The sequence below is a fragment of the Saccoglossus kowalevskii genome, chromosome 2 (genome assembly GCF_978046115.1).
Source record: "Saccoglossus kowalevskii chromosome 2, keSacKowa6.1, whole genome shotgun sequence".
Classification (NCBI taxonomy): domain Eukaryota; kingdom Metazoa; phylum Hemichordata; class Enteropneusta; family Harrimaniidae; genus Saccoglossus; species Saccoglossus kowalevskii.
In genome coordinates this window covers 46,569,789-47,146,504 of record NC_140642.1, presented here as the reverse complement: position 1 = coordinate 47,146,504, position 576,716 = coordinate 46,569,789, and the positions used below count along the sequence as shown (strand labels likewise).

The following is a 576,716-nucleotide window of genomic DNA, read 5'->3' as shown; positions in this document are numbered from 1 at the left end:
TGGACTTTAATTCACTGTGTTGGTCAGGGTTCTGACCCTGTGTATTTTTCGGTGGGTACCGTTTAATTTCATTATCCTGCTACGTGTTAAAATGGGTCTGAATTCACTCTGGATTAGTACATACATAACCGACCAATCTTGGACTTTCATTCAATGTGTTGGTCAGGGTTCTGACCCTGTGTATTTTTCGGTGGGTACCGTTTAATTTCATTATTCTGGCTACGTGTTAAAATGGGTCTGAATTCATTTTGGATAAGTACGTACATATGTAACCGACCAATCTTGGACTTTCATTCAATGTGTTGGTCAGGGTTCTGACCCTGTGTATTTTACGGTGGGTACCGTTTAATTTCACTACCCTGGCTACGTGTTAAAATGGGTCTGAATTCACTCTGGATAAGTACGTACATAACCGACCAATCTTGGACTTTATTTCAATATGTTGGTCAGGGTTCTGACCCTGTGTATTTTTCGGTGGGTACCGTTTAATTTCATTATCCTGGCTACGTGTTAAAATGGATCTGAATTTACTCTGGATAAGTATGTACATAACCGACCAATCTTGGACTTTATTTCAATATTTTGGTCAGGGTTCTGACCCTGTGTATTTTTCGGTGGGTACCGTTTAATTTCATTATTCTGGCTACGTGTTAAAATGGGTCTGAATTCATTTTGGATAAGTACGTACATATGTAACCGACCAATCTTGGACTTTCATTCAATGTGTTGGTCAGGGTTCTGACCCTGTGTATTTTACGGTGGGTACCGTTTAATTTCACTACCCTGGCTACGTGTTAAAATGGGTCTGAATTCACTCTGGATAAGTACGTACATAACCGACCAATCTTGGACTTTATTTCAATATGTTGGTCAGGGTTCTGACCCTGTGTATTTTTCGGTGGGTACCGTTTAATTTCATTATCCTGGCTACGTGTTAAAATGGATCTGAATTCACTCTGGATAAGTATGTACATAACCGACCAATCTTGGACTTTATTTCAATATGTTGGTCAGGGTTCTGACCCTGTGTATTTTTCGGTGGGTACCGTTTAATTTCACTACCCTGGCTACGTGTTAAAATGGGTCTGAATTCACTCTGGATAAGTACGTACATAACCGACCACTGTTGAACTTTAATTCAATATGTTGGTCAGAATCTGACCCTGTGTATTTTTCGGTGGGTACCGTTTAATTTCATTATCCTGGCTACGTGTTAAAATGGATCTGAATTCACTCTGGATAAGTACGTACATAACCGACAAATCTTGGACTTTAATTCACTGTGTTGGTCAGGGTTCTGACCCTGTGTATTTTTCGGTTGGTACCGTTTAATTCACTACCCTGGCTACGTGTTAAAATGGGTCTGAATTCACTCTGGATAAGTACGTACATAACCGACAAATCGTGGACTTTCATTCAATGTGTTGGTCAGGGTTCTGACCCTGTGTATTTTTCGGTGGGTACCGTTTAATTTCACTACCCTGGCTACGTGTTAAAATGGGTCTGAATTCACTCTGGATAAGTACGTACATAACCAACCAATCTTGGACTTTAATTCACTGTGTTGGTCAGGGTTCTGACCCTGTGTATTTTTTGGTGGGTACCGTTTAATTTCATTATCCTGGCTACGTGTTAAAATGGGTCTGAATTCACTCTGGATTAGTACGTGCATAACCGACCAATCTTGGACTTTCATTCAATGTGTTGGTCAGGGTTCTCACCCCGTGTATTTTTCGGTCGGTACCGTTTAATTTCACTACCCTGGCTACGTGTTAAAATGGGTCTGAATTCACTCTGGATATGTACGTACAAAACCGACCAATCGCGGACTTTAATTCAATGTGTTGGTCAGGGTTCTGACCCTGTGTATTTTTCGGTGGGTACCATTTAATTTCATTATCCTGGCTACGTGTTAAAATGGGTCTGAATTCACTCTGGATTAGTACGTACATAACCGACCAATCTTGGACTTTCATTCAATGTGTTGGTCAGGGTTCTGACCCTGTGTATTTTTCGGAGGGTGCCGTTTAATTTCACTACCCTGGCTACGTGTTAAAATGGGTCTGAATTCACTCTGGATAAGTACGTACATAACCGACCAATCTTGGACTTTCATTTTGCATGCAGGTAAGGTACACCTACAGACATAACTGTGGACATTTATGCTTATACTTATGTTCTAAGACGTTAGTTAACATTTAATATCAGGCAATGCATTGGTTCATTACCCTGGCTACGTGTTAAAATGGGTCTGAATTCACTCTGGAAAAGTACGTACATAACCAACCAATCTTGGACTTTAATTCACTGTGTTGGTCAGGGTTCTGACCCTGTGTATTTTTCGGTGGGTACCGTTTAATTTCACTACCCTGGCTACGTGTTAAAATGGGTCTGAATTCACTCTGGATAAGTACGTACATAACCGACAAATCGTGGACTTTCATTCAATGTGTTGGTCAGGGTTCTGACCCTGTGTATTTTTCGGTGGGTACCATTTAATTTCACTACCCTGGCTACGTGTTAAAATGGGTCTGAATTCACTCTGGATAAGTATGTACATAACCGACCAATCTTGGACTTTAATTCAATGTGTTGGTCAGGGTTCTGACCCTGTGTATTTTTCGGTGGGTACCGTTTAAATTCATTATCCTGGCTACGTGTTAAAATGGGTCTTAATTCACTCTGGATTAGTACGTACATAACCGACCAATCTTGGACTTTCATTCAATGTGTTGGTCAGGGTTCTGACCCTGTGTATTTTTCGGTGGGTACCGTTTAATTTCACTACCCTGGCTACGTGTTAAAATGGGTCTGAATTCACACTGGATAAGTACGTACATAACCGACCAATCGTGGACTTTCATTCAATGTGTTAGTCAGGGTTCTGACCCTGTGTATTTTTCGGTGGGTACCGTTTAATTTGATTATCCTTGCTACGTGTTAAAATGGGTCTGAATTCACTCTGGATTAGTACGTACATAACCGACCAATCTTGGACTTTCATTCAATGTGTTGGTCATGGTTCTGACCCTGTGTATTTTTTGGTGGGTACCGTTTAATTTCACTACCCTGGCTGCGTGTTAAAATGGGTCTGAATTCACTCTGTATCAGGACGTACATAACCGACCAATCGTGGATTTTCATTTTGCATGCAGGTACATGTAAGGTACACCTACAGACATAACTGTGGACATTTATGCTTATACTTATGTTCTAAGACGTTAGTTAACATTTAATATCAGGCAAAGCATTGGTTCATTACCCTGGCTATGTGTTAAAATGGGTCTGAATTCACACTGGATAAGTACGTACATAACCGACCAATCGTGGACTTTCATTCAATGTGTTAGTCAGGGTTCTGACCCTGTGTATTTTTCGGTGGGTACCGTTTAATTTCACTACCCTGGCTACGTGTTAAAATGGGTCTGAATTCACTCTGGATTAGTACGTACATAACCGACCAATCTTGGACTTTAATTCACTGTGTTGGTCAGGGTTTTGACCCTGTGTATTTTTCGGTGGGTACCGTTTAATTTCATTATCCTGGCTACGTATTAAAATGTGTCTGAATTCACTCTGGATTAGTACGTACATAACCGACCATTCTTGGACTTTCATTCAATGTGTTGGTCAGGGTTCTGACCCTGTGTATTTTTCGGAGGGTACCGTTTAATTTCACTACCCTGGCTACGTGTTAAAATAGGTCTGAATTCACTCTGGATCAGTACGTACATAACCGACCAATCTTGGACTTTCATTTTGCATGCAGGTAAGGTACACCTACAGACATAACTGTGGACATTTATGCTTATACTTATGTTCTAAGACGTTAGTTAACATTTAATATCAGGCAATGCATTGGTTCATTACCCTGGCTACGTGTTAAAATGGGTCTGAATTCACTCTGGATAAGTACGTACTTAACCGACCAATCTTGGACTTTCATTCAATGTGTTGGTCAGGGTTCTGACCCTGTGTATTTTTCGGTGGGTACCGTTTAATTTCATTATCCTGGCTACGTGTTAAAATGGGTCTGAATTCACTATGGATTAGTACGTACATAACCGACCAATCTTGGACTTTCATTCAATGTGTTGGTCAGGGTTCTGACTCTGTGTATTTTTCGGTGGGTACCATTTAATTTCACTACCCTGGCTACGTGTTAAAATGGGTCTGAATTCACTCTGGATAAGTACGTACATAACCGACCAATCTTGGACTTTAATTCACTGTGTTGGTCAGGGTTCTGACCATGTGTATTTTTCGGTGGGTACCGTTTAATTTCATTATCCTGGCTACGTGTTAAAATGGGTCTGAATTCACTCTGGATAAGTACGTACATAACCGAACAATCTTGGACTTTATTTCACTGTGTTGGTCAGGGTTCTGACCCTGTGTATTTTTCGGTGGGTACCGTTTAATTTCATTATCCTGCTACGTGTTAAAATGGGTCTGAATTCACTCTGGATTAGTACATACATAACCGACCAATCTTGGACTTTCATTCAATGTGTTGGTCAGGGTTCTGACCCTGTGTATTTTTGGGTGGGTACCGTTTAATTTCATTATCCTGGCTACGTGTTAAAATGGGTCTGAATTCACTATGGATTAGTACGTACATAACCGACCAATCTTGGACTTTCATTCAATGTGTTGGTCAGGGTTCTGACTCTGTGTATTTTTCGGTGGGTACCATTTAATTTCACTACCCTGGCTACATGTTAAAATGGGTCTGAATTCATTTTGGATAAATACGTACATATGTAACCGACCAATCTTGGACTTTCATTCAATGTGTTGGTCAGGGTTCTGACCCTATGTATTTTACGGTGGGTACCGTTTAATTTCACTACCCTGGCTACGTGTTAAAATGGGTCTGAATTCACTCTGGATAAGTACGTACATAACCGACCAATCTTGGACTTTATTTCAATATGTTGGTCAGGGTTCTGACCCTGTGTATTTTTCGGTGGGTACCGTTTAATTTCATTATCCTGGCTACGTGTTAAAATGGATCTGAATTCACTCTGGATAAGTATGTACATAACCGACCAATCTTGGACTTTATTTCAATATGTTGGTCAGGGTTCTGACCCTGTGTATTTTTCGGTGGGTACCGTTTAATTTCACTACCCTGGCTACGTGTTAAAATGGGTCTGAATTCACTCTGGATAAGTACGTACATAACCGACCACTGTTGAACTTTAATTCAATATGTTGGTCAGAATCTGACCCTGTGTATTTTTCGGTGGGTACCGTTTAATTTCATTATCCTGGCTACGTGTTAAAATGGATCTGAATTCACTCTGGATAAGTACGTACATAACCGACCAATCTTGGACTTTAATTCACTGTGTTGGTCAGGGTTCTGACCCTGTGTATTTTTCGGTGGGTACCGTTTAATTTCACTACCCTGGCTACGTGTTAAAATGGGTCTGAATTCACTCTGGATAAGTACGAACATAACCGACAAATCGTGGACTTTCATTCAATGTGTTGGTCAGGGTTCTGACCCTGTGTATTTTTCGGTGGGTACCGTTTAATTTCACTACCCTGGCTACGTGTTAAAATGGGTCTGAATTCACTATGGATTAGTACGTACATAACCGACCAATCTTGGACTTTCATTCAATGTGTTGGTCAGGGTTCTGACTCTGTGTATTTTTCGGTGGGTACCATTTAATTTCACTACCCTGGCTACATGTTAAAATGGGTCTGAATTCACTCTGGATAAGTACGTACTTAACCGACCAATCTTGGACTTTCATTCAATGTGTTGGTCAGGGTTCTGACCCTGTGTATTTTTCGGTGGGTACCGTTTAATTTCATTATCCTGGCTACGTATTAAAATGTGTCTGAATTCACTCTGGATTAGTACGTACATAACCGACCATTCTTGGACTTTCATTCAATGTGTTGGTCAGGGTTCTGACCCTGTGTATTTTTCGGAGGGTACCGTTTAATTTCACTACCCTGGCTACGTGTTAAAATAGGTCTGAATTCACTCTGGATAAGTACGTACATAACCGACCAATCTTGGACTTTCATTTTGCATGCAGGTAAGGTACACCTACAGACATAACTGTGGACATTTATGCTTATACTTATGTTCTAAGACGTTAGTTAACATTTAATATCAGGCAATGCATTGGTTCATTACCCTGGCTACGTGTTAAAATGTGTCTGAATTCACTCTGGATAAGTACGTACTTAACCGACCAATCTTGGACTTTCATTCATTGTGTTGGTCAGGATTCTGACCCTGTGTTTTTTTCGGTGGGTACCGTTTAATTTCATTATCGTGGCTACGTGTTAAAATGGGTCTGAATTCACTATGGATTAGTACGTACATAACCGACCAATCTTGGACTTTCATTCAATGTGTTGGTCAGGGTTCTGACTCTGTGTATTTTTCGGTGGGTACCATTTAATTTCACTACCCTGGCTACGTGTTAAAATGGGTCTGAATTCACTCTGGATAAGTACGTACATAACCGACAAATCGTGGACTTTCATTCAATGTGTTGGTCAGGGTTCTGACCCTGTGTATTTTTCGGTGGGTACCGTTTAATTTCACTACCCTGGCTACGTGTTAAAATGGGTCTGAATTCACTCTGGATAAGTACGTACATAACCGACCAATCTTGGACTTTAATTCACTGTGTTGGTCAGGGTTCTGACCCTGTGTATTTTTTGGTGGGTACCGTTTAATTTCATTATCCTGGCTACGTGTTAAAATGGGTCTGACTTCACTCTGGATTAGTACGTGCATAACCGACCAATCTTGGACTTTCATTCAATGTGTTGGTCATGGTTCTGACCCCGTGTATTTTTCGGTCGGTACCGTTTAATTTCACTACCCTGGCTACGTGTTAAAATGGGTCTGAATTCACTCTGGATAAGTACGTACAAAACCGACCAATCTTGGACTTTATTTCAATATGTTGGTCAGGGTTCTAACCCTGTGTATTTTTCGGTGGGTACCGTTTAATTTCATTATCCTGGCTACGTGTTAAAATGGGTCTGAATTCACTATGGATTAGTACGTACATAACCGACCAATCTTGGACTTTCATTCAATGTGTTGGTCAGGGTTCTGACTCGGTGTATTTTTCGGTGGGTACCATTTAATTTCACTACCCTGGCTACATGTTAAAATGGGTCTGAATTCACTCTGGATAAGTACGTACTTAACCGACCAATCTTGGACTTTCATTCAATGTGTTGGTCAGGGTTCTGACCCTGTGTATTTTTCGGTGGGTACCGTTTAATTTCAATATCCTGGCTACGTATTAAAATGTGTCTGAATTCACTCTGGATTAGTACGTACATAACCGACCATTCTTGGACTTTCATTCAATGTGTTGGTCAGGGTTCTGACCCTGTGTATTTTTCGGAGGGTACCGTTTAATTTCACTACCCTGGCTACGTGTTAAAATAGGTCTGAATTCACTCTGGATAAGTACGTACATAACCGACCAATCTTGGACTTTCATTTTGCATGCAGGTAAGGTACACCTACAGACATAACTGTGGACATTTATGCTTATACTTATGTTCTAAGACGTTAGTTAACATTTAATATCAGGCAATGCATTGGTTCATTACCCTGGCTACGTGTTAAAATGGGTCTGAATTCACTCTGGATAAGTACGTACTTAACCGACCAATCTTGGACTTTCATTCAATGTGTTGGTCAGGGTTCTGACCCTGTGTATTTTTCGGTGGGTACCGTTTAATTTCATTATCCTGGCTACGTGTTAAAATGGGTCTGACTTCACTCTGGATTAGTACGTGCATAACCGACCAATCTTGGACTTTCATTCAATGTGTTGGTCATGGTTCTGACCCCGTGTATTTTTCGGTCGGTACCGTTTAATTTCACTACCCTGGCTACGTGTTAAAATGGGTCTGAATTCACTCTGGATAAGTACGTACAAAACCGACCAATCTTGGACTTTATTTCAATATGTTGGTCAGGGTTCTAACCCTGTGTATTTTTCGGTGGGTACCGTTTAATTTCATTATCCTGGCTACGTGTTAAAATGGGTCTGAATTCACTATGGATTAGTACGTACATAACCGACCAATCTTGGACTTTCATTCAATGTGTTGGTCAGGGTTCTGACTCGGTGTATTTTTCGGTGGGTACCATTTAATTTCACTACCCTGGCTACATGTTAAAATGGGTCTGAATTCACTCTGGATAAGTACGTACTTAACCGACCAATCTTGGACTTTCATTCAATGTGTTGGTCAGGGTTCTGACCCTGTGTATTTTTCGGTGGGTACCGTTTAATTTCAATATCCTGGCTACGTATTAAAATGTGTCTGAATTCACTCTGGATTAGTACGTACATAACCGACCATTCTTGGACTTTCATTCAATGTGTTGGTCAGGGTTCTGACCCTGTGTATTTTTCGGAGGGTACCGTTTAATTTCACTACCCTGGCTACGTGTTAAAATAGGTCTGAATTCACTCTGGATAAGTACGTACATAACCGACCAATCTTGGACTTTCATTTTGCATGCAGGTAAGGTACACCTACAGACATAACTGTGGACATTTATGCTTATACTTATGTTCTAAGACGTTAGTTAACATTTAATATCAGGCAATGCATTGGTTCATTACCCTGGCTACGTGTTAAAATGGGTCTGAATTCACTCTGGATAAGTACGTACTTAACCGACCAATCTTGGACTTTCATTCAATGTGTTGGTCAGGGTTCTGACCCTGTGTATTTTTCGGTGGGTACCATTTAATTTCACTACCCTGGCTACATGTTAAAATGGGTCTGAATTCACTCTGGATAAGTACGTACATAACCGACCAATCTTGGACTTTATTTCAATATGTTGGTCAGGGTTCTAACCCTGTGTATTTTTCGGTGGGTACCGTTTAATTTCATTACCCTGGCTACGTGTTAAAATGGGTCTGAATTCACTCTGGATAAGTACGTACATAACCGACCAATCTTGGACTTTAATTCACTGTGTTGGTCAGGGTTCTGACCATGTGTATTTTTCGGTGGGTACCGTTTAATTTCATTATCCTGGCTACGTGTTAAAATGGGTCTGAATTCACTCTGGATAAGTACGTACATAACCGACCAATCTTGGACTTTCATTTTGCATGCAGGTAAGGTACACCTACAGACATAACTGTGGACATTTATGCTTATACTTATGTTCTAAGACGTTAGTTAACATTTAATATCAGGCAATGCATTGGTTCATTACCCTGGCTACGTGTTAAAATGGGTCTGAATTCACTCTGGATAAGTACGTACTTAACCGACCAATCTTGGACTTTCATTCAATGTGTTGGTCAGGGTTCTGACCCTGTGTATTTTTCGGTGGGTACCGTTTAATTTCATTATCCTGGCTACGTGTTAAAATGGGTCTGAATTCACTATGGATTAGTACGTACATAACCGACCAATCTTGGACTTTCATTCAATGTGTTGGTCAGGGTTCTGACTCTGTGTATTTTTCGGTGGGTACCATTTAATTTCACTACCCTGGCTACATGTTAAAATGGGTCTGAATTCACTCTGGATAAGTACGTACATAACCGACCAATCTTGGACTTTATTTCAATATGTTGGTCAGGGTTCTAACCCTGTGTATTTTTCGGTGGGTACCGTTTAATTTCATTACCCTGGCTACGTGTTAAAATGGGTCTGAATTCACTCTGGATAAGTACGTACATAACCGACCAATCTTGGACTTTAATTCACTGTGTTGGTCAGGGTTCTGACCATGTGTATTTTTCGGTGGGTACCGTTTAATTTCATTATCCTGGCTACGTGTTAAAATGGGTCTGAATTCACTCTGGATAAGTACGTACATAACCGAACAATCTTGGACTTTATTTCAATATGTTGGTCAGGGTTCTAACCCTGTGTATTTTTCGGTGGGTACCGTTTAATTTCATTACCCTGGCTACGTGTTAAAATGGGACTGAATTCACTCTGGATAAGTACGTACATAACCGACCATCTTGGACTTTAATTCACTGTGTTGGTCAGGGTTCTGACCCTGTGTATTTTTCGGTGGGTACCGTTTAATTTCATTATCCTGCTACGTGTTAAAATGGGTCTGAATTCACTCTGGATTAGTACATACATAACCGACCAATCTTGGACTTTCATTCAATGTGTTGGTCAGGGTTCTGACCCTGTGTATTTTTCGGTCGGTACCGTTTAATTTCACTACCTTGGCTATGTGTTAAAGTGGGTCTGAATTCACTCTGGATAACTGCGTACAAAACCGACCAATCGTGGACTTTAATTCAATGTGTAGGTCAGGGTTCTGACCCTGTGTATTTTTCGGTGGGTACCGTTTAATTTCATTATTCTGGCTACGTGTTAAAATGGGTCTGAATTCATTTTGGATAAGTACGTACATATGTAACCGACCAATCTTGGACTTTCATTCAATGTGTTGGTCAGGGTTCTGACCCTGTGTATTTTTCGGTGGGTACCGTTTAATTTCACTACCCTGGCTACGTGTTAAAATGGGTCTGAATTCACTCTGGATAAGTACGTACATAACCGACCAATCTTGGACTTTATTTCAATATGTTGGTCAGGGTTCTGACCCTGTGTATTTTTCGGTGGGTACCGTTTAATTTCATAATCCTGGCTACGTGTTAAAATGGATCTGAATTCACTCTGGATAAGTATGTACATAACCGACCAATCTTGGACTTTATTTCAATATGTTGGTCAGGGTTCTGACCCTGTGTATTTTTCGGTGGGTACCGTTTAATTTCACTACCCTGGCTACGTGTTAAAATGGGTCTGAATTCACTCTGGATAAGTACGTACATAACCGACCACTGTTGAACTTTAATTCAATATGTTGGTCAGAATCTGACCCTGTGTATTTTTCGGTGGGTACCGTTTAATTTCATTATCCTGGCTACGTGTTAAAATGGGTCTGAATTCACTATGGATTAGTACGTACATAACCGACCAATCTTGGACTTTCATTCAATGTGTTGGTCAGGGTTCTGACTCTGTGTATTTTTCGGTGGGTACCATTTAATTTCACTACCCTGGCTACATGTTAAAATGGGTCTGAATTCACTCGGGATAAGTACGTACTTAACCGACCAATCTTGGACTTTCATTCAATGTGTTGGTCAGGGTTCTGACCCTGTGTATTTTTCGGTGGGTACCGTTTAATTTCAATATCCTGGCTACGTATTAAAATGTGTCTGAATTCACTCTGGATTAGTACGTACATAACCGACCATTCTTGGACTTTCATTCAATGTGTTGGTCAGGGTTCTGACCCTGTGTATTTTTCGGAGGGTACCGTTTAATTTCACTACCCTGGCTACGTGTTAAAATAGGTCTGAATTCACTCTGGATAAGTACGTACATAACCGACCAATCTTGGACTTTCATTTTGCATGCAGGTAAGGTACACCTACAGACATAACTGTGGACATTTATGCTTATACTTATGTTCTAAGACGTTAGTTAACATTTAATATCAGGCAATGCATTGGTTCATTACCCTGGCTACGTGATAAAATGGGTCTGAATTCACTCTGGATAAGTACGTACTTAACCGACCAATCTTGGAGTTTCATTCAATGTGTTGGTCAGGGTTCTGACCCTGTGTATTTTTCGGTGGGTACCGTTTAATTTCATTATCCTGGCTACGTGTTAAAATGGGTCTGAATTCACTATGGATTAGTACGTACATAACCGACCAATCTTGGACTTTCATTCAATGTGTTGGTCAGGGTTCTGACTCTGTGTATTTTTCGGTGGGTACCATTTAATTTCACTACCCTGGCTACATGTTAAAATGGGTCTGAATTCACTCTGGATAAGTACGTACATAACCGACCAATCTTGGACTTTATTTCAATATGTTGGTCAGGGTTCTAACCCTGTGTATTTTTCGGTGGGTACCGTTTAATTTCATTACCCTGGCTACGTGTTAAAATGGGTCTGAATTCACTCTGGATAAGTACGTACATAACCGACCAATCTTGGACTTTAATTCACTGTGTTGGTCAGGGTTCTGACCATGTGTATTTTTCGGTGGGTACCGTTTAATTTCATTATCCTGGCTACGTGTTAAAATGGGTCTGAATTCACTCTGGATAAGTACGTACATAACCGAACAATCTTGGACTTTATTTCAATATGTTGGTCAGGGTTCTAACCCTGTGTATTTTTCGGTGGGTACCGTTTAATTTCATTACCCTGGCTACGTGTTAAAATGGGACTGAATTCACTCTGGATAAGTACGTACATAACCGACCATCTTGGACTTTAATTCACTGTGTTGGTCAGGGTTCTGACCCTGTGTATTTTTCGGTGGGTACCGTTTAATTTCATTATCCTGCTACGTGTTAAAATGGGTCTGAATTCACTCTGGATTAGTACATACATAACCGACCAATCTTGGACTTTCATTCAATGTGTTGGTCTGGGTTCTGACCCTGTGTATTTTTCGGTCGGTACCGTTTAATTTCACTACCTTGGCTATGTGTTAAAGTGGGTCTGAATTCACTCTGGATAACTGCGTACAAAACCGACCAATCGTGGACTTTAATTCAATGTGTAGGTCAGGGTTCTGACCCTGTGTATTTTTCGGTGGGTACCGTTTAATTTCATTACCCTGGCTACGTGTTAAAATGGGTCTGAATTCACTCTGGATAAGTACGTACATAACCGACCAATCTTGGACTTTAATTCACTGTGTTGGTCAGGGTTCTGACCATGTGTATTTTTCGGTGGGTACCGTTTAATTTCATTATCCTGGCTACGTGTTAAAATGGGTCTGAATTCACTCTGGATAAGTACGTACATAACCGAACAATCTTGGACTTTATTTCAATATGTTGGTCAGGGTTCTAACCCTGTGTATTTTTCGGTGGGTACCGTTTAATTTCATTACCCTGGCTACGTGTTAAAATGGGACTGAATTCACTCTGGATAAGTACGTACATAACCGACCATCTTGGACTTTAATTCACTGTGTTGGTCAGGGTTCTGACCCTGTGTATTTTTCGGTGGGTACCGTTTAATTTCATTATCCTGCTACGTGTTAAAATGGGTCTGAATTCACTCTGGATTAGTACATACATAACCGACCAATCTTGGACTTTCATTCAATGTGTTGGTCTGGGTTCTGACCCTGTGTATTTTTCGGTCGGTACCGTTTAATTTCACTACCTTGGCTATGTGTTAAAGTGGGTCTGAATTCACTCTGGATAACTGCGTACAAAACCGACCAATCGTGGACTTTAATTCAATGTGTAGGTCAGGGTTCTGACCCTGTGTATTTTTCGGTGGGTACCGTTTAATTTCATTATTCTGGCTACGTGTTAAAATGGGTCTGAATTCATTTTGGATAAGTACGTACATATGTAACCGACCAATCTTGGACTTTCATTCAATGTGTTGGTCAGGGTTCTGACCCTGTGTATTTTTCGGTGGGTACCGTTTAATTTCACTACCCTGGCTACGTGTTAAAATGGGTCTGAATTCACTCTGGATAAGTACGTACATAACCGACCAATCTTGGACTTTATTTCAATATGTTGGTCAGGGTTCTGACCCTGTGTATTTTTCGGTGGGTACCGTTTAATTTCATTATCCTGGCTACGTGTTAAAATGGATCTGAATTCACTCTGGATAAGTATGTACATAACCGACCAATCTTGGACTTTATTTCAATATGTTGGTCAGGGTTCTGACCCTGTGTATTTTTCGGTGGGTACCGTTTAATTTCACTACCCTGGCTACGTGTTAAAATGGGTCTGAATTCACTCTGGATAAGTACGTACATAACCGACCACTGTTGAACTTTAATTCAATATGTTGGTCAGAATCTGACCCTGTGTATTTTTCGGTGGGTACCGTTTAATTTCATTATCCTGGCTACGTGTTAAAATGGATCTGAATTCACTCTGGATAAGTACGTACATAACCGACCAATCTTGGACTTTAATTCACTGTGATGGTCAGGGTTCTGACCCTGTGTATTTTTCGGTGGGTACCGTTTAATTTCACTACCCTGGCTACGTGTTAAAATGGGTCTGAATTCACTCTGGATAAGTACGTACATAACCGACAAATCGTGGACTTTCATTCAATGTGTTGGTCAGGGTTCTGACCCTGTGTATTTTTCGGTGGGTACCGTTTAATTTCACTACCCTGGCTACGTGTTAAAATGGGTCTGAATTCACTCTGGATAAGTACGTACATAACCGACCAATCTTGGACTTTAATTCACTGTGTTGGTCAGGGTTCTGACCCTGTGTATTTTTTGGTGGGTACCGTTTAATTTCATTATCCTGGCTACGTGTTAAAATGGGTCTGACTTCACTCTGGATTAGTACGTGCATAACCGACCAATCTTGGACTTTCATTCAATGTGTTGGTCATGGTTCTGACCCCGTGTATTTTTCGGTCGGTACCGTTTAATTTCACTACCCTGGCTACGTGTTAAAATGGGTCTGAATTCACTCTGAATGAGTACGTACAAAACCGACCAATCGTGGACTTTAATTCAATGTGTTGGTCAGGGTTCTGACCCTGTGTATTTTTCGGTGGGTACCGTTTAATTTCATTATCCTGGCTACGTGTTAAAATGGGTCTGAATTCACTCTGGATTAGTACGTACATAACCGACCAATCTTGGACTTTCATTCAATGTGTTGGTCAGGGTTCTGACCCTGTGTATATTTCGGAGGGTGCCGTTTAATTTCACTACCCTGGCTACGTGTTAAAATGGGTCTGAATTCACTCTGGATAAGTACGTACATAACCGACCAATCTTGGACTTTCATTTTGCATGCAGGTAAGGTACACCTACAGACATAACTGTGGACATTTATGCTTATACTTATGTTCTAAGACGTTAGTTAACATTTAATATCAGGCAATGCATTGGTTCATTACCCTGGCTACGTGTTAAAATGGGTCTGAATTCACTCTGGATAAGTACGTACATAACCAACCAATCTTGGACTTTAATTCACTGTGTTGGTCAGGATTCTGACCCTGTGTATTTTTCGGTGGGTACCGTTTAATTTCACTACCCTGGCTACGTGTTAAAATGGGTCTGAATTCACTCTGGATAAGTACGTACATAACCGACAAATCGTGGACTTTCATTCAATGTGTTGGTCAGGGTTCTGACCCTGTGTATTTTTCGGTGGGTACCATTTAATTTTACTACCCTGGCTACGTGTTAAAATGGGTCTGAATTCACTCTGGATAAGTACGTACATAACCGACCAATCTTGGACTTTAATTCAATGTGTTGGTCAGGGTTCTGACCCTGTGTATTTTTTGGTGGGTACCGTTTAATTTCATTATCCTGGCTACGTGTTAAAATGGGTCTTAATTCACTCTGGAGTAGTACGTACATAACCGAGCAATCTTGGACTTTCATTCAATGTGTTGGTCAGGGTTCTGACCCTGTGTATTTTTCGGTGGGTACCGTTTAATTTCACTACCCTGGCTACGTGTTAAAATGGGTCTGAATTCACACTGGATAAGTACGTACATAACCGACCAATCGTGGACTTTCATTCAATGTGTTAGTCAGGGTTCTGACCCTGTGTATTTTTCGGTGGGTACCGTTTAATTTCACTACCCTGGCTACGTGTTAAAATGGGTCTGAATTCACTCTGTATCAGTACGTACATAACCGACCAATCGTGGACTTAATTCAATGTGTTGGTCAGGGTTCTGACCCTGTGTATTTTTCGGTGGGTACCGTTTAATTTCACTACCCTGGCTACGTGTTAAAATGGGTCTGAATTCACTCTGGATAAGTACGTACATAACCGACCAATCTTGGACTTTCATTTTGCATGCAGGTAAGGTACACCTACAGACATAACTGTGGACATTTATGCTTATACTTATGTTCTAAGACGTTAGTTAACATTTAATATCAGGCAATGCATTGGTTCATTACCCTGGCTACGTGTTAAAATGGGTCTGAATTCACTCTGGATAAGTACGTACATAACCAACCAATCTTGGACTTTAATTCACTGTGTTGGTCAGGATTCTGACCCTGTGTATTTTTCGGTGGGTACCGTTTAATTTCACTACCCTGGCTACGTGTTAAAATGGGTCTGAATTCACTCTGGATAAGTACGTACATAACCGACAAATCGTGGACTTTCATTCAATGTGTTGGTCAGGGTTCTGACCCTGTGTATTTTTCGGTGGGTACCATTTAATTTTACTACCCTGGCTACGTGTTAAAATGGGTCTGAATTCACTCTGGATAAGTACGTACATAACCGACCAATCTTGGACTTTAATTCAATGTGTTGGTCAGGGTTCTGACCCTGTGTATTTATTGGTGGGTACCGTTTAATTTCATTATCCTGGCTACGTGTTAAAATGGGTCTTAATTCACTCTGGATTAGTACGTACATAACCGACCAATCTTGGACTTTCATTCAATGTGTTGGTCAGGGTTCTGACCCTGTGTATTTTTCGGTGGGTACCGTTTAATTTCACTACCCTGGCTACGTGTTAAAATGGGTCTGAATTCACACTGGATAAGTACGTACATAACCGACCAATCGTGGACTTTCATTCAATGTGTTAGTCAGGGTTCTGACCCTGTGTATTTTTCGGTGGGTACCGTTTAATTTCACTACCCTGGCTACGTGTTAAAATGGGTCTGAATTCACTCTGTATCAGTACGTACATAACCGACCAATCGTGGACTTTAATTCAATGTGTTGGTCAGGGTTCTGACCCTGTGTATTTTTCGGTGGGTACCGTTTAATTTCACTACCCTGGCTACGTGTTAAAATGGGTCTGAATTCACTCTGGATAAGTACGTACATAACCGACCAATCTTGGACTTTCATTTTGCATGCAGGTAAGGTACACCTACAGACATAACTGTGGACATTTATGCTTATACTTATGTTCTAAGACGTTAGTTAACATTTAATATCAGGCAAAGCATTGGTTCATTACCCTGGCTACGTGTTAAAATGGGTCTGAATTCACTCTGGATAAGTACGTACGTAACCAACCAATCTTGGACTTTAATTCACTGTGTTGGTCAGGATTCTGACCCTGTGTATTTTTCGGTGGGTACCGTTTAATTTCATTACCCTGGCTACATGGGACTGAATTCACTCTGGATAAGTACGTACATAACCAACCATCTTGGACTTTAATTCACTGTGTTGGTCAGGGTTCTGACCCTGTGTATTTTTCGGTGGGTACCGTTTAATTTCACTACCCTGGCTACGTGTTAAAATGGGTCTGAATTCACTCTGGATAAGTACGTACATAACCAACCAATCTTGGACTTTAATTCACTGTGTTGGTCAGGGTTCTGACCCTGTGTATTTTTCGGTGGGTACCGTTTAATTTCACTACCCTGGCTACGTGTTAAAATGGGTCTGAATTCACTCTGGATAAGTACGTACATAACCGACAAATCATGGACTTTCATTCAATGTGTTGGTTAGGGTTCTGACCCCGTGTATTTTTCGGTGGGTACCGTTTAATTTCACTACCCTGGCTACGTGTTAAAATGGGTCTGAATTCACTCTGGATAAGTATGTACATAACCGACCATCTTGGACTTTAATTCACTGTGTTGGTCAGGGTTCTGACCCTGTGTATTTTTCGGTGGGTACCATTTAATTTCATTATCCTTCTACGTGTTAAAATGGGTCTGAATTCACTCTGGATTAGTACATACATAACCGACCAATCTTGGACTTTCATTCAATGTGTTGGTCAGGGTTCTGACCCTGTGTATTTTTCGGTCGGTACCGTTTAATTTCACTACCTTGGCTACGTGTTAAAGTGGGTCTGAATTCACTCTGGATAACTGCGTACAAAACCGACCAATCATGGACTTTAATTCAATGTGTTGGTCAGGGTTCTGACCCTGTGTATTTTTCGGTGGGTACCGTTTAATTTCATTATTCTGGCTACGTGTTAAAATGGGTCTGAATTCATTTTGGATAAGTACGTACATATGTAACCGACCAATCTTGGACTTTCATTCAATGCGTTGGTCAGGGTGCTGACCCTGTGTATTTTACGGTGGGTACCGTTTAATTTCACTACCCTGGCTACGTGTTAAAATTGTCTGAATTCACTCTGGATAAGTACGTACATAACCGACCAATCTTGGACTTTATTTCAATATGTTGGTCAGGGTTCTGACCCTGTGTATTTTTCGGTGGGTACCGTTTAATTTCATTATCCTGGCTACGTGTTAAAATGGATCTGAATTCACTCTGGATAAGTATGTACATAACCGACCAATCTTGGACTTTATTTCAATATGTTGGTCAGGGTTCTGACCCTGTGTATTTTTCGGTGGGTACCGTATAATTTCACTACCCTGGCTACGTGTTAAAATGGGTCTGAATTCACTCTGGATAAGTACGTACATAACCGACCACTGTTGAACTTTAATTCAATATGTTGGTCAGAATCTGACCCTGTGTATTTTTCGGTGGGTACCGTTTAATTTCATTATCCTGGCTACGTGTTAAAATGGATCTGAATTCACTCTGGATAAGTACGTACATAACCGACCAATCTTGGACTTTAATTCACTGTGTTGGTCAGGGTTCTGACCCTGTGTATTTTTCGGTGGGTACCGTTTAATTTCACTACCCTGGCTACGTGTTAAAATGGGTCTGAATTCACTCTGGATAAGTACGTACATAACCGACAAATCGTGGACTTTCATTCAATGTGTTGGTCAGGGTTCTGACCCTGTGTATTTTTCGGTGGGTACCGTTTAATTTCACTACCCTGGCTACGTGATAAAATGGGTCTGAATTCACTCTGGATAAGTACGTACATAACCGACCAATCTTGGACTTTAATTCACTGTGTTGGTCAGGGTTCTGACCCTGTGTATTTTTTGGTGGGTACCGTTTAATTTCATTATCCTGGCTACGTGTTAAAATGGGTCTGAATTCACTCTGGATTAGTACGTGCATAACCGACCAATCTTGGACTTTCATTCAATGTGTTGGTCAGGGTTCTGACCCCGTGTATATTTCGGTCGGTACCGTTTAATTTCACTACCCTGGCTACGTGTTAAAATGGGTCTGAATTCACTCTGAATGAGTACGTACAAAACCGACCAATTGTGGACTTTAATTCAATGTGTTGGTCAGGGTTCTGACCCTGTGTATTTTTCGGTGGGTACCGTTTAATTTCACTACCCTGGCTACGTGTTAAAATGGGTCTGAATTCACTCTGGATAAGTACGTACATAACCGACAAATCGTGGACTTTCATTCAATGTGTTGGTTAGGGTTCTGACCCCGTGTATTTTTCGGTGGGTACCGTTTAATTTCACTACCCTGGCTACGTGTTAAAATGGGTCTGAATTCACTCTGGATAAGTACGTACATAACCGACCATCTTGGACTTTAATTCACTGTGTTGGTCAGGGTTCTGACCCTGTGTATTTTTCGGTGGGTACCATTTAATTTCATTATCCTGCTACGTGTTAAAATGGGTCTGAATTCACTCTGGATTAGTACATACATAACCGACCAATCTTGGACTTTCATTCAATGTGTTGGTCAGGGTTCTGACCCTGTGTATTTTTCGGTCGGTACCGTTTAATTTCACTACCTTGGCTACGTGTTAAAGTGGGTCTGAATTCACTCTGGATAACTGCGTACAAAACCGACCAATCGTGGACTTTAATTCAATGTGTTGGTCAGGGTTCTGACCCTGTGTATTTTTCGGTGGGTACCGTTTAATTTCATTATTCTGGCTACGTGTTAAAATGGGTCTGAATTCATTTTGGATAAGTACGTACATATGTAACCGACCAATCTTGGACTTTCATTCAATGCGTTGGTCAGGGTGCTGACCCTGTGTATTTTACGGTGGGTACCGTTTAATTTCACTACCCTGGCTACGTGTTAAAATTGTCTGAATTCACTCTGGATAAGTACGTACATAACCGACCAATCTTGGACTTTATTTCAATATGTTGGTCAGGGTTCTGACCCTGTGTATTTTTCGGTGGGTACCGTTTAATTTCATTATCCTGGCTACGTGTTAAAATGGATCTGAATTCACTCTGGATAAGTATGTACATAACCGACCAATCTTGGACTTTATTTCAATATGTTGGTCAGGGTGCTGACCCTGTGTATTTTTCGGTGGGTACCGTATAATTTCACTACCCTGGCTACGTGTTAAAATGGGTCTGAATTCACTCGGGATAAGTACGTACATAACCGACCACTGTTGAACTTTAATTCAATATGTTGGTCAGAATCTGACCCTGTGTATTTTTCGGTGGGTACCGTTTAATTTCATTATCCTGGCTACGTGTTAAAATGGATCTGAATTCACTCTGGATAAGTACGTACATAACCGACCAATCTTGGACTTTAATTCACTGTGTTGGTCAGGGTTCTGACCCTGTGTATTTTTCGGTGGGTACCGTTTAATTTCACTACCCTGGCTACGTGTTAAAATGGGTCTGAATTCACTCTGGATAAGTACGTACATAACCGACAAATCGTGGACTTTCATTCAATGTGTTGGTCAGGGTTCTGACCCTGTGTATTTTTCGGTGGGTACCGTTTAATTTCACTACCCTGGCTACGTGATAAAATGGGTCTGAATTCACTCTGGATAAGTACGTACATAACCGACCAATCTTGGACTTTAATTCACTGTGTTGGTCAGGGTTCTGACCCTGTGTATTTTTTGGTGGGTACCGTTTAATTTCATTATCCTGGCTACGTGTTAAAATGGGTCTGAATTCACTCTGGATTAGTACGTGCATAACCGACCAATCTTGGACTTTCATTCAATGTGTTGGTCAGGGTTCTGACCCCGTGTATATTTCGGTCGGTACCGTTTAATTTCACTACCCTGGCTACGTGTTAAAATGGGTCTGAATTCACTCTGAATGAGTACGTACAAAACCGACCAATTGTGGACTTTAATTCAATGTGTTGGTCAGGGTTCTGACCCTGTGTATTTTTCGGTGGGTACCGTTTAATTTCATTATCCAGGCTACGTGTTAAAATGGGTCTGAATTCACTCTGGATTAGTACGTACATAACCGACCAATCTTGGACTTTCATTCAATGTGTTGGTCAGGGTTCTGACCCTGTGTATTTTTCGGAGGGTGCCGTTTAATTTCACTACCCTGGCTACGTGTTAAAATGGGTCTGAATTCACTCTGGATAAGTACGTACATAACCGACCAATCTTGGACTTTCATTTTGCATGCAGGTAAGGTACACCTACAGACATAACTGTGGACATTTATGCTTATACTTATGTTCTAAGACGTTAGTTAACATTTAATATCAGGCAATGCATTGGTTCATTACCCTGGCTACGTGTTAAAATGGGTCTGAATTCACTCTGGATAAGTACGTACATAACCAACCAATCTTGGACTTTAATTCACTGTGTTGGTCAGGGTTCTGACCCTGTGTATTTTTCGGTGGGTACCGTTTAATTTCACTACCCTGGCTACGTGTTAAAATGGGTCTGAATTCACTCTTTATAAGTACGTACATAACCGACCAATCGTGGACTTTCATTCAATGTGTTGGTCAGGGTTCTGACCCTGTGTATTTTTCGGTGGGTACCATTTAATTTCACTACCCTGGCTACGTGTTAAAATGGGTCTGAATTCACTCTGGATAAGTACGTACATAACCGACCAATCTTGGACTTTCATTCAATGTGTTGGTCAGGGTTCTGACCCTGTGTATTTTTCGGTGGGTACCATTTAATTTCACTACCCTGGCTACGTGTTAAAATGGGTCTGAATTCACTCTGGATAAGTACGTACATAACCGACCAATATTGGACTTTAATTCACTGTGTTGGTCAGGGTTCTGACCCTGTGTATTTTTCGGTGGGTACCGTTTAATTTCATTATCCTGGCTACGTGTTAAAATGGGTCTTAATTCACTCTGGATTAGTACGTACATAACCGAACAATCTTGGACTTTCATTCAATGTGTTGGTCAGGGTTCTGACCCTGTGTATTTTTCGCTGGGTACCGTTTAATTTCACAACCCTGGCTACGTGTTAAAATGGGTCTGAATTCACACTGGATAAGTACGTACATAACCGACCAATCGTGGACTTTCATTCAATGTGTTAGTCAGGGTTCTGACCACGTGTATTTTTCGGTGGGTACCGTTTAATTTCACTACCCTGGCTACGTGTTAAAATGGGTCTGAATTCACACTGGATAAGTACGTACATAACCGACCAATCGTGGACTTTCATTCAATGTGTTAGTCAGGGTTCTGACCCTGTGTATTTTTCGGTGGGTACCGTTTAATTTCACTACCCTGGCTACGTGTTAAAATGGGTCTGAATTCACTCTGTATCAGTACGTACATAACCGACCAATCGTGGACTTTAATTCAATGTGTTGGTCAGGGTTCTGACCCTGTGTATTTTTCGGTGGGTACCGTTTAATTTCACTAACCTGGCTACGTGTTAAAATGGGTCTGAATTCACTCTTTATAAGTACGTACATAACCGACCAATCGTGGACTTTCATTCAATGTGTTGGTCAGGGTTCTGACCCTGTGTATTTTTTGGTGGGTACCGTTTAATTTCAATACCCTGGCTACATGTTAAAATGGGTCTGAATTCACTCTGGATAAGTACGTACATAACCGACCAATCTTGGACTTTATTTCAATATGTTGGTCAGGGTTCTAACCCTGTGTATTTTTCGGTGGGTACAGTTTAATTTCATTACCCTGGCTACGTGTTAAAATGGGTCTGAATTCACTCTGGATAAGTACGTACATAACCGACTAATCTTGGACTTTAATTCACTGTGTTGGTCAGGGTTCTGACCATGTGTATTTTTCGGTGGGTACCGTTTAATTTCATTATCCTGGCTACGTGTTAAAATGGGTCTGAATTCACGCTGGATAAGTACGTACATAACCGAACAATCTTGGACTTTATTTCAATATGTTGGTCAGGGTTCTAACCCTGTGTATTTTTCGGTGGGTACCGTTTAATTTCATTACCCTGGCTACATGGGACTGAATTCACTCTGGATAAGTACGTACATAACCAACCATCTTGGACTTTAATTCAATGTGTTAGTCAGGGTTCTGACCCTGTGTATTTTTCGGTGGGTACCGTTTAATTTCACTACCCTGGCTACGTGTTAAAATGGGTCTGAATTCACTCTGGATAAGTACGTACATAACCGACCAATCGTGGACTTTAATTCAATGTGTTGGTCAGGGTTCTGACCCTGTGTATTTTTCGGTGGGTACCGTTTAATTTCACTAACCTGGCTACGTGTTAAAATGGGTCTGAATTCACTCTTTATAAGTACGTACATAACCGACCAATCGTGGACTTTCATTCAATGTGTTAGTCAGGGTTCTGACCCTGTGTATTTTTCGGTGGGTACCGTTTAATTTCACTACCCTGGCTACGTGTTAAAATGGGTCTGAATTCACTCTGTATCAGTACGTACATAACCGACCAATCGTGGACTTTAATTCAATGTGTTGGTCAGGGTTCTGACCCTGTGTATTTTTCGGTGGGTACCATTTAATTTCACTAACCTGGCTACGTGTTAAAATGGGTCTGAATTCACTCTTTATAAGTACGTACATAACCGACCAATCGTGGACTTTCATTCAATGTGTTGGTCAGGGTTCTGACCCTGTGTATTTTTTGGTGGGTACCGTTTAATTTCAATACCCTGCCTACATGTTAAAATGGGTCTGAATTCACTCTGGATAAGTACGTACATAACCGACCAATCTTGGACTTTAATTCACTGTGTTGGTCAGGGTTCTGACCATGTGTATTTTTCGGTGGGTACCGTTTAATTTCATTATCCTGGCTACGTGTTAAAATGGGTCTGAATTCACTCTGGATAAGTACGTACATAACCGAACAATCTTGGACTTTATTTCAATATGTTGGTCAGGGTTCTAACCCTGTGTATTTTTCGGTGGGTACCGTTTAATTTCATTACCCTGGCTACATGGGACTGAATTCACTCTGGATAAGTACGTACATAACCAACCATCTTGGACTTTAATTCACTGTGTTGGTCAGGGTTCTGACCCTGTGTATTTTTCGGTGGGTACCGTTTAATTTCACTACCCTGGCTACGTGTTAAAATGGGTCTGAATTCACTCTGGATAAGTACGTACATAACCGACCAATCTTGGACTTTAATTCACTGTGTTGGTCAGGGTTCTGACCCTGTGTATTTTTCGGTGGGTACCGTTTAATTTCACTACCCTGGCTACGTGTTAAAATGGGTCTGAATTCACTCTGGATAAGTACGTACATAACCGACAAATCGTGGACTTTCATTCAATGTGTTGGTCAGGGTTCTGACCCTGTGTATTTTTCGGTGGGTACCGTTTAATTTCACTACCCTGGCTACGTGTTAAAATGGGTCTGAATTCACTCTGGATAAGTACGTACATAACCGACAAATCTTGGACTTTAATTCACTGTGTTGGTCAGGGTTCTGACCCTGTGTATTTTTTGGTGGGTACCGTTTAATTTCATTATCCTGGCTACGTGTTAAAATGGGTCTGAATTCACTCTGGATTAGTACGTGCATAACCGACCAATCTTGGACTTTCATTCAATGTGTTGGTCAGGGTTCTGACCCCGTGTATTTTTCGGTCGGTACCGTTTAATTTCACTACCCTGGCTACGTGTTAAAATGGGTCTGAATTCACTCTGGATAAGTACGTACAAAACCGACCAATCTTGGACTTTAATTCAATGTGTTGGTCAGGGTTCTGACCCTGTGTATTTTTCGGTGGGTACCGTTTAATTTCATTATCCTGGCTCCGTGTTAAAATGGGTCTGAATTCACTCTGGATTAGTACGTACATAACCGACCAATCTTGGACTTTCATTCAATGTGTTGGTCAGGGTTCTGACCCTGTGTATTTTTCGGAGGGTGCCGTTTAATTTCACTACCCTGGCTACGTGTTAAAATGGGTCTGAATTCACTCTGGATAAGTACGTACATAACCGACCAATCTTGGACTTTCATTTTGCATGCAGGTAAGGTACACCTACAGACATAACTGTGGACATTTATGCTTATACTTATGTTCTAAGACGTTAGTTAACATTTAATATCAGGCAATGCATTGGTTCATTACCCTGGCTACGTGTTAAAATGGGTCTGAATTCACTCTGGATAAGTACGTACATAACCAACCAATCTTGGACTTTAATTCACTGTGTTGGTCAGGGTTCTGACCCTGTGTATTTTTCGGTGGGTACCGTTTAATTTCACTACCCTGGCTACGTGTTAAAATGGGTCTGAATTCACTCTGGATAAGTACGTACATAACCGACAAATCGTGGACTTTCATTCAATGTGTTGGTCAGGGTTCTGACCCTGTGTATTTTTCGGTGGGTACCATTTAATTTCACTTGCCTGGCTACGTGTTAAAATGGGTCTGAATTCACTCTGGATAAGTACGTACATAACCGACCAATCTTGGACTTTAATTCAATGTGTTGGTCAGGGTTCTGACCCTGTGTATTTTTCGGTGGGTACCGTTTAATTTCATTATCCTGGCTACGTGTTAAAATGGGTCTTAATTCACACTGGATAAGTACGTACATAACCGACCAATCGTGGACTTTCATTCAATGTGTTAGTCAGGGTTCTGACCACGTGTATTTTTCGGTGGGTACCGTTTAATTTCACTACCCTGGCTACGTGTTAAAATGGGTCTGAATTCACACTGGATAAGTACGTACATAACCGACCAATCGTGGACTTTCATTCAATGTGTTAGTCAGGGTTCTGACCCTGTGTATTTTTCGGTGGGTACCATTTAATTTCACTACCCTGGCTACGTGTTAAAATGGGTCTGAATTCACTCTGTATCAGTACGTACATAACCGACCAATCGTGGACTTTAATTCAATGTGTTGGTCAGGGTTCTGACCCTGTGTATTTTTCGGTGGGTACCGTTTAATTTCACTAACCTGGCTACGTGTTAAAATGGGTCTGAATTCACTCTTTATAAGTACGTACATAACCGACCAATCGTGGACTTTCATTCAATGTGTTGGTCAGGTTTCTGACCCTGTGTATTTTTTGGTGGGTACCGTTTAATTTCACTTGCCTGGCTACGTGTTAAAATGGGTCTGAATTCACTCTGGATAAGTACGTACATAACCGACCAATCTTGGACTTTAATTCAATGTGTTGGTCAGGGTTCTGACCCTGTGTATTTTTCGGTGGGTACCGTTTAATTTCATTATCCTGGCTACGTGTTAAAATGGGTCTTAATTCACTCTGGATTAGTACGTACATAACCGAACAATCTTGGACTTTCATTCAATGTGTTGGTCAGGGTTCTGACCCTGTGTATTTTTCGCTGGGTACCGTTTAATTTCACAACCCTGGCTACGTGTTAAAATGGGTCTGAATTCACACTGGATAAGTACGTACATAACCGACCAATCGTGGACTTTCATTCAATGTGTTAGTCAGGGTTCTGACCACGTGTATTTTTCGGTGGGTACCGTTTAATTTCACTACCCTGGCTACGTGTTAAAATGGGTCTGAATTCACACTGGATAAGTACGTACATAACCGACCAATCGTGGACTTTCATTCAATGTGTTAGTCAGGGTTCTGACCCTGTGTATTTTTCGGTGGGTACCATTTAATTTCACTACCCTGGCTACGTGTTAAAATGGGTCTGAATTCACTCTGTATCAGTACGTACATAACCGACCAATCGTGGACTTTAATTCAATGTGTTGGTCAGGGTTCTGACCCTGTGTATTTTTCGGTGGGTACCGTTTAATTTCACTAACCTGGCTACGTGTTAAAATGGGTCTGAATTCACTCTTTATAAGTACGTACATAACCGACCAATCGTGGACTTTCATTCAATGTGTTGGTCAGGTTTCTGACCCTGTGTATTTTTTGGTGGGTACCGTTTAATTTCAATACCCTGGCTACATGTTAAAATGGGTCTGAATTCACTCTGGATAAGTACGTACATAACCGACCAATCTTGGACTTTATTTCAATATGTTGGTCAGGGTTCTAACCCTGTGTATTTTTCGGTGGGTACCGTTTAATTTCATTACCCTGGCTACGTGTTAAAATGGGTCTGAATTCACTCTGGATAAGTACGTACATAACCGACTAATCTTGGACTTTAATTCACTGTGTTGGTCAGGGTTCTGACCATGTGTATTTTTCGGTGGGTACCGTTTAATTTCATTATCCTGGCTACGTGTTAAAATGGGTCTGAATTCACGCTGGATAAGTACGTACATAACCGAACAATCTTGGACTTTATTTCAATATGTTGGTCAGGGTTCTAACCCTGTGTATTTTTCGGTGGGTACCGTTTAATTTCATTACCCTGGCTACATGCGACTGAATTCACTCTGGATAAGTACGTACATAACCAACCATCTTGGACTTTAATTCAATGGGTTAGTCAGGGTTCTGACCCTGTGTATTTTTCGGTGGGTACCGTTTAATTTCACTACCCTGGCTACGTGTTAAAATGGGTCTGAATTCACTCTGGATAAGTACGTACATAACCGACCAATCGTGGACTTTAATTCAATGTGTTGGTCAGGGTTCTGACCCTGTGTATTTTTCGGTGGGTACCGTTTAATTTCACTAACCTGGCTACGTGTTAAAATGGGTCTGAATTCACTCTTTATAAGTACGTACATAACCGACCAATCGTGGACTTTCATTCAATGTGTTAGTCAGGGTTCTGACCCTGTGTATTTTTCGGTGGGTACCGTTTAATTTCACTACCCTGGCTACGTGTTAAAATGGGTCTGAATTCACTCTGTATCAGTACGTACATAACCGACCAATCGTGGACTTTAATTCAATGTGTTGGTCAGGGTTCTGACCCTGTGTATTTTTCGGTGGGTACCGTTTAATTTCACTAACCTGGCTACGTGTTAAAATGGGTCTGAATTCACTCTTTATAAGTACGTACATAACCGACCAATCGTGGACTTTCATTCAATGTGTTGGTCAGGGTTCTGACCCTGTGTATTTTTTGGTGGGTACCGTTTAATTTCAATACCCTGGCTACATGTTAAAATGGGTCTGAATTCACTCTGGATAAGTACGTACATAACCGACCAATCTTGGACTTTAATTCACTGTGTTGGTCAGGGTTCTGACCATGTGTATTTTTCGGTGGGTACCGTTTAATTTCATTATCCTGGCTACGTGTTAAAATGGGTCTGAATTCACTCAGGATAAGTACGTACATAACCGAACAATCTTGGACTTTATTTCAATATGTTGGTCAGGGTTCTAACCCTGTGTATTTTTCGGTGGGTACCGTTTAATTTCATTACCCTGGCTACATGGGACTGAATTCACTCTGGATAAGTACGTACATAACCAACCATCTTGGACTTTAATTCACTGTGTTGGTCAGGGTTCTGACCCTGTGTATTTTTCGGTGGGTACCGTTTAATTTCACTACCCTGGCTACGTGTTAAAATGGGTCTGAATTCACTCTGGATAAGTACGTACATAACCGACCAATCTTGGACTTTAATTCACTGTGTTGGTCAGGGTTCTGACCCTGTGTATTTTTCGGTGGGTACCGTTTAATTTCACTACCCTGGCTACGTGTTAAAATGGGTCTGAATTCACTCTGGATAAGTACGTACATAACCGACAAATCGTGGACTTTCATTCAATGTGTTGGTCAGGGTTCTGACCCTGTGTATTTTTCGGTGGGTACCGTTTAATTTCACTACCCTGGCTACGTGTTAAAATGGGTCTGAATTCACTCTGGATAAGTACGTACATAACCGACAAATCTTGGACTTTAATTCACTGTGTTGGTCAGGGTTCTGACCCTGTGTATTTTTGGTGGGTACCGTTTAATTTCATTATCCTGGCTACGTGTTAAAATGGGTCTGAATTCACTCTGGATTAGTACGTGCATAACCGACCAATCTTGGACTTTCATTCAATGTGTTGGTCAGGGTTCTGACCCTGTGTATTTTTCGGTGGGTACCGTTTAATTTCATTATCCTGGCTCCGTGTTAAAATGGGTCTGAATTCACTCTGGATTAGTACGTACATAACCGACCAATCTTGGACTTTCATTCAATGTGTTGGTCAGGGTTCTGACCCTGTGTATTTTTCGGAGGGTGCCGTTTAATTTCACTACCCTGGCTACGTGTTAAAATGGGTCTGAATTCACTCTGGATAAGTACGTACATAACCGACCAATCTTGGACTTTCATTTTGCATGCAGGTAAGGTACACCTACAGACATAACTGTGGACATTTATGCTTATACTTATGTTCTAAGACGTTAGTTAACATTTAATATCAGGCAATGCATTGGTTCATTACCCTGGCTACGTGTTAAAATGGGTCTGAATTCACTCTGGATAAGTACGTACATAACCAACCAATCTTGGACTTTAATTCACTGTGTTGGTCAGGGTTCTGACCCTGTGTATTTTTCGGTGGGTACCGTTTAATTTCACTACCCTGGCTACGTGTTAAAATGGGTCTGAATTCACTCTGGATAAGTACGTACATAACCGACAAATCGTGGACTTTCATTCAATGTGTTGGTCAGGGTTCTGACCCTGTGTATTTTTCGGTGGGTACCATTTAATTTCACTTGCCTGGCTACGTGTTAAAATGGGTCTGAATTCACTCTGGATAAGTACGTACATAACCGACCAATCTTGGACTTTAATTCAATGTGTTGGTCAGGGTTCTGACCCTGTGTATTTTTCGGTGGGTACCGTTTAATTTCATTATCCTGGCTACGTGTTAAAATGGGTCTTAATTCACTCTGGATTAGTACGTACATAACCGACCAATCTTGGACTTTCATTCAATGTGTTGGTCAGGGTTCTGACCCTGTGTATTTTTCGGTGGGTACCGTTTAATTTCACTACCCTGGCTACGTGTTAAAATGGGTCTGAATTCACTCTGTATCAGTACGTACATAACTGACCAATTGTGGACTTTAATTCAATGTGTTGGTCAGGGTTCTGACCCTGTGTATTTTTCGGTGGGTACCGTTTAATTTCACTACCCTGGCTACGTGTTAAAATGGGTCTGAATTCACTCTGGATAAGTACGTACATAACCGACCAATCGTGGACTTTCATTCAATGTGTTGGTCAGGGTTCTGACCCTGTGTATTTTTTGGTGGGTACCGTTTAATTTCACTACCCTGGCTACATGTTAAAATGGGTCTGAATTCACTCTGGATAAGTACGTACATAACCGACCAATCTTGGACTTTATTTCAATATGTTGGTCAGGGTTCTAACCCTGTGTATTTTTCGGTGGGTACCGTTTATTTTCACTACCCTGGCTACGTGTTAAAATGGGTCTGAATTCACTCTGGATAAGTACGTACATAACCGACCAATCGTGGACTTTCATTCAATGTGTTGGTCAGGGTTCTGACCCTGTGTATTTTTTGGTGGGTACCGTTTAATTTCACTACCCTGGCTACATGTTAAAATGGGTCTGAATTCACTCTGGATAAGTACGTACATAACCGACCAATCTTGGACTTTATTTCAATATGTTGGTCAGGGTTCTAACCCTGTGTATTTTTCGGTGGGTACCATTTAATTTCATTACCCTGGCTACGTGTTAATATGGGTCTGAATTCACTCTGGATGAGTACGTACATAACCGACCAATCTTGGACTTTAATTCACTGTGTTGGTCAGGGTTCTGACCATGTGTATTTTTCGGTGGGTACCGTTTAATTTCATTATCCTGGCTACGTGTTAAAATGGGTCTGAATTCACTCTGGATAAGTACGTACATAACCGAACAATCTTGGACTTTATTTCAATATGTTGGTCAGGGTTCTAACCCTGTGTATTTTTTCGGTGGGTACTGTTTAATTTCATTACCCTGGCTATATGGGACTGAATTCACTCTGGATAAGTACGTACATAACCGACCAATCTTGGACTTTCATTCAATGTGTTGGTCAGGGTTCTGACCCTGTGTATTTTTCGGTGGGTACCGTTTAATTTCACTACCCTGGCTACGTGTTAAAATGGGTCTGAATTCACTCTGGATAAGTACGTACATAACCGACAAATCGTGGACTTTCATTCAATGTGTTGGTCAGGGTTCTGACCCTGTGTATTTTTCGGTGGGTACCGTTTAATTTCACTACCCTGGCTACGTGTTAAAATGGGTCTGAATTCACTCTGGATAAGTACGTACATAACCGACAAATCTTGGACTTTAATTCACTGTGTTGGTCAGGGTTCTGACCCTGTGTATTTTTGGTGGGTACCGTTTAATTTCATTATCCTGGCTACGTGTTAAAATGGGTCTGAATTCACTCTGGATTAGTACGTGCATAACCGACCAATCTTGGACTTTCATTCAATGTGTTGGTCAGGGTTCTGACCCCGTGTATTATTCGGTCGGTACCATTTAATTTCACTACCCTGGCTACGTGTTAAAATGGGTCTGAATTCACTCTGGATAAGTACGTACAAAACCGACCAATCTTGGACTTTAATTCAATGTGTTGGTCAGGGTTCTGACCCTGTGTATTTTTCGGTGGGTACCGTTTAATTTCATTATCCTGGCTCCGTGTTAAAATGGGTCTGAATTCACTCTGGATTAGTACGTACATAACCGACCAATCTTGGACTTTCATTCAATGTGTTGGTCAGGGTTCTGACCCTGTGTATTTTTCGGAGGGTGCCGTTTAATTTCACTACCCTGGCTACGTGTTAAAATGGGTCTGAATTCACTCTGGATAAGTACGTACATAACCGACCAATCTTGGACTTTCATTTTGCATGCAGGTAAGGTACACCTACAGACATAACTGTGGACATTTATGCTTATACTTATGTTCTAAGACGTTAGTTAACATTTAATATCAGGCAATGCATTGGTTCATTACCCTGGCTACGTGTTAAAATGGGTCTGAATTCACTCTGGATAAGTACGTACATAACCAACCAATCTTGGACTTTAATTCACTGTGTTGGTCAGGGTTCTGACCCTGTGTATTTTTCGGTGGGTACCGTTTAATTTCACTACCCTGGCTACGTGTTAAAATGGGTCTGAATTCACTCTGGATAAGTACGTACATAACCGACAAATCGTGGACTTTCATTCAATGTGTTGGTCAGGGTTCTGACCCTGTGTATTTTTCGGTGGGTACCATTTAATTTCACTTGCCTGGCTACGTGTTAAAATGGGTCTGAATTCACTCTGGATAAGTACGTACATAACCGACCAATCTTGGACTTTAATTCAATGTGTTGGTCAGGGTTCTGACCCTGTGTATTTTTCGGTGGGTACCGTTTAATTTCATTATCCTGGCTACGTGTTAAAATGGGTCTTAATTCACTCTGGATTAGTACGTACATAACCGACCAATCTTGGACTTTCATTCAATGTGTTGGTCAGGGTTCTGACCCTGTGTATTTTTCGGTGGGTACCGTTTAATTTCACTACCCTGGCTACGTGTTAAAATGGGTCTGAATTCACTCTGTATCAGTACGTACATAACTGACCAATTGTGGACTTTAATTCAATGTGTTGGTCAGGGTTCTGACCCTGTGTATTTTTCGGTGGGTACCGTTTAATTTCACTACCCTGGCTACGTGTTAAAATGGGTCTGAATTCACTCTGGATAAGTACGTACATAACCGACCAATCGTGGACTTTCATTCAATGTGTTGGTCAGGGTTCTGACCCTGTGTATTTTTTGGTGGGTACCGTTTAATTTCACTACCCTGGCTACATGTTAAAATGGGTCTGAATTCACTCTGGATAAGTACGTACATAACCGACCAATCTTGGACTTTATTTCAATATGTTGGTCAGGGTTCTAACCCTGTGTATTTTTCGGTGGGTACCGTTTATTTTCACTACCCTGGCTACGTGTTAAAATGGGTCTGAATTCACTCTGGATAAGTACGTACATAACCGACCAATCGTGGACTTTCATTCAATGTGTTGGTCAGGGTTCTGACCCTGTGTATTTTTTGGTGGGTACCGTTTAATTTCACTACCCTGGCTACATGTTAAAATGGGTCTGAATTCACTCTGGATAAGTACGTACATAACCGACCAATCTTGGACTTTATTTCAATATGTTGGTCAGGGTTCTAACCCTGTGTATTTTTCGGTGGGTACCATTTAATTTCATTACCCTGGCTACGTGTTAATATGGGTCTGAATTCACTCTGGATGAGTACGTACATAACCGACCAATCTTGGACTTTAATTCACTGTGTTGGTCAGGGTTCTGACCATGTGTATTTTTCGGTGGGTACCGTTTAATTTCATTATCCTGGCTACGTGTTAAAATGGGTCTGAATTCACTCTGGATAAGTACGTACATAACCGAACAATCTTGGACTTTATTTCAATATGTTGGTCAGGGTTCTAACCCTGTGTATTTTTTCGGTGGGTACTGTTTAATTTCATTACCCTGGCTATATGGGACTGAATTCACTCTGGATAAGTACGTACATAACCGACCAATCTTGGACTTTCATTCAATGTGTTGGTCAGGGTTCTGACCCTGTGTATTTTTCGGTGGGTACCGTTTAATTTCACTACCCTGGCTACGTGTTAAAATGGGTCTGAATTCACTCTGTATCAGTACGTACATAACCGACCAATTGTGGACTTTAATTCAATGTGTTGGTCAGAGTTCTGACCCTGTGTATTTTTCGGTGGGTACCGTTTAATTTCACTACCCTGGCTACGTGTTAAAATGGGTCTGAATTCACTCTGGATAAGTACGTACATAACCGACCAATCGTGGACTTTCATTCAATGTGTTGGTCAGGGTTCTGACCCTGTGTATTTTTTGGTGGGTACCGTTTAATTTCACTACCCTGGCTACATGTTAAAATGGGTCGGAATTCACTCTGGATAAGTACGTACATAACCGACCAATCTTGGACTTTATTTCATTATGTTGGTCAGGGTTCTAACCCTGTGTATTTTTCGGTGGGTACCGTTTAATTTCATTACCCTGGCTACGTGTTAAAATGGGTCTGAATTCACTCTGGATGAGTACGTACATAACCGAACAATCTTGGACTTTATTTCAATATGTTGGTCAGGGTTCTAACCCTGTGTATTTTTTCGGTGGGTACTGTTTAATTTCATTATCCTGGCTACGTGTTAAAATGGGTCTGAATTCATTCTGGATAAGTACGTACATAACCGAACAATCTTGGACTTTATTTCAATATGTTGGTCAGGGTTCTAACCCTGTGTATTTTTTCGGTGGGTACTGTTTAATTTCATTACCCTGGCTATATGGGACTGAATTCACTCTGGATAAGTACGTACATAACGGACCAATCTTGGACTTTCATTCAATGTGTTGGTCAGGGTTCTGACCCTGTGTATTTTTCGGTGGGTACCGTTTAATTTCACTACCCTGGCTACGTGTTAAAATGGGTCTGAATTCACTCTGTATCAGTACGTACATAACCGACCAATTGTGGACTTTAATTCAATGTGTTGGTCAGGGTTCTGACCCTGTGTATTTTTCGGTGGGTACCATTTAATTTCACTACCCTGGCTACGTGTTAAAATGGGTCTGAATTCACTCTGGATAAGTACGTACATAACCGACCAATTGTGGACTTTCATTCAATGTGTTGGTCAGGGTTCTGACCCTGTGTATTTTTTGGTGGGTACCGTTTAATTTCACTACCCTGGCTACATGTTAAAATGGGTCTGAATTCACTCTGGATAAGTACGTACATAACCGACCAATCTTGGACTTTATTTCAATATGTTGGTCAGGGTTCTAACCCTGTGTATTTTTCGGTGGGTACCGTTTAATTTCATTACCCTGGCTACGTGTTAAAATGGGTCTGAATTCACTCTGGATGAGTACGTACATAACCGACCAATCTTGGACTTTAATTCACTGTGTTGGTCAGGGTTCTGACCATGTGTATTTTTCGGTGGGTACCGTTTAATTTCATTATCCTGGCTACGTGTTAAAATGGGTCTGAATTCACTCTGGATAAGTATGTACATAACCGAACAATCTTGGACTTTATTTCAATATGTTGGTCAGGGTTCTAACCCTGTGTATTTTTTCGGTGGGTACTGTTTAATTTCATTACCCTGGCTATATGGGACTGAATTCACTCTGGATAAGTATGTACATAACCGACCAATCTTGGACTTTAATTCACTGTGTTGGTCAGGGTTCTGACCCTGTGTATTGTTCGGTAGGTACCGTTTAATTTCATTATCCTGGCTACGTGTTAAAATGTGTCTGAATTCACTCTGGATTAGTACGTGCATAACCGACCAATCTTGGACTTTCATTCAATGTGTTGGTCAGGGTTCTGACCCTGTGTATTTTTCGGTGGGTACCGTTTAATTTCATTATTCTGCCTACGTGTTAAAATGGGTCTGAATTCACTCTGGATTAGTACGTACATAACCGACCAATCTTGGACTTTCATTCAATGTGTTGGTCAGGGTTCTGACCCTGTGTATTTTTCGGTGGGTACCGTTTAATTTCACTACCCTGGCTACGTGTTAAAATGGGTCTGAATTCACTCTGGATAAGTATGTACATAACCGACCAATCTTGGACTTTATTTCAATATGTTGGTCAGGGTTCTGACCCTGTGTATTTTTCGGTGGGTACCGTTTAATTTCATTATCCTGGCTACATGTTAAAATGGATCTGAATTCACTCTGGATAAGTATGTACATAACCGACCAATCTTGGACTTTCTTTCAATGTGTTGGTCAGGGTTTTGACCCTGTGTATTTTTCGGTGGGTACCGTTTAATTTCATTATCCTGGCTACGTGTTAAAATGGGTCTGAATTCACTCTGGATTAGTACGTGCATAAACGACCAATCTTGGACTTTCATTCAATGTGTTGGTCAGGGTTCTGACCCCGTGTATTTTTCGGTCGGTACCGTTTAATTTCACTACCCTGGCTACGTGTTAAAATGGGTCTGAATTCACTCTGGATAAGTACGTACAAAACCGACCAATCGTGGACTTTAATTCAATGTGTTGGTCAGGGTTCTGACCCTGTGTGTTTTTCGGTGGGTACCGTTTAATTTCATTATCCTGGCTACGTTTTAAAATGGGTCTGAATTCACTCTGGATTAGTACGTACATAACCGACCAATCTTGGACTTTCATTCAATGTGTTGGTCAGGGTTCTGACCCTGTGTATTTTTCGGAGGGTACCGTTTAATTTCACTACCCTGGCTACGTGTTAAAATGGGTCTGAATTCACTCTGGATAAGTATGTACATAACCGACCAATCTTGGACTTTCATTTTGCATGCAGGTAAGGTACACCTACAGACATAACTGTGGACATTTATGCTGATACTTATGTTCTAAGACGTTAGTTAACATTTAATATCAGGCAAAGCATTGGTTCATTACCTTGGCTACGTGTTAAAATGGGTCTGAATTCACTCTGGATAAGTACGTACATAACCAACCAATCTTGGACTTTAATTCACTGTGTTGGTCAGGGTTCTGACCCTGTGTATTTTTCGGTCGGTACCGTTTAATTTCACTACACTGGCTACGTGTTAAAATGAGTCTGAATTCACTCTGTATAAGTACGTACAAAACCGACCAATCGTGGACTTTAATTCAATGTGTTGGTCAGGGTTCTGACCCTGTGTATTTTTCGGTGGGTACCGTTTAATTTCATTATTCTGGCTACGTGTTAAAATGGGTCTGAATTCACTCTGGATTAGTACGTACTTAACCGACCAATCTTGGACTTTCATTCAATGTGTTGGTCAAGGTTATGACCCTGTGTATTTTTCGGTGGGTACCGTTTAATTTCACTACCCTGGCTACGTGTTAAAATGGGTCTGAATTCACTCTGGATAAGTACGTACATAACCGACCAATCTTGGACTTTATTTCAGTATGTTGGTCAGGGTTCTGACCCTGTGTATTTTTCGGTGGGTACCGTTTAATTTCATTATCCTGGCTACATGTTAAAATGGATCTGAATTCACTCTGGATAAGTATGTACATAACCGACCAATCTTGGACTTTATTTCAATGTGTTGGTCAGGGTTTTGACCCTGTGTATTTTTCGGTGGGTACCGTTTAATTTCACTACCCTGGCTACGTGTTAAAATGGGTCTGAATTCACTCTGGATAAGTACGTACATAACCGACCAATCTTGGACTTTATTTCAATATGTTGGTCAGGGTTCTGACCCTGTGTATTTTTCGGTGGGTACCGTTTAATTTCATTATCCTGGCTACATGTTAAAATGGATCTGAATTCACTCTGGATAAGTATGTACATAACCGACCAATCTTGGACTTTATTTCAATGTGTTGGTTAGGGTTTTAACCCGGTGTATTTTTCGGTGGGTACCGTTTAATTTCACTACCTGGCTACGTGTTAAAATGGGTCTGAATTCACTCTGGATAAGTACGTACATAACCGACCAATCTTGGACGTTAATTCACTGTGTTGGTCAGGGTTCTGACCCCGTGTATTTTTTGGTGGGTACCGTTTAATTCCATTATCCTGGCTATGTGTTAAAATGGGTCTGATTTCACTCTGGATTAGTACGTGCATAAACGACCAATCTTGGACTTTCATTCAATGTGTTGGTCAGGGTTCTGACCCCGTGTATTTTTCGGTCGGTACCGTTTAATTTCACTACCCTGGCTACGTGTTAAAATGGGTCTGAATTCACTCTGGATAAGTACGTACAAAACCGACCAATCGTGGACTTTAATTCAATGTGTTGGTCAGGGTTCTGACCCTGTGTGTTTTTCGGTGGGTACCGTTTAATTTCATTATCCTGGCTACGTGTTAAAATGGGTCTGAATTCACTCTGGATTAGTACGTACATAACCGACCAATCTTGGACTTTCATTCAATGTGTTGGTCGGGGTTCTGACCCTGTGTATTTTTCGGAGGGTACCGTTTAATTTCACTACCCTGGCTACGTGTTAAAATGGGTCTGAATTCACTCTGGATAAGTACGTACATAACCGACCAATCTTGGACTTTCATTTTGCATGCAGGTAAGGTACACCTACAGACATAACTGTGGACATTTATGCTTATACTTATGTTCTAAGACGTTAGTTAACATTTAATATCAGGCAAAGCATTGGTTCATTACCTTGGCTACGTGTTAAAATGGGTCTGAATTCACTCTGGATAAGTACGTACATAACCAACCAATCTTGGACTTTAATTCACTGTGTTGGTCAGGGTTCTGACCCTGTGTATTTTTCGGTGGGTACCGTTTAATTTCACTACCCTGGCTACGTGTTAAAATGGGTCTGAATTCACTCTGGATAAGTACGTACATAACTGACAAATCGTGGACTTTCATTCAATGTGTTGGTCAGGGTTCTGACCCTGTGTATTTTTCGGTGGGTACCATTTAATTTCACTACCCTGGCTACGTGTTAAAATGGGTCTGAATTCACTCTGGATAAGTACGTACATAACCGACCAATCTTGGACTTTAATTCACTGTGTTGGTCAGGGTTCTGACCCTGTGTATTTTTCGGTGGGTACCGTTTAATTTCATTATCCTGGCTACGTGTTAAAATGGGTCTTAATTCACTCTGGATTAGTACGTACATAACCGACCAATCTTGGACTTTCATTCAATGTGTTGGTCAGGGTTCTGACCCTGTGTATTTTTCGGTGGGTACCGTTTAATTTCACAACCCTGGCTACGTGTTAAAATGGGTCTGAATTCACACTGGATAAGTACGTACATAACCGACCAATCGTGGACTTTCATTCAATGTGTTAGTCAGGGTTCTGACCACGTGTATTTTTCGGTGGGTACCGTTTAATTTCACTACCCTGGCTACGTGTTAAAATGGGTCTGAATTCACTCTGTATCAGTACGTACATAACCGACCAATCGTGGACTTTAATTCAATGTGTTGGTCAGGGTTCTGACCCTGTGTATTTTTTGGTGGGTACCGTTTAATTTCACTACCCTGGCTACATGTTAAAATGGGTCTGAATTCACTCTGGATAAGTACGTACATAACCGACCAATCGTGGACTTTCATTCAATGTGTTGGTCAGGGTTCTGACCCTGTGTATTTTTCGGTGGGTACCGTTTAATTTCACTACCCTGGCTACATGTTAAAATGGGTCTGAATTCACTCTGGATAAGTACGTACATAACCGACCAATCTTGGACTTTATTTCAATACGTTGGTCAGGGTTCTAACCCTGTGTATTTTTCGGTGGGTACCGTTTAATTTCATTACCCTGGCTACGTGTTAAAATGGGTCTGAATTCACTCTGGATAAGTACGTACATAACCGACCAATCTTGGACTTTAATTCACTGTGTTGGTCAGGGTTCTGACCATGTGTATTTTTCGGTGGGTACCGTTTAATTTCATTATCCTGGCTACGTGTTAAAATGGGTCTGAATTCACTCTGGATAAGTACGTACATAACCGAACAATCTTGGACTTTATTTCAATATGTTGGTCAGGGTTCTAACCCTGTGTATTTTTCGGTGGGTACCGTTTAATTTCATTACCCTGGCTACATGGGACTGAATTCACTCTGGATAAGTACGTACATAACCGACCATCTTGGACTTTAATTCACTGTGTTGGTCAGGGTTCTGACCCTGTGTATTTTTCGGTGGGTACTGTTTAATTTTACTGCCCTGGCTACATGTTAAAATGGGGCTGAATTCACTCTGGATAAGTACGTACAAAACCGACCAATTGTGGACTTTAATTCAATGTATTGGTCAGTGATCTTACCCTGTGTATTTTTCGGTGGGTACCGTTTAATTTCATTATCCTGGCTATGTGTTAAACTGGATCTGAATTCACTCTGGATAAGTACGCACATAACCGACCAATCTTGGACTTTAATTCAATGTGTTGGTCAGGGTTCTGACCCTGTGTATTTTTTGGTGGGTACCGTTTAATTTCACTACCCTGGCTACGTGTTAAAATGGGTCTGAATTCACTCTGGATAAGTACGTACATAACCGACCAATCTTGGACTTTCATTTTGCATGCAGGTAAGGTACACCTACAGACATAACTGTGGACATTTATGCTTATACTTATGTTCTAAGACGTTAGTTAACATTTAATATCAGGCAATGCATTGGTTCATTACCCTGGCTACGTTTTAAAATGGGTCTGAATTCACGCTGGATTAATACGTACATAACCGACCAATCTTGGACTTTCATTCAATGTGTTGGTCAGGGTTCTGACCCTGTGTATTTTTCGGTGGGTACCATTTAATTTCATTATTCTGGCTACGTGTTAAAATGGGTCTGAATTCATTTTGGATATGTACGTACATAACCGATCAATTGTGGACTTTAATTCAATGTGTTGGTCAGGGATCTGACCCTGTGTATTTTTTGGTGGGTACTGTTTAATTTCATTATCCTAGCTACGTGTTAAAATGGATCTGAATTCACTCTGGATAAGTACGTACATAACCGACCAATCTTGGACTTTAATTCAATGTGTTGGTCAGCGTTCTGACCCTGTGTATTTTTCAGTGGGTACCGTTTAATTTCACTACCCTGGCTACGTGTTAAAATGGGTCTGAATTCACTCTGGATAAGTACGTACATAACCGACCAATCGTGGACTTTAATTCAATGTGTTGGTCAGGGTTCTGACCCTGTGTATTTTTCGGTGGGTACCGTTTAATTTCATTATCCTCGCTACGTGTTAAAATGGATCTGAATTCACTCTGGATAAGTACGTACATAACCGACCAATCTTGGACTTTCATTTTGCATGCAGGTAAGGTACACCTACAGACATAACTGTGGACATAATGCTTATACTTATGTTCTAAGACGTTAGTTAACATTTAATATCAGGCAATGCATTGGTTCATTACCCTGGCTACGTGTTAAAATGGGTCTGAATTCACTCTGGATAAGTACTTACATAACCGACCAATCTTGGACTTTAATTCACTGTGTTGGTCAGGGTTCTGACCCTGTGTATTTTTCGGTGGGTACCGTTTAATTTCATTATCCTGGCTATGTGTTAAAATGGGTCTGAATTCACTCTGGATTAGTACGTACATAACCGACCAATCTTGGACTTTCATTCAATGTGTTGGTCAGGGTTCTGACCCTGTGTATTTTTCGCTGGGTACCGTTTAATTTCACTACTCTGGCTACGTGTTAAAATGTGTCTGAATTCACTCTGGATAAGTACGTACATAACCGACCAATCTTGGACTTTAATTCAATGTGTTGGTCAGCGTTCTGACCCTGTGTATTTTTCAGTGGGTACCGTTTAATTTCACTACCCTGGCTACGTGTTAAAATGGGTCTGAATTCACTCTGGATAAGTACGTACATAACCGACCAATCGTGGACTTTAATTCAATGTGTTGGTCAGGGTTCTGACCCTGTGTATTTTTCGGTGGGTACCGTTTAATTTCATTATCCTCGCTACGTGTTAAAATGGATCTGAATTCACTCTGGATAAGTACGTACATAACCGACCAATCTTGGACTTTCATTTTGCATGCAGGTAAGGTACACCTACAGACATAACTGTGGACATAATGCTTATACTTATGTTCTAAGACGTTAGTTAACATTTAATATCAGGCAATGCATTGGTTCATTACCCTGGCTACGTGTTAAAATGGGTCTGAATTCACTCTGGATAAGTACTTACATAACCGACCAATCTTGGACTTTAATTCACTGTGTTGGTCAGGGTTCTGACCCTGTGTATTTTTCGGTGGGTACCGTTTAATTTCATTATCCTGGCTATGTGTTAAAATGGGTCTGAATTCACTCTGGATTAGTACGTACATAACCGACCAATCTTGGACTTTCATTCAATGTGTTGGTCAGGGTTCTGACCCTGTGTATTTTTCGCTGGGTACCGTTTAATTTCACTACTCTGGCTACGTGTTAAAATGTGTCTGAATTCACTCTGGATAAGTACGTACATAACCGACAAATCTTGAACTTTATTTCAATATGTTTGTCAGGGTCTGACCCTGTGTATTTTTCGGTGGGTACCGTTTAATTTCATTACCCTGGCTACGTGTTAAATTGGGTCTGAATTCACTCTGGATAAGTACGTACATAACCGACCAATCTTGGACTTTAATTCACTGTGTTGGTCAGGGTTCTGACCCTGTGTATTTTTTGGTGGGTACTGTTTAATTTCATTATCCTAGCTACGTGTTAAAATGGATCTGAATTCACTCTGGATAAGTACGTACATAACCGACCAATCTTGGACTTTAATTCAATGTGTTGGTCAGGGTTCTGACCCTGTGTATTTTTCAGTGGGTACCGTTTAATTTCACTACCCTGGCTACGTGTTAAAATGGGTCTGAATTCACTCTGGATAAGTACATACATAACCGACCAATCGTGGACTTTAATTCAATGTGTTGGTCTGGGTTCTGACCCTGTGTATTTTTCGGTGGGTACCGTTTAATTTCATTATCCTCGCTACGTGTTAAAATGGATCTGAATTCACTCTGGATAAGTACGTACATAACCGACCAATCTTGGACTTTCATTTTGCATGCAGGTAAGGTACACCTACAGACATAACTGTGGACATAATGCTTATACTTATGTTCTAAGACGTTAGTTAACATTTAATATCAGGCAATGCATTGGTTCATTACCCTGGCTACGTGTTAAAATGGGTCTGAATTCACTCTGGATAAGTACTTACATAACCGACCAATCTTGGACTTTAATTCACTGTGTTGGTCAGGGTTCTGACCCTGTGTATTTTTCGGTGGGTACCGTTTAATTTCATTATCCTGGCTATGTGTTAAAATGGGTCTGAATTCACTCTGGATTAGTACGTACATAACCGACCAATCTTGGACTTTCATTCAATGTGTTGGTCAGGGTTCTGACCCTGTGTATTTTTCGCTGGGTACCGTTTAATTTCACTACTCTGGCTACGTGTTAAAATGTGTCTGAATTCACTCTGGATAAGTACGTACATAACCGACAAATCTTGAACTTTATTTCAATATGTTTGTCAGGGTCTGACCCTGTGTATTTTTCGGTGGGTACCGTTTAATTTCATTACCCTGGCTACGTGTTAAATTGGGTCTGAATTCACTCTGGATAAGTACGTACATAACCGACCAATCTTGGACTTTAATTCACTGTGTTGGTCAGGGTTCTGACCATGTGTATTTTTCGGTGGGTACCGTTTAATTTCATTATCCTGGCTACGTGTTAAAATGGATCTGAATTCACTCTGGATATGTATGTACATAACCGACCAATCTTGGACTTTAATTCAATGTGTTGGTCAGGGTTCTGACCCTGTGTATTTTTCGGTGGGTACCGTTTAATTTCACTACCCTGGCTACGTGTTAAAATGGGTCTGAATTCACTCTGGATAAGTACGTATATAACCGACCACTCTTGAACTTTAATTCAATATGTTGGTCACAGTCTGACCCTGTGTATTTTTCGGTGGGTACCGTTTAATTTCATTATCCTGGCTACCTGTTAAAATGGATCTCAATTCACTCTGGATAAGTACATACATAATCGACCAATCTTGGACTTTAATTCAATGTGTTGGTCAGGGTTCTGACCCTGTGTATTTTTCGGTGGGTACCGTTTAATTTCATTATCCTGGCTACATGTTAAAATGGATCTGAATTCACTCTGGATAAGTACGTACATAACCGACCAATCTTGGACTTTATTTCAATGTATTTGTCAGGGATCTGACCCTGTGTATTTTTCGGTGGGTACCGTTTAATTTCATTATCTTGGCTACGTGTTAAAATGGGTCTGAATTCACTCTGGATAAGTATGTACATAACCGACCAATCTTGGACTTTTTTTCAATATGTTGGTCAGGGTTCTGACCCTGTGTATTTTACGGTGGGTACCGTTTAATTTCACTACCCTGGCTACATGTTAAAATGGGTCTCAATTCACTCTGGATAAGTAAGTACATAACCGACCAATCTTGAACTTTAATTCAATATGTTGGTCAGGGTCTGACCCTGTGTATTTTTCGGTGGGTACCGTTTAATTTCATTATCCTGGCTACGTGTTAAAATGGATCTGAATTCACTCTGGATAAGTACGTACATAACCGAGCAATCTTGGACTTTAATTCAATGTGTTGGTCATGGTTCTGACCCTGTGTATTTTTCGGTGGGTACCGTTTAATTTCACTACCCTGGCTACGTGTTAAAATGGGTCTGAATTCACTCTGGATAAGTATGTACATAACCGACCAATCTTGGACTTTATTTCAATATGTTGGTCAGGGTTCTGACCCTGTGTATTTTTCGGTGGGTACCGTTTAATTTCATTATCCTGGCTACATGTTAAAATGGATCTGAATTCACTCTGGATAAGTATGTACATAACCGACCAATCTTGGACTTTATTTCAATATGTTGGTCAGGGTTCTGACCCTGTGTATTTTTCGGTGGGTACCGTTTAATTTCACTACCCTGGCTACGTGTTAAAATGGGTCTGAATTCACTCTGGATAAGTACGTACATAACCGACCACTCTTGAACTTTAATTCAATATGTTGGTCAGGGTCTGACCCTGTGTATTTTTCGGTGGGTACCGTTTAATTTCATTATCCTGGCTACGTGTTAAAATGGATCTGAATTCACTCTGGATAAGTACGTACATAACCGACCAATCTTGGACTTTAATTCAATGTGTTGGCCAGGGTTCTGACCCTGTGTATTTTTCGGTGGGTACCGTTTAATTTCATTATCCTGGCTACGTGTTAAAATTTGTCTGAATTCACTCTGGATAAGTACGTACATAACCGACCAATCTTGGACTTTATTTCAATGTGTTGGTTAGGGTTCTGACCCTGTGTATTTTTCGGTGGGTACCGTTTAATTTCATTATCCTGGCTACGTGTTAAAATGGATCTGAATTCACTCTGGATAAGTACGAACATAACCGACCAATCTTGGACTTTAATTCAATGTGTTGGCCAGGGTTCTGACCCTGTGTATTTTTCGGTGGGTACCGTTTAATTTCATTATCCTGGCTACGTGTTAAAATTTGTCTGAATTCACTCTGGATAAGTACGTACAAAACCGACCAATTGTGGACTTTAATTCAATGTATTGGTCAGGGATCTGACCCTGTGTATTTTTCGGTAGGTACCGTTTAATTTCATTATCCTGGCTACGTGTTAAAATGGGTCTGAATTCACTCTGGATAAGTATGTACATAACCAACCACTCTTGAACTTTAATTCAATATGTTGGTCAGAGTCTGACCCTGTGTATTTTTCGGTGGGTACCGTTTAATTTCATTATCCTGGCTACGTGTTAAAATGGATCTGAATTCACTCTGGATAAGTACATACATAATCGACCAATCTTGGACTTTAATTCAATGTGTTGGTCAGGGTTCTGACCCTGTGTATTTTTCGGTGGGTACCGTTTAATTTCATTATCCTGGCTACATGTTAAAATGGATCTGAATTCACTCTGGATAAGTACGTACATAACCGACCAATCTTGGACTTTATTTCAATGTATTGGTCAGGGATCTGGCCCTGTGTATTTTTCGGTGGGTACCGTTTAATTTCATTATCCTGGCTACGTGTTAAAATGGGTCTGAATTCACTCTGGATAAGTATGTACATAACCGACCAATCTTGGACTTTTTTCAATATGTTGGTCAGGGTTCTGACCCTTTGTATTTTTCGGTGGGTACCGTTTAATTTCACTACCCTGGCTACATGTTAAAATGGGTCTCAATTCACTCTGGATAAGTACGTACATAACCGACCAATCTTGAACTTTAATTCAATATGTTGGTCAGGGTCTGACCCTGTGTATTTTTCGGTGGGTACCGTTTAATTTCATTATCCTGGCTACATGTTAAAATGGATCTGAATTCACTCTGGATAAGTACGTACATAACCGACCAATCTTGGACTTTATTTCAATGTATTGGTCAGGGATCTGGCCCTGTGTATTTTTCGGTGGGTACCGTTTAATTTCATTATCCTGGCTACGTGTTAAAATGGGTCTGAATTCACTCTGGATAAGTATGTACATAACCGACCAATCTTGGACTTTTTTCAATATGTTGGTCAGGGTTCTGACCCTTTGTATTTTTCGGTGGGTACCGTTTAATTTCACTACCCTGGCTACATGTTAAAATGGGTCTCAATTCACTCTGGATAAGTACGTACATAACCGACCAATCTTGAACTTTAATTCAATATGTTGGTCAGGGTCTGACCCTGTGTATTTTTCGGTGGGTACCATTTAATTTCATTATCCTGGCTACGTGTTAAAATGGATCTGAATTCACTCTGGATAAGTACGTACATAACCGAGCAATCTTGGACTTTAATTCAATGTGTTGGTCATGGTTCTGACCCTGTGTATTTTTCGGTGGGTACCGTTTAATTTCACTACCCTGGCTACGTGTTAAAATGGGTCTGAATTCACTCTGGATAAGTACGTACATAACCGACCAATCTTGGTCTTTATTTCAATATGTTGGTCAGGGTTCTGACCCTGTGTATTTTTCGGTGGGTACCGTTTAATTTCATTATCCTGGCTACATGTTAAAATGGATCTGAATTCACTCTGGATAAGTATGTACATAACCGACCAATCTTGGACTTTATTTCAATATGTTGGTCAGGGTTCTGACCCTGTGTATTTTTCGGTGGGTACCGTTTAATTTCACTACCCTGGCTACGTGTTAAAATGGGTCTGAATTCACTCTGGATAAGTACGTACATAACCAACCACTCTTGAACTTTAATTCAACATGTTGGTCAGGGTCTGACCCTGTGTATTTTTCGGTGGGTACCGTTTAATTTCATTATCCTGGCTACGTGTTAAAATGGATCTGAATTCACTCTGGATAAGTACGTACATAACCGACCAATCTTGGACTTTAATTCAATGTGTTGGCCAGGGTTCTGACCCTGTGTATTTTTCGGTGGGTACCGTTTAATTTCATTATCCTGGCTACGTGTTAAAATTTGTCTGAATTCACTCTGGATAAGTACGTACATAACCGACCAATCTTGGACTTTTTTTCAATATGTTGGTCAGGGTTCTGACCCTGTGTATTTTTCGGTGGGTACCATTTAATTTCACTACCCTGGCTACGTGATAAAATGGATCTGAATTCACTCTGGATAAGTACGTACATAACCGACCAATCTTGGACTTTAATTCAATGTGTTGGTCAGGGTTCTGACCCTGTGTATTTTTCGGTGGGTACCGTTTAATTTCACTACCCTGGCTACGTGTTAAAATGGGTCTGAATTCACTCTGGATAAGTACGTACATAACCGACCAATCGTGGACTTTAATTCAATGTATTGGTCAGGGATCTGACCCTGTGTATTTTTCGGTGGGTTCCGTTTAATTTCACTACCCTGGCTACGTGTTAAAATGGGTCTGAATTCACTCTGGATAAGTACGTACATAACCGACCACTCTTGAACTTTAATTCAATATGTTGGTCAGAGTCTGACCCTGTGTATTTTTTGGTGGGTACCGTTTAATTTCATTATCCTGGCTACCTGTTAAAATGGATCTGAATTCATTCTGGATAAGTACATACATAATCGACCAATCTTGGACTTTAATTCAATGTGTTGGTCAGGGTTCTGACCCTGTGTATTTTTCGGTGGGTACCGTTTAATTTCATTATCCTGGCTACATGTTAAAATGGATCTGAATTCACTCTGGATAAGTACGTACATAACCGACCAATCTTGGACTTTATTTCAATGTATTTGTCAGGGATCTGACCCAGTGTATTTTTCGGTGGGTATCGTTTAATTTCATTATCATGGCTACGTGTTAAAATGGGTCTGAATTCACTCTGGATAAGTATGTACATAACCGACCAATCTTGGACTTTTTTTCAATATGTTGGTCAGGGTTCTGACCCTGTGTATTTTACGGTGGGTATCGTTTAATTTCACTACCCTGGCTACATGTTAAAATGGGTCTCAATTCACTCTGGATAAGTAAGTACATAACCGAGCAATCTTGGACTTTAATTCAATGTGTTGGTCAGGGTTCTGACCCTGTGTATTTTTCGGTGGGTACCGTTTAATTTCACTACCCTGGCTACGTGTTAAAATGGGTCTGAATTCACTCTGGATAAGTACGTACATAACCGACCAATCTTGGACTTTATTTCAATATGTTGGTCAGGGTTCTGACCCTGTGTATTTTTCGGTGGGTACCGTTTAATTTCATTATCCTGGCTACATGTTAAAATGGATCTGAATTCACTCTGGATAAGTATGTACATAACGGACCAATCTTGGACTTTATTTCAATATGTTGGTCAGGGTTCTGACCCTGTGTATTTTTCGGTGGGTACCGTTTAATTTCACTACCCTGGCTACGTGTTAAAATGGGTCTGAATTCACTCTGGATAAGTACGTACATAACCGACCACTCTTGAACTTTAATTCAATATGTTGGTCAGGGTCTGACCCTGTGTATTTTTCGGTGGGTACCGTTTAATTTCATTATCCTGGCTACGTGTTAAAATGGATCTGAATTCACTCTGGATAAGTACGTACATAACCGACCAATCTTAAACTTTAATTCAATGTGTTGGCCAGGGTTCTGACCCTGTGTATTTTTCGGTGGGTACCGTTTAATTTCATTATCCTGGCTACGTGTTAAAATTTGTCTGAATTCACTCTGGATAAGTACGTACATAACCGACCAATCTTGGACTTTATTTCAATGTGTTGGTTAGGGTTCTGACCCTGTGTATTTTTCGGTGGGTACTGTTTAATTTTACTGCCCTGGCTACGTGTTAAAATGGGTTTGAATTCACTCTGGATAAGTACGTACAAAACTGACCAATTGTGGACTTTAATTCAATGTATTGGTCAGGGATCTGACCCTGTGTATTTTTCGGTGGGTACCGTTTAATTTCATTATTCTGGCTACGTGTTAAAATTTGTCTGAATTCACTCTGGATAAGTACGTACATAACCGACCAATCTTGGACTTTTTTTCAATATGTTGGTCAGGGTTCTGACCCTGTGTATTTTTCGGTGGGTACCATTTAATTTCACTACCCTGGCTACGTGTTAAAATGGATCTGAATTCACTCTGGATAAGTACGTACATAACCGACCAATCTTGGACTTTAATTCAATGTGTTGGTCAGGGTTCTGACCCTGTGTATTTTTCGGTGGGTACCGTTTAATTTCACTACCCTGGCTACGTGTTAAAATGGGTCTGAATTCACTCTGGATAAGTACGTACATAACCGACCAATCGTGGACTTTAATTCAATGTATTGGTCAGGGATCTGACCCTGTGTATTTTTCGGTGGGTACCGTTTAATTTCACTACCCTGGCTACGTGTTAAAATGGGTCTGAATTCACTCTGGATAAGTACGTACATAACCGACCACTCTTGAACTTTAATTCAATATGTTGGTCAGAGTCTGACCCTGTGTATTTTTCGGTGGGTACCGTTTAATTTCATTATCCTGGCTACCTGTTAAAATGGATCTGAATTCACTCTGGATAAGTACATACATAATCGACCAATCTTGGACTTTAATTCAATGTGTTGGTCAGGGTTCTGACCCTGTGTATTTTGCGGTGGGTACCGTTTAATTTCATTATCCTGGCTACATGTTAAAATGGATCTGAATTCACTCTGGATAAGTACGTACATAACCGACCAATCTTGGACTTTATTTCAATGTATTTGTCAGGGATCTGACCCTGTGTATTTTTCGGTGGGTATCGTTTAATTTCATTATCCTGGCTCCGTGTTAAAATGGGTCTGAATTCACTCTGGATAAGTATGTACATAACCGACCAATCTTGGACTTTTTTTCAATATGTTGGTCAGGGTTCTGACCCTGTGTATTTTACGGTGGGTACCGTTTAATTTCACTACCCTGGCTACATGTTAAAATGGGTCTCAATTCACTCTGGATGAGTAAGTACATAACCGACCAATCTTGAACTTTAATTCAATATGTTGGTCAGGGTCTGACCCTGTGTATTTTTCGGTGGGTACCGTTTAATTTCATTATCCTGGCTACGTGTTAAAATGGATCTGAATTCACTCTAGATAAGTACGTACATAACCGAGCAATCTTGGACTTTAATTCAATGTGTTGGTCATGGTTCTGACCCTGTGTATTTTTCGGTGGGTACCGTTTAATTTCACTACCCTGGCTACGTGTTAAAATGGGTCTGAATTCACTCTGGATAAGTATGTACATAACCGACCAATCTTGGACTTTATTTCAATATGTTGGTCAGGGTTCTGACCCTGTGTATTTTTCGGTGGGTACCGTTTAATTTCATTATCCTGGCTATATGTTAAAATGGATCTGAATTCACTCTGGATAAGTATGTACATAACCGACCAATCTTGGACTTTATTTCAATATGTTGGTCAGGGTTCTGACCCTGTGTATTTTTCGGTGGGTACCGTTTAATTTCACTACCCTGGCTACGTGTTAAAATGGGTCTGAATTCACTCTGGATAAGTACGTACATAACCGACCACTCTTGAACTTTAATTCAATATGTTGGTCAGGGTCTGACCCTGTGTATTTTTCGGTGGGTACCGTTTAATTTCATTATCCTGGCTACGTGTTAAAATGGATCTGAATTCACTCTGGATAAGTATGTACATAACCGACCAATCTTGGACTTTAATTCAATGTGTTGGCCAGGGTTCTGACCCTGTGTATTTTTCGGTGGGTACCGTTTAATTTCATTATCCTGGCTACGTGTTAAAATTTGTCTGAATTCACTCTGGATAAGTACGTACATAACCGACCAATCTTGGACTTTATTTCAATGTGTTGGTTCGGGTTCTGACCCTGTGTATTTTTCGGTGGGTACTGTTTAATTTTACTGCCCTGGCTACGTGTTAAAATGGGTTTGAATTCACTCTGGATAAGTACGTACAAAACCGACCAATTGTGGACTTTAATTCAATGTATTGGTCAGGGATCTGACCCTGTGTATTTTTCGGTAGGTACCGTTTAATTTCATTATCCTGGCTACGTGTTAAAATGGGTCTGAATTCACTCTGGATAAGTATGTACATAACCAACCAATCTTGGACTTTTATTCAATGTGTTGGTCAGGGTTCTGACCCTGTGTATTTTTCGGTGGGTACCGTTTAATTTCACTACCCTGGCTACGTGTTAAAATGGGTCTGAATTCACTCTGGATAAGTACGTACATAACCGACCACTCTTGGACTTTAATTCAATATGTTGGTCAGGGTCTGACCCTGTGTATTTTTCGGTGGGTACCGTTTAATTTCATTATCCTGGCTACGTGTTAAAATGGATCTGAATTCACTCTGGATAAGTATGTACATAACCGACCAATCTTGGACTTTAATTCAATGTGTTGGCCAGGGTTCTGACCCTGTGTATTTTTCGGTGGGTACCGTTTAATTTCATTATCCTGGCTACGTGTTAAAATTTGTCTGAATTCACTCTGGATAAGTACGTACATAACCGACCAATCTTGGACTTTATTTCAATGTGTTGGTTAGGGTTCTGACCCTGTGTATTTTTCGGTGGGTACTGTTTAATTTTACTGCCCTGGCTACGTGTTAAAATGGGTTTGAATTCACTCTGGATAAGTACGTACAAAACCGACCAATTGTGGACTTTAATTCAATGTATTGGTCAGGGATCTGACCCTGTGTATTTTTCGGTAGGTACCGTTTAATTTCATTATCCTGGCTACGTGTTAAAATGGGTCTGAATTCACTCTGGATAAGTATGTACATAACCAACCAATCTTGGACTTTAATTCAATGTGTTGGTCAGGGTTCTGACCCTGTGTATTTTTCGGTGGGTACCGTTTAAATTCACTACCCTGGCTATGTGTTAAAATGGGTCTGAATTCACTCTGGATAAGTACGTACATAACCGACCACTCTTGGACTTTAATTCAATATGTTGGTCAGGGTCTGACCCTGTGTATTTTTCGGTGGGTACCGTTTAATTTCATTATCCTGGCTACGTGTTAAAATGGATCTGAATTCACTCTGGATAAGTATGTACATAACCGACCAATCTTGGACTTTAATTCAATGTGTTGGCCAGGGTTCTGACCCTGTGTATTTTTCGGTGGGTACCGTTTAATTTCATTATCCTGGCTACGTGTTAAAATTTGTCTGAATTCACTCTGGATAAGTACGTACATAACCGACCAATCTTGGACTTTATTTCAATGTGTTGGTTAGGGTTCTGACCCTGTGTATTTTTCGGTGGGTACTGTTTAATTTTACTGCCCTGGCTACGTGTTAAAATGGGTTTGAATTCACTCTGGATAAGTACGTACAAAACCGACCAATTGTGGACTTTAATTCAATGTATTGGTCAGGGATCTGACCCTGTGTATTTTTCGGTAGGTACCGTTTAATTTCATTATCCTGGCTACGTGTTAAAATGGGTCTGAATTCACTCTGGATAAGTATGTACATAACCAACCAATCTTGGACTTTAATTCAATGTGTTGGTCAGGGTTCTGACCCTGTGTATTTTTCGGTGGGTACCGTTTAATTTCACTACCCTGGCTACGTGTTAAAATGGGTCTGAATTCACTCTGGATAAGTACGTACATAGCCGACCACTCTTGAACTTTAATTCAATATGTTGGTCAGAGTCTGAACCTGTGCATTTTTCGGTGGGTACTGTTTAATTTCATTATCCTGGCTACGTGTTAAAATGGATCTGAATTCACTCTGGATAAGTACATACATAATCGACCAATCTTGGACTTTAATTCAATGTGTTGGTCAGGGTTCTGACCCTGTGTATTTTTCGGTGGGTACCGTTTAATTTCATTATCCTGGCTACATGTTAAAATGGATCTGAATTCACTCTGGATAAGTACGTACATAACCGACCAATCTTGGACTTTATTTCAATGTATTGGTCAGGGATCTGGCCCTGTGTATTTTTCGGTGGGTACCGTTTAATTTCATTATCCTGGCTACGTGTTAAAATGGGTCTGAATTCACTCTGGATAAGTATGTACATAACCGACCAATCTTGGACTTTTTTCAATATGTTGGTCAGGGTTCTGACCCTGTGTATTTTTCGGTGGGTACCGTTTAATTTCACTACCCTGGCTACATGTTAAAATGGGTCTCAATTCACTCTGGATAAGTACGTACATAACCGACCAATCTTGAACTTTAATTCAATATGTTGGTCAGGGTCTGACCCTGTGTATTTTTCGGTGGGTACCGTTTAATTTCATTATCCTGGCTACGTGTTAAAATGGATCTGAATTCACTCTGGATAAGTACGTACATAACCGACCACTCTTGAACTTTAATTCAATATGTTGGTCAGAGTCTGACCCTGTGCATTTTTCGGTGGGTACCGTTTAATTTCATTATCCTGGCTACGTGTTAAAATGGATCTGAATTCACTCTGGATAAGTACATACATAATCGACCAATCTTGGACTTTAATTCAATGTGTTGGTCAGGGTTCTGACCCTGTGTATTTTTCGGTGGGTACCGTTTAATTTCATTATCCTGGCTACATGTTAAAATGGATCTGAATTCACTCTGGATAAGTACGTACATAACCGACCAATCTTGGACTTTATTTCAATGTATTGGTCAGGGATCTGGCCCTGTGTATTTTTCGGTGGGTACCGTTTAATTTCATTATCCTGGCTACGTGTTAAAATGGGTCTGAATTCACTCTGGATAAGTATGTACATAACCGACCAATCTTGGACTTTTTTCAATATGTTGGTCAGGGTTCTGACCCTGTGTATTTTTCGGTGGGTACCGTTTAATTTCACTACCTTGGCTACATGTTAAAATGGGTCTCAATTCACTCTGGATAAGTACGTACATAACCGACCAATCTTGAACTTTAATTCAATATGTTGGTCAGGGTCTGACCCTGTGTATTTTTCGGTGGGTACCGTTTAATTTCATTATCCTGGCTACGTGTTAAAATGGATCTGAATTCACTCTGGATAAGTACGTACATAACCGACCAATCTTGGACTTTAATTCAATGTGTTGGTCATGGTTCTGACCCTGTGTATTTTTCGGTGGGTACCGTTTAATTTCACTACCCTGGCTACGTGTTAAAATGGGTCTGAATTCACTCTGGATAAGTACGTACATAACCGACCAATCTTGGACTTTATTTCAATATGTTGGTCAGGGTTCTGACCCTGTGTATTTTTCGGTGGGTACCGTTTAATTTCATTATCCTGGCTACATGTTAAAATGGATCTGAATTCACTCTGGATAAGTATGTACATAACCGACCAATCTTGGACTTTATTTCAATATGTTGGTCAGGGTTCTGACCCTGTGTATTTTTCGGTGGGTACCGTTTAATTTCACTACCCTGGCTACGTGTTAAAATGGGTCTGAATTCACTCTGGATAAGTACGTACATAACCGACCACTCTTGAACTTTAATTCAATATGTTGGTCAGGGTCTGACCCTGTGTATTTTTCGGTGGGTACCGTTTAATTTCATTATCCTGGCTACATGTTAAAATGGATCTGAATTCACTCTGGATAAGTACGTACATAACCGACCAATCTTGGACTTTAATTCAATGTGTTGGCCAGGGTTCTGACCCTGTGTATTTTTCGGTGGGTACCGTTTAATTTCATTATCCTGGCTATGTGTTAAAATGGGTCTGAATTCACTCTGGATAAGTACGTACATAACCGACCAATCTTGGACTTTATTTCAATGTGTTGGTTAGGGTTCTGACCCTGTGTATTTTTCGGTGGGTACTGTTTAATTTTACTGCCCTGGCTACGTGTTAAAATGGGTTTGAATTCACTCTGGATAAGTACGTACAAAACCGACCAATTGTGGACTTTAATTCAATGTATTGGTCAGGGATCTGACCCTGTGTATTTTTCGGTGGGTACCGTTTAATTTCATTATCCTGGCTACGTGTTAAAATGGGTCTGAATTCACTCTGGATAAGTATGTACATAACTGACCAATCTTGGACTTTTTTTCAATATGTTGGTCAGGGTTCTGACCCTGTGTATTTTTCGGTGGGTACCATTTAATTTCACTACCCTGGCTACGTGTTAAAATGGATCTGAATTCACTCTGGATAAGTACGTACATAACCGACCAATCTTGGACTTTAATTCAATGTGTTGGTCAGGGTTCTGACCCTGTGTATTTTTCGGTGGGTACCGTTTAATTTCACTACCCTGGCTACGTGTTAAAATGGGTCTGAATTCACTCTGGATAAGTACGTACATAACCGACCAATTGTGGACTTTAATTCAATGTATTGGTCAGGGATCTGACCCTGTGTATTTTTTGGTGGGTACCGTTTAATTTCACTACCCTGGCTACGTGTTAAAATGGGTCTGAATTCACTCTGGATAAGTACGTACATAACCGACCACTCTTGAACTTTAATTCAATATGTTGGTCAGAGTCTGACCCTGTGTATTTTTCGGTGGGTACCGTTTAATTTCATTATCCTGGCTACGTGTTAAAATGGATCTGAATTCACTCTGGATAAGTACATACATAATCGACCAATCTTGGACTTTAATTCAATGTGTTGGTCAGGGTTCTGACCCTGTGTATTTTTCGGTGGGTACCGTTTAATTTCATTATCCTGGCTACATGTTAAAATGGATCTGAATTCACTCTGGATAAGTACGTACATAACCGACCAATCTTGGACTTTATTTCAATGTATTGGTCAGGGATCTGACCCTGTGTATTTTTCGGTGGGTACCGTTTAATTTCATTATCCTGGCTATGTGTTAAAATGGGTCTGAATTCACTCTGGATAAGTATGTACATAACCGACCAATCTTGGACTTTTTTTCAATATGTTGGTCAGGGTTCTGACCCTGTGTATTTTTCGGTGGGTACCGTTTAATTTCACTACGCTGGCTACATGTTAAAATGGGTCTCAATTCACTCTGGATAGGTACGTACATAACCGACCAATCTTGAACTTTAATTCAATATGTTGGTCAGGGTCTGACCCTGTGTATTTTTCGGTGGGTACCGTTTAATTTCATTATCCTGGCTACGTGTTAAAATGGATCTGAATTCACTCTGGATCAGTACGTACATAACCGAGCAATCTTGGACTTTAATTCAATGTGTTGGTCATGGTTCTGACCCTGTGTATTTTTCGGTGGGTACCGTTTAATTTCACTACCCTGGCTACGTGTTAAAATGGGTCTGAATTCACTCTGGATAAGTACGTACATAACCGACCAATCTTGGACTTTATTTCAATATGTTGGTCAGGGTTCTGACCCTGTGTATTTTTCGGTGGGTACCGTTTAATTTCATTATCCTGGCTACATGTTAAAATGGATCTGAATTCACTCTGGATAAGTATGTACATAACCGACCAATCTTGGACTTTATTTCAATATGTTGGTCAGGGTTCTGACCCTGTGTATTTTTCGGTGGGTACCGTTTAATTTCACTACCCTGGCTACGTGTTAAAATGGGTCTGAATTCACTCTGGATAAGTACGTACATAACCGACCACTCTTGAACTTTAATTCAATATGTTGGTCAGGGTCTGACCCTGTGTATTTTTCGGTGGGTACCGTTTAATTTCATTATCCTGGCTACGTGTTAAAATGGATCTGAATTCACTCTGGATAAGTACGTACATAACCGACCAATCTTGGACTTTAATTCAATGTGTTGGCCAGGGTTCTGACCCTGTGTATTTTTCGGTGGGTACCGTTTAATTTCATTATCCTGGCTACATGTTAAAATGGGTCTGAATTCACTCTGGATTAATACGTACATAACCGACCAATCTTGGACTTTCATTCAATGTGTTCGTCAGGGTTCTGACCCTGTGTATTTTTCGGTGGGTACCGTTTAATTTCGTTATTCTGGCTACGTGTTAAAATGGGTCTGAATTCATTTTGGATAAGTACGTACATAACCGATCAATTGTGGACTTTAATTCAATGTATTGGTCAGGGATCTGACCCTGTGTATTTTTCGGTGGGTACTGTTTAATTTCATTGTCCTAGCTACGTGTTAAAATGGATCTGAATTCACTCTGGATAAGTACGTACATAACCGACCAATCTTGGACTTTAATTCAATGTGTTGGTCAGTGTTCTGACCCTGTGTATTTTTCAGTGGGTACCGTTTAATTTCACTACCCTGGCTACGTGTTAAAATGGGTCTGAATTCACTCTGGATAAGTACGTACATAACCGACCAATCGTGGACTTTAATTCAATGTGTTGGTCAGGGTTCTGACCCTGTGTATTTTTCAGTGGGTACCGTTTAATTTCACTACCCTGGCTACGTGTTAAAATGGATCTGAATTCACTCTGGATAAGTACGTACATAACCGACCAATCTTGGACTTTCATTTTGCATGCAGGTAAGGTACACCTACAGACATAACTGTGGACATAATGCTTATACTTATGTTCTAAGACGTTAGTTAACATTTAATATCAGGCAATGCATTGGTTCATTACCCTGGCTACGTGTTAAAATGGGTCTGAATTCACTCTGGATAAGTACTAACATAACCGACCAATCTTGGACTTTTTTTCAATATGTTGGTCAGGGTTCTGACCCTGTGTATTTTTCGGTGGGTACCGTTTAATTTCACTACCCTGGCTACATGTTAAAATGGGTCTCAATTCACTCTGGATAAGTACGTACATAACCGACCAATCTTGAACTTTAATTCAATATGTTGGTCAGGGTCTGACCCTGTGTATTTTTCGGTGGGTACCATTTAATTTCATTATCCTGGCTACGTGTTAAAATGGATCTGAATTCACTCTGGATAAGTACGTACATAACCGACCAATCTTGGACTTTAATTCAATGTGTTGGTCAGGGTTCTGACCCTGTGTATTTTTCAGTGGGTACCGTTTCATTTCACTACCCTGGCTACGTGTTAAAATGGGTCTGAATTCACTCTGGATAAGTACGTACATAACCGACCAATCGTGGACTTTAATTCAATGTGTTGGTCAGGGTTCTGACCCTGTGTATTTTTCGGTGGGTACCGTTTAATTTCATTATCCTCGCTACGTGTTAAAATGGATCTGAATTCACTCTGGATAAGTACGTACATAACCGAACAATCTTGGACTTTCATTTTGCATGCAGGTAAGGTACACCTACAGACATAACTGTGGACATAATGCTTATACTTATGTTCTAAGACGTTAGTTAACATTTAATATCAGGCAATGCATTGGTTCATTACCCTGGCTACGTGTTAAAATGGGTCTGAATTCACTCTGGATAAGTACTTACATAACCGACCAATCTTGGACTTTAATTCACTGTGTTGGTCAGGGTTCTGACCCTGTGTATTTTTCGGTGGGTACCGTTTAATTTCATTATCCTGGCTACATGTTAAAATGGATCTGAATTCACTCTGGATAAGTATGTACATAACCGACCAATCTTGGACTTTATTTCAATATGTTGGTCAGGGTTCTGACCCTGTGTATTTTTCGGTGGGTACCGTTTAATTTCACTACCCTGGCTACGTGTTAAAATGGGTCTGAATTCACTCTGGATAAGTACGTACATAACCGACCACTCTTGAACTTTAATTCAATATGTTGGTCAGGGTCTGACCCTGTGTATTTTTCGGTGGGTACCGTTTAATTTCATTATCCTGGCTACATGTTAAAATGGATCTGAATTCACTCTGGATAAGTACGTACATAACCGACCAATCTTGGACTTTAATTCAATGTGTTGGCCAGGGTTCTGACCCTGTGTATTTTTCGGTGGGTACCGTTTAATTTCATTATCCTGGCTATGTGTTAAAATGGGTCTGAATTCACTCTGGATAAGTACGTACATAACCGACCAATCTTGGACTTTATTTCAATGTGTTGGTTAGGGTTCTGACCCTGTGTATTTTTCGGTGGGTACTGTTTAATTTTACTGCCCTGGCTACGTGTTAAAATGGGTTTGAATTCACTCTGGATAAGTACGTACAAAACCGACCAATTGTGGACTTTAATTCAATGTATTGGTCAGGGATCTGACCCTGTGTATTTTTCGGTGGGTACCGTTTAATTTCATTATCCTGGCTACGTGTTAAAATGGGTCTGAATTCACTCTGGATAAGTATGTACATAACTGACCAATCTTGGACTTTTTTTCAATATGTTGGTCAGGGTTCTGACCCTGTGTATTTTTCGGTGGGTACCATTTAATTTCACTACCCTGGCTACGTGTTAAAATGGATCTGAATTCACTCTGGATAAGTACGTACATAACCGACCAATCTTGGACTTTAATTCAATGTGTTGGTCAGGGTTCTGACCCTGTGTATTTTTCGGTGGGTACCGTTTAATTTCACTACCCTGGCTACGTGTTAAAATGGGTCTGAATTCACTCTGGATAAGTACGTACATAACCGACCAATTGTGGACTTTAATTCAATGTATTGGTCAGGGATCTGACCCTGTGTATTTTTTGGTGGGTACCGTTTAATTTCACTACCCTGGCTACGTGTTAAAATGGGTCTGAATTCACTCTGGATAAGTACGTACATAACCGACCACTCTTGAACTTTAATTCAATATGTTGGTCAGAGTCTGACCCTGTGTATTTTTCGGTGGGTACCGTTTAATTTCATTATCCTGGCTACGTGTTAAAATGGATCTGAATTCACTCTGGATAAGTACATACATAATCGACCAATCTTGGACTTTAATTCAATGTGTTGGTCAGGGTTCTGACCCTGTGTATTTTTCGGTGGGTACCGTTTAATTTCATTATCCTGGCTACATGTTAAAATGGATCTGAATTCACTCTGGATAAGTACGTACATAACCGACCAATCTTGGACTTTATTTCAATGTATTGGTCAGGGATCTGACCCTGTGTATTTTTCGGTGGGTACCGTTTAATTTCATTATCCTGGCTATGTGTTAAAATGGGTCTGAATTCACTCTGGATAAGTATGTACATAACCGACCAATCTTGGACTTTTTTTCAATATGTTGGTCAGGGTTCTGACCCTGTGTATTTTTCGGTGGGTACCGTTTAATTTCACTACGCTGGCTACATGTTAAAATGGGTCTCAATTCACTCTGGATAGGTACGTACATAACCGACCAATCTTGAACTTTAATTCAATATGTTGGTCAGGGTCTGACCCTGTGTATTTTTCGGTGGGTACCGTTTAATTTCATTATCCTGGCTACGTGTTAAAATGGATCTGAATTCACTCTGGATCAGTACGTACATAACCGAGCAATCTTGGACTTTAATTCAATGTGTTGGTCATGGTTCTGACCCTGTGTATTTTTCGGTGGGTACCGTTTAATTTCACTACCCTGGCTACGTGTTAAAATGGGTCTGAATTCACTCTGGATAAGTACGTACATAACCGACCAATCTTGGACTTTATTTCAATATGTTGGTCAGGGTTCTGACCCTGTGTATTTTTCGGTGGGTACCGTTTAATTTCATTATCCTGGCTACATGTTAAAATGGATCTGAATTCACTCTGGATAAGTATGTACATAACCGACCAATCTTGGACTTTATTTCAATATGTTGGTCAGGGTTCTGACCCTGTGTATTTTTCGGTGGGTACCGTTTAATTTCACTACCCTGGCTACGTGTTAAAATGGGTCTGAATTCACTCTGGATAAGTACGTACATAACCGACCACTCTTGAACTTTAATTCAATATGTTGGTCAGGGTCTGACCCTGTGTATTTTTCGGTGGGTACCGTTTAATTTCATTATCCTGGCTACGTGTTAAAATGGATCTGAATTCACTCTGGATAAGTACGTACATAACCGACCAATCTTGGACTTTAATTCAATGTGTTGGCCAGGGTTCTGACCCTGTGTATTTTTCGGTGGGTACCGTTTAATTTCATTATCCTGGCTACATGTTAAAATGGGTCTGAATTCACTCTGGATTAATACGTACATAACCGACCAATCTTGGACTTTCATTCAATGTGTTGGTCAGGGTTCTGACCCTGTGTATTTTTCGGTGGGTACCGTTTAATTTCGTTATTCTGGCTACGTGTTAAAATGGGTCTGAATTCATTTTGGATAAGTACGTACATAACCGATCAATTGTGGACTTTAATTCAATGTATTGGTCAGGGATCTGACCCTGTGTATTTTTCGGTGGGTACTGTTTAATTTCATTGTCCTAGCTACGTGTTAAAATGGATCTGAATTCACTCTGGATAAGTACGTACATAACCGACCAATCTTGGACTTTAATTCAATGTGTTGGTCAGTGTTCTGACCCTGTGTATTTTTCAGTGGGTACCGTTTAATTTCACTACCCTGGCTACGTGTTAAAATGGGTCTGAATTCACTCTGGATAAGTACGTACATAACCGACCAATCGTGGACTTTAATTCAATGTGTTGGTCAGGGTTCTGACCCTGTGTATTTTTCAGTGGGTACCGTTTAATTTCACTACCCTGGCTACGTGTTAAAATGGATCTGAATTCACTCTGGATAAGTACGTACATAACCGACCAATCTTGGACTTTCATTTTGCATGCAGGTAAGGTACACCTACAGACATAACTGTGGACATAATGCTTATACTTATGTTCTAAGACGTTAGTTAACATTTAATATCAGGCAATGCATTGGTTCATTACCCTGGCTACGTGTTAAAATGGGTCTGAATTCACTCTGGATAAGTACTAACATAACCGACCAATCTTGGACTTTTTTTCAATATGTTGGTCAGGGTTCTGACCCTGTGTATTTTTCGGTGGGTACCGTTTAATTTCACTACCCTGGCTACATGTTAAAATGGGTCTCAATTCACTCTGGATAAGTACGTACATAACCGACCAATCTTGAACTTTAATTCAATATGTTGGTCAGGGTCTGACCCTGTGTATTTTTCGGTGGGTACCATTTAATTTCATTATCCTGGCTACGTGTTAAAATGGATCTGAATTCACTCTGGATAAGTACGTACATAACCGACCAATCTTGGACTTTAATTCAATGTGTTGGTCAGGGTTCTGACCCTGTGTATTTTTCAGTGGGTACCGTTTAATTTCACTACCCTGGCTATGTGTTAAAATGGGTCTGAATTCACTCTGGATAAGTACGTACATAACCGACCAATCGTGGACTTTAATTCAATGTGTTGGTCAGGGTTCTGACCCTGTGTATTTTTCGGTGGGTACCGTTTAATTTCATTATCCTCGCTACGTGTTAAAATGGATCTGAATTCACTCTGGATAAGTACGTACATAACCGAACAATCTTGGACTTTCATTTTGCATGCAGGTAAGGTACACCTACAGACATAACTGTGGACATAATGCTTATACTTATGTTCTAAGACGTTAGTTAACATTTAATATCAGGCAATGCATTGGTTCATTACCCTGGCTACGTGTTAAAATGGGTCTGAATTCACTCTGGATAAGTACTTACATAACCGACCAATCTTGGACTTTAATTCACTGTGTTGGTCAGGGTTCTGACCCTGTTTATTTTTCGGTGGGTACCGTTTAATTTCATTATCCTGGCTATGTGTTAAAATGGGTCTGAATTCACTCTGGATTAGTACGTACATAACCGACCAATCTTGGACTTTCATTCAATGTGTTGGTCAGGATTCTGACCCTGTGTATTTTTCGCTGGGTACCGTTTAATTTCACTACTCTGGCAACGTGTTAAAATGGGTCTGAATTCACTCTGGATAAGTACGTACATAACCGACAAATCTTGAACTTTATTTCAATATGTTTGTCAGGGTCTGACCCTGTGTATTTTTTGGTGGGTACCGTTTAATTTCATTATCCTGGCTACGTGTTAAAATGGATCTGAATTCACTCTGGATAAGAACGTACATAACCGACCAATCTTGGACTTTAATTCAATGTGTTGGTCATGGTTCTGACCCTGTGTATTTTTCGGTGGGTACCGTTTAATTTCACTACCCTGGCTACGTGTTAAAATGGGTCTGAATTCACTCTGGATAAGTACGTACATAACCGACCAATCGTGGACTTTAATTCAATGTGTTGGTCAGGGTTCTGACCCTGTGTATTTTTCAGTGGGTACCGTTTAATTTCACTACCCTGGCTACGTGTTAAAATGGATCTGAATTCACTCTGGATAAGTACGTACATAACCGACCAATCTTGGACTTTCATTTTGCATGCAGGTAAGGTACACCTACAGACATAACTGTGGACATAATGCTTATACTTATGTTCTAAGACGTTAGTTAACATTTAATATCAGGCAATGCATTGGTTCATTACCCTGGCTACGTGTTAAAATGGGTCTGAATTCACTCTGGATAAGTACTAACATAACCGACCAATCTTGGACTTTTTTTCAATATGTTGGTCAGGGTTCTGACCCTGTGTATTTTTCGGTGGGTACCGTTTAATTTCACTACCCTGGCTACATGTTAAAATGGGTCTCAATTCACTCTGGATAAGTACGTACATAACCGACCAATCTTGAACTTTAATTCAATATGTTGGTCAGGGTCTGACCCTGTGTATTTTTCGGTGGGTACCATTTAATTTCATTATCCTGGCTACGTGTTAAAATGGATCTGAATTCACTCTGGATAAGTACGTACATAACCGACCAATCTTGGACTTTAATTCAATGTGTTGGTCAGGGTTCTGACCCTGTGTATTTTTCAGTGGGTACCGTTTAATTTCACTACCCTGGCTATGTGTTAAAATGGGTCTGAATTCACTCTGGATAAGTACGTACATAACCGACCAATCGTGGACTTTAATTCAATGTGTTGGTCAGGGTTCTGACCCTGTGTATTTTTCGGTGGGTACCGTTTAATTTCATTATCCTCGCTACGTGTTAAAATGGATCTGAATTCACTCTGGATAAGTACGTACATAACCGAACAATCTTGGACTTTCATTTTGCATGCAGGTAAGGTACACCTACAGACATAACTGTGGACATAATGCTTATACTTATGTTCTAAGACGTTAGTTAACATTTAATATCAGGCAATGCATTGGTTCATTACCCTGGCTACGTGTTAAAATGGGTCTGAATTCACTCTGGATAAGTACTTACATAACCGACCAATCTTGGACTTTAATTCACTGTGTTGGTCAGGGTTCTGACCCTGTTTATTTTTCGGTGGGTACCGTTTAATTTCATTATCCTGGCTATGTGTTAAAATGGGTCTGAATTCACTCTGGATTAGTACGTACATAACCGACCAATCTTGGACTTTCATTCAATGTGTTGGTCAGGATTCTGACCCTGTGTATTTTTCGCTGGGTACCGTTTAATTTCACTACTCTGGCAACGTGTTAAAATGGGTCTGAATTCACTCTGGATAAGTACGTACATAACCGACAAATCTTGAACTTTATTTCAATATGTTTGTCAGGGTCTGACCCTGTGTATTTTTTGGTGGGTACCGTTTAATTTCATTATCCTGGCTACGTGTTAAAATGGATCTGAATTCACTCTGGATAAGAACGTACATAACCGACCAATCTTGGACTTTAATTCAATGTGTTGGTCATGGTTCTGACCCTGTGTATTTTTCGGTGGGTACCGTTTAATTTCACTACCCTGGCTACGTGTTAAAATGGGTCTGAATTCACTCTGGATAAGTATGTACATAACCGACCAATCTTGGACTTTATTTCACTATGTTGGTCAGGGTTCTGACCCTGTGTATTTTTGGTGGGTACCATTTAATTTCATTATCCTGGCTACATGTTAAAATGGATCTGAATTCACTCTGGATAAGTATGTACATAACCGACCAATCTTGGACTTTATTTCAATATGTTGGTCAGGGTTCTGACCCTGTGTATTTTTCGGTGGGTACCGTTTAATTTCACTACCCTGGCTACGTGTTAAAATGGGTCTGAATTCATTCTGGATAAGTACGTACATAACCGACCACTCTTGAACTTTAATTCAATATGTTGGTCAGGGTCTGACCCTGTGTATTTTTCGGTGGGTACCGTTTAATTTCATTATCCTGGCTACGTGTTAAAATGGATCTGAATTCACTCTGGATAAGTACGTACATAACCGACCAATCTTGGACTTTAATTCAATGTGTTGGCCAGGGTTCTGACCCTGTGTATTTTTCGGTGGGTACCGTTTAATTTCATTATCCTGGCTACGTGTTAAAATTTGTCTGAATTCACTCTGGATAAGTACGTACATAACCGACCAATCTTGGACTTTATTTCAATGTGTTGGTTAGGGTTCTGACCCTGTGTATTTTTCGGTGGGTACCGTTTAATTTCATTATCCTGGCTACATGTTAAAATGGATCTGAATTCACTCTGGATAAGTACGTACATAACCGACCAATCTTGGACTTTATTTCAATGTATTGGTCAGGGATCTGACCCTGTGTATTTTTCGGTGGGTACCGTTTAATTTCATTATCCTGGCTATGTGTTAAAATGGGTCTGAATTCACTCTGGATAAGTATGTACATAACCGACCAATCTTGGACTTTTTTTCAATATGTTGGTCAGGGTTCTGACCCTGTGTATTTTTCGGTGGGTACCGTTTAATTTCACTACGCTGGCTACATGTTAAAATGGGTCTCAATTCACTCTGGATAGGTACGTACATAACCGACCAATCTTGAACTTTAATTCAATATGTTGGTCAGGGTCTGACCCTGTGTATTTTTCGGTGGGTACCGTTTAATTTCATTATCCTGGCTACGTGTTAAAATGGATCTGAATTCACTCTGGATCAGTACGTACATAACCGAGCAATCTTGGACTTTAATTCAATGTGTTGGTCATGGTTCTGACCCTGTGTATTTTTCGGTGGGTACCGTTTAATTTCACTACCCTGGCTACGTGTTAAAATGGGTCTGAATTCACTCTGGATAAGTACGTACATAACCGACCAATCTTGGACTTTATTTCAATATGTTGGTCAGGGTTCTGACCCTGTGTATTTTTCGGTGGGTACCGTTTAATTTCATTATCCTGGCTACATGTTAAAATGGATCTGAATTCACTCTGGATAAGTATGTACATAACCGACCAATCTTGGACTTTATTTCAATATGTTGGTCAGGGTTCTGACCCTGTGTATTTTTCGGTGGGTACCGTTTAATTTCACTACCCTGGCTACGTGTTAAAATGGGTCTGAATTCACTCTGGATAAGTACGTACATAACCGACCACTCTTGAACTTTAATTCAATATGTTGGTCAGGGTCTGACCCTGTGTATTTTTCGGTGGGTACCGTTTAATTTCATTATCCTGGCTACGTGTTAAAATGGATCTGAATTCACTCTGGATAAGTACGTACATAACCGACCAATCTTGGACTTTAATTCAATGTGTTGGCCAGGGTTCTGACCCTGTGTATTTTTCGGTGGGTACCGTTTAATTTCATTATCCTGGCTACATGTTAAAATGGGTCTGAATTCACTCTGGATTAATACGTACATAACCGACCAATCTTGGACTTTCATTCAATGTGTTGGTCAGGGTTCTGACCCTGTGTATTTTTCGGTGGGTACCGTTTAATTTCGTTATTCTGGCTACGTGTTAAAATGGGTCTGAATTCATTTTGGATAAGTACGTACATAACCGATCAATTGTGGACTTTAATTCAATGTATTGGTCAGGGATCTGACCCTGTGTATTTTTCGGTGGGTACTGTTTAATTTCATTGTCCTAGCTACGTGTTAAAATGGATCTGAATTCACTCTGGATAAGTACGTACATAACCGACCAATCTTGGACTTTAATTCAATGTGTTGGTCAGTGTTCTGACCCTGTGTATTTTTCAGTGGGTACCGTTTAATTTCACTACCCTGGCTACGTGTTAAAATGGGTCTGAATTCACTCTGGATAAGTACGTACATAACCGACCAATCGTGGACTTTAATTCAATGTGTTGGTCAGGGTTCTGACCCTGTGTATTTTTCAGTGGGTACCGTTTAATTTCACTACCCTGGCTACGTGTTAAAATGGATCTGAATTCACTCTGGATAAGTACGTACATAACCGACCAATCTTGGACTTTCATTTTGCATGCAGGTAAGGTACACCTACAGACATAACTGTGGACATAATGCTTATACTTATGTTCTAAGACGTTAGTTAACATTTAATATCAGGCAATGCATTGGTTCATTACCCTGGCTACGTGTTAAAATGGGTCTGAATTCACTCTGGATAAGTACTAACATAACCGACCAATCTTGGACTTTTTTTCAATATGTTGGTCAGGGTTCTGACCCTGTGTATTTTTCGGTGGGTACCGTTTAATTTCACTACCCTGGCTACATGTTAAAATGGGTCTCAATTCACTCTGGATAAGTACGTACATAACCGACCAATCTTGAACTTTAATTCAATATGTTGGTCAGGGTCTGACCCTGTGTATTTTTCGGTGGGTACCGTTTAATTTCATTATCCTGGCTACGTGTTAAAATGGATCTGAATTCACTCTGGATAAGTACGTACATAACCGACCAATCTTGGACTTTAATTCAATGTGTTGGTCAGGGTTCTGACCCTGTGTATTTTTCAGTGGGTACCGTTTAATTTCACTACCCTGGCTACGTGTTAAAATGGGTCTGAATTCACTCTGGATAAGTACGTACATAACCGACCAATCGTGGACTTTAATTCAATGTGTTGGTCAGGGTTCTGACCCTGTGTATTTTTCGGTGGGTACCGTTTAATTTCATTATCCTCGCTACGTGTTAAAATGGATCTGAATTCACTCTGGATAAGTACGTACATAACCGAACAATCTTGGACTTTCATTTTGCATGCAGGTAAGGTACACCTACAGACATAACTGTGGACATAATGCTTATACTTATGTTCTAAGACGTTAGTTAACATTTAATATCAGGCAATGCATTGGTTCATTACCCTGGCTACGTGTTAAAATGGGTCTGAATTCACTCTGGATAAGTACTTACATAACCGACCAATCTTGGACTTTAATTCACTGTGTTGGTCAGGGTTCTGACCCTGTTTATTTTTCGGTGGGTACCGTTTAATTTCATTATCCTGGCTATGTGTTAAAATGGGTCTGAATTCACTCTGGATTAGTACGTACATAACCGACCAATCTTGGTCTTTCATTCAATGTGTTGGTCAGGATTCTGACCCTGTGTATTTTTCGCTGGGTACCGTTTAATTTCACTACTCTGGCAACGTGTTAAAATGGGTCTGAATTCACTCTGGATAAGTACGTACATAACCGACAAATCTTGAACTTTATTTCAATATGTTTGTCAGGGTCTGACCCTGTGTATTTTTTGGTGGGTACCGTTTAATTTCATTATCCTGGCTACGTGTTAAAATGGATCTGAATTCACTCTGGATAAGAACGTACATAACCGACCAATCTTGGACTTTAATTCAATGTGTTGGTCATGGTTCTGACCCTGTGTATTTTTCGGTGGGTACCGTTTAATTTCACTACCCTGGCTACGTGTTAAAATGGGTCTGAATTCACTCTGGATAAGTATGTACATAACCGACCAATCTTGGACTTTATTTCACTATGTTGGTCAGGGTTCTGACCCTGTGTATTTTTTGGTGGGTACCGTTTAATTTCATTATCCTGGCTACATGTTAAAATGGATCTGAATTCACTCTGGATAAGTATGTACATAACCGACCAATCTTGGACTTTATTTCAATATGTTGGTCAGGGTTCTGACCCTGTGTATTTTTCGGTGGGTACCGTTTAATTTCACTACCCTGGCTACGTGTTAAAATGGGTCTGAATTCATTCTGGATAAGTACGTACATAACCGACCACTCTTGAACTTTAATTCAATATGTTGGTCAGGGTCTGACCCTGTGTATTTTTCGGTGGGTACCGTTTAATTTCATTATCCTGGCTACGTGTTAAAATGGATCTGAATTCACTCTGGATAAGTACGTACATAACCGACCAATCTTGGACTTTAATTCAATGTGTTGGCCAGGGTTCTGACCCTGTGTATTTTTCGGTGGGTACCGTTTAATTTCATTATCCTGGCTACGTGTTAAAATTTGTCTGAATTCACTCTGGATAAGTACGTACATAACCGACCAATCTTGGACTTTATTTCAATGTGTTGGTTAGGGTTCTGACCCTGTGTATTTTTCGGTGGGTACCGTTTAATTTCACTACCCTGGCTACGTGTTAAAATGGGTCTGAATTCACTCTGGATAAGTACGTACATAACCGACCACTCTTGAACTTTAATTCAATATGTTGGTCAGAGTCTGACCCTGTGTATTTTTCGGTGGGTACCGTTTAATTTCACTACCCTGGCTACGTGTTAAAATGGATCTGAATTCACTCTGGATAAGTACATACATAATCGACCAATCTTGGACTTTAATTCAATGTGTTGGTCAGGGTTCTGACCCTGTGTATTTTTCGGTGGGTACCGTTTAATTTCATTATCCTGGCTACATGTTAAAATGGATCTGAATTCACTCTGGATAAGTACGTACATAACCGACCAATCTTGGACTTTATTTCAATGTATTGGTCAGGGATCTGGCCCTGTGTATTTTTCGGTGGGTACCGTTTAATTTCATTATCCTGGCTACGTGTTAAAATGGGTCTGAATTCACTCTGGATAAGTATGTACATAACTGACCAATCTTGGACTTTTTTCAATATGTTGGTCAGGGTTCTGACCCTGTGTATTTTTCGGTGGGTACCGTTTAATTTCCCTACCCTGGCTACATGTTAAAATGGGTCTCAATTCACTCTGGATAAGTACGTACATAACCGACCAATCTTGAACTTTAATTCAATATGTTGGTCAGGGTCTGACCCTGTGTATTTTTCGGTGGGTATCGTTTAATTTCATTATCCTGGCTACGTGTTAAAATGGATCTGAATTCACTCTGGATAAGTACGTACATAACCGAGCAATCTTGGACTTTAATTCAATGTGTTGGTCATGGTTCTGACCCTGTGTATTTTTCGGTGGGTACCGTTTAATTTCACTACCCTGGCTACGTGTTAAAATGGGTCTGAATTCACTCTGGATAAGTATGTACATAACCGACCAATCTTGGACTTTATTTCACTATGTTGGTCAGGGTTCTGACCCTGTGTATTTTTCGGTGGGTACCGTTTAATTTCATTATCCTGGCTACATGTTAAAATGGATCTCAATTCACTCTGGATAAGTATGTACATAACCGACCAATCTTGGACTTTATTTCAATATGTTGGTCAGGGTTCTGACCCTGTGTATTTTTCAGTGGGTACCGTTTAATTTCACTACCCTGGCTACGTGTTAAAATGGGTCTGAATTCACTCTGGATAAGTACGTACATAACCGACCACTCTTGAACTTCAATTCAATATGTTGGTCAGGGTCTGACCCTGTGTATTTTTCGGTGGGTACCATTTAATTTCATTATCCTGGCTACGTGTTAAAATGGATCTGAATTCACTCTGGATAAGTACGTACATAACCGACCAATCTTGGACTTTAATTCAATGTGTTGGCCAGGGTTCTGACCCTGTGTATTTTTCGGTGGGTACCGTTTAATTTCATTATCCTGGCTACGTGTTAAAATTTGTCTGAATTCACTCTGGATAAGTACGTACATAACCGACCAATCTTGGACTTTATTTCAATGTGTTGGTTAGGGTTCTGACCCTGTGTATTTTTCGGTGGGTACTGTTTAATTTTACTGCCCTGGCTACGTGTTAAAATGGGTTTGAATTCACTCTGGATAAGTACGTACAAAACCGACCAATTGTGGACTTTAATTCAATGTATTGGTCAGGGATCTGACCCTGTGTATTTTTCGGTGGGTACCGTTTAATTTCATTATCCTGGCTACGTGTTAAAATGGGTCTGAATTCACTCTGGATAAGTATGTACATAACCAACCAATCTTGGACTTTAATTCAATGTGTTGGTCAGGGTTCTGACCCTGTGTATTTTTCGGTGGGTACCGTTTAATTTCACTACCCTGGCTACGTGTTAAAATGGGTCTGAATTCACTCTGGATAAGTACGTACATAACCGACCACTCTTGAACTTTAATTCAATATGTTGGTCAGAGTCTGACCCTGTGTATTTTTCGGTGGGTACCGTTTAATTTCATTATCCTGGCTACGTGTTAAAATGGATCTGAATTCACTCTGGATAAGTACATACATAATCGACCAATCTTGGACTTTAATTCAATGTGTTGGTCAGGGTTCTGACCCTGTGTATTTTTCGGTGGGTACCATTTAATTTCATTATCCTGGCTACATGTTAAAATGGATCTGAATTCACTCTGGATAAGTACGTACATAACCGACCAATCTTGGACTTTATTTCAATGTATTGGTCAGGGATCTGGCCCTGTGTATTTTTAGGTGGGTACCGTTTAATTTCATTATCCTGGCTACGTGTTAAAATGGGTCTGAATTCACTCTGGATAAGTATGTACATAACCGACCAATCTTGGACTTTTTTCAATATGTTGGTCAGGGTTCTGACCCTGTGTATTTTTCGGTGGGTACCATTTAATTTCACTACCCTGGCTACATGTTAAAATGGGTCTCAATTCACTCTGGATAAGTACGTACATAACCGACCAATCTTGAACTTTAATTCAATATGTTGGTCAGGGTCTGACCCTGTGTATTTTTCGGTGGGTACCGTTTAATTTCATTATCCTGGCTACGTGTTAAAATGGATCTGAATTCACTCTGGATAAGTACGTACATAACCGAGCAATCTTGGACTTTAATTCAATGTGTTGGTCATGGTTCTGACTCTGTGTATTTTTCGGTGGGTACCGTTTAATTTCACTACCCTGGCTACGTGTTAAAATGGGTCTGAATTCACTCTGGATAAGTACGTACATAACCGACCAATCTTGGACTTTATTTCAATATGTTGGTCAGGGTTCTGACCCTGTGTATTTTTCGGTGGGTACCGTTTAATTTCATTATCCTGGCTACATGTTAAAATGGATCTGAATTCACTCTGGATAAGTATGTACATAACCGACCAATCTTGGACTTTATTTCAATATGTTGGTCAGGGTTCTGACCCTGTGTATTTTTCGGTGGGTACCGTTTAATTTCACTACCCTGGCTACGTGTTAAAATGGGTCTGAATTCACTCTGGATAAGTACGTACATAACCGACCACTCTTGAACTTTAATTCAATATGTTGGTCAGGGTCTGACCCTGTGTATTTTTCGGTGGGTACCGTTTAATTTCATTATCCTGGCTACGTGTTAAAATTTGTCTGAATTCACTCTGGATAAGTACGTACATAACCGATCAATCTTGGACTTTATTTCAATGTGTTGGTTAGGGTTCTGACCCTGTGTATTTTTCGGTGGGTACTGTTTAATTTTACTGCCCTGGCTACGTGTTAAAATGGGTTTGAATTCACTCTGGATAAGTACGTACAAAACCGACCAATTGTGGACTTTAATTCAATGTATTGGTCAGGGATCTGACCCTGTGTATTTTTCGGTGGGTACCGTTTAATTTCATTATCCTGGCTACGTGTTAAAATGGGTCTGAATTCACTCTGGATAAGTATGTACATAACCGACCAATCTTGGACTTGTTTTCAATATGTTGGTCAGGGTTCTGACCCTGTGTATTTTTCGGTGGGTACCATTTAATTTCACTACCCTGGCTACGTGTTAAAATGGATCTGAATTCACTCTGGATAAGTACGTACATAACCGACCAATCTTGGACTTTAATTCAATGTGTTGGTCAGGGTTCTGACCCTGTGTATTTTTCGGTGGGTACCGTTTAATTTCACTACCCAGGCTACATGTTAAAATGGGTCTGAATTCACTCTGGATAAGTACGTACATAACCGACCAATCGTGGACTTTAATTCTATGTATTGGTCAGGGATCTGACCCTGTGTATTTTTCGGTGGGTACCGTTTAATTTCATTATCCTGGCTACGTGTTAAAATGGGTCTGAATTCACTCTGGATAAGTACGCACATAACCAACCAATCTTGGACTTTAATTCAATGTGTTGGTCAGGGTTCTGACCCTGTGTATTTTTCGGTGGGTACCGTTTAATTTCACTACCCTGGCTACGTGTTAAAATGGGTCTGAATTCACTCTGGATAAGTACGTACATAACCGACCACTCTTGAACTTTAATTCAATATGTTGGTCAGAGTCTGACCCTGTGTATTTTTCGGTGGGTACCGTTTAATTTCATTATCCTGGCTACGTGTTAAAATGGATCTGAATTCACTCTGGATAAGTACATACATAATCGACCAATCTTGGACTTTAATTCAATGTGTTGGTCAGGGTTCTGACCCTGTGTATTTTTTGGTGGGTACCGTTTAATTTCATTATCCTGTCTACATGTTAAAATGGATCTGAATTCACTCTGGATAAGTACGTACATAACCGACCAATCTTGGACTTTATTTCAATGTATTGGTCAGGGATCTGACCCTGTGTATTTTTCGGTGGGTACCGTTTAATTTCATTATCCTGGCTACGTGTTAAAATGGGTCTGAATTCACTCTGGATAAGTATGTACATAACCGACCAATCTTGGACTTTTTTTCAATATGTTGGTCAGGGTTCTGACCCTGTGTATTTTTCGGTGGGTACCGTTTAATTTCACTACCCTGGCTACATGTTAAAATGGGTCTCAATTCACTCTGGATAAGTACGTACATAACCGACCAATCTTGAACTTTAATTCAATATGTTGGTCAGGGTCTGACCCTGTGTATTTTTCGGTGGGTACCGTTTAATTTCATTATCCTGGCTACATGTTAAAATGGATCTGAATTCACTCTGGATAAGTATGTACATAACCGACCAATCTTGGACTTTATTTCAATATGTTGGTCAGGGTTCTGACCCTGTGTATTTTTCGGTGGGTACCGTTTAATTTCACTACCCTGGCTACGTGTTAAAATGGGTCTGAATTCACTCTGGATAAGTACGTACATAACCGACCACTCTTGAACTTTAATTCAATATGTTGGTCAGGGTCTGACCCTGTGTATTTTTCGGTGGGTACCGTTTAATTTCATTATCCTGGCTACGTGTTAAAATGGATCTGAATTCACTCTGGATAAGTACGTACATAACCGACCAATCTTGGACTTTAATTCAATGTGTTGGCCAGGGTTCTGACCCTGTGTATTTTTCGGTGGGTACCGTTTAATTTCATTATCCTGGCTACGTGTTAAAATTTGTCTGAATTTACTCTGGATAAGTACGTACATAACCGACCAATCTTGGACTTTATTTCAATGTGTTGGTTAGGGTTCTGACCCTGTGTATTTTTCGGTGGGTACTGTTTAATTTTACTGCCCTGGCTACGTGTTAAAATGGGTTTGAATTCACTCTGGATAAGTACGTACAAAACCGACCAATTGTGGACTTTAATTCAATGTATTGGTCAGGGATCTGACCCTGTGTATTTTTCGGTGGGTACCGTTTAATTTCATTATCCTGGCTACGTGTTAAAATGGGTCTGAATTCACTCTGGATAAGTACGTACATAACCAACCAATCTTGGACTTTAATTCAATGTGTTGGTCAGGGTTCTGACCCTGTGTATTTTTCGGTGGGTACCGTTTAATTTCACTACCCTGGCTACGTGTTAAAATGGGTCTGAATTCACTCTGGATAAGTACGTACATAACCGACCACTCTTGAACTTTAATTCAATGTGTTGGTCAGAGTCTGACCCTGTGTATTTTTCTGTGGGTACCGTTTAATTTCATTATCCTGGCTACATGATAAAATGGATCTGAATTCACTCTGGATAAGTACGTACATAACCGAGCAATCTTGGACTTTAATTCAATGTGTTGGTCATGGTTCTGACCCTGTGTATTTTTCGGTGGGTACCGTTTAATTTCACTACCCTGGCTACGTGTTAAAATGGGTCTGAATTCACTCTGGATAAGTATGTACATAACCGACCAATCTTGGACTTTATTTCACTATGTTGGTCAGGGTTCTGACCCTGTGTATTTTTCGGTGGGTACCGTTTAATTTCATTATCCTGGCTACATGTTAAAATTGATCTGAATTCACTCTGGATAAGTATGTACATAACCGACCAATCTTGGACTTTATTTCAATATGTTGGTCAGGGTTCTGACCCTGTGTATTTTTCGGTGGGTACCGTTTAATTTCACTACCCTGGCTACGTGTTAAAATGGGTCTGAATTCACTCTGGATAAGTACGTACATAACCGACCACTCTTGAACTTTAATTCAATATGTTGGTCAGGGTCTGACCCTGTGTATTTTTCGGTGGGTACCGTTTAATTTCATTATCCTGGCTACGTGTTAAAATGGATCTGAATTCACTCTGGATAAGTACGTACATAACCGACCAATCTTGGACTTTAATTCAATGTGTTGGCCTGGGTTCTGACCCTGTGTATTTTTCGGTGGGTACCGTTTAATTTCATTATCCTGGCTACATGTTAAAATTTGTCTGAATTCACTCTGGATAAGTACGTACATAACCGACCAATCTTGGACTTTATTTCAATGTGTTGGTTAGGGTTCTGACCCTGTGTATTTTTCGGTGGGTACTGTTTAATTTTACTGCCCTGGCTACGTGTTAAAATGGGTTTGAATTCACTCTGGATAAGTACGTACAAAACCGACCAATTGTGGACTTTAATTCAATGTATTGGTCAGGGATCTGACCCTGTGTATTTTTCGGTGGGTACCGTTTAATTTCATTATCCTGGCTACGTGTTAAAATGGGTCTGAATTCACTCTGGATAAGTATGTACATAACCAACCAATCTTGGACTTTAATTCAATGTGTTGGTCAGGGTTCTGACCCTGTGTATTTTTCGGTGGGTACCGTTTAATTTCACTACCCTGACTACGTGTTAAAATGGGTCTGAATTCACTCTGGATAAGTACGTACATAACCGACCACTCTTGAACTTTAATTCAATATGTTGGTCAGAGTCTGACCCTGTGTATTTTTCGGTGGGTACCGTTTAATTTCATTATCCTGGCTACGTGTTAAAATGGATCTGAATTCACTCTGGATAAGTACATTCATAATCGACCAATCTTGGACTTTAATTCAATGTGTTGGTCAGGGTTCTGACCCTGTGTATTTTTCGGTGGGTACCGTTTAATTTCATTATCCTGGCTACATGTTGAAATGGATCTGAATTCACTCTGGATAAGTACGTACATAACCGACCAATCTTGGACTTTATTTCAATGTATTGGTCAGGGATCTGGCCCTGTGTATTTTTAGGTGGGTACCGTTTAATTTCATTATCCTGGCTACGTGTTAAAATGGGTCTGAATTCACTCTGGATAAGTATGTACATAACCGACCAATCTTGGACTTTTTTCAATATGTTGGTCAGGGTTCTGACCCTGTGTATTTTTCGGTGGGTACCATTTAATTTCACTACCCTGGCTACATGTTAAAATGGGTCTCAATTCACTCTGGATAAGTACGTACATAACCGACCAATCTTGAACTTTAATTCAATATGTTGGTCAGGGTCTGACCCTGTGTATTTTTCGGTGGGTACCGTTTAATTTCATTATCCTGGCTACGTGTTAAAATGGATCTGAATTCACTCTGGATAAGTACGTACATAACCGAGCAATCTTGGACTTTAATTCAATGTGTTGGTCATGGTTCTGACCCTGTGTATTTTTCGGTGGGTACCGTTTAATTTCACTACCCTGGCTACGTGTTAAAATGGGTCTGAATTCACTCTGGATAAGTACGTACATAACCGACCAATCTTGGACTTTATTTCAATATGTTGGTCAGGGTTCTGACCCTGTGTATTTTTCGGTGGGTACCGTTTAATTTCATTATCCTGGCTACATGTTAAAATGGATCTGAATTCACTCTGGATAAGTATGTACATAACCGACCAATCTTGGACTTTATTTCAATATGTTGGTCAGGGTTCTGACCCTGTGTATTTTTCGATGGGTACCGTTTAATTTCACTACCCTGGCTACGTGTTAAAATGGGTCTGAATTCACTCTGGATAAGTACATACATAACCAACCACTCTTGAACTTTAATTCAATATGTTGGTCAGGGTCTGACCCTGTGTATTTTTCGGTGGGTACCGTTTAATTTCATTATCCTGGCTACGTGTTAAAATTTGTCTGAATTCACTCTGGATAAGTACGTACATAACCGATCAATCTTGGACTTTATTTCAATGTGTTGGTTAGGGTTCTGACCCTGTGTATTTTTCGGTGGGTACTGTTTAATTTTACTGCCCTGGCTACGTGTTAAAATGGGTTTGAATTCACTCTGGATAAGTACGTACAAAACCGACCAATTGTGGACTTTAATTCAATGTATTGGTCAGGGATCTAACCCTGTGTATTTTTCGGTGGGTACCGTTTAATTTCATTATCCTGGCTACGTGTGAAAATGGGTCTGAATTCACTCTGGATAAGTATGTACATAACCGACCAATCTTGGACTTTTTTTCAATATGTTGGTCAGGGTTCTGACCCTGTGTATTTTTCGGTGGGTACCGTTTAATTTCACTACCCTGGCTACGTGTTAAAATGGGTCTGAATTCACTCTGGATAAGTACGTACATAACCGACCACTCTTGAACTTTAATTCAATATGTTGGTCAGAGTCTGACCCTGTGTATTTTTCGGTGGGTACCGTTTAATTTCATTATCCTGGCTACGTGTTAAAATGGATCTGAATTCACTCTGGATAAGTACATACATAATCGACCAATCTTGGACTTTAATTCAATGTGTTGGTCAGGGTTCTGACCCTGTGTATTTTTCGGTGGGTACCGTTTAATTTCATTATCCTGTCTACATGTTAAAATGGATCTGAATTCACTCTGGATAAGTACGTACATAACCGACCAATCTTGGACTTTATTTCAATGTATTGGTCAGGGATCTGACCCTGTGTATTTTTCGGTGGGTACCGTTTAATTTCATTATCCTGGCTACGTGTTAAAATGGGTCTGAATTCACTCTGGATAAGTATGTACATAACCGACCAATCTTGGACTTTTTTTCAATATGTTGGTCAGGGTTCTGACCCTGTGTATTTTTCGGTGGGTACCGTTTAATTTCACTACCCTGGCTACATGTTAAAATGGGTCTCAATTCACTCTGGATAAGTACGTACATAACCGACCAATCTTGAACTTTAATTCAATATGTTGGTCAGGGTCTGACCCTGTGTATTTTTCGGTGGGTACCATTTAATTTCACTACCCTGGCTACATGTTAAAATGGGTCTCAATTCACTCTGGATAAGTACGTACATAACCGACCAATCTTGAACTTTAATTCAATATGTTGGTCAGGGTCTGACCCTGTGTATTTTTCGGTGGGTACCGTTTAATTTCATTATCCTGGCTACGTGTTAAAATGGATCTGAATTCACTCTGGATAAGTACGTACATAACCGAGCAATCTTGGACTTTAATTCAATGTGTTGGTCATGGTTCTGACCCTGTGTATTTTTCGGTGGGTACCGTTTAATTTCACTACCCTGGCTACGTGTTAAAATGGGTCTGAATTCACTCTGGATAAGTACATACATAACCGACCAATCTTGGACTTTATTTCAATATGTTGGTCAGGGTTCTGACCCTGTGTATTTTTCGGTGGGTACCGTTTAATTTCATTATCCTGGCTACATGTTAAAATGGATCTGAATTCACTCTGGATAAGTATGTACATAACCGACCAATCTTGGACTTTATTTCAATATGTTGGTCAGGGTTCTGACCCTGTGTATTTTTCGGTGGGTACCGTTTAATTTAATTATCCTGGCTACGTGTTAAAATTTGTCTGAATTCACTCTGGATAAGTACGTACATAACCGATCAATCTTGGACTTTATTTCAATGTGTTGGTTAGGGTTCTGACCCTGTGTATTTTTCGGTGGGTACTGTTTAATTTTACTGCCCTGGCTACGTGTTAAAATGGGTTTGAATTCACTCTGGATAAGTACGTACAAAACCGACCAATTGTGGACTTTAATTCAATGTATTGGTCAGGGATCTAACCCTGTGTATTTTTCGGTGGGTACCGTTTAATTTCATTATCCTGGCTACGTGTGAAAATGGGTCTGAATTCACTCTGGATAAGTATGTACATAACCGACCAATCTTGGACTTTTTTTCAATATGTTGGTCAGGGTTCTGACCCTGTGTATTTTTCGGTGGGTACCGTTTAATTTCACTACCCTGGCTACGTGTTAAAATGGGTCTGAATTCACTCTGGATAAGTACGTACATAACCGACCACTCTTGAACTTTAATTCAATATGTTGGTCAGAGTCTGACCCTGTGTATTTTTCGGTGGGTACCATTTAATTTCATTATCCTGGCTACGTGTTAAAATGGATCTGAATTCACTCTGGATAAGTACATACATAATCGACCAATCTTGGACTTTAATTCAATGTGTTGGTCAGGGTTCTGACCCTGTGTATTTTTCGGTGGGTACCGTTTAATTTCATTATCCTGTCTACATGTTAAAATGGATCTGAATTCACTCTGGATAAGTACGTACATAACCGACCAATCTTGGACTTTATTTCAATGTATTGGTCAGGGATCTGACCCTGTGTATTTTTCGGTGGGTACCGTTTAATTTCATTATCCTGGCTACGTGTTAAAATGGGTCTGAATTCACTCTGGATAAGTATGTACATAACCGACCAATCTTGGACTTTTTTTCAATATCTTGGTCAGGGTTCTGACCCTGTGTATTTTTCGGTGGGTACCGTTTAATTTCACTACCCTGGCTACATGTTAAAATGGGTCTCAATTCACTCTGGATAAGTACGTACATAACCGACCAATCTTGAACTTTAATTCAATATGTTGGTCAGGGTCTGACCCTGTGTATTTTTCGGTGGGTACCGTTTAATTTCATTATCCTGGCTACATGTTAAAATGGATCTGAATTCACTCTGGATAAGTATGTACATAACCGACCAATCTTGGACTTTATTTCAATATGTTGGTCAGGGTTCTGACCCTGTGTATTTTTCGGTGGGTACCGTTTAATTTCACTACCCTGGCTACGTGTTAAAATGGGTCTGAATTCACTCTGGATAAGTACGTACATAACCGACCACTCTTGAACTTTAATTCAATATGTTGGTCAGGGTCTGACCCTGTGTATTTTTCGGTGGGTACCGTTTAATTTCATTATCCTGGCTACGTGTTAAAATGGATCTGAATTCACTCTGGATAAGTACGTACATAACCGACCAATCTTGGACTTTAATTCAATGTGTTGGCCAGGGTTCTGACCCTGTGTATTTTTCGGTGGGTACCGTTTAATTTCATTATCCTGGCTACGTGTTAAAATTTGTCTGAATTCACTCTGGATAAGTACGTACATAACCGACCAATCTTGGACTTTATTTCAATGTGTTGGTTAGGGTTCTGACCCTGTGTATTTTTCGGTGGGTACTGTTTAATTTTACTGCCCTGGCTACGTGTTAAAATGGGTTTGAATTCACTCTGGATAAGTACGTACAAAACCGACCAATTGTGGACTTTAATTCAATATATTGGTCAGGGATCTGACCCTGTGTATTTTTCGGTGGGTACCGTTTAATTTCATTTTCCTGGCTACGTGTTAAAATGGGTCTGAATTCACTCTGGATAAGTACGTACATAACCAACCAATCTTGGACTTTAATTCAATGTGTTGGTCAGGGTTCTGACCCTGTGTATTTTTCTGTGGGTACCGTTTAATTTCACTACCCTGGCTACGTGTTAAAATGGGTCTGAATTCACTCTGGATAAGTACGTACATAACCGACCACTCTTGAACTTTAATTCAATATGTTGGTCAGAGTCTGACCCTGTGTATTTTTCGGTGGGTACCGTTTAATTTCATTATCCTGGCTACATGTTAAAATGGATCTGAATTCACTCTGGATAAGTACGTACATAACCGACCAATCTTGGACTTTATTTCAATGTATTGGTCAGGGATCTGGCCCTGTGTATTTTTCGGTGGGTACCGTTTAATTTCATTATCCTGGCTACGTGTTAAAATGGGTCTGAATTCACTCTGGATAAGTATGTACATAACCGACCAATCTTGGACTTTTTTCAATATGTTGGTCAGGGTTCTGACCCTGTGTATTTTTCGGTGGGTACTGTTTAATTTTACTGCCCTGGCTACGTGTTAAAATGGGTTTGAATTCACTATGGATAAGTACGTACAAAACCGACCAATTGTGGACTTTAATTCAATGTATTGGTCAGGGATCTGACCCTGTGTATTTTTCGGTGGGTACCGTTTAATTTCATTATCCTGGCTACGTGTTAAAATGGGTCTGAATTCACTCTGGATAAGTATGTACATAACCGACCAATCTTGGACTTTTTTTCAATATGTTGGTCAGGGTTCTGACCCTGTGTATTTTTCGGTGGGTACCATTTAAATTCACTACCCTGGCTACGTGTTAAAATGGATCTGAATTCACTCTGGATAAGAACGTACATAACCGACCAATCTTGGACTTTAATTCAATGTGTTGGTCAGGGTTCTGACCCTGTGTATTTTTCGGTGGGTACTGTTTAATTTTACTGCCCTGGCTACGTGTTAAAATGGGTTTGAATTCACTCTGGATAGGTACGTACAAAACCGACCAATTGTGGACTTTAATTCAATGTATTGGTCAGGGATCTGACCCTGTGTATTTTTCGGTGGGTACCGTTTAATTTCATTTTCCTGGCTACATGTTAAAATGGGTCTGAATTCACTCTGGATAAGTACGTACATAACCAACCAATCTTGGACTTTAATTCAATGTGTTGGTCAGGGTTCTGACCCTGTGTATTTTTCGGTGGGTACCGTTTAATTTCACTACCCTGGCTACGTGTTAAAATGGGTCTGAATTCACTCTGGATAAGTACGTACATAACCGACCACTCTTGAACTTTAATTCAATATGTTGGTCAGAGTCTGACCCTGTGTATTTTTCGGTGGGTACCGTTTAATTTCATTATCCTGGCTACATGTTAAAATGGATCTGAATTCACTCTGGATAAGTACGTACATAACCGACCAATCTTGGACTTTATTTCAATGTATTGGTCAGGGATCTGGCCCTGTGTATTTTTCGGTGGGTACCGTTTAATTTCATTATCCTGGCTACGTGTTAAAATGGGTCTGAATTCACTCTGGATAAGTATGTACATAACCGACCAATCTTGGACTTTTTTCAATATGTTGGTCAGGGTTCTGACCCTGTGTATTTTTCGGTGGGTACTGTTTAATTTTACTGCCCTGGCTACGTGTTAAAATGGGTTTGAATTCACTATGGATAAGTACGTACAAAACCGACCAATTGTGGACTTTAATTCAATGTATTGGTCAGGGATCTGACCCTGTGTATTTTTCGGTGGGTACCGTTTAATTTCATTATCCTGGCTACGTGTTAAAATGGGTCTGAATTCACTCTGGATAAGTATGTACATAACCGACCAATCTTGGACTTTTTTTCAATATGTTGGTCAGGGTTCTGACCCTGTGTATTTTTCGGTGGGTACCATTTAAATTCACTACCCTGGCTACGTGTTAAAATGGATCTGAATTCACTCTGGATAAGTACGTACATAACCGACCAATCTTGGACTTTAATTCAATGTGTTGGTCAGGGTTCTGACCCTGTGTATTTTTCGGTGGGTACTGTTTAATTTTACTGCCCTGGCTACGTGTTAAAATGGGTTTGAATTCACTCTGGATAGGTACGTACAAAACCGACCAATTGTGGACTTTAATTCAATGTATTGGTCAGGGATCTGACCCTGTGTATTTTTCGGTGGGTACCGTTTAATTTCATTTTCCTGGCTACATGTTAAAATGGGTCTGAATTCACTCTGGATAAGTACGTACATAACCAACCAATCTTGGACTTTAATTCAATGTGTTGGTCAGGGTTCTGACCCTGTGTATTTTTCGGTGGGTACCGTTTAATTTCACTACCCTGGCTACGTGTTAAAATGGGTCTGAATTCACTCTGGATAAGTACGTACATAACCGACCACTCTTGAACTTTAATTCAATATGTTGGTCAGAGTCTGACCCTGTGTATTTTTCGGTGGGTACCGTTTAATTTCATTATCCTGGCTACATGTTAAAATGGATCTGAATTCACTCTGGATAAGTACGTACATAACCGACCAATCTTGGACTTTATTTCAATGTATTGGTCAGGGATCTGGCCCTGTGTATTTTTCGGTGGGTACCGTTTAATTTCATTATCCTGGCTACGTGTTAAAATGGGTCTGAATTCACTCTGGATAAGTATGTACATAACCGACCAATCTTGGACTTTTTTCAATATGTTGGTCAGGGTTCTGACCCTGTGTATTTTTCGGTGGGTACTGTTTAATTTTACTGCCCTGGCTACGTGTTAAAATGGGTTTGAATTCACTATGGATAAGTACGTACAAAACCGACCAATTGTGGACTTTAATTCAATGTATTGGTCAGGGATCTGACCCTGTGTATTTTTCGGTGGGTACCGTTTAATTTCATTATCCTGGCTACGTGTTAAAATGGGTCTGAATTCACTCTGGATAAGTATGTACATAACCGACCAATCTTGGACTTTTTTTCAATATGTTGGTCAGGGTTCTGACCCTGTGTATTTTTCGGTGGGTACCATTTAAATTCACTACCCTGGCTACGTGTTAAAATGGATCTGAATTCACTCTGGATAAGTACGTACATAACCGACCAATCTTGGACTTTAATTCAATGTGTTGGTCAGGGTTCTGACCCTGTGTATTTTTCGGTGGGTACCGTTTAATTTCACTACCCTGGCTACGTGTTAAAATGGGTCTGAATTCACTCTGGATAAGTACGTACATAACCGACCAATCGTGGACTTTAATTCAATGTGTTGGTCAGGGTTCTGACCCTGTGTATTTTTCGGTGGGTACCGTTTAATTTCACTACCCTGGCTACGTGTTAAAATGGGTCTGAATTCACTCTGGATAAGTACGTACATAACCGACCACTCTTGAACTTTAATTCAATATGTTGGTCAGAGTCTGACCCTGTGTATTTTTCGGTGGGTACCGTTTAATTTCATTATCCTGGCTACGTGTTAAAATGGATCTGAATTCACTCTGGATAAGTACATACATAATCGACCAATCTTGGACTTTAATTCAATGTGTTGGTCAGGGTTCTGACCCTGTGTATTTTTCGGTGGGTACCGTTTAATTTCATTATCCTGGCTACATGTTAAAATGGATCTGAATTCACTCTGGATAAGTACGTACATAACCGACCAATCTTGGACTTTATTTCAATGTATTGGTCAGGGATCTGACCCTGTGTATTTTTCGGTGGGTACCGTTTAATTTTATTATCCTGGCTACGTGTTAAAATGGGTCTGAATTCACTCTGGATAAGTATGTACATAACCGACCAATCTTGGACTTTTTTTCAATATGTTGGTCAGGGTTCTGACCCTGTGTAATTTTCGGTGGGTACCGTTTAATTTCACTACCCTGGCTACATGTTAAAATGGGTCTCAATTCACTCTGGATAAGTACGTACATAACCGACCAATCTTGAACTTTAATTCAATATGTTGGTCAGGGTCTGACCCTGTGTATTTTTCGGTGGGTACCGTTTAATTTCATTATCCTGGCTATGTGTTAAAATGGATCTGAATTCACTCTGGATAAGTACGTACATAACCAAGCAATCTTGGACTTTAATTCAATGTGTTGGTCAGGGTTCTGACCCTGTGTATTTTTCGGTGGGTACCGTTTAATTTCATTATCCTGGCTACGTGTTAAAATGGGTCTGAATTCACTATGGATTAGTACGTACATAACCGACCAATCTTGGACTTTATTTCAATATGTTGGTCAGGGTTCTGACCCTGTGTATTTTTCGGTGGGTACCGTTTAATTTCATTATCCTGGCTACATGTTAAAATGGATCTGAATTCACTCTGGATAAGTATGTACATAACCGACCAATCTTGAACTTTATTTCAATATGTTGGTCAGGGTTCTGACACTGTGTATTTTTCGGTGGGTACCGTTTAATTTCACTACCCTGGCTACATATTAAAATGGGTCTGAATTCACTCTGGATAAGTACGTACATAACCGACCACTCTTGAACTTTAATTCAATATGTTGGTCAGGGTCTGACCCTGTGTATTTTTCGGTGGGTACCGTTTAATTTCATTATCCTGGCTACGTGTTAAAATTTGTCTGAATTCACTCTGGATAAGTACGTACATAACCGACCAATCTTGGACTTTATTTCAATGTGTTGGTTAGGGTTCTGACCCTGTGTATTTTTCGGTGGGTGCTGTTTAATTTTACTGCCCTGGCTACGTGTTAAAATGGGTTTGAATTCACTCTGGATAAGTACGTACAAAACCGACCAATTGTGGACTTTAATTCAATGTATTGGTCAGGGATCTGACCCTGTGTATTTTTCGGTGGGTACCGTTTAATTTCATTATCCTGGCTACGTGTTAAAATGGGTCTGAATTCACTCTGGATAAGTACATACATAACCGACCAATCTTGGACTTTATTTCAATGTATTGGTCAGGGATCTGACCCTGTGTATTTTTCGGTGGGTACCGTTTAATTTCATTATCCTGGCTACGTGTTAAAATGGGTCTGAATTCACTCTGGATAAGTATGTACATAACCGACCAATCTTGGACTTTTTTTCAATATGTTGGTCAGGGTTCTGACCCTGTGTAATTTTCGGTGGGTACCGTTTAATTTCACTACCCTGGCTACATGTTAAAATGGGTCTCAATTCACTCTGGATAAGTACGTACATAACCGACCAATCTTGAACTTTAATTCAATATGTTGGTCAGGGTCTGACCCTGTGTATTTTTCGGTTGGTACCGTTTAATTTCATTATCCTGGCTACGTGTTAAAATGGATCTGAATTCACTCTGGATAAGTACGTACATAACCAAGCAATCTTGGACTTTAATTCAATGTGTTGGTCATGGTTCTGACCCTGTGTATTTTTCGGTGGGTACCGTTTAATTTCACTACCCTGGCTACGTGTTAAAATGGGTCTGAATTCACTCTGGATAAGTACGTACATAACCGACCAATCTTGGACTTTATTTCAATATGTTGGTCAGGGTTCTGACCCTGTGTATTTTTCGGTGGGTACCGTTTAATTTCATTATCCTGGCTACATGTTAAAATGGATCTGAATTCACTCTGGATAAGTATGTACATAACCGACCAATCTTGGACTTTATTTCAATATGTTGGTCAGGGTTCTGACACTGTGTATTTTTCGGTGGGTACCGTTTAATTTCACTACCCTGGCTACATATTAAAATGGGTCTGAATTCACTCTGGATAAGTACGTACATAACCGACCACTCTTGAACTTTAATTCAATATGTTGGTCAGGGTCTGACCCTGTGTATTTTTCGGTGGGTACCGTTTAATTTCATTATCCTGGCTACGTGTTAAAATGGATCTGAATTCACTCTGGATAAGTACGTACATAACCGACCAATCTAAAACTTTAATTCAATGTGTTGGCCAGGGTTCTGACCCTGTGCATTTTTCGGTGGGTAGCGTTTAATTTCATTATCATGGCTACGTGTTAAAATTTGTCTGAATTCACTCTGGATAAGTACGTACATAACCGACCAATCTTGGACTTTATTTCAATGTGTTGGTTAGGGTTCTGACCCTGTGTATTTTTCGGTGGGTGCTGTTTAATTTTACTGCCCTGGCTACGTGTTAAAATGGGTTTGAATTCACTCTGGATAAGTACGTACAAAACCGACCAATTGTGGACTTTAATTCAATGTATTGGTCAGGGATCTGACCCTGTGTATTTTTCGGTGGGTACCGTTTAATTTCATTATCCTGGCTACGTGTTAAAATGGGTCTGAATTCACTCTGGATAAGTACGTACATAACCAACCAATCTTGGACTTTAATTCAATGTGTTGGTCAGGGTTCTGACCCTGTGTATTTTTCGGTGGGTACCGTTTAATTTCACTACCCTGGCTACGTGTTAAAATGGGTCTGAATTCACTCTGGATAAGTACGTACATAACCGACCACTCTTGAACTTTAATTCAATATGTTGGTCAGGGTCTGACCCTGTGTATTTTTCGGTGTGTACCGTTTAATTTCATTATCCTGGCTACGTGTTAAAATGGATCTGAATTCACTCTGGATAAGTACGTACATAACCGAGCAATCTTGGACTTTAATTCAATGTGTTGGTCATGGTTCTGACCCTGTGTATTTTTCGGTGGGTACCGTTTAATTTCACTACCCTGGCTACATGTTAAAATGGGTCTGAATTCACTCTGGATAAGTACGTACATAACCGACCAATCTTGGACTTTATTACAATATGTTGGTCAGGGTTCTGACCCTGTGTATTTTTCGGTGGGTACCGTTTAATTTCATTATCCTGGCTACATGTTAAAATGGATCTGAATTCACTCTGGATAAGTATGTACATAACCGACCAATCTTGGACTTTATTTCAATATGTTGGTCAGGGTTCTGACCCTGTGTATTTTTCGGTGGGTACCGTTTAATTTCACTACCCTGGCTACGTGTTAAAATGGGTCTGAATTCACTCTGGATAAGTACGTACATAACCGACCACTCTTGGACTTTAATTCAATATGTTGGTCAGGGTCTGACCCTGTGTATTTTTCGGTGGGTACCGTTTAATTTCATTATCCTGGCTACGTGTTAAAATGGATCTGAATTCACTCTGGATAAGTACGTACATAACCGACCAATCTTGGACTTTAATTCAATGTGTTGGCCAGGGTTCTGACCCTGTGTATTTTTCGGTGGGTACCGTTTAATTTCATTATCCTGGCTACGTGTTAAAATTTGTCTGAATTCACTCTGGATAAGTACGTACATAACCGACCAATCTTGGACTTTATTTCACTGTGTTGGTTAGGGTTCTGACCCTGTGTTTTTTTCGGTGGGTACCGTTTAATTTCATTACCCTGGCTACGTGTTAAAATGGGTCTGAATTCACTCTGGATAAGTACGTACATAACCAACCAATCTTGGACTTTAATTCAATGTGTTGGTCAGGGTTCTGACCCTGTGTATTTTTCGGTGGGTACCGTTTAATTTCACTACCCTGGCTACGTGTTAAAATGGGTCTGAATTCACTCTGGATAAGTACGTACATAACCGACCACTCTTGAACTTTAATTCACTATGTTGGTCAGAGTCTGACCCTGTGTATTTTTCGGTGGGTACCGTTTAATTTCATTATCCTGGCTACGTGTTAAAATGGATCTGAATTCACTCTGGATAAGTACATACATAATCGACCAATCTTGGACTTTAATTCAATGTGTTGGTCAGGGTTCTGACCCTGTGTATTTTTCGGTGGGTACCGTTTAATTTCATTATCCTGGCTACATGTTAAAATGGATCTGAATTCACTCTGGATAAGTTCGTACATAACCGACCAATCATGGACTTTATTTCAATGTATTGGTCAGGGATCTGGCCCTGTGTATTTTTCGGTGGGTACCGTTTAATTTCATTATCCTGGCTACGTGTTAAAATGGGTCTGAATTCACTCTGGATAAGTATTTACATAACCGACCCATCTTGGACTTTTTTCAATATGTTGGTCAGGGTTCTGACCCTGTGTATTTTTCAGTGGGTACCGTTTAATTTCACTACCCTGACTACGTGTTAAAATGGGTCTCAATTCACTCTGGATAAGTACGTACATAACCGACCAATCTTGAACTTTAATTCAATATGTTGGTCAGGGTCTGACCCTGTGTATTTTTCGGTGTGTACCGTTTAATTTCATTATCCTGGCTACGTGTTAAAATGGATCTGAATTCACTCTGGATAAGTACGTACATAACCGAGCAATCTTGGACTTTAATTCAATGTGTTGGTCATGGTTCTGACCCTGTGTATTTTTCGGTGGGTACCGTTTAATTTCACTACCCTGGCTACATGTTAAAATGGGTCTGAATTCACTCTGGATAAGTACGTACATAACCGACCAATCTTGGACTTTATTTCAATATGTTGGTCAGGGTTCTGACCCTGTGTATTTTTCGGTGGGTACCGTTTAATTTTATTATCCTGGCTACATGTTAAAATGGATCTGAATTCACTCTGGATAAGTATGTACATAACCGACCAATCTTGGACTTTATTTCAATATGTTGGTCAGGGTTCTGACCCTGTGTATTTTTCGAAAGGTACCGTTTAATTTCACTACCCTGGCTACGTGTTAAAATGGGTCTGAATTCACTCTGGATAAGTACGTACATAACCGACCACTCTTGAACTTTAATTCAATATGTTGGTCAGGGTCTGACCCTGTGTATTTTTCGGTGGGTACCGTTTAATTTCATTATCCTGGCTACGTGTTAAAATGGATCTGAATTCACTCTGGATAAGTACGTACATAACCGACCAATCTTGGACTTTAATTCAATGTGTTGGCCAGGGTTCTGACCCTGTGTATTTTTCGGTGGGTACCGTTTAATTTCATTATCCTGGCTACGTGTTAAAATTTGTCTGAATTCACTCTGGATAAGTACGTACATAACCGACCAATCTTGGACTTTATTTCACTGTGTTGGTTAGGGTTCTGACCCTGTGTATTTTTCGGTGGGTACTGTTTAATTTTACTGCCCTGGCTACGTGTTAAAATGGGTTTGAATTCACTCTGGATAAGTACGTACATAACCGACCAATCTTGGACTTTCATTTTGCATGCAGGTAAGGTACACATACAGACATAACTGTGGACATAATGCTTATACTTATGTTCTAAGACGTTAGTTAACATTTAATATCAGGCAATGCATTGGTTCATTACCCTGGCTACGTGTTAAAATGGGTCTGAGTTCACTCTGGATAAGTACTTACATAACCGACCAATCTTGGACTTTAATTCACTGTGTTGGTCAGGGTTCTGACCCTGTGTATTTTTCAGTGGGTACCGTTTAATTTCATTATCCTGGCTACGTGTTAAAATGGGTCTGAATTCACTATGGATTAGTACGTACATAACCGATCAATCTTGGACTTTCATTCAATGTGTTGGTCAGGGTTCTGACCCTGTGTATTTTTCGCTGGGTACCGTTTAATTTCACTACTCTGGCTACGTGTTAAAATGGGTCTGAATTCACTCTGGATAAGTACGTACATAACCGACAAATCTTGATCTTTATTTCAATATGTTTGTCAGGGTCTGACCCTGTGTATTTTTCGGTGGGTACCGTTTAATTTCATTATCCTGGCTACGTGTTAAAATGGATCTGAATTCACTCTGGATAAGTACGTACATAACCGACCAATCTTGGACTTTAATTCAATGTGTCGGTTAGGGTTCTGACCCTGTGTTTTTTTCGGTGGGTACTGTTTAATTTTACTGCCCTGGCTACGTGTTAAAAAGGGTTTGAATTCACTCTGGATAAGTACGTACAAAACCGACCAATTGTGGACTTTAATTCAATGTATTGGTCAGGGATCTGACCCTGTGTATTTTTTGGTGGGTACCGTTTAATTTCATTATCCTGGCTACGTGTTAAAATGGGTCTGAATTCACTCTGGATAAGTATGTACATAACCGACCAATCTTGGACTTTTTTTCAATATGTTGGTCAGGGTTCTGACCCTGTGTATTTTTCGGTGGGTACCGTTTAATTTCATTATCCTAGCTACGTGTTAAAATGGATCTGAATTCACTCTGGATAAGTACGTACATAACCGACCAATCTTGGACTTTAATTCAATGTGTTGGTCAGGGTTCTGACCCTGTGTATTTTTCGGTGGGTACCGTTTAATTTCATTATCCTGGCTACGTGTTAAAATGGATCTGAATTCACTCTGGATGAGTACAGACATAATCGACCAATCTTGGACTTTAATTCATTGTGTTGGTCAGGGTTCTGACCCTGTGTATTTTTCGGTGGGTACCGTTTAATTTCATTATCCTGGCTACATGTTAAAATGGATCTGAATTCACTCTGGATAAGTACGTACATAACCGACCAATCTTGGATTTTATTTCTATGTATTGGTCAGGGATCTGGCCCTGTGTATTTTTCGGTGGGTACCGTTTAATTTCATTATCCTGGCTACGTGTTAAAATGGGTCTGAATTCACTCTGGATAAGTATGTACATAACCGACCATTCTTGGACTTTTTTCAATATGTTGGTCAGGGTTCTGACCCTGTGTATTTTTCGGTGGGTACCGTTTAATTTCACTACCCTGGCTACATGTTAAAATGGGTCTCAATTCACTCTGGATAAGTACGTACATAACCGACCAATCTTGAACTTTAATTCAATATGTTGGTCAGGGTCTGACCCTGTGTATTTTTCGGTGGGTACCGTTTAATTTCATTATCCTGGCTACGTGTTAAAATGGATCTGAATTCACTCTGGATAAGTACGTACATAACCGAGCAATCTTGGACTTTAATTCAATGTGTTGGTCATGGTTCTGACCCTGTGTATTTTTCGGTGGGTACCGTTTAATTTCACTACCCTGGCTACGTGTTAAAATGGGTCTGAATTCACTCTGGATAAGTACGTACATAACCGACCAATCTTGGACTTTATTTCAATATGTTGGTCAGGGTTCTGACCCTGTGTATTTTTCGGTGGGTACCGTTTAATTTCACTACCCTGGCTACATGTTAAAATGGGTCTGAATTCACTCTGGATAAGTACGTACATAACCGACCAATCTTGGACTTTATTTCAATATGTTGGTCAGGGTTCTGACCCTGTGTATTTTTCGGTGGGTACCGTTTAATTTCACTACCCTGGCTACGTGTTAAAATGGGTCTGAATTCACTCTGGATAAGTACGTACATAACCGACCACTCTTGAACTTTAATTCAATATGTTGGTCAGGGTCTGACCCTGTGTATTTTTCGGTGGGTACCGTTTAATTTCATTATCCTGGCTACGTGTTAAAATGGATCTGAATTCACTCTGGATAAGTACGTACATAACCGACCAATCTTGGACTTTAATTCAATGTGTTGGCCAGGGTTCTGACCCTGTGTATTTTTCGGTGGGTACCGTTTAATTTCATTATCCTGGCTACGTGTTAAAATTTGTCTGAATTCACTCTGGATAAGTACGTTCATAACCGACCAATCTTGGACTTTATTTCAATGTGTTGGTTAGGGTTCTGACCCTGTGTATTTTTCGGTGGGTACTGTTTAATTTTACTGCCCTGGCTACGTGTTAAAATGGGTTTGAATTCACTCTGGATAAGTACGTACAAAACCGACCAATTGTGGACTTTAATTCAATGTATTGGTTAGGGATCTGACCCTGTGTATTTTTCGGTGGGTACCGTTTAATTTCATTATCCTGGCTACGTGTTAAAATGGGTCTGAATTCACTCTGGATAAGTATGTACATAACCGACCAATCGTGGACTTTTTTTCAATATGTTGGTCAAGGTTCTGACCCTGTGTATTTTTCGGTGGGTACCATTTAATTTCACTACCCTGGCTACGTGTTAAAATGGATCTGAATTCACTCTGGATAAGTACGTACATAACCGACCTATCTTGGACTTTAATTCAATGTGTTGGTCAGGGTTCTGACCCTGTGTATTTTTCGGTGGGTACCGTTTAATTTCACTACCCTGGCTACGTGTTAAAATGGGTCTGAATTCACTCTGGATAAGTACGTACATAACCGACCAATCGTGGACTTTATTTCAATGTGTTGGTCAGGGTTCTGACCCTGTGTATTTTTCGGTGGGTACCGTTTAATTTCATTATCCTGGCTACGTGTTAAAATGGATCTGAATTCACTCTGGATAAGTACGTACATAACCGACCAATCTTGGACTTTCATTTTGCATGCAGGTAAGGTGCACCTACAGACATAACTGTGGACATAATGCTTATACTTATGTTCTAAGACGTTAGTTAACATTTAATATCAGGCAATGCATTGGTTCATTACCCTGGCTACGTGTTAAAATGGGTCTGAATTCACTCTGGATAAGTACTTACATAAATGACCAATCTTGGACTTTAATTCACTGTGTTGGTCAGGGTTCTGACCCTGTGTATTTTTCGGTGGGTACCGTTTAATTTCATTATCCTGGCTACGTGTTAAAATGGGTCTGAATTCACTCTGGATTAGTACGTACATAACCGATCAATCTTGGACTTTCATTCAATATGTTGGTCAGGGTTCTGACCCTGTGTATTTTTCGCTGGGTACCGTTTAATTTCACTTCTCTGGCTACGTGTTAAAATGGGTCTGAATTCACTCTGGATAAGTACGTACATAACCGACAAATCTTGAACTTTATTTCAATATGTTTGTCAGGGTCTGACCCTGTGTATTTTTCGGTGGGTACCGTTTAATTTCATTATCCTCGCTACGTGTTAAAATGGATCTGAATTCACTCTGGATAAGTACGTACATAACCGACCAATCTTGGACTTTAATTCAATGTGTTGGTTAGGGTTCTGACCCTGTGTATTTTTCGGTGGGTACTGTTTAATTTTACTGCCCTGGCTACGTGTTAAAATGGGTTTGAATTCACTCTGGATAAGTACGTACAAAACCGACCAATTGTGGACTTTAATTCAATGTATTGGTCAGGGATCTGACCCTGTGTATTTTTCGGTGGGAACCGTTTAATTTCATTATCCTGGCTACGTGTTAAAATGGGTCTGAATTCACTCTGGATAAGTATGTACATAACCGACCAATCTTGGACTTTTTTTCAATATGTTGGTCAGGGTTCTGACCCTGTGTATTTTTCGGTGGGTACCGTTTAATTTCATTATCCTAGCAACGTGTTAAAATGGATCTGAATTCACTCTGGATAAGTACGTACATAACCGACCAATCTTGGACTTTAATTCAATGTGTTGGTCAGGGTTCTGACCCTGTGTATTTTTCAGTGGGTACCGTTTAATTTCATTATCCTGGCTACGTGTTAAAATGGATCTGAATTCACTCTGGATAAGTACGTACATAACCGACCAATCTTGGTCTTTCATTTTGCATGCAGGTAAGGTACACCTACAGACATAACTGTGGACATAATGCTTATACTTATGTTCTAAGACGTTAGTTAACATTTAATATCAGGCAATGCATTGGTTCATTACCCTGGCTACGTGTTAAAATGGGTCTGAATTCACTCTGGATAAGTACGTACATAACCGACCAATCTTGGACTTTATTTCAATGTATTGGTCAGGGATCTGGCCCTGTGTATTTTTCGGTGGGTACCGTTTAATTTCATTATCCTGGCTACGTGTTAAAATGGGTCTGAATTCACTCTGGATAAGTATGTACATAACCGACCAATCTTGGACTTTTTTTCAATATGTTGGTCAGGGTTCTGACCCTGTGTATTTTTTGGTGGGTACTGTTTAATTTCATTATCCTAGCTACGTGTTAAAATGGATCTGAATTCACTCTGGATAAGTACGTACATAACCGACCAATCTTGGACTTTAATTCAATGTGTTGGTCAGGGTTCTGACCCTGTGTATTTTTCGGTGGGTACCGTTTAATTTCATTATCCTGGCTACGTGTTAAAATGGATCTGAATTCACTCTGGATAAGTACATACATAAGCGACCAATCTTGGACTTTAATTCATTGTGTTGGTCAGGGTTCTGATTCTGTGTATTTTTCGGTGGGTACCGTTTAATTTCATTATCCTGGCTACATGTTAAAATGGATCTGAATTCACTCTGGATAAGTACGTACATAACCGACCAATCTTGGACTTTATTTCTATGTATTGGTCAGGGATCTGGCCCTGTGTATTTTTCGGTGGGTACCGTTTAATTTCATTATCCTGGCTACGTGTTAAAATGGGTCTGAATTCACTCTGGATAAGTATGTACATAACCGACCAATCTTGGACTTTTTTCAATATGTTGGTCAGGGTTCTGACCCTGTGTATTTTTCGGTGGGTACCGTTTAATTTCACTACCCTGGCTACATGTTAAAATGGGTCTCAATTCACTCTGGATAAGTACGTACATAACCGACCAATCTTGAACTTTAATTCAATATGTTGGTCAGGGTCTGACCCTGTGTATTTTTCGGTGGGTACCGTTTAATTTCATTATCCTGGCTACGTGTTAAAATGGATCTGAATTCACTCTGGATAAGTACGTACATAACCGAGCAATCTTGGACTTTAATTCAATGTGTTGGTCATGGTTCTGACCCTGTGTATTTTTCGGTGGGTACCGTTTAATTTCACTACCCTGGCTACGTGTTAAAATGGGTCTGAATTCACTCTGGATAAGTACGTACATAACCGACCAATCTTGGACTTTATTTCAATATGTTGGTCAGGGTTCTGACCCTGTGTATTTTTCGGTGGGTACCGTTTAATTTCACTACCCTGGCTACATGTTAAAATGGGTCTGAATTCACTCTGGATAAGTACGTACATAACCGACCAATCTTGGACTTTATTTCAATATGTTGGTCAGGGTTCTGACCCTGTGTATTTTTCGGTGGGTACCGTTTAATTTCACTACCCTGGCTACGTGTTAAAATGGGTCTGAATTCACTCTGGATAAGTACGTACATAACCGACCACTCTTGAACTTTAATTCAATATGTTGGTCAGGGTCTGACCCTGTGTATTTTTCGGTGTGTACCGTTTAATTTCATTATCCTGGCTACGTGTTAAAATGGATCTGAATTCACTCTGGATAAGTACGTACATAACCGACCAATCTTGGACTTTAATTCAATGTGTTGGCCAGGGTTCTGACCCTGTGTATTTTTCGGTGGGTACCGTTTAATTTCATTATCCTGGCTACGTGTTAAAATTTGTCTGAATTCACTCTGGATAAGTACGTACATAACCGACCAATCTTGGACTTTATTTCAATGTGTTGGTTAGGGTTCTGACCCTGTGTATTTTTCGGTGGGTACTGTTTAATTTTACTGCCCTGGCTACGTGTTAAAATGGGTTTGAATTCACTCTGGATAAGTACGTACAAAACCGACCAATTGTGGACTTTAATTCAATGTATTGGTCAGGGATCTGACCCTGTGTATTTTTCGGTGGGTACCGTTTAATTTCATTATCCTGGCTACGTGTTAAAATGGGTCTGAATTCACTCTGGATAAGTATGTACATAACCGACCAATCTTGGACTTTTTTTCAATATGTTGGTCAAGGTTCTGACCCTGTGTATTTTTCGGTGGGTACCATTTAATTTCACTACCCTGGCTACGTGTTAAAATGGATCTGAATTCACTCTGGATAAGTACGTACATAACCGACCTATCTTGGACTTTAATTCAATGTGTTGGTCAGGGTTCTGACCCTGTGTATTTTTCGGTGGGTACCGTTTAATGTCACTACCCTGGCTACGTGTTAAAATGGGTCTGAATTCACTCTGGATAAGTACATACATAACCGACCAATCGTGGACTTTATTTCAATGTGTTGGTCAGGGTTCTGACCCTGTGTATTTTTCGGTGGGTACCGTTTAATTTCATTATCCTGGCTACGTGTTAAAATGGATCTGAATTCACTCTGGATAAGTACGTACATAACCGACCAATCTTGGACTTTCATTTTGCATGCAGGTAAGGTGCACCTACAGACATAACTGTGGACATAATGCTTATACTTATGTTCTAAGATGTTAGTTAACATTTAATATCAGGCAATGCATTGGTTCATTACCCTGGCTACGTGTTAAAATGGGTCTGAATTCACTCTGGATAAGTACTTACATAACCGACCAATCTTGGACTTTAATTCACTGTGTTGGTCAGGGTTCTGACCCTGTGTATTTTTCGGTGGGTACCGTTTAATTTCATTATCCTGGCTACGTGTTAAAATGGGTCTGAATTCACTCTGGATTAGTACGTACATAACCGATCAATCTTGGACTTTCATTCAATGTGTTGGTCAGGGTTCTGACCCTGTGTATTTTTCGCTGGGTACCGTTTAATTTCACTTCTCTGGCTACGTGTTAAAATGGGTCTGAATTCACTCTGGATAAGTACGTACATAACCGACAAATCTTGAACTTTATTTCAATATGTTGGTCAGGGTTCTGATTCTGTGTATTTTTCGGTGGGTACCGTTTAATTTCATTATCCTGGCTACATGTTAAAATGGATCTGAATTCACTCTGGATAAGTACGTACATAACCGACCAATCTTGGACTTTATTTCTATGTATTGGTCAGGGATCTGGCCCTGTGTATTTTTCGGTGGGTACCGTTTAATTTCATTATCCTGGCTACGTGTTAAAATGGGTCTGAATTCACTCTGGATAAGTATGTACATAACCGACCAATCTTGGACTTTTTTCAATATGTTGGTCAGGGTTCTGACCCTGTGTATTTTTCGGTGGGTACCGTTTAATTTCACTACCCTGGCTACATGTTAAAATGGGTCTCAATTCACTCTGGATAAGTACGTACATAACCGACCAATCTTGAACTTTAATTCAATATGTTGGTCAGGGTCTGACCCTGTGTATTTTTCGGTGGGTACCGTTTAATTTCATTATCCTGGCTACGTGTTAAAATGGATCTGAATTCACTCTGGATAAGTACGTACATAACCGAGCAATCTTGGACTTTAATTCAATGTGTTGGTCATGGTTCTGACCCTGTGTATTTTTCGGTGGGTACCGTTTAATTTCACTACCCTGGCTACGTGTTAAAATGGGTCTGAATTCACTCTGGATAAGTACGTACATAACCGACCAATCTTGGACTTTATTTCAATATGTTGGTCAGGGTTCTGACCCTGTGTATTTTTCGGTGGGTACCGTTTAATTTCACTACCCTGGCTACATGTTAAAATGGGTCTGAATTCACTCTGGATAAGTACGTACATAACCGACCAATCTTGGACTTTATTTCAATATGTTGGTCAGGGTTCTGACCCTGTGTATTTTTCGGTGGGTACCGTTTAATTTCACTACCCTGGCTACGTGTTAAAATGGGTCTGAATTCACTCTGGATAAGTACGTACATAACCGACCACTCTTGAACTTTAATTCAATATGTTGGTCAGGGTCTGACCCTGTGTATTTTTCGGTGTGTACCGTTTAATTTCATTATCCTGGCTACGTGTTAAAATGGATCTGAATTCACTCTGGATAAGTACGTACATAACCGACCAATCTTGGACTTTAATTCAATGTGTTGGCCAGGGTTCTGACCCTGTGTATTTTTCGGTGGGTACCGTTTAATTTCATTATCCTGGCTACGTGTTAAAATTTGTCTGAATTCACTCTGGATAAGTACGTACATAACCGACCAATCTTGGACTTTATTTCAATGTGTTGGTTAGGGTTCTGACCCTGTGTATTTTTCGGTGGGTACTGTTTAATTTTACTGCCCTGGCTACGTGTTAAAATGGGTTTGAATTCACTCTGGATAAGTACGTACAAAACCGACCAATTGTGGACTTTAATTCAATGTATTGGTCAGGGATCTGACCCTGTGTATTTTTCGGTGGGTACCGTTTAATTTCATTATCCTGGCTACGTGTTAAAATGGGTCTGAATTCACTCTGGATAAGTATGTACATAACCGACCAATCTTGGACTTTTTTTCAATATGTTGGTCAAGGTTCTGACCCTGTGTATTTTTCGGTGGGTACCATTTAATTTCACTACCCTGGCTACGTGTTAAAATGGATCTGAATTCACTCTGGATAAGTACGTACATAACCGACCTATCTTGGACTTTAATTCAATGTGTTGGTCAGGGTTCTGACCCTGTGTATTTTTCGGTGGGTACCGTTTAATGTCACTACCCTGGCTACGTGTTAAAATGGGTCTGAATTCACTCTGGATAAGTACATACATAACCGACCAATCGTGGACTTTATTTCAATGTGTTGGTCAGGGTTCTGACCCTGTGTATTTTTCGGTGGGTACCGTTTAATTTCATTATCCTGGCTACGTGTTAAAATGGATCTGAATTCACTCTGGATAAGTACGTACATAACCGACCAATCTTGGACTTTCATTTTGCATGCAGGTAAGGTGCACCTACAGACATAACTGTGGACATAATGCTTATACTTATGTTCTAAGATGTTAGTTAACATTTAATATCAGGCAATGCATTGGTTCATTACCCTGGCTACGTGTTAAAATGGGTCTGAATTCACTCTGGATAAGTACTTACATAACCGACCAATCTTGGACTTTAATTCACTGTGTTGGTCAGGGTTCTGACCCTGTGTATTTTTCGGTGGGTACCGTTTAATTTCATTATCCTGGCTACGTGTTAAAATGGGTCTGAATTCACTCTGGATTAGTACGTACATAACCGATCAATCTTGGACTTTCATTCAATGTGTTGGTCAGGGTTCTGACCCTGTGTATTTTTCGCTGGGTACCGTTTAATTTCACTTCTCTGGCTACGTGTTAAAATGGGTCTGAATTCACTCTGGATAAGTACGTACATAACCGACAAATCTTGAACTTTATTTCAATATGTTTGTCAGGGTCTGACCCTGTGTATTTTTCGGTGGGTACCGTTTAATTTCATTATCCTGGCTACGTGTTAAAATGGATCTGAATTCACTCTGGATAAGTACGTACATAACCGACCCATCTTGGACTTTAATTCAATGTGTTGGCCAGGGTTCTGACCCTGTGTATTTTTCGGTGTGTACCGTTTAATTTCATTATCCTGGCTACGTGTTAAAATAGATCTGAATTCACTCTGGATAAGTACGTACATAACCGACCAATCTTGGACTTTAATTCAATGTGTTGGCCAGGGTTCTGACCCTGTGTATTTTTCGGTGGGTACCGTTTAATTTCATTATCCTGGCTACGTGTTAAAATTTGTCTGAATTCACTCTGGATAAGTACGTACATAACCGACCAATCTTGGACTTTATTTCAATGTGTTGGTTAGGGTTCTGACCCTGTGTATTTTTCGGTGGGTACTGTTTAATTTTACTGCCCTGGCTACGTGTTAAAATGGGTTTGAATTCACTCTGGATAAGTATGTACAAAACCGACCAATTGTGGACTTTAATTCAATGTATTGGTCAGGGATCTGACCCTGTGTATTTTTCGGTGGGTACCGTTTAATTTCATTATCCTGGCTACGTGTTAAAATGGGTCTGAATTCACTCTGGATAAGTATGTACATAACCGACCAATCTTGGACTTTTTTTCAATATGTTGGTCAAGGTTCTGACCCTGTGTATTTTTCGGTGGGTACCATTTAATTTCACTACCCTGGCTACGTGTTAAAATGGATCTGAATTCACTCTGGATAAGTACGTACATAACCGACCTATCTTGGACTTTAATTCAATGTGTTGGTCAGGGTTCTGACCCTGTGTATTTTTCGGTGGGTACCGTTTAATGTCACTACCCTGGCTACGTGTTAAAATGGGTCTGAATTCACTCTGGATAAGTACGTACATAACCGACCAATCGTGGACTTTATTTCAATGTGTTGGTCAGGGTTCTGACCCTGTGTATTTTTCGGTGGGTACCGTTTAATTTCATTATCCTGGCTACGTGTTAAAATGGATCTGAATTCACTCTGGATAAGTACGTACATAACCGACCAATCTTGGACTTTCATTTTGCATGCAGGTAAGGTGCACCTACAGACATAACTGTGGACATAATGCTTATACTTATGTTCTAAGATGTTAGTTAACATTTAATATCAGGCAATGCATTGGTTCATTACCCTGGCTACGTGTTAAAATGGGTCTGAATTCACTCTGGATAAGTACTTACATAACCGACCAATCTTGGACTTTAATTCACTGTGTTGGTCAGGGTTCTGACCCTGTGTATTTTTCGGTGGGTACCGTTTAATTTCATTATCCTGGCTACGTGTTAAAATGGGTCTGAATTCACTCTGGATTAGTACGTACATAACCGATCAATCTTGGACTTTCATTCAATGTGTTGGTCAGGGTTCTGACCCTGTGTATTTTTCGCTGGGTACCGTTTAATTTCACTTCTCTGGCTACGTGTTAAAATGGGTCTGAATTCACTCTGGATAAGTACGTACATAACCGACAAATCTTGAACTTTATTTCAATATGTTTGTCAGGGTCTGACCCTGTGTATTTTTCGGTGGGTACCGTTTAATTTCATTATCCTGGCTACGTGTTAAAATGGATCTGAATTCACTCTGGATAAGTACGTACATAACCGACCAATCTTGGACTTTAATTCAATGTGTTGGTTAGGGTTCTGACCCTGTGTATTTTTCGGTGGGTACTGTTTAATTTTACTGCCCTGGCTACGTGTTAAAATGGGTTTGAATTCACTCTGGATAAGTACGTACAAAACCGACCAATTGTGGACTTTAATTCAATGTATTGGTCAGGGATCTGACCCTGTGTATTTTTCGGTGGGTACCGTTTAATTTCATTATCCTGGCTACGTGTTAAAATGGGTCTGAATTCACTCTGGATAAGTATGTACATAACCGACCAATCTTGGACTTTTTTTCAATATGTTGGTCAGGGTTCTGACCCTGTGTATTTTTCGGTGGGTACCGTTTAATTTCATTATCCTAGCAACGTGTTAAAATGGATCTGAATTCACTCTGGATAAGTACGTACATAACCGACCAATCTTGGACTTTAATTCAATGTGTTGGTCAGGGTTCTGACCCTGTGTATTTTTCAGTGGGTACCGTTTAATTTCATTATCCTGGCTACGTGTTAAAATGGATCTGAATTCACTCTGGATAAGTACGTACATAACCGACCAATCTTGGTCTTTCATTTTGCATGCAGGTAAGGTACACCTACAGACATAACTGTGGACATAATGCTTATACTTATGTTCTAAGACGTTAGTTAACATTTAATATCAGGCAATGCATTGGTTCATTACCCTGGCTACGTGTTAAAATGGGTCTGAATTCACTCTGGATAAGTACGTACATAACCGACCAATCTTGGACTTTATTTCAATGTATTGGTCAGGGATCTGGCCCTGTGTATTTTTCGGTGGGTACCGTTTAATTTCATTATCCTGGCTACGTGTTAAAATGAGTCTGAATTCACTCTGGATAAGTATGTACATAACCGACCAATCTTGGACTTTTTTCAATATGTTGGTCAGGGTTCTGACCCTGTGTATTTTTCGGTGGGTACCGTTTAATTTCACTACCCTGGCTACATGTTAAAATGGGTCTCAATTCACTCTGGATAAGTACGTACATAACCGACCAATCTTGAACTTTAATTCAATATGTTGGTCAGGGTCTGACCCTGTGTATTTTTCGGTGGGAACCGTTTAATTTCATTATCCTGGCTACGTGTTAAAATGGGTCTGAATTCACTCTGGATAAGTACGTACATAACCGACCAATCTTGGACTTTATTTCAATATGTTGGTCAGGGTTCTGACCCTGTGTATTTTTCGATGGGTACCGTTTAATTTCACTACCCTGGCTACGTGTTAAAATGGGTCTGAATTCACTCTGGATAAGTACGTACATAACCGACCACTCTTGAACTTTAATTCAATATGTTGGTCAGGGTCTGACCCTGTGTATTTTTCGGTGGGTACCGTTTAATTTCATTATCCTGGCTACATGTTAAAATGGATCTGAATTCACTCTGGATAAGTATGTACATAACCGACCAATCTTGGTTTTTATTTCAATATGTTGGTCAGGGTTCTGACCCTGTGTATTTTTCGGTGGGTACCGTTTAATTTCATTATCCTGGCTACGTGTTAAAATGGGTCTGAATTCACTCTGGATAAGTACGTACATAACCGACCACTCTTGAACTTTAATTCAATATGTTGGTCAGGGTTCTGACCCTGTGTATTTTTCGGTGGGTACTGTTTAATTTTACTGCCCTGGCTACGTGTTAAAATGGGTTTGAATTCACTCTGGATAAGTAAGTACAAAACCGACCAATTGTGGACTTTAATTCAATGTATTGGTCAGGGATCTGACCCTGTGTATTTTTCGGTGGGTACCGTTTAATTTCATTATCCTGGCTACGTGTTAAAATGGGTCTGAATTCACTCTGGATAAGTATGTACATAACCGACCAATCTTGGACTTTTTTTCAATATGTTGGTCAAGGTTCTGACCCTGTGTATTTTTCGGTGGGTACCATTTAATTTCACTACCCTGCCTACGTGTTAAAATGGATCTGAATTCACTCTGGATAAGTACGTACATAACCGACCAATCTTGGACTTTAATTCAATGTGTTGGTCAGGGTTCTGACCCTGTGTATTTTTCGGTGGGTACCGTTTAATTTCACTACCCTGGCTACGTGTTAAAATGGGTCTGAATTCACTCTGGATAAGTACGTACATAACCGACCAATCGTGGACTTTAATTCAATGTGTTGGTCAGGGTTCTGACCCTGTGTATTTTTCGGTGGGTACCGTTTAATTTCATTATCCTGGCTACGTGTTAAAATGGATCTGAATTCACTCTGGATAAGTACGTACATAACCGACCAATTTTGGACTTTCATTTTGCATGCAGGTAAGGTACACCTACAGACATAACTGTGGACATAATGCTTATACTTATGTTCTAAGACGTTAGTTAACATTTAATATCAGGCAATGCATTGGTTCATTACCCTGGCTACGTGTTAAAATGGGTCTGAATTCACTCTGGATAAGTACTTACATAACCGACGAATCTTGGACTTTAATTCACTGTGTTGGTCAGGGTTCTGACCCTGTGTGTTTTTCGGTGGGTAGCGTTTAATTTCATTATCCTGGCTACATGTTAAAATGGGTCTGAATTCACTCTGGATTAGTACGTACATAACCGATCAATCTTGGACTTTCATTCAATGTGTTGGTCAGGGTTCTGACCCTGTGTATTTTTCGCTGGGTACCGTTTAATTTCACTACTCTGGCTACGTGTTAAAATGGGTCTGAATTCACTCTGGATAAGTACGTACATAACCGACAAATCTTGAACTTTATTTCAATATGTTTGTCAGGGTCTGACCCTGTGTATTTTTCGGTGGGTACCGTTTAATTTCATTATCCTGGCTACGTGTTAAAATGGATCTGAATTCACTCTGGATAAGTACGTACATAACCGACCAATCTTGGACTTTAATTCAATGTGTTGGTTAGGGTTCTGACCCTGTGTATTTTTCGGTGGGTACTGTTTAATTTTACTGCCCTGGCTACGTGTTAAAATGGGTTTGAATTCACACTGGATAAGTACGTACAAAACCGACCAATTGTGGACTTTAATTTAATGTATTGGTCAGGGATCTGACCCTGTGTATTTTTCGGTGGGTACCGTTTAATTTCATTATCCTGGCTACGTGTTAAAATGGGTCTGAATTCACTCTGGATAAGTGTGTACATAACCGACCAATCTTGGACTTTTTTTCAATATGTTGGTCAGGGTTCTGACCCTGTGTATTTTTCGGTGGGTACCATTTAATTTCATTATCCTAGCTACGTGTTAAAATGGATCTGAATTCACTCTGGATAAGTACGTACATAACCGACCAATCTTGGACTTTAATTCAATGTGTTGGTTAGAGTTCTGACCCTGTGTATGTTTCGGTGGGTACTGTTTAATTTTACTGCCCTGGCTACGTGTTAAAATGGGTTTGAATTCACTCTGGATAAGTACGTACATAACCGACCAATCTTGGACTTTCATTTTGCATGCAGGTAAGGTACACCTACAGACATAACTGTGGACATAATGCTTATACTTATGTTCTAAGACGTTAGTTAACATTTAATATCAGGCAATGCATTGGTTCATTACCCTGGCTACGTGTTAAAATGGGTCTGAATTCACTCTGGATAAGTACGTACATAACCGACCAATCTTGGACTTTAATTCACTGTGTTGGTCAGGGTTCTGACCCTGTGTATTTTTCGGTGGGTACCGTTTAATTTCATTATCCTGGCTACGTGTTAAAATGGGTCTGAATTCACTCTGGATTAGTACGTACATAACCAACCAATCTTGGACTTTCATTCAATGTGTTGGTCAGGGTTCTGACCCTGTGTATTTTTCTGTGGGTACCGTTTAATTTCACTACCCTGGCTACGTGTTAAAATGGGTCTGAATTCACTCTGGATAAGTACGTACATAACCGACCACTCTTGAACTTTAATTCAATATGTTGGTCAGAGTCTGACCCTGTGTATTTTTCGGTGGGTACCGTTTAATTTCATTATCCTGGCTACGTGTGAAAATGGATCTGAATTCACTCTGGATAAGTACGTACATAACCGACCAATCTTGGACTTTAATTCAATGTGTTGGCCAGGGTTCTGACCCTGTGTATTTTTCGGTGGGTACCGTTTAATTTCACTACCCTGCCTACGTGTTAAAATGGATCTGAATTCACTCTGGATAAGTACGTACATAACCGACCAATCTTGGACTTTAATTCAATGTGTTGGTCAGGGTTCTGACCCTGTGTATTTTTCGGTGGGTACCGTTTAATTTCACTACCCTGGCTACGTGTTAAAATGGGTCTGAATTCACTCTGGATAAGTACGTACATAACCGACCAATCGTGGACTTTAATTCAATGTGTTGGTCAGGGTTCTGACCCTGTGTATTTTTCGGTGGGTACCGTTTAATTTCATTATCCTGGCTACGTGTTAAAATGGATCTGAATTCACTCTGGATAAGTACGTACATAACCGACCAATTTTGGACTTTCATTTTGCATGCAGGTAAGGTACACCTACAGACATAACTGTGGACATAATGCTTATACTTATGTTCTAAGACGTTAGTTAACATTTAATATCAGGCAATGCATTGGTTCATTACCCTGGCTACGTGTTAAAATGGGTCTGAATTCACTCTGGATAAGTACTTACATAACCGACGAATCTTGGACTTTAATTCACTGTGTTGGTCAGGGTTCTGACCCTGTGTGTTTTTCGGTGGGTAGCGTTTAATTTCATTATCCTGGCTACATGTTAAAATGGGTCTGAATTCACTCTGGATTAGTACGTACATAACCGATCAATCTTGGACTTTCATTCAATGTGTTGGTCAGGGTTCTGACCCTGTGTATTTTTCGCTGGGTACCGTTTAATTTCACTACTCTGGCTACGTGTTAAAATGGGTCTGAATTCACTCTGGATAAGTACGTACATAACCGACAAATCTTGAACTTTATTTCAATATGTTTGTCAGGGTCTGACCCTGTGTATTTTTCGGTGGGTACCGTTTAATTTCATTATCCTGGCTACGTGTTAAAATGGATCTGAATTCACTCTGGATAAGTACGTACATAACCGACCAATCTTGGACTTTAATTCAATGTGTTGGTTAGGGTTCTGACCCTGTGTATTTTTCGGTGGGTACTGTTTAATTTTACTGCCCTGGCTACGTGTTAAAATGGGTTTGAATTCACACTGGATAAGTACGTACAAAACCGACCAATTGTGGACTTTAATTTAATGTATTGGTCAGGGATCTGACCCTGTGTATTTTTCGGTGGGTACCGTTTAATTTCATTATCCTGGCTACGTGTTAAAATGGGTCTGAATTCACTCTGGATAAGTATGTACATAACCGACCAATCTTGGACTTTTTTTCAATATGTTGGTCAGGGTTCTGACCCTGTGTATTTTTCGGTGGGTACCATTTAATTTCATTATCCTAGCTACGTGTTAAAATGGATCTGAATTCACTCTGGATAAGTACGTACATAACCGACCAATCTTGGACTTTAATTCAATGTGTTGGTTAGAGTTCTGACCCTGTGTATGTTTCGGTGGGTACTGTTTAATTTTACTGCCCTGGCTACGTGTTAAAATGGGTTTGAATTCACTCTGGATAAGTACGTACATAACCGACCAATCTTGGACTTTCATTTTGCATGCAGGTAAGGTACACCTACAGACATAACTGTGGACATAATGCTTATACTTATGTTCTAAGACGTTAGTTAACATTTAATATCAGGCAATGCATTGGTTCATTACCCTGGCTACGTGTTAAAATGGGTCTGAATTCACTCTGGATAAGTACGTACATAACCGACCAATCTTGGACTTTAATTCACTGTGTTGGTCAGGGTTCTGACCCTGTGTATTTTTCGGTGGGTACCGTTTAATTTCATTATCCTGGCTACGTGTTAAAATGGGTCTGAATTCACTCTGGATTAGTACGTACATAACCAACCAATCTTGGACTTTCATTCAATGTGTTGGTCAGGGTTCTGACCCTGTGTATTTTTCTGTGGGTACCGTTTAATTTCACTACCCTGGCTACGTGTTAAAATGGGTCTGAATTCACTCTGGATAAGTACGTACATAACCGACCACTCTTGAACTTTAATTCAATATGTTGGTCAGAGTCTGACCCTGTGTATTTTTCGGTGGGTACCGTTTAATTTCATTATCCTGGCTACGTGTGAAAATGGATCTGAATTCACTCTGGATAAGTACGTACATAACCGACCAATCTTGGACTTTAATTCAATGTGTTGGCCAGGGTTCTGACCCTGTGTATTTTTCGGTGGGTACCGTTTAATTTCATTATCCTGGCTACGTGTTAAAATTTGTCTGAATTCACTCTGGATAAGTACGTACATAACCGACCAATCTTGGACTTTATTTCAATGTGTTGGTTAGGGTTCTGACCCTGTGTATGTTTCGGTGGGTACTGTTTAATTTTACTGCCCTGGCTACGTGTTAAAATGGGTTTGAATTCACTCTGGATAAGTACGTACAAAACCGACCAATTGTGGACTTTAATTCAATGTATTGGTCAGGGATCTGACCCTGTGTATTTTTCGGTGGGTACCGTTTAATTTCATTATCCTGGCTACGTGTTAAAATGGGTCTGAATTCACTCTGGATAAGTATGTACATAACCGACCAATCTTGGACTTTAATTCAATGTGTTGGTCAGGGTTCTGACCCTGTGTATTTTTCGGTGGGTACCTGGCTACGTGTTAAAATGGGTCTGAATTCACTCTGGATAAGTACGTACATAACCGACCAATCGTGGACTTTAATTCAATGTGTTGGTCAGGGTTCTGACCCTGTGTATTTTTCGGTGGGTACCGTTTAATTTCATTATCCTGGCTACGTGTTAAAATGGATCTGAATTCACTCTGGATAAGTACGTACATAACCGACCAATCTTGGACTTTCATTTTGCATGCAGGTAAGGTACACCTACAGACATAACTGTGGACATAATGCTTATACTTATGTTCTAAGACGTTAGTTAACATTTAATATCAGGCAATGCATTGGTTCATTACCCTGGCTACGTGTTAAAATGGGTCTGAATTCACTCTGGATAAGTACGTACATAACCGACCAATCTTGGACTTTAATTCACTGTGTTGGTCAGGGTTCTGACCCTGTGTATTTTTCGGTGGGTACCGTTTAATTTCATTATCCTGGCTACGTGTTAAAATGGGTCTGAATTCACTCTGGATTAGTACGTACATAACCAACCAATCTTGGACTTTCATTCAATGTGTTGGTCAGGGTTCTGACCCTGTGTATTTTTCGCTGGGTACCGTTTAATTTCACTATTCTGGCTACGTGTTAAAATGGGTCTGAATTCACTCCGGATAAGTACGTACATAACCGACAAATCTTGAACTTTAATTCAATATGTTGGTCAGGGTCTGACCCTGTGTATTTTTCGGTGGGTACCGTTTAATTTCATTATCCTGGCTACGTGTTAAAATGGATCTGAATTCACTCTGGATAAGTATGTACATAACCGACCAATCTTGGACTTTAATTCAATGTGTTGGTCAGGGTTCTGACCCTGTGTATTTTTCGGTGGCTACCGTTTAATTTCACTACCCTGGCTATGTGTTAAAATGGGTCTGGATTCACTCTGGATAAGTACGTACATAACCGACCAATCTTGGACTTTCATTTTGCATGCAGGCAAGGTACACCTACAGACATAACTGTGGACATAATGCTTATACTTATGTTCTTAGACGTTAGTTAACATTTAATATCAGGCAATGCATTGGTTCATTACCCTGGCTACGTGTTAAAATGGGTCTGAATTCACTCTGGATAAGTACTTACATAACCGACCAATCTTGGACTTTAATTCAATGTGTTGGTCAGGGTTCTGACCCTGTGTATTTTTCGGTGGGTACCGTTTAATTTCACTACCCTGGCTACGTGTTAAAATGGGTCTGAATTCACTCTGGATAAGTACGTACATAACCGACCACTCTTGAACTTTAATTCAATATGTTGGTCAGAGTCTGACCCTGTGTATTTTTCGGTGGGTACCGTTTAATTTCATTATCCTGGCTACGTGTGAAAATGGATCTGAATTCACTCTGGATAAGTACGTACATAACCGACCAATCTTGGACTTTAATTCAATGTGTTGGCCAGGGTTCTGACCCTGTGTATTTTTCGGTGGGTACCGTTTAATTTCATTATCCTGGCTACGTGTTAAAATTTGTCTGAATTCACTCTGGATAAGTACGTACATAACCGACCAATCTTGGACTTTATTTCAATGTGTTGGTTAGGGTTCTGACCCTGTGTATGTTTCGGTGGGTACTGTTTAATTTTACTGCCCTGGCTACGTGTTAAAATGGGTTTGAATTCACTCTGGATAAGTACGTACAAAACCGACCAATTGTGGACTTTAATTCAATGTATTGGTCAGGGATCTGACCCTGTGTATTTTTCGGTGGGTACCGTTTAATTTCATTATCCTGGCTACGTGTTAAAATGGGTCTGAATTCACTCTGGATAAGTATGTACATAACCGACCAATCTTGGACTTTAATTCAATGTGTTGGTCAGGGTTCTGACCCTGTGTATTTTTCGGTGGGTACCTGGCTACGTGTTAAAATGGGTCTGAATTCACTCTGGATAAGTACGTACATAACCGACCAATCGTGGACTTTAATTCAATGTGTTGGTCAGGGTTCTGACCCTGTGTATTTTTCGGTGGGTACCGTTTAATTTCATTATCCTGGCTACGTGTTAAAATGGATCTGAATTCACTCTGGATAAGTACGTACATAACCGACCAATCTTGGACTTTCATTTTGCATGCAGGTAAGGTACACCTACAGACATAACTGTGGACATAATGCTTATACTTATGTTCTAAGACGTTAGTTAACATTTAATATCAGGCAATGCATTGGTTCATTACCCTGGCTACGTGTTAAAATGGGTCTGAATTCACTCTGGATAAGTACGTACATAACCGACCAATCTTGGACTTTAATTCACTGTGTTGGTCAGGGTTCTGACCCTGTGTATTTTTCGGTGGGTACCGTTTAATTTCATTATCCTGGCTACGTGTTAAAATGGGTCTGAATTCACTCTGGATTAGTACGTACATAACCAACCAATCTTGGACTTTCATTCAATGTGTTGGTCAGGGTTCTGACCCTGTGTATTTTTCTGTGGGTACCGTTTAATTTCACTACCCTGGCTACGTGTTAAAATGGGTCTGAATTCACTCTGGATAAGTACGTACATAACCGACCACTCTTGAACTTTAATTCAATATGTTGGTCAGAGTCTGACCCTGTGTATTTTTCGGTGGGTACCGTTTAATTTCATTATCCTGGCTACGTGTGAAAATGGATCTGAATTCACTCTGGATAAGTACGTACATAACCGACCAATCTTGGACTTTAATTCAATGTGTTGGCCAGGGTTCTGACCCTGTGTATTTTTCGGTGGGTACCGTTTAATTTCATTATCCTGGCTACGTGTTAAAATTTGTCTGAATTCACTCTGGATAAGTACGTACATAACCGACCAATCTTGGACTTTATTTCAATGTGTTGGTTAGGGTTCTGACCCTGTGTATGTTTCGGTGGGTACTGTTTAATTTTACTGCCCTGGCTACGTGTTAAAATGGGTTTGAATTCACTCTGGATAAGTACGTACAAAACCGACCAATTGTGGACTTTAATTCAATGTATTGGTCAGGGATCTGACCCTGTGTATTTTTCGGTGGGTACCGTTTAATTTCATTATCCTGGCTACGTGTTAAAATGGGTCTGAATTCACTCTGGATAAGTATGTACATAACCGACCAATCTTGGACTTTAATTCAATGTGTTGGTCAGGGTTCTGACCCTGTGTATTTTTCGGTGGGTACCTGGCTACGTGTTAAAATGGGTCTGAATTCACTCTGGATAAGTACGTACATAACCGACCAATCGTGGACTTTAATTCAATGTGTTGGTCAGGGTTCTGACCCTGTGTATTTTTCGGTGGGTACCGTTTAATTTCATTATCCTGGCTACGTGTTAAAATGGATCTGAATTCACTCTGGATAAGTACGTACATAACCGACCAATCTTGGACTTTCATTTTGCATGCAGGTAAGGTACACCTACAGACATAACTGTGGACATAATGCTTATACTTATGTTCTAAGACGTTAGTTAACATTTAATATCAGGCAATGCATTGGTTCATTACCCTGGCTACGTGTTAAAATGGGTCTGAATTCACTCTGGATAAGTACGTACATAACCGACCAATCTTGGACTTTAATTCACTGTGTTGGTCAGGGTTCTGACCCTGTGTATTTTTCGGTGGGTACCGTTTAATTTCATTATCCTGGCTACGTGTTAAAATGGGTCTGAATTCACTCTGGATTAGTACGTACATAACCAACCAATCTTGGACTTTCATTCAATGTGTTGGTCAGGGTTCTGACCCTGTGTATTTTTCGCTGGGTACCGTTTAATTTCACTATTCTGGCTACGTGTTAAAATGGGTCTGAATTCACTCCGGATAAGTACGTACATAACCGACAAATCTTGAACTTTAATTCAATATGTTGGTCAGGGTCTGACCCTGTGTATTTTTCGGTGGGTACCGTTTAATTTCATTATCCTGGCTACGTGTTAAAATGGATCTGAATTCACTCTGGATAAGTATGTACATAACCGACCAATCTTGGACTTTAATTCAATGTGTTGGTCAGGGTTCTGACCCTGTGTATTTTTCGGTGGCTACCGTTTAATTTCACTACCCTGGCTATGTGTTAAAATGGGTCTGGATTCACTCTGGATAAGTACGTACATAACCGACCAATCTTGGACTTTCATTTTGCATGCAGGCAAGGTACACCTACAGACATAACTGTGGACATAATGCTTATACTTATGTTCTTAGACGTTAGTTAACATTTAATATCAGGCAATGCATTGGTTCATTACCCTGGCTACGTGTTAAAATGGGTCTGAATTCACTCTGGATAAGTACTTACATAACCGACCAATCTTGGACTTTAATTCAATGTGTTGGTCAGGGTTCTGACCCTGTGTATTTTTCGGTGGGTACCGTTTAATTTCACTACCCTGGCTACGTGTTAAAATGGGTCTGAATTCACTCTGGATAAGTACGTACATAACCGACCACTCTTGAACTTTAATTCAATATGTTGGTCAGAGTCTGACCCTGTGTATTTTTCGGTGGGTACCGTTTAATTTCATTATCCTGGCTACGTGTGAAAATGGATCTGAATTCACTCTGGATAAGTACGTACATAACCGACCAATCTTGGACTTTAATTCAATGTGTTGGCCAGGGTTCTGACCCTGTGTATTTTTCGGTGGGTACCGTTTAATTTCATTATCCTGGCTACGTGTTAAAATTTGTCTGAATTCACTCTGGATAAGTACGTACATAACCGACCAATCTTGGACTTTATTTCAATGTGTTGGTTAGGGATCTGACCCTGTGTATGTTTCGGTGGGTACTGTTTAATTTTACTGCCCTGGCTATGTGTTAAAATGGGTTTGAATTCACTCTGGATAAGTACGTACAAAACCGACCAATTGTGGACTTTAATTCAATGTATTGGTCAGGGATCTGACCCTGTGTATTTTTCGGTGGGTACCGTTTAATTTCATTATCCTGGCTACGTGTTAAAATGGGTCTGAATTCACTCTGGATAAGTATGTACATAACCGACCACTCTTGGACTTTAATTCAATGTGTTGGTCAGGGTTCTGACCCTGTGTATTTTTCGGTGGGTACCTGGCTACGTGTTAAAATGGATCTGAATTCACTCTGGATAAGTATGTACATAACCGACCAATCTTGGACTTTAATTCAATGTGTTGGTCAGGGTTCTGACCCTGTGTATTTTTCGGTGGCTACCGTTTAATTTCACTACCCTGGCTATGTGTTAAAATGGGTCTGGATTCACTCTGGATAAGTACGTACATAACCGACCAATCTTGGATTTTCATTTTGCATGCAGGTAAGGTACACCTACAGACATAACTGTGGACATAATGCTTATACTTATGTTCTAAGACGTTAGTTAACATTTAATATCAGGCAATGCATTGGTTCATTACCCTGGCTACGTTTTAAAATGGGTCTGAATTCACTCTGGATTAGTACGTACATAACCGACCAATCTTGGACTTTCATTCAATGTGTTGGTCAGGGTTCTGACCCTGTGTATTTTTCGGTGGGAACCATTTAATTTCACTACCCTGGCTACGTGTTAAAATGGGTCTGAATTCACTCTGGATAAGTACGTACATAACCGACCAGTCGTGGACTTTAATTCATTGTGTTGGTCAGGGTTCTGACCCTGTGTATTTTTCGGTGGGTACCGTTTAATTTCATTATTCTGGCTACGTTTTAAAATGGGTCTGAATTCATTTTGGATAAGTATGAACATAACCGACCAATCTTGGACTTTCATTCAATGTGTTGGTCAGGGTTCTGACCCTGTGTATTTTTGGGTGGGTACCGTTTGATTTCCCTACCCTTGCTACGTGTTAAAATGGGTCTGAATTCACTCTGGATGAGTACGTACATAACCGACCAATCGTGGACTTTAAGTCAATGTGTTGGTCAGGGTTCTGACCCTGTGTATTTTTCGGTGGGTACCGTTTAATTTCATTATCCTGGCTACGTGTTAAAATGGGTCTGAATTCACTCTGGATAAGTACGTACATAACCGACCAATCTTGGACTTTATTTCAATATGTTGGTCAGGGTTCTGTCCCTGTGTATTTTTCGGTGGGTACCGTTTAATTTCATTATCCTGGCTACGTGTTAAAATGGATCTGAATTCACTCTGGATGAGTACGTACATAACCGACCAATCTTGGACTTTCATTTTGCATGCAGGTAAGGTACACCTACAGACATAACTGTGGACATAATGCTTATACTTATGTTCTAAGACGTTAGTTAACATTTAATATCAGGCAATGCATTGGTTCATTACCCTGGCTACGTGTTAAAATGGGTCTGAATTCACTCTGGATTAGTACGTACATAACCGACCAATCTTGGACTATCATTCAATGTGTTTGTCAGGGTTCTGACCCTGTGTATTTTTCGGTGGGTACCGTTTAATTTCACTACCGTGGCTACGTGTTAAAATGGGTCTGAATTCACTCTGGATAAGTACGTACATAACCGACCAATCTTAGACTTTAATTCACTGTGTTGGTCAGGGTTCTGACCCTGTGTATTTTTCGGTGGGTACCGTTTAATTTCATTATCCTGGCTACGTGTTAAAATGGGTCTGAATTCATTTTGGATAAGTATGAACATAACCGACCAATCTTGGACTTTCATTCACTGTGTTGGTCAGGGTTCTGACCCTGTGTATTTTTTGGTGGGTACCGTTTAATTTCGTTATCCTGGCTACGTGTTAAAATGGGTCTGAATTCACTCTGGATTAGTACGTACATAACCGACCAATCTTGGACTTTCATTCAATGTGTTGGTCAGGGTTCTGACCCTGTGTATTTTTCGGTGGGTATTGTTTAATTTCACTATCCTGGCTACGTGTTAAAATGGGTTTGAATTCACTCTGGATAAGTACGTACAAAACCGACCAATTGTGGACTTTAATTCAATGTATTGGTCAGGGATCTGACCCTGTGTATTTTTCGGTGGGTACCGTTTAATTTCATTATCCTGGCTACGTGTTAAAATGGGTCTGAATTCACTCTGGATAAGTATGTACATAACCGACCAATCTTGGACTTTTTTTCAATATGTTGGTCAGGGTTCTGACCCTGTGTATTTTTCGGTGGGTACCGTTTAATTTCATTATCCTAGCTACGTGTTAAAATGGATCTGAATTCACTCTGGATAAGTACGTACATAACCGACCAATCTTGGACTTTAATTCAATGTGTTGGTCAGGGTTCTGACCCTGTGTATTTTTCGGTGGGTACCGTTTAATTTCACTACCCTAGCTACGTGTTAAAATGGGTCTGAATTCACTCTGGATAAGTACGTACATAACCGACCACTCTTGAACTTTAATTCAATATGTTGGTCAGAGTCTGACCCTGTGTATTTTTCGGTGGGTACCGTTTAATTTCATTATCCTGGCTACGTGTTAAAATGGATCTGAATTCACTCTGGATAAGTACATACATAATCGACCAATCTTGGACTTTAATTCAATGTGTTGGTCAGGGTTCTGACCCTGTGTATTTTTCGGTGGGTACCGTTTAATTTCATTATCCTGGCTACATGTTAAAATGGATCTGAATTCATTCTGGATAAGTACGTACATAACCGACCAATCTTGGACTTTATTTCAATGTATTGGTCAGGGATCTGACCCTGTGTATTTTTCGGTGGGTACCATTTAATTTCATTATCCTGGCTACGTGTTAAAATGGGTCTGAATTCACTCTGGATAAGTATGTACATAACCGACCAATCTTGGACTTTTTTTCAATATGTTGGTCAGGGTTCTGACCCTGTGTATTTTTTGGTGGGTACCGTTTAATTTCACTACCCTGGCTACATGTTAAAATGGGTCTCAATTCACTCTGGATAAGTACGTACATAACCGACCAATCTTGAACTTTAATTCAATATGTTGGTCAGGGTCTGACCCTGTGTATTTTTCGGTGGGTACCGTTTAATTTCATTATCCTGGCTACGTGTTAAAATGGATCTGAATTCACTCTGGATAAGTACGTACATAACCGAGCAATCTTGGACTTTAATTCAATGTGTTGGTCATGGTTCTGACCCTGTGTATTTTTCGGTGGGTACCGTTTAATTTCACTACCCTGGCTACGTGTTAAAATGGGTCTGAATTCACTCTGGATAAGTACGTACATAACCGACCAATCTTGGACTTTATTTCAATATGTTGGTCAGGGTTCTGACCCTGTGTATTTTTCGGTGGGTACCGTTTAATTTCATTATCCTGGCTACATGTTAAAATGGATCTGAATTCACTCTGGATAAGTATGTACATAACCGACCAATCTTGGACTTTATTTCAATATGTTGGTCAGGGTTCTGACCCTGTGTATTTTTCGGTGGGTACCGTTTAATTTCACTACCCTGGCTACGTGTTAAAATGGGTCTGAATTCACTCTGGATAAGTACGTACATAACCGACCACTCTTGAACTTTAATTCAATATGTTGGTCAGGGTCTGACCCTGTGTATTTTTCGGTGGGTACCGTTTAATTTCATTATCCTGGCTACGTGTTAAAATTTGTCTGAATTCACTCTGGATAAGTACGTACATAACCGACCAATCTTGGACTTTAATTCAATGTGTTGGTCAGGGTTCTGACCCTGTGTATTTTTCGGTGGGTACCGTTTAATTTCACTACCCTGGCTATGTGTTAAAATGGGTCTGAATTCACTCTGGATAAGTATGTACATAACCGACCAATCTTGGACTTTTTTTCAATATGTTGGTCAGGGTTCTGACCCTGTGTATTTTTTGGTGGGTACCGTTTAATTTCACTACCCTGGCTACATGTTAAAATGGGTCTCAATTCACTCTGGATAAGTACGTACATAACCGACCAATCTTGAACTTTAATTCAATATGTTGGTCAGGGTCTGACCCTGTGTATTTTTCGGTGGGTACCGTTTAATTTCATTATCCTGGCTACGTGTTAAAATGGATCTGAATTCACTCTGGATAAGTACGTACATAACCGAGCAATCTTGGACTTTAATTCAATGTGTTGGTCATGGTTCTGACCCTGTGTATTTTTCGGTGGGTACCGTTTAATTTCACTACCCTGGCTACGTGTTAAAATGGGTCTGAATTCACTCTGGATAAGTACGTACATAACCGACCAATCTTGGACTTTATTTCAATATGTTGGTCAGTGTTCTGACCCTGTGTATTTTTCGGTGGGTACCGTTTAATTTCATTATCCTGGCTACGTGTTAAAATGGATCTGAATTCACTCTGGATAAGTACGTACATAACCGACCAATCTTGGACTTTCATTTTGCATGCAGGTAAGGTACACCTACAGACATAACTGTGGACATAATGCTTATACTTATGTTCTAAGACGTTAGTTAACATTTAATATCAGGCAATGCATTGGTTCATTACCCTGGCTACGTGTTAAAATGGGTCTGAATTCACTCTGGATAAGTACGTACATAACCGACCAATCTTGGACTTTAATTCACTGTGTTGGTCAGGGTTCTGACCCTGTGTATTTTTCGGTGGGTACCGTTTAATTTCATTATCCTGGCTACGTGTTAAAATGGGTCTGAATTCACTCTGGATTAGTACGTACATAACCAACCAATCTTGGACTTTCATTCAATGTGTTGGTCAGGGTTCTGACCCTGTGTATTTTTCGCTGGGTACCGTTTAATTTCACTACTCTGGCTACGTGTTAAAATGGGTCTGAATTCACTCCGGATAAGTACGTACATAACCGACAAATCTTGAACTTTAATTCAATATGTTGGTCAGGGTCTGACCCTGTGTATTTTTCGGTGGGTACCGTTTAATTTCATTATCCTGGCTACGTGTTAAAATGGGTCTAAATTCACTCTGGATAAGTACATACATAACCGACCAATCTTGGACTTTATTTCAATATGTTGGTCAGGGTTCTGTCCCTGTGTATTTTTCGGTGGGTACCGTTTAATTTCATTATCCTGGCTACCTGTTAAAATGGATCTGCATTCACTCTGGATGAGTACGTACATAACCGACCAATCTTGGACTTTCATTTTGCATGCAGGTAAGGTACACCTACAGACATAACTGTGGACATAATGCTTATACTTATGTTCTAAGACGTTAGTTAACATTTAATATCAGGCAATGCATTGGTTCATTACCCTGGCTACGTGTTAAAATGGGTCTGAATTCACTCTGGATTAGTACGTACATAACCGACCAATCTTGGACTTTCATTCAATGTGTTTGTCAGGGTTCTGACCCTGTGTATTTTTCGGTGGGTACTGTTTAATTTCACTACCGTGGCTACGTGTTAAAATGGGTCTGAATTCACTCTGGATAAGTACGTACATAACCGACCAATCTTAGACTTTAATTCACTATGTTGGTCAGGGTTCTGACCCTGTGTATTTTTCGGTGGGTACCGTTTAATTTCATTATCCTGGCTACGTGTTAAAATGGGTCTGAATTCATTTTGGATAAGTATGAACATAACCGACCAATTTTGGACTTTCATTCACTGTGTTGGTCAGGGTTCTGACCCTGTGTATTTTTTGGTGGGTACCGTTTAATTTCATTATCCTGGCTACGTGTTAAAATGGGTCTGAATTCACTCTGGATTAGTACGTACATAACCGACCAATCTTGGACTTTCATTCAATGTGTTGGTCAGGGTTCTGACCCTGTGTATTTTTCGGTGGGTATTGTTTATTTTCACTATCCTGGCTACGTGTTAAAATGGGTTTGAATTCACTCTGGATAAGTACGTACAAAACCGACCAATTGTGGACTTTAATTCAATGTATTGGTCAGGGATCTGACCCTGTGTATTTTTCGGTGGGTACCGTTTAATTTCATTATCCTGGCTACGTGTTAAAATGGGTCTGAATTCACTCTGGATAAGTATGTACATAACCGACCAATCTTGGACTTTTTTTCAATATGTTGGTCAGGGTTCTGACCCTGTGTATTTTTCGGTGGGTACCGTTTAATTTCATTATCCTAGCTACGTGTTAAAATGAATCTGAATTCACTCTGGATAAGTACGTACATAACCGACCAATCTTGGACTTTAATTCAATGTGTTGGTCAGGGTTCTGACCCTGTGTATTTTTCGGTGGGTACCATTTAATTTCACTACCCTGGCTACGTGTTAAAATGGGTCTGAATTCACTCTGGATAAGTACGTACATAACCGACCAATCGTGGACTTTAATTCAATGTGTTGGTCAGGGTTCTGACCCTGTGTATTTTTCAGTAGGTACCGTTTAATTTCATTATCCTGGCTACGTGTTAAAATGGATCTGAATTCACTCTGGATAAGTACGTACATAACCGACCAATCTTGGACTTTCATTTTGCATTCAGGTAAGGTACACCTACAGACATAACTGTGGACATAATGCTTATACTTATGTTCTAAGACGTTAGTTAACATGTAATATCAGGCAATGCATTGGTTCATTACCCTGGCTACGTGTTAAAATGGGTCTGAATTCACTCTGGATAAGTACGTACATAACCGACCAATCTTGGACTTTAATTCACTGTGTTGGTCAGGGTTCTGACCCTGTGTATTTTTCGGTGGGTACCGTTTAATTTCATTATCCTGGCTACGTGTTAAAATGGGTCTGAATTCACTCTGGATTAGTACGTACATAACCGACCAATCTTGGACTTTCATTCAATGTGTTGGTCAGGGTTCTGACCCTGTGTATTTTTCCCTGGGTACCGTTTAATTTCACTACTCTGGCTACGTGTTAAAATGGGTCTGAATTTACTCCGGACAAGTACGTACATAACCGACAAATCTTGAACTTTAATTCAATATGTTGGTCAGGGTCTGACCCTGTGTATTTTTCAGTGGGTACCGTTTAATTTCATTATCCTGGCTACGTGTTAAAATGGATCTGAATTCACTCTCGATAAGTACGTACATAACCGACCAATCTTGGACTTTAATTCAATGTGTTGGTCAGGGTTCTGACCCTGTGTATTTTTCGGTGGGTACCGTTTAATTTCACTACCCTGGCTATGTGTTAAAATGGGTCTGGATTCACTCTGGATAAGTACGTACATAACCGACCAATCTTGGATTTTCATTTTGCATGCAGGTAAGGTACACCTACAGACATAACTGTGGACATAATGCTTATACTTATGTTCTAAGACGTTAGTTAACATTTAATATCAGGCAATGCATTGGTTCATTACCCTGGCTACGTTTTAAAATGGGTCTGAATTCACTCTGGATTAGTACGTACATAACCGACCAATCTTGGACTTTCATTCAATGTGTTGGTCAGGGTTCTGACCCTGTGTATTTTTCGGTGGGTACCGTTTAATTTCACTACCCTGGCTACGTGTTAAAATGGGTCTGAATTCACTCTGGATAAGTACGTACATAACCGACCAATCGTGGACTTTAATTCATTGTGTTGGTCAGGGTTCTGACCCTGTGTATTTTTCGGTGGGTACCGTTTAATTTCATTATTCTGGCTACGTTTTAAAATGGGTCTGAATTCATTTTGGATAAGTATGAACATAACCGACCAATCTTGGACTTTCATTCAATGTGTTGGTCAGGGTTCTGACCCTGTGTATTTTTGGGTGGGTACCGTTTGATTTCCCTACCCTTGCTACGTGTTAAAATGGGTCTGAATTCACTCTGGATAAGTACGTACATAACCGACCAATCGTGGACTTTAATTCAATGTGTTGGTCAGGGTTCTGACCCTGTGTATTTTTCGGTGGATACCGTTTAATTTCATTATCCTGGCTACGTGTTAAAATGGGTCTGAATTCACTCTGGATAAGTACGTACATAACCGACCAATCTTGGACTTTATTTCAATATGTTGGTCAGGGTTCTGACCCTGTGTATTTTTCGGTGGGTACCGTTTAATTTCATTATCCTGGCTACGTGTTAAAATGGATCTGAATTCACTCTGGATGAGTACGTACATAACCGACCAATCTTGGACTTTCATTTTGCATGCAGGTAAGGTACACCTACAGACATAACTGTGGACATAATGCTTATACTTATGTTCTAAGACGTTAGTTAACATTTAATATCAGGCAATGCATTGGTTCATTACCCTGGCTACGTGTTAAAATGGGTCTGAATTCACTCTGGATTAGTACGTACATAACCGACCAATCTTGGACTTTCATTCAATGTGTTTGTCAGGGTTCTGACCCTGTGTATTTTTCGGTGGGTACCGTTTAATTTCACTACCGTGGCTACGTGTTAAAATGGGTCTGAATTCACTCTGGATAAGTACGTACATAACCGACCAATCTTAGACTTTAATTCACTGTGTTGGTCAGGGTTCTGACCCTGTGTATTTTTCGGTGGGTACCGTTTAATTTCATTATCCTGGCTACGTGTTAAAATGGGTCTGAATTCATTTTGGATAAGTATGAACATAACCGACCAATCTTGGACTTTCATTCACTGTGTTGGTCAGGGTTCTGACCCTGTGTATTTTTCGGTGGGTATTGTTTAATTTCACTATCCTGGCTACGTGTTAAAACGGGTCTGAATTCACTCTGGATAAGTACGTACATAACCGACCAATCGTGGACTTTAATTCAATGTGTTGGTCAGGGTTCTGACCCTGTGTATTTTTTGGTGGGTACCGTTTATTTTCATTATCCTGGCTACGTGTTAAAATGGGTCTGAATTCACTCTGGATAAGTATGAACATAACCGACCAATCTTGGACTTTCATTCAATGTGTTGGTCAGGGTTCTGACCCTGTGTATTTTTCGGTGGGTACCGTTTAATTTCATTATCCTGGCTACGTGTTAAAATGTGTCTGAATTCACTCTGGATTAGTACGTACATAACCAACCAATCTTGGACTTTCATTCAATGTGTTGGTCAGGGTTCTGACCCTGTGTATTTTTCGCTGGGTACCGTTTAATTTCACTACTCTGGCTACATGTTAAAATGGGTCTGAATTCACTCCGGATAAGTACGTACATAACCGACAAATCTTGAACTTTAATTCAATATGTTGGTCAGGGTCTGACCCTGTGTATTTTTCGGTGGGTACCGTTTAATTTCATTATCCTGGCTACGTGTTAAAATGGGTCTGAATTCACTCTGGATAAGTACGTACATAACCGACCAATCTTGGACTTTATTTCAATATGTTGGTCAGGGTTCTGTCCCTGTGTATTTTTCGGTGGGTACCGTTTAATTTCATTATCCTGGCTACCTGTTAAAATGGATCTGCATTCACTCTGGATGAGTACGTACATAACCGACCAATCTTGGACTTTCATTTTGCATGCAGGTAAGGTACACCTACAGACATAACTGTGGACATAATGCTTATACTTATGTTCTAAGACGTTAGTTAACATTTAATATCAGGCAATGCATTGGTTCATTACCCTGGCTACGTGTTAAAATGGGTCTGAATTCACTCTGGATTAGTACGTACATAACCGACCAATCTTGGACTTTCATTCAATGTGTTTGTCAGGGTTCTGACCCTGTGTATTTTTCGGTGGGTACTGTTTAATTTCACTACCGTGGCTACGTGTTAAAATGGGTCTGAATTCACTCTGGATAAGTACGTACATAACCGACCAATCTTAGACTTTAATTCACTGTGTTGGTCAGGGTTCTGACCCTGTGTATTTTTCGGTGGGTACCGTTTAATTTCATTATCCTGGCTACGTGTTAAAATGGGTCTGAATTCATTTTGGATAAGTATGAACATAACCGACCAATCTTGGACTTTCATTCACTGTGTTGGTCAGGGTTCTGACCCTGTGTATTTTTTGGTGGGTACCGTTTAATTTCATTATCCTGGCTACGTGTTAAAATGGGTCTGAATTCACTCTGGATTAGTACGTACATAACCGACCAATCTTGGACTTTCATTCAATGTGTTGGTCAGGGTTCTGACCCTGTGTATTTTTCGGTGGGTATTGTTTTTTTTCACTATCCTGGCTACGTGTTAAAATGGGTTTGAATTCACTCTGGATAAGTACGTACAAAACCGACCAATTGTGGACTTTAATTCAATGTATTGGTCAGGGATCTGACCCTGTGTATTTTTCGGTGGGTACCGTTTAATTTCATTATCCTGGCTACGTGTTAAAATGGGTCTGAATTCACTCTGGATAAGTATGTACATAACCGACCAATCTTGGACTTTTTTTCAATATGTTGGTCAGGGTTCTGACCCTGTGTATTTTTCGGTGGGTACCGTTTAATTTCATTATCCTAGCTACGTGTTTAAATGGATCTGAATTCACTCTGGATAAGTACGTACATAACCGACCAATCTTGGACTTTAATTCAATGTGTTGGTCAGGGTTCTGACCCTGTGTATTTTTCGGTGGGTACCATTTAATTTCACTACCCTGGCTACGTGTTAAAATGGGTCTGAATTCACTCTGGATAAGTACGTACATAACCGACCAATCGTGGACTTTAATTCAATGTGTTGGTCAGGGTTCTGACCCTGTGTATTTTTCAGTGGGTACCGTTTAATTTCATTATCCTGGCTACGTGTTAAAATGGATCTGAATTCACTCTGGATAAGTACGTACATAACCGACCAATCTTGGACTTTCATTTTGCATTCAGGTAAGGTACACCTACAGACATAACTGTGGACATAATGCTTATACTTATGTTCTAAGACGTTAGTTAACATGTAATATCAGGCAATGCATTGGTTCATTACCCTGGCTACGTGTTAAAATGGGTCTGAATTCACTCTGGATAAGTACGTACATAACCGACCAATCTTGGACTTTAATTCACTGTGTTGGTCAGGGTTCTGACCCTGTGTATTTTTCGGTGGGTACCGTTTAATTTCATTATCCTGGCTACGTGTTAAAATGGGTCTGAATTCACTCTGGATTAGTACGTACATAACCGACCAATCTTGGACTTTCATTCAATGTGTTGGTCAGGGTTCTGACCCTGTGTATTTTTCCCTGGGTACCGTTTAATTTCACTACTCTGGCTACGTGTTAAAATGGGTCTGAATTTACTCAGGACAAGTACGTACATAACCGACAAATCTTGAACTTTAATTCAATATGTTGGTCAGGGTCTGACCCTGTGTATTTTTCAGTGGGTACCGTTTAATTTCATTATCCTGGCTACGTGTTAAAATGGATCTGAATTCACTCTGGATAAGTACGTACATAACCGACCAATCTTGGACTTTAATTCAATGTGTTGGTCAGGGTTCTGACCCTGTGTATTTTTCGGTGGGTACCGTTTAATTTCACTACCCTGGCTATGTGTTAAAATGGGTCTGGATTCACTCTGGATAAGTACGTACATAACCGACCAATCTTGGATTTTCATTTTGCATGCAGGTAAGGTACACCTACAGACATAACTGTGGACATAATGCTTATACTTATGTTCTAAGACGTTAGTTAACATTTAATATCAGGCAATGCATTGGTTCATTACCCTGGCTACGTTTTAAAATGGGTCTGAATTCACTCTGGATTAGTACGTACATAACCGACCAATCTTGGACTTTCATTCAATGTGTTGGTCAGGGTTCTGACCCTGTGTATTTTTCGGTGGGTACCGTTTAATTTCACTACCCTGGCTACGTGTTAAAATGGGTCTGAATTCACTCTGGATAAGTACGTACATAACCGACCAATCGTGGACTTTAATTCATTGTGTTGGTCAGGGTTCTGACCCTGTGTATTTTTCGGTGGGTACCGTTTAATTTCATTATTCTGGCTACGTTTTAAAATGGGTCTGAATTCATTTTGGATAAGTATGAACATAACCGACCAATCTTGGACTTTCATTCAATGTGTTGGTCAGGGTTCTGACCCTGTGTATTTTTGGGTGGGTACCGTTTGATTTCCCTACCCTTGCTACGTGTTAAAATGGGTCTGAATTCACTCTGGATAAGTACGTACATAACCGACCAATCGTGGACTTTAATTCAATGTGTTGGTCAGGGTTCTGACCCTGTGTATTTTTCGGTGGATACCGTTTAATTTCATTATCCTGGCTACGTGTTAAAATGGGTCTGAATTCACTCTGGATGAGTACGTACATAACCGACCAATCTTGGACTTTCATTTTGCATGCAGGTAAGGTACACCTACAGACATAACTGTGGACATAATGCTTATACTTATGTTCTAAGACGTTAGTTAACATTTAATATCAGGCAATGCATTGGTTCATTACCCTGGCTACGTGTTAAAATGGGTCTGAATTCACTCTGGATTAGTACGTACATAACCGACCAATCTTGGACTTTCATTCAATGTGTTTGTCAGGGTTCTGACCCTGTGTATTTTTCGGTGGGTACCGTTTAATTTCACTACCGTGGCTACGTGTTAAAATGGGTCTGAATTCACTCTGGATAAGTACGTACATAACCGACCAATCTTAGACTTTAATTCACTGTGTTGGTCAGGGTTCTGACCCTGTGTATTTTTTGGTGGGTACCGTTTAATTTCATTATCCTGGCTACGTGTTAAAATGGGTCTGAATTCATTTTGGATAAGTATGAACATAACCGACCAATCTTGGACTTTCATTCACTGTGTTGGTCAGGGTTCTGACCCTGTGTATTTTTCGGTGGGTATTGTTTAATTTCACTATCCTGGCTACGTGTTAAAACGGGTCTGAATTCACTCTGGATAAGTACGTACATAACCGACCAATCGTGGACTTTAATTCAATGTGTTGGTCAGGGTTCTGACCCTGTGTATTTTTTGGTGGGTACCGTTTATTTTCATTATCCTGGCTACGTGTTAAAATGGGTCTGAATTCACTCTGGATAAGTATGAACATAACCGACCAATCTTGGACTTTCATTCAATGTGTTGGTCAGGGTTCTGACCCTGTGTATTTTTTGGTGGGTACCGTTTAATTTCACTACCCTGGCTACGTGTTAAAATGGGTCTGAATTCACTCTGGATAAGTACGTACATAACCGACCAATCGTGGACTTTAATTCAATGTGTTGGTCAGGGTTCTGACCCTTTGTATTTTTCGGTGGGTACCATTTAATTTCATTATCCTGGCTACGTGTTAAAATGGGTCTGAATTCATTTTGGATAAGTATGAACATAACCGACCAATCTTGGTCTTTCATTCAATGTGTTGGTCAGGGTTCTGACCCTGTGTATTTTTCGGTGGGTACCGTTTAATTTCATTATCCTGGCTACGTGTTAAAATGGGTCTGAATTCACTCTGGATAAGTACGGACATAACCGACCAATCTTGGACTTTATTTCAATATGTTGGTCAGGGTTCTGACCCTGTGTATTTTTCGGTGGGTACCGTTTAATTTCACTATCCTGGCTACGTGTTAAAATTGGTCTGAATTCACTCTGGATAAGTACGTACATAACCGACCAATCTTGGACTTTATTTAAATATGTTGGTCAGGGTTCTAACCCTGTGTATTTTTCGGTGGGTACCGTTTAATTTCATTACCCTGGCTACGTGTTAAAATAGGTCTGAATTCACTCTGGATAAGTACGTACATAACCGACCAATCTTGGACTTTATTTCAATATGTTTGTCAGGGTTCTGACCCTGTGTATTTTTCGGTGGGTACCGTTTAATTTCACTATCCTGGCTACGTGTTAAAATTGGTCTGAATTCACTCTGGATAAGTACGTACATAACCGACCAATCTTGGACTTTATTTAAATATGTTGGTCAGGGTTCTAACCCTGTGTATTTTTCGGTGGGTACCGTTTAATTTCATTACCCTGGCTACGTGTTAAAATGGGTCTGAATTCACTCTGGATAAGTACGTACATAACCGACCAATCTTGGACTTTATTTCAATATGTTGGTCAGGGTTCTGACCCTGTGTATTTTTCGGTGGGTACCGTTTAATTTCATTATTCTGGCTACGTTTTAAAATGGGTCTGAATTCATTTTGGATAAGTATGAACATAACCGACCAATCTTGGACTTTCATTCAATGTGTTGGTCAGGGTTCTGACCCTGTGTATTTTTGGGTGGGTACCGTTTGATTTCCCTACCCTTGCTACGTGTTAAAATGGGTCTGAATTCACTCTGGATAAGTACGTACATAACCGACCAATCTTGGACTTTATTTCAATATGTTGGTCAGGGTTCTGACCCTGTGTATTTTTCGGTGGGTACCGTTTAATTTCATTATCCTGGCTACGTGTTAAAATGGATCTGAATTCACTCTGGATGAGTACGTACATAACCGACCAATCTTGGACTTTCATTTTGCATGCAGGTAAGGTACACCTACAGACATAACTGTGGACATAATGCTTATACTTATGTTCTAAGACGTTAGTTAACATTTAAAATCAGGCAATGCATTGGTTCATTACCCTGGCTACGTGTTAAAATGGGTCTGAATTCACTCTGGATTAGTACGTACATAACCGACCAATCTTGGACTTTCATTCAATGTGTTTGTCAGGGTTCTGACCCTGTGTATTTTTCGGTGGGTACCGTTTAATTTCACTACCGTGGCTACGTGTTAAAATGGGTCTGAATTCACTCTGGATAAGTACGTACATAACCGACCAATCTTAGACTTTAATTCACTGTGTTGGTCAGGGTTCTGACCCTGTGTATTTTTTGGTGGGTACCGTTTAATTTCATTATCCTGGCTACGTGTTAAAATGGGTCTGAATTCATTTTGGATAAGTATGAACATAACCGACCAATCTTGGACTTTCATTCACTGTGTTGGTCAGGGTTCTGACCCTGTGTATTTTTCGGTGGGTATTGTTTAATTTCACTATCCTGGCTACGTGTTAAAACGGGTCTGAATTCACTCTGGATAAGTACGTACATAACCGACCAATCGTGGACTTTAATTCAATGTGTTGGTCAGGGTTCTGACCCTGTGTATTTTTTGGTGGGTACCGTTTATTTTCATTATCCTGGCTACGTGTTAAAATGGGTCTGAATTCACTCTGGATAAGTATGAACATAACCGACCAATCTTGGACTTTCATTCAATGTGTTGGTCAGGGTTCTGACCCTGTGTATTTTTTGGTGGGTACCGTTTAATTTCACTACCCTGGCTACGTGTTAAAATGGGTCTGAAGTCACTCTGGATAAGTACGTACATAACCGACCAATCGTGGACTTTAATTCAATGTGTTGGTCAGGGTTCTGACCCTTTGTATTTTTCGGTGGGTACCATTTAATTTCATTATCCTGGCTACGTGTTAAAATGGGTCTGAATTCATTTTGGATAAGTATGAACATAACCGACCAATCTTGGTCTTTCATTCAATGTGTTGGTCAGGGTTCTGACCCTGTGTATTTTTCGGTGGGTACCGTTTAATTTCATTATCCTGGCTACGTGTTAAAATGGGTCTGAATTCACTCTGGATAAGTACGTACATAACCGACCAATCTTGGACTTTATTTCAATATGTTGGTCAGGGTTCTGACCCTGTGTATTTTTCGGTGGGTACCGTTTAATTTCACTATCCTGGCTACGTGTTAAAATTGGTCTGAATTCACTCTGGATAAGTACGTACATAACCGACCAATCTTGGACTTTATTTAAATATGTTGGTCAGGGTTCTAACCCTGTGTATTTTTCGGTGGGTACCGTTTAATTTCATTACCCTGGCTACGTGTTAAAATAGGTCTGAATTCACTCTGGATAAGTACGTACATAACCGACCAATCTTGGACTTTATTTCAATATGTTGGTCAGGGTTCTGACCCTGTGTATTTTTCGGTGGGTACCGTTTAATTTCACTATCCTGGCTACGTGTTAAAATTGGTCTGAATTCACTCTGGATAAGTACGTACATAACCGACCAATCTTGGACTTTATTTAAATATGTTGGTCAGGGTTCTAACCCTGTGTATTTTTCGGTGGGTACCGTTTAATTTCATTACCCTGGCTCCGTGTTAAAATGGGTCTGAATTCACTCTGGATAAGTACGTACATAACCGACCAATCTTGGACTTTATTTCAATATGTTGGTCAGGGTTCTGACCCTGTGTATTTTTCGGTGGGTACCGTTTAATTTCACTATCCTGGCTACGTGTTAAAATTGGTCTGAATTCACTCTGGATAAGTACGTACATAACCGACCAATCTTGGACTTTATTTAAATATGTTGGTCAGGGTTCTAACCCTGTGTATTTTTCGGTGGGTACTGTTTAATTTCATTACCCTGGCTACGTGTTAAAATGGGTCTGAATTTATGGGGGCCTTGTATTTTGGAAATCCCCAACTGCACATTAAAATATGTCTCAATCTTATTTGATCATTGCATGACTTACCTTCCAAATTCCTACTTTATTTGTGTCTGCAACAATGTTATATTTTCATTGACTTTTGTTTTATATTTAAAATTCACATCTGGATATTAAGCTAAATGAATCTAATTGTACTTGATATATTGTTTTTCTTTTGCAAAATGCAGGAACGCAAGAACCCTGGAATGTACTTTAGGGTGTCCATTTTTATAGTGCCAGTATCCAATATGATGTATTATTACTCTATAATGAATCAGGACACAAACCAGGACGTCATTGGCTGATGAATAAAATACAAGAAAATGTCCACAGTGGATCATATACACTTACAAAGACATGTGCTTAGAAATTGTATGCTCTGTGCATGACTATGTTTATTATAAGTTGAAATATAAAGCTGTGTTTAAATTCTATCTTGGGAAGTGTTTTTTCAATAATTTGAAAATGTTTATTGAAACTAAAATGAATCAACATTGTTAATTAAAAAAATAGTTTTGTTTGAAACTTGTCAATTGATTGTTAATAGATTAGTAAATATACCTGACAATGGATACCAACATACCACTGGTGATATGTACATTGTTTTTGCCCAATTGGCTCCTTTTTGTGTTAAATTATTCAATTAACAGCTTGAATAATATGTTCTACAGTAGTACTATGCACCATTCATTTTTAGTTTGTTAAAATAATGAAACAAATAATTTGTGTTTATTAATTAACTAATATTTCCCACATTTGAATGTAATTATTTCTCTGGAACCCCTGTCATATGAATTACTGTAGTAATGACCTGCAAGTTAAAAAAAGAGATGAAGGTGTTTTAAATACATTGATCTGTGTCAAAATAATAAGGTATTTACTAGTAGTTCATTACTGGGATGGGGAATAGTTGTACATTTAAAAGAAAATTTGTTTCATTATGTTTACATAAACCTTATTTTGCATATACCATAAATTTCATTTATTTAGCGATTTTGAAAATGTTCAGCAATTAGTCTGTCATGTGGCACTTGCGTGTGAAACTTCATATACTCAATTGTGTATTTCCTGACTTTTGAATGCTGTAAAACTATTTAATTTAACTGACATTTAATTTTAATGTTTTGATGTTTTTAGCATGTTCACTGTGTTTTAATTTCTTGTCAAGGAAATATTGAATTTTATTGTTATTTTACATGTTCACAACACAACACAACACAACTCGAACATAGATCATAAATTACTTTAATTTGGAAAAGATTGTGAATTTGCAAAAAATGGTGCTTTCTCATCACCATAATTATATAACAATTCTGCCCCTTCTGGTATGTAATATTTGGAAATCATAACCACACACGGCTTGTCATTAATCTTCAGTTGTTTTGTGACAATGTTGGAATGCCTTTTGGAATGGTTCAGGAAAAAGGTAATTCCACTTGTTTCCCACATCTTCTTTTCACTGTGTGGATTTATTCTGAAAATATATGGCCATGATGATATTAACATGAATGAGTGAATGAAGGTGAGGGTGGGTGAGTGAGTGAAGATGAGGGCAAGTGAGTGAAGATGAGGGCGAGTGAGGGTAAGTGAATGAAGGTGAGGGTGGGTGAGGGTGAGTGAAGGTGTGGGTGAGTGTGTGAGTGTGAGTGAATGAAGGTGAGGGTGGGTGAGTGAGTGAGGGAGTGAAGATGAGGGCGAGTGAGAAAAGGTGAGGGTGAGTGAGTGAAGGTGTGTGGATGAGGGTGAGTGATTGAGGGTGAGTGATTGAAGGTGAGAGTGAGTTAGAGAAGACGAGTGAGTGAAAATGAGGGTGGGTGATTGAAGGAGAGAGTGAGTGAAGGTAAGGGTGAGTGAGTTAGAGTGAGTGAAGGTGAGCGAGTGAGTGAAGATGTGTGAGTGAAGGAGAGGGTGAGTGAAGGTGTGTGAGTGAAGGTGGGAGTGGGTGAGTGAGTGAAGGTGAGGCTGATAGAAGTGAAGCTGAGGGTGAGTGTGTGAGTGAAGGTAAGGGTGAGTGAGTGAGTGAGGATGAGTGAGTGAGTGAGTGAGTGAGTGAAAGTGTGTGACTGAAGGTGAGTGAGTGAATGAGTGTGAGTGAGTGAATGAGGGTGAGTGAAGGCGAGTGAGTGAAGGTGAGACTGAGGGTGAGTGAGTAAGTAAAGCTGAGGGTGAGTGAGTGGGAGTAAAGATGAGTGAGTGGGTGAAGATGGGAGTGAGTTAGAGAAGGTGAGTGAGTGAAGACAAGGGTGAGTGAATGGAGGTGTGGATGAGAGTGAGTGAAGATAAGGGGAGTGAAGGTAAGGGTGAGTGAATGAAGTTGAGAGTAAGTGAGTGAGTGAGCAAAGGTAAGCGAGTGAAGGTGAGAGTGAGTTAGAGAAGGCGAGTGAGTGAAGATGAGGGCGAGTGAGTGAGTGTGAGTGAATGAAGGTGAGGGTGAGTGAGTGAGGGAGTGAAGATGAGGACAAGTGAGAAAAGGTGAGGGTGAGTGAGTGAAGGTGTGTGGATGAGGGTGAGTGATTGAAGGTGAGGGTGAGTGATTGAAGGTGAGAGTGAGTTAGAGAAGACGAGTGAGTGAAGATGAGGGTGGGTGATTGAAGGAGAGAGTGAGTTAGAGAAGGCGAGTGAGTGAAGGTAAGGGTGAGTGAGTGAGTGAGTGAGTGAGAGTGAGTGAAGGTGAGCGAGTGAGTGAAGGCGTGTGAGTGAAGGAGAGGGTGAGTGAAGGTGAGCGAGTGAGTGAAGGTGTGTGAGTGAAGGTGGGAGTGGGTGAGTGAGTGAAGGTGAGGCTGATGGAAGTGAAGCTGAGGGTGAGTGTGTGAGTGAAGGTAAGGGTGAGTGAGTGAGTGAGTGAAAGTGTGTGACTGAAGGTGAGTGAGTGAATGAGGGTGAGTGTGTGAGTGAGTGAATGAGGGTGAGTGAAGGTGAGTGAGTGAAGGTGAGACTGAGGGTGAGTGAGTAAGTAAAGCTGAGGGTGAGTGAGTGGGAGTAAAGATGAGTGAGTGAAGGTGAGTGAGTGGGTGAAGATGGGAGTGAGTTAGAGAAGGTGAGTGAGTGAAGACGAGGGTGAGTGAATGGAGGTGTGGATGAGTGTGAGTGATTGAAGGTGAGGGTGAGTGATTGAAGGTGAGAGTGAGTTAGAGAAGACGAGTGAGTGAAGATGAGGGTGGGTGATTGAAGGAGAGAGTGAGTTAGAGAAGGCGAGTGAAGGTAAGGGTAAGTGAGTGAGAGTGAGTGAAGGTGTGCGAGTGAGTGAAGGTGTGTTAGTGAAGGAGAGGGTGAGTGAAGGTGAGCGAGTGAGTGAAGGTGTGTGAGTGAAGGTGGGAGTGGGTGAGTGAGTGAAGGTGAGGCTGATGGAAGTAAAGCTGAGGGTGAGTGTGTGAGTGAAGGTAAGGATGAGTGAGTGAGTGAGTGAGTGAAAGTGTGTGACTGAAGGTGAGTGAATGAGGGTGAGTGTGTGAGTGAGTGAATGAGGGTGAGTGAAGGTGAGTGAGTGAAGGTGAGACTGAGGGTGAGTATAACTACTAACACTAAGAAAATATTATGGCAAATATTGTGGCTGATTATATACTCACACCATGCCCGAATATTCCAGGTGATACATGCCACAACGTTCACCTGTTACCGCATACTGTCGTTCTAGTTGTTCAGCCTCTGCTCTGTCAATTATTTCTCCGTCGTACACCCCAATTATCTCATTTGCTTTTATATCTTGTTTTGCAAAGACGCACTTTCCCGCTTCTCTAAAATCTCTGTTAACGACTTCAACCTTAATTTCAATGTAAACAAATATTGTTTTTTGTTTTGATTTCACTAGACTATTCTGGGGGTCTTTTAGTAAAAATCAAATTCAAAAATCTGCCCTCGAAATATATTTTCGATATAAAAACACTCTTTTATTACATGTACACTATACTAGTTACAAATAATTGTTAAATTAAACTATCATTGCCGCATATTACACAATATATAAAGCTAGCAAAGATATCATTCCTTTTGATTTCTGAGAATGTCGAAAAGGGATCCTGTTATGAAGCATAATTTCTAGAACACTTGGGTGCCTCGCTTTTCCGTAACTTTTACCAGTGATCCCCTGGGAAGATCATGTACCAAATCTTATCGTCATAATACATTAAACAACAACATATCTATTCTATATACTGAATTGTTAGAGTTACGAGCATCGAGTTACGAAAACATTGAGTTACAAATATTACCACGCCCAAATTTTGTAAGCCATGTAAGCAATGTATAGTTTTCTGAATTTGTATAACGTTTACAATATTTATGTAACAAATCCAAACACAATGAAAAAAAGAAAGAAACTTGTCATTGTGAAATATTTCTCGTCTGTATTTCCTTAAATTGTGGTGATATGACAAATTCAATCATCGATCACCCGGCCACACAAAAGCACGTACCTTATGAAAACGAGTCTCACTAATCATTGACTGTGTCTGGCGATCATTTTTTGTCATTAATGATATAAAATTTTCGTAATGAAAAAACAGCTCCTTTGATGTAATGATGTCACTAGGTTCTCGTGTGGAGCACAAATACTCCTCTTCAAATAAGCTCAGAAATGGGCACTTGATTCCTATTTTTACTCCGTTGATGAGTTTGCGTACGTTGCCTTTGCTAGCCATCTTGAAATAGTAAGACTCACTTGTCATGAATTTGACTGGGTGGAACGATTTGCGTAAAAATCAGAATGTGGGTGATAAATATACACGAGTATTCAATAAATAAAATAAAATGTAATGTTACTACTATTCATGTGTATATATGTTCATTTTATTTTCTTCGCATAATAAATATATAAATGCAAATTCAATTTAAAACATAATTTTGCCTTCAATTTGTCACCCACTCTAGAAAGGATAATGGTTGTATACCTTTCACACGTGATTACATTCAGAATGGCACACATAATTGAATGTCTCTTCCAAACTTGCTGCGTTTCTGAGAATATTGAAGGTATATAGACTGACAAATTGGTGTGTTTTGTTTATATACATTTTTGTAGGAGCTTAAGATGTCCAACATGTGTTTTGCTTTCCAGAATTCTATTACATACATGTGGTTTCAAAAAATTAAAACAATAATTAATCTTTGAAACGTTTTTTTCTCACTAGTTTTTCAAGTTCTAATTAGTAAAATGAGACCTTTATGTTAAAACTTTATATACACATCATATTACATATATACATACATCTATGTATCAATTTAATGAGTCTATTCTATATGGTATATGGTCTTCCATTTGAATGGTAAACATTTATCAAAATTAAGCATTTTTGCCTCGATCTCAGATGCGTGTGTGAACGAATTTAATTCAAACTTGGTAGAAATATCGAACAACTGTGGCCCTGTGCCTGTTTAAAATAGCCGATTTTGTTTGAATGAACCCTGCTCTGGGGGTAGATCTCTGACATGCTCTGATATCTGAATAAAATAGTGTAGTGTGAAATTCGTAGTGATAAATTTTATAGAAATCGTCAGCCCTGAGATGCATGTAATTAGAACATTTCTCATCAGCCATGGGATGCATGTAATTAGTACATATTTCGTCAGCCCTGGGATGCATGTAATTAGTACATTTCTCGTCAGCCCTGGGATGCATGTAATTAGTACATTTCTCATCAGCCCTGGGATGCATGTAATTAGTACATTTCTCGTCAGCCCTGGGATGCATGTAATTCGTACATTTCTCATCAGCCCTGGGATGCATGTAATTAGAACATTTCTCGTCAGCACTGGGATGCATGTTAGCCCTGGGATGCATGTAATTAGTTCATTTCTCGTCAGCCCTGGGATGCATGTAATTAGTACATTTCTCATCAGCCCTGGCATGCATGTAATTAGTACATATTTCGTCAGCCCTGGGATGCATGTAATTAGTACATTTCTCGTCAGCCCTGGGATGCATGCAATTAGTACATTTCTCGTCAGCCCTGGGATGCATGTAATTAGTACATTTCTCGTCAGCCCTGGGATGCATGTAATTAGTACATTTCTCATCAGCCCTGGGATGCATGTAATTAATACATTTCTCGTCATTTCTGCCTCGATCTCAGATGTGTGTGTGAACGAATTTAATTCAAACTTGGTAGAAATATCGAACAACTGGGGCCCTGTGCCTGTTTAAAATAGCCGATTTTGTTTGAATGAACCCTGCTCTGGGGGTAGATCTCTGACATGCTCTGATATCTGAATAAAATAGTGTAGTGTGAAATTCGTAGTGATAAATTTTATAGAAATCGTCAGCCCTGAGAGGCATGTAATTAGAACATTTCTCATCAGCCCTGGGATGCATGTAATTAGTACATATTTCGTCAGCCCTGGGATGCATGTAATTAGTACATTTCTCTTCAGCCCTGGGATGCATGTAATTAGTACATTTCTCATCAGCCCTGGCATGCATGTAATTAGTATATTTCTCGTCAGCCATGGGATGCATGTAATTAGTACATTTCTTGTCAGCCCTGGGATGCATGTAATTAGTACATTTCTCGTCAGGCCTGGGATGCATGTAATTAGTACATTCCTCGTCAGCCCTGGGATGCATGTAATTAGTACAATTCTCGTCAGCCCTGGGATGCATGTAATTAGTACATTTCTCGTCAGCCCTGCGATGCATGTAATTAATACATTTCTCGTCAGCCCTGGGATGCATGTAATTAGTACTTTTCTCGTCATCCCTGGGATGCATGTTAATTAGTAGATTTCTCGTCAGCCCTGGGATGCATGTTAATTAGTACATTTTTCGTCAGCCCTGGGATGCATGTAATTGGAAGATTTCTCGTCAGCCCTTGGATGCATGTAATTAGTACATTTCTCGTCACCCCAGGGATGCATGTAATTAGTACATTTCTCGTCAGCCCTGGGATGCATGTACATGTAATTAGTAAATTTCTTCTCAGCCCTGGGATGCATGTAATTAGTACATTTCTCGTCAGCCCTGGGATGCATGTAATTAGTACATTTCTCGTCAGCCATGGGATGCATGTAATTAGTTAATTTCTCGTCAGCCCTGGGATGCATGTACATGTAATTTGTACATTTCTCGTCAGCCCTGGGATGCATGTAATTAGTACATTACTCGTCAGCCCTGGGATGCATGTAATTAGTACGTTTCTTGTCAGCCCTGGGATGCATGTAATTAGTACATTTCTCGTCAGCCCAGGAATAGATAATTAGTACATTTCTCGTCAGCCCTGGGATGCATGTAATTACATGTAGTACATTTCTCGTCAGCCCTGGGATGCATTAATTAGTACATTTCTCGTCAGCCCTGGGATGCATGTAATTAGTACATTTCTTGTCAGCCATGGGATGCATGAAATTAGTACATTTCTCGTCAGCCCTGGGATGCATGTGATTACTACATTTCTCGTCAGCCCTGGGATGCATGTTATTAGTAGATTTCTCGTTAGCCCTGGGATGCATGTAATTAGTACATTTCTCGTCAGCCCTCGGATGCATGTAATTAGTACATTTCTCGCCAGCCCTGGGATGCATGTAATTAGTACATTTCTCGTCAGCCCTGGGATGCTTGTAATTAGTACATTTTTCATCAGCCCTGGGATGCATGTAATTAGTACATTTGTCGTCAGCCCTTGGATGCATGTAATTAGTAGATTTCTCGTCAGCTCTGGGATGCATTAATTAGTACATTTCTCGACAGCCATGGGATGCATGTAATTAGTACATTTCTCGTCAGCCCTGGGATGCATGTAATTAGTAGATTTCCCGTCAGCCCTGAGATGCAAGTAATTAGAACATTTCTCGTCAACCCTGGGATGCATGTAATTAGTACATTTCTCGTCAGCCCTGGGATGCATGTAATTAGTACATTTCTCGACAGCCTTGGGATGCATGTAATTAGTACATTTCTCGTCAGCCCTGGGATGCATGTAATTAGTAGATTTCTCGCCAGCCCTGGGATGCATGTAATTAGTACATTTCTCGTCAGCCCTGGGATGCATGTAATTAGTACATTTTTCATCTGCCCTGGGATGCATGTAATTAGTACATTTCTCGTCAGCCCTGGGATGCATGTAATTAGTACATTTCTCGTCAGCCCTGGGATGCATGTAATTAGTACATTTCTCGTCAGCCCTGGGATGCATGTAATTAGTACATTTCTCGTCAGCCCTGGGATGCATGTAATTAGTACATTTTTCATCAGCCCTGGGATGCATGTAATTAGTACATTTCTCGTCAGCCCTGGGATGCATGTAATTAGTACATTTCTCGTCAGCCCTGGGATGCATATAATTATTACATTTTTCATCAGCCCTGGGATGCATGTAATTAGTACATTTCTCGTCAGCCCTGGGATGCATGTAATTAGTACATTTCTCGTCAGCCGTGGTATGCATGAAATTAGTACATTTCTCGTCAGCCCGGGGATGCAGACTGGCCACACTAACGTCCAACAGACTGGCCATACTAATATCCAACAGAGTGGCCATACTAATATCCAACAGACTGGCCATACTAACGACCAACAGACTGGCCATACTGACATCCAACAGACTGGCCATACTGACGTCCATCAGACTGGCCATACTGACGTCCAACATTCTGGCCATACTAACATCCAACAGACTGGCCATACTGACGTCCAACAGACTGGCCATACTGACGTCCAACAGACTGGCCATACTGACGTCCAACAGTCTGGCCATACTTACGACCAACAGACTGGCAATACTGACATGCAACAGACTGGCCATACTGACATCCAACAGACTGGCCATATTGACGTCCAACAGACTGGCCATACTGACGTCCAGCAGACTGGCCTTACTGACGTCCAACAGACTTGCCATACTGACGTCCAACAGACTGGCCTTACTGACGTCCAACAGACTGGCCATACTGACGTCCAACAGACTGGCCATACTGACGTCCAACAGACTGGCCATACTGACGTCCAACAGACTGGTCTTACTGACGTCCAACAGACTGGCCTTACTGACGTCCAACAGACTGGCCATACCAACGACAAATAGACTGGCCATACTAACGACCAACAGACTGGCCATACTGACGTCCAACAGACTGGCCATACTAACGTCCAACAGACTGGCCATACTAACGTCCAACAGACTGGCCATACTGACGTCCAACAGACTGGCCATACTGACGTCCAACAGACTGGCCATACTAACGTCCAACAGACTGGCCATACTGAAGTCCAACAGACTGGCCATACTGACACCCAACAGACTGGCCATACTAACGTCCAACAGACTGGCCATACTGACGTCCAACAGACTGGCCATACTGACGTCCAACAGACTGGCCATACTAATGTCCAACAGACTGGCCATACTGACGTCCACCAGACTGGCCATACTAACGTCCAACAGACTGGCCATACTGACGTGCAACAGACTGGCCATACTGACGTCCAACAGACTGGCCATACTGACATCCAACAGACTGGCCATACTGACGTCCAACAGACTGGTCATACTGACGTCCAACAGACTGGCCATACTGACGTCCAACAGACAGGCCATACTGACGTCCAACAGACTGGCCATACTGACGTCCAACAGATTGGCCATACTGACGTCCAACAGACTGGCCAAACTGACGTCCAACAGACTGGCCAAACTGACGTCCAACAGACTGGCCATACTGAAGTCCAACAGACTGGCCATACTGACATCCAACAGACTGGCCATACTAACGTCCAACAGACTGGCCATACTGACGTCCAACAGACTGGCCATACTGACGTCCAACAGACTGGCCATACTGACGTCCAACAGACTGGCCATACTGACATCCAACAGACTGGCCATACTGAAGTCCAACAGACTGGCCATACTGACATCCAACAGACTGGCCATACTAACGTCCAACAGACTGGCCAGACTGACATCCAACAGACTGGCCATACTGACGTCCAACAGACTGGCCATACTGACGTCCAACAGACTGGCCATACTGACATCCAACAGACTGGCCATACTGACGTCCAACAGACTGGCCATACTACAGTCCAACAGACTGGCCATACTAACGTCCAACAGACTGGCCATACTGACATCCAACAGACTGGCCATACTGACATCCAACAGACTGGCCATACTAACGTCCAACAGACTGGCCATACTAACATCCAACAGACTGGCCATACTGACGTCCAACAGACTGGCCATACTGACATCCAACAGACTGGCCATACTGACGTCCAACAGACTGGCCATACTGGCGTCCAACAGACTGGTCATACTGACGTCCAACAGACTGGCCATACTGACATCCAACAGACTGGCCATACTGACGTCCAACAGACTGGCCATACTGACGTCCAACAGACTGGCCATACTGACGTCCAACAGACTGGCCATACTGACATCCAACAGACTGGCCATACTGACGTCCAACAGACTGGCCATACTGACGTCCAACAAATACAGCTCGTTCTTCCCTTAAGCGGGACTGTAGAGACAGTAATAGCTACCTGATTTCTAATGTCTGGAGAATCATATATAATTCAACCAGTCATTGTGTACAAAGTGTGAATAATACACCATGCTTATTTGTATATTAAATAATGCATTATATCTAAACGCATCCTATTATAAAGTTTTCATGTTTCAGTAATCACTTCATAGTTTTATACAATATAGAATATTGGGGAATGTAGAACTCCATGTTACTCTATTTATATTTTAAAAACATATTTAATTTTAATAAAATTTTATTAATACTTGTTCATAGAATGGAAGAATTGAGTGCACAAAGAAACGCTGCCCGAAGTTAAACTGTGAAACTACAGTTAGTACAGTTGGAGAGTGCTGTCCAATATGCTTAGAAGATATATGCAGTATAGCCATTTCTGATGACATCATTTAGAAGTGGTGATGACATCAGCATTAACTGTGTACAAAATGGTATTTAGTATTATGAAGGTGAAAGGTGGGAGATGAATGATGATTCCTGTTCAGAGTGTAATTGTAGGGTAAGTATCTCATTTCTGATGACATCATTGAATGTGGTGAAGACATCAGCATAAAATGTGTACAAAATGGTTTGATATTGACCATTGCAGTGCACACTTAAAAAGTTTGATTGCATGAAAAAAAAATGGGCAAGGTTATTAGCATATTCAAAAAGGCAATTAAACACATATTACAATCTGAGATGAGAAAGACACTAGAAACAGCATGCGACAAACATTGAACATTTCTTTTTAGAAATGCACCTTTGGAATGTTGCATCTCAAATTAGGATCTAAAATAAAATTGCCAATTTCTTTATTTTTGGCTTAGTTCAATATTGTACAGCACACCTGATCTTGTTAACATGTAAACACTTTAGGCCAGGAGAAAAAAATTCTCTGTTTCTCGTTTCATGGAAATTTTAAAATGAGGCGGCGATGCGATTTTTTTTTTTGAATACTGAGCTAAAATGGGGGGAATTTGAGACAAGTGCATTTTGGAATACGCGCGGAAACGAGAAACAGAGATATTTTTTTCTCAGACTTACCGTTAATAGATTTGTTTCTGAAAACCAAAGCAGACTGCTACTTTGTATGTTACATGTAAACTATATGTCTTGTAATTTCAGAGAGGCAGAGTGTGCTGCTCATTCAAGTCATTATGCTGAATCTCGGGAGGGTTTCCATGATAACAGTGAAAGAAGAATTTTTTTTATTTACTAAATATGATTAATTTATGTACAAGGCTGATTTTCGTATTGTATAAATATTGTATCAGTGTTATTCTTATTTTGTAAAAAACAAAAAATTCTTTATATATGTATATATATATAGAAGATAATAGTCATTTACATTTTTCTGCGAAATAGGAACTGTTTTTCTAGATTGCAGTGTCAGATTATAGACAGTAGAACCTCTTTTCTTGTCAAGAGTCAACTCCAAATTATTAGAACACCCTTAAATTGAAATTTCTCATACCGAAAATTCATCAGTTTCTAGTGGTCTTCTGAATAACTGTAGAAATGTGAACATTTTGTGTTTCAAAACTGATTCACAAGATGTAGGAGATTTATAACTCACCAGCTCTCTGAACTTGAAGTGTGGTAGATTTACGGCGACCTTAACTGTTGCGCAGATCAACGAGTACAAACTGGGACGTTACCAAGTTTTAATTAAGTAATTTTCATGTTATTGAAAGATATCGAAGGAGTCACCGGCGGTAATCAGTGAAAGTCGCGCCCAGGTCAAACCTCATATCACCTTGTGATTTCCATTTGAAGAGCGCATTGGATTGTGGGAAAATCAATGTTTATCAACACAAATGTCGCACATGCGCAGCGCGACGACTATCGCGCTTTAAGGTAGAAGCCTACTCAAAAATGCAATTACCCAGAATTTATTCATTTTCCAATAAATTATACTCCCGGGCAACACAAGATATTTCACTTTAAAAAAAGAGTTTTTGCCATTTTGTCAGTATTATAAGCTTCTACTACAGGTTTCTATGGCATATTATGTCATATCTCAAGGCATGTGACTGAAAAAATCATTTATTTTGAATGATCAGACACTTTTTATACTGCATTATTTGAAAAATCTGGGTTTTAAAAAGTGTCAAAAAATGCAATTTTCTCAAAATACATCATTGTAACATGCACCATGAGTTAATAGCCCAATGATTTCACATAATAAACTAATGAACATTGACCAACTTTCCCAAAATTTATGAGCAGGTTTCTACTTTAAGGTGTCGCAGTTTTAAAGCAATTTCCAATTTATATACCAAAGATCACTGTCAAAGTATATTAATGTAGTATATACAATGTATTACAGTCATTTCTAAAATGTAAATTCAGGAATTATGTATGCAGTTATTTGTTACAAAAACTTCCCATGGTAGTAGGGTATGTTTTATAGACCTCTTCTGTCTATAAACAAAATTGAGAGCTAATATTCCATAGTTGTATTGGTTGACAGTATTTGACTGCAAAGATGGAGGTAGTGATAGTGTTTTATTGAAGCACAAAATGTGAGTCTTTGCAGTTAGTGTGTGTGTATGTGTGGGTGGGTGTGTGTGTATGTGTGTATGTGTGTCCGACTGTTCCACTGCTATCTCAAGAACCATAAAACCATCGGTTTTTGATGAAACTTGGTGGATAGATGCTGTGGGCCAATGCGCAGATTTGATTAGGTTTTGGTAAAAATCCATGCTCGTTAATTACCTAATTTGCATGATAATTAGCTAATTTTTAGTGGTTCCATGACTGTTCCACTGATATCTAAACAATCACTCATTGGATTTTGATGAAACTTGGTACATAGATGCTCTGAACTAATGCTAGGTTTTGATTAGTTTTTGGTAATAATCCGTGGATACTAATTACCTAATTTGCATAATGATTAGTCAATTTTCGGTTTTTCCACTGATATCTCAAGTACTAATCATCACATTTCAATGAAACTTGGTACATAGATGTCATATGACACTGCACAGACCTGATAGTTTTTATGGTAATATCAGTACATATAATTACCTAATTTGCATAATTAATTAATTTTCAGCTTTTGATATAAGTAGTAAGCATTACATTTCAATGAAACTTGGTACTTACATACTCAAGGACTATGCAGAGATTGATTGTTTCGGATAAATATTTGTGCATATTAATCACCTAATTTGCATAATTAGTTAATTTTCAGCTTTTCCATGGGTATCTCAAGTACTAATCATCGCATTTCAATGAAACTTGGTACATAGATCCTTTAGGACTATGCAGAGACCTGATTAGTTTCATGGTAAATAATTCGCATAATTAATTTTCAGCTTTTCTACTGATATCTAAAGTATAGTCTCGCTTGCCAGACCTCTGGTCTGACTGAGTTTTACGAAAGGGCGCCTCTCGCGGCAAAGCCGCGAAAGCGAGGTCGGTCTGACGACCTCGCTTTCGCGGCTTCGCCGTGAGAGGCGCCCTTTCGTAAAACTCAGTCAGACCCGAGGTCTGGCAAGTGAGACTAACGAAGAGTGTACTCTAACTGAGCGTGTCTTATACTGATGTGTTATAATCGCCACGAGCAAGTATAGGTTTTGGTCAAATCTTGTAAATGGACTGTATTATTAGAAACACAAACAGTCAGTATCAGTTGGTTTAAATATGTGGTTTTCAAGAAAACCAAGTACATTTAATATTATTGTTAAGCGTTTAGTTTTATGTACTAGTGAACAACATGATTAATGTAATAATTGTTGTAATAATTTCACTTTTTTAGCTCAGCTGTCGACTTTGTCGAGCGGAGCTCATATGAGTGATTGTCCGTCGTCGTCCACCGTCTGTGTCAACATTTTACATTTTACATTTTCAACTTCTTTTTGAAACAGAAAATTTTCATTGCTTTGGTACTTGGTGTACCTTGGGAAGACTTCTCTTAGATTTGTTCATTTCGTGTTGATAATTTTAATGCTCTAATTTTGAAGAACATTTTTCTCATTTTTATGTAAACGTGATATTTTTTAATCCTTGTTAAAAACAGCAAGTTCCATTGCTTTGGTACTATACATGTTGTTCATTTTCTAGTGATATCTTCTGTTCTTTAATTGAAATGTGCATTGCTAACAGCAGAGCTATATCAGCCTACGGGCTGCTTGTGTTTATACGTGATATTGAATGGTATACATTAAAGTGATTATTGTTATTGAGGTGTATCGAGTGAATCTATGTTCTTTTATTCAACAACACATATGACAGAGAGTCGACGATAGCATTAGCACTGGAGCAATACAAGGACACGTAAAAATGTTGTTATTTGTGTCTCCTCATATTGATATCAGGGCGTGGTAGTACTAAACATGGAGGTATATGTACTTCGCTCATATTTGTAACGTAATTATGGTCCTTCGCTCATATTTATAATATAATCGAAGTCTCTCGCTCATATTTGCCATGTAATCATGGTCCTTCGCTCTTATTTATAATATAATCGTGGTCCTTCGCTCCTATTAATCACGTAATCGCGGTCCTTCGCTCATATTCGCCAAGTAATCACGGTCCTTCGCTCATATTTGCCACGTAATCATGGTCCTTCACTCATATTTATAATATAATCGAGGTCCTTCGCTCATATTTGTCACGTAATTATGGTCCTTCGCTCTTATTTATAATATAATCGTAGTCCTTCGCTCATATTTGCCACGTAATCATGGCCCTTCGCTCTTATTTATAATATAATCGTGGTCCTTCGCTCATATTTGTAATATAATCGAGGTCCTTCGCTCATATTTATAATATAATCGTAGTCCTTCGCTCATATTTGCCACGTAATCATGGTCCTTCGCTCATATTTGCCACGTAATCATGGTCCTTCGCTCATATTTGCCACGTAATCATGGTCCTTCGCTCTTATTCATAATATAATCGTGGTCCTTCGCTCTTATTCATAATATAATCGTGGTCCTTCGCTCATATTTGTAATATAATCGAGGTCCTTCGCTCATGTTTGCCACGTAATCACGGTCCTTCGCTCATATTTGCCACGTAATCATGGTCCTTCGCTCTTATTCATAATATAATCGTGGTCCTTCGCTCATATTTATAATATAATCGAGGTCCTTCGCTCATATTTGTCACGTAATTATGGTCCTTCGCTCTTATTTATAATATAATCGTGGTCCTTCGCCCATATTTGCCACGTAATCATGGTCCTTCGATCTTATTTATAATATAATCGTGGTCCTTCGCTCATATTTGTCACGTATTTATGGTCCTTCGCTCATATTTATAATATAATCGAGGTCCTTCGCTTATATTTGTCACGTAATTATGGTCCTTCGCTCATATTTGCCACGTAATCATGGTCCTTCGCTCTTATTTATAATATAATCGTGGTCCTTCGCTCATATTTATAATATAATCGAGGTCTTTCGCTCATATTTGCCACGTAGTCATGGTCTTTCGCTCTTATTTATAATATAATCGCGGGCCTTCGCTCATATTCGCCATGTAATCACGGTCTTTCGCTCATATTTGCCACGTAATCACGATTATATTTATCGCTCATATTAATCTCCGACAAAATGCAACGTATATCAACGTTATTTTTATCAGCGGTTTATAGTCATTACGCCCGTTTCGGTCCTTCGGCTCGGTCCTTCGTTTTAGTGAGTACCGATCTCCGATCTGATCTCAGTGCTGAACAACTCCCCCATATATACCCACACTGTTTATAAATAGACCATTACATCAGCATACATAATGAGTCTGGAATTTACTACAAATTTCTAGAATGTTCCATTACCTTCTATTGCCTTCTACAGTGTCTTATTACCTATTCAACCAGCTTCTAAAAATTCCACCCAGACACAGTACGGTTCTAGAACATTCTCAGTCACACGGAAGTGGTAAACAAGTCGTATGCAACAATCACACACAAATTACAATATTGTCCCAGTCCGGTCACTAAATTTCGCACAAATTGGAAAATTGGCATAGCCCTGTCACTAAACAATGCACAATTTGAAATATTGGCCTAGCCCCGACAGGAAATCCTGTACAAATTGCAATATTGGTCAAGCCCGGGCACTAAATCACACACAAATTACAATATTGTCCAAACCCGGTCACTAAATTTCGCACAAATTGGTAAATTGGCATAGCCCTGTCACTAAACAATGCACAATTTGAAATATTGGCCTAGCCCCGACAGTAAATCCTATACAAATTGCAATATTGGTCAAGCCCGGGCACTAAATTCCACACAAATTGCAATATTGGATCAGCCTGGCACTAAATGCTGCACAAATTACAATATTGGCCCAGCCCTGTCTCTAAACAATGCGAAATTAGAATAATGGCCTAGCCCCGGCAGTAAAGCCTGTACAAATTGCAATATTGGCCCAGTCCCCAGAACTAAATCCTGTACAAATTGCAATATTGGCCTAGCCCGGCCACTAAATCCTGCACAAATAGCAATATTGTCCAAGCCCCGGTACTAAATTCCACACAAATTGCAATATTTGACCAGTCTGGCACTAAATGCTGCACAAATTACAATATTGGCCCAGCCCGTAAACAATGCACAATTTGAAATATAGGCCTAGCCCCAGCAGTAAATTCTTGCACAAATTACAATATTGGCCCACCCCTGTCACTAAACAATGCACAATTTGCATTATTGTCCGAGCCTCGGCACTAAATCCAGCACAAATTGCAATATTGGCCCAGCCCTGGCACTAACCACACACAAATTACAATATTGTCCCAGCCCGGTCACTAAATTTCGCACAACATGGAAAATTGGCATAGCCCTGTCACTAAATAATGCACAATTTGAAATATTGGCCTAGCCCCGGCAGGAAATCCTGTACAAATTGCAATATTGATCAAGCCCGTGCACTAAATCCTGCACAAATGGAAATATTGTCCAAGTCTCAGCACTAAATTCCTCACAAATTGCAATATTGGATCAGCCTGGCACTAAATGCTGCACAAATTACAATATTGGCTCAGCCCTGTCTCTAAACAATGCAAAATTAGAATAATGGCCTAGCCCCGGCAGTAAATCCTGCACAAATTGCAATATTGGCCGAGCCCGGCACTAAATTTTGCCCAAATTACAACATTGGCCCAGCCTTGTCAATAAACAATGCACACTTTGAAATATTGGTCTAGCTCCAGCAGTAAAGCCTGTACAAATTGCAATATTGGCCCAGCCCTAGCAATAAATTTCGCACAAATTGCAATATTGGCCTAACTACAGGCACACAATCCCGCACGAATTTCAATAATGACCCATCCCTGAATTGAACCCTGTACAAATTGCAATATTGGCTCAGCCCAGGCTCAAAATCTCACACAAATTGCAATATATATTGCCCTTGTTCAAACACTAAACCCAGTATAAATTGCTATATTGGCCCCACCTCATCATTAAACAACACCTGATATGCAATATTGGTCCGCCCTAGGCAGTAAATCCTGTACAAATTGCAATATTGGGCCAGCCTGGGAATATATACTGCACAAATTACAATATTGGCCCAGCCCAAGTCCCTAAACAAATTAAATTTCACACAAATTGCAATATTGGCCTACCTACAGGCACAAAATCTCACACGAATTTCAATATTGGCCCAGTTCAAGGAACTAAATCCTGCACAAATGGAAATATTGTCCAAGTCTCAGCACTAAATTCCACACAAATTGAAATATTGTATCAGACTCGCACTATATGCTGCACAAATTACAATATTGGCCCAGCCCTGTCTCTAAACAATGCACAATTTGAAATATTGGGTTAGCCCTGGCAGTAAAGCCTGTACAAATTGCAATATTGGCCTAGCCCCGGCAATAAATTTCGCACAAATTGGATTATTGGCCCAGCCCTCTCCCTAAACAATGCACAATTTTAAATATTTGCCCAGCCCCAGAACTAAATCCTGTACAAATTGCAATATTGTCTCAGCCACGGTACTAAATCCTGCACAAATGGCAATATTGTCCAAGCCCAGGCACTAAATTCCTCACAAATTGCAATATTGTCTCAGCCACGGTACTAAATCCTGCACAAATGGCAATATTGTCCAAGCCCAGGCACTAAATTCCTCACAAAATGCAATATTGGACCAGCATGGCTCTAAATGCTGCACAAATTACAATATTGGCCAATCCCTGTCATTAAACAATGCACAAAATGAAATGTTGGCCAAACGCCGGCACTAAATTTCACGCAAATTAGAATATTAGCCTAGCCCTGGAACTATATGCCACAGAAATTGCAATATTGGCCCTGCCTCATCATTAAACAATGCCTGAATTGCAATATTGGCGCATCCCCAGAACTAAAGCCTGTACAAATTGCAATATTGGCTCAGCCCAGGCAATAAATTTCACACAAATTACAATATTGGCCCAGCCCTCTCCCTAAACAAAGCACAAATTGCAATATTGGCCCAGCCCTGGCATTAAAACCAACACAAACTACAATATTGTCATAGCCTGGTCACTAAATTTCACACAAATTGGAAAATTGGCCTAGCCCTGTCACTAAACAATGCACAATTTGAAATGTTGGCCTAGCCCGGGCACTAAATCCTGCACAAATGGAAATATTGTCCAAGCCACGGCACTAAATTCCACAGAAATTGCAATATTGGATCAGCCTGGCAATAAATGCTGCACAAATTACAATATTGGCCCAGCCCTGTCCCTAAACAATGCAAAATTAGAATATTGGTCTAGCCCCGGCAGTAAATCATGCACAAATTGCAATATTGGCCCAGCCCCGGCAATAAATTTTGCACAAATTTGAAGATCGGCCTAACTACAGGCACATAATCCCGCACGAATTGCAATATTGGCCCAGCCCCGGAACTAAATCCTGTACAAATTGCAATATTGGCTCAGCCATGGCACTAAATCCTGCACAAATTCCAATATTGGCCCAGCCCAGCTCTAAATTTCACACAAATTGCAATATTGCCCAACGTTTAGCAGTAAATTCTGTACAAATTGCAATATTGTCCCAGCCCAGGCACTACATTTTGCACAAATTAGAATATTGGCCTAGTCCCGGCACTAAATCCTGCACAAATGGATATATTGTCCAAGCCCAGGCACTAAATTCCACACAAATTGCAATATTGATCCAGCCTGGATCTAAATGCTCCACAAATTACAATATTGGCCAATCCCTGTCATTAAACAATGCACAATTTGAAATATTTGCCTTGCCCTAGCACTAAATTCAGCACAAATTGCAATATTGGCCCAGCCCTGGCATTAAAACCTACACAAACTACAATATTGTCCCAGCCCAGTCACTAAATTTTGCACAAATTGGAAAATTGGCCTAGCCCTGCCACTGCACTGCCTACAATGTACAATTTGAAATATTGGCCTAGCCCCGGCAGTAAATCCGGTACAACTTGCAATATTGGCCCAGTCCCGGCAATAAATCCTGTACAAATTACAATATTGGCCAAGCCTAGGCACTAAATCCTGCACAAATGGCAATATTGTCCAAGTCCTGGCACAAAATTCCACACAAACTGCAATATTGGATGAGCCTGGCACTATATACTGCACAAATTACAATATTGGCTCAGCCCTGTCTCTAAATAATGCACAAATTAGAATATTGGCCTAGCCCGGCAGTAAATCCTGTACAAATTGCTATATTGGCCCAGCCCGGCACTAAATTTCGCGCAAATTGGAATATTGGACTAGCTCTTGCACTTTATACCACAGACATTTCAATATTGGCCCGCCTCATCATTAAACAACGCCTGAATTGCAATATTGGCCTGCCCCCTAAACTAAATTCTGTACAAATTGAAATATTGGCCCCACCCCGGACGGTACAAAATTCTACACGAATTAACATATTGGACTTGCCCTTGCACTAAATCCCACACAAATTACAATATTGGCCAAACCCTGGCACAAAATTCCACACAAAATGCAATAGTGGCCCAGGCCCAGCACTAAATCCTGAACAACGTTCAAATTGCAATATTGGTCTAGCCCTGGTAAAAAATTACGCACGAATTGCAATATTGGCCCAGCCCCGGAACTAAATCTTGTACAAATTGCAATATTGGCTCAGCCATAGCACTAAATCCTGTACAAATTCCAATAATGGCCCAGCCCCAGCTCTAAATTTCACACAAATTTAAATATTGCCCCAGTTCTAGCACTAAACCCAGCATAAATTGCAATATTGGCAAGCCCCGGTGCTAAATCCCATACCAATTACAATATTGGCCAAGCTCCGGCACAAAATCCAGCACAAATTGCAGTATTATTGGCAATAAATAGGCCTAGCCTCGACACTAAACAATGGACAAATTGCAATATTGGCCTAGCCACGGTTCAAAATTACGCCTGAATTGCAATATTGGCATGCCCCCGGCAGTAAATCCTATACAAATTGCAATATTGGCCCAGCCCGGGCAATAAATTCCGCACAAATTTAAATATTGGCCTAGTCCCAGCACTAAATGCTGCACAAATCACAATATTGGCCCAGCCCTGTCACTAAACAATGCACAATTTGAAATATTGACATAGCAGCTGCCACTAAATCCCATTCAATTTGCAATATTGCTCTAGTCCCAGCAATAAATTCTGTACAAATTATAATATTGGCCCTGGCCAGACTCTAAATCCTGTACAAATTGCAATATTGGACCAGCATGGCACTAAATGCTGTTCAAATTACAATATTTGCCTAGCCCTGTCACTGAACAATGCACATTTTGAAATATTGGCCTAGCCCCAGCAGTAATTCCTGTCAGCCCCGGCAATAAATTTCACACAAATTGAAAACTACAGGCACATAATCTCACACAAATTGCAATATTGGACCACCCTGGGGGTAAATGCTGCACAAATTACACTATTGGCCTGGCCCTGTCCCTAAGCAATGCACTATTTGAAATATTGGCCTAGCTCGGCAGTAAATCCTATACAAATTGCAATATTGGTTCAGCCCCGGAAATAAATTTCGCATAAATTGGAATATTGGCATAGCACCAGCACTAAATACTGCACAAATTACAATATTGGTCCAGCCCCGGAAATAAATGTCGCACAAATTGGAATATTGGCCTTGCCCCAGCACTAAATGCTGCACAAATTACAATATTGGCCCAGCCCTGTCACTAAATAATGCACAATTTGAAATATTGGCCCAGCAGCCGCCACTAAATCCCAGGCAAATTGCAATATTGCCCTAGTTCCAGCAATAATTTCTGTACAAATTACAATATTGGCCAAGCCCAGGAATTAAATTCCACACAAATTGCAATATTGTCCCTGGACGGACACTAAATCCTGCACAAATTCCAATATTGGACCAGCATGGCACTAAATGCTGTGCAAATTACAATATTGGCCTCGCCCTGTCACTAAACGATGCACAATTTGAAATATTAGCCAAGCCCCGGCAGTAATTCCTGTACAAATTGCAATATTGGCCAGCCTCTGCAATAAATTTCATACAAATTGCAATATCGGCCTAACTGTCAGCACTAAATCCCGTGCAAATTGCAATATTGGACCAGCCTGGCACTAAATGCTGTACAAATTGCAATATTGGCCCAGCCTCATCACTAAACAATGCATAAATTGCTATATTTGTGCAAGATTTAATGCTGAGGCTGAGCCAATATTGCAATTTGTACAGGATTTAGTTCTGCGCTGATCCAATATTCCAATTTGTGTGACATTTTTTTCCGGGACTGGGCCAATATTGTAATTTGTGCGAAATTTAGTGCCGGGGCTTGGCCAATATTGTAATTTGTGCAGAATTTAGTACCTGTAGTTAGGCCAATATTGCAATTTGTGTGAAATTTAGTGCCGGGGCTGGGCCAATATTGCAATTTGTGCAGGGTTTATTGATGGACTAGTGCAACTGTAGAATCACGGATGTTCAGACCAGGTAGAGATTGGATTGGTTTATTACACACAACTAAAGGTGCAGCAATCACATCATGGCTCAGGTAGTGAATACAATACCACATAAAGGTCAAATACAGAAGTCAGTGAGATGTGAACACATTTGCATAATGCATACCTACATCCTCCAAGATATGTTGAAATTCATATTGTGAATTTAATTTTCAGTTCATATTTGTTAAAGAGTTCATTGCTCAAGTTCATTGACTTCATGATAATAATAAGCACATATAAATACGAGAATCCTGAGATAATCGATTTTGTTATTTATATATTTGTTTTTTGTTTGTTTTTTTAACGAATAGATTATTATAAATATACACATTTTTTTCTATTATTTTTTTTATGGAGAACAGGTGGACTACTCTTCTTCCAATCCAAAAAGCTGAAGTTTATTCTGCTTCCTAAGCTTTTTAAGCTTGATCTAGACTCGTGAAATATTGTAATATCCTATACAACATATTCTCTGTACTTGGGATTGGGTCTGACAGTACGACCGTAACGTGTCTTGACTGGAGATCTAATTGGTGTAATTGCTCTGCCAGGTGATGAAGGGAAATCATTTTGAACATGTTCATTATCTTCTGTATGGGTTGTGTTCTCAGTTGATGTAGTAATGGGTTTTTTATTTGGTGTGCAGATTTCATCAGGAATTCACTCTCATGAAATTCTTGTTTAGGTGAAGGTTCAGCGACTGGTAGTATGTGACAACGATTTCTTCTCAGTTCTTTGTTTCCTACTTCAACAATATAGGATTGCGGATTGTTGGAAATATGTTTGATTAATCCTAAGCGATTATAGCCATTTAGGGTTTGTAACCGTACTGTTTGGTTTGGCTTTAGTGGTGTTAGTGCTTTAGCTGATTTGTCAAAATACTCCTTCTTTTGTCCACGCTTGTTGCTCAGTTGTGATGAAATCTTCCTTGAATTTTTAATGCGTGGATTTAGTAGTGGTTTGCTGATCGGTACTGAAGTGCGCGTTCTTGTTGATATTAATCGTTGAGCTGGAGATCCTAATGAGTTATCACTAGGCACACTGTGAAGATTCAATAAATTGAGATACAAATCGGATCCTTCTCGCTCTGTTTTCTCTAGAAGTTTCTTAGTGCTCTGTACTGCTCTTTCTGCAAGACCATTTGACTGCGGATATTCAGGGCTACTTGTTATATGGTTAAAATTCCATTCCTTTGAAAACTGTTTAAACTCTATACTTGCAAATTGTCCTGCGTTATCTGAAATAACAATGTGAGGGATACCATATACTGTGAAATGTCTATTGATTTCCTGGATGTCATATTACGCAGCATGTTCATTTCAAACCATCCCGAGTACGAGTCCACAAGCACAAGATAATGTAGACCATTGCATTGAAATATATCTGTTGCTATAACGTCACTCTAGTGGTAGAGTGTCCTCTCTTCTCGAACTTTGTTCTCTCCTAGGGGCTTTCGCGGTCAGTCGACAAGTCCCTATGAACCATGGTAGATCCGATACAGGATAGGATTTTAGTGGCTCTTTCTGTTGGTGTGCTCTCAAGCTATTACACACAGCACAGGACGACAGTGTCTTATCAATGTCGCCAGACATGCATGGCCAAAAGACAATGTCTCGGGCTCTGCGCCTAGATGCTTCAACTCCCAGATGTCCTCCATGTAGTAGAGCTATGTATTTGGCTCGTAATGATGTCCGGTATAACTAATCTAGGTCCTTTCATTACAAGACAATCATCAATTGTGAGTTCATCACGGAAGGCATAGTAGGATCGAATTTCAGGCAAAAGTTTCTTGTACATTGGCCATCCGTGCTGAATTACATTAGTTAGCTTTTTTGAGTGCTATCAGTACTTGTCTCAATCTGTAATTCAGCTAATCTTTCATTTGATATTGGCACGTTGGTCATTACATCAAATTTCATGTCTTCTGAATCACATTGCACAGTGCATGGAGCTCTGGACAATGTATCGGTTAAGTAAAATTCTTTACCTTGTTTATACACCAGTGTTATGATGAACTTCTGTAGCAGTAACATCATTCGCTGTAGGCGAGCTGGTGCTGAATGAAGTGGTTTGCTCATTATAGAAATTAGTGGCTTATGATCAGTCTCAACTGTTATCTCTTTCCCGTAGACATAATCATAGAACTTGCAACATGGAAATACAACAGCCAACAGTTTTTTTTCAATTTGAGCATAGTTTCGTAACGTTGGAGTTATCATTTGGGAGGCTAAAGCTATTGGCTCTCCAGTTTGTAAGCATGCTGCTCCCAATCCAAATTGTGCAGCGTCACATGTTAACGTGACTGGCTTATGAACATCATAGTACTTGAGAGTTGCTGGGCTAGTTATAGATTGTTTCAGTTGTTCATATGCTTTCTGATGCTGACCAAGCCAACACCATGTTACATCATTGTGTATCAACTCGTACAATGGTGCTGCAATTTCACTAAGGTTATTGATGAACCTTGATCGATAAATGATCATACTCCAAGAAACGATGCAGGGTAGCTGGACCATCTGGAACAGGCATTTCGTTGATCGCCCTTACCTTCTCGGGACCTGGTTTGAAGCCTCGATCTGTGAAAAGATTTCCTACATAGCTGACTTGTTTCAAACGGAACTTGCATTTAACAGGATTTAGCTTTAAGGAGACTTGTCTAGCCCGATCCGATACTTGCTTTAAGTTGTCATCATGCTCATCATTACCATTGCCTGCTACAATTATTTCGCATGGATATCCAGCAAATATCTGTTCCATTGTACACTGATAAACCTCAGATGCTGAATTTATACCATACCGCATTCGAAGAAATCTGTACCTTCCATATGGTGTACTAAAAGTAGTACGCAATGAGGATTCTGTATCTAGTGGTGGATGCATATTTTGCATCCAGTTTCGAAAACATGGTAGCATTAGACCTATGTTAGTCATTTTTTCTAAACTCTGCTTTGACCTGGTCATTCATTGCTTTAGGAATTCTTCGTGCAGGTTTAACCACTGGAGGTACACTACGGTCGACTTTCATTTTGTAAACACCAGGCAATTTACCAAGCTCATAATTGAAAAGGTCAGAGTAATCTTTGAGAATAGATTCGGAGAATGACTGTACAGTTTCTATTTGATGAACTTCTTGGCCAAGTGAGATTAAATGCATTCGTAGGCAGTCCTTTAAGCCAAGTAGTGGTTTGACATTGTTGTCAACAATGTGGAATTCCAAATTGTAAGTATGGTTACCACTGCAAATGTGTCAAATGTGTGGTTCCTACAGTGTTCATACTATCACTTCCATATGCAATTAATTGTCTTCTTTTACGTGTATCAATTTGTTCTTTATGTCCTGCACACACATGCTTATATACTCCCATGGGCAAGACATTACATTTAGCACCTGTGTCAACACGTCTGTCATTAATATATACACAACTATGGATTTCATCTTTGTTTGCAGAATTCATACCAGTTTGTGATGGAAGATTTTGACATAGAAACTATTTCTATGTCAAAATCTTTAATCACAAACTGGTCATTATCATATTCTTCAACTTCATGAATTGCTCTGTTGAACCCACAATTGTTTCCACTAGATCGACAGCATTTCTGAAAATGATTCATTTTATGGCAACTATGACATGATTTACCAAATGCTGGATATTTCCTAACAGGATGAGTGTTTCCACAGTTTCGACAATTCTTAATTTGTTTACTAGTATATTTCTGGTTTTGATCTGATGAAGAGTTAGCCTTGGGATTGGTCGCTGCACAGGACGTGCACTCCTTTGACTGCATCTATGTTTGATCTGCACTGCAATGTTTTTGAATGCTGTTCACTTAGTTCATGTATTTGACAGATGCTGATGGCTTTAATTAATGTTAAATCACTTTCTCGAACAATCTCATTGGCAAACTAGTCTATCACGAATTAGCTCGTCTTGTAATGCATCAAACTTGCTGCTTTTCACTTTATTTCGAAGATCGCTAACATATGACTGGACAGTTTCACCCTGTTTCTGATTAAGAGTATTTATTGAATTTATGCCTTTCCATAGTGACATTAGACTGAGGGTTGCATACTTCCCTAAACTTGCGTTTCAGACACTCTGGGTCCTTCCTGGTTTCTGCAGCAATTATGACAGAACCATCATCTGCACTTATAGCAGGAGCATACACAAATGACCTATCCTTTCCTATAGCTTCACTGCCCGCAAGATTCAACAAATTGTTCATTGTTTAGTGACAGGGCTTGGCAAATATTGTAATTTGTGTGAAATTATGTGCCTTTAGTTAGGCTAATATTGCAATTTGTGCAAAATTTAGTGCCAGGGCTGGGCCAATATTGGAATTTGTGTGAAATTTAGACCCTGGGCTAGTCCAATATTGGAATATGTACATGTTTTAGTTCCGAGGCTGGACAAATATTGCAATTTGTGCGTTGTTTAATGATTAGGTAAGACCAATATTGCAATTCAGGCATAATTTTGTACCAGGGCTAGGCCAATTTTGAAATTTGTATGTGATTTAGCACTGGGGCTTGCCAATATTGCAATTTTTTTTTTAAATATAGAGCCTGGGCTGAGCCAATATTGCAATTTGTACAGGATTTAGTTCAGGCGTAATTTTTTACCTGGGCTATGCCAATATTGCAATATGTGCATTGTTTAGTGATGAGGGTTGGGCCTATATTGCAATTGGTGTGGGATGTAGTGCCAGGGCTGGGCCAATATTGCAATTTGTGCTGGATTTAGTGCCAATGATGGGTAAATATTCCAATTTGTGCTGGATTTAGTGCCAATGATGGGCAAATATTCCAATTTGTGCAGGATTTAGTACCGGGCCTGGGCCACTATTGAATTGTGTGTGTGATTTTGTGTGGGAATTAGTGCATGGGCTGGGCCAATATGTCAATTCGTGTAGAATTTTGTACCGGGGCGGGCCAATATTTCATTTTGTATAGCATTTAGTGCTAGCGGCTAGGCCAATATTGAAATTTAGTGCTGGGGCTAGACCAATATTTCATTTTATGTGAAATTTAGTGCCGGGGCTGGGCCAATATTGCAATTTGTACAGGATTTACTGCTGAGGCTAGGACTATAATTCAAATTGTGCATTGTTTAGTGACAGGGCTTGGCCAATATTGTAATGTGGGCAGCATTTAGTGCCAGGCTGGTCCAATATTGCAATTTGTGCAGAATTTATTTCCGGGAGTAGGGCAATATTACAATTTGTGTGAAATTTAGTCCCTGGGCTAGGCCAATATTGGAATTTGTGCAGGATTTAGTGCCGGGGGTCAGGCTAATATTGCAATTTGTGCATTGTTTAGTGACAAGGGTGGGATTTAGTGCCAGGACCGGGCCAATATTGCAATTTGTGCTGGATTTAGTGCCTAGGCTTGGCCAATATTGCCATTTGTGGAGAATTTAGTGCCAGCCAATATTGCAATATGTGCTGGATTTAGTGCATGATGGGCCAATATTTCAGTTAATGCAGAATTTTGTACCGGTGGCTAGGCCAATATTGCAATTTGTGCAAAATGTAGTGTCGGGGCTAGGCCAATATTGCAATTTGTACAGGGTTTACTGCTGAGGCTAGGACAATGATTCAAATTGTGTATTGTTTAGTGACAGGGCTTGACCAATATTGTAATGTGGGCAGCATTTAGGGCCAGGCTGGGCCAATATTTCAGTTTGTGTGAAATTTAGTCTCCAGGCTAGGCCAATATTGGAATTTATGCGAAATTTAATGTCAGGGCTAGGCCAATATTCCAATTTGTGCGAAATTTAGTTCCGGGGCTAGGCCAATATTGCAATTTGTACAGGATTTACTGCTGAGGCTAGGACTATAATTCAAATTGTGCATTGTTTAGTAACAGAGTTTGGCCAATATTGCAATTTGTGTAGCATTTAGTGCCAGGCTGGTCCAATATTGCAATTTGTATGGGATTATGTGCCTGTAGTTAGGCCAATATTCCAATTTGTGCAAAATTTAGTGCTGGGGCTGGGCCAATATTGCAATTTCTGCAGGATTTATTTCCGCGAATAGGGCAATATTGCAATTTGTGTGAAATTTAGTCCCCGGGCTAGGCCAATATTGGAATTTGTACAGGTTTTATTTCCGAGGCTGGACCAATATTGCAATTCATGCGTAATTTTGTACCGGTGCTGGGACCATATTGCAATTTGTGCGGAATTTAGTGCAGAAGCTGTTCCAATATTTCAATTTGTGCTGGATTTAGTGCCAGGACTGAGCCAATATTGCAATTTGCACAGGATTTACTACTGGGGCTGGGCCAGTATTCCAATTTATTCAAGATTTTGTGTCGATGCTGGGACAATATTGTAATTTGTATGGGATTTAGTGCTTGGGTAGGCCAATATTGGAATTTATGCGAAATTTAGTGCCGGGGCTAGGCCAATATTACAATTTGTGCGAAATTTAGTTCCGGGGCTAGGCCAATATTGCAATTTGTGCGAAATTTAGTTCCGGGGCTAGGCCAATATTCCAATTTGTGCGAAATTTAGTGCCGGGGCTGGGCCAATATTGCAATTTGTACAGGATTTACTGCTGAGGCTAGGACTATAATTCAAATTGTGTATTGTTTAGTGACAGGGCTTGGCCAATATTGCAATTTGTGTGAAATTTAGTCTCCAGGCTAGGCCAATATTTGAATTTGTACAGGTTTTAGTTCCGAGGCTGGACCAATATTGCAATTTGTGTGGAATTTAGTGCCGGGGCTTAGCCAATATTGCAATTTGTGTGGAATTTAGTGCCGGGGCTTGGCCAATATTGCAATTTGTGCAGGATTTATTTCCCAGGCTGTACCAATATTGCAATTCGTGTGTAATTTTGTACTGGGGCTGAGCAAATATTGCAATTTGTACAGGATTTACTACTGGGACTCGGCCAGTATTTCAATTTATTCAAGATTTTGTGCCGGAGCTGGGACAGTATTGCAATTTGTATGCAATTTGGCAATATTGCAATTCATTTAAAGTTTAGTGCTAGAACCAGGGCAATATTGCAATTTGTGTGAAATTTTGAGATTGGGCTAGGCCAATATTGGAATTTGTGCAGGATTTAGTGCTAGGGCTGAGCCAATATTGCAATTTGTACAGGATTTAGTTCTGGGGGCGGGCCAATATTGCAATTCAAGCGTAATTTTGTTCTGGGGCTGAGCCTATATTGCAATTTGTGTGGGATTTAGTGCCAGGCTGGTCCAATATTGCAATTTGTGCATTGTATAATGCCGACGGCTTGGCCAGTATTGCAATTTGTGTGGAATTTAGTGCCAGGGCTTGAAAAATATTGCAATTTATACAGGAATTACTGCCTGGGCTAGGCCAATATTGCTATTTGTAGAAAATTTTGTGCCGGCCAATATTCCAACTTGTGCAAAATTTTGTTCCGAGGCTGGGCCAATATTGCAATTTGTGCATCGTTCAATGACGAGGGTAGGCCAATATTTCAATTGTTCCGGGGCGGGCCCATATTCCAATTTGTACAATTTCTATGATTCTTTAATCGCTGACCACGGGTTCATACTAATTTTACCGAAAGAAAAAAAATAATTTTCACATGTTATGCGGAGTGTGCTGGCTGGTCATGGCTGTTATTGTGCTTTCACGTTTCCTGTGTAATTTCGTGAAGAGCAAACATCGATTCTATGCAAACGACTGAACGAACTTTTTTGATACAGCATCATGCCAATCTTAACCAACCATGTACACATCATTTCATAACCATGCTAAATATTTGATTTCACTGTGATAAAACACAATTGAACGTACGTTGTTATATTATAAGCAAACGTTACAAGCCTTTGTATTACCCCTCGCATAGGGCTTTTTTGCTACTAGCAAACGATACATTTTACCACTCGCATATGCCGTTTTTACCACTAGCATATGGCATATTTTGCTACTTGGTACTCGCATATGGCACTATTTCTAGGTCGTACAATCTAGTTTCACACTATGCACCACTTTCCCACCACTTTTGTTTGACACTTTGCACTCTAGTTTCACATTTTAAATTCTTTTTCCATTACTTTGCACTCTAGTTTCATTCATTCATGCACCACATTCCCACTAATTTGCCCTCTTGTTTTACACGTTGCACCTTATTTACTACTATTCTGCTCTCCAGGTTCACACTTTGCATCTATTTTCCACTAGGTTGCATTCTAGTTTCCCACTTTGCTCCAATTGTCCCCAACTTTGAAATTTGTTTCACACTATGTACCACTTTCCCACCACTTTGCCCTACTTCCCCCACTACTTTGCACTGTAGTTTCACACTTAGCACCATTTTCTCACTCCTTTGCACCCTAGTTTCTCACTTGCTACCACTTTCCGAGGCACTTTCCATACCAGTTTCACACTTTGCACTACTTTTCCACTACAATGCACTCTAGGTTCACACTTTGTACCTCTTTTCTACTGCCTTGCACTGTAGTTGCACACTTTGCACCACTATTTTGCACACTAGTTTCACAGTTTGCACCACTGTTTATTTGCACTCTAGTTTTGCACTTTGCACCACTGTTCCACTACTTTGTACCTTAGTTTCACACTTTGAACCACTTTGCACTATAGTTGCATACTTTGCACGACTTTGCAATATGGGTTCAGACTTTGCACAACTATTTTTCTATTTGCACTCTAGTTTCATACTTTGCACCTTTTTCCCACTACTTTGCGCTCCAGGTTCACACTTTGCATCTATTTTCCACAACTTTGCGAACTAGTTTCACACTTTGCTCTATTTTTCCTCAACTTTAAAATCTAGTTTCACACTATGCACCACTTTGCACTCTAGTTTCACACTTAGCACTATTTGTCCACTGCTTTGCACCCTAGTTTCTAACTTTCTACCACTTTCTACGTTATAAAAGCTGCATCAGCCGTAGTTACCATGCCCAGGAATACCACATACAGTAGGCAATTTAAGAATTTCATTCTATCGTACATACTAAATCTTTTCTGTTTTTTTTTTGCTACGCTGAAGCATTAAATGGCATCTAATTCCTACTGCCATGCCATAAAAAATACACCTGTTCTTGTCTGATCACTGAAGCTGCATTGGGTGTGGGTAGTACTTGCAAGTGGGCACATCACACGCAGTAGGCACTTCAAAATTGTCATTCAACTGTACACACTAATGTTTCCTGGTTGGCTTTTCCGGGCAGAAGCATTAAATGCATCCAAATCAGAATAATATGCAGCCTACTTACATATCATTGCAGAATAAACCAGTTCTCGTCCGATCACTAAGTTAAGCTGCATCAGGCGTGGTTAGTAGTTGCATGGAAGACTGGCTGGGAATACCACGTGCAGTAGGCGCATCAACATTTTTTTATTCCACAGTACATGCTAACTTATTCCGGGGATGTTTTGCCTAGCAGAAGCAATAAATGGCATGCAATGTCGACAATTATTCAGCCTACTGCTATACCATTGCAGAATACACCAGTTCTCGTCTGATCCACCAAAATTTAACAATGTAGTGCTATGTGTCCACAGAAAAGAAACACTTTTCAGATTGTTTACAAATTTTGACTTAACAATATCAGATAGTATCAATGATGGTTTTCACATAACTTTATTAGCATACAACTTTATATTAAAATCACAAGAACAAATTTGGACACCAACCTAGCCGTATCAGCTTAGTTGTGTTAAAGCCATGATTGTGTACAATTCTATACAGCATATACACTACATTACAAATGAAAAAAACAAAACATCCTGTGTCTGTGGTTTTGGAAATCAAACACCAGAATAAGCAACCTTTAGGCTGCTTTTTACTAAATATGCACCATCAATAAACCAATGAGATCTGTTATATGTTAAGAGTGTCCGACTTCCTAATCAATTCTCATCTGTTTAGCCCCCATTTTAGAAATTTGGAAAAATGTTGGTCCCTTGCTAAGTAAGCTATTAATTTTTTTTATATTAAGAGTAATAACCATATTACTTATTTAAATTTGTATACAAACTTTGGCAACTTTTTGTACAGAAAAGTGTACTTATAGGTAAAAAACATGATGATGAGAAATCAAACCCATAGTTCTAAACTATGAATGAAATGAAAGGTGAAAATGTCAGTTTTTTTTTGTTTTTCTTCCTTCCCAAAGCATGTACTTTGTAACTAGGATATTTTAATATACTTTTATTTTTCTCACGAAAACTGAATATTGCTTTTGGATATTTTTCAGACTTAAGTAGAAAAGCAAGTGTAAAAAAATACAGTATATTTAAAGAGTGGTTCTAAGTATCATAAAAGGGATTTAGCAACATGTTGCACAGATGCCATATCAGAGCATCAACAATACATATTCCATTCTGGCAATGTTTCTATCAAGGCTATACAACTATATTACAAAAGGTTATTAAAGATATAAAAGGATTTTTTTTCACTTCTTGGAATTAGTTTGGATGCTTTATCTTTCGTACTTCAATTTAAATAAATACTTGAAGACAAGGTGGATTGTGGGTACATTTGAGTTAAGAAATTGGGAAAACAGGGCTAAACAGAAGAGAACATTAATACACTGAATCCACCATTCTTTGCTCCCTCTCATGTTGTTTGTAGGTACTATACATGTATACATATAGGTATATATCTGGTATATTTCTCTTCCAAAAGTAAATCACGTGAAGATTATTGATCTGACATTTATTAGATGTAACCATATATATGTATTATATTGGCAACCAGTGGTATATACCAGTTGAACAATCTTAACATCAACATGGCTGTTGTCTAATTACTGTGTTACAATCCAACAACAGTGATAGCAATACATGGTTGTTGTCCAATTACTGTGCCACAATCCAGCACCAGTAATAGCAACACATGGTTGTTGTCCAATTACTGTGTTACAATCCAACAACAGTAATAGCAACACATGGTTGTTGTCCAATTACTGCGTTACAATCCAACAACAGTAATAGCAACACATTGTTGTTGTCTAATTACTATGTCACAATTCAACAACAGTAATAGCAACACATGGTTGTTGTCCAATTACTGTGTTACAATCCAACAACAGTAATAGCAACACATTGCTGTTGTCCAATTACTGTGTCACTCTCCAAAATCAGTAATAGTAACACATGTTTGTTGTCCAATTACTGTGTCACGATCCAACTACAGTAATAGCAACACATGGCAGTTGTCCAATTACTGTGTCACATTCCAGAGCCAGCAATAGCAACACATGGTTGTTGTTCAATTACTGTGTCACAATCCAACAACAGTAATAGCAACACATGGCTGTTGTCCAATTACTGTGTCACAATCCAGCACCAGTAATACCAACACATGGTTGTTGTCCAATTACTGTGTCACATTCCAGCGCCAGTAATAGCAACACATGGTTGTTGTCCAATTACTGTGTCACAATCCAACAACAGTAATAGCAACACATGGTTGTTGTCCAATTACTGTGTCACAATCCAGCACCAGTAATAGCAACACATGGTTGTTGTCCAATTACTGTGTCACAATCCAGCACCAGTAATAGCAACACATGGTTGTTGTCCAATTACTGTGTCACAATCCAGCACCAGTAATAGCAACACATGGCTGTTGTCCAATTACTGCGTTACAATCCAACAACAGTAATAGCAACACATTGTTGTTGTCTAATTACTGTGTCACAATCCAACAACAGTAATAGCAACACATTGTTGTTGTCTAATTACTGTGTCACAATTCAACAACAGTAATAGCAACACATGGTTGTTGTCCAATTACTGTGTTACAATCCAACAACAGTAATAGCAACACATTGCTGTTGTCCAATTACTGTGTCACTCTCCAAAATCAGTAATAGTAACACATGTTTGTTGTCCAATTACTGTGTCACGATCCAACTACAGTAATAGCAACACATGGCTGTTGTCCAATTACTGTGTCACATTCCAGAGCCAGCAATAGCAACACATGGTTGTTGTTCAATTACTGTGTCACAATCCAACAACAGTAATAGCAACACATGGCTGTTGTCCAATTACTGTGTCACAATCCAGCACCAGTAATACCAACACATGGTTGTTGTCCAATTACTGTGTCACATTCCAGCGCCAGTAATAGCAACACATGGTTGTTGTCCAATTACTGTGTCACAATCCAACAACAGTAATAGCAACACATGGTTGTTGTCCAATTACTGTGTCACAATCCAGCACCAGTAATAGCAACACATGGTTGTTGTCCAATTACTGTGTCACAATCCAGCACCAGTAATAGCAACACATGGTTGTTGTCCAATTACTGTGTCACAATCCAGCACCAGTAATAGCAACACATGGCTGTTGTCCAATTACTGTGTCACAATCCAGCACCAGTAATAACAACACATGGTTGTTGTCCAATTACTGTGTCACAATCCAGCACCAGTAATACCAACACATGGTTGTTGTCCAATTACTGTGTCACAATCCAGCACCAGTAATAGCAACACATGGTTGCTGTCCAATTACTGTGTCACAATCCAGCACCAGTAATAGCAACACATGGTTGTTGTCCAATTACTGTGTCACAATCCAGCACCAGTAATAGCAACACATGGTTGTTGTCCAATTACTGTGTCACAATCCAGCACCAGTAATACCAACACATGGTTGTTGTCCAATTACTGTGTCACAATCCAGCACCAGTAATAGCAACACATGGTTGTTGTCCAATTACTGTGTCACAATCCAGCACCAGTAATAACAACACATGGTTGTTGTCCAATTACTGTATCACAATCCAACAACAGCAATAGCAACACATGGTTGGTGTCCAATTACTGTGTCACATTCCAGCACCAGTAATAGCAACACATGGCTGTTGCCCAATTACTGTGTTACAATCCAACAACAGTAATAGAAACACATGGTTGTTGCCCAATTACTGTGTTACAATCCAACAACAGTAATAGCAACACATGTTTGTTGTCCAATTACTGTGTCACAATCCAACACCAGTAATAGCAACACATGGTTGTTGTCCAATGACTATGTCACAATCCAACAACAGTAATAGCAACACATGGTTGTTGTCCAATTACTGTGTTATAATCTAGCACCAGTAATAGCAACACATGATTGATGTCCAATTACTGTGTTACAATCCAACAACAGTAATAGCAACACATGCATGGTGTTCAATTACTGTGTCACTATCCAACAACAGTGATAGCAATACATAGTTGTTGTCCAATTACTGTGCCACAATCCAGCACCAGTAATAGCAACACATGGTTGTTGTCCAATTACTGTGTTACAATCCAACAACAGTAAAAGCAACACATGGTTGTTGTCCAATTACTGCGTTACAATCCAACAACAGTAATAGCAACACATGTTTGTTGTCCAATTACTGTGTCACGATCCAACTACAGTAATAGCAACACATGGCTGTTGTCCAATTACTGTGTCACAATCCAACAACAGTAATAGCAACACATGGCTGTTGTCCAATTACTGTGTCACAATCCAACAACAGTAATAGCAACACATGGTTGTTGTCCAATTACTGTGTTACAATCTAGCACCAGTAATAGCAACACATGGTTGTTGTCCAATTACTGTGTTACAATCCAACAACAGTAATAGCAACACATGCATGGTGTTCAATTACTGTGTCACTATCCAACAACAGTGATAGCAATACATAGTTGTTGTCCAATTACTGTGCCACAATCCAGCACCAGTAATAGCAACACATGGTTGTTGTCCAATTACTGTGTTACAATCCAACAACAGTAAAAGCAACACATGGTTGTTGTCCAATTACTGCGTTACAATCCAACAACAGTAATAGCAACACATGGCTGTTGTCCAATTACTGTGTCACAATCCAACAACAGTAATAGCAACACATGGCTGTTGTTCAATTACTGTGTCACAATCCAGTACCACTAATACCAACACATGGTTGTTGTCCAATTACTGTGTCACAATCCAACAACAGTAATAGCAAGACATGGCTGTTGTCCAATTACTGTGTCACAATCCAGCACCAGTAATAGCAACACATGGTTGTTGTCCAATTACTGTGTCACATTCCAGAGCCAGCAATAGCAACACATGGTTGTTGTTCAATTACTGTGTCACAATCCAACAACAGTAATAGCAACACATGGCTGTTGTCCAATTACTGTGTCACAATCCAGCACCAGTAATACCAACACATGGTTGTTGTCCAATTACTGTGTCACATTCCAGCGCCAGTAATAGCAACACATGGTTGTTGTCCAATTACAGTGTCACAATCCAACAACAGTAATAGCAACACATGGTTGTTGTCCAATTACTGTGTCACAATCCAGCACCAGTAATAGCAACACATGGTTGTTGTCCAATTACTGTGTCACAATCCAGCACCAGTAATAGCAACACATGGTTGTTGTCCAATTACTGTGTCACAATCCAGCACCAGTAATAGCAACACATGGCTGTTGTCCAATTACTGCGTTACAATCCAACAACAGTAATAGCAACACATTGTTGTTGTCTAATTACTGTGTCGCAATCCAACAACAGTAATAGCAACACATTGTTGTTGTCTAATTACTGTGTCACAATTCAACAACAGTAATAGCAACACATGGTTGTTGTCCAATTACTGTGTTACAATCCAACAACAGTAATAGCAACACATTGCTGTTGTCCAATTACTGTGTCACTCTCCAAAATCAGTAATAGTAACACATGTTTGTTGTCCAATTACTGTGTCACGATCCAACTACAGTAATAGCAACACATGGCTGTTGTCCAATTACTGTGTCACATTCCAGAGCCAGCAATAGCAACACATGGTTGTTGTTCAATTACTGTGTCACAATCCAACAACAGTAATAGCAACACATGGCTGTTGTCCAATTACTGTGTCACAATCCAGCACCAGTAATACCAACACATGGTTGTTGTCCAATTACTGTGTCACATTCCAGCGCCAGTAATAGCAACACATGGTTGTTGTCCAATTACTGTGTCACAATCCAACAACAGTAATAGCAACACATGGTTGTTGTCCAATTACTGTGTCACAATCCAGCACCAGTAATAGCAACACATGGTTGTTGTCCAATTACTGTGTCACAATCCAGCACCAGTAATAGCAACACATGGTTGTTGTCCAATTACTGTGTCACAATCCAGCACCAGTAATAGCAACACATGGCTGTTGTCCAATTACTGTGTCACAATCCAGCACCAGTAATAACAACACATGGTTGTTGTCCAATTACTGTGTCACAATCCAGCACCAGTAATACCAACACATGGTTGTTGTCCAATTACTGTGTCACAATCCAGCACCAGTAATAGCAACACATGGTTGCTGTCCAATTACTGTGTCACAATCCAGCACCAGTAATAGCAACACATGGTTGTTGTCCAATTACTGTGTCACAATCCAGCACCAGTAATAGCAACACATGGTTGTTGTCCAATTACTGTGTCACAATCCAGCACCAGTAATACCAACACATGGTTGTTGTCCAATTACTGTGTCACAATCCAGCACCAGTAATAGCAACACATGGTTGTTGTCCAATTACTGTGTCACAATCCAGCACCAGTAATAACAACACATGGTTGTTGTCCAATTACTGTGTCACAATCCAACAACAGTAATAGCAACACATGGTTGTTGTCCAATTACTGTATCACAATCCAACAACAGCAATAGCAACACATGGTTGGTGTCCAATTACTGTGTCACATTCCAGCACCAGTAATAGCAACACATGGCTGTTGCCCAATTACTGTGTTACAATCCAACAACAGTAATAGAAACACATGGTTGTTGCCCAATTACTGTGTTACAATCCAACAACAGTAATAGCAACACATGTTTGTTGTCCAATGACTATGTCACAATCCAACAACAGTAATAGCAACACATGGTTGTTGTCCAATTACTGTGTTACAATCTAGCACCAGTAATAGCAACACATGATTGTTGTCCAATTACTGTGTTACAATCCAACAACAGTAATAGCAACACATGCATGGTGTTCAATTACTGTGTCACTATCCAACAACAGTGATAGCAATACATAGTTGTTGTCCAATTACTGTGCCACAATCCAGCACCAGTAATAGCAACACATGGTTGTTGTCCAATTACTGTGTTACAATCCAACAACAGTAAAAGCAACACATGGTTGTTGTCCAATTACTGCGTTACAATCCAACAACAGTAATAGCAACACATGTTTGTTGTCCAATTACTGTGTCACGATCCAACTACAGTAATAGCAACACATGGCTGTTGTCCAATTACTGTGTCACAATCCAACAACAGTAATAGCAACACATGGCTGTTGTCCAATTACTGTGTCACAATCCAACAACAGTAATAGCAACACATGGTTGTTGTCCAATTACTGTGTTACAATCTAGCACCAGTAATAGCAACACATGGTTGTTGTCCAATTACTGTGTTACAATCCAACAACAGTAATAGCAACACATGCATGGTGTTCAATTACTGTGTCACTATCCAACAACAGTGATAGCAATACATAGTTGTTGTCCAATTACTGTGCCACAATCCAGCACCAGTAATAGCAACACATGGTTGTTGTCCAATTACTGTGTTACAATCCAACAACAGTAAAAGCAACACATGGTTGTTGTCCAATTACTGCGTTACAATCCAACAACAGTAATAGCAACACATGTTTGTTGTCCAATTACTGTGTCACGATCCAACTACAGTAATAGCAACACATGGCTGTTGTCCAATTACTGTGTCACAATCCAACAACAGTAATAGCAACACATGGCTGTTGTCCAATTACTGTGTCACAATCCAGTACCACTAATACCAACACATGGTTGTTGTCCAATTACTGTGTCACAATCCAACAACAGTAATAGCAACACATGGCTGTTGTCCAATTACTGTGTCACAATCCAGCACCAGTAATACCAACACATGGTTGTTGTCCAATTACTGTGTCACATTCCAGCGCCAGTAATAGCAACACATGGTTGTTGTCCAATTACTGTATCACAATCCAACAACAGCAATAGCAACACATGGTTGGTGTCCAATTACTGTGTCACATTCCAGCACCAGTAATAGCAACACATGGCTGTTGCCCAATTACTGTGTTACAATCCAACAACAGTAATAGAAACACATGGTTGTTGCCCAATTACTGTGTTACAATCCAACAACAGTAATAGCAACACATGTTTGTTGAACAATTACTGTGTCACAATCCAACACCAGTAATAGCAACACATGGTTGTTGTCCAATTACTATGTCACAATCCAACAACAGTAATAGCAACACATGGTTGTTGTCCAATTACTGTGTTACAATCTAGCACCAGTAATAGCAACACATGGTTGTTGTCCAATTACTGTGTCACATTCCAGCGCCAGTAATAGCAACACATGGTTGTTGTCCAATTACTGTATCACAATCCAACAACAGCAATAGCAACACATGTTTGTTGTCCAATTAATGTGTCACAATCCAACACCAGTAATAGCAACACATGGTTGTTGTCCAATTACTATGTCACAATCCAACAACAGTAATAGCAACACATGGTTGTTGTCCAATTACTGTGTTACAATCTAGCACCAGTAATAGCAACACATGGTTGTTGTCCAATTACTGTGTTACAATCCAACAACAGTAATAGCAACACATGCATGGTGTTCAATTACTGTGTCACTATCCAACAACAGTGATAGCAATACATAGTTGTTGTCCAATTACTGTGCCACAATCCAGCACCAGTAATAGCAACACATGGTTGTTGTCCAATTACTGTGTTACAATCCAACAACAGTAAAAGCAACACATGGTTGTTGCCCAATTACTGTGTTACAATCCAACAACAGTAATAGCAACACATGTTTGTTGTCCAATTACTGTGTCACAATCCAACACCAGTAATAGCAACACATGGTTGTTGTCCAATTACTATGTCACAATCCAACAACAGTAATAGCAACACATGGTTGTTGTCCAATTACTGTGTTACAATCTAGCACCAGTAATAGCAACACATGGCTGTTGTCCAATTACTGTGTCACAATCCAACAACAGTAATAGCAACACATGGCTGTTGTCCAATTACTGTGTCACAATCCAACAACAGTAATAGCAACACATGGTTGTTGTCCAATTACTGTGTTACAATCTAGCACCAGTAATAGCAACACATGGTTGTTGTCCAATTACTGTGTTACAATCCAACAACAGTAATAGCAACACATGTATGGTGTTCAATTACTGTGTCACTATCCATCAACAGTGATAGCAATACATAGTTGTTGTCCAATTACTGTGCCACAATCCAGCACCAGTAATAGCAACACATGGTTGTTGTCCAATTACTGTGTTACAATCCAACAACAGTAAAAGCAACACATGGTTGTTGTCCAATTACTGTGTTACAATCCAACAACAGTAATAGCAACACATGGTTGTTGTCCAATTACTGTGTCGCGATCCAACTACAGTAATAGCAACACATGGCTGTTGTCCAATTACTGTGTCACAATCCAACAACAGTAATAGCAACACATGGCTGTTGTCCAATTACTGTGTCACAATCCAGTACCAGTAATACCAACACATGGTTGTTGTCCAATTACTGTGTCACAATCCAACAACAGTAATAGCAACACATGGCTGTTGTCCAATTACTGTGTCACAATCCAGCACCAGTAATACCAACACATGGTTGTTGTCCAATTACTGTGTCACATTCCAGCGCCAGTAATAGCAACACATGGTTGTTGTCCAATTACTGTGTCACAATCCAACAACAGTAATAGCAACACATGGTTGTTGTCCAATTACTGTGTCACAATCCAGCACCAGTAATACCAACACATGGTTGTTGTCCAATTACTGTGTCACAATCCAACAACAGCAATACCAACACATGGTTGGTGTCCAATTACTGTGTCACATTCCAGCGCCATTAATAGCAACACATGATTGTTGTCCAATTACTGTGTTACAATCCAACAACAGTAATAGCAACACATGGTTGTTGCCCAATTACTGTGTTACAATCCAACAACAGTAATAGCAACACATTGTTGTTGTCCAATTACTGTGTCACTCTCCAACATCAGTAATAGTAACACATGGTTGTTGTCCAATTACTGTGTCACATTCCAACAACAGTAATAGCAACACATGGCTGTTGTCCAATTACTGTGTCACAATCCAGCACCAGTAATACTAACACATGGTTGTTGTCCAATTACTGTGTCACATTCCAGCGCCAGTAATAGCAACACATGGTTGTTGTCCAATTACTGTGTCACAATCCAGCACCAGTAATACCAACACATGGTTGTTGTCCAATTACTGTGTTACAATCCAACAACAGTAATAGCAACACATGGCTGTTGTCCAATTACTGTGTCACAATCCAGCACCAGTAATACCAACACATGTTTGTTGTCCAATTACTGTGTCACAATCCAACACCAGTAATAGCAACCCATGGTTGTTGTCCAATTACTGTGTGTCATAATCAAGCACCAGTACGACCAACACAGGGCTGTTGTACAATTACTGTGTCACAATCCAACAACAGTAATATAATACATAGTTGTTGTCCAATTACTGTGTTACAATCCAACAACAGTGATGGCAATACATGGTTGTTGTCCAATTACTGTGTTACAATCCAACAACAGTAATAGCAACACATGGGTGTTGTTCAATTACTGTGTTACAATCTAGCACCAGTAATAACAACACATGGTTGTTGTCTAATTACTGTGTTACAATCTAAAAACAGTAATAGTAACACATGGTTATTGTTCAATTACTGTGTCACATTCCAGCGCCAGTAATACCAACACATGGTTGTTGTCCAATTACTGTGTCACAAGCCAGCACCAGTAATACCAACACATGGTTGCTTTCCAATTATTGTGTTACAATCTAACAACAGTAATAGCAACACATGGTTATTGTCCATTTACTGTGTTACAATCCAACAACAGTAATAGCAACACATGGTTGTTGTCCAATTACTGTGTCACATTCCAGCGCCAGTAATACCAACACATGGTTGTTGTCCAATTACTGTGTCACAAGCCAGCACCAGTAATACCAACACATGGTTGCTTTCCAATTATTGCGTTACAATCTAACAACAGTAATAGCAACACATGGTTATTGTCTATTTACTGTGTTACAATCCAACAACAGTAATAGCAACACATGGTTGTTGTCCAATCACTGTGTCACTATCCAACAACATAAATAGCAACACATGGTTGTTGTCCAATCACTGTGTCATTATCCAACAACAGTAATAGCAACACGTGGTTGTTGTCCAATTACTGTTACAATCCAACAACAGTAATAGCAACACATTGTTGTTGTCCAGTTACTGTGTCACTCTCCAACATCAGTAATAGTAACACATGTTTGTTGTCCAATTACTGTGTCACAATCCAACAACAGTAATAACAACACATGGTTGTTGTCCAATTACTGTGTCACAATCCAGCGCCAGTAATAGCAACACATGGTTGTTGTCCAATTACTGTGTCACAATCCAACAACAGTAATAGCAACACATGGCTGTTGTCCAATTACTGTGTCACATTCCAGCGCCAGTAATAGCAACACGTGGTTGTTGTCCAATTACTGTGTCACAATCCAACAACAGTAATAGCAACACGTGGTTGTTGTCCAATTACTGTTACAATCCAACAACAGTAATAGCAACACATTGTTGTTGTCCAATTACTGTGTCACTCTCCAACATCAGTAATAGTAACACATGTTTGTTGTCCAATTACTGTGTCACAATCCAACAACAGTAATAACAACACATGGTTGTTGTCCAATTACTGTGTCACAATCCAGCGCCAGTAATAGTAACACATGGTTGTTGTCCAATTACTGTGTCACAATCCAACAACCGTAATAGCATCACATGGCTGTTGTCCAATTACTGTGTCACATTCCAGCGCCAGTAATAGCAACACATGGTTGTTGTCCAATTACTGTGTCACAATCCAACAACAGTAATAGCAACACATGGCTGTTGTCCAATTACTGTGTCACATTCCAGCGCCAGTAATAGCAACACATGGTTGTTGTCCAATTACTGTGTCACAATCCAACAACAGTAATAGCAATACATGGATGTTGTCCAATTACTGTCACATTCCAGTGCCAGTAAAAGCAACACATGGTTGTTGTCCAATTACTGTGTCACAATCCAACAACATTAATAGCAACACATGGTTGTTGTCCAATTACTGTCACAATCCAGCACCAGTAATACTAACAAATGGATGTTGTCCAATTACTGTGTCACATTCCAGCGCCAGTAATAGCAACACATTGTTGTTGTCCAATTACTGTGTCACATTCCAGCACCAGTAATAGCAACACGTGGTTGTTGTCTAATTACTGTGTTACAATCTAAAAACAGTAATAGTAACACATGGTTATTGTCCAATTACTGTGTTACATTCCAGCACCAGTAATACCAACACATGGTTGTTGTCCAATTACTGTGTCACAAGCCAGCACCAGTAATACCAACACATGGTTGCTTTCCAATTACTGTGTGTCATAATCAAGCACCAGTAAGACCAACACAGGGCTGTTGTACAATTACTGTGTCACAATCCAACAACAGTAATAGCAACACATGGTTGTTGTCCAATCACTGTGTCACTATCCAACAACAGAAATAGCAACACATGGTTGTTGTCCAATTACTGTGTTACAATCCAACAACAATATTAGCAACACATGGTTGTTGTCCAATCACTGTGTCACTATCCAACAACAGTAATAGCAACACATGGCTGTTGTCCAATTAATGTGTTACAATCCAACAACAGTAATAGCAACACATGGTTGTTGTCCAATTACTGTGTCACAATCTTGCACCAGTAATAGCAACACGTGGATGTTGTCTAATTACTGTGTCACATAGCGGTTGTTGTCAAATTACTGTGTCACAAGCCAGCACCAGTAATACCAACACATGGTTGCTTTCCAATTACTGTGTTACAATACAACAACAGTAATAGCAACACATGGTTGTTGACCAATTACTGTGTTACAATCCAACAACAGTAATAGCAACACATGGTTGTTGACCAATCACTGTGTTACAATCCAACAACAGTAATAGCAACACATGGTTGTTGTCTAATTACTGTGTTACAATCTAAAAACAGTAATAGTAACACATGGTTATTGTTCAATTACTGTGTCACATTCCAGCGCCAGTAATACCAACACATGGTTGTTGTCCAATTACTGTGTCACAAGCCAGCACCAGTAATACCAACACATGGTTGCTTTCCAATTATTGTGTTACAATCTAACAACAGTAATAGCAAGACATGGTTATTGTCCATTTACTGTGTCACAATCCAACAACAGTAATAACAACACATGGTTGTTGTCCAATTACTGTGTCACATTCCAGCGCCAGTAATACCAACACATGGCTGTTGTCCAATTACTGTGTCACAAGCCAGCACCAGTAATACCAACACATGGTTGCTTTCCAATTATTGTGTTACAATCCAACAACAGTAATAGCAACACGTGGTTGTTGTCCAATCACTGTGTCACTATCCAACAACAGAAATAGCAACACATGGTTGTTGTCCAATTACTGTGTTACAATCCAACAACAGTAATAGCAACCCATGGTTGTTGTCCAATTACTGTGTGTCATAATCAAGCACCAGTAAGACCAACACAGGGCTGTTGTACAATTACTGTGTCACAATCCAACAGTAATATAATACATAGTTGTTGTCCAATTACTGTGTTACAATCCAACAACAGTAATAGCAACACATGGTTGTTGACCAATTACTGTGTTACAATCCAACAACAGTAATAGCAACACATGGGTGTTGTTCAATTACTGTGTTACAATCTAGCACCAGTAATAGCAACACATGGTTGTTGTCTAATTACTGTGTTACAATCTAAAAACAGTAATAGTAACACATGGTTATTGTTCAATTACTGTGTCACATTCCAGCGCCAGTAATACCAACACATGGTTGTTGTCCAATTACTGTGTCACAAGCCAGCACCAGTAATACCAACACATGGTTGCTTTCCAATTATTGTGTTACAATCTAACAACAGTAATAGCAACACATGGTTATTGTCCATTTACTGTGTTACAATCCAACAACAGTAATAGCAACACATGGTTGTTGTCCATTTACTGTGTCACATTCCAGCGCCAGTAATACCAACACATGGTTGTTGTCCAATTACTGTGTCACAAGCCAGCACCAGTAATACCAACACATGGTTGCTTTCCAATTATTGTGTTACAATCCAACAACAGTAATAGCAACACATGGTTGTTGTCCAATCACTGTGTCACTATCCAACAACAGAAATAGCAACACATGGTTGTTGTCCAATTACTGTGTTACAATCCAACAACAGTAATAGCAACCCATGGTTGTTGTCCAATTACTGTGTGTCATAATCAAGCACCAGTAAGACCAACACAGGGCTGTTGTACAATTACTGTGTCACAATCCAACAACAGTAATATAATACATAGTTGTTGTCCAATTACTGTGTTACAATCCAACAACAGTAATAGCAACACATGGTTGTTGTCCAATTACTGTGTCACAATCCAACAACAGTAATAACAACACATAGTTGTTGTCCAATTACTGTGTTACAATCCAACAACAGTAATAGCAACACATGGTTGTTGTCCAATTACTGTGTCACTATCCAAGAACAGTAATAGCAACACATGGTTGTTGTCCAATTACTGTGTCACAATCCAACAACAGTAATACTAACACAGGGCTGTTGTACAGTTACTGTGTTACAATCCAACAGTAATACCTACACAAGGCTGTTGTCCAATTACTGTGTTACAATTCAACAACAGTAATACCAACACAACAGTAATACCAACACATGGTTGTTGTCCAATTACCATGTCACAATCCAATAACAGTAATACCACCACAGAGCTGTTGTTCAATTACTGTGTTACAATCCAACAACCATAAGAACACATTCAAAAAATTTGAATCTAAAAATGGCAAATATTCTAGATTATTCTGAGTGAAAGGGTATGCTGTTGTTTTTGTGCTGAGAATACCAGGTATATAAAGTATGTTACTTAAAATCAACCATATAAATACTACAATGAAGTAACTCTTGATTATCATTTAAATTAATCAAATATACATGAAAAATTAATTAAAATATGTACATATATACAAAAAAACGTAACAATAATTATTAAGATAGTAAATTAAATTCATATAGTTTTTTTATCTGGAAATGGCAATAAACATGGTGTCAACCTCTTTGGCTGGGTTTATGAGTTAATTTACATTTGCTAGGTAGCAACATACAAAATATGTGAATTAACAATCGATCAGGCATCTTTTTATATAAAAAAATAAAAACAATACACAAGTCAATAAAAAATCAAACTTGCTTGAATTTGGATAAACAGGTAAATTAGACGAGGAAGACTAGACGAAAAAAAATAAACCAACTGAGCCTGTATAGTCTCAATCTAGTAATAAATTAGTATCGTTTTTTTTACAAGTAAAGCAACTGGGGATGAAAATGAATCTTCATGGCTGGCAGTCTTTTCGTGTTAGCTGAATCATCTCCAATAGTCACAAAGAATTCGATTTCCTAGCTCAGTGATTTCCTGGCTTTAACACATCAGAGGATTCCCAGTCCATAATCTGTATTGACATATGCACGAATCCAGATCACAAGACACATTTTTAAAGCTATTTAATGCAGCCATTAAAATTGACCATCACAAAAGCTGACGAACACAACAATCAGCATGCTATTGTTACCATGGCGACAACAATATCACACCTTGACTGGCCAAACTCTTGCATATACACACATGTGCTACACCATCAATTCAAAAGTAACTGTTCTCGAATTATCATTCAATGTCTTTTGTTGATTTTTCAACATGTTTTGTTTGGTTTCTGTATTTTTCGGTTTATAGATATCTTTTTGAGTTCTTGGAACATTTTTATTTAAATGATGTATTTCTTCTAATTCTAATGTTGACTCATTACTGCGACTAGCATTGTCTCTCCTATGTTCAAAAATAGGATTTTTTAATTTCCTAAATTGTTCTCTCTGATTATTTTTGCTTTCAATAACATCTATATTACACTTATTTTGTAGCTGTTTATTCCTGGCGTATCTTTCTCGGAGACGCCTTTTCCGCCGTCCACAATAATAAAAGAAAACAGCTACTGTTAACACAAGTCCTATTGAACCCAGAATTGAGCACAGTAGAGGTATTAAATGGCTGGCATCTGTATGGGAAAAAGAAAAAATATGGATCAACACTTGTTCCACTGAAGTAACTGCATTAGATAGTGCCTGTTCTGTTATAAAGTTTAATACGTATATAAAGTTTCAACATGATTGGTCAAGGCATGTCAGAGATACACATATGGCACTGGATAGCATTCATTAAAATAAAATACACACGAGGCGGACAACTTGAAAAACAAAATCAGATGCATGAAGTGACCTTCAGTGGGATTTAAAGTACAGCAGTGACACTAATCTGGGCATATATATAATCTTTCAAAAAAGCCAAAATAATAATCACACTCAGTATCTTAGTATATACCTACATGTATATGACCAACTCAATAGTTGTGTTCACGTTACACGAAGTAAGGGCTAAGATTTAAGCTGATTTAGGATTATCTAGCATATTTGCATTTCGGCTAGACCCAATTGCGTCCACGCACAGGGAGGGCCAGTCGTTAGCACGGGCTAAAGGGTGCCATTAGTCGGTGACCTTTGGTAAGCCACTATTTACGAATGAAAAATGAATGACACGCGTGAGGTTCTATTTCTGCTGCTGGCATGTTTCGTTCTAATTTTGAAGCGACGTGCACAGGAACGCGAGAAAAGACGTACCCAACTTATTTGGATGCACGGAAACAGTATACAACAGGCGTAACAGAATACAGAGTTTTATTAATGCATGTCGTAGACAGCGAACCAAATTTATTTTGTCTACAATTGAAGCTGCTGTACGCTCTACTTCAGCGACCCGATCAGTGTGGGCGCAGAGTAATGACTGGTGGAATAGAGTCATTATACCATGGTTATACTAACATGGGACAATTTTCATACCCAAAAGTCGCAGCAGAAGGCACATACATCGTTAGCCCATGCTAAGGGTCTAGACCGCGTCTTAAATTCGAATCAGATTTATCCCGTACTTAGGAATTTGACCTCTTAGCCCGTGCTAAGGAGCTGTGCGTGAACGCAACTATTATTCAGTATGTAACATTATTTTACCATCAACCCTTGTGTGTTTGTTTGTTTTTATGTGGATTGTAAATCACTATGGTTGTATTCATATGCAAATAGTAAACCTACATAGCAAATCTCTCATACAAATTTAAGATGTAATCTTATATTGATTTGTAGATTGTGAATTTACACACTGTGCAACTTAGCTAAACTAAGTTGACCAGGAGTGAAAGTTTTCCCCAAACAACTGGCCGAGGATGGAGTGCAAGCATCGCTGTAAAGTGGTTGGTAGATCATCACAATAATTTATTACCTGATCCTCCATAGTTAATAATGGTTGTTTCAATTTTGACTTCTTGAATTGCTGCTAATACTGAACTGTTATTTTGTTTACTAATATGGTTAGCTATGCTGTCCACTATTAATCTAATGTTATAGCTGCTTTTGTCTGGAGTTGACTGTAAAAAAAAAAGAAAAAATATAGTTACAATGTTAGACAACATTTTTCATACAATTCAATTTATTGGTCTAGTTTACTAGAGATCCCTGTTTAACATTCACACAATTTGAGCCACTGTTAAAAAAGATGCGCGAACTGATCAACTATGTGTTAACCCATGCTAGTCAACTCTGAGTGAACAGGCTGAATTTTGCACTAAACCCCAGAATTAAATTACAATGCTAATGATGCCATAAATACCATCACTCTAAATTGACAGTAAACACACAGGCAGTGGGAGAAGTAATATTTTGTCGTATAAGAAATAAGATTCTTAATTTCAATTTAGAGCAATGTTAGTGTTTTTAACATAGTGGTATGGACGACTTCAAATCACAATAAACCTTAACACTTAAAATGTATAAAAACAAGTCATGAATGACACAGCCTAAATTTTGCTAGTTGTCATTCTAAAGTTGCATGGACATAAATTGGCAAACATGATTTCTATGGCATTTTCAAATTGATAGCACTCTCCATCCAGGTCAGCATTATTCTCAGCAAGAAAACCAGATAGCACCAAACCAGTACAACAGGTAAAATGACAAGAAAGTATACAAATCAGATCTGCAAATATGTAGAAAAGTCAGCGTTGTGTCTGTTTGGATAAACTAGTTTGTGGCCCTGGATTAGTTTCAATATCTCTAATAAGGACAATAGTACCTCTCATACAACAATGATACAAATATTGTTTTTATTATCATACATTAATATTAACAAATCGTGTGAAATTTATGTACAGAGAAACACATATTTATGCTTTGGTTGACAGCACTTCACAAAGTAAAAAAAAAATAGGACCTGCGAAACTTTATACAATTGTCAGACACACAGTAAATAGTACCGGTATGTTTTTGTAATACATGCAATTCCAGTGGCTTTGCTTTCGGAAAAAAAATAATTCTGGCCTTGCACCTGCAAAAACAAACAAAAAAACATTTAGTTCAAAGTAAGCAAAGGTTGTAGCACATGTGCTCCCATTAGCTGTTAAATTTAATTAAAAAAGATATTTTTAGTCTTTTTAGTATGAAAACATAGTTGAACTCTGGTGACCTTGCCCTTTGTTATATAATATAATTCCCTTTAGGGAACTGATCATTACCACCAAGCCGGTTTCCTGTGAGTCTCCTGCGGCATGCGTTTCTTTACCGTACCGGCCGCTGCTTTACCGTACCGGCCGCTGCTTTACCGTACCGGCCGTTGCTTTACCGTACCGGCCGCTGCTTTACCGTACCCGAAGGTCATTAGCCGTACCGGCAAGGCCGTTACCGTACTGGCAGGAGGCAATTCACACTTCTGACAAGTTAATTTATGCATTGATTTTCCGGTTTACCGGTAAAATGCCGACCTGTTTAAATTTCAGTTTTATGCACAGGATCGCCTGAGAAAGCAAAACTGTAGAATTAATTTGAGTAGAATTTGTTTAGTTTGTAGTTATAGTCAGTTTATAAATCATTTTGTTCATGTTTGCTATGCAGTAGCTTTCGAGGTCAAATACACCACCAGGTCAATTTGTTGCGTCTTTTTATTTGTCAGAGATTAAACTTTACCATTATTATTGCATAATATTTACATTCAAGTTGCTACACATGATTTTTTTGAGACCATGGAGCTCCCAGTACGTCCATGTGAACTGTTGGATATGACTACAGACGGAACTGCGTCTTTATTTTATACGATATTTTTATTTTTTTTAAATTGGGATCAGTGCTCCCAAATCAACTGAGCCGACAAAGTGGGTTACAAAAATAACAGTTCCATGAAAGTGGCTATATTTGTGTATGATGAATCCTGAGTCGGTAGTTTTGGCATGTAACTTAATGGTTTTGGTTATTGTTAAAAATGCACAGTGCAGACGTAATTTTGTTTTCATTTTTTCACTTTATCTGGCGCCAGTGCACGTGTGCTTGGATGTTTTTTTATTCAGTGATTGGGCTAAATATTTGACGACGTTGCCAACGTATTCAACATACGAAAATAGCATGTGTGTGCGTTTGCGTGAATGATAGATGCAGACGAGATTTCTCGTCGCAACGCGTTTTATTAGTTTATTTCCAACGCAAGTGGTCGGCGCCTTTGATTGCGTTTAGTTTGTTCTTTCATTCGCAAAATCTATCGCTGGCACCGTTTATTTTGTTATGTCTCACAACTGAATGTCCAAGCTGACTTTGTATTGGCTGTAATTATATTTTTTTTGTAAAACAAAAAAAAGTCCCGACCTTTCCAGTCTAAATCGTATTCTGCCCCAAACCAAACAGCCCTTTTCAGGGCCAATCACATGTTCCAAAAAGAGATATACCGGCACACTTGCACACTCTGTTTTGTTATAATAAAGTTACATTGGGGATTGTTGGAGGAGGTGTGTAAATATCGGGTAAATATGTTTGGACAATTCCATAAGCAAACTCACAAAATGAGGTCGAAAAGCAATAGAAAAATGTTGACCTAGAGCAAGGTCAAATTCCGTTTTACGCACTTGAATTTTATCTGGACTACGTGCACGCGTTGCGCGTGTTATTGTCAACAAAGTATCAAAACAGATTTTCGAACGCCCAAGCCCGAATTTAAATACATGTGAGCTCGGCCAAGCGAGTCACGCTGACACATTATGCAAGTATCATCGAATTCATGCGACAGGTTGAGACGTTTTATTCAACGTCGTGGGTAAGCTACGATGTAGGACTGTCGTTTTATAGCGTTACAGGCGATCATGAATATGTGAATAACACACATATATTGAAAAAAAAACATGAAATTTCAGAAAGACTTTTTTATTTAATTTATTTATTTGTATTTCGACGGTTGTCCGACTTTCTTTCCACTGTGTGAGCTACTGACAAATATAAACAAATAATTAACCCATCGAGTCCTCTAGTCGACTGGGACGTAACACTCTGTTGTACAAGTCATGTCCTTTTCAAATTATTCACTTTCAATGGGTGGGTAAAAAAAAAATCTTATTGTTTGCAAAATGCCCAATTAATTCATGCATGACTCACGGTTACCGGCAGGGCGCAGATCAGTTACCGGGGCTTTGTTTACCATGCATTCATTAATCGAAGGTGATAAATAGTCGGTATTGGTCCTATCAGTACGGTAATTGTCCGGCCGGTACGGTAACGCAACGGTCGGTACGGTAAAGCAACGACCGGTACGGTAAAGCAACGACCGGTACGGTAAAGCAACGACCGGTACGGTAAACCGAGTCAAACTCACAGGAAACCGGCTGGGTGGTAATGATCAGTTCCCTTATCATAGTTTGTTTCAATATAAATATGCATTGTCATAATTAATTTTGAATACAAACAAGTTTTGGGGTTGAACCAACAGTGGGGATTCAGTCTACTGAATGTCCTTAAAAGATGTAAATATCTTACAAAAACATTGGTGCCTTATTTGTTTAATTATTTTAAGAGACATAATTTCCAGCTTTATTCAAAGTAATTCAGATATAAAGTAATTTAGTATAAAAAAAAATGTCTCATTGCAAAAAAGAGTGCTGCATTTAGATGTGAATACATTCATAAAACATGCAAGATAACAGAAAATTGTAGCTGGCTTTAGTCCAAGTATTTTGTACATGTGTCTGTCAAAAATTAATGATTCACTGAGACAAATATGAACTGCCTCATTGTGTGACTACTGTATTATATGAAAAGTAAAAAAAAAACCTTTATGAATAGCTATCATTTTGCAAGCTCTGCTTTGTATGCAAATCAACTTAAATAGTTAGTTGGTGTCCAGTGGAGGGAGAAGTCAACAGTACTGTTGCCTCCTGAGAACCTACATCTTCAAACACTGCAATCTTTGTTTGAAGTGAGTTTTTAAACTAGTATTATAAAAACTCTAGCATTCTGTTCTAATAGCTGAAACATATTCCTGTGAGTTTTCATTTGTCGAATGAACTGTTTGTCAAATACAGAATACATATATTTTAGAATAATTTTCTTTTTAAAATGTGGATGAAATGTTTTGCTTTTAATGTATTTTTTATGTATTGTTTTTGATTTGATAACTTTGAACTAAACAGATTTGTTATTATCTTCAGATCTTGATCAAAGTTAGGCACCCAGTTCATAGTGCTTATATTGATTTTCTGACATCTTGTTTTCTGTAAAGATTTTATTGGTAGGTTTGCAAATGTGTATCAGACTGTGCAATCTCTCCATGAGTTGGTTTTGAAACCCAGTATGGGATTCTGAGATACATTACCAAGGATATTATTACAAGATAAATCATTTGCTTCATTGAACACATACAACAATGCATATTTCCACTGAGATCAGTGACCTTTGATGTGTATCACATCAGATTTTTTCAATTTTTGCATGATATTTTCATACAGGACATATGTTGTTCAAACTTAGGGAAGACTTTATACTGATGAATAAGGTGACGAAGTTTGATAAAGTTTGGAATAGAATTAGTAAAGTTATTATGCACACAATAACAATTATTAACGATGACGATGATGACGACGACGACAACAACAACAACGACAACGCCGGACAAAATTTTTCCCTTAATATACCTTTCCCTTCCATCTTTGATGGTACGGGCAAGGTAAAAATATTACTTAATATATTTATACAGCCAGAAAGAAATTGCAGTTCACACTGTACTATTTTAAACATGTTCTACCAAAGTCTTGGATGAACTAATTCACCAGTCTGTTTCCACTCTACAAAGTTGTCAAATTAATATTCACGGGATTCTGCAAAAATAAAATATTAAGAATGTGCAAAAAGCCAGAGTACTTGTGTTTTCAATGACAATAGATTCTGACCAGGGATATGCAGAAAATTTCACTTGAGCTGAACCGAATGGATGCCAAGCTATCTAAAGAAATAAAAAAATACTATTGAGAAAAATACAAAAAAAAAATACATTTAATATAAATGCAGATAGAAGTGCATACAAAATTATTCAGCAGAGGTAGTGATCATGTAGCCTAAGTGTATGTCAAATTACCTTTGAATTGGATTGCAGTGTTCATTCTAGAAAATTGTCTCAGATTGGCTGCTAATTTGCATACTAATTAACATATTGTAGTTTTGTTTTTTAAATAAAGATTTACTGTATACAGTGAAACAAATTTAGATAATTAAAATGGGATATATTGCCAAAAATATATTAGTTAATATTGTTAACTGTTTACAATTATATAAAATAATATCTGGAGTTTTGAAAAAAAAAAATATGACTACAGTACAGTTCTTGCGGAAGCTTCGGATTTTGTGGCATCATTGTCGCATACACATGGCTTCATTGTCGCCTCAGCATCGCATCATTGTGGCATCAGCTTCGCGTCATTGAAAATTGAAGCTGTGTTCGCCTCTCTTATTTTGTGGCATCATTGTGGCCTCAGCTTCGCAGTTTCATGGCATCAACATGGCATCAGCTTCAAAGTATTGTGACATGAGTATGACCTCATTATTTTCACATGGAAAGGCAGTAGAGAAAAAAACACATGTACAGAAGTTCGATATGTAATCGATTTGAAATTCAAAGCGGTAAGGGGAATAAAATAATATGACCAAGAGTAAAATGACATTTTAAAAAGATATCTTGTTTAATTATTTAATGTTGCGAGTATTGGGTACCAAAAACTATGTGAAGTACATGTACATTGCAATCTGCAAGGTGACGAGTGTCATATTGACTGCAAGGAAAAACGTGATAAATTTAAATCACACGATGCAATCGTCGTTCGGAAACAACACAATTTGCTATACAAAATGAAACTGTTCTTGTTATAAAATTATCTTATTTTCGTTCATTTTATTTGCCGGTAAGAGAACAGATTCAGATTCCTCATTTTGGTGGTATTTTTCTGTGTTTCGTTTAGTTTTAGCCGAGTCAGATCCCATGCCCGGACTACTTTGACATGCAAAACACGCGAACGCCGCCTGGCGTTGTCGCCTGCCATCTTGATACAAGTTCCAAAACAAGTGCGTACATTTCCAACTATGATTGGATGGTTGTGGTGGCGTCGGTCTGGTAAAATTTTACATCCAATTTTGAAAATTAAGTCACGATCAGTGACCTGAGCTCGATCTATACGTACTTTAAAAGTATTCTCACAAAAAAATATTTTCAAATAAAAACGAGCCACAGGCCTGGTAAAAAATCGAATAGCACTTGACGTGCAGAAAAAAAGTGTTCATTTAGTTCTAGCCGTAAATTTTTGGTGACCAGTCGATGAACAATTTGAAACTCATTATACACATGGAAGTCCTTCGATACTGAATATCATCGACCCCAATCTGGTTTACCTTATTTCCCAACTTGCAAAACTGATTTGTATCTCAGCTCCGTTTTTCTTTTTTCTTTTTTTGAACTGAGGTCAAATCCCAGCCGTTTGTCAAAATATACCGACGTTTTTCAGTGAATGATTGTGAAGCCTGTCACAGCACAGTGAATCGACGCCGGAGATTGGACAGTACGACGACCCTTCAATTAGCGTCAAATATGCTTTGTTACAACATCATTGATTTGCTGAAAGTCACCTGATCAGAGCATGACCTGGGTCACAGAACCATATTTGTCTGTATTATCAACGGGACTTTGCGAGAGAACCACATCCACATTTTCAACCATTTTTAGCGCGGAAGTTGCCAACAAATGTCGAAAAACTCGTGAATTTTATGGATTCGAATAAAATAAAGCTAGCAATTGGTAAGACTGGTTAATAATATATCCCCCGACGCTCTTCTAATTTTTTTAATTTTATTTCAGGTCCTACTATTTAACGCCCGGACACGCGAGGGAGTGTCCAGGCACGCGCGGAGGCGAACAGGGGGGAATACCTAACGCGCGGGGCAGCGGCAGCAATCCTTGTACTGTATAATATTCGTTTATGCTCATAATTTGAACTGGGGTGGCGAATTCGAGCAGCTATCCACACTTTTTATGATCGACACCCGGGCATTCCGGCGAGTCGAGTCCGCCATGTTGTTTACCCCTTACAAAAGTTTCCTATAGGATTTTCAATATCTTATAGGATTTTAAAAAATCCTATAGGACTTTTCATGAAATCCTATAGGACATGTATAGTCCTATAAGATTTTATGTAAATTCCTATAGGAATTAACAAGTCCTATAGGACTTTACACTGCCAGTCCTATAGGACTGGTGCATGAGATCATAAGTCCTATAGGACTATACAATTCCTATAGGACTTTACACTGCCAGTCCTATAGAACTGGTATGTGAGATCATAAGTCCTATAGGACAATACAATTCCTATAGGACTTTACACTGCCAGTCATATTGGACTGGTGTGTGAGATCATGAGTCTTATAGGACTATAGAATTAATATAGGACTTTAAACTGCCAGTCCTATAGGACTGGATATTTCAACATGTAGAGTAAGTTACCTAGATTCATATCACTCCCCTACAAAAATATTACATACTATCATAAGATGTCAACATTTTTTCAAATTGAACTTTAGTCAATCTTATTACAATCAGTTGTATTGTACGGCATGTTTTTAAAATTTTTATTGTATTTATATTTGTTTTCATCCATCTTGCATCTTCGAAAAAACTCCCAGTAAATGAATAATATATTAAGATAAAATTTTACTTTAAAAAAAAATTAGTAAAAAAATCAGATTGATATACGTTATTTCTATAGACTTTTAAAAGTCAGCACATTGTGAAAAAAATATAAACAAATACTGATGAAAAATCATTTGTAAAAAAATTTAAAATATCCATGTTTAGTTTAATTTTTCTTTCAACTTTCCAAATGTCTATATTTTTATCACACAAAAGCAGAAATTCTCAAGTTTTTACTGAATTGTTAAAACTTCATACAGATGGTGTACTTCCATCAGCCTCCTTCTGAGTGTTTTACCCATCATGCACTACAAGTCACACATTGTTTGTGCCAGGGACTGTGGACCATGCTGTCACAATAACCTTGTAATATGGTGAAACTGATGTCATTTTACCTAATTTTTGGATCAAGAAGACCATAAACTTGTAGAGAACATGTGAGTAACATAATTATGGTATATCTTGGTGTTTTTAAGATATCAACATGAAATGAACAAACCTAAGAGAGGTCTACCCAAGGTACATATACACCAAGTATCAAAGCATTCAGGCTTGTAGTTTTCAAGAAGAAGTCGAAAAAGTAAAACATTGACACGGACGACGACGACGGACAATCACTCATATGATAAGCTCCGCTCGACAAAGTCGACAGCGGAGCTAAAAAAAAAGTTATATTCGCTAGACTTTTTTTTCACTGAATTATCCCTTCAGCGAAAATAGCAAAAAATAATTGCAAGTGAAAATAAAATATTTTACAGTATTTGGAATATTTTAATTAATATTTTAATGAAACATTTGAAACAAATTCTTTTTTGTATTACAGGTCCAATACTCAAATCCTATGAATGACTTAACTCACAGAAGACTGCATTGACAATATTTTATTTTGTATTTCTTTATCACAAATTGAACCTTCTGACCCAAAATGGAGAATCTCTCTCATACTAGTATTAGAAATCAATGAATTTGAATTGAGGGTTCTGTGGGTTTTTTTAGAAACACAATATGCATACCAGTATTTTTGTAATTGTACTTTTTATACATTTATTTTTTAAATTGTCTGGATACTGTGTATCACTCACTATGTACATCATTTTATTTCAAGGCAGTAAACTTTTATTTTATTTCAGTGTACATTTCTTGATTGACTGAAAAGTTTGTAATTGCTGGTTGAGATTGTTTACTGATTTGTATTTTGGAATTACTCGGTAATATAAAATAATTTTTATGAAAAAAATCTAGTATTTAGAAACAATGACAGAGTGGAGGGAATTACATTTATTAATCAAATTGTCTGAGTCATCAACTTTATATTTTCATTGCATTTTAAGAAATGTTGTGCAATATATTTATGGTAATAGTTTTATCTTTTATTTTTCTTACAATTGTATTAAATTTATGTCTGGTACATGTTAAGCAATAAAATACTCTTGTTTAACTAATTTTAGTTTATGATGTTATTTATGTGAGTGATTGATGGGCTCTTTCTCCAAAAGAGCTGGGACAAATTCATGTAGGATTCCTATAATATTTTGACACAAAATCCTATAGGACAAATTCTAATAGGATTCCTATAATATTTTGACACAAAATCTTATAGGATTCCTATAATATTTTGACACAAAATCCTATAGGATTCCTATAATATTTTGACACAAATCCTATAGCATTTCTATAGGACAAAATCCTATACGATTCCAATAGGACAAAATCCAATAGGATTCCTATAATATTTTGACACAAAATCCTATAGGATTCCAATAGGACAAAATCCTATAGGATTCCTATGGGACAAAATCCAATAGGATTCCTATAATATTTTCGCGCAAAATCCTATAGGATTCCTATAGGAAAACATGTGTCAAAATATTATAGGAATCCTACAGGAATTTGTTCTATAGGATTCTTATAGGAATCCTATAGGAAACTTTTGTAAGGGACTACTAGTAATTTTGGTTAGCGTTTAACAATAGGACAATACCATTCGATCCATGGGGGTGACAGTCCTACGAATGTGCCAACATTGTCGAAGGACAAGGACAGGAAAAGTTTGTGCAAGTGTGGCGAGACTCCCGTAGTTACGCGGAAATTATTTACCTCATGTGAAAAAAAAGCATTTTCGAGCATACGTATCGAGACCAAACATAATTTGTCGATAATCGAGTGTTGCAAGAAAAAGTGAGATTGTTGCAAAATGTAGCAAATCGTTTTCAAAACAGTGCCGCTAAGAAAGTCTCGCTTTGTTTGCGCCCACTGTAAAACAAGTATAGTAAACAAACCGCTCTTTTAGAAAATATTTTTATTAAAAATAAGTACAAGTCAACTAAAACGAAAATTCCATAAAGAGATTCCATAAAATAGAAATACAAGGTGGCGTTTATCACGCCATTAATTTATTCAAGACCTTTTGTTACCTGTTATAGCTCCAAACAGAAACAACAAATGCTTTGTCTCTCGACGCAACTCGCCCTGGTTATGTAAATGTTTTCCCTTACCATCAGGCTTCAAGCCGGAACAAATGACAACCTTTTTTTTCTGAATTACACAAGTTCATCATATTTGGTATGTCATGTTTATTTGAAAAAAAAACGTGCCTTGCTTGGGTTGAACCACAGTTACTAAAAAATAGTGACCGTGGTTGAACTGAATTAGGGACAGTGTATGTTCCCCTCTTTGTTGTAGTTGTACAATAGAGTGTCAATCACAGCTGAATACGTGTCGTGGCGTCAACCTTTGAAATATGTGGACAAAACGTAATATATTCCGTACGCTATACTGTGCACGAGATTGACCAAACTCTGTGTTTTCGACAAGAGGTATAAACCAGGTTTACCGTAAACTGCGTGTACAATAAGAAATTTACCGCATGCTGTAAGAGTGGGGACAGGGGGTGGGTGACTGGTACAGGAAATAAAAAAGGCATCTTAAGTTTTTACAGGAAGTTACCATTTACAGTAAAAAAATCGATTTTTACACTTAAAGATATATTTGATATTTTGTGTTTAAGAATCTATATTGAAAGCTTAATGTGGAAAATGCTTTATACACTTACAAAATAAACGATCTTTGTACAAATCATGGATGAATAAAACGGTTGATTAAATTTTAAATCTTGTCCATGGCTACGAATATACGTATTTTATTTGTTTGAATTACATTACAAAGTATAAAAACATTGGACGAAAATATCCCCTCTGTACCGTACACGAGATTTATCGAACTCTGTACCGTTCACGATATTTAACCGTATGCGATATTCTTAGGATACCGACTTTATTGCAAGTGTGCGTAGCATTGTCACCTACATACAATGCTGTGTTTACGGGGACACATAACAATGAGAAAACAACATGAGGTGAATAATTTCTGCGTAACAGACGTCTTACATGGTCATTTTTAAATGAATCTTACTAAACAATACTACGAGAGTCTCGCCACACTTGCACAAACTTGTCCTGTCCTTGTCCTTCGACAATGTCGGCACATTCGTAGGACTGTCACCCCCATGGATCGAATGGTATTGTTAAACGCAAACCAAAATTAGTAAACAACATGGCGGACTCGACTCGCCGGAATGCCCGGGCGTCGATCATAAAAAGTGTGGATAGCTGCTCAAATTCGCCACTCCGGTTCAAATTTTGAGCATAAACAAATATTATACAGTACAAGGATTGCTGCCGCTGCCCCGCGCGTTAGGTATTCCCCCCTGTTCGCCTCAGCGCGTGCCCGGACACTCCCTCGCGTGTCCGGGCGTTAAATAGTAGGACCGTTTATTTCAAGGCGTGAAATGGATAATTGAAGTTCCATCGATTTCAAGGCGACTGTTTCACCGCGACAACTCTACGCATTGTTGTAGTTTCACGAGGTAAAAAAATATATATAATAAATAGTACTTGTTTAATTATTTGGTTTTACAGCCTGCAAATTACGGGACATGATTCCCATGAATTACGATAAATAAATGCTGATTGTGTTGAATAATGGACGTTGGGACCATTTGGAGAAACCAACGGGGATCGATATTCCAAACAAACTATTGGGACACGGTCGGTAGACATTTCAAACAAATGAAATTATTAACGAAAGACGAGATTTTTCCAGATATTTGTCACAACAAATATATGCAAAACTGACAAATGCATAAAAAGATATTAGGTTTTATTTTAGCCTTAGAAATATTTTCTTTCACTCAGTCCATGCATGGGACTTCTATTTAGCTTCATGGTCCTTCGGCTTGTGTTCTCCTTGGGGGAAATAACAATAATTATACAAATCGTAAACTCAACACAGTCAGGAAAAGAAACCCGGACAACCATGACGTACTTCTGTTGAAATACATTTTGTTTCAGTGCGTCACGTCAGAATATTGTTTAAAATAAAATAGTCAATCCCAGCCAAATCTAGGTCAAAGGGTCAGATTGCGTGCATATATTTATAGATAGTTAAAACAAAAAGTATTTGCACTTTTGATGGTTGTTTAACATCTATGCACGGTTACTAAACTAGTAACCGTGATCTATGAAAACCAGAAAATTGTTAGTAGTCCGAATTTTTGCACAGTCGAAAATAAAGCAGAAATTCAACAAGTGGTCGCAAAAGCGAGCGATTGAAAAGTGGAAGCGGGCGAGAGGTTGGGCGAAATGAGTTCTGTACTTCTTTGTTTGATGAAGCAATGCTGATGCCACATTGTCGCCATAATGAGGCCACAATGAAGCAAAGCGATAACCGCCTAACTTTTTAATGTTGCGACATTGAAGCGATGCTGAAGCCATAACAATGCCATAATGATGCGATGCTGAAGCGAAGGTGAAGCTGAAGTGAAGCCAAAGCTTCCGCGAGAACTGTACTGTATTAAGTCAACATCATTAAAATTGAAGATTACGTGAATTTGACCCCCTTCCTAATCTTGTTTCACTGCCCCCTTAATAGAAGCGTGCTGGTAATTTGCATACTGCACATGGCCGCCGTTAAGAACTATCCATCTCAATCGGGGTCCGTAATTTATTTTCCTGCTCATAATGGAGATAAATTATGGTAGCTAAACATTGAAATTGCCATCCTGACTTAATCAGTACCAAAATAAATAGCTGATTGGGAAAATGTGTTGACAGAGGTTCGATTTACCCATAAACTTCAACATTGGTAGGTCCCCGTATGTAGTAGGGCACTTGGGTATCATATTTACTTCAAAGGTAATTTAAAAGTGATGACAGATTCATTGATATTGAATTACAGTACTTCTCAATTTCATCATTGCTTTCAAGCAGTCACGGTTGCTGAACTTGACTTGTGTTTTCGGTTGCTGAACTTGACTTGTGTTTTCTTGATAATTCTAGTCTAATATGTCGTCACGAAACCAAGTTTCACACTTCACCAATGAACACCGGAAATAGCAATCGTGCACGATCAACATGTTCTAAACTTTTACATTTTTATTATTCACGTATTTCATATGCCAAAAGTTATTCCCACGTTTCATAACCATTTTTTACAATAATAGCAGGACTGTTTTTTTCTGGCAAAGTGTGACACTGCGCGATCACTAGTTTCTCACCAAAGCCAGGACACAAAAGGATAAATCAAAGTTCATAATAAATACCATAAGCACAGATTCTTACCTTTAAAACTGACGAGATAGAATTAAATCTATATAAACCTTGTGCAAAGAAAGATACAGTCACGTAATACAATATCCTCGACACCGATTTCCTCAGTGGTTAGACTGGCGCATGCGCAAAAGGTTATGCCAGTTCTTTTGCGATATGTCGTTAAAACTCAGGTTTTTTCGGCAAATTTCAGCATTTTTACTAGTAAAATGTTGAAAATCACAGAAAAACACAGCGAAACTTTGGCGAATCAAAAAAATACTTGGCGTGCATATGTATGGCATTGAGAATTACACATTGGACAGATCATATCAAAGTTAAGAGAGATAAAAGACGGTCGAACACACGCACACATGCACGAACGTACGGACAGACGAAAGCCAATCTAGAAGCCTTCGTCAGACTTCGTCCGCGAAGGCTAAAAAAAAATGGACACAACAAGTGCCCATTGAAACAATGTCAATGCTGCCAGAAATGCAAAAGTTTGATGATTTTTGTAAAATATTACTTGTTCCACAACTGTATTTAACACTGGGTTTATCTGATCAATCTGCAATGTATGAACACATGTTGAGTTTAATCCACTTGCAAAGAATGCTTTTAGCCCTGTGTTTGTCAGCACATAGATGAACCAGGCTTTGAATGAAACATTTCTACTGAATTATCTTATTGAATACAATGTTCACTTACCACAGCTACTACTATTGAATCTTGGGCATCTACTGAATTATCACACAGTATTACTACAGAATTATCTACTTGCTGCATTGTAGTATGTTGTATCAAAGAACAAATGTAAGAAACTGAAACACCCTAAAAAGTAAAGAAAAAGTGATTTTCATAAATACCAGATTCTTTCAACATTAATGAAAGAAATTGTGTGGCTGAAAATGACTGGTGGCAATAGTGCAGTGGTTACCACTGGCTTATGGAGATGACCTGTGGTTACCACTGGCTTATGGAGATGACCTGTGGTTACCACTGGCTTATGGAGATGACCTGTGGTTACCACTGGCTTATGGAGATGACCTGTGGGTACCACTGGCTTATGGAGATGACCTGTGGTTACCACTGGCTTATGGAGATGACCTGTGGTTACCACTGGCTTATGGAGATGACCTGTGGTTACCACTGGCTTATGGAGATGACCTGTGGTTACCACTGATTCATGGTTACATTTAGTGATAGGATATTATGAGTACATGACAGTTTGTCTTACTTACCAATGGCATTTTCTTTTTATCAAAGAGAAGAGTAATCATTGCACAGGTATTATCAAGAGTGGCTTCATTTGGCAGACAATCAGAAATCATACTGGGAGCCTCTGTGTATAGACCATAGTTTAGACATACACCTACAGGACCACAAGGACTTGTAAAACAATCTTCACCAGATACTTGAGTTATTTCACATTTCTGATCCCGTTGACATTTGACGGCATTTATTCTATCTCCCTTACTATCAGCTTCACATTCTCCAGGCCCACACCACACCTGAAATATACCATATCCAGCTTACTGAAAATAACTTTGCCTTTACTGCTGTTTGCAAAACATATTACTGTGCAGTGAAAATGTGGATATAAACAAGAGTGAACTACAACCACAACTAAAGTAGGGTGTTGCTAAATGACATATTTACTCCTACATAATTTGAAACAACAAGCCATGCATGGCACAGTCCCCATTAGTTATCGATTTAAGATATATAGTTTTGTTTATAGTAATATAGCTGAACATAAACATGTCAGGAATATGATTATGATGATTATTTAACATTAAAATGATTGACATTTGTATCTGATCGTCAAACGAGTATTGAGAGATATTGCTCTGAAACAGCATTAATTAGAACAAGCCATGCATGGCACAGTCCCCGTTAGTTATCGAATTCAAGATATATAGTTTTGTTTATAGTAATATAGCTGAACATAAACATGTCAGGAATATGATTATGATGATTGTTTAACATTAAAATGATTGACATTTGTATCTGATCGTCAAACGAGTATTGAGAGATATTGCTTTGGAACAGCATTAATTAAAACAAAATCAGCCATTTTGAATACATGTATAATGAATATATAAAATTGGAACATAATCAGTCAAAGCAAGTCAGAAATATGGCACTAGAACTGCATTCATTAATACAAAATGGCCACCAGTCGGCCATTTTAAAAATAAAATGACGTGCATCAGGAACTCTTAATGTCTAATGTATGTAGCAAGTTTGAACAAAATCCATCCATAAATGCCAGGAATGCTTGATATTTGATGATTTTTTTAGCACAAAAATGGCCACCACTCAGCCATTTTGAATAGGATCGTCAAACCAATATATCCGTATATCTATGACATGATTATAATGAATATTTAAAATTTGAACATAATCAGTCTGAGCAAGTCAGAGATATGGCACTAGAACCACATTCATTAAAACAAAATGGCTGCCAGTCAGCCATTTTGAATCTTACATGTATCTGAAAAACAAGGTATCAAGGTCCTATAATGTCCAACGTATATACAAGGTTTGAACAAAATCCATCTGTAAACAGCCAGAAAATGCTTGATTTTGATGATTTCTTTAGCACAAAAATGGCCACCATGCAGCCATCTTGAATCAGATCGAGAAACAATGATGTATGTGTGCAGTTTGATTGTGATTGGTCCAGGACACATGCACGAACACATGGAAGCATGGACACACTGAGGTCAAAACACAAGACCCTAAAAAATCATAATAATTCGTTTCAGAATAAGCAGTCATGTATTAGAAATAGAGAAAGGTAAATATACCCAACCCAAAACACTCTTACAAAAAGGAATCTGTAAGCAATGTTACCAAAACAAAATTGAAATGGAGAGGCAAATTTAAAGTTATTTAGAAATATCAAGATTCCAAAAAAGGTAATATCCAGGTAGATTCTAGGCCTTTTGCCCCCGGCCCATTTCCCCCTGGGTCATCTGAAATACTTAAATATTATTGGAAGTTTAAATAATGTAGTATCTCTCCGACTCCGATTCTTGAGACAGCATAGGCCAGGTATAGTACTCATTTCGTCCAACCTTCTGCTTATCGCCTTATTTCCGACCACCTTTTAATCACCTTTTTTCCGCTTGCTCATTGAAAACACCAACTGCCCACCCCAACACTGATCCCTGATACATGAGTGGTCGAAATGGTGGTTTTGAAGGTAAAGTGTGAAGATACAACTAGTCATAACTATTATTGAATTTTGAGCAACACTTCAAATCTAATAGTTGTATGACACTTGTATCTTTCATGAAAGCAACTGAGTTGCGACCTCATGTTACTTATGTTATTTATACAGGACTTTTTTGCCAGATTTTCAACATTAGACAGCAACTGAATCCTACGTCCACCACAAGCGACTTTGAATCAGCAGCAATTAATGTTGCCGGTACCTTATTCTCTAATGCAACAAAGGGATGCTTTTACCCTCTGTCACAGTGCGTTTACAGAAGAGTACAGGCTGAAGGACTACAGCAACAATACCAAAACTACAATAACTTTGCAATAGAATTTTGCATCCAGCACTGGCATTCATATTAGAAGAGAAAGTGATTGAAGCATTTGAAACTTTACAACAAGAATCAGACGAAGCCAATATTATAGGAGACTATTTTGAAGACACATTTATTGGATGAGAACGTAGTCAACGCTAAAACCGTCATCGACAGCAGCCACGATTCCCTATATACCCGTACAATTAATCACATAGAGGGTTGGCATTGAAGACTTCAATCCAATGTCGGCACCCACCATCCATCCATATGGAGATTTCTGGATGTATTACACCTCGAACAAAGCTTAAATGAGGTAATCATTAACTAAATGGTTGCTGACCAGTCACAACTACCACATTGAAGAGCATACCATAACCGATCAGCTGCCATACAGCATATTGTACAGACATACAAAGTCAACAAATTGTTATATGTATATTATTTGATCCCTTATATCCTGATATTTCAGAGTAATAAAACTTACCTGGCTACACTGAGAGATACCATTATTACATTGACAGGAATTGCATCCTTGCTGCCAACTCTGATTATGAGAGTAGATTTGACCATCATAAACACAATGAAATGGCGAGGGTACAGAAACACCAATCACTAAACACAGAGAAAACACATAATACAGGTTATTTTGATCAGTTACATATATATTAAATATATTTTGACAGACAGATATGTTTGATATGCAACATATATGTGGTTGCCACAGAAACAACAATTTCAGGAATGAATTTTCATTAGGCCAGACTTTTTTTATTCCTTGTTTCCCGAGTTTTTATAAGGCAAATTTTTTGAGGAGGGCGAAAAAAAAAAAAAAATTAATTCTTTTTTTCCATTAGAATTGTGTGATTCTCAAAGAATTGTAAGTGAGATCATTGATCGGAAAAAAGAAATTAAATAAAACTGTATTCCATATGTATAACCTTGTTTCTCATCTGTGCAAGACTTCGGTACTTTGATCATGATACTCCCACGAAAATGCAACTTGGTTTTGTTATGCGGCGGGCGGGAAAAAATTTAAGATAAAAAGTAATATTTATTTTTTCCTTTATCATAGTTTGTTTCAATATGAACATGCATTGTCATAATTAATTTTGAACAAGTTTTAGGAATGAAACAGAGACAATTCTTGTATGTCATATATATCTCTGACTGAAGGCTCAGTTGAACACTCTTAAGTCAGTATTCCGAAAATAAACAGAACAAGTCATGAATGACACAGCCTTCGCTAGTTGTCATTCTAAAGTTGCATGGACATAAATTGGCAAATGTGATTTTTATGGCATTTTCAAGTTTATAGCACTCTCCATCCAGAAAAATATTATCAAGTTTTTATTATCATAAATTAATATTAACAAATCGTGTAAAATTGTATGTACAGAGAAACACATATTTATGCTTTGGTTGACAGCACTTCTCAAAGTAAAAAAAAGAGGACCTGCGAAACTTTATACAATTGTCAGACATGCAGCGAATAGTACCGGTATGTTTTTGTAATACATGCAGTTCCAGTGGCTTTGCTTTCTGAGAAAAAATTCTGGCTCTATGCCTGCAAAAAAAAAAAAAAAAATATTTACTCCAAAGTAACCACAGGTTGTAGCATATGTGCTCCCGTTGCCTGTTAAATTGAATTAAAAAAGATATTTGAGTTTTTTTAGTACGAAAAAATATTACTTAATATATTTATACAGCCAGAAAGAAATTGCAGTTCACACTGTACTATTTTAAATATGTTCTACCAAAGTCTAGGGTGAACTAATTCACAAGTCTGTTTCCACTCTACAAAGTTGTCAAATTAATATTCACAGGATTCTGAAAAATTAAATTATTAAGAATGTGCAAAAAGCCAGAGTACTTGTGTTTTCAATGTCATTAAAATCTGACCAGGGATATGCAGAAAATTTCACTTCAGCTGAACCAAATGGATGCCAAGCTAGCTAAAGAAATAAAAAAATACTATTGAGAAAAATAGAAAAAAAATAATACATTTAGTATAAACGCAGATAGAAGTGCATAAAAAAATAATCAGCAGAGGTAGTGATCATGTAGCCTAAGTGTATGTCAAATTTCCTTTGAACTGGATTTAGGCGAGGGTTCTCCGAACCCGCCTATTCACATAGTTCATATCCACCATAGACTCCGGTCAGTCAAAATGACTATTTTGAACTGTAGGCATTAATCAGCGATTCTGCCGGTGACAAAGAGATAGAATCTAGGTCAGGGGAAGCCCCATGACCTCAAGATTCTTTTACCCCTTACGTCACGAACCCACGTGAACGTAGCCTTCAATCCCTCTGGTTTCTTTCTCTCCGCCTCTAGGACTTAGACCAACGTGACGGAAAGAGTGGGGAGGTTGGGGGGACCCGGAGTCTATGGTGGGTATGAACTATGTGAATAGGCGGGTTCGGAGAACCATTGCCTAAATTCACCATGTTCAATTACCCACCATAGGCTCCGGTCAGTCAAAATGACTATTTTGAACTGTAGTCAGACACCGATAGGTGGCGGGTTTTTCCGAGCAAACAGAAAAAAAAAAGAATGATGAAAGTCTTTTCCCAGTCTGGGATGAAAACAAACTCAAAACCTTAGTTAAGACCCAAGAAGGGTGGTGTCTTACCTTGCCTGTGCTGTCCCCGAAGCAAGAAGCCAATGCTGCTGTGGTGACATTGTTCGGTGCGCCCGAGAAAGCTAGACCCAAGCCGAATTCGGGGGTGATAAGCTTGAAGTAGGACCGAAACAGTTCACATGATGGCGTAGGTCGAAAGAAGCGAAACCTTGGAGCTTCCAGGAAGTGCTGGTGGTACAGACAATCTGCCCGCAAGAATGCCGAGACTGACTTATCGCCTATGCGCAGGGGCCCCTGCGGTCGTTCAGGCTGGGTCAGTAAACAAAGCCTGACTCGCTACGACGGGGCCTAACCTGAAGAGATTGTGTGTCTCTTAGGTAGTAGTTGATGAAGACTTTCTGCGTTCTCCAGAAGCCTGCCCTCAGAATGTGTTCGAGGGGGCGCCTGACGCTAGTGCTAGTGAGTTAGCAATTGCACGGACATCAAGTGCTTGTACTTGGTGTCTCTGCAAGGTCTGTGTTGAGGAGGATAGTGTATTATAGACCTCCAGTACAGTCGCAGTAATCCACCTGGAGATGGAAGTCGGGGAAGCCGGCTTATCCTGTTTGCCAGGGCCGTAACATGAAAACATGTGTTTGGTTCCCCGTCTGGAAAACCTGGTATGGTTCTCGTAGCAACTCAGCGCTCGGACCAGGCAGAGAAGCAATTCCTCCTGATCCTCTGGACTGACAATATTTGACAGCCGGGGGATGACGATCGGTTGAAGATTGTGTCCTGGGATTTGGTTCTTGGCGAAAAACCCGATTCGTGTCTTTAGTACAACTTGATCTTCAATAAAGGCGGCACAACCGTCCCCGAAGGACAGTGCGCCTAGCTGTGACCGACGCCTACCTGAGGCGAGGGCCAGTAGGAAGACTGTTGTCCACGTCAAAAACTTGAGTGGTGCTGAAACGAGGGGCTCAAAAGGAGGTCTGCTTACGGCTGATAAAACAACTGACAGGTCCCAATTGGGTGGTTCCCTTGAACGGGCCCTGGGCCTCTGATTATGGAAAGCAGTAAACAGTCTCCTAATAATGGAACAATCGGCTAGACTTGACCCCCAAGAGGGTTTTCTATGGTGGGGGACAAGGCTGACCTGTAGCCAACGATCGCTGCGTGGGACAGACCCACTTCGTCAAACAAGTGGACAAAGAAGTCTGCTACCTGGCCATAGAGGGATGGCATGGATCAATCTCCCTTCCACTACACCAACTGGTGTATGCTCGCCATTTCGAGTCATAGGCAGCATTGGTGGTATCCGTGTTCGCCCTGGCCAGGATGTTGGCAGCCTGCTTAGATAGACCTTTCGTCTGAGCGAATCTACTGAGAGCCTCCATGTGTGTAAGTGGTACACTGCTGGGCTTGTTAGTAGTGTGCCGTCCGGTTGGGACAGCAAGTCCGGTATGTCCGGCAGCACTACCGGTGTTTCGACTATCATTTTCCGCAGAAGCGGAAACCAGGCCTTGGTCGGCCAATTGGGCGCCACCAGAGTTAATAAGCAGGTGGGCTCTTGTCGAAGTTTCTCCAGTACCTGGTGAATTAGCGGGAAGGGAGGAAAGGCGTACGCATCCATGTGGGACCAAGGGATCGATAAGGCGTCCACGACCCAGGTTCCTTGTGTCGGCAGGAGTGTTATGTACGTCGGGAGCTTGGCGTTCCGGGGTGCGGCGAACAAGCTATTTTTGGACCGTCCCATAGCCGAAACGTTTCACACCCCTGGAAGGTGGTGTGCTCCACATTGTATTCCAGGCATCAAAGGAGAATTTGCTCTGCTAGAACCGACAACGATGGGGAACTTGTCCCCCCCTCCTTGTTGATGTAGCAGACCATCGCTGAGTTGTTTGTGCAGAGCAGGACTCTGTGGTCTCGAACTTTGGGTCGAAAGCGTGAAAGTGCTAGGTGCACTGCTTTCAGCTCAAGCCAGTTGATATGGTGGTCCTGAACCCACTGCGGGGCCATATTCCTTGGGCTTGTTTGTCCAATAGATGCGCTCCCCACTCTTGGAGGAAGGCATTTGTTACCATAGTCAGAGTCATAGCTGTGACGAGTGGGTTCAAGGGGACCCCCTGTCTGAGGTTGGTCAGTGACGACCACCAGGACAGGGTTTCCTTTACTTGGTCTGGGATCAATACTCGCCTGTTTAGTTCCCGTAGGTGGGCTCGGTGTTCCAATAACAAGCGTTGGACCGGGCGGCTGCGTAGTGCGGCCTGGGGAACTACCCTTCGAACGGAGGTCATCATTCCGATGAGCCACATTAGTTCTCGGAGGGACACTGAAGGAACGCTGACTAGGCGTTCTGCTAGGTTGTTTAGCGCTAGGCAACGCGCTTGAGATGGATGAACCAGGCCTACTTCGGTGTCGAACACCATGCCCAGAAACACCAACTGTTGAGTCGGGTCGAGATGGGACTTTTTGTGATTTACTAGAAAGCCCCAACTGGTGAAGTAAATCCTGTGTAAGCCTTACATGTCTGGCTAATAACCCCTTGTCTGGGTTTTGTATCAACCAGTCATCTAGGTACGGATTGATGTGTACCGACATTTGGTTGAGCAGCAGTACTACCTGATTCATCACTCTGGTGAACACGTAGGGCGCTGTGGATAACCCGAAAGGGGAGCACCTGAAATTTGAATACTTGGTCCAGATGGGCGAGTCGAAGGAGAGGGCAACTCGCTGGGTGCATCGGTATGTGCAGGTAAGCGTCGCATAATTCTAAAGAGGCTAGCCAGTCGAGCCGGTGGATGGAGAGTAGGACACTGGATGGTGTCTCCATGCGGAACCGATCAAGAAGCACATACTGATTTAGTCTGTTTAGGTCCAGAACCGGGCGTCAACCGCCTGTAGATTTTGGTACTACGAATACATTTGAGTAGAAGCCCGGACTTAGTGCCGGCTGAACTATTCTGTGTATGGCGCCCTTTCTAAGCAAACTGTCTACTTCCTGTCTGATTGCTTCCGCCTTGCAGGGATCCCCTGGCAGTGCCCCCAACGGGGGGGACACTGACAGGGGCAGTAGAGATGACAGTGGTATTCTGTAACCGCGTGTGACCACCTGGAGCGTCCAGGGATCGGTTACCCGCTGCCCTTCAAGCCGGAATGCACCGGTGCGATCTGCGTGCGACAGGGATCTGTGGCCATGGGTTCGGCGGTTGCAAGAGGGGGGGTTCTCCTCTACCGTGAGGTGAGCCTCCCAGGAGATCACTGGGGATACTAAGCTGTAGCCTGATCTCTTGCCGAATGCAGACTCATTCCCCCGTCGCAGAGGTAAGCGTCAAACATGCTTATCCCGCTGCCAGGGTTGACGACCACCCGAGGTGGAGGAGTACGAGCCCTTACCTCCTGGCAGACTCTGTTTAGCGGAGCTAGTCCTAGGGCGTTGTACTTTCTGTGCTTGGAGTGCCCTCCATTTACACGTAACTGAGGCAGTGGCTAACCCCCTGACTCAGTTCGCCGGCAAAAACACACGCGTCTAAAACCACGTCCAGCTGCACAGTAGTAGCCCCGGCCAAGAGAGCCATATGACACTGGAAGATATCGCACCTAGCTGTGCGGTGGCGTACCATTAACTGTGTCGCCTGGTCTAGGAGGAGAGTCCGTTCTGCGTCTGAGGTCTCAGAGTCCTGGGCGCGCACAAGAATGTGCTCCAGTGTAGCGCCCACGAATTCAAGGAAATTGATGGGTCGCAACTCTGCCCTCAGGGCATGTTGGATAGTCTCAGAATGGGTCGATGAGAGTGACCAGGGAACGTGGCCGTCCCCCTTCACTCGGTTAGCAAAACAGAAGTTTGTGGTACCGGGGTCTGGGGAAGGAGACTTAGGGTCTGGTCGGGGTCTTCTTGTTTCGTCCCACGAATTTCGGTCCGAATCCGAGATTGCCCCGATGGGGTAGCGTTTAGTCCAGCTAAAGGAGTTATGCAAAGATTACTCCAGCCCGGGGCTTTTGGTGTTACCTCCTCCGCGGCTGACCAACGACCGCCCCTCAACACCATCTGCACGCCGTCCCCCACGCTCAGCGCTCGGCTGGACCAGGGAAGACGTGCGGATGGGGTCGATCTGAATCCCGGCGCCTACGATCCCATCAGCATAGAAGCGACCGTAAGTGGCTGCTTTAGGATCAAGGGTGGGGGAATATACATAGCGTCACCCCAATGACGTGGCTCATTGAGTCATCCACATGGAAGACTCTGATGGACCGTCCGAAGTACCGGCTGTATCCGACGTGAGCGAACTGCGTCCTCTTTCACTTTAAATATGTGAGAGGGAGCGTGTTAGACTGTGTGTCTCATGACAGGGTCGGTTCCCTCTGGGGACGCCCGTGGGTCGGTAAGAAGGGAGTCAAAACTCACAGCGGAGACCAGACACAAGGATAAATTCGTTACTGTTGTACCATTACCACGTGACGAACCCTAGCTGGCTGAAAGTCAACATGTGCCCTGCCCTGAAAGCCCTGCCCCGAGATCGGAGGCTTGGCTGCCAGCAGCCCGTTGGCATTCAGTGCCTGAGGCTCCAGAGGAGGCCCGATGCAATTAGCTTGAGTCTCGGCCTCCCCCCAAAATAGTGGGAGAGCCGCAGCTGGGAACGGGGGTTCCCTGGAAGAGACGTGTTTGAATGCAAACATGCTTTCGTGTTTCTTCCTGCTTGCCCACCGAGGGGACACAGTGGAGACAGCTCGCTTCGACTGCGTCTGATCTACCCGGCCTGCCAGAGACGCAATTGCCCCGACAGTCCTTCGACCAAAGCCCGCAACTCGGAGGCAAAACCGGTGCCGTGCGAGGAAGGGTCCACAAGGGGACTCGTAACGGGCCCCATAGGAGGAAAGCCTCCAGGAGCACAGCCTCGCTGCAGCCGGTAAAATCGGGTAAACCACCGTCTGAAAAAACAGACTGTGAGGATGCCCTCCGATCAGCAGGAAAGACCAAGAAAAATATCGGTACCTCCACCGTCGGGCCTCTTACTCGACGTACCGGTACACGAAGAACCGGTAGAAGAGCGTGAGGACTTTCCACTCATGCAAAACACGCAACTCACTTTAACCGATTTGTTTACTGTACGCGCAACCTTGCTGTGACTCGGTCAGTCTCAGCGATTTTGATGGCTCTGAAAGAAAATCTCAGGCCTCAGAACTCCAGTGAAAAAACACACACCTTCACACAAAAAACCCTGAACCCCGCACGCAGTTACGACAAAGTATCTCGAATGCTGGTTCTATGCTGGTAAATTCTGAATATAACCACTGCACGGTCGACTCGAAACACGAGGAGACCGGAAAGAAAATGGCAGCGAGCCCTGGTGCTGTCATTACATCTATATATGTACAAAGTGTACGAAAGCATTCCTTTATTTGACCTTATCATACGATCACAAAAACAACTTTTTAAAATCTTTTTTGGGGTGGTCCTCGGGTAAGCGCCCACCCCCATTTTTTCCCGATTTTGTATGTTCAGGCCCCTGGGCGCGTGCCCGAGGTAATACGGTATATACCAAGTTTGAACAAAATCCATCTGTAAACAGCCGAGAAATGCTTGATTTTTAGGATTTTTTAGCACAAAAATGGCCGCTATTCGGCCTTCTTGAATCAGATTGTGAAACAAAATGATGTGCATCAAGGTCCTATGTCTAATGTATATACCAAGTTTGAACAAAATCCAGGCATTTCTAAGATACAGGTCCGGACGCACGCACAGACGCATGCACGGACACACGGAGGTTAAAACATAAGTTCCCGTTTTTGGACTGCGTCCGAACAGGGACTAAAAATTATGACTATTAAGTCAACATCATTAAAATTGAGGATTACGTGAATTTGACCCCTTTCCTAATCTTGTTTCACTGCCCCCTTAATAGCTTCGCGCGCGTGCTGGTAATATGCATACTGCAAATTGTCAAAAATAAAAACATATCCGCCGTTAGGTATTATCCATCTCAATCGGGGTCCGTAATTTATTTTCCTGCTCATAATGGAGATAAATTATGGTAGCTAAACATTGAAATTGCCACCCTGATTTAATCAGTACCGAAATAAATAGCTGATTGGGAAAATGTGTCTTTGTTGACAGAGGTTTGATTTACCTACCCGTCATGGGTGTAGTAAGGCACTTGGATATCATATTTACTTCAACGGTAATTTAAAAGTGATTTCATCATTGCTTATAAGCAGTCACGGTTGACCAAACATGACTTGTGTTTTCTCAATAATTCTAATATGTCTAATTCTAATATGTCGTCACGAAACCAAGTTTCACACTTCCTTTCAATCTGCCAGCAAGTGCCAATGAACACCAATCATGCATAACAGAATCACGATCAGCATGTTCTAAACTTTTACATTTTTAGTATTCCAGAATTTTATATGCCAAACGTTATTCCCAAGCCTCCTAAATGACGGGATAAACCTTTGATTTACACGTTTCATAACTAGTTCTTACAATAATAGCAGGACTGTTTTTTTCTGGCAAAGTGTGACACTGCGTGATCGCTAGTTTCTCACCAAAGTCAGGACACAAAAGAATAAATCAAAGTTCATAATAAATACAATAAGCACAGTTTCTTACCTTTGAAAGTGACGAGATATAATTTAATCTATATTAAGCCTTGTGCAAAAAAAGATACAGTCACGGAATACAACATCCTCGACGCCAATTTCCTCAGCAGTTAGACTGGCGCATGCACAAAAGGTTATGCCAGTTCTCTTGCGAGATGTCGTTAAAACTCAGATTTTTCCGGCAAATTTCGGCATTTTTACTAGTAAGATGTTGAAAATCACAGGAAAAAACACAGCGAAACTTTGGCGAATCAAAAAAATACTTGGCGTGCATATGTATTGCATTGAGAATTACATATGCACCAACTTTGAAAACATTGGACGGAGCATCAAAGTTAAGTTAAGAGAGGTAAAAGACGAACGAACGAACGAACGGACAGACGGACAGACGAAAGCCAATCTAGAAGCCTTCGTCAGATTGCAATGTTTGAAGATGTAGATTCACAGGAGGCAACAGTACTGTTGACATGTCTCTCCACAGGATACCAACTATCTATTTTTAGGTACATGGTACATACTTCAAGGCACTTTTTACTTTTGAAATAATACAGTAATCACACAATGAATATAATGAGACAGTTCACATTCGTCTCAGTAAATCATTAATTTTTGACAGAGTTATCTGTACAAAATACTCCAGCTCTTGCATGTTTTACGATTTTTATCATGTCTAAATGCATTCTGAGATGAGGCATACTAAATAAGACATGAATATCACAGTCCCCGTTATTTAACTATAAAATACTCATGTTAAAATAATACATGGAACATCTGCAAACAATTGATTAAACATGTACTCTGTGTGGGTACAACTCATCATAAAGTGATTTTCCTTAATCTAGTATTGTACTGATAACTGAAAACTTTCATTGACCCATGTCAGTATCACCACTATAATTCCCATCAAAATGTAGCCCTGACACCCCCTCTACATATGATATGTCCATTCTTATTTTAAGGAAACATTAAACTTATTAGTACTGGTTTATAATTTGCACTGATGTCTTTCAACTTGATACAAGTTAAAATTTACTCAGAAACACATTCCCTCTATCCCGGTCACGCAACGGTAGATTTGTTATGGGTACACAAACTTCTTGTTCACGACAGAGATAGAAGGACTGTGTCATAAACATACGGACTCATCACTAACAAGCATTATATTTCTTCAGTATACAATCATTCCATGTCGATGATTTATCCCGGAACTGTGTGCTAATTAACACTTTGACCACATGAAATTTAACACCTGCGAGATGTGACTACTTTTGAATGGCATTGTTTTCATGTAATTAGTGGCGCGTGACACAGGGATCCAATTTTATAGGTGGGACCATGTGTTTTTACTGACATAAAATAAAATATTTACCATGGTTAGGAAATGGTGTGTGTATGGTTGACACGATGTTGATGCTGAGGCTTTTTTTTATTATTCGTTTAAGTGTGTATTTCAATAAGTTCTTTCAGTAGTTGGAATAGAACCTATGTGTGCTGTGAGGTATGTACAGTACCCTCTAGAAGGCATTTGAGACCAGTTTTGAGACTCTCCCACAGAGGAACATGTCATTTGAGACCGTGTTTGAGACCGATTTAGATACTCTCGGATGCCACATAGACCGGGAATAAGACCGTGTCTGAGACCAACTTTAGAGATTCGCGGATGCCACGCAGACCGGAAATGAGACCGTGTCTGAGACCAGCTTTAGAGACCGTCAATTTGCGCAGTCTGATTGGACAACCCTCTGACATCCGAAATTGTATTCTACTCTTTTCACCTTGAATTTAGGAATGGAAAAATTGTTGACAGATTTGTTAGCGTACGAGAAAATTAAGACGCTAAAAAAAAGAAAAGAAAGCATGATAACAACATGAATATCTCATTTGGAGAATAGTTTGACGACATACAAGACTGTATTATGATGTAGTGTATTCTGAAATATGAAGCTCGGAATATTTATTAACTGTGTGAATTGTTTGTAGCAGTTGACGTAATCGTTAACAAACCCGAAATCATCCAGAAAAACAGGCGCAAAATTCACCCAATTAGCCAGTTAACGGATAGTAACGGATAGTCTATCGATAACGATCGTATTTGAGTTGCAAGTGTTTCTTTATTTGTCAATGCTAGGTTGAGCGAGTCATGCAGCTAAAAAAAATTTTGTAGCTCCATGGGTGAGTGGGAGTACTTCATAATTTAGAGAAAAGTTTTGCGATTTGTGTTCCTTAGTACTAAGTATCAACAGAGGTGCGTGAAACCGCAGCTACCATTGGCTGGCGGTGCCTAAAAAAGTCGGCGTCCTGGCAACCAGGGAGACGGCTGTTCATTTCCCTTTCGCTGTATCTAGTTCTTGGCGCCACTGAGCAATGAACGAGATTACGTTGAACGTCGCATATGCACGAGTTCCTGTTTAGCGAGTTAACGTGTTTTCACCGATGATAACTACACTTCTGTGATTATTTCAACGCTGATATGCCCATTCTCCTTTTAACGAAACATATTACTACTGGTTTATATTTTGTGTTCATCTCTAATTTTATTTATACAAGTTCAAATGGTTAGGTTGAAGTGCTCGGGCTCGTACTTCTATTTACCCCTAAATCTCAGACCCAATACACAGCCCCTCTATCCCGGTCAAGCAACGCCACCCATTTTTTGTTTGTTTCAATCCGGGTTGAGGTTAAACAAACTTCTTGTCCACGACAGGGATAGAGGAACTTGTCACAAAACATGTACTTTATTTCTTCACATATTCTATGAATTCGTGTTTATGGTTTATATCGGAAATGTGTACTAAATAACTCTGTTACCGAACTACATCAGTAACAACCATTGTAGTTTTCATGTCCATTGTGGCAAATTTAACACCTTTGCGAGGTGTGACTACTTTTGAAGCCTTCTATTGTTTTCACGTAATCGGCGGCGCATGACACAGGAATTCCTTTTTAAAGCGTCACCACATATTTTTACTGACGTAAAATAAAATATTTACCATGGTAAGAAAATGGTGTGCGTTAGGAAGGCTTTTTTATTATTTATTTAAGTGGGTATATCGAACAGTTTTTTCTATAGTTTGTATAGAACCGTGATCACAGGAAGTGCTATTTGCATCTTGGTACTAGCATATGGTACATTTTCAGGTCATGCATACAGTAGATGTATGTTTGGGTACTAAATTCAGTGCGAAATGCCTGTACTGTTCAGTTATGGAATATTGTACTAAACTCTAGTTTATTTGTATTCCTTCTTTTTTAGTGTATTAATACTATATACTTTTACTATTATCTGTAACTATTCCCTCCGGGGAGTGAGTATGTGTTAATAAATAAATAATAATATTTATTGCATCTTTATAAATACAGTATTTCTATCAGCACAGTAGCAATAAAAGTATAACCAAGTATAATAATAATAATAATAATGAAATAATACAGAAAGAGAAGATATTATAATGTTAAGTATAAAAGTAAAATGTAATGTGTTAAATTTTTTACTAATACTAATAAGTTCAATAATAATAAAACTAAGACTAATAATAATAACATTCAAAACTGAGTAAATGAAATAAATATACGGGCTGCAGTACCGAATAGTCATCGTGCAACCACGCGAGGCAAATACTAGTAGTGAATCCCGGGGGAGTGAACCAAGAACTGCATGTTGGAAATAGCCGCTTTTTTTTCTTTTAGCAATGCAAATCAATCTTATTACTAGTATTATTAACTCTGGTAAAAATCTCAACATGTATTTGTATTAATATTCACGTCACTATTTGCATATACATGTTTTCAGGTTGAACTTCGTTGTTTGGGGTTTTCTAAAAGGTCGTGTTTAAACTTATAAAGACCGGCCGGAAAAATGGGTTTCAAAAGCGTTGAGTTTCGAATTTGCCGGCACTGAAAGCTCCACCCACATTGTTTCCAAAGTGCCTACTTTGCTTATGAGGTGAAACAAGCAGCCTGTCGGCTGAGATAGCTCCGCTGTTAGCAATGCACATGGCAATTAAAGAACAGAAGATATCATTACAAAATGAACAAATCTGAGAGAGGTCCACATGTAGTACCTATATGTATAATATATCAAAGCAATTGGACTTGCGGTTTTCAACAAGAAGTCGAAAGTATCACTTTTTACCAAAAATTACAAAAATATTCATCAAAATTAGAGAATAAAAGATATCATTATGAAATGAACAAATCTGAGAGAGGTCCACATGTAGTACCTATATATGTAATATCAAAGCAATTGGACTTGTGGTTTTCAACAAGAAGTCGAAAATATCACTTTTTACCAAAAATTACAAAAATATTCACCAAAATTAGAGAATTGAAGATATCATTACAAAATGAACAAATCTGAGAGAGGTCCACATGTAGTACCTATATATGTAATATCAAAGCAATTGGACTTGCGGTTTTCAACAAGAAGTCGAAAATATAATTTTTTACCAAAAATGACAAAAATATTCACCAAAATTAGAGAATTGAAGATATCATTACAAAATGAACAAATCTGAGAGAGGTCCACATGTAGTACCTATATATGTAATATCAAAGCAATTGGACTTGTGGTTTTCAACAAGAAGTCGAAAATATCACTTTTTACCAAAAATTACAAAAATATTCACCAAAATTAGAGAATTGAAGATATCATTACAAAATGAACAAATCTGAGAGAGGTCCACATGTAGTACCTATATATGTAATATCAAAGCAATTGGACTTGCGGTTTTCAACAAGAAGTCGAAAATATCACTTTTTACCAAAAATTACAAAAATATTCACCGAAATTAGAGAATTAAAGATATCATTACAAAATGAACAAATCTGAGAGAGGTCCACATGTAGTACCTATATATGTAATATCAAAGCAATTGGACTTGTGGTTTTCAACAAGAAGTCGAAAATATCACTTTTTACCAAAAATTACAAAAATATTCACCAAAATTAGAGAATTGAAGATATCATTACAAAATGAACAAATCTGAGAGAGGTCCACATGTAGTACCTATATATGTAATATCAAAGCAATTGGACTTGCGGTTTTCAACAAGAAGTCGAAAATATCACTTTTTACCAAAAATTACAAAAATATTCACCAAAATTAGAGAATTAAAGATATCATTACAAAATGAACAAATCTGAGAGAGGTCCACATGTAGTACCTATATATGTAATATCAAAGCAATTGGACTTGCGGTTTTCAACAAGAAGTCGAAAATATCACTTTTTACCAAAAATTACAAAAATATTCACCAAAATTAGAGAATTAAAGATATCATTACAAAATGAACAAATCTGAGAGAGGTCCACATGTAGTACCTATATATGTAATATCAAAGCAATTGGACTTGCGGTTTTCAACAAGAAGTCGAAAATATCACTTTTTACCAAAAATTACAAAAATATTCACCAAAATTAGAGAATTGAAGATATCATTACAAAATGAACAAATCTGAGAGAGGTCGACATGTAGTACCTATATATGTAATATCAAAGCAATTGGACTTGTGGTTTTCAACAAGAAGTCGAAAATATCACTTTTTACCAAAAATGAAAAAATATTCACCAAAATTAGAGAATTAAAGATATCATTACAAAATGAACAAATCTGAGAGAGGTCCACATGTAGTACCTATATATGTAATATCAAAGCAATTGCACTTGCGGTTTTCAACAAGAAGTCGAAAATATCACTTTTTACTAAAAATGACAAAAATATTCACCAAAATTAGAGAATTGAAGATATCATCATGAAATGAACAAATCTGAGAGAGGTCTACCCAAGGTACATATACACCAAGTATCAAAGCATTCAGGCTTGTAGTTTTCAAGAAGAAGTCGAAAAAGTAAAACATTGACACGGACGACGGACGACGGACGACGACGACGGACGACGACGGACAATCACTCATATGATAAGCTCCGCTCGACAAAGTCGACAGCGGAGCTAAAAAACGTTACTAGTGTGTTGTTTATGTTAGAGAATACAATGATATGAATTACAGGAAAGAAAACACAGACGAACTTCTTTGCAACGTCAAAACCAGACAGAATATAAAGTGTCTGTTTGAAAACACATCCGGCGGTTGAAATCAACTTGTCAACGATAAATGGCATTCAGAAGCTGTTCCCAACAATTTTGCCTGTAGTTATGACATACATAATTCTGAATAAATGAGCGAAAGAGATTCGCTGCCGCTGTGCTGGTTGGTAATATTCTCATTATTTATCATCTCATTATTTCCGGATCGTAGCGAGGATGATTATTTTTATAGTGATAATAAGACATCCACGTACAATTTTGTATGCAAAATGAGTAAGGACAGAGTACATTTTGTCGTGATATTGCTCGACCAAGTTTTGCCGTGACTGCATTTCGGGCCAAATTGATATATATCCGATAAAAATGCACATTTACGCATTCTTGAGTTTGACTAGACCGGCATAGTTTGGAATGCTTTTTAGTTTGTCAAAAAATAGACGACAACCTGTGGCTGCGAAAGAAATCTTGAGCACTTTCACAATTCGTATTTCTCTGCCCGATGTCTGTGAACGACCTATCAATCAAATTCAAAATTTCAGACAGCCATGGTAAATATTTTATTTTACGTCAGTAAAAATACGTGGTCACGCCTGTAAAAAAGGAATTTGTGAAAACAGTAGAAGGCTTCAAATGTAGTCACACCTCGCAGAGGTGTTAAATTTGCCACAATGGACATGATAACTACAATGGTTGTTACTGTTGTAGTTCGGACACATAGTTAATTAGCACACATTTCCGAGATAAACCATAAACACGAATTCATAGAATATGTGAAGAAATAAAGTACATGTTTTGTGACAAGTTTCTCTATCCCTGTCGTGGACAAGAAGTTTGTTTAACCGCAACCCGGATTGAAAAAAAAACAAGCAACCTCTCGGCTGAGATAGCTCCGCTGTTATCATTAAAAAATGAACAATATGTAGACTTGCTGTTTTTAACAAGAATTCAAAAATATCACTTTTCAAAAAAAATGACAAAAATAATCATTAAAATTAGATACCCGGTAATTGAAGATATCACCACGAAATTAACAATCTGAAAGAGGTCCACATGTAGTACCTATATATGTAGTATAAAAGCAATCGAACTTGTGGTTTTTAACAAGAAGTCGAAAATATCACTTTTTACCAAAAATTGCAAAAATATTCATCAAAATTAGAGAATTGAAGATATCATCATGAAATGAACAAATCTTAGAGAGGACCACATGTAGTACCAATATAAGTAATATCAAAGCAATTGGACTTGCGGTTTTTAACAAGAAGTCGAAAATATCACTTTTTACCAAAAATGACAAAAATATTCACCAAAATTATAGAATTAAAGATATCATTACAAAATGAATAAATCAGAGAGAGGTCCACATGTAGTACCTATATATGTAATATCAAAGCAATTGGAATTGCGGTTTTTAACAATACGTCGAAAATATCACTTTTTACCAAAAAAGACAAAAATATTCATCAAAATTAGAGAATTGAAGATATCATCATGAAATGAACAAATCTTAGAGAGGACCACATGTAGTGCCTATATATGAAATATCAAAGCAAATGGACTTGCGGTTTTTAACAAGAAGTCAAAAATATCACTTTTTACCAAAAATGACAAAAATATTCACCAAAATTAGAGAATTAAAGATATCATCATGAAATGAACAAAGCTGAGAGAGGTCCACATTTAGTATACATATATGTAATATAAAAGCAATTGGAATTGCGGTTTTTAACAATAAGTCGAAAATATCACTTTTTACCAAAAATGACAAAATATTCATCAAAATTAGAGAATTGAAGATATCATCATGAAATGAACAAATCTGAGAGAGGTTCACATGTAGTACCTATATATGTGATATCAAAGCAATTGGACTTGCGGTTTTTAACTAGAAGTCGAAAATATCACTTTTTACCAAAAATGACAAAAATATTCATCAAAATTAGAGAATTGAAGATATCATCACGAAATGAACAAATCTAAGAGAGGTCTACCCAAGGTACATATACACCAAGTATCAAAGCATTCAGGCTCATAGTTTTCAAGAAGAAGTCGAACAAGTAAAACATTGACACGGACGACGACGAACAATCACTCATATGATAAGCTCCGCTCGACAAAGTCGACAGCGGAGCTAAAAAAAAAAATGGCTGGCGTTGCTTGACCGGGATAGAGGGGCTGTGTATTGGGTTTAAGTTTAGGGGTAAATAGAAGTACGAGCCCGAGCACTTCAACCTAACCATTTTAACTTGTATAAATAAAATTAGAGATGGACACAAAATATAAACCAGTAGTAATATGTTTTGCTAAAATGAAATGGGCATATCAGCGTTGAAATTAGTTATCATCGGTAAAAATACGTTAACTCACTAAACAGGAACTCGTGCATATACGACCCAACGTTCAACAAATGTAATCTCGTTCGCTGCTCAATAGCGCCAAGAACTAGATACAGCTAAATGGAAATGAACAGCCATCTCCCCGGTTGCCAGGACGCCGACAGCCAATGGTATATGTAGTTTCACGCACCTCTATTGATACTTAGTACTAAGGAACGCAAATCGCGGAACTTTTCTCTAAACTATGACGTACTCCCACTCACCCATGGAGCTAAAAATCTTTTTTTTTTAGCTCCATGACTCGCCTCAACCTAGCATTGACAAATAAAGAAACACTTGCAACTCAAATACGATCGTTATCGATGGACACAGACCATATACCATTGTTACTATCCGTTAACTGGCTACTTGGGTGAATTTTGCGCCTGTTTATCTGAATAATATCGGGTTTGTTAACGATTACGTCAACTGCTACAACAATTCACACAGTTAATAAATATTCCGAACTTCATATTTCAGAATACACTACATCATAATACAGTCTTGTATGTCGTCAAACTATTCTCCAAATGAGATGTTTATGTTGTTGTCTCGTTTTCTTTTCTCTTTTTTAGCGTCTTAATTTTCTCATAGCTAACAAATCTATCAACAATTTTTCCGTTTCTAAATCTATGGTGAAAAGGGTAGAGAATACAATTTCGGATATCAGAGGATTGTCCAATCAGACTACGCGAATTGGCGGTCTCTGAAGGTGGTCTCAGACACGGTCTCATTCCCGGTCTATGTGGCATCTGAGAGTCTCTAAATCGGTCTCAAACACGGTCTCAAATGGCATCTTCTTCTGTGGGAGAGTCTCAAAACTGGTCTTAAATGCCTTCTAGAGGGTACCATACATACCTCGTGCTGTTCACACAGTCATAAAACAGAAGACTCAGTATAAAATCTGAAAATTGTATGATAATAAGTATGACCTGTGGTTTGGGATAAAAGAACCACAGAATTAAACCCATGATTAAACACACTCAAACTTGCCACGTACGTTATATATGCAAGTATTCACAGCCAGTTCTGGCGTACAATCTATATTCTAGTCAATGCATGAATAATTCTTTCCTCTCACTCTTTTTTTTACGAACATTCTAGTATATAAACAAAACAAAAAATGCAATCACTGATTGTTAAAATACTATCACTGATTGTCAAAATGTTATCACTGATTGTCAAAATGCTATCACTGATTGTTAAAATGCTATCACTGATTGTCAAAATGCTATCACTGATTGTTAAAATGCTATCACTGATTGTTAAAATGCTATCACTGATTGTTAAAATGCTATCCCTGATTGTTAAAATGCTATCACTGATTGTTAAAATGCTATCACTGATTGTTAAAATGCTATCACTGATTGTTAAAATGTTATCACTGATTGTTAAAATGCTATCACTGATTGTTAAAATGCTATCACTGATTGTTAAAATGCTATCACTGATTGTTAAAATGTTATCACTGATTGTTAAAATGCTATCACTGATTGTTAAAATGTTATCACTGATTGTTAAAATGCTATCACTGATTGTTAAAATGCTATCACTGATTGTCAAAATGCTATCACTGATTGTTAAAATGCTATCACTGATTGTTAAAATGCTAGATTGTTAGAATGCAATCACTGATTGTTAAAATGCCATCACTGAATGTTAAAATGCTATTACTGATTGTTAAAATGCAATCACTGATTGTTAAAATGCTATCACTGATTGTCAAAATGCTATCACTGACTGTTAAAATGTTATCACTGATTGTCAAAATGTTATCACTGATTGTTAAAATGCTATCCCTGATTGTTAAAATGCTAGATTGTTAGAATGCAATCACTGATTGTTAAAATGCCATCACTGATTGTTAAAATGCTATTACTGATTGTTAAAATGCTATCACTGATTGTTAAAATGCTATCACTGATTGTCAAAATGCTATCACTGATTGTTAAAATGCTATCACTGATTGTTAAAATGCTAGATTGTTAGAATGCAATCACTGATTGTTAAAATGCCATCACTGATTGTTAAAATGCTATCCCTGATTGTTAAAATGCTATCACTGATTGTCAAAATGCTATCACTGATTGTTAAAATGCTATCACTGATTGTTAAAATGCTATCACTGATTGTTAAAATGCTATCACAGAGTCAAAATGCTATCACTGATTGTTAAAATGTTATCACTGATTGTTAAAATGTTATCACTGAGTGTTAAAATGCTAACATTATTTGTTAAAATGCTATCACTGATTGTCAAAATGTTATCACTGATTATCAAAATGCTATCACAGATTGTGAAAATGCTATCACTGATTGTTAAAACGCTATCACTGATTGTTAAAATGCTATCACTGATTGTTAAAATACTATCACTGATTGTTAAAATGCTAACATTATTTGTTAAAATGCTATCACTGATTGTCAAAATGTTATCACTGATTGTCAAAATGCTATCACAGATTGTGAAAATGCTATCACTGATAGTCAAAATGCTATCACAGATAGTCAAAATGCTATCACCGATAGTCAAAATGCTATCACTGATTGTCAAAATGCTATCACAGATAGTCAAAATGCTATCACTGATTGTCAAAATGTTATCACAGATTGTCAAAATGTTATCACTGATAGTCAAAATGCTATCACTGATTGTCAAAATGCTATCACTGATAGTCAAAATGTTATCACTGATTGTCAAAATATTATCACTGATAGTCAAAATGCTACCACTGATTGTCAAAATGCTATCACAGATAGTCAAAATGTTATCACTGATAGTCAAAATGCTACCACTGATTGTTAAAATGCTATCACTGATAGTCAAAATGCTATCACAGATAGTCAAAATGCTATCACTGATTGTCAAAATGCTATCACTGATTGGCAAAATGCTATCACTGATTGTCAAAATGTTATCACTGATTGTGAAAATGCTATCACTGATAGTCAAAATGCTATCACAGATAGTCAAAATGCTATCACTGATTGTCAAAATGCTATCACTGATTGGCAAAATGCTATCACTGATTGTCAAAATGTTATCACTGATTGTCTATGTGGCATCTGAGAGTCTCTAAATCGGTCTCAAACACGGTCTCAAATGGCATCTTCCTCTGTGGGAGAGTCTCAAAACTGGTCTCAAATGCCTTCTAGAGGGTACCGTACATAGCTCGTGCAGTTCACACATTCATAAAACAGAAGACTCAGTATAAAATCTGAAAATTGTATGATAATAAGTATGACCTGTGGTTTGGGATAAAAGAACCACAGAATTAAACCCATGATTAAACACACTCAAACTTGCCACGTACGTTATATATGCAAGTATTCACAGCCAGTTCTGGCGTACAATCTATATTCTAGTCAATGCATGAATAATTCTTTCCTCTCACTCTTTTTTTTACGAACATTCTAGTATATAAACAAAACAAAAAATGCAATCACTGATTGTTAAAATACTATCACTGATTGTCAAAATGTTATCACTGATTGTTAAAATGCTATCACTGATTGTTAAAATGCTATCACTGATTGTTAAAAAGCTACCACTGATTGTTAAAATGCTATCACTGATTGTTAAAATGCTATCACTGATTGTTAGAATGCAATCACTAATTGTTAAAATGCTATCACTGATTGTCAAAATGCTATCACAGATTGTTAAAATGCTATCACTGATTGTTAAAATGCAATCACTGATTGTCAAAATGCTATCACTGATTGGCAAAATGCTATCACTGATAGTCAAAATGCTATCACTGATTGTCAAAATGCTATCACCGATAGTCAAAATGCTATCACTGATTGTCAAAATGCTATCACAGATAGTCAAAATGCTATCACTGATTGTCAAAATGTTATCACAGATTGTCAAAATGTTATCACTGATAGTCAAAATGCTATCACTGATTGTCAAAATGCTATCACTGATAGTCAAAATGTTATCACTGATTGTCAAAATATTATCACTGATAGTCAAAATGCTACCACTGATTGTCAAAATGCTATCACAGATAGTCAAAATGTTATCACTGATAGTCAAAATGCTATCACAGATAGTCAAAATGTTATCACTGATTGTCAAAATGCTATCACAGATTGTTAAAATGCTATCACTGATTGTTAAAATGCAATCACTGATTGTCAAAATGCTATCACTGATTGTTAAAATGTTATCACTGATTGTTAAAATGATATCACTGATTGTTAAAATGCAATCACTGATTGTTAAAATGATATCACTGATTGTTAAAATGCTATCACTGATAGTCAAAATGCTATCACAGATAGTCAAAATGCTATCACTGATTGTCAAAATGCTATCACTGATTGGCAAAATGCTATCACTGATTGTCAAAATGTTATCACTGATTGTGAAAATGCTATCACTGATAGTCAAAATGCTATCACAGATAGTCAAAATGCTATCACTGATTGTCAAAATGCTATCACTGATTGGCAAAATGCTATCACTGATTGTCAAAATGTTATCACTGATTGTCTATGTGGCATCTGAGAGTCTCTAAATCGGTCTCAAACACGGTCTCAAATGGCATCTTCCTCTGTGGGAGAGTCTCAAAACTGGTCTCAAATGCCTTCTAGAGGGTACCGTACATAGCTCGTGCAGTTCACACATTCATAAAACAGAAGACTCAGTATAAAATCTGAAAATTGTATGATAATAAGTATGACCTGTGGTTTGGGATAAAAGAACCACAGAATTAAACCCATGATTAAACACACTCAAACTTGCCACGTACGTTATATATGCAAGTATTCACAGCCAGTTCTGGCGTACAATCTATATTCTAGTCAATGCATGAATAATTCTTTCCTCTCACTCTTTTTTTTACGAACATTCTAGTATATAAACAAAACAAAAAATGCAATCACTGATTGTTAAAATACTATCACTGATTGTCAAAATGTTATCACTGATTGTTAAAATGCTATCACTGATTGTTAAAAAGCTACCACTGATTGTCAAAATGCTATCACTGATTGTTAAAATGCTATCACTGATTGTTAGAATGCAATCACTAATTGTTAAAATGCTATCACTGATTGTCAAAATGCTATCACAGATTGTTAAAATGCTATCACTGATTGTTAAAATGCAATCACTGATTGTCAAAATGCTATCACTGATTGTCAAAATGTTATCACTGATTATCAAAATGCTATCACAGATTGTGAAAATGCTATCACTGATAGTCAAAATGCTATCACTGATTGGCAAAATGCTATCACTGATTGTCAAAATGTTATCACTGATTGTCAAAATGTTATCACTGATAGTCAAAATGTTATCACTGATAGTCAAAATGCTATCACAGATAGTCAAAATGTTATCACTGATTATCAAATGCTATCACAGATTGTTAAAATGCTATCACTGATTGTTAAAATGCTATCACTGATAGTCAAAATGCTATCACAGATAGTCAAAATGCTATCACTGATTGGCAAAATGCTATCACTGATTGGCAAAATGCTATCACTGATTGTCAAAATGTTATCACTGATTGTGAAAATGCTATCACTGATAGTCAAAATGCTATCACAGATAGTCAAAATGCTATCACTGATTGTCAAAATGCTATCACTGATTGGCAAAATGCTATCACTGATTGTCAAAATGTTATCACTGATTGTCTATGTAGCATCTGAGAGTCTCTAAATCGGTCTCAAACACGGTCTCAAATGGCATCTTCCTCTGTGGGAGAGTCTCAAAACTGGTCTCAAATGCCTTCTAGAGGGTACCGTACATAGCTCGTGCAGTTCACACATTCATAAAACAGAAGACTCAGTATAAAATCTGAAAATTGTATGATAATAAGTATGACCTGTGGTTTGGGATAAAAGAACCACAGAATTAAACCCATGATTAAACACACTCAAACTTGCCACGTACGTTATATATGCAAGTATTCACAGCCAGTTCTGGCGTACAATCTATATTCTAGTCAATGCATGAATAATTCTTTCCTCTCACTCTTTTTTTTACGAACATTCTAGTATATAAACAAAACAAAAAATGCAATCACTGATTGTTAAAATACTATCACTGATTGTCAAAATGTTATCACTGATTGTTAAAATGCTATCACTGATTGTTAAAATGCTATCGCTGATTGTTAAAAAGCTACCACTGATTGTCAAAATGCTATCACTGATTGTTAAAATGCTATCACTGATTGTTAGAATGCAATCACTAATTGTTAAAATGCTATCACTGATTGTCAAAATGCTATCACAGATTGTTAAAATGCTATCACTGATTGTTAAAATGCAATCACTGATTGTCAAAATGCTATCACTGATTGGCAAAATGCTATCACAGATAGTCAAAATGCTATCACTGATTGTCAAAATGCTATCACTGATTGGCAAAATGCTATCACTGATTGTCAAAATGTTATCACTGATTGTGAAAATGCTATCACTGATAGTCAAAATGCTATCACAGATAGTCAAAATGCTATCACTGATTGTCAAAATGCTATCACTGATTGGCAAAATGCTATCACTGATTGTCAAAATGTTATCACTGATTGTCTATGTGGCATCTGAGAGTCTCTAAATGGGTCTCAAACACGGTCTCAAATGGCATCTTCCTCTGTGGGAGAGTCTCAAAACTGGTCTCAAATGCCTTCTAGAGGGTACCGTACATAGCTCGTGCAGTTCACACATTCATAAAACAGAAGACTCAGTATAAAATCTGAAAATTGTATGATAATAAGTATGACCTGTGGTTTGGGATAAAAGAACCACAGAATTAAACCCATGATTAAACACACTCAAACTTGCCACGTACGTTATATATGCAAGTATTCACAGCCAGTTCTGGCGTACAATCTATATTCTAGTCAATGCATGAATAATTCTTTCCTCTCACTCTTTTTTTTACGAACATTCTAGTATATAAACAAAACAAAAAATGCAATCACTGATTGTTAAAATACTATCACTGATTGTCAAAATGTTATCACTGATTGTTAAAATGCTATCACTGATTGTTAAAATGCTATCACTGATTGTTAAAACGCTATCACTGATTGTTAAAATGCTATCACTGATTGTTAAAATACTATCACTGATTGTTAAAATGCTAACATTATTTGTTAAAATGCTATCACTGATTGTCAAAATGTTATCACTGATTGTCAAAATGCTATCACAGATTGTGAAAATGCTATCACTGATAGTCAAAATGCTATCACAGATAGTCAAAATGCTATCACCGATAGTCAAAATGCTATCACTGATTGTCAAAATGCTATCACAGATAGTCAAAATGCTATCACTGATTGTCAAAATGTTATCACAGATTGTCAAAATGTTATCACTGATAGTCAAAATGCTATCACTGATTGTCAAAATGCTATCACTGATAGTCAAAATGTTATCACTGATTGTCAAAATATTATCACTGATAGTCAAAATGCTACCACTGATTGTCAAAATGCTATCACAGATAGTCAAAATGTTATCACTGATAGTCAAAATGCTATCACAGATTGTTAAAATGCTATCACTGATTGTTAAAATGCAATCACTGATTGTCAAAATGCTATCACTGATTGTTAAAATGTTATCACTGATTGTTAAAATGATATCACTGATTGTTAAAATGCAATCACTGATTGTTAAAATGATATCACTGATTGTTAAAATGCTATCACTGATAGTCAAAATGCTATCACAGATAGTCAAAATGCTATCACTGATTGGCAAAATGCTATCACTGATTGGCAAAATGCTATCACTGATTGTCAAAATGTTATCACTGATTGTGAAAATGCTATCACTGATAGTCAAAATGCTATCACAGATAGTCAAAATGCTATCACTGATTGTCAAAATGTTATCACTGATTATCAAAATGCTATCACAGATTGTGAAAATGCTATCACTGATAGTCAAAATGCTATCACTGATTGGCAAAATGCTATCACTGATTGTCAAAATGTTATCACTGATTGTCAAAATGTTATCACTGATAGTCAAAATGTTATCACTGATAGTCAAAATGCTATCACAGATAGTCAAAATGTTATCACTGATTATCAAATGCTATCACAGATTGTTAAAATGCTATCACTGATTGTTAAAATGCTATCACTGATAGTCAAAATGCTATCACAGATAGTCAAAATGCTATCACTGATTGGCAAAATGCTATCACTGATTGGCAAAATGCTATCACTGATTGTCAAAATGTTATCACTGATTGTGAAAATGCTATCACTGATAGTCAAAATGCTATCACAGATAGTCAAAATGCTATCACTGATTGTCAAAATGCTATCACTGATTGGCAAAATGCTATCACTGATTGTCAAAATGTTATCACTGATTGTCTATGTAGCATCTGAGAGTCTCTAAATCGGTCTCAAACACGGTCTCAAATGGCATCTTCCTCTGTGGGAGAGTCTCAAAACTGGTCTCAAATGCCTTCTAGAGGGTACCGTACATAGCTCGTGCAGTTCACACATTCATAAAACAGAAGACTCAGTATAAAATCTGAAAATTGTATGATAATAAGTATGACCTGTGGTTTGGGATAAAAGAACCACAGAATTAAACCCATGATTAAACACACTCAAACTTGCCACGTACGTTATATATGCAAGTATTCACAGCCAGTTCTGGCGTACAATCTATATTCTAGTCAATGCATGAATAATTCTTTCCTCTCACTCTTTTTTTTACGAACATTCTAGTATATAAACAAAACAAAAAATGCAATCACTGATTGTTAAAATACTATCACTGATTGTCAAAATGTTATCACTGATTGTTAAAATGCTATCACTGATTGTTAAAATGCTATCGCTGATTGTTAAAAAGCTACCACTGATTGTCAAAATGCTATCACTGATTGTTAAAATGCTATCACTGATTGTTAGAATGCAATCACTAATTGTTAAAATGCTATCACTGATTGTCAAAATGCTATCACAGATTGTTAAAATGCTATCACTGATTGTTAAAATGCAATCACTGATTGTCAAAATGCTATCACTGATTGGCAAAATGCTATCACAGATAGTCAAAATGCTATCACTGATTGTCAAAATGCTATCACTGATTGGCAAAATGCTATCACTGATTGTCAAAATGTTATCACTGATTGTGAAAATGCTATCACTGATAGTCAAAATGCTATCACAGATAGTCAAAATGCTATCACTGATTGTCAAAATGCTATCACTGATTGGCAAAATGCTATCACTGATTGTCAAAATGTTATCACTGATTGTCTATGTGGCATCTGAGAGTCTCTAAATGGGTCTCAAACACGGTCTCAAATGGCATCTTCCTCTGTGGGAGAGTCTCAAAACTGGTCTCAAATGCCTTCTAGAGGGTACCGTACATAGCTCGTGCAGTTCACACATTCATAAAACAGAAGACTCAGTATAAAATCTGAAAATTGTATGATAATAAGTATGACCTGTGGTTTGGGATAAAAGAACCACAGAATTAAACCCATGATTAAACACACTCAAACTTGCCACGTACGTTATATATGCAAGTATTCACAGCCAGTTCTGGCGTACAATCTATATTCTAGTCAATGCATGAATAATTCTTTCCTCTCACTCTTTTTTTTACGAACATTCTAGTATATAAACAAAACAAAAAATGCAATCACTGATTGTTAAAATACTATCACTGATTGTCAAAATGTTATCACTGATTGTTAAAATGCTATCACTGATTGTTAAAATGCTATCACTGATTGTTAAAACGCTATCACTGATTGTTAAAATGCTATCACTGATTGTTAAAATACTATCACTGATTGTTAAAATGCTAACATTATTTGTTAAAATGCTATCACTGATTGTCAAAATGTTATCACTGATTGTCAAAATGCTATCACAGATTGTGAAAATGCTATCACTGATAGTCAAAATGCTATCACAGATAGTCAAAATGCTATCACCGATAGTCAAAATGCTATCACTGATTGTCAAAATGCTATCACAGATAGTCAAAATGCTATCACTGATTGTCAAAATGTTATCACAGATTGTCAAAATGTTATCACTGATAGTCAAAATGCTATCACTGATTGTCAAAATGCTATCACTGATAGTCAAAATGTTATCACTGATTGTCAAAATATTATCACTGATAGTCAAAATGCTACCACTGATTGTCAAAATGCTATCACAGATAGTCAAAATGTTATCACTGATAGTCAAAATGCTATCACAGATTGTTAAAATGCTATCACTGATTGTTAAAATGCAATCACTGATTGTCAAAATGCTATCACTGATTGTTAAAATGTTATCACTGATTGTTAAAATGATATCACTGATTGTTAAAATGCAATCACTGATTGTTAAAATGATATCACTGATTGTTAAAATGCTATCACTGATAGTCAAAATGCTATCACAGATAGTCAAAATGCTATCACTGATTGGCAAAATGCTATCACTGATTGGCAAAATGCTATCACTGATTGTCAAAATGTTATCACTGATTGTGAAAATGCTATCACTGATAGTCAAAATGCTATCACAGATAGTCAAAATGCTATCACTGATTGTCAAAATGCTATCACTGATTGGCAAAATGCTATCACTGATTGTCAAAATGTTATCACTGATTGTCTATGTGGCATCTGAGAGTCTCTAAATCGGTCTCAAACACGGTCTCAAATGGCATCTTCCTCTGTGGGAGAGTCTCAAAACTGGTCTCAAATGCCTTCTAGAGGGTACCGTACATAGCTCGTGCAGTTCACACATTCATAAAACAGAAGACTCAGTATAAAATCTGAAAATTGTATGATAATAAGTATGACCTGTGGTTTGGGATAAAAGAACCACAGAATTAAACCCATGATTAAACACACTCAAACTTGCCACGTACGTTATATATGCAAGTATTCACAGCCAGTTCTGGCGTACAATCTATATTCTAGTCAATGCATGAATAATTCTTTCCTCTCACTCTTTTTTTTACGAACATTCTAGTATATAAACAAAACAAAAAATGCAATCACTGATTGTTAAAATACTATCACTGATTGTCAAAATGTTATCACTGATTGTTAAAATGCTATCACTGATTGTTAAAATGCTATCACTGATTGTTAAAAAGCTACCACTGATTGTTAAAATGCTATCACTGATTGTTAAAATGCTATCACTGATTGTTAGAATGCAATCACTAATTGTTAAAATGCTATCACTGATTGTCAAAATGCTATCACAGATTGTTAAAATGCTATCACTGATTGTTAAAATGCAATCACTGATTGTCAAAATGCTATCACTGATTGGCAAAATGCTATCACTGATAGTCAAAATGCTATCACTGATTGTCAAAATGCTATCACCGATAGTCAAAATGCTATCACTGATTGTCAAAATGCTATCACAGATAGTCAAAATGCTATCACTGATTGTCAAAATGTTATCACAGATTGTCAAAATGTTATCACTGATAGTCAAAATGCTATCACTGATTGTCAAAATGCTATCACTGATAGTCAAAATGTTATCACTGATTGTCAAAATATTATCACTGATAGTCAAAATGCTACCACTGATTGTCAAAATGCTATCACAGATAGTCAAAATGTTATCACTGATAGTCAAAATGCTATCACAGATAGTCAAAATGTTATCACTGATTGTCAAAATGCTATCACAGATTGTTAAAATGCTATCACTGATTGTTAAAATGCAATCACTGATTGTCAAAATGCTATCACTGATTGTTAAAATGTTATCACTGATTGTTAAAATGATATCACTGATTGTTAAAATGCAATCACTGATTGTTAAAATGATATCACTGATTGTTAAAATGCTATCACTGATAGTCAAAATGCTATCACAGATAGTCAAAATGCTATCACTGATTGTCAAAATGCTATCACTGATTGGCAAAATGCTATCACTGATTGTCAAAATGTTATCACTGATTGTGAAAATGCTATCACTGATAGTCAAAATGCTATCACAGATAGTCAAAATGCTATCACTGATTGTCAAAATGCTATCACTGATTGGCAAAATGCTATCACTGATTGTCAAAATGTTATCACTGATTGTCTATGTGGCATCTGAGAGTCTCTAAATCGGTCTCAAACACGGTCTCAAATGGCATCTTCCTCTGTGGGAGAGTCTCAAAACTGGTCTCAAATGCCTTCTAGAGGGTACCGTACATAGCTCGTGCAGTTCACACATTCATAAAACAGAAGACTCAGTATAAAATCTGAAAATTGTATGATAATAAGTATGACCTGTGGTTTGGGATAAAAGAACCACAGAATTAAACCCATGATTAAACACACTCAAACTTGCCACGTACGTTATATATGCAAGTATTCACAGCCAGTTCTGGCGTACAATCTATATTCTAGTCAATGCATGAATAATTCTTTCCTCTCACTCTTTTTTTTACGAACATTCTAGTATATAAACAAAACAAAAAATGCAATCACTGATTGTTAAAATACTATCACTGATTGTCAAAATGTTATCACTGATTGTTAAAATGCTATCACTGATTGTTAAAATGCTATCGCTGATTGTTAAAAAGCTACCACTGATTGTCAAAATGCTATCACTGATTGTTAAAATGCTATCACTGATTGTTAGAATGCAATCACTAATTGTTAAAATGCTATCACTGATTGTCAAAATGCTATCACAGATTGTTAAAATGCTATCACTGATTGTTAAAATGCAATCACTGATTGTCAAAATGCTATCACTGATTGTCAAAATGTTATCACTGATTATCAAAATGCTATCACAGATTGTGAAAATGCTATCACTGATAGTCAAAATGCTATCACTGATTGGCAAAATGCTATCACTGATTGTCAAAATGTTATCACTGATTGTCAAAATGTTATCACTGATAGTCAAAATGTTATCACTGATAGTCAAAATGCTATCACAGATAGTCAAAATGTTATCACTGATTATCAAAATGCTATCACAGATTGTTAAAATGCTATCACTGATTGTTAAAATGCTATCACTGATAGTCAAAATGCTATCACAGATAGTCAAAATGCTATCACTGATTGGCAAAATGCTATCACTGATTGGCAAAATGCTATCACTGATTGTCAAAATGTTATCACTGATTGTGAAAATGCTATCACTGATAGTCAAAATGCTATCACAGATAGTCAAAATGCTATCACTGATTGTCAAAATGCTATCACTGATTGGCAAAATGCTATCACTGATTGTCAAAATGTTATCACTGATTGTCTATGTGGCATCTGAGAGTCTCTAAATCGGTCTCAAACACGGTCTCAAATGGCATCTTCCTCTGTGGGAGAGTCTCAAAACTGGTCTCAAATGCCTTCTAGAGGGTACCGTACATAGCTCGTGCAGTTCACACATTCATAAAACAGAAGACTCAGTATAAAATCTGAAAATTGTATGATAATAAGTATGACCTGTGGTTTGGGATAAAAGAACCACAGAATTAAACCCATGATTAAACACACTCAAACTTGCCACGTACGTTATATATGCAAGTATTCACAGCCAGTTCTGGCGTACAATCTATATTCTAGTCAATGCATGAATAATTCTTTCCTCTCACTCTTTTTTTTACGAACATTCTAGTATATAAACAAAACAAAAAATGCAATCACTGATTGTTAAAATACTATCACTGATTGTCAAAATGTTATCACTGATTGTTAAAATGCTATCACTGATTGTTAAAATGCTATCGCTGATTGTTAAAAAGCTACCACTGATTGTCAAAATGCTATCACTGATTGTTAAAATGCTATCACTGATTGTTAGAATGCAATCACTAATTGTTAAAATGCTATCACTGATTGTCAAAATGCTATCACAGATTGTTAAAATGCTATCACTGATTGTTAAAATGCAATCACTGATTGTCAAAATGCTATCACTGATTGGCAAAATGCTATCACAGATAGTCAAAATGCTATCACTGATTGTCAAAATGCTATCACTGATTGGCAAAATGCTATCACTGATTGTCAAAATGTTATCACTGATTGTGAAAATGCTATCACTGATAGTCAAAATGCTATCACAGATAGTCAAAATGCTATCACTGATTGTCAAAATGCTATCACTGATTGGCAAAATGCTATCACTGATTGTCAAAATGTTATCACTGATTGTCTATGTGGCATCTGAGAGTCTCTAAATGGGTCTCAAACACGGTCTCAAATGGCATCTTCCTCTGTGGGAGAGTCTCAAAACTGGTCTCAAATGCCTTCTAGAGGGTACCGTACATAGCTCGTGCAGTTCACACATTCATAAAACAGAAGACTCAGTATAAAATCTGAAAATTGTATGATAATAAGTATGACCTGTGGTTTGGGATAAAAGAACCACAGAATTAAACCCATGATTAAACACACTCAAACTTGCCACGTACGTTATATATGCAAGTATTCACAGCCAGTTCTGGCGTACAATCTATATTCTAGTCAATGCATGAATAATTCTTTCCTCTCACTCTTTTTTTTACGAACATTCTAGTATATAAACAAAACAAAAAATGCAATCACTGATTGTTAAAATACTATCACTGATTGTCAAAATGTTATCACTGATTGTTAAAATGCTATCACTGATTGTTAAAATGCTATCACTGATTGTTAAAAAGCTACCACTGATTGTCAAAATGCTATCACTGATTGTTAAAATGCTATCACTGATTGTTAGAATGCAATCACTAATTGTTAAAATGCTATCACTGAATTTCAAAATGCTATCACAGATTGTTAAAATGCTATCACTGATTGTTAAAATGTTATCACTGATTGTTAAAATGATATCACTGATTGTTAAAATGCAATCACTGATTGTTAAAATGATATCACTGATTGTCAAAATGTTATCACTGATTGTCAAAATGTTATCACTGATAGTCAAAATGTTATCACTGATAGTCAAAATGCTATCACAGATAGTCAAAATGTTATCACTGATTATCAAAATGCTATCACAGATTGTTAAAATGCTATCACTGATTGTTAAAATGCTATCACTGATAGTCAAAATGCTATCACAGATAGTCAAAATGCTATCACTGATTGGCAAAATGCTATCACTGATTGGCAAAATGCTATCACTGATTGTCAAAATGTTATCACTGATTGTGAAAATGCTATCACTGATAGTCAAAATGCTATCACAGATAGTCAAAATGCTATCACTGATTGTCAAAATGCTATCACTGATTGGCAAAATGCTATCACTGATTGTCAAAATGTTATCACTGATTGTCTATGTGGCATCTGAGAGTCTCTAAATCGGTCTCAAACACGGTCTCAAATGGCATCTTCCTCTGTGGGAGAGTCTCAAAACTGGTCTCAAATGCCTTCTAGAGGGTACCGTACATAGCTCGTGCAGTTCACACATTCATAAAACAGAAGACTCAGTATAAAATCTGAAAATTGTATGATAATAAGTATGACCTGTGGTTTGGGATAAAAGAACCACAGAATTAAACCCATGATTAAACACACTCAAACTTGCCACGTACGTTATATATGCAAGTATTCACAGCCAGTTCTGGCGTACAATCTATATTCTAGTCAATGCATGAATAATTCTTTCCTCTCACTCTTTTTTTTACGAACATTCTAGTATATAAACAAAACAAAAAATGCAATCACTGATTGTTAAAATACTATCACTGATTGTCAAAATGTTATCACTGATTGTTAAAATGCTATCACTGATTGTTAAAATGCTATCGCTGATTGTTAAAAAGCTACCACTGATTGTCAAAATGCTATCACTGATTGTTAAAATGCTATCACTGATTGTTAGAATGCAATCACTAATTGTTAAAATGCTATCACTGATTGTCAAAATGCTATCACAGATAGTCAAAATGCTATCACTGATTGTCAAAATGCTATCACTGATTGGCAAAATGCTATCACTGATTGTCAAAATGTTATCACTGATTGTGAAAATGCTATCACTGATAGTCAAAATGCTATCACAGATAGTCAAAATGCTATCACTGATTGTCAAAATGCTATCACTGATTGGCAAAATGCTATCACTGATTGTCAAAATGTTATCACTGATTGTCTATGTGGCATCTGAGAGTCTCTAAATCGGTCTCAAACACGATCTCAAATGGCATCTTCCTCTGTGGGAGAGTCTCAAAACTGGTCTCAAATGCCTTCTAGAGGGTACCGTACATAGCTCGTGCAGTTCACACATTCATAAAACAGAAGACTCAGTATAAAATCTGAAAATTGTATGATAATAAGTATGACCTGTGGTTTGGGATAAAAGAACCACAGAATTAAACCCATGATTAAACACACTCAAACTTGCCACGTACGTTATATATGCAAGTATTCACAGCCAGTTCTGGCGTACAATCTATATTCTAGTCAATGCATGAATAATTCTTTCCTCTCACTCTTTTTTTTACGAACATTCTAGTATATAAACAAAACAAAAAATGCAATCACTGATTGTTAAAATACTATCACTGATTGTCAAAATGTTATCACTGATTGTTAAAATGCTATCACTGATTGTTAAAATGCTATCACTGATTGTTAAAAAGCTACCACTGATTGTCAAAATGCTATCACTGATTGTTAAAATGCTATCACTGATTGTTAGAATGCAATCACTAATTGTTAAAATGCTATCACTGATTGTCAAAATGCTATCACAGATTGTTAAAATGCTATCACTGATTGTTAAAATGTTATCACTGATTGTTAAAATGATATCACTGATTGTTAAAATGCAATCACTGATTGTTAAAATGATATCACTGATTGTCAAAATGTTATCACTGATTGTCAAAATGTTATCACTGATAGTCAAAATGTTATCACTGATAGTCAAAATGCTATCACAGATAGTCAAAATGTTATCACTGATTATCAAAATGCTATCACAGATTGTTAAAATGCTATCACTGATTGTTAAAATGCTATCACTGATAGTCAAAATGCTATCACAGATAGTCAAAATGCTATCACTGATTGGCAAAATGCTATCACTGATTGGCAAAATGCTATCACTGATTGTCAAAATGTTATCACTGATTGTGAAAATGCTATCACTGATAGTCAAAATGCTATCACAGATAGTCAAAATGCTATCACTGATTGTCAAAATGCTATCACTGATTGGCAAAATGCTATCACTGATTGTCAAAATGTTATCACTGATTGTCTATGTGGCATCTGAGAGTCTCTAAATCGGTCTCAAACACGGTCTCAAATGGCATCTTCCTCTGTGGGAGAGTCTCAAAACTGGTCTCAAATGCCTTCTAGAGGGTACCGTACATAGCTCGTGCAGTTCACACATTCATAAAACAGAAGACTCAGTATAAAATCTGAAAATTGTATGATAATAAGTATGACCTGTGGTTTGGGATAAAAGAACCACAGAATTAAACCCATGATTAAACACACTCAAACTTGCCACGTACGTTATATATGCAAGTATTCACAGCCAGTTCTGGCGTACAATCTATATTCTAGTCAATGCATGAATAATTCTTTCCTCTCACTCTTTTTTTTACGAACATTCTAGTATATAAACAAAACAAAAAATGCAATCACTGATTGTTAAAATACTATCACTGATTGTCAAAATGTTATCACTGATTGTTAAAATGCTATCACTGATTGTTAAAATGCTATCGCTGATTGTTAAAAAGCTACCACTGATTGTCAAAATGCTATCACTGATTGTTAAAATGCTATCACTGATTGTTAGAATGCAATCACTAATTGTTAAAATGCTATCACTGATTGTCAAAATGCTATCACAGATTGTTAAAATGCTATCACTGATTGTTAAAATGCAATCACTGATTGTCAAAATGCTATCACTGATTGGCAAAATGCTATCACTGATAGTCAAAATGCTATCACTGATTGTCAAAATGCTATCACCGATAGTCAAAATGCTATCACTGATTGTCAAAATGCTATCACAGATAGTCAAAATGCTATCACTGATTGTCAAAATGTTATCACAGATTGTCAAAATGTTATCACTGATAGTCAAAATGCTATCACTGATTGTCAAAATGCTATCACTGATAGTCAAAATGTTATCACTGATTGTCAAAATATTATCACTGATAGTCAAAATGCTACCACTGATTGTCAAAATGCTATCACAGATAGTCAAAATGTTATCACTGATAGTCAAAATGCTATCACAGATAGTCAAAATGTTATCACTGATTGTCAAAATGCTATCACAGATTGTTAAAATGCTATCACTGATTGTTAAAATGCAATCACTGATTGTCAAAATGCTATCACTGATTGTTAAAATGTTATCACTGATTGTTAAAATGATATCACTGATTGTTAAAATGCAATCACTGATTGTTAAAATGATATCACTGATTGTTAAAATGCTATCACTGATAGTCAAAATGCTATCACAGATAGTCAAAATGCAATCACTGATTGTTAAAATGATATCACTGATTGTTAAAATGCTATCACTGATAGTCAAAATGCTATCACAGATAGTCAAAATGCTATCACTGATTGTCAAAATGCTATCACTGATTGGCAAAATGCTATCACTGATTGTCAAAATGTTATCACTGATTGTGAAAATGCTATCACTGATAGTCAAAATGCTATCACAGATAGTCAAAATGCTATCACTGATTGTCAAAATGCTATCACTGATTGGCAAAATGCTATCACTGATTGTCAAAATGTTATCACTGATTGTCTATGTGGCATCTGAGAGTCTCTAAATCGGTCTCAAACACGGTCTCAAATGGCATCTTCCTCTGTGGGAGAGTCTCAAAACTGGTCTCAAATGCCTTCTAGAGGGTACCGTACATAGCTCGTGCAGTTCACACATTCATAAAACAGAAGACTCAGTATAAAATCTGAAAATTGTATGATAATAAGTATGACCTGTGGTTTGGGATAAAAGAACCACAGAATTAAACCCATGATTAAACACACTCAAACTTGCCACGTACGTTATATATGCAAGTATTCACAGCCAGTTCTGGCGTACAATCTATATTCTAGTCAATGCATGAATAATTCTTTCCTCTCACTCTTTTTTTTACGAACATTCTAGTATATAAACAAAACAAAAAATGCAATCACTGATTGTTAAAATACTATCACTGATTGTCAAAATGTTATCACTGATTGTTAAAATGCTATCACTGATTGTTAAAATGCTATCACTGATTGTTAAAAAGCTACCACTGATTGTCAAAATGCTATCACTGATTGTTAAAATGCTATCACTGATTGTTAGAATGCAATCACTAATTGTTAAAATGCTATCACTGATTGTCAAAATGCTATCACAGATTGTTAAAATGCTATCACTGATTGTTAAAATGCAATCACTGATTGTCAAAATGCTATCACTGATTGGCAAAATGCTATCACTGATAGTCAAAATGCTATCACTGATTGTCAAAATGCTATCACCGATAGTCAAAATGCTATCACTGATTGTCAAAATGCTATCACAGATAGTCAAAATGCTATCACTGATTGTCAAAATGTTATCACAGATTGTCAAAATGTTATCACTGATAGTCAAAATGCTATCACAGATTGTCAAAATGTTATCACTGATAGTCAAAATGCTATCACTGATTGTCAAAATGCTATCACTGATAGTCAAAATGTTATCACTGATTGTCAAAATATTATCACTGATAGTCAAAATGCTACCACTGATTGTCAAAATGCTATCACAGATAGTCAAAATGTTATCACTGATAGTCAAAATGCTATCACAGATAGTCAAAATGTTATCACTGATTGTCAAAATGCTATCACAGATTGTTAAAATGCTATCACTGATTGTTAAAATGCAATCACTGATTGTCAAAATGCTATCACTGATTGTTAAAATGTTATCACTGATTGTTAAAATGATATCACTGATTGTTAAAATGCAATCACTGATTGTTAAAATGATATCACTGATTGTTAAAATGCTATCACTGATAGTCAAAATGCTATCACAGATAGTCAAAATGCAATCACTGATTGTTAAAATGATATCACTGATTGTTAAAATGCTATCACTGATAGTCAAAATGCTATCACAGATAGTCAAAATGCTATCACTGATTGTCAAAATGCTATCACTGATTGGCAAAATGCTATCACTGATTGTCAAAATGTTATTGTGAAAATGCTATCACTGATAGTCAAAATGCTATCACAGATAGTCAAAATGCTATCACTGATTGTCAAAATGCTATCACTGATTGGCAAAATACTATCACTGATTGTCAAAATGTTATCACTGATTGTCTATGTGGCATCTGAGAGTCTCTAAATCGGTCTCAAACACGGTCTCAAATGGCATCTTCCTCTGTGGGAGAGTCTCAAAACTGGTCTCAAATGCCTTCTAGAGGGTACCGTACATAGCTCGTGCAGTTCACACATTCATAAAACAGAAGACTCAGTATAAAATCTGAAAATTGTATGATAATAAGTATGACCTGTGGTTTGGGATAAAAGAACCACAGAATTAAACCCATGATTAAACACACTCAAACTTGCCACGTACGTTATATATGCAAGTATTCACAGCCAGTTCTGGCGTACAATCTATATTCTAGTCAATGCATGAATAATTCTTTCCTCTCACTCTTTTTTTATGAACATTCTAGTATATAAACAAAACAAAAAATGCAATCACTGATTGTTAAAATACTATCACTGATTGTCAAAATGTTATCACTGATTGTTAAAATGCTATCACTGATTGTTAAAATGCTATCACTGATTGTTAAAAAGCTACCACTGATTGTCAAAATGCTATCACTGATTGTTAAAATGCTATCACTGATTGTTAGAATGCAATCACTAATTGTTACAAGTCATTGTCAATGACACGTCCCCGTTCCGTTCATATTTGAGTGACATATACATTCAAAGCAGATCATGACAGAAATGCACCTGCATATGTACAACACATTGTGCTAAATCTGAACAAAATCCATCCATGCATGACTGAGATCCGGTTCTGGAATTGTGAAAATATGTGATTTTGATGCATTTTCGGCCTTAAAATGGCCATCATTCCGCTATTGTTAAGCAGATCATGAAACAAATGCACATATCTATTTGTGACATGATGTACCATGTGTGTGTGAAGTTTGAACTTGATCAATCCAGACATGTCTTGGATACGGATCCAGAACTGAATTCTTTAACAAAATGGCCGCCAGTCGGCCATTTCGAACTTGATCCGAAAAAAAAAAAGACGTGCATCAAGGTCCTATTATGTTTAATGTATGTACCAAATTTGAACAAAATCCATCCATGCATAACTGAGATACGGGTCCGGAATGGTGAAAATGTGCCATTTCATTGCATTTTCGGCCTTAAAGCGGCCCCCATTTGGCTATCGTTAATGAGATCATGAAACAAATGCACATACATATTTGTGACATGATGTACCTTGTGTGTGTGAAGTTTGAACTTGATCAATCCAGACATGTCTCGGATACGGATCCAGAACTGAATTCTTTAAAACTAAATGGCCGCCAGTCGGCTATTTCGAACTTGATCCGAAAAAAAAATGACGTGCATCAAGGTCCTATTATGTTTAATGTATGTACCAAATTTGAATGAAATCCGTCCATGCATAACTGAGATCCGGGTCCGGAATGGTGAAAATGTGCGATTTCAATGCATTTTCGGCCTTAAAGCGGCCCCCATTTGGCTATCGTTAATGAGATCATGAAACAAATGCACATACATATTTGTGACATGATGTACCTTGTGTGTGTGAAGTTTGAACTTGATCAATCCAGACATGTCTCGGATACGGATCCAGAACTGAATTCTTTAAAACAAAATGGCCGCCAGTCGGCTATTTCAAACTTGATCCGAAAAAAAAATGACGTGCATCAAGGTCCTATTATGTTTAATGTATGTACCAAATTTGAATGAAATCCGTCCATGCATAACTGAGATCCGGGTCCGGAATGGTGAAAATGTGCGATTTCAATGCATTTTCGGCCTTAAAGCGGCCGCCATTTGGCTATCGTTAATGAGATCATGAAACAAATGCACATACATATTTGTGACATGATGTACCTTGTGTGTGTGAAGTTTGAACTCGATCAATCCAAGCATGTCTCAGATACGGATCCAGAACTGAATTCTTTAAAACAAAATGGCCGCCAGTCGGCCATTTCGAACCCGATCCAAAAAAAAAAATGACGTGCATCAAGGTCCTATTATGTTTAATGTATGTACCAAATTTGAACAAAATCCATCCATGCATAACTGAGATCCGGGTCCGGAATGGTGAAAATGTGCGATTTTGATGCATTTTCGGCCTTAAAATGGCCGCTATTCGGCTATCGTTAATCGGATCATGAAAAAAATTCATGTGCATATGTCCCATATAAGGTGTGATGTATGAGTGAAGTTTGAACTTAATCGGTCCATGCATGTTCGAGATACAGGTGATCACGGACGCACGGACGCACGGACGCACACAGGGCAAAACATAAGTCCCCGTTTTCGGACTGCGTTCGAACGGGGACTAAAAATGCTATCACTGATTGTCAAAATGCTATCACAGATTGTTAAAATGCTATCACTGATTGTTAAAATGCAATCACTGATTGTCAAAATGCTATCACTGATTGGCAAAATGCTATCACTGATAGTCAAAATGCTATCACTGATTGTCAAAATGCTATCACCGATAGTCAAAATGCTATCACTGATTGTCAAAATGCTATCACAGATAGTCAAAATGCTATCACTGATTGTCAAAATGTTATCACAGATTGTCAAAATGTTATCACTGATAGTCAAAATGCTATCACTGATTGTCAAAATGCTATCACTGATAGTCAAAATGTTATCACTGATTGTCAAAATATTATCACTGATAGTCAAAATGCTACCACTGATTGTCAAAATGCTATCACAGATAGTCAAAATGTTATCACTGATAGTCAAAATGCTATCACAGATAGTCAAAATGTTATCACTGATTGTCAAAATGCTATCACAGATTGTTAAAATGCTATCACTGATTGTTAAAATGCAATCACTGATTGTCAAAATGCTATCACTGATTGTTAAAATGTTATCACTGATTGTTAAAATGATATCACTGATTGTTAAAATGCAATCACTGATTGTTAAAATGATATCACTGATTGTTAAAATGCTATCACTGATAGTCAAAATGCTATCACAGATAGTCAAAATGCTATCACTGATTGTCAAAATGCTATCACTGATTGGCAAAATGCTATCACTGATTGTCAAAATGTTATCACTGATTGTGAAAATGCTATCACTGATAGTCAAAATGCTATCACAGATAGTCAAAATGCTATCACTGATTGTCAAAATGCTATCACTGATTGGCAAAATGCTATCACTGATTGTCAAAATGTTATCACTGATTGTCTATGTGGCATCTGAGAGTCTCTAAATCGGTCTCAAACACGGTCTCAAATGGCATCTTCCTCTGTGGGAGAGTCTCAAAACTGGTCTCAAATGCCTTCTAGAGGGTACCGTACATAGCTCGTGCAGTTCACACATTCATAAAACAGAAGACTCAGTATAAAATCTGAAAATTGTATGATAATAAGTATGACCTGTGGTTTGGGATAAAAGAACCACAGAATTAAACCCATGATTAAACACACTCAAACTTGCCACGTACGTTATATATGCAAGTATTCACAGCCAGTTCTGGCGTACAATCTATATTCTAGTCAATGCATGAATAATTCTTTCCTCTCACTCTTTTTTTTACGAACATTCTAGTATATAAACAAAACAAAAAATGCAATCACTGATTGTTAAAATACTATCACTGATTGTCAAAATGTTATCACTGATTGTTAAAATGCTATCACTGATTGTTAAAATGCTATCACTGATTGTTAAAAAGCTACCACTGATTGTCAAAATGCTATCACTGATTGTTAAAATGCTATCACTGATTGTTAGAATGCAATCACTAATTGTTAAAATGCTATCACTGATTGTCAAAATGCTATCACAGATTGTTAAAATGCTATCACTGATTGTTAAAATGCAATCACTGATTGTCAAAATGCTATCACTGATTGGCAAAATGCTATCACTGATAGTCAAAATGCTATCACTGATTGTCAAAATGCTATCACCGATAGTCAAAATGCTATCACTGATTGTCAAAATGCTATCACAGATAGTCAAAATGCTATCACTGATTGTCAAAATGTTATCACAGATTGTCAAAATGTTATCACTGATAGTCAAAATGCTATCACTGATTGTCAAAATGCTATCACTGATAGTCAAAATGTTATCACTGATTGTCAAAATATTATCACTGATAGTCAAAATGCTACCACTGATTGTCAAAATGCTATCACAGATAGTCAAAATGTTATCACTGATAGTCAAAATGCTATCACAGATAGTCAAAATGTTATCACTGATTGTCAAAATGCTATCACAGATTGTTAAAATGCTATCACTGATTGTTAAAATGCAATCACTGATTGTCAAAATGCTATCACTGATTGTTAAAATGTTATCACTGATTGTTAAAATGATATCACTGATTGTTAAAATGCAATCACTGATTGTTAAAATGATATCACTGATTGTTAAAATGCTATCACTGATAGTCAAAATGCTATCACAGATAGTCAAAATGCTATCACTGATTGTCAAAATGCTATCACTGATTGGCAAAATGCTATCACTGATTGTCAAAATGTTATCACTGATTGTGAAAATGCTATCACTGATAGTCAAAATGCTATCACAGATAGTCAAAATGCTATCACTGATTGTCAAAATGCTATCACTGATTGGCAAAATGCTATCACTGATTGTCAAAATGTTATCACTGATTGTCTATGTGGCATCTGAGAGTCTCTAAATCGGTCTCAAACACGGTCTCAAATGGCATCTTCCTCTGTGGGAGAGTCTCAAAACTGGTCTCAAATGCCTTCTAGAGGGTACTGTACATAGCTCGTGCAGTTCACACATTCATAAAACAGAAGACTCAGTATAAAATCTGAAAATTGTATGATAATAAGTATGACCTGTGGTTTGGGATAAAAGAACCACAGAATTAAACCCATGATTAAACACACTCAAACTTGCCACGTACGTTATATATGCAAGTATTCACAGCCAGTTCTGGCGTACAATCTATATTCTAGTCAATGCATGAATAATTCTTTCCTCTCACTCTTTTTTTTACGAACATTCTAGTATATAAACAAAAAAAAAAATGCAATCACTGATTGTTAAAATACTATCACTGATTGTCAAAATGTTATCACTGATTGTTAAAATGCTATCACTGATTGTTAAAATGCTATCACTGATTGTTAAAAAGCTACCACTGATTGTCAAAATGCTATCACTGATTGTTAAAATGCTATCACTGATTGTTAGAATGCAATCACTAATTGTTAAAATGCTATCACTGATTGTCAAAATGCTATCACAGATTGTTAAAATGCTATCACTGATTGTTAAAATGCAATCACTGATTGTCAAAATGCTATCACTGATTGTCAAAATGTTATCACTGATTATCAAAATGCTATCACAGATTGTGAAAATGCTATCACTGATAGTCAAAATGCTATCACTGATTGGCAAAATGCTATCACTGATTGTCAAAATGTTATCACTGATTGTCAAAATGTTATCCCTGATAGTCAAAATGTTATCACTGATAGTCAAAATGCTATCACAGATAGTCAAAATGTTATCACTGATTATCAAAATGCTATCACAGATTGTTAAAATGCTATCACTGATTGTTAAAATGCAATCACTGATTGTCAAAATGCTATCACTGATTGTTAAAATGTTATCACTGATAGTCAAAATGCTATCACTGATTGTCAAAATGTTATCACTGATAGTCAAAATGCTATCTCTGATTGTCAAAATGCTATCACAGATTGTTAAAATGTTATCACTGATTGTTAAAATGATATCACTGATTGTTAAAATGCAATCACTGATTGTTAAAATGATATCACTGATTGTTAAAATGCTATCACTGATAGTCAAAATGCTATCACAGATAGTCAAAATGCTATCACTGATTGTCAAAATGCTATCACTGATTGGCAAAATGCTATCACTGATTGTCAAAATGTTATCACTGATTGTGAAAATGCTATCACTGATAGTCAAAATGCTATCACAGATAGTCAAAATGCTATCACTGATTGTCAAAATGCTATCACTGATTGGCAAAATGCTATCACTGATTGTCAAAATGTTATCACTGATTGTCTATGTGGCATCTGAGAGTCTCTAAATCGGTCTCAAACACGGTCTCAAATGGTATCTTCCTCTGTGGGAGAGTCTCAAAACTGGTCTCAAATGCCTTCTAGAGGGTACCGTACATAGCTCGTGCAGTTCACACATTCATAAAACAGAAGACTCAGTATAAAATCTGAAAATTGTATGATAATAAGTATGACCTGTGGTTTGGGATAAAAGAACCACAGAATTAAACCCATGATTAAACACACTCAAACTTGCCACGTACGTTATATATGCAAGTATTCACAGCCAGTTCTGGCGTACAATCTATATTCTAGTCAATGCATGAATAATTCTTTCCTCTCACTCTTTTTTTTACGAACATTCTAGTATATAAACAAAACAAAAAATGCAATCACTGATTGTTAAAATACTATCACTGATTGTCAAAATGTTATCACTGATTGTTAAAATGCTATCACTGATTGTTAAAATGCTATCACTGATTGTTAAAAAGCTACCACTGATTGTCAAAATGCTATCACTGATTGTTAAAATGCTATCACTGATTGTTAGAATGCAATCACTAATTGTTAAAATGCTATCACTGATTGTCAAAATGCTATCACAGATTGTTAAAATGCTATCACTGATTGTTAAAATGCAATCACTGATTGTCAAAATGCTATCACTGATTGTCAAAATGTTATCACTGATTATCAAAATGCTATCACAGATTGTGAAAATGCTATCACTGATAGTCAAAATGCTATCACTGATTGGCAAAATGCTATCACTGATTGTCAAAATGTTATCACTGATTGTCAAAATGTTATCCCTGATAGTCAAAATGTTATCACTGATAGTCAAAATGCTATCACAGATAGTCAAAATGTTATCACTGATTATCAAAATGCTATCACAGATTGTTAAAATGCTATCACTGATTGTTAAAATGCAATCACTGATTGTCAAAATGCTATCACTGATTGTTAAAATGTTATCACTGATAGTCAAAATGCTATCACTGATTGTCAAAATGTTATCACTGATAGTCAAAATGCTATCTCTGATTGTCAAAATGCTATCACAGATAGTCAAAATGTTATCACTGATTGTTAAAATGCTATCACTGATTGTTAAAATGCTAACATTATTTGTTAAAATGCTATCACTGATTGTCAAAATGTTATCACTGATTGTCAAAATGCTATCACAGATTGTGAAAATGCTATCACTGATAGTCAAAATGCTATCACAGATAGTCAAAATGCTATCACTGATTGTCAAAATGTTATCACTGATTGTCAAAATGCTATCACAGATTGTGAAAATGCTATCACTGATAGTCAAAATGCTATCACTGATTGGCAAAATGCTATCACTGATTGTCAAAATGTTATCACTGATAGTCAAAATGCTATCACAGATAGTCAAAATGCTATCACTGATTGTCAATATGTTATCACTGATTGTCAAAATGCTATCACAGATTGTGAAAATGCTATCACTGATAGTCAAAATGCTATCACTGATTGGCAAAATGCAATCACTGATTGTCAAAATGTTATCACTGATTGTCAAAATGTTATCACTGATAGTCAAAATGCTATCACAGATAGTCAAAATGCTATCACTGATTGTCAAAATGTTATCACTGATTATCAAAATGCTATCACTGATTATCAAAATGCTATCACAGATTGTGAAAATGCTATCACTGATTATCAAAATGCTATCACAGATTGTGAAAATGCTATCACTGATAGTCAAAATGCTATCACTGATAGGCAAAATGCTATCACTGATTGTCAAAATGCTATCACTGATAGTCAAAATGCTATCACTGATTATCAAAATGCTATCACAGATTGTGAAAATGCTATCACTGATAGTCAAAATGCTATCACTGATTGGCAAAATGCTATCACTGATTGTTAAAATGCTATCACTGAATGTCAAAATGCTATCACTGATAGTCAAAATGTTATCACTGATTGTCAAAATGTTATCACTGATAGTCAAAATGCTATCACAGATAGTCAAAATGTTATCACTGATTATCAAAATGCTATCACAGATTGTTAAAATGCTATCACTGATAGTCAAAATGCTATCACAGATAGTCAAAATGTTATCACTGATTGTCAAAATGCAATCACAGATAGTCAAAATGCAATCACTGATTGTTAAAATGCTATCACTGATTGTTAAAATGCTACCACTGATTGTTAAAATGCTATCACTGATTGTTAAAAGGCTATCACTGATTGTTAAAATGATATCACTGATTGTTAAAATGATATCACTGATTGTTAAAATGCTATCACTGATTGTTGAAATGCTATCACTGATTGTTAAAATGCAATCACTGATTGTTAAAATGCTATCACTGATTGTTAAAATGCTACCACTGATTGTTAAAATGCTATCACTGATTGTTAAAAGGCTATCACTGATTGTTAAAATGTTATCACTGATTGTTAAAATGCTAACACTATTTGTCGAAATGTTATCACTGATTGTGAAAATGCTATCACAGATTGTAAAAATGCTATCACTGATAGTCAAAATGCTATCACTGATTGTTAAAATGCTATCACTGATTGTTAAAATGCTTTCACTGATTGTTAAAATGCTACCACTGATTGTTAAAATGTTATCACTGATTGTTAAAATGCTATCACTGATTGTTAAAATGCTAACATTATTTGTTAAAATGCTATCACTGATTGTCAAAATGTTATCACTGATTGTCAAAATGCTATCACAGATTGTAAAAATGCTATCACTGATAGTCAAAATGCTATCACTGATTGGCAAAATGCTATCACTGATTGTCAAAATGTTATCACTGATTGTCAAAATGTTATCACTGATAGTCAAAATGCTATCACTGATTGGCAAAATGCTATCACTGATTGTTAAAATGCTATCACTGATTGTTAAAATGCTACCACTGATTGTTAAAATGCTATCACTGATTGTTAAAATGCAATCACTGATTGACAAAATGGTATCACTGATTGTTAAAATGCTATCACTGATTGTTAAAATGCTATCACTGATTGTTAAAATGCAATCACTGATTGACAAAATGGTATCACTGATTGTTAAAATGCTATCACTGATTGTTAAAATGCTATCACTGCTATCACTGATTGTTAAAATGCTATCACTGATTGTTAAAATGCTATCACTGATTGTTAAAATGCTATCACTGATTGTCAAAATGCTATCACTGATTGTTAAAATGTTATCACTGATTGTCAAAATGTTATCACTGATTATCAAAATGCTATCACTGATTATCAAAATGCTATCACAGATTGTGAAAATGCTATGACAGATAGTCAAAATGTTATCACTGATAGTCAAAATGCTATCACAGATAGTCAAAATGTTATCACTGATTGTCAAAATGCTATCACAGATTGTTAAAATGCTATCACTGATTGTTAAAATGCAATCACTGATTGTCAAAATGCTATCACTGTTTGTTAAAATGTTATCACTGATTGTTAAAATGCTATCACTGATTGTCAAAATGCTATCACTGCTATCACTGATTGTTAAAATGCTATCACTGATTGTTAAAATGCTATCACTGATTGTTAAAATGCTATCACTGATTGTCAAAATGCTATCACTGATTGTTAAAATGTTATCACTGATTGTTAAAATGCAATCACTGATTGTTAAAATGCAATCACTGATTGTTAAAATGCTATCACTGATTGTTAAAATGCTATCACTGATTGTTAAAATGCTATCACTGATTGTTAAAATGCTATCACTGATTGTTAAAATGCTATCCCTGATTGTTAAAATGCTATCTCCGATTGTTAAAATGCTATCACTGATTGTTAAAATGTAATCACTGATTGTTAAAATGCTATCACTGATTGTTAAAATGCTATCACTGATTGTTAAAATGCTAACATTATTTGTTAAAATGCTATCACTGATTGTCAAAATGTTATCACTGATTGTCAAAATGCTATCACTGATAGTCAAAATGCTATCACTGATTATCAAAATGCTATCACAGATTGTGAAAATGCTATCACTGATAGTCAAAATGCTATCACTGATTGGCAAAATGCTATCACTGATTGTTAAAATGCTATCACTGATTGTCAAAATGCTATCACTGATAGTCAAAATGTTATCACTGATTGTCAAAATGTTATCACTGATAGTCAAAATGCTATCACAGATAGTCAAAATGTTATCACTGATTATCAAAATGCTATCACAGATTGTTAAAATGCTATCACTGATAGTCAAAATGCTATCACAGATAGTCAAAATGTTATCACTGATTGTCAAAATGCAATCACAGATAGTCAAAATGCAATCACTGATTGTTAAAATGCTATCACTGATTGTTAAAATGCTACCACTGATTGTTAAAATGCTATCACTGATTGTTAAAAGGCTATCACTGATTGTTAAAATGTTATCACTGATTGTTAAAATGCTATCACTGATTGTAAAAATGCTATCACTGATAGTCAAAATGCTATCACTGATTGTTAAAATGCTATCACTGATTGTTAAAATGCTATCACTGATTGTTAAAATGCTACCACTGATTGTTAAAATGTTATCACTGATTGTTAAAATGCTATCACTGATTGTCAAAATGCTAACATTATTTGTTAAAATGCTATCACTGATTGTCAAAATGTTATCACTGATTGTCAAAATGCTATCACAGATTGTAAAAATGCTATCACTGATAGTCAAAATGCTATCACTGATTGGCAAAATGCTATCACTGATTGTCAAAATGTTATCACTGATAGTCAAAATGCTATCACAGATAGTCAAAATTCTATCACTGATTGTCAAAATGTTATCACTGATTATCAAAATGCTATCACTGATTATCAAAATGCTATCACAGATTGTGAAAATGCTATGACAGATAGTCAAAATGTTATCACTGATAGTCAAAATGCTATCACAGATAGTCAAAATGTTATCACTGATTGTCAAAATGCTATCACAGATTGTTAAAATGCTATCACTGATTGTTAAAATGCAATCACTGATTGTCAAAATGCTATCACTGATTGTTAAAATGCTATCACTGATTGTTAAAATGCTACCACTGATTGTTAAAATGCTATCACTGATAGTCAAAATGCTATCACAGATAGTCAAAATGTTATCACTGATTGTCAAAATGCTATCACAGATTGTTAAAATGCTATCACTGATTGTTAAAATGCAATCACTGATTGTCAAAATGCTATCACTGATTGTTAAAATGCTATCACTGATTGTTAAAATGCTACCACTGATTGTTAAAATGCTATCACTGATTGTTAAAAGGCTATCACTGATTGTTAAAATGTTATCACTGATTGTCAAAATGCTATCACAGATTGTTAAAATGCTATCACTGATTGTTAAAATGCAATCACTGATTGTCAAAATGCTATCACTGATTGTTAAAATGTTATCACTGATTGTTAAAATGATATCACTGATTGTTAAAATGCAATCACTGATTGTTAAAATAATATCACTGATTGTTAAAATGCTATCACTGATTGTTAAAATGCTACCACTGATTGTTAAAATGCTATCACTGATTGTTAAAATGCAATCACTGATTGACAAAATGGTATCACTGATTGTTAAAATGCTATCACTGATTGTTAAAATGCTATCACTGATTGTTAAAATGCTATCACTGCTATCACTGATTGTTAAAATGCTATCACTGATTGTTAAAATGCTATCACTGATTGTTAAAATGCTATCACTGATTGTCAAAATGCTATCACTGATTGTTAAAATGTTATCACTGATTGTTAAAATGCAATCACTGATTGTTAAAATGCAATCACTGATTGTTAAAATGCTATCACTGATTGTTAAAATGCTATCACTGATTGTTAAAATGCTATCACTGATTGTTAAAATGCTATCACTGATTGTTAAAATGCTATCACTGATTGTTAAAATGCTATCCCTGATTGTTAAAATGCTATCTCCGATTGTTAAAATGCTATCACTGATTGTTAAAATGTAATCACTGATTGTTAAAATGCTATCACTGATTGTTAAAATGCTATCACTGATTGTTAAAATGCTAACATTATTTGTTAAAATGCTATCACTGATTGTCAAAATGTTATCACTGATTGTCAAAATGCTATCACAGATTGTGAAAATGCTATCACTGATAGTCAAAATGCTATCACTGATTGGCAAAATGCTATCACTGATTGTCAAAATGTTATCACTGATTGTCAAAATGTTATCACTGATAGTCAAAATGCTATCACAGATAGTCAAAATGCTATCACTGATTGTCAAAATGTTATCACTGATTGTCAAAATTTTATCACTGATAGTCAAAATGCTATCACTGATTGTCAAAATGCTATCACTGATAGTCAAAATGTTATCACTGATTGTCAAAATGTTATCACTGATAGTCAAAATGCTATCACAAATAGTCAAAATGCTATCACAGATAGTCAAAATGTTATCACTGATAGTCAAAATGATATCACTGATTGTTAAAATGCTATCACTGATTGTTAAAATGCTATCACTGATTGTTAAAATGCTACCACTGATTGTTAAAATGCTATCACTGATTGTTAAAATGCTATCACTGATTGTCAAAATGCTATCACTGATAGTCAAAATGTTATCACTGATTGTCAAAATGCTATCACAGATTGTTAAAATGCTATCACTGATTGTTAAAATGCAATCACTGATTGTCAAAATGCTATCACTGATTGTTAAAATGTTATCACTGATTGTCAAAATGCTATCACTGATAGTCAAAATGCTATCACTGATTATCAAAATGCTATCACAGATTGTGAAAATGCTATCACTGATAGTCAAAATGCTATCACTGATTGGCAAAATGCTATCACTGATTGTTAAAATGCTATCACTGATTGTCAAAATGCTATCACTGATAGTCAAAATGTTATCACTGATTGTCAAAATGTTATCACTGATAGTCAAAATGCTATCACAGATAGTCAAAATGTTATCACTGATTATCAAAATGCTATCACAGATTGTTAAAATGCTATCACTGATAGTCAAAATGCTATCACAGATAGTCAAAATGTTATCACTGATTGTCAAAATGCAATCACAGATAGTCAAAATGCAATCACTGATTGTTAAAATGCTATCACTGATTGTTAAAATGCTACCACTGATTGTTAAAATGCTATCACTGATTGTTAAAAGGCTATCACTGATTGTTAAAATGATATCACTGATTGTTAAAATGATATCACTGATTGTTAAAATGCTATCACTGATTGTTAAAATGCTATCACTGATTGTTAAAATGCAATCACTGATTGTCAAAATGCTATCACTGATTGTTAAAATGCTATCACTGATTGTTAAAATGCTACCACTGATTGTTAAAATGCTATCACTGATTGTTAAAAGGCTATCACTGATTGTTAAAATGTTATCACTGATTGTCAAAATGCTATCACAGATTGTTAAAATGCTATCACTGATTGTTAAAATGCAATCACTGATTGTCAAAATGCTATCACTGATTGTTAAAATGTTATCACTGATTGTTAAAATGATATCACTGATTGTTAAAATGCAATCACTGATTGTTAAAATAATATCACTGATTGTTAAAATGCTATCACTGATTGTTAAAATGCTACCACTGATTGTTAAAATGCTATCACTGATTGTTAAAATGCAATCACTGATTGACAAAATGGTATCACTGATTGTTAAAATGCTATCACTGATTGTTAAAATGCTATCACTGATTGTTAAAATGCTATCACTGCTATCACTGATTGTTAAAATGCTATCACTGATTGTTAAAATGCTATCACTGATTGTTAAAATGCTATCACTGATTGTCAAAATGCTATCACTGATTGTTAAAATGTTATCACTGATTGTTAAAATGCAATCACTGATTGTTAAAATGCAATCACTGATTGTTAAAATGCTATCACTGATTGTTAAAATGCTATCACTGATTGTTAAAATGCTATCACTGATTGTTAAAATGCTATCACTGATTGTTAAAATGCTATCACTGATTGTTAAAATGCTATCCCTGATTGTTAAAATGCTATCTCCGATTGTTAAAATGCTATCACTGATTGTTAAAATGTAATCACTGATTGTTAAAATGCTATCACTGATTGTTAAAATGCTATCACTGATTGTTAAAATGCTAACATTATTTGTTAAAATGCTATCACTGATTGTCAAAATGTTATCACTGATTGTCAAAATGCTATCACAGATTGTGAAAATGCTATCACTGATAGTCAAAATGCTATCACTGATTGGCAAAATGCTATCACTGATTGTCAAAATGTTATCACTGATTGTCAAAATGTTATCACTGATAGTCAAAATGCTATCACAGATAGTCAAAATGCTATCACTGATTGTCAAAATGTTATCACTGATTGTCAAAATTTTATCACTGATAGTCAAAATGCTATCACTGATTGTCAAAATGCTATCACTGATAGTCAAAATGTTATCACTGATTGTCAAAATGTTATCACTGATAGTCAAAATGCTATCACAAATAGTCAAAATGCTATCACAGATAGTCAAAATGTTATCACTGATAGTCAAAATGATATCACTGATTGTTAAAATGCTATCACTGATTGTTAAAATGCTATCACTGATTGTTAAAATGCTACCACTGATTGTTAAAATGCTATCACTGATTGTTAAAATGCTATCACTGATTGTCAAAATGCTATCACTGATAGTCAAAATGTTATCACTGATTGTCAAAATGCTATCACAGATTGTTAAAATGCTATCACTGATTGTTAAAATGCAATCACTGATTGTCAAAATGCTATCACTGATTGTTAAAATGTTATCACTGATTGTCAAAATGCTATCACTGATAGTCAAAATGCTATCACTGATTATCAAAATGCTATCACAGATTGTGAAAATGCTATCACTGATAGTCAAAATGCTATCACTGATTGGCAAAATGCTATCACTGATTGTTAAAATGCTATCACTGATTGTCAAAATGCTATCACTGATAGTCAAAATGTTATCACTGATTGTCAAAATGTTATCACTGATAGTCAAAATGCTATCACAGATAGTCAAAATGTTATCACTGATTATCAAAATGCTATCACAGATTGTTAAAATGCTATCACTGATAGTCAAAATGCTATCACAGATAGTCAAAATGTTATCACTGATTGTCAAAATGCAATCACAGATAGTCAAAATGCAATCACTGATTGTTAAAATGCTATCACTGATTGTTAAAATGCTACCACTGATTGTTAAAATGCTATCACTGATTGTTAAAAGGCTATCACTGATTGTTAAAATGATATCACTGATTGTTAAAATGATATCACTGATTGTTAAAATGCTATCACTGATTGTTGAAATGCTATCACTGATTGTTAAAATGCAATCACTGATTGTTAAAATGCTATCACTGATTGTTAAAATGCTACCACTGATTGTTAAAATGCTATCACTGATTGTTAAAAGGCTATCACTGATTGTTAAAATGTTATCACTGATTGTTAAAATGCTATCACTGATTGTAAAAATGCTATCACTGATAGTCAAAATGCTATCACTGATTGTTAAAATGCTATCACTGATTGTTAAAATGCTATCACTGATTGTTAAAATGCTACCACTGATTGTTAAAATGTTATCACTGATTGTTAAAATGCTATCACTGATTGTCAAAATGCTAACATTATTTGTTAAAATGCTATCACTGATTGTCAAAATGTTATCACTGATTGTCAAAATGCTATCACAGATTGTAAAAATGCTATCACTGATAGTCAAAATGCTATCACTGATTGGCAAAATGCTATCACTGATTGTCAAAATGTTATCACTGATAGTCAAAATGCTATCACAGATAGTCAAAATTCTATCACTGATTGTCAAAATGTTATCACTGATTATCAAAATGCTATCACTGATTATCAAAATGCTATCACAGATTGTGAAAATGCTATGACAGATAGTCAAAATGTTATCACTGATAGTCAAAATGCTATCACAGATAGTCAAAATGTTATCACTGATTGTCAAAATGCTATCACAGATTGTTAAAATGCTATCACTGATTGTTAAAATGCAATCACTGATTGTCAAAATGCTATCACTGATTGTTAAAATGCTATCACTGATTGTTAAAATGCTACCACTGATTGTTAAAATGCTATCACTGATTGTTAAAAGGCTATCACTGATTGTTAAAATGTTATCACTGATTGTCAAAATGCTATCACAGATTGTTAAAATGCTATCACTGATTGTTAAAATGCAATCACTGATTGTCAAAATGCTATCACTGATTGTTAAAATGTTATCACTGATTGTTAAAATGATATCACTGATTGTTAAAATGCAATCACTGATTGTTAAAATAATATCACTGATTGTTAAAATGCTATCACTGATTGTTAAAATGCTACCACTGATTGTTAAAATGCTATCACTGATTGTTAAAATGCAATCACTGATTGACAAAATGGTATCACTGATTGTTAAAATGCTATCACTGATTGTTAAAATGCTATCACTGATTGTTAAAATGCTATCACTGCTATCACTGATTGTTAAAATGCTATCACTGATTGTTAAAATGCTATCACTGATTGTTAAAATGCTATCACTGATTGTCAAAATGCTATCACTGATTGTTAAAATGTTATCACTGATTGTTAAAATGCAATCACTGATTGTTAAAATGCAATCACTGATTGTTAAAATGCTATCACTGATTGTTAAAATGCTATCACTGATTGTTAAAATGCTATCACTGATTGTTAAAATGCTATCACTGATTGTTAAAATGCTATCACTGATTGTTAAAATGCTATCCCTGATTGTTAAAATGCTATCTCCGATTGTTAAAATGCTATCACTGATTGTTAAAATGTAATCACTGATTGTTAAAATGCTATCACTGATTGTTAAAATGCTATCACTGATTGTTAAAATGCTAACATTATTTGTTAAAATGCTATCACTGATTGTCAAAATGTTATCACTGATTGTCAAAATGCTATCACAGATTGTGAAAATGCTATCACTGATAGTCAAAATGCTATCACTGATTGGCAAAATGCTATCACTGATTGTCAAAATGTTATCACTGATTGTCAAAATGTTATCACTGATAGTCAAAATGCTATCACAGATAGTCAAAATGCTATCACTGATTGTCAAAATGTTATCACTGATTGTCAAAATTTTATCACTGATAGTCAAAATGCTATCACTGATTGTCAAAATGCTATCACTGATAGTCAAAATGTTATCACTGATTGTCAAAATGTTATCACTGATAGTCAAAATGCTATCACAAATAGTCAAAATGTTATCACTGATTGTCAAAATGCTATCACAGATAGTCAAAATGTTATCACTGATAGTCAAAATGATATCACTGATTGTTAAAATGCTATCACTGATTGTTAAAATGCTATCACTGATTGTTAAAATGCTACCACTGATTGTTAAAATGCTATCACTGATTGTTAAAATGCTATCACTGATTGTCAAAATGCTATCACTGATAGTCAAAATGTTATCACTGATTGTCAAAATGCTATCACAGATTGTTAAAATGCTATCACTGATTGTTAAAATGCAATCACTGATTGTCAAAATGCTATCACTGATTGTTAAAATGTTATCACTGATTGTTAAAATGATATCACTGATTGTCAAAATGCAATCACTGATTGTTAAAATAATATCACTGATTGTTAAAATGCTATCACTGATTGTTAAAATGCTACCACTGATTGTTAAAATGCTATCACTGATTGTTAAAATGCAATCACTGATTGACAAAATGGTATCACTGATTGTTAAAATGCTATCACTGATTGTTAAAATGCTATCACTGATTGTTAAAATGCTATCACTGCTATCACTGATTGTTAAAATGCTATCACTGATTGTTAAAATGCTATCACTGATTGTCAAAATGCTATCACTGATTGTCAAAATGCTATCACTGATTGTTAAAATGTTATCACTGATTGTTAAAATGCAATCACTGATTGTTAAAATGCAATCACTGATTGTTAAAATGCTATCACTGATTGTTAAAATGCTATCACTGATTGTTAAAATGCTATCACTGATTGTTAAAATGCTATCACTGATTGTTAAAATGCTATCACTGATTGTTAAAATGCTATCCCTGATTGTTAAAATGCTATCTCCGATTGTTAAAATGATATCACTGATTGTTAAAATGTAATCACTGATTGTTAAAATGCTATCACTGATTGTTAAAATGCTATCACTGATTGTTAAAATGCTAACATTATTTGTTAAAATGCTATCACTGATTGTCAAAATGTTATCACTGATTGTCAAAATGCTATCACAGATTGTGAAAATGCTATCACTGATAGTCAAAATGCTATCACTGATTGGCAAAATGCTATCACTGATTGTCAAAATGTTATCACTGATTGTCAAAATGTTATCACTGATAGTCAAAATGCTATCACAGATAGTCAAAATGCTATCACTGATTGTCAAAATGTTATCACTGATTGTCAAAATTTTATCACTGATAGTCAAAATGCTATCACTGATTGTCAAAATGCTATCACTGATAGTCAAAATGTTATCACTGATTGTCAAAATGTTATCACTGATAGTCAAAATGCTATCACAAATAGTCAAAATGTTATCACTGATTGTCAAAATGCTATCACAGATAGTCAAAATGTTATCACTGATAGTCAAAATGATATCACTGATTGTTAAAATGCTATCACTGATTGTTAAAATGCTACCACTGATTGTTAAAATGCTATCACTGATTGTTAAAATGCTATCACTGATTGTCAAAATGCTATCACTGATTGTTAAAATGCTATCACTGATTGTTAAAATGCTAGATTGTTAGAATGCAATCACTGATTGTTAAAATGCCATCACTGAATGTTAAAATGCTATTACTAATTGTTAAAATGCTATCACTGATTGTTAAAATGCTATCACTGATTGTTAAAATGCTATCACTGATTGTTAAAATGCTACCACTGATTGTTAAAATGTTATCACTGATTGTTAAAATGCTATCACTGATTGTTAAAATGCTAACATTATTTGTTAAAATGCTATCACTGATTGTCAAAATGTTATCACTGATTGTCAAAATGCTATCACAGATTGTAAAAATGCTATCACTGATAGTCAAAATGCTATCACTGATTGGCAAAATGCTATCACTGATTGTCAAAATGTTATCACTGATAGTCAAAATGCTATCACAGATAGTCAAAATTCTATCACTGATTGTCAAAATGTTATCACTGATTATCAAAATGCTATCACTGATTATCAAAATGCTATCACAGATTGTGAAAATGCTATGACAGATAGTCAAAATGTTATCACTGATAGTCAAAATGCTATCACAGATAGTCAAAATGTTATCACTGATTGTCAAAATGCTATCACAGATTGTTAAAATGCTATCACTGATTGTTAAAATGCAATCACTGATTGTCAAAATGCTATCACTGATTGTTAAAATGCTATCACTGATTGTTAAAATGCTACCACTGATTGTTAAAATGCTATCACTGATTGTTAAAAGGCTATCACTGATTGTTAAAATGTTATCACTGATTGTCAAAATGCTATCACAGATTGTTAAAATGCTATCCCTGATTGTTAAAATGCTATCTCCGATTGTTAAAATGATATCACTGATTGTTAAAATGTAATCACTGATTGTTAAAATGCTATCACTGATTGTTAAAATGCTATCACTGATTGTTAAAATGCTAACATTATTTGTTTAAATGCTATCACTGATTGTCAAAATGTTATCACTGATTGTCAAAATGCTATCACAGATTGTGAAAATGCTATCACTGATAGTCAAAATGCTATCTCCGATTGTTAAAATGATATCACTGATTGTTAAAATGTAATCACTGATTGTTAAAATGCTATCACTGATTGTTAAAATGCTATCACTGATTGTTAAAATGCTAACATTATTTGTTAAAATGCTATCACTGATTGTCAAAATGTTATCACTGATTGTCAAAATGCTATCACAGATTGTGAAAATGCTATCACTGATAGTCAAAATGCTATCACTGATTGGCAAAATGCTATCACTGATTGTCAAAATGTTATCACTGATTGTCAAAATGTTATCACTGATAGTCAAAATGCTATCACAGATAGTCAAAATGCTATCACTGATTGTCAAAATGTTATCACTGATTGTCAAAATTTTATCACTGATAGTCAAAATGCTATCACTGATTGTCAAAATGCTATCACTGATAGTCAAAATGTTATCACTGATTGTCAAAATGTTATCACTGATAGTCAAAATGCTATCACAAATAGTCAAAATGTTATCACTGATTGTCAAAATGCTATCACAGATAGTCAAAATGTTATCACTGATAGTCAAAATGATATCACTGATTGTTAAAATGCTATCACTGATTGTTAAAATGCTACCACTGATTGTTAAAATGCTATCACTGATTGTTAAAATGCTATCACTGATTGTCAAAATGCTATCACTGATTGTTAAAATGCTATCACTGATTGTTAAAATGCTAGATTGTTAGAATGCAATCACTGATTGTTAAAATGCCATCACTGAATGTTAAAATGCTATTACTAATTGTTAAAATGCTATCACTGATTGTTAAAATGCTATCACTGATTGTTAAAATGCTATCACTGATTGTTAAAATGCTACCACTGATTGTTAAAATGTTATCACTGATTGTTAAAATGCTATCACTGATTGTTAAAATGCTAACATTATTTGTTAAAATGCTATCACTGATTGTCAAAATGTTATCACTGATTGTCAAAATGCTATCACAGATTGTAAAAATGCTATCACTGATAGTCAAAATGCTATCACTGATTGGCAAAATGCTATCACTGATTGTCAAAATGTTATCACTGATAGTCAAAATGCTATCACAGATAGTCAAAATTCTATCACTGATTGTCAAAATGTTATCACTGATTATCAAAATGCTATCACTGATTATCAAAATGCTATCACAGATTGTGAAAATGCTATGACAGATAGTCAAAATGTTATCACTGATAGTCAAAATGCTATCACAGATAGTCAAAATGTTATCACTGATTGTCAAAATGCTATCACAGATTGTTAAAATGCTATCACTGATTGTTAAAATGCAATCACTGATTGTCAAAATGCTATCACTGATTGTTAAAATGCTATCACTGATTGTTAAAATGCTACCACTGATTGTTAAAATGCTATCACTGATTGTTAAAAGGCTATCACTGATTGTTAAAATGTTATCACTGATTGTCAAAATGCTATCACAGATTGTTAAAATGCTATCACTGATTGTTAAAATGCAATCACTGATTGTCAAAATGCTATCACTGATTGTTAAAATGTTATCACTGATTGTTAAAATGATATCACTGATTGTTAAAATGCAATCACTGATTGTTAAAATAATATCACTGATTGTTAAAATGCTATCACTGATTGTTAAAATGCTACCACTGATTGTTAAAATGCTATCACTGATTGTTAAAATGCAATCACTGATTGACAAAATGGTATCACTGATTGTTAAAATGCTATCACTGATTGTTAAAATGCTATCACTGATTGTTAAAATGCTATCACTGCTATCACTGATTGTTAAAATGCTATCACTGATTGTTAAAATGCTATCACTGATTGTCAAAATGCTATCACTGATTGTTAAAATGTTATCACTGATTGTTAAAATGCAATCACTGATTGTTAAAATGCAATCACTGATTGTTAAAATGCTATCACTGATTGTTAAAATGCTATCACTGATTGTTAAAATGCTATCACTGATTGTTAAAATGCTATCACTGATTGTTAAAATGCTATCACTGATTGTTAAAATGCTATCCCTGATTGTTAAAATGCTATCTCCGATTGTTAAAATGCTATCACTGATTGTTAAAATGTAATCACTGATTGTTAAAATGCTATCACTGATTGTTAAAATGCTATCACTGATTGTTAAAATGCTAACATTATTTGTTAAAATGCTATCACTGATAGTCAAAATGCTATCACTGATTGGCAAAATGCTATCACTGATTGTCAAAATGTTATCACTGATTGTCAAAATGTTATCACTGATAGTCAAAATGCTATCACAGATAGTCAAAATGCTATCACTGATTGTCAAAATGTTATCACTGATTGTCAAAATTTTATCACTGATAGTCAAAATGCTATCACTGATTGTCAAAATGCTATCACTGATAGTCAAAATGTTATCACTGATTGTCAAAATGTTATCACTGATAGTCAAAATGCTATCACAAATAGTCAAAATGTTATCACTGATTGTCAAAATGCTATCACAGATAGTCAAAATGTTATCACTGATAGTCAAAATGCTATCACTGATTGTTAAAATGCTATCACTGATTGTTAAAATGCTACCACTGATTGTTAAAATGCTATCACTGATTGTTAAAATGCTATCACTGATTGTCAAAATGCTATCACTGATAGTCAAAATGTTATCACTGATTGTCAAAATGCTATCACAGATTGTTAAAATGCTATCACTGATTGTTAAAATGCAATCACTGATTGTCAAAATGCTATCACTGATTGTTAAAATGTTATCACTGATTGTTAAAATGATATCACTGATTGTCAAAATGCAATCACTGATTGTTAAAATAATATCACTGATTGTTAAAATGCTATCACTGATTGTTAAAATGCTACCACTGATTGTTAAAATGCTATCACTGATTGTTAAAATGCAATCACTGATTGACAAAATGGTATCACTGATTGTTAAAATGCTATCACTGATTGTTAAAATGCTATCACTGATTGTTAAAATGCTATCATTGCTATCACTGATTGTTAAAATGCTATCACTGATTGTTAAAATGCTATCACTGATTGTCAAAATGCTATCACTGATTGTCAAAATGCTATCACTGATTGTTAAAATGTTATCACTGATTGTTAAAATGCAATCACTGATTGTTAAAATGCAATCACTGATTGTTAAAATGCTATCACTGATTGTTAAAATGCTATCACTGATTGTTAAAATGCTATCACTGATTGTTAAAATGCTATCACTGATTGTTAAAATGCTATCACTGATTGTTAAAATGCTATCCCTGATTGTTAAAATGCTATCTCCGATTGTTAAAATGCTATCACTGATTGTTAAAATGTAATCACTGATTGTTAAAATGCTATCACTGATTGTTAAAATGCTATCACTGATTGTTAAAATGCTAACATTATTTGTTAAAATGCTATCACTGATTGTCAAAATGTTATCACTGATTGTCAAAATGCTATCACAGATTGTGAAAATGCTATCACTGATAGTCAAAATGCTATCACTGATTGGCAAAATGCTATCACTGATTGTCAAAATGTTATCACTGATTGTCAAAATGTTATCACTGATAGTCAAAATGCTATCACAGATAGTCAAAATGCTATCACTGATTGTCAAAATGTTATCACTGATTGTCAAAATTTTATCACTGATAGTCAAAATGCTATCACTGATTGTCAAAATGCTATCACTGATAGTCAAAATGTTATCACTGATTGTCAAAATGTTATCACTGATAGTCAAAATGCTATCACAAATAGTCAAAATGTTATCACTGATTGTCAAAATGCTATCACAGATAGTCAAAATGTTATCACTGATAGTCAAAATGATATCACTGATTGTTAAAATGCTATCACTGATTGTTAAAATGCTACCACTGATTGTTAAAATGCTATCACTGATTGTTAAAATGCTATCACTGATTGTCAAAATGCTATCACTGATTGTTAAAATGCTATCACTGATTGTTAAAATGCTAGATTGTTAGAATGCAATCACTGATTGTTAAAATGCCATCACTGAATGTTAAAATGCTATTACTAATTGTTAAAATGCAATCACTGATTGTTAAAATGCTATCACTGATTGTCAAAATGCTATCACTGACTGTTAAAATGTTATCACTGATTGTCAAAATGTTATCACTGATTGTTAAAATGCTATCACTGATTGTTAAAATGCTATCACTGATTGTCAAAATGCTATCACTGATTGTTAAAATGTTATCACTGATTGTTAAAATGCAATCGCTGATTGTTAAAATGCAATCACTGATTGTTAAAATGCTATCACTGATTGTTAAAATGCTATCACTGATTGTTAAAATGCTATCACTGATTGTTAAAATGCTATCACTGATTGTTAAAATGCTATCCCTGATTGTTAAAATGCTATCTCCGATTGTTAAAATGCTATCACTGATTGTTAAAATGTAATCACTGATTGTTAAAATGCTATCACTGATTGTTAAAATGCTATCACTGATTGTTAAAATGCTAACATTATTTGTTAAAATGCTATCACTGATTGTCAAAATGTTATCACTGATTGTCAAAATGCTATCACAGATTGTGAAAATGCTATCACTGATAGTCAAAATGCTATCACTGATTGGCAAAATGCTATCACTGATTGTCAAAATGTTATCACTGATTGTCAAAATGTTATCACTGATAGTCAAAATGCTATCACAGATAGTCAAAATGCTATCACTGATTGTCAAAATGTTATCACTGATTGTCAAAATTTTATCACTGATAGTCAAAATGCTATCACTGATTGTCAAAATGCTATCACTGATAGTCAAAATGTTATCACTGATTGTCAAAATGTTATCACTGATAGTCAAAATGCTATCACAAATAGTCAAAATGTTATCACTGATTGTCAAAATGCTATCACAGATAGTCAAAATGTTATCACTGATAGTCAAAATGATATCACTGATTGTTAAAATGCTATCACTGATTGTTAAAATGCTATCACTGATTGTTAAAATGCTACCACTGATTGTTAAAATGCTATCACTGATTGTTAAAATGCTATCACTGATTGTCAAAATGCTATCACTGATTGTTAAAATGCTATCACTGATTGTTAAAATGCTAGATTGTTAGAATGCAATCACTGATTGTTAAAATGCCATCACTGAATGTTAAAATGCTATTACTGATTGTTAAAATGCAATCACTGATTGTTAAAATGCTATCACTGATTGTCAAAATGCTATCACTGACTGTTAAAATGTTATCACTGATTGTCAAAATGTTATCACTGATTGTTAAAATGCTATCCCTGATTGTTAAAATGCTAGATTGTTAGAATGCAATCACTGATTGTTAAAATGCCATCACTGATTGTTAAAATGCTATTACTGATTGTCAAAATGCTATCACTGATTGTCAAAATGTTATCACTGATTGTCAAAATGTTATCACTGATAGTCAAAATGCTATCACAGATAGTCAAAATGCTATCACTGATTGTCAAAATGTTATCACTGATTATCAAAATGCTATCACTGATTATCAAAATGCTATCACAGATTGTGAAAATGCTATCACTGATTGTTAAAATGCTATCACTGCTATCACTGATTGTTAAAATGCTATCACTGATTGTTAGAATGCAATCACTAATTGTTAAAATGCTATCACTGATTGTCAAAATGCTATCACAGATTGTTAAAATGCTATCACTGATTGTTAAAATGCAATCACTGATTGTCAAAATGTTATCACTGATTGTGAAAATGCTATCACAGATTGTAAAAATGCTATCACTGATAGTCAAAATGCTATCACTGATTGTTAAAATGCTATCACTGATTGTTAAAATGCTACCACTGATTGTTAAAATGTTATCACTGATTGTTAAAATGCTATCACTGATTGTTAAAATGCTAACATTATTTGTTAAAATGCTATCACTGATTGTCAAAATGTTATCACTGATTATCAAAATACTATCACAGATTGTAAAAATGCTATCACTGATAGTCAAAATGCTATCACTGATTGGCAAAATGCTATCACTGATTGTCAAAATGTTATCACTGATTGTCAAAATGTTGTCACTGATAGTCAAAATGCTATCACAGATAGTCAAAATGCTATCACTGATTGTCAAAATGTTATCACTGATTATCAAAATGCTATCACTGATTATCAAAATGCTATCACAGATTGTGAAAATGCTATTACAGATAGTCAAAATGTTATCACTGATAGTCAAAATGCTATCACAGATAGTCAAAATGTTATCACTGATTGTCAAAATGCTATCACAGATTGTGAAAATGCTATTACAGATAGTCAAAATGTTATCACTGATAGTCAAAATGCTATCACAGATAGTCAAAATGTTATCACTGATTGTCAAAATGCTATCACAGATTGTTAAAATGCTATCACTGATTGTTAAAATGCAATCACAGATTGTTAAAATGCTATCACTGATTGTTAAAATGCAATCACTGATTGTCAAAATGCTATCACTGATTGTTAAAATGTTACCACTGATTGTTAAAATGATATCACTGATTGTTAAAATGCAATCACTGATTGTTAAAATAATATCACTGATTGTTAAAATGCTATCACTGATTGTTAAAATGCTACCACTGATTGTTAAAATGCTATCACTGATTGTTAAAATGCAATCACTGATTGACAAAATGGTATCACTGATTGTTAAAATGCTATCACTGATTGTTAAAATGCTATCACTGATTGTTAAAATGCTATCACTGCTATCACTGATTGTTAAAATGCTATCACTGATTGTTAAAATGCTATCACTGATTGTCAAAATGCTATCACTGATTGTTAAAATGTTATCACTGATTGTTAAAATGCAATCACTGATTGTTAAAATGCAATCACTGATTGTTAAAATGCTATCACTGATTGTTAAAATGCTATCACTGATTGTTAAAATGCTATCACTGATTGTTAAAATGCTATCACTGATTGTTAAAATGCTATCCCTGATTGTTAAAATGCTATCTCTGATTGTTAAAATGCTATCACTGATTGTTAAAATGTTATCACTGATTGTTAAAATGCTATCACTGATTGTTAAAATGCTATCACTGATTGTTAAAATGTTATCACTGATTGTTAAAATGCTATCACTGATTGTTAAAATGCTACCACTGATTGTTAAAATGCTATCACTGATTGTTAAAATGCAATCACTGATTGACAAAATGGTATCACTGATTGTTAAAATGCTATCACTGATTGTTAAAATGCTATCACTGATTGTTAAAATGCTATCACTGATTGTTAAAATGCTATCACTGATTGTTAAAATGATAACACTGATTGTTAAAATGCTATCACTGATTGTTAAAATGCTATCACTGATTGTTAAAATGCTACCACTGATTGTTAAAATGTTCTCACTGATTGTTAAAATGCTATCACTGATTGTTAAAATGCTATCACTGATTGTTAAAATGCTATCACTGATTGTTAAAATGATAACACTGATTGTTAAAATGCTATCACTGATTGTTAAAATGCTATCACTGATTGTCAAAATGCTATCACTGATTGTTAAAATGCTATCACTGATTGTCAAAATGCTATCACTGATTATCAAAATGCTATCACTGATTGTTAAAATGCTATCACTGATTGTTAAAATGTTATCACTGATTGTTAAAATGCTATCACTGATTGTTAAAATGCTATCACTGATTGTTAAAATGCTATCACTGATTGTTAGAATGCAATCACTAATTGTTAAAATGCTATCACTGATTGTCAAAATGTTATCACAGATTGTTAAAATGCTATCACTGATTGTTAAAATGCTATCACTGATTGTTAAAATGCTATCCCTGATTGTTAAAATGCTATCTCTGATTGTTAAAATGCTATCACTGATTGTTAAAATGCTATCACTGATTGTTAAAATGCTATCCCTGATTGTCAAAATGTTATCACTGATTATCAAAATGCTATCACAGATTGTGAAAATGCTATCACTGATAGTCAAAATGCTATCACTGATTGGCAAAATGCTATCACTGATTGTTAAAATGTTATCACTGATTGTCAAAATGTTATCACTGATAGTCAAAATGCTATCACAGATAGTCAAAATGTTATCACTGATTATCAAAATGCTATCACAGATTGTTAAAATGCTATCACTGATTGTTAAAATGCAATCACTGATTGTCAAAATGCTATCACTGATTGTTAAAATGTTATCACTGATAGTCAAAATGCTATCACTGATTGTCAAAATGTTATCACTGATAGTCAAAATGCTATCTCTGATTGTCAAAATGCTATCACAGATAGTCAAAATGTTATCACTGATTGTTAAAATGCTATCACTGATTGTTAAAATGCTAACATTATTTGTTAAAATGCTATCACTGATTGTCAAAATGCTATCACTGATTGTTAAAATGTTATCACTGATTGTTAAAATGCAATCACTGATTGTTAAAATGCAATCACTGATTGTTAAAATGCTATCACTGATTGTTAAAATGCTATCACTGATTGTTAAAATGCTATCACTGATTGTTAAAATGCTATCACTGATTGTTAAAATGCTATCCCTGATTGTTAAAATGCTATCACTGATTGTTAAAATGCTATCACTGATTGTTAAAATGTTATCACTGATTGTTAAAATGCTATCACTGATTGTTAAAATGCTATCACTGATTGTCAAAATGTTATCACTGATTGTCAAAATGCTATCACAGATTGTAAAAATGCTATCACTGATAGTCAAAATGCTATCACTGATTGGCAAAATGCTATCACTGATTGTCAAAATGTTATCACTGATTGTCAAAATGTTATCACTGATAGTCAAAATGCTATCACAGATAGTCAAAATTCTATCACTGATTGTCAAAATGTTATCACTGATTATCAAAATGCTATCACTGATTATCAAAATGCTATCACAGATTGTGAAAATGCTATGACAGATAGTCAAAATGTTATCACTGATAGTCAAAATGCTATCACAGATAGTCAAAATGTTATCACTGATTGTCAAAATGCTATCACAGATTGTTAAAATGCTATCACTGATTGTTAAAATGCAATCACTGATTGTCAAAATGCTATCACTGATTGTTAAAATGTTATCACTGATTGTTAAAATGATATCACTGATTGTTAAAATGCAATCACTGATTGTTAAAATAATATCACTGATTGTTAAAATGCTATCACTGATTGTTAAAATGCTACCACTGATTGTTAAAATGCTATCACTGATTGTTAAAATGCAATCACTGATTGACAAAATGGTATCACTGATTGTTAAAATGCTATCACTGATTGTTAAAATGCTATCACTGATTGTTAAAATGCTATCACTGCTATCACTGATTGTTAAAATGCTATCACTGATTGTTAAAATGCTATCACTGATTGTTAAAATGCTATCACTGATTGTCAAAATGCTATCACTGATTGTTAAAATGTTATCACTGATTGTTAAAATGCAATCACTGATTGTTAAAATGCAATCACTGATTGTTAAAATGTTATCACTGATTGTTAAAATGCTATCACTGATTGTTAAAATGCTATCACTGATTGTTAAAATGCTATCACTGATTGTTAAAATGCTATCACTGATTGTTAAAATGCTATCCCTGATTGTTAAAATGCTATCTCCGATTGTTAAAATGCTATCACTGATTGTTAAAATGTAATCACTGATTGTTAAAATGCTATCACTGATTGTTAAAATGCTATCACTGATTGTTAAAATGCTAACATTATTTGTTAAAATGCTATCACTGATTGTCAAAATGTTATCACTGATTGTCAAAATGCTATCACAGATTGTGAAAATGCTATCACTGATAGTCAAAATGCTATCACTGATTGTCAAAATGCTATCACTGATAGTCAAAATGTTATCACTGATTGTCAAAATGTTATCACTGATAGTCAAAATGCTATCAGAAATAGTCAAAATGTTATCACTGATTGTCAAAATGCTATCACAGATAGTCAAAATGTTATCACTGATAGTCAAAATGATATCACTGATTGTTAAAATGCTATCACTGATTGTTAAAATGCTATCACTGATTGTTAAAATGCTACCACTGATTGTTAAAATGCTATCACTGATTGTTAAAATGCTATCACTGATTGTCAAAATGCTATCACTGATTGTTAAAATGCTATCACTGATTGTTAAAATGCTAGATTGTTAGAATGCAATCACTGATTGTTAAAATGCCATCACTGAATGTTAAAATGCTATTACTAATTGTTAAAATGCAATCACTGATTGTTAAAATGCTATCACTGATTGTCAAAATGCTATCACTGACTGTTAAAATGTTATCACTGATTGTCAAAATGGTATCACTGATTGTTAAAATGCTATCACTGATTGTTAAAATGTTATCACTGATTGTCAAAATGCTATCACTGATTGTTAAAATGTTATCACTGATTGTTAAAATGCAATCACTGATTGTTAAAATGCAATCACTGATTGTTAAAATGCAATCACTGATTGTTAAAATGCTATCACTGATTGTTAAAATGCTATCACTGATTGTTAAAATGCTATCACTGATTGTTAAAATGCTATCACTGATTGTTAAAATGCTATCCCTGATTGTTAAAATGCTATCTCCGATTGTTAAAATGCTATCACTGATTGTTAAAATGTAATCACTGATTGTTAAAATGCTATCACTGATTGTTAAAATGCTATCACTGATTGTTAAAATGCTAACATTATTTGTTAAAATGCTATCACTGATTGTCAAAATGTTATCACTGATTGTCAAAATGCTATCACAGATTGTGAAAATGCTATCACTGATAGTCAAAATGCTATCACTGATTGGCAAAATGCTATCACTGATTGTCAAAATGTTATCACTGATTGTCAAAATGTTATCACTGATAGTCAAAATGCTATCACAGATAGTCAAAATGCTATCACTGATTGTCAAAATGTTATCACTGATTGTCAAAATTTTATCACTGATAGTCAAAATGCTATCACTGATTGTCAAAATGCTATCACTGATAGTCAAAATGTTATCACTGATTGTCAAAATGTTATCACTGATAGTCAAAATGCTATCACAAATAGTCAAAATGTTATCACTGATTGTCAAAATGCTATCACAGATAGTCAAAATGTTATCACTGATAGTCAAAATGATATCACTGATTGTTAAAATGCTATCACTGATTGTTAAAATTCTATCACTGATTGTTAAAATGCTACCACTGATTGTTAAAATGCTATCACTGATTGTTAAAATGCTATCACTGATTGTCAAAATGCTATCACTGATTGTTAAAATGCTATCACTGATTGTTAAAATGCTAGATTGTTAGAATGCAATCACTGATTGTTAAAATGCCATCACTGAATGTTAAAATGCTATTACTGATTGTTAAAATGCAATCACTGATTGTTAAAATGCTATCACTGATTGTCAAAATGCTATCACTGACTGTTAAAATGTTATCACTGATTGTCAAAATGTTATCACTGATTGTTAAAATGCTATCCCTGATTGTTAAAATGCTAGATTGTTAGAATGCAATCACTGATTGTTAAAATGCCATCACTGATTGTTAAAATGCTATTACTGATTGTTAAAATGCTATCACTGATTGTCAAAATGTTATCACTGATTGTCAAAATGTTATCACTGATAGTCAAAATGCTATCACAGATAGTCAAAATGCTATCACTGATTGTCAAAATGTTATCACTGATTATCAAAATGCTATCACTGATTATCAAAATGCTATCACAGATTGTGAAAATGCTATCACTGATTGTTAAAATGCTATCACTGCTATCACTGATTGTTAAAATGCTATCACTGATTGTTAGAATGCAATCACAAATTGTTAAAATGCTATCACTGATTGTCAAAATGCTATCACAGATTGTTAAAATGCTATCACTGATTGTTAAAATGCAATCACTGATTGTCAAAATGTTATCACTGATTGTGAAAATGCTATCACAGATTGTAAAAATGCTATCACTGATAGTCAAAATGCTATCACTGATTGTTAAAATGCTATCACTGATTGTTAAAATGCTACCACTGATTGTTAAAATGTTATCACTGATTGTTAAAATGCTATCACTGATTGTTAAAATGCTAACATTATTTGTTAAAATGCTATCACTGATTGTCAAAATGTTATCACTGATTATCAAAATACTATCACAGATTGTAAAAATGCTATCACTGATAGTCAAAATGCTATCACTGATTGGCAAAATGCTATCACTGATTGTCAAAATGTTATCACTGATTGTCAAAATGTTGTCACTGATAGTCAAAATGCTATCACAGATAGTCAAAATGCTATCACTGATTGTCAAAATGTTATCACTGATTATCAAAATGCTATCACTGATTATCAAAATGCTATCACAGATTGTGAAAATGCTATTACAGATAGTCAAAATGTTATCACTGATAGTCAAAATGCTATCACAGATAGTCAAAATGTTATCACTGATTGTCAAAATGCTATCACAGATTGTGAAAATGCTATTACAGATAGTCAAAATGTTATCACTGATAGTCAAAATGCTATCACAGATAGTCAAAATGTTATCACTGATTGTCAAAATGCTATCACAGATTGTTAAAATGCTATCACTGATTGTTAAAATGCAATCACAGATTGTTAAAATGCTATCACTGATTGTTAAAATGCAATCACTGATTGTCAAAATGCTATCACTGATTGTTAAAATGCTATCACTGATTGTTGAAATGCTATCACTGATTGTTAAAATGCTATCCCTGATTGTTAAAATGCTATCTCTGATTGTTAAAATGCTATCACTGATTGTTAAAATGCTATCACTGATTGTTAAAATGCTATCCCTGATTGTCAAAATGTTATCACTGATTATCAAAATGCTATCACAGATTGTGAAAATGCTATCACTGATAGTCAAAATGCTATCACTGATTGTTAAAATGCTATCACTGATTGTTAAAATGCTATCACTGATTGTTAAAATGCTATCACTGATTGTTAAAATGATAACACTGATTGTTAAAATGCTATCACTGATTGTTAAAATGCTATCACTGATTGTCAAAATGCTATCACTGATTGTTAAAATGCTATCACTGATTGTCAAAATGCTATCACTGATTATCAAAATGCTATCACTGATTGTTAAAATGCTATCACTGATTGTTAAAATGTTATCACTGATTGTTAAAATGCTATCACTGATTGTTAAAATGCTATCACTGATTGTTAAAATGCTATCACTGATTGTTAGAATGCAATCACTAATTGTTAAAATGCTATCACTGATTGTCAAAATGCTATCACAGATTGTTAAAATGCTATCACTGATTGTTAAAATGCAATCACTGATTGTCAAAATGCTATCACTGATTGTCAAAATGTTATCACTGATTATCAAAATGCTATCACAGACTGTGAAAATGCTATCACTGATAGTCAAAATGCTATCACTGATTGGCAAAATGCTATCACTGATTGTCAAAATGTTATCACTGATTGTCAAAATGTTATCACTGATAGTCAAAATGCTATCACAGATAGTCAAAATGTTATCACTGATTATCAAAATGCTATCACAGATTGTTAAAATGCTATCACTGATTGTTAAAATGCAATCACTGATTGTTAAAATGCTATCACTGATTGTCAAAATGTTATCACTGATTGTCAAAATGTTATCACTGATAGTCAAAATGCTATCACAGATAGTCAAAATGCTATCACTGATTGTCAAAATGTTATCACTGATTGTCAAAATTTTATCACTGATAGTCAAAATGCTATCACTGATTGTCAAAATGCTATCACTGATAGTCAAAATGTTATCACTGATTGTCAAAATGTTATCACTGATAGTCAAAATGCTATCACAAATAGTCAAAATGTTATCACTGATTGTCAAAATGCTATCACAGATAGTCAAAATGTTATCACTGATAGTCAAAATGATATCACTGATTGTTAAAATGCTATCACTGATTGTTAAAATTCTATCACTGATTGTTAAAATGCTACCACTGATTGTTAAAATGCTATCACTGATTGTTAAAATGCTATCACTGATTGTCAAAATGCTATCACTGATTGTTAAAATGCTATCACTGATTGTTAAAATGCTAGATTGTTAGAATGCAATCACTGATTGTTAAAATGCCATCACTGAATGTTAAAATGCTATTACTGATTGTTAAAATGCAATCACTGATTGTTAAAATGCTATCACTGATTGTCAAAATGCTATCACTGACTGTTAAAATGTTATCACTGATTGTCAAAATGTTATCACTGATTGTTAAAATGCTATCCCTGATTGTTAAAATGCTAGATTGTTAGAATGCAATCACTGATTGTTAAAATGCCATCACTGATTGTTAAAATGCTATTACTGATTGTTAAAATGCTATCACTGATTGTCAAAATGTTATCACTGATTGTCAAAATGTTATCACTGATAGTCAAAATGCTATCACAGATAGTCAAAATGCTATCACTGATTGTCAAAATGTTATCACTGATTATCAAAATGCTATCACTGATTATCAAAATGCTATCACAGATTGTGAAAATGCTATCACTGATTGTTAAAATGCTATCACTGCTATCACTGATTGTTAAAATGCTATCACTGATTGTTAGAATGCAATCACAAATTGTTAAAATGCTATCACTGATTGTCAAAATGCTATCACAGATTGTTAAAATGCTATCACTGATTGTTAAAATGCAATCACTGATTGTCAAAATGTTATCACTGATTGTGAAAATGCTATCACAGATTGTAAAAATGCTATCACTGATAGTCAAAATGCTATCACTGATTGTTAAAATGCTATCACTGATTGTTAAAATGCTACCACTGATTGTTAAAATGTTATCACTGATTGTTAAAATGCTATCACTGATTGTTAAAATGCTAACATTATTTGTTAAAATGCTATCACTGATTGTCAAAATGTTATCACTGATTATCAAAATACTATCACAGATTGTAAAAATGCTATCACTGATAGTCAAAATGCTATCACTGATTGGCAAAATGCTATCACTGATTGTCAAAATGTTATCACTGATTGTCAAAATGTTGTCACTGATAGTCAAAATGCTATCACAGATAGTCAAAATGCTATCACTGATTGTCAAAATGTTATCACTGATTATCAAAATGCTATCACTGATTATCAAAATGCTATCACAGATTGTGAAAATGCTATTACAGATAGTCAAAATGTTATCACTGATAGTCAAAATGCTATCACAGATAGTCAAAATGTTATCACTGATTGTCAAAATGCTATCACAGATTGTGAAAATGCTATTACAGATAGTCAAAATGTTATCACTGATAGTCAAAATGCTATCACAGATAGTCAAAATGTTATCACTGATTGTCAAAATGCTATCACAGATTGTTAAAATGCTATCACTGATTGTTAAAATGCAATCACAGATTGTTAAAATGCTATCACTGATTGTTAAAATGCAATCACTGATTGTCAAAATGCTATCACTGATTGTTAAAATGCTATCACTGATTGTTGAAATGCTATCACTGATTGTTAAAATGCTATCCCTGATTGTTAAAATGCTATCTCTGATTGTTAAAATGCTATCACTGATTGTTAAAATGCTATCACTGATTGTTAAAATGCTATCCCTGATTGTCAAAATGTTATCACTGATTATCAAAATGCTATCACAGATTGTGAAAATGCTATCACTGATAGTCAAAATGCTATCACTGATTGTTAAAATGCTATCACTGATTGTTAAAATGCTATCACTGATTGTTAAAATGCTATCACTGATTGTTAAAATGATAACACTGATTGTTAAAATGCTATCACTGATTGTTAAAATGCTATCACTGATTGTCAAAATGCTATCACTGATTGTTAAAATGCTATCACTGATTGTCAAAATGCTATCACTGATTATCAAAATGCTATCACTGATTGTTAAAATGCTATCACTGATTGTTAAAATGTTATCACTGATTGTTAAAATGCTATCACTGATTGTTAAAATGCTATCACTGATTGTTAAAATGCTATCACTGATTGTTAGAATGCAATCACTAATTGTTAAAATGCTATCACTGATTGTCAAAATGCTATCACAGATTGTTAAAATGCTATCACTGATTGTTAAAATGCAATCACTGATTGTCAAAATGCTATCACTGATTGTCAAAATGTTATCACTGATTATCAAAATGCTATCACAGACTGTGAAAATGCTATCACTGATAGTCAAAATGCTATCACTGATTGGCAAAATGCTATCACTGATTGTCAAAATGTTATCACTGATTGTCAAAATGTTATCACTGATAGTCAAAATGCTATCACAGATAGTCAAAATGTTATCACTGATTATCAAAATGCTATCACAGATTGTTAAAATGCTATCACTGATTGTTAAAATGCAATCACTGATTGTCAAAATGCTATCACTGATTGTTAAAATGTTATCACTGATAGTCAAAATGCTATCACTGATTGTCAAAATGTTATCACTGATAGTCAAAATGCTATCTCTGATTGTCAAAATGCTATCACAGATAGTCAAAATGTTATCACTGATTGTTAAAATGTTATCACTGATTGTCAAAATGCTATCACAGATTGTAAAAATGCTATCACTGATAGTCAAATTGCTATCACTGATTGGCAAAATGCTATCACTGATTGTCAAAATGTTATCACTGATTGTCAAAATGTTATCACTGATAGTCAAAATGCTATCACAGATAGTCAAAATGCTATCACTGATTGTCAAAATGTTATCACTGATTATCAAAATGCTATCACTGATTATCAAAATGCTATCACAGATTGTGAAAATGCTATCACTGATTGTTAAAATGCTATCACTGCTATCACTGATTGTTAAAATGCTATCACTGATTGTTAAAATGCTATCACTGATTGTCAAAAATGCTATCACTGATTGTTAAAATGTTATCACTGATTGTTAAAATGCAATCACTGATTGTTAAAATGCTATCACTGATTATCAAAATGCTATCACAGATTGTGAAAATGCTATTACAGATAGTCAAAATGTTATCACTGATAGTCAAAATGCTATCACAGATAGTCAAAATGTTATCACTGATTGTCAAAATGCTATCACAGATTGTGAAAATGCTATTACAGATAGTCAAAATGTTATCACTGATAGTCAAAATGCTATCACAGATAGTCAAAATGTTATCACTGATTGTCAAAATGCTATCACAGATTGTTAAAATGTTATCACTGATTGTTAAAATGCAATCACAGATTGTTAAAATGCTATCACTGATTGTTAAAATGCAATCACTGATTGTCAAAATGCTATCACTGATTGTTAAAATGCTATCACTGATTGTTGAAATGCTATCACTGATTGTTAAAATGCTATCCCTGATTGTTAAAATGCTATCTCTGATTGTTAAAATGCTATCACTGATTGTTAAAATGCTATCACTGATTGTTAAAATGCTATCCCTGATTGTCAAAATGTTATCACTGATTATCAAAATGCTATCACAGATTGTGAAAATGCTATCACTGATAGTCAAAATGCTATCACTGATTGTTAAAATGCTATCACTGATTGTTAAAATGCTATCACTGATTGTTAAAATGCTATCACTGATTGTTAAAATGATAACACTGATTGTTAAAATGCTATCACTGATTGTTAAAATGCTATCACTGATTGTTAAAATGCTATCACTGATTGTCAAAATGCTATCACTGATTGTTAAAATGCTATCACTGATTGTCAAAATGCTATCACTGATTATCAAAATGCTATCACTGATTGTTAAAATGCTATCACTGATTGTTAAAATGTTATCACTGATTGTTAAAATGCTATCACTGATTGTTAAAATGCTATCACTGATTGTTAAAATGCTATCACTGATTGTTAGAATGCAATCACTAATTGTTAAAATGCTATCACTGATTGTCAAAATGCTATCACAGATTGTTAAAATGCTATCACTGATTGTTAAAATGCAATCACTGATTGTCAAAATGCTATCACTGATTGTCAAAATGTTATCACTGATTATCAAAATGCTATCACAGACTGTGAAAATGCTATCACTGATAGTCAAAATGCTATCACTGATTGGCAAAATGCTATCACTGATTGTCAAAATGTTATCACTGATTGTCAAAATGTTATCACTGATAGTCAAAATGCTATCACAGATAGTCAAAATGTTATCACTGATTATCAAAATGCTATCACAGATTGTTAAAATGCTATCACTGATTGTTAAAATGCAATCACTGATTGTCAAAATGCTATCATTGATTGTTAAAATGTTATCACTGATAGTCAAAATGCTATCACTGATTGTCAAAATGTTATCACTGATAGTCAAAATGCTATCTCTGATTGTCAAAATGCTATCACAGATAGTCAAAATGTTATCACTGATTGTTAAAATGTTATCACTGATTGTCAAAATGCTATCACAGATTGTAAAAATGCTATCACTGATAGTCAAATTGCTATCACTGATTGGCAAAATGCTATCACTGATTGTCAAAATGTTATCACTGATTGTCAAAATGTTATCACTGATTATCAAAATGCTATCACTGATTATCAAAATGCTATCACAGATTGTGAAAATGCTATCACTGATTGTTAAAATGCTATCACTGCTATCACTGATTGTTAAAATGCTATCACTGATTGTTAAAATGCTATCACTGATTGTCAAAAATGCTATCACTGATTGTTAAAATGTTATCACTGATTGTTAAAATGCAATCACTGATTGTTAAAATGCAATCACTGATTGTTAAAATGCTATCACTGATTGTTAAAATGCTATCACTGATTGTTAAAATGCTATCACTGATTGTTAAAATGCTATCACTGATTGTTAAAATGCTATCCCTGATTGTTAAAATGCTATCTCTGATTGTTAAAATGCTATCACTGATTGTTAAAATGTTATCACTGATTGTTAAAATGCTATCACTGATTGTTAAAATGCTATCACTGATTGTTAAAATGTTATCACTGATTGTTAAAATGCTATCACTGATTGTTAAAATGCTAACATTATTTGTTAAAATGCTATCACTGATTGTCAAAATGTTATCACTGATTGTCAAAATGCTATCACAGATTGTCAAAATGCTATCACTGATAGTCAAAATGCTATCACTGATTTGCAAAATGCTATCACAGATTGTCAAAATGCTATCACTGATAGTCAAAATGCTATCACTGATTGGCAAAATGCTATCACTGATTGTCAAAATGTTATCACTGATTGTCAAAATGTTATCACTGATTGTCAAAATGCTATCACTGATTGGCAAAATGCTATCACTGATTGTCAAAATGTTATCACTGATTGTCAAAATGCTATCACTGATTATCAAAATGCTATCACAGATTGTTAAAATGCTATCACTGATAGTCAAAATGCTATCACAGATAGTCAAAATGCTATCACTGATAGTCAAAATGCTATCACAGATTGTTAAAATGATATCACTGATTGTTAAAATGATATCACTGATTGTTAAAATGCTATCACTGATTGTTGAAATGCTATCACTGATTGTTAAAATGCAATCACTGATTGTTAAAATGCTATCACTGATTGTTAAAATGCTGCCACTGATTGTTAAAATGCTATCACTGATTGTTAAAAGGCTATCACTGATTGTTAAAATGTTATCACTGATTGTTAAAATGCTAACACTATTTGTCAAAATGTTATCACTGATTGTGAAAATGCTATCACAGATTGTAAAAATGCTATCACTGATAGTCAAAATGCTATCACTGATTGTTAAAATGCTATCACTGATTGTTAAAATGCTATCACTGATTGTTAAAATGCTATCACTGATTGTTAAAATGCTAACATTATTTGTTAAAATGCTATCACTGATTGTCAAAATGTTATCACTGATTATCAAAATACTATCACAGATTGTAAAAATGCTATCACTGATAGTCAAAATGCTATCACTGATTGGCAAAATGCTATCACTGATTGTCAAAATGTTATCACTGATTGTCAAAATGTTGTCACTGATAGTCAAAATGCTATCACAGATAGTCAAAATGCTATCACTGATTGTCAAAATGTTATCACTGATTATCAAAATGCTATCACTGATTATCAAAATGCTATCACAGATTGTGAAAATGCTATTACAGATAGTCAAAATGTTATCACTGATAGTCAAAATGCTATCACAGATAGTCAAAATGTTATCACTGATTGTCAAAATGCTATCACAGATTGTGAAAATGCTATTACAGATAGTCAAAATGTTATCACTGATAGTCAAAATGCCATCACAGATAGTCAAAATGTTATCACTGATTGTCAAAATGCTATCACAGATTGTTAAAATGCTATCACTGATTGTTAAAATGCAATCACTGATTGTCAAAATGCTATCACTGATTGTTAAAATGTTATCACTGATTGTTAAAATGATATCACTGATTGTTAAAATGCAATCACTGATTGTTAAAATAATATCACTGATTGTTAAAATACTATCACTGATTGTTAAAATGCTACCACTGATTGTTAAAATGCTATCACTGATTGTTAAAATGCAATCACTGATTGACAAAATGGTATCACTGATTGTTAAAATGCTATCACTGATTGTTAAAATGCTATCACTGCTATCACTGATTGTTAAAATGCTATCACTGATTGTTAAAATGCTATCACTGATTGTCAAAATGCTATCACTGATAGTCAAAATGCTATCACAGATAGTCAAAATGCTATCACTGATTGTTAAAATGCAATCACAGATTGTTAAAATGCTATCACTGATTGTTAAAATGCAATCACTGATTGTCAAAATGCTATCACTGATTGTTAAAATGCAATCACTGATTGTTAAAATGATATCACTGATTGTTAAAATGCAATCACTGATTGTTAAAATAATATCACTGATTGTTAAAATGCTATCACTGATTGTTAAAATGCTACCACTGATTGTTAAAATGCTATCACTGATTGTTAAAATGCAATCACTGATTGACAAAATGGTATCACTGATTGTTAAAATGCTATCACTGATTGTTAAAATGCTATCACTGATTGTTAAAATGCTATCACTGCTATCACTGATTGTTAAAATGCTATCACTGATTGTTAAAATGCTATCACTGATTGTCAAAATGCTATCACTGATTGTTAAAATGTTATCACTGATTGTTAAAATGCAATCACTGATTGTTAAAATGCAATCACTGATTGTTAAAATGCTATCACTGATTGTTAAAATGCTATCACTGATTGTTAAAATGCTATCACTGATTGTTAAAATGCTATCCCTGATTGTTAAAATGCTATCTCTGATTGTTAAAATGCTATCACTGATTGTTAAAATGTTATCACTGATTGTTAAAATGCTATCACTGATTGTTAAAATGCTATCACTGATTGTTAAAATGTTATCACTGATTGTTAAAATGCTATCACTGATTGTTAAAATGCTAACATTATTTGTTAAAATGCTATCACTGATTGTCAAAATGTTATCACTGATTGTCAAAATGCTATCACAGATTGTCAAAATGCTATCACTGATAGTCAAAATGCTATCACTGATTTGCAAAATGCTATCACAGATTGTCAAAATGCTATCACTGATAGTCAAAATGCTATCACTGATTGGCAAAATGCTATCACTGATTGTCAAAATGTTATCACTGATTGTCAAAATGTTATCACTGATTGTCAAAATGCTATCACTGATTGGCAAAATGCTATCACTGATTGTCAAAATGTTATCACTGATTGTCAAAATGCTATCACTGATTATCAAAATGCTATCACAGATTGTTAAAATGCTATCACTGATAGTCAAAATGCTATCACAGATAGTCAAAATGCTATCACTGATAGTCAAAATGCTATCACAGATTGTTAAAATGATATCACTGATTGTTAAAATGATATCACTGATTGTTAAAATGCTATCACTGATTGTTGAAATGCTATCACTGATTGTTAAAATGCAATCACTGATTGTTAAAATGCTATCACTGATTGTTAAAATGCTACCACTGATTGTTAAAATGCTATCACTGATTATCAAAATACTATCACAGATTGTAAAAATGCTATCACTGATAGTCAAAATGCTATCACTGATTGGCAAAATGCTATCACTGATTGTCAAAATGTTATCACTGATTGTCAAAATGTTGTCACTGATAGTCAAAATGCTATCACAGATAGTCAAAATGCTATCACTGATTGTCAAAATGTTATCACTGATTATCAAAATGCTATCACTGATTATCAAAATGCTATCACAGATTGTGAAAATGCTATTACAGATAGTCAAAATGTTATCACTGATAGTCAAAATGCTATCACAGATAGTCAAAATGTTATCACTGATTGTCAAAATGCTATCACAGATTGTGAAAATGCTATTACAGATAGTCAAAATGTTATCACTGATAGTCAAAATGCTATCACAGATAGTCAAAATGTTATCACTGATTGTCAAAATGCTATCACAGATTGTTAAAATGCTATCACTGATTGTTAAAATGCAATCACTGATTGTCAAAATGCTATCACTGATTGTTAAAATGTTATCACTGATTGTTAAAATGATATCACTGATTGTTAAAATGCAATCACTGATTGTTAAAATAATATCACTGATTGTTAAAATACTATCACTGATTGTTAAAATGCTACCACTGATTGTTAAAATGCTATCACTGATTGTTAAAATGCAATCACTGATTGACAAAATGGTATCACTGATTGTTAAAATGCTATCACTGATTGTTAAAATGCTATCACTGATTGTTAAAATGCTATCACTGCTATCACTGATTGTTTAAATGCTATCACTGATTGTTAAAATGCTATCACTGATTGTCAAAATGCTATCACTGATAGTCAAAATGCTATCACAGATAGTCAAAATGCTATCACTGATTGTTAAAATGCAATCACAGATTGTTAAAATGCTATCACTGATTGTTAAAATGCAATCACTGATTGTCAAAATGCTATCACTGATTGTTAAAATGTTATCACTGATTGTTAAAATGATATCACTGATTGTTAAAATGCAATCACTGATTGTTAAAATAATATCACTGATTGTTAAAATGCTATCACTGATTGTTAAAATGCTACCACTGATTGTTAAAATGCTATCACTGATTGTTAAAATGCAATCACTGATTGACAAAATGGTATCACTGATTGTTAAAATGCTATCACTGATTGTTAAAATGCTATCACTGATTGTTAAAATGCTATCACTGCTATCACTGATTGTTAAAATGCTATCACTGATTGTTAAAATGCTATCACTGATTGTCAAAATGCTATCACTGATTGTTAAAATGTTATCACTGATTGTTAAAATGCAATCACTGATTGTTAAAATGCAATCACTGATTGTTAAAATGCTATCACTGATTGTTAAAATGCTATCACTGATTGTTAAAATGCTATCACTGATTGTTAAAATGCTATCACTGATTGTTAAAATGCTATCCCTGATTGTTAAAATGCTATCTCTGATTGTTAAAATGCTATCACGGATTGTTAAAATGTTATCACTGATTGTTAAAATGCTATCACTGATTGTTAAAATGCTATCACTGATTGTTAAAATGTTATCACTGATTGTTAAAATGCTATCACTGATTGTTAAAATGCTACCACTGATTGTTAAAATGCTATCACTGATTGTTAAAATGCAATCACTGATTGACAAAATGGTATCACTGATTGTTAAAATGCTATCACTGATTGTTAAAATGCTATCACTGATTGTTAAAATGCTATCACTGATTGTTAAAATGCTATCACTGATTGTTAAAATGATAACACTGATTGTTAAAATGCTATCACTGATTGTTAAAATGCTATCACTGATTGTTAAAATGCTACCACTGATTGTTAAAATGTTCTCACTGATTGTTAAAATGCTATCACTGATTGTCAAAATGCTATCACTGATTATCAAAATGCTATCACTGATTGTTAAAATGCTATCACTGATTGTTAAAATGTTATCACTGATTGTTAAAATGCTATCACTGATTGTTAAAATGCTATCACTGATTGTTAGAATGCAATCACTAATTGTTAAAATGCAATCACTGATTGTCAAAATGCTATCACAGATTGTTAAAATGCTATCACTGATTGTTAAAATGCTATCACTGATTGTTAAAATGCTATCCCTGATTGTTAAAATGCTATCTCTGATTGTTAAAATGCTATCACTGATTGTTAAAATGCTATCACTGATTGTTAAAATGCTATCCCTGATTGTCAAAATGTTATCACTGATTATCAAAATGCTATCACAGATTGTGAAAATGCTATCACTGATAGTCAAAATGCTATCACTGATTGGCAAAATGCTATCACTGATTGTTAAAATGTTATCACTGATTGTCAAAATGTTATCACTGATAGTCAAAATGCTATCACAGATAGTCAAAATGTTATCACTGATTATCAAAATGCTATCACAGATTGTTAAAATGCTATCACTGATTGTTAAAATGCAATCACTGATTGTCAAAATGCTATCACTGATTGTTAAAATGTTATCACTGATAGTCAAAATGCTATCACTGATTGTCAAAATGTTATCACTGATAGTCAAAATGCTATCTCTGATTGTCAAAATGCTATCACAGATAGTCAAAATGTTATCACTGATTGTTAAAATGCTATCACTGATTGTTAAAATGCTAACATTATTTGTTAAAATGCTATCACTGATTGTCAAAATGTTATCACTGATAGTCAAAATGCTATCACAGATAGTCAAAATGCTATCACTGATTGTCAAAATGTTATCACTGATTATCAAAATGCTATCACTGATTATCAAAATGCTATCACAGATTGTGAAAATGCTATCACTGATTGTTAAAATGCTATCACTGCTATCACTGATTGTTAAAATGCTATCACTGATTGTTAAAATGCTATCACTGATTGTTAAAATACAATCACTGATTGTTAAAATGCTATCACTGATTGTTAAAATGCTATCACTGATTGTTAAAATGCTATCACTGATTGTTAAAATGCTATCACTGATTGTTAAAATGCTATCCCTGATTGTTAAAATGCTATCACTGATTGTTAAAATGTTATCACTGATTGTTAAAATGCTATCACTGATTGTTAAAATGCTATCACTGATTGTTAAAATGTTATCACTGATTGATAAAATGCTATCACTGATTGTTAAAATGCTAACATTATTTGTTAAAATGCTATCACTGATTGTCAAAATGTTATCACTGATTGTCAAAATGCTATCACAGATTGTCAAAATGCTATCACTGATAGTCAAAATGCTATCACTGATTGGCAAAATGCTATCACAGATTGTCAAAATGATATCACTGATAGTCAAAATGCTATCACTGATTGGCAAAATGCTATCACTGATTGTCAAAATGTTATCACTGATTGTCAAAATGTTATCACTGATTGTCAAAATGCTATCACTGATTGGCAAAATGCTATCACTGATTGTCAAAATGTTATCACTGATTGTCAAAATGCTATCACTGATTATCAAAATGCTATCACAGATTGTTAAAATGCTATCACTGATAGTCAAAATGCTATCACAGATAGTCAAAATGCTATCACAGATTGTTAAAATGATATCACTGATTGTTAAAATGATATCACTGATTGTTAAAATGCTATCACTGATTGTTGAAATGCTATCACTGATTGTTAAAATGCAATCACTGATTGTTAAAATGCTATCACTGATTGTTAAAATGCTACCACTGATTGTTAAAATGCTATCACTGATTGTTAAAAGGCTATCACTGATTGTTAAAATGTTATCACTGATTGTTAAAATGCTAACACTATTTGTCAAAATGTTATCACTGATTGTTAAAATGTTATCACTGATTGTTAAAATGCTATCACTGATTGTTAAAATGCTATCACTGATTGTTAAAATGTTATCACTGATTGTTAAAATGCTATCACTGATTGTTAAAATGCTACCACTGATTGTTAAAATGCTATCACTGATTGTTAAAATGCAATCACTGATTGACAAAATGGTATCACTGATTGTTAAAATGCTATCACTGATTGTTAAAATGCTATCACTGATTGTTAAAATGCTATCACTGCTATCACTGATTGTTAAAATGCTATCACTGATTGTTAAAATGCTATCACTGATTGTCAAAATGCTATCACTGATTGTTAAAATGTTATCACTGATTGTTAAAATGCAATCACTGATTGTTAAAATGCAATCACTGATTGTTAAAATGCTATCACTGATTGTTAAAATGCTATCACTGATTGTTAAAATGCTATCACTGATTGTTAAAATGCTATCCCTGATTGTTAAAATGCTATCTCTGATTGTTAAAATGCTATCACTGATTGTTAAAATGTTATCACTGATTGTTAAAATGCTATCACTGATTGTTAAAATGCTATCACTGATTGTTAAAATGTTATCACTGATTGTTAAAATGCTATCACTGATTGTTAAAATGCTAACATTATTTGTTAAAATGCTATCACTGATTGTCAAAATGTTATCACTGATTGTCAAAATGCTATCACAGATTGTCAAAATGCTATCACTGATAGTCAAAATGCTATCACTGATTGGCAAAATGCTATCACTGATTGTCAAAATGTTATCACTGATTGTCAAAATGTTATCACTGATAGTCAAAATGCTATCACAGATAGTCAAAATGCTATCACTGATTGTCAAAATGTTATCACTGATTGCCAAAATGTTATCACTGATAGTCAAAATGCTATCACTGATTGGCAAAATGCTATCACTGATTGTCAAAATGTTATCACTGATTGTCAAAATGTTATCACTGATAGTCAAAATGCTATCACTGACTGTCAAAATGTTATCACTGATTATCAAAATGTTATCACAGATTGTGAAAATGCTATTACTGATAGTCAAAATGCTATCACTGATTGGCAAAATGCTATCACTGATTGTCAAAATGTTATCACTGATTGTCAAAATGTTATCACTGATAGTCAAAATGCTATCACAGATAGTCAAGATGCTATCACTGATTGTCAAAATGTTATCACTGATTGTCAAAATGTTATCACTGATAGTCAAAATGTTATCACTGATTGTCAAAATGTTATCACTGATTGTCAAAATGTTATCACTGATAGTCAAAATGTTATCACTGATTGTCAAAATGTTATCACTGATTGTCAAAATGTTATCACTGATAGACAAAATGCTATCACTGATTGTCAAAATGATATCACTGATTGTCAAAATGCTATCACGGATTGTCAAAATGTTATCACTGATAGTCAAATTGCTATCACTGATTGTCAAAATGCTATCACTGATTGTCAAAATGCTATCACTGATTGTCAAAATGTTATCACTGATAGTCAAAATGTTATCACTGATTGTCAAAATGTTATCACTGATTGTCAAAATGTTATCACTGATTGTCAAAATGTTATCACTGATAGTCAAAATGCTATCACTGATTGTCAAAATGTTATCACTGATTGTCAAAATGTTATCACTGATTGTCAAAATGCTATCACTGATTGTCAAAATGTTATCACTGATAGTCAAAATGTTATCACTGATTGTCAAAATGTTATCACTGATTGTCAAAATGTTATCACTGATTGTCAAAATGCTATCATTGATTGTCAAAATGCTATCACTGATTGTCAAAATGCTATCACTGATTGTCAAAATGTTATCACTGATAGTCAAAATGTTATCACTGATTGTCAAAATGTTATCACTGATTGTCAAAATGTTATCACTGATTGTCAAAATGCTATCACAGATTGTCAAAATGCTATCACAGATAGTCAAAATGTTATCACTGATAGTCAAAATGTTATCACAGATTGTCAAAATGCTATCACTAATTGTCAAAATGCTATCACAGATAGTCAAAATGCTATCACTGATTGTCAAAATGCTATCACTGATTGTCAAAATGCTATCACAGATTGTCAAAATGTTATCACAGATTGTCAAAATGTTATCACTGATTGTCAAAATGTTATCACAGATAGTCAAAATGCTATCACTGATTGTCAAAATGCTATCACAGATAGTCAAAATGCTATCACTGATTGTCAAAATGTTATCACTGATAGTCAAAATGTTATCACTGATTGTCAAAATGCTATCACTGATTGTCAAAATGCTATCATTGATTGTCAAAATGCTATCAGATAGTCAAAATGCTATCACTCATAGACGGCAATGATTTTCAAGCCTGTTTATCAACGCAATCTGGGTGTTTCGCGTGAAATATTGTTATATAACATTTTGGGGAAATAAGTACAAAGCTATTTGATATTATATGTTGAGAGGCCATTATTTTGAATATAATTTGAGTGGTTGAATCATAAAAACGAGAAAGAAACGCCGATTTTGAGATAAAAAGGTGCCGACTGCTGTTTCATGCACCACACCAGCTCCACAGTAAGAAAGTTTATTGTAGTGTTTTGGAAACAATGTCTCGGTTCATTTTCGCTGCCTTGAAAAAAATATACTAGCCCAATCATTCTGTCATAGTACGGTTTATCTTATTCAGGATTTGGTGTCCCTGGTACAATTCCGATTTTATTTCCCAATAGTATGAGCGTCGTCAAATTTGTGGTACTAACATAGTTAAACTCTGGTGATCTTGCCCTTTGTTATATAATATAATTCCCTTTATCATAGTTTGTTTCAATATAAATATGCATTGTCATAATTAATTATGAATACAAACAAGTTTTGGGGTTGAACCAACAGTGGGGAATCAGTCTACCGAATGTCCTTAAAAGATGTAAATATCTTACAAAAACATTGGTGCCTTATTTGTTTAATTATTTTAAGGGACATAATTTCCAGCTTTCTTCAAAGTAATTCAGATATTTTAGTATAAAAACAAATGTCTCATTGAAAAAAAAGTGCTGCATTTAGATGTGAATAGATTCATAAAAATAACAGAAAATTTTAGCTGGCTTTAGTCCAAGTATTTTGTACATTTGTTATTGCTCAATCACTTGACCCTGTATGGCACAAGATTGCAAGCTTCTATCATAAAATTGGGTTATTTATTTGATGCAACGAAACATGCATTCACAGCAGACGGAAATTCATTTGAGATATTACTGGATTTTTGTATTCAGTTTTCCATTTCAACCACCATCATCACTTAGTAAGCTGTGATCGCGCATTGGGATACTGACTGTGCATAAATGCGCAGTGTAGTGTCATCAGAAGACCGATTGTTTGAGAATATTTTGCACCATTACGCCATTTCAAATATTATATTAATTCACAGACAACAAAATAAAGATTTTCAATAACATACAAGTTGTTCCACAGTTGACAAAATCTTCATTACAACTAACAGTTTAATGCTCACAACATAGAAATACGAATATAATCATAGGCAACCTACTATTATATAATGAATAAGTTGATCGACACAGGGACACCCCCACCCCCCATTATATTAATTCACAGACAACAAAATAAAGATTTTCAATAACATACAAGTTTTCCCACAGTTGATGATTGTATGGCAATTACAAGGCTTCGCCAGTTTTACTTTGGAAGAAGATGAAAACAGGTAACAGGAAGGGGCTACATGACTATATCTTTTTTTTTCGAATTTTAATCAAGCATGATTTTTTTAATGTTTTTTTTTTTACAAATGTCTATTTCAGGGCAACAGAAACAAACATAGTTGAACTCTGGTGACCTTGCCCTTTGTTATATAATATAATTCCCTTTAACATAGTTTGTTTCAATATAAATATACATTGTCATAATTAATTTTGAATACAAAAAAGTTTTGGGGTTGAACTAACAGTGGGGAATCAGTCTACCGAATGTCCTTTAAAGATGTAAATATCTTACAAAAACATTGGTGTCTTATTTGTTTAATTATTTTAAGGGACATAATTTCCAGCTTTATTCAAAGTAATTCAGATATTTTAGTATAAAAACAAATGCCTCATTGCAAAAAAAAGTGCTGTATTTAGACGTGAATAGATTCATAAAACATGCAAGATAACAGAAAATCTTAGCTGGCTTTTGTCCAAGTATTTTGTACAGGTGTCTGTCAAAAATTAATGATTCACTGAGACAAATATGAACTGCCTCATTGTGTGACTACTGTATTATATGAAAAGTAAAAAAAACACCCTTTATGAATAGCTATCATGTTGCAAGCTCTGCTTTGTATGCAAATCAACTTAAATAGTTAGTTGGTGTCCAGTGGAGGGAGAAGTCAACAGTACTGTTGCCTCCTGAGAATCTACATCTTCAAACACTGCAATCTTTGAAGTGCGTTTTTAAACTAGTATTATAAAAACTCTATCATTCTGTTCTAATAGCTGAAACGTATTCCTGTGAGTTTTCATTTGTCGAATGAACTGTTTGTCAAATACAGAATACATATATTTTAGAACAATTTTCTTTTTAAAATGTGGTTGAAATGTTTTGCTTTTTATGTATTTTTTATGTATTGTTTTTGATTTGAAAACTTTGAACTAAACAGATTTTCTATTAGCTTCAGATCTTGATCAAAGTTTGGCACCCAGTTCATAGGAGTGCTTATATTGATTTTCTGACATCTTGTTTTCTGTAAAGATTTATTGGTAGGTTTGCAAATGTGTATCAGACTGTGCAATCTCTCCATGAGTTGGTTTTGAAACCCAGTAAGGGATACATTACCAAGGATATTATTACAAGATAAATCATTTGCTTCATTGAACACATACAACAATGCATATTTCCACTGAGATCAGTGACCTTTGATGTGTATCACCAGTGATCAGTCAAGTAGAAACAGTCAAAATATTTTATCAGTTTTTCTCAATTTTTGCATGATATTTTCATACAGGACATCTGTTGTTCAAACTCAGGGAAGACTTTATACTGATGAACAAGGTGACCAAGTTTGATGAAGTTTGGAATAGAATTAGTAAAGTTATCATGCACACAATAACAATTATTAACGACGACGACAACGACAACGACGACAACGCCGGACAAAATTTTTCCCTTAATATACCTTTCCCTTCCATCTTTGATGGTACGGGCAAGGTAAAAATGCATGTTTGCAGATTACAGAACGCTTTTTTCTCACCGAAAGGTATTTGGCCAATCAAAAATTATTATTCATGCATCAGTGAGGTCATTAGCATATGACACCATTCTGACCCCAAAGACGCACTTAGAGAATAATGTTCAGACGTTTCGAAAAACAACTTTCATAAATTAATTTGCCAAACTAAAACATGGCAACTTTCTTGAAAATAGCATTATTCTACAAACAAAAAAATACGGTAATTTCATCCTTCTTAGGCAAGCATTGAATCATTTTTTTAAAACTAAAACACTCCAACGTTCTTTTAAATATTAGGCCAGACTTTTTTTATTCCTTGTTTCACAAGTTTTTATAAGGCAATTTTTTTGAGGAGGGCGAAAAAAAAAAATTAATTCTTTTTTTCCATTAGATTTGTGTGACTCTCAAAGAATTGTAAGTGAGATCATTGATCGGAGAGAAGAAATGAAATAAAATTTTATTCCATGTATAACTTTGTTTCTCATCTGTGCTAGACTTCGGTACTTTGATCATGATACTCCCACGAAAATGCAACTTGGATTTGTTATGCGGCGGGTGGTAAAAAAATGAAGATAAAAATAATAATTTTAAGTATTTTTTTTGGCTTACAAGTCGGCGGGCGCGAGAAATTACGCTGAAATAAAATTATATTTTTATTTCATTTTCGGCTCCTGTTCAGCGGGTTCACGAAACAAAGGATAACAAAAGTCTGGCCTTATGATACAAGTAAAAATTACGAAAATTTGATCAACATATGTTTTATTTTCTCGAACACAGGCAAAACATATTCTCAAAGACAGCTACATCACAATCCCCAAACGTTGCCAAGACCAATCACAAACTATAAAAAAGACAATAAATTTTCGGATCAACACTTCTGTTTTCCCCCACGCTAACGAAAAAATACTTTGTCTTCTACTGAGAATGGTGATGCAAAACAAGTCAGCCATTTCCGGTCTCTGGTGATTTTCAGACAGTTCATAAATATCGGAACAACAACTTTTGAACACTGATTTGCCCAACCAACAAACACTAATGTTTGAAATTAGTATGATTTTTGTCATCATAAAGAATAATTCCCGTATATACATTAGTCGTAGTTTTTCGAATAGCCAGAATGGAAAAAAGTCCTATCTATCACGGTTACTAGTAACCGTGGATCTATACACTGTTTATTGTTCCAATTGTTCGCAGTCATTCGAACAAAAGAGATGCAAATATCAACATTGCTAGTGGTGGTGAATAAACATTGCATTGTCATTGAAACTTTTACGCACAACTTGGGTTGTTTATTTTTGTAGGTACTAGTGAGGTTGCACTGCAAAATTAAACAACTTACATGACATTCGATGTTATTTTGACTTCGGCATTTGAAAGTTTTAGAGTACATTCCATAAATGAAAAAATTATTTTTTGAACGCAAATAATACTATCGCTATGAAGTGAACGTAAGTGGTAGTAGCTTCGGCGACTTGAAGTTTGGATTCATCAGGAATGTTTCAAAACAATGTTTATTGTAGCAAACCAGGGAGCTACAATTTTGTTTGTAGCTTCACAAGCAAACCAACATCAATAACTAACAAAGCAATTATATTTACCATCTTGAGAATTTTAATTTTGCTCAATTTGTTGGGTTGCACTTATCGCGTGGCTATGAGTATGAATCCGTGCGAATTACAGTTGTGTGTGTGAAGCTATGAGCACGTCTGTTTTTGTAAAATACTAGACAGTGCAAAGACACGCAAGTGTGGTGGAGTTGGATTTTGTTGGCATTGGAACATAATAAAATTCCATGATGAAATACAAAAGAAGTGGCCCTTGGAATGAGTACAATGAAGTGAAACATTGTTTCAACTATGTAATGGTAGACCTAGATTGCGTCATATAAAACAACATTACAGTGCTTTTCGATGGCGTGGAATGACAGCTTAACTAGTGGGCAATTTCGATAAAAACAAACTGTAAAATTAATAGATCAGGAATAGAATCATTGTTTTAACTTCGTTACAAATTCACCTAGATTACGTCGTTGAACACAAAAATAGTTCGTGGGCAAATAATTAGAGCAGAATGATTTGTTAGTTTTCAATAATTTTGTACTTTTCGATGCCCCTACAAATGTTATAAATAGTATTTACATATATATAAATGTACCAAAATGAGCCAGTACGGGTCGTACTTTTCAGAAAATAGCGAGTACAAGTGATATTTGTAGCGAGTATGGGTGATATTCATAGTGAGTACGGGTGGTATTTGCAGTGAGTACGGGTGGTAATTTAGTGAGTATGAATGATAAAATGTAGCGAGTACGGGGATGTAAAATATAGCGAGTACGGTCAGGGTATTGCGAGGTAAAATGTACGAGATTTATACAACAATTACGGGTGCAGTAAAACACTCCATTGAGAAAGAAAATATCAGTGGTACGAACTGAAACTAGTTCAATTTACCAAATCGAAACATACCTCATAGCTAAACAAAGAACATAGTTGAACTCTGGTGACCTTGCCCTTTGTTATATAATATTTCCCCTTTATCATAGTTTGTTTCAATATAAATATGCATTGTCATAATTAATTTTGAATACAAGCAAGTTTCGGGGTTCAACAAACAGTGGGGAATTAGTCTACTGAATGTCCTTGATAAATGTAAATATCTTACAAAAACATTGGTGCCTAATTTGTTTAATTATTTTAAGGATGCGGTAGAGTTATCATGCTCTAAAAAGTAAAAACTGTTTTCATGAGGAAAAGTGTTTTGAAGCATAGCAAATTATATATTTTCTTGAAGCCCTTGTTCCTGGCTTTTTGAAAAAAATTATCTGCGACATGTACCACGAATTAGTCACGTGATTATTTTGTATAAAAATTAGTTTTGTATGAAAACCGTAGGGGTTTTGTAAACAAGCAGCCTCTCGGCTGAGATAGCTCCGCTGTTAGCGATGCACATTTCAATTAAAGAACAGAAGATATCATTAGAAAATGAACAATATGGATAGTATCAATGCAATAGGACTTGCTGTTTTCAACAAGCATTCAAAAATATCATTTTTCACCATAAATGATTGTGGTTTTTAACAAGAAAAAAATATCACTTTTTACCAAAAATGACAAAAATATTCACCAAAATTAGAGAATTAAAGATATCATTACAAAATGAACAAATCTGAGAGAGGTCCACATGTAGTACCTATATATGTAATATCAAAGCAATTGGACTAGCGGTTTTTAACAAGAAGTTGAAAAAATATTACTTTTTACCAAAAATGACAAAAACATTCACCAAAATTCAAGAATTAAAGGTATCATTACAAAATGAACAAATCTGAGAGAGGTCCACATGTAGTACATGTACCTATATATGTAATATCAAAGCAATTGGACTTGCGGTTTTTAACAAGAAGTCAAAAATATCACTTTCTACCAAAAATGACAAAAATATTCACCAAAATTAGAGAATTGAAGATATCATCATGAAATGAACAAATCTGAGAGAGGTCCACATGTAGTACCTATATATGTAATATCAAAGCAATTGGACTTGCGGTTTTTAACAAGAAGTCGAAAATATCACTTTTTACCAAAAATGACAAAAATATTCACCAAAATTAGAGAATTGAAGATATCATCATGAAATAAACAAATCTGAGAGAGGTCCACATGTAGTATCTATATATGTAATATCAAAGCAATTGGACTTGCGGTTTTTAACAAGAAGTCGAAAATATCACTTTTTACCAAAAATGACAAAAATATTCACCAAAATTAGAGAATTGAAGATATCATCATGAAATGAACAAATCTGAGAGAGGTCTACCCAAGGTACATATACACCAAGTATCAAAGCATTCAGGCTTGTAGTTTTCAAAAAGAAGTCGAAAAAGTAAAACATTGACACGGACGACGGACAATCACTCATATGATAAGCTCCGCTCGACAAAGTCAACAGCAGAGCTAAAAAAGAAAGCTGAAAAATCAAGGCAGCATTAGCCCCGTCAATGCCTCGAGAGTGTTAGAACATAGATTGCATATTTGTTTACAATGACATCAATTTACATTTTTCCTGTTATTTCACCCAAAGACAAGGAATTTAAAAGCCTTTTATTTTTGATTGCGAGAAGTTATCAAAAAATGCTTCAAGGGTTTTATTCTGCGCCAATACGTTATCAATGTGTGTGAATTTCATGAAAGTAGGTCAATTTCTGACGACGCACAACTCACTTGAATGACCTCTATGGTGTCAGATTTCTTCTGCCTGAAAACGCCAAAAAACAAAACATTTGTCACGTTGCGCTAATTTTGGACATTTAAAGCATCAGATGGACTGATTTTTACAACACATAACATGGAGTCACTTAGCAGCCTTGCAGTATTAAAATCCAAAACTATAAATTTTTGGGCTCGTATTCGTCCTCCAAAAAGAAGGGAAGTTGTTACAGTACACAGCGGCCCCGCATAACGTTGAACAGTTAGAGAGATAAATGACGTCATCTCATTATATATTCAAATTATGTTTACATGCGAAGCATGGTCTGTATAACAAATGCTTGCCTAGTAACAGGAGAAAGAGGTTGACATGCCTAAACGCCAACCCCTAGTGCTAGTTAACTCAACAACATCCAACGTTTTGTCTTGTTCTAGCAGACACTCGACTTCCACCGTAACATCGGAAACGGCGTTCGTGTACGGACCTTTGTCAATGGGTGGCCCGCGGCAATCCCACATAAGACCCTAGTTTTTTTCAAACCTCGCCGACCTCTCCCAACTGCTCGTTCGACTAATACAGATTTTTGATTGATATTAAATTGTCTGCTCGACTTTTTGGAAGATGGAAATTGATCATGTTTTGCTGACGAAATGTTACCCTCTTGGTTTGAAGTGTGAACCCCATTGTACTGTTGGCAATGCGTTTCTGTTATAGGTAAAATTTCGCTTCCTCTGAACTGCGTTTTGAGTTTTTCCTTGGGAGCCTCTTTTTTGTGATTGATCAATAATCAGGAGCCGGAGTTGATATGACCGTGTCGTCGTCAGTGTGCACTGTTTCCGTCGTGAAGGGATTATGCAAATTACGCAATAAGTCAATGTTATTGTTTGCGTCCAGACTTTATGCAAGTAGTTTTTCTTATTTTTTTAAAAAAAAGGTATTCTAGATGTGTTTCAGTTTTAATTTTGATAAAATTATGAGCCCAATAACTTTTACAAAAGTAATAACAAAAAAAGCAAAATTCACGAAAATAACTTTACCGCATCCTTAAGGAACATAATTTCCAGCTTTATTCAAAATAATTCACATATTTTGGTGTAAAAACAAATGCTTCATCGCAGAAGTGCTGTATTTAGACATGAATAGATTCATAAAACATGCAAGATAACAGAAAATCCAAGTATTTTGTACAAGTGTATGTCAAAAATTAATGATTCACTGAGACAAATATGAACTGCCTCATTGTGTGACTACTGTATTATATGAAAAGTAAAAAAAACACCCTATATGAGTAGCTATCATGTTGCAAGCTCTGCTTTGTATGCAAATCAACTTAAAAAGTTAGTTGGTGTCCAGTGGAGAAAGAAGTCAACAGTACTGTTGCCTCCTGAGAATCTACATCTTCAAACATGGCAATCTTTGTTTTCAAAGTGCGTTTTTAAATTAGTAGATAAAAGCTCTATCATTCTGTTCTAATAGCTGAAACAAATTCCTGTGAATTTTCATTTGTTGAATGAACTGTTTGTCAAATACAGAATGGAATGCAACGTTTTGTTGCTTTTTATGTATTTTTTTATGTATTGTTTTTGATTCGGTAACTTTGAACTAAACAGATTTTCCATTAGCTTCAGATCTTGATCAAAGTTTGGCACCCAGTTCATAGGAGTGCTTATTTTGATTTTCTGACATCTTGTTTTCTGTAAAGATTTTATTTGTAGGTTTGCAAATGTGTATCAGACTGTGCAATCTCACCATGAGTTGGTTTTGAAACCTAGTACTGTAAAATGACTAATTTTCACTGGGTTTAAATTTCACTGATTTACCATTTCAGGCATATTCAGTGGGTTTTAAATTCACGGTTTCGTCATTTAGATAATGTGTTCTATGCTAAATTTTACATATTCACTGTGTTTTAATTTAGCGTATTTTTCCAGTCAGCGAAATAAGCTAAATTAAAACCCAGTGAATAATTACCCCCTTTACAGTATATAGTATTCCCATGGGATTTGGGGGATACATTACCAAGGATATTATTACAAGATAAATGATTTGCTTCATTGAACACATACAACGATGCATATTTCCACTGAGATTAGTGACCTTTGATGTGTATCACAGTGATCAGTAAGTAGATATGATAACAACAACAACAACGACAACGCCGGACAACAACGACAACACCGGACAACAATATTTCCTTAAATATACCTTTCCCTTCCATCTTTGATGGTACGGGCAAGGTAAAAAATGCAATTACTGTAACCAATTGAAAAATAAATTGCATTTTTTCACTAAGTATAAACTACCTACACATAGAAACAAGAAAAGATTTTGAGAATGTTGAATATTGAAAAACAAACTTCTTTACATCATGAATGCAAAATGTTGACAATCACAAAAAGAAATCATTCATTTTATTAGAAGTGTGTTTTATTATATAATAAATAAAGTTTATATTATCTATATTGTTCTGTTATTAGCGAATATGTTTGAATTAATACCTGTAGAGCATGTTTGTCCAGTTCTTCCAGGGGGGCATATACATGAATATGAATGAATTCCATCTATACAGGTACTACCATATGAACAAGGATATGAAGAACAGTCATTAATATCTGCAATAAATCACATCACAATGAACCACACAATTGCATACAGAGAGGTAATTACTTCATGTTTGTACTGTTAGCATGTAAACAATTATCGAATTATAACTGAAACCTTTACTTACTAATCCTACAGTCTGGTCCAGTAAAACCTGCTGCACAATCGCAAAGATACCAGTTGACACCATCAATACATCGTCCACCATTATAACAAGGATTATTTCTACAATCATCAATATCTACAAGTAAAATTGACTTGTTTTAAGGAATAGACTTTACAGAGTTACAGCAAATGATATCACTAGCCTCAATTTGCAATTGTTTATTTTAACAAATTTCAAGTTTTTTGTAATAAAAGTAAACTTTTTGTATACATGAATTTGGGAACAAGTTTTTTTCAACAATTATATAAATTTAATTTGAGTTGGGTGTGTGTACACAGATAGTTCTGCATAAACTATGTGAGAACACACTTCACACAATCGTAATAATAATAATTCATATTGGGAGCAGAACAGCTACACATATTGGGGACATAAAATTGCCATATCTCTATGTGAGGGAATATAACTCAGGCACATACTGGGGGCAGCATATCTGCATGCAAGAGGGTATAATTTATGGCTCATATTGAGGGCTGAAAAACTCTTTGAGGAAAAGGGTTCAATTCAGGGAAAAAATTAAGGGCAGACTGTATTTTTATGTTTCTCTCTACTAAAATATAGTTGAACTCTGGTGACCTTGCCCTTTGTTAATAATAAAGATAATTTATTGCATCCTTAGAAATACAGTGTTTCCATCAGTTTATAGCAACAAAAGTATATAATATAATACCCTTTATCATAGTTTGTTTCAATATAAATATGCATTGTCATAATTAATTTTGAATACAAACAAGTTTTGGGGTTGAACCAACAGTGGGGAATCAGTCTACCGAATGTCCCTGATTGATGTATTATTTGAAAAAGTGAAAAGACCACCCTCTATGAATAACTATCATGTTGCAAGCTTATTATATAAATAAATAGTTAGTTGGTGTCCAGTGGACAGTCAATAGTACTGTTGCCTCCTAAGAATCTACATCTTCAAACACTGCAATCTTTCTTTTTGAAGTGCATTTTTAAATTAGTATTATAAAAACTAATTGTGATTTTCATTTGTCCATTAATGTTTTGATGTTACAAAAGGGGTGAAACAAGGCTGTGTGATTAGTCCAACATTATTTAATATTTTCATTAATGATTTTAAAGATCACCTTGACAAAACAAACACAGAACAACCAACATTGAATAATACACCAGTAAACTCATTAATATATGCAGATGACATGGCTCTCATTTCCACTACATCAACTTGAACAATATTGCTGAAATTGGCAACTTAAAATAAACATATCTAAAACTGAAATTGTTATTTTCAATAAATCACCACTGCAAAAAAGATACTTTTTTACTATTGGCAACCAATGCATTAAATGTGATAAGCAGTATATTTATTTAGGGATTATTTTCAGTTCAAATGGTAATTTCAATGAGGCAACAGCCAATATAGCAGAGAAAGCTGGAAAAGCACTTTTTGCTATGAACAAATTACTAGGGGATAATAAAAATATTAAACTTTCTTTACATTTATTTAACGTTTTTATAAAACCCATCCTTCTATATGGATCAGAGGTATGAGGAGAAAGTTTCATCAACAACAACAAATGGGAAAAAAACATGATAGAAAAAATTCATTTGAAGTTTTTGTAAGCAAATCTTGCAGATTAACAGGACCTCATGTAATCTAGCAGCAAGAGCAGAATTGGGGCAATATCCTCTTTTAATTGACATCAAAAAACAAATAATAAAATATTGGTTGCATATTGTAGAATTACCAGATGATAATCTAACTAAACATTAATTAATGCAATAATTGACTAATTAATATGCATGCAATTGCACCAAAATCTTATCAGCACATCTACTCATCATATATTAGGTGTGTTCCAAATTTCATTTGAATTGAAATTGTAGATCTTGAGTTATCAGTGGAACAAATTTTAGTCACAGAGTCACAGAGTCACAGACACCGGTACCACATAAGCTCCGTTTCACGGGAGCTAACAATTTATTCAGCATGCTGTTCACCGATATATGAAAGAGTGTTTTTTTTAGGCAAGACACACGGTAAAATGACTACTGCACACCAATAAATCAACACATTTTGGAGACATTGATCTAGTCCTCAAAAAGCAATGTAAACACTGTCAATCCTAAAAATAAATAACAGCTTAGATGACATGTGAATGAGATCGGTTCAAATCGCAGTTTTTATGCAAATTCGTGCGGCCGTCCTGAACCACATTGTCTATTGTTCAAACTTCCAAACCGCAAAACTGGGTTTTGTTCGGGTGGTTTAGGGCGGTTTGGGTTTTCATAGGTTTGACCCACATGTTTGAATATGAGATCACCCCTTACTTCATTGAACACATACAGCAGAACATATTCCCACTGGGACCAGTGACCTTTGAATGTGCATCACCAGTAGAAACAGTCAACAATTTTTATCAGATTTTAATTACTACTATATTTTCACACAGGACATCTGTCATTCAAACTATGGATATACTTCATATTGATGAATTAGGTGACCAAATCGGATAAAATTTGGAATAGAAATAGTAAAGTTATTGTACACACATTAACAATTATTAACAACAACGACAGATATTTTTCCCTTGTTAACAAGGATGACGACTAGAACAACAATGACGAGACAGACATTTTCCTCTCATGTACATTTCCTTTTATGAACATTACAAAATGTAATCTGTAATTAAGATATTGAATAGTACTCACTTGTTTGACAATTAAATCCCTCAAATCCTTCCTTACAGATGCATATATACGAGTCACCACTATTGATACATGTACCTCCATTGCGACAATGTACATATTCACAACTAGTATTGGTAGCTGTAAATCGAATAATACCAGTATTGCATTACCCTTAATGAATTAGCACGTCTGGTGTAAAGTATATACATAGCAGTATTAGTATTACTCACCTAAATGACATGTGTTTCCAGCCCATCCTGTAGGGCAATTACATGCAAATGTATCACCATGGTCAAGACATGTACCACCATTCCTGCACGTACTAACTTCACAATGGGAAGTTTCTTAAAAAATGAATAAACAAGTGTCAATCAAAACTAAGACACACATGAAAAATCATGCATCACTCACAAGATACCACATGAATTAACATTACGCTTATCACAAAATACTGTAAAATCATATATTTTTCACTGGCAATTAATTTCACTATATTAATGCTTTTGAGCAATTTCAATGGGTTTGTAGTTGACAAACATAGAAGAGAAAACATTAACTTCTATTCTTATTTTACATCTTCACATGGATTTTATTTAGTGATTTTACTTATCAGGGAAAATAGCAAAATTAAAACCCAGTGAATAATTAATGTGTTTACAGTATTACATGAGAATGAACAAGTCAATGAAAATGACACAGTCCCCGTTAAATTTTTGAAAGTTCTCTTTGTGCTCGTCATATTAAAACGGAGGGGTTGTCGCGAGCGTGTCCTTAAAACTTGAGTTCCAAGTGGCATATACAACAGATTGTTTATTTACATCAAAACACATGTTCTGTGTAGTAGTAATATGGCCAAAAATAAAAACAGCCGTTATTCGGCCATCTTTGATTTGATTATGAAACACACTGATATGCATGATGTATGTGCCAAATACGAATGAAAATGGTACATAAACTGTGGAGTAGTAAGGCTAAAAAGTCAGATGGCTGTCAATCGGCCATCCTTGATCAGATTTTGAAACAAATTGTCATGGACATGCATCCTAACATGTATAAAGTTTATGTATGTGCCAAATATGAATGAAAACTGACAGAGCACGTCCAAGATATTGCATAAAAAACAAGACATGACATGTCATGTCATAGCCCCCGCTCAGAAAAAATTTAAAAACTTATATTGAACTGGGTTTGTGTCAGAGTGAATTAATTCATTGTGAGCTGTATTAAAATTCCATTATTAATTGTTCAGAATTGATGTGTTACAATTTAAGGGGGATGGGGTAAAAAATTTATTCATTTGGCTTTTCTGAGACAATTTATAACTTGTTAAACATATAATGCAATGTGCACTTGTAAACAATTATTACCTGTCCCTGTACCAACTTTGAACAAAACTGGATGACACATATCTGAGAAAAAGCTTGTTTTTTTTTAGATTTTTAAGGAAAAAATGGCCTCCAAACCTTAACAAGCAGCCTCTCGGCTGAGATAGCTCCGCTGTTATCAATGCACATTTCAATTAAAGAACAGAAGATATCATTAGAAAATGAACAATATGCATAGTATCAATGCAATGGGACTTGCTGTTTTCAACAAGAATTCAAAAATATCATTCTGATCATAAATGATTGTGGTTTCTAACAAGAAGTTGAAAATATCACTTTTTACCAAAAATGACAAAAATATTCACCAAAATTAGAAAATTGAAGATATCATTATGAAATGAACAAATTTGAGAGTGGTCCACATGTAGTACCTATATGTGTAATATCAAAGCAATTGGATTTGTCGTTTTTAACAAGAAGTCGAAAATATCACTTTTTACCAAAAATGACAAAAATATTCACCAAAATTAGAAAATTAAAGATATCATTATGAAATGAACAAATTTGAGAGTGGTCCACATGTAGTACCTATATATGTAATATCAAAGCAATTGGATTTGTCGTTTTTAACAAGAAGTCGAAAATATCACTTTTTACCAAAAATGACAAAAATATTCACCAAAATTAGAAAATTAAAGATATCATTATGAAATGAACAAATTTGAGAGTGGTCCACATATAGTACCTATATATGTAATATCAAAGCAATTGGACTTGTGGTTTTTAACAAGAAGTCGAAAAGTATCACTTTTTACCAAAAATGACAAAGTTATTCACCAAATTTAGAGAATTAAAGATATCATTGCAAAATGAACAAATCTGAGAGAGGTCCACATGTAGTACCTATATATGTAATATCAAAGCAATTGAACTTGTGGTTTTTAACAAGAAGTCGAAAATATCACTTTTTACCAAAAATGACAAAAATATTCACCAAAATTAGAGAATTGAAGATATGATCATGAAATGAACAAATCTGAGAGAGGTCTACCCAAGGTACATATGCACCAAGTATCAAAGCATTCAGACTTGTAGTTTTCAAGAAGAAGTCGAAAATGTAAAACATTGACACGGACGACGGACGACGGACGATGGACACCGGACGACGACGGACAATCACTCATATGATAAGCTCTGCTCGACAAAGTCGACAGCGGAGCTAAAAATGTATTCAATCAAACAGGTCATGAATGACACTGCCTTCACTTGTTGTCATTTGAAAGTTGCAACATATAATTTGTCCAGTTTTTGGCATGGACATAAATTGGCAAACATGATTTCTATGGCATTTTCAAGTTTGTAGCACTCTCCATCCTGGTCTCAGGAAGAACACCAGAGAGTAACAAACAAGTACAACAGGTAAAATGACATGTAAGTATGCAAATCACATCTGCAAATATATTGAAGAGTCAGTGTTGTGTCTGTTTGGATAAACTTCCTTGTACAACTGTATTCCTAATACAAAGACATTGTCAATCACAGAACTGTTCCAGCGAAAAACTTCTGATATTTTAGACAGTAACAGGGCAATGATACTGTTTGTCATACAAGTACTAGCACCAGATGAGGAACTGAGAAACTGCAATGATCCTTGGTGTACATTACCTGTGTCAACAACTTTACTTCCCATGTACTTCATGTACAGATCTACATGTAGTTTGTGGCCCTAAATAAGGACAAGGGTACATCTCATATGACAATGATACAAATAAAGTGCAAGAATCCAGAAAAATATTATCAAGTTTTTATTATCATACATTAATATTAACAAATCGTGTGAAATTGAACTTTTATGTACAGAGCAACACATATTTATGCTTTGGTTGACAGCACTTCTCAAAGTAAGAAAAAAAGAGGACCTACGAAACTTTATACAATTGTCAGACATGCCGCGAATAGTATGCTTTTGTAGTATATGCAGTTCCAGTGGCTTTGCTTTCTGAGAAAAAAATTCTGGCTCTGCACCTGAAAAAAACAAAAAAACATTTAGTCAAAAGTAAGCAGAGGTTGTAGCATACATGTATGTGCTCCCATTAGCTGTTAAATTTAATTAAAAAAGATATTTGTGCATCGTCTTTTCAGTACGAAAACATATTACTTAATATATTTATACCAGCCAGAAAGAAATTGCATTAGAAATATAAATGGACAACAATTGATGCATGTCTAGCAATATACTGTTTGAAAGGCCGCAAGATGAAATGAAATAGCAAACCAATCACTACTCGAGTCGGACTGGCTGGGAAACTGCACAATACATACAAAAATGTATGCAAATGATATATGAGCAGCTCCACCAAATTTAAAAATATTCTTTCCATAGTTATGACTCTAATGTGAATGTGATTTTCCACTCCTTAGCAATACTAGTTTGTGCATTGTATTGTATTGTACTGTATCATACAAGTGTATTGTCATTCTAAATGTGTTTGTAATATTATTTAGCTTTATTTAGCATTCTGTTTAGTTGGTTAACTTTACTGTATCTTAACGTAGTTTATTTTATTCTTATACGACCATAGAACAACTCACTGTAGTTTGTTTTAATGTTGAATAAATATTATAATATTATTATTATTAAAATCAGTCACTGTACAATGATGACGTATTGCGTGAAATTGTTGCAAGGACAATACTTTTCTCGATTTGTGTGCCGTTGTGCGTTGATGAAAAATGCATGGAATGGTCGGCAGTATTGATCAAGTTTGTCTACTAGTGTGACCTTCGTGGCTGGCGAAAAGTAAGATGCCGTATAATCTTTTAAATAAGCGTCAAGGAGGAGTGAAAGGCCTTAATTTGGTTCTACAACGGGCGTCATGAAATGTTGTAAAATTACAGACAATCAAAAAAAACTGTTCACATGACAACAAAAAATATTCACTATATTTAATATGCATTATTTTTTTGTTAGTAGCAAATGATCACGTTACGGTAGCTTACTTGTTTTCGAAGTGTTGCAATTGATGATTAGTACTCAGTAGTGATTATATTAACGTACAAAAAATAAATTTGTTGAATTGTTATGAGTAAGTGTAATTCAACTTAGTTTTATCGTAAGCAAATGATTTCAGTTACATGTTAACGCTCGATGCGATATGATATCCGCCATGTTATCCATGCACAAGAGGCGTGGGTTATTGACCAGATAGGTCAAGTCGCCAATCAGCCAATCAAAGTGCTGGATGGTGCCCATGTGCTCAAATTACCATAAACATTTAAATATGTTAATGACAGTTCAGCGACCTCATGGTGAAAGCCACATGGAAGAGATTTACCGATGTTCTAGTGCGATCTTTTGGCTTTGTTTGTCATGGGAAAAAAGGCATGATTTTTTTTTAATCGGCTTGATTTAGAAAAATAAATATACGTAACGTCCCAAATAAGAACGTATCGGGTGGAATTTTTCTGGGGAAAAAAATAAACGTACCGGTACGTTTATTTGGGACATGTAGCGTTCTGGGCAAGCTCTCCGAGTAGCGACATATTTTTAACTTCGCATATGGCGTGATCAGTGGATTACGTAAATAAACCAACACTTTCAATGAGTACATGCCGACCCAACTAAATTTGTTTATGAACAGCGAGGACACATCTCATAGAACAATAGCTGTGGAAATCATAATGTAAATGTTGTGGAAATCAAGCATGGCGATAATGATTTTGAGCGAGGCAGAGTCTGGCAAGCGTCTCAGAGCAGCATTGCGCCGACACCACGACGATGTTTGAATCCCGTAGAGAGCACTGCAAACTTCTTAAATCACGAGGTAAACTATCAATTAACACAATACATAATCAGTTCCTACAACAATAATAAATATAATTCCCTTTATCATAGTTTGTTTCAATATGAATATGCATTGTCATAATTAATTTTGAATACAAACAAGTTTTGGGGTTGAACCAATAGTGGGGAATCAATCTATCAAATGTCCTTAAAAGATGTAAATATCTTACAAAAACAATGGTGCCTTCTTTGTTTAATTATTTTAAGGGACATAATTTCCAGCTTTATTCAAAGTAATTCAGATATTTTAGTATAAAAACAAACGCCTCATTGCAGAAAAAAAGTACTGCATTTAGACGTGAATAGATTCATAAAACATGCAAGATAACAGAAAATCTTAGCTGGCTTTTGTCCAAGTATTTTGTACAGGTGTCTGTCAAAAACTTATGATTCACTGAGACAAATATGAACTGCCTCATTGTGTGACTACTGTATTATATGAAAAGTAAAAAAAATAAACACCCTTTATGAATAGCTATCATGTTGCAAGCTCTGCTTTAAATAGTTAGTTGGTGTCCAGTGGAGGGAGAAGTCAACAGTACTGTTGCCTCCTGAGAACCTACATCTTCAAATACTGCAATCTTTGTTTGAAGTGAGTTTTTAAACTAGTATTATAAAAACTCTAGCATTCTGTTCTAATAGCTGAAACATATTCCTGTGAGTTTTCATTTGTCGAATAAACTGTTTGTCAAATACAGAATACATATATTTTAGAACAATTTTCTTTTTAAAATGTGGATGAAATGTTTTGCTTTTTATGTATTTTTTATGTATTGTTTTTGATTTGATAACTTTGAACTAAACAGATTTTCTATTAGCTTCAGATCTTGATCAAAGTTTGGCATCCAGTTCATAGCAGTGCTTATATTGATTTTCTGACATCTTGTTTTCTGTAAAGATTTATTGGTAGGTTTGCAAATGTGTATCAGACTGTGCAATCTCTCCATGAGTTGGTTTTGAAACCCAGTAAGGGATTCTGAGATACATTACCAAGGATATTATTACAAGAAAAATGATTTGCTTCATTGAACACATACAACAATGCATATTTCCACTGAGATCAGTGACCTTTGATGTGTATCACCAGTGATCAGTCAAGTAGAAACAGTCAAAATATTTTATCCGATTTTCTCATTTTTTGCATGGTATTTTCATACAGGACATCTCAGGGAAGACTTTATACTGATGAATAAGGTGACCAAGTTTGATGAAGTTTGGAATAGAATTAGTAAAGTTATTATGCACACAATAACAATTATTAACGACGACGACAACGACAACGCCGGACAAAATTTTTCCCTTAATATACCTTTCCCTTCCATCTTTGATGGTACGAGCAAGGTAAAAAGGCAGTTTTTCTGGCGAAACTCTCGCCAGGTTAGCAATAGTTTCTCACGATCACCAAACCTGAGACACAAACGATAATTCAAAGTGTATAAGTACCATAACAAGCACAATTTCTTACCTTTGAAATTGACGAGACACAATTTTGTCCATATAAGTGTTGCGCAAATAAAGATACAATTCCGGGATACAATATCCACATACAAAAATGACTGTGATTTCCACCGAGACGAGAACTGCGTATGCGTCATCAAAACTCGGATTAAACTCTGGTAATTTCGGGAAAAGTTGGATTTTCCAGCAGTTTTGAAGGGAAAATGTTAAAAATCAAAGAAAAACACAGTGAAACTTGAAAGAATCGAAAAAATAACTCGATGTGCATAATAGCACCATCAATTCCTGTCTCTGTACCAACTCTGAACTGAATTGGATCACACATGTGCGAGAAAAAGCTGGTAACGTGAAAATGTGCACACATGGATGCACAGACACGACCCAAATTAATACCCCCCCACCGACGGGGGCTAAAAAACAAGATGCCTGCCAGTCTTTGATCCAATACAAAGTATATCCAAAATACAACATTTTCAAAAAACAAGATGGCTCCCACATAAAGTACTAGGCACATGCAAAGAATGAACGGAATTGGTCCAAAGGATTCTGAGATATGACTCTGGACGGACGCACAGATGGAGACTGAATTATAAGTCCTTGTTTTCGAACTTCGTTCGAACGGGGACTAATAAACCTGTCAATCACAAACAAGCAGCCACTCAGCTGAGATAGCTCCACTGTTAGCAAAACACTTTTTACAAAAATAAAAAAAATATTCATCAAAATTAGAAAATTGAAGACACAAGTCATTTTCAATGACACGTCCCCGTTCCGTTCATATTTGAGTGACATATACATTCAAAGCAGATCATGACCGAAATGCACCTGCATATGTACAACACATTGTGCTAAATCTGAACAAAATCCATCCATGCATGACTGAGATCCGGTTCTGGAATTGTGAAAATACATGATTTTGATGCATTTTCGGCCTTAAAATGGCCATCATTCCGCTATTGTTAAGCAGATCATGAAACAAATGCACATACAGTATCTATTTGTGACATGATGTACCATGTGTGTGTGAAGTTTGAACTTGATCAATCCAGACATGTCTTGGATACGGATCCAGAACTGAATTCTTTAACAAAATGGCCGCCAGTCGGCCATTTCGAACTTGATCCGAAAAAAAAAAAAGACGTGCATCAAGGTCCTATTATGTTTAATGTATGTACCAAATTTGAACAAAATCCATCCATGCATAACTGAGATACAGGTCCGGAATGGTGAAAATGTGCGATTTCAATGCATTTTCGGCCTTTTAGCGGCCCCCATTTGGCTATCGTTAATGAGATCATGAAACAAATGCACATACATATTTGTGACATGATGTACCTTGTGTGTGTGAAGTTTGCACTTGATCAATCCAGACATGTCTCGGATACGGATCCAGAACTGAATTCTTTAAAACAAAATGGCCGCCAGTCGGCTATTTCGAACTTGATCCGAAAAAAAAATGACGTGCATCAAGGTCCTATTATGTTTAATGTATGTACCAAATTTGAATGAAATCCGTCCATGCATAACTGAGATCCGGGTCCGGAATAATGAAAATGTGCGATTTCAATGCATTTTCGGCCTTAAAGCGGCCGCCATTTGGCTATCGTTAATGAGATCATGAAACAAATGCACATACATATTTGTGACATGATGTACCTTGTGTGTGTGAAGTTTGAACTCGATCAATCCAAGCATGTCTCAGATACAGATCCAGAACTGAATTCTTTAAAACAAATGGCCGCCAGGCGGCCATTTCGAACCCGATCCAAAAAAAAAAATGACGTGCATCAAGGTCCTATTATGTTTAATGTATGTACCAAATTTGAACAAAATCCGTCCATGCATAACTGAGATCCGGGTCCGGAATGGTGAAAATGTGCGATTTTGATGCATTTTCGGCCTTAAAATGGCCGCTATTCGGCTATCGTTAATCGGATCATGAAAAAAATGCATGTGCATATGTCCCATATAATGTGTGACGTATGAGTGAAGTTTGAACTTAATCGGTCCATGCATGTTCGAGATACAGGTGATCACGGACGCACGGACGCACGGACGCACGAACGGACGGACGCACACAGGGCAAAACATAAGTCCCCGTTTTCGGACTGCGTCCGAACGGGGACTAATAATGAAATGAACAAATTTGAAATGGGTCTACTTGCAGTACCTATTAAATAAATTAAAGCAATCAGACTTGCGATTTTTGACAAGAAGTCGAAAATATCACTTTTTACCAAAAATGACAAAAATATTCATCAAAATTAGAGAATTAAAAATATCATCAGGAAATGAACAAATCAAATAGAGGTTTACCTAAGGTACCTATATACTAAGTATCAAAGCAATAAGATTTGTAGTTTTCAAGAAGAAGGTCGAAAAATGTAAAAAGTTGACACAGACAACAACAGATGGATGACGAGAGACACCGACGGACAATCACTCATATGATAAGCTCAGCTTGACAAAGTCGACAGATGAGCTAAAAACGCTTGAATATTTGAAGGTCTGCTGAGTATCCAAAAGCACACACATTGTAAGCAATGAAATATCAGTGATTCAAAATAGATACACATACATATAAGGCTGGTAAACTATGAATATAGTTTATACTTACTTGAATTACAAGTCTTGCCTTTCCATTCATTCTGACAAATACATTGGAAATCAGCAACTAAATCAAGACAAGTACCATTGTTTCTGCAGGGATTGTGTTCACACTCATTTTTATCTGCAAACAAGTAATAAATACTCATTCTCAAGACATAAATGTCACGGTTCTCATATTTTCACAAAATATTTATGATTATTATTAATTAGATAGTTACATTTGAGAACAAAAAATTCTGTCTTGATTTTGAATAATATCAGCTAAGGTACATCAAAGAAATGGTTAAGATCACAAGAAAATAAAAACAACCTGGTGACATATTAAATGTGATTTTTTGGGTACACCAGTCTGTAAATGTTTTAAAACTAGCGCCGAAGGCGCATATTAGTTTTTATGTTCATATAAGAGATTGCATACTTACCTTTGGTTAATGAAATTTTAATTTCATAAACAAATGGGATAATTGCCAATTATCATATAATACTGGTTAAATAAAATCGAAATAACAGTGGATAGCTCCCGTAGGGGGCGTCCTTCCCCTGTCATCTGATTTGCATACTTCCAGATCTTTTTGACCACGATATTGATTCGTAGCTATTTATCTGGGGTGGTTTTGGGTGGGAAGGTAAGTATGCAATCTCTTATATAAACATAAAAACTAATATGCGCCTTCGGCGCTAGTTTTAAAAGTTTATTACAGAGTATTGCATACTAACCCCTTTGGTTAATGAAATTTTAATTTCATAAACAAATGGGACAGATTACCAGAGAATATCTCTTGGCAGATAAATACTACCCCACCTGATTATGGAATTGAAAAAATTCCATCCCCCCAACTGTATAACTCCCGCTAACTGAATAATTCTTGCAGTTGCGGAAAGTTACATGCCCTATTGTTTCGTTACAACTTGGCCTGTCACTAGGTAGCCTAACGAGTGTAGGCCCTGTGACTCGGCCGCTAGGTCTTTCAGGTAATAAGAGAGAAAAGTGTTGCTAGTTTTCCAGGACCCGGCTGCTAGCACCTGGGCTAAAGAAGCTCCGCTAGCAAATGCCAGTGTATTACCTATGCCTCTTAAGTCATGCATCTTGGCAGTGACTTTGCCTGCTTCTGTGCTCAAATACTTATCACTATAAGCGTGGTAAACTGTCTCTTTTACCCATCTCGCTAACGTGAATTTCGACGCCGCTGAGCTTTGTTTACCTTTTTGGTAACAAACGAACATCGACCTTTGACCCCTTCTGACCCCGGAAGTACGTTTCTTATAATAAGCTAGCGCACGTACCGGACAAAGAATTCTGTCTTGTTTTTCATTGGAAATATTGCTCAGTGCCAGGATAACGATCGGAGTCGCCGTCTCGTGCAGTTTCTGATTTTTTCCTCTGAATTTTACTGATGTCATTAAAATCGCTTTATCGGGATAAAACACCGTAAAATTGTCTTCAAATGACAGAGCGTGTATTTCGCTAACTCGCCTCCCTGAAGCGAGTGCTAGTAGAAAAACAGTCTTTTTCGTCCAGTCCTGTAGTGACGCCAATTCCTTCGGTTCGTATGGGAATTGTCGTAGCGCTTCAAGGACTACTGACAAGCTCCATGCAGGTGCTTTGTACCTCTCAATGGGGCCCGCCTGTGTAATAAAGCCCTTGAACAGATCGGAGATTGTCGGGTCATCCGAAATGTTTTTGTCTAGGCTTAGTTTGAGTACAGAGTTGATCGCCGATTTATAGTTTTCTACTGTCCCCGGTTTCAACTTTTTTTCGTTGATCAAATAAGAAAAAAACTCCGCTACTTGGGGCAAAGAGGGATAGAGTGGATGTATATCCCCTGCAAGACACCAATTACGAAATTTTTCCCAGTGGTATTGATACAATCCATTTGAGGAATCCCTAAGCCCGGCCGTCGTTGTTTGCGACACTTGGCTTGAAAACCCTTGCGCAATTCTAAATTGCTGGATAGTTTCCACACGTGAAGTTGGTACAGCTCCGGGTTGGTTGGTGTATAACCGCCGGGTTGTGTCAACGTGATTTCTTGTGGCAGGCTTCTCGGATGGTCCGTTAGCAGAGACAGCAGTAACGGAAACCAAGTCTGAGACGGCCAGTTCGGTGCCACTAGAATCATGTGCGAGTTCTCCGATTGTTCCAGTTTTTGTAACGTTCGGTGGATCAATGGAAATGGTGGGAATGCGTAACTGAACATTCCGCCCCACTCCATCTGAAGTGCGTCCCACGTCAGTGACTGTTTGTCCAGATAACGCGTCACAAAAACGGGACGTTTTTTGTTTTCCGGTGTTGCAAACAGATCTACCTGGGGTTCCCCCCACATGTCGAACACTAGGTTTACTGCCGTCTGTGACAGCTCCCATTCTGTGTCGTCGTAGGGTTTCCCCCGGGATAGCGAGTCCGCTACACCGTTTTGGACTCCCGGTATATGTTTGCACATCAGCTCGACTTTGTTTTGTGCACACCACTTTAGCACTGCTACAGCATGGTCGTTTAACGACTGTGATTTCGTTCCCCCTTCCTTGTTGAGGTAAGCTACTACAGTCTGATTGTCGGATCTTATTAACACGGCCCGGTTTTTTACCGCTTTTTTGAAGGATTGCAGGGAGAACTGCATCGCTAGCATTTCCAGTCGGTTTATGTGAAATTTCCTTTGTTTTTCGTTCCACTGACCGTGTGCAATCCCGTCCATGCAGTGCCCTCCCCAGCCCGTCATGGATGCGTCCGTCACCAACGTTACTGTCGGTTTCGCCTTGTCCATGGGAATCCCTGCCGTGAGGTTCTTGAGGTTGCCCCACCACGGAAGTGATTCCAGAAAGGCCGGTGTGAACAGTACCGGTTTTTCGTATTTTATCCCGTCCTTTGATAGTCGCATTTTTAACTGTGCGTCTAACACTAGGCGTTGGATCGGTCTGGACTGTAGCGCCGCTCTCGGTACTAAGCCCCTCATCGAAGTTAACATCCCCACTAGTCGCATTACCTGGCGTAGTGTGGCTTGTTTTTGTTTTAGAAATGATTGTATCATTTTTTGTACATTGTCGATTCTGTGCTGGGCTGGTCGGATCATGCCTTTCTCCGCATCAAGTTCCATGCCCAGAAAGACTATTTTCTGCGTCGGTATTAATTCTGATTTTTCCATATTTATCAGAAAACCTAGCTTTAACAGTAGACTGACAGTCCGCTCGGTTGATTGACAAATCAGGTTCCGATTTTGACTTTTTATCAGCCAGTCGTCTAAGTAGGGGTTGACGTCTGCTGCGTTCTTGTGCAGTAACGCCACCACTGTGCGTAGAACTTTTGTAAACAGAAGTGGGGCTGACGTCAGGCCGAAAGGTAGGACGGTGTACTGATACGTTACACCGTTCACCACGAATCGTAACAAGCGCCTGCTTTCTGTGTGTATTGGTATGTGCAGGTAAGCGTCGGTCAAGTCGAGGGACGTCATCCAGTCCCCTTTTTGAATTGACGCTCTCACTAGTGCCGGAGTTAACATTTTGAACGTTTCTTTCTTCACAAATTTGTTCAACTCCTTTAAATCCAGCACCAGCCTGTACCCACCGTTGGATTTCTTGACGGAAAATAACCTCGAGATGAAAGAATTTTTCGGGTTTTGTACCCGCTGAATTACCTTTTTTTCGAGTAGTATTTCCATGCTTTCTTTCAGTATTGTTGACTGAGTAGAGCCCGGTTTCCCCGAAATACATGTTCTTTTTTTTGCATTTCAGTTCTTTTATCAACGGTATTCGATACCCGTGTGTTATTATCGATATCACATACGGATCGTTTATAGTTTCTTTCCACCGGGGAATACATTTCTGCAGACGCAGTGCCACCGGCGTCGAGGGACTCACCAACCCTCGGTCGCTTGTGGCGGTATACATTGACATCGCCGATTTCTCCATTTCCCCCTGGAGTGAATGCGGCGTTATATCCCCGTTTAACGTCCTTCCCCCCCTTTTTTTCCAACCTGGAGGGGAGTAGGGACTCTGCCTTACGGGTTTCTGTTTTTTCACCGGTCGATGCGTCATTCTCCCTAGGTCCACGCATTCGGCCGGTTGTTTGTTTATACGATCGCCCACCGACCTGAGGTGCGGCCGACCGTGTTTTTGTTGTGCACGATTGAGTTCCCGCCATCCTGGGCACTGAACAAAATCGCTTAATGCACGATGTTTTGCACGACTTGGTTCCCGCCGACCTGGGCACTGAACCGAATCGTTTAATGCAAGTGGTATATGTGTAAGGGGATCTGTGGTTTGATTTGTTTGACAAAAATACTCGGAGACTTGAGTAATATTTGACATGTTTAATCGCACCTTGTTTTGATACATTACCATATTTGCTGACGTATAGTCAGGAAGACTTTTTAGTGTTACCAGTCTGTTTCGAGAATTGTTTATTCTGTCGCTGCTGGTTTTCACTTTTTCCTTTTGCCTGATTCGGGTTTGCCTTTGCGTTTCTCTTGGGCTGACCCGTAGTAGCTTGGTTAACTGGCTTCGCCTTGGTCGCGATGCTCTGTTTGTTATTAGCGGCTTGCTTGGCTTTAAAGGCGCCTTCGATCATCACATGGTTAACTTTTGCCGCTGCTTTCTCATTCAACTTAGAATTCACAGCGCTGAGTTTTCCGTCGAATAATTTGGTCCCTCTGAAATCGATCGTCGCCAATTCGTTCTTGATTTCAGCGTTGGCGGCTGTCTTTAGCATAGCGGACCAAACTGCTGCATGGCGAGAGTGTTGAATAGTCGCTCGTAACTGGAGGTGACTCTGTATTATGTCAGCGTCGACGACGTTAGTCGCGACCAACAGCGGCTCTAATGTGCTAAACAGTTCATCCTTGGTGATGTTGCCTGTTTTGAATTTCGCTAACTGAATTTGTGTAGTAGTAGTGAAAAATTCTCTATGGCTTAATGCAAGAGAAGTGTCCCAAACGTTGTTTTCCAATCTACATAGCGTTGACTGGGACAGGCAATACGGGATGTAAACTTGTGGTTTGCCGAGTGGATGTTTCGTTATACTTCCTTCGGCGACCATTTCCCGGACGCATGGCTCCAGTTCTGGTGGTTGTACGCCGAGAGGTCGTTCGTGCAGGCTGGCGTCGGTACCGACCGGTGTTTTCCACTCATCAGCGGGCGGTATGACTTTTTGGTAGCGTCTGCTCCAATCGTCCCGGTTAGTCCCCAAGAAGTCGTCCTTGGTGGCTGTAGCGGTTTTCTCGGTAACTTCACGATCCCATTTGCCTCCTCCGATCACGCGTTGTGTTATAGCAGCGCCCTGTGTCAGTCGGGGAGACCATGGTAGCATTGCTGAAGTCGCAAAAGTGTCCTTTTTCGGCAGTGTAGACAAACCGATCGAGAAACGCGGGGCGTCCGCCATCGGTGGAATCGGTAGAGGTAAGATTTTCTTGACCATAACCGCACCTTTCGTGATAGCATCGGAGCGGATTTTGAATTCGGGGTCCTCCTTGTCGGTACCACTCGCTGTTGTGGTTTTCGACGAGCCGGCCTCCCCCGCGTTGCTTGTAGCATCTTCAGTAGAAAAAATCACGCCTGCCTCAGCCAGTGCGTCTTCAACATTTTCTCGCACCACTGTTGTGTAGGATTTTTTCTTTTCCGCCTGGAGAGCGCTGACACTCCATGCTTTTGGTGGTACCTCTTCGTCTACTGGGTTTTCCAAAACTTTAATTTTTCTGGTCAGTAGATCCACCTTGTTCTGTAAATGAGCTATAACACTTTGCTCATTGTCAGTCTCCTTTGGACGTTTTTGGCTGGGTTTGTCTGCCAATAGTTCGTCCTCAGCGTTGGTAGGTACCGATGAAACCGAAGACTCCTCCAAATGACGTTTTTTGGATTTCTTCTTTCCTGATTTTCCCGTTGACTTGCGTAGGCGGGAATCCCAGTTCCAAGTTTCTATCGGCCAGGCGAGGCAAACACCGCAGTTGATGTGCCCATTACATTTTCTGCCACATGGAATGCAAATACGGTGATCATCGTAAGTGAGCATCGATATATGGCACTCTTCACACTTTCGTCCGAAAGTGTTTGAATCCGAAGTGCTGGGATGAACGGTGTTCAACTCTCCGGTATCCATATTTTCCGCCATCTTGAAACTGAAGGCGGGCTTTTGAGTTTCGTTACTAAAACTGCAATTTTTTACTCAAGGTGACTAAGTACGAAGTTCTTGATGTCCACAAGAGCTTCCTGACACACTAATAGTTCGGTGGCTGTGTTGATGGGTGGTAACAATGTATTTCCACCGCAAAAACAATGATATTTTGGCAAGCCCAAATTTCAACCGTGAATCAATCTCGTGGTTAAAAATGGAAGTATGCAAATCAGATGACAGGGGAAGGACGCCCCCTACGGGAGCTATCCACTGTTATTTCGATTTTATTTAACCAGTATTATATGATAATTGGCATTTATCCCATTTGTTTATGAAATTAAAATTTCATTAACCAAAGGGGTTAGTATGCAATACTCTGTAATAAACTCAATGGAACTAAAAACAAATCAATCGCATATGTAACCCACTGTGATGACATCACTTTATGCCAATTTTGAACAAAATTGGTACAGGCATATCTGAGAAAAGATGTACACTACAGTCACACACAGACAAAAGTGAACTCAAAACACTAGTTTTTATAAAGTTGTTATTGTATGATTCCATTTAGTACCTCATTAACATAAATGGATAAATAAAAGGAAGGAAACGTAGACTAGGAGATGGTTGTATACATACCAATAGTACAGTATGTTCCTTGCCATCCTTCAGCACATATACATGTATATGAATTAAGCCCATCAACACAGGTAGACAAATTATCGCACTCGTTATGTTCACAATCATTTATATCTATAAAACAAAACAAATTATTACAATATTATTAATTTTTAGCTGTACATTGTCTATATTCCTTATAAAAATTCTAATGATCACTTACTTTCATGGCAGTAAGCTCCTGTATAGCCTGCATCACAAACACATGTATATCTTCCTTCACCTTGACTAATACATGTACCATGTTGACCGCACACAGTTGATGGAATCAATTTCACACCACCTATGCTAGCATTCGATGCCACTGATATTGTACATTGATCCACTGGTGTTTCTAATCAAAACAAGTGACAAACATTTATTCATACTTTACATTGACTATACATACATACTATACATGTGCAGAATGTATTGTGTATGTTGTTTGTGACATCATAGATTATTGTGTATGTTGTTTGTGACATCATAGATTATTGTGTATGTTGTTTGTAAGACCATATATTATTGTGTATGTTGTTTGTGACATCATAGATTGTGTATGTTGTTTGTAAGACCATATATTGTTGTGTATGTTGTTTGTGACATCATAGATTATTGTGTATGTTGTTTGTGACATCATAGATTATTGTGTATGTTGTTTGTGACATCATAGATTATTGTTGGCGATCCGCTCCGCTAGGATTGCCCTTATAATCACTTTTGTCGTTTTGTGTGTGTGTCTGTGTGTGTACATTTCCAGTGTTTTCACGTATGATTGGTCCACCGTTGCCATAGCAACAGCCAAAAAACTGATTTTTGGATAGCTTCGCGCCAAATGTATCTCCTCCTACAAATTTTGGATAAAACACTTCAGACATAGCTCATTCTACTCAGCTTGAGTGTGGGCACAAAGTTACTATTTGAATTTTTGATATCTGTTTTCATTACCGAGAAATTTGACCCCAAAGTTGGGGTAACTTTTCACCAACAACGGCTTTTAACTCCTCTGTGATTTGTTCTGCTCGGCTGGTTTTGTGCATACTTCACAGGTAGGCTGTGCCGTCACTAATTGGATAACAATCCTGGCCCACCACTGTCATTGCAACATCCAAAAACTGATTTTTGAATACTTTCGCCCCAAATGTATTACCTCCTACCAGTTTTGTACACAATCAGCTGGCATCGGTGTCGCTGGGTGTATATGATAAAGGGAAGTTGTGCAACCAAATTTGCCGAGTTTGCAGTTTTTCGCCAATAAAAAAATAACTAAGGCAACAACTCACGGTTTTTCAGCATTTTTGTAATAAAGACATTATTCTTCATCACTAATCCGCCCAAAACAGAAACATTTCTACTAATTCTTGTGTTTTTTCGTCGTTTTTCGAAAAATCTGCGATTAGGCTGCAAAAGTAGAACATTCCGGAGGGGGCGAAACAGAAGAGCCAAATTTAACGTGTAAAAATAGAACGCGTATTTTGACCTCTATGCGGTCGTTGCCAAAGAGCCCTGCGTCCATCGCGTGGTGATGCTCTTCCGTTTCACCAGTTGCGTTTTTTTGACTAAAATTTGGGCAGTACTGTCAGTCACGAAAATTGATGAATAAATTAATACACATAAAATATGAATCACGGGCTAATTCAATGGTCACCGAACACTCCACTACTAAACAATCTGTGGCAAGATAGTAGCGTACTGTATATTTGACCCAGATTTGACAAGCGTGGTACAGTTTTTTGCGCGTGTCCGTAATAACGCGCACAAAGGATTGTGGGACAGAGTCCTTTATTTGCTGGCATTCTTGACTTTTGACTGCAGTTCTTTTTTATATTTTAGAGTAAATGCTTCTGATATGCTCTTAGGTTTCTTAATATCCGTCTGAAATTCTGGACTGTGGTCACATTTTTCGATTAGGAGTTGTATATTTAAATAACTCACCGTGACTAGTGTTTTGCACTAGTCACTGTGGTCCTAGTAATAAACTAAGTGACTTCTAAAGACTGAGTGGTGTTTGCGAACTTCGTATTAGTTATAAACCGACGTTAGCTTCAAGTTTATGTCACACCATGGAAACAACCAAAAACATGTTGCTTGTTTTTGAGCGGAGCGGATCGCCAACCAGCCTACCGGCTTATGTATGTTGTCTGTGACATCATAGATTATTGTGTATGTTGTTTGTAACATCAGAGATTATTGTGTATGTTGTTTATGACATAATATATTATTGTGTATGTTGTTTGTGACATCATAGATTCCTGCGTATGTTGTGTGAGATTAGAGATTAAAATTGTCGATGTCATCTCGTGATTGTAAGCCAAGAATTCTAATGAGGATCAAATCTGAGAAGTGGTTGCACACTAAATAAGTATAAGAACAAACCAACACAAAGTGAAACCAAAATATTTGTTTGAATCAAAACAAAATGAATTGGTTCGCATCATCATACAGTACAGTTCTCGCGGAAGCTTTGGCTTCACTTCAGCTTCACCTTCGCTTCAGCATCGCATCATTATGGCATTGTTATGGCTTCAGCATCGCTTCAATGTCGCGACATTAAAAAGTTAGGCGGTTATCGCTTCGCTTCATTGTGGCGTCATTATGGCGACAATGTGGCATCAGCATCGCTTCATCAAACAAAGAAGTACTCTACTCATTTCCCCCAAACCTCTTGACCGCTTCCGTTTTTGACCGGTCAATTTCCGTTTTATTTTCGACCGTGCAACAATTCGGACTACTAAAAATTTTCTGGTTTTCATAGATCACGGTTACTAGTTACTAGTTTAGTAACCGTGCATAGATGTTGAACAACCGTCAAAAGTTCAAATACTTTTTGTTTTAACTATCTATAATTATATGCACGCAATCTGACCCTTTAACCTAGATTTGGCTGGGATTGAATATTTTATTTTAGACAATATTCCGACGTGACGCACTGCTACAAAATGTATTCAACAGAAGTACAACATGGTTGTCTGGGTTTCTTTTCCTGATTGTGTTGAGTTTACGATTTGTATAATTATTGTTGTTTCCCCCCAAGCAGAAGACAAGCCGAAGGACCATGAAGCTAAATAGAATTCCCACGCATGGACGTGGACTGAGTTAAAGAAAATATTTCTAAGGCTAAAATAAAAATGACCTACTATTACACCTCTTTGTGTATTTGTCAATTTTGTATATATTTGGTATGACCGTATGATCGTAAATACCTCTAGAAAAATCTCGTCTTTCGTTAATAATTTCATTTGTTTGAAATGTCTACCGACCGTAATTTGTTTCTCCAAACGGTCCCGACGTCCGTCATTCAACACAATCAGCATTTATTTATCGCAATTCATGGGGATCATGTCCCGTAATTTGCGGGCTGTAAAACCAAATAATTAAACAAGTACTATTTATTGTATTTTTGTTTTACCTCGCGAAACTACAACAGAGCGTAGAGTTGTCGCGGTTAAATAGTCGCCTAGAAATCGATGGAACTTCAACTACTAGTATCCATTTCTCACCTTGAAATAAAAAAAATCGAAGAGCATCGGGGGATATATTATTAACCAGTCTTACGAATCGCTAGCTTTATTTTATTCGAATTTATAAAATTCACGAGTTTTCGACATTTGTTGGCAACTTCCGCGCTAAAATGGTTGAAAATGTGGGTGTGGTTTTCTCGCAAAGTCCTGTTGATAATACGGACTAATATGGTTCTGTGACCCAGGTCGTGCTCCGATCAGGTGACTCTCAGCCAATCAATGATGTTGTAACAAAACATATTTAACGCAAATTGAAGGGTCGTCGTACCATCCAATCTCCATCGTCGATTCACAAAGTTTTTTTTTGTGCTGTGACAGGCTTCGCAATTATTCACTGGAAAACATCGGTATATTTTGACAAATGGATGGGATTTTACCTCAGTTCAAAAAAAAGAAAAAGAAAAAGAAAAAAAAACAGGGCTGAGATACAAATCAGTTTTGAAAGTTGGGAAATAAGGTAAACCAGACTGGGGTCGATGATTTTCAGTATCGAAGGACTTCCGTGTGAATCATGATTTTCAAATTGTTCATCGGCTGGTGACCAAATATTTACGCCACACGAAATGGACACGTTTTTTTTTTCTGAAGCCCAATAAATTATTTCTGCATGTCAAGTGCTATTCGATTTTTTACAGGGCATGTGGCTCGTTTTCATTCGAAAATATGTTTGTGAGAATACTTTTAAAGTACGTATAGATCGAGCTCAGATCACTGATCGTGACTCAATTTTGAGAATTGGTTGTCAAATTTTACCAGACTGACGCCACCACAACCATCCAATCATATGTTGGAAATGTACGCACTTGTTTTGGAACTTTGTATCAAGATGACTGGCGACGACGCCGACGCACCAGGCGGCGTACGCGTGTGTTGCTTGTTTTAGTAGTCCGGGCATGGGGTAGGACTCGGCTAAAACTAAACGAAACACAGAAAAATACCACCGAAATGAGGAATCTGAATCTGCTCTTCTAGCAGCAAATAAAATGAGCGAAAAAAGGTAAATTTTATAACAAGAACAGTTTCACTTCGTATACAGCAAATTGTGTTGTATCAGAACGACGATTGCATCGTGTGATTTGAATTTATCACGATTTTCCTTCCAGTCAATATGAAACTTGTCACCTTGCCGATTGTAATGTACTTCGCAAAGTTTTTGGTGCCCAATACTCGCAACACTAAAATAATTAAACAAGATATCTTTTTAAAATGTCATAAATACTCTTGATCATATTATTTTATTCGCCTTGAATTTCAAATCGATTACATATCGAACTTCTGTACATGTTTTTGTCTACTGCCATTCTGCGTGCAAATAATGAGGTCATACTCATGTCACAATAAATTGAAGCTGATGCCATGTTGATGCCATGAGACTGCGAAGCTGAGGCCACGATGATGCCACAAAATAGCGAGGCGAACACAGCTTCAATTTTCAATGACGCGAAGCTGATGCCACAATGATGCGATGCTGAGGCGACAATGAAGCCATGCGTAGGCGACAATGATGCCACAAAAGCCAAAGCTTCCGCGAGAACTGTACTGTAAGTACAAATGAAATGCATTTATCTGTGTGAGAAAAGTACATGAAGGCTATGTCTGTAACAAATGTTCTCAACATTTTCAGCTCATATATGACAAATACATGTATGCAGCTTTCTTATACCATATATAGCTATATCAAACTTACCACATGATGGTGATGAACACACCGGTTTTAATTGACTGCAATTCTTTCCTTGATAGTTTTCTGTACATGCACAATAATAGTCACCAGATACAACATAACAACTGGCACCATTCATACAAGGATTTGGGTCACAAAAGTTGATGTCAATCTGTAAAAGTCACATTGGTGTATTTTTAGTACCAATAACTCTCTATTAAACTTATGAATAGAGGAGTTTCATGCTCCCTGGTTATTTACCAGGTGCGCAAGGGGGGGGGGGGGGTCACTCAAAGTTGATTCACTTCAATTCAGTTGATTCAAGTCAGCGAGAATATACAGTGTACATATTTCACTACATGATTACGTATTTTAGGCATCCAAATTAATTTTGAATGTTTAAACAATTGTAATATACAGAATATTACTTGTAAGATACCTCAATGAGACAACAGTCAAACATGACAACTTGCAAAATACTAAGACAAACAGTCCCATGAATGATTGGTTGAAACTGAGCTCACAAAAAACCGTAAACTCGTCTAACAGGCAGTTAATGAGATGAAAACATAGAAGCAGCAAATGTGAGAGATTAGATCACCAGGAAATGGTATACATACCTGGCACTGATGACCTGAGTAACCTCTAGGGCAAATACAATAATAACTATTAACTCGATCTTCACACATTGCACCATTATGACAAGGATTGCTTGCACACTCATTCACATTAATCTCGCAATCTGTACCAGTAAATCCAGCTAAACAAGCACATAGGTAGTCGTTCACAAGGTCCTAATAATAACAAGCCATGTATATAGATATATAGTTTTGTCTATAGTAATATAGCTGGAATATAACCATGTCAGGAATATTATTATGATTTTTTAACATTAATATGATTGACATTTGTATCTGATCGTCAAACAAGTACTTGTCCATATTGGGAGTTATTGCTCTGGAACAGCATTAATTAAAACAAAATCAGCCATTATGAATACATGTATATATCTATAACATGATGTATAATGAATATATAAAATTTGAACATAATCAGTCTAATGTATGTTATAAGTTTGAATGAAATCCAACCAGAAATGCTTGATATATAATGATTTTTTTAGCACAAAAATGGCCACCAATCGGCTACTTTGAATTGGATCTTCAAAACAATATATCTGTATATCTATGACATATCGTAATATATATGGTCAGAAATTAAACAGGATATGCCGTTCATTGGTTTTTTGTATCCAAACAAAATTTCCTTTGTCCAGGCTCATGTACAGAGATATGAAACACAAAACAAAACATCATGGACATGTATCTCAACATGTATAATGTTTGTATCAACTTTGAAAACCAATAAATCCTGTCCAAGATACCCCATTTTCAAAAAACCAAGATGAATGACCACCAGTTGATCATCTTTGATTTGATTATGAAACAAACTGACATGGACATGCATTCCAACATGTATGATGTATGTGCCAAATATGAAAGAAAATGTCTATGAGCCTTAGATGTAGTAGTATGGTCGAAAGGCAAGATGGCTGCCAGTCTGCCATCTATGATCTGATTGTAAAACAAGCAGCCAGTCGGCTGAGATAACTCCGCTGTTAGCAATGTACATTTCAATAAAAGAACAGAAGATATCATTAGAAAATGAACAATATGTATAGTATCAAAGCAATGGGACTTGCTGTTTTCAACAAGAATTCAAAAATATCACTTTTTACCAAAAATGACAAAAATATTAAGCAAAATTAGAGAATTGAAGATATCATCATGAAATGAATAAATCTGTAAGTGGTCCACATGTAGTACCTATATATGTAACATCAAAGCAATTGGACTTACGGTTTTTAACAAGAAGTCGAAAATATCACTTTTTACCAAAAATGCCAAAAATTTTCACCAAAATTAGAGAATTAAAGATATCATTACAAAATGAAAAAATCTGAGAGAGGTCCACATGTAGTACCTATATATGTAATATCAAAGTAATTGGACTTGCGGTTTTTAATAAGAAGTTGAAAATATCACTTTTTAGCAAAAATGAAAAAAATATTCACCAAAATTAGAGAATTGAAGATATCATCATGAAATGAACAAATCTGAGAGAGGTCTACCCAAGGTACATATACACCAAGTATCAAAGCATTCAGGCTTGTTGTTTTCAAGAAGAAGTCGAATCAAAGAAAGCTTAGAAAGAACTCCCGTGTGCTGAGAGTATTGGAGACACATTAAAAATTAATTCAAAATTACTTGAACTTGAGATGTTGATGGAAACGCAGAAAATTAATTATACAAATAAGGTAACGAACAGATTTAAGTGTAAAACTAATAAGGTCTGCACAATGTACCAAGTTTCATTGAAATGTGATTAGAACCAAAAAAATATTAATTATTATGCTAATTAGAGAATTAATATGAACAGAATTTAACCCAAAATTAATCAGGCTGTCTATTGTCCTAGACCATTTATGTACCAAGTTTTATTCAAATGTGATGATCAATACTTGAGATATACAGTATTAATTAATTATGTTAATTAGGTGATTAAGAAGCATAAATTTTTACCAAAAACTGATATGGTGTATAGTCCTAGGTTCATTGAAATGTGACATGTACTCTTGAAAAGTTTCGTTAAAATCCAATGAGTGGTTTTTAGACATCAGTGCAACAGCCATAGAACAGCAAAAAATTAACTAATTATGCAAATTAGGTAATTAATAGGCACAATTATTTATCCAAAAATTAATCAGGTCTCTGCGTAGTCCTAGAATATCTATGTCGCAAGTCTAATTGAAATGTGATGATTAGTACTTGAGATATCAGGTGAAAAGCTGAAAATTAACTAATTATGCTAATAAGGTGATTAATATGCACAAATATTTACCCAAAACTAATTAGGTCTCTGCACAGTCCTCAAGTAACTATGTACCAAGTTTCATTGAAACGTGATCATTATTACTTGAAATATCAACCCCTGAAAATTAATTAATTATGCAAATTAGGTAATTAATATGTACTCATATTACCCTAAAAACTATCAGGTCTGTGCAGTGTCATATGACATCTATGTACCAAGTTTTATTGAAATGTTATGATTAGTACGAAAATTGATTAAACATTATATAAATTAGGTAATTAATAATATTAACAGATTTTTACCCCAAACTAATCAAATCTGCGCATTAGTTCAGAGCATCCATGTGCCAAGTTTCATTGAAATCCAATGAGTGGTTCTTCAAAAATCAGTGGAACAGTCATAGAACAGCTTAAAATCAGTTAATTATCATGCAAATTAGGTAATTAATATTCATAGGGATTTACCCAAAACTAATCAAACCTGCATATTGGTTCAGAACATCCATGTGCCAAGTTTCATCAAAATCCAATGAGTGGTTCTTCAGATATCAGTGGAACAGTCTTGGAACAGCTAAAATCAGCTAATTATCATGCAAATTAGGTAATTAATATTCATAGATTTTTACCAAAACCTAATCAGCTCTGCGCATTATCCCAGAGCATCTATGTACCAAGTTTCACCAAAATTTGATTAGTGGTTCTTGAGATAACGGTGGAACAAAACAAGCAGCCTATCGGCTGAGATAGCTCCGCTGTTAGCAATGCACATTTCAATTAAAGAACTGAAGATATCATTAGAAAATGAACAATATGAATAGTATCAAAGCAATCGGACTTACAGTTTTTAACAAGAAGTCGAAAATATCACTTTTTACCAAAAATTACAAAAATATTCACCAAAATAAATTAATTAGAGAATTGAAGACATCATCACAAAACGAACAAATCTGAGAGAGGTCCACATGTAGTACCTATATATGTAATATCAAAGCAATCGGACTTACAGTTTTCAACAAGAAGTCGAAAATATCACTTTTTACCAAAAATGACAAAAATATTCACCAAAATTAGAGAATTGAAGATATCATCACAAAATGAACAAATCTGAGAGAGGTTCACATGTAGTACCTATATATGTAATATCAAAGCAATCGGACTTGCAGTTTTTAACAAGAAGTCAAAAATATCACTTTTTACCAAAAATGACAAAAATATTCACCAAAATTAGAGAATTGAAGATATCATCACGAAATAAACAAATCTGAGAGAGGTCCACATGTAGTACCTATATATGTAGTATCAAAGCAATTGGACTTGCGGTTTTTAACAAGAAGTCGAAAATATCACTTTTCACCCAAAAATGACAAAAATATTCACCAAAAATAGAGAATTAAAGATATCATTACAAAATGAACAAATCTGAGAGAGGTCTACATGTAGTACCTATATATGTAATATCAAAGCATTTGCACTTGCGGTTTTTTACAAGAAGTCGAAAATATCAGTTTTTACCAAAAATGACAAAAATATTCACCAAAATTAGAGAATTAAAGATATCATTACAAAATGAACAAATCTGAGAGAGGTCCACATGTAGTACCTATATATGTAATATCAAAGCAATTGCACTTGTGGTTTTTAACAAGAAGTCGAAAATATCAGTTTTTACCAAAAATGACAAAAATATTCACCAAAATTAGAGAATTAAAGATATCATTACAAAATGAACAAATCTGAGAGAGGTCCACATGTAGTACCTATATATGTAATATCAAAGCAATTGCACTTGCGGTTTTTAACAAGAAGTCGAAAATATCAGTTTTTACCAAAAATGACAAAAATATTCACCAAAATTAGAGAATTGAAGATATCATCACGAAATGAACAAATCTGAGAGAGGTCCACATGTAGTACCTATATATGTAATATCAAAGCAATTGCACTTGCGGTTTTTAACAAGAAGTCGAAAATATCAGTTTTTACCAAAAATGACAAAAATATTCACCAAAATTAGAGAATTAAAGATATCAACATGAAATGAACAAACCTAAGAGAGGTCTACCCAAGGTACATATACACCAAGTATCAAAGCATTTAGGCTTGTAGTTTTCAAGAAGAAGTCGAAAAAGTAAAACATTGACACGGACGACGGACGACGACGACGGACGACGGACGACGACGACGGACGACGACGGACAATCACTCATATGATAAGCTCCACTCGACAAAGTCGACAGCGGAGCTAAAAAGTGACATACATACAGACATACATACATACATACAGACATACATACATACAGACATACAGACAGGGTAACTGCAAAGACTCCCCTTTGTGCTTCGCACACGGGAGTCAAAAAGTAAAAACCTTGACACGGATGACGGACGACGACAGACAATCACTCATATGATAAGCTCCGCTCGACAAAGTCAACAGCGGAGCTAAACAATTTTTATGGACACGTAAACCAATGCATGTGCACATGTCCAAGATAAAGTACTTAGCACATGCGAAGAATTAACAGATTTGGTCCACTGGGTGATGAAATACGACTCCAGATGAACCGACTGAGACTGAACTTCGTTCGAACAGGGACTAAAAAATGCACCTGCATTTGGTGATTATTTTAGATTTCAACACACTGACATATGTCACACTCATGCAGGCAAGAAAACACACTGACATATGTCACACTCCTGCAGGCAAGAAAACACACTGACATATGTCACACCTACTGAAGGCAAGAAAACACTGACATACATGTATGTCACACCCCCTGCAGGCAAGAAAACATGCTGACATATGTCACACCCCCTGCAGGCAAGAAAACATGCTGACATATGTCACACCCCCTGCAGGCAAGAAAACATGCTGACATATGTCACACCCCCTACAGGCAAGAAAACATGCTGATATATGTCACACCCCCTGCAGGCAAGAAAACACACTGACATATGTCACACCCCCTGCAGGCAAGAAAACATGCTGACATATGTCACACCCCTTACAGGCAAGAAAACATGCTGATATATGTCACACCCCCTGCAGGCAAGAAAACAGACTGACATATGTCACACCTCCTGCAGGCAAGAAAACACACTGACATATGTCACACTCCTGCAGACAAGAAAACACGCTGACATATGTCACACCCCATGCAGGCAAGAAAACATGTTGACATATGTCACACCCCCTACAGGCAAGAAAACACGCTGACATATGTCACACCCCCTGCAGGCAAGAAAACACACTGACATATGTCACACCCCCTGCAGACAAAAAAAACACGCTGACATATGTCACACCCACTGCAAGCAAGAAAACACACCGACATATGTCACACCTCCTGCAGGCAAGAAAACACGCTGACATATGTCACACCCCCTACAGGCAAGAAAACATGCTGATATATGTCACACCCCCTGCAGGCAAGAAAACACGCTGACATATGTCACACCTACTGCAGGCAAGAAAACACACTGACATATGTCACACCTACTGCAGGCAAGAAAACACGCTGACATATGTCACACCTGCAGGCAAGAAAACACGCTGACATATGTCACACCCCCTACAGGCAAGAAAACTTGCTGATATATGTCACACCCCCTGCTGGCAAGAATCTCTACAATGTGTTATTGTGATAATAAAAATAATTGTTGTTTTTTTAAGAACATGAATAATAATAGCATACAAGTGGAAATTATTTGATCTACCATTGGAAGGTTGGGAGAGAAATCCCCACACCAAACACTGTGTAATTATGGTAATTAGACTGAAAAATAATTCAATTTCATGATATTTCATATTCGAACACATAAAAGGCACTCTAATGAGTTATAAAACTTGTATTGTGTAATACATTTGGTTCATTTGTTATTTTGTAAATTAAGGCACTGAAAATGTTGTACTCATTGTATATTAATGTGTGAAGACAATAATCAGACTAAAAAGGTACAAATAGTGACTTACTAAACAAGTAGCGCCATTCTGACATTGTCCATTGCAATCATTCGCATCTGAAAAGAAGACAAAAATAAGAGTAATCATCACAATGAACTGACACAAAGCATCTACTTCAAAACCATAATTTAACATTTTTTTTGATAATAGACTAATATACTGTATGTGCAAAATTACCAATGTGACCAAAATTAGCCAGCCAATTTTTTAAGATTATTTTTTGAAAAAAATAAGTACCAGACTACTGACTTCGCTAATATTTATCCTCTCAAAGTTTACTAAACATCACTTCAAATGAAGATTTCAGTAAACTTATTAAACCTTTATATGTTTTCTGATACAATATAATAATAATAAGTTCTGACTTTAAATTCAGAAAGGAAAATCATTTTGGTTCTGTGACATAATGATAAAAGCAAATCAAGGAAAGTATTTTATAAGACGTATGTACAAAGCACAACAGTGTTCCAGCTGAGTGTTTCAGCATAGAGCAATAAGCATTCATGTTTAGGAACCATGGCTTTTAACACACACACCAATAAGCCATATTCTGCTGATTGCGAGATCTCACGTGGGAAAGCTTTACGTTCTTAGCAACTAGTTTTGATCACGTGACACAGGTCAAGCTTTCCCATAGTGACGGTGACAGCGCCATTGTTCACTCTGTTGTATTCCGTTCACACAACAATATCGACTGTACAAAAGCACTATAATGGGAGTTAAACGGTGCTCTTACAGTGATTGCAAGAGTGATTCTCGATTTCATCTAAAGTATTATTGAATGATGTGTTTTTTACACGTTTGCCGGAAACAAAAATACAACCTGAGAAATGAGATTGGTACCTGTTTTCATGCTGATGACTTTGATGATGCCGGATCATGCATGACATTTACATAAAAAGCAATTTCTGCCATAATGTATTCTTGTATGATATGACCTGCAACGTCATTTGACCAAATGTGTCAAGTCTGTTATTAAACAATCAGAATGCTGTATTGTACTGACACCATTTTTCGAAAATGCAATGCGGAAGTGAATTGTTGATGTTGTAGTACTATCTGTTGGAATTGATTTTGGCAAATAAACGGCATGATTTTTTTCTAAAACTGGTAACTAGCAATTTTTGACAGGTAAACTGAATATGGCATGAAGTATTTACCACATTTCACTTTTATTAACAAGTCATTTTTTTTTTAATCTCATTTACAAGGATTTCCTCATAAAGTAACATGTTATCATTATATCAAGAAAAAATAAAAATTTCTTTTGTCCAGGTTGTATAACGGATTATATAATTTATATATCATGGGTATTTTTGTAAAGTGTACCTTTATGTACTACCGACAAAATATGTACACCATTAAAATGATAAAAACTTCAAATGCAACCATAGTACACACAGAGTAAACAACATAGTTGAACTCTGGTGACCTTGCCCTTTGTTATATAATATAATTCCCTTTAACATAGTTTGTTTCAATATAAATATACATTGTCATAATTAATTTTGAATACAAAAAAGTTTTGGGGTTGAACTAACAGTGGGGAATCAGTCTACCGAATGTCCTTTAAAGATGTAAATATCTTACAAAAACATTGGTGCCTTATTTGTTTAATTATTTTAAGAGACATAATTTCCAGCTTTATTCAAAGTAATTCAGATATTTTAGTATAAAAACAAATGCCCCATTGCAAAAAAAAGTGCTGTATTTAGACGTGAATAGATTCATAAAACATGCAAGATAACAGAAAATTTTAGCTGGCTTTAGTCCAAGTATTTTGTACATTTGTTATTGCTCAATCACTTGACCCTGTATGGCACAAGATTGCAAGCTTCTATCATAAAATTGGGTTATTTATTTGATGCAACGAAACATGCATTCACAGCAGACGGAAATTCATTTGAGATATTACTGGATTTTTGTATTCAGTTTTCCATTTCAACCACCATCATCACTTAGTAAGCTGTGATCGCGCATTGGGATACAGACTGTGCATAAATGCGCAGTGTAGTGTCATCAGAAGACCGATTGTTTGAGAATATTTTGCACCATTACGCCATTTCAAATATTATATTAATTCACAGACAACAAAATAAAGATTTTCAATAACATACAAGTTGTTCCACAGTTGACAAAATCTTCATTATAACTAACAGTTTAATGCTCACAACATAGAAATACAAAATAAGTATTTTGTACAGGTGTCTGTCAAAAATTAATGATTCACTGAGACAAATATGAACTGCCTCATTGTGTGACTACTGTATTATATGAAAAGTAAAAAAAAACACACCCTTTATGAATAGCTATCATGTTGCAAGCTCTGCTTTAAATAGTTAGTTGGTGTCCAGTGGAGGGAGAAGTCAACAGTACTGTTGCCTCCTGAGAACCTACATCTTCAAACACTGCAATCTTTGTTTGAAGTGAGTTTTTAAACTAGTATTATAAAAACTCTAGCATTCTGTTCTAATAGCTGAAACATATTCCTGTGAGTTTTCATTTGTCGAATAAACTGTTTGTCAAATACAGAATACATATATTTTAGAACAATTTTCTTTTTAAAATGTGGATGAAATCTTTTGCTTTTTATGTATTTTTTATGTATTGTTTTTGATTTGATAACTTTGAACTAAACAGATTTTCTATTAGCTTCAGATCTTGATCAAAGTTTGGCACCCAGTTCATAGCAGTGCTTATATTGATTTTCTGACATCTTGTTTTCTGTAAAGATTTATTGGTAGGTTTGCAAATGTGTATCAGACTGTGCAATCTCTCCATGAGTTGGTTTTGAAACCCAGTAAGGGATTCTGAGATACATTACCAAGGATATTATTACAAGAAAAATGATTTGCTTCATTGAACACATACAACAATGCATATTTCCACTGAGATCAGTGACCTTTGATGTGTATCACCAGTGACCAGACAAGTAGAAACAGTCGAAATATTTTATCAGTTTTTCTCAATTTTTGCATGATATTTTCATACAGGACATCTGTTGTTCAATCTCAGGGAAGACTTTATACTGATGAACAAGGTGACCAAGTTTGATGAAGTTTGGAATAGAATTAGTAAAGTTATCATGCACACAATAACAATTATTAACGACGACAACGACGACGACGACGACGACAACGCCGGACAAAATCTTTCCCTTAATATACCTTTCCCTTCCATCTTTGATGGTATGGGCAAGGTAAAAATTATCGATAGTGATTTTTGATTACCGGTAGTAACATGATGTGCATTATATATAATTGGTGATGGGAATTACAAAGCCATTTTATAAAATAGTGAACAAATATTTTCGTAACAAACACTAACCGTAAAATACACCCATCATTGTCAGTGATGGAATATTTTATAATGACATTTCTTAATTTTATTAAATCGCTGGTGTCTGGATCCAAACATAAAACGCGGTTTATCAGGGTTTGTTGGGGGAGGATCATGTGTTGAAAACAAATAGATAAATAGCACATATACACACGTGTTCGTAGTAAGTTTTCTTTATTGAAAAACATCACAGCTTCCATGCCCACATAGATTATTAAACTCATTGTTGTAAATTTTATAGAGCTATACTATCAAAGGCATACCGACCAAGAAGTAAGTAAAGTTGCGATTCAACACCTTGAGTCAGGCGACTGTCACCCTTTGTATCTCACTAATCGAAGAACAGTAAGTGTTAAGTCGTCTCCTCCATCCTTCTCACGACCAATTAAAACATTAGTTCTTTTACTTACCGGAACATAACTTTTCCTTACTTCTGTTACATCCGAGTTTACGTATACCAATTATATAACTTACAAAATATTTGTAGACTATTGTCAAGTAATATGAGAGCCTGCTATTCCGAGTGTTCTGCGCTGTATATAACAGTCAGACACGGATAAGTAAGTAGGTTGGTACTAGTAAACAGCTATGGACATAGTCAATATAGTAGTCTGAATAAGTTAGACCCTGAAAATAGCATCATCGCACAGTATTCCATGAATGAACGAAGTTCACATAACATTCTTATGCTTACAAATAATCCCATAATTATTGACAAGTTGTTACTATGTTATACTAAAATATGTTTGGAGTACTAACAAATTCCCACTTCCGGCCCGATTACACATAAAATACACCACGAATATTCACTTTTGAGATTTTTGGTATGTGTTGGTTTTTGGATATTTCAGCTTCGTCGTTCTGTACTTCATTTAGTAATTCAAACTTCTCAGATTGTGTCAAAACGGAAAGTTTCCTGATTTCAATATCAAAAGCGCCTTGGCTTAATTATTTGCTGGGGAATGGCCGCTTCGGTACGTGCTCTGTAACTTGCAGTACATGAACCTAAAAACGTTAGGTAATCAAATTCACAGGAAGTTGACAATCCCTAATATTGCTAAATCGCCAGTTGTGAACTTTATCAGGATTCCCGTATGAAGTTACACATCATTCTAGCATGGAAAACTATTGATTACTTTTGTGCACTTCCGGTCCAGTTAGACTTAAAATACACCTCGAATATTCACTTTTGAGATTGTTGGTATGTGTTGGTTCTTGGATATTTCAGCTTCATCGTCCTGTACTTCATTTAGTAATTCAAACTTCCCAGATTGTGTAAAAACGGAGAGTTTCTTGATTTCGATATCGTAACCACCTTGGCTTACATGTAATTATTTAATGGGGGCAGCCGCTTAGATACATGTTCTGTAATTTGCAGCGCATAAACCTAAAAACGTTAGGTAATCAAATTTACAGGAGGTTGACAATCCATATATTGCTAAATCGCCAGTTGTGAACTTTATCATGATTCCCGTATGAAGTTACACATCATTCTAGCAAAAAAAAATATTGATTACTTTTGTGCGGGTTATATAATAAACCTCCGCTGTTTTCAACAAGCTCTTCAAAAATAACACTTTTCACCAAAATTGACAAAAACAATCATCAAAATTAGATAATTGAAGATATCACCACGAAATTAACAAATCTGAATAAGGTCCCACATGTAGTACCTATATATGTAATATAAAAACAATCGGACTTGCAATTTTCAACAAGAAGTCAAAAATATCACTTTTTACCAAAAATACACACACAACAAAAATGCATACATCAAAATTAAAGAATTGAAAATATCATCATGAAATGAACAAATCTTAGAGTGGTCCACATGTAGTACCTATATATGTAATATCAAAGCAATTGGACTTGCGGTTTTTAACAAGAAGTTGAAAATATCAAAATAACAAAAATATTCATCAAAATTAGAGAATTTGAGATTTTGACATGAAATGAACAAATCTGAGAAAGAACTATCCAAGGTACTTGCATATCAAATTTGAAAAAATTCTGACTTGCGGTTTCGAAGAAGAAGTTGAAATTGTAGATTTGACGATGACGACGGACGGGGACGATGAGGACGACGGATATGAACAGCTCCGCTGTGTCGACTTTGTATCACTTTTTACCAAAAATGACAAAAATATTCACCAAAATTAGAGAATTGAAGATCTCATCATGAAATGAACAAACCTAAGAGAGGTCTACCCAAGGTACATATACACCACTTCAGGCCTGTAGTTTTCAAGAAGAAGTCAAATCAAAGAAAGCTTAGAAAGAACTCCCATGGGCTGAGAGTATTGGAGACACATTAAATATAAAATTCAAAATTACTTGTACTTGATTGAGATAGTGATGGAAAAACTGAAAACTAATAATGCAAATCAGAAAATTAATATGAACAGATTTGAGTGTAAAACTAATGAGGCCTGCTCAATATAACAGACCATCTATATGTATCAAGTTTTATTGAAATGTGATTGGAACCAACAACAAGCAGCCTCTCGGCTGAGATAGCTCCGCTGTTAACAATGCACATTTCAATTAAAGAACAGAAGATATATTAGAAAATGAACAATATGCATAGTATCAATGCAATGGGACTTGCTGTTTTAAACAAGAATTCAAAAATATCATTTTTCACCATAAATGATTGTAGTTTTTAACAAGAACAAAATATCACTTTTTACAAAAAAATGACAAAAATATTCACCAAAATTAGAGAATTGAAGATATCATCATGAAATGAACAAACCTAAGAGAGGTCTACCCAAGGTACATATACACCACTTCAGGCCTGTAGTTTTCAAGAAGAAGTCAAATCAAAGAAAGCTTAGAAAGAATTCCCATGGGCTGAGAGTATTGGAGACACATTAAATATAATTCGAAATTACTTAGCTGAAAACTAATTATGCAAATCAGAAAATTAATATGAACAGATTTGAGTGTAAAACTAATGAGGTCTGTGCAATGCATCTTGAATTTTCAAGGTGAATGTTCCGGCGAAGCACTCCGCTATCACCTTGAAGTATTTCATTAGGAATATGTGTATGTGACAATGCCCTCACAGTTTAGAATTAATTTACCAACAGCCAATCATATTGCTTCTTTCTTCAACGCGCTTGGCCAAGCTATCAAATTCATCACGAGATGCCCCACGCGCTCCAGTCTGCCATGTATTTCTATGGGCTCTGCGCGAGCTGCTATGAAGTACCGGTCGAAAAGCCGGTGAAAACGACTAAATTTGAGAAAACAGCATGACCTTAACTTTGAAGAAATCCTAAACAACCAAATTTAAATATGTTGCATATGTAGGGGAAATCTTGTTACACTGTTCAGAGGTGTCAACGACCATCCCAAAACACTGTTTTCTTAGAATTTATCGGACTTTGTTTTCACCATGATGATTGCCAGGCGGTGAAAATGTCTGACTCGAGAATAAATTTCGCTGCGCACAGTGGAAGCTGTGTTGGCTTGGATGTCAAGGCAATACAGCGACGATATCCATACATCATGCAACTCACTGATATTCAGACTAAAGCTATTCAAACTATACTTAGTGCCGTGTCTGATGTGCTCGTTTTTAGTCGCACTGGAAATAGTAAATCCTTATGTTATTATGCTTTACCGGCCTTGCGACTGTCGAGCGTGGTAATAGTGTTGTCACGACTGTTGGGTACTATAGAAGAGTAGGTGTTATACCTCAAAGTTCATGATGTCACTGCAACCATGGAACTATATAGTTCCATGCTGCAACATATATCGGCAGAAATGAAGCCGAAGACATCAGGAATGCAAAGCTCCAGCCGTTTCTGGCAGTCATTGTAACAAAGCTTTCTATTGGTCGGTAAACTTTCTATCGCACAACCACGTGACATACACGGTTATGAATAGAATTACCGCACGGTGTTGTAGAGGGAGGAATATCCGAACGAAACAACACCGTGCAGGCGGACGATGGTGCAATGTAACAAAAAATCTATGTTTCCAAGTTTAATTGAAATGTGATTAGAACCAAAAAATTATGAATTATTATGCTTATTAGGGAATTAATATGAACAGATTTTTACCCTAAACTAATTAGGTTTGTACATTGTCCTAGAGCATTATTGTACTAAGTTTCATTGAAATGGAATAAATACAAATACTTTAGATATCAGTGTGAAAGCTTAAAATTGGTTAATTATGCAAATTAGGTAATTAATATGTACAGATTTTAACCCACAATTATTCAGGTCTGTATATTGTCCTACAGCATCCATGTACATTCATTGATATGTGATGTTTAGTACCTGAGATATCAGTGTGAAAATTGGTTAATTATGCAAATTAGGTGATTAATATGCACAAATATTTACCGGAAACTAATTGGGTCTGCATAATTCTAGATTCATTGAAATGTGACGATTAGTACTTTAGATATCAGTAGAAAAGCTGAAAATTAATTATGCAAATTAGTTAATCAGGTTAGTTAGTCAGGTCTCTGCATAGTCCTAAAGAATCTATGTACCAAGTTTCATTGAAATGCGATGATTAGTACTTGAGATACCCGTGGAAAAGCTGAAAATTAACTAATTATGCAAATTAGGTGATTAATATGCACAAATATTTATCGGAAACAATCAATCTCTGCATAGTCCTTGAGTATGTAAGTACTTATATCAAATGCTGAAAATTAATGCACAAATATTTATCGGAAACAATCAATCTCTGCATAGTCCTTGAGTATGTAAGTACTTATATCAAATGCTGAAAATTAATTAATTATGCAAATTAGGTAATTAATATGCACTGATATTACCATAAAAGCTATCAGGTCTGTGCAGTGTCCTATGACATCTATGTACCAAGTTTCATTGAAATGTGATGATTAGTACTTGAGATATCAGTGGAAAAAACGAAAGTTGACTAATCATTATGCAAATTAAGTGATTAATATGCACAAATATTTATCGGAAACGATCAATCTCTGCATAGTCCTTGAGTATGTAAGTACCAAGATTCATTGAAATGTAATGCTCACTATTTATATCAAATGCTGAAAATTAATTAATTATGCAAATTAGGTAATTAATATGTACTGATATTACCATAAAAACTATCAGGTCTGTGCAGTGTCATATGACATCTATGTACCAAGTTTCATTGAAATGTGATGATTAGTACTTATATCAAATGCTGAAAATTAATTAATTATGCAAATTAGGTAATTAATATGTACTGGTATTACCATAAAAACTATCAGGTCTGTGCAGTGTCATATGACATCTATGTACCAAGTTTCATTGAAATGTGATGATTAGCACTTGAGATATCAGTGGAAAAACCGAAAATTAACTAATCATTATGCAAATTAGGTAATTAGAATCCACAGATTATTACCAAAAACTAATCAAAACCTAGCATTAGTTCAGAGCATATATGTACAAAGTTTCATCAAAATCCAATGAGTGATTGTTTAGATATCAGTGGAACAATCATGGAACAGCTAAAAATCAGCTAATTATCATGCAAATCAGGTAATTAATATGCACGGATTTTTACCAAAAACTAATTAAATTTGCGCATATGTTCAGAGCATCTATGTACCAAGTTTCATCAAAATCCAATGAGTGGTTCTTTAGATATCAGTGGAACAGTCATAGAACAGCTAAAAATCAGCTAATTATCATGCAAATTAGGTAATTAACGAGCATGGATTTTACCAAAAACTAATCAAATCTGCGCATTGGCCCAGAGCATCTATGCACCAAGTTTCATCAAAAACCGATGTATGGTTCTTGAGATAGCAGTGGAACAGTCGGACACACATACACACACACACACATACACACACACACACATACACACATACACACACACAGACACACTAACAGCAAAGACTCCCATTATGTGCTTCGCACATGGGAGTCAAAAATTAAAGATATCATCATGAAATGAACAAATTTGAGAGTGGACCACATGTAGTACCTATATATGTAATATCAAAGCAATTGGACTTGGGGTTTTTAACAAGAAGTTGAAAATATCACTTTTTACCAAAAATGACAAAAATATTCACCAAAATTAGAGAATTAAAGATATCATTACAAAATGAACAAATCTAAAAGAGGTCCACATGTAGTACCTACATATGTAATATCAAAGCAATTGAACTTGCGGTTTTTAACAAGAAGTCGAAAATATCACTTTTTACCAAAAATATTCACCAAAACAAGTCATTGTCAATGACACGTCCCGTTCCGTTCATATTTGAGTGACATATACATTCAAAGCAGATCATGACCGAAATGCACCTGCATATGTACAACACATTGTGCTAAATCTGAACAAAATCCATCCATGCATGACTGAGATCCGGTTCTGGAATTGTGAAAATATGTGATTTTGATGCATTTTCGGCCTTAAAATGGCCATCACTCCGCTATTGTTAAGCAGATCATGAAACAAATGCACATATCTATTTGTGACATGATGTACCATGTGTGTGTGAAGTTTGAACTTGATCAATGCAGACATGTCTTGGATACGGATCCAGAACTGAATTCTTTAACAAAATGGCCGCCAGTCGGCCATTTCGAACTTGACTCGAAAAAAAAAAAAGACGTGCATCAAGGTCCTATTATGTTTAATGTATGTACCAAATTTGAACAAAATCCATCCATGCATAACTGAGATACGGGTCCGGAATGGTGAAAATGTGCGATTTCAATGCATTTTCGGCCTTAAAGCGGCCCCCATTTGGCTATCGTTAATGAGATCATGAAACAAATGCACATACATATTTGTGACATGATGTACCTTGTGTGTGTGAAGTTTGCACTTGATCAATCCAGACATGTCTCGGATACGGATCCAGAACTGAATTCTTTAAAACAAAATGGCCGCCAGTCGGCTATTTCGAACTTGATTTGAAAAAAAAAATGACGTGCATCAAGGTCCTATTATGTTTAATGTATGTACCAAATTTGAATGAAATCCGTCCATGCATAACTGAGATCCGGGTCCAGAATGGTGAAAATGTGCGATTTCAATGCATTTTCGGCCTTAAAGCGGCCGCCATTTGGCTATCGTTAATGAGATCATGAAACAAATGCACATACATATTTGTGACATGATGTACCTTGTGTGTGTGAAGTTTGAACTCGATCAATCCAAGCATGTCTCAGATACGGATCCAGAACTGAATTCTTTAAAACAAAATGGCCGCCAGTCGGCTATTTCGAACCCGATCCAAAAAAAAAAATGACGTGCATCAAGGTCCTATTATGTTTAATGTATGTACCAAATTTGAACAAAATCCGTCCATGCATAACTGAGATCCGGGTCCGGAATGGTGAAAATGTGCGATTTATATGCATTTTCGGCCTTAAAATGGCCGCTATTCGGCTATCGTTAATCGGATCATGAAAAAAATGCATGTGCATATGTCCCATATAATGTGTGATGTATGAGTGAAGTTTGAACTTAAACGGTCCATGCATGTTCGAGATACAGGTGATCACGGACGGACGCACACAGGGCAAAACATAAGTCCCCGTTTTCGGACTGCGTCCGAACGGGGACTAATTAGAGAATTGAAGATATCATTACAAAATGAACAAATCTGAGAGAGATCCACATTTAGTACCTATATATGTAATATCAAAGCAATTGGACTTGCGGTTTTTAACAAGAAGTCGATAATAACACTTTTTACCAAAAATGACAAAAATATTCACCAAAATTAGAGAATTGAAGATACATGTATGATCATGAAATGAACAAATCTGAGAGAGGTCTACCCAAGGTACATATACACCAAGTATCAAAGCATTCAGGCTAGTAGTTTAAGTAAAACATTGACACGGACGCCGGACGCCAGACAATCACTCATACAATGTATGATAAGCTCCGCTCGACAAAGTCGACAGCGGAGCTAAAAATTATGAATTATTATGCTAATTAGGGAATTAATATAAACAGATTTTAACCCCAAACTAATCAGGTTTGTACATTGTCCTGGAGCATCATTGTACTAAGTTTCATTGAAATGGAATAATTAGTACTTTAGATATCAGTGTGATAGCTTAAAAGTGGTTAATTATGCAAATTAGTAATTAATATGTACAGATTTTAACCCAAAATTATCCAATTTATCCCAAAACAATCAATCTCTGCATAGTCCTTGAGTATCTATGTACCAAGTTTCATTGAAATGTAATGCTTACTACTTGAAACATCAAAAGCTGAAAATTAATTAATTATGCAAATTAGGTAATTAATAAGCACTGATATTACCTTAAAAACTATCAGGTCTGTGCAGTGTCATATGACATCTATGTACCAAGTTTCATTGAAATATGATACCGTAAAAACTCGATTAATTCGCGATAGTAAAAATAATTATTTTTTCAAGTGCACGAATTAATAGCGTAAAAACGGAAATTATTGGTTTTTGGTGCGCGAATTAAAAGAGTACTTTTTAATCGATTCAAAAAGAAGCTGTTTTCATAAATTTATTAGTGATTTGTTTTGTTTTCCAATGAACACGATTACAGGACGTTTTTTTAGTGCCTCTGAGACTCGTGGCTAGCGACATTCATGGCGTATAGTCGGGCAGAGAACACGCACTGCGTCAAAGACCACGCACCAAGTTACACATTGAAATGAAACAGTGAAATGGCAAAGGTCACTCTGTACACAAACAAACAATGAACACGTGGCTACAAAGTAGCCGTCTGGTTGCAGCCTTTTTTTATTTTTCTAGGCATCGCCCGGGCGATGTTATGGTAGTTATTACGAAGCCCATCTTGTCTGGAAATATAACCCTGCGTTGATAAAAATAGTCTCAGAAAATGTTTAAAAAAAATAATGTTTCGCGGTGACCAAATATAATCATGCGAAGTATAAATTCAAAGTGTTTTAATACATTGGTGAGAGGTCGCATTTTACGTGAACAAGAACATGCACTAAGAAGGAAAAGCAAGCCAAAGTCGAAACTGGGTGCATCATGGACATGACACAACACACGCTGCGACAACTGAGTGATCAGCGTCATCATTTTGGGACGCAATTGAACTTCAAGTACTTCTTTGCGAAACTTGCTGCACGGCGATGCTGACATCAAGTGTGTGTTGACCGAAGTTTGACCCCCAAGTCACACACTGAACTGGCGCGTTACCTTAGCAACCTTTTTCTTTCGTGCCCTGCGCGTCGATCTAGTAAAATTGTTATTATATCCGAAGGTACTGTAATTACGCAACTTGTATGCAACTCTGTACTGGCTTGAATATATCAACGTCGTTTACTTAGTGCACTGCTTTTCTAATTACGCAAATTTGTTTACAATATTGTACCAGCTCTGAATATTTCAACTTCGTTATGTATTGCTTTCATGATAATTATTTTTTTTAACTATTGTTAGGGCACTGACCCGGGGTATTGGGTCTGTGAATATTTCAATATCACCGACTTGATAATGTGTTGCATTCGTAATAATTATGCAAACATAAACATACCATACGTCAAATTAAATTTTACTATAATATAATAAACTCTGGGCAGCGGACTTCGATCGCATTATTCACGTACATTTCAACTGAACTCTGATAACCACGCGTTTGAATTACGTGTGGCATTGGGCAATGACATCCAGAGTTCATGCACTGATATTTAAATTCGGGCCACCCAGCTTGACGCAAATCAATATAGTTACTTGTCATTTGTTCAAAAAATCTTTCAACTCCCACAAATACCATGGACGCGAAGAGTTAACTGGGGGTTAAATGAAAGGGAACTTCTTTCTTGGACAAAAAACACGTCAGTACAAGATTGTGCGTACAAGGTTAGATTTGTAGAAAGTACATGACCGCTTAACTCTGTTTTTTACCGAATCCGGTAGAATGAAAACGTGACACGAGGTCAATCGCCCGACCAATCAAAAATGTCAATTTATGCACCATAGGGCGGTTCACTTAAATGACATAATAGAATAATGGCGGACACATGGTCGAGGCAACCCTATGGACCAGCGACGAAAAAGCCCTGTACTAAGCTTTCCATCACGGAAATTCGTAATCGACGTGCTGACCGATGGATATTTATCGACTAAGTAATAATCCCAGTAATAATCTTGCCCAACATCTGTAGTGTCGTGGGGGAATGATTTTTTCACATCAAATCTTCACCAAACCTAAACTGCTTGCTAACTGAAAGACTATGATGAAGAAGATCATCTGCGATTGCGGCGACACCAAGTACTGATAATATAAAATTATATGTATATTTTTAATGTCTTCATGCAATATATTCTGAGTTATCCACTTTATTCTGGCCCGCGAATTAATAGGATACAATTTTAAACATGTTTTTGAACGCCGCGAATTAAAAGGATACATTTAAAAATTAGCGTTCGAAAATAAAATGGTGCACGAACTAATAGAGACCGCGAATTAATTGAGTTTTTACGGTAGTACTTGAGATATCAGTGGAAAAAACGAAAATTGACTAATCATTAGTAATTAGTAATTAGGCAATTTTTACTAAAAACTAATCAAAACCTAGCATTAGTTCAGAGCATCTATGTAACTAGTTTCATCAAAATCCAATGAGTGGTTGTTTAGATATCAGTGGAACAGTCATGGAAAAGCTAAAAATTAGCTAATTATCATGCAAATTAGGTAATTAATATGCATGGAATTTTACCAAAACCTAATCAAATCTGCGCATTGGGCCAGAGCATCTATGCACCAAGTTTCATCAAAAACTGATGTATGGTTCTTGAGATATCAGTGCAACAGACGAACACACATACACACACACACATACAGGTGTCCCATGAATTGTGGAGCCACCATTGAATTAACTTTTAATATAGTTGAATTAACTTTTAATATAGTTGCGATATGAACTCGATTAAAACGCGTTCCTATATAGGGTTGCGTTTTAATTGGAGTTTAATTAAACTCAATTACAATGCAATACAATGGAGAATTGCACTTTAATTAAGTTTAATTAAACTAGAGTTGAATATCCCGTGACTGAACATAGAAATTTTTGCGAAGCTTAGGTTTAGTATCGGGGTAAGGTATGGTATAATTATATTAATATTAATATAACATGAACCATACCTTCCCCGATACTAAACCTAAGCTTCGCAAACCTGACTTAAATTGGATTAAATATTAATATAAATTATGAAACATTGTGGAGCCACCAATTTGGGGCTCCACTTGTACAAAGGGCTTCACTTTGTTTGTGTATGTCTGGTCTACAGGCTCCACTTCTACGTCTACACCAACACACACACACACACACACACACACACACACACACACACACACACACACACATACATACAGACACACTAACTGCAAAGACTCCCATTTTGTGCTTCGCACATGGGAGTCAAAAATTAAAACATTGACACGAACGACGTCGGACAATCACTCATATGATAAGCTCTGCTCGACAAAGTCGACAGCAGATATTTCATTTTTATTTATTAAAATATGTACACATCATATCTAATTGGCGTGGGTATTGCCAAGCAAGTTTATGAACCTAAAAACAAATATTTCGTAAATAACACTGACTGCGAAATACACCTTTGAAAAGGATTACTGGTGGAATATTTTATATTGTAATTTCTATCAATTTGAATTAGTTGTATTACAATGCATTAGTAATAATGTAAATATATATTGATATCATAAAAGTGTAATAATAATAATTTTTAATCACTTAACATCCATTAGAATCTAGATCTAGATGAACATCAAGTTGTACACTGAAGTCACCAGAAAATTAAACAAGCAGCCTGTCGACTGAGAAAGCTCCGCTTTTAGCAAAACACATTTCAATTAAGAACTGAAGATTGGAATTTGAAAATATCACTTTTAGAAAATTGAATATATCATCACGAAATGAATAAATCTGAGAGAGGTATATGTATAGTATCAAAGCAATCAGACTTTTTAACAAGAAGACAAAACTATAAATTTTAACTAAAAAAGACAACAAATATTAAACATAGTTGAACTATGGTGACCTTGCCCTTTGTTATATACTGTGGAATACTTTATTTTCGCTGGAATTAATTTTCGCTGAAAAGGCTTTTAGGGCGTTTTGTATGGAATTTATTTTCACTGATTTTTGATTAGTTTAATGTGAAACATAGGAAAAAAAGTATATTCGCTGGATTTTATTTTCACTGAATCATCCCTTCAGCGAAAATAGCGAAAATAAATTCCAAGCGAAAATAAAGTATTCTACAGTAATATAATTCCCTCTATCACAGTTTGTTTCAATATAAATATGCATTGTCATAATTAATTTTGAATACAAACAAGTTTTGGGGTTGAACCAACAGTGAATCAGTCTACCGAATGTCCTTAAAAGATGTAAATATCTTACAAAAACATTGGTGCCTTATTTGTTTAATTATTTTAAGGGACATAATTTCCAGTTTTATTCAAAGTAATTCAGATCTTTTAGTATAAAAATAAATGCCTCATCGAAAAAAAAAAAGTTCTGCATTTAGACGTGAATAGATTCATAAAACATGCAAGATAACAGAAAATTTTAGCTGGCTTTAGTCCAAATATTTTGTATTACATGAAAAGTAAAAAAAAAACACCCTTTATGAATAGCTATCATGTTGTGAGCTCTGCTTTGTATGCAAATCAACTTAAATAGTTAGTTGGTGTCCAGTGGAGGGAGAAGTCAACAGTACTGTTGCCTCCTGAGAATCTACATCTTCAAACACTGCAATCTTCAAAGTGCGTTTTTAAACTAGTATTATGAAAACTCTATCATTCTGTTCTAATAGCTGAAACGTATTCCTGCGAGTTTTCATTTGTCAAATGAACTGTTTGTCAAATACAGAATACATATATTTTAGAACAATTTTCTTTTTAAAATGTGGATGAAATCTTTTGCTTTTTATGTATTTTTTATGTATTGTTTTTGATTTGATAACTTTGAACTAAACAGATTTTCTATTAGCTTCAGATCTTGATTAAAGTTTGGCACCCAGTTCATAGGAGTGCTTATATTGATTTTCTGACATCTTGTTTTCTGTAAAGATTTTATTGGTAGGTTTGCAAATGTGTATCAGACTGTGCAATCTCTCCATGAGTTGGTTTTGAAACCCAGTATGGGATTCTGGTATACATTACCAAGGATATTATTACACATACAACAATGCATATTTCCACTGACATCAGTGACCTTTGATGTGTATCACCAGTGATCAGTCAAGTAGAAACAGTCAAAATATTTTATCAGATTTTCTCAATTTTTGCATGATATTTTCATACAGGACATCTGTTGTTCAAACTCAGGGAAGACATTATACTGATGAATAAGGTGACCAAGTTTGATGAAGTTTGGAATAGAATTAGTAAAGTTATTTTGCACACAATAACAATTATTAACGACGACAACGACAACAACAACAACGCCGGACAAAATCTTTCCCTTAATATACCTTTCCCTTCCATCTTTGATGGTACGGGCAAGGTAATTAAAATGAGAGAATTGAAGATATCATCATGAAATGAACAAACGAACGCTATCTCGCACAGATTCCTCACACGTTATCTCACAGACTCCTCACACATTATCTCGCAGACTTCTGACACGTTATCTCAGACTCATGACACATTACCTCGCACAAACTCCTCACACGTTATCTCGCAGACTTCTCACACCTTATCTCGCAGACTCCTCACACATCTTGCATAGACTCCTCACACAGTATCTCGCACAAACACTCACACATTATCTCGCAGACTCCTAACACGTTAACTCGCACAGACTTCTTACACGTTATCTCGCAGACTCCTCACATGTTATCTCGCACAGACTCCTCTCAGGTTATCTTGCAGACTCCTCACACGTTATCTCGCATACTCCTCACTCGTTATCTCACGCAGACTCCTCACTCGTTATCTTGCACAGACTCCTCACACGTTATCTCAAACAGACTCTTCACACGTTATCTCGTACAGACCCCTCTCACGTGTTCTCTTGCACAGATTTCTCACATGTTATCTCACACAGACTTTTCACAAGTTATCTCACGCAAACTCCTTACACATTATCTCGCAGACACCTCACACGTTATCTCGCAGACTCCTCACATGTTGTCTCACACAGACTCCTCACACGTTATCTCACATAGACTCCTCATACGTTATCCCGCAGACTCCTCACACATTATCTCGCACAGACTCCTCACGCATTATCAAGCAGACTCCTCACACGTTATCTCACACAGACTCCTCAGTCGTTATCTTACACAGACTCCTTACACATTATCTCGCACAGACTCCTCACGCATTATCTAGCAGACTCCTCACACGTTATCTCACACAGACTCCTCAGTCGTTATCTTACACAGACTCCTTACACATTATCTCGCAGACTCCTCACACATTATCTTGCAGACTGCTCACACGTTATTTCAGACTACTCATACGTTATCTCGCAGACTCCCTACACGTTATCTCGCACAGACTCCTTACACGTTATCTCACAGACTCCTCACACGTTATCTCGCAGACTCCTAACACGTTATCTCACAGACTCCTCACATGTTATCTTGCAGACTCCTCACACGTCATCTCACATACTCCTGACTCGCACAGATTCCTCACAGGTTATCTCGCAGACTTCTCACTCGTTACCTCGCGCATACTCCTCACTCGTTATCTCGCACAGACTCCTCACACAATATCTCGCACAGACTCCTCACAGGTTATCTCGCATACTCCTCACTCGTTATCTCGTACAGACTCATCACTCGTTATCTTGCACAGACTCCTCACATGTTATCTCGCACAGACTCCTCACATGTTATCTCGCAGACTCCTCACATGTTATCTCGCACAGACTCCTCACACGTTATCTCAAACAGACTCTTCACACAATATCTCGCACAAACTCCTCACATGTTATCTCGCACAGACTCCTCACACATTATCTCGCAGACTGCTCACACGTTATTTCAGACTCCTCACACGTTATCTCGTAGAATCTGCACACGTTATCTCACAGACTCCTCACACGTTATCTTGCACACTCCTCACTCGTTATCTCGTGCAGACTCCTCACTCGTTATCTTGCACAGACTCCTCACAACTTAATCTCAAACAGACTCCTCACACGTTATCTCGCACAGACTCCTCACATGTTATCTTGCACAGACTCCTCACAAGTTATCTCGCACATACTCCTCACAGGTTATTCTGTAGACTCCTCACACTTTATCTCGCAGACTCTTCACACGTTATCTCACGCAGACTCCTCAGTTGTTATCTTACACAGACTCTTTACACATTATCTCACAGCCTCCTCACACATTATCTTGCAGACTGCTCACACGTTATCTTGCAGATTCCCTACACGTTATCTCGCAGACTCCTCACATGTTGTCTCGCAGACTCCTCATATATTGTCTCGCACAAACTCCTCACATGTTACCTTGCACATCCTCATCACATGTTGTCTTGCACAGACTCCTCACATGTTATCTCGCACAGACTCACACGTTATCTCGCAGATTCCTCACACAATATCTCGGAGACTCCTCACACATTATCTCGCACAGACTCCTCACATGTTATCTCGCACAGACTCCTCACACATTATCTCGCACAGACTTCTCACATGTTATCTTGCAGACTCCTCACACATTATCTCGCACAGACTTCTCACATGTTATCTCGCACAGACTCCTCACAAGTTATCTTGCACAGACACCTCACACGTTATCTCGCAGACTCCTCACATGTTATCTTGCAGACTCTTCACATGTTATCTTGCACAGACTCCTCACACGTTATCTCGCACAGACTTCTCGCACGTTATTTTGCACAGACTCCGCACATGTTATCTCGCACAGACTCCTCACACGTTGTCTCGCACAGACTCATCACAAGTTATCTCGCACAGACTTCTCACAGGTTATCTTGCAAAGACTCCTCACACGTTATCTCACACAGACTCCTCAGTTGTTATCTCACAGACTCCTTACACCTTTTCTTACAGACTCCTCACACGTTATCTCGCAGACTCCTCACACGTTATCTCGCACAGACTCCCCACACGTTATCTCGCACAGACTCCTCACATGTTATCTTGCAGACTCCTTACACCTTCTCTCACAGACTCCTCACACATTATTTTACAGAATGCTCACACATTATCTTGCAGAATGCTCACACATTATCTTGCAGACTGCTCACACATTATCTTGCAGACTGCTCATACTTTATCTTGCAGATTCCTCACACATTATCTTGCACAGACTCCTCACACATTATCTGGCACAGCCTCCTTATCCAATATGGTGATGTGATTAATGTACTTACTGTGATCACAATTCTTGCCTGTCCATCCTGGTTGACAGTCACAGATGTAGTCGCCTACAAGATTTCGACAATTGAATGCATGTACACATGGACTGCCTTGACATTCATTTTGATCCAAAGCACAATTAGCACCATTCCATCCAGGTAAACATAAACACTGAAATCCATTAATTCCATCACTACAAGTACCACCATTCAAACATGGGCTATCTGTGCAGTCATCAATATTATCTGTACAAGTAACTCCAGTCCAACCAGGCGAGCAGATACAATGAAATTCTCCATTTGATTCTATACATGTAGCACTATTGAAACATGGATTTGATGCGCAGGCATGTTCAGCTGTTGAACCAAACAAAAGTTATTGAACATTCCAATCATGATTACTGAGAAATGAAAATTAATTATGTACATACCAAAATATATCCACAGTAACCGAGAGTAGTTAAGAAGGTTTGAGACAAGGCAAATGGTCGAACTAACATATTTACACTGGTTTCCATGGTGAGATTATTTCTTCGTATCTCAAAATTGGGTCAAAAAAGTCGTACATTATTATTCATACAAATCTATATTGCTAAAACTTATCAAAAACTTTACATATAATTTAGTCAGTTTTCAGTATGATATTACCATATTAATCTGGGTAAGAGCCCATGCCCAGGTAAACGACCACCCTCTAATTTTGATACAATAAACATATAAAAATTTGTGCTTACAACTCTTTCTAGGGGATTTGGATTATAACACGATCTAAATTCAACATTAAGCCTATAAACGTTCCATTGTTTTTAGTATAACAACAAATATTTCAGTTGCAGTTAGTTGGTTTTCGTTTATATTTGAAACTTTGTTCAGAATATATTTTGTTAATAATAAAACAAAAACAAATGTGTTTGAAAATGACACTTGGCGACATTGTAATACAAGCAGCCTCTCGGCTGAGATAGCTCCGCTGTTAGCAAGGCACATTTCAATTAAAGAACTGAAGATATCATTAGAAAATGAACAATACATGTATGTATAAGTATGTATAGCAATTGGACTTGTTGTTTTCAACAATAATTCAAAAATATATTTTTACCAAAAATGACATAAATATTCAACAAAATTAGATAATTGAAGATATCATCACAAAATGAACAAATCTGAAAGAGGTCCACATGTAGTACCTATATATGTAATATCAAAGCAATCAGACTTGCGGTTTTTAACAAGAAGTCAAAAATATCACTTTTTACCAAAAATAACAAAAATATTCACCAAAATTAGAGAATTGAGGATATCATCACAAAATGAACAAATCTGAGAGAGGTCCACATGTAGTACCTATATATGTAATATCAAAGCAATTGGACTTGCGGTTTTTAACAAGAAGTCGAAAATTTAATTTTTTACCAAAAATAACACAAATATTCACCAAAATTAGAAAATTGATGATATCATTACAAAATTAACAAATCTGAGAAAGGTCCACATGTAGTACCTATATATGTAATATCAAAGCAATTGGACTTTTGGTTTTTAACAAGAAGTTTAAAATATCACTTTTAACCAAAAATGACAAAAATATTCACCAAAATTAAGAAATTTAAGATATCATCACGAAATGAACAAATCTGAGAGAGGTCCACATGTAGTATCTATATTTGTAATATCAAAGCAATTGGACTTGCGGTTCTTAACAAGAAATCGAAAATATCACTTTTTACCAAAAATTACAAAAATATTCACCAAAATTAGAGAATTGAAGATATCATCACGAAATGAACAAATCTGAGAAAGTTCCACATGTAGCATCTATATATGCAATATCAAAGCAATTGGACTTGCGGTTTTTACAAGAAGTCAAAAATATCACTTTTTACTAAAAATTACAAAAATATTCACCAAAATTAGAGAATTGAAGATATCATCATGAAATTAACAAATCTAAGAGAGGTACATACACACCAAGTATCAAGGCATTCAGGCTTGTAGTTTTCAAGAAGAAGTCGAAAAAGTAAAACATTGACACGAACGCCAATGGACAATCACTCATATGATAAGCTCCGCTCGACAAAGTCGACAGCGGAGCTAAAAATTTGAACATAGTCAGTCAAAGCATGTCAGAGATATGGCTCTAGAAGTCTATTTATGAAAACAAAATGGCCGCCAGTCATTCTGAATCGAATCTGAAAAATAAAATTATGTGCATCAGGAACCCATAATGTCTAATCTGTAAACAGCCGAGAAATGCTAGATTTTGATGATTTTTAGAACAAAAATGGCCGCCATTCGGCCATCTTGATTCAGATCGTGAAACAAATTGATGTGCATATGTATAATATCATGTATGTGTGAAGTTTAATTGTGATTGGTCCAGGCATTTCTAAGATACAGGTCCGGACGCACGGATGGACTCACATATGCACGGAGGTCAAAACATAAGTCCCTGTTTTCGGACTGCGTCCTGAAGGCAGAAAGCAAAATTAACTATTTTGCTGTCAAAGCTATTTCGCGTTCAACCCTTGTTTTACAGTGAGGCAATTAACAGTTATTATTTTTAAAGAAAGTTTATAAGCATCACAACAGACTGCAAGAAAGTCAACTGTTTTTGTTATTTTTTGTGTAGAAAAAGACCCTCTGGGCGTATGCCTGGATATGACCTCAACTTTTTTATTGTGTCAAAAGTGGGGGGGGTGGGCGTTTGCCCGGGCATGAGCTTTTAGCCGGGTAAATATAGTATATGTGCAGTAACATGCTCAGTAATGCAAAACTTGAATTCGGCCCAAACTGCCTTAACTCATATTTTCACATTTGATACTATAATCATGTATGTTGGATTCACCGTAAGTAAAAGTTACAGTCAAATTATGCCCATAGATGTGTGTTGTCACCAACATACAGGCCATGTTTGGCATTATGCCTTATGTGGTCAAGTCAATAAGGGGCAAGTTATAAAGTTAGCATAATTCACAGTGGATTCAACTACATAGTGATGCATCTACAAATCACCAAATGGTCCAGTAGAAATTTAAAAATCATATATTTATGGGCAGCAGAATGGAAATCCTAAAACAACTTAAGTGTTAGTAAATAAATATACCTATCTCACAGTTTCTTCCTGAATAGCCCTCTAGACAATCACAATTATACAGTTCTGGTTCAGTATTTGAACATGTTCCACCATTCAAACAAGGCTGCTGGGTACCACAAGGATTCAGGTCTGTGACAAGAAACACAATTCATGAATGGTTTAATATCCATAAAAGGTACATGTAAATGATATTCTGTATGTTTAAATCATGTATGTAGTTAAATCCTATAAACTGGCAATGAACTATATAATAATTAAAGTGTGCACAAATTTAAATACAGTGAAATCTGTGTGAATTAAACTCCCCAAAATTTGATGTGTTGATTAATCTCTTTTATTTGTGCAATTATCCTGTCGGCATATACCAGCTAAATTCATTTTTGAATTTCTCGTTCCGAAGCTGACAACTTTGGATTTTTGTAATACCATTGTGACTCAACATTCCTACAAAATCAGTCCTATTAGAGGGCACATTGGTTTGGACTATATCGAAGATTCTGGAATATGGTGAAAATTGACGAACAGTCAAGTATAATAGGGTACAATACAGTAATATGTTACCTTTATTACATAGCATTCCACCCCAATTAAGAGTGCAGTTACACTGCCAGGGACTTTCACATGTACCATGTTGACAACCTGGATATAGTCGACATCTATCACAGAGTTCACCTTGCCAACCAAAATGACAACTGTCAATGATAAAATATCAAATACTCACAATCTTGTATACAGAGATTGATATGAAGTGGTTTTCGAACACAGCCTATGAATCTTGTATCAACCTTTAAATTAAATATCTTTCCCACATCTCTGGCTCATCCATCATCATTGAATGAATGAATGAATGAATGGAATGAATGGAACGAATGAATGAATGAATGAATGAATGAATGAATGAATGAATGAATGAATGAATGAATGAATGAATGAATGAAGTGTAATGGAATTTATTCTATGGAATGAGAGTACAGTGAAGACAAACTGATACTGAAAGTAAGCCCTCTGGTGGCCAAGATGCAATTTCTTTTCATTTTTCTAGTGCCAAAACTGTTCATTAACATTGTTTACAGCAATTAATTTATTCATGAACACACAGGCATATACTCATTACTGGCCAATGAAAGAGGTGGATTAATAGTACAATGTAAATGTAGTGGGCAATTATGCCATGCATGGCACAGTCCCTGTTAGTTATCAAATCTAAGATAGTTGGAACATAAACTTGTCAGAGATATTGATCCAGAAGCTAATGCTTGATTATGATGATTTTATAACATTAAAATGTTTGACATTTAGTCATCTTGTATCTGATTGTCAAACAAGTACTTTTCAATATTGAGAGATACTGCTCTGGGAAAGCATTTTGAATCGGATCATCAAACCAATACATCTGTACATCTATGACATGATGTATAATTTAATACATCAAATTTGAACACAATCAGTCAAAGCCTGTCAGAGATGTGGCACTTGAACAGCATTCATCAAAACAAAATGGCTGCCAGTCAGCCATTTTAAATCCGATCTGAAAAACAAAATGTCCTACATCAAGGTCCCATAATGTCGAATGTATGTTTGAACAAAATCCATCTGTAAACAGTCGAGATCCGGTTCTGGAATGCCAGAAATGCTTGATTTTGATGATTTTTCAGCACACAAATGGCCGCGATTCGCCCATCTTGAAACAGATCGAAAAACAAATTGATGTGCATATGTATAATATCATGCATAATGTATGTGTTAAGTTTGCTTTGGCTTTTTTGTGGATTTGAGGTATTTAATTTGGAACTGGTCATTCAGTAGCACAAAATATTAATAGAAGAATTTCAGAAATGAACAAAATACATTTTTTCAGTAAAAATAAATGTATACATTGCCATAACAATCACTTGATGGTTAGATTAAAAGCAATATAAACAAATATGAGGAAGTATTACTAATATGTACTTTACGGTAATTAATGCATGAACAAGAAGGTTGATTATAAAAATGAGCAGTCTGTACACTGGATGATGCCTTGTTTTGGTGATTTCATAAATAATATGCAAATATTTTACATACGACAAATAATTCTGGTCTGTTGCAGATTTTGAAAAAATCAAAAATATCACTTCGTGACCTAAAATGAGCAGCTATTATTAAGTCATCTTCAATGAGAGGAGAGCGGTAGTGGTCTTAGTACAACAAGCTTTGCATTTTGTGTAAACAAACAATGTATTTTACATGTGTTGCCTACATGTATGTCACATAGACCCATATGTAACACAACAAAAGGTTAACAGAAATGTCAATTGAACAATGAATGCCAACAGACATGATTCAGTTAGAAGTAGGTTCAAACACAACACTGTATCTTAGCCACAACTCCTATACATCATGCCTTTAAATTAATTCGTCAGTACTCGTATTTATAAGGTTATGGATTGATTAGGGCAAGCAAATTCTTGATGTTATATTTTATAATGCCATGTAGTTAAAGGTTAATAAAAGGAGATGCTCTGATATCTACTAGATAATCATAAAATCCATTTACAAAACAAAATAGATTAGAACTATGAATGGCAATCTTACATATATACACAAGCAGCTGATTGAAAACAACAAGCACAAACAATTTTAGTAAAGATTGTAAGGCCAACTAATAATCAAGACAAATAGAAACACTTACTTGTGATAGGAAGCACACCAAAATAACACAGTATCGTATTTGAAAACTCTTAACTAGAAGGTATCTCTATATTATACTGACCTTTATATGATTTACTGAACATCTCAAAAATAAATTAGTAAAAAGATGAATTATGGTAAATAAAATATTTACATTAAATTGTTGCCAGTCACAATGTGAATACCAAGAGACACATGTTTAAATCATAGAAAATTTCATAACCTTCAGCTATTGAATGTCAAGTCACATATGACACTTGTAATTTACTGAAACCAGACAGTCTATGCATACATACATTGTGGTTTTAAATAACAGAGATAAAAAGACAATTTTCTGTACTATTTTATTTGAACTGGTATTTATTGGAGTGTATTAAGAACATTTGGGAATTGCGATTTTTGAAGGGGTTTATTATCTTATAGCCAACAGATAAATGCTTTAAGTGATTAACACAGCTAGAAAATATTATACACACAGTCCTTATAGACTGAAGTAGTCACTGAAATAGGCTGAATAAGAACTTGATAGCAATTTAACTAGATAGCTTGAGATAAAACTCTATTGGAATTCACTGCAATATTTCCCACAGCTATATCTTACAACTGACCTCATTATTGTCTTTTTATCAACTAGTTGTATAGCTTCTCTTAAGGCAGGCCAAACCATAGTTTGTGCTTGACTGAAAGAGTGTTATGTGTGTGGGAGTTTACATTCTTGAGATTATCAAGTCTGCATCACCCCCTCTTGAGGTCAACTTTTGCTGTATTACGCAAACTAAAGACATCAAACTATTTATATGTCATGTATTTGATAGAGGATTCCTGGGGGCCTTGAAACTGACTATTTATATGCTGTGTATTTGATAGAGGATTCCTGGGGGCCTTGAAACTGACTAATTATATGCTGTGTATTTGACAGAGGATTCCTGGGGGCCTTGAAACTGATTATTTATATGCTGTGTATTTGATAGGGGATTCCTGGGGGCCTTGAAACTGACTATTTATATGCTGTGTATTTGATAGAGGATTTCTGTTTTTTTTTACAGCCATCTATTTACAAGTATAAGCCAGAGAATTGCTGGAGGGTCTTTAAGCTGATTTGTTTTTTCATATGCCAGATTGCTTTGAGAGTGATTCACTTATGAGTATTTCTAATGACCATTATTATTTGATAATGGGAGTGACTAATTATTTGCCAAAACTGAATTTATCTGGGTAATTATATCGGCATGTGAAAGAACCATCAGTAATTTTTATACATTATGGAAGAAATATCTGGCAAGCACTGGCAAACCTGCTTCTTCAAATATCAAGGGGTAAGCATGCAACTATACATTTAGATAACAAATTAAGGAGTTTATGTCTGTCATTATTTCATTGATAGTATTTCAATATAAAAATAAATAATGCACTTGACATAACAAACTGGAGTAGACTTATAAAAAGTTGTTGTCTGCAATAAAGTGTACAAAATAGTAGCATGTACTTTTTTCAAGCCAATCAGTCAAGTACCTGATATTTTGCAAGGCAGGGTATCTCTAATAAAATGGAAGCTAAATCAACACGTATTATTACAAATTGCTTTTTTCCACTAAACTGATCATTGATGGGCTGTAAAATAATCTTATTTTTAACCTATTCGTTAATAAAGCCATTATTTTTTTAATGTGTTCATCCACATCATGCTGGACTATGTACCCTAATAATATATGTGTACCAAGCTTCATTCAATTTCAACCATTTTAAGTATTTCAAGATAAAAACTTAAATCAAAGAAAGCTTAGAAAGAACTCCCGTGTGCTGAGAGTATTGAAGACACATTAAAAATTAATTCAAAATTACTTGTACATGAGATATTGATGGAAAAGCTGAAAACTAATTATGTAAATCAGAACAGAACAGAACAAAAAAATTATGAATTATTATGCTAATTAGAGAATTAATATGAACAAATTTTAACCCAAAATTAATCAGGCCTGTCTATTGTCCTAGAGCATTTATGTAGCAAATTTTATTCAAATGTGATGATCAGTAAGTCAGATAACAGTGTTAATTAATTACGTTAATTAGGTGATTAATAAGCATAAATATTTACCAAAAAATAATTGGGTCTCTGCATAGTTCTAGATTCATTGTAATGTGATGAGTACTCTTTAAAAGTGTCATTAAAATCAAATTCGTGGCTTTTTATATATCAGTGGAACATTCAGGGCACAAATTAACTAATTATGCAAATTAGATAATCAATATCCACAATTATTACCCTAAAACTAATCAGGTCTCTGCATAGTCCTAGAAGATCTATGTAGCAAGTCTCATTGAAATATGATGATTAGTACTTGGAATATCAAAAGCTGAAAATTAATTAATTATGCAAATTAGGTAATTAATATGCACAAATATTTACCCAAAAACTAATCAGGGGTTTGCACAGTCCTTAAAGGGGAAGTCAAGCCAAACAACACAATGACCCCCAAAGAAAAAGCTCCACAAATGTAGGAGAATGCAATTTACAATTTTTTTATATCACTTTTCATTCTCTAGATATTCAACATTTCATCAGTATTATGTAGTATTATGATTCTCAAGCAAAGGATCATGGTTAAAGTATGACATCACAGAGTCTGTTGTCATAAATTGAGAAAATGATTTCATCTATAACATGGGGAATACTGATGCGAATTAGTTCAAATTTTTGTTATGCATATAACTCTTGTATATGATTATAGTAATGTAAATTAGAATGTTACAAATACACATAAAGTGAAGATATTGCCAAAAACGTTAAAAAAATAAAAATCTTTATTTTCGTTGTGAAATATAGAATGACACTTTTTTGTCCACTTTTTATGGTCAACAAGTAATATACATGTATCACCTATATAACCTACTCACAACGATAAATTGTATACAATATAAGGAAATTTGAGCATTTGGTAGAAAAACATAAAAATAAATATTTTCAGTTCTGTTTCCATGACAACTATTTTATAAGCACATGTATGCTACCCTGTTCTAAACTTTCAGCCGATTTAAAGTTCAACTTTTGAAGTTATAGATGAAATCATTTTCTCAATTTCTGACAACAGACTTTATGATGTCATACTTTACCCATAATCCTTTGCTGAAGAATCAAGATGGCGGTCTACATAAATTGATGAAAAATTGAATATCTAGAGAATGAGAAGTGATATAAAAAAACTGTAAATTGCATGTCCTTACATTTGCCGAGCTCTTCCATCGAGGAGTATTATGTTGTTAGCCTTGACTTTCACTTTAAGTAATTATGTACCAAGTGTCATTGAAATGTGATGATTACTACTTGAAATATCAAAAGCTGAAAATTAATTAATTATGCAAATTAATATCTACTGATATTACCCTAAAAACTATCAGGTCTGGGCAGTGTCCTATGATATCTATGTACCAAATGTCATTGAAATGTGATGTTTACTACTTAGAATATCAAAAGCTGAAAATTAATTAATTATGCAAATTAATATCTACTGATATTACCCTGCAAACTATCAGGTCTGTGCAGTGTCCTATGACATCTTTGTACCAAGTTTCATTGAAATGTGATGATTAGTACTTGAGATATCTGTGTAAAAGTGAAAATTGATTAATCATTATGCAAATTAGGTAATTAATATTGCACAGATTTTTACCCCAAACTAATCAAATCTGCGCATTAGTTTGGAGCATCTGTGTACCAAGTTTCATCAAAATCCATAGAGTGGTTCTTGAGATATCAGTGGAACAGTCATGGAACAGCTAAAAATCAGCTAATTATCATGCAAATTAGGTACATATGTAATTAATATGCATGGATTTTTACCAAAACCTAATCAAATCTGCGCATTGGCCCAGAGTATCTATTCACCAAATTTCATCAAAAACTGATGTATGGTTCTTGAGATATCAGTGGAACAGACGGACACACATACACACACACATACACACACACTAACTGCAAAGACTCCCTTTTTGTGCTTCGCACACGGGAGTCAAAAATATTCACCAAAATTAGAGAATTGAAGATATCATCACAAAATGAACAAATCTGAGAGAGGTCCTTATGTACCGGTAGTACCTATATATGTAATATTAAAGCAATCGGACTTACAGTTTTTAACAAGAAGTCGAAAATATCACTTTTTACCAAAAATTACAAAAATATTCACCAAAATCAGAGAATTGAAGATATCATCACGAAATGAACAAATCTGAAAAAGGTCTACATGTAGTATCTATATATGTAATATCAAAGCAATTGAACTATTGGTTTTTAACAAGAAGTGGAAAATATCACTTTTTTACCAAAAATGACAAAAATATTCACCAAAATTAGAGAATTGAAGATATCAACATGAAATGAACAAACCTGAGAGGTCTACCCAAGGTACCCAAGGTACATATACACCAAGTATCAAAGCATTCAGGCTTGTAGTTTTCAAGAAGAAGTCGAAAAAGTAAAACATTGACACGGACGACGGACGCCGATGGACAATCACTCATATGATAAGCTCCGCTCGACAAAGACGACAGCGGAGCTAAAAAGTTGACATGGACAAAACAGGTTACAGACGCTGCTGGGCTACAGTCGACAGTGGAGCTGAAAACAGACATTAATCAAGAAAATTCATCCTCCTTCATTAAAAAGTATTTTTTTTTTTTTTGGAAGGGTTAATTGGTGGATCTTGAATCTGATTATTCATACAACACACATTGTACAAGGGAAATCATAGAGGTCTTGAAATTGAATACATATACATACGATAGGTATTGCAAGTTGGTGTTTACTGGAGGGCCTTGAAACTGACTATTCTATTGACATGTAATAGTAGTGAAATTCCTTGAGTATCTTGAAACTAACTACTCACATAATGTATATTGAAATGAAGATTTTTAGAGTGTCTTGAAAGTGACTCTCCTAAACTAAAGTTTACTCAACAGCCAATAGCAACAAATCATACTTCTATGAATATTCTAATTTTGTCCACTTTTATTCAAAACAGATATTTGGAATAAGGATCAGTGTTTGATGATTAAAATCCAGCTAGTATATTAATCCATGTTGGTCATTAAATAACAATAGGTACTGCACCTATTTAGGCATGCACGGGTAAACTTTCTCACGGGAACGCTGGGCTTCTGAATAGGCCCGTTCCTAGCCAATGGTCAATGAGGTAGACATGAAGGGGGTGTTGAGTAGGTAAATCTTACATACCAGCAACATCAGACCAGCTTCCTCCTCTCCCTGTCCAACTACAGTACTTTGACAATGAATTTGAACAAGACCAGCTCTTCATAATGGAGACATGTCTACCCTAGGTTTACTGCTGCTTATGCTACTACTTGCAGCACTACTACTAGAGACTCTCATATACAAGTGGCATATGCTTATCTAGAAAGCAACCTCTAATTTCAAAGTTTTTTTTTTGTGACAGCACATCATGCAAACCACCAGACCGATTCATTTATATTAGGTAGTGACAATCAGGTGTGGACCCAAGCATATGCACATCAATAACCTGTATTAACCAGGGGTGGATCAGTCACGCCCGTGTGGTAGTCACGTTCCCCAGAAAATACCAACAATTGTAAGAATTACACCAGAAAGTCCCAAAAATGGTAAGAATTCTTCAGAATTGAAATGGCATGACAAATATACTCAGTGTCAAAACTTGGATCTGTCCTTGTAAACTCACAGGCAATGCTATACACCGTATAATTGTCATAATTTATCTGTGTATATTAGCAACAATAACTTGGGTGTTGTTACCACCCTCCAGATCAAGTAATCGCTAAAAATGCCAAACTCAATGCACAAACGACGTGTACAACGATAGACCTTAGGAAACAGTTTCACCTGGATCCGCCTTGACAATTACAGTTGTAATGATTTCAATCTAATCATTGTGTTTCAATAGCTTTAACAAATTTCCATGAAATTCTTGTAACAGAATTTGAACATGTCAAGTAACCTGGTTAAAAGTGCATGCCCTAAGCTTGTGTGCATACGTCACTTCACATCACTAGATCCATTTCAGCTTATCTAGCACTTCTACAATACTCTGTAAACTTGTTTTTGTCAAGAGATTGTATAGTGTTAAACAAGGGCAACAAGTCAACTGGTCACCAACAAAGTTCTTTTTATTTTCTTCAAATCTACATAATTACTACAATTTGAGCTTTATTGAGAGAAATTGTATGAGAAAGACTGGAACAACAATGATGTTTTGAACAATGTTTATCCAGGCATACAAGAGGTGTGGAGTATAGTCATGTAAATCAATGGGCAGTCAAGCAATACTTTAGTGCCACCAGTAAGTACTTAATCGTCAAACTCAGTTAAAAGTTTATTTTATTAGCAAAATGTTGATTTATATAAATCAGTTGTTGAAAATAGTCACTGGAATGTAATAATTAGAATTCATATAATTTTAAACTTTACGAATGACCTTGATGATGGAACCAGCAATGCATCAACCATTGAATACATGCCTCAAATACAACATGATGTAAAACGAATATATAAAATTTGAATATAATGAGTCAAAGCATTTAAGAGATATGGCTCTATAAGCCCAATCATTAAAACAAAATGGCCGCCAATCAGCAATATTGAATCCAATCTGAAAATGAAAAAGACGTGCATCAGGAACCTGTAATGTCCAATGTATGTTATAAGTTTGAACAAAATCCATCCATAAATGCAAGAAATGCTTAATATTTAAGGATTTTTTCAGCACAAAATTAGCCACCATTTGGCCACTTTGAAAATGAACGTCAAACCAATATATTCGTATATCCATGACATAATGTATAATGAATATTAAAAATTTGAACATAATCAGTCAAAACAAGTCAGACATATGGGTCTGGAAACCCATTCATTAAAACAAAATGGCCGCCAGACAGCCATTTTGAATCTGATCTGAAAAATAAAATGATGTGCATCAGGAACCCGTAATGTCTATGTATGTACCAAGTTTGAATGAAATCCATTCATAAATGCCAGAAATGCTTGATATTTGATGATTTTTTAGCACAAAAATGACCACCATTCGGCCATTTTGAATAGGATCGTCAAACCAATATATCTGTCTATCTATGACATGATGTATAATAAATATTTGAAATTTGAACATTATCAGAGAAAGCAAGTCAGACATATGGCACGAGAACCACATTCATTAAAGCAAAATGGCCGCCAGTCGGGCATTTTCAATCTAATCTGAAAAACAAAATTATTTGCATCAAGGTCCCATAATGTCTAATGTATATACCAAGTTTGAACAAAATCCATCTGTAAACAGCGGAGATATGCTTGATTTTTATGATTTTGTAGCCCAAAAATGTCCACCATTCGGCAATCTTGAATCAGATCGTAAAACAAAATGATGTGCATCAAGGTTCTATAATGTTCAATGTATATACAAGGTTTGAACAAAATCCATCTGTAAACAGCCGGGAAATGTTTGATTTTGATGATTTATCAGCCCAAAAAATGGCCACCATTCGGCCATTTTCAATAGAACCGTCAAACCAATATATCTGTATATCTATGACATGATCTATAATGAATATTTCAACATAATAAGTGAAAGCAAGTCAGAGATGTGGCATTAGAACCACATTCATTAAAACAAAATGGCCACCAGTCGGCCATTTTGAATCTTATCTCAAAAACAAAATGATGTGCATCAAGGTCCTATCATGTCTAACGTATATACCAATTTTGAACAAAATACATCTGTAAACAGCCGAAAAATGCTTGATTTTGATGATTTTTAGCACAAAAATGGCTGCCATATTATAGCCCACAATGGGGAGTAAAGTGCCTATATTCTTTTTGTGAGTTTATATATTAATCTTTAAGATGCTTTAATGCACTTATATTATGGCTGCTTGTGATAGGATTTAAGTTCTTCAATACCACAAATAAGAAATACACAAAAAACATCAGATCTACCAATAAAGAATGCATGTGTGCTAGGTCAGTAAGTGAGTGTTGATGAATTATCCAGAAAATACCAGGGAAGAATTTACAAAATAACAACTTGAACATACATTATATGAAACACTATTCTTCTTTGTACACTATTATTATTCACTTGATTCACAAATGAGACAAGTCCAGAGAACAGTATGGTAATAGAGCCCAAATAAATCATATTTGATGCTTACATAGATTCGAGAAGCATTTCTCATTGTATGTTTCTGTGAAAGAAATTGTATTCTTAAAATTACTAGCAGCCTGTCAGCTGAGATAGCTCCGCTGTTATTAATGCACATTTCAATTAAAGAACTGAAGATATCATCAAAAAATGAGCAACATGTATAGTATTAAAGCAATCAGACTTGCTGTTTTCAACAAAAATTTGAAAATATCACATTTTATCAACAATATTCATTAAAATCAAAGAAAGCTTAGAAAGAACTCCCATGTGCTGAGAGTATTGGAGACACATTAAATATAATTCGAAATTACTTAGCTGAAAAGTAATTATGCAAATCAGAAAATTAATATGACCAGATTTGAGTGTAAAACTAATGAGGTCTGCGCAATGTAACAGAAAATCTATGTCTCCAAGTTTAATTGAAATGTGATTAGAACCAAAAAATTATGAAATTATTATGCTTATTAGGGAATTAATATGAACAGATTTTTACCCCAAACTAATTAGGTTTGTACATTGTCCTAGAGCATCTTTGTACTAAGTTTCATTGAAATGGAATAATTAGTACCATGAAAATTCCAAAATTTCGACCCCTCTAAAAATTCGGTCGCCTGTTTATTTGCCGGGTTTCGGTGTTTTATTTACCTCCAAATTTTCGACTCCACTAAAAATTGCCGACTCATTCTTATTCGAAAATTGCGACCAGTTTTAGTTTTCCCCCAAACGAAAAAAAACCCGATGTGAGCGTTCAAACGGGACCTTCCTCAAAGGCATGAATCCGGGTTTCTGATTGACTGAGAGATTTTTATTTTATTGGTAACGAAAATATATTCTAAATAAACGAAGTTTCAAATAAAAACGAACACAAAAACCTCGGCATGCTGCATTTCTGAATTGTTGATTATTACTGTACTCAGTAGTGATTATAATAATGTACACAAAATAAATTTGTTGAATGGTTATGAAATACAAATAAAAGTCAACTTAGTTTCATCGTAAGCGAATGATTCCGGTCTCGTATAAACGTTTGATGCTGTAGGATATCCGCCATGTTCTCTTAGGTCAAATAGGTCAAATCGCTAATTAACCAATCAAAAAGCTGGATGATGCCAACGTGTTCAAATTACCATAGCTTATTTAAATACGTTAATGTTATTGAACGCAATGCGGAAGAGATTGATGTTGTAGTACGATATTTTGGCTTGGATTTTGATGCGAAAACGGCATGATTTTTTTTAAATAAAAAAATTAGTTGTTTTTAAAAAATAAACTGGTCATCTGAAGAATAATTTAACATTGTTCACAGTGATAACAGCTCATTCTCGAAAGGAAGCTTACCCGCTCACGCTAGTCACGATAAAAATCATACACGTGTACTCTTGAATAGACACACATCAATGACTACGGTAAAACTTACTCTATTTTAGCCGGCAGGATTGATTGAAATGTCCGAAAAATGACGCCAAAATACACCTTAAAAGTCCCATTTTATTTTCTTAAATCCCATTTTATTTTTTAATCCAAGGGCGAATTTACGGCAGAATTTGGTCCCTCAAATAAGGGACACGTGAGCTTTGATTCTAACCGGATACATTGCACTGGGTCGGGAAGATCGTTTGCTAAACTTCCATGTATCTTTTGTCCAATGGGTACCTGTACTTCGAACATTCGCAAGTTTTCCTAGGTAGTGCGAGACAGCTTTGTCTTTTGACCTATTAGTTTTGTGCTGACCTCTTCTCCGCGTCTTGATGTTTTGTTTTGCTTGTCATAATACTCAATGATTGATGACTTTGTTTAGATTTTGAGTTACAACTCGGCCACGACCTTTGCTTTTACCGTGAAACATGAGGAAGTTTACGTCAATTGACCGACATTGCATTTTTTAAAAACTAATGAAGCACACTGTCTATCATCCCCATTTTTTTTTGCTGATTTCTATTCTGAAAAATTCGACCGTCCGAAAATGCACCTTAATTTTGACTCTAAAAACATGTCACATTTCTAACACCAATTATTTAAAACCGGTCGAAATTTTGGAGTTTTTACGGTACTTTAGATATCAGTGTGAAAGCTTAAAATTGGTTAATTATGCAAATTAGGTAATTAATATGTACAGATTTTAACCCACAATTATTCAGGTCTGTCTATTGTCCTACAGCATCCATGTACATTCATTGATATGTGATGTATAGTACCTGAGATATCAGTGTGAAAGTTGGTTAATTATGCAAATCAGGTGATTAATATGCACAAATATTTACCGGAAACTAATTGGGTCTGCATAATTCTAGATTCATTGAAATGTGATGATTAGTACTTTAGATATCAGTAGAAAAGCTGAAAATTAATTATGCAAATTAGGTAATTAATATGCACAATTATTTACCCTAAAACTAATCAGGTCTCTGCATAGTCCTAAAAGATCTATGTACCAAGTTTCATTGAAATGCGATGATTAGTACTTGATACTCGTGGAAAAGCTGAAAATTAACTAATTATGCAAATTAGGTGATTAATATGCACAAATATTTATCGAAAACAATCAATCTCTGCATAGTCCTTGAGTATGTAAGTACCAAGTTTCATTGAAATGTAATGCTAACTACTTATATCAAATGCTGAAAATTAATTAATTATGCAAATTAGGTAATTAATATGTACTGATATTACCATAAAAACTATCAGGTCTGTGCAGTGTCGTATGACATCTATGTACCAAGTTTCATTGAAATGTGATGATTAGTACTTGAGATATCAGTGGAAAAACCGAAAATTGACTAATCATTATGCAAATTAGGTAATTAGTATCCACGGATTATTACCAAAAACTAATCAAAACCTAGCATTAGTTCAGAGCATCTATGTACCAAGTTTCATGAAAATCCAATGAGTGGTTGTTTAGATATCAGTGGAACAGTCATGGAACCACTAAAAAATAGCTAATTATCATGCAAATTAGGTAATTAATATGCACGGATTTTTACCAAAAATTAATCAAATCTGCGCATATGTTCAGAGCATCTATGTACCAAGTTTCATCAAAATCCAATGAGTGGTTCTTTAGATATCAGTGGAACAGTCATAGAACAGCTAAAAATTAGCTCATTATCATGCAAATTAGGTAATTAACGAGCATGGATTTTTACCAAAACCTAATCAAATCTGCGCATTGGCCCAGAGCATCTATGCACCAAGTTTCATCAAAAACCGATGTATGGTTCTTGAGATAGCAGTGGAACAGTCGGACACACATACACACACACACACACATACACACATACACACACACATACAGACACACTAACTGCAAAGACTCCCATTTTGTGCTTCGCACATGGGAGTCAATTAGATAATTGAAGAACAAAATCATCTCGAAATAAACAAATCTGAGAGGTCTACCTGTAGTACCTATGTAGTTTATATAATATCAAAGCCATTAGACTTGTGGTTTTTAACAAGAAGTCGAAAATATCTCTTTTTACCAAAAATGACAAAAATGTTCATGAAAATTAGAGAATTAAATATATCATCACAAAATGAACAAATCTGAGAGAGGTACACATGTAGTACCTATATATGTAATATCAAGGCAATTGGACTTACAGTTTTTAACATGAAGTCGAAAATATCACTTTTTACCAAAAATGGCAAAAATATTCATCAAAATTAGAGAATTAAAGATATCATCACGAAATGAACAAAACTGAGAGAGGTCCACCCAAGGTACCTACATATCAAGTATCAAAGCATTTGGGCTAGCGGTTTTCAAGAAGAAGTCAAAAATAGCATTTTTGACCAAAAATGACAAAAATATTCGCTATAAATGAGACAATTGAACATATCCACACGAAATGAACTAATCTGAGAGAGAACGACCCAAGGTACCTTCCTAGAAAGTTGCACAGCTATACAGTTTGTGGTTTTTAAGAGGAAGTCGAAAATGTAAAGTTGACGACGGCGATGCCGGACACCGACGGACAATCAGTAATACTATAAGCTTCGCTTGACTTCATCGACAGTGGAGCTAATAATATCAATGTGATGTGGTGGTGGTGGGTCGATCAAAATGAATAAGAATGATTTTTGTCCAGGTTAATTGTTACCACAGAGGTTGGTTTTTTTCAAACAGCACAAAGTAGTCACTTTTGTAAGGATGTGACGTCACATACTTCATCTTCCAGATTACCTACAGTCTGACTACTATGAAATGCCAGAAATGTAGCTTCATTGGCAAATGCCAGGTTTTACTTGTAAAACATTTTCAAGCATTCAAATGATTTGGTTTGTAAAAATTACCAAATAATAAACATGTACATGAAATAATACTCATTTTTAAAACATATTTAAATGGAAAACTTTTTTGTCTGTTATATATTTAAGCACTTATTAAGTGATAGCTAACAGGGGCAATGCATGTTTGTTAATTATTCATGCCAGACTATGTCTGGGAAGTGAACGTTTGCTGGTTGACTGAATAGCTGAATGTTGTTGCTAAAGTTTATCTTCTTGAGATGCCTAGCCTGGAATGTAGTCTACTTATTGTCTAATGCAATTATGCAAAGCAATTACAGTAGACATCCCTTATGATTTATGCTACAGCTCCCATAGTACATAATACCGATGAATAACTAATTCCATATGCTACAAATCATCACCTGGGTCAATTAAACTCCCTATCTTGTCAGTAAATCACTCCTAGACCTATAATTACATTTAGAGATTACATGCCAGTAAATTGTGAGAATACAACAAAGTTGAAGACATTTTTTGCATTCTTTCAGATATAGCATATGTTGGAATGTGTCAACATGGCAATACTGTATAACAGAGGCACACCTGCAGACTGACAAGCACATGCTATTAGATCTGCTTATAGTGCTCATACTGGTGCAAAAAAAAGAATTATACCTTTACACAATCCTCCTTTGAAGAAAAACAAGGAAAATAATTCAGATTCAGATTCAAAACATTTTATAGTTGTTATAAATACTATTTACTAGCGATTTTTTTTCAAAACAAAGCTAAATGCAGAATAATTGTAACCTCATGATATTGATTATGTATGAGAGACATGTCCAAAAAGATAAGTTATTCTGCCACTGTAATCTTTCCCTTCATTTTGATTTAGCATCTTTATTACAGTAATAGACAAATCTACCAGAGTACTCTTTGAGTATATATCATATTCTGTTCCTTATTAAAACAGAATGTCAAAAAAATAATGTCAATGTGACCATTATTAATATAGTATATTAGTAAAATTTCAGCATTTGTTGTAGACACACAAGTGAATGCTATTAAGTAAACCTTAATTTTCAAGACACATTTTTCACCATATTTCATTAACAATGTCAATGACTCGCCCTCTCTGAATATATAGGATATTTTATTGGAATGAATGAATGAATGAATGAATAATGAACGAACGAACAAATGAACGAACGAACAAATGAACGAACAATTGAAGGAACGTATGTACGTACAAATGAATGAATGAATGAATGAACCATACCTGCAGTCATTTGGTTGATCACATTTTCCATGAAGTGAATGGCAGCCTTGTCTGCAAATAGCTGTAACAAAAAAAGAAGAATTGCCTCAAATACCATCCATTGGATGACAGAATATAAGAGTTACAACGTATTCCACTCAGCAACGAAGCTCTCCTACAGGTATAGCAAACAAGAATTCAGCACCATGACAGCGAAGTTGATTATATTCAAATATACCGATGACTTTCAAACTTCTCAGATACAGCATGCATTTTGGGATACATATGCATGTTCACTCACATCAAAATCAGATTTAGGATGGCCAAATGGAGGCCATTTGTGCATTAAAAATTTATCAAAATCAAGCATTTCTGCCATTGTAGAACTGGATCATGGTTGTGTACATGAACAGCATGAGACTTTGATGCCTGTCATTTTTTTTTCTTTTGCAGAGCAAATTAAATATGAGGCCAAACAGAGACAAAAATCAAGCATTTCTGCCTATCTAGACAAGGGTTTCAATAACGAACATATATTGACTATAGTGCACTAATAATAGAGCAAAAATACAAGTGCATATTTCTTAACACAAGTAGCAAGCAGCCACTCGGCTGATATAGCTCCACTGTCAGCAATGCACAGAACTGAAGATATCTGAGGTACTTATATGTATAGTATCAAACAAACAGACTTGCGGTTTTCAACAAGAAGTCGCAAATATCACTTTTTACCAAAAATGACAATCAAAGAAAGCTTAGAAAGAACTCCTGTGTGCTGAGAGTATTGGAGACACATTAAAAATTAATTCAAAATTACTTGAACTTGAGATATTGATGGAAACGCAGAAAAGTAATTATGCAAATAAGGTAACTAATATGAACAGATTTAAGTGTAAAACTAATAAGGTCTGCACAATGTACCAAGTTTCATTGAAATGTGATTAGAACTAAAAATTATTAATTATTATGCTAATTAGAGAATTAATATAAACAGATTTTAACCCAAAATTAATCAGGCTGTCTATTGTCCTAGAGCATTTATGTACCAAGTTTTATTCAAATGTGATGATCAATACTTGAGATATCAGTATTAATTATGTTAATTAGGTGATTAAGAAGCATAAATATTTACCAAAAACTAATATGGTGTATAGTCCTAGGTGCATTGAAATGTGATGGGTACTCTTTAAAAGTTTCATTAAAATCCAATGAGTGTTTTTTTAGACATCAGTGCAACAGCCATAGAACAGCAAAAAATTAACTAATTAAGCAAATTAGGTTATTAATATGCACAATTATTTATCCCAAAATTAATCAGGTCTCTGCATAGTCCTAGAAGATCTATGTTGCAAGTCTCATTGAAATGTGATTATTAGTACTTGAGATATCAGGTGAAAAGCTGAAAATTAACTAATTATGCTAATAAGGTGATTAATATGCACAAATATTTACCCCAAAACTGATTAGGTCTCTGCACAGTCCTCAAGTAACTATGTACCAAGTTTCATTGAAATGTGATCATTACTACTCGAAACATCAAAAGCTGAAAATTAATTAATTATGCAGTGATGTTACCCTAAAAACTATCAGATCTGTGCAGTGTCATATGACATCTATGTAAGTTTAATTGAAATGTGATGTACTTGAGATATCAGTGGAATTCAAATCAGTATGTCAGTATGCAAATTAGGTAAATAATATAAACAGGTTTTTACCCAAAAATAATCAAATCTGTGCATTAGTTCAGAGTATCCATGTGCCAAGTTTCATCAAAATCCAATGAGTCGTTCTTCAAATATCAGTGGAACAGTCATGGAACAGCTTAAAATCAGTTAATTATTATGCAAATTAGGTAATTAATATTAATGGATTTTTACCAAAACCTAATCAACTCTGCGCATTATTCCAGAGCATCTATGTACCAAGTTTCACCAAAATTTGATTAGTGGTTCTTGAGATAACGGTGGAACAAAAAAAGTGACACACACACACACACGCACACACACGCACGCACACGCACACGCACGTGCACGCGCACACGCACTTGCACACGCACACACACACACACACACACACACACACACACACACACACACACATATACATTTCTGATTTTTATTCCTCGATATAAAAATAAATCAATTAACAATAATTTATATACATGTAGGTTGTACAGTAAAAATAGAAATATGATACAAACTTATATATGTAATTATTTACAGATAAACAATAGAGTCAGTAAACTATATTAAACGTATTAGTAGTTATACAATAAGTATACCGAATAGTAAATAAAGCAAATATAAGAAAAGCTTGGATCGAGTGTCAATTATACATCTCAATTATCAGTTCATTATCAAATCAAGTACATTCTTAATTTAGGTGGTCCCAGACTTGCTTGATTGTTGAATCAGGTAGTATTCTAACTTTCGGCTAATTCTTTCCATGCATGTCCTTTCCTTTTTGGTAAGACTAGAATACGCTATCACGTGATTGATTGACCGAACTAGTAAACTCAAATTAGAGTGGAAAGAGTACCGGTAGTTCACAAAGGTCCGCACTGCATCTTCTGATAGTAGTGATAAATCCTTTTGTTGTTCGTATTCAGTGCATCATGAAATTTTAAAGTTGCCAGTAAAACTGAATGTTTTCGTTGGTATATTAGGTACTGAAAATTGTAACGTTTCTTCAGATAGAGATTTGACGGGCGTGGCGGTGTCGTTTGAGTTAATCGAGTCATCATTTGTATTACTTTCATTGTTCTCAGCAGCCGTGGTTTGTTCAGCAGATTCTTTGTCATTTAAATTACGCGTGGCAGAAAGGTCTCCAAGTTCAACGGTTTTATTTTCAGGACCGTGCCGAATATCGTTTTTTGCTACTGCGGTAGTAGTATCCAAACAATCACTATCATCATGTTGAAGTGCAGGAGTAGTAATAGGTTCAGACACTACAATCGCACATTTTTCCTCAGCAGGATAATCAGTACAAGTGAATTTGTTTTGATCACCGGCATGATCAGGCACATCATTTTCGTCATTATCATGTTGTTTGTTGTGCTCAAGCTGTGTTGAAACAACTTTATCTTGTGGTTTATCGTTAGATACAGTGGCGATATTTTCAAAACAGTTTCTTTGTATATGGCCTTTCTTGTGGCATCTATGACATGTAATTTCATCCGTAGAGAGGTAAATACGGTACAATCGATCTTCATAGCTAACATTAATAGCCCCATCAAGTTTTTCATCAATATGCATGTAAACTTGCCTCCGAAACGATTTAATGTGTTTAAGCATGGGTTTTTTACATCCCAGTGGTATTAAACGAATCGTACCGGTACTGACAATACGTCCATATCTCAATAGTTCTGTATGCAACACGTCGTTTGAAAAAAAAGGGGGAACCCCTGATATGAAAACTTTAGTAGCGGGTTTGACCAACGGCTGCACGAAATATTTGACTCACCAATGGCGATGTGTCCAACAGCACAAATCCTTCCAACATCAGTTCCATTTTTCAGGAAAACAAGTACAGCTCCATTAGCGCGTGATGCCGCTAAGATGCTTTGTGGCTCGACCACACTTGAAATATTGTGTACGTACATCTCAATACTAATACCATCCACAGAGTCACACTGAATACCATGCTTAGGTGTCAGTCCATCGAACAGCTGTGGTAGACTCGGCATGGCAGCGGCCATCTTGACTTGCCATGCTTGGCTTGCTTGCTATTAAATCTTTTTCTTCTATGCTATCGATAAAGAGCCATTGCTCGAAACGTCTAGCTATTTTTAATAGTTATTTAGGACTACTACTAATATTATCTTCTATATATCATCTTGGCTTGCTGCTGGTCGAGTCTGAATGAACTCAAAAGTAAACAAGCAGCCTCTCAGCTGAGATACATGTAGCTCCGCTGTTAGCAATGCACATTTCAATTAAAGAACAGAAGATATCATTAGAAAATGAACAATATGCATAGTATCAATGCAATGGAACGTGCTGTTTTCAACAAGAATTCAAAAATATCATTTTTCACCATAAATGATTGTGGTTTTTAACAAGAAGAAAATATCACTTTTTACCAAAAATGACAAAAATATTCACCAAAATTAGATAATTAAAGATATCATCACAAAAAGAACAAATCAAAGAGAGGTCCACATGTAGTACCTTTATAATATCAAAGCAATTGGACTTGTCGTTTTTAACAAGAAGTCGAAAATATCACTTTTTACCAAAAATGACAAAAATATTCACCAAAATTAAAGAATTGAAGATATCATTACAAAATGAACAAATCTGAGAGAGGTCCACATGTAGTACCTATATATGTAATATCAAAGCAATTGGACTTGCGGTTTTTAACAAGAAGTCGAAAATATCACTTTTTACCAAAAATGACAAAAATATTCACCAAAATTAAAGAATTGAAGATATCATTACAAAATGAACAAATCTGAGAGAGGTCCACATGTAGTACCTATATATGTAATATCAAAGCAATTGAACTTGCGGTTTTTAACAAGAAGTCGAAAATATCACTTTTTACCAAAAATGACAAAAATATTCACCAAAATTATAGAATTAAAGATAACATTACAAAATGAACAAATCTGAGAGAGGTCCACATGTAGTACCTATATATGTGATATCAAAGCAATTGGACTTGCGGTTTTTAACAAGATGTTGAAAATATCACTTTTTCCCAAAAATGACAAAAATATTCACCAAAATTAGAGAATTGAAGATATCATCATGAAATGAACAAATCTGAGAGAGGTCTACCCAAGGTACATATACACCAAGTATCAAAGTATTCAGGCTGGTAGTTTTCAAGAAGAAGTCGAAAAAGTAAAACATTGACACGGACGACGACAGGCAATCACTCATATGATAAGCTCCGCTAGACAAAGTCGACAGCAAAGCTAAAAATGAATGTGAAGTATGTATTTTACACTTCAAAGTAAAAACAAAACTACCAAATAAAACAGCGTCACCTTATAGAAGTGTCAGTGCAAAATTATCACGTCACTTTGCTTGCAGGTAGTCAAAATTCGATGATTTCGCAGGAGCTCATGTGAAGGCATGTGCACTCATGTACATACATACATACATGGTTTTTGTTTATTCTCGATTATAAAAAAAAATCTGGTTACATTTACTGTATGTATAATATATATATTGATTATATCATTAACTTATATTGAGTGTCTTGTAGAAAAAGCATCAAATAAATTAATAAATAGATAAAAGAAACTAGTTATATTAACTGTATAAACAAGTAAAACAATTATCTTTAGTTATTAAATGATATCATAATTTGTATGTAGATCGAAAATCGAATAAATACACAAATAATTTTTTAAGCTGAATAATAAATAACAGTAATGAATAGATCAAGTATCTTTCACACCAGTTCGTTTTCAGTTTTACGAGGGGGTTAAGATGAAATTCCGCGCTTTTTCATTAACAAGTCATTTCGTGCAGACCCTTATCTCGTCACACATGTCTGGTTTGTTTGGTTCCCTATTCATACCTTGTACTAACGTGCGCGATATGCGCTTGACATTATGTCTTTCTTCACCAGATGGAAGGATATTTTGCATAACAATTAATAGAGGTGACAAGCAGTTTCATATTCGGAAAAAATCGATATGCAAAATCTATCAGTTTTCTGGATTTAACAGCAGTTTTTAAAAATTCTTTGATTACTTCATCACTCAGCACATAATAATTATTAGCGATTGCATGTCGTACCTCTTGTGTAGACTCCTCTCCCTTACCAAATTGAGCATCATAATAGTATAGTAATTGTATACAAAATCTGTACAAAAAGTATACATACTGTTCAGTAAATTCTGGTAAGGGCTGACACAGTTAGATCCATAACTTCCTCTACAGATTCGTCAATAGTGCCAATATGATCATCATGGGATTCCATTATGGGGACTTCGAGTTCAGCAGTAGCTGTCGATACAGTAGTTTTCATAGTCAAAATCTTGTCACCTGTTGCTTGAATGTTAATCGAGCCATTGCCCTCATTAACCGGCTTACAGGGGTCGCATTCCTGATCTATTACGGCACGCTTTTCCGGTTTGTTATCAAGTTCAATATCGTGAGAAACAGTTTTCGTCTTTTCCTTCAGTACTATTTTTAACCTCATTAACATCAGGTTGAATAGAGTGTTCAATGGGTTCATGTCCAGCGTCCTCCGTTATTAATTGGATTTTGTCAGATTCCCGATTAGATAACAGGTCGAGTGGTGTGTGCTGCTGTACTTCGGCACGTGTCATGTCATTATAATGTAATTATCACTAGTTTTCTTGTTCTCTCTTGTCCGGCAATCGCGCTGAATATGCCCAATACGATGACATTTATAACATGTAACATTATTTGTAGTAACATAAATCTTGTATAGTTTTTGATCGAATTCAATGTTGAAAGTGACAATAAGTTTATCCTCAATATGCATATATAGTTGCCGTCTGAACGAGTTAACATGTCTCAGTGCGGGATTTTTACATCCAAGTGATATTGCTTTGATTTCACCGGCAATTCGACCATAACGAGACAATTCATGTTGTAGATCGTTTGGCACAAAAGGTGGAACACCTGATTGCACAATTTTAGTTGCAGGTTTCACCAGTGGGCTCACGTGTACAGGAATGTCACCAATCTTTATCTGCCCCAATGCAGTGACTGTGTCAACAGACTTTAATGAATCCACGAAAATAATAGCAGCACCATTTACACGAGAGGCTACAACAATGCTTTTGGGCTCAACGTGTTGCAATCACCTCCTCATAGGTAGCAATACTCACACCATTAATGGATTCACATTGGATCCCATTCTGTCTTGTCAATCCGACACGTTCCTGATTCACCATGGCGGCGGCCATCTTGGAAAGTCACCTGGCGACACAGGCTCAAATACAAATACAAAATGAACAAAAATATGGCAGATTTATGCCTTCTGTCAAAAATAAATCAACCAGAGTGTTCACTAGTACCTTAGAAAACAGTCAATGGATAAAATCAAAGTCAGTCAGTTCGTTTACGGATGAAAAACTCTAGTAAAACATAAGCTCGTTTCAACACACACGCACGCACGCACGCACGCACGCACGCACGCACGCACGCACGCGCAAGCGCACACACAAACACACACACACACACACACACACACACACACACACACACACACACACACACACACACACACAGACACACACAGACATACATACAGACATACAGACATACAGACAGGTGAACTGCAAAGACTCCCTTTTGTGCTTTGCACACGGGAGTCAAAAATATTCATCAAAACAAGTCATTGAAAATCACACAGTTCCCGTTCAAACAGTACAAATAAATCCTCATGTGCCAAACATGGTCTTGACAATATTCAAGAAATATATTTACATGGTGAAATACCAAAACAGTGTACATTCTGAGTATGACAAATAAGAATAAACAAAAGAAAATGGTTTACAGTGCACTGATCAAGTATGAGTACTTTCAAAACATATTTCAATGCAGTGTCTAATGTCTGAAATGCAGTGACAAGGTCAAAGTCAAAGTCAACTTCAGAAAGGCACCCAGAATGATTTGATCCGAATGAAATGCAGCTATTTAAATCAGCAAGCAACCTGTAAATACATACTGGAATGACTTGTTAAGTTTTAAATACAATATGTCCCATATCTAGTATGTTATCAATAGTCATACTGCTAGCAGTACTGACATATTAGCAGTATTCATAATCATTGAATATACCAGGGTTACAAGACTCCAGAGGTGATACCTGAATATTTAAGTGAACCTTAATGAGCATAACCTGCAATCACTAATTTATCTTGACCCGTTATTTCACAGTTTGAAGTAGGACGGACCAGCACTGCCTTCTATATCATCACTTAGCAACAGAATCATTCTCTTACTGTACAATAAAGTTGCATAAATTCACACAGAAAAAAAGTTGTTAGTGTTTTTATTACAAACTTCATTTGGTGTACAATGAAATTCAAAGTTTAAATACATATTTATATTTTTTATAATAAAATAAATGTGTCATAAATGAAGATTTTTAATTGAAGTCAGCAAATCTTCCGTAATAGATTTGTGTATATTGCAGAACTATGTGGTATTGTTGCATGATATGAGCCATCAAAATTGTCTTTCAAATCCAGATCCTGTGAAAAAAATACAAAATTTTTTTACAAACAATATACAGTTCACATAAATCCACCAAAACCTTGCAACAATAATTCAGTTCTCTCAAATGGACATTTAAACAAATGGATTCAAACAAGTGACCTTGGACGTAGATGGCGCTGTGACAAGGTGGCCTACCGTACATTGAAAGATGGCGGCCCGCCGTGTTTGATCGCAAATTATGAAAGATCGTCACGATATTAACGTAGCTAGTTCACGTCATTTAAAAATTGCAGCTAGATAAACACCGAGTTACACAAAATTATTATTTTTGTAAACAATAACTGGTAATCAAAGAAAGCTAAGAAAGAACTCCCATGTACTGAGTGTATTGGAGACACATTAAATATAATTCGAAATTACTTAGCTGAAAACTAATTATGCAAATCAGAAAATTAATATGACCAGATTTGAGTGTAAAACTAATGAGGTCTGCGCAATGTAACAGAAAATCTATGTTTCCAAGTTTAATTGAAATGTGATTAGAACCAAAAAATTATGAATTATTATGCTTATTAGGGAATTAATATGAACTGATTTTTACCCCAAACTAACTAGGTTTGTACATTGTCCTAGAGCATCTTTGTACTAAGTTTCATTGAAATGGAATAATTAGTACTTTAGATATCAGTGTGAAAGCTTAAGATTGATTAATTATGCAAATTAGGTAATTAATATGTACAGATTTTAACCCACAATTATTCAGGTCTGTCTATTGTCCTACAGCATCCATGTACATTCATTGATATGTGATGTATAGTACCTGAGATATCAGTGTGAAAGTTGATTAATTATGCAAATTAGGTGATTAATATGCACAAATATTTACCGGAAACTAATTGGGTCTGCATAATTCTAGATTCATTGAAATGTGATGATTAGTACTTTAGATATCAGTAGAAAAGCTAAAAAATAATTATGCAAATTAGGTAATTAATATGCACAATTATTTACCCTAAAACTAATCAGGTCTCTGCATAGTCCTAAAGAATCTATGTACCAAGTTTCATTGAAATGTGATGATTAGTACTTGAGATACCCGTGGAAAAGCTGTAAATTAACTAATTATGCAAATTAGGTGATTAATATGCACAAATATTTATCGAAAACAATCAATCTCTGCATAGTCCTTGAGTATGTAAGTACCAAGTTTCATTGAAATGTAATGCTCACTACTTATATCAAATGCTGAAAATTAATTAATTATGCAAATTAGGTAATTAATATGTACTGATATTACCATAAAAACTATCAGGTCTGTGCAGTGTCATATGACATCTATGTACCAAGTTTCATTGAAATATCATGATCAGTACTTATATCAAATGCTGAAAATTAATTAATTATGCAAATTAGGTAATTAATATGTACTGATATTACCATAAAAACTATCAGGTCTGTGCAGTGTCATATGACATCTATGTACCAAGTTTCATTGAAATGTGATAATTAGTACTTGAGATATCAGTGGAAAAAACGAAAATTGACTAATCATTATGCAAATTAGGTAATTAATATGCACAGATTTTTACCAAAAAATAATCAAATCTGCGCATATGTTCAGAGCATCTATGTACCAAGTTTCATCAAAATCCAATGAGTGGTTGTTTAGATATCAGTGGAACAATCATGGAACAGCTAAAAATCAGCTAATTAACATGCAAATTAGGTAATTAATATGCACAGATTTTTACCAAAAACTAATCAAATCTGCGCATATGTTCAGAGCATCTATGTACCAAGTTTCATCAAAATCCAATGAGTGGTTCTTTAGATATCAGTGGAACAGTCATAGAACAGCTAAAAATTAGCTAATTATCATGCAAATTAAGTAATTAACGAGCATGGATTTTTACCAAAACCTAATCAAATCTGCGCATTGGCCCAGAGCATCTATGCACCAAGTTTCATCAAAAACCGATGTATGGTTCTTGAGATAGCAGTGGAACAGTCGGACACACATACACACATACACACATACACACATACACACACACACAGACACACTAACTGCAAAGACTCCCATTATGTGCTTCAAAAAAGATACAAACGAGAGCGCCAGTGATCAAATACAATTGCACTAATACATAGACGGTGCGACCACCAGCTACAGACATCAAACAAATTACCTTCGTAGATTGGCAACGATACAATTCCCGAAATTTCATATATCGTTGCTTACAATTACATCATCTTATATTTTAATCCTGCGTACACGGACTGTATCCGGGGGGGGGGGGGGGGGGGGGGGGTAGACCATAACACGGACTGACGATCGCCCGACTCAGTCATTTTGGAGGTGGATAGCAAAAATTAACTTTAAGTGTCTTCACAATAAAAAGACTGGAATCAATCGACATAAACTACTATTTTACGGTTTAAATGACTATTCCATGTTGTCACGAGGAAATATTTCGTTTACAAATGATATTCTACACTACCGATGACGTAAAATTCTGGCTAATCTCTCAAAAAAGGAGGCATTTTGAATGAAGTTATTCAGTTTTCTCTCGTAATGGCACTCAAAATCGTAATCACGTGATACTGTTGGATCAATGATTTTTTTATTGTAATAATCAAACCAGAACGATTATCTTGAATACGTCCAAAAACAGTCATTTTCCAATGCATGGTCGCTATTGTGACGATCGAATACAAAACAACTGTGACTGCATGCGTAGGGCAGTGCGAAGATGCATTGTCCATTAGTTAGCCCCGATCAACATAGCATTATACGTAGGGCTACTTATATTTCAGTTAAATGCAAGAAAATATTTTTTTAGCCAACACAAATTGAAATAGATAACTGGCTTGAAGGAGCTTGAATGACAAACAAGCAGGCAAACATATCATTGCAGAAAGCATTAATTAAATAACATAAAAACCCACACTCAGTAGAAAAAAACAAATTACTCCACTTTACTTACCAAATAATTTAGTGATCTTCAGACTATTCAGTCTTAATTATCGCGAAGTGACAACAGGCATCCATAAACCCGAACACGAGGTGTGTTACCATTTACCTCACTTAAGCGAATCTTCTCCCAAGATGCAACACTGGAACACATTGCCTGAACAATAATACAATGTAGGGGAAAGGCAGGGTCCAGGTACGTAGTAAAAATATTGATAATCTTTATTGCAATCATTTTCAAATCAAGATATCAAACAAAAAACAAATAAAGGTAACATTCTGACAAACCAACATAATAATAGAACTTTATTGACATCAATTTAACAACATAAAAACAACTTTGTATTAGATGCATGTAATCTTAATCAGAATCTGCATTTTGGGGTCTAAAATAGCTGCCAAACGGTCAAAAAACACAAAACAATCACAAAACAAATGCATGTGCATACGTATACCGTCATGACATGTATGTGTACCAAATTTGAAGAGAATCCATCAAAGCATGTCTGAAATATGACCGCACTCGCACGCACGCACACACGCAAGCATATACGCACACAACCAAAAACACTACTTCCCATTTCGGACTACCGTCCGAACGGGAACTAATTAGAGAATTAAAGATATCATCACAAAATGAACAAATCTGAGAGAGGTCCACCCAAGGTACATGTACCTACATACCAAGTATCAAAGCATTTGGGCTAGCGGTTTTCAAGAAGAAGTCGAAAATAGCACTTTTGACCAAAAATTACAAAAATATTTGCTATAAATAATTGAACATATCCACATGAAATGAACTAATCTGAGAGAGAACCACCCAAGGTACCTTCCTAGAAAGTTTCACAGCTATACAGTTTGTGGTATTTAAGAAGAAGTCGAAAATGTAAAGTTGACGACGGCGAGGACAGACACCTGACACCAACTATTGAGGCAATTAGAATTGTACAAGATGAAGTTGAAAATGTAAAAAGTTGACACGGACAATAGATGCCGACGGACAATCACTGATATGATACCAGTGAGCTCGGCTTGACAAAGTTGACAGTGGAGCTAAAAAAAGACATGATTCAGTAATGCAATTTTAGGTTTATATGTGTTTCTATTGGAGAAACGCTTCTAATAATGCAAATACAGTATCATACTAAAAGTTCTGATATTAATACTTGCCTTTATCACAATTTGTTCCACTCCATCCTGTATTACAGAGTTTATTTCCATTGGAATCACAAGTATAATGTCCAAAGTCATCATCACGTGGTTTACAAAATGTCATACAATCTGTGCTATAGTAGTATTCATCACACATTATCCGTATTTTATATGCTACTTGTGCCACAGTTCCTGGAGAGTTTAAGGTTTGCCAACCTGATCCAGGTTTTAGTGATCCTGAATGAGTTGCAGTATCAATTAATTCTTCCCTGGCTGTACACAGAATATAGGATTGATTAAGCATTGAATGTCTTGGTAGATCACACACAAGAATAAAGCTACTTTTCATCACATCCTATACAAAACTTTACTGTTTTCCCATGGAATAAAAGGATGCAAAGATAAAAATAAAGAAAACTTAGAAAGAACTCTTAAGTGCTTTTGGTATTGGAGGCATACAAATAATGTGCTTCTATTAGACCAAATACAGCATTTAATCAAAGAAAGCTTAAAAAGAACTTCTGTGTGCTGAGAGTATGGAGACACATTGAAAATAATTCAAAATTTAAGATTTGCTTTTCAAACGAGAAGCTTGGCAAGTAATATTTGTCTGCTATTTGAGATGCATAACATGAAAAAAATGTGATTCACATTATCAAAATTTATAATACATACATTTGATTTTTCATCCATGGTTTTTAGTCTAATTAATTCCAGAGCACCTGTCATGAATTAAATTTAAATCTGATTTTTTTAGATCTCAGAAATGGGCTAGTAATAAATAATCAATATGCATTAAACTAATCATGTCTGTGGATTACCTCAAAGAATTACACAAATTAAGCAACTATTATGCATAGATTTAGGTCTGTATATTGTATATCAGAATGCACATGTACAAAATGTCATTATAATGTGATGAGTAATCCTAACTAAATTAGTGGAAAGCTGAAAAGTAAATTATAATGCAAATTAGGTAATTATTATAGATATATATAAGCCTAAAACTAATTACCACATTGTGTTAGAGTATATATGTATTAAAGAAATATACGATTTATTGAATTAAGTACAGTCACAGACCGTCTATGTACGAAATTTCATTGAAATGTGATTAGAACCAAAAAATTATGAAATATTATGCTAATTAGGTAATATGATCTGATTTTAACCCCTAACTAATCAGGTCTGTTCATTGTCTTACAATATCAATGTACCAAGATTCATTGAAATGGGATAATTAGTACTTGCGATATCAGTGTAAAAGCCGGAAATTAACTATTCATGCAAATTAGTTGATTAATATGCACACATTTTTACCCAAAATTAATCAGGTCTCTGCATTGTTCTAAAGCATCTATGTACCAAGATTCATTGAAATGAGATAATTAGCACTTGCGATATCAGTGTAAAAGCTGAAAATTAACTAATTATGCAAATTAGTTGATTAATATGCACAAATTTTTACTTAAAATTAATCAGGTCTTTGGATTGTTCTAGAGCATGTATGTATCAATTTTCATTGAAAAAGTAATGAAGTAATAGTACTTGAAATATCAAAAGCTGAAATTTGATTAATTATGCAAATTAGGTAATTAATATTTCACATATCTGTGCATGTATCTATGTAAGTTTCATTGAAATGTGATGGTTAGTACATGAGATATCAGTGGAAAAGCCAAAAATTTACTAATCATTATGCAAATTAGATTAATTATATGCACGGATTTTTACCCAAAACTAATCAAATCTGTGTATTAGTCCAGAGCATCTATGCATCAAATTTCATAAAAAACGTATGGTTCTTGAGATATCAGTGAAACACACACACACACACACACACACACAACCTTGTGCATGCACGCACACACCCACACATCCATTCAAAGTTTACACTACTGAGTGTGTTACTGTAAATATCTAGCAATGCATTATGGGAGTAAACTTCCTATTGTATGTAATTGAAAACTATTATCTCTGGAAATACACTATTACTAAAATACACATTCAGTTTATGTCAGGAAAATAACTTTGCCTGATGAAATATAATGAAAGAATATAGGCATAATTGACAAAAAGAGATACACATTAAAGTAACTAACCTGACGTAGAGGTGTTATCATTGTCCAGTATTTTCAATATTAATGTACAAAAAGTCTGAAGAGACAGAAAAACAAAACAACTGTATGTAAATTAATATTCATCATAATAGGAGTACTCCAAGCTAAATGACAGTAAATGAAAGTATGACCTCATACTTCAAAGAATATATTTATTATATCCATTGGTTTACAGCAATAAAATGTTAGTAATAAGATACAATACATATAATAACAAGTCATTGAAAATGACACAGTCCCCGTTAAATTTTTGAACTCGTCATATTAGAGGGATTGTCGCAAGAGTGTCCTTGAAAATTGAGTCTCAGACGGTGTATACAACAGATTGTTTATTTACATCAAAACACATGTTCTGTGACGATCCCTCCGGTTTAAGACATAGCAAAGAAAAACATAGATCACAAGTGAAAGCATGTCCAAGTTATCGCATTTTAAACAAACAAGATGGCAGCCAGTCGGCCATATTTGATCAAATTGCAAATTGAATTGACATGTACATGTATCCATTTATGACATGCTAAATATCAATGAAAATGATACATGGGTGACAGAGATACAATGTATAGTGGCCGTTATTCCGCCATCTTTGATCTGATTATGAAACAAACTGACAGGGTTTGCGCCAGTATCTCGGCAAGACGAGTCCCACTTACAAAATGTTTAGAAATTGAAATTTGACCCTGGATAACTTTATTACAAAGCATGTCCAAAATACATTTTCAAAAAACAAGATGGCTGCCAGTCAGCCATTTTTAATAAAATCGCTAAACCACTGCATGTGCATATGTCTCACATAAGGTACTAGGCACATGCAAAGAATGAACAGAATCGGTCCACAGGATTCTGAAATATTACTATTGACAGACTGACGCACAAACGGACGGACGGACGGACAGACTCAGGAACTCACGGACGGTCGGGAACATGTATCCTAACATGTATGATCGATGTACTAAATTTGAATGAAAACTGACAAAGCATGTTCAAAATACGACATTTTCAAAAAACAAGATGGCTGCCAGTTGGCCATCTTTGATCCAATTGTGAAATAAATCGTCATGGACATGTATCCTAACATGTATAATCTATGTACCAAATTTGAATGAAAACTGACAAAGCATGTCAAAAATACAACATTTTCAAAAAACAAGGCTGCCAGTCGGTCATTTTGAATCGAATCGCTAAACCACTGCATGTGCATATGTTCCAGATAAAGTACTAGGCACATGCAAAGAATGAACAGAATCGGTCCACGGGATTCTGAGATATGACTCTGGACGGACACACAGACGCACAGACGCACGGACGGAGACCGAATTATAAGTCCCCGTTTTCGGACTTCGTCCGAACGGGGACTAACAAGCTTTAAATGAAGTTTCATATGTTCATCAGATTTCTTGTAAATGTAATATACAGTAAATATAAATTTTCTACTACAATAAAAGATTGTTTCAATGCGGAAAACTTGCTGTTGATAAAATACAAATAAAATAGTAAGGAAGTAGTCCATGGTCATTTTATTGACAATTTTTAGTCATATTTCAATAATATGCAAGAGAGACACATAAGAGATGACTTCATCAAGATTCTATATTGATAATACATATGATTATCACTTCATACATAGAACAAGATCATCAACAAGAAGTGACTTTTAATGTCTGTAACCAGACGCAAAATACTGAGAAGAAGATAAGATTGAACAAAAAATCATTGAATAAACTCACTGGTGACAAGGAAGGAAGTGATAACAAATATATCAAGAACGTGAAAAATATTTAGATACCATCAATTATGCATGCAAGACCTAACCATTTTTGATGGACAGCGATTTTATGATCTTTGCCAACAGATTAAATTTTGAAACAAATTGAATGAAAATAGCATCAGTTACCATAAAAAACAAAAAAAAGGAAGAATGACCACAAGTATGTGAAGAATGTTCAGAAAGCTTTCCACTATGTGCCTAATATGTTTATATATTGATATGCTAGGCAGGGCAAGGTAAAAACCCTCTGGTGGCATTCCTTTTTTTGTAACCCAGACTTTTGTTCTACCAACAGCAGCCAATTACATTATAGCCTCAGTGAACAGTACAAGCCATGCATGTAAGAAAGCAGCACGACTGAGGATTTTAGCAAGTGTGTATACGTCACCAATCAAAGCATTTGAGAAAGGGTATAGATTTTTGAAATGAACTTTTTCATATATACACATAAATTTATCAAATAAACTAACCACCCAGATGCATGTGAACAAATAATAACACAATATAATACAAGTCATTGCAATTCACTGGAAGTAAACTGGGATACATATAGAACATATAGGACTCCCAAATGCACTAAGCATGCAACTTTTCAAGTGGCATGGGAATGGATGCAAGGAGAGTTCACAAAAGTACAACTGAAGTATATGCAATTAAAAGCCATCAGAGATGGCAGATCCTCAAACATCTTAAGATTTGTTCAAGAAGGTTGTGTTGATGAGAGGGAGGGGTATACATGATATGGAAAATGGGAATAGTCAGCTTATAGTATAGTAATAGGGGGTTCCCGAATTGATATCGTTTGCCATAAATAGTTTGTGCGCTTGCGCATATCGCGTGACCTGGGGTCAACAAACCAGAGTTAGGCAGAGGGTTTTCAACACGTCTATTCACATACCCACCATAGAATTAGGTAATTAATATCCACAATTCTTTACCCTAAAACTAATCAGGTATCTACTTAGTCCTAGAGGATCTATGTAGCAAGTCTCATTGAAATATGATGATCAGTACTTGAGTTATCAGGCGAAAAGCTGAAAATTAACTAATTATGCTAATAAGGTGATTAATATGCACAAATATTTACCCCAAAACTAATCAGGTCTCTGCACAGTCTTTATTGAACAAGTTTCATTGAAATGTGATGATTACTACTTTAAATAGCAAAAGCTGAAAATTAATTAATTATGCAAATTAGGTAATTAATATGTACTGATATTACCCTAAAAACTATCAGGTCTGTGCAGTGTCATATGACATCTATGTACTAAGTTTCATTGAAATGTGATGATTACTACTTGAAATATCAAAAGCTGAAAATTAATTAATTATGCAAATTAGGTAATTATATATGATATCTATGTACAAGTTTTATTGAAATGTGATGATTAGTACTTGAGATATCAGTAAAAAGCCAAAAATTGATTAATCATTATGAATATTAGGTAATTAATATTGCACAGATTGTTACCCAAAACTAATCAAATATGCGCATTAGTTTGGAGCATCTACATGTATGTGCCAAGTTTCATCAAAATCCATAGAGTGGTTCTTTAGATATCAGTGGAACAATCATAGAACAGCTAAAAATCAGCTAATTATCATGCAAATTAGGTAATTAATATGCATGGGATTTTTACCAAAACCTAATCAAATCTGCGTATTGGCCCAGAGCACCAAGTTCCATCAAAAATCAATGTATGGTTCTTGAGATATCAGTGGAACAGACACACACACAGACACATACACACATACAGGTGTCCCATGAATTGTGGAGCCACCATTGAATTAACTTTTAATATAGTTGAATTAACTTTTAATATAGTTGCGATATGAACTCGATTAAAACGCGTTCCTATATAGGGATGTGTTTTAATTGGAGTTTAATTAAACTCAATTACAATGCAATACAATGGAGAATTGCACTTTAATTAAGTTTAATTAAACTAGAGTTGAATACCCCGTGATTGAATATCGAAATGTTTGCGAAGCTTAGGTTTATATCAGGGTAAGGTATGGTATAATTATATTAATATTAATATAAACTGAACCATACCTTCCCTGATACTAAACCTAAGCTTCGCAAACCTGACTTAAATTCGATTAAATATTAATATAAATTATGAAACATTGTGGAGCCACTTGTTTGGGGCTCCACTTGTACAAAGGGCTCCACTTTGTTTGTGTATGTCTGGACTACTGGCTCTACTTCTACGTCTACACCAACACACACACACACACACACACACACACACAGACAGACACACTAACTGCCTTTTTGTGCTTCGCACACAGGAGTCAAAAATTCAGCAAAAAAACAAAATTTGAGATTTTGACATGAAATGAACAAATCTGAGAGAGAACCATCCAAAGTACTTGCATATCAAACTTCAAAACTTTCTGACTTGCAGTTTCAAAGAAGAAGTTGAAATTGTAAAGTTGACGCCAACAACGGATGACAACGACGGACAATCAGTAATATGAACAGCTCCTTTCAGTCACAATTCAAGACAAATAAAATAAAATATAGATAATATAGCAAATTATTCTTTTCTGTGATATTCATGTGTAATCAGTAATTATGAAAATAATTTATGGGTACATATGTAGTACATTTTGTTATGAATTATTCTTAATAGTATAAATTTCTAAATTATCTTCTCAAAATCAGTTTTTTTCAGGGTTTTTTCCCCCAAAAGACGAAAGAATTTCATAATGGGAAGTCTGTTTTTTATTATTATTTATTGGGAATGGAAAGTCTATATCATAGTGCTTCGCCTCAATTGACAATGAGCTCTTTGGGACGTTAAAACTGTATGTCCACCTCTGTTAGGGTAAACATTTGTATTATTATACCGAATAAATCCTAAAACAGAAAATGTGGCACTCAATCATGGCAATCTTTCCAAGTCATCGTTAGAAAGATTTTCGGAGGCAAATTTAATCTTCATTCAAGGCTATCTTGAAGGATTGCAGGAAATTGACCCTCACCGATTCATATTTATGAATTAATTGGGATTCAGGCACCATAGTGTTCGTAACAGTGTATTCCTAAAAATACGCAAAAAAAACGAACTATTACATAATTTATCATATATGTTTTAAAGACCGAGAAGGTTGTAACTTTGTTAGCAATATATTTATAATGTACTATATTTGTAATAATTATTATATGGAGTGTTCCACTGATTTGTAGCAATTAAGCTAATATACCAATGTGACAAAATCCGATCAATTTAACATGTGTCAAATAGTATGTCCGATAATTAACATCCATGGAAATAAAAACCAACTTAGATTTCTACTTTTGATCAGTGCGAGGAGCACTAATTCAAACATAACTTTTTACCAACAGCTCTTGTTTTTAACATGCCACTTTCTATATAGAGTTGCAAAACGAATGGACTGACACAATATGAATATTCTTCCCTACTATGAATTATATGCAACAATACAAGGTAGACTAAATTCTATGATCTGGGCTTCATTTATATTGTGGACATTTTCTGCACTGGGAGAGGGGGGGGGGGGGGTAAACAGTGGGAATACTTTTTAGTAATAGGTTTTAATACACTAAAATTGGCAGACTCCACCTAGGGATTGGAAAAAAGGCATACGTGGAAAGGCATATACAAGTCGCGAAAACATATTTTCTATTGACGCACAAAACCACATTTGTTGCAAACACACATAAGCAAATTCGAAACCTCGTCTGAAGTTATGTCATCCCGAAGAGTCAGCAATTATATAGCTTGTTACGAAATGAATATGTACATTGTATGTATTACAGCATTATGAAATTAATACGTACATTGTAACAATTACACTATTATGAAATAAATAGTACTTTGAAACGATTGCACTATGAAACAAGCAGCCTCTCGGCTGAGATAGCTCCGCTGTTAGCAATGCACATTTCAATTAAAGAACAGAAGATATCATTAGAAAATGAACAATATGCATAGTATCAATGCTATGGGACTTGCTGTTTTCAACAAGAATTCAAAAATATCAGTTTTTACTATAAATGATTGTGGTTTTTAACAAGAAGTCGAAAATATCACTTTTTACCAAAAATGACAAAAATATTCATCAAAATTAGAAAATTGAAGATATCATCATGAAATGAACAAATTTGAGAGTGGTCCACATGTAGTACATATATATGTAATATCAAAGCAATTGGACTTGTGGTTTTTAACAAGAAGTCAAAAATATCACTTTTTACTAAAAATGACAAAAATATTCACCAAAATTAGAGAGTTAAAGATATCATTACAAAATGAACAAATCTTACAGAGGTCCACATGTAGTACCTATATATGTAATATTAAAGCAATTGGACTTGTGGTTTTTAACAAGAAGTCAAAAATATCACTTTTTACCAAAAATGACAAAAATATTCACCAAAATTAGAGGATTGATGATATCATTACAAAATGAACAAATCTTACAGAGGTCCACATGTAGTACCTATATATGTAATATTAAAGCAATTGGACTTGCGGTTTTTAACAAGATGTCGAAAATATCATTTTTTACCAAAAATGACAAAAATATTCACCAAAATTAGTGAATTGAAGATATATATGAATGATCATGAAATGAACAAATCTGAGGGAGGTCTACCCAAGGTACATATACACCAAGTATCAAAGCATTCAGACTCGTAGTTTTCAAGAAGAAGTCGAAAAAGTAAAACATTGACATGGACGACGGACGACAGACGACGACGGACAATCACTCATATGATAAGCTCCGCTCGACAAAGTCGACAGCGGAGCTAATAAATACGTACTAACTGTTACATACAAAATGGGTATTCACATTGCAGTGATTACATTATTATGAAATGAATGCTATTTTTATTACTCCACTACAAATGAATATATATTCAATATTGATTACATTATTGATTATTTAAATAAATAATCACTTCACATTTGAATGAAGGGGGTTCAGTTTATTTTAGCTTTAATTAGGGGCCCAAGCCTGTAGGGTGAGATTTGAGATTTGAGAAATTCATTATGATTGGTCACGTGGTTTGGCTGCTATTTCGGGTTTGTTCTCAACAGGAAGTAGTTTTTTACTCATGCCACACTTGAGGGATTATTTTCAATATTGCTGTATGGCATCTGTATATCATTCTTTTTCAGAAACCTAAAAAAGATTTCGGATCATTCACATGGTTTGGCCGCCATCTTGGATTTTAAGAAAAATTGACCAAAAGTTTGGGCATTTGTTTCTCAGAGGTGATTCAACCAATTAACTGCTGATTTTGAATATAATATGCTTGAACATTGCTACATATGAAAAAAATAATATATTTTTGATAAGTCACGTGGTTTGGCCGCCATCTTGAAAACAAGATGGCTGCCAGTCGGCCATTTTGAATCGAAACGCTAAACCACTGCATGTGCATATGTCCCACATAAAGTACTAGGCACATGCAAAGAATGAACGGAATCGGCCCAAGGGATTCTGAGATATGACTCCGGACGGATGGACGGACGCACAGACGCACGGACACACGGACGAACGGAGACCGAATTAAAAGTACCCGTTTTCGGGCTTCGTTCGAACGGGGACTAATATGGAAACAACTGCATTTCGACTTCATGGTACTAATCATTCAAACTAACCAATTGTGCATCATGTGTATCATTTGACCTCATTATTTATGGAATATATGCTTGGGCCCCTGTGACTCTGCTTGCAGCTTTAATTTTAGTCTTATTTTTATCTTATTTCTGTTCTTACTTGTATAGTCAGTCAACTAGCTTTTATTATATTTATTTGAGCCCATTACTGTATTGCATTGTTTTATTGTTTTGTATTAGATTTGTCTTTTGTTTACTATACACTTTATTACACTTATTTAAGCTTTATTCTAGTTTTATCTATCTTATTTGTATTTATTATAGTCTTTTAGCTATTTTATTATCTTTATTTTAGCTTATTACTGTAATGAACCAAATGGACATAATCTTCTACTGGCTACAAATTTTGTTCAACATTTTAAAAATAGAATATGAAAGAAAAGTGTTAGTAGCCGACTGGCATTCAGAAGGTTAAATAAACAATCACATTCTGTGATAGTTGAGAAATGAATCCCAGTAACCACAATGTTTTTCTACAATTGAATTGTTTCTGTTAAAAGCAAAGGTTACTGAAAAATAACCTGAATACTTGGCATAGAACAAATTGACAACAAAGGCATTACATGAGATTTAGTGAGGCAAGTTTTCCATCACTGTCGGTGAGCACTGAAAGCCTGGTTGCACCTGTTTATTTCTCACCACAGGTAAATATTAACAATTTTAGATTTTAATCCTATGTTGTATAATCTTTCAGTATGTTATTTATTTGTTTACATTGAAACATTTCGACAAATCAGGACTTCTACCTAGAGTATTTCATTTAAACTATGATTTAATGAAGTGCTGAGTATTTGAGCAAAAAATAACTCTTATATAATTAATAAATATTACTGAAAGTCATGCTGCTAGAAATTGTCTAGATTTGTGAATAACATTTGTAAGCGTAATTTTCAACACTGCTGACAAAATTTTTTTATTTTCCCAGATTAACACAATTAAATAGTATATATGCGGGTATGAATGTACGCATATACATGTATATAGTATGGATTTAAGCATGCACATATATCAAGTATAAATGTACGCATATACATGTATATAGTATGGATTTAAGCATGCACATATATCAAGTATAAATGTACGCATATACATGTATATAGTATGGATTTAAGCATGCACATATATCAAGTATAAATGTACGCATATACATGTATATAGTATGGATTTAAGCATGCACATATATCAAGCATGAATGTACGCATATACATGTATATAGTATGGATTTAAGCATGCACATATATCAAGTATGAATGTATGCATATACATGTATATAGTATGGATTTAAGCATGCAAATATATCAAATATGAATGTACGCATATACATGTATATAGTATGGATTTAAGCATGCACATATATCAAGTATGAATGTACGCATATACATGTATATAGTATGGATTTAAGCATGCAAATATATCAAGTATGAATGTACGCATATACATGTATATAGTATGGATTTAAGCATGCAAATATATCAAGTATGAATGTACGCATATACATGTATATAGTATGGATTTAAGCATGCACATATATCAAGTATGAATGTACGCATATACATGTATATAGTATGGATTTAAGCATGCAAATATATCAAGTATGAATGTACGCATATACATGTATATAGTATGGATTTAAGCATGCACATATATCAAGTATGAATGTACGCATATACATGTATATAGTATGGATTTAAGCATGCACATACATATCAAGTATGAATGTAAACGCACCATACATTATTTCTAGTTCTTTTCTTCAATTTTTTTTTGTAATGTTTTTTTTTCTAATTATTTTGGCAGAAATCATAAAAAAAAGGTCTTGAGCGACATGCCTTTTTTGAACAGACATGCATGCTGACCAGAAATAAATATTTTTTTTATTATGATATGAATTTATTAGGATACTCCATAATTTATATAAGTTATATATTTTATGGCATATATTGCTAAGTTTTAACCTAAAACTCTTTCCTAATTGCCATGGTGACTGGTTTCAAAATGCTGAAATATAGTGCTTAATATTAAAAACTGGACCCTTGTGACTTTGGTGCATGCAAATGAACCAATGAATTATTAGGTTAAATGCAAATATTGGCACAGCTTCACTTTTCACTGAAATAACACTCAGAATAGATAGACACATTCTCTCAATGAGTCTGGTCAGATTCGTCATCTGAACATCAAGATAAATATTCCATGTGTGTTAGTTATTCCATGTAAATTAAATGATGTATAAAGTGATTACATTATACAAACTAGACATTTATCAAACTGGAAATATGTTTCAGAAATATGTTTCAAATCAAAGAAACCTTATAAAAAGGGATTTTGTGTTCTGTGTGGATATTTGAAATTAAAATTTTAAGCTCAGCCTTTTATACAAGATACTTCTATAGATCTGCTCCTTGAGATCTGAACAGAGTTCATAGTATAAGGTTATTACGAGGATACCTCAAAACATGCACGAAGACAGTACAGCGAGAGTATCGATTGACGCACAACGGAGGTCGATGCGGCAATGTACTGTCTGAGTGCATACTTTGAGGTATCCTCATAATAAATTTATTATTATACATCTTTTCCTTCCAAGTTTACATCATGGGAATGCCGAAATCCAAAAAGTTTAGAACAGAAACAGTGAACTTCTTTGTGTGGAGTCTGGTCAAACCCTGGTGGTGATCTTGTTTGTTTTTACTATTAGAGGACGCTTATGTGCGTAATCATTCTATATTTGAAATTCGCGTTTCCTTATATGGTAGGATGAAAATACCCTGTAGAATACCGCAAAATTATGGCACGCTGTAACTTATGGCGTTACGATGACAGATGTATAATAACGGATTCTGCCGTATATTCTCCCAGGGCAGTTAAACGGCAGTTTTTTTTAAAAAAAAATACGAAGGAATCTCCAAGGGTGATTTTTGAGCATTTTTTGAAGGTGTTACTTTAATCTTTTCCGATGTCTAAAAGTTTCGCTGTAGTCATTGATGCCTATTCAAGAGTATTGATGTTTATTACAACTAGCGTGAATGGATAAGCTTCGTTACGACAATGAACTGTTATCGCTGTAAACAATGTTAAATTATTCTTCAAATGCTCAGTTCATCTTTTGAAAACAACTAATTTTTTCATTTAAAAACAAATCATGCCGCTTTGGTAATTTGAACACGTTGGCATCATCCATCGTTTTCATTGATTAATTATCGATTTGACCTATCAGGTAAAAAACAAGCAGCCTCTCGGCTGAGATAGCTCCGCTGTTAGCAATGCACATTTCAATTAAAGAACAGAAGATATCATTAGAAAATGAACAATATGCATAGTATCAATGCTATGGGACTTGCTGTTTTCAACAAGAATTCAAAAATACAATTTTTCACCATAAACGATTGTGGTTTTTAACAAGAAGTCGAAAATATCACTTTTTACAAAAATGACAAAAATATTCATCAAAATTAGAGAATTGAAGATATCATCATGAAATGAACAAATTTGAGAGTGGTCCACATGTAGTACATATATATGTAATATCAAAGCAATTGGACTTGCGCTTTTTAACAAGAAGTTGAAAATATCACTTTTTACCAAAAATGACAAAAATATTCACCAAAATTAGAAAATTAAAGATATCATTACAAAATGAACAACTCTGAGAGAGGTCCACATGTAGTACCTATATATGTAATATCAAAGCAATTGGACTTGCGGTTTTTAACAAGAAGTCGAAAATATAATTTTTTACCAAAAATGACAAAAATATTCACCAAAATTAGAGAATTGATGATATCATTACAAAATGAACAAATCTGAGAGAGGTCCACATGTAGTACCTATATATGTAATATCAAAGCAATTGGACTTGCAGTTTTTAACAAGAAGTTGAAAATATCACTTTACCAAAAATGACAAAAATATTCACCAAAATTAGAGAATTGAAGATATCATTACAAAATGAACAAATCTGAGAGAGGTCCACATGTAGTACCTATATATGTAATATCAAAGCAATTGGACTTGCGGTTTTTAACAAGAAGTCGAAAATTTAATTTTTTACCAAAAATAACAAAAATATTCACCAAAATTAGAAAATTGATGATATCATTACAAAATTAACAAGTCTGAGAGAGGTCCACATGTAGTACCTATATATGTAATATCAAAGCAATTGGACTTGCGGTTTTTAACAAGAAGTCGAAAATTTAATTTTTTACCAAAAATGACAAAAATATTCACCAAAATTAGAGAATTGAAGATATCATCATGAAATGAACAAATCTGAGAGAGGTCTACCCAAGGTACATATACACCAAGTATCAAAGCATTCAGGCTTGTAGTTTTCAAGAAGAAGTCGAAAAAGTAAAACATTGACACGGACGACGGACGACGACGACGGACGACGGACGACGACGACGGACGACGACGGACAATCACTCATATGATAAGCTCTGCTCGACAAAGTCGACAGCGGAGCTAAAAAGAACTGCAGTCAAAAGTCAAGAATGCCAGCAAATAAAGGACTCTGTCCCACAATCCTTTGTGCGCGTTATTACGGACACGCGCAAAAAAATGTCAAATATACAGTATGCTACTATCTTGCCACATATTGTTTAGCAGTGAAGTGTTCGGTGACCATTGAATTATCCCGTGATTCATATTTTATGTGTATTAATTTATTCATCAATTTTCGTGACTGACAGTACTGCCCAAATTTTAGTCAAAAAAACGCAACTGGTGAAACGGAAGAGCATCACCAGGCGATGGATGCAGGGCTCTTTGGCAACGACCGCATACAGGTCAAAATACGCATTCTATTTTTACACATTAAATTTGGCTCTTCCGTTTCGCCCCCTCCAGAATGTTCTACTTTTGCAGCCTAATCGCAGGTTTTTCGAAAAACGTTGAAAAAACACAAGAATTAGTAGAAATGTTCCTGTTTTGGGCGGATTATTGATGGAGAATAATGTCTTTATTACAAAAATGCTGAAAAACCGTGAGTTGTTGCCTTAGTTATTTTTTTATTGGCGAAAAACTGCGAACTCGGCAAATTTGGTTGCACAACTTCGCTTTATCATATACACCCAGCGACACCGATGCCAGGTGACTGTGTACAAAACTGGTAGGAGGTAATACATTTGGAGCGAAAGTATTCAAAAATCAGTTTTTGGATGTTGCAATGGCAGTGGTGGGCCAGGATTGTTTTCCAATTAATGACGGCACAACCTACCAGTGAAGTATGAACAAAACCAGCCAAGCCGAAAAAATCACAGAGGAGTTAAAAGCCGTTGCTGGTGAAAAGTTACCCCAACTTTGGGGTCAAATTTCTCGGTAATGAAAACAGATATTAAAAATTCAAATAGTAACTTTGTGCCCACACTCAAGCTGAGTAGAATGAGCTATGTCTGAAGTGTTTTATCCCAAATTTGTAGGAGGAGATACATTTGGCGCGAAGCTATTCAAAAATCAGTTTTTTGGCTGTTGCTATGGCAACAATGGGCCAAAATTTTTTTCAGATTTTTCCTAATAACTAGGGTGAAGGTGTGACCTACCTGCCAAGTTTGAACGAAATCGGCCAAGCCAAAAAAATCACAGAAGAAATCATACGTGAAAACACTGGAAATGTACACACACAAAACGACAAAAGTGATAAGGGCAATCCTAGCGGAGCGGATCGCCAACAGGGTAACTGCAAAGACTCCCATTGTGTGTTTTGCACACACGTGAGTATAAAAAAACGCCCTCTATGAATAGCTATCATTTTGCAAGCTCTGCTTTGTATGCAAATCAACTTAAATAGTTAGTTAGTGTCCAGTGGAGAGAGAAGCCAACAATACTGTTGCCTCCTGAGAATCTACATCTTCAAACACTGCAATCTTTGTTTTTGAGGTGTGTTTTTAAATTAGTATTATAAAAACTCTATCATTCTGTTCTAATAGCTGAAAAAAATTTCTGTGAATTTTCATTTGTCGAATGAACTGTTGTTAGTCAAATACAGAATACATATATTTAGTACAATTTTCTTTTCAAAATTTGGATGCAACGTTTTGCTTTTTATGTATTTTTTATTATGTATTGTTTTTGATTTGATATCTTTGAACTAAACTGATTTTCTATTAGTTTCAGATCTTGATCAAAGGTTTGCCACCCAATTCATAAGAGTGCTTATATTGATTTTCTGACATCTTGTTTCTGTAAAGATTTTAGGTTTGCAAATGTGTATCAGACTGTGCAAAAACTCTCTCCATGAGTTGGTTTTAAAACTCAGTCTAGTATTCCCATGGGATTTGGGGGATACATTACCAACGATATTATTACAACATAAATGATTTGCTTCATTGAACTCATACAACAATGCATATTTCCACTGACATCAGTGACCTTTGATGTGTATCACCAGTGATCAGTCAAGTAGAAACAGTTAAAATAATTTATAAGATTTTTTTAATTTTTGCATGATATTTTTATACAGGACCTTTGTTGATGAATAAGGAAACCAAGTTTTTATGAAGTTTGGAAAAGAATTAGTAAAGTTATTGTGCACACAATAACAATTATTAGAGAAGAGGACAACAATGATGAGGACGATGACGACGACAATGCCAGACAGAAAGTTTTCCCTTAATATAACTTTTCCTTCCATCTTTGGTGGTACGGGCAAGGTAATGAACTATATGTATAGTAACAAAGCAATCGAACTTGCTGTTTTCAACAAGAATTCGAAAATATCTATTTTTACCAAAAATTACAAAAATATTGATGATATCATTACAAAATGAACAAATCTGAGAGAGGTCCACATGTAGTACCTATATATGTAATATCAAAGCAATTGGACTTGCGGGTTTTAACAAGTTGAAATTATCACTTTTTACCAAAAATGACAAAAATATTCACCAAAATTAGAGAATTAAAGATATCATCACAAAATGACCAAATCTGAGAGAGAACAACATGTAGTACCTATATATGTAATATCAAAGCAATTGGACTTGCGGTTTTTAACAAGAAGTCGAAAAAATATCACCATCCATTTAAGGTACTTGTATATCAAATTTGAAAACATTCTGACTCGCAATTTTGAAGAAAACGTTGAAATTGTAAAGTTGACAACGACGGACATTTAGTAATATAAGCTCCGCTGTGTCAACATTGTCGACAGCCGAGCTAAAAACTGATGATAATAATAGGGGCTAGCCCTTCAGGCTTGGGCCCCTAATTAGCAAATTCCTTAATGTATGCAACATTTTATTTCTATTGTAGGCTGCATTCTGTGTTAGCTTCCACTGCCCAGTTTGTTACATCTACAGTCAATGGACGATTGTGAACTAAGGGATGGACCCTTATAGAAATGTGTAAATTATTTTTTTTCCTTCACTTAATTTATAAAATATACATAAAACATCCTCACACTTGATTCAAATCAAAAGTTACTTTGTTAACAACCATCACCCAAGAGTCTTTATGAGTTTCCTCCAATCAATGAAAAGATAATCCATACAGACATTGTCAATGGTAAAATTATTTTTAACCATTATTTGAAAATAAACAAACAAAAAATTCATGCCTTCAATGAAACAGAGTTTCAAATGTGTGTCTGATATTTCAATATATATATATTTGTTTTTCTCTGTACAGATTTTGTCTTTAAAACTCCCTCTCGCTAGAGGTTCTAATGGTCAACTCCTAGTACGAATACTGTACAGTTACCAATAGATTAGTTTACATTATGACAGCCCAGACATTATCTATGGCATCTGCAGTGGCTCTGTATCTAGGGTGTGTTTTTCCCATACATATCATCTACATGGTTTGCATCAGGGCTAAATAAAACACTTAATGGGCTATGAAGGGACGGTAGGTTAGTTGCCATAGCAACCAATTGGTTGATACAACAATTATTACTCATCACCTGCTTTAGAAAATTCTTCCTTCTGCCACAGTAGCTTGACCTTTGAACATGTGCATAAGTTCAAGACATGTTCATTCCCATAGCCAATATGTTTATATGAACAGGGTTAGACATGACTACAGGCTACTATTGCTCTTTCCTATAAGACTATGGTATAATTTCATAGCACATGCAATGAGTATAAGAGAAAAAAATTATACCTCAAGTTGTTTACTTATGATGGTTATCTAAACGAAATAAAAAAAAAATTATTTTCAGTTTAATAATTTAAGAGTGGTGGGAGGTAGTGTGTAGTGAATGAATGAATGAACTTTACTGTTCCTGTGTAAAAAAGAGTACCGGTAGGTTACATAGACAATATTTTGAAAATAACTAGAATGAATGTACTTAAGATTCACAAATAAATAAATATGTATAAAAAATAAATACACAAATACATTATTAAAGAAATCTAATCTCTAATTTTGGTCGCAGCAAAAATAAAGTTTGATATCTCTTGTTGAACTAATTCATCTTGATGTGAAAGTAAATATGTGAAATGAGAAATGTTATTGTCAACCGGAACTTTAATTTTATGTAACAGTTGAGATCTCTGCTGTTCATATTTTTGACAATCTAAAAGGAAATGGATCTCATCCTCTTCAATGCAATTATTACAAAATTGACAAAGTTTGCTATTTATTGGTACTTTTGGGATAGAATGTCTGCCTTTTTCAATAGCTAAACTATGCTCGCTAATCCGGAATTTAGTGAACAATTTTCTATTTTCACCATTCAAATTAAGTAAATAAGGCTCCAAATTGTACTTTGTTTTAAATTTTAAATATTTTATGAGTTTAGAATTTTCATTTGATATAGCAGTTCTCCACTTGTTCACATACCTGCTTTGTAAATTTGATTGTAAAATTTTACAAATTGTTGCTGTTTGTGTTTTGAGGATTTTTCTTTTCAGAAGAAAATCTAATGATGCTTCCTGTAATATGGTTTTAAGATTATAATGAACCAACTATTTGATAGAGATGACTTTTTCTGTTCATAGAATGCTTGTTTAGTTAGATTATCATCTGGTAATTCCACGATATGCAGCCAATATTTTATTATTTGTTTTTTGATGTCAAGTAAAAGAGGATATTGCCCCAATTCTGCTCTTGCTGCTAGATTACATCAGGTCCTGTTAATCTGCAAGATTTGCTTACAAAACTTCAAATGAATTTTTTCTATCATGTTTTTTTCCCATTTGTTGTTGTTGATGAAACTTTCTCCTCATACCTCTGATTCATATAGAAGGATGGGTTTTATAAAAACGTTAAATAAATGTAAAGAAAGTTTAATATTTTTATTATCCCATAGTATTTTGTTCATAGCAAAAAGTGCTTTTCCAGCTTTCTCTGCTATATTGGCTGTTGCCTCATTGAAATTACCATTTGAACTGAAAATAATCCCTGATTAATTAGATTGTGGGAAGGGAAGGGGAGTGCTATCTTGTGTAAATTGGTGGTGACCCTACTGTATAGGGTATAATTTGGCATCTCAGTACTACGATTTACTGAACAGGTTATCAGAGCTGATAACAGTCTCAAGCACCAGTTTGCTTTTCCCACGCTTCTTTACTGCTACCTAGACCTTAATGTCAGCAGTCAGTATGTACTAAGGCCCTGCCCCAGGCTTTAGTTACTCATTGTACTCTGTCATCTCTGTGTACTAAATTAACCACCAGTAGTGCAGATACCTGAAACAGTTCAACAATGCACTGCGAAAACAATATGCCCATTGAAAACCATAAATTACAATGGCTTTGCATAGCAGAACATAAATAACCTCACATATTTCAATGGTGGGAAATGAAAACAAACTCAAATTTATCATTTTGATCTTGTTTTTTTTTCAATGATTAAGTGCCTACATGTGTGCTTGAGTAGATAGTGTAGAACAATAGTCAACTGTGATATTGTGTCCACCTACTGCCTTATAGACAAAGTCTGTGATATTGTGTCCATCAACTCATTTTACATACAGTGAGTTATGACCAAGTATTCTATAATCACATGTTTATGATTAAAAAATATATGCATTTAATATGAATTCCTTGCATTTCATCTGTATATAAACTTTGTAGATAAGCATAAGTCATGCCCTTGAAAATTTGTTTATGTTTTTAACAGCTGTTTTGTGTAAAACAACAGTAGCAGTCAACAATCAATTCAATTTAAAGTGGATGAAAAAGAAAAATAATTATCCCATTTCCCACAAATCAGTAATTAATGTTGCTGTCTTATGCAAGCTTTAATAACATTGATTTTAGTGCTTACTTTTTGTAAATGTCTGACACCTTGAATAAACACTAGAAGTGTTTGTTTGAAGAATTATACTGATTTGAGAGAGTGAGCTGCTTAGTCGTACACAAAGAAAACATTCACTTAGAGCTGACTGCATGGGTCATACTTTTGAGGATCACTCTCAACACTCACTTCTTTAATATGTACGTTTTAACTGTATTGTTTTCTTTTCAGTGTTTGTTGATGCTAAATCAAGGTGAGCAAACTGGGGCTAGCTTCATTGTACCACTTAGTGTGACATCAAATACAAAAGAGTAAATGTCACAATTCTCTGTTAAATTGATAACTCTTCTATCATCACTAAGGATAATTATTCTCAAGTGTTTGTTTACAGGTAAACCTCATACTACCCATGTCAATACTACTTATTGCCTTAAAGGCTCTAAAATATGGTTGAGTACATTGTTTTCCAAAAGTAGCTTGTTTTCTTTAAATGGCAATTACTTTTTTTTCCTCTAAAATTGTAACCAAAAAAAGGACATTTTTATTTCTTCCCACCTATATTAGGTATTCAGAACCAAATGGTTTCCCTAAAGAACATAAAGCTATAAGGATTCACAATGCAGGTTGATGACACTTACCAACTAAACCCTGATCCCCACCTCGATAATGTAATAATTTCCCTTTTCATTCACTACACAAACTATTATGTGAATAGAGCCCTCTAACATCCATATTTGGGAAGGATTTCTGACATGATCAGAATTAATAAAACAGCTGTGATTACCCCTTCCTGTTTACTGACACAGTTTGATCTTTACAACATGTGAGAGAATTCTTCTTTTCTGAAATATGTCATATTTTGACCTAAAATATTTCTTTGATACATAGTATCCTTTTGATGCATTTGCCTTACATAACAGTGATGTACTCAGTATATATGCAATAGTGACCGTGAAGTATATAAAACCTAAGGTGTGTGCAATTTAGCAACTAATTGGTAACGCTGCATATCAATTATTTTATTATAGTTAAATAGTTTTCAAATGTCCTTTATAACAAATGCAGACCATTGCAGCTTTGGAAGGTCAGTAGATCTGTTAAGCTAGCATTGTATGTTTAGTGTACCTGTTCCAATTATGTATTGTATTATGCAACTGCTGCAGCAAGTAAAGGGTACAATGTCTAGACATATAAATGACATCTAATACAGTAAAACCTAAACCAATGAACCCTGGAAACTGCAAACTAGTTTAAACTGAGCCCTGCGTAAACTGGAAACCTGTATTAACCAAACCCGGTGTAAACTGGAAACTTGTTAACCCTTATCCTACCATCCCCATGTAATTTTACATTGACTTGACCAGATAAGGTTTAATTAAATTGAACTATGTGCAACTGCAAAGTCCTTCCTTCCTTCATTGAAAGTTTAGTCTGTACACTACAATATGCCATACAAAACACTTTGAAATAAAAAGTAACATTGGTGCAACATGCCAAAGAAAGCACACAGGGTTTGAAAATGTGGGTGCACTCTGGACTGTGCAAATTGTTTTTTCAGCCAGTGCATGTAGACCTGATACCTGATTTTTAAAATATTAAATCCCAATATAACTTCTTAATGCCAATAACAATAAATCAAAGAAAGCTTAGAAAGAACTCCTGTGTGCTGAGAGTATTGAAGACACATTAAAAATTAATTCAAAATTACTTGTACATGAGATATTGACAGAAAAGCTGAAAACTAATTATGTAAATCAGGTAACTAATATGAACAGAACAGAACAAAAAAATTATGAATTATTATGCTAATTAGAGAATTAATATTAATCAAAATTAATCAGGCCTGTCTATTGTCCTAGAGCATTTATGTACCAAATTTTATTCAAATATGATGATCAGTAATTGAGATATCAGTGTTAATTAATTATGTTAATTAGGTGATTAATAAGCATAAATATTTACCAAAAACTAATTGGGTTTCTGCATAGTTCTCTTTAAAAGTTTCATTAAAATCCAATTTGTGGTTCTTTATATATCAGTGGAACATTATGCAAATTATATAATTAATATCCAATTAAAACTAATCAGATGTCTGCATAATCCTAGAAGATCTATGTAGCAAGTCTCATTGGAATATGATGATTACTACTTGATATATCAAAAGCTGAAAATTAATTAATTATGCAAATTAGGTAATTAATATGTACTCATATTACCCTAAAAACTATCAGGTCTGTGCAGTGTCCTATGACATCTGTGTACCAAGTGTCATTGAAATGTGATGATTACTACTTGAAATACCAAAAGCTGAAAATTAATTAATTATGCAAATTAGCTAATTAATATATACTGGTATTACCCTAAAAACTATCAGGTCTGTGCAGTGTCCTATGATATCTATGTACCAAATTTCATTGAAATGTGATGATTACTACTTGAAATATCAAAAGCTGAAAATTAATTAATTATGCAAATTAGCTAATTAATATACACTGATATTACCCTAAAAGCTATCAGGTTTGTGCAGTGTCATATGACATCTATGTACCAAGTTTTATTGAAATGTGATGATTAGTACTTGAGATATCAGTGGAAAAGCCGAAAAATGATTAATCATTATGCAAATTAGGTAATTAATATTGCACAGATTTTTACCCAAAACTAATCAAATCTGCACATTAGTTTGGAGCATCTGTGTGCCAAGTTTCATCAAAATCCAATGAGTGGTTCTTTAGATATTAGTGGAACAGTCATGGAACAGCTAAAAATCAGCTAATTATCATGCAAATTAGGTAATTAATATGCATGGAATTTTACCAAAACCTAATCAAATCTGCGAATTGGCTCAGAGCATCTATGCACCAAGTTTCATCAAAAACTGATGTATGGTTCTTGAGATATCAGTGGAACAGACGGACACACATACACACACACACACACACACATATACACACACACACACATACAGACACACTAACTGCAAGGACTCCCTTTTTGTGCTTCGCACACGGGAGTCAAAAATAATGAAGTCATAAATACAGCAAAGTCAGGACAGTGGATGTAATTTTCGGCGTTTGATCAACACTCAACATCATATGGCCATATGACCACAGAAAAAACTACAAACTAAAGATGCTGCTAGGCTGGTGATGAAATAACACATATTCCGGACAGTTTATCAACAATTTTATTCAAGTTACACTGAGCATGCTACAGGTAATTCTCAAAACCACCATGCATGCTGTACATCTGGGTAAAAATGCCATAGAAAATACTTGCACACAGCATGCCATAGAAAATACACAAAAAATATTGTAGAAATATTCACCAGGAAAAACACAATATGATATGGAAAATGAGGCAACTTGCAGGCACACAATTTCCTTGTTGATGTTACCCTTGATTTAACATGTTTGAAGTTCCAGACGTTTTTACTGACATAGATATAGCTATCCCTTGTTGAATATATGGCCATTATCAACACTGCTAAATGAAACCATCAAATTCCTACTCAAATAAATTTGAAATTTATACATGTTGATTCTGAAGTTTCTATGACTACCTGTCTGCTATATTATAAACAATGAGTTGTTGATCACTGATTTGTATTAAGATACAAATTAAGCTTTGTTAGAAGCACAACAAAAAGTTTCATCTGAAAAACACTTAATCAAATCAAATCAACTATTAAATTTCCACAGGCTGCAGACATTGTTACTGGCAAGCAATCATCTGGCAATGCATAACCTTGATCTGCACAGTCAACTCATCTTGGTTTTTGGTATGGAATACAGGATGGGTGGTGTGTATTGCGAGGACAGAAAAACAGGTGCAAGAAGCTACTACCTTACACTGTACTATACAACTCTCTTGTAATTTAGTTGTTTTCACATAAATGTAAACTAACATGTGTAACCAGCGACAACCTCTACTAGTAACTCCATTATTGAAATATATAAATATGTTGTTTTTACAATGACAGTATTAAAAAGGCCATGGAAAGCAGATATTGGGAACTTCCAGCTTTATGTAATGCATTTTCAAACAATCTTACCGTATTACCCCGGGCAAGCGCCCCTCCCTGGGAAAGCGCCCACCTCCCTGTTTTCACAAAAGTTACATGTTGGGGACATCCTCGGTTAAACGCCCAGGGTGATTTTTAGCCAAGAACGGGGTCAACAATAAAGTTTATTTGTCAAAAACGAACGCGTTTGATTTATTTAAATAGTGTGTTTGTTACGATAGTTCTCATTTTGGAGTATGTGTGGTGGCCCTAAAAAGGGCCGTTTTGTTTGTGTTTTTATGTAAAAACTCATTGGAACTTAATGACGTAAGATGAACCACACATCATGTGGCGCACATGTTCTGCTTTCTCTTCATTCATGATGAATCCAATATTACAATAATCCATACCTTGGTGAGTGGTTTGAAGCACTTAGCTTTGGTTTCAAAACGTAGCACTTCGCTGACTATGAATCCATAACGGGAGCACAGTTAGCTGGCATTGGTGTCGCTGGGTGTATATGATAAAGGGAAGTTGAGCAACCAAATTTGCCGAGTTTGCAGTTTTTGCCAATAAAAAAATAACCAAGGCAAAAACTCACGGTTTTTCAGAATTTTTGTAATAAAGAAATTATTCCCTATCAATAATCCGCCCAAAACAGGAACACTTCTACTAATTCTTGTGTTTTTTCGCCGTTTTTTGAAAAACCTGCGATTAGGCTGCGAAAGTAGAACATTCCGGAGGGGGTGAAACGGAAGAGACAAACTTAACGCGTAAAAATAGAACACGTATTTTGACCTCTACGTGGCCAACTAATGGCTGGACACGGATACGTTTGCGATCGTTGCCAAAAAGCCCTGCGTCCATCGCCTGGCGATGCTCTTACGAGTTTTTGCCTTAGTTATTTTTTTTATCTGCGAAAAACTGCGAACTTGGCAAATTTGGTTGCACAACTTCCCTCTATCATATATACCCAGCGACATCGATGCCAGCTGACTGTGAACGGGAGCTAGCACTTTTGAGACATCACGACGTAAACTTGCTACTTGCTATGGCATTACGGTCATGTGGATTATTTTTCTGTCGTTGAAGAAAAAACATTTTGCCGACCTCAAGTCCATTACGATAACCATAATGAGGCATGCCCACGATGGGAACTTGTTGCATCATAATTTTGTCATGTGTGTGGGTGTGTGAATAAATCATGTTAATGAGGTCGACCAGAGTTTATTTTCAGTCTGTTTTTTATGTATCGCCATTTGGATATGTTTATGTATTCACAATAGTTTGTAAATATTTCACATCAGTAATAAAAGGTTTATTTGTTTCATAACCCTGTCTGCTATTCTTCAGTAATTACGATGCGATGTATCAATACGTGCGTGAACAAAATTATGCTAATGAGGTCATCGCCTTCTTGGATTACAAGCGGTAGTTTTTCCCGGTCGTTTCGACTTTCACTGATCACGGTTACTAAAAAAGTAACCGTGCATTGATTACAATACTTACCATACTTTGTAGCCAATTTCAGTGAGTAATACAACTTCATTCGCTGACATAAAACAAGTTTTTATTCTTGAAATTCGGCCATGTGTCTTAGTGTTCCCACAGTTCTTGACCGAGTGCTCACGTTTATTGAAACCTCGCATAAATCATGAAATAAGTACGTGTACAAAGTGTACGAAAGCATTCCTTTATTTGACCTTATCATACGATCACAAAAACAACTTTTTAAAATCTTTTTTGGGGTGGTCCTCGGGTAAGCGCCCACACCCAATTTTTCCCGATTTTGTATGTTCAGGCCCCTGGGCGCGTACCCGGGGTAATACGGTAATTGGATCCAATAAGAGAATGTCTGGCAAAATGCTATGTAATAGTTATAGGTTTATTTATATTGATATTTGTTTTCATATTCACTTATGAACAAAAGAGAAGTAGATTGCATCTATAATTACTTCATAAACACTAATTTTAAAAGAAAAACAAACGCATGTGGATTAAAGTCCATGTTCAGCATTTTTTACAACTCCTATAATAACAATTGATTTGTCATTCAAAACATGTCCTAATAATAATAGAATTGTTGTAATAAATAAATCTCTCTATATATCAGTACTGCAAATGAAACAAGTCATCTGAAGATGACACAGCCCTCAATTGTCCGATGTGATTATAGTTGGCTATGAATTATAAAGTTTGAATGTATATGCATAAAATATATGTATAACATTGGGTGAGATTACGTTGAAAATCAATATTACAAGGCACATATCCTATATCGACATATCAAGTAAGTCTATACCAAGTATGGTATTATTTGGACTAATAATTCACAAGATATTAAGTCTATACCAACTTTAGTCTCATTTGGACTATTAGTACACAAGATATCAACAAAAATTCAAAATTCATTAAATATGCAAATGAGCTTGGTAATTGAATTGAAACTAAATATTGCATAGCATATATCTTATATTGACAAATCAAGTCTCTACCAAGTTTGGTCTGATTTGGACTATTAATTCACAAGACATTAACAAGAATTCAAATTAATAATTAAATATGACAATGACCTCATTAATTGATTGATTAAATGAAATCTTTAATTGACCAGTGGTCACTCTGCTTTGTACCAAGTATCAGCAAAATCGGTCCAGACATCTCCGAGAACTGATGATGGACACACCCAAAAAAAATCAAAGTGAGCTAAATTATACCAGCAGAGTTACAGATCTCTGAGTTGTGGAGCCATGTAGACCAAATCGCTTCAATAGCTCAGATGCTTAAGTAAGTACTTGGAATTCTATGTCAATTTTTAACTAACATTATAGAGACCAAAGGTTCAATAGTGTGATGTTTAAAAGTATTACAGCGTGATGTTTAAAGGTGTTACAGTGTGATGTTTTAAGGTATTACAGTGTGATGTTTAAAGGTGTTACAGTGTGATGTTTAAAGGTGTTACAGTGTGATGTTTTAAGGTATTACAGTGTGATGTTTTAAGGTATTACAGTGTGATGTTTTAAGGTATTACAGTGTGATGTTTAAAAGTGTTACAGTGTGATGTTTTAAGGTATTACAGTGTGATGTTTTAAGGTATTACAGTGTGATGTTTAAAAGTATTACAGTGTGATGTTTTAAGGTATTACAGTGTGATGTTTTAAGGTATTACAGTGTGATGTTTAAAAGTGTTACAGTGTGATGTTTAAAGGTGTTACAGTGTGATGTTTAAAGGTATTACAGTGTGATGTTTAAAGGTGTTACAGTGTGATGTTTAAAAGTGTTACATTGTGATGTTTAAAAGTGTTACAGTGTGATGTTTAAAGGTGTTACAGTGTGATGTTTAAAGGTATTACAGTGTGATGTTTAAAGGTGTTACAGTGTGATGTTTAAAAGTGTTACAGTGTGATGTTTAAAGGTGTTACAGTGTGATGTTTAAAGGTGTTACAGTGTGATGTTTTAAGGTATTACAGTGTGATGTTTAAAGGTATTACAGTGTGATGTTTTAAGGTATTACAGTGTGATGTTTAAAGGTGTTACAGTGTGATGTTTAAAGGTGTTACAGTGTGATGTTTAAAGGTGTTACAGTGTGATGTTTTAAGGTATTACAGTGTGATGTCTTAAGGTATTACAGTGTGATGTTTAAAAGTGTGACAGTGTGATGTTTAAAGGTGTTACAGTGTGATGTTTAAAGGTATTACAGTGTGATGTTTTAAGGTATTACAGTGTGATGTTTAAAGGTGTTACAGTGTGATGTTTAAAGGTATTACAGTGTGATGTTTTAAGGTATTACAGTGTGATGTTTAAAGGTGTTACAGTGTGATGTTTAAAAGTGTTACAGTGTGATGTTTAAAGGTATTACAGTGTGATGTTTTAAGGTATTACAGTGTGATGTTTAAAGGTGTTACAGTGTGATGTTTAAAGGTATTACAGTGTGATGTTTTAAGGTATTACAGTGTGATGTTTAAAGGTGTTACAGTGTGATGTTTAAAAGTGTTACAGTGTGATGTTTAAAGGTGTTACAGTGTGATGTTTAAAAGTGTTACAGTGTGATGTTTAAAGGTGTTACAGTGTGATGTTTAAAAGTGTTACATTGTGATGTTTAAAAGTGTTACAGTGTGATGTTTAAAGGTGTTACAGTGTGATGTTTAAAGGTGTTACAGTGTGATGTTTAAAGGTGTTACAGTGTGATGTTTTAAGGTATTACAGTGTGATGTTTAAAGGTGTTACAGTGTGATGTTTAAAGGTATTACAGTGTGATGTTTAAAAGTGTTACAGTGTGATGTTTAAAAGTGTTACATTGTGATGTTTAAAGGTGTTACAGTGTGATGTTTAAAGGTATTACAGTGTGATGTTTTAAGGTATTACAGTGTGATGTTTAAAAGTGTTACAGTGTGATGTTTAAAGGTGTTACAGTGTGATGTTTAAAAGTGTTACATTGTGATGTTTAAAAGTGTTACAGTGTGATGTTTAAAGGTGTTACAGTGTGATGTTTAAAGGTGTTACAGTGTGATGTTTGAAAGTGTTACAGTGTGATGTTTAAAGGTGTTACAGTGTGATGTTTAAAGGTGTTACAGTGTGATGTTTTAAGGTATTACAGTGTGATGTTTAAAGGTATTACAGTGTGATGTTTTAAGGTATTACAGTGTGATGTTTAAAGGTGTTACAGTGTGATGTTTAAAGGTGTTACAGTGTGATGTTTAAAGGTGTTACAGTGTGATGTTTAAAGGTGTTACAGTGTGATGTTTTAAGGTATTACAGTGTGATGTCTTAAGGTATTACAGTGTGATGTTTAAAAGTGTGACAGTGTGATGTTTAAAGGTGTTACAGTGTGATGTTTAAAGGTATTACAGTGTGATGTTTTAAGGTATTACAGTGTGATGTTTAAAAGTGTTACAGTGTGATGTTTAAAGGTGTTACAGTGTGATGTTTAAAGGTGTTACAGTGTGATGTTTAAAGGTGTTACAGTGTGATGTTTAAAAGTGTTACAGTGTGATGTTTAAAGGTGTTACAGTGTGATGTTTAAAAGTGTTACATTGTGATGTTTAAAGGTGTGACAGTGTGATGTTTAAAAGTATTACAGTGTGATGTTTAAAGGTGTTACAGTGTGATGTTTAAAGGTGTTACAGTGTGATGTTTTAAGGTATTACAGTGTGATGTTTAAAGGTGTGACAGTGTGATGTTTAAAGGTGTTACAGTGTGATGTTTAAAGGTATTACAGTGTGATGTTTAAAAGTGTTACAGTGTGATGTTTAAAGGTGTTACAGTGTGATGTTTAAAGGTGTTACAGTGTGATGTTTTAAGGTATTACAGTGTGATGTTTAAAGGTATTACAGTGTGATGTTTTAAGGTATTACAGTGTGATGTTTAAAGGTGTTACAGTGTGATGTTTAAAGGTGTTACAGTGTGATGTTTTAAGGTATTACAGTGTGATGTCTTAAGGTATTACAGTGTGATGTTTTAAGGTATTACAGTGTGATGTCTTAAGGTATTACAGTGTGATGTTTAAAGGTGTTACAGTGTGATGTTTAAAAGTGTTACAGTGTGATGTTTAAAGGTGTTACAGTGTGATGTTTAAAAGTGTTACAGTGTGATGTTTAAAGGTATTACAGTGTGATGTTTAAAGGTATTACAGTGTGATGTTTTAAGGTATTACAGTGTGATGTTTAAAAGTGTTACAGTGTGATGTTTAAAGGTATTACAGTGTGATGTTTAAAAGTGTTACAGTGTGATGTTTAAAGGTGTTACAGTGTGATGTTTAAAGGTATTACAGTGTGATGTTTAACGGTGTGACAGTGTGATGTTTTAAGGTATTACAGTGTGATGTTTAAAGGTATTACAGTGTGATGTTTAAAAGTGTTACATTGTGATGTTTAAAGGTGTTACAGTGTGATGTTTAAAGGTGTTACAGTGTGATGTTTAAAGGTGTTACAGTGTGATGTTTAAAGGTGTGACAGTGTGATGTTTAAAGGTGTTACAGTGTGATGTTTAAAGGTGTTACAGTGTGATGTTTAAAGGTGTTACAGTGTGATGTTTAAAGGTGTGACAGTGTGATGTTTTAAGGTATTACAGTGTGATGTTTAAAGGTATTACAGTGTGATGTTTAAAAGTGTTACAGTGTGATGTTTAAAGGTGTTACAGTGTGATGTTTAAAGGTGTTACAGTGTGATGTTTAAAGGTGTTACAGTGTGATGTTTAAAGGTATTACAGTGTGATGTTTAAAGGTATTACAGTGTGATGTTTAAAAGTGTTACATTGTGATGTTTAAAGGTGTTACGGTGTGATGTTTAAAGGTGTTAGGGACGACGTCAAAAGATCGATGCCGGATAAAAAACTTAATTCCTTTAGTTTTTTTCCAAACCTCCCTACCCCCCACTGAAACTTAATTGATAAATATTGGTCATGGCGTCAGACTACATTCACCATTAAATACAAATTGATAGTCGGACAGTAGTATTGCATAGCAGTTGGTTGTCAGGTGGGTGTAAAAAGATTTTACAAATGCACCTCATTTGACGCACAGATTTACACTCGAACCAAACCATTTTTCTGTTTTTTTTCCCTTTTTGGTTATTTCTGTCCATGATTGGATAGAAAAAATACGAACTACAAATACTCCAAGATTTTTTTGACTTCATTAAAAAATAAAATCGTTTTTGTAGGATGGAAACTTTTTGAGGTCAAAACCCCCCACCCCCAAACTAAAGGAAATAAGTTTTTTATCCGACATCGATCTTTTGACGTCGTCCCTTACAGTGTGATGTTTAAAGGTATTACATGTTGATCATGATTCGTCCAGGCATTTCTAAGATACAACTCCGGACGCATGCACGAAAGCACAGACGCACAAGGGTCAAAACATAAGTCCCTGTTTTCGGACTGCGTGCGAACAGGGACTAATAACAGTATGATTTTACAAATTAGTTAGAAACTTTAAAGAGAACACAAATTTTGACTTTACTACAACTATCCATATGTGAGAGTAAAATCAATCAATATCGCAGAGTACATTGATTTTGATCATCAGAACATGCTAGAAATATTGTTAACAGCTATGCCTCATTAATTATGCATGCACAGCATAAAGCTAGCTTGTCATACATAGTTTTCTTTATGAAATGAACATAATGTCAAACTTACACCACAAATTTTCTTGACTGATAATTCAGCGATATTCATGAGAACCAAATTTCACCGACCCAATCCATATTTCAGTGAAATTGTCCTTTTTACAATATTCTGCATATACAAATGTGTCTCATCAAATGTGAATGTGGTCAACTGAAGAAAAGCATGCACACTGAACTTAATTTCTACTTTTACTAGAAAACATGTGTGAGACAATGAATGAAATAGTTTGTCCCAAGTTGTTAGTTACTAGTGTTGTTGTTACATTGTTGAGTGTGTGCTTCATGAATAGAAACCAATCAATTTTGTTTCCACAATCAAACATACAATTGTTATAGATGATATTTCCTTCTACACTATAGTATGTCCCAAAAATTAATTGATATTGACAAGAACAAATTTTTTATATCATGGAAAAAAATGTAGACCGACTAGAGCAAAATTTCAAAACCATCCATCTAACAATCAGTTTTCAAATACAGAATGTAGTATTTTTCCAGACAACAAAGGAAAGATGTACAATCACATATACCAGTATATATACACATAGTGCCACCCCGCCATACTTATGTAACCATTATAAAAGACAACAATAGATAGCAACTTTCCTTCATTTTGTTTTACAACTGGAAAAGATAATCAAGGTCATCCATAATTGTGTGCAGATTCCTGTTTCTGAGGTCAACAGATACTTATTGGAGATTCATAGACTTTTCATAATTTGGTTGGTTTATTTTCCCACTCTTTCCCCATGAGAGCACAACCCTCAAGTGTACTGTTGTATTTACTGTAGTCCGTATTCCCACTGGGCCCTTCATGTAAATATTATCTTGCCCATCTATCAGGTTTTAACACAACACTCCTTCCTTCAAACATCTAGTTCTTTTTTTTTCTCTCATCAAGCTTATTCTTTCAACAACCTAATTTTGAGCAGCTGGTTAATGCATCTTCTAATACCATAGAAATATCCTTTAATTATAGTGATATATGTATAATTGGATTCTCAGCCAATGTAATCACTATAACATAGTTGAAAAAGGTTTTTATCACACTTTTTGTAAGCAGATAATGCTGCCTAGTATGTAAAGACAAACTACCATATGGTCAACACTAAAAATATTTTACATATATGTAACCAGGGAAGCTACAAAATGTAGATAAAAATAGCCTTAGTATCTGGCTCACCATAGGCTAGTTTAGTAATGAATGTGAGGAGGTGCTGACCCTGCTCTTTGCTGGTTTTACTCTATTAATTACAAAACACATAACATAAATAATATCATGGAAAAATGTAATCGTGATACATATGCTTTTCTCATGCATCTATTTTGGTTGATCTGTACATTTTACCTTTGCCCTGAGCTTGATTGAAAGCTTTTAATATAGTATAGCAGGTATCTGTGGTGCTGCAAGTGCCTGGAAACACAAGCTTCCATGTGTGCACAACTGTAATTCTATATTCACAATTCATGACTATGGTTAAATTTGTACAATTACTCAGTAATTAATGTATCCATAATTAGACAAGAATGAGCTGATTACCTTGCCACTGGCTTTCTATACATCACTCTAATCATTGACTGACAACAAAGCATTGAACAGCCAAAATAATTGTATTTTATTTATAAGTCAATGAAATTTGAACAAAGCATATTACTGATGACTTGAGCACTGATGTTGAAAATAAAAAAAAATTCAATTCTCTGAGAGCCAAAGGGTTGGTAAGTCATCTAGTCTAGGGTTATAAGTATTGATAAATGCATTGTCCCAGACCAATATGATGACAAATATTCCCACTAGTCCATGTCATCATGTTTAAAAACAACAAAATATAGCACCATTTCTATCACCTCTGTAGTTTAAACAAGAATTGCAAATAAAAAGATGGATTTGAAGGCAGCTGCATGTGTACTTCCATCTATCAATATTGTGCTATTGATTGCCTACAAAAACACTAATACAAGTACTCCTGCCTTTTCTAGTCAAAGCAAGATTGATTACTGCTTTGTTTCAAGAAAGAAAAATGGAGTTATGTACATAATATGAATAACTACACAAAAATGTTAGAAATATTAAAAAAAAAATGTGAGTGTCTATTTTTTAATAAAAAAATGATGCCACAGACAATTTTGTTCAAATTCTTGACTGATGAGTACAAGTGTATGGTGTATTCTAACTACAGAGTGATATTCAATATAGTGTAATGCTGGCATATGAGTCATTATTACACACTAGATTGAAATACCTGTGTTACTACAAACTCCTCAATGAAACCACTTTGTCAATAGATATTTGCATAATTGGTTTTCTGTATTGATTACTGTGAGGCAATAAGCTGATACGCAAGGCTCGGCTCACAAAATACTACAGAAGGAAATTCTGAACAGAGAATTTTGTCAATGCCAGGAAATTGAAGAAACAATGTGAACAAGTGTTAACACTCAAATGCTCATCCAGAACTTATTATTAGCAAATAGTGTCTCAGCATACTGCGTTAAGTTGACATTTTTTTCAGTTATTAAAACCGGCCCTATACTTATAAACTACAATTTAAAGTGCCTGTGAAATGGCTGCTATTTTCACGCCTAAAATTATTCATTGATACATAAATATTATTAATTTTTATGTTTCTAAGCATGAATTATTTTTTTAAGTGAAAAAAATGTGTTTTAAACTCAGTCTGTGACAACTTTATTTTTGTGTATTTTAAAACGAGGCTCCTCATTAGCTTCTCATTTGCATACAGAAATTCCCCTTGTGACGTCAGAAGGGGAAGTCGCATGGCAGCTTGCATTGCCAATACATGTAAATAAGGCAAATTTCTTGTGCAGTTTTCTCGTCTTTGACTATATTGTCACTTATGTACTTGTTCATCGAGGAAGAATGGACCACAATGAACACATAGTATCAATTTTTGTTGCATGGGGTTGAGTTAGATGCGAAATATGTCCGTTCTGGTGTAGCTGGTCACTGTGGTCGTCACCGACATCGGCACACGTTTGTACACTGTCGCTGGACAAAATAGAATTTGACGTCGGAATTATCTCGTTATTTAGCAGGTTACTAGGCACATCACTACACTGTTTTATTTCATCGATCGTCTGAGTAAAACTTTCAAAATTAAAATAAAAGAGAACATGTTTTGACATTCTAAACATTAGACTGTAGTGATCACTATAAAATAATTAAAAACACGACAAATCACAGTTACTAAATAAATGACAGCCACATAGAAATAAATTAACATTTTGTTGAAATAGGTGAACGCGTCCAGTCACGGCGAAGGCAAGTGCGTTAAAAGCGGCGTTTAATTGGATAACAAAAATAATCGAGATCGACACACATACAGATAAATTCAGAGTGGATTTGAGTTAGCGTGAGTGTGATTGTCATAATTATAACATCGTATTAAAATTTTATTTGGTGGAAACACATTGACCAAGCCCGAATTCTTATTTCATAAATTATTACGCAGATCAAGCTGCAAGCATGGAGGTAAAAAAAGAACAGAGGTGTGAATTCGACATTCAACACCAACCACCAAACAATTCAGAAATTCGAAAATGAAAACAATTAGCAGTGTACGTGTGAGGGCTGTGTAATTTCCTGTTTGTCCAACGCTTTGTTTTCGTGTCACTGTCAAAATTATTGATACATTTTACTTAACAGGGACTAAATGGTCTCTATAAAACGATAATCAGGATCGCAAAAAAAGTCAACTCATTTGAAACACTTGCCGGACGTCTTTCTCTCTCTCTTTTTTCTGAAATCCGTCTTGGTGATCATGGGCTGGTCCGGAATATATTTCTTTCAAAAGTGTTGCGCCAGGTTTACGTTGTCGGCGTTTCACTTTAAACCTAGTTTTTTCCATGGACGAGGATCGTTTTTCCAACAAAAAAATAAAATAGACAAAAAAAAAAGAAAAAACGCCGACCGAAAAATGTATATCGTTTATAAGTATACTGAATGACTAGTGTTATTACGGCTCAGGGGTATGACCTCCTCTCACATTTTTTCATTTGGTGGCGCACTTTCGGCGAGAGTCGGAAATCCGGAAACAGTCGACCGTTTCACGATAGGTGGGCGTGGCTACAATACGAGAAATATCCCAAATTTACTTGGATACGAGTAATCATTTTCAGCAAAAAAGTCAATAACAGCCCATTTCAGTGGGACACAGATCTAAAATGGGAAACGTGAGGGTGGGCATTGCACAGGCACTTTAAATCACCTTCTTCTCTGCCTCTGAATGCATGTCCATCTGTTCAACTTCTTTCTTTTCTATTAATGGAAATTATAAGTAGTCAACTTTTTATATTTATAACGTCAAATCAATTAATCACTTTCCTTCATTACAGTTGGCATGATTAGAAATACTAAATCTGTATACATGTATTTGAGGTATGTATAGGGGTCTAAAAACTAACTCTGCAATGCGATTGTGCGACTCGCCGAATGTCGATTATTGCACTCTGCGACAGGATCGCAGTGTCACTCTGCTAAGAGCATGATTCCCATTGGTTGGTTGGTCGAAAAGCGCGAATCTCAATGGTCGATCGATGTAAGGGTACACAGCATGCCTTATAGAAATGTTCAGTTTTAAATGGTTATTTCGCCGACTACCCCCGAACTACGGTAAACAAGTATTTACCGACGACATGCCGCACGGTTCGGTAATCAGCAAGTATTTAACATTGATTTATTAACATATATAACATCCCCCGGAGGGGATGAAAGGGGTTACAAAACACATGCACGTTGGTGTTGGCTGCCGTATTTACGGTGTAACATCAGGGAGCTGGTAACATTAACGCCATCTTGAAGTTGTGAGGCTTCGTCCACAACTATGCACATTAGCATAGACGGCAGCTTTATAGCGAGTAGAGCGTGAAGTACGTTTCACACGATGTTACGTTTTTTTTTTTTCATTAGCAAGTATAATTTGTTATGACTATATTCATCACTTTGAATTCCCAAATAAAGCGTGTTGCGGGTCAAACTATTTCTAAGCAATCAATATCGTTTTATTAAGAATATTAAGAGAGAAAAACGTAAAGCTGTGTGAATGGATTGAAACTACTGCTGAAGATAGAAAACTAAAACGGCAGTGTCAACGGAAAATTACATGGGTGCACGCTCTCTGCATAAACGGAAACAATGGCTTTGTTTATTTGGCCGATATCGACGAGCAACAGATTTCCTGTACTCACTTCTCCGGTCTCACGTATCGGTGTCATCATCGGTTAAGTAGTTGAAACTCTTTCGCGTTGATGCGAATATTTCAGCCTAATCGTCCCTTTCGAACCACTCGCGAGGTTGGTCATAATATGAGCTAGACGTGCTTGTAATCTGTTGTGATTCCAATGAAAAATTCTTGAAAAATAAATATAAATTGCGTAAACGAGGGGTGAACGCGAAAGTCCTGTAATTGTTCATCGGAATCACAACAGGCTGCAGGCAAGTCTAATTAGTAAATATGACCCCGAGTTGCAGATTTTTCTTTGCCTCGTCTGTCATTGGCGTCTTTGCTTTCTTTCTTTTCATCGTCATTGCGTTAGTAAGATGGTGTTATTAAAATAGAATATAGACTTAGAAAATAAAACGATTTCTCAGACGAAGTCTTGACTGATAATAATGCTGACAATGGACTTTAGATAAATATGCATTGTTTGCGACAGGAAGCTTGTCACCCGTTCTATCAGAATCGTCAACAACAGAATATTACCGGTAGTATACATATACATGTTATAAACATTATGCAAAAATTAACGAAACGGTAGTAGTGTTAGCGTTTGAGCACTGATCTTTCCGAAATTTCGAAAAGCTGGGATGATGAATCAAGGTACAAAGTAACCGTTTTATCAATTATTGAAAAATCAAGAAAGAAAAAAAAGAAAATTTCTCTTCCCCCTACATTAAGATCAATATGGACCACCAAAATTTGGCGTTCATTTAAAAAAATAAACCATAATTTTCAGTAATACTGACTTCGAAAATTATGATACAAAAATAATTACATTCATACCACAAACCAACGCCGTTTTTGTTTACTTTTCACAACTGTTACAAAGTATTTCATTTCTGGTTAAAATACCAGCTAATCGATTGTAGACCACAAGTTTCACTGCATGCAAATTATTTTCCTTCATGCACTCAACAAAGTCAAAGCAGACGTACAACATTCGTTGTACTTCGCTGCCGCCTATGCTAATGAGCATAGTCGTCGGGACGAAACCTTACAACTCCACGATGGCGAAAACGTTACACCGTAAATAGCCAGTCAACACCAACATGCACGTTACACTTTTCTAGCCAGCGGTGTGATGTGTCTAATCACCGTAAACCATGTGTCATTTGTTTGGTCCCACAATTTGTCTTCCATGTGCTTGCCGATCACCGAACAGTGTGGCATGTCGCCGGAACATAGTGTTTACACACTTTTTTTTACCGTACCTTTTTTACCATTTAAAACTTAATTTTTTATAAGGCATGCGGTGAACATCGACCATTGGGGTTCGCGCTGTTCGACCAACGAACCTATAGAAATCGTGCTCTTCGCAGAGTGACACTGCGATCCTGTCGCAGAGTGCAATGATCAACATTCGGCGAGTCGCACAATCGCGTCGCAGAGTTAGTTTTTAGACCCCCATACATACATGTGTATTTGAGGAGAGTGCATTTTTTTTTTTTTGTGGGGGGGGGGGCGCTTTATTTGGTTCACATTCTTTTACCATGAAAACCTGTTAAAATTGTACAACTTAGGAAACATTATCAAGTGTTGCTTTATGATTGGTTTGGCAATCAAATGAACATGTTTTAAACATCTTAAGACTGTCTACCTAGGAAACTGTTGGTAGACAAATGTAAACACCATTGCACATTATTAACTTAATGAACATACTATGTTTATAGCACCAAACAAATACTGTCGGTAACTTATTTTCAATAAAACTTCAGTTTTAGCTGGCAATGACAAAATGTGGTCGGCATGACTACCAACCAAACCAGTTACAACTTAAAGGGGTATATAAGTAGGATTTAATGTGAACAGATTTGAGTATTACCAGGTGTCAAAGATATGCATTTTCTGATATATTTGTGGTAAACAACTAAACAAGCAAGAAAATTTATGTAAAGCAGTTACCTGATATGCAAATGCATTAAAATATCTATTAAAATACTCATTAAAAGCAGTGTACCTATACTGGAGTAGTTACTATGGAGATACTACAACCAGTCAGATTTTGATCGCATCACATTGCAAATCAAAATGCTTATGTTATGCTTTTGATACAACCATATTTGACTATATCATTGTAACATGAATTTATTAATAATGTGACTCAATTTGGGTCCCAATAGACCATGTTGTAGTTTCAGTTTGTAATGGGACTAAATACAGCTATGAACTTACAGCAGAAACAGTTTGTTTTCAGGAAACCGTATTTCAAAATACTGAATAATGACAGAAATATTACAAAATGAGGGCAAAATTAAGGTACTAAATTCCAATGTGCAACTACTCCAATATTTGTTTTATCAAGATAAGCAGTGAAATAACAGGTTTGGGTTAGAACCATCATAAATTTACATCTTATCCGTCACACATTACGTTGAACAGTTTGATGTGACTTTTTGTCTAGTATCTTCATAGCTGTCACAAGCAATGATTTGTTTGTTACATAACAAGAATAGTACAATGTGTTCAAAGTAACAATAGTTAAAAAGTTAGTCTATTGACAAGTAATTGATGGATATCGCATGTGTACTCATGTGCAAGTGTAGTTTTTAATTATTGTGCCCCAATGCATCACAAGTCTACATCAAAGCATCTGGGTGGTGTATAATTCAACAATACGTTCAAACAGCATTCTATGTAAATTATTATTGGTCTGTCTCTCCTGTACATAAGTACACACTATCCGTCGAAACAACCTCATTTTATTGCTTATTTTGAACAAAACGGTTTGTTTCTATGCTTTGCTGCCTTTGTATTCACTGGGAGTTGATAGCCTGACATCATTGACTTGTTGCTAAGAACTGCATAGTTCAGCTATGTACATATTTATACATGCATGCTTAGTGCTTCCCTAAACAGCTACAAAATGCCAAATAGGAATTCAACATTTCTTTTTTCCCACAGTCATATTATCAAATAAACTTTGATCAAATACTGTTGTTATGGAAACTATTATTTTTAAACCAAAATTATAATGCACTGGATGATAGTTTTACAAACTTTAGCTAAAAAGACAATAGTTTTTTTTTTGCATATAAAATCAATTAATGGTTTGTAATTAATGGCCTACATTTATGAATCACCAATGCAATTATTCTATACAGGTCCAATATATCTAACATGAACACATTTTAATTATGTTACTGTCACCATTTATTAAGTTACACAAAATAATTCATACAGGGCTTGTTCAAATTAATTTTCCATTTAGGACATTTTTTAAAATCATTTTTTTATATATAATTGGGCCATTCAATGTGTGATAAGCTACTGCTATTTTAAGGTTATTCACAGTCACATGATCTATGAAACAGTGGCAACAAATTTATTAAAATCCATAATTATTGATTTCAACAAAAGTCATCAACTTTTGTGCTTTTTTAATCCAGAACAAAGTATTTTTTTCAGAAGTTACCAGAATGCATCATGGACAATGATCCAGGTATATTTAATTACCATATTGCATGACCTAAAACTCCATGACTTGAAAAACCCCAAATTACACTTCATGACTTGGTTGGTATTCATCAGTAAACCTCCAACTCTATTTATTTTTCCACCACAAATATTTTTGATCACAATTTGCAACAAAAGAAAATATGCATGTATGCTATGGAGATGAAGAATATGCAGACAGACTGGTGAGAAAGTATGCACTAAGTATTCAAGCAATTTCACTTTTCACTTCTCAAATACCAAAAATGAGAATAATTTTCAGATGTAGAAGTTTGTATTGTATACAAAACAGTCAATTTTGAATAAACAACTTGTAACAGCCAAGAACATAAACGATATAATCAATTTATATGCATTTACTTAAGATATCCTGTTTGAATGGAATTAACATATGTTTGGTTCAAATAGTAGTCATGACAACCAAGTAGGTAAATGCCATGTACTGTACCTGTTAATGTTTAAGATAGCAGAGATACAAATGTAGTAGAAAATCCAGAGAGATGTATCATAAATCATTGTTGGACAGTCAACACCTGAGCTAAGTAAACCCACTATGCTCATCACATGCACATATTGAATAGTTATCTTTTACAATCTTTTATTATTCATATGAACTAAAGTGCAGACAGTGCAACACAGAATTGCAATTCTTGCAGAAAAGGTTCCAATAAAGAAAAAATTACAGCAGTTAAGCATATATACTGATGTGAATACTACTAGGTAAAACTGTTTATTAAATTGGTTAACAGTTAACACAACCAGGTAGAAAGTGATTGGTAGTCAGTTTAGAGTAAGTATTGACAAAACCATGCACTCGCAATGAATACTACCAGGTAAAAACTGATTGTAAAGCTGGTCAGAGGTCAGTTATTTTTACAATCAGCAACATTATAATTAACGTCTATATTTAAATAAGCTTGAGGGACAATGTAATGGACACTCAAATTTTGAATTTAAAATGTTTCAATCTGGCTCGAGTATGTAAGCGCAAGTCTCACAATAACTTATATAGTAATTATAAATTTTATAAGAGCTTGTATTTTTTTAACAAATAAAGCAGATTATAAACTGTTAAGGCTCCCACCAATCTGATTTAAATAAGACTTAATGTTTTGGTTTATCAAGCATAATTTTTTAATTTTCTTTATGTTTTTGTAATTATTTTTTTTTATTTTGAAAGTTGCATATAGATCTGATCAACTTCAATTCAGAATGTGGCATTATTTATTAAAATTGACCAAACAGAAGATTTAAAACATTGAAAACTGCTTTAACAAGTTTGTGCAAGTCGAGGACAATTGTTAAACATGTAAATAAAATATAGAGAGAGGAAGGGTATTTTTTTAATGATTGTATCAGAATTTTATCACAATTTCATCATACAGTTATTTGTTTGCATGTTCCAGCACTCGTTTTAATTCTGATTTTTATTTGAATCGCCAATATCAGAAACTCCTATAAATCACCCCACCCCCCAACCCCTCCAAAAAAAATGATACACTGCTTCGTTTCATTGTATTGAAAAGATGTTCATATAATTGAGTGTTCAGTAAATTTGATGTTTATTAGAAATTTCTGGGTTTGAAAAACAGCATTTACATTTGTAGTCCACAAATCGTTGCAAATATGGTCACTTGAAAATACTACCCAGGCAAATATTAATTAATAGAAAATAATAAATTAATACCATAAGTCAAAATTTATGCTTTTACGAATCTTAATTTCTAAGAAGATACACATTCTCTACTATGATGTATATAGAGCAAATAAGTCTGGTAGCAGTGGTGGAATCAATAATAATAACTAGATTTGACATGACATTTCAGTTGATATGCTAAGCAATCATAACTAGATTTGACATGACATTTCAGATGTTATGCTAAGCAATCATAACTAGATTTGTAATGACATTTCAGATGCTATGCTAAGCAATCATAACTAGATTTGACATGACATTTCAGTTGCTAAGCTAAGCAATGATAACTAGATTTGACATGACATTTCAGTTGCTATGCTAAGCAATCATAACTAAATTTGTCATGACATTTCAGATGCTATGCTAATCAATCATAACTAGATTTGACATGACATTTCAGTTGCTAAGCTAAGCAATGATAACTAGATTTGACATGACATTTCAGTTGCTATGCTAAGCAATCATAACTAGATTTGTCATGACATTTCAGATGCTATGCTAAGCAATCATAACTAGATTTGACAAGACACTTCAGATGCTATGCTAAGCAATCATAACTAGATTTGACATGATATTTCAGTTGCTATGCTAAGCAATCATAACTAGATTTGACAAGACACTTCAGATGCTATGCTAAGCAATCATAACTAGATTTGACATGATATTTCAGTTGCTATGCTAAGCAAACATAACTAGATTTGACATGACATTTCAGTTGCTATGCTAAGCAATCATAACTAGATTTGACATGACATTTCAGTTGCTATGCTAAGCAATCATAACTAGATTTGACATGACATTTCAGTTGCTATGCTAAGCAATCATAACTAGATTTGACATGACATTTCAGATGCTATGCTAAGCAATCATAACTAGATTTGACATGACATTTCAGATGCTATGCTAAGCAATCATAACTAGATTTGACATGACATTTCAGTTGCTATGCTAAGCAATCATAACTAGATTTGACATGACATTTCAGTTGCTATGCTAAGCAATCATAACTAGATTTGACATGACATTTCAGATGCTATGCTAAGCAATCATAACTAGATTTGACATGACATTTCAGTTGCTATGCTAAGCAATCATAACTAGATTTGACATGACATTTCAGTTGCTATGCTAAGCAATCATAACTAGATTTGTCATGACTTTTCAGTTGCTATGCTAAGCAATCATAACTAGATTTGTAATGACATTTCAGATGCTATGCTAAGTAATCATAACTAGATTTGTAATGACATTTCAGTTGCTATGCTAAGCAATCATAACTAGATTTGTAATGACATTTCAGATGCTATGCTAAGTAATCATAACTAGATTTGTAATGACATTTCAGATGCTATGCTAAGCAATCATAACTAGATGTGTAATGACATTTCAGTTGCTATGCTAAGTAATCATAACTAGATTTGACATGACATTTCAGATGCTATGCTAAGCAATTATAACTAGATTTGACATGACATTTCAGTTGCTATGCTAAGCAATCATAACTAGATTTGACATGACATTTCAGATGCTATGCTAAGCAATCATAACTAGATTTGACATGACATTTCAGATGCTATGCTAAGCAATCATAACTAGATTTGACATGACATTTCAGTTGCTATGCTAAGCAATCATAACTAGATTTGTCATGACATTTCAGTTGCTATGCTAAGCAATCATAACTAGATTTGTCATGACTTTTCAGTTGCTATGCTAAGCAATCATAACTAAATTTGTAATGACATTCCAGATGCTATGCTAAGTAATCATAACTAGATTTGACATGACATTCCAGATGCTATGCTAAGCAATTATAACTAGATTTGTCATGACATTTCAGTTGCTATGCTAAGCAATCATAACTAGATTTGTCATGACATTTCAGATGCTATGCTAAGCAATCATAACTAGATTTGACAAGACACTTCAGATGCTATGCTAAGCAATCATAACTAGATTTGACATGACATTTCAGTTGCTAAGCTAAGCATTCATAACTAGATTTGACATGACATTTCAGAGGCTATGCTAAGCAATCATAACTAGATTTGACAAGACACTTCAGATGCTATGCTAAGCAATCATAACTAGATTTGACATATTTCAGTTGCTATGCTAAGCAAACATAACTAGATTTGACATGACATTTCAGTTGCTATGCTAAGCAATCATAACTAGATTTGGCATGACATTTCAGTTGCTATGCTAAGCAATCATAACTAGATTTGACATGACATTTCAGATGCTATGCTAAGCAATCATAACTAGATTTGACATGACATTTCAGATGCTATGCTAAGCAATCATAACTAGATTTGACATGACATTTCAGTTGCTATGCTAAGCAATCATAACTAGATTTGACATGACATTTCAGTTGCTATGCTAAGCAATCATAACTAGATTTGACATGACATTTCAGATGCTATGCTAAGCAATCATAACTAGATTTGACATTTCAGATGCTATGCTAAGCAATCATAACTAGATTTAACATGACATTTCAGATGCTATGCTAAGCAATCATAACTAGATTTGACATGACATTTCAGTTGCTATGCTAAGCAATCATAACTAGATTTGTCATGACATTTCAGTTGCTATGCTAAGCAATCATAACTAGATTTGTCATGACTTTTCAGTTGCTATGCTAAGCAATCATAACTAAATTTGTAATGACATTTCAGATGCTGTGCTAAGTAATCATAACTAGATTTGACATGACATTTCAGATGCTATGCTAAGCAATTATAACTAGATTTGTCATGACATTTCAGTTGCTATGCTAAGCAATCATAACTAGATTTATCATGACATTTCAGTTGCTATGCTAAGTAATCATAACTAGATTTGACATGACATTTCAGATGCTATGCTAAGCAATCATAACTAGATTTGACATGACATTTCAGTTGCTATGCTAAGCAATCATAACTAGATTTGACATGACATTTCAGTTGCTATGCTAAGCAAACATGACTAGATTTGACATGACATTTCAGATGCTATGCTAAGCAAACATAACTAGATTTGACATTACATTTCAGTTGCTATGCTAAGCAAACATAACTAGATTTGACATGACATTTCAGATGCTATGCTAAGCAATCATAACTAGATTTGACATGACATTTCAGATGCTATGCTAAGCAATCATAACTAGATTTGACATGACATTTCAGATGCTATGCTAAGCAATCATAACTAGATTTGACATGACATTTCAGTTGCTATGCTAAGCAATCATAACTAGATTTGACATGACATTTCAGTTGCTATGCTAAGCAATCATAACTAGATTTGTAATGACATTTCAGATGCTATGCTAAGTAATCATAACTAGATTTGTAATGACATTTCAGTTGCTATGCTAAGCAATCATAACTAGATTTGTAATGACATTTCAGTTGCTATGCTAAGCAATCATAACTAGATTTGACATGACATTTCAGATGCTATGCTAAGCAATCATAACTAGATTTGACATGACATTTCAGATGCTATGCTAAGCAATCATAACTAGATTTGACATGACATTTCAGTTGCTATGCTAAGCAATCATAACTAGATTTGACATGACATTTCAGTTGCTATGCTAAGCAATCATAACTAGATTTGACATGACATTTCAGTTGATATGCTAAGCAATCATAACTAGATTTGACATGACATTTCAGTTGCTATGCTAAGCAATCATAACTAGATTTGACATGACATTTCAGTTGCTATGCTAAGCAAACATAACTAGATTTGACATGACATTTCAGTTGCTATGCTAAGCAAACATGACTAGATTTGACATGACATTTCAGATGCTATGCTAAGCAAACATAACTAGATTTGACATGACATTTCAGTTGCTATGCTCAGCAAACATAACTAGATTTGACATGACATTTCAGATGCTATGCTAAGCAATCATAACTAGATGTGACATGACATTTCAGTTGCTATGCTAAGCAATCATAACTAGATTTGACATGACATTTCAGTTGATGTGCTAAGCAATGATAACTAGATTTGACATGACATTTCAGATGCTATGCTAAGCAATCATAACTAGATGTGACATGACATTTCAGTTGCTATGCTAAGCAATCATAACTAGATTTGACATGACATTTCAGTTGATATGCTAAGCAATCATAACTAGATTTGACATGACATTTCAGTTGCTATGCTAAGCAATCATAACTAGATTTGACATGACATTTCAGTTGCTATGCTAAGCAATCATAACTAGATTTGACATGACATTTCAGATGCTATGCTAAGCAATCATAACTAGATCAGATGCTATGCTAAGCAATCATAACTAGATGTGACATGACATTTCAGTTGCTATGCTAAGCAATCATAACTAGATTTGACATGACATTTCAGTTGATATGCTAAGCAATCATAACTAGGCTTGCATCTTGACTGCTGACCAACTTGTTTTCTAACTACATTGTTAACATTATATAGATATGTTAAATTGTTGCACAGATGAAATGAAATGTCATCAAAGAAAAGTTTTGGTGTAATGTGTATATGTGAACAACACACATAAGAGTCAGATGCAATAAATCTCTTAACACAGCATGGTACATATTTCCATGTAACGATCTTCACATGGATGTAATTTTATCGTCAGGTTGTTGATCAAAGTTCAGACATTTCTCTGATTATGAAAATGTTTGTTCCTAATGCTGCATAATTTAGAGGGAAAATATATGTAGCCTAGTGTTCAAAGATTTCATAAAAAAAATTGTGCATGGTGTACTTTTACACCACTTAGCTATAATTCTTTATGATCATAGGATTATTTTTACCAAAAAATTACATTTTCTTTAAATATTGATCAGAGACTGCATCCACGTTATTTCTTGGTGTCCAAGTTTTCCATCTGTTGTCTGTGTGTTCGCAAAGTCTTGCCTCAAGCATATTTAGCTTGATCTTGCATTACAGTCATCACAAATAAATACATGGAAAATATTACAATGAAACAAATAAATCATTTCTCATGACAACTAGGATATATTGTTTTTTTATTTTAATTGTATTCCCATCTTCATGGCTAATCAAAAAAAATCTCATTGATAAAGTCAAATTGCAACTCTTATATGAGGACACAAATGCACAGGGTTACAAAATACACGAGTGAAGTTGGACATATTTGATGATTAAAATAGACCCAGGCATCAGAGCAGGTAAGCGTGCACAAATTGATAGTTAGTGTGGGAGACCACTTTGCAGACTAGCTATGAGAAATACTCATGAATAGATAATGACCAGTTAAATGATTATTAATTTACTGAGGTGTGCTAATTGTTAATGTTCAGAGATGTTAATTAATTAATCAATTACCTATAGTTATTGTTGAATTCTTAATTCAAGTAAAACCTAATCTGTCAAAATTAAATACAGTTATATCAACTAAAATCTCATACCAGTCTAAATAATTTCTAAATATTTCATAGCCATAAATTTTTTAAAATGACAATATTGGTGAAAAGAAAATTGAGTTCTCAAATCATTTCTAAAATATTAAAATATTTTTATTTTGTGTTACAAAGGCTTGATTGATCAATGTGTTCAGAATTGTTCCATTAAAAGCACTCACTGGCGATTCACCAAAAAACATTTCTAGAACAATGCAATTTTTGTGAGTAATAAATTATATGAGAGCAAATCGTCTTTAATTGTACAAAGTGAAGCCTCACAACCTGAGTTTGTGACTGTAGCTTATACTTCATAGCAAGTTCGCCAGCAGCTATTTGACTATATTGCAATCTCAACAACTAGTCAGAATTTACGTGTATTCTCATCAATTTTCTGGAGTTAAATTTTGAATTTGATTTGACAATAACTATTTTTCCTGAACCACTAGACTCAATTTTTGAACATAAATTTAAATGTAAGGAAAATTCAGTTGTAGAGTTATCAGCTACAACAAATGCTAGGTACAATTTCACAATTAACCACATCAAATTTATTTTCATTCATTTTTCAAAGATATAACAAAATTAAAGAATTTATATTGTGCTGAAACCTGCCTAATGCAAAAATAAAACACATTAGCAATTTACAAAAATTATGTAGGTTACACTGATACACTGATATTTTAAACTAAGGTCATTATTATTGCTTGGCAGACAAACCCAAATTATATTATGATCCCATCCTGATGCATAATATTCCACAGTTTGAAAACTACTGATACCATGCCCTCAAGACAAATGTTAATGACAACATCAATGACCACATCTGTCTATATATATACACACACAGTCACACTGATCTACAATGTAGAAGCCAGTTTGTCATTTCGATTAACTTTTTTTAAATATAAACAACTTTTGTCGATATGATCCATTGTAAATAATTTCAGTATGTATGTATGTAATTGAATGTAAGTATCAAATTAAACAAAATTCAATAAATATGATATATAAAATTTCAAGTACTTTGGTGTCCATTTTGACTTTTCTGAGACTTGACGAACAGAAATCGTTTATTTGGCTGCAGCTCATTTTACAGTAAGTGTATCCTATTTCTAATGCATTTCAGAAATTGCTGTCATCTATATTATTTTTTTGTCTCTAGGGTTCAAAAAATGATCAATTGATTTGAATATGAAACATCTGGGACTAGGAAAAACATTCAAAACAAAATGATTACTACCCAAATGTAATTTAAAATTAGATGCTGAGACTGAGATATAGAATTCTACTTTAGCACCTAGTAAAATAAATAGCTTTCATGGAAAAAAAAGTGTAAATTACTTTAAGCACTGCTTTGAGAATAGGAAGTACAATATATAGTTGCACTTGCACTTAACAAGGCAGTAATTACATTTTCCCTCTAGTCATAATCCACACAATAATAATTTTCCCAACCAAAACATTGAATTCATTTGGGAATTGGTGTATTAAATCAGGCTGTGTGCAGAAGTGCCAACAGCACACATGCTACTATAATCTAGATGTAAATGTACAGATTTGATCTCATTCAAAGAAAAGTCATCTATGACTTGTGCTAGCAGCAACATGTAAAATACTTTGTACACACAAGATATTTTTGTGACAAAATTATTAGTAATACTTTTCGACCTATTTTAAACTTGTTTTACCAAAACTGAAATCTGACTGGTTGGCAGATTGCCAGATTGATCAAATCATAAGTTTATTCTTGGTACTATTCCCACCATCATTTTATTTTCTTATACAAAGATATATGGTTAGGTATGTTATTTCCACTTATATTAAACTGTATCAAGTCAGTAACCTTTAATTAACAAGACAAAAATATAATGATAGTCTATAGTTGTCAGATTTTAAATAATTAAAATACTATCTTAACTATATATTCTCTGTTCAGTATTATGTTTCAATTGCTATATCAAGCGTTGTTGTCCCAAGAATAATACCTATTGTCTGCTCTGCTAACATGGTACTAGTATATAAGTGTATGTCTGAAGGGGTACCAGGAAACAGTTACTAGTTAATATGCAAATTTTCATTATTATTCTAAAGTGAATGACTGTCATTAAAAACAAATCTAAAAATATCCTCAGTATTTCCCACACCATGAGAACATATCATATACCATCTATTGTTTTACACAGAGTACTGAAATGGACATAATGTCAACATAAATAACCAAGCAGCCCGTTTTCTCATGAATCCAATGGTCTTACTGTTCAAATGAAGCCAAATTCCACAAGTGAAAAGTCAGAGTGGATGACTGGCCTTGGGTGACATGCCCTGTGATAAGAAGACTTCATTGTTTCCTCAGACATGTGTAAACATGCTTCAAAACCCTACTTTCAGTTTCTTTCAGCAAGCCCCATAACTCTCCCACGACCTAGTTTTATTACACAAGCATACACACACAATTCTCACCACAATGATTTGGTGTGGATAACACAGAAATTGAGGAAATAAACGAAATGCTATATAATGGACTATCTAACTACATTTTGCCCAGTAAATTATTAAAATATGCAAATGATGACAAAATAAATATAAACTGATATCATTTATAATTGAGTTTGACATAATGAAATTATAGCAGAGGCCTAATCATACAAAAATATTGTTTATTTCGGTGTTATTATTCAAACTGTACATTCAATGCGTGCCAAAATTCAGTGGATATTACGACCACGCGTCAATCTCAGGCTATTCAGGGCTATTCTCACAACTTTTGTATTGCAAAGTACTTTTGAGTTAATTACGGTGACACCAAAACACAGAATGCGTTAGTCAAGAGAGTGATTAGGACACGTGCGACTGCCAGTAGTGTCAGTCACAAAACAACGCAGTGTTTTAAACGAGCGAAGTGCACAACAAAACAAGGTAAAAATTCCCCCATTCATTGCCATACAAATCGTCGATCCAAGTGCTGAAAATAGATTTGATAATGACATGCGGGCTTGTTTTATTAATATTACCAGGACTAGTAGCCCGGATTAGTATTTGTCGTAGCAGCACCCGCTAACTTGTCGTTCACACACAAACACTCTGCACAATATTTTATATGACACTATCAAAGTATCAACCGTACAGCTGTCGTTGTACACATTTATTTCTACTATATAACACTGCGTATATAATCTGCCGCATATTTTTTTTTAAATATTTTGCTTTAAAAACCCTTGCGGAAGCCCCGCTTATTGTTACAACTTTTCAAGCAAGTGTTATGCAACCTAAAAAGTGAATCAATTCGTCTCTAATTTTCGCAAAAAGTTAGGTTGTTTGTCTGGAAAGTGTGTTGGAATTCGTTACAATGTAGCGATAGTACTTCCGAGATGGAGGGACTTTCCGAAGGACTATCCTCATCCCCCGGTGTCACAGCGACGATGTCAGATAATTAAGACAGCCACCAAAAGAGTGAATAGACAACAATGTCAACCAGTCACACACTACGATAAAAGTCTAATAATGTTGGTTGTCCTGGACTGATCGTATGCGTAGCACACTGAAAATTGCAAAACCATGGTAAAACAACACGACACGTTAGACGCTATTATTATTACTCCTGGTCGAAACGGAAGACACCAATAGACTAGATTTTTCAAACGTGCAGTAATAATATAATAATACTTACCATCCACCGAAACTCGAATGACAATTTTAAACGGGCCGCAGCGTCCTCTGCCGGAAGAGTAAATGAATTGCCTCCTAATATTTGACTGTGTGCTTTTCCGAATGTACAAGGTCCATCTCTAGTTACTGACGATTGGAATTCCTTCAAACAAACTGAGACTTGCGTATCACACGAGTCTTGCGTGCACGATCCGTCCGGATCAGGGACCCCGTCACAACAATCCCCGTTTTCCAATTCACCAGCAGCATTCCAAACTGACAAAATTTGCAGTTCAAAATATCCAGAACCAAGAGAGGCCTAAAGAGGAAAATATGAAGGGAAAATGACATCAGTAGCGAAACTCCACCAAAAGAAAAAATAACTGGAGGTAAATGAGAACATGGGAAGAGTGAAGCTGAGCGAAGCATGGAAGTGAATGTGTGGATGTCTAACGTCATCACGAACCTTGGTAAAAGTTAACACAATCAAAGCAGCAAAAACCATCCTGGGACACATGCCGAATAGCTCACTTGGCACGACGCCTCTGTTGACGTAGTAAAGGAAGGAAACGCCGCCGAACGGCACCAAAACTCGTTTAAGTAAGGCATGCAACTCGCATTGATATCCCGCTTGTGAGTGAGAGCCGAACGTTGGACAGATGGATTGCTTTGGAGGTTCACTTAAGGCGCACACTAAGTGCGCAGACTCCGTTCAATTATATTACGTGCTGAGCAGGCAGCCAATGTCTATTGGACCTCGATAAAACTTATGACGTTTTAGGTAAACAACTTGACCAAATAGCACCGAAAGTTGATATAGCATCTTCAAAAATGTTCAGGAATGTGCTAGCGTGTATGTTATACGGTTATAGATTATACTACCGTCACAAGTTTGGCTAAATGACATATGTGTTGGCAGCGTCACGAGTTTGGCAAGCGCTCGCCCCCTTGTACTAAACAGTCATTTGTGTCTAATTGGCGAACACACTACAAATGGAGCAGACGCCGCTGGGACACGCGTAGGCAATTTATTTGGAGTTAAAAACAGCCCGGTGTTATTGGATTAACGGGATGTGTTGTCCAAGTGATCATATGCGCAACACTAATACCAACTGACTTCACACGTAAATACCAGGCTACGCGGAACTCATTGCCGTACGCAGTTACATTTGTACCACCATATTTACAATAACTCGCTGCAATTCATTACGCAGTAGCCGGGGACACGACAGGCTACACTTGCTACTTTTTTTCGCACGCGTAAGGACTTCATTCGCTCGCTGATGAATTTAATTTATCGCAAAGAAGACCCCTACGAAAATCAATTTGGATGTTGGATTGTAGGATATTCCATTCATGAAACAAGTGAATGAATATAAATATATGGAAGACCAGTTTTCAAATGATGTACCAGTGTTACGAATCTGATCTACTACTGTACACACGGTTTTAATTCATTTGGTATTAAACAATGTGCAGAATGTCAATTGGTCTCTTATCAAACGACAGTCGGAATTCTCACTACGTATGGGCACAATAGTGGAGTCAGGCGGAGTAATCTTTAAAAACTGCCCTTAGCCTTTTTAATAATGTGTATGTGTAAAATGCAGGTTAGGGACTCAAGTTACCGCATGAAAAGAATATGTGTTATTTGCAAAACAAACCCATGATGTAGTACGATATATTCTCATCAACAATCGCATTCACTTGAACATATTATAAGGGATTTTTAGAATAGTCTCTTTCCAATGGGTGTGACTTTGAGTTCTGTTTGTTTTCTGATTATGTCACATTTCTTGTAAAGTTCTGCATACTTTCTCACTGCGGGGCACTGCTATTTCAAATCACGTTCTACAACGCCGCATATATTAAGTCATCACTAGATGTGTACTTATATGCTGATGTTAAGTACATTTTCTATATTTTGTTAAAATGTGATTGTTAAAAATAGCGTATAAATGTACTAGTTATTCCACGTGGGAATTGCAACATTAGAACTCATATCATTTTATTTCAATTACATATTGATGTGCACATTTGCATAATGTCTCTTCACTAGCTGCAGCTGGCCCCATTCCCGCTTCACGCTTCTCTAAGTTCACTTATGTCGGGTGACTTTCTGTTGCAACCATGCGACGCATACATGCTTTTTAGTCGTGAAATTAGATTCCACAAGTGCATAGTTAGATACAGTTTTAAACAATATACAATTGTGCTACTTTTTTCTGTGTCTAGTTTGTATATTTCGCCCATTCAATGATTAATTGACACCACTCGTTGGGAGTTACCACACGGCGGCGCTCTCCGCCCAGCTTGATATTAGAGCGAATATACTACCTACCCGTATTAGTGGGACGGGCAAGCTAAATGTGAACGGATTTGACGGTTATAATAATAGCTGATCAAAGTAAGAGGAAGTGGGGTTGCCCTGTTACTTGCTGATCAAAACAAAAGATGTACAATATGGTTCAAAATGTGATAAAAATAAAAAATATTCTGTAACAATATTCTCTGCCAAACTCGATGTGGCAAATATAATTGTAAAACCTTTATTTCAACAAAAATGGAGCTACCCCTCATATCGGAAAGTGGCTGCTATATATAGTGGCGTGGCTTTCTTTGACACTCGCGCTGCCGGCCTATTATTAATTGTCCACTGTAGTTGATGTAGGTTCAGGTTGCTTGATTACCAGTTACGGGAATCTGTGTGATTTAGCTTCTTTTTGAGTTGTGGGTTCTCGGCAGAAATTCGGTAACCAAGAATGTGGTAACATTCAACAATATGTTAACGACATTGCAGCAACATTTTGTTAATAATTGACGTCACTTCTGTTGGATATTTCACTTTGTCACATCGATATGTCACGTGATGGATTACTAGTATAGGGTACTACTAACTCCCCATTTGTGATATTTCTTTTTCCAATCGAAGCGCTCAGCTGAGCTTGGTCAACACGCATGATCACATCTATTAATATCTCATAAAATCTCTATGATGTACAGTATTTTCAAGTTATCATTATTTTGACGGTGTTTGATTTCAGGCATGCGTGCACGATCTGCACATTCTTAGCTGTAAAGTAGAGTGGAAACTACTAGAAGAACAAAGGATGACGAGGTGATGGGAAGCGAAGGGTGATGCACGCACATGGCACTGTTCCCATTACCAAACATACGTGTTATGTAAGGTTAACCTTAGCAATTTAAAAATTCTATGAATTTCTGACATTCAAACGTGAAATTATGCTATTAGATTTATAAAATTTCGGGAGTTCGTTAATCACATTGTTTTAGTATGTGCAGTGCACCACAGTCCGTAGGCAAGGAGACAAGTGGAATCATGGCCGTGTAGTTCTAGACTTTAGTGCGAAGGTGCCGTATCTCAGTACAATTACTAAAAGCTACGGGATACACGTTAGTGTGAAGTCAAAAATCACTTGTTAATTCATGGCTAAATATGATCCTTTATTAAACAGGTTATGCTCACAGCCGGGCATCATCATTGGAAGGACATCGTCTCTCACAACACGCTATCACACCATGGGCCAATTATAGACCCACACGACTGCTTCATTGGTTACACATGTTGGTCGCGCTTTAAATCAAAATAGAGGAATTCCGGATGAAAAATCATCTCTCTAAACAACTCACGAAATTACTATTTGTAGCCAAAATAAGCACTGAATTACTACTTAATCGGTTTATAACTTATTAAATACAAAATATCTTCCGGTCATGAGATGCTTATTGCAAAACAGGACTTTAATGTTTACTAAATCAACACTAGGCACGAGTCAATAGCCCGTAGATACGGGGCTTCCTTACATGCCAAGTAGCATAAACATGTATTTTTCTTCTTTGTTTTTTCGGCATTTAATTGAAAACTAGTTGACCTTGACACCAGCTTCGGCTACGCGTGGGTTTAATGAACAATTTGCACTTACAACAGTGTGCGATAATTCAGTTATTCTCCAACAAATGAGTGTTAGTTGGAGACATAATAGTACTGCAGCAGTGCGTATTTACAGGCACCAACACAGTCACTACTGTGAACGGAGATAGTAACCAGTTACCCTGATTACCATATTCCATATTTGAAAAACACAAAATTACCTTGACATAATGGGGGTCTAGCATTGTATTTAGTGTGGTCGGAGCATTGTGATTATTGCCACGTTTCACAAACCATAGATCTTATAATACAATGCCATCGCTTTGCATAGTCGCTGCTGGATATATGGTTGTAGATAGATGTAGATGTACTAGTTTGTAGCATGGCGTCCATTGGCGGATTTAGAGGGGGCCGAGGGGGCCGCGGACCCCCTATTTTGAACAACCAACAGGGCTTCGCGCCATCTTATCGGCCCCCTGTTCCAGAATCCTAGATCCGCCCCTGGCATCATTGTCAATTTCATATATACACCGTTAACCAATTTCGATTCATTTTTACTGGGTACATGAACAAGCATTGTACTTATAGCATTCGTTACTTCCATCAGTACTATCCCGAGTCTGATAGCATTATTCGATTCTCTGTGTACTGCTGATGGAATGGAGAAGTTATGGTCCGTTAGTCTAGAGTGACATTTTCCATTAGACTCCAGCGACCACAACGTACACCCCACGCTCGTAAGCATCTCATTGATAACATTCTATGCGTACTTCATCGTACAGCGAAAACTATTAAATAAATATTTAATATCTATTGCAATGTTCCACTCCTGTTATTATACACGACGAGCCATTTTGACATGTGCCGTATTGTGGTACAATGACGTACGGTGCCACCGTTGCAGGCACGTGACACACACTACACACCCCAGGGCTACACACGTCGGCGTCAGTCTATCTGTGGCGTGGAATATAGTAACAGCCATTAACAACTATTCTTGCTAGATTCGTATCTGTTTAATGTATTGAAAATGACGTGACATAATCCAAATTTTATTCACTGTTTTTCTATATTCTAAATCGGAGTTTATGCGTATCAAGTCACGTGATTTCAATTTTATGATACCCTCGTTAAATGTATGAGTCACGGTATAAACGCCAAAACATCGGTCGTTAAAAGTGTAAATTGATGTTGGGTAAACCAACATGAAATACATATTACTTCATTGATGTTATTTCAATTTTCAAGTAAAAAATTTGCGAGAAACCTGTCTTGACAGAATTAACCAAATTACTACGTACATCAGTTTATATGCAGCATGCTGTGCCGCGGTATGGTGGTAGCAATCCTCGAATCACTCACTGTGCCGGTATGGTGGTAGCAATCCTCGAATCACTCACTGTGCCGGTATAGTGGTAGCAATCCTCGATATCACTGACGTCATGTTTTTTGTGGGATTATGGTTTTTAATTCAATGCATATATCAATATATGACCTTGGCATCTGTTGTGGAAAGTGGACGTCTTATCAACATAGGTTGGTTCTCGTCGATAGTGTTAATGCGCTTTTTCTTTCAATTATCTTTGTTACAACCATGATTTGTTCAATTTCCACGTGTCACGAACTTACAATAAAATTGGAATTCTAACTCTTTGCGCATCAGCGTGTTTACAAACGAAAAGAATGTCAAGCTGCCTGCAAAAATTATAACCTTTCTAAACCCCGTGAATTTAATCAATTTCCTGTCATCAAGCCCAACGTCCAGCGTCTACTTGCAATCGGATCCCCAAACTCGTTTTCTCCGTTGCCGATAGGTTATCTAGATTTTCTCACAGTCTTTATCAACTTTCAAAGCATAGAAAACACCATGTTTTGACTGTAGTGAAATTAACAGGGTAGTGGTTTCAGTTGACATGTTGTATGCACACACAATAATGATTGCCCACCTGTCATCTTTCCACCCATTCCACGGTTGCTATGCGTTCCCATCCCCACCTAATAATGATCGCCCGAGGAGCCTTTTCCAACAAATATACAGAGTAGGTTGTACAAACTTGCATTTTTTTTTAGCGATGCAGTCTTCAAAATTTCGTTACTGGGGAAATGATCGATGTTTAGCTGTGGATTAGAGACTGGTTGCTAGGATACCGATGAGAACATGGTGATTATATTTCCAGGCGTTATATACAATACAGAAATGATCAAGGGAAATTGCGATATGTTTAATGAACAGAAGCTTCAGCATTTAGTATCGTTTTGTATAAACATTCAAAAACTACTTGGAGACAATTTCCTGTTCTCTGTTTGCAACATGCTTATTGAAGTAAATCTAAACTATCACGCGTTTTATTTTTACAAATACATATCTGAAGTATTCTCCAAGTATTTTGTATTATAGTATACATTATTGTACACACTCTTCTTATGATTGATATTATGTACGAATAGGAAGTTTGTAGTGGAATCGCAATCATTCTGCACGTTATGAATGAAGAGTGAGCGGCGCCAAATATAGTGTTACAAACTCCAGGTTAGTGACCTGCGCAGTGCCTCACTCGTGTCACATTTCGTTTCTGTACGGAATTTTTGCTACGTTAGTGTTTTGTAATTCGATTGAATATTGATTTTATGAAAGGTCGAGACAAGGTCGAGAATATCATTTATTTTCCAACTTCCAACATTGTAACGTGAAATAGTTTTCATCCTCTAAACGTCTGTGCATTTCACGCTACACTATCACATTTTAGATATATCACAGTGAGGCATATCACAGTGTACTTATCTTAAATCGTTGAACTTAATGAGATCTGTACTTATTTTCCGTACTCCTCAAATATTATAGGATATGAAACAAGCAGAAATTAAAAATGTACTAATAACACAAACACACGTGTGTGATGAAAACGCATACTTTATTTGCTTAGCAAGCACCCTCTTGTGAGGTACTATGGATGCCATGTCAATCATGCCACTGTGGTTTTGATGTATCTGTACAGCAGTGCAGATACATGTATAACATGACATAACTGACATCAGGAAAAACACTCTATTTGACTAATATTTATTCAGAGAGAGAACACACGAATCGAGATGGGGCTTTGATATTCACAACTGTTTACTATAGATTCACGTGAAACGAATGATGCAGAATGCTTTATAAAAAAGTATAAAATGATATCGGAGTGGAAAACAATAACCACCAACTATTAAGTAGATATTGAGAGTGAGCCATTAACAGCGAGAGGAGAGTCACCGGCGTGACCTTCGTCTACCCAGTGAGACTGAGAGTTATCACTCTAACCAAAGATGAAACCAAATAATTAGCATAGTTATCAAAATAGTTAACGTTCAACGGAGCAATTTACAAACGAAATTAAAAATATAGTTTTTCTTTGTCATGTAGTTCCGATAAAACCGCTATTTTACCGTGCTATGTGGTTAACGAAGTAAGAAATGAATCTTGTTCTCGCATTCTACAATCAAGACACTGAATATACCATGCAAGGATGTCGACCAAGCACGCGATTTCCGGCGCCAGCATTTATAACATGATTCGTCACTTGACGCTTGGAGTTATGATGCTGATTGTGTCACGAAATGATGGTATATAAATCAAGTAATGCACCTAAGAGAGTATACATATATATATAGCGTGCAATGGGAATGTGATCCAAGTTTTAGACTGGTGTCAGTGAACAGCAGTGTCTCTAACGCTGTCATCATCACTGCAATTTCAACATGGCAGCATACGCAATATGAATATTCCATTAAGAACATAGCGTACAATTAATAACAGGATAGGGGTGGCCGCATCTTTACCCGACGGGTAATCATGTATGTATAGTATCATCACGCACACAATGGCCATTGTTGTTTTAATATTACATTTGTGCTTTCCAGAATTCATGAGTTGTAAAACGGGGTGTTTTTTTCTTCATACACTCGCGGTTTACGTCTTGACTCGCACAACGTAGGTAACATACACAACCAATACCATCACAAGCCCTGGTTATATTCAATAGTGGTTACCTATTTAATATGCCGGGGTTTAGTCGATATAATACCATGCATTAAGTCAGTTATAACATCCATTTGTGCTCCCAATGGACGGATTGCAATAAATCCTTTCAAAGTAGTCGTTAAGAATGAGAACAGTGGTGCCCGAGTAAACGTACACACATGCGATTCACCGTAAGCAAACCGTCCAACAATGTTTTGCCTAAATTTAAATAATTTATATATCTAAACATACTACTGTCGTTATTATAGTGTGACGATATGGGATGTATAAGCTAGTTTCATTTTTTTAATTCCCGTCTTTCACCGACAGTACATGATTTATGGTTAGGTCTTGTATTGAATACATCGCTAATAGCCGTACAGCGGCCACTATCGTGTGTAATGGAATATACTCCCGTCGAGATTCAAACCTTTTAATTTCGTATGTGTGTGTGTGTGTGTGTGTGTGTGTGTGTGTGTGTGTGTGTGTGTGTGTGTGTGTGTGTGTGTGTGTGTGTGTGTGTACGGGGAATGAATTGTACAGCGTGCTTTGTCCCACCATGGAGCTAAAAAGAGCTCCGTGGTCCCACTACCTAGCTAGCCCCAAATATACTCTAAAAGACTCACCCAGTGAGACCACCAGTTCAGACCACCTCGCACGGCAGATCACGTGCGGACGCAATTACTGCAGACCGCGCACACACGCGTTGTGCAGATCGCGCATGCATGCTCACACGCCACTGTAATTACCACGTAATTACCGCACATACGTTGTGTAGCCAAAGAATGAACACGTGCTGTGTGAGAACGTATGCTGTGTAGACCATGGTTATAGACACAGTGTAGACACGTTCACAATTCGGTAGGGGGAGGGGAGCTATTATTGACGTGGCCATAAAGGCCACGTCTGCGCACCTCCGGTGGGTTGGGTTTATCAAGTGATTTCTCAATTATTATTTATACGGGCTGAAGATGAGGGGGGGTGAGGGGGCTCCTGGCGCCAAATTTACTCAAATTTAGAAATATTGTTATATTAAGATAGTCAAAAATCATACATTTATAGTAAATTTTATGTATTATTATAATGGAACAATAGTTCATGACCATGACACTCATCTCACACTTGCATTTCGTTTCCGTTGGCAATTATATTATTGTTTTGTTACAATTCGCCTTAGCACGAAAAATTTACACAGTAAATCGGCTAGATGTTTATGTATCCTTTGCAGATAAGTTAATATATTTCAGCAGTCCCGTGTATATAGCCCTGTTAATCGTCTTACTGCCCCGATAATTCATTTACCATCATGTATCTGATGTACTGCAGTGATTCCCATCTACCACAATGCGATGTACTGCAGTGATTCCCATCTACCACCATGCGATGTACTGCAGTGATTCCCATCTACCACCATGTGATATACTGCAGAGATTCCCATCTACCACCATGCGATGTACTGCGTGATTCCCATCTACCACCATGCGATGTACTGCGGTGATTCCCACCTACCACCTTGCGATGTACTGCATGATTCCCATCTACCACCATGCGATGTACTGCAGTGATAATCATCTATAACCATGCAATGTACTGGAGTGATTCCCATCTACCACCATGCGATGTACTGCGGTGATTCCATCTACCACCATGCAATGTACTGCAGTGATTCCCATATACCACCATGCGATGTACAGCAGTGATTCCCATCTACTACCATACGATGTACTGCAGTGATTCCCATCTACCACCATGCGATGTACTGCAGTGATATCCACCTATCACCATGTGATGTACTGGGTGATTCCTATCTACCACCATGCGATGTACTGCGTGATTCCCATCTACCACCATGCAATGTACTGCAGTGATTCCCATGTACCACCATGCGATGTACTGCCGTGATGCCTATCTACCACCATGTGGTGTACTGCAGTGATTCCCGTCTACCACCATGTGATGTACTGAGTGATTTCCATATACCAACATGTGATGTATTGCAGTGATTCCCATTTACCACCATGTGATGTACTGCCGTGATTCCCATCTACCATCATGCTATGTACTGCAGTGATTCCCATCTACCACTATGCGATGCATTACAGTGATTCCCATCTACCACCATGCGATGCATGACAGTGATTCCCATCCACCACCATGCTATGTACTGCAGTGATAATCATCTACCACCATGCGATGTACTGCAGTGATTCTCATCTACCACCAGGTGATGAACTGCCGTGATGTCTATCTACCATCATGAGATGTACTGCAGTGATGCCCATCTACCACCATGCGATGTACTGCCTGATTCCCCTCTACCATCATGCAATGTACTGCAGTGATTCCCATGTACCACCATGCGATGTACTGCAGTGATTCTCATCTACCACCATGCGATGTACTGCCGTGATGCCTATCTACCACCATGTGGTGCACTGCAGTGATGCCCATCTACCAACATGAGATGTACTGCAGTGATTCCCATCTACCACCATGCGATGTACTGCAGTGATTCCCATCTACCACCATGCGGTTTACAGCGTGATTCCCATCTACCACCATGCAATGTACTGCAGTGATTCCGATCTACCACCATGTGATGCACTGCAGTGATGCCCATCTACCAGCATGTGATGTACTGCGTGATTCCCATCTACCACCATGCAATGTACTGCAGTAATTCCCATGTAACACCATGTGATGTACTGTAGTGATTCCCATCTTCTACCATGCGATGTACTGCAGTGATTTCCATCTACCACCATGCGATGTACTGCAGTGATTCCCATCTACCACCATGCGATGTACTGCAGCGATTCCCATCTACTACCATGCGATGTACTGCAGATATTCCCATCTACCACCATGCGATGTACTGCAGTGATTCCCATCGGTCACCATGTGATGTACTGGGTGATTCCTATCTACCACCATGCGAAGTACTGCGTGATTCCCAACTACCACCATGCGATGCATTACAGAGATTCCCATCTACCACCATTCGATGCAAGGCAGTGATTCCCATCTACCACCATGCTATGTACTGCAGTGATAACCACCTACCACCATGCAATGTACTGCAGTGATTCTTATCTACCACCATGTGATGTACTGCCGTGATGTCTTTCTACCACCATGTGATGTACTGCAGAGATTCCCATTTACCACCATGTGATGTACTGCCGTGATTCCCATCTACCACCATGCTATGTACTGCAGTGATAACCATCTACCACCATGCGATGTACTGCAGTGATTCTCATCTACCACCATGTGATGTATTGTCGTGATGTCTATCTACCACCATATTATGAACTGCAGTGATGCCCATCTACCACCATGCGATGTACTGTGTCATTCCTATCTACCACCATGCGCTGTACTGCAGTGATTCCCATCTACTACCATGTGATTTACAGCGTGATTCCCATCTACCACCATGCAATGTACTGCAGTGATTCCGATCTACCACCATGTGATGCATTGCAGTGATTCCCATCTACCACCATGTGATGTACTGCAGTGATGCCATCTACCACCATGTGATGAACTGCGTGATTCCCATCTACCACCATGCAATGTACTGCAGTGATTCCCATGTACCACCATGCGATGTACTGCCGTGATGCCTATCTACCACCATGTGGTGTACTGCAGTGATTCCTGTCTACCACCATGTGATGTACTGAGTGATTTCCGTATACCAACATGTGATGTATTGCAGTGATTCCCATTTACCACCATGTGATGTACTGCCGTGATTCCCATCTACCATCATGCTATGTACTGCAGTGATTCCCATCTACCACTATGCGATGCATTACAGTGATTCCCATCCACCACCATGCTATGTAGTGCAGTGATAATCATCTACCACAATGCTATGTACTGCAGTGATTCTCATCTACCACCATGTGATGTACTGCCGTGATGTCCATCTACCACCATGTGATGTACTGCAGTGATGCCCATCTACCACCATGCGATGTACTGCCTGATTCCCATCTACCATCATGCAATGTACTGCAGTGGTTCCCATGTACCACCATGCGATGTACTTCAGTGATTCTCATCTACCATCATGTGATGTACTGCCGTGATGCCTATCTACCACCATGTGGTGTACTGCAGTGATGCCCATCTACTAACATGAGATGTACTGCAGTGATTCGCATCTACCACCATGCGATGTAATGCAGTGATTCCCATCTACCACCATGCGATGTACTGCGTGTGTCCTATCTACCACCATTCGATGTACTGGGTGATTCCCATCTACCACCACGCACTGTACTGCAGTGATTCCCATCTACCACCATGCGGTTTACAGCGTGATTCTCATCTACCACCATGCAATGTACTGCAGTGATTCCGATCTACCACCATGATGCACTGCAGTGATGCCCATCTACCACCATGTGATGTACTGCGTGATTCCCATCTACCATCATGCAATGTACTGCAGTAATTCCCATGTAACACCATGTGATGTACTGCAGTGATTCCCATCTTCTACCATGCGATGTACTGCAGTGATTTCCATCTACCGCCATGCGATGTACTGCAGTGATTCCCATCTACCACCATGTGATGTACTGCAGTGATTCCCATCTTCTACCATGCGATGTACTGCAGTGATTTCCATCTACCACCATGCGATGTACTGCAGTGATTCCCATCTACCACCATGCGATGTACTGCAGTGATTCCCATCTACCACCATGTGATGTACTGCAGTGATTCCCATCGATCAATATGCGATGTACTGCAGTGATTCCCATCGATCACCATGTGATGTACTGGGTGTTTCCTATCTACCACCATGCGAAGTACTGCGTGATTCCCAACTACCACCATGCGATGCATTACAGAGATTCCCATCTTCCACCATTCGATGCAAGGCAGTGATTCCCATCTACCACCATGCTATGTACTGCAGTGATAACCACCTACCACCATGCAATGTACTGCAGTGATTCTTATCTACCACCATGTGATGTACTGCCGTGATGTCTATCTACCACCATGTGATGTACTGCAGAGATTCCCATTTACCACCATGTGATGTACTGCCGTGATTCCCATCTACCACCATGCTATGTACTGCAGTGATAACCATCTACCACCATGCGATGTACTGCAGTGATTCTCATCTACCACCATGTGATGTATTGTCGTGATGTCTATCTACCACCATATTATGTACTGCAGTGATGCCCATCTACCACCATGCGATGTACTGCGTCATTCCTATCTACCACCATGCGCTGTACTGCAGTGATTCCCATCTACTACCATGTGATTTTCAGCGTGATTCCCATCTACCACCATGCAATGTACTGCAGTGATTCCGATCTAACACCATGTGATGCATTGCAGTGATTCCCATCTACCACCATGTGATGTACTGCAGTGATGCCCATCTACCACCATGTGATGAACTGCGTGATTCCCATCTACCACCATGCAATGTACTGCAGTGATTCCCATGTGCCACCATGCGATGTACTGCCGTGATGCCTATCTACCACCATGTGGTGTACTGCAGTGATTCCTGTCTATCACCATGTGATGTACTGAGTGATTTCCATATACCAACATGTGATGTATTGCAGTGATTCCCATTTACCACCATGTGATGTACTGCCGTGATTCCCATCTACCATCATGCTATGTACTGCAGTGATTCCCATCTACCACTATGCGATGCATTACAGTGATTCCCATCCACCACCATGCTATGTAGTGCAGTGATAATCATCTACCACAATGCGATGTACTGCAGTGATTCTCATCTACCACCATGTGATGTACTGCCGTGATGTCCATCTACCACCATGTGATGTACTGCAGTGATGCCCATCTACCACCATGCGATGTACTGCCTGATTCCCATCTACCATCATGCAATGTACTGCAGTGGTTCCCATGTACCACCACGCGATGTACTTCAGTGATTCTCATCTACCATCATGTGATGTACTGCCGTGATGCCTATCTACCACCATGTGGTGTACTGCAGTGATTCCCATCTACCACTATGCGATGCATTACAGTGATTCCCATCTACCACCATGCGATGCATGACAGTGATTCCCATCCACCACCATGCTATGTACAGCAGTGATAATCATCTACCACCATGCGATGTACTGCAGTGATTCTCATCTACCACCAAGTGATGTACTGCCGTGATGTCTATCTACCATCATGTGATGTACTGCAGTGATGCCCATCTACCACCATGCGATGTACTGCCTGATTCCCCTCTACCATCATGCAATGTACTGCAGTGATTCCCATGTACCACCATGCGATGTACTGCAGTGATTCTCATCTACCACCATGTGATGTACTGCCGTGATGCCTATCTACCACCATGTGGTGCACTGCAGTGATGCCCATCTACCAACATGAGATGTACTGCAGTGATTCCTATCTACCACCATGCGAAGTACTGCGTGATTCCCAACTACCACCATGCGATGCATTACAGAGATTCCCATCTACCACCATTCGATGCAAGGCAGTGATTCCCATTTACCACCATGCTATGTACTGCAGTGATAACCACCTACCACCATGCAATGTACTGCAGTGATTCTTATCTACCACCACGTGATGTACTGCCGTGATGTCTATCTACCACCATGTGATGTACTGCAGAGATTCCCATTTACCACCATGTGATGTACTGCCGTGATTCCCATCTACCACCATGCTATGTACTGCAGTGATAACCATCTACCACCATGCGATGTACTGCAGTGATTCTCATCTACTACCATGTGATGTATTGTCGTGATGTCTACCTACCACCATATTATGTACTGCAGTGATGCCCATCTACCACCATGCGATGTACTGCGTCATTCCTATCTACCACCATGCGCTGTACTGCAGTGATTCCCATCTACTACCATGTGATTTACAGCGTGATTCCCATCTACCACCATGCAATGTACTGCAGTGATTCCGATCTACCACCATGTGATGCATTGCAGTGATTCCCATCTACCACCATGTGATGTACTGCAGTGATGCCATCTACCACCATGTGATGAACTGCGTGATTCCCATCTACCACCATGCAATGTACTGTAGTGATTCCCATGTACCACCATGCGATGTACTGCCGTGATGCCTATCTACCACCATGTGGTGTACTGCAGTGATTCCTGTCTACCACCATGTGATGTACTGAGTGATTTCCATATACCAACATGTGATGTATTGCAGTGATTCCCATTTACCACCATGTGATGTACTGCCGTGATTCCCATCTACCATCATGCTATGTACTGCAGTGATTCCCATCTACCACTATGCGATGCATTACAGTGATTCCCATCCACCACCATGCTATGTACTGCAGTGATAATCATCTACCACAATGCGATGTACTGCAGTGATTCTCATCTACCACCATGTGATGTACTGCCGTGATGTCCATCTACCACCATGTGATGTACTGCAGTGATGCCCATCTACCACCATGCGATGTACTGCCTGATTCCCATCTACCATTATGCAATGTACTGCAGTGGTTCCCATGTACCACCATGCGATGTACTTCAGTGATTCTCATCTACCATCAAGTGATGTACTGCCGTGATGCCTATCTACCACCATGTGGTGTACTGCAGTGATGCCCATCTACTAACATGAGATGTACTGCAGTGATTCGCATCTACCACCATGCGATGTAATGCAGTGATTCCCATCTACCACCATGCGATGTACTGCGTGTGTCCTATCTACCACCATTCGATGTACTGGGTGATTCCCATCTACCACCACGCACTGTACTGCAGTGATTCCCATCTACCACCATGCGGTTTACAGCGTGATTCTCATCTACCACCATGCAATGTACTGCAGTGATTCCGATCTACCACCATGATGCACTGCAGTGATGCCCATCTACCACCATGTGATGTACTGCGTGATTCCCATCTACCATCATGCAATGTACTGCAGTAATTCCCATGTAACACCATGTGATGTACTGCAGTGATTCCCATCTTCTACCATGCGATGTACTGCAGTGATTTCCATCTACCACCAAGTGATGTACTGCAGTGATTCCCATCTACCACCATGTGATGTACTGCAGTGATTCCCATCGATCACCATGCGATGTACTGCAGTGATTCCCATCGATCACCATGCGATGTACTGCAGTGATTCCCATCTACCACCATGCGATGTACTGCATGTGTCCTATCTACCACCATTCGAGGTACTGGGTGATTCCCATCTACCACCACGCACTGTACTGCAGTGATTCCCATCTACCACCATGTGGTTTACAGCGTGATTCCCATCTACCACCATGCAATGTACTGCAGTGATTCCGATCTACCACCATGTGATGCACTGCAGTGATGCCCATCTACCAGCATGTGATGTACTGCGTGATTCCCATCTACCACCATGCAATGTACTGCAGTAATTCCCATGTAACACCATGTGATGTACTGTAGTGATTCCCATCTTCTACCATGCGATGTACTGCAGTGATTTCCATCTACCACCATGCGATGTACTGCAGTGATTCCCATCTACTACCATGCGATGTACTGCAGTGATTCCCATCTACTACCATGCGATGTACTGCAGATATTCCCATCTACCACCATGCGATGTACTGCAGTGATTCCCATCGATCACCATGTGATGTACTGGGTGATTCCTATCTACCACCATGCGAAGTACTGCGTGATTCCCAACTACCACCATGCGATGCATTACAGTGATTCCCATCTACCACCATTCGATGCAAGGCAGTGATTCCCATCTACCACCATGCTATGTACTGCAGTGATAACCACCTACCACCATGCAATGTACTGCAGTGATTCTTATCTACCACCATGTGATGTACTGCCGTGATGTCTATCTACCACCATGTGATGTACTGCAGAGATTCCCATTTACCACCATGTGATGTACTGCCGTGATTCCCATCTACCACCATGCTATGTACTGCAGTGATAACCATCTACCACCATGCGATGTACTGCAGTGATTCTCATCTACCACCATGAGATGTATTGTCGTGATGTCTATCTACCACCATATTATGTTCTGCAGTGATGCCCATCTACCACCATGCGATGTACTGCGTCATTCCTATCTACCACCATGCGCTGTACTGCAGTGATTCCCATCTACTACCATGTGATTTACAGCGTGATTCCCATCTACCACCATGCAATGTACTGCAGTGATTCCGATCTACCACCATGTGATGCATTGCAGTGATTCCCATCTACCACCATGTGATGTACTGCAGTGATGCCCATCTACCACCATGTGATGAACTGCGTGATTCCATCTACCACCATGCAATGTACTGCAGTAATTCCCATGTAACACCATGTGATATACTGTAGTGATTCCAATCTTCTACCATGCGATGTACTGCAGTGATTTCCATCTACCACCATGCGATGTCCTGCAGTGATTCCCATCTACCACCATGCGATGTACTGCAGTGATTCCCATCTACTACCATGCGATGTACTGCAGATATTCCCATCTACCACCATGCGATGTACTGCAGTGATTCCCATCGATCACCATGTGATGTACTGGGTGATTCCCGTCTACCACCATGTGATGTACTGAGTGATTTCCATATACCAACATGTGATGTATTGCAGTAATTCCCATTTACCACCATGTGATGTACTGCCGTGATTCCCATCTACCATCATGCTATGTACTGCAGTGATTCCCATCTACCACTATGCGATGCATTACAGTGATTCCCATCTACCACCATGCGATGTATGACAGTGATTCCCATCCACCACCATGCTATGTACTGCAGTGATAATCATCTACCACCATGCGATGTACTGCAGTGATTCTCATCTACCACCAGGTGATGTACTGCCGTGATGTCTATCTACCATCATGTGATGTACTGCAGTGATGCCCATCTACCACCATGCGATGTACTGCCTGATTCCCCTCTACCATCATGCAATGTACTGCAGTGATTCCCATGTACCACCATGCGATGTACTGCAGTGATTCTCATCTACCACCATGTGATGTACTGCCGTGATGCCTATCTACCACCATGTGGTGCACTGCAGTGATGCCCATCTACCAACATGAGATGTACTGCAGTGATTCCCATCTACCACCATGCGATGTACTGCAGTGATTCCCATCTACCACCATGCGATGTACTGCATGTGTCCTATCTACCACCATTCGATGTACTGGGTGATTCCCATCTACCACCACGCACTGTACTGCAGTGATTCCCATCTACCACCATGCGGTTTACAGCGTGATTCCCATCTACCACCATGCAATGTACTGCAGTGATTCCGATCTACCACCATGTGATGCACTGCAGTGATGCCCATCTACCAGCATGTGATGTACTGCGTGATTCCCATCTACCACCATGCAATGTACTGCAGTAATTCCCATGTAACACCATGTGATGTACTGTAATGATTCCCATCTTCTACCATGCGATGTACTGCAGTGATTTCCATCTACCACCATGCGATGTACTGCAGTGATTCCCATCTACCACCATGCGATGTACTGCAGTGATTCCCATCTACTACCATGCGATGTACTGCAGATATTCCCATCTACCACCATGCGATGTACTGCAGTGATTCCCATCGATCACCATGTGATGTACTGGGTGATTCCTATCTACCACCATGCGAAGTACTGCGTGATTCCCAACTACCATCATGCGATGCATTACAGAGATTCCCATCTACCACCATTCGATGCAAGGCAGTGATTCCCATCTACCACCATGCTATGGACTGCAGTGATAACCACCTACCACCATGCAATGTACTGCAGTGATTCTTATCTACCACCATGTGATGTACTGCCGTGATGTCTATCTACCACCATGTGATGTACTGCAGAGATTCCCATTTACCACCATGTGATGTACTGCCGTGATTCCCATCTACCACCATGCTATGTACTGCAGTGATAACCATCTACCACCATGCGATGTACTGCAGTGATGCTCATCTACCACCATGTGATGTATTGTCGTGATGTCTATCTACCACCATATTATGTACTGCAGTGATGCCCATCTACCACCATGCGATGTACTGCGTCATTCCTATCTACCACCATGCGCTGTACTGCTGTGATTCCCATCTACTACCATGTGATTTACAGCGTGATTCCCATCTACCACCATGCAATGTACTGCAGTGATTCCGATCTACCACCATGTGATGCATTGCAGTGATTCCCATCTACCACCATGTGATGTACTGCAGTGATGCCATCTACCACCATGTGATGAACTGCGTGATTCCCATCTACCACCATGCAATGTACTGCAGTGATTCCCATGTACCACCATGCGATGTACTGCCGTGATGCCTATCTACCACCATGTGGTGTACTGCAGTGATTCCTGTCTACCACCATGTGATGTACTGAGTGATTTCCATATACCAACATGTGATGTATTGCAGTGATTCCCATTTACCACCATGTGATGTACTGCCGTGATTCCCATCTACCATCATGCTATGTACTGCAGTGATTCCCATCTACCACTATGCGATGCATTACAGTGATTCCCATCCACCACCATGCTATGTAGCGCAGTGATAATCATCTACCACAATGCGATGTACTGCAGTGATGCCCATCTACCACCATGCGATGTACTGCCTGATTCCCATCTACCATCATGCAATGTACTGCAGTGGTTCCCATGTACCACCATGCGATGTACTTCAGTGATTCTCATCTACCATCAAGTGATGTACTGCCGTGATGCCTATCTACCACCATGTGGTGTACTGCAGTGATGCCCATCTACTAACATGAGATGTACTGCAGTGATTCGCATCTACCACCATGCGATGTAATGCAGTGATTCCCATCTACCACCATGCGATGTACTGCGTGTGTCCTATCTACCACCATTCGATGTACTGGGTGATTCCCATCTACCACCACGCACTGTACTGCAGTGATTCCAATCTACCACCATGCGATGTACTGCCGTGATGCCTATCTACCACCATGTGGTGTACTGCAGTGATTCCTGTCTACCACCATGTGATGTACTGAGTGATTTCCATATACCAACATGTGATGTATTGCAGTGATTCCCATTTACCACCATGTGATGTACTGCCGTTATTCCCATCTACCATCATGCTATGTACTGCAGTGATTCCCATCTACCACTATGCGATGCATTACAGTGATTCCCATCCACCACCATGCTATGTAGCGCAGTGATAATCATCTACCACAATGCGATGTACTGCAGTGATGCCCATCTACCACCATGCGATGTACTGCCTGATTCCCATCTACCATCATGCAATGTACTGCAGTGGTTCCCATGTACCACCATGCGATGTACTTCAGTGATTCTCATCTACCATCAAGTGATGTACTGCCGTGATGCCTATCTACCACCATGTGGTGTACTGCAGTGATGCCCATCTACTAACATGAGATGTACTGCAGTGATTCGCATCTACCACCATGCGATGTAATGCAGTGATTCCCATCTACCACCATGCGATGTACTGCGTGTGTCCTATCTACCACCATTCGATGTACTGGGTGATTCCCATCTACCACCACGCACTGTACTGCAGTGATTCCCATCTACCACCATGCGGTTTACAGCGTGATTCTCATCTACCACCATGCAATGTACTGCAGTGATTCCGATCTACCACCATGATGCACTGCAGTGATGCCCATCTACCACCATGTGATGTACTGCGTGATTCCCATCTACCATCATGCAATGTACTGCAGTAATTCCCATGTAACACCATGTGATGTACTGCAGTGATTCCCATCTTCTACCATGCGATGTACTGCAGTGATTTCCATCTACCTCCATGCGATGTACTGCAGTGATTCCCATCTACCACCATGCGATGTACTGCAGTGATTCCCATCTACCACCATGTGATGTACTGCAGTGATTCCCATCGATCACCATGCGATGTACTGCAGTGATTCCCATCGATCACCATGTGATGTACTGGGTCATTCCTATCTACCACCATGCGAAGTACTGCGTGATTCTCAACTACCACCATGCGATGCATTACAGAGATTCCCATCTACCACCATTCGATGCAAGGCAGTGATTCCCATCTACCACCATGCTATGTACTGCAGTGATAACCACCTACCACCATGCAATGTACTGCAGTGATTCATATCTACCACCATGTGATGTACTGCCGTGATGTCTATCTACCACCATGTGATGTACTGCAGAGATTCCCATTTACCCCCATGTGATGTACTGCCGTGATTCCCATCTACCACCATGCTATGTACTGCAGTGATAACCATCTACCACCATGCGATGTACTGCAGTGATTCTCATCTACCACCATGTGATGTATTGTCGTGATGTCTATCTACCACCATATTATGTACTGCAGTGATGCCCATCTACCACCATGCGATGTACTGCGTCATTCCTATCTACCACCATGCGCTGTACTGCAGTGATTCCCATCTACTACCATGTGATTTACAGCGTGATTCCCATCTACCACCATGCAATGTACTGCAGTGATTCCGATCTACCACCATGTGATGCATTGCAGTGATTCCCATCTACCACCATGTGATGAACTGCAGTGATGCCCATCTACCACCATGTGATGAACTGCGTGATTCCCATCTACCACCATGCAATGTACTGCAGTGATTCCCAAGTACCACCATGCGATGTACTGCAGTGATTCTCATCTACCACCATGTGATGTATTGTCGTGATGTCTATCTACCACCATATTATGTACTGCAGTGATGCCCATCTACCACCATGCGATGTACTGCGTCATTCCTATCTACCACCATGCGCTGTACTGCAGTGATTCCCATCTACTACCATGTGATTTACAGCGTGATTCCCATCTACCACCATGCAATGTACTGCAGTGATTCCGATCTACCACCATGTGATGCATTGCAGTGATTCCCATCTACCACCATGTGATGTACTGCAGTGATGCCATCTACCACCATGTGATGAACTGCGTGATTCCCATCTACCACCATGCAATGTACTGCAGTGATTCCCATGTACCACCATGCGATGTACTGCCGTGATGCCTATCTACCACCATGTGGTGTACTGCAGTGATTCCTGTCTACCACCATGTGATGTACTGAGTGATTTCCATATACCAACATGTGATGTATTGCAGTGATTCCCATTTACCACCATGTGATGTACTGCCGTGATTCCCATCTACCATCATGCTATGTACTGCAGTGATTCCCATCTAACACTATGCGATGCATTACAGTGATTCCCATCCACCACCATGCTATGTAGTGCAGTGATAATCATCTACCACAATGCGATGTACTGCAGTGATTCTCATCTACCACCATGTGATGTACTGCCGTGATGTCCATCTACCACCATGTGATGTACTGCAGTGATGCCCATCTACCACCATGCGATGTACTGCCTGATTCCCATCTACCATTATGCAATGTTCTGCAGTGGTTCCCATGTACCACCATGCGATGTACTTCAGTGATTCTCATCTACCATCAAGTGATGTACTGCCGTGATGCCTATCTACCACCATGTGGTGTACTGCAGTGATGCCCATCTACTAACATGAGATGTACTGCAGTGATTCGCATCTACCACCATGCGATGTAATGCAGTGATTCCCATCTACCACCATGCGATGTACTGCGTGTGTCCTATCTACCACCATTCGATGTACTGGGTGATTCCCATCTACCACGACGCACTGTACTGCAGTGATTCCCATCTACCACCATGTGATGTACTGCGTGATTCCCATCTACCATCATGCAATGTACTGCAGTAATTCCCATGTAACACCATGTGATGTACTGCAGTGATTCTCATCTACCACCATGTGATGTACTGCAGTGATTCCCATCGATCACCATGCGATGTACTGCAGTGATTCCCATCGATCACCATGCGATGTACTGCAGTGATTCCCATCTACCACCATGCGATGTACTGCATGTGTCCTATCTACCACCATTCGAGGTACTGGGTGATTCCCATCTACCACCACGCACTGTACTGCAGTGATTCCCATCTACCACCATGTGGTTTACAGCGTGATTCCCATCTACCACCATGCAATGTACTGCAGTGATTCCGATCTACCACCATGTGATGCACAGCAGTGATGCCCATCTACCAGCATGTGATGTACTGCGTGATTCCCATCTACCACCATGCAATGTACTGCAGTAATTCCCATGTAACACCATGTGATGTACTGTAGTGATTCCCATCTTCTACCATGCGATGTACTGCAGTGATTTCCATCTACCACTATGCGATGTACTGCAGTGATTCCCATCTACTACCATGCGATGTACTGCAGTGATTCCCATCTACTACCATGCGATGTACTGCAGATATTCCCATCTACCACCATGCGATGTACTGCAGTGATTCCCATCGATCACCATGTGATGTACTGGGTGATTCCTATCTACCACCATGCGAAGTACTGCGTGATTCCCAACTATCACCATGCGATGCATTACAGTGATTCCCATCTACCACCATTCGATGCAAGGCAGTGATTCCCATCTACCACCATGCTATGTACTGCAGTGATAACCACCTACCACCATGCAATGTACTGCAGTGATTCTTATCTACCACCATGTGATGTACTGCCGTGATGTCTATCTACCACCATGTGATGTACTGCAGAGATTCCCATTTACCACCATGTGATGTACTGCCGTGATTCCCATCTACCACCATGCTATGTACTGCAGTGATAACCATCTACCACCATGCGATGTACTGCAGTGATTCTCATCTACCACCATGAGATGTATTGTCGTGATGTCTATCTACCACCATATTATGTACTGCAGTGATGCCCATCTACCACCATGCGATGTACTGCGTCATTCCTATCTACCACCATGCGCTGTACTGCAGTGATTCCCATCTACTGCCATGTGATTTACAGCGTGATTCCCATCTACCACCATGCAATGTACTGCAGTGATTCCGATCTACCACCATGTGATGCATTGAAGTGATTCCCATCTACCACCATGTGATGTACTGCAGTGATGCCCATCTACCACCATGTGATGAACTGCGTGATTCCATCTACCACCATGCAATGTACTGCAGTAATTCCCATCTACCACCATGTGGTTTACAGCGTGATTCCCATCTACCACCATGCAATGTACTGCAGTGATTCCGATCTACCACCATGTGATGCACAGCAGTGATGCCCATCTACCACCATGTGATGTACTGCAGAGATTCCCATTTACCACCATGTGATGTACTGCCGTGATTCCCATCTACCACCATGCTATGTACTGCAGTGATAACCATCTACCACCATGCGATGTACTGCAGTGATGCCCATCTACCACCATGCGATGTACTGCGTCATTCCTATCTACCACCATGCGCTGTACTGCAGTGATTCCCATCTACTACCATGTGATTTACAGCGTGATTCCCATCTACCACCATGCAATGTACTGCAGTGATTCCGATCTACCACCATGTGATGCATTGAAGTGATTCCCATCTACCACCATGTGATGTACTGCAGTGATGCCCATCTACCACCATGTGATGAACTGCGTGATTCCATCTACCACCATGCAATGTACTGCAGTAATTCCCATGTAACACCATGTGATATACTGTAGTGATTCCAATCTTCTACCATGCGATGTACTGCAGTGATTTCCATCTACCACCATGCGATGTACTGCAGTGATTCCCATCTACCACCATGCGATGTACTGCAGTGATTCCCATCTACCACCATGTGATGTACTGCAGTGATGCCCATCTACCACCATGTGATGAACTGCGTGATTCCCATCTACCACCATGCAATGTACTGCAGTGATTCCCATGTACCACCATGCGATGTACTGCCGTGATGCCTATCTACCACCATGTGGTGTACTGCAGTGATTCCCGTCTACCACCATGTGATGTACTGAGTGATTTCCATATACAAACATGTGATGTATTGCAGTAATTCCCATTTACCACCATGTGATGTACTGCCGTGATTCCCATCTACCATCATGCTATGTACTGCAGTGATTCCCATCTACCACTATGCGATGCATTACAGTGATTCCCATCTACCACCATGCGATGCATGACAGTGATTCCCATCCACCACCATGCTATGTACTGCAGTGATAATCATCTACCACCATGCGATGTACTGCAGTGATTCTCATCTACCACCAGGTGATGTACTGCCGTGATGTCTATCTACCATCATGTGATGTACTGCAGTGATGCCCATCTACCACCATGCGATGTACTGCCTGATTCCCCTCTACCATCATGCAATGTACTGCAGTGATTCCCATGTACCACCATGCGATGTACTGCAGTGATTCTCATCTACCACCATGTGATGTACTGCCGTGATGCCTATCTACCACCATGTGGTGCACTGCAGTGATGCCCATCTACCAACATGAGATGTACTGCAGTGATTCCCATCTACCACCATGCGATGTACTGCAGTGATTCCCATCTACCACCATGCGATGTACTGCATGTGTCCTATCTACCACCATTCGATGTACTGGGTGATTCCCATCTACCACCACGCACTGTACTGCAGTGATTCCCATCTACCACCATGCGGTTTACAGCGTGATTCCCATCTACCACCATGCAATGTACTGCAGTGATTCCGATCAACCACCATGTGATGCACTGCAGTGATGCCCATCTACCAGCATGTGATGTACTGCGTGATTCCCATCTACCACCATGCAATGTACTGCAGTAATTCCCATGTAACACCATGTGATGTACTGTAGTGATTCCCATCTTCTACCATGCGATGTACTGCAGTGATTTCCATCTACCACCATGCGATGTACTGCAGTGATTCACATCTACCACCATGCGATGTACTGCAGTGATTCCCATCGATCACCATGTGATGTACTGGGTGATTCCTATCTACCACCATGCGAAGTACTGCGTGATTCCCAACTACCACCATGCGATGCATTACAGAGATTCCCATCTACCACCATTCGATGCAAGGCAGTGATTCCCATCTACCACCATGCTATGTACTGCAGTGATAACCACCTACCACCATGCAATGTACTGCAGTGATTCTTATCTACCACCATGTGATGTACTGCCGTGATGTCTATCTACCACCATGTGATGTACTGCAGAGATTCCCATTTACCACCATGTGATGTACTGCCGTGATTCCCATCTACCACCATGCTATGTACTGCAGTGATAACCATCTACCATCATGCGATGTACTGCAGTGATTCTCATCTACCACCATGTGATGTATTGTCGTGATATCTATCTATCTATCTATCTATCTATCTATCTACCACCATGCAATGTACTGCAGTAATTCCCATGTAACACCATGTGATATACTGTAGTGATTCCAATCTTCTACCATGCGATGTACTGCAGTGATTTCCATCTACCACCATGCGATGTACTGCAGTGATTCCCATCTACCACCATGCGATGTACTGCAGTGATTCCCATCTACTACCATGCGATGTACTGCAGATATTCCCATCTACCACCATGCTATGTACTGCAGTGATTCCCATCGATCACCATGTGATGTACTGGGTGATTCCTATCTACCACCATGCGAAGTACTGCGTGATTCCCAACTACCACCATGCGATGCATTACAGTGATTCCCATCTACCACCATTCGATGCAAGGCAGTGATTCCCATCTACCACCATGCTATGTACTGCAGTGATAACCACCTACCACCATGCAATGTACTGCAGTGATTCTTATCTACCACCATGTGATGTACTGCCGTGATGTCTATCTACCACCATGTGATGTACTGCAGAGATTCCCATTTACCACCATGCAATGTACTGCAGTGATTCCCATCTACCACCATGCTATGTACTGCAGTGATAACCATCTACCACCATGCGATGTACTGCAGTGATTCTCATCTACCACCATGAGATGTATTGTCGTGATGTCTATCTACCACCATATTATGTACTGCAGTGATGCCCATCTACCACCATGCGATGTACTGCGTCATTCCTATCTACCACCATGCGCTGTACTGCAGTGATTCCCATCTACTACCATGTGATTTACAGCGTGATTCCCATCTACCACCATGCAATGTACTGCAGTGATTCCGATCTACCACCATGTGATGCATTGCAGTGATTCCCATCTACCACCATGTGATGTACTGCAGTGATGCCCATCTACCACAATGTGATGAACTGCGTGATTCCCATCTACCACCATGCAATGTACTGCAGTGATTCCCATGTACCACCATGCGATGTACTGCCGTGATGCCTATCTACCACCATGTGGTGTACTGCAGTGATTCCCGTCTACCACCATGTGATGTACTGAGTGATTTCCATATACAAACATGTGATGTATTGCAGTAATTCCCATTTACCACCATGTGATGTACTGCCGTGATTCCCATCTACCATCATGCTATGTACTGCAGTGATTCCCATCTACCACTATGCGATGCATTACAGTGATTCCCATCTACCACCATGCGATGCATGACAGTGATTCCCATCCACCACCATGCTATGTACTGCAGTGATAATCATCTACCACCATGCGATGTACTGCAGTGATTCTCATCTACCACCAGGTGATGTACTGCCGTGATGTCTATCTACCATCATGTGATGTACTGCAGTGATGCCCATCTACCACCATGCGATGTACTGCCTGATTCCCCTCTACCATCATGCAATGTACTGCAGTGATTCCCATGTACCACCATGCGATGTACTGCAGTGATTCTCATCTACCACCATGTGATGTACTGCCGTGATGCCTATCTACCACCATGTGGTGCACTGCAGTGATGCCCATCTACCAACATGAGATGTACTGCAGTGATTCCCATCTACCACCATGCGATGTACTGCAGTGATTCCCATCTACCACCATGCGATGTACTGCATGTGTCCTATCTACCACCATTCGATGTACTGGGTGATTCCCATCTACCACCACGCACTGTACTGCAGTGATTCCCATCTACCACCATGCGGTTTACAGCGTGATTCCCATCTACCACCATGCAATGTACTGCAGTGATTCCGATCAACCACCATGTGATGCACTGCAGTGATGCCCATCTACCAGCATGTGATGTACTGCGTGATTCCCATCTACCACCATGCAATGTACTGCAGTAATTCCCATGTAACACCATGTGATGTACTGTAGTGATTCCCATCTTCTACCATGCGATGTACTGCAGTGATTTCCATCTACCACCATGCGATGTACTGCAGTGATTCCCATCTACCACCATGCGATGTACTGCAGTGATTCCCATCGATCACCATGTGATGTACTGGGTGATTCCTATCTACCACCATGCGAAGTACTGCGTGATTCCCAACTACCACCATGCGATGCATTACAGAGATTCCCATCTACCACCATTCGATGCAAGGCAGTGATTCCCATCTACCACCATGCTATGTACTGCAGTGATAACCACCTACCACCATGCAATGTACTGCAGTGATTCTTATCTACCACCATGTGATGTACTGCCGTGATGTCTATCTACCACCATGTGATGTACTGCAGAGATTCCCATTTACCACCATGTGATGTACTGCCGTGATTCCCATCTACCACCATGCTATGTACTGCAGTGATAACCATCTACCACCATGCGATGTACTGCAGTGATTCTCATCTACCACCATGTGATGTATTGTCGTGATATCTATCTACCACCATATTATGTACTGCAGTGATGCCCATCTACCACCATGCGATGTACTGCGTCATTCCTATCTACCACCATGCGCTGTACTGCTGTGATTCCCATCTACTACCATGTGATTTACAGCGTGATTCCCATCTACCACCATGCAATATACTGCAGTGATTCCGATCTACCACCATGTGATGCATTGCAGTGATTCCCATCTACCACCATGTGATGTACTGCAGTGATGCCATCTACCACCATGTGATGAACTGCGTGATTCCCATCTACCACCATGCAATGTACTGCAGTGATTCCCATGTACCACCATGCGATGTACTGCCGTGATGCCTATCTACCACCATGTGGTGTACTGCAGTGATTCCTGTCTACCACCATGTGATGTACTGAGTGATTTCCATATACCAACATGTGATGTATTGCAGTGATTCCCATTTACCACCATGTGATGTACTGCCGTGATTCCCATCTACCATCATGCTATGTAGTGCAGTGATTCCCATCTACCACTATGCGATGCATTACAGTGATTCCCATCCACCACCATGCTATGTAGCGCAGTGATAATCATCTACCACAATGCGATGTATTGCAGTGATGCCCATCTACCACCATGCGATGTACTGCCTGATTCCCATCTACCATCATGCAATGTACTGCAGTGGTTCCCATGTACCACCATGCGATGTACTTCAGTGATTCTCATCTACCATCAAGTGATGTACTGCCGTGATGCCTATCTACCACCATGTGGTGTACTGCAGTGATGCCCATCTACTAACATGAGATGTACTGCAGTGATTCGCATCTACCACCATGCGATGTAATGCAGTGATTCCCATCTACCACCATGCGATGTACTGCGTGTGTCCTATCTACCACCATTCGATGTACTGGGTGATTCCCATCTACCACCACGCACTGTACTGCAGTGATTCCCATCTACCACCATGCGGTTTACAGCGTGATTCTCATCTACCACCATGCAATGTACTGCAGTGATTCCGATCTACCACCATGATGCACTGCAGTGATGCCCATCTACCACCATGTGATGTACTGCGTGATTCCCATCTACCATCATGCAATGTACTGCAGTAATTCCCATGTAACACCATGTGATGTACTGCAGTGATTCCCATCTTCTACCATGCGATGTACTGCAGTGATTTCCATCTACCACCATGCGATGTACTGCAGTGATTCCCATCTACCACCATGCGATGTACTGCAGTGATTCCCATCTACCACCATGTGATGTACTGCAGTAATTCCCATCGATCACCATGCGATGTACTGCAGTGATTCCGATCTACCACCATGATGCACTGCAGTGATGCCCATCTACCACCATGTGATGTACTGCGTGATTCCCATCTACCATCATGCAATGTACTGCAGTAATTCCCATGTAACACCATGTGATGTACTGCAGTGATTCCCATCTTCTACCATGCGATGTACTGCAGTGATTTCCATCTACCACCATGCGATGTACTGCAGTGATGCCTATCTACCACCATGTGGTGTACTGCAGTGATTCCTGTCTACCACCATGTGATGTACTGAGTGATTTCCATATACCAACATGTGATGTATTGCAGTGATTCCCATTTACCACCATGTGATGTACTGCCGTGATTCCCATCTACCATCATGCTATGTACTGCAGTGATTCCCATCTACCACTATGCGATGCATTACAGTGATTCCCATCCACCACCATGCTATGTAGTGCAGTGATAATCATCTACCACAATGCGATGTACTGCAGTGATTCTCATCTACCACCATGTGATGTACTGCCGTGATGTCCATCTACCACCATGTGATGTACTGCAGTGATGCCCATCTACCACCATGCGATGTACTGCCTGATTCCCATCTACCATCATGCAATGTTCTGCAGTGGTTCCCATGTACCACCATGCGATGTACTTCAGTGATTCTCATCTACCATCATGTGATGTACTGCCGTGATGCCTATCTACCATCATGTGGTGTACTGCAGTGATGCCCATCTACTAACATGAGATGTACTGCAGTGATTCGCATCTACCACCATGCGATGTACTGCAGTGATTCCCATCTACCACCATGCGATGTACTGCGTGTGTCCTATCTACCACCATTCGATGTACTGGGTGATTCCCATCTACCACCACGCACTGTACTGCAGTGATTCCCATCTACCACCATGCGGTTTACAGCGTGATTCTCATCTACCACCATGCAATGTACTGCAGTGATTCCGATCTACCACCATGATGCACTGCAATGATGCCCATCTACCACCATGTGATGTACTGCGTGATTCCCATCTACCATCATGCAATGTACTGCAGTAATTCCCATGTAATACCATGTGATGTACTGCAGTGATTCCCATCTTCTACCATGCGATGTACTGCAGTGATTTCCATCTACCACCATGCGATGTACTGCAGTGATTCCCATCTACCACCATGCGATGTACTGCAGTGATTCCCATCTACTACCATGCGATGTAGTGCAGATATTCCCATCTACCACCATGTGATGTACTGCAGTGATTCCCATCGATCACCATGGGATGTACTGGGTGATTCCTATCTACCACCATGCGAAGTACTGCGTGATTCCCAACTACCACCATGCGATGCATTACAGTGATTCCCATCTACCACCATTCGATGCAAGGCAGTGATTCCCATCTACCACCATGCTATGTACGGCAGTGATAACCACCTACCACCATGCGATGTACTGCAGTGATTCTTATCTACCACCATGTGATGTACTGCCGTGATGTCTATCTACCACCATGTGATGTACTGCAGTGATTCCCATTTACCACCATGTGATGTACTGCCGTGATTCCCATCTACCACCATGCTATGTACTGCAGTGATAACCATCTACCACCATGCGATGTACTGCAGTGATTCTCATCTACCACCATGTGATGTATTGTCGTGATGTCTATCTACCACCATGTGATGTACTGCAGAGATTCCCATTTACCACCATGTGATGTACTGCCGTGATTCCCATCTACCACCATGCTATGTACTGCAGTGATAACCATCTACCACCATGCGATGTACTGCAGTGATTCTCATCTACCACCATGTGATGTATTGTCGTGATATCTATCTACCACCATATTATGTACTGCAGTGATGCCCATCTACCACCATGCGATGTACTGCGTCATTCCTATCTACCACCATGCGCTGTACTGCTGTGATTCCCATCTACTACCATGTGATTTACAGCGTGATTCCCATCTACCACCATGCAATATACTGCAGTGATTCCGATCTACCACCATGTGATGCATTGCAGTGATTCCCATCTACCACCATGTGATGTACTGCAGTGATGCCATCTACCACCATGTGATGAACTGCGTGATTCCCATCTACCACCATGCAATGTACTGCAGTGATTCCCATGTACCACCATGCGATGTACTGCCGTGATGCCTATCTACCACCATGTGGTGTACTGCAGTGATTCCTGTCTACCACCATGTGATGTACTGAGTGATTTCCATATACCAACATGTGATGTATTGCAGTGATTCCCATTTACCACCATGTGATGTACTGCCGTGATTCCCATCTACCATCATGCTATGTACTGCAGTGATTCCCATCTACCACTATGCGATGCATTACAGTGATTCCCATCCACCACCATGCTATGTAGCGCAGTGATAATCATCTACCACAATGCGATGTATTGCAGTGATGCCCATCTACCACCATGCGATGTACTGCCTGATTCCCATCTACCATCATGCAATGTACTGCAGTGGTTCCCATGTACCACCATGCGATGTACTTCAGTGATTCTCATCTACCATCAAGTGATGTACTGCCGTGATGCCTATCTACCACCATGTGGTGTACTGCAGTGATGCCCATCTACTAACATGAGATGTACTGCAGTGATTCGCATCTACCACCATGCGATGTAATGCAGTGATTCCCATCTACCACCATGCGATGTACTGCGTGTGTCCTATCTACCACCATTCGATGTACTGGGTGATTCCCATCTACCACCACGCACTGTACTGCAGTGATTCCCATCTACCACCATGCGGTTTACAGCGTGATTCTCATCTACCACCATGCAATGTACTGCAGTGATTCCGATCTACCACCATGATGCACTGCAGTGATGCCCATCTACCACCATGTGATGTACTGCGTGATTCCCATCTACCATCATGCAATGTACTGCAGTAATTCCCATGTAACACCATGTGATGTACTGCAGTGATTCCCATCTTCTACCATGCGATGTACTGCAGTGATTTCCATCTACCACCATGCGATGTACTGCAGTGATTCCCATCTACCACCATGCGATGTACTGCAGTGATTCCCATCTACCACCATGTGATGTACTGCAGTAATTCCCATCGATCACCATGCGATGTACTGCAGTGATTCCGATCTACCACCATGATGCACTGCAGTGATGCCCATCTACCACCATGTGATGTACTGCGTGATTCCCATCTACCATCATGCAATGTACTGCAGTAATTCCCATGTAACACCATGTGATGTACTGCAGTGATTCCCATCTTCTACCATGCGATGTACTGCAGTGATTTCCATCTACCACCATGCGATGTACTGCAGTGATGCCTATCTACCACCATGTGGTGTACTGCAGTGATTCCTGTCTACCACCATGTGATGTACTGAGTGATTTCCATATACCAACATGTGATGTATTGCAGTGATTCCCATTTACCACCATGTGATGTACTGCCGTGATTCCCATCTACCATCATGCTATGTACTGCAGTGATTCCCATCTACCACTATGCGATGCATTACAGTGATTCCCATCCACCACCATGCTATGTAGTGCAGTGATAATCATCTACCACAATGCGATGTACTGCAGTGATTCTCATCTACCACCATGTGATGTACTGCCGTGATGTCCATCTACCACCATGTGATGTACTGCAGTGATGCCCATCTACCACCATGCGATGTACTGCCTGATTCCCATCTACCATCATGCAATGTTCTGCAGTGGTTCCCATGTACCACCATGCGATGTACTTCAGTGATTCTCATCTACCATCATGTGATGTACTGCCGTGATGCCTATCTACCATCATGTGGTGTACTGCAGTGATGCCCATCTACTAACATGAGATGTACTGCAGTGATTCGCATCTACCACCATGCGATGTACTGCAGTGATTCCCATCTACCACCATGCGATGTACTGCGTGTGTCCTATCTACCACCATTCGATGTACTGGGTGATTCCCATCTACCACCACGCACTGTACTGCAGTGATTCCCATCTACCACCATGCGGTTTACAGCGTGATTCTCATCTACCACCATGCAATGTACTGCAGTGATTCCGATCTACCACCATGATGCACTGCAATGATGCCCATCTACCACCATGTGATGTACTGCGTGATTCCCATCTACCATCATGCAATGTACTGCAGTAATTCCCATGTAACACCATGTGATGTACTGCAGTGATTCCCATCTTCTACCATGCGATGTACTGCAGTGATTTCCATCTACCACCATGCGATGTACTGCAGTGATTCCCATCTACCACCATGCGATGTACTGCAGTGATTCCCATCTACTACCATGCGATGTAGTGCAGATATTCCCATCTACCACCATGTGATGTACTGCAGTGATTCCCATCGATCACCATGGGATGTACTGGGTGATTCCTATCTACCACCATGCGAAGTACTGCGTGATTCCCAACTACCACCATGCGATGCATTACAGTGATTCCCATCTACCACCATTCGATGCAAGGCAGTGATTCCCATCTACCACCATGCTATGTACGGCAGTGATAACCACCTACCACCATGCGATGTACTGCAGTGATTCTTATCTACCACCATGTGATGTACTGCCGTGATGTCTATCTACCACCATGTGATGTACTGCAGTGATTCCCATTTACCACCATGTGATGTACTGCCGTGATTCCCATCTACCACCATGCTATGTACTGCAGTGATAACCATCTACCACCATGCGATGTACTGCAGTGATTCTCATCTACCACCATGTGATGTATTGTCGTGATGTCTATCTACCACCATATTATGTACTGCAGTGATGCCCATCTACCACCATGCGATGTACTGCGTGATTCCCATCTACCACCATGCAATGTACTGCAGTGATTCCCATCGATCACCATGTGATGTACTGGGTGATTCCTATCTACCACCATGCAAAGTACTGCGTGATTCCCAACTACCACCATGTGATGCATTACAGTGATTCCCATCTACCACCATGCTATGTACTGCGTGATTCCCAACTACCACCATGTGATGCACTGCAGTGATTCCCATCTACCACCATGCTATGTACTGCAGTGATAACCACCTACCACCATGCAATGTACTGCAGTGATTCTTATCTACCACCATGTGATGTACTGCCGTGATGTCTATCTACCACCATGTGATGTACTGCAGTGATTCCCATTTACCACTATGTGATGTACTGCCGTGATTCCCATCTACCACCATGTTATGTACTGCAGTGATAACCATCTACCACCATGCAATGTACTGCAGTGATTCTCATCTACCCCCATGTGATGTATTGTCGTGATGTCTATCTACCACCATATTATGTACTGCAGTGATGCTCATCTACCACCATGCGATGTACTGCGTCATTCCTATCTACCACCATGCGCTGTACTGCAGTGATTCCCATCTACTACCATGTGATTTACAGCGTGATTCCCATCTACCACCATGTGATGCATTGCAGTGATTCCCATCTACCACCATGTGATGTACTGCAGTGATGCCCATCTACCACCATGTGATGAACTGCGTGATTCCCATCTACCACCATGCAATGTACTGCAGTGATTCCCATGTACCACCATGCGATGTACTGCCGTGATGCCTATCTACCACCATGTGGTGTACTGCAGTGATTCCTGTCTACCACCATGAGATGTACTGAGTGATTTCCATATACCAACATGTGATGTATTGCAGTGATTCCCATTTACCACCATGTGATGTACTGCCGTGATTCCCATCTACCATCATGCTATGTACTGCAGTGATTCCCATCTACCACTATGCGATGCATTACAATGATTCCCATCTACCACCATGCGATGCATGACAGTGATTCCCATCCACCACCATGCTATGTACTGCAGTGATAATCATCTACCACCATGCGATGTACTGCCGTGATGTCTATCTACCACCATGTGATGTACTGCAGTGATGCCCATCTACCACCATGCGATGTACTGCCTGATTCCCATCTACCATCATGCAATGTACTGCAGTGGTTCCCATGTACCACCATGCGATGTACTGCAGTGATTCTCATCTACCACCATGTGATTTACTGGCGTGATGCCTATCTACCACCATGTGGTGTACTGCAGTGATGCCCATCTACTAACATGAGATGTACAGCAGTGATTCGCATCTACCACCATGTGATGTACTGCAGTGATTCCCATCTACCACCATGCGATGTACTGCGTTTGTCCTATCTACCACCATTCGATGTACTGGGTGATTCCCATCTACCACCACGCACTGTACTGCAGTGATTCCGATCTACCACCATGCGGTTTACAGCGTGATTCCCATCTACCACCATGCAATGTACTGCAGTGATTCCGATCTACCACCATGATGCACTGCAGTGATGCCCATCTACCACCATGTGATGTACTGCGTGATTCCCATCTACCATCATGCAATGTACTGCAGTAATTCCCATGTAACACCATGTGATGTACTGCAGTGATTCCCATCTTCTACCATGCGATGTACTGCAGTGATTTTCATCTACCACCATGCGATGTACTGCAGTGATTCCCGTCTACCACCATGCGATGTACTGCAGTGATTCCCATCTACTACCATGCGATGTACTGCAGATATTCCCATCTACCACCATGTGATGTACTGCAGTGATTCCCATCGATCACCATGGGATTTACTGGGTGATTCCTATCTACCACCATGCGAAGTACTGCGTGATTCCCAACTACCACCATGCGATGCATTACAGTGATTCCCATCTACCACCATTCGATGCAAGGCAGTGATTCCCATCTACCACCATGCTATGTACTGCAATGATAACCCTCTACCACCATGCGATGTACTGCAGTGATTCTCATCTACCACCATGTGATGTATTGTCGTGATGTCTATCTACCACCATATTATGTACTGCAGTGATGCCCATCTACCACCATGCGATGTACTGCGTCATTCCTATCTACCACCGTGCGCTGTACTGCAGTGATTCCCATCTACTACCATGTGATTTACAGCGTGATTCCCATCTACCACCATGCAATGTACTGCAGTGATTCCGATCTACCACCATGTGATGCATTGCAGTGATGCCCATCTATCACCATGTGATGAACTGCGTGATTCCCATCTACCACCATGCAATGTACTGCAGTGATTCCCATGTACCACCATGCGATGTACTGCCGTGATGCCTATCTACCACCATGTGGTGTACTGCAGTGATTCCTGTCTACCACCATGTGATGTACTGAGTGATTTCCATATACCAACATGTGATGTACTGCAGTGATGCCCATCTACCACCATGCGATGTACTGCCTGATTCCCATCTACCATCATGCAATGTACTGCAGTGGTTCCCATGTACCACCATGCGATGTACTGCAGTGATTCTCATCTACCACCATGTGATGTACTGCCGTGATGCCTATCTACCACCATGTGGTGTACTGCAGTGATGCCCATCTACTAACATGAGATGTACTGCAGTGATTCGCATCTACCACCATGCGATGTACTGCAGTGATTCCCATCTACCACCATGCGATGTACTGCGTGTGTCCTATCTACCACCATTCGATGTACTGGTTGATTCCCATCTACCACCACGCACTGTACTGCAGTGATTCCCATCTACCACCATGCGGTTTACAGCGTGATTCCCATCTACCACCATGCAATGTACTGCAGTGATTCCGATCTACCACCATGATGCACTGCAGTGATGCCCATCTACCACCATGTGATGTACTGCGTGATTCCCATCTACCATCATGCAATGTACTGCAGTAATTCCCATGTAACACCATGTGATGTACTGCAGTGATTCCCATCTTCTACCATGCGATGTACTGCAGTGATTTCCATCTACCACCATGCGATGCACTGCAGTGATTCCCATCTACCACCATGCGATGCAAGGCAGTGATTCCCATCTACCACCATGCTATGTACGGCAGTGATAACCACCTACCACCATGCGATGTACTGCGTGATTCTTATCTACCACCATGTGATGTACTGCCGTGATGTCTATCTACCACCATGTGATGTACTGCAGTGATTCCCATTTACCATAATGTGATGTACTGCCGTGATTCCCATCTACCACCATGCTATGTACTGCAGTGATAACCATCTACCACCATGCGATGTACTGCAGTGATTCTCATCTACCACCATGTGATGTATTGTCGTGATGTCTATCTACCACCATATTATGTACTGCAGTGATGCCCATCTACCACCATGCGATGTACTGCGTGATTCCCATCTACCACCATGCAATGTACTGCAGTGATTCCCATCGATCACCATGTGATGTACTGGGTGATTCCTATCTACCACCATGCGAAGTACTGCGTGATTCCCAACTACCACCATGTGATGCATTACAGTGATTCCCATCTACCACCATTCGATGCAAGGCAGTGATTCCCATCTACCACCATGCTATGTACTGCAGTGATAACCACCTACCACCATGCAATGTACTGCAGTGATTCTTATCTACCACCATGTGATGTACTGCCGTGATGTCTATCTACCACCATGTGATGTACTGCAGTGATTCCCATTTACCACTATGTGATGTACTGCCGTGATTCCCATCTACCACCATGTTATGTACTGCAGTGATAACCATCTACCACCATGCAATGTACTGCAGTGATTCTCATCTACCCCCATGTGATGTATTGTCGTGATGTCTATCTACCACCATATTATGTACTGCAGTGATGCTCATCTACCACCATGCGATGTACTGCGTCATTCCTATCTACCACCATGCGCTGTACTGCAGTGATTCCCATCTACTACCATGTGATTTACAGCGTGATTCCCATCTACCACCATGTGATGCATTGCAGTGATTCCCATCTACCACCATGTGATGTACTGCAGTGATGCCCATCTACCACCATGTGATGAACTGCGTGATTCCCATCTACCACCATGCAATGTACTGCAGTGATTCCCATGTACCACCATGCGATGTACTGCCGTGATGCCTATCTACCACCATGTGGTGTACTGCAGTGATTCCTGTCTACCACCATGAGATGTACTGAGTGATTTCCATATACCAACATGTGATGTATTGCAGTGATTCCCATTTACCACCATGTGATGTACTGCCGTGATTCCCATCTACCATCATGCTATGTACTGCAGTGATTCCCATCTACCACTATGCGATGCATTACAATGATTCCCATCTACCACCATGCGATGCATGACAGTGATTCCCATCCACCACCATGCTATGTACTGCAGTGATAATCATCTACCACCATGCGATGTACTGCCGTGATGTCTATCTACCTCCATGTGATGTACTGCAGTGATGCCCATCTACCACCATGCGATGTACTGCCTGATTCCCATCTACCATCATGCAATGTACTGCAGTGGTTCCCATGTACCACCATGCGATGTACTGCAGTGATTCTCATCTACCACCATGTGATTTACTGGCGTGATGCCTATCTACCACCATGTGGTGTACTGCAGTGATGCCCATCTACTAACATGAGATGTACAGCAGTGATTCGCATCTACCACCATGCGATGTACTGCAGTGATTCCCATCTACCACCATGCGATGTACTGCGTTTGTCCTATCTACCACCATTCGATGTACTGGGTGATTCCCATCTACCACCACGCACTGTACTGCAGTGATTCCGATCTACCACCATGCGGTTTACAGCGTGATTCCCATCTACCACCATGCAATGTACTGCAGTGATTCCGATCTACCACCATGATGCACTGCAGTGATGCCCATCTACCACCATGTGATGTACTGCGTGATTCCCATCTACCATCATGCAATGTACTGCAGTAATTCCCATGTAGCACCATGTGATGTACTGCAGTGATTCCCATCTTCTACCATGCGATGTACTGCAGTGATTTTCATCTACCACCATGCGATGTACTGCAGTGATTCCCGTCTACCACCATGCGATGTACTGCAGTGATTCCCATCTACTACCATGCGATGTACTGCAGATATTCCCATCTACCACCATGTGATGTACTGCAGTGATTCCCATCGATCACCATGGGATTTACTGGGTGATTCCTATCTACCACCATGCGAAGTACTGCGTGATTCCCAACTACCACCATGCGATGCATTACAGTGATTCCCATCTACCACCATTCGATGCAAGGCAGTGATTCCCATCTACCACCATGCTATGTACAGCAATGATAACCATCTACCACCATGCGATGTACTGCAGTGATTCTCATCTACCACCATGTGATGTATTGTCGTGATGTCTATCTACCACCATATTATGTACTGCAGTGATGCCCATCTACCACCATGCGATGTACTGCGTCATTCCTATCTACCACCGTGCGCTGTACTGCAGTGATTCCCATCTACTACCATGTGATTTACAGCGTGATTCCCATCTACCACCATGCAATGTACTGCAGTGATTCCGATCTACCACCATGTGATGCATTGCAGTGATGCCCATCTATCACCATGTGATGAACTGCGTGATTCCCATCTACCACCATGCAATGTACTGCAGTGATTCCCATGTACCACCATGCGATGTACTGCCGTGATGCCTATCTACCACCATGTGGTGTACTGCAGTGATTCCTGTCTACCACCATGTGATGTACTGAGTGATTTCCATATACCAACATGTGATGTACTGCAGTGATGCCCATCTACCACCATGCGATGTACTGCCTGATTCCCATCTACCATCATGCAATGTACTGCAGTGGTTCCCATGTACCACCATGCGATGTACTGCAGTGATTCTCATCTACCACCATGTGATGTACTGCCGTGATGCCTATCTACCACCATGTGGTGTACTGCAGTGATGCCCATCTACTAACATGAGATGTACTGCAGTGATTCGCATCTACCACCATGCGATGTACTGCAGTGATTCCCATCTACCACCATGCGATGTACTGCGTGTGTCCTATCTACCACCATTCGATGTACTGGGTGATTCCCATCTACCACCACGCACTGTACTGCAGTGATTCCCATCTACCACCATGCGGTTTACAGCGTGATTCCCATCTACCACCATGCAATGTACTGCAGTGATTCCGATCTACCACCATGATGCACTGCAGTGATGCCCATCTACCACCATGTGATGTACTGCGTGATTCCCATCTACCATCATGCAATGTACTGCAGTAATTCCCATGTAACACCATGTGATGTACTGCAGTGATTCCCATCTTCTACCATGCGATGTACTGCAGTGATTTCCATCTACCACCATGCGATGCACTGCAGTGATTCCCATCTACCACCATGCGATGTACTGCAGTGATTCCCATCTACTACCATGCGATGTACTGCAGATATTCCCATCTATCACCATGTGATGTACTGCAGTGATTCCCATCGATCACCATAAGATGTACTGGGTGATTCCTATCTACCACCATGCGAAGTAGTGCGTGATTCCCAACTACCACCATGCGATGCATTACAGTGATTCCCATCTACCACCATTCGATGCAAGGCAGTGATTCCCATCTACCACCATGCTATGTACGGCAGTGATAACCACCTACCACCATGCGATGTACTGCAGTGATTCTTATCTACCACCATGTGATGTACTGCCATGATGTCTATCTACCACCATGTGATGTACTGCAGTGATTCCCATTTACCACCATGTGATGTACTGCCGTGATTCCCATCTACCACCATGCTATGTACTGCAGTGATAACCATCTACCACCATGCGATGTACTGCAGTGATTCTCATCTACCACCATGTGATGTATTGTCGTGATGTCTATCTACCACCATATTATGTACTGCAGTTATGCCCATCTACCACCATGCGATGTACTGCGTGATTCCCATATACCACCATGCAATGTACTGCTGTGATTCCCATCGATCACCATGTGATGTACTGGGTGATTCCTATCTACCACCATGCGAAGTACTGCGTGATTCCCAACTACCACCATGCGATGCATTACAGTGATTCCCATCTACCACCATTCGATGCAAGGCAGTGATTCCCATCTACCACCATGCTATGTACTGCAGTGATAACCACCTACCACCATGCAATGTACTGCAGTGATTCTTATCTACCACCATGTGAAGTACTGCCGTGATGTCTATCTACCACCATGTGATGTACTGCAGTGATTCCCATTTACCACCATGTGATATACTGCCGTGATTCCCATCTACCACCATGCTATGTACTGCAGTGATAACCATCTACCACCATGCGATGTACTGCAGTGATTCTCATCTACCCCCATGTGATGTATTGTCGTGATGTCTATCTACCACCATATTATGTACTGCAGTGATGCCCATCTACCACCATGCGATGTACTGCGTCATTCCTATCTACCACCATGCGCTGTACTGCAGTGATTCCCATCTACTACCATGTGATTTACAGCGTGATTCCCATCTACCACCATGCAATGTACTGCAGTGATTCCGATCTACCACCATGTGATGCATTGCAGTGATTCCCATCTACCACCATGTGATGTACTGCAGTGATGCCCATTTACCACCATGTGATGAACTGCGTGATTCCCATCTACCACCATGCAATGTACTGCAGTGATTCCCATGTACCACCATGCGATGTACTGCCGTGATGCCTATCTACCACCATGTGGTGTACTGCAGTGATTCCTGTCTACCACCATGTGATGTACTGAGTGATTTCCATATACCAACATGTGATGTATTGCAGTGATTCCCATTTACCACCATGTGATGTACTGCCGTGATTCCCATCTACCATCATGCTATGTACTGCAGTGATTCCCATCTACCACTATGCGATGCATTACAGTGATTCCCATCTACCACCATGCGATGCATGACAGTGATTCCCATCCACCACCATGCTATGTACTGCAGTGGTTCCCATGTACCACCATGCGATGTACTGCAGTGATTCTCATCTACCACCATGTGATGTACTGCCGTGATGCCTATCTACCACCATGTGGTGTACTGCAGTGATGCCCATCTACTAACATGAGATGTACTGAAGTGATTCGCATCTACCACCATGCGATGTACTGCAGTGATTCCCATCTACCACCATGCGGTTTACAGCGTGATTCCCATCTACCACCATGCAATGTACTGTAGTGATTCCGATCTACCACCATGATGCACTGCAGTGATGCCCATCTACCACCATGTGATGTACTGCGTGATTCCCATCTACCACAATGCAATGTACTGCAGTGATTCCCATCGATCACCATGTGATGTACTGGGTGATTCCTATCTACCACCATGCGAAGTACTGCGTGATTCCCAACTACCACCATGTGATGCATTACAGTGATTCCCATCTACCACCATTCGATGCAAGGCAGTGATTCCCATCTACCAGCATGCTATGTACTGCAGTGATAACCACGTACCACCATGCAATGTACTGCAGTGATTCTTATCTACCACCATGTGATGTACTGCCGTGATGTCTATCTACCACCATGTGATGTACTGCAGTGATTCCCATTTACCACTATGTGATGTACTGCCGTGATTCCCATCTACCACCATGCTATGTACTGCAGTGATAACCATCTACCATCATGCAATGTACTGCAGTGATTCTCATCTACCCCCATGTGATGTATTGTTGTGATGTCTATCTACCACCATATTATGTACTGCAGTGATGCCCATCTACCACCATGCAATGTACTGCGTCATTCCTATCTACCACCATGCGCTGTACTGCAGTGATTCCCATCTACTACCATGTGATTTACAGCGTGATTCCCATCTACCACCATGTGATGCATTGCAGTGATTCCCATCTACCACCATGTGATGTACTGCAGTGATGCCCATCTACCACCATGTGATGAACTGCGTGATTCCCATCTACCACCATGCAATGTACTGCAGTGATTCCCATGTACCACCATGCGATGTACTGCCGTGATGCCTATCTACCACCATGTGGTGTACTGCAGTGATGCCCATCTACTAACATGAGATGTACTGCAGTGATTCGAATCTACCACCATGCGATGTACTGCAGTGATTCCCATCTACCACCATGCGGTTTACAGCGTGATTCCCATCTACCACCATGCAATGTACTGTAGTGATTCCGATCTACCACCATGATGCACTGCAGTGATGCCCATCTACCACCATGTGATGTACTGCGTGATTCCCATCTACCACCATGCAATGTACTGCAGTGATTCCCATCGATCACCATGTGATGTACTGGGTGATTCCTATCTACCACCATGCGAAGTACTGCGTGATTCCCAACTACCACCATGTGATGCATTACAGTGATTCCCATCTACCACCATTCGATGCAAGGCAGTGATTCCCATCTACCACCATGCTATGTACTGCAGTGATAACCACCTACCACCATGCAATGTACTGCAGTGATTCTTATCTACCACCATGTGATGTACTGCCGTGATGTCTATCTACCACCATGTGATGTACTGCAGTGATTCCCATTTACCACTATGTGATGTACTGCCGTGATTCCCATCTACCACCATGCTATGTACTGCAGTGATAACCATCTACCATCATGCAATGTACTGCAGTGATTCTCATCTACCCCCATGTGATGTATTGTTGTGATGTCTATCTACCACCATATTATGTACTGCAGTGATGCCCATCTACCACCATGCAATGTACTGCGTCATTCCTATCTACCACCATGCGCTGTACTGCAGTGATTCCCATCTACTACCATGTGATTTACAGCGTGATTCCCATCTACCACCATGTGATGCATTGCAGTGATTCCCATCTACCACCATGTGATGTACTGCAGTGATGCCCATCTACCACCATGTGATGAACTGCGTGATTCCCATCTACCACCATGCAATGTACTGCAGTGATTCCCATGTACCACCATGCGATGTACTGCCGTGATGCCTATCTACCACCATGTGGTGTACTGCAGTGATTCCTGTCTACCACCATGTGATGTACTGAGTGATTTCCATATACCAACATGTGATGTATTGCAGTGATTCCCATTTACCACCATGTGATGTACTGCCGTGATTCCCATCTACCATCATGCTATGTACTGCAGTGATTCCCATCTACCACTATGCGATGCATTACAGTGATTCCCATCTACCACCATGCGATGCATGACAGTGATTCCCATCCACCACCATGCTATGTACTGCAGTGATAATCATCTACCACCATGCGATGAACTGCCGTGATGTCTATCTACCACCATGTGATGTACTGCAGTGATGCCCATCTACCACCATGCGATGTACTGCCTGATTCCCATCTACCATCATGCAATGTACTGCAGTGGTTCCCATGTACCACCATGCGATGTACTGCAGTGATTCTCATCTACCACCATGTGATTTACTGCCGTGATGCCTATCTACCACCATGTGGTGTACTGCAGTGATGCCCATCTACTAACATGAGATGTACAGCAGTGATTCGCTTCTACCACCATGCGATGTACTGCAGTGATTCCCATCTACCACCATGCGATGTACTGCGTTTGTACTATCTACCACCATTCGATGTACTGGGTGATTCCCATCTACCACCACGCACTGTACTGCAGTGATTCCCATCTACCACCATGCGGTTTACAGCGTGATTCCCATCTACCACCATGCAATGTACTGCAGTGATTCCGATCTACCACCATGATGCACTGCAGTGATGCCCATCTACCACCATGTGATGTACTGCGTGATTCCCATCTACAATCATGCAATGTACTGCAGTAATTCCCATGTAACACTATGTGATGTACTGCAGTGATTCCCATCTTCTACCATGCGATGTACTGCAGTGATTTTCATCTACCACCATGCGATGTACTGCAGTGATTCCCGTCTACCACCATGCGATGTACTGCAGTGATTCCCATCTACTACCATGCGATGTACTGCAGATATTCCCATCTACCACCATGTGATGTACTGCAGTGATTCCCATCGATCACCATGGGATTTACTGGGTGATTCCTATCTACCACCATGCGAAGTACTGCGTGATTCCCAACTACCACCATGCGATGCATTACAGTGATTCCCATCTACCACCATTCGATGCAAGGCAGTGATTCCCATCTACCACCATGCTATGTACTGCAGTGATAACCATCTACCACCATGCGATGTACTGCAGTGATTCTCATCTACCACCATGTGATGTATTGTCGTGATGTCTATCTACCACCATATTATGTACTGCAGTGATGCCCATCTACCACCATGCGATGTACTGCGTCATTCCTATCTACCACCATGCGCTGTACTGCAGTGATTCCCATCTACTACCATGTGATTTACAGCGTGATTCCCATCTACCACCATGCAATGTACTGCAGTGATTCCGATCTACTACCATGTGATGCATTGCAGTGATTCCCATCTACCACCATGTGATGTACTGCAGTGATGCCCATCTATCACCATGTGATGAACTGCGTGATTCCCATCTACCACCATGCAATGTACTGCAGTGATTCCCATGTACCACCATGCGATGTACTGCCGTGATGCCTATCTACCACCATGTGGTGTACTGCAGTGATTCCTGTCTACCACCATGTGATGTACTGAGTGATTTCCATATACCAACATGTGATGTATTGCAGTGATTCCCATTTACCACCATGTGATGTACTGCCGTGATTCCCATCTACCATCATGCTATGTACTGCAGTGATTCCCATCTACCACTATGCGATGCATTACAGTGATTCCCATCTACCACCATGCGATGCATGACAGTGATTCCCATCCACCACCATGCTATGTACTGCAGTGATAATCATCTACCACCATGTGATGTACTGCCGTGATGTCTATCTACCACCATGTGATGTACTGCAGTGATGCCCATATACCACCATGCGATGTACTGCCTGATTCCCATCTACCATCATGCAATGTACTGCAGTGGTTCCCATGTACCACCATGCGATGTACTGCAGTGATTCTCATCTACCACCATGTGATGTACTGCCGTGATGCCTATCTACCACCATGTGGTGTACTGCAGTGATGCCCATCTACTAACATGAGATGTACTGCAGTGATTCGCATCTACCACCATGCGATGTACTGCAGTGATTCCCATCTACCACCATGCGATGTACTGCGTGTGTCCTATCTACCACCATTCGATGTACTGGGTGATTCCCATCTACCACCACGCACTGTACTGCAGTGATTCCCATCTACCACCATGCGGTTTACAGCGTGATTCCCATCTACCACCATGCAATGTACTGCAGTGATTCCGATCTACCACCATGATGCACTGCAGTGATGCCCATCTACCACCATGTGATGTACTGCGTGATTCCCATCTACCATCATGCAATGTACTGCAGTAATTCCCATGTAACACCATGTGATGTACTGCAGTGATTCCCATCTTCTACCATGCGATGTACTGCAGTGATTTCCATCTACCACCATGCGATGTACTGCAGTGATTCCCATCTACCACCATGCGATGTACTGCAGTGATTCCCATCTACTACCATGCGATGTACTGCAGTGATTCCCATCGATCACCATGGGATGTACTGGGTGATTCCTATCTACCACCATGCGAAGTACTGCGTGATTCCCAACTACCACCATGCGATGCATTACAGTGATTCCCATCTACTACCATGTGATTTACAGCGTGATTCCCATCTACCACCATGCAATGTACTGCAGTGATTCCGATCTACTACCATGTGATGCATTGCAGTGATTCTCATCTACCACCATGTGATGTACTGCAGTGATGCCCATCTATCACCATGTGATGAACTGCGTGATTCCCATCTACCACCATGCAATGTACTGCAGTGATTCCCATGTACCACCATGCGATGTACTGCCGTGATGCCTATCTACCACCATGTGGTGTACTGCAGTGATTCCTGTCTACCACCATGTGATGTACTGAGTGATTTCCATATACCAACATGTGATGTATTGCAGTGATTCCCATTTACCACCATGTGATGTACTGCCGTGATTCCCATCTACCATCATGCTATGTACTGCAGTGATTCCCATCTACCACTATGCGATGCATTACAGTGATTCCCATCTACCACCATGCGATGCATGACAGTGATTCCCATCCACCACCATGCTATGTACTGCAGTGATAATCATCTACCACCATGTGATGTACTGCCGTGATGTCTATCTACCACCATGTGATGTACTGCAGTGATGCCCATATACCACCATGCGATGTACTGCCTGATTCCCATCTACCATCATGCAATGTACTGCAGTGGTTCCCATGTACCACCATGCGATGTACTGCAGTGATTCTCATCTACCACCATGTGATGTACTGCCGTGATGCCTATCTACCACCATGTGGTGTACTGCAGTGATGCCCATCTACTAACATGAGATGTACTGCAGTGATTCGCATCTACCACCATGCGATGTACTGCAGTGATTCCCGTCTACCACCATGCGATGTACTGCGTGTGTCCTATCTACCACCATTCGATGTACTGGGTGATTCCCATCTACCACCACGCACTGTACTGCAGTGATTCCCATCTACCACCATGCGGTTTACAGCGTGATTCCCATCTACCACCATGCAATGTACTGCAGTGATTCCGATCTACCACCATGATGCACTGCAGTGATGCCCATCTACCACCATGTGATGTACTGCGTGATTCCCATCTACCATCATGCAATGTACTGCAGTAATTCCCATGTAACACCATGTGATGTACTGCAGTGATTCCCATCTTCTACCATGCGATGTACTGCAGTGATGTCCATCTACCACCATGCGATGTACTGCAGTGATTCCCATCTACCACCATGCGATGTACTGCAGTGATTCCCATCTACTACCATGCGATGTACTGCAGATATTCCCATCTATCACCATGTGATGTACTGCAGTGATTCCCATCGATCACCATGGGATGTACTGGGTGATTCCTATCTACCACCATGCGAAGTACTGCGTGATTCCCAACTACCACCATGCGATGCATTACAGTGATTCCCATCTACCACCATTCGATGCAAGGCAGTGATTCCCATCTACCACCATGCTATGTACAGCAGTGATAACCACCTACCACCATGCGATGTACTGCAGTGATTCTTATCTACCACCATGTGATGTACTGCCATGATGTCTATCTACCACCATGTGATGTACTGCAGTGATTCCCATTTACCACCATGTGATGTACTGCCGTGATTCCCATCTACCACCATGCTATGTACTGCAGTGATAACCATCTACCACCATGCGATGTACTGCAGTGATTCTCATCTACCACCATGTGATGTATTGTCGTGATGTCTATCTACCACCATATTATGTACTGCAGTTATGCCCATCTACCACCATGCGATGTACTGCGTGATTCCCATATACCACCATGCAATGTACTGCAGTGATTCCCATCGATCACCATGTGATGTACTGGGTGATTCCTATCTACCACCATGCGAAGTACTGCGTGATTCCCAACTACCACCATGCGATGCATTACAGTGATTCCCATCTACCACCATTCGATGCAAGGCAGTGATTCCCATCTACCACCATGCTATGTACTGCAGTGATAACCACCTACCACCATGCAATGTACTGCAGTGATTCTTATCTACCACCATGTGAAGTACTGCCGTGATGTCTATCTACCACCATGTGATGTACTGCAGTGATTCCCATTTACCACCATGTGATATACTGCCGTGATTCCCATCTACCACCATGCTATGTACTGCAGTGATAACCATCTACCACCATGCGATGTACTGCAGTGATTCTCATCTACCCCCATGTGATGTATTGTCGTGATGTCTATCTACCACCATATTATGTACTGCAGTGATGCCCATCTACCACCATGTGATGTACTGCGTCATTCCTATCTACCACCATGCGCTGTACTGCAGTGATTCCCATCTACTACCATGTGATTTACAGCGTGATTCCCATCTACCACCATGCAATGTACTGCAGTGATTCCGATCTACCACCATGTGATGCAGTGCAGTGATTCCCATCTACCACCATGTGATGTACTGCAGTGATGCCCATCTACCACCATGTGATGAACTGCGTGATTCCCATCTACCACCATGCAATGTACTGCAGTGATTCCCATGTACCACCATGCGATGTACTGCCGTGATGCCTATCTACCACCATGTGGTGTACTGCAGTGATTCCTGTCTACCACCATGTGATGTACTGAGTGATTTCCATACACCAACATGTGATGTATTGCAGTGATTCCCATTTACCACCATGTGATGTACTGCCGTGATTCCCATCTACCATCATGCTATGTACTGCAGTGATTCCCATCTACCACTATGCGATGCATTACAGTGATTCCCATCTACCACCATGCGATGCATGACAGTGATTCCCATCCACCACCATCCTATGTACTGCAGTGGTTCCCATGTACCACCATGCGATGTACTGCAGTGATTCTCATCTACCACCATGTGATGTACTGCCGTGATGCCTATCTACCACCATGTGGTGTACTGCAGTGATGCCCATCTACTAACATGAGATGTACTGCAGTGATTCGCATCTACCACCATGCGATGTACTGCAGTGATTCCCATCTACCACCATGCGGTTTACAGCGTGATTCCCATCTACCACCATGCAATGTACTGCAGTGATTCCGATCTACCACCATGCTGCACTGCAGTGATGCCCATCTACCACCATGTGATGTACTGCGTGATTCCCATCTACCATCATGCAATGTACTGCAGTAATTCCCATGTAACACCATGTGATGTACAGCAGTGATTCCCATCTTCTACCATGCGATGTACTGCAGTGATTTCCATCTACCACCATGCGATGTACTGCAGTGATTCCCATCTACCACCATGCGATGTACTGCAGTGATTCCCATCTACTACCATGCGATGTACTGCAGATATTCCCATCTACCACCATGTGATGTACTGCAGTGATTCCCATCGATCACCATGGGATATACTGGGTGATTCCTATCTACCACCATGCGAAGTACTGCGTGATTCCCAACTACCACCATGCGATGCAATACAGTGATTCCCATCTACCACCATTCGATGCAAGGCAGTGATTCCCATCTACCACCATGCTATGTACGGCAGTGATAACCACCTACCACCATGCGATGAAACTGCAGTGATTCTTATCTACCACCATGTGATGTACTGCCGTGATGTCTATCTGCCACCATGTGATGTACTGCAGTGATTCCCATTTACCACCATGTGATGTACTGCCGTGATTCCCATCTACCACCATGCTATGTACTGCAGTGATAACCATCTACCACCATGCGATGTACTGCAGTGATTCTCATCTACCACCATGTGATGTACTGCGTGATTCCCATCTACCATCATGCAATGTACTGCAGTAATTCCCATGTAACACCATGTGATGTACTGCAATGATTCCCATCTTCTACCATGAGATGTACTGCAGTGATTTCCATCTACCACCATGCGATGTACTGCAGTGATTCCCATCTACCACCATGCGATGTACTGCAGTGATTCCCATCTACTACCATGCGATGTACTGCAGATATTCCCATCTACCACCATGTGATGTACTGCAGTGATTCCCATCGATCACCATGGGATGTACTGGGTGATTCCTATCTACCCCCATGCGAAGTACTGCGTGATTCCCAACTACCACCATGCGATGCATTACAGTGATTCCCATCTACCACCATTCGATGCAAGGCAGTGATTCCCATCTACCACCATGCTATGTACGGCAGTGATAACCACCTACCACCATGCGATGAAACTGCAGTGATTCTTATCTACCACCATGTGATGTACTGCCGTGATGTCTATCTGCCACCATGTGATGTACTGCAGTGATTCCCATTTACCACCATGTGATGTACTGCCGTGATTCCCATCTACCACCATGCTATGTACTGCAGTGATAACCATCTACCACCATGCGATGTACTGCAGTGATTCTCATCTACCACCATGTGATGTACTGCCGTGATGTCTATCTACCACCATATTATGTACTGCAGTGATGCCCATCTACCACCATGCGATGTACTGCGTGATTCCCATATACCACCATGCAATGTACTGCAGTGATTCCCATCGATCACCATGTGATGTACTGGGTGATTCCTATCTACCACCATGCGAAGTACTGCGTGATTCCCAACTACCACCATGTGATGCATTACAGTGATTCCCATCTACCACCATTCGATGCAAGGCAGTGATTCCCATCTACCACCATGCTATGTACTGCGGTGATAACCACCTACCACCATGCAATGTACTGCAGTGATTCTTATCTACCACCATGTGATGTACTGCCGTGATGTCTATCTACCACCATGTGATGTACTGCAGTGATTCCCATTTACCACCATGTGATGTACTGCCGTGATTCCCATCTACCACCATGCGGTTTACAGCGTGATTCCCATCTACCACCATGCAATGTACTGCAGTGATTCCGATCTACCACCATGATGCACTGCAGTGATGCCCATCTACCACCATGTGATGTACTGCGTGATTCCCATCTACCATCATGCAATGTACTGCAGTAATTCCCATATAACTCCATGTGATGTACTGCAGTGATTCCCATCTTCTACCATGCGATGTACTGCAGTGATTTCCATCTACCACCATGCGATGTACTGCAGTGATTCCCATCTACCACCATGCGATGTACTGCAGTGATTCTCATCTACTACCATGCGATGTACTGCAGATATTCCCATCTACCACCATGTGATGTACTGCAGTGATTCCCATCGATCACCATGGGATGTACTGGGTGATTCCTATCCACCACCATGCGAAGTACTGCATGATTCCCAACTACCACCATGCGATGCATTACAGTGATTCCCATCTACCACCATTCGATGCAAGGCAGTGATTCCCATCGACCACCATGCTATGTACGGCAGTGATAACCACCTACCACCATGCGATGTACTGCAGTGATTCTTATCTACCACCATGTAATGTACTGCCGTGATGTCTATCTACCACCATGTGATGTACTGCAGTGATTCCCATTTACCACCATGTGATGTACTGCCGTGATTCCCATCTACTACCAGGTGATTTACAGCGTGATTCCCATCTACCACCATGCAATGTACTGCAGTGATTCCGATCTACCACCATGTGATGCATTGCAGTGATTCCCATCTACCACCATGTGATGTACTGCAGTGATGCCCATCTACCACCATGTGATGAACTGCGTGATTCCCATCTACCACCATGCAATGTACTGCAGTGATTCCCATGTACCACCATGCGATGTACTGCCGTGATGCCTATCTACCACCATGTGGTGTACTGCAGTGATTCCTGTCTACCACCATGTGATGTACTGAGTGATTTCCATATACCAACATGTGATGTATTGCAGTGATTCCCATTTACCACCATGTGATGTACTGCCGTGATTCCCATCTACCATCATGCTATGTACTGCAGTGATTCCCATCTACCACTATGCGATGCATTACAGTGATTCCCATCTACCGCCATGCGATGCATGACAGTGATTCCCATCCACCACCATGCTATGTACTGCAGTGATAATCATCTACCACCATGCGATGTACTGCAGTGATTCTTATCTACCACCATGTGATGTACTGCCGTGATGTCTATCTACCACCATGTGATGTACTGCAGTGATGCCCATCTACCACCATGCGATGTACTGCCTGATTCCCATCTACCATCATGCAATGTACTGCAGTGGTTCCCATGTACCACCATGCGATGTACTGCAGTGATGCCCATCTACTAACATGAGATGTACTGCAGTGATTCGCATCTACCACCATGCGATGTACTGCAGTGATTCCCATCTACCACCATGCGATGTACTGCGTGTGTCCTATCTACCACCATTCGATGTACTGGGTGATTCCCATCTACCACCACGCACTGCACTGCAGTGATTCCCATCTACCACCATGCGGTTTACAGCGTGATTCCCATCTACCACCATGCAATGTACTGCAGTGATTCCGATCTACCACCATGATGCAGTGCAGTGATGCCCATCTACCACCATGTGATGTACTGCGTGATTCCCATCTACCATCATGCAATGTACTGCAGTAATTCCCATGTAACACCATGTGATGTACTGCAGTGATTCCCATCTTCTACCATGCGATATACTGCAGTGATTTCCATCTACCACCATGCGATGTACTGCAGTGATTCCCATCTACCACCATGCGATGTACTGCAGTGATTCCCATCTACTACCATGCGATGTACTGCAGATATTCCCATCTACCACCATGTGATGTACTGCAGTGATTCCCATCGATCACCATGGGATGTACTGGGTGATTCCTATCTACCACCATGCGAAGTACTGCGTGATTCCCAACTACCACCATGCGATGCATTACAGTGATTCCCATCTACCACCATTCGATGCAAGGCAGTGATTCCCATCTACCACCATGCTATGTACGGCAGTGATAACCACCTACCACCATGCGATGTACTGCAGTGATTCTTATCTACCACCATGTGATGTACTGCCGTGATGTCTATCTACCACCATGTGATGTACTGCAGTGATTCCCATTTACCACCATGTGATGTACTGCCGTGATTCCTATCTACCACCATGCTATGTACTGCAGTGAGAACCATCTACCACCATGCGATGTACTGCAGTGATTCTCATCTACCACCATGTGATGTATTGTCGTGATGTTTATCTTCCACCATATTATGTACTGCAGTGATGCCCATCTACCACCATGCGATGTACTGCGTGATTCCCATCTACCACCATGCAATGTACTGCAGTGATTCCCATGTACCACAATGCGAAGTACTGCAGTGATTCTCATCTACCACCATGTGATGTACTGCCGTGATGCCTATCTACCACCATGTGGTGTACTGCAGTGATGCCCATCTACCACCATGAGATGTACTGCAGTGATTCCCATCTACCACCATGCGATGTACTGCAGTGATACCCATCTACCACCATGCGATGTACTGCGTGTGTCCTATCTACCACCATTCGATGTACTGGTTGATTTCCATCTAACACCATGCACTGTACAGCAGAGATTCCCATCTACTACCATGCGATTTACAGCGTGATTCCCATCTACCACCATGCAATGTACTGCAGTGATTCCGATCTACCACCATGTGATGCATTGCAGTGATTCCCATCTACCACCATGTGATGTACTGTGTGATTCCCATCTACCACCATGCGATGTACTGCAGTGATTCCCATCTACCACCATGCGGTTTACAGCGTGATTCCCATCTACCACCATGCAATGTACTGCAGTGATTCCGATCTACCACCATGTGATGCACTGCAGTGATGTCCATCTACCACCATGTGATGTACTGCGTGATTCCCATCTACCACCATGCAATGTACTGCAGTAATTCCCATGTAACACCATGTGATGTACTGTAGTGATTCCCATCTTCTACCATGCGATGTACTGCAGTGACTTCCATCTACCACCATGCGATGTACTGCAGTGATTCCCATCTACTACCATGCGATGTACTGCAGTGATTCTCATCTACCACCATGTGATGTACTGCCGTGATGCCTATCTACCACCATGTGGTGTACTGCAGTGATGCCCATCTACTAACATGAGATGTACTGCAGTGATTCGCATCTACCACCATGCAATGTACTGCAGTGATTCCGATCTACCACCATGATGCACTGCAGTGATGCCCATCTACCACCATGTGATGTACTGCGTGATTCCCATCTACCATCATGCAATGTACTGCAGTAATTCCCATGTAACACCATGTGATGTACTGCAGTGATTCCCATCTTCTACCATGCGATGTACTGCAGTGATTTCCATCTACCACCATGCGATGTACTGCAGTGATTCCCATCTACCACCATGCGATGTACTGCAGTGATTCCCATCTACTACCATGCGATGTACTGCAGTGATTCCCATCTTCTACCATGCGATGTACTGCAGTGATTTCCATCGATCACCATGGGATGTACTGGGTGTTTCCTATCTACCACCATGCGATGTACTGCAGTGATTCCCATCTACTACCATGCGATGTACTGCAGATATTCCCATCTACCACCATGTGATGTACTGCAGTGATTCCCATCGATCACCATGGGATGTACTGGGTGATTCCTATCTACCACCATGCGAAGTACTGCGTGATTCCCAACTACCACCATGCGATGCATTACAGTGATTCCCATCTACCACCATTCGATGAAAGGCAGTGATTCCCATCTACCACCATGCTATGTACGGCAGTGATAACCACCTACCACCATATTATGTACTGCAGTTATGCCCATCTACCACCATGCGATGTACTGCGTGATTCCCATATACCACCATGCAATGTACTGCTGTGATTCCCATCGATCACCATGTGATGTACTGGGTGATTCCTATCTACCACCATGCGAAGTACTGCGTGATTCCCAACTACCACCATGCGATGCATTACAGTGATTCCCATCTACCACCATTCGATGCAAGGCAGTGATTCCCATCTACCACCATGCTATGTACTGCAGTGATAACCACCTACCACCATGCAATGTACTGCAGTGATTCTTATCTACCACCATGTGAAGTACTGCCGTGATGTCTATCTACCACCATGTGATGTACTGCAGTGATTCCCATTTACCACCATGTGATATACTGCCGTGATTCCCATCTACCACCATGCTATGTACTGCAGTGATAACCATCTACCACCATGCGATGTACTGCAGTGATTCTCATCTACCCCCATGTGATGTATTGTCGTGATGTCTATCTACCACCATATTATGTACTGCAGTGATGCCCATCTACCACCATGCGATGTACTGCGTCATTCCTATCTACCACCATGCGCTGTACTGCAGTGATTCCCATCTACCACCATGCAATGTACTGCAGTGATTCCGATCTACCACCATGTGATGCATTGCAGTGATTCCCATCTACCACCATGTGATGTACTGCAGTGATGCCCATCTACCACCATGTGATGAACTGCGTGATTCCCATCTACCACCATGCAATGTACTGCAGTGATTCCCATGTACCACCATGCGATGTACTGCCGTGATGCCTATCTACCACCATGTGGTGTACTGCAGTGATTCCCATTTACCACCATGTGATGTACTGCCGTGATTCCCATCTACCATCATGCTATGTACTGCAGTGATTCCCATCTACCACTATGCAATGCATTACAGTGATTCCCATCTACCACCATGCGATGCATGACAGTGATTCCCATCCACCACCATGCTATGTACTGCAGTGGTTCCCATGTACCACCATGCGATGTACTGCAGTGATTCTCATCTACCACCATGTGATGTACTGCCGTGATGCCTATCTACCACCATGTGGTGTACTGCAGTGATGCCCATCTACTAACATGAGATGTACTGCAGTGATTCGCATCTACCACCATGCGATGTACTGCAGTGATTCCCATCTACCACCATGCGGTTTACAGCGTGATTCCCATCTACCACCATGCAATGTACTGTAGTGATTCCGATCTACCACCATGATGCACTGCAGTGATGCCCATCTACCACCATGTGATGTACTGCGTGATTCCCATCTACCACTATGCAATGTACTGCAGTGATTCCCATCGATCACCATGTGATGTACTGGGTGATTCCTATCTACCACCATGCGAAGTACTGCGTGATTCCCAACTACCACCATGTGATGCATTACAGTGAATCCCATCTACCACCATTCGATGCAAGGCAGTGATTCCCATCTACCACCATGCTATGTACTGCAGTGATAACCACCTACCACCATGCAATGTACTGCAGTGATTCTTATCTACCACCATGTGATGTACTGCCGTGATGTCTATCTACCACCATGTGATGTACTGCAGTGATTCCCATTTACCACTATGTGATGTACTGCCGTGATTCCCATCTACCACCATGCTATGTACTGCAGTGATAACCATCTACCATCATGCAATGTACTGCAGTGATTCTCATCTACCCCCATGTGATGTATTGTTGTGATGTCTATCTACCACCATATTATGTACTGCAGTGATGCCCATCTACCACCATGCAATGTACTGCGTCATTCCTATCTACCACCATGCGCTGTACTGCAGTGATTCCCATCTACTACCATGTGATTTACAGCGTGATTCCCATCTACCACCATGTGATGCATTGCAGTGATTCCCATCTACCACCATGTGATGTACTGCAGTGATGCCCATCTACCACCATGTGATGAACTGCGTGATTCCCATCTACCACCATGCAATGTACTGCAGTGATTCCCATCTTCTACCATGCGATGTACTGCAGTGATTTCCATCTACCACCATGCGATGTACTGCAGTGATTCCCATCTACCACCATGCGATGTACTGCAGTGATTCCCATCTACTACCATGCGATGTACTGCAGTGATTCCCATCTTCTACCATGCGATGTACTGCAGTGATTTCCATCGATCACCATGGGATGTACTGGGTGATTCCTATCTACCACCATGCGATGTACTGCAGTGATTCCCATCTACTACCATGCGATGTACTGCAGATATTCCCATCTACCACCATGTGATGTACTGCAGTGATTCCCATCGATCACCATGGGATGTACTGGGTGATTCCTATCTACCACCATGCGAAGTACTGCGTGATTCCCAACTACCACCATGCGATGTACTGCAGTGATTCTCATCTACCACCATGTGATTTACTGCCGTGATGCCTATCTACCACCATGTGGTGTACTGCAGTGATGCCCATCTACTAACATGAGATGTACAGCAGTGATTCGCTTCTACCACCATGCGATGTACTGCAGTGATTCCCATCTACCACCATGCGATGTACTGCGTTTGTCCTATCTACCACCATTCGATGTACTGGGTGATTCCCATCTACCAACACGCACTGTACTGCAGTGATTCCCATCTACCACCATGCGGTTTACAGCGTGATTCCCATCTACCACCATGCAATGTACTGCAGTGATTCCGATCTACCACCATGATGCACAGCAGTGATGCCCATCTACCACCATGCGATGTACTGCAGTGATTCCCGTCTACCACCATGCGATGTACTGCAGTGATTCCCATCTACTACCATGCGATGTACTGCAGATATTCCCATCTACCACCATGTGATGTACTGCAGTGATTCCCATCGATCACCATGGGATTTACTGGGTGATTCCTATCTACCACCATGCGAAGTACTGCGTGATTCCCAACTACCACCATGCGATGCATTACAGTGATTCCCATCTACCACCATTCGATGCAAGGCAGTGATTCCCATCTACCACCATGCTATGTACTGCAGTGATAACCATCTACCACCATGCGATGTACTGCAGTGATTCTCATCTACCACCATGTGATGTATTGTCGTGATGTCTATCTACCACCATATTATGTACTGCAGTGATGCCCATCTACCACCATGCGATGTACTGCGTCATTCCTATCTACCACCATGCGCTGTACTGCAGTGATTCCCATCTACTACCATGTGATTTACAGCGTGATTCCCATCTACCACCATGCAATGTACTGCAGTGATTCCGATCTACTACCATGTGATGCATTGCAGTGATTCCCATCTACCACCATGTGATGTACTGCAGTGATGCCCATCTATCACCATGTGATGAACTGCGTGATTCCCATCTACCACCATGCAATGTACTGCAGTGATTCCCATGTACCACCATGCGATGTACTGCCGTGATGCCTATCTACCACCAAGTGGTGTACTGCAGTGATTCCTGTCTACCACCATGTGATGTACTGAGTGATTTCCATATACCAACATGTGATGTATTGCAGTGATTCCCATTTACCACCATGTGATGTACTGCCGTGATTCCCATCTACCATCATGCTATGTACTGCAGTGATTCCCATCTACCACTATGCGATGCATTACAGTGATTCCCATCTACCACCATGCGATGCATGACAGTGATTCCCATCCACCACCATGCTATGTACTGCAGTGATAATCATCTACCACCATGTGATGTACTGCCGTGATGTCTATCTACCACCATGTGATGTACTGCAGTGATGCCCATATACCACCATGCGATGTACTGCCTGATTCCCATCTACCATCATGCAATGTACTGCAGTGGTTCCCATGTACCACCATGCGATGTACTGCAGTGATTCTCATCTACCACCATGTGATGTACTGCCGTGATGCCTATCTACCACCATGTGGTGTACTGCAGTGATGCCCATCTACTAACATGAGATGTACTGCAGTGATTCGCATCTACCACCATGCGATGTACTGCAGTGATTCCCATCTACCACCATGCGATGTACTGCGTGTGTCCTATCTACCACCATTCGATGTACTGGGTGATTCCCATCTACCACCACGCACTGTACTGCAGTGATTCCCATCTACCACCATGCGGTTTACAGCGTGATTCCCATCTACCACCATGCAATGTACTGCAGTGATTCCGATCTACCACCATGATGCACTGCAGTGATGCCCATCTACCACCATGTGATGTACTGCGTGATTCCCATCTTCCATCATGCAATGTACTGCAGTAATTCCCATGTAACACCATGTGATGTACTGCAGTGATTCCCATCTTCTACCATGCGATGTACTGCAGTGATTTCCATCTACCACCATGCGATGTACTGCAGTGATTCCCATCTACCACCATGCGATGTACTGCAGTGATTCCCATCTACTACCATGCGATGTACTGCAGATATTCCCATCTATCACCATGTGATGTACTGCAGTGATTCCCATCGATCACCATGGGATGTACTGGGTGATTCCTATCTACCACCATGCGAAGTACTGCGTGATTCCCAACTACCACCATGCGATGCATTACAGTGATTCCCATCTACCACCATTCGATGCAAGGCAGTGATTCCCATCTACCACCATGCTATGTACAGCAGTGATAACCACCTACCACCATGCGATGTACTGCAGTGATTCTTATCTACCACCATGTGATGTACTGCCATGATGTCTATCTACCACCATGTGATGTACTGCAGTGATTCCCATTTACCACCATGTGATGTACTGCCGTGATTCCCATCTACCACCATGCTATGTACTGCAGTGATAACCATCTACCACCATGCGATGTACTGCAGTGATTCTCATCTACCACCATGTGATGTATTGTCGTGATGTCTATCTACCACCATATTATGTACTGCAGTTATGCCCATCTACCACCATGCGATGTACTGCGTGATTCCCATATACCACCATGCAATGTACTGCAGTGATTCCCATCGATCACCATGTGATGTACTGGGTGATTCCTATCTACCACCATGCGAAGTACTGCGTGATTCCCAACTACCACCATGCGATGCATTACAGTGATTCCCATCTACCACCATTCGATGCAAGGCAGTGATTCCCATCTACCACCATGCTATGTACTGCAGTGATAACCACCTACCACCATGCAATGTACTGCAGTGATTCTTATCTACCACCATGTGAAGTACTGCCGTGATGTCTATCTACCACCATGTGATGTACTGCAGTGATTCCCATTTACCACCATGTGATATACTGCCGTGATTCCCATCTACCACCATGCTATGTACTGCAGTGATAACCATCTACCACCATGCGATGTACTGCAGTGATTCTCATCTACCCCCATGTGATGTATTGTCGTGATGTCTATCTACCACCATATTATGTACTGCAGTGATGCCCATCTACCACCATGTGATGTACTGCGTCATTCCTATCTACCACCATGCGCTGTACTGCAGTGATTCCCATCTTCTACCATGTGATTTACAGCGTGATTCCCATCTACCACCATGCAATGTACTGCAGTGATTCCGATCTACCACCATGTGATGCATTGCAGTGATTCCCATCTACCACCATGTGATGCACTGCAGTGATGCCCATCTACCACCATGTGATGAACTGCGTGATTCCCATCTACCACCATGCAATGTACTGCAGTGATTCCCATGTACCACCATGCGATGTACTGCCGTGATGCCTATCTACCACCATGTGGTGTACTGCAGTGATTCCTGTCTACCACCATGTGATGTACTGAGTGATTTCCATACACCAACATGTGATGTATTGCAGTGATTCCCATTTACCACCATGTGATGTACTGCCGTGATTCCCATCTACCATCATGCTATGTACTGCAGTGATTCCCATCTACCACTATGCGATGCATTACAGTGATTCCCATCTACCACCATGCGATGCATGACAGTGATTCCCATCCACCACCATGCTATGTACTGCAGTGGTTCCCATGTACCACCATGCGATGTACTGCAGTGATTCTCATCTACCACCATGTGATGTACTGCCGTGATGCCTATCTACCACCATGTGGTGTACTGCAGTGATGCCCATCTACTAACATGAGATGTACTGCAGTGATTCGCATCTACCACCATGCGATGTACTGCAGTGATTCCCATCTACCACCATGCGGTTTACAGCGTGATTCCCATCTACCACCATGCAATGTACTGCAGTGATTCCGATCTACCACCATGATGCACTGCAGTGATGCCCATCTACCACCATGTGATGAACTGCGTGATTCCCATCTACCATCATGCAATGTACTGCAGTAATTCCCATGTAACACCATGTGATGTACTGCAGTGATTCCCATCTTCTACCATGCGATGTACTGCAGTGATTTCCATCTACCACCATGCGATGTACTGCAGTGATTCCCATCTACCACCATGCGATGTACTGCAGTGATTCCCATCTACTACCATGCGATGTACTGCAGATATTCCCATCTACCACCATGTGATGTACTGCAGTGATTCCCATCGATCACCATGGGATGTACTGGGTGATTCCTATCTACCACCATGCGAAGTACTGCGTGATTCCCAACTACCACCATGCGATGCATTACAGTGATTCCCATCTACCACCATTCGATGCAAGGCAGTGATTCCCATCTACCACCATGCTATGTACGGCAGTGATAACCACCTACCACCATGTGATGAAACTGCAGTGATTCTTATCTACCACCATGTGATGTACTGCCGTGATGTCTATCTGCCACCATGTGATGTACTGCAGTGATTCCCATTTACCACCATGTGATGTACTGCCGTGATTCCCATCTACCACCATGCTATGTACTGCAGTGATAACCATCTACCACCATGCGATGTACTGCAGTGATTCTCATCTACCACCATGTGATGTACTGCGTGATTCCCATCTACCATCATGCAATGTACTGCAGTAATTCCCATGTAACACCATGTGATGTACTGCAGTGATTCCCATCTTCTACCATGCGATGTACTGCAGTGATTTCCATCTACCACCATGCGATGTACTGCAGTGATTCCCATCTACCACCATGCGATGTACTGCAGTGATTCCCATCTACTACCATGCGATGTACTGCAGATATTCCCATCTACCACCATGTGATGTACTGCAGTGATTCCCATCGATCACCATGGGATGTACTGGGTGATTCCTATCTACCACCATGCGAAGTACTGCGTGATTCCCAACTACCACCATGCGATGCATTACAGTGATTCCCATCTACCACCATTCGATGCAAGGCAGTGATTCCCATCTACCACCATGCTATGTACGGCAGTGATAACCACCTACCACCATGCGATGAAACTGCAGTGATTCTTATCTACCACCATGTGATGTACTGCCGTGATGTCTATCTGCCACCATGTGATGTACTGCAGTGATTCCCATTTACCACCATGTGATGTACTGCCGTGATTCCCATCTACCACCATGCTATGTACTGCAGTGATAACCATCTACCACCATGCGATGTACTGCAGTGATTCTCATCTACCACCATGTGATGTACTGCCGTGATGTCTATCTACCACCATATTATGTACTGCAGTGATGCCCATCTACCACCATGCGATGTACTGCGTGATTCCCATATACCACCATGCAATGTACTGCAGTGATTCCCATCGATCACCATGTGATGTACTGGGTGATTCCTATCTACCACCATGCGAAGTACTGCGTGATTCCCAACTACCACCATGTGATGCATTACAGTGATTCCCATCTACCACCATTCGATGCAAGGCAGTGATTCCCATCTACCACCATGCTATGTACTGCGGTGATAACCACCTACCACCATGCAATGTACTGCAGTGATTCTTATCTACCACCATGTGATGTACTGCCGTGATGTCTATCTACCACCATGTGATGTACTGCAGTGATTCCCATTTACCACCATGTGATGTACTGCCGTGATTCCCATCTACCACCATGCGGTTTACAGCGTGATTCCCATCTACCACCATGCAATGTACTGCAGTGATTCCGATCTACCACCATGATGCACTGCAGTGATGCCCATCTACCACCATGTGATGTACTGCGTGATTCGCATCTACCATCATGCAATGTACTGCAGTAATTCCCATATAACTCCATGTGATGTACTGCAGTGATTCCCATCTTCTACCATGCGATGTACTGCAGTGATTTCCATCTACCACCATGCGATGTACTGCAGTGATTCCCATCTACCACCATGCGATGTACTGCAGTGATTCTCATCTACTACCATGCGATGTACTGCAGATATTCCCATCTACCACCATGTGATGTACTGCAGTGATTCCCATCGATCACCATGGGATGTACTGGGTGATTCCTATCAACCACCATGCGAAGTACTGCATGATTCCCAACTACCACCATGCGATGCATTACAGTGATTCCCATCTACCACCATTCGATGCAAGGCAGTGATTCCCATCTACCACCATGCTATGTACGGCAGTGATAACCACCTACCACCATGCGATGTACTGCAGTGATTCTTATCTACCACCATGTGATGTACTGCCGTGATGTCTATCTACCACCATGTGATGTACTGCAGTGATTCCCATTTACCACCATGTGATGTACTGCCGTGATTCCCATCTACTACCAGGTGATTTACAGCGTGATTCCCATCTACCACCATGCAATGTACTGCAGTGATTCCGATCTACCACCATGTGATGCATTGCAGTGATTCCCATCTACCACCATGTGATGTACTGCAGTGATGCCCATCTACCACCATGTGATGAACTGCGTGATTCCCATCTACCACCATGCAATGTACTGCAGTGATTCCCATGTACCACCATGCGATGTACTGCCGTGATGCCTATCTACCACCATGTGGTGTACTGCAGTGATTCCTGTCTACCACCATGTGATGTACTGAGTGATTTCCATATACCAACATGTGATGTATTGCAGGGATTCCCATTTACCACCATGTGATGTACTGCCGTGATTCCCATCTACCATCATGCTATGTACTGCAGTGATTCCCATCTACCACTATGCGATGCATTACAGTGATTCCCATCTACCGCCATGCGATGCATGACAGTGATTCCCATCCACCACCATGCTATGTACTGCAGTGATAATCATCTACCACCATGCGATGTACTGCAGTGATTCTCATCTACCACCATGTGATGTACTGCCGTGATGTCTATCTACCACCATGTGATGTACTGCAGTGATGCCCATCTACCACCATGCGATGTACTGCCTGATTCCCATCTACCATCATGCAATGTACTGCAGTGGTTCCCATGTACCACCATGCGATGTACTGCAGTGATGCCCATCTACTAACTTGAGATGTACTGCAGTGATTCGCATCTACCACCATGCGATGTACTGCAGTGATTCCCATCTACCACCATGCGATGTACTGCGTGTGTCCTATCTACCACCATTCGATGTACTGGGTGATTCCCATCTACCACCAAGCACTGTACTGCAGTGATTCCCATCTACCACCATGCGGTTTACAGCGTGATTCCCATCTACCACCATGCAATGTACTGCAGTGATTCCGATCTACCACCATGATGCAGTGCAGTGATGCCCATCTACCACCATGTGATGTACTGCGTGATTCCCATCTACCATCATGCAATGTACTGCAGTAATTCCCATGTAACATTATGTGATGTACTGCAGTGATTCCCATCTTCTACCATGCGATATACTGCAGTGATTTCCATCTACCACCATGCGATGTACTGCAGTGATTCCCATCTACCACCATGCGATGTACTGCAGTGATTCCCATCTACTACCATGCGATGTACTGCAGATATTCCCATCTACCACCATGTGATGTACTGCAGTGAATCCCATCGATCACCATGGGATGTACTGGGTGATTCCTATCTACCACCATGCGAAGTACTGCGTGATTCCCAACTACCACCATGCGATGCATTACAGTGATTCCCATCTACCACCATTCGATGCAAGGCAGTGATTCCCATCTACCACCATGCTATGTACTGCAGTGATAACCACCTACCACCATGCAATGTACTGCAGTGATTCTTATCTACCACCATGTGAAGTACTGCCGTGATGTCTATCTACCACCATGTGATGTACTGCAGTGATTCCCATTTACCACCATGTGATATACTGCCGTGATTCCCATCTACCACCATGCTATGTACTGCAGTGATAACCATCTACCACCATGCGATGTACTGCAGTGATTCTCATCTACCCCCATGTGATGTATTGTCGTGATGTCTATCTACCACCATATTATGTACTGCAGTGATGCCCATCTACCACCATGTGATGTACTGCGTCATTCCTATCTACCACCATGCGCTGTACTGCAGTGATTCCCATCTACTACCATGTGATTTACAGCGTGATTCCCATCTACCACCATGCAATGTACTGCAGTGATTCCGATCTACCACCATGTGATGCATTGCAGTGATTCCCATCTACCACCATGTGATGCACTGCAGTGATGCCCATCTACCACCATGTGATGAACTGCGTGATTCCCATCTACCACCATGCAATGTACTGCAGTGATTCCCATGTACCACCATGCGATGTACTGCCGTGATGCCTATCTACCACCATGTGGTGTACTGCAGTGATTCCTGTCTACCACCATGTGATGTACTGAGTGATTTCCATACACCAACATGTGATGTATTGCAGTGATTCCCATTTACCACCATGTGATGTACTGCCGTGATTCCCATCTACCATCATGCTATGTACTGCAGTGATTCCCATCTACCACTATGCGATGCATTACAGTGATTCCCATCTACCACCATGCGATGCATGACAGTGATTCCCATCCACCACCATGCTATGTACTGCAGTGGTTCCCATGTACCACCATGCGATGTACTGCAGTGATTCTCATCTACCACCATGTGATGTACTGCCGTGATGCCTATCTACCACCATGTGGTGTACTACAGTGATGCCCATCTACTAACATGAGATGTACTGCAGTGATTCGCATCTACCACCATGCGATGTACTGCAGTGATTCCCATCTACCACCATGCGGTTTACAGCGTGATTCCCATCTACCACCATGCAATGTACTGCAGTGATTCCGATCTACCACCATGATGCACTGCAGTGATGCCTATCTACCACCATGTGATGTACTGCGTGATTCCCATCTACCATCATGCAATGTACTGCAGTAATTCCCATGTAACACCATGTGATGTACTGCAGTGATTCCCATCTTCTACCATGCGATGTACTGCAGTGATTTCCATCTACCACCATGCGATGTACTGCAGTGATTCCCATCTACCACCATGCGATGTACTGCAGTGATTCCCATCTACTACCATGCGATGTACTGCAGATATTCCCATCTACCACCATGTGATGTACTGCAGTGATTCCCATCGATCACCATGGGATGTACTGGGTGATTCCTATCTACCACCATGCGAAGTACTGCGTGATTCCCAACTACCACCATGCGATGCATTACAGTGATTCCCATCTACCACCATTCGATGCAAGGCAGTGATTCCCATCTACCACCATGCTATGTACGGCAGTGATAACCACCTACCACCATGTGATGAAACTGCAGTGATTCTTATCTACCACCATGTGATGTACTGCCGTGATGTCTATCTGCCACCATGTGATGTACTGCAGTGATTCCCATTTACCACCATGTGATGTACTGCCGTGATTCCCATCTACCACCATGCTATGTACTGCAGTGATAACCATCTACCACCATGCGATGTACTGCAGTGATTCTCATCTACCACCATGTGATGTACTGCGTGATTCCCATCTACCATCATGCAATGTACTGCAGTAATTCCCATGTAACACCATGTGATGTACTGCAGTGATTCCCATCTTCTACCATGCGATGTACTGCAGTGATTTCCATCTACCACCATGCGATGTACTGCAGTGATTCCCATCTACCACCATGCGATGTACTGCAGTGATTCTCATCTACTACCATGCGATGTACTGCAGATATTCCCATCTACCACCATGTGATGTACTGCAGTGATTCCCATCGATCACCATGGGATGTACTGGGTGATTCCTATCAACCACCATGCGAAGTACTGCATGATTCCCAACTACCACCATGCGATGCATTACAGTGATTCTCATCTACCACCATTCGATGCAAGGCAGTGATTCCCATCTACCACCATGCTATGTACGGCAGTGATAACCACCTACCACCATGCGATGTACTGCAGTGATTCTTATCTACCACCATGTGATGTACTGCCGTGATGTCTATCTACCACCATGTGATGTACTGCAGTGATTCCCATTTACCACCATGTGATGTACTGCCGTGATTCCCATCTACTACCAGGTGATTTACAGCGTGATTCCCATCTACCACCATGCAATGTACTGCAGTGATTCCGATCTACCACCATGTGATGCATTGCAGTGATTCCCATCTACCACCATGTGATGTACTGCAGTGATGCCCATCTACCACCATGTGATGAACTGCGTGATTCCCATCTACCACCATGCAATGTACTGCAGTGATTCCCATGTACCACCATGCGATGTACTGCCGTGATGCCTATCTACCACCATGTGGTGTACTGCAGTGATTCCTGTCTACCACCATGTGATGTACTGAGTGATTTCCATATACCAACATGTGATGTATTGCAGGGATTCCCATTTACCACCATGTGATGTACTGCCGTGATTCCCATCTACCATCATGCTATGTACTGCAGTGATTCCCATCTACCACTATGCGATGCATTACAGTGATTCCCATCTACCGCCATGCGATGCATGACAGTGATTCCCATCCACCACCATGCTATGTACTGCAGTGATAATCATCTACCACCATGCGATGTACTGCAGTGATTCTCATCTACCACCATGTGATGTACTGCCGTGATGTCTATCTACCACCATGTGATGTACTGCAGTGATGCCCATCTACCACCATGCGATGTACTGCCTGATTCCCATCTACCATCATGCAATGTACTGCAGTGGTTCCCATGTACCACCATGCGATGTACTGCAGTGATGCCCATCTACTAACATGAGATGTACTGCAGTGATTCGCATCTACCACCATGCGATGTACTGCAGTGATTCCCATCTACCACCATGCGATGTACTGCGTGTGTCCTATCTACCACCATTCGATGTACTGGGTGATTCCCATCTACCACCACGCACTGTACTGCAGTGATTCCCATCTACCACCATGCGGTTTACAGCGTGATTCCCATCTACCACCATGCAATGTACTGCAGTGATTCCGATCTACCACCATGATGCAGTGCAGTGATGCCCATCTACCACCATGTGATGTACTGCGTGATTCCCATCTACCATCATGCAATGTACTGCAGCAATTCCCATGTAACATTATGTGATGTACTGCAGTGATTCCCATCTTCTACCATGCGATATACTGCAGTGATTTCCATCTACCACCATGCGATGTACTGCAGTGATTCCCATCTACCACCATGCGATGTACTGCAGTGATTCTCATCTACTACCATGCGATGTACTGCAGATATTCCCATCTACCACCATGTGATGTACTGCAGTGATTCCCATCGATCACCATGTGATGTACTGGGTGATTCCTATCAACCACCATGCGAAGTACTGCATGATTCCCAACTACCACCATGCGATGCATTACAGTGATTCCCATCTACCACCATTCGATGCAAGGCAGTGATTCCCATCTACCACCATGCTATGTACGGCAGTGATAACCACCTACCACCATGCGATGTACTGCAGTGATTCTTATCTACCACCATGTGATGTACTGCCGTGATGTCTATCTACCACCATGTGATGTTCTGCAGTGATTCCCATTTACCACCATGTGATGTACTGCCGTGATTCCCATCTACTACCAGGTGATTTACAGCGTGATTCCCATCTACCACCATGCAATGTACTGCAGTGATTCCGATCTACCACCATGTGATGCATTGCAGTGATTCCCATCTACCACCATGTGATGTACTGCAGTGATGCCCATCTACCACCATGTGATGAACTGCGTGATTCCCATCTACCACCATGCAATGTACTGCAGTGATTCCCATGTACCACCATGCGATGTACTGCCGTGATGCCTATCTACCACCATGTGGTGTACTGCAGTGATTCCTGTCTACCACCATGTGATGTACTGAGTGATTTCCATATACCAACATGTGATGTATTGCAGGGATTCCCATTTACCACCATGTGATGTACTGCCGTGATTCCCATCTACCATCATGCTATGTACTGCAGTGATTCCCATCTACCACTATGCGATGCATTACAGTGATTCCCATCTACCGCCATGCGATGCATGACAGTGATTCCCATCCACCACCATGCTATGTACTGCAGTGATAATCATCTACCACCATGCGATGTACTGCAGTGATTCTCATCTACCACCATGTGATGTACTGCCGTGATGTCTATCTACCACCATGTGATGTACTGCAGTGATGCCCATCTACCACCATGCGATGTACTGCCTGATTCCCATCTACCATCATGCAATGTACTGCAGTGGTTCCCATGTACCACCATGCGATGTACTGCAGTGATGCCCATCTACTAACATGAGATGTACTGCAGTGATTCGCATCTACCACCATGCGATGTACTGCAGTGATTCCCATCTACCACCATGCGATGTACTGCGTGTGTCCTATCTACCACCATTCGATGTACTGGGTGATTCCCATCTACCACCACGCACTGTACTGCAGTGATTCCCATCTACCACCATGCGGTTTACAGCGTGATTCCCATCTACCACCATGCAATGTACTGCAGTGATTCCGATCTACCACCATGATGCAGTGCAGTGATGCCCATCTACCACCATGTGATGTACTGCGTGATTCCCATCTACCATCATGCAATGTACTGCAGTAATTCCCATGTAACATTATGTGATGTACTGCAGTGATTCCCATCTTCTGCCATGCGATATACTGCAGTGATTTCCATCTACCACCATGCGATGTACTGCAGTGATTCCCATCTACCACCATGCGATGTACTGCAGTGATTCCCATCTACTACCATGCGATGTACTGCAGATATTCCCATCTACCACCATGTGATGTACTGCAGTGAATCCCATCGATCACCATGGGATGTACTGGGTGATTCCTATCTACCACCATGCGAAGTACTGCGTGATTCCCAACTACCACCATGCGATGCATTACAGTGATTCCCATCTACCACCATTCGATGCAAGGCAGTGATTCCCATCTACCACCATGCTATGTACGGCAGTGATAACCAACTACCACCATGCGATGTACTGCAGTGATTCTTATCTACCACCATGTGATGTACTGCCGTGATGTCTATCTACCACCATGTGATGTACTGCAGTGATTCCCATTTACCACCATGTGATGTACTGCCGTGATTCCTATCTACCACCATGCTATGTACTGCAGTGAGAACCATCTACCACCATGCGATGTACTGCAGTGATTCTCATCTACCACCATGTGATGTATTGTCGTGATGTCTATCTACCACCATATTATGTACTGCAGTGATGCCCATCTACCACCATGCGATGTACTGCGTGATTCCCATCTACCACCATGCAATGTACTGCAGTGATTCCCATGTACCACAATGCGAAGTACTGCAGTGATTCTCATCTACCACCATGTGATGTACTGCCGTGATGCCTATCTACCACCATGTGGTGTACTGCAGTGATGCCCATCTACCACCATGAGATGTACTGCAGTGATTCCCATCTACCACCATGCGATGTACTGCAGTGATACCCATCTACCACCATGCGATGTACTGCGTGTGTCCTATCTACCACCATTCGATGTACTGGTTGATTTCCATCTACCACCATGCACTGTACAGCAGAGATTCCCATCTACTACCATGCGATTTACAGCGTGATTCCCATCTACCACCATGCAATGTACTGCAGTGATTCCGATCCACCACCATGTGATGCATTGCAGTGATTCCCATCTACCACCATGTGATGTACTGTGTGATTCCCATCTACCACCATGCGATGTACTGCAGTGATTCCCATCTACCACCATGCGGTTTACAGCGTGATTCCCATCTACCACAATGCAATGTACTGCAGTGATTCCGATCTACCACCATGTGATGCACTGCAGTGATGTCCATCTACCACCATGTGATGTACTGCGTGATTCCCATCTACCACCATGCAATGTACTGCAGTAATTCCCATGTAACACCATGTGATGTACTGTAGTGATTCCCATCTTCTACCATGCGATGTACTGCAGTGACTTCCATCTACCACCATGCGATGTACTGCAGTGATTCCCATCTACTACCATGCGATGTACTGCAGTGATTCTCATCTACCACCATGTGATGTACTGCCGTGATGCCTATCTACCACCATGTGGTGTACTGCAGTGATGCCCATCTACTAACATGAGATGTACTGCAGTGATTCGCATCTACCACCATGCAATGTACTGCAGTGATTCCGATCTACCACCACGATGCACTGCAGTGATGCCCATCTACCACCATGTGATGTACTGCGTGATTCCCATCTACCATCATGCAATGTACTGCAGTAATTCCCATGTAACACCATGTGATGTACTGCAGTGATTCCCATCTTCTACCATGCGATGTACTGCAGTGATTTCCATCTACCACCATGCGATGTACTGCAGTGATTCCCATCTACCACCATGCGATGTACTGCAGTGATTCCCATCTACTACCGTGCGATGTACTGCAGTGATTCCCATCTTCTACCATGCGATGTACTGCAGTGATTTCCATCGATCACCATGGGATGTACTGGGTGATTCCTATCTACCACCATGCGATGTACTGCAGTGATTCCCATCTACTACCATGCGATGTACTGCAGATATTCCCATCTACCACCATGTGATGTACTGCAGTGATTCCCATCGATCACCATGGGATGTACTGGGTGATTCCTATCTACCACCATGCGAAGTACTGCGTGATTCCCAACTACCACCATGCGATGCATTACAGTGATTCCCATCTACCACCATTCGATGAAAGGCAGTGATTCCCATCTACCACCATGCTATGTACGGCAGTGATAACCACCTACCACCATGCGATGTACTGCAGTGATTCTTATCTACCACCATGTGATGTACTGCCGTGATGTCTATCTACCACCATGTGATGTACTGCAGTGATTCCCATTTACCACCATGTGATGTACTGCCGTGATTCCTATCTACCACCATGCTATGTACTGCAGTGAGAACCATCTACCACCATGCGATGTACTGCAGTGATTCTCATCTACCACCATGTGATGTATTGTCGTGATGTCTATCTACCACCATATTATGTACTGCAGTGATGCCCATCTACCACCATGCGATGTACTGCGTGATTCCCATCTACCACCATGCAATGTACTGCAGTGATTCCCATGTACCACAATGCGAAGTACTGCAGTGATTCTCATCTACCACCATGTGATGTACTGCCGTGATGCCTATCTACCACCATGTGGTGTACTGCAGTGATGCCCATCTACCACCATGAGATGTACTGCAGTGATTCCCATCTACCACCATGCGATGTACTGCAGTGATACCTAACTACCACCATTCGATGTACTGGTTGATTTCCATCTACCACCATGCACTGTACAGCAGAGATTCCCATCTACTACCATGCGATTTACAGCGTGATTCCCATCTACCACCATGCAATGTACTGCAGTGATTCCGATCTTCCACCATGTGATGCATTGCAGTGATTCCCATCTACCACCATGTGATGTACTGTGTGATTCCCATCTACCACCATGCGATATACTGCAGTGATTCCCATCTACCACCATGCGGTTTACAGCGTGATTCCCATCTACCACCATGCAATGTACTGCAGTGATTCCGATCTACCACCATGTGATGCACTGCAGTGATGTCCATCTACCACCATGTGATGTACTGCGTGATTCCCATCTACCACCATGCAATGTACTGCAGTAATTCCCATGTAACACCATGTGATGTACTGTAGTGATTCCCATCTTCTACCATGCGATGTACTGCAGTGACTTCCATCTACCACCATGCGATGTACTGCAGTGATTCTCATCTACCACCATGCGATGTACTGCAGTGATTCCCATCTACTACCATGCGATGTACTGCAGTGATTCTCATCTACCACCATGTGATGTACTGCCGTGATGCCTATCTACCACCATGTGGTGTACTGCAGTGATGCCCATCTACTAACATGAGATGTACTGCAGTGATTCGCATCTACCACCATGCAATGTACTGCAGTGATTCCGATCTACCACCATGATGCACTGCAGTGATGCCCATCTACCACCATGTGATGTACTGCGTGATTCCCATCTACCATCATGCAATGTACTGCAGTAATTCCCATGTAACACCATGTGATGTACTGCAGTGATTCCCATCTTCTACCATGCGATGTACTGCAGTGATTTCCATCTACCACCATGCGATGTACTGCAGTGATTCCCATCTACCACCATGCGATGTACTGCAGTGATTCCCATCTACTACCATGCGATGTACTGCAGTGATTCCCATCTTCTACCATGCGATGTACTGCAGTGATTTCCATCGATCACCATGGGATGTACTGGGTGATTCCTATCTACCACCATGCGATGTACTGCAGTGATTCCCATCTACTACCATGCGATGTACTGCAGTGATTCCCATCTACCACTATGCGATGCATTACAGTGATTCCCATCTACCACCATGCGATGCATGACAGTGATTCCCATCCACCACCATGCTATGTACTGCAGTGATAATCATCTACCACCATGCGATGTACTGCAGTGATTCTCATCTACCACCATGTGATGTACTGCCGTGATGTCTATCTACCACCATGTGATGTACTGCAGTGATGCCCATCTACCACCATGCGATGTACTGCCTGATTCCCATGTACCATCATGTAATGTACTGCAGTGGTTCCCATGTACCACCATGCGATGTACTGCAGTGATTCTCATCTACCACCATGTGATGTACTGCCGTGATGCCTATCTACCACCATGCAATGTACTGCGTGTGTCCTAACTACCACCATTCGATGTACTGGGTGATTCCCATCTATCACCACGCACTGTACTGCAGTGATACCCATCTACCACCATGCGGTTAACAGCGTGATTCCCATCTACCACCATGCAATGCACTGCAGTGATTCCGATCTACCACCATGATGCACTGCAGTGATGCCCATCTACCACCATGTGATGTACTGCGTGATTCCCATCTACCATCATGCAATGTACTGCAGTAATTCCCATGTAACACCATGTGATGTAATGCAGTGATTCCCATCTTCTACCATGCGATGTACTGCAGTGATTTCCATCTACCACCATGCGATGTACTGCAGTGATTCCCATCTACCACCATGCGATGTACTGCAGTGATTCCCATCTACTACCATGCGATGTAGTGCAGATATTCCCATCTACCACCATGTGACATACTGCAGTGATTCCCATCGATCACCATGGGATGTACTGGGTGATTCCTATCTACCACCATGCGAAGTACTGTGTGATTCCCAACTACCACCATGCGATGCATTACAGTGATTCCCATCTACCACCATTCGATGCAAGGCAGTGATTCCCATCTACCACCATGCTATGTACGGCAGTGATAACCACCTACCACCATGCGATGTACTGCAGTGATTCTTATCTACCACCATGTGATGTACTGCCGTGATGCCTATCTACCACCATGTGGTGCACTGCAGTGATGCCCATCTACCAACATGAGATGTACTGCAGTGATTCCCATCTACCACCATGCGATGTACTGCAGTGATTCCCATCTACCACCATGCGATGTACTGCATGTGTCCTATCTACCACCATTCGAGGTACTGGGTGATTCCCATCTACCACCACGCACTGTACTGCAGTGATTCCCATCTACCACCATGTGGTTTACAGCGTGATTCCCATCTACCACCATGCAATGTACTGCAGTGATTCCGATCTACCACCATGTGATGCACTGCAGTGATGCCCATCTACCAGCATGTGATGTACTGCGTGATTCCCATCTACCACCATGCAATGTACTGCAGTAATTCCCATGTAACACCATGTGATGTACTGTAGTGATTCCCATCTTCTACCATGCGATGTACTGCAGTGATTTCCATCTACCACCATGCGATGTACTGCAGTGATTCCCATCTACCACCATGCGATGTACTGCAGTGATTCCCATCTACTACCATGCGATGTACTGCAGATATTCCCATCTACCACCATGCGATGTACTGCAGTGATTCCCATCGATCACCATGTGATGTACTGGGTGATTCCTATCTACCACCATGCGAAGTACTGCGTGATTCCCAACTACCACCATGCGATGCATTACAGTGATTCCCATCTACCACCATTCGATGCAAGGCAGTGATTCCCATCTACCACCATGCTATGTACTGCAGTGATAACCACCTACCACCATGCAATGTACTGCAGTGATTCTTATCTACCACCATGTGATGTACTGCCGTGATGTCTATCTACCACCATGTGATGTACTGCAGTGATTCCCGTTTACCACCATGTGATGTACTGCCGTGATTCCCATCTACCACCATGAGATGTACTGCAGGGATTCCCATTTACCACCATGTGATGTACTGCCGTGATTCCCATCTACCACCATGCTATGTACTGCAGTGATAACCATCTACCACCATGCGATGTACTGCAGTGATTCCCATCGATCACCATGTGATGTACTGGGTGATTCCTATCTACCACCATGCGAAGTACTGCGTGATTCCCAACTACCACCATGCGATGCATTACAGTGATTCCCATCTACCACCATTCGATGCAAGGCAGTGATTCCCATCTACCACCATGCTATGTACTGCAGTGATAACCACCTACCACCATGCAATGTACTGCAGTGATTCTTATCTACCACCATGTGATGTACTGCCGTGATGTCTATCTACCACCATGTGATGTACTGCAGTGATTCCCATTTACCACCATGTGATGTACTGCCGTGATGTCTATCTACCACCATGCTATGTACTGCAGTGATAACCATCTACCACCATGCGATGTACTGCAGTGATTCTCATCAACCACCATGTGATGTATTGTCGTGATGTCTATCTACCACCATATTATGTACTGCAGTGATGCCCATCTACCACCATGCGATGTACTGCGTCATTCCTGTCTACCACCATGCGCTGTACTGCAGTGATTCCCATCTACTACCATGTGATTTACAGCGTGATTCCCATCTACCAGCATGCAATGTACTGCAGTGATTCCGATCTACCACCATGTGATGCATTGCAGTGATTCCCATCTACCACCATGTGATGTACTGCAGTGATGCCATCTACCACCATGTGATGAACTGCGTGATTCCCATCTACCACCATGCAATGTACTGCAGTGATTCCCATGTACCACCATGCGATGTATTGCCGTGATGCCTATCTACCACCATGTGGTGTACTGCAGTGATTCCTGTCTACCACCATGTGATGTACTGAGTGATTTCCATATACCAACATGTGATGTATTGCAGTGATTCCCATTTACCACCATGTGATGTACTGCCGTGATTCCCATCTACCATCATGCTATGTACTGCAGTGATTCCCATCTACCACTATGCGATGCATTACAGTGATTCCCATCCACCACCATGCTATGTAGTGCAGTGATAATCATCTACCACAATGCGATGTACTGCAGTGATTCTCATCTACCACCATGTGATGTACTGCCGTGATGTCCATCTACCACCATGTGATGTACTGCAGTGATGCCCATCTACCACCATGCGATGTACTGCCTGATTCCCATCTACCATCATGCAATGTACTGCAGTGGTTCTCATCTACCATCAAGTGATGTACTGCCGTGATGCCTATCTACCACCATGTGGTGTACTGCAGTGATGCCCATCTACTAACATGAGATGTACTGCAGTGATTCGCATCTACCACCATGCGATGTAATGCAGTGATTCCCATCTACCACCATGCGATGTACTGCGTGTGTCCTATCTACCACCATTCGATGTACTGGGTGATTCCCATCTACCACCACGCACTGTACTGCAGTGATTCCCATCTACCACCATGCGGTTTACAGCGTGATTCTCATCTACCACCATGCAATGTACTGCAGTGATTCCGATCTACCACCATGATGCACTGCAGTGATGCCCATCTGCCACCATGTGATGTACTGCGTGATTCCCATCTACCATCATGCAATGTACTGCAGTAATTCCCATGTAACACCATGTGATGTACTGCAGTGATTCCCATCTTCTACCATGCGATGTACTGCAGTGATTTCCATCTACCACCATGCGATGTACTGCAGTGATTCCCATCTACCACCATGCGATGTACTGCAGTGATTCCCATCTACTACCATGCGATGTAGTGCAGATATTCCCATCTACCACCATGTGATGTACTGCAGTGATTCCCATCGATCACCATGGGATGTACTGGGTGATTCCTATCTACCACCATGCGAAGTACTGCGTGATTCCCAACTACCACCATGCGATGCATTACAGTGATTCCCATCTACCACCATTCAATGCAAAGCAGTGATTCCCATCTACCACCATGCTATGTACGGCAGTGATAACCACCTACCACCATGCGATGTACTGCAGTGATTCTTATCTACCACCATGTGATGTACTGCCGTGATGTCTATCTACCACCATGTGATGTACTGCAGTGATTCCCATTTACCATCATGTGATGTACTGCCGTGATTCCCATCTACCACCATGCTATGTACTGCAGTGATAACCATCTACCACCATGCGATGTACTGCAGTGATTCTCATCTACCACCATGTGATGTATTGTCGTGATGTCTATCTACCACCATATTATGTACTGCAGTGATGCCCATCTACCACCATGCGATGTACTGCGTGATTCCCATCTACCACCATGCAATGTACTGCAGTGATTCCCATCGATCACCATGTGATGTACTGGGTGATTCCTATCTACCACCATGCGAAGTACTGCGTGATTCCCAACTACCACCATGTGATGCATTACAGTGATTCCCATCTACCACCATTCGATGCAAGGCAGTGATTCCCATCTACCACCATGCTATGTACTGCAGTGATAACCACCTACCACCATGCAATGTACTGCAGTGATTCTTATCTACCACCATGTGATGTACTGCCGTGATGTCTATCTACCACCATGTGATGTACTGCAGTGATTCCCATTTACCACCATGTGATGTACTGCCGTGATTCCCATCTACCACCATGCTATGTACTGCAGTGATAACCATCTACCACCATGCGATGTACTGCAGTGATTCTCATCTACCCCCATGTGATGTATTGTCGTGATGTCTATCTACCACCATATTATGTACTGCAGTGATGCCCATCTACTACCATGCGATGTACTGCGTCATTCCTATCTACCACCATGCGCTGTACTGCAGTGATTCCCATCTACTACCATGTGATTTACAGCGTGATTCCCATCTACCACCATGTGATGCATTGCAGTGATTCCCATCTACCACCATGTGATGTACTGCAGTGATGCCCATCTACCACCATGTGATGAACTGCGTGATTCCCATCTACCACCATGCAATGTACTGCAGTGATTCCCATGTACCACCATGCGATGTACTGCCGTGATGCCTATCTACCACCATGTGGTGTACTGCAGTGATTCCTGTCTACCACCATGTGATGTACTGAGTGATTTCCATATACCAACTTGTGATGTATTGGAGTGATTCCCATTTACCACCATGTGATGTACTGCCGTGATTCCCATCTACCATCATGCTATGTACTGCAGTGATTCCCATCTACCACTATGCGATGCATTACAGTGATTCCCATCTACCACCATGCGATGCATGACAGTGATTCCCATCCACCACCATGCTATGTACTGCAGTGATAATCATCTACCACCATGCGATGTACTGCAGTGATTCTCATCCACCACCATGTGATGTACTGCCGTGATGTCTATCTACCACCATGTGATGTACTGCAGTGATGCCCATCTACCACCATGCGATGTACTGCCTGATTCCCATCTACCATCATGCAATGTACTGCAGTGGTTCCCATGTACCACCATGCGATGTACTGCAGTGATTCTCATCTACCACCATGTGATTTACTGCCGTGATGCCTATCTACCACCATGTGGTGTACTGCAGTGATGCCCATCTACTAACATGAGATGTACAGCAGTGATTCGCATCTACCACCATGCGATGTACTGCAGTGATTCCCATCTACCACCATGCGATGTACTGCCTGTGTCCTATCTACCACCATTCGATGTACAGGGTGATTCCCATCTACCACCACGCACTGTACTGCAGTGATTCCCATCTACCACCATGCGGTTTACAGCGTGATTCCCATCTACCCCATGCAATGTACTGCAGTTATTCCGATCTACCACCATGATGCACTGCAGTGATGCCCATCTACCACCATGTGATGTACTGCGTGATTCCCATCTACCATCATGCAATGTACTGCAGTAATTCCCATGTAACACCATGTGATGTACTGCAGTGATTCCCATCTTCTACCATGCGATGTACTGCAGTGATTTTCATCTACCACCATGCGATGTACTGCAGTGATTCCCGTCTACCACCATGCGATGTACTGCAGTGATTCTTATCTACCACCATGTGATGTGCTGCCGTGATGTCTATCTACCACCATGTGATGTACTGCAGTGATTCCCATTTACCATCATGTGATGTACTGCCGTGATTCCCATCTACCACCATGCTATGTACTGCAGTGATAACCATCTACCACCATGCGATGTACTGCAGTGATTCTCATCTACCACCATGTGATGTATTGTCGTGATGTCTATCTACCACCATATTATGTACTGCAGTGATGCCCATCTACCACCATGCGATGTACTGCGTGATTCCCATCTACCACCATGCAATGTACTGCAGTGATTCCCATCGATCACCATGTGATGTACTGGGTGATTCCTATCTACCACCATGCGAAGTACTGCGTGATTCCCAACTACCACCATGTGATGCATTACAGTGATTCCCATCTACCACCATTCGATGCAAGGCAGTGATTCCCATCTACCACCATGCTATGTACTGCAGTGATAACCACCTACCACCATGCAATGTACTGCAGTGATTCTTATCTACCACCATGTGATGTACTGCCGTGATGTCTATCTACCACCATGTGATGTACTGCAGTGATTCCCATTTACCACCATGTGATGTACTGCCGTGATTCCCATCTACCACCATGCTATGTACTGCAGTGATAACCATCTACCACCATGCGATGTACTGCAGTGATTCTCATCTACCCCCATGTGATGTATTGTCGTGATGTCTATCTACCACCATATTATGTACTGCAGTGATGCCCATCTACTACCATGCGATGTACTGCGTCATTCCTATCTACCACCATGCGCTGTACTGCAGTGATTCCCATCTACTACCATGTGATTTACAGCGTGATTCCCATCTACCACCATGTGATGCATTGCAGTGATTCCCATCTACCACCATGTGATGTACTGCAGTGATGCCCATCTACCACCATGTGATGAACTGCGTGATTCCCATCTACCACCATGCAATGTACTGCAGTGATTCCCATGTACCACCATGCGATGTACTGCCGTGATGCCTATCTACCACCATGTGGTGTACTGCAGTGATTCCTGTCTACCACCATGTGATGTACTGAGTGATTTCCATATACCAACATGTGATGTATTGCAGTGATTCCCATTTACCACCATGTGATGTACTGCCGTGATTCCCATCTACCATCATGCTATGTACTGCAGTGATTCCCATCTACCACTATGCGATGCATTACAGTGATTCCCATCTACCACCATGCGATGCATGACAGTGATTCCCATCCACCACCATGCTATGTACTGCAGTGATAATCATCTACCACCATGCGATGTACTGCAGTGATTCTCATCCACCACCATGTGATGTACTGCCGTGATGTCTATCTACCACCATGTGATGTACTGCAGTGATGCCCATCTACCACCATGCGATGTACTGCCTGATTCCCATCTACCATCATGCAATGTACTGCAGTGGTTCCCATGTACCACCATGCGATGTACTGCAGTGATTCTCATCTACCACCATGTGATTTACTGCCGTGATGCCTATCTACCACCATGTGGTGTACTGCAGTGATGCCCATCTACTAACATGAGATGTACAGCAGTGATTCGCATCTACCACCATGCGATGTACTGCAGTGATTCCCATCTACCACCATGCGATGTACTGCGTGTGTCCTATCTACCACCATTCGATGTACTGGGTGATTCCCATCTACCACCACGCACTGTACTGCAGTGATTCCCATCTACCACCATGCGGTTTACAGCGTGATTCCCATCTACCCCCATGCAATGTACTGCAGTGATTCCGATCTACCACCATGATGCACTGCAGTGATGCCCATCTACCACCATGTGATGTACTGCGTGATTCCCATCGACCATCATGCAATGTACTGCAGTAATTCCCATGTAACACCATGTGATGTACTGCAGTGATTCCCATCTTCTACCATGCGATGTACTGCAGTGATTTTCATCTACCTCCATGCGATGTACTGCAGTGATTCCCGTCTACCACCATATTATGTACTGCAGTGATGCCCATCTACCACCATGCGATGTACTGCGTGATTCCCATCTACCACCATGCAATGTACTGCAGTGATTCCCATCGATCACCATGTGATGTACTGAGTGATTCCTATCTACCACCATGCGAAGTACTGCGTGATTCCCAACTACCACCATGTGATGCATTACAGTGATTCCCATCTACCACCATTCGATGCAAGGCAGTGATTCCCATCTACCACCATGCTATGTACTGCAGTGATAACCACCTACCACCATGCAATGTACTGCAGTGATTCTTATCTACCACCATGTGATGTACTGCCGTGATGTCTATCTACCACCATGTGATGTACTGCAGTGATTCCCATTTACCACCATGTGATGTACTGCCGTGATTCCCATCTACCACCATGCTATGTACTGCAGTGATAACCATCTACCACCATGCGATGTACTGCAGTGATTCTCATCTACCCCCATGTGATGTATTGTCGTGATGTCTATCTACCACCATATTATGTACTGCAGTGATGCCCATCTACTACCATGCGATGTACTGCGTCATTCCTATCTACCACCATGCGCTGTACTGCAGTGATTCCCATCTACTACCATGTGATTTACAGCGTGATTCCCATCTACCACCATGTGATGCATTGCAGTGATTCCCATCTACCACCATGTGATGTACTGCAGTGATGCCCATCTACCACCATGTGATGAACTGCGTGATTCCCATCTACCACCATGCAATGTACTGCAGTGATTCCCATGTACCACCATGCGATGTACTGCCGTGATGCCTATCTACCACCATGTGGTGTACTGCAGTGATTCCTGTCTACCACCATGTGATGTACTGAGTGATTTCCATATACCAACATGTGATGTATTGCAGTGATTCCCATTTACCACCATGTGATGTACTGCCGTGATTCCCATCTACCATCATGCTATGTACTGCAGTGATTCCCATCTACCACTATGCGATGCATTACAGTGATTCCCATCTACCACCATGCGATGCATGACAGTGATTCCCATCCACCACCATGCTATGTACTGCAGTGATAATCATCTACCACCATGTGATGTACTGCCGTGATGTCTATCTACCACCATGTGATGTACTGCAGTGATGCCCATCTACCACCATGCGATGTACTGCCTGATTCCCATCTACCATCATGCAATGTACTGCAGTGGTTCCCATGTACCACCATGCGATGTACTGCAGAGATTCTCATCTACCACCATGTGATGTACTGCCGTGATGCCTATCTACCACCATGTGGTGTACTGCAGTGATGCCCATCTACTAACATGAGATGTACTGCAGTGATTCGCATCTACCACCATGCGATGTACTGCAGTGATTCCCATCTACCACCATGCGATGTACTGCGTGTGTCCTATCTACTACCATTCGATGTACTGGGTGATTCCCATCTACCACCACGCACTGTACTGCAGTGATTCCCATCTACCACCATGCGGTTTACAGCGTGATTCCCATCTACCACCATGCAATGTACTGCAGTGATTCCGATCTACCACCATGATGCACTGCAGTGATGCCCATCTACCACCATGTGATGTACTGCGTGATTCCCATCTACCATCATGCAATGTACTGCAGTAATTCCCATGTAACACCATGTGATGTACTGCAGTGATTCCCATCTTCTACCATGCGATGTACTGCAGTGATTTCCATCTACCACCATGCGATGTACTGCAGTGATTCCCATCTACCACCATGCGATGTACTGCAGTGATTCCCATCTACTACCATGCGATGTACTGCAGATATTCCCATCTACCACCATGTGATGTACTGCAGTGATTCCCATCGATCACCATGGGATGTACTGGGTGATTCCTATCTACCACCATGCGAAGTACTGCGTGATTCCCAACTACCACCATGCGATGCATTACAGTGATTCCCATCTACCACCATTCGATGCAAGGCAGTGATTCCCATCTACCACCATGCTATGTACGGCAGTGATAACCACCTACCACCATGCGATGTACTGCAGTGATTCTTATCTACCACCATGTGATGTACTGCCATGATGTCTATCTACCACCATGTGATGTACTGCAGTGATTCCCATTTACCACCATGTGATGTACTGCCGTGATTCCCATCTACCACCATGCTATGTACTGCAGTGATAACCATCTACCACCATGCGATGTACTGCAGTGATTCTCATCTACCACCATGTGATGTATTGTCGTGATGTCTATCTACCACCATATTATGTACTGCAGTGATGCCCATCTACTACCATGCGATGTACTGCGTCATTCCTATCTACCACCATGCGCTGTACTGCAGTGATTCCCATCTACTACCATGTGATTTACAGCGTGATTCCCATCTACCACCATGTGATGCATTGCAGTGATTCCCATCTACCACCATGTGATGTACTGCAGTGATGCCCATCTACCACCATGTGATGAACTGCGTGATTCCCATCTACCACCATGCAATGTAGTGCAGTGATTCCCATGTACCACCATGCGATGTACTGCCGTGATGCCTATCTACCACCATGTGGTGTACTGCAGTGATTCCTGTCTACCACCATGTGATGTACTGAGTGATTTCCATTTACCAAAATGTGATGTATTGCAGTGATTCCCATTTACCACCATGTGATGTACTGCCGTGATTCCCATCTACCATCATGCTATGTACTGCAGTGATTCCCATCTACCACTATGCGATGCATTACAGTGATTCCCATCTACCACCATGCGATGCATGACAGTGATTCCCATCCACCACCATGCTATGTACTGCAGTGATAATCATCTACCACCATGCGATGTACTGCAGTGATTCTCATCCACCACCATGTGATGTACTGCCGTGATGTCTATCTACCACCATGTGATGTACTGCAGTGATGCCCATCTACCACCATGCGATGTACTGCCTGATTCCCATCTACCATCATGCAATGTACTGCAGTGGTTCCCATGTACCACCATGCGATGTACTGCAGTGATTCTCATCTACCACCATGTGATTTACTGCCGTGATGCCTATCTACCACCATGTGGTGTACTGCAGTGATGCCCATCTACTAACATGAGATGTACAGCAGTGATTCGCATCTACCACCATGCGATGTACTGCAGTGATTCCCATCTACCACCATGCGATGTACTGCGTGTGTCCTATCTACCACCATTCGATGTACTGGGTGATTCCCATCTACCACCACGCACTGTACTGCAGTGATTCCCATCTACCACCATGCGGTTTACAGCGTGATTCCCATCTACCCCCATGCAATGTACTGCAGTGATTCCGATCTACCACCATGATGCACTGCAGTGATGCCCATCTACCACCATGTGATGTACTGCGTGATTCCCATCGACCATCATGCAATGTACTGCAGTAATTCCCATGTAACACCATGTGATGTACTGCAGTGATTCCCATCTTCTACCATGCGATGTACTGCAGTGATTTTCATCTACCTCCATGCGATGTACTGCAGTGATTCCCGTCTACCACCATATTATGTACTGCAGTGATGCCCATCTACCACCATGCGATGTACTGCGTGATTCCCATCTACCACCATGCAATGTACTGCAGTGATTCCCATCGATCACCATGTGATGTACTGAGTGATTCCTATCTACCACCATGCGAAGTACTGCGTGATTCCCAACTACCACCATGTGATGCATTACAGTGATTCCCATCTACCACCATTCGATGCAAGGCAGTGATTCCCATCTACCACCATGCTATGTACTGCAGTGATAACCACCTACCACCATGCAATGTACTGCAGTGATTCTTATCTACCACCATGTGATGTACTGCCGTGATGTCTATCTACCACCATGTGATGTACTGCAGTGATTCCCATTTACCACCATGTGATGTACTGCCGTGATTCCCATCTACCACCATGCTATGTACTGCAGTGATAACCATCTACCACCATGCGATGTACTGCAGTGATTCTCATCTACCCCCATGTGATGTATTGTCGTGATGTCTATCTACCACCATATTATGTACTGCAGTGATGCCCATCTACTACCATGCGATGTACTGCGTCATTCCTATCTACCACCATGCGCTGTACTGCAGTGATTCCCATCTACTACCATGTGATTTACAGCGTGATTCCCATCTACCACCATGTGATGCATTGCAGTGATTCCCATCTACCACCATGTGATGTACTGCAGTGATGCCCATCTACCACCATGTGATGAACTGCGTGATTCCCATCTACCACCATGCAATGTACTGCAGTGATTCCCATGTACCACCATGCGATGTACTGCCGTGATGCCTATCTACCACCATGTGGTGTACTGCAGTGATTCCTGTCTACCACCATGTGATGTACTGAGTGATTTCCATATACCAACATGTGATGTATTGCAGTGATTCCCATTTACCACCATGTGATGTACTGCCGTGATTCCCATCTACCATCATGCTATGTACTGCAGTGATTCCCATCTACCACTATGCGATGCATTACAGTGATTCCCATCTACCACCATGCGATGCATGACAGTGATTCCCATCCACCACCACGCTATGTACTGCAGTGATAATCATCTACCACCATGTGATGTACTGCCGTGATGTCTATCTACCACCATGTGATGTACTGCAGTGATGCCCATCTACCACCATGCGATGTACTGCCTGATTCCCATCTACCATCATGCAATGTACTGCAGTGGTTCCCATGTACCACCATGCGATGTACTGCAGTGATTCTCATCTACCACCATGTGATGTACTGCCGTGATTCCCATCTACCACCATGCTATGTACTGCAGTGATAACCATCTACCACCATGCGATGTACTGCAGTGATTCTCATCTACCCCCATGTGATGTATTGTCGTGATGTCTATCTACCACCATATTATGTACTGCAGTGATGCCCATCTACTACCATGCGATGTACTGCGTCATTCCTATCTACCACCATGCGCTGTACTGCAGTGATTCCCATCTACTACCATGTGATTTACAGCGTGATTCCCATCTACCACCATGTGATGCATTGCAGTGATTCCCATCTACCACCATGTGATGTACTGCAGTGATGCCCATCTACCACCATGTGATGAACTGCGTGATTCCCATCTACCACCATGCAATGTACTGCAGTGATTCCCATGTACCACCATGCGATGTACTGCCGTGATGCCTATCTACCACCATGTGGTGTACTGCAGTGATTCCTGTCTACCACCATGTGATGTACTGAGTGATTTCCATATACCAAAATGTGATGTATTGCAGTGATTCCCATTTACCACCATGTGATGTACTGCCGTGATTCCCATCTACCATCATGCTATGTACTGCAGTGATTCCCATCTACCACTATGCGATGCATTACAGTGATTCCCATCTACCACCATGCGATGCATGACAGTGATTACCATCCACCACCATGCTATGTACTGCAGTGATAATCATCTACCACCATGCGATGTACTGCAGTGATTCTCATCCACCACCATGTGATGTACTGCCGTGATGTCTATCTACCACCATGTGATGTACTGCAGTGATGCCCATCTACCACCATGCGATGTACTGCCTGATTCCCATCTACCATCATGCAATGTACTGCAGTGGTTCCCATGTACCACCATGCGATGTACTGCAGTGATTCTCATCTACCACCATGTGATTTACTGCCGTGATGCCTATCTACCACCATGTGGTGTACTGCAGTGATGCCCATCTACTAACATGAGATGTACAGCAGTGATTCGCATCTACCACCATGCGATGTACTGCAGTGATTCCCATCTACCACCATGCGATGTACTGCGTGTGTCCTATCTACCACCATTCGATGTACTGGGTGATTCCCATCTACCACCACGCACTGTACTGCAGTGATTCCCATCTACCACCATGCGGTTTACAGCGTGATTCCCATCTACCCCCATGCAATGTACTGCAGTGATTCCGATCTACCACCATGATGCACTGCAGTGATGCCCATCTACCACCATGTGATGTACTGCGTGATTCCCATCGACCATCATGCAATGTACTGCAGTAATTCCCATGTAACACCATGTGATGTACTGCAGTGATTCCCATCTTCTACCATGCGATGTACTGCAGTGATTTTCATCTACCTCCATGCGATGTACTGCAGTGATTCCCGTCTACCACCATATTATGTACTGCAGTGATGCCCATCTACCACCATGCGATGTACTGCGTGATTCCCATCTACCACCATGCAATGTACTGCAGTGATTCCCATCGATCACCATGTGATGTACTGAGTGATTCCTATCTACCACCATGCGAAGTACTGCGTGATTCCCAACTACCACCATGTGATGCATTACAGTGATTCCCATCTACCACCATTCGATGCAAGGCAGTGATTCCCATTTACCACCATGCTATGTACTGCAGTGATAACCACCTACCACCATGCAATGTACTGCAGTGATTCTTATCTACCACCATGTGATGTACTGCCGTGATGTCTATCTACCACCATGTGATGTACTGCAGTGATTCCCATTTACCACCATGTGATGTACTGCCGTGATTCCCATCTACCACCATGCTATGTACTGCAGTGATAACCATCTACCACCATGCGATGTACTGCAGTGATTCTCATCTACCCCCATGTGATGTATTGTCGTGATGTCTATCTACCACCATATTATGTACTGCAGTGATGCCCATCTACTACCATGCGATGTACTGCGTCATTCCTATCTACCACCATGCGCTGTACTGCAGTGATTCCCATCTACTACCATGTGATTTACAGCGTGATTCCCATCTACCACCATGTGATGCATTGCAGTGATTCCCATCTACCACCATGTGATGTACTGCAGTGATGCCCATCTACCACCATGTGATGAACTGCGTGATTCCCATCTACCACCATGCAATGTACTGCAGTGATTCCCATGTACCACCATGCGATGTACTGCCGTGATGCCTATCTACCACCATGTGGTGTACTGCAGTGATTCCTGTCTACCACCATGTGATGTACTGAGTGATTTCCATATACCAACATGTGATGTATTGCAGTGATTCCCATTTACCACCATGTGATGTACTGCCGTGATTCCCATCTACCATCATGCTATGTACTGCAGTGATTCCCATCTACCACTATGCGATGCATTACAGTGATTCCCATCTACCACCATGCGATGCATGACAGTGATTACCATCCACCACCATGCTATGTACTGCAGTGATAATCATCTACCACCATGCGATGTACTGCAGTGATTCTCATCCACCACCATGTGATGTACTGCCGTGATGTCTATCTACCACCATGTGATGTACTGCAGTGATGCCCATCTACCACCATGCGATGTACTGATTGATTCCCATCTACCATCATGCAATGTACTGCAGTGGTTCCCATGTACCACCATGCGATGTACTGCAGTGATTCTCATCTACCACCATGTGATTTACTGCCGTGATGCCTATCTACCACCATGTGGTGTACTGCAGTGATGCCCATCTACTAACATGAGATGTACAGCAGTGATTCGCATCTACCACCATGCGATGTACTGCAGTGATTCCCATCTACCACCATGCGATGTACTGCGTGTGTCCTATCTACCACCATTCGATGTACTGGGTGATTCCCATCTACCACCACGCACTGTACTGCAGTGATTCCCATCTACCACCATGCGGTTTACAGCGTGATTCCCATCTACCCCCATGCAATGTACTGCAGTGATTCCGATCTACCACCATGATGCACTGCAGTGATGCCCATCTACCACCATGTGATGTACTGCGTGATTCCCATCGACCATCATGCAATGTACTGCAGTAATTCCCATGTAACACCATGTGATGTACTGCAGTGATTCCCATCTTCTACCATGCGATGTACTGCAGTGATTTTCATCTACCTCCATGCGATGTACTGCAGTGATTCCCGTCTACCACCATATTATGTACTGCAGTGATGCCCATCTACCACCATGCGATGTACTGCGTGATTCCCATCTACCACCATGCAATGTACTGCAGTGATTCCCATCGATCACCATGTGATGTACTGAGTGATTCCTATCTACCACCATGCGAAGTACAGCGTGATTCCCAACTACCACCATGTGATGCATTACAGTGATTCCCATCTACCACCATTCGATGCAAGGCAGTGATTCCCATTTACCACCATGCTATGTACTGCAGTGATAACCACCTACCACCATGCAATGTACTGCAGTGATTCTTATCTACCACCATGTGATGTACTGCCGTGATGTCTATCTACCACCATGTGATGTACTGCAGTGATTCCCATTTACCACCATGTGATGTACTGCCGTGATTCCCATCTACCACCATGCTATGTACTGCAGTGATAACCATCTACCACCATGCGATGTACTGCAGTGATTCTCATCTACCCCCATGTGATGTATTGTCGTGATGTCTATCTACCACCATATTATGTACTGCAGTGATGCCCATCTACTACCATGCGATGTACTGCGTCATTCCTATCTACCACCATGCGCTGTACTGCAGTGATTCCCATCTACTACCATGTGATTTACAGCGTGATTCCCATCTACCACCATGTGATGCATTGCAGTGATTCCCATCTACCACCATGTGATGTACTGCAGTGATGCCCATCTACCACCATGTGATGAACTGCGTGATTCCCATCTACCACCATGCAATGTACTGCAGTGATTCCCATGTACCACCATGCGATGTACTGCCGTGATGCCTATCTACCACCATGTGGTGTACTGCAGTGATTCCTGTCTACCACCATGTGATGTACTGAGTGATTTCCATATACCAACATGTGATGTATTGCAGTGATTCCCATTTACCACCATGTGATGTACTGCCGTGATTCCCATCTACCATCATGCTATGTACTGCAGTGATTCCCATCTACCACTATGCGATGCATTACAGTGATTCCCATCTACCACCATGCGATGCATGACAGTGATTCCCATCCACCACCACGCTATGTACTGCAGTGATAATCATCTACCACCATGTGATGTACTGCCGTGATGTCTATCTACCACCATGTGATGTACTGCAGTGATGCCCATCTACCACCATGCGATGTACTGCCTGATTCCCATCTACCATCATGCAATGTACTGCAGTGGTTCCCATGTACCACCATGCGATGTACTGCAGTGATTCTCATCTACCACCATGTGATGTACTGCCGTGATGCCTATCTACCACCATGTGGTGTACTGCAGTGATGCCCATCTACTAACATGAGATGTACTGCAGTGATTCGCATCTACCACCATGCGATGTACTGCAGTGATTCCCATCTACCACCATGCGATGTACTGCGTGTGTCCTATCTACTACCATTCGATGTACTGGGTGATTCCCATCTACCACCACGCACTGTACTGCAGTGATTCCCATCTACCACCATGCGGTTTACAGCGTGATTCCCATCTACCACCATGCAATGTACTGCAGTGATTCCGATCTACCACCATGATGCACTGCAGTGATGCCCATCTACCACCATGTGATGTACTGCGTGATTCCCATCTACCATCATGCAATGTACTGCAGTAATTCCCATGTAACACCATGTGATGTACTGCAGTGATTCCCATCTTCTACCATGCGATGTACTGCAGTGATTTCCATCTACCACCATGCGATGTACTGCAGTGATTCCCATCTACCACCATGCGATGTACTGCAGTGATTCCCATCTACTACCATGCGATGTACTGCAGATATTCCCATCTACCACCATGTGATGTACTGCAGTGATTCCCATCGATCACCATGGGATGTACTGGGTGATTCCTATCTACCACCATGCGAAGTACTGCGTGATTCCCAACTACCACCATGCGATGCATTACAGTGATTCCCATCTACCACCATTCGATGCAAGGCAGTGATTCCCATCTACCACCATGCTATGTACGGCAGTGATAACCACCTACCACCATGCGATGTACTGCAGTGATTCTTATCTACCACCATGTGATGTACTGCCATGATGTCTATCTACCACCATGTGATGTACTGCAGTGATTCCCATTTACCACCATGTGATGTACTGCCGTGATTCCCATCTACCACCATGCTATGTACTGCAGTGATAACCATCTACCACCATGCGATGTACTGCAGTGATTCTCATCTACCACCATGTGATGTATTGTCGTGATGTCTATCTACCACCATATTATGTACTGCAGTGATGCCCATCTACCACCATGCGATGTACTGCGTGATTCCCATATACCACCATGCAATGTACTGCAGTGATTCCCATCGATCACCATGTGATGTACTGGGTGATTCCTATCTACCACCATGCGAAGTACTGCGTGATTCCCAACTACCACCATGCGATGCATTACAGTGATTCCCATCTACCACCATTCGATGCAAGGCAGTGATTCCCATCTACCACCATGCTATGTACTGCAGTGATAACCACCTACCACCATGCAATGTACTGCAGTGATTCTTATCTACCACCATGTGATGTACTGCCGTGATGTCTATCTACCACCATGTGATGTACTGCAGTGATTCCCATTTACCACCATGTGATGTACTGCCGTGATTCCCATGTACCACCATGCTATGTACTGCAGTGATAACCATCTACCACCATGCGATGTACTGCAGTGATTCTTATCTACCACCATGTGATGTACTGCCGTGATGTCTATCTGCCACCATGTGATGTACTGCAGTGATTCCCATTTACCACCATGTGATGTACTGCCGTGATTCCCATCTACCACCATGCTATGTACTGCAGTGATAACCGTCTACCACCATGCGATGTACTGCAGTGATTCTCATCTACCACCATGTGATGTACTGCCGTGATGTCTATCTACCACCATATTATGTACTGCAGTGAAGCCCATCTACCACCATGCGATGTACTGCGTGATTCCCATATACCACCATACAATGTACTGCAGTGATTCCCATCGATCACCATGTGATGTACTGGGTGATTCCTATCTACCACCATGCGAAGTACTGCGTGATTCCCAACTACCACCATGTGATGCATTACAGCGATTCCCATCTACCACCATTCGATGCAAGGCAGTGATTCCCATCTACCACTATGCTATGTACTGCAGTGATAACCACCTACCACCATGCAATGTACTGCAGTGATTCTTATCTACCACCATGTGATGTACTGCCGTGATGTCTATCTACCACCATGTGATGTACTGCAGTGATTCCCATTTACCACCATGTGATGTACTGCCGTGATTCCAATCTACCACCATGCGGTTTACAGCGTGATTCCCATCTACCACCATGCAATGTACTGCAGTGATTCCAATCTACCACCATGATGCACTGCAGTGATGCCCATCTACCACCATGTGATGTACTGCGTGATTCCCATCTACCATCATGCAATGTACTGCAGTAATTCCCATGTAACACCATGTGATGTACTGCAGTGATTCCCATCTTCTACCATGCGATGTACTGCAGTGATTTCCATCTACCACCATGCGATGTACTGCAGTGATTCCCATCTACCACCATGCGATGTACTGCAGTGATTCTCATCTACTACCATGCGATGTACTGCAGATATTCCCATCTACCACCATGTGATGTACTGCAGTGATTCCCATCGATCACCATGGGATGTACTGGGTGATTCCTATCTACCACCATGCGAAGTACTGCATGATTCCCAACTACCACCATGCGATGCATTACAGTGATTCCCATCTACCACCATTCGATGCAAGGCAGTGATTCCCATCTACCACCATGCTATGTACGGCAGTGATAACCACCTACCACCATGCGATGTACTGCAGTGATTCTTATCTACCACCATGTGATGTACTGCCGTGATGTCTATCTACCACCATGTGATGTACTGCAGTGATTCCCATTTACCACCATGTGATGTACTGCCGTGATTCCCATCTACTACCAGGTGATTTACAGCGTGATTCCCATCTACCACCATGCAATGTACTGCAGTGATTCCGATCTACCACCATGTGATGCATTGCAGTGATTCCCATCTACCACCATGTGATGTACTGCAGTGATGCCCATCTACCACCATGTGATGAACTGCGTGATTCCCATCTACCACCATGCAATGTACTGCAGTGATTCCCATGTACCACCATGCGATGTACTGCCGTGATGTCTATCTACCACCATTTGGTGTACTGCAGTGATTCCTGTCTACCACCATGTGATGTACTGAGTGATTTCCATATACCAACATGTGATGTATTGCAGTGATTCCCATTTACCACCATGTGATGTACTGCCGTGATTCCCATCTACCATCATGCTATGTTCTGCAGTGATTCCCATCTACCACTATGCGATGCATTACAGTGATTCCCATCTACCGCCATGCGATGCATGACAGTGATTCCCATCCACCACCATGCTATGTACTGCAGTGATAATCATCTACCACCATGCGATGTACTGCAGTGATTCTCATCTACCACCAAGTGATGTACTGCCGTGATGTCTATCTATCACCATGCGATGTACTGGGTGATTCCTATCTAGCACCATGCGATGTACTGGATTGATTCCCATCTACCACCATGCGATTTACTGCCGTGATTCCCGTCTACCACCATGCAATGTACTGCAGTGATTCCCATCTTCTACCATGCCATGTAGTGCAGTGATTTCCATCTACCATCATGCTATGTACTGCAGTGATTCCCATCTACCACTATGCTATGTACTGCAGTGATAACCACCTACCACCATGCAATGTACTGCAGTGATTCTTATCTACCACCATGTGATGTACTGCCGTGATGTCTATCTACCACCATGTGATGTACTGCAGTGATTCCCATTTACCACCATGTGATGTACTGCCGTGATTCCAATCTACCACCATGCGGTTTACAGCGTGATTCCCATCTACCACCATGCAATGTACTGCAGTGATTCCAATCTACCACCATGATGCACTGCAGTGATGCCCATCTACCACCATGTGATGTACTGCGTGATTCCCATCTACCATCATGCAATGTACTGCAGTAATTCCCATGTAACACCATGTGATGTACTGCAGTGATTCCCATCTTCTACCATGCGATGTACTGCAGTGATTTCCATCTACCACCATGCGATGTACTGCAGTGATTCCCATCTACCACCATGCGATGTACTGCAGTGATTCTCATCTACTACCATGCGATGTACTGCAGATATTCCCATCTACCACCATGTGATGTACTGCAGTGATTCCCATCGATCACCATGGGATGTACTGGGTGATTCCTATCTACCACCATGCGAAGTACTGCATGATTCCCAACTACCACCATGCGATGCATTACAGTGATTCCCATCTACCACCATTCGATGCAAGGCAGTGATTCCCATCTACCACCATGCTATGTACGGCAGTGATAACCACCTACCACCATGCGATGTACTGCAGTGATTCTTATCTACCACCATGTGATGTACTGCCGTGATGTCTATCTACCACCATGTGATGTACTGCAGTGATTCCCATTTACCACCATGTGATGTACTGCCGTGATTCCCATCTACTACCAGGTGATTTACAGCGTGATTCCCATCTACCACCATGCAATGTACTGCAGTGATTCCGATCTACCACCATGTGATGCATTGCAGTGATTCCCATCTACCACCATGTGATGTACTGCAGTGATGCCCATCTACCACCATGTGATGAACTGCGTGATTCCCATCTACCACCATGCAATGTACTGCAGTGATTCCCATGTACCACCATGCGATGTACTGCCGTGATGTCTATCTACCACCATTTGGTGTACTGCAGTGATTCCTGTCTACCACCATGTGATGTACTGAGTGATTTCCATATACCAACATGTGATGTATTGCAGTGATTCCCATTTACCACCATGTGATGTACTGCCGTGATTCCCATCTACCATCATGCTATGTTCTGCAGTGATTCCCATCTACCACTATGCGATGCATTACAGTGATTCCCATCTACCGCCATGCGATGCATGACAGTGATTCCCATCCACCACCATGCTATGTACTGCAGTGATAATCATCTACCACCATGCGATGTACTGCAGTGATTCTCATCTACCACCAAGTGATGTACTGCCGTGATGTCTATCTACCACCATGTGATGTACTGCAGTGATGCCCATCTACCACCATGCGATGTACTGCCTGATTCCCATCTACCATCATGCAATGTACTGCAGTGGTTCCCATGTACCACCATGCGATGTACTGCAGTGATGCCCATCTACTAACAAGAGATGTACTGCAGTGATTCGCATCTACCACCATGCGATGTACTGCAGTGATTCCCATCTACCACCATGCGATGTACTGCATGTGTCCTATCTACCACCATTCGATGTACTGGGTGATTCCCATCTACCACCACGCACTGTACTGCAGTGATTCCCATCTACCACCATGCGGTTTACAGCGTGATTCCCATCTACCACCATGCAATGTACTGCAGTGATTCCGATCTACCACCATGATGCACTGCAGTGATGCCCATCTACCACCATGTGATGTACTGCGTGATTCCCATCTACCATCATGCAATGTACTGCAGTAATTCCCATGTAACACCATGTGATGTACTGCAGTGATTCCCATCTTCTACCATGCGATGTACTGCAGTGATTTCCATCTACCACCATGCGATGTACTGCAGTGATTCCCATCTACCACCATGCGATGTACTGCAGTGATTCCCATCTACTACCATGCGATGTACTGCAGATATTCCCATCTACCACCATGTGATGTACTGCAGTGATTCCCATCGATCACCATGGGATGTACTGGGTGATTCCTATCTACCACCATGCGAAGTACTGCGTGATTCCCAACTACCACCATGCGATGCATTACAGTGATTCCCATCTACCACCATTCGATGCAAGGCAGTGATTCCCATCTACCACCATGATATGTACGGCAGTGATAACCACCTACCACCATGCGATGTACTGCAGTGATTCTTATCTACCACCATGTGATGTACTGCCGTGATGTCTATCTACCACCATGTGATGTACTGCCGTGATGTCTATCTACCACCATGAGATGTACTGCAGTGATTCCCATCTACCACCATGCGATGTACTGCAGTGATACCCATCTACCACCATGTGATGTACTGCCGTGATGTCTATCTACCACCATGTGATGTACTGCAGTGATTCCCATTTACCACCATGTGATGTACTGCCGTGATTCCTACCTACCACCATGCTATGTACTGCAGTGAGAACCATCTACCACCATGCGATGTACTGCAGTGATTCTCATCTACCACCATGTGATGTATTGTCGTGATGTCTATCTACCACCATATTATGTACTGCAGTGATGCCCATCTACCACCATGCGATGTACTGCGTGATTCCCGTCTACCACCATGCAATGTACTGCAGTGATTCCCATGTACCACAATGCGAAGTACTGCAGTGATTCTCATCTACCACCATGTGATGTACTGCAGTGATGCCCATCTACCACCATGAGATGTACTGCAGTGATTCCCATCTACCACCATGCGATGTACTGCAGTGATACCCATCTACCACCATGCGATGTACTGCGTGTGTCCTATCTACCACCATTCGATGTACTGGTTGATTTCCATCTACCACCATGCACTGTACAGCAGAGATTCCCATCTACTACCATGTGATTTACAGCGTGATTCCCATCTACCACCATGCAATGTACTGCAGTGATTCCGATCTACCACCATGTGATGCATTGCAGTGATTCCCATCTACCACCATGTGATGTACTGTGTGATTCCCATCTACCACCATGCGATGTACTGCAGTGATTCCCATCTACCACCATGCGGTTTACAGCGTGATTCCCATCTACCACCATGCAATGTACTGCAGTGATTCCGATCTACCACCATGTGATGCACTGCAGTGATGTCCATCTACCACCATGTGATGTACTGCGTGATTCCCATCTACCACCATGCAATGTACTGCAGTAATTCCCATGTAACACCATGTGATGTATTGTAGTGATTCCCATCTTCTACTATGCGATGTACTGCAGTGACTTCCATCTACCACCATGCGATGTACTGCAGTGATTCCCATCTACCACCATGCGATGTACTGCAGTGATTCCCATCTACTACCATGCGATGTACTGCAGTGATTCTCATCTACCACCATGTGATGTACTGCCGTGATGCCTATCTACCACCATGTGGTGTACTGCAGTGATGCCCATCTACTAACATGAGATGTACTGCAGTGATTCCCATCTACCACTATGCGATGCATTACAGTGATTCCCATCTACCGCCATGCGATGCATGACAGTGATTCCCATCCACCACCATGCTATGTACTGCAGTGATAATCATCTACCACCATGCGATGTACTGCAGTGATTCTCATCTACCACCAAGTGATGTACTGCCGTGATGTCTATCTACCACCATGTGATGTACTGCAGTGATGCCCATCTACCACCATGCGATGTACTGCCTGATTCCCATCTACCATCATGCAATGTACTGCAGTGGTTCCCATGTACCACCATGCGATGTACTGCAGTGATGCCCATCTACTAACAAGAGATGTACTGCAGTGATTCGCATCTACCACCATGCGATGTACTGCAGTGATTCCCATCTACCACCATGCGATGTACTGCATGTGTCCTATCTACCACCATTCGATGTACTGGGTGATTCCCATCTACCACCACGCACTGTACTGCAGTGATTCCCATCTACCACCATGCGGTTTACAGCGTGATTCCCATCTACCACCATGCAATGTACTGCAGTGATTCCGATCTACCACCATGATGCACTGCAGTGATGCCCATCTACCACCATGTGATGTACTGCGTGATTCCCATCTACCATCATGCAATGTACTGCAGTAATTCCCATGTAACACCATGTGATGTACTGCAGTGATTCCCATCTTCTACCATGCGATGTACTGCAGTGATTTCCATCTACCACCATGCGATGTACTGCAGTGATTCCCATCTACCACCATGCGATGTACTGCAGTGATTCCCATCTACTACCATGCGATGTACTGCAGATATTCCCATCTACCACCATGTGATGTACTGCAGTGATTCCCATCGATCACCATGGGATGTACTGGGTGATTCCTATCTACCACCATGCGAAGTACTGCGTGATTCCCAACTACCACCATGCGATGCATTACAGTGATTCCCATCTACCACCATTCGATGCAAGGCAGTGATTCCCATCTACCACCATGATATGTACGGCAGTGATAACCACCTACCACCATGCGATGTACTGCAGTGATTCTTATCTACCACCATGTGATGTACTGCCGTGATGTCTATCTACCACCATGTGATGTACTGCAGTGATTCCCATTTACCACCATGTGATGTACTGCCGTGATTCCTATCTACCACCATGCTATGTACTGCAGTGAGAACCATCTACCACCATGCGATGTACTGCAGTGATTCTCATCTAACACCATGTGATGTATTGTCGTGATGTCTATCTACCACCATATTATGTACTGCAGTGATGCCCATCTACCACCATGCGATGTACTGCGTGATTCCCATCTACCACCATGCAATGTACTGCAGTGATTCCCATGTACCACAATGCGAAGTACTGCAGTGATTCTCATCTACCACCATGTGATGTACTGCCGTGATGCCTATCTACCACCATGTGGTGTACTGCAGTGATGCCCATCTACCACCATGAGATGTACTGCAGTGATTCCCATCTACCACCATGCGATGTACTGCAGTGATACCCATCTACCACCATGTGATGTACTGCCGTGATGTCTATCTACCACCATGTGATGTACTGCAGTGATTCCCATTTACCACCATGTGATGTACTGCCGTGATTCCTACCTACCACCATGCTATGTACTGCAGTGAGAACCATCTACCACCATGCGATGTACTGCAGTGATTCTCATCTACCACCATGTGATGTATTGTCGTGATGTCTATCTACCACCATATTATGTACTGCAGTGATGCCCATCTACCACCATGCGATGTACTGCGTGATTCCCGTCTACCACCATGCAATGTACTGCAGTGATTCCCATGTACCACAATGCGAAGTACTGCAGTGATTCTCATCTACCACCATGTGATGTACTGCCGTGATGCCTATCTACCACCATGTGGTGTACTGCAGTGATGCCCATCTACCACCATGAGATGTACTGCAGTGATTCCCATCTACCACCATGCGATGTACTGCAGTGATACCCATCTACCACCATGCGATGTACTGCGTGTGTCCTATCTACCACCATTCGATGTACTGGTTGATTTCCATCTACCACCATGCACTGTACAGCAGAGATTCCCATCTACTACCATGTGATTTACAGCGTGATTCCCATCTACCACCATGCAATGTACTGCAGTGATTCCGATCTACCACCATGTGATGCATTGCAGTGATTCCCATCTACCACCATGTGATGTACTGTGTGATTCCCATCTACCACCATGCGATGTACTGCAGTGATTCCCATCTACCACCATGCGGTTTACAGCGTGATTCCCATCTACCACCATGCAATGTACTGCAGTGATTCCGATCTACCACCATGTGATGCACTGCAGTGATGTCCATCTACCACCATGTGATGTACTGCGTGATTCCCATCTACCACCATGCAATGTACTGCAGTAATTCCCATGTAACACCATGTGATGTACTGTAGTGATTCCCATCTTCTACTATGCGATGTACTGCAGTGACTTCCATCTACCACCATGCGATGTACTGCAGTGATTCCCATCTACCACCATGCGATGTACTGCAGTGATTCCCATCTACTACCATGCGATGTACTGCAGTGATTCTCATCTACCACCATGTGATGTACTGCCGTGATGCCTATCTACCACCATGTGGTGTACTGCAGTGATGCCCATCTACTAACATGAGATGTACTGCAGTGATTCGCATCTACCACCATGCAATGTACTGCAGTGATTCCGATCTACCACCATGATGCACTGCAGTGATGCCCATCTACCACCATGTGATGTACTGCGTGATTCCCATCTACCATCATGCAATGTACTGCAGTAATTCCCATGTAACACCATGTGATGTACTGCAGTGATTCCCATCTTCTACCATGCGATGTACTGCAGTGATTTCCATTTACCACCATGCGATGTACTGCAGTGATTCCCATCTACCACCATGCGATGTACTGCAGTGATTCCCATCTACTACCATGCGATGTACTGCAGTGATTCCCATCTTCTACCATGCGATGTACTGCAGTGATTTCCATCGATCACCATGGGATGTACTGGGTGATTCCTATCTACCACCATGCGATGTACTGCAGTGATTCCCATCTACTACCATGCGATGTACTGCAGTGATTCCCATCTACCACTATGTGATGCATTACAGTGATTCCCATCTACCACCATGCGATGCATGACAGTGATTCCCATCCACCACCATGCTATGTACTGCAGTGATAATCATCTACCACCATGCGATGTACTGCAGTGATTCTCATCTACCACCATGTGATGTACTGCCGTGATGTCTATCTACCACCATGTGATGTACTGCAGTGATGCCCATCTACCACCATGCGATGTACTGCCTGATTCCCATCTACCATCATGCAATCTACTGCAGTGGTTCCCATGTACCACCATGCGATGTACTGCAGTGATTCTCATCTACCACCATGTGATGTACTGCCGTGATGCCTATCTACCACCATGTGGTGTACTGCAGTGATGCCCATCTACTAACATGAGATGTACTGCAGTGATTCCCATCTACCACCATGCAATGTACTGCGTGTGTCCTATCTACCACCATTCGATGTACTGGGTGATTCCCATCTACCACCACGCACTGTACTGCAGTGATTCCCATCTACCACCATACCGTTAACAGCGTGATTCCCATCTACCACCATGCAATGCACTGCAGTGATTCCGATCTACCACCATGATGCACTGCAGTGATGCCCATCTACCACCATGTGATGTACTGCGTGATTCCCATCTACCATCATGCAATGTACTGCAGTAATTCCCATGTAACACCATGTGATGTAATGCAGTGATTCCCATCTTCTACCATGCGATGTACTGCAGTGATTTCCATCTACCTCCATGCGATGTACTGCAGTGATTCCCATCTACCACCATGCGATGTACTGCAGTGATTCCCATCTACTACCATGCGATGTACTGCAGATATTCCCATCTACCACCATGTGATGTACTGCAGTGATTCCCATCGATCACCATGGGATGTACTGGGTGATTCCTATCTACCACCATGCGAAGTACTGCGTGATTCCCAACTACCACCATGCGATGCATTACAGTGATTCCCATCTACCACCATGCTATGTACGGCAGTGATAACCACCTACCACCATGCGATGTACTGCAGTTATTCTTATCTACCACCATGTGATGTACTGCCGTGATGTCTATCTACCACCATGTGATGCACTGCAGTGATTCCCATTTACCACCATGTGATGTACTGCCGTGATTCCTATCTACCACCATGCTATGTACTGCAGTGAGAACCATCTACCACCATGCGATGTACTGCAGTGATTCTCATCTACCACCATGTGATATATTGTCGTGATGTCTATCTACCACCATATTATGTACTGCAGTGATGCCCATTTACCACCATGTGATGTACTGCCGTGATTCCTATCTACCACCATGCTATGTACTGCAGTGAGAACCATCTACCACCATGCGATGTACTGCGTGATTCCCATCTACCACCATTCGATGTACTGGTTGATTTCCATCTACCACCATGCACTGTACAGCAGTGATTACCATCTACTACCATGTGATTTACAGCGTGATTCCCATCTACCACCATGCAATGTACTGCAATGATTCCGATCTACCACCTTGTGATGCATTGCAGTGATTCCCATCTACCACCATGTGATGTACTGTGTGATTCCCATCTACCACCATGCGATGTACTGCAGTAATTCCCAACTACCACCATGCGATGCATTACAGTGATTCCCATCTACCACCATTCGATGCAAGGCAGTGATTCCCATCTACCACCATGCTATGTACGGCAGTGATAACCACCTACCACCATGCGATGTACTGCAGTTATTCTTATCTACCACCATGTGATGTACTGCCGTGATGTCTATCTACCACCATGTGATGCACTGCAGTGATTCCCATTTACCACCATGTGATGTACTGCCGTGATTCCTATCTACCACCATGCTATGTACTGCAGTGAGAACCATCTACCACCATGCGATGTACTGCGTGAATCCCATCTACCACCATGTGATGTACTGCGTGATTCCCATCTACCATCATGCAATGTACTGCAGTAATTCCCATGTAACACCATGTGATGTACTGCAGTGATTCCCATCTTCTACCATGCGATGTACTGCAGTGATTTCCATTTACCACCATGCGATGTACTGCAGTGATTCCCATCTACCACCATGCGATGTACTGCGTGATTCCCATCTACCATCATGCAATGTACTGCAGTAATTCCCATGTAACACCATGTGATGTACTGCAGTGATTCCCATCTTCTACCATGCGATGTACTGCAGTGATTTCCATTTACCACCATGCGATGTACTGCAGTGATTCCCATCTACCACCATGCGATGTACTGCAGTGATTCCCATCTACTACCATGCGATGTACTGCAGTGATTCCCATCTTCTACCATGCGATGTACTGCAGTGATTTCCATCGATCACCATGGGATGTACTGGGTGATTCCTATCTACCACCATGCGATGTACTGCAGTGATTCCCATCTACTACCATGCGATGTACTGCAGTGATTCCCATCTACCACTATGTGATGCATTACAGTGATTCCCATCTACCACCATGCGATGCATGACAGTGATTCCCATCCACCACCATGCTATGTACTGCAGTGATAATCATCTACCACCATGCGATGTACTGCAGTGATTCTCATCTACCACCATGTGATGTACTGCCGTGATGTCTATCTACCACCATGTGATGTACTGCAGTGATGCCCATCTACCACCATGCGATGTACTGCCTGATTCCCATCTACCATCATGCAATCTACTGCAGTGGTTCCCATGTACCACCATGCGATGTACTGCAGTGATTCTCATCTACCACCATGTGATGTACTGCCGTGATGCCTATCTACCACCATGTGGTGTACTGCAGTGATGCCCATCTACTAACATGAGATGTACTGCAGTGATTCCCATCTACCACCATGCAATGTACTGCGTGTGTCCTATCTACCACCATTCGATGTACTGGGTGATTCCCATCTACCACAACGCACTGTACTGCAGTGATTCCCATCTACCACCATGCGGTTAACAGCGTGATTCCCATCTACCACCATGCAATGCACTGCAGTGATTCCGATCTACCACCATGATGCACTGCAGTGATGCCCATCTACCACCATGTGATGTACTGCGTGATTCCCATCTACCATCATGCAATGTACTGCAGTAATTCCCATGTAACACCATGTGATGTAATGCAGTGATTCCCATCTTCTACCATGCGATGTACTGCAGTGATTTCCATCTACCACCATGCGATGTACTGCAGTGATTCCCATCTACCACCATGCGATGTACTGCAGTGATTCCCATCTACTACCATGCGATGTACTGCAGATATTCCCATCTACCACCATGTGATGTACTGCAGTGATTCCCATCGATCACCATGGGATGTACTGGGTGATTCCTATCTACCACCATGCGAAGTACTGCGTGATTCCCAACTACCACCATGCGATGCATTACAGTGATTCCCATCTACCACCATTCGATGCAAGGCAGTGATTCCCATCTACCACCATGCTATGTACGGCAGTGATAACCACCTACCACCATGCGATGTACTGCAGTTATTCTTATCTACCACCATGTGATGTACTGCCGTGATGTCTATCTACCACCATGTGATGCACTGCAGTGATTCCCATTTACCACCATGTGATGTACTGCCGTGATTCCTATCTACCACCATGCTATGTACTGCAGTGAGAACCATCTACCACCATGCGATGTACTGCAGTGATTCTCATCTACCACCATGTGATGTATTGTCGTGATGTCTATCTACCACCATATTATGTACTGCAGTGATGCCCATTTACCACCATGTGATGTACTGCCGTGATTCCTATCTACCACCATGCTATGTACTGCAGTGAGAACCATCTACCACCATGCGATGTACTGCGTGATTCCCATCTACCACCATTCGATGTACTGGTTGATTTCCATCTACCACCATGCACTGTACAGCAGTGATTACCATCTACTACCATGTGATTTACAGCGTGATTCCCATCTACCACCATGCAATGTACTGCAATGATTCCGATCTACCACCTTGTGATGCATTGCAGTGATTCCCATCTACCACCATGTGATGTACTGTGTGATTCCCATCTACCACCATGCGATGTACTGCAGTAATTCCCAACTACCACCATGCGATGCATTACAGTGATTCCCATCTACCACCATTCGATGCAAGGCAGTGATTCCCATCTACCACCATGCTATGTACGGCAGTGATAACCACCTACCACCATGCGATGTACTGCAGTTATTCTTATCTACCACCATGTGATGTACTGCCGTGATGTCTATCTACCACCATGTGATGCACTGCAGTGATTCCCATTTACCACCATGTGATGTACTGCCGTGATTCCTATCTACCACCATGCTATGTACTGCAGTGAGAACCATCTACCACCATGCGATGTACTGCGTGAATCCCATCTACCACCATGTGATGTACTGCGTGATTCCCATCTACCATCATGCAATGTACTGCAGTAATTCCCATGTAACACCATGTGATGTACTGCAGTGATTCCCATCTTCTACCATGCGATGTACTGCAGTGATTTCCATTTACCACCATGCGATGTACTGCAGTGATTCCCATCTACCACCATGCGATGTACTGCAGTGATTCCCATCTACTACCATGCGATGTACTGCAGTGATTCCCATCTTCTACCATGCGATGTACTGCAGTGATTTCCATCGATCACCATGGGATGTACTGGGTGATTCCTATCTACCACCATGCGATGTACTGCAGTGATTCCCATCTACTACCATGCGATGTACTGCAGTGATTCCCATCTACCACTATGTGATGCATTACAGTGATTCCCATCTACCACCATGCGATGCATGACAGTGATTCCCATCCACCACCATGCTATGTACTGCAGTGATAATCATCTACCACCATGCGATGTTCTGCAGTGATTCTCATCTACCACCATGTGATGTACTGCCGTGATGTCTATCTACCACCATGTGATGTACTGCAGTGATGCCCATCTACCACCATGCGATGTACTGCCTGATTCCCATCTACCATCATGCAATCTACTGCAGTGGTTCCCATGTACCACCATGCGATGTACTGCAGTGATTCTCATCTACCACCATGTGATGTACTGCCGTGATGCCTATCTACCACCATGTGGTGTACTGCAGTGATGCCCATCTACTAACATGAGATGTACTGCAGTGATTCCCATCTACCACCATGCAATGTACTGCGTGTGTCCTATCTACCACCATTCGATGTACTGGGTGATTCCCATCTACCACCACGCACTGTACTGCAGTGATTCCCATCTACCACCATGCGGTTAACAGCGTGATTCCCATCTACCACCATGCAATGCACTGCAGTGATTCCGATCTACCACCATGATGCACTGCAGTGATGCCCATCTACCACCATGTGATGTACTGCGTGATTCCCATCTACCATCATGCAATGTACTGCAGTAATTCCCATGTAACACCATGTGATGTAATGCAGTGATTCCCATCTTCTACCATGCGATGTACTGCAGTGATTTCCATCTACCACCATGCGATGTACTGCAGTGATTCCCATCTACCACCATGCGATGTACTGCAGTGATTCCCATCTACTACCATGCGATGTACTGCAGATATTCCCATCTACCACCATGTGATGTACTGCAGTGATTCCCATCGATCACCATGGGATGTACTGGGTGATTCCTATCTACCACCATGCGAAGTACTGCGTGATTCCCAACTACCACCATGCGATGCATTACAGTGATTCCCATCTACCACCATTCGATGCAAGGCAGTGATTCCCATCTACCACCATGCTATGTACGGCAGTGATAACCACCTACCACCATGCGATGTACTGCAGTTATTCTTATCTACCACCATGTGATGTACTGCCGTGATGTCTATCTACCACCATGTGATGCACTGCAGTGATTCCCATTTACCACCATGTGATGTACTGCCGTGATTCCTATCTACCACCATGCTATGTACTGCAGTGAGAACCATCTACCACCATGCGATGTACTGCAGTGATTCTCATCTACCACCATGTGATGTATTGTCGTGATGTCTATCTACCACCATATTATGTACTGCAGTGATGCCCATTTACCACCATGTGATGTACTGCCGTGATTCCTATCTACCACCATGCTATGTACTGCAGTGAGAACCATCTACCACCATGCGATGTACTGCGTGATTCCCATCTACCACCATTCGATGTACTGGTTGATTTCCATCTACCACCATGCACTGTACAGCAGTGATTACCATCTACTACCATGTGATTTACAGCGTGATTCCCATCTACCACCATGCAATGTACTGCAATGATTCCGATCTACCACCTTGTGATGCATTGCAGTGATTCCCATCTACCACCATGTGATGTACTGTGTGATTCCCATCTACCACCATGCGATGTACTGCAGTAATTCCCAACTACCACCATGCGATGCATTACAGTGATTCCCATCTACCACCATTCGATGCAAGGCAGTGATTCCCATCTACCACCATGCTATGTACGGCAGTGATAACCACCTACCACCATGCGATGTACTGCAGTTATTCTTATCTACCACCATGTGATGTACTGCCGTGATGTCTATCTACCACCATGTGATGCACTGCAGTGATTCCCATTTACCACCATGTGATGTACTGCCGTGATTCCTATCTACCACCATGCTATGTACTGCAGTGAGAACAATCTACCACCATGCGATGTACTGCAGTGATTCTCATCTACCACCATGTGATGTATTGTCGTGATGTCTATCTACCACCATATTATGTACTGCAGTGATGCCCATTTACTACCATGTGATGTACTGCCGTGATTCCTATCTACCACCATGCTATGTACTGCAGTGAGAACCATCTACCACCATGCGATGTACTGCGTGATTCCCATCTACCACCATTCGATGTACTGGTTGATTTCCATCTACCACCATGCACTGTACAGCAGTGATTACCATCTACTACCATGTGATTTACAGCGTGATTCCCATCTACCACCCTGCAATGTACTGCAATGATTCCGATCTACCACCATGTGATGCATTGCAGTGATTCCCATCTACCACCATGTGATGTACTGTGTGATTCCCATCTACCACCATGCGATGTACTGCAGTAATTCCCATCTACCACCATGCGATGTACTGCATGTGTCCTATCTACCACCATTCGATGTACTGGGTGATTCCCATCTACCACCACGCACTGTACTGCAGTGATTCCCATCTACCACCATGCGGTTTACAGCGTGATTCCCATCTACCACCATGCAATGTACTGCAGTGATTCCGATCTACCACCATGTGATGCACTGCAGTGATGCCCATCTACCACCATGTGATGTACTGCCGTGATACCTGTCTACCACCTTGTGATGCATTGCAGTGATTCCCATCTACCACCATGTGATGTACTGTGTGATTCCCATCTACCACCATGCGATGTACTGCAGTAATTCCCAACTACCACCATGCGATGCATTACAGTGATTCCCATCTACCACCATTCGATGCAAGGCAGTGATTCCCATCTACCACCATGCTATGTACGGCAGTGATAACCACCTACCACCATGCGATGTACTGCAGTTATTCTTATCTACCACCATGTGATGTACTGCCGTGATGTCTATCTACCACCATGTGATGCACTGCAGTGATTCCCATTTACCACCATGTGATGTACTGCCGTGATTCCTATCTACCACCATGCTATGTACTGCAGTGAGAACAATCTACCACCATGCGATGTACTGCAGTGATTCTCATCTACCACCATGTGATGTATTGTCGTGATGTCTATCTACCACCATATTATGTACTGCAGTGATGCCCATTTACCACCATGTGATGTACTGCCGTGATTCCTATCTACCACCATGCTATGTACTGCAGTGAGAACCATCTACCACCATGCGATGTACTGCGTGATTCCCATCTACCACCATTCGATGTACTGGTTGATTTCCATCTACCACCATGCACTGTACAGCAGTCATTACCATCTACTACCATGTGATTTACAGCGTGATTCCCATCTACCACCATGCAATGTACTGCAATGATTCCGATCTACCACCATGTGATGCATTGCAGTGATTCCCATCTACCACCATGTTATGTACTGTGTGATTCCCATCTACCACCATGCGATGTACTGCAGTAATTCCCATCTACCACCATGCGATGTACTGCATGTGTCCTATCTACCACCATTCGATGTACTGGGTGATTCCCATCTACCACCACGCACTGTACTGCAGTGATTCCCATCTACCACCATGCGGTTTACAGCGTGATTCCCATCTACCACCATGCAATGTACTGCAGTGATTCCGATCTACCACCATGTGATGCACTGCAGTGATGCCCATCTAACACCATGTGATGTACTGCGTGATTCCCATCTACCACCATGCAATGTACTGCAGTAATTCCCATGTAACACCATGCGATGTACTGCGTGATTCCCATCTACCACCATGCAATGTACTGCAGTGATTCCCATGTACCACAATGCGAAGTACTGCAGTGATTCTCATCTACCACCATGTGATGTACTGCCGTGATGCCTATCTACCACCATGTGGTGTACTGCAGTGATGCCCATCTACCACCATGAGATGTACTGCAGTGATTCCCATCTACCACCATGCGATGTACTGCAGTGATACCCATCTACCACCATGGGATGTACTGCGTGTGTCCTATCTACCACCATTCGATGTACTGGTTGATTTCCATCTACCACCATGCACTGTACAGCAGTGATTCCCATCTACTACCATGCGATTTACAGCGTGATTTCCATCTACCACCATGCAATGTACTGCAGTGATTCCGATCTACCACCATGTGATGCATTGCAGTGATTCCCATCTACCACCATGTGATGTACTGTGTGATTCCCATCTACCACCATGCGATGTACTGCAGTGATTCCCATCTACCACCATGCGATATACTACATGTGTCCTATCTACCACCATTCGATGTACTGGGTGATTCCCATCTACCACCATGCACTGTACTGCAGTGATTCCCATCTACCACCATGCGGTTTACAGCGTGATTCCCATCTACCACCATGCAATGTACTGCAGTGATTCCGATCTACCACCATGTGATGCACTGCAGTGATGCCCATCTACCACCATGTGATGTACTGCGTGATTCCCATCTACCACCATGCAATGTACTGCAGTAATTCCCATGTAACACCATGTGATGTACTGTAGTGATTCCCATCTTCTACCATGCGATGTACTGCAGTGATTTCCATCTACCACCATGCAATGTACTGCAGTGATTCCCATCTACCACCATGCGATGTACTGCAGTGATTCCCATCTACTACCATGCGATGTACTGCAGTGATTCTCATCTACCACCATGTGATGTACTGCCGTGATGCCTATCTACCACCATGTGGTGTACTGCATTGATGCCCATCTACTAACATGAGATGTACTGCAGTGATTCGCATCTACCACCATGCGATGTACTGCAGTGATTCCCATCTACCACCATGCGATGTACTGCGTGTGTCCTATCTACCACCATTCGATGTACTGGGTGATTGCCATCTACCACCACGCACTGTACTGCAGTGATTCCCATCTACCACCACGCGGTTTACAGCGTGATTCCCATCTACCACCATGCAATGTACTGCAGTGATTCCGATCTACCACCGTGATGCACTGCAGTGATGCCCATCTACCACCATGTGATGTACTGCGTGATTCCCATCTACCATCATGCAATGTACTGCAGTAATTCCCATGTAACACCATGTGATGTACTGCAGTGATTCCCATCTTCTACCATGCGATGTACTGCAGTGATTTCCATCTACCACCATGCGATGTACTGCAGTGATTCCCATCTACCACCATGCGATGTACTGCAGTGATTCCCATCTACTACCATGCGATGTACTGCAGATATTCCCATATACCACCATGTGATGTACTGCAGTGATTCCCATCAATCACCATGGGATGTACTGGGTGATTCCTATCTACCACCATGCGAAGTACTGCGTGATTCCCAACTACCACCATGCAATGCATTACAGTGATTCCTATCTACCACCATTCGATGCAAGGCAGTGATTCCCATCTACCACCATGCTATGTACGGCAGTGATAACCACCTACCACCATGCGATGTACTGCTGTGATTCTTATCTACCACCATGTGATGTACTGCCGTGATGTCTATCTACCACCATGTGATGTACTGCAGTGATTCCCATTTACCACCATGTGATGTACTGCCGTGATTCCCATCTACCACCATGCTATGTACTGCAGTCATTTCCATCTACCACCATGCGATGTACTGCATGTGTCCTATCTACCACCATTCGATGTACTGGGTGATTCCCATCTACCACCACGCACTGTACTACAGTGATTCCCATCTACCACCATGCGGTTTACAGCGTGATTCCCATCTACCACCATGCAATGTACTGCAGTGATTCCGATCTACCACCATGTGATGCACTGCAGTGATGCTCATCTACCACCATGTGATGTACTGCGTGATTCCCATCTACCACCATGCAATGTACTGCAGTAATTCCCATGTAACACCATGTGATGTACTGTAGTGATTCCCATCTTCTACCATACGATGTACTGCAGTGATTTCCATCTACCACCATGCGATGTACTGCAGTGATTCCCATCTACCACCATGTGATGTACTGCAGTGATTCCCATCTACTACCATGCGATGTACTGCAGTATTCTCATCTACCACCATGTGATGTACTGCCGTGATGCCTATCTACCACCATGTGGTGTACTGCAGTGATGCCCATCTACTAACATGAGATGTACTGCAGTGATTCGCATCTACCACCATGCGATGTACTGCAGTGATTCCCATCTACCACCATGCGATGTACTGCGTGTGTCCTATCTACCACCATTCGATGTACTGGGTGATTCCCATCTACCACCACGCACTGTACTGCAGTGATTCCCATCTACCACCATGATGCACTGCAGTGATGCCCATCTACCACCATGTGATGTACTGCGTGATTCCCATCTACCATCATGCAATGTACTGCAGTAATTCCCATGTAACACCATGTGATGTACTGCAGTGATTCCCATCTTCTACCATGCGATGTACTGCAGTGATTTCCATCTACCACCATGCGATGTACTGCAGTGATTCCCATCTACCACCATGCGATGTACTGCAGTGATTCCCATCTACCACCATGCGATGTACTGCAGTGATTCCCATCTACTACCATGCGATGTACTGCAGATATTCCCATCTACCATCATGTGATGTACTGCAGTGATTCCCATCGATCACCATGGGATGTACTGGGTGATTCCTATCTACCACCATGCGAAGTACTGCGTGATTCCCAACTACCACCATGCGATGCATTACAGTGATTCCCATCTACCACCATTCGATGCAAGGCAGTGATTCCCATCTACCACCATGCTATGTACGGCAGTGATAACCACCTACCACCATGCGATGTACTGCTGTGATTCTTATCTACCACCATGTGATGTACTGCCGTGATGTCTATCTACCACCATGTGATGTACTGCAGTGATTCCCATATACCACCATGTGATGTACTGCCGTGATTCCCATCTACCACCATGCTATGTACTGCAGTGATAACCATCTACCACCATGCGATGTACTGCAGTGATTCTCATCTACCACCATGTGATGTATTGTCGTGATGTCTATCTACCACCATATTATGTACTGCAGTGATGCCCATCTACCACCAAGCGATGTACTGCGTGATTCCCATATACCACCATGCAATGTACTGCAGTGATTCCCATCGATCACCATGTGATGTACTGGGTGATTCCTATCTACCACCATGCGAAGTACTGCGTGATTCCCAACTACCACCATGCGATGCATTACAGTGATTCCCATCTACCACCATTCGATGCAAGGCAGTGATTCCCATCTACCACCATGCTATGTACTGCAGTGATAACCACCTACCACCATGCAATGTACTGCAGTGATTCTTATCTACCACCATGTGATGTACTGCCGTGATGTCTATCTACCACCATGTGATGTACTGCAGTGATTCCCATTTACCACCATGTGATGTACTGCCGTGATTCCCATCTACCACCATGCTATGTCCTGCAGTGATAACCATCTACCACCATGCGATGTACTGCAGTGATTCTTATCTACCCCCATGTGATGTATTGTCGTGATGTCTATCTACCTCCATATTATGTACTGCAGTGATGCCCATCTACCACCATGCGATGTACTGTGTCATTCCTATCTATCACCATGCCCTGTACTGCAGTGATTCCCATCTACTACCATGTGATTTACAGCGTGATTCCCATCTACCACCATGCAATGTACTGCTGTGATTCCGATCTACCACCATGTGATGCATTGCAGTGATTCCCATCTACCACCATGTGATGTACTGCAGTGATGCCCATCTACCACCATGTGATGAACTGCGTGATTCCCATCTACCACCATGCAATGTACTGCAGTGATTCCCATGTACCACCATGCGATGTACTGCCCTGATGCCTATCTACCACCATGTGGTGTACTGCAGTGATTCCTGTCTACCACCATGTGATGTACTGAGTGATTTCCATATACCAACATGTGATGTATTGCAGTGATTCCCATTTACCACCATGTGATGTACTGCCGTGATTCCCATCTACCATCATGCTATGTACTGCAGCGATTCCCATCTACCACTATGCGATGCATTACAGTGATTCCCATCTACCACCATGCGATGCATGACAGTGATTCCCATCCACCACCATGCTATGTACTGCAGTGATAATCATCTACCACCATGTGATGTACTGCCGTGATACCTATCTACCACCATGTTGTGTACTGCAGTGATGCCCATCTACTAACATGAGATGTACTGCAGTGATTCGCATCTACCACCATGTGATGTACTGCAGTGATTCCCATCTACCACCATGCGATGTACTGCGTGTGTCCTATCTACCACCATTCGATGTACTGGGTGATTCCCATCTACCACCATGCGGTTTACAGCGTGATTACCATCTACCACCATGCAATGTACTGCAGTGATTCCGATCTACCACCATGATGCACTGCAGTGATGCCCATCTACCACCATGTGATGTACTGCGTGATTCCCATCTACCATCATGCAATGTACTGCAGTAATTCCTATGTAACACCATGTGATGTACTGCAGTGATTCCCATCTTCTACCATGCGATGTACTGCAGTGATTTCCATCTACCACCATGCGATGTACTGCAGTGATTCCCATCTACCACCATGCGATGTACTGCAGTGATTCCCATCTACTACCATGCGATGTACTGCAGATATTCCCATCTACCACCATGTGATGTACTGCAGTGATTCCCATCGATCACCATGGGATGTACTGGGTGATTCCTATCTACCACCATGCGAAGTACTGCGTGATTCCCAACTACCACCATGCGATGCATTACAGTGATTCCCATCTACCACCATTCGATGCAAGGCAGTGATTCCCATCTACCACCATGCTATGTATGGCAGTGATAACCACCTACCACCATGCGATGTACTGCAGTGATTCTTATCTACCACTATGTGATGTACTGCCGTGATGTCTATCTACCACCATGTGATGTACTGCAGTGATTCCCATTTACCACCATGTGATGTACTGCCGTGATTCGCATCTACCACCATGCTATGTAATGCTGTGAGAACCATCTACCACCATGCGATGTACTGCAGTGATTCTCATCTACCACCATGTGATATATTGTCGTGATGTCTATCTACCACCATATTATGTACTGCAGTGTTGCCCATCTACCACCATGCGATGTACTGCGTGATTCCCATCTACCACCATGCAATGTACTGCAGTGATTCCCATGTACCACAATGCGAAGTACTGCAGTGATTCTCATCTACCACCATGTGATGTACTGCCGTGATGCCTATCTACCACCATGTGGTGTACTGCAGTGATGCCCATCTACCACCATGAGATGTACTGCAGTGATTCCCATCTACCACCATGCGATGTACTGCAGTGATACCCATCTACCACCATGCGATGTACTGCGTGTGTCCTATCTACCACCATTCGATGTACTGGTTGATTTCCATCTACCACCGTGCGCTGTACTGCAGTGATTCCCATCTACTACCATGCGATTTACAGCGTGATTCCCATCTACCACCATGCAATGTACTGCAGTGATTCCGATCTACTACCATGTGATGCATTGCAGTGATTCCCATCTACCACCATGTGATGTACTGTGTGATTCCCATCTACCACCATGTGATGTACTGGGTGATTCCTATCTACCACCATGCGAAGTACTGCGTGATTCCCAACTACCACCATGCGATGCATTACAGTGATTCCCATCTACCACCATTCGATGCAAGGCAGTGATTCCCATCTACCACCATGCTATGTACTGCAGTGAGAACCATCTACCACCATGCGATGTACTGCAGTGATTCTCATCTACCACCCTGTGATGTATTGTCGTGATGTCTATCTACCACCATATTATGTACTGCAGTGATGCCCATCTACCACCATGCGATGTACTGCGTGATTCCCATCTACCACCATGCAATGTACTGCAGTGATTCCCATGTACCACAATGCGAAGTACTGTAGTGATTCTCATCTACCACCATGTGATGTACTGCCGTGATGCCTATCTACCACCATGTGGTGTACTGCAGTGATGCCCATCTACCACCATGAGATGTACTGCAGTGATTCCCATCTACCACCATGCGATGTACTGCAGTGATACCCATCTACCACCATGCGATGTACTGCGTGTGTCCTATCTACCACCATTCGATGTACTGGTTGATTTCCATCTACCACCATGCGCTGTACTGCAGTGATTCCCATCTACTACCATGCGATTTACAGCGTGATTCCCATCTACCACCATGCAATGTACTGCAGTGATTCCGATCTACCACCATGTGATGCATTGCAGTGATTCCCATCTACCACCATGTGATGTACTGTGTGATTCCCATCTACCACCATGCGATGTACTGCAGTGATTCCCATCAACCACCATGCGATGTACTGCATGTGTCCTATCTACCACCATTCGATGTACTGGGTGATTCCCATCTACCACCACGCACTGTACTGCAGTGATTCCGATCTACCACCATGTGATGCACTGCAGTGATGCCCATCTATCACCATGTGATATACTGCGTGATTCCCATCTACCACCATGCGATGTGCTGCAGTGATTCCCATCTACTACCATGCGATGTACTGCAGATATTCCCATCTACCACCATGCGATGTACTGCAGTGATTCCGATCTACCACCATGTGATGCACTGCATTGATGCCCATCTACCACCATGTGATGTACTGCGTGATTCCCATCTACCACCATGCGATGTACTGCAGTGATTCCCATCTACTACCATGCGATGTACTGCAGATATTCCCATCTACCACCATGCGATGTACTGCAGTGATTCCCATCGATCACCATGTGATGTACTGGGTGAATCCTATCTACAACCATGCGAAGTACTGCGTGATTCCCAACTACCACCATGCGATGCATTACAGTGATTCCCATCTACCACCATTCGATGCAAGGCAGTGATTCCCATCTACCACCATGCTATGTACTGCAGTGATGCCCATCTACCACCATGAGATGTACTGCAGTGATTCCCATCTACCACCATGCGATGTACTGCAGTGATACCCATCTACCACCATGCGATGTACTGCGTGTGTCCTATCTACCACCATTCGATGTACTGGTTGATTTCCATCTACCACCATGCGCTGTACTGCAGTGATTCCCATCTACCACCATGCAGTTTACAGCGTGATTCCCATCTACCACCATGCAATGTACTGCAGTGATTCCGATCTACCACCATGTGATGCACTGCAGTGATGCCCATCTACCACCATGTGATGTACTGCGTGATTCCCATCTACCACCATGCGATGTACTGCAGTGATTCCCATCTACCACCATGCGATGTACTGCATGTGTCCTATCTACCACCATTCGATGTACTGGGTGATTCCCATCTACCACCACGCACTGTACTGCAGTGATTCCCATCTACCACCATGCGGTTTACAGCGTGATTCCCATCTACCACCATGCAATGTACTGCAGTGATTCCGATCTACCACCATGTGATGCACTGCAGTGATGCCCATCTACCACCATGTGATGTACTGCGTGATTCCCATCTACCACCATGCGATGTACTGCAGTGATTCCCATCTACTACCATGCGATGTACTGCAGATATTCCCATCTACCACCATGCGATGTACTGCAGTGATTCCCATCGATCACCATGTGATGTACTGGGTGAATCCTATCTACCACCATGCGAAGTACTGCGTGATTCCCAACTACCACCATGCGATGCATTACAGTGATTCCCATCTACCACCATTCGATGCAAGGCAGTGATTCCCATCTACCACCATGCTATGTACTGCAGTGATAACCACATACCACCATGCGATGTACTGCAGTGATTCTTATCTACCACCATGTGATGTACTGCCGTGATGTCTATCTACCACCATGTGATGTACTGCAGTGATTCCCATTTACCACCATGCTATGTACTGCTGTGATAACCATCTACCACCATGCGATGTACTGCAGTGATTCTTATCTACCACCATGTGATGTATTGTCGTGATGTCTATCTACCACCATATTATGTACTGCAGTGATGCCCATCTACCACCATGCGATGTACTGCGTCATTCCTATCTACCACCATGCGATGTACTGCAGTGATTCTCATCTACCACCATGTGATGTACTGCCGTGATGCCTATCTACCACCATGTGGTGCACTGCAGTGATGCCCATCTACCAACATGAGATGTACTGCAGTGATTTCCATCTACCACCATGCGCTGTACTGCAGTGATTCCCATCTACTACCATGCGATTTACAGCGTGATTCCCATCTACCACCATGCACTGTACTGCAGTGATTCCGATCTACCACCATGTGATGCATTGCAGTGATTCCCATCTACCACCATGTGATGTACTGTGTGATTCCCATCTACCACCATGCGATGTACTGCAGTGATTCCCATCTACCACCATGCGATGTACTGCATGTGTCCTATCTACCACCATTCGATGTACTGGGTGATTCCCATCTACCACCACACACTGTACTGCAGTGATTCCCATCTACCACCATGCGGTTTACAGCGTGATTCCCATCTATCACCATGCAATGTACTGCAGTGATTCCGATCTACCACCATGTGATGCACTGCAGTGATGCCCATCTACCACCATGTGATGTACTGCGTGATTCCCATCTACCACCATGCGATGTACTGCAGTGATTCCCAACTACTACCATGCGATGTACTGCAGATATTCCCATCTACCACCATGCGATGTACTGCAGTGATTCCCATCGATCACCATGTGATGTACTGGGTGAATCCTATCTACCACCATGCGAAGTACTGCGTGATTCCCAACTACCACCATGCGATGCATTACAGTGATTCCCATCTACCACCATTCGATGAAAGGCAGTGATTCCCATCTACCACCATGCTATGTACTGCAGTGATAACCACCTACCACCATGCGATGTACTGCAGTGATTCTTATCTACCACCATGTGATGTACTGCCGTGATGTCTATCTACCACCATGTGATGTACTGCAGTGATTCCCATTTACCACCATGCTATGTACTGCAGTGATAACCATCTACAACCATGCTATGTACTGCAGTGATTCTCATCTACCAATATGTGATGTATTGTCGTGATGTCTATCTACCACCATATTATGTACTGCAGTGATGCCCATCTACCACCATGCGATGTACTGTGTCATTCCTATCTACCACCATGCGCACTACTGCAGTGATTCCCATCTACTACCATGTGATTTACAGCGTGATTCCCATCTACCACCATGCAATGTACTGCAGTGATTCCGATCTACCACCATGTGATGCATTGCAGTGATTCCCATCTACCACCATGTGATGTACTGCAGTGATGCCCATCTACCACCATGTGATGAACTGCGTGATTCCCATCTACCACCATGCAATGTACTGCAGTGATTCCCATGTACCACCATGCGATGTACTGCCGTGATGCCTATCTACCACCATGTGATGTACTGCAGTGATTCCTGTCTACCACCATGTGATGTACTGAGTGATTTCCATATACCAACATGTGATGTATTGCAGTGATTCCCATTTACCACCATGTGATGTACTGCCGCGATTCCCATCTACCATCATGCTATGTACTGCAGTGATTCCCATCTACCACTATGCGATGCATTACAGTGATTCCCATCTACCTCCATGCGATGCATGACAGTGATTCCCATCTACCACCATGTGATGTACTGTGTGATTCCCATCTACCACCATGCGATGTACTGCAGTGATTCCCATCTACCACCATGCGATGTACTGCATGTGTCCTATCTACCACCATTCGATGTACTGGGTGATTACCATCTACCACCACGCACTGTACTGCAGTGATTCCCATCTACCACCATGCGGTTTACAGCGTGATTCCCATCTACCACCATGCAATGTACTGCAGTGATTCCGATCTACCACCATGTGATGCACTGCAGTGATGCCCATCTACCACCATGTGATGTACTGCGTGATTCCCATCTACCACCATGCAATGTACTGCAGTAATTCCCATGTAACACCATGTGATGTACTGTAGTGATTCCCATCTTCTACCATGCGATGTACTGCAGTGATTTCCATCTACCACCATGCGATGTACTGCAGTGATTCCCATCTACCACCATGCGATGTACTGCAGTGATTCCCATCTACTACCATGCGATGTACTGCAGATATTCCCATCTACCACCATGCGATGTACTGCAGTGATTCCCATCGATCACCATGTGATGTACTGGGTGAATCCTATCTACCACCATGCGAAGTACTGCGTGATTCCCAACTACCACCATGCGATGCATTACAGTGATTCCCATCTACCACCATTCGATGCAAGGCAGTGATTCCCATCTACCACCATGCTATGTACTGCAGTGATAACCACCTACCACCATGCGATGTACTGCAGTGATTCTTATCTACCACCATGTGATGTACTGCCGTGATGTCTATCTACCACCATGTGATGTACTGCAGTGATTCCCATTTACCACCATGCTATGTACTGCAGTGATAACCATCTACCACCATGCGATGTACTGCAGTGATTCTCATCTACCACCATGTGATGTATTGTCGTGATGTCTATCTACCACCATATTATGTACTGCAGTGATGCCCATCTACCACCATGCGATGTACTGCGTCATTCCTATCTACCACCATGCGCTGTACTGCAGTGATTCCCATCTACTACCATGTGATTTACAGCGTGATTCCCATCTACCACCATGCAATGTACTGCAGTGATTCCGATCTACCACCATGTGATGCATTGCAGTGATTCCCATCTACCACCATGTGATGTACTGCAGTTATTCCCATTTACCACCATGTGATGTACTGCCGTGATTCCCATCTACCACCATGCTATGTACTGCAGTGAGAACCATCTACCACCATGCGATGTACTGCAGTGATTCTCATCTACCACCCTGTGATGTATTGTCGTCATGTCTATCTACCACCATATTATGTACTGCAGTGATGCCCATCTACCACCATGCGATGTACTGCGTGATTCCCATCTACCACCATGCAATGTACTGCAGTGATTCCCATGTACCACAATGCGAAGTACTGCAGTGATTCTCATCTACCACCATGTGATGTACTGCCGTGATGCCTATCTACCACCATGTGGTGTACTGCAGTGATGCCCATCTACCACCATGAGATGTACTGCAGTGATTCCCATCTACCACCATGCGATGTACTGCAGTGATACCCATCTACCACCATGCGATGTACTGCGTGTGTCCTATCTACCACCATTCGATGTACTGGTTGATTTCCATCTACCACCATGCGCTGTACTGCAGTGATTCCCATCTACTACCATGCGATTTACAGCGTGATTCCCATCTACCACCATGCAATGTACCGCAGTGATTCCGATCTACCACCATGTGATGCATTGCAGTGATTCCCATCTACCACCATGTGATGTACTGTGTGATTCCCATCTACCACCATGCGATGTACTGCAGTGATTCCCATCTACCACCATGCGATGTACTGCATGTGTCCTATCTACCACCATTCGATGTACTGGGTGATTCCCATCTACCACCACGCACTGTACTGCAGTGATTCCCATCTACCACCATGCGGTTTACAGCGTGATTCCCATCTACCACCATGCAATGTACTGCAGTGATTCCGATCTACCACCATGTGATGCACTGCAGTGATGCCCATCTACCACCATGTGATGTACTGCGTGATTCCCATCTACCACCATGCGATGTACTGCAGATATTCCCATCTACCACCATGCGATGTACAGCAGTGATTCCCATCGATCACCATGTGATGTACTGGGTGAATCCTATCTACAACCATGCGAAGTACTGCGTGATTCCCAACTACCACCATGCGATGCATTACAGTGATTCCCATCTACCACCATTCGATGCAAGGCAGTGATTCCCATCTACCACCATGCTATGTACTGCAGTGATAACCACCTACCACCATGCGATGTACTGCAGTGATTCTTATCTACCACCATGTGATGTACTGCCGTGATGTCTATCTACCACCATGTGATGTACTGCAGTGATTCCCATTTACCACCATGCTATGTACTGCAGTGATAACCATCTACCACCGTGCGATGTACTGCAGTGATTCTTATCTACCACCATGTGATGTATTGTCGTGATGTCTATCTACCACCATATTATGTACTGCAGTGATGCCAATCTACCACCATGCGATGTACTGCGTCATTCCTATCTACCACCATGCGATGTACTGCAGTGATTCTCATCTACCACCATGTGATGTACTGCCGTGATGCCTATCTACCACCATGTGGTGCACTGCAGTGATGCCCATCTACCAACATGAGATGTACTGCAGTGATTTCCATCTACCACCATGCGCTGTACTGCAGTGATTCCCATCTACTACCATGCAATTTACAGCGTGATTCCCATCTACCACCATGCACTGTACTGCAGTGATTCCGATCTACCACCATGTGATGCATTGCAGTGATTCCCATCTACCACCATGTGATGTACTGCGTGATTCCCATCTACCACCATGCGATGTACTGCAGATATTCCCATCTACCACCATGCGATGTACTGCAGTGATTCCCATCGATCACCATGTGATGTACTGGGTGAATCCTATCTACAACCATGCGAAGTACTCCGTGATTCCCAACTACCACCATGCGATGCATTACAGTGATTCCCATCTACCACCATTCGATGCAAGGCAGTGATTCCCATCTACCACCATGCTATGTACTGCAGTGATAACCACCTACCACCATGCGATGTACTGCAGTGATTCTTATCTACCACCATGTGATGTACTGCCGTGATGTCTATCTACCACCATGTGATGTACTGCAGTGATTCCCATTTACCACCATGCTATGTACTGCAGTGATAACCATCTACCACCATGCGATGTACTGCAGTGATTCTTATCTACCACCATGTGATGTATTGTCGTGATGTCTATCTACCACCATATTATGTACTGCAGTGATGCCCATCTACCACCATGCGATGTACTGCGTCATTCCTATCTACCACCATGCGATGTACTGCAGTGATTCTCATCTACCACCATGTGATGTACTGCCGTGATGCCTATCTACCACCATGCTATGTACTGCAGTGAGAACCATCTACCACCATGCGATGTACTGCAGTGATTCTCATCTACCACCCTGTGATGTATTGTCGTCATGTCTATCTACCACCATATTATGTACTGCAGTGATGCCCATCTACCACCATGCGATGTACTGCGTGATTCCCATCTACCACCATGCAATGTACTGCAGTGATTCCCATGTACCACAATGCGAAGTACTGCAGTGATTCTCATCTACCACCATGTGATGTACTGCCGTGATGCCTGTCTACCACCATGTGGTGTACTGCAGTGATGCCCATCTACCACCATGAGATGTACTGCAGTGATTCCCATCTACCACCATGCGATGTACTGCAGTGATACCCATCTACCACCATGCGATGTACTGCGTGTGTCCTATCTACCACCATTCGATGTACTGGTTGATTTCCATCTACCACCATGCGCTGTACTGCAGTGATTTCCATCTACTACCATGTGATTTACAGCGTGATTCCCATCTACCACCATGCAATGTACTGCAGTGTTTCCGATCTACCACCATGTGATGCATTGCAGTGATTCCCATCTACCACCATGTGATGTACTGTGTGATTCCCATCTACCACCATGCGATGTACTGCAGTGATTCCCATCTACCACCATGCGATGTACTGCATGTGTCCTATCTACCACCATTCGATGTACTGGGTGATTCCCATCTACCACCATGCACTGTACTGCAGTGATTCCCATCTACCACCATGCGGTTTACAGCGTGATTCCCATCTACCACCATGCAATGTACTGCAGTGATTCCGATCTACCACCATGTGATGCACTGCAGTGATTCCCATCTACCACCATGCAATGTACTGCAGTGATTCCGATCTACCACCATGTGATGCATTGCAGTGATTCCCATCTACCACCATGTGATGTACTGTGTGATTCCCATCTACCACCATGCGATGTACTGCAGTGATTCCCATCTACCACCATGCGATGTACTGCATGTGTCCTATCTACCACCATTCGATGTACTGGGTGATTCCCATCTACCACCACGCACTGTACTGCAGTGATTCCCATCTACCACCATGCGGTTTACAGCGTGATTCCCATCTACCACCATGCAATGTACTGCAGTGATTCCGATCTACCACCATGTGATGCACTGCAGTGATGCCCATCTACCACCATGTGATGTACTGCGTGATTCCCATCTACCACCATGCGATGTACTGCAGATATTCCCATCTACCACCATGCGTTGTACTGCAGTGATTCCCATCGATCACCATGTGATGTACTGGGTGAATCCTATCTACAACCATGCGAAGTACTGCGTGATTCCCAACTACCACCATGCGATGCATTACAGTGATTCCCATCTACCACCATTCGATGCAAGGCAGTGATTCCCATCTACCACCATGCTATGTACTGCAGTGATAACCACCTACCACCATGCGATGTACTGCAGTGATTCTTATCTACCACCATGTGATGTACTGCCGTGATGTCTATCTACCACCATGTGATGTACTGCAGTGATTCCCATTTACCACCATGATATGTACTGCAGTGATAACCATCTACCACCATGCGATGTACTGCAGTGATTCTTATCTACCACCATGTGATGTATTGTCGTGATGTCTATCTACCACCATAGTATGTACTGCAGTGATGCCCATCTACCACCATGCGATGTACTGCGTCATTCCTATCTACCACCATGCGATGTACTGCAGTGATTCTCATCTACCACCATGTGATGTACTGCCGTGATGCCTATCTACCACCATGTGGTGCACTGCAGTGATGCCCATCTACCAACATGAGATGTACTGCAGTGATTTCCATCTACCACCATGCGCTGTACTGCAGTGATTCCCATCTACTACCATGCAATTTACAGCGTGATTCCCATCTACCACCATGCACTGTACTGCAGTGATTCCGATCTACCACCATGTGATGCATTGCAGTGATTCCCATCTACCACCATGTGATGTACTGTGTGATTCCCATCTACCACCATGCGATGTACTGCAGTGATACCCATCTACCACCATGCGATGTACTGCGTGTGTCCTATCTACCACCATTCGATGTACTGGTTGATTTCCATCTACCACCATGCGCTGTACTGCAGTGATTTCCATCTACTACCATGCGATTTACAGCGTGATTCCCATCTACCACCATGCAATGTACTGCAGTGATTCCGATTTACCACCATGTGATGCATTGCAGTGATTCCCATCTACCACCATGTGATGTACTGTGTGATTCCCATCTACCACCATGCGATGTACTGCAGTGATTCCCATCTACCACCATGCGATGTACTGCATGTGTCCTATCTACCACCATTCGATGTACTGGGTGATTCCCATCTACCACCATGCACTGTACTGCAGTGATTCCCATCTACCACCATGCGGTTTACAGCGTGATTCCCATCTACCACCATGCAATGTACTGCAGTGATTCCGATCTACCACCATGTGATGCACTGCAGTGATTCCCATCTACCACCATGCAATGTACTGCAGTGATTCCGATCTACCACCATGTGATGCATTGCAGTGATTCCCATCTACCACCATGTGATGTACTGTGTGATTCCCATCTACCACCATGCGATGTACTGCAGTGATTCCCATCTACCACCATGCGATGTACTGCATGTGTCCTATCTACCACCATTCGATGTACTGGGTGATTCCCATCTACCACCACGCACTGTACTGCAGTGATTCCCATCTACCACCATGCGGTTTACAGCGTGATTCCCATCTACCACCATGCAATGTACTGCAGTGATTCCGATCTACCACCATGTGATGCACTGCAGTGATGCCCATCTACCACCATGTGATGTACTGCGTGATTCCCATCTACCACCATGCGATGTACTGCAGATATTCCCATCTACCACCATGCGTTGTACTGCAGTGATTCCCATCGATCACCATGTGATGTACTGGGTGAATCCTATCTACAACCATGCGAAGTACTGCGTGATTCCCAACTACCACCATGCGATGCATTACAGTGATTCCCATCTACCACCATTCGATGCAAGGCAGTGATTCCCATCTACCACCATGCTATGTACTGCAGTGATAACCACCTACCACCATGCGATGTACTGCAGTGATTCTTATCTACCACCATGTGATGTACTGCCGTGATGTCTATCTACCACCATGTGATGTACTGCAGTGATTCCCATTTACCACCATGATATGTACTGCAGTGATAACCATCTACCACCATGCGATGTACTGCAGTGATTCTTATCTACCACCATGTGATGTATTGTCGTGATGTCTATCTACCACCATAGTATGTACTGCAGTGATGCCCATCTACCACCATGCGATGTACTGCGTCATTCCTATCTACCACCATGCGATGTACTGCAGTGATTCTCATCTACCACCATGTGATGTACTGCCGTGATGCCTATCTACCACCATGTGGTGCACTGCAGTGATGCCCATCTACCAACATGAGATGTACTGCAGTGATTTCCATCTACCACCATGCGCTGTACTGCAGTGATTCCCATCTACTACCATGCAATTTACAGCGTGATTCCCATCTACCACCATGCACTGTACTGCAGTGATTCCGATCTACCACCATGTGATGCATTGCAGTGATTCCCATCTACCACCATGTGATGTACTGTGTGATTCCCATCTACCACCATGCGATGTACTGCAGTGATACCCATCTACCACCATGCGATGTACTGCGTGTGTCCTATCTACCACCATTCGATGTACTGGTTGATTTCCATCTACCACCATGCGCTGTACTGCAGTGATTTCCATCTACTACCATGCGATTTACAGCGTGATTCCCATCTACCACCATGCAATGTACTGCAGTGATTCCGATTTACCACCATGTGATGCATTGCAGTGATTCCCATCTACCACCATGTGATGTACTGTGTGATTCCCATCTACCACCATGCGATGTACTGCAGTGATTCCCATCTACCACCATGCGATGTACTGCATGTGTCCTATCTACCACCATTCGATGTACTGGGTGATTCCCATCTACCACCATGCACTGTACTGCAGTGATTCCCATCTACCACCATGCGGTTTACAGCGTGATTCCCATCTACCACCATGCAATGTACTGCAGTGATTCCGATCTACCACCATGTGATGCACTGCAGTGATTCCCATCTACCACCATGCAATGTACTGCAGTGATTCCGATCTACCACCATGTGATGCATTGAAGTGATTCCCATCTACCACCATGTGATGTACTGTGTGACTCCCATCTACCACCATGCGATGTACTGCAGTGATTCCTATCTACCACCATGCGATGTACTGCATGTGTCCTATCTACCACCATTCGATGTACTGGGTGATTCCCATCTACCACCACGCACTGTACTGCAGTGATTCCCATCTACCACCATGCGGTTTACAGCGTGATTCCCATCTACCACCATGCAATGTACTGCAGTGATTCCGATCTACCACCATGTGATGCACTGCAGTGATGCCCATCTACCACCATGTGATGTACTGCGTGATTCCCATCTACCACCATGCGATGTACTGCAGATATTCCCATCTACCACCATGCGATGTACTGCAGTGATTCCCATCGATCACCATGTGATGTACTGGGTGAATCCTATCTACAACCATGCGAAGTACTGCGTGATTCCCAACTACCACCATGCGATGCATTACAGTGATTCCCATCTACCACCATTCGATGCAAGGCAGTGATTCCCATCTACCACCATGCTATGTACTGCAGTGATAACCACCTACCACCATGCGATGTACTGCAGTGATTCTTATCTACCACCATGTGATGTACTGCCGTGATGTCTATCTACCACCATGTGATGTACTGCAGTGATTCCCATTTACCACCATGCTATGTACTGCAGTGATAACCATCTACCACCATGCGATGTACTGCAGTGATTCTTATCTACCACCATGTGATGTATTGTCGTGATGTCTATCTACCACCATATTATGTACTGCAGTGATGCCCATCTACCACCATGCGATGTACTGCGTCATTCCTATCTACCACCATGCGATGTACTGCAGTGATTCTCATCTACCACCATGTGATGTACTGCCGTGATGCCTATCTACCACCATGTGGTGCACTGCAGTGATGCCCATCTACCAACATGAGATGTACTGCAGTGATTTCCATCTACCACCATGCGCTGTACTGCAGTGATTCCCATCTACTACCATGCAATTTACAGCGTGATTCCCATCTACCACCATGCACTGTACTGCAGTGATTCCGATCTACCACCATGTGATGCATTGCAGTGATTCCCATCTACCACCATGTGATGTACTGCGTGATTCCCATCTACCACCATGCGATGTACTGCAGATATTCCCATCTACCACCATGCGATGTACTGCAGTGATTCCCATCGATCACCATGTGATGTACTGGGTGAATCCTATCTACAACCATGTGAAGTACTGCGTGATTCCCAACTACCACCATGCGATGCATTACAGTGATTCCCATCTACCACCATTCGATGCAAGGCAGTGATTCCCATCTACCACCATGCTATGTACTGCAGTGATAACCACCTACCACCATGCGATGTACTGCAGTGATTCTTATCTACCACCATGTGATGTACTGCCGTGATGTCTATCTACCACCATGTGATGTACTGCAGTGATTCCCATTTACCACCATGCTATGTACTGCAGTGATAACCATCTACCACCATGCGATGTACTGCAGTGATTCTTATCTACCACCATGTGATGTATTGTCGTGATGTCTATCTACCACCATATTATGTACTGCAGTGATGCCCATCTACCACCATGCGATGTACTGCGTCATTCCTATCTACCACCATGCGATGTACTGCAGTGATTCTCATCTACCACCATGTGATGTACTGCCGTGATGCCTATCTACCACCATGCTATGTACTGCAGTGAGAACCATCTACCACCATGCGATGTACTGCAGTGATTCTCATCTACCACCCTGTGATGTACTGCCGTGATGCCTATCTACCACCAAGTGGTGCACTGCAGTGATGCCCATCTACCAACATGAGATGTACTGCAGTGATTTCCATCTACCACCATGCGCTGTACTTCAGTGATTCCCATCTACTACCATGCGATTTACAGCGTGATTCCCATCTACCACCATGCACTGTACTGCAGTGATTCCGATCTACCACCATGTGATGCATTGCAGTGATTCCCATCTACCACCATGTGATGTACTGTGTGATTCCCATCTACCACCATGCGATGTACTGCAGTGATTCCCATCTACCACCATGCGATGTACTGCATGTGTCCTATCTACCACCATTCGATGTACTGGGTGATTCCCATCTACCACCACGCACTTTACTGCAGTGATTCCCATCTACCACCATGCGATGTACTGCAGTGATTCCCATCTACTACCATGCGATGTACTGCAGATATTCCCATCTACCACCATGCGATGTACTGCAGTGATTCCCGTCGATCACCATGTGATGTACTGGGTGAATCCTATCTACCACCATGCGAAGTACTGCGTGATTCCCAACTACCACCATGCGATGCATTACAGTGATTCCCATCTACCACCATTCGATGCAAGGCAGTGATTCCCATCTACCACCATGCTATGTACTGCAGTGATAACCACCTACCACCATGCGATGTACTGCAGTGATTCTTATCTACCACCATGTGATGTACTGCCGTGATGTCTATCTACTACCATGTGATGTACTGCAGTGATTCCCATTTACCACCATGCTATGTACTGCAGTGATAACCATCTACCACCATGCGATGTACTGCAGTGATTCTCATCTACCACCATGTGATGTATTGTCGTGATGTCTATCTACCACCATATTATGTACTTCAGTGATGCCCATCTACCACCATGCGATGTACTGCGTCATTCCTATCTACCACCATGCGCTGTACTGCAATGATTCCCATCTACTACCATGTGATTTACAGCGTGATTCCCATCTACCACCATGCAATGTTCTGCAGTGATTCCGATCTACCACCATGTGATGCATTGAAGTGATTCCCATCTACCACCATGTGATGTACTGCAGTGATTCCCATTTACCACCATGTGATGTACTGCCGTGATTCCCATCTACCACCATGCTATGTACTGCAGTGAGAACCATCTACAACCATGCGATGTACTGCAGTGATTCTCATCTACCACCATGTGATGTATTGTCGTCATGTCTATCTACCACCATATTATGTACTGCAGTGATGCCCATCTACCACCATGCGATGTACTGCGTGATTCCCATCTACCACCATGCAATGTACTGCAGTGATTCCCATGTACCACAATGCGAAGTACTGCAGTGATTCTCATCTACCACCATGTGATGTACTGCCGTGATGCCTATCTACCACCATGTGGTGTACTGCAGTGATGCCCATCTACCACCATGAGATGTACTGCAGTGATTCACATCTACCACCATGCGATGTACTGCAGTGATACCCATCTACCACCATGCGATGTACTGCTAGTGTCCTATCTACCACCATTCGATGTACTGGTTGATTTCCATCTACCACCATGCGCTGTACTGCAGTGATTCCCATCTACTACCATGCGATTTACAGCGTGATTCCCATCTACCACCATGCAATGTACTGCAGTGATTCCGATCTACCACCATGTGATGCATTGCAGTGATTCCCATCTACCACCATGTGATGTACTGTGTGATTCCCATCTACCACCATGCGATGCACTGCAGTGATTCCCATCTACCACCATGCGATGTACTGCATGTGTCCTATCTACCACCATTCGATGTACTGGGTGATTCCCATCTACCACTACGCACTGTACTGCAGTGATTCCCATCTACCACCATGCGGTTTACAGCGTGATTCCCATCTACCACCATGCAATGTACTGCAGTGATTCCGATCTACCACCATGTGATGCACTGCAGTGATGCCCATCTACCACCATGTGATGTACTGCGTGATTCCCATCTACCACCATGCGATGTACTGCAGTGATTCCCATCTACTACCATGCGATGTACTGCAGATATTCCCATCTACCACCATGCGATGTACTGCAGTGATTCCCATCTATCACCATGTGATGTACTGGGTGAATCCTATCTACCACCATGCGAAGTACTGCGTGATTCCCAACTACCACCATGCGATGCATTACAGTGATTCCCATCTACCACCATTCGATGCAAGGCAGTGATTCCCATCTACCACCATGCTATGTACTGCAGTGATAACCACCTACCACCATGCGATGTACTGCAGTGATTCTTATCTACCACCATGTGATGTACTGCCGTGATGTCTATCTACCACCATGTGATGTACTGCAGTGATTCCCATTTACCACCATGCTATGTACTGCAGTGATAACCATCTACCACCATGCGATGTACTGCAGTGATTCTTATCTACCAATATGTGATGTATTGTCGTGATGTCTATCTACCACCATATTATGTACTGCAGTGATGCCCATCTACCACCATGCGATGTACTGCGTCATTCCTATCTACCACCATGCGCTGTACTGCAGTGATTCCCATCTACTACCATGTGATTTACAGCGTGATTCCCATCTACCACCATGCAATGTACTGCAGTGATTCCGATCTACCACCATGTGATGCATTGCAGTGATTCCCATCTACCACCATGTGATGTACTGCAGTGATGCCCATCTACCACCATGTGATGAACTGCGTGATTCCCATCTACCACCATGCAATGTACTGCAGTGATTCCCATGTACCACCATGCGATGTACTGCCGTGATGCCTATCTACCACCATGTGATGTACTGCAGTGATTCCTGTCTACCACCATGTGATGTACTGAGTGATTTCCATATACCAACATGTGATGTATTGCAGTGATTCCCATTTACCACCATGTGATGTACTGCCGTGATTCCCATCTACCATCATGCTATGTACTGCAGTGATTCCCATCTACCACTATGCGATGCATTACAGTGATTCCCATCTACCACCATGCGATGCATGACAGTGATTCCCATCTACCACCATGTGATGTACTGTGTGATTCCCATCTACCACCATGCGATGTACTGCAGTGATTCCCATCTACCACCATGCGATGTACTGCATGTGTCCTATCTACCACCATTCGATGTACTGGGTGATTCCCATCTACCACCACGCACTGTACTGCAGTGATTCCCATCTACCACCATGCGGTTTACAGCGTGATTCCCATCTACCACCATGCAATGTACTGCAGTGATTCCGATCTACCACCATGTGATGCACTGCAGTGATGCCCATCTACCACCATGTGATGTACTGCGTGATTCCCATCTACCACCATGCAATGTACTGCAGTAATTCCCATGTAACACCATGTGATGTACTGCAGTGATTCTCATCTACCACCATGTGATGTACTGCCGTGATGCCTATCTACCACCATGTGGTGTACTGTATGTGTCCTATCTACCACCATTCGATGTACTGGGTGATTCCCATCTACCACCACGCACTGTACTGCAGTGATTCCCATCTACCACCATGCGGTTTACAGCGTGATTCCCATCTACCACCATGCAATGTACTGCAGTGATTCCGATCTACCACCATGTGATGCACTGCAGTGATGCCCATCTACCACCATGTGATGTACTGCGTGATTCCCATCTACCACCATGCGATGTACTGCAGTGATTCCCATCTACTACCATGCGATGTACTGCAGATATTCCCATCTACCACCATGCGATGTACTGCAGTGATTCCCATCGATCACCATGTGATGTACTGGGTGAATCCTATCTACAACCATGCGAAGTACTGCGTGATTCCCAACTACCACCATGCGATGCATTACAGTGATTCTCATCTACCACCATTCGATGCAAGGCAGTGATTCCCATCTACCACCATGCTATGTACTGCAGTGATAACCACATACCACCATGCGATGTACTGCAGTGATTCTTATCTACCACCATGTGATGTACTGCCGTGATGTCTATCTACCACCATGTGATGTACTGCAGTGATTCCCATTTACCACCATGCTATGTACTGCAGTGATAACCATCTACCACCATGCGATGTACTGCAGTGATTCTTATCTACCACCATGTGATGTATTGTCGTGATGTCTATCTACCACCATATTATGTACTGCAGTGATGCCCATCTACCACCATGCGATGTACTGCGTCATTCCTATCTACCACCATGCGATGTACTGCAGTGATTCTCATCTACCACCATGTGATGTACTGCCGTGATGCCTATCTACCACCATGTGGTGCACTGCAGTGATGCCCATCTACCAACATGAGATGTACTGCAGTGATTTCCATCTACCACCATGCGCTGTACTGCAGTGATTCCCATCTACTACCATGCGATTTACAGCGTGATTCCCATCTACCACCATGCACTGTACTGCAGTGATTCCGATCTACCACCATGTGATGCATTGCAGTGATTCCCATCTACCACCATGTGATGTACTGTGTGATTCCCATCTACCACCATGCGATGTACTGCAGTGATTCCCATCTACCACCATGCGATGTACTGCATGTGTCCTATCTACCACCATTCGATGTACTGGGTGATTCCCATCTACCACCACACACTGTACTGCAGTGATTCCCATCTACCACCATGCGGTTTACAGCGTGATTCCCATCTACCACCATGCAATGTACTGCAGTGATTCCGATCTACCACCATGTGATGCACTGCAGTGATGCCCATCTACCACCATGTGATGTACTGCGTGATTCCCATCTACCACCATGCGATGTACTGCAGTGATTCCCATCTACTACCATGCGATGTACTGCAGATATTCCCATCTACCACCATGCGATGTACTGCAGTGATTCCCATCGATCACCATGTGATGTACTGGGTGAATCCTATCTACCACCATGCGAAGTACTGCGTGATTCCCAACTACCACCATGCGATGCATTACAGTGATTCCCATCTACCACCATTCGATGAAAGACAGTGATTCCCATCTACCACCATGCTATGTACTGCAGTGATAACCACCTACCACCATGCGATGTACTGCAGTGATTCTTATCTACCTCCATGTGATGCACTGCCGTGATGTCTATCTGCCACCATGTGATGTACTGCAGTGATTCCCATTTACCACCATGCTGTGTACTGCAGTGATAACCATCTACCACCATGCGATGTACTGCAGTGATTCTCATCTACCAATATGTGATGTATTGTCGTGATGTCTATCTACCACCATATTATGTACTGCAGTGATGCCCATCTACCACCATGCGATGTACTGCGTCATTCCTATCTACCACCATGCGCACTACTGCAGTGATTCCCATCTACTACCATGTGATTTACAGCGTGATTCCCATCTACCACCATGCAATGTACTGCAGTGATTCCGATCTACCACCATGTGATGCATTGCAGTGATTCCCATCTACCTCCATGTGATGTACTGCAGTGATGCCCATCTACCACCATGTGATGAACTGCGTGATTCCCATCTACCACCATGCAATGTACTGCAGTGATTCCCATGTACCACCATGCGATGTACTGCCGTGATGCCTATCTACCACCATGTGATGTACTGCAGTGATTCCTGTCTACCACCATGTGATGTACTGAGTGATTTCCATATACCAACATGTGATGTATTGCAGTGATTCCCATTTACCACCATGTGATGTACTGCCGCGATTCCCATCTACCATCATGCTATGTACTGCAGTGATTCCCATCAACCACTATGCGATGCATTACAGTGATTCCCATCTACCACCATGCGATGCATGACAGTGATTCCCATCTACCACCATGTGATGTACTGTGTGATTCCCATCTACCACCATGCGATGTACTGCAGTGATTCCCATCTACCACCATGCGATGTACTGCATGTGTCCTATCTACCACCATTCGATGTACTGGGTGATTACCATCTACCACCACGCACTGTACTGCAGTGATTCCCATCTACCACCATGCGGTTTACAGCGTGATTCCCGTCTACCACCATGCAATGTACTGCAGTGATTCCGATCTACCACCATGTGATGCACTGCAGTGATGCCCATCTACCACCATGTGATGTACTGCGTGATTCCCATCTACCACCATGCAATGTACTGCAGTAATTCCCATGTAACACCATGTGATGTACTGTAGTGATTCCCATCTTCTACCATGCGATGTACTGCAGTGATTTCCATCTACCACCATGCGATGTACTGCAGTGATTCCCATCTACCACCATGCGATGTACTGCAGTGATTCCCATCTACTACCATGCGATGTACTGCAGATATTCCCATCTACCACCATGCGATGTACTGCAGTGATTCCCATCGATCACCATGTGATGTACTGAGTGAATCCTATCTACCACCATGCGAAGTACTGCGTGATTCCCAACTACCACCATGCGATGCATTACAGTGATTCCCATCTACCACCATTCGATGCAAGGCAGTGATTCCCATCTACCACCATGCTATGTACGGCAGTGATAACCACCTACCACCATGCGATGTACTGCAGTGATTCTTATCTACCACCATGTGATGTACTGCCGTGATGTCTATCTACCACCATGTGATGTACTGCAGTGATTCCCATTTACCACCATGCTATGTACTGCAGTGATAACCATCTACCACCATGCGATGTACTGCAGTGATTCTCATCTACCACCATGTGATGTATTGTCGTGATGTCTATCTACCACCATATTATGTACTGCAGTGGTGCCCATCTACCACCATGCGATGTACTGCGTCATTCCTATCTACCACCATGCGCTGTACTGCAGTGATTCCCATCTACTACCATGTGATTTACAGCGTGATTCCCATCTACCACCATGCAATGTACTGCAGTGATTCCGATCTACCACCATGTGATGCATTGCAGTGATTCCCATCTACCACCATGTGATGTACTGCAGTTATTCCCATTTACCACCATGTGATGTACTGCCGTGATTCCCATCTACCACCATGCTATGTACTGCAGTGAGAACCATCTACCACCATGCGATGTACTGCAGTGATTCTCATCTACCACCCTGTGATGTATTGTCGTCATGTCTATCTACCACCATATTATGTACTGCAGTGATGCCCATCTACCACCATGCGATGTACTGCGTGATTCCCATCTACCACCATGCAATGTACTGCAGTGATTCCCATGTACCACAATGCGAAGTACTGCAGTGATTCTCATCTACCACCATGTGATGTACTGCCGTGATGCCTATCTACCACCATGTGCTGTACTGCAGTGATGCCCATCTACCACCATGAGATGTACTGCAGTGATTCCCATCTACCACCATGCGATGTACTGCAGTGATACCCATCTACCACCATGCGATGTACTGCGTGTGTCCTATCTACCACCATTCGATGTACTGGTTGATTTCCATCTACCACCATGCGCTGTACTGCAGTGATTCCCATCTACTACCATGCGATTTACAGCGTGATTCCCATCTACCACCATGCAATGTACTGCAGTGATTCCGATCTACCACCATGTGATGCATTGCAGTGATTCCCATCTACCACCATGTGATGTACTGTGTGATTCCCATCTACCACCATGCGATGTACTGCAGTGATTCCCATCTACCACCATGCAATGTACTGCTGTGATTCCGATCTACCAGCATGTGATGCATTGCAGTGATTCCCATCTACCACCATGTGATGTACTGCAGTGATGCCCATCTACCACCATGTGATGAACTGCGTGATTCCCATCTACCACCATGCAATGTACTGCAGTGATTCCCATGTACCACCATGCGATGTACTGCCGTGATGCCTATCTACCACCATGTGGTGTACTGCAGTGATTCCTGTCTACCACCATGTGATGTATTGAGTGATTTCCATATACCAACATGTGATGTATTGCAGTGATTCCCATTTACCACCATGTGATGTACTGCCGTGATTCCCATCTACCATCATGCTATGTACTGCAGTGATTCCCATCTACCACTATGCGATGCATTACAGTGATTCCCATCTACCACCATGCGATGCATGACAGTGATTCCCATCCACCACCATGCTATGTACTGCAGTGATAATCATCTACCACCATGCGATGTACTGCAGTGATTCTCATCTACCACCATGTGATGTACTGCCGTGATGTCTATCTACCACCATGTGATGTACTGCAGTGATGGCCATCTACCACCATTCGATGTACTGGGTGATTCCCATCTACCACCACGCACTGTACTGCAGTGATTCCCATCTACCACCATGCGGTTTACAGCGTGATTCCCATCTACCACCATGCAATGTACTGCAGTGATTCCGATCTACCACCATGTGATGTACTGCGTGATTCCCATCTACCACCATGCAATGTACTTCAGTAATTCCCATGTAACACCATGTGATGTACTGTAGTGATTCCCATCTTCTACCATGCGATGTACTGCAGTGATTTCCATCTACCACCATGCGATGTACTGCAGTGATTCCCATCTACCACCATGCGATGTACTGCAGTGATTCCCATCTACTACCATGCAATGTACTGCAGATATTCCCATCTACCACCATGCGATGTACTGCAGTGATTCCCATCGATCACCATGTGATGTACTGGGTGAATCCTATCTACCACCATGCGAAGTACTGCGTGATTCCCAACTACCACCATGCGATGCATTACAGTGATTCCCATCTACCACCATTCGATGCAAGGCAGTGATTCCCATCTACCACCATGCTATGTACTGCAGTGATAACCACCTACCACCATGCGATGTACTGCAGTGATTCTTATCTACCACCATGTGATGTACTGCCGTGATGTCTATCTACCACCATGTGATGTACTGCAGTGATTCCCATTTACCACCATGCTATGTACTGCAGTGATAACCATCTACCACCATGCGATGTACTGCAGTGATTCTCATCTACCACCATGTGATGTATTGTCGTGATGTCTATCTACCACCATATTATGTACTGCAGTGATGCCCATCTACCACCATGCGATGTACTGCGTCATTCCTATCTACCACCATGCGCTGTACTGCAGTGATTCCCATCTACTACCATGTGATTTACAGCGTGATTCCCATCTACCACCATGCAATGTACTGCAGTGATTCCGATCTAACACCATGTGATGCATTGCAGTGATTCCCATCTACCACCATGTGATGTACTGCAGTGATGCCCATCTACCACCATGTGATGAACTGCGTGATTCCCATCTACCACCATGCAATGTCCTGCAGTGATTCCCATGTACCACCATGCGATGTACTGCCGTGATGCCTATCTACCACCATGTGGTGTACTGCAGTGATTCCTGTCTACCACCATGTGATGTACTGAGTGATTTCCATATACCAACATGTGATGTATTGCAGTGATTCCCATTTACCACCATGTGATGTACTGCCGTGATTCCCATCTACCATCATGCTATGTACTGCAGTGATTCCCATCTACCACTATGCGATGCATTACAGTGATTCCCATCTACCACCATGCGATGCATGACAGTGATTCCCATCCACCACCATGCTATGTACTGCAGTGATAATCATCTACCACCATGCGATGTACTGCAGTGATTCTCATCTACCACCATGTGATGTACTGCCGTGATGTCTGTCTACCACCATGTGATGTACTGCAGTGGTGCCCATCTACCACCATGCGATGTACTGCCTGATTCCCATCTACCATCATGCAATGTACTGCAGTGGTTCCCATGTACCACCATGCGATGTACTGCAGTGATTCTCATCTACCACCATGTGATGTACTGCCGTGATGCCTATCTACCACCATGTGATATACTGCAGTGATGCCCATCTACTAACATGAGATGTACTGCAGTGATTCGCATCTACCACCATGCGATGTACTGCAGTGATTCCCATCTACCACCATGTGATGTACTGCGTGTGTCCTATCTACCACCATTCGATGTACTGGGTGATTCCCATCTACCACCACGCACTGTACTGCAGTGATTCCCATCTACCACCATGCGATGTACTGCAGTGATTCCCATCTACTACCATGCGATGTACTGCAGATATTCCCATCTACCACCATGTGATGTACTGCAGTGATTCCCATCGATCACCATGGGATGTACTGGGTGATTCCTATGTACCACCATGCGAAGTACTGCGTGATTCCCAACTACCACCATGCGATGCATTACAGTGATTCCCATCTACCACCATTCGATGCATGGCAGTGATTCCCATCTACCACCATGCTATGTACGGCAGTGATAACCACCTACCACTATGCGATGTACTGCAGTGATTCTTATCTACCACCATGTGATGTACTGCCGTGATGTCTATCTAACACCATGTGATGTACTGCAGTGATTCCCATTTACCACCATGTGATGTACTGCCGTGATTCCCATCTACCACCATGCTATGTACTGCAGTGATAACCATCTACCACCATGCGATGTACTGCAGTGATTCTCATCTACCACCATGTGATGTATTGTCGTGATGTCTATCTACCACCATATTATGTACTGCAGTGATGCCCATCTACCACCATGCGATGTACTGCGTGATTCCCATCTACCACCATGCAATGTACTGCAGTGATTCCCATGTACCACAATGCGATGTACTGCAGTGATTCTCATCTACCACCATGTGATGTACTGCCGTGATGCCTATCTACCACCATGTGGTGTACTGCAGTGATGCCCATCTACCACCATGAAATGTACTGCAGTGATTCCCATCTACCACCATGCGATGTACTGCAGTGATACCCATCTACCACCATGCGATGTACTGCGTGTGTCCTATCTACCACCAATCGATGTACTGGTTGATTTCCATCTACCACCATGCGCTGTACTGCAGTGATTCCCATCTACTACCATGCGATTTACAGCGTGATTCCCATCTACCACCATGCAATGTACTGCAGTGATTCCGATCTACCACCATGTGATGCATTGCAGTGATTCCCATCTACCACCATGTGATGTACTGTGTGATTCCCATCTACCACCATGCAATGTACTGCAGTGATTCCCATGTACCACCATGCGATGTACTGAGTGATTTCCATATACCAACATGTGATGTATTGCAGTGATTCCCATTTACCACCATGTGATGTACTGCCGTGATTCCCATCTACCATCATGCTATGTACTGCAGTAATTCCAATCTACCACCATGCGGTTAACAGCGTGATTCCCATCTACCACCATGCAATGTACTGCAGTGATTCCGATCTACCACCATACGGTTTACAGCGTGATTCCCATCTACCACCATGCAATGTACTGCAGTGATTCCGATCTACCACCATGATGCACTGCAGTGATGCCCATCTACCACCATGTGATGTACTGCTGTGATTCTTATCTACCACCATGTGATGTACTGCCGTGATGTCTATCTACCACCATGTGATGTACTGCAGTGATCCCCGTTTACCACCATGTGATGTACTGCCGTGATTCCCATCTACCACCATGCTATGTACTGCAGTCATTTCCATCTACCACCATGCGATGTACTGCATGTGTCCTATCTACCACCATTCGATGTACTGGGTGATTCCCATCTACCACCACGCACTGTACTGCAGTGATTCCCATCTACCACCATGCGGTTTACAGCGTGATTCCCATCTACCACCCTGCAATGTACTGCAGTGATTCCGATCTACCACCATGTGATGCACTGCAGTGATGCCCATCTACCACCATGTGATGTACTGCGTGATTCCCATCTACCACCATGCAATGTACTGCAGTAATTCCCATGTAACACCATGTGATGTACTGTAGTGCTTCCCATCTTCTACCATGCGATGTACTGCAGTGATTTCCATCTACCACCATGCGATGTACTGCAGTGATTCCCATCTACCACCATGCGATGCATGACAGTGATTCCCATCCACCACCATGCTATGTACTGCAGTGATAATCATCTACCACCATGCGATGTACTGCAGTGATTCTCATCTACCACCATGTGATGTACTGCCGTGATGTCTATCTACCACCATGTGATGTACTGCAGTGATGGCCATCTACCACCATTCGATGTACTGGGTGATTCCCATCTACCACCACGCACTGTACTGCAGTGATTCCCATCTACCACCATGCGGTTTACAGCGTGATTCCCATCTACCACCATGCAATGTACTGCAGTGATTCCGATCTACCACCATGTGATGTACTGCGTGATTCCCATCTACCACCATGCAATGTACTTCAGTAATTCCCATGTAACACCATGTGATGTACTGTAGTGATTCCCATCTTCTACCATGCGATGTACTGCAGTGATTTCCATCTACCACCATGCGATGTACTGCAGTGATTCCCATCTACCACCATGCGATGTACTGCAGTGATTCCCATCTACTACCATGCAATGTACTGCAGATATTCCCATCTACCACCATGCGATGTACTGCAGTGATTCCCATCGATCACCATGTGATGTACTGGGTGAATCCTATCTACCACCATGCGAAGTACTGCGTGATTCCCAACTACCACCATGCGATGCATTACAGTGATTCCCATCTACCACCATTCGATGCAAGGCAGTGATTCCCATCTACCACCATGCTATGTACTGCAGTGATAACCACCTACCACCATGCGATGTACTGCAGTGATTCTTATCTACCACCATGTGATGTACTGCCGTGATGTCTATCTACCACCATGTGATGTACTGCAGTGATTCCCATTTACCACCATGCTATGTACTGCAGTGATAACCATCTACCACCATGCGATGTACTGCAGTGATTCTCATCTACCACCATGTGATGTATTGTCGTGATGTCTATCTACCACCATATTATGTACTGCAGTGATGCCCATCTACCACCATGCGATGTACTGCGTCATTCCTATCTACCACCATGCGCTGTACTGCAGTGATTCCCATCTACTACCATGTGATTTACAGCGTGATTCCCATCTACCACCATGCAATGTACTGCAGTGATTCCGATCTAACACCATGTGATGCATTGCAGTGATTCCCATCTACCACCATGTGATGTACTGCAGTGATGCCCATCTACCACCATGTGATGAACTGCGTGATTCCCATCTACCACCATGCAATGTCCTGCAGTGATTCCCATGTACCACCATGCGATGTACTGCCGTGATGCCTATCTACCACCATGTGGTGTACTGCAGTGATTCCTGTCTACCACCATGTGATGTACTGAGTGATTTCCATATACCAACATGTGATGTATTGCAGTGATTCCCATTTACCACCATGTGATGTACTGCCGTGATTCCCATCTACCATCATGCTATGTACTGCAGTGATTCCCATCTACCACTATGCGATGCATTACAGTGATTCCCATCTACCACCATGCGATGCATGACAGTGATTCCCATCCACCACCATGCTATGTACTGCAGTGATAATCATCTACCACCATGCGATGTACTGCAGTGATTCTCATCTACCACCATGTGATGTACTGCCGTGATGTCTGTCTACCACCATGTGATGTACTGCAGTGGTGCCCATCTACCACCATGCGATGTACTGCCTGATTCCCATCTACCATCATGCAATGTACTGCAGTGGTTCCCATGTACCACCATGCGATGTACTGCAGTGATTCTCATCTACCACCATGTGATGTACTGCCGTGATGCCTATCTACCACCATGTGATGTACTGCAGTGATGCCCATCTACTAACATGAGATGTACTGCAGTGATTCGCATCTACCACCATGCGATGTACTGCAGTGATTCCCATCTACCACCATGCGATGTACTGCGTGTGTCCTATCTACCACCATTCGATGTACTGGGTGATTCCCATCTACCACCACGCACTGTACTGCAGTGATTCCCATCTACCACCATGCGATGTACTGCAGTGATTCCCATCTACTACCATGCGATGTACTGCAGATATTCCCATCTACCACCATGTGATGTACTGCAGTGATTCCCATCGATCACCATGGGATGTACTGGGTGATTCCTATGTACCACCATGCGAAGTACTGCGTGATTCCCAACTACCACCATGCGATGCATTACAGTGATTCCCATCTACCACCATTCGATGCAAGGCAGTGATTCCCATCTACCACCATGCTATGTACGGCAGTGATAACCACCTACCACCATGCGATGTACTGCTGTGATTCTTATCTACCACCATGTGATGTACTGCCGTGATGTCTATCTACCACCATGTGATGCACTGCAGTGATTCCCATTTACCACCATGTGATGTACTGCCGTGATTCCCATCTACCACCATGCTATGTACTGCAGTGATAACCATCTACCACCATGCGATGTACTGCAGTGATTCTCATCTACCACCATGTGATGTATTGTCGTGATGTCTATCTACCACCATATTATGTACTGCAGTGATGCCCATCTACCACCATGCGATGTACTGCGTGATTCCCATCTACCACCATGCAATGTACTGCAGTGATTCCCATGTACCACAATGCGATGTACTGCAGTGATTCTCATCTACCACCATGTGATGTACTGCCGTGATGCCTATCTACCACCATGTGGTGTACTGCAGTGATGCCCATCTACCACCATGAAATGTACTGCAGTGATTCCCATCTACCACCATGCGATGTACTGCAGTGATACCCATCTACCACCATGCGATGTACTGCGTGTGTCCTATCTACCACCAATCGATGTACTGGTTGATTTCCATCTACCACCATGCGCTGTACTGCAGTGATTCCCATCTACTACCATGCGATTAACAGCGTGATTCCCATCTACCACCATGCAATGTACTGCAGTGATTCCGATCTACCACCATGTGATGCATTGCAGTGATTCCCATCTACCACCATGTGATGTACTGTGTGATTCCCATCTACCACCATGCAATGTACTGCAGTGATTCCCATGTACCACCATGCGATGTACTGAGTGATTTCCATATACCAACATGTGATGTATTGCAGTGATTCCCATTTACCACCATGTGATGTACTGCCGTGATTCCCATCTACCATCATGCTATGTACTGCAGTGATTCCCATCTACCACCATGCTGTTAACAGCGTGATTCCCATCTACCACCATGCAATGTACTGCAGTGATTCCGATCTACCACCATGCGGTTTACAGCGTGATTCCCATCTACCACCATGCAATGTACTGCAGTGATTCCGATCTACCACCATGATGCACTGCAGTGATGCCCATCTACCACCATGTGATGTACTGCTGTGATTCTTATCTACCACCATGTGATGTACTGCCGTGATGTCTATCTACCACCATGTGATGTACTGCAGTGATTCCCGTTTACCACCATGTGATGTACTGCCGTGATTCCCATCAACCACCATGCTATGTACTGCAGTCATTTCCATCTACCACCATGCGATGTACTGCATGTGTCCTATCTACCACCATTCGATGTGCTGGGTGATTCCCATCTACCACCACGCACTGTACTGCAGTGATTCCCATCTACCACCATGCGGTTTACAGCGTGATTCCCATCTACCACCCTGCAATGTACTGCAGTGATTCCGATCTACCACCATGTGATGCACTGCAGTGATGCCCATCTACCACCATGTGATGTACTGCGTGATTCCCATCTACCACCATGCAATGTACTGCAGTAATTCCCATGTAACACCATGTGATGTACTGTAGTGCTTCCCATCTTCTGCCATGCGATGTACTGCAGTGATTTCCATCTACCACCATGCGATGTACTGCAGTGATTCCCATCTACCACCATGCGATGTACTGCAGTGATTCCCATCTACCACCATGCGATGTACTGCCGTGATGCCTATCTACCACCATGTGGTGTACTGCAGTGATTCCTGTCTACCACCATGTGATGAACTGAGTGATTTCCATATACAACATGTGATGTATTGCAGTGATTCCCATTTACCACCATGTGATGTACTGCCGTGATTCCCATCTACTATCATGCTATGTACTGCAGTGATTCCCATCTACTACTATGCGATGCATTACAGTGATTCCCATCTACCACCATGCGATGCATGACAGTGATTCCCATCCACCACCATGCTATGTACTGCAGTGATAATCATCTACCACCATGCGATGTACTGCAGTGATTCTCATCTACCACCATGTGATGTACTGCCGTGATGTCTATCTACCACCATGTGATGTACTGCAGTGATGGCCATCTACCACCATTCGATGTACTGGGTGATTCCCATCTACCACCACGCACTGTACTGCAGTGATTCCCATCTACCACCATGCGGTTTACAGCGTGATTCCCATCTACCACCATGCAATGTACTGCAGTGATTCCGATCTACCACCATGTGATGTACTGCGTGATTCCCATCTACCACCATGCAATGTACTGCAGTAATTCCCATGTAACACCATGTGATGTACTGTAGTGATTCCCATCTTCTACCATGCGATGTACTGCAGTGATTTCCATCTACCACCATGCGATGTACTGCAGTGATTCCCATCTACCACCATGCGATGTACTGCAGTGATTCCCATCTACTACCATGCAATGTACTGCAGATATTCCCAGCTACCACCATGCGATGTACTGCAGTGATTCCCATCGATCACCATGTGATGTACTGGGTGAATCCTATCTACCACCATGCGAAGTACTGCGTGATTCCCAACTACCACCATGCGATGCATTACAGTGATTCCCATCTACCACCATTCGATGCAAGGCAGTGATTCCCATCTACCACCATGCTATGTACTGCAGTGATAACCACCTACCACCATGCGATGTACTGCAGTGATTCTTATCTACCACCATGTGATGTACTGCCGTGATGTCTATCTACCACCATGTGATGTACTGCAGTGATTCCCATTTACCACCATGCTATGTACTGCAGTGATAACCATCTACCACCATGCGATGTACTGCAGTGATTCTCATCTACCACCATGTGATGTATTGTCGTGATGTCTATCTACCACCATATTATGCATTGCAGTGATTCCCATCTACCACCATGTGATGTACTGCAGTGATGCCCATCTACCACCATGCGCTGTACTGCAGTGATTCCCATCTACTACCATGTGATTTACAGCGTGATTCCCATCTACCACCATGCAATGCACTGCCGGGATGCCTATCTACCACCATGTGGTGTACTGCAGTGATTCCTGTCTACCACCATGTGATGTACTGAGTGATTTCCATATACCAACATGTGATGTATTGCAGTGATTCCCATTTACCACCATGTGATGTACTGCCGTGATTCCCATCTACCATCATGCTATGTACTGCAGTGATTCCCATCTACCACTATGCGATGCATTACAGTGATTCCCATCTACCACCATGCGATGCATGACAGTGATTCCCATCCACCACCATGCTATGTACTGCAGTGATAATCATCTACCACCATGCGATGTACTGCAGTGATTCTCATCTACCACCATGTGATGTACTGCCGTGATGTCTGTCTACCACCATGTGATGTACTGCAGTGGTGCCCATCTACCACCATGCGATGTACTGCCTGATTCCCATCTACCATCATGCAATGTACTGCAGTGGTTCCCATGTACCACCATGCGATGTACTGCAGTGATTCTCATCTACCACCATGTGATGTACTGCCGTGATGCCTATCTACCACCATGTGATGTACTGCAGTGATGCCCATCTACTAACATGAGATGTACTGCAGTGATTCGCATCTACCACCATGCAATGTACTGCAGTGATTCCCATCTACCACCATGCGATGTACTGCGTGTGTCCTATCTACCACCATTCGATGTACTGGGTGATTCCCATCTACCACCACGCACTGTACTGCAGTGATTCCCATCTACCACCATGCGGTTTACAGCGTGATTCCCATCTACCACCATGCAATGTACTGCAGTGATTCCCATCTACCACCATGCGATGTACTGCAGTGATTCCCATCTACTACCATGCGATGTACTGCAGATATTCCCATCTACCACCATGTGATGTACTGCAGTGATTCCCATCGATCACCATGGGATGTACTGGGTGATTCCTATGTACCACCATGCGAAGTACTGCGTGATTCCCAACTACCACCATGCGATGCATTACAGTGATTCCCATCTACCACCATTCGATGCATGGCAGTGATTCCCATCTACCACCATGCTATGTACGGCAGTGATAACCACCTACCACTATGCGATGTACTGCAGTGATTCTTATCTACCACCATGTGATGTACTGCCGTGATGTCTATCTAACACCATGTGATGTACTGCAGTGATTCCCATTTACCACCATGTGATGTACTGCCGTGATTCCCATCTACCACCATGCTATGTACTGCAGTGATAACCATCTACCACCATGCGATGTACTGCAGTGATTCTCATCTACCACCATGTGATGTATTGTCGTGATGTCTAACTACCACCATATTATGTACTGCAGTGATGCCCATCTACCACCATGCAATGTACTGCAGTGATTCCCATGTACCACAATGCGATGTACTGCAGTGATTCTCATCTACCACCATGTGATGTATTGTCGTGATGTCTAACTACCACCATATTATGTACTGCAGTGATGCCCATCTACCACCATGCAATGTACTGCAGTGATTCCCATGTACCACAATGCGATGTACTGCAGTGATTCTCATCTACCACCATGTGATGTACTGCCGTGATGCCTATCTACCACCATGTGGTGTACTGCAGTGATGCCCATCTACCACCATGCAATGTACTGCAGTGATTCCCATGTACCACAATGCGATGTACTGCAGTGATTCTCATCTACCACCATGTGATGTACTGCCGTGATGCCTATCTACCACCATGTGGTGTACTGCAGTGATGCCCATCTACCACCATGAAATGTACTGCAGTGATTCCCATCTACCACCATGCGATGTACTGCAGTGATACCCATCTACCACCATGCGATGTACTGCGTGTGTCCTATCTACCACCAATCGATGTACTGGTTGATTTCCATCTACCACCATGCGCTGTACTGCAGTGATTCCCATCTACTACCATGCGATTAACAGCGTGATTCCCATCTACCACCATGCAATGTACTGCAGTGATTCCGATCTACCACCATGTGATGCATTGCAGTGATTCCCATCTACCACCATGTGATGTACTGTGTGATTCCCATCTACCACCATGCAATGTACTGCAGTGATTCCCATGTACCACCATGCGATGTACTGAGTGATTTCCATATACCAACATGTGATGTATTGCAGTGATTCCCATTTACCACCATGTGATGTACTGCCGTGATTCCCATCTACCATCATGCTATGTACTGCAGTGATTCCCATCTACCACCATGCTGTTAACAGCGTGATTCCCATCTACCACCATGCAATGTACTGCAGTGATTCCGATCTACCACCATGCGGTTTACAGCGTGATTCCCATCTACCACCATGCAATGTACTGCAGTGATTCCGATCTACCACCATGATGCACTGCAGTGATGCCCATCTACCACCATGTGATGTACTGCTGTGATTCTTATCTACCACCATGCGATGTACTGCCGTGATGTCTATCTACCACCATGTGATGTACTGCAGTGATTCCCGTTTACCACCATGTGATGTACTGCCGTGATTCCCATCAACCACCATGCTATGTACTGCAGTCATTTCCATCTACCACCATGCGATGTACTGCATGTGTCCTATCTACCACCATTCGATGTACTGGGTGATTCCCATCTACCACCACGCACTGTACTGCAGTGATTCCCATCTACCACCATGCGGTTTACAGCGTGATTCCCATCTACCACCCTGCAATGTACTGCAGTGATTCCGATCTACCACCATGTGATGCACTGCAGTGATGCCCATCTACCACCATGTGATGTACTGCGTGATTCCCATCTACCACCATGCAATGTACTGCAGTAATTCCCATGTAACACCATGTGATGTACTGTAGTGCTTCCCATCTTCTGCCATGCGATGTACTGCAGTGATTTCCATCTACCACCATGCGATGTACTGCAGTGATTCCCATCTACCACCATGCGATGTACTGCAGTGATTCCCATCTACTACCATGCGATGTACTGCAGTGATTCTCATCTACCACCATGTGATGTACTGCCGTGATGCCTATCTACCACCATGTGGTGTACTGCAGTGATGCCCATCTACTAACATGAGATGTACTGCAGTGATTCGCATCTACCACCATGCGATGTACTGCAGTGATTCCCATCTACCACCATGCGATGTACTGCGTGTGTCCTATCTACCACCATTCGATGTACTGTGTGATTCCCATCTACCACCACGCACTGTACTGCAGTGATTCCCATCTACCACCATGCGGTTTACAGCGTGATTACCATCTACCACCATGCAATGTACTGCAGTGATTCCGATCTACCACCATGATGCACTGCAGTGATGCCCATGTAACACCATGTGATGTACTGCAGTGATTCCCATCTTCTACCATGCGATGTACTGCAGTGATTTCCATCTACCACCATGCGATGTACTGCAGTGATTCCCATCGATCACCATGTGATGTACTGGGTGAATCCTATCTACCACCATGCGAAGTACTGCGTGATTCCCAACTACCACCATGCGATGCATTACAGTGATTCCCATCTACCACCATTCGATGCAAGGCAGTGATTCCCATCTACCACCATGCTATGTACTGCAGTGATAACCACCTACCACCATGCGATGTACTGCAGTGATTCTTATCTACCACCATGTGATGTACTGCCGTGATGTCTATCTACCACCATGTGATGTACTGCAGTGATTCCCATTTACCACCATGCTATGTACTGCAGTGATAACCATCTACCACCATGCGATGTACAGCAGTGATTCTCATCTACCACCATGTGATGTATTGTCGTGATGTCTATCTACCACCATATTATGTACTGCAGTGATGCCCATCTACCACCATGCGATGTACTGCGTCATTCCTATCTACCACCATGCGCTGTACTGCAGTGATTCCCATCTACTACCATGTGATTTACAGCGTGATTCCCATCTACCACCATGCAATGTACTGCAGTGATTCCGATCTACCACCATGTGATGCATTGCAGTGATTCCCATCTACCACCATGTGATGTACTGCAGTGATGACTATCTACCACCATGTGATGAACTGCGTGATTCCCATCTACCACCATGCAATGTACTGCAGTGATTCCCATGTACCACCATGCGATGTACTGCCGTGATGCCTATCTACCACCATGTGGTGTACTGCAGTGATTCCTGTCTACCACCATGTGATGTAATGAGTGATTTCCATATACCAACATGTGATGTATTGCAGTGATTCCCATTTACAACCATGTGATGTACTGCCGTGATTCCCATCTGCCATCATGCTATGTACTGCAGTGATTCCCATCTACCACTATGCGATGCATTACAGTGATTCCCATCTACCACCATGCGATGCATGACAGTGATTCCCATCCACCACCATGCTATGTACTGCAGTGATAATCATCTACCACCATGCGATGTACTGCAGTGATTCACATCTACCACCATGTGATGTTCTGCCGTGATGTCTATCTACCACCATGTGATGTACTGCAGTGATGCCCATCTACCACCATGCGATGTACTGCCTGATTCCCATCTACCATGATGCAATGTACTGCAGTGGTTCCCATGTACCACCATGCGATGTACTGCAGTGATTCTCATCTACCACCATGTGATGTACTGCCGTGATGCCTATCTACCACCATGTGATGTACTGCAGTGATTCCCATCTTCTACCATGCGATGTACTGCAGTGATTTCCTTCTACCACCATGCGATGTACTGCAGTGATTCCCATCTACCACCATGCGATGTACTGCGTGTGTCCTATCTACCACCATTCGATGTACTGGGTGATTCCCATCTACCACCACGCACGGTACTGCAGTGATTCCCATCTACCACCATGCGGTTTACAGCGTGATTCCCATCTACCACCATGCAATGTACTGCAGTGATTCCGATCTACCACCATGATGCACTGCAGTGATGCCCATCTACCACCATGTGATGTACTGCGTGATTCCCATCTACCATCATGCAATGTACTGCAGTAATTCCCATGTAACACCATGTGATGTACTGCAGTGATTCCCATCTTCTACCATGCGATGTACTGCAGTGATTTCCATCTACCACCATGCGATGTACTGCAGTGATTCCCATCTACCACCA

General features: G+C 39.3%; 1 protein-coding gene and 1 long non-coding RNA gene across 2 annotated transcripts; both read right to left on the bottom strand.

Annotated features, from left to right (window-relative positions):
* Nucleotides 1-175,862: 175,862 nt before the first annotated feature.
* LOC100366991 (protein jagged-1) lies at nt 175,863-424,279 on the bottom strand. The gene is made up of 23 exons (XM_085495845.1): nt 424,014-424,279; nt 423,570-423,866; nt 375,330-375,384; nt 373,246-373,500; nt 360,970-361,030; nt 345,163-345,293; nt 344,611-344,730; nt 341,523-341,864; nt 321,835-321,881; nt 315,609-315,782; nt 315,013-315,160; nt 309,989-310,159; nt 309,787-309,900; nt 303,058-303,171; nt 294,044-294,157; nt 293,835-293,951; nt 291,120-291,233; nt 290,890-291,003; nt 195,657-195,784; nt 192,869-193,138; nt 192,336-192,458; nt 178,288-178,432; nt 175,863-177,013 (listed from the first exon to the last, which is right to left on the bottom strand). The coding sequence occupies exons 1-23, from the start codon at nt 424,062-424,064 to the stop codon at nt 176,592-176,594; spliced, it is 3,627 nt and encodes a 1,208-aa protein (XP_085351971.1). The 5' UTR covers nt 424,065-424,279; the 3' UTR covers nt 175,863-176,591.
* LOC146749036 (uncharacterized) lies at nt 357,209-357,501 on the bottom strand. The gene is made up of 2 exons (XR_014928234.1): nt 357,439-357,501; nt 357,209-357,281 (listed from the first exon to the last, which is right to left on the bottom strand). It is a non-coding gene; the product is annotated as an uncharacterized LOC146749036 (long non-coding RNA).
* Nucleotides 424,280-576,716: the final 152,437 nt, after the last annotated feature.

Excerpts from the sequence above, each read along its gene's own strand:
- LOC100366991 (XM_085495845.1), bottom strand. The coding sequence starts at position 424,064 with ATGTGTCCCAGGATGGTTTTTGCTGCTTTGATTGTGTTAACTTTTACC. Across the intron at positions 345,294-360,969 it reads GATCAACCAAATGACTGCAG|TTGTCATTTTGGTTGGCAAG; the intron begins GTATGGTTCATT and ends TATCATTGACAG. Across the intron at positions 291,234-293,834 it reads GGGATTTAATTGTCAAACAA|ATATTGATGATTGTAGAAAT; the intron begins GTGAGTACTATT and ends TTTTACTTGTAG.